At 46.5% G+C, this 567,888-nt stretch overlaps 1 protein-coding gene and 3 long non-coding RNA genes across 7 annotated transcripts; 2 read left to right on the top strand and 2 right to left on the bottom strand.

Annotated features, from left to right (window-relative positions):
* Positions 1-85,519: 85,519 nt before the first annotated feature.
* On the bottom strand, positions 85,520-516,339 carry LOC115092041 (coiled-coil domain-containing protein 17-like). Of its 4 annotated transcripts, none has more exons than XM_029602511.1 (13): positions 516,276-516,339; positions 513,667-513,825; positions 424,279-424,408; positions 390,730-390,883; positions 368,736-368,864; positions 356,062-356,195; positions 309,244-309,384; positions 281,153-281,340; positions 226,202-226,287; positions 196,313-196,525; positions 195,506-195,728; positions 164,949-165,059; positions 85,522-86,582 (listed from the first exon to the last, which is right to left on the bottom strand). In XM_029602511.1, exons 2-13 carry the CDS (start codon positions 513,724-513,726, stop codon positions 86,436-86,438), a joined length of 1,716 nt encoding a protein of 571 aa, XP_029458371.1. In that variant the 5' UTR covers positions 513,727-513,825; positions 516,276-516,339; the 3' UTR covers positions 85,522-86,435. The 4 variants fall into 4 exon arrangements, with proteins under 4 accessions (XP_029458393.1, XP_029458376.1, XP_029458371.1 ...); XM_029602526.1 differs by lacking the exon at positions 85,522-86,582 and adding an exon at positions 142,426-142,707 and having other exon boundaries at positions 516,276-516,332; XM_029602533.1 differs by lacking the exon at positions 368,736-368,864 and having other exon boundaries at positions 85,520-86,582; positions 516,276-516,334.
* On the bottom strand, positions 197,169-197,634 carry LOC115092061. Its single transcript, XR_003856895.1, has 3 exons — positions 197,553-197,634; positions 197,323-197,383; positions 197,169-197,228 (listed from the first exon to the last, which is right to left on the bottom strand). It is a non-coding gene; the product is annotated as an uncharacterized LOC115092061 (long non-coding RNA).
* LOC115092067 lies at positions 199,483-199,942 on the top strand. The gene is made up of 3 exons (XR_003856896.1): positions 199,483-199,559; positions 199,728-199,788; positions 199,883-199,942. It is a non-coding gene; the product is annotated as an uncharacterized LOC115092067 (long non-coding RNA).
* Positions 201,200-219,985, top strand: LOC115092070. Its single transcript, XR_003856898.1, has 3 exons — positions 201,200-203,422; positions 203,647-203,698; positions 218,792-219,985. It is a non-coding gene; the product is annotated as an uncharacterized LOC115092070 (long non-coding RNA).
* Positions 516,340-567,888: the final 51,549 nt, after the last annotated feature.

Below are 567,888 nucleotides of genomic sequence, written 5' to 3'. Positions count from 1 at the left end.
AGGCAGTGGGAGACAGGGATGTGAGTGAGTAAGTTGGAAGGGTAAGACATTGTAGAGAAGAGAAAAAGGGAGTGGAGGAGGGCTGAGGGAGAGTGAAGGGGTTGCGGATGAGCTGAGGGGGATTGGAGGGGATGGGATTGAGAGAGGGTGGGGAGTGACTGAGGGAGGGGGAGGTGAGAGTGAGTGGAGGGAGGCAATGGGAGACAGAGGGTGAGTAAGACTGAGGAGAGGGAAGGGGTGAGTGACCGAGGGGGAGGAGGATGAGTGACCGAGGTGAATGAGTGAGGGAGAAAAAGTGTAGAAAGGTGCTGTGTTCGAAAGTGGACTGAAAAAAAAATGTAATGTAGCCCGTTGTTACGGGCTTAACGGCTTGTGGTACATAATCGAGGGAAAGGTATGTACAGCTATACAAGGGGTGAAAAGAGAAGGGGAACAAAGTAAATAATAGGAATGGAAACTAAAGACAATGGAGAAAGCAGTGGGAGGTCAGAATTGGTATGAACAGGGAATAGGGTACAGGGCTATCAGTAAATAGTAACAAGGGGATCATTGAGAATGGTAAAGGGAGAAGGAGGAGGACTGTAATGAAATGACCAGGGAAAAGATACGGGGCTAACGGAGAATGATAACAATGGTAGATAAAGGCAGTAGTAACTAATAACATGGTAAGGGATAGAGAAAATAATGGCAGGGGAGATATGTGTTGGAGTATGAGGGGTGAAGGTACAGGGCTAATCAAGGTTTGTACGAACTAAGGGGGGTATACTCTATAAAGAAAGGAAAATGAAGGGGGAGACTGGGCAAGGAAAGGGAGGAGGAGGTGAGGGAAGGGCGGGGGGGAGGGGGAAGAGGGGGGAGCAAAGGAAGACGGACTCTATTCTGGGTATGCCTGTTTGAAAAGCCAAGTCTTAAGGGTTTTTTTTAAATTTTTGAGTACATGGCTCTAAGCGGAGTTCAAGGGGCATGGAGTTCCAAAGGGCGGTGCCTGCAATCGAGAGGGCTCGTTTCGTAGAAATGAGGTGTGTGGTCTTCGGTGAGGGTGTTTATTGGCAACCTTTGTAGGCGGATCTAGTAGGACGGTTGGAGGAGAGGAAGCAAAGGGAGTTTTCAAGCCAATGGATGTTATTTATTTATTTGGGATTTTTTTTATATACCGACAACCATTTGCACATCATATTGGTTTACACTTATACTTAAAACTAATAGGCAATGCCTTTACATGGAACGGTAACTATAGTTAGTTGTGAGTGTGTAGGGTTTTGTGGATAGTAGTGAGGGTTTTGAAAGTTATGCGGGAGGAGATGGGGAGCCAATAAAGTTCCTTGAGGACAGGGGTAATATGGTCGGATTTGTGGGTGTTGGTAAGGATTCTAGCTGCTGCATTTTGTAGCATCTGTAGGGGTTTGATGGTGGTGAAAGGGAGGCCAAGAAGAAGGGAGTTACAGTACTCCAGTTTGGTGAGAATAGTTGCTTGGAGGAAAGTGCAGAAATCGTGGAAATGAAGCAGGGGTTTAAGTTTTTTAAGAACCTGTAGTTTAAAGAAGCCATCTTTTATGGTGGCATTGATGTGTTTTTTTCAAATTGAGTTGTTGGTCGATGGTAGCGCTGAGATCCCGTACCCTGTGTGGGAAGGAGGTCGAGGGGGGGGAGGGGATTGCTGCATAGGGGTGGCATTATGTTACGTTGTGAGGATATGATTAGTAGTTCAGTTTTTGACGTGTTTAAGGCCAGGTGTAGATTGGTGAGGAGGGTATTTATGGATGAGAGGCAGTTTTCCCAGATCTTGAGAGATTTGGATAGGGATAAGGATCTGAACATCGTCTGCATAAATAAAATGTTTGAGGTCAAGGTCAGAGAGGAGTTGGCAAAGGAGCATAAGGTATATATTGAAAAGAGTGGAAGATAGGGAAGATCCTTGGGGGACACCTTGAGTTAATTGGACGGGAGTGGATTCCGCCTTACCAATTTTGACTACGTAGTCTCTCTTATTGAGATAGGATTTAAACCAGAGATGAACTGAGCCAGTAATGCCAATTTCTGATAGACGGTTCATGAGGATATTGTGTCTAAGGCAGACGAGATATCTTGTAGGGCAAGAATGTAGGATTGACCCTGGTCAAGACCTTTAAGGAGGGTGCCAGAAAGGGAGATTAAGAAGGTTTCAGTGTTGAAGAACTTGCGGAAGCCGAATTGGGATGGGTATAGTAAAGTATGGTTTTCTAAATAGATATTTGTGAGTTAACTACCTTTTCCATGACTTTGGATAGGAAGGGAAAGTTTGAGATGGGTTGATAGTTGGCAGGATCAGTAGGGTCAAGGGTGGGTTTTTTGAGGAGAGTTTGACAACTGCCTGTTTCAATGAGTCTGGGACTTTGCCAGTGGAAAGGGAACAATTGATTATTTCAGCTAGGTGTTTGGAAATAGTGTTAAGGATAGATAGGAGGGTACAAGGCTATCAGTAAATAGTACATAGCAATTGAAAAACAGAAACATCACCATTCTTCATAATGCAACAATAAAAGCAAGGGGGTAGATTTTAAAACCTACGCGCGCCGTTGGCTAAGGGCGCACGCAGCCGCGCGCATAGGAAGTGGCATGTATTTTGTATAGCGCCACGCAGACATGCGTGCACTATACAAAATACGGGAAAAGACCATCCGGATATTGTGCGCGCTAGTTGGCGCGCGCAAATGCAATCGTGCACGCAACTGCACTTACGCGCGCGGGTTTCCCATTCATGCGCGCAAGTACAGATGTGCGCGTGAATGCATTTTTGTGTGTGTGCGTGCATGCGCGCGCGCGGCTGCACGTGCAGACTGCTTTGCACAACATGGCGGCCAGGGGGCAGAGGCAGCCAAATTTTACCACCAGGGACGTGGAACTGTTGGCGTCCCTGGTGGTAGCCAGGGAACACTGCCTCTTCCCCATTAGAGGGAGGAGGACCAACTTCCCACGGCTCCGGAGGGCCTGGAGGCAATTACAGGGAAGGTTCAATGAGAGGGCCTCCCACCCACGTAGGGTAAGTGTACAGTGTGTACTACTGCACTGTGGGACTGTCAATATGAGGTTAGGGCTGGGAGGAGGGAAAAAAGTGAGAAACAGGGTTATAGGCCTTTGGAATGAGGCTGAAATGTGAAAAGATAACAGGTAATTAGCTACATGATTGTCATAGCTCTTCATGGTTGGCAAAATGTATGTTGAACAGTCTTTGCCACATTGCATAATCCAGCATCATCACAGTACACTCATGTTTGTCTCTCCATTTGCTGTTATAGATAGAGGATTTGAAGAAGAAGGCTCGTTGGCTGCGCCTGAAGAAGGGGAGGTGTCTAGAGCGGCTGCGGGGCGAGTGTGCTGGGGCTGGTGGCAAGTAATCTCTCCATGATAAGGGCTATATTTGTTATATATGGGACAGATCTTTTCATAACAAGCATGTGCATGTTATAAAATGGTGGGGTAGGGACAAGCAAGGAGGTAGGACATAGTGCACCTATTGTGTGCGCAGGCACACTGCCGTCCCTGTTTCCTCCCAGGCAGCTATGAATCTGAGCGGCCTGGAAGGGACCTTTACAACCCCCCCCCCCCCTCCCATTACTCCCTGGCCCCCTCCCTAGCCCTAAAGTAATGCCAGAAACAATTGTTAATACCTGTTGTGTCTGCAGGCTCCCAGTGACCATGCGATCCCTGCCACAGCAGCAAGTGGGTGCCCTGGAAGGACACTTTCAGCCTTATCTGGCCCCCAAACAACCCAGTCCCCACTCCTTTTTCATGGGGCAGGGAGATAGGTGCACCTCATCCCCCTTTCACAATCAGCCGGCCAATCAGAACCCATTGAAGATCCTGCCATAAAGAAATGTTTGCTCATGAGTTTGCATATTCATGTACAGGCTAGTCATATGTTTGTTTACTTTACAGGTCCTGAGGAAGAGAGGCCAGGACCAGCTCCAGCGCCGGGAGCAGCAGCAGCAGCCGCTCCGGCAGGGGAGGCGGATTCTCCCCCCCACGCCGTGAGGAGACGGAGGCAGAGGCCACTTCCCCGCCAAGAGGCGCAGCCTGGGCCACCCCCTAGCCCCCCCCCCTGTAGGGTCTCCTCCCCATTTTGCCCGGGGAGTTAGGAACGCAGGGGCACCCAGGGGCCAGCCTTTGCTGGCCCAGGTAGGCAGGGGGGCCCTCTTGTGCCTCGATGGCCCCCCTCAGGTAGGCAGGGAGGGCCCTCTTGTGCCTCGATGGCCCCCCTCGAGCATAGAGGCCATCGAGCATAGAGCATAGAGCATAGAGCATCGAGCATAGAGCATAGAGGCCATCGAGCATAGAGGCTCATCATCGGGAGGATGGTCTCCCGATGATGAGCCTCTGACCCGAGGTGAGTTCTGGGATTATGTGAGGGGGGTGCGTGGGGCACTGGGGGTCCTCACTGCCTATGCAGAGAGGATAAACAGGACCAATGGGCAGGTCCTCCGGGCTCTACTGCTGCTTGGCGCAGCTGTGAGAGCCCTGGGGGATCAGCTCCGGCGGTCCTGAGTATCCTCTCTGGTCCCTGCCTCCCCAACTTCCCGGGGGGGTTTGTTTTCTGTAAATAGTTTTTCTCCCTAGTTCTTCCCATCCCATCCCTTTTTATTTTGTATATTTGTATATATATTTTCAAGATGTTTTTGAATAAAAAATTATTTATTACAAAACTGTGTGGTCATTGGAAAAGAGGGCCTGGTGTAGGGAGGAAGGGGGCTGAGGGGGGTGAGGGAGGATGTTGGGAGGAAGGGGGCTGAGGGGGGATGTTGGGAGGAAGGGGGCTGAGGGGGTGAGGGGATATGTTGGGAGGAAGGGGGGGTGAGGGGGGATGTTTGGAGGAAGGGGGTGAGGGGGCTGAGGGGGGATGTTTGGAGGAAGGGGGCTGAGGGGTGAGGGTGGATGTTGGGAGGAAGGGGGTGAGGAGGCTGAGGGGGGATGTTGGGAGGAAGGGGGTGAGGGGGCTGAGGGGTCGAAGGGGGTGAGGCTTAAGGGGGTGAGGTGAACAATGCAAGATACTGTCCAACGGTGAAGAAGCAACAACACACGTGGAACGCAAGGTCTCCTGACACACTGACCATCCAGGAGGAAGGCAAACACCATCTTCAGCTACACATACACGCTACACATATAGGAATAGAGCTGATAGGCAAACACCACGCTGTTTACCTATTCTTTCACAGCAGTGGGCAGCATGAAGCCACCCATATCAGTTGTACAGCTGCACCTTCCATAGAGGTTAACTGTACCTTTCAATACCTTCCCACATACCATCCATGACCCCAGATATTCTGCAGAGAAGAAACCAGGAAAAAACAAGGAAGATCAAGGAAGAAACAAGGTTACCCCAACAAAACCTGGATGGTGAAAGTCTCATAGTCAGGTGAGAAGCAGAGACGACATGGTTGAAATACAGAGTTTTACAGGGATCCCCTTTGAGAGCAAACACATACACCTGCAACTCTGAGAAATCACCTCCAAACACAAGTTCAGCAGCCCATACATACATAATGCCAGTTTTGATTATGTAGGATTCTTACCTTTTGATTATGTAGGATTCTGACCTACACATTTCACTGTGATTCTTATATCACAGACGCAGCGAACACATCTCTCCCATCCTCAGGAACCTACACTGGTTACCAGTTAATTTCAGAATTCTATACAAATCTATCACTGTAATTCATAAAGCTATCCATCATCATCTTCAACTCGACCTGGAAATCCCATTCAAACTCTACTCCTCCAACAGACCTACCAGAGATACTCTCAAAGGCACTCTGAAATTCCCTCCTACTAAAGCCTCACGCCTCTCGATGACAAAGGACAGAGCTTTTTCAATAGCTGGCCCATCTATTTGGAATAGCATCCCATCAAGCCTCAGAGTAGAGCCTTGCCTGTTAACTTTCAGAAAACGACTTAAAACCTGGCTCTTTCACCAAGCCTTCGCCGACCCACCAGACAATCACTAGTTGTCCTTCACGCTTACCTGTCACAGTGTTTATTCTCACGAACGGACTCTGACTCCTCTAGATTAAAGCACCATTAAGCTTTAACCTGTACGCACTATGTTATCACTTTGTATGTATTTATTTCCTGCCTTCTCTTCCTTCCAGCTTCATGCAAGCTTCCAAGTTCTTTTACCCTGTTGATTGTAACTTTTTGACTCATTCCTACCTATTGTTTACCTTTCGTTTACTTGAATTGCTACCCCAGTTATTCTTGTTTATTGTAAACCGATCTGATATGGTTATTTACTATGAAGGTCGGTATATAAAACTGTTAAATAAATAAATAAATAAATAAATAAATAAATAAATAAATAAATAAATCAATCAATCAGCAGCAGTCAACACACCAGTATATATAGTTCTGAACACAGCTGGATCTTGATAGCAGGGTCACAGAGATGGTTAGCTCAATCAAGGACAACTGCTAATCAACATCCTTCCCACACCAAGCAGGGCAATCAATCCCTCACCAGAGTATTACAGTGGTAGCTGTTTAGTCTTAATTACCCATGGGGGAAGTTAAACAGCACATATATGTACCCTATAAGACATAATTGCAATAGAGAGGCACATCTGAATTTAAGTTAATAGGGGCTGCGCGCACATCTAGGGGCTACACGCAGATCTCCATTATAAAGCAATAGGAGTTGTGCGCACAGCACCTTTAAAATCATAGGCGGTGCACGCAAAGTAGGCAGCGCGCACAAGGTCCGCATCAATCTTAATTGGCGGCGCGCCTAAGTGTTATTCGCGCAGATTAGAGCCACCTGTGCGCCTAACTTACGCAGATGTAGTGGTGCAATGCGCAAATTAGCCTGCTTACAAAAATGATCCCTCCTCCACTCAATTGCCAGCTTCACCATGTCTCAGGCACGAGCAGTTCAGATTCGTAAGCCCAACTTCTTGCCAGAGGAAGTTGATATGCTTGTCCAGCATGTCATGAAGCACCAGGATCTGCTGTATGGTCCACAGTCTCGTATGGTGGGTGCATATAGGAAGGAGCAGATCTGGAAGCGGATCAGGCATGGTGTCAACTCTGTGTTCCACCACAATCGGAGCATTGGGGAACTGATGCACAAGTGGAGGGACCTGAGGAGACTTGTGAAGCGGAAGCAGGCCAGGAGGATTGCAGAGGGAGAAGGCAGCCACATCAGCTTCTCTCCCTCCGAGCAGCTGATACTCAGCACCATCTCTGAGGCAGCTGTGGGTGGAGCTGGCCAGCTTGACACCATGCCTCGTGTAGGGCAGGAAGGTGAGCATAGTTTTACAATTTCTGACCCCTGTACTGAAATGCATGAAGCTCTTCTACATACCCCTGCTGTTCTCCAGATGTTTAGCTAATACCTGTTTCATGACCTGTATGGCAGCTAGCATAGATGCCATCTCTATCTGTATGGAAAGTACAGTGGTGTGTGCAAGACACACAGGGGCCATTGTATAGTGAACTGTAATTATCCTAGGATTGCAGGAAGGGCAGATCTACACAAGCCAGCACACAGTTCCCATGTGCTACAGCTTTGGTCATATAAGCTCATTGAAAATGTGTAGTGCTCTTTAATGTGTGTATGCACCAATGCTCTGAATATGTGGGAATACAGCTCAGGTATTAGGTGTTCCTGCAAAGGCAGTAAATAACAATCAATGGGGGAGGGTATTTGGGACAATGTGGGTTGGCTGACTACCAGCTGGTGAATGTGCAATACCTGCAACACACTCCGGCCTTTCCACAATGTATGCAAGGACATACTGCACTGTTGATGTAATGGACATGAGTACAGGAATGACACCAGGTTGGCCATGAAAGCTGTTGGTACTGTAACCAGCACTGTATGTGGTTGTCCCCCTAATATATACCTGTCTGCTCACCCCCCATTCCCTTATTCTGTCCATTAACCCAGTAATCACCTTCCCCTCTTCTGGCCCATTCCCCCCCGCTTCCCCCACTATTGTTGCCCACTGCAAACCTCACAAGGTTTCTAGCAGGTAGCACAAGTCATGTGTCCATGCAGGCATATAACATTGATGGCCTCAGCAATTTCTTCTGGGGTATTCCAAGGACAGGGCCTCCTGTTAGTAGATGTGGTGGAATATGTCCCTATTCCATGCAGCACACTGAAAATGCCCAGTGTTCTCTGAAGGTCTTATTGGAATAGCACTCAGTGATATCCCATTAAGCCCCTCCTATGCCACATGGAATACCCCCAGGACTCTACAGCTGGGTTAGGGCCCACTTATAATGCATGGTCCATCTATCACTCAATACCACATGGGTATGGTGGAATGTACATAGGACACCTTTTGGCAGTGTGGTGATTTGTGGATTTCTTTTCAGGGGAGGCAGATGATGAGCAACCGGGACCTGCACCTAGACGACCCCAAAGGCTGTACCATCGTCTGCGGGTGATCCCTGACTCGTCTGAAGAGGAGGAAGGGGAAGGCCGTGAACAGCTGGAACAGCCTGCGGAGGAAGAGGAGCAGCAGCGGCAGGGAGAGGAGCCGGAGGACACACTGGCTGATCTGCTTCATGATCGCCCGCAGGACAGCAGTGAGTCGGACCAGCCCGAACCTGAACTGGTTGGCAGTCAGGCGGAGAGACTGCTATTACAGCAGAGCGCTGGGATCTTGGACGCTATCTCCAGCCTGCCTGATGTGGTGCGTCAGGAATCACAAGCCCTCCGTGATACCATCAGGGAGGAATCACAAGGCCTCCATGATACCATCAGGGAGGACGGACAGGGGCTTCAACAGGTGATGCGGGATCTTTGCCGGGCTACTCAGGAACAAACTGAGGTGTGGAGGGAGCTGCTGCAGCTTTCATGGGGCACCATGGGCTTTCATGGGGCCCTGGATGCATTACCCACCACCTTATGGGCCATCCTTCCCATGGATGGCACTAGCCCGTGCAGAAGAGCCTGCTGTGGGACAGCCACCTGCACCTCAGCCTGGTGTAGGCTATCCGTGGATGGCACCCCCACCCCTGCCACCTGTCATGCGTCCAGCCCCACCGCCAGAGCCGGGTTCTTACCTGATAATTTTCGTTCCTGTAGTACCAAGGATCAGTCCAGACGCCCGCCCAGTAATGGTGTTTCAGGAGAGTCCGCTCGTAACAGTATCTTTTCCACTCTTTTAGGTATCAATAACTTGATACGGTAAGTGATTATTCATTTCGTTGCCTTTTGGCTTTGTTTGCTTGGTTGGCTCAGTAGTGTTTGAGCGATGTTAATGCTTACTTTTGCAGAGTTTTACTACTTGATCTAGCCAGTGGCCATAGTTAATTTTTGGCTATTTTTGGCGGAAGGATGATCCATTTCTTCTGCTTTGATATCAATTATACTGAAGGATGGCAGGTGGCACACCAGTATATCTAGGGGGTGCTTTCAGTTTTCTCTCTGACTCCATCTGCTGGAGGGGAGGCATAACCCAGCAGTCTGGACTGATCCTTGGTACTACAGGAACGAAAATTATCAGGTAAGAACCTAATTTTCCTTTGTTCAACTAACTAGCAGACTGTATCACAGATTGCTATGATCTGGCTGGCCTCCAGATCCTGGGCTCTGTCCAGGCTTATCAAGAAAAGCCATGGCTACCTCAATGGCTCATCTAAGAGGCATGTCCATTGAAGACATCTTGAACAACTATGCACACCTGCACATTCCATTACTGTCTAGACCACAGCTTTCCAAACTTTTCATTTTGGTGACACACTTTTTAGACAAACATAATTCCATGACACAGTAATTCAGTCTACCAGAGGTTAAAAGTTAAACGAACGAAACAGAAACATACATAAACTGTCGAAATACATAAATATATACATAAAATGTTTCACGACACAACTTCTCTCATGAAAGCCTTTCATTTATATTAAAAATATATAATATTCAAAGATTAATGTTATTGTTATAATTTAAGTAACAATAATAAAACAAATTGAACAACACCAATAACTATTTACCTCTTTAATGAGATGTATGAGCTTGATGGGATGAACACAGCTTTTGAATATTTGGTGGAATATTAGATAAAGACATTAGCATTTCATCATCAAGTATTTTTAAGCTTCTACGTTTCAATGTCTTCAGATTTGTCATCGTTGAAAAGGATACTTCACAAGTGTATGTAGTGAAAAACTGCAGAAGAATTTTTAATGCTTTTTTCCTTATGTTTGGATTCATTTTTGAAACACAAATCCAAAAGTTGTCTAAGTCACCCTCTTCATACATCATTAATAGACTTCAATTATTTTTTATTTTAGCTAATTCTTCTTCTTCAATAAGTGAATAGTCAATCGTTGCAGTTGAAAGAAATGGATTTATGATCCAATCATAATCTTGGATTTCAACATTTGGGAAGTAGTGATGAACTTTCTCTCCCGAGCAATGCTTAATGGTCAACAGTTAGTGAACGGATCTCACATTTTAGCTCTCAGTCAGCAGTTTTGGAAAACATTTCAAAATTTCCTTCTGTCACTTTCCTTTTCCAAATTACTATCTTGTCTCTCATAGCACAAATTTTATCTACCACTGTTAAAATATTTTCTCCTTTTTCTTGCATACTGCTGTCTATTTTATTCAAGTGTTCCAATATGTCGGCAAGATATGCCAATTTTCTGCACCATAGTTTGCTTTGAATTAGATCGCAGAATTTATTTTGCTAATTTTCCTCAAAAAGTTTAAGCATCATTTCCTTCAATTAGTATACATGACAAAGCACTAGACCTCTTGAGAGCCAACGAACTTCTGTGTGTAGTATAAGGTTTTTAAATTTTGCTCTCATTTCTTCACAAATATGAGCAAATAATCTTGATTTAAGAAGTCTACTTTTAATGTTATTGACCATTTGAACCACTTGATCCATAACCTTTCTTAATTTGTTACCAATGGTTTGCACATGTATGTCCCGGGGATTGAAAAAGGGGGCGGGGCGCGGCCTCGGAGGGAACGGAGGACGGCTGCGCAGCTCGGCACCCCCTTGCACGTGCCAACCCCGGATTTTATAACATGCTCACTGCTGCGCGCATGTTATAAAATCCGGCGTAGATTTGTGCGTGCTGGGTTGCGCGCACAAATCTATGCCCTCGCGTATGTTTTAATATCTATGTTTGAACCAACCATTGAAGGAGCGCCATCTGTGCATAGTTCTATACATTTTAACCATTGCAAATTATTTTCCTTCAAGAAGCAATCTAATGTTTAAATATATCATCGCCTCTAGTTCTCATTGGAAGTTCTAGACAACACAAGAATTGCTCAATAATTCTGTCAGTATGAATGAAACGTATAAAAGCCAGTAATTGTGCTAACCCACGGACAACTGTTGATTCATCTAACTGCAATGTAAAAAGCATATTATCTTCTTAAAAAATATCCTTTATTTGAAGCTTAATGCCAGCAGACATGTCTTGAATACGTCTTCCAATCGTGTTATCTGCCAAAGGGATTTTATTAACTTCTATCTCAAATTCGGGCCCAAACATTGTTCGTACAATAGCACAACAAGATTAAGAACATAAGAACATAAGAAATTGCCATGCTGAGTCAGACCAAGGGTCCATCAAGCCCAGCATCCTGTTTCCAACAGAAGCCAAACCAGGACACAAGAACCTGGCAATTACCCAAACACTAAGAAGATCCCATGCTACTGATGCAATTAATAGCAGTGGCTATTCCCTAAGTAAACTTGATTCTTCTCCTCCAAGAACTTATTCAAACCTTTTTTGAACCCAGCTACACTAACTGCACTAACCACATCCTCTGCCAACAATTTCCAGAGCTTTATTGTGCGTTGAGTGAAAAAGAATTTTCTCCAATTAGTCTTAAATGTGCTACTTGCTAACTTCATGGAATGCCCCCTAGTCCTCCTATTATTCGAAAGTGTAAATAACTGATTCACAACTACTCGTTCAAGACCTCTCATGATCTTAAAGACCTCTATCATATACCCCCTCAGCAGTCTCTTCTCCAAGCTGAAGAGCCCTAACCTCTTCAGCCTTTCCTCATAAGGGAGCTGTTCCATCCCCTTTATCATTTTGGTTGCCCTTCTCTGTACCTTCTCCATCGCAACTATATATTTTTTGAGATGCGGTGACCAGAATTGTACACAGTATTCAAGATGCGGTCTCACCATGAAGTGATATAGACGCATTATTACATTTTCTGTTTTTATTATCCATTCCCTTCCTAATAATTCCTAACATTCTGTTTGCTTTTTTGACTGCTGTAGCACACTGAGCCGACGATTTTGAAGTATTATCCACTATGATGCCTAAATCTTTTTCCTGGGTGGTAGCTCCTAATGTGGAACCTAACATCGTGTAGCTACAGCAAGGGTTATATTTCCCTATATGCAACACCTTGCACTTGTCCACATTAAATTTCATCTGCCATTTGTATGCCCAATCTTCCAGTCTTGCAAGGTCCTCCTGTAATGTATCATCCACAAATTTGATAACCTCACTCGTCGTATTCCTTTCCAGATCATTTATATATATATATTGAAAAGCAGCGGTCCAAGTACATACCCCTGAGGCACTCCACGGTTTACCCTTTTCCACTGAGAAAATTGACTACTTAATCCTACTTTCTGTTTCCTGTCTTTTAACCAGTTTGTAATCCACGAAAGGACATCGCCTCCTATCCCATGACTTTTTAGTTTTCGTAGAAGCCTCTCATGAGGCTTCTCTATCCCCAGACTTAAGAAAAGAGGTGGAGGTCTGCTTCTTGCTGCAAATAAAAATCTAAGACTGTCCCTTCAGTGGGCAAACGCCTCCCCCCATTAGAACTTGCCATTTTCAAATCCAACTTCTTACAAATTGGCCTCACTTATGCCCCTCCCGGATACCTGGAATCAGACCCATCACCTTTAATATAACTCATAGCTAAACACATTAACTCCGAAAAACCAGCCATCCTCTTGGGAGATTTTAACCTCCATGTGTATGAATCCCCTCATTCACCTAGCTGCAACACATTTCTCAACTCATTGAACTTCATGGGCTTCAAACAAATTACCAATGAACCCACTCACAAAGCAGGACATACCTTGGATTTGATATTCTTAAATGAGAGCCTCTCCCCATCTTCGCTCACAGTCTGTTCTTCAATCCCATGGTCGGATCACAAATTGATCACCACTACTTTGAAAAACCGTCAGTCTATCCCTACGCATACACAAAAGACCACGATTCAATACAGGAAGCTATGTAACCCTGTCACCCTCAGTAATCACCTGTCTTCCGAGTTAGAACAGCTCGACCTCACAGACGCAGACTCAGCCACGGCTTCCTGGTCCACAATCACTAAAAAAGTGGCAGACGTCACCTGCCCACTATCTACAAAAATCTTACAATCAAATATAGACAACAGAAAACCTTGGTACACACCTGAACTAAAAACCATCAAAAGAGAACTCAGAAGTAGAGAACACCTTTGGCGCAAAAACCCTTCTTCAATCAACCTGACGGCTTACAAATCGATGATGCTCCAATACGGGATCGCCATCCTCCGTATGAAAAGAAATCTTCGACCCGAAAGCTTTATTCTCTCTGGTTTCTTCTCTCACCAAACCATCACTTACAGCTGTTCCTGATGAACAAGCTGCAAGCAAAGCAACCGAAATAGCAACTTATTTCAAAAAGAAAATCGCAAACCTCATTGCTCCGCTCACGAATAACAATTTAACTCTCCCTCCACCCCCCCATTATCTCACCTGCACTTCCGAATACAAAACTTGAAATCTTCGAACCTACCTCATCATTGGAGATAGAAATCATTCTCAAAAAGCTCAAACCTGCATCTCACCCTTTGGACACAATCCCATCCAATCTACTCATCGCCATACCTAGTACCATCTCCAAACATATTGCAGAGATCATAAATTGTTCCTTATCACAGGGCCATGTCCCTGACCCCCTTAAACTTGCTATCCTAAAACTGCTGAAAAAACCTAATCTATCACCGGACGACCCAGCCAATTTCCGCCCTATTGCAAACCTTCCATTCCTAGCCAAAATATTTGAAAGAATAGTAAATCAGCAACTCACAGAATTCTTGAACAACAACAAAATCCTCCACCCTAATCAGTACGGATTCAGGAAATCCCGCAACACTGAATCCCTCTTAATCACACTAACAGACACCATACTCATGAATCTAGACAAAAAACAACCTTGTCTTCTCATTCTCCTCGACCTTTCTGCGGCTTTTGACACGGTGAACCACTCCTTTCTCTTAGATCAGTTATCGGACATTGGCATCAAAGGCACCGCCCTTAGCTGGTTCAGGTCGTTCCTTCAAAACAGGACATACAAGGTCAAAATTAACAACAAAGAGTCCCACCCCGTCTGCTCTACTTTGGGTGTACCTCAAGGCTCCTCCTTATCCCCAACCCTCTTCAACATCTACCTGCTCCCTCTCTGCCAACTCCTCTCCAAACTAAATCTAATTTATTATTTGTACGCGGACGATGTTCAAATCCTTCTACCGATCACAGAATCATTAAACAAAACCCTTGTCTTCTGGGATACCTGCCATAAGTCTATTAACAGCCTTCTATCAAGCCTCAACTTGATCCTGAACACTAACAAAACAGAACTCCTATTCATCTCTCACGACGGAAATATCACACTGCCCAACCTGCATTCCACAACCCTTCCTAACTTCTCCCCCCAAGTCAGAAACTTAGGAGTCATCTTGGATAAACAACTGAGCCTCAAAAGTTTCATCAACAACACGACTAAGGACTGTTTTTTCAAACTTCAAGTATTAAAACGATTGAGACCTCTCCTCCACTTCCATGACTTCCGTACTGTGTTCCAGGCAATCATCTTCTCAAAAGCAGATTACTGTAACTCTCTTCTGATCGGCCTTCCTGCCATTACTATCAAACCATTACAGATGCTGCAAAATGCAGCAGCCAGAATTCTTACCAGGACTAAAAAAAGGGACCACATTACTCCCATCCTGATGAACCTCCACTGGCTCCCGATCAAATACAGAATCTTGTACAAAGCTCTCACCATTACTCACAAAGCTCTCTACAACATCACCCCACTAGAACTCGAGATCCCTCTCTGACCGCACTTAGGGGTAGATTTTCATACAGGGCGCCCTTGCGTACTTTTGTAGGCGCATCAGCCGCAAACAAAAGTATGCTGGATTTTAGTAGATACGCGCGGAGCCGCGCGTATCTGCTAAAATCCTGGATCGGCGCGTGCAAGGCTACTGATTTCGTGTAGCCGGCGCGCGCCGAGCCGCGCAGCCTACCTCCGTTCCCTCCTAGGCCGCTCCGAAATCGGAGCGGCCTCGGAGGGAATTCGCTAACGCCCTCCCCTCACCTTCCCCTCCCTTCCTCTACCTAACCCACCCCCCCTCGGCCCTGTCAAACCCCCCCCCTACCTTTGTTGGGGGATTTACGCCTCCCAGAGGGAGAAATAAATCCCCGTGCGCCAGCGGGCCGCTGGCGCGCCTAGACGCAACCCAGGGCCGGTTCTGGAGGGCGCGGCCACGCCCCGGACCGCCCCGGGCCAAAACCACGCCCCCGGGCCCGCCCCCAAAACGCCCCGAAAACGCCGCGCCGATCGGCCCCGCCCCCAACACGCCCCCGACACGCCCCCCTCGGAAAACCCCGGGACTTACACGAGTCCTGGGGCTCTGCGCGCGCCGGCAGGCCTATGTAAAATAGGCGCACCAGCGCGCAAGCCCTGCTCGCGTAAATCCGGGCGGATTTACGCGAGCAGGCCTCTTAAAATCCGCCCCTTACCATCCAGGCCGGTAAGAGCAGCATATAAAGACACACTCCAGGTCCCCCCTTTAAAAACCTCTTTAAGTAAGAGAGCCATCTCAGCCTCTGGACCAACACATTGGAATTCTCTTCCACCAGACCTCCGGCTGGAACACTGCCCGGTCACATTTAAGAAAAGACTCAAAACCTGGCTTTTCAAGCAGGCCTTTGCTTAAATCAGACGCCAGATGAATTAATTCATTTCTATCACTAATAATCCATTGACTCTTGCCTGCCTTTTTCTCGATATAGATAAATCTAGGATGCATACCATCTGGTCCAGGTGATTTGCTACTCTTTAGTTTATCAATCTGGCCTACTACATCTTCCAGGTACACAGTGATTTCATTCAGTTCGTCTGACTCATCACCCCTGAAATCCATCTCCGGAACTGGTATCTCCCCAACATCCTCATTAGTAAACACTGAAGCAAAGAATTCATTTAGTCTTTCTGCAATGGCCTTATCTTCCCTAAGAGCCCCTTTAACCCCTCGGTCATCTAATGGTCCAACTGACTCCCTCACAGGAGTGGCTCCTTATTTTTGGCAATTATTTGAGCAACCAAGTAACTTGCCTTTTGAGCTTTCTCTCATGTCTTCATTCTCTTGGTGAATGATGCAGACTGCTTCTTTATAGATTTTGAAAGTTCAATAAAGTATTCTACTGGCTTTTTTGACAAATGACTGTGTTTTGAAGTAAAATGGCGCTATAATTTGTTTGGTACCATACTTTCATTTGCAAGTATCACCCTACAAACTAAACACTGGGGACAAGGATTGTTTTCATTACCAGAAAATGTGAACCCCAGTATTATATAATCTGCATTGTTTAAACGAGGCTTGGAAATTTTTCCTTTACACATCTTTCTTATTAATGCAGACCGTTCAACAGTTGATTCTTGCATAGTTTTCTCTATAGTCGATACATTTTGTTCATCACAAATGTCTTCTTCAGATTTTCTTTTCTTAATTAGAAACTTATGCATTTTATGGGTAACTCAACACCAATTTAATAAATAAAACTACAAATTTACCAGCACCAGCTCTCCAGTGATAAAATGAGACCATTCTGCATTACACACATTTAGAAAACCCATATGAAACAGATGGTTGTATACAAGTCAGTATTGTTTATTTCATTTGGCCAATGTTAGCACTGCGTTGTGTGCAGTAAATATTATAGCCGTGTACGTCGGAGTTGACGGCGCGGCATCACGTACCATCACATGCATGTGTCGCTGGAGGGGAGTGGCTTTCGACGTGCCGACTGCTATGTGGAATGGGCTTTAATGTGTTACGTTCACGCGACACACCTTCACACTGCAGGTGACACACTTAACGTGTCGTGACACACAGTTTGGAAAGCTCTGGTCTAGACAGTCTCTTCAATAGATTTGGGCAAGCAGTTTTGAGCAGTCTGTTCACCCAGAAGTCCACTTTCCACAGAGGGAGGTCTGAGTTGCTTTTTCAATAAGTGTTCCACCTGCAACCCTCAGCTTGAGACTCCTCACATGTCATGGCCCTACTTGTCAGTGAAGAAAGTGAGTTTGTTTATCATAAATGGGGTTCTCCATAGACAGCAGGATGAATCATCCATGCTTAATATCCATCTACCTCTCTTGAGAATCAACTACCTTGTTAAAGCTAAACTGAGGAGCTAATGAGGCAGCACGCGCAAAGGAACTTCCACACATGCACAGAAGTAAAATTTTACTGAGCTAGAGAGATGGATCTGTTTGGCACTGTCAGATGACATCATCCACATGCATGGCTATTGCAATCTGCTGTCTATGGAGAATCCCTTTTATGGTAAGCAAACTTGCTTTTTTGTTTTTATTCGTGAATCTTTATTTCTGTGTATTTATTTATTTATTTATTTATCGACGCTTATATACCGTCATTTGGAACATTCCGTCACAACGGTTTACAATAAGAAAAATAAAAATAGAAGAGAGAATACTGTAAAATAATAATAAAACATAGAAACATAGAAATGACGGCAGAAGAAGACCAAACGGCCCATCCAGTCTGCCCAGCAAGCTATGCACTTTTTTTTTTCCTCTTACTTGTTACGCTTGGCTCTTAGTACCTTTTAGTTCTATTTCCCTTCCACCCCACCATTAATGTAGAGAGCAGTGTTGGAACTGCATCTAATTGAATATGTAGCTTAGTTAGGGGTAGTAACCGCCTCAATAAGCAAGCTACACCCATGCTTTTGTTTACTCGACTATGTAATTCAATCCTTGTTGGTTGTTGTCTATATATAGATCCTCTTTTCTACATTGCCCCTGCCATTGAAGCAGAGAGCTATGCTGGATATGCGTTGAAAGTGAAGTATCAGACTTTCTCCCCTGCCGTTGAAGCAGAAAGCTATGCTGGCTATGCTTTGAAAGTGAAGTAACAGACTTTCTCCCCTGCCATTGAAGCAGAGAGCTATGCTGGCTATGGTTGAAAGTGAAGTAACAGACTTTCTCCCCTGCCATTGAAGCAGAGAGCTAAGCTGGATATGCGTTGAAAGTGAAGTAACAGACTTACTCCCCTGCCGTTGAAGCAGAGAGCTATGCTGGCTATGCATTGAAAGTGAAGTATCAGACTTTCTCCCCTGCCATTGAAGCAGAGAGCTATGCTGGCTGTGCGTTGAAAATGAAGTAAAACAATTTGAAAACAATAACAAATTAACAAAGTAAAAATACAACCAGCTAACTATTTCATTAGATATCCCGAAGGATGTAAGGATAAAACTAATACTAATAAAACATTTTAAGAATAAATAGAAATAAAAAGCATTAAAAACTCAATCAAATTGTGGTCAAAAGCAGTTCAATTAAAAATCAGTATTAAAAAGTGCAATGCAAATGAATAATAAATAGTAAAAACCTTAGCCATTGTCCTCCTTGTACACCTACTCGAAGAGCCAAGTTTTAAGATGTTTTCGAAACAGTTTTAGATCACTTTGCAACCTTAAGTTCACTGGTAGAGTTTTCCACAGTCCTGGACCTGCGAGTGAGATTGCCCTTTCTCTAACCGTAGTGAGTTTTGCAGTAAATTATAGATGGTATTGATAAAAGCCCTTTGTTAGCCGATCTAAGGTTACATTACGGGGTGTGTATTCTTAACATAGCGTTCAGCCATTCCACCTGGTTGCCATGTATTATGTAAAATTCATAGTACCTTGTACTCAATGGGGCAGATTTTATAAATCTGCGCCCACACGTACTTTTGTTCGCGCACCAGGCGCGAACAAGAGTATGCGGGATTTTAATAGATACGCGCGTATCCATTAAAATCCGGGGTCGGCGCGCACAGGGGCTGCCCAAAATCGGCAGCCTGCGCACACCAAGCCGCACAGCCTGCCTCCGTTCCCTCCACCCCCCCCCCCCCCCGCACCTTTCCTTCCCTTCCCTACCTAACCCACTCCCCCGGCCCTATCTAAACCCCCCCTACCTTTGGCGGCAAAGTTACGCCTGCTGGAAGCAGGCGTAACTTTCCACGTGCCGGGCCGGTTGCCGTGCTCCATGTTCCGGTCCGGGGGCTGGTCCGGAGGCCGCGGCCACACCCCTGGAATGCCCCCAGGCCGAAACCACGCCCACGGCGCCGCCCCCGAAACGCTGCATCACTAGCGACACACCCCTGAAACGGCGCGTCACTCCCGGCACACCCCCGACACGCCCCCCGACACGCCCCTCCATGCAAGCCCCGGGACTTACGCCTGTCCCGGGGCTTGTGCGCACCGCCAAGCCTGGAGAAGGCTCAGACTCATCTTCCTCTTTCTCCTCCGATTTTGTTCTCCTCCTGCACAAGGCCTTTAAGGCCAGAAAATCGTCAAAATGACATGGAGAGAGAGGGGCTTCTCCCAGGTCACATAAGAGGCCTAGAGCTCCAGGGAAGAAGGGGGCCTCTGCTTCCAAATTGCCCAGGGTCTTGGAGCTCTGGGGAGCCATAAGAGCTAGGAGTCGTCTGCACCCCTCAGGATCACAGACCAAAGCAGATCCCTCCTTTGATGCTCCAGCTCTGGAGGACTCTCTTACTAAGGATCTTCAAGGAGAGGACCCAGATGAGGTGGTTCAGGACCTAGAGCAGGAGCTGGTGGAGTGTCTGATTGGTGAAGGAGATGACCCCAGGGTGGTCCATCTCTTCCGCAGGGAGGAGCTGGCCCGTCTTATTCCTGCAGTTCCGGAAGAATTGGGTATTGAGACTCCACAGAAGAGCTCTCAGTTGGGGGCTGTGGATCCTGTCATGCTGGGCCTCTGGGGTCCAACTAAGTCCTTCCCATTTCCTTTGTCTGTAAGCGCCCTATTGTTCAGGGAATGGGATACACCAGACACAGGGCTTAAGGTTAGCTGTACCCACTTCCAGAAAAGGCGCTTGACCTTCTCAAAGTCCCTAAGGTGGATGCCGTGGTGTTGGAGGTTGCTAAGAAGACTACTATTCTGGTGACTGGCGCAGCAGCACTGAAGGAACTCCAGGATAGGAAGCTTGAACTTCATCTCAAGAAGATATTTGAGGTTTCCGCCCTAGGAGCTAGAGCTGCTATCTATAGCAGTTTTATGTTAAGAGCAGGTCTCAGCTAGGTACAGCAATTACAATCGGACAAGTCCTTGTCGGATTTGGATGCTCTTAAGGCAAAACGTCTGGAAGCCGTAGTGGCCTACAGTGCTGACACTTTGTATGATCTGCTTCGGACCTCGGCTAGAACCATGATGTCGGCCATTTCTGCTCACAGGCTTCTCTGGTTAAGGAATTGGTCTGCTGATGTTTCCTCCAAGGTGCAGCTGGGGTCTTTACCCTTTAAGGGCAAGTTGCTGTTTGACAAGGATTTGGAGGATGTGATCAAATCCTTGGGGGAGAATAAGGTTCACAAATTGCCTGAAGACAAGCTGAGACCAAGGGGTGCTCCCCCTCCACGCTCCCATTTCTGGGGAAACTGGAGATTTCAAGCTTCCAGATCGATGGGTTTGTCTTCCAGGCAAACCTTGGGCAGGCAACAGTCATGGAGTCAGCCTTTTTGCGGCTGCCATCTTGACCGAAACTCTGCATCCCAAGGAGTGGGAACAGCAAAATATTCCCAATGAAGTGAGGCCAGTCCACTCCTCTGTGCCACTAATAGGGGGCCAGCTGGCTCTTTTTTACGAGTGGACCAAAATTACACCTGACCAGTGGGTCTTAGACATAATAAGTCACTGCTACGCTTTAGAATTTGCTCGGCCTCTCAGGGATCACTTTCTCATCTCCCCGTGCTCTTTCGAATGGAAGAAGCTGGCAGTGCAAGCCACCATACATCGCCTCTGCGATCTGGGGCCATTGTGTCAGTGCCTCCAGCGGAGCAAAAAATGGGTCGGTATTCAATCTAATTCATAATGCCAAAGAGGAGGGCACATTCCAGCCTATTCTCAAATTGAAGAAGGTGAACAAGGCACTTTGGGTCCCGCATTTCTGCATGGAGACCTTGCGGTCAGTAACTGCAGCGGTTCACAAGGGGGAGTACCTGGTAACAGCACCCAGGACTTTCACCAAGGTGATGATGGTGGTGGCAGTGGCTCTCCAGAGGGAAGGAGTGCTGGTGCACCCTTATCTGGATGACTGGCTAATTCGAGCAAAGTCTGAGGCTCTCTATAGGGAGGCGGTTGATTAGGTCCTACATCTCTTGCGATCTTTGGGGTGGATAGTCAGTTGGGCCAAAAGTCACCCTGGAATTCTTAGGAGCCCTTTTCGACACATGGTTAGGCAAGGTGTTCCCCACCGAGGAGCAGATTCAGAAGTTGAATACTCAAGTTTGCTCATTGCTAACAATGCACATGCCTAGGGTATGGGATTACCTGCAAGTCCTTGCATCAATGACTTCCACCCTGGAACTGGTTCCATGGGCCTTTGCGCACATGAGACCTCTTCAATCAGCTTTGCTATCCCGATGGTATCTGGTCTTTGAACAGTTTCAGCTAATGTTTCCTCTTACAGAGTCTGTGAGGTCCAAGCTCTCCCGGTGGCTCCTCCTGGACAAGTTTCGCCAAGGGATAGACCTGGAAGTCTCCTCTTGGATGGTGGTAATCACGGATGCGAGCCTTTCCGGTTGGGGTGCGGTCTGTCAGAACAGATTGGTACAGGGCCATTGGTCAGTGGCGGAATCCTCGTGGTCCATCAACTGGTTGGAGACCAGAGCCATGCGGCTTACTCTTAAGGCTCTTCTCCCCCTGGTGCAGAGAAGATCAATACGGATCCTGTCCAACAATGCGACAGCAGTGGCCTACCTAAATCGCCAGGGAGGTACCAAGAGCTGACTAGTCACCCTGGAAGCCCAGGAGCTGATCTACTGGGCAGAAATGCATTTAGAGAGGATTGCAGCTTCACACATTGCAAGCAAGGACAACATTCAGGTGGACTTCCTGAGCCTTATTTATTTATTTATTTATTTATTTAAACAAATTTCTATACCGTTTTCCAGTAAAAATTTTACCAATCAAAGCGGTTTACAATAATATATAAACCTTGAAAATAAAGGTTTAAAATAATATATTTATAATAAATAAAACTTAAAATAACTAGGTATGAATAAAAATACATCAAGGTTGCTTTATCAATAAAAATAAAAATGACTAAGACAAAGAGTGGCCCAATATCCATTAAAAATTAAAAGCAAGAAAAGAAGAGAACTATATGAACAGACATAATTTGTTTTATACATTCCATTAAGGTACTTCTAGATCATTAAATGCTTCCTGAAAAAGATAGGTTTTTAACGCCTTCTTAAAATCTTTCCGATTATTTATTAACCTAAGCGGGTCTGGCAGTGCGTTCCACATTATGGGGCCAGCAACCTTCACCAACTGGATCCCGAAAAGTGGGAACTGTTGGAGGTGGCTTTCCTGTTCATCTACCGCAGGTGGTCCACACCATGCATGGATCTAATGGCAATGTGCCACAATAGAAGGAACAGAAGGGGTGGATGCCCTAGTTCTCCCTTGGCTGTCAGACTTGCTCCTGTACATTTTTCCCTCTGTGGCCCTTAATCGGCAAGGTATCCTGGTGACTCCAGAGTGGCCGAGATGGCCGTGGTTAGCGGATCTTGTCAACCTGGTGGTGGATGGGGCAGATCGCTTTTGTCTGGCGGCCTAGCTTTTGAGAGGGAATGTTTAAAGAATAAGGGATATTCGGATGCAGTAGTTTCTACTCTCTTGCAGTCCAGGAAGACCTCCACTTCCTTGGCATATGTCAGGGTGTGGGGGATTTTTGAATCTTGGTGCATGGTGTGCAAGATTGTGCCTATCTGTGCCTCAGTGGTGGATGTTTTGGCCTTTTTGCAGTATGGTCTTGCGAAAGGTTTATCTTTTAATTCTCTGAGAGTTCAGGTGGTGACTCTCGGTTGTATGCATGGCAAGGTGCGGGGGATTGCACTGTCGGCACATCTAGAAGTGGTACAGTTTCTTTGGGGGATGAAGCATTTATGTCCCCCGGTCTGGAATCCATGTCCCTCTTGGAGCTTTAATGTAGTCCTGAAGGCAATGTGTATGCCCCCATTTGAGCCATTGAAACAGGCAACTTTAAAGGACCTTACTTTGAAGGTGATTTTCCTGGTGGCTATCTCTTCTGCTAGGCGGGTGTCGGAGCTTCAAGCCTTGTCATGTAGGGAACCCTTCTTGCGGATCACAGATTCAGGAGTGTCCTTGAGAACAGTTCCCTCCTTTCTTCTTAAGGTGGTTTCGTCTTTTCATCTGAATCAGTCTGTGGAGGTCCCTTCCTTCCCGGATCTGAATTCTTCCTCTCCTCAGTCTAAGGATTTTCGGAGATTGGACATAGATGGGCTATCTTACGTTACTTAGAGGTGACCAACAGTTTCTGTCTCTGGAATAATCTTTTTGTGTTGTGGAGAGGTCCCAGAAGGGGGCACAAGGCCTCTAGGGCCACCATTGCGCACTGGTTGAATGAGGCTATTGGTTCTGCTTACATTGCTCAAGTCATCTGGTTCTGGTCAGTCTTTGGGCGCATTTTACCCGGTCACAAGCAGCTTCTTGGGCCGAGTGTCAGCAGGTTTTGCCGCAGGAGATTTGTAGAGCGGCTATGTGGAAGTCTTTGCACACATTCACCAGACACTACCATTTGGATGTCCAGGCCCCAGAATCTGAGGGTTTTGGAGGAAGTGTGCTTCGAGCGGGCCTCTTGAGGTCCCACCCCATGTAAGAACATAAGAACATGCCATACTGGGTCAGACCAAGGGTCCAACAAGCCCAGCATCCTGTTTCCAACAGTGGACAATCCAGGTCATAAGAACCTGGCAAGTACCCAAAAACTAAGTCTATTCCATGTTACCGTTGCTAGTAATAGCAGTGGTTATTTAAGTCAACTTAATTAATAGCAGGTAATGGACTTCTTCTCCAAGAACTTATCCAATCCTTTTTTAAACACAGCTATACTAACTGCACTAACCACATCTTCTGGCAACAAATTCCAGAGGCTTGGGTACATCCCAGCAGTCTGGACCGAACTGGGTACGTGCAAGGAAAGGAAAATTGGTTCTTACCTTCTAATTTTCGTTCCTGTAGTACCACAGATCAATCCAGAAGCCCGCCCAATTCAGAATAGGGTACTTAGACAGTTTGCTCGATCAGTTCTTATTTACCAGGAAGATAGGCTCAGGTTCAAGTCCTGCGCAGGATGATTGTGTGGGCAGGATTGTTTTTTGATTTTTAGAAGGTTCCTTCTCCCTCTGCTCCTTTAGTGGGGAAATAGTTTTTAATAATTGTTATTACTGTTAATTGTGTTTTTACTGAGTTCCTTCTTATCTGGCTTGGGTATGTTCAGTTCGGAGTTAACAGTCTGCTTGGGAGTTAGCAATCTGTTCAGTTCGGAGTTAACAGTCTGCTTGGGATAGCAATCTGTTGTTATTCAGGAGAGTAGTGGGTGGATCCTTGGACCGGTGGCAGATGACCACGCCCCCGGGGAAGATCCCGAGAGGGACCACCGGTCAGGCTCAGAGTATGGAGACAGACACACACTAGTTATTTTATTAGACAATATACTGAACCACCAGAGGTGGCAGTGGTGAGCTGGAATGCCTGGCTGGGCTGTAGTCCCTCAGATACTGGAACAGCGATCCCTGGAGGCTGAGCTGTAGAGAAACTGAAATATAGTGAGTAGGCAGGGTATGCAAAGTTCATGTACTGAACCAGATGGTAACACTCACACAATGTCTCATAGAAGCCCAGGAGCTGGAATGTATAGGCCCTCAAGCAGCGAGTACCTGGTTCCAGGGAAAGCTCTGAGAGAGCGATGGTAACTCACTGATGTAATTGGCAGTGATGACTTCCAGGCAGAAGAGACTATCAAGAAAGTCTGGGAACGAGGGCCCTCGAGGAGCGAGTACCAGTTCCAGACCGCCACCCGAAAAACAAAGGAGGAGCGGGTACTCCTAGTAAGTCCGAGGAGGCAGAGTAGCTTAGGTAGAGTAACCCTTGCTAACTCGATGTGATAGCAAATTCTAAAACCTTATATATCCGTCGCGGGTGACGTCATCTTCGGGGGACGCCCCCTAGATTCGCGCCATCGCCGGTACTTCAGTCGGGGCCGCACTGTGCGTGTGCCCCTAGGCCTCCAGGAAACATGGTGGTTTGCAGCATCTAGCCGGTCCGGGGTCGCCGGAGGACTTCGGCAGAAGAACGCCGCGGCAGCCAATCTTCCCTTGGATGAAGAGGGAGGCACCAAAGAGGTAAGGAGGGCGGAGAGAGGGTGTCGGGAACCGACGGACACAACAGGGTACAGTTCAATAATGACGGACTGCAGGTGGTACCTCATGGTATAGGGCAATATCAGTCAAAAACCTCTCTGTCTCCATCTGCTGGATGGGAGGCAAACCCAGCAGTCTGGACTGATCCGTGGTACTACAGGAACAAAAATTAGCAGGTAAGAACCAATTTTCCTTTTGTTGGAAAAAAACCCGTAATAAATCAGGTCCTAAATACGGTAAGCAAGTTTATTATACTAAAGCTATTTCCCTGATGGATATCATTTGTATGAAATATTACTGGAGCCTTAATCCATATGATTCTTTGAGTTCTGGAGAGCATAGTATAAAAGTTCAACAAAGTTAAAGGGGGTTGATTTACCCTGAGAAGCTTGGACCTTAAACTGGCAAACAGTGGCCAAATATCATGTTTTCCTGAATATCTAGTGATCAGGAGACTCATTTTCAAAGCCATTTCCAGGGGTAAACTACTTCTTTATCCTTGGAAATGGGCTTTTAGAAAATTGTCCTGCCTTTGTGCGGGTAAACTTAGGAAAACTAAGAATCAGCATTCCCAGGGGTGCGGTTGGGAACGAGTTTACACTTACATGCCTAGTGTGCAGTTACATGCACACATTAGCAGATAGTTTTATGGGATAATTTTCAAAGGGAAAGTAAAAGTCCGTGGTCAAAAAGTAGCAGCAGACTTTGCATTAATGCTGGCAGTTATAGAATTAACCTTAAAAGCAATATTTGTCTGTTATTTGTAGTGTTTTGAAAGATGTTATTCAGCTGGGCCTAAAAAAAAAGATATTCAGAATGAACAGGAAGTGGAGCCACCCTATTCTTTCCAATTTTGGTCTCCTGCCCCACCCACCTAATTACACATATAAAGCTGTTTCGGGCTAACTATAAGTCAAGGTGCATGCTAGGGGTGTGCATTCGTATTGAACATAAATGTAAAACGCTACTTTTTTTTTTTTTAACTTAAAAAAGTGATAAGACATAAACGATCGGATTTCCAACTTATTCAACATAGCTATGTTGAATAAGTTGGAAATCGCGATTGTTGATCCAAAATAAAAATTTAAGCCCCTCACCTTCCTTAATCCCCCCCCAAAGACTTACCACAACTCCCTGGTGATCCAGCGAGGAGTGAGGACGCCATTTCTGAAAGCCTTTCCGAGGAGCACATGACGTCGGCGCCACATCGGAGTGACGCGGCGTCACGTGATTCCCCGCGGGTTCGTGCCGGAACGCTCGTTTGGCCCAAAAGGAACTTTTGGCCAGCTTGGGGGGGTCAGGAGGCCCCCCCAAGCTGGCCAAAAGTTCCTTTTGGGCCGAACGAGGGTGCCGGAGGGAACTCGCGGGGAATCACGTGACGCCGCGTCACGCCGACGTCACGTGATTCCCCGCGGGGTCGCTTCCGGGATCCTCGTTCGGCCCAAAAGGAACTTTTGGCCAGCTTGGGGGTGTCAGGAGGCCCCCCCAAGCTGGCCAAAAGTTCCTTTTGGGCCGAACGAGGATCCCGGAAGCGACCCCGCGGGGAATCACGTGACGTCGGTGCCACGTCGCAGTGACGCGGCGTCACGTGATTCCCCGCGAGTTCCATCCGGCACCCTCGTTCGGCCCAAAAGGAACTTTTGGCCAGCTTGGGGGTGTCAGGAGGCCCCCCCAAGCTGGCCAAAAGTTCCTTTTGGGCCGAACGAGTGTTCCGGCGCGAACCCGCGGGGAATCACGTGACGCCGCGTCACTGTGACGTGACGCCGACATCATGTGCTCCTTGCAAAGTTGGTCAGAAATGGCGTCCTGACCCCGCTGGACCACCAGGGAGTTGTGGTAAGTCTTGGGGGGGGGGGGGGATTAAGGAGGGTGAGGGGTTTAAATTTTTATTTGCACATATGGACATATACTCAACTCATTGAATTCTGTTTATGTCCATATTGACCGCAAATGGGACCCCCTTTGGACATATGGACATATGAACTTAAACTTTTGCTCTGTACATCCCTAGTGCATGCTATATTTAATATTGAGAATCTTCTAGCAATGGAAGGTTTGGGGGGGAATTGGTTTGGGATGTGAGTGAGAGGAGATATATAAAAGTGCTTTCTACGTGTTATGCTCAGGCTTGTGAACCCTTGGACCATAAGCGTTGAAGTACCTGGACGACATGCTGACGGTGAGTGGTCAGGGAATCCGAGAAAATCAAAATGTCGTCAAGGTACACGACCACACACCGATACAAGAGATCGCAGAGTATCTCATTCATGGTGTTCTGAAACACCGCTGGAGCATTACAGAGACCAAACGGCATCACTAGGTACTCATAGTGGCCGTCTCGGGTGTTGAAGGCTGTCTTCCATTTGTCACCCTCCTTGATGTGAATCAAATTGTAGGCCCCTCGGAGATCCAACTTGGTGAAAACCCTCGCACCTTGCAGACGATCAAAGAGCTCGGAGATGAGGGGCAAGGGGTACTGGTCCTTGACCATTATTGCATTCAGGCCCCAGTAGTCGATGCAAGGGCGAAGGGTTCCATCCTTCTTCCCAACGAAGAAAAACCCAGCCCCCGCTGGGGACGTTGACTTACGAATGAAGCCCCTTTCCAGATTCTCTTTGATATACTGAGTCATGGCTTGCATCTCCACAGACGAAAGGGCATAGGTGCACCCCCAAGGAGGCTCAGTGCCAGGGAGGAGGTTGATGGCACAGTCGAATGGCCGATGAGGTGGAAGTATCTCGGCCTTCTGTTTGGAGAAGACATCCGTTTACGAAGCATAGGAGGCCGGCAGGCCCTGAAGGCTGGTGAGGACGGTGGAGAATGAGACTGGAATCACTGATTGGAGGCAATTGCCGTGACAATTCGGCCCCAGAGGGATAGTTGCAAGGTTTTCCAGTCGAACTGGGGACCGTGTTCCTGGAGCCAGGGGAGGCCCAAGACGACAGGCTGTATGGAATGCTCCAAGACATGGAAGGGCATCCGCTCACGATGAAGGAGTCCAACCCTCAACTGGACGGGTTCCATGATGTGTGTCACACGTCCCTAGAGGGGTTTACCTTGGATCAAAGAGATGACCAATGGAGCTGGAACACGGACCTGTGGAATCTTCAAGTGCTCCACCAGGCTCTTCATAATGAAATTGCCGCCAGCGCCAGAGTCTACCAGAGCTAACGTGTGGAACTCACTGGCCGCAGACGTTAGCGCCACTGGTAGAGTTAGTGGAGGTGCAGGTGAGGTTAGGCCCAGGAAGAGACCTCCTTCAGGTCCTAGGCCTGGGAGTTTCCCGGTCGCGCCAGGCATATGGCTATTTGGTGGCCCGCAGCACCGCAGTAGAAACAAAGACCCTCCTTTATTCGCCGCCGGTGCTCTTGTGTGGAAAGTCTCCCACGGCCCAATTCCATGGGCTCTTCGACCGGGGTTCAGGAGGCTCCCGATTCCTTCTTGGGAGACGGTGAGGACCTCCTTCCTGCCTTCTCTTCGGGAAGACATAACCGCATGTGATGATCTACTCGATTGGCCAAGTCTATCAGGCCATCGAGATTGTCCGGAAGTTCTCTCGCTGCTAGTCCATCCTGAAGGCGCGGGGCTAGCTCTTCCAGGAAGATTCCATGGAGACAATCCTCCCTCCAGTTTAGCTCTGTGGCCAAGGTACAGAATTCTGTTGCATACTCGGCCACTGTCCGAGTACCCTGTCGCAACCGGAGTAGTTCCAAAACAGCATTGGGTTTACGGACAGGCTCATCAAAAATCTGTCGAAAGGCGGACAGAAACTGGTCCAGATTTCCAAACACCAGGTCTCTTCTCTCCCATAGGTGAGAAGCCCAGATCAAGGGCTTCCCATCAAGCAGGGACATAATATAACTAGTCTTGACCAGGTCGTTAGGGAATTGAGCGGGCAACAAGGAAAAACGGACCTGGCACTGGCTAAGGAATCCCCGACACAAATTCGCGTCTCCGGCATATCGAGAGGGCGCCGGGAGTTGCGTGGGGATTACCTGCCCGAGATCACCCATGGTGACCTGCACAGCGCCGTGACGAGTAGAGAGGCCCCTGGAGCCACAGGCGGGGACGGCAGAGTGGGGTTCATGGGCCCTAATGCTTCGAAGCGTTGGTTCAGGCCCTCCACTGCAGAGATAAGGGCATCCAGGGTCTTTTGCTGGTCCTTCAAACACTGGGCCATTCCAGGAATGGCCTGGAGGGCAGATGCCTCCGCTGGATACATGGACTTGGCAATCTGTTATGCTCAGGCTTGTGAACCCTTGGACCAACGAGAGGATGGTATACCTTAGGAGGTGGATCCTTAGGGTCTCCCGTCGGATGGCGAGGCGAGACAGAAGATGGGACTGGGTGACCCTTGGCACTGGAGACTGTGGTGAAGGCGAAGAGTCAAGACGTCGGAGAAGCCAACTGGGTCTTCGCCACTGGAAGCCTGCGGTCCCCCCGGGAGGAGCCTGTAGGGACCCGGGCCGCTGGGACTTAGGTGGACCTTTGAGAGGTCAAGGAGAAGTGAGGACGGTGGAAGGGCTAACTGGAGCTTCACTCCTGGAAGCCCGCGGTCCCCCCGGGAGGAGCCCGTAGGGACCCAGACCGCTGGGACTTAGGTGGGCCCTTGGAGACGATGGTCCAGAAGAAGTCCAAGGTCAAGTGCCAGAGGGTCGTCACTTACCAGTCCGAAGTCACACACCAAGGGTTCGCCGCTTTCCAGTCCGAAGTCACACACCAGGAGTCACTGCTTGCCAATCCAAAGTCAGGAACCAAGGAATCAATGAGATGAGACAGGAACCAGGAAGAAAGGATCCGAAGCACAAGAAGACTCACCGAAGCAGGCAGACTTGAACGACGAAGGACGTTGCCAAGTCAAAGAATGAGCAGAGGAAGTTTCCTTATATACTTCCTCTGCTCTGGCTCATAGGGATCAGCTGAGGTCAATTAAAGGGGCGAGGTCCCTTTAAATCTCAGAAGGAGACGTGGCCTTGCACCTAAGATGGTGGCGGCCATCTTGGATCTCGGGCCATGGAGGAGAGCTGCCTGATGCCGCGAGGGAGGAGCAGGGACGGCTCCCGACCCAGCGGCCAATCCGGAGGCCCGCGCCAGTGCGCGGGAACAACGGGCACCGGACTGCAGACGTCTCCCCTGATGCTGCAGCAGCGGGTTGCCATCGCGGTCAGGTAGGGGGGCGCGACCACGATCATCCGCAGCTGCGGAACACAACACTACGAGGCACTGGTAGGAGTCTGAAGAGTTGTTTTTTTTTAATGAATTTTGGTCAGAGGTCTCTGAGGTTGTGAAGAGGAGTGTATAACTGAGTACTGAGTAGATGTAGTGTATTTGGATTTTCAGAAGGCATTTGACAAAGTCCCTCATGAGAGGCTTCTAAGAAAACTAAAAAGTCATGGGATAGGAGGCGATGTGTTGCGCGCCCCGTCTGCGTCCGGCCATGCACGGTCCTGCTCACCTCTCTGGCACCTCTGCAGGTCCCGGGTCGGCCTCCCCAGCAGCAGCCGTGAGCACCTCCAGGCCTCGGCGTCCCACGGCGGCGGTCGCCGGGCCTTCCACTGCGCATCAGGCCTCACGTGGCGTCTCCCGTGGCATTGGCCACGCCCCTACGCGTGGACCGCCCAACCTCTTGTAGGGCCAGGGGCAGGTCCTAGCTCCGCGGCACACCTTGATTGAAGGAACTACTTAAGGAAGTCCCTGCCTGCTCTTCCTTGCCTTGACAATTGAGTCGGCATTGTATTGTGTGCTAGATTGTCATGCGTCCTAAGCCATGTTCCAGTCTCGTTCCTGTCTCGTTCCAGCCTTTTCCAGGATCCTACTGTTCCAGCCTTGTTTCAGTGCCCTTCTGTTCCTGCATCTGTCCGTTCGTCTCCCCAGGTAGTACCCTCGGACTGTCTCTTGGTACTGACCTCGACCTATTCCTCGAACTTCCTGTCTGCTGCCTGCATCCTGACCTCTGCTTGCCTTGTGACCTTGTCTGACCTCCGGAACCTGACCCCTGCCTTGCCTGACTACCCCTCGGACTGACCCTCGGATTCTGACCCCTGCCTGATTGACTATGTCTCCTGATTCTGGCTCTGTCCCTTGCCTTGTCATTGTCTACGCTGTTCTGGTCTTCCTTGTTCCATCTGAACCTCAGTCTTGAGTCCGACCGCACTCCCTTGCTGTCCGTGGGCACGCCTGTCTACCACCTCTCCAGGAGACCCTGTGTTGTGACCTTCGCTGCCTGACGTCTCCACTCCGCCCACTTTACCGCATTGGCGACTCCCTCCGGGGTTAATGGAAGGCTGGCTGCCGCGACATCTCTCTGTCGACCATGTCCGCGTCCCCGGATCGGCCTGACGCTTCAATCCGTCATGTTGACCTGATGCCTAGGGGTGCGCGCGCGGCACAGCCCCGCCTCAAGTACCAGAAGTGGTGCGAACCTCAGGAGCGTCCCCCTGAGATTATGTCATCCGCTTCAGATATTTAAAGGTCTCTGAATTGCTAACAACTCGAGTTAGCAAGGAATGGCAATGGACTCGCTATGACTTTCCAAGCTACTCTGCCTCCTCGGACTTACCGGGGGTACCCGCTCCTCGGGGGCCTCACTCTCTCTCTTACTTTGTAGGTTGCAGTCTGGAACTGGTACTCGCTCCTCGAGGGCCCTCGTTCCCGGACTTCTTCGGAATTCACTTCTGCCTGGAAGTCATCGCTGCCTACTACATATGTGAGTTACCATCACTCTCGCAGAGCTTTCCCTGGAACCAGGAACTCACTCCTCGAGGGCCTACTTCATTCCAGCTCCTGGGCTTCTATGAGACATTGTATGAGTGTCACCATCAGGTTCTGTCCATGAACTCTGCATACCCTGCCTACTCACTATATTTCAGTTTCTCTACAGCTCAGCCTCCAGGGATCGCTGTTCCAGTATTTGAGGGACTACAGCCCAGCTGGGCATTCCAGCTCACTACTGCCACCTCTGGTGGTTCAGTATACTGTCTGATAAAAGAACTAGTGTGTCTGTCTCCTAACTCTGAGCTTGACCAGTGGTCCCTCTCGGGATCTTCCCCCGGGGGCGTGGTCATCTGCCACGGTCCAAGGATCCACCCACAACTCTCCTAAATAATAACAGATTGCTAACTCCATGGATCCGGCACAACTCAATGCCTTGCAGGCCATACTGGGCCTGGCCCAGCGCATTGTGGAGCAGCAAGTCGCCTTGGAGGACCTTACTTCAGCGTTTCTTCGTCTACACATACAGAAGGTTCAAGGCACCGCTTCCAGCCATGAAGGTCAGTTACAGGAGGTAACTTTAAAGACTGTTGTACCACTGGTGGCTCCAATCCGCTTCTCCGGAGAAATCCAGAAGACCCGGGGCTTTTTGAACCAGTGCTGCAAGCACTTTGCCTTACAACCATCTCTATTTCCTACAGCTCTCTCCAAGACTACCTACATCCTTTCACACCTGGATGGTAGGGTATCTACCTTGTGGGAATGCAAGAACTCTATTTTGCAGGACATAGAAGGATTTATGGACTTGTTTAAATCCGTTTTTGATGACCCTGCTCGAACCTCTGTAGCCGGTTCTGCCTTAGTGGATTTGAAGCAAGGCAACAGACCATTGACTGAATTCACCATAGAGTTCAAAACTCTTGTGGCAGAACTTTGCTGGGACCCCAAATGTCTCAAGAATATCTTTTGCAGAGGCCTGGATAACCATTTAAAGGACGAGCTGGATGCTCGCCAAACACCTGACTCACTGGACGAATTAGTAGCCTTAGCCACTCGGATTGATCTACGACTCCGGGACAAGGTGAAGGAAAACCGGCCTAAGGTGTTACCCGGGTTGAAACAGGCCAGTGCTATCTGTGCACCTCGGATGCTTCCAGTAACCCCTGCTGCTGATACAGAAGAACCGATGCAACTTGGTCATGGACGCCTGACTTCCAAGGAGAGAAGATTTCGGAAGAAGCGCTGCCTTTGCATGTACTGTGGTCAGCCCGGCCACTATGTCTCTACCTGCTCCACTCGTCCGAAAGCACGGACGGGCCAAAGTCCTACAGAAGGACTACTCTTAGGCCTTACTGCACCCTCTCTTATGCTCCCTCTCCCAGTCTCCTTGACCTACGGACCAGTCATGGTTCAGACTCCTGCCCTGGTGGACTCAGGGGCAGGAGGCAACTTCATTCTCAGATGTCTAGTGGAATATTTGAGGATCCCCCTCATCAAGTTGAAAGACCCACTACGATTATCCTCCATTCATGGAGATCCCTTACCGGGAGAGGTGACTTGCCACACTGAATCAGTTACTCTCCGCACCGGAGCTCTTCATACGGAAACGCTCTCCTTCTTCGTACTGGAAAAGACTGTGCACCCTATCGTCCTGGGGTTATCCTGGTTGCAAGTACACCAACCTCAATTTGACTGGGCATCTCTGGATCTCTCCCACTGGGGCCCAGAATGTCATTGGGAAATGCCTTAAGGAGATATCGCCTATTATTGGCATGCCTGCAACTCCAACAGTATCGGGACTGCCGCTCCAATGCACCCCCTTCGGGGATATCTTCTCCAAAGAAGTAGTTGATATTCTTCCTCCACAGGAGCCCTATGACTGTGCCATACGACAGAAGTCTAAAGCTGAGCCTCCGAAAGGACAGGTGTACTTTCTCTCAGCTTTTGAGAATAAAGCAACGTCGAAAATATGGAAGAAAATCTCCAGAAGGGCTTTACTCAACCATCAGAGTCGCCAGCTGGTGCGGACATTTGCTTTGGGGGAAAGGTAGATGATATGATACCCAGTGAATGTTCTGCAATATCTCAAGACAAAGACAATACACTAACCAGTGAATGTTCTTCAGTATCTCAAGACGAAGATGATACAACTCCTAGTGAACTATCCTCTATATCTCAAGACTCACTTATCATCAATACAGAAGACGAATTAGAACTCAAAGTCACAGAGATTCTGGATGTTCATAAAAGAGGCAATACCTTTTTGAATACCTTCTAAAGTGGGAAGGTTTCAACCCCGAAGTGATCTCTTGGGAGCCTCAGACCAATATCCTGGACAAAGAGATGCTTCGTTAGGTCCATCTCGCGCATCCTTCAAAACCTAAACCTGGTACCCGAAGAGGAGATCGCCCTTTGAAGGGGGTATTGTTGTGACCGTCCCTGCCCGACGTCTCCACTCCGCCCACTTTACCGCATTGGCGACTCCCTCTGGGGTTAATGGAAGGCTGGCTGCCGCGGCGTCTCTCTGTCGACCTCGTCCGGCGTCCCCGGATCGGCCTGACGCTGCAAACCGCCATGTTGACCTGATGCCTAGGGGCGCGCGCGCGGCGCAGCCCCGCCTCAAGTATCAGAAGTGGCGCGAACCTCAGGGGCGTCGTCCTGAGATGATGTCATCCGCTTCAGATATTTAAAGGTCTCTGTATTGCTAACAACTCGAGTTAGCAAGGAATGGCAACGGACTCGCTATGACTTTCCAAGCTACTCTGCCTCCTCGGACTTACCAGGGGTACTAGCTCCTCGGGGACCTCGCTCTCTCTCTTACTTTGTAGGTTGCAGTCTGGAACCGGTACTCGCTCCTTGAGGGCCCTTGTTCCCGGACTTCTTCGCAATTCACTTCTGCCTGGAAGTCATCGCTGCCTACTACATCTGTGAGTTACCATCGCTCTCTCAGAGCTTTCCCTGGAACCAGGAACTCACTCCTCGAGGGCCTACTTCATTCCAGCTCCTGGGCTTCTATGAGACATTGTGTGAGTGTTCTGTCCATGAACTCTGCATACCCTGCCTACTCACTATATTTCAGTTTCTCTACAGCTCAGCCTCCAGGGATTGCTGTTCCAGTATTTGAGGGACTACAGCCCAGCCGGGCATTCCAGCTCACTACTGCCACCTCTGGTGGTTCAGTATACTGTCTAATAAAAGAACTAGTGTGTGTCTGTCTCCTAACTCTGAGCCTGACCGGTGGTCTCTCTCGGGATCTTCCCCCGGGGGCGTGGTCATCTGCCACCGGTCCAAGGATCCACCCAGGGGGGACCGCGGGCTTCCAGTGGTGAAGCTTATCTTAGCCTCTGTCTCCTCCAGTGCTCCACCCCCTGAGGGCATGTGCTTCCTGGTCCCTAACAGGGAGCTGTTCTCCACTGCTCCAGGACAAGGGTCCACCCCCGAGCGGAACACAATGTCCTTTCATGGATTACAAACTGGTTAAAAGACAGAAAACAGAGACTAGGATTAAATGGTTAATTTTCTCAGTGGAAAAGGGTAAACAGTGGAGTGCCTCAGGGATCTGTACTTGCACCGGTGCTTTTCAAAATGATCTGGAAAGGAATACGACAAGTGAGGTTATCAAATTTGCGAATGATACAAAATTATTCAGAGTAGTTAAATCACAAGCGGATTGTGATACATTACTGGAAGACCTTGCAAGACTGGAAGATTGGGCATCCAAATGACAGATGAAATTTAATGTGGACAAGTGCAAGGTGTTGCACTTAGGGAAAAATAACCATTGCTGTAGTTACATGATGTTAGGTTCCATATTAGGAACTACCACCCAAGAAAAAGATCTAGGCATCACAGTGGATAATACTTTAAAATTGTCAGCTCAGTGTGCTGCAGCAGTCAAAAAAGCAAACAGAATGTAAGGAATTATTAGGAAGGGAATGGTTAATAAAACGGAAAATGTCATAATGCCTCTATATCGCTCCATGGTGAGACCACACCTTGAATACTGTGTACAATTCTGGTCGCTGCATCTCAAAAAGATATAGTTGCGATGGAGAAGGTACAGAGAAGGGCAACCAAAATGATAAAGGGAATGGAACAGCTCTTCTATGAGGAAAGGCTGAAGAGGTTAGGGCTGTTCAGCTTGGAGAAGAGACGGCTGAGGGGGGATATGATAGAGGTCTTTAAGATCATGAGAGGTCTTGAACGAGTAGATGAGACTCGGTTATTTTCACTTTCGAATAATAGAAGGACTAGGGAGCATTCCATGAAGTTAGCAAGTAGCACATTTAAGACTAATCGGATAAAATTCTTTTTCACTAAACGCACAATTAAGCTCTGGTATTTGTTGTCAGAGGATGTGGTTAGTGCAGTTAGTATAGCTGGGTTCAAAAAAGGTTTGGATAAGTTCTTGGAGGAGAATTCCATTAACTGCTATTAATCAAGTTTACTTAGGGAATAGCCACTGCTATTAATTGCATCAGTAGCATGGGATCTTCTTGTTCTTGTGGCCTGGTTTGGCCTCTGTTGGAAACAGGATGCTGGGCTTGATGGATCCTTGGTCTGACCCAGCATGGCAATTTCTTATGTTCTTATGTACTGCTGGGAATTAAGAGGGACAGCAGGGAGCTGAGGCCTGTCCTATAGTTCCATTGTGGATCTGAGGAAGCAGAAGAACTGCAAAGAAAGCAGAGAGGATCTTGGAACTTCCAATTACTAGAAGCAAGTGGTAAAATTGGGTCATGGGGCCCACCTGTTGTTGTGAGTACTGTGAAGAATTTCAAGAAGGACTTGATATTTTCCCTCTGGGACTCAGAAGTAAAAAGCTCATTCTTTGGGGGAAGGGGGAAGGAGGAAGTGTGGAGGGCCCTGAAATGTTTGAGACTTAAGCAGTTTTTGTCTGCACAAGAGTGTTTGTGAAAGAACTGTAAGCTGTTTTCTAACTATTGTAGTCTGTGGATTTTGGATTTTTGTATCTCTTGAGACTTGATCAACATTTTCGAGTAAACTTTTCTTCCAATCGGAAGGTGCTTTCTGATGTGGATTGTTATTTTTGTGCACTGTGAACTCTCCTGGTGGACTTGCAGGAGGATTTCTGTCCAGTGCTTTGCAGGAGTGGGAAGTGTGGCCCCCTGCTCAAGATGGGTTACATACAAGCTTTATTTGCCTCCCCAATGCCTTTAACTTGAAAACATTTACTCCTGCTTAGAACAGCAGTAGGTCCAAGTAGCCTCCCTCTATGGTCCTGTAGCTCACAAAATTTCCTTTAGGAGGAAAAATGGTTTGGTGCTAGTTGTGGTCAGGTTTTCCTGGCTCTTGCCATTATACCCATATGTTAAGGCAGAGACCTCTCTATGAGTGCATGTGTACTCAGGAATCAAAGTTCTACTGGCTAAGTGCTAGAACTGTTGGTTTTATTCAACAGTGCTAATAATAAGTTCATAGCTTCTAGTTTCTTTGTTTAATGCTTACCCCCTGTTGACCTGACTGCTAACTTCCTTTCACCATCCCTCTTCCAATCATGTCCATTGCTAAACTAGGTCCTTAATTGAATGAACCTGGGATCTGAAAAGCTAGCTTAATTCAGTAGAATACACCAGAGGCTTTCTTACTCTTGTGACAGCTCAAGTCAGCAAGATGTTCATCGTGTTCTACATGTTGCACAACATTTGGGGTAGATTTTCAGAGCCCTGCTCGCCTAAATCCGCCCAAAACCGGGCGGATTTAGGCGAGCAGGGCCCTGCGCGCCGGGAAGCCTATTTTACATAGGCCTCCCGGCGCGCGCAGAGCCCCGGGACTCGCGTAAGTCCCGGGGTTCTCGGAGGGGGGCGTGTCGGGGGCGTGTCGGGGGGCGGGCCCGGTCGTCGCGGCGTTCCGGGGGCGTGTCGGCAGCGTTTTGGGGGCGGGTACGGGGCGTGGCTACGGCCCGGGGGCGTGGCCGCGCCCTCCGTACCCGCCCCCAGGTCGCGGCCCGGCGCGCAGCAGGCCCGCTGGCGCGCGGGGATTTACGTCTCCCTCCGGGAGGCGTAAATCCCCCGACAAAGGTAAGGGGGGGGGTGTAGACAGGGCCGGGCGGGTGGGTTAGGTAGGGGAAGGGAGGGGAAGGTGAGGGGAGGGCAAAGGAAAGTTCCCTCCAAGGCCGCTCCGATTTCGGAGCGGCCTTGGAGGGAACGGGGGGAGGCAGCGCGGCTCGGCGCGCGCAGGCTATACAAAATCGATAGCCTTGCGCGCGCCGATCCAGGATTTTAGTAGATACGCGCGACTACGCGCGTATCTACTAAAATCCAGCGTACTTTTGTTTGCGCCTGGAGCGCAAACAAAAGTAGGCTGTTCGCGCTCGTCTGAAAATCTACCCCAATATGTCCATCAGCACCTTCCCTGAGTGAAGAAGATATCTGTGGCGGCTAGGGAGGTGCAGAACAAATTTTTTTGTTTTGGTTTATTTTTTTCATTTAGGGAGGGTTAGAAGTGGGAGGAGATTGTTTGTTTGTTTTTTCCAGTTCATTTTAAATTTTATTTGAGTTCAGTTCATTTGCTGAACCAAAATAAACATTAAAAATAAAAAATAAAATGGGGGACCTTCCAGGGCCTCTCCAATCTCTCATGCCCCCGCCAAGATGCCAGGATCTAGGCCTACCCAACTGGGCTGAGCCAAGCCCAGCTTAGACCTCCCTCAGGCTCCTCTGACACCTCTCCTGCCCCCGGAAATCAGCTGGGGCCAGGGACCTCCCTGGTTCCCACTTAACCTTCCATGGAGGTCTTGCCAGCAGAAAATAACAGGAGTGATTCTCACTCGCTCCTGCTCTGCTGCATCTATTTAAGAATAACACCTGGAGGGGGAAGTGACGTCATCGTGTGAGATGGCCGCTTGAACACAGAGCTCCTGCCCGAATCCTAGCTATTCCTCCCTCATCAATACTCTCTGGAAATATTAGTTGATGCTAATGGATTGATCTTGCCCCGAACCTATCCGAGATGGCATCTGTGAGAAAAAAGCCCTATCTGAAGCAGTTTTCTTTCACCTCTGCTGCCTCAGCCGGTATTCTTGGGCCTGAGGAAGAAATAGCGCGCAGTCGGAAGCGGCGGAGCCATGCGGCGATCAGGGAGTAATCCCCTCTTCGGAAGCACCTTCTCGGTTAGAGTTCCAGAACTGGTTTCGTGAGCTACAAAACAATGTGGCTGAGTTCCGCAAAGAGATGGGTGATCTTATGACTGAAATGCGAAGCGATATCATGGATCTGGGATGCCGGGTGGAGGAGGCTGAGGCCCATTTGGATGACCAGGACTTGGACCTAAACAAATGGCTGGCAGAGCAGAAAAAACTTCATGAGATAAGTGAAGAAATGGCCACGTGCCTTGAAGATTTAGACAACAGAACCCGGCGGATGAATTTGTGGTTTCAGGGCATACCCGAAGAGGCAGAATTCAAGAACTGTTTTACAGTGGTGCAAAGCATTTGTGCAACTCTGTTGGAGGACAGTGAAGGCTCCATTAATAACCCTACCATCAAGCTGGATAGAGCACACAGAGTACTGGGCACCATGTGTACTAATCAAGCAAGAGATATAATAGCTTGCTTTCATGATTACCCACTAAAGGAGAAGATAGCACAGCTAGCACGGAAGTATGGGCCTTTCAATTGGCGGGGTCTGAAAATTGAGGTATTGCAAGATCTTGCTGCCACAACTAGATGGAAGAGGAGAGAATTTCGGGACATTGTGAGAACCTTGCGAAATAAGAACCTCAAATACCGATGGCTCTTTCCCTTCAAACTGAGTTTTTTGATAGGCGGGGTGATGTTCCGGGTCAAAACGGTATCGGAGGCTGAAGAAATCATATGAGTATCTGGTATGTTGGATGTTACCAGGGAGGCGCTAGGAGAGCGGTCCCCATTAGAGAGAGTGTGCCCTTGGGCCCCTGGCACGATCCCGCACCAAGGGTAGGTGTAGAGTGGGCCTGACCCCCAGCTGGACCTGCATGCCTCTGGAACCAACATATGGAGTGTTGGTGATGAACAGTCCTCCGACCGTTCCCGGCCCTTTCGGATCTGCCATTGAGATGCAAGAGGCAAGAGGTAGCAGGCCGGACTCAGGGCGTGGGCAGACGAAGGTGCTGAAACAGACGACGAAGACTCGGGAACCACAGACTGTAGATGTAGACTCGAAAGCAAGATACTGTAGACGTAGACTCTGAAGCAAGACACTGTAGACGTAGACTCTGAAACCAGACACTGTAGACGTAGACTCTGAAACAAGCAGGGAGGTTCAGATGTTGGCACTGTCCCTCAGGGCGCCCTACACAGCCAGTATGACTGGTCTGGTCATGGACCACCCTGTCCCATATCCACAGGAGTGGAACCAGCGCAGGAATGAATTATGCTGCACAAAGCAGTCCAGGGTAATGTACTGCACACCGGCAGTCTAAAGCAGGTTACTGCACACCGGCAGTCAGAAGCAAGTTAAAACATCAGGGTCAGGAACATCATGAAACATCAGGGCGTGCAAGACACGGACACCAAGCTGAAGCAAATACGGAGGCCTGATGGAGCGCAGGAAGAGGAGAAATCCAGAGAGGTGTAACTCCAATGCAAGGCAAGGCATGAGTGCTGGAGCAAGGCTTTTATAGCCCAGAAGCAGGCAACTCTCTGGGAGGAGTCCGGATGGTCCGCCCTTCGCTGGGTCCATAAGAGAGGAGAGGAGCCACGGGCCCGACCCCTAGGAGAAGGGTGTGGTCCACACCAAAGCATCCAGGCTGCAGTGGAGCAGGCCTCGAGTAGGCCCCGAACAACACTGAAGGCCTCCCAGGCCGTGGAGCAGGATCCGGACAATTGCTCAGGCGAGGCCCTGGCTTTGGAGCAGCCTCCAGAAAAAGGTGAGATGCCTCCTGTGGCACAGCTACAGGAGGAATCATAACAATGGATTCATGACTGAAAACGCCCGGAAAGGCGCCCGATGGTAAAGGTTATCCCGAAGACCCCTGAGATGGCAACAAGTGGAGAAAGGAGGTGGAAGGTTGAGGCGCCACTCTGATGGATCGTCGTTGTCTAAGGACTTGAGCTGAAACTGTGGAACCAGTGAAACCTCTGGGTTTAAGATTTCTTATCATGATCTCTTGAATCAGGTTTTCATGAACTGAGATTGATAAGGACACCGCCAGATACCTGATTTGTACCAACATAAGAGGGAAGATTTTCATTACCAGTGGAGCCATATTGGGAGTAGGGCGGGGGGACTTTCTCGCACGATGGCAACACCCCCCTCTTGGGAGGGATTCCACAAGAGTGGAAGGTTGATCGTTTATGGGGAGGGGAGGGTGGGAGGGGGTGGTTATTATGGTAAAGAAGGGGAGACGCTTTACTGTGCTCAGTCTATATTGTGGCATATTAGGTAGTGGGGGGTCCCAAGTAAGGAATCCTTGTCCTAGAATCTTCTGGGGAAGAAACTTTAATGGAATACCCTGTATACGATCTTTATGGCTGCCCCTTTGCAGGAAGGGAGAGACATAGCTTTATAATGCGGAGTATTAAAATTGTATATATAAATACTAATGGGCTAAGCTCCCCAAGGAAGCGAAAGGTGTTCCTTCAGGATATGATCTTGCTTAAAGCAGATATTATCTTCTGCTAAGAGACTCACCTTACTAAACGGCAGGAGAGACTGCTACAATCTGCAAAATATCCACAATACTTTCATGCAGCTGCCACTACAAAGAAAAAAATATGGTGGAGTGGGTACATTACTCTCAGCCTCAGTAGTGGTAGATGTTAAAGCATTTTTAAAGGATATAGAGGGTAGATATGTTTTAATTAAGATTCAGCTCCATGACCAGAAATACACTTTGCTTAACTTGTACGCCCCGAATGTGGATGAGGATCGCTTTATAGATAAAATTTCAATGATAGTGAGGGACTGGGCGGAAGGCCAACTAATTGTGGGAAGAGACTTCAATGGGACCAGATACCCTTTCTTAGATAATACAGGCGCCGGAACCGGAGGCAGGAGAAAAAGCAGACGGGCATTGAAGAATTTCATTGGGGATAAGAATTTGATAGATGTTTGGCGGTTACAGAACCCCACTACCCGTAATTGTACATACTTTTCCCACTCTCGCAGATCTTACTCACGGCTAGATTTTTTTCTAATTGATAAATCTTTAGTGAGCTCAATCAAAACAGCCGATGTTGGCAATATTACTTTGTCAGACCATGCTCCTGTCTCACTTTGTCAGACCATGCTCCTGTCTCACTGTCCCTCCACACTGCCAGTAGACAGGTGGGCACTCACTTTTGGAGATTAAATGACTCGTTCTTAGATGATAAATTATATGTGGACTCCTTAATAACAGACATTCAGGATTTCTTAGTTATTAATGATAACAGGGAAGTGACACTTAGTATTCTCTGGGAGAGTCTAAAGGCAGCAGTAAGGGGTAAATTAATATCTAGAGTGGTGTTCCTAAAATGAGAGGGGGAAAGATCACATGTAAACCTAATAGAGAAAATTGTGAAACTAGAGCTTAGCCATAAAAGAACCCCAAAACCAGATATCTTGCTCCAGTTGCAAGAAGCTAGGAGGGCCCTAAATGAATTGGGCATTGTTAAATAGCGTTTCAATTAGATCTTCTTAAGCAAAAATGCTTTGAATTTGGCAATAAGGCAGGCCACCACTTAGTGAGGAGACTGAAAGAAAGGCACTCACAAACCCTTGTGACTAAAATAAGAGATGCTAAGTGGAATTTAGTCTACACACAGGCCGAAATTAGTAATCGATTTATATAATACTACCGGGACTTATATGATGCCGACAATCTAGTTGCCCCCCCAGAGATAGCTCTATATTTAGACACCACACACTTCCCGGAAGTACCCATGGAGTGTTGGACACAGTTGAATGCCAAAATCACAGCCGGGGAAATCTTACAGGCCATTAAAGAGTTGAAGGTGGGCAAGTCTCCAGGCATTGATGGCTACACCATGAAATTCTACAAGATCTTCAGCAGAGTGTTGGAGTTCCCCTTACTTAATATGTTCAATGCATTGAGAGAGGGAGGCTCAATCGCTACAGCTGCTAACACAGCTGGGATAACAGTGTTAGCCTAAGAGGGCAGAGATTTGAAAATTTTAGCCAAGATATTGGCAGAATGTTTGGGGAAGGTGGCTCCGCTACTAGTGGTGTCGGATCAATAAAGGTTTATCCCAGGCAGACCTGCGTCCAATAATGTTAGTCGGGTTATTGAGTTGATTTGGGTATCACAACAACATCAAATACCAGCAGCCGTATTATCTGTGGATGAGGAAAAAGCCTTCAACTGGGTCCACTGGCCTTTCCTATTTCAGGTACTAGTGAAGATGGGCCTAGGGGAAGACTTTATATAGTGGATACGTAGGCTATATGAAACACCGAAGGCGCGTATTAAAATCAATGGCGCCTATTCCGACCCCTTTGAAGTCAAAAGAGGCACTAATCAGGGCTGCCCTCTTTCCCCATTGTTTTTCACCCTATACTTTGAACCATTAGCTGAAAAGATTTGATGCAACTCACAGATCCAGGGCATAGCAGTGGGGAAGGATGACTATAAAATTACCTTGTTTGCAGATGATCTCCTATTTACTATCATGACTCTGGAGAAATCATTATCAGCATTGCTTTTAGAGTTGCGGTGCTTTGGTAGGCTATCCGGGTTCAAGATAAATGAGGAGAAATCTGAACTGATGAATATCTCGATGGCAGATGAGGGGTTTGGTACAGTTGCCGCAAAATTGCCCTTTAATATCGCAGTGAAATCAATAAAGTAATTAGGAGTTAAGATCAGCCCAAACCTGGGAGAGCTATTTCATATTAACTATGACCCTCTGGTTAAGAATATACAGCAGGACCTGGATAGGTGGGACAGGTTAGAATTTTCTTGATTGGGGAGAGTGGCAGTAATAAAAATGAATATATTACCGCACTTCTGTTACCTCTTTCAGACTCTTCCAGTGGCAGTCCCTGCGGGGTTATTGAAATTATGGCAAAGAAAACTCTTTCAGTTCATATGGAAGTGTAAACCCCTAGGATTTCAAGCAGAGTATTATATCAAAATAAACTGAATGGGGGAGCTTAACATTCCAAACTGGATATGGTATTATGTAGCAGCCTTAATGGTGGTAATAATCAACTGGCACATAACTGGGGAGGTTAAACCATGGATTCTGACTGCACAGATGGTAGCTGGGAACTACCATTGGCAACAAAGGTGTGAAAGACTGATGATACAAGAGCATGACTTGGAGAAAGTGGAGAGGACAGCTGGTGGGGGATAGGCGGTTTTACTATCATACCTCCTTTTTATTTACTAATCATTTTCCGCTGGAAATGGACAGGGCGGAAATAAAGAGATGGAGGGAGAGAGGTATAACCCTGATTGGGCAATTGTGGGATGAGAAGACACACTCCCTTTTGCCAAAAGATATATTTGCCTATAAGCAATTGGCCCATTATTTTATTTCTGAGAATTACTCCCATGATCTATAAAAAGGGAAAACTATGTTTGTAAAATTCTGTGATCAAGCGAATACACTTAAAAGGCTCTTGTCTCGCATCTATGCTCTGCTAAATGATGATTCAGTAGTCAAGATGCCTTACTAACTAGCATGGAAAGGGGACTTTGGGGAAACATTAGCGGAAAGCACATGGGATGAGTGCTAAATGGCTATCAGCTGAAGTTCTGTGTCTTCCCTAATTAAAGAGAATGGATATAAATGTTTGTATATATGGTATCTGACACCTGTTAGGCTTTTCAAGATGTCTTTACTCCCTGCAGAGATTTGTTGGACAGGATGTGGCAACAAAGGCATGTTCTACCACATGTGGTGGACTTGCCTGAAATTGGGGAAACTCTGGGATGAAGTTCTGGTCTTAGCAGGGGAGTTGGTGGGTTTTATCATGCCCAAGGATCCCAAGATATGCCTGTTAAATATTGCTTACATAGAAAAATAGATATGACGGCAGAAAAAGACCAATCGGCCCATCTAGTCTGCCCAGCAAGCTCCCACACTTATTTTCCCATAGTTATCTATTTCAACGAACACCAAGTTCAGGGCCCTTGTTGGTAACTGTTTGATTCAAATTTCCTGACACCCCCTGCCATTGATGCAGAGAATAATGCTGGAGTTGCATCAAAGGTGAGCATAAGACTTAAAGGCCACGGGTAGTAACCACTGCATCAAGCAAGTTACCCCGATGCTTGTTTACCCAGACTGCACAGATCCATGCCTTGTTGGATGTTGTCTGAACGTAAATCCTCTTTTCCACATTTCTCCCTGCCGTTGAAGCAGAGAGCATTGCTGTATATGCATTCAAAGTGAAGTATCAGGCTTAATTGATTTAGGGTAGTAAGCGCCACAATAAGCAAGCTACCCCCACGCTTATTTGTCTACTGTGTAGTTCAGTCCTTGTTGGTTGTTGCCTGAATGCAAATCTTTTTTTCCACATTTCCCTCTGCCATTGAAGCAGAGAGCAATGCTGGAGTTGCATTAACTGTTGCGGTCCCGGGCTGGGCCCCGGTCCCTCCACCTACCTCGGGGGCGGCCCGGGCCGTTTCGGAGCTTCTTCAGGCCGGCAGGCCCTCCAGCATGTCTCTCCCTCCTCGGGAGAGACGCCGACGATCAGGCACGGCTGGCCCCACCCCCTGACACGCGCATGCGGGGAGGAGCTCCCCTTAAAGGGGCCAGCGCGGGAAAATCCTCCTTGCAGCTGTGGATGACATCAGACGCCTTCAGGGTATAAGTACCCTGCATCTAGTTTACCCCAGTGCCTTGCAACAAGGTTCCTGGTCTTTGGCCTGCTGCAGCTGTGTTCTTGGTTTGCTTCGTCCTGCTTCTGCCTTGCCCTTCTCTCTGATTGATTCTTCTGGACTCTGACCTCTGGATTGGCTTTGGACCGTGCTTTGTACTTCGACCCTGGATTGGCTTTGGACCGTGCTTTGGACATTGACCTCTGGATTGGCTTCGGATCTTGCTTGGACTTCGACCTCTGGATTGGCTTCGGACCCTGCTTGGACTTCGACCTCTGGATTGGATTTGGACCGTGCTTGGACTTCAACCTCTGGACTGGCCTTGGACTGCTCCTGGACTCAGACTCTTGGACTGACTTCTGGACTACCTACGACCTGCTGGAGGCGCCAGCCGTCCGGAACCCACGACCTGCAGGAGGCGCCTGCATCCGGACCATCTTCCACATCCAGGTAGTCACCTAAGTCCCAGCGGCCGTGTCCCTACGGGCTCCTCCTGGGGGGACTTCGGCTTCCAGGGTGAATCTCCAAAGGTCCCAGCGGCCGGACTCCTAAGGGCTTCCCCCGGGGGAGTGCCGGTCTCTAGGGTGAAGACTCCATTATTGCCAGGGTCCAACGTTGTCCGTCCTCCCAGTGAGTACCGAGTCCTTGGTCGCAAGGACTCCACCATAGTCCAGTATCCTCGCTTGCTCCGAGCCTCCGAACCGCCTCCTGGTTGGGATCCTTGCTGTGAACCCCTACAGCGCTCCATCTTCGGTCCCAACCGGCCCAAGGGTCCACGAACATAACATTAACCATGTGAAGGCTTTTTGAGTAATGGTAGTAATTACCAGATAGTAGCCTCCATTCCAGCAAGCCATCCCCATGGCTCTTCTCTTCATTCCCATCTTCTAGCCTTTATGGATCCACAGTGTTTATCCCATGCCCCTTTGAAATCCTTCACAGTTTTAATCTTCACCACTTCCTCCGGAAGGGCATTCCAGGCATCTATCACCCTCTCCGTGAAGAAATACTTCATGACATTGGTTCTGAGTCTTCCTCCCTGGAGTTTCAAATCGTGACACCTAGTTCTACTGATTTTTTTTCCAACGGAAAAGGTTTGTTGTTGAGCATGGATCATTAAAACCTTTCAAGTATCTGAAAGTCTGTATCATATCATCCCTGCTCCTCCTCTCCTCCAGGGTAAACATATTTAGGTTCTTCAATCTCTCCTCATAAGTCATTTTATGAAGACCATCCACTTTTTTGGTCGCCCTTCTCTGGACCGTCTCCATCCTGTCTCTGTCCCTTTGGAGATACAGTCTCCAGAACTGAACACAGTACTCCAGGTGAGGCCTCACCAAGGCCCTGTACAAGGGAATCATCACTTCCTTCTCTTACAAGATATTCCTCTCTCTATGCAGTCCAGTATTCTTCTGGCTTTAGCTATCGCCTTGTCACATTGTTTCGCCGACTTCAGATTGTTAGACACTATCAACCCAAGGTCTCTCTCCTGCTCCGTGCACATCAGCCCTTCACCCCTCATCAAATATAGTTCTTTCAGATTTCCACACCCCATATGCATGACTCTGCACTTCTTGGCATTGAATCTCAGCTGCCATATCTTCGACCACTCTTCCAGCTTCCTTAAATCCCGTCTCATTCTCTCAACTCCTTCCGGAGTGTCCACTCTGTTGCAGATCTTGGTATCATCTGCAAAAAGACAAACTTTACCTTCTATCCTGTCCGCAATGTCACTCACAAAGATATTGAACAGGACCGGTCTCAACACCAGTCCTTGCGGCACTCCGCTTAACACTGCTCTCTCTTCAGAGCAAGTTCCATTTACCATCACACATTGTCTTCTGTCTGTCAACCAGTTTGTAATCCAGGAAACTACCACGGCACTCACTCCTAAGCTTCTCAATTTACTCACAAGCCTCCTGTGCCGGACTGTATCAAAAGCTTTGCTGAAATCCAAGTAGATGACATCGAGCGCACTTCCTCAATCCAATTCTCTAGTCACCCAATCAAAAAAGTCAATCAGATTTGTCTGATAGGACCTTCCCCTGGTGAATCCATGCTGCCTCTGGTCCAGCAATTCTTCTGGTCCCACAATTACCATGTAGGCACTGCTTCCCAAGCCAGTCTGATTACTCAGATAATCAGTGCGGCGGGATGTGAAATTGCCTCATGGTGGAAGAGATGAGATTCCGGCTCTGCCTGATATTATGTTAAGGTTGGAGAGATTGTATTATATAGGGCATCTTATAGCCATATGTAATGATAGACTGACTTCCTTTCGAAAAATATGGTAGCCCTATTTATTTATTTATTTATTTATTAAAGGCTTTTCTATACCGAATTTCTTGATACAAATCAAATCAACTCGGTTTACATCAAACAATTAGGAACTATAACCAACCAAACAGTAAATACAATTTGAAGGAGAGTAAAGTTACATTATAACAAGGATGTATAACTTGGAGGAGGAAAAATAAGAGGGGGACGAGAGATTAAGATATACATTGGGGTATGCGAAGGTGCAGATAGAATACCTCATGATAAATTTGTAAACATTCTCTTAAAAATTTATATACACGGTTTAGAATTTGTAAAGTGTATAGTTGCTAGAAATGTTGTAAGTCAGGCTGTTGGGCTGGTGTCGGAGAAGGCTCGGCAGAACAGCCATGTCTTTAATTTCTTTTTAAAAGTTAGTAGACATGATTCCTGCCTGAGGTCCGGAGGCATGGTGTTCCAGATAGAGGGACCTGTGATGGAGAATGACCGGTCTCTGATATTTGAGTGTTGTATAGCTTTGATAGAAGGCACATGTAAGGATCCCTTGTAGGCGTCCCTTAAAGGTCTAGCTGTTGAGTGTAGTTTGAGGGGGTATCGTAGATCGAGGGGGGTCTGATGGTGAATGTATTTGTGGATTAATGTAAGAGATTTATGAAGAATCCTGAATTGTACAGGGAGCCAATGTAGATCCTTTAGAATGGGAGAGATATGCGCTCTTCGATTGGTGTTTGTCAAGATTCTCGCCGTTGCGTTTTGGAGTAGCTGAAGAGGTTTTACAGTGGAGGCCGGGAGTCCTTGCAAAATGGAATTACAGTAGTCGATTTTGGTGAAAAGAATGGCTTGGAGGACCGATCTAAAATCATAGTGGAATAGGAGCGGTTTGAGTTTTTTGAGTACTTGTAACTTGTAGAAGCACTCCTTTGTGGTGTGTTTTATGAATTGCTTTAGGTTCAGGTGACTGTCAATGATGACGCCTAGATCTCTAGCGTGTGAAGTATGTATGCTTGTATGCATCTGGTGTTGAAGGGGACTACTTTCTGGGGTGATTAATAATAGTTCGGTTTTGGTAGTGTTGAGCACCAGATTAAGGTTAGAGAGGTGATGATTGATCGTTTGCAGATGAGAGTCCCATAGCTTAATTGTAGATTCTAGAGAGTTGGATATTGGAATTAAAATTTGAACATCATCTGCGTAAATATAGAACTTGAGTTTCAGGTTAGAGAGTAAATGGCAGAGGGGCAACATGTAAATATTGAAAAGTGTGGGCGATAGAGAGGAGCCCTGGGGGACTCCGAATGGTGCATTAGTGTGAGAGGATTCCTTATTCTTGATTTTCACCTTATAGCCTCTATTGCTAAGGAAGGATTTGAACCAACTAAGGACTGATCCTGTAATACCTATGTCTGATAGACGGTTTAGAAGGGTGTCATGGTTTACCGTATCGAAAGCTGCAGAAATGTCAAGGAGAGCTAAGAGGAATGATTGTCCTTTATCAAAGCCACTGTAAACTTGATCGAGGAGTGAAATGAGGAGTGTTTCGGTATTGTGCTCTTTTCTAAAGCCATATTGCGATGGGTGAAGAAAGTTATGATCTTCTAAATAATTTGAGAGTTGTTTATTTACAATTTTCTCTATGATCTTGGCTACGAACGGGAGATTTGATATAGGGCGATAGTTGTTAAGGTCGTCCGGATCCAGGTTAGGTTTTTTGAGAATAGGTTTGAGTGTGGCCATTTTGAGAGCATCCGGGTATATACCTTGTGAGAGGGAGCAATTGATAATATCGGCTAGATGTTTGGAGATGTATTCTGGTATGAGAATCAGAGATTTGGAAGGTATTTGGTCTAGAGGGTGAGTCGAAGGCTTCAATCTTTTTATCAGGTTTTCCACTTCTAACGTGTGGGTAAGGTCAAAGGAATCCAAACTTATGTCTGTGTTCCGTGGGTGGAGAGTGTTCTGAGGCTGTGAGTTTAGGTTGGTTGGTAATCTAGCCATGGTGTTAGAAATCTTGTTCTGAAAGAACATAGCTAGGTCGTTGGCTTTTTCTTGGGCTGTGTCGTCTGGAATAGTAGATGGCGCAGTTTTTATAAGTTCCGATACATAGGAAAAAAGTACTTTCACGTCATACATCATATCGTGGATACGGTGGGCATAAAATTCTCTTTTTGTTCGAAGGGTTATTGTTCTGTAGTGATGAAGAGCCGTTTTGTATATTGATAGAGTATGTGTATTGGGATTCTTCCTCCATTCTTTTTCTTTTCTTCTTAGATTTTGTTTCAGGGTTCGGAGCTCATTAGAGAACCATGGTTGCTTGTTTTTTTGACACGGGTTTATGGTTTTCTTTGTCAGTGGGCATAGTTTATTGGCTATCGTTTCTGTGATGTTTTGCCAAGAGGTAATAGCAGAGTTGGGGTTGGATAAATCCAGGTTAGGGAGTTCTTTAATCAGCGATATGCCAAGGTCTTCTGAAGGGCAGGGTTTCCTATAGTATAAAGTGGTTGTCTGAGGGGGTGCCTGAGGTCTTGTCAGTGACCTGATGTTGGTTGTGATCATGAAATGGTCTGACCAAGGAACTGGGAGACAATGTGGGGGTGAAAGTGGAGTGAGGTTGGAGTTTGTAAAGATAAGGTCCAGAGTATGACCTGCTTTATGTGTGGGCTGGTTAATGTATTGCTTGAAGCCCATGTCCGATAGGGCTGCCAAGAAAGCTTCACAGTTAGAAGATCTGGGGTTTGCATCGATGTGGAGGTTAAAATCTCCCAGGATTATGGCAGGGGAGTCCGGAAAAGTACGGTATAATCAGAGAAATATGGGGGTAGAAGAGTTGGGGAGGTTCGGGGGTGGGGGGAGGGTTGTAGGATACTAGTGGAGGTTTATATTTAAAACATTGTTTATGACCTAGTATGGTAGTGGATCCTGGGTCGAGGTGAGAGGTGACTCCACCATCAGGGAGGAGCCCTGCGGGGTCTCATGCCGATAGGTGTGGTCTCAGCAATGTAGGACACAGCTGTAAAGTAGACTTTATTAGGCAGGAAGAAGTAGCAGAACCCACAGAGTGGGAATGTAAATACAGTTCTGAGTAGAGGGGGTAAACCCAGCAGTGAAGACCCGGTAGTACGCTGGTGAGTTCCTCTGGCAGAGTAGAATACCTTGAGTGTGCAAATCCGGTAGTGGCCCGCAGAGTGGGGTACGCCGAGGAGTCTGTACTGTAGATGGTAACGTAGGTGCAGGAGTCTGGAGGAACCGCTAGATGATGAATCTATAGAGAAGTCGCTGAAAGGAGAACGATAGTGGCCCGAGACATGGGGTACACCGTAGGGATTCTTCAGCAAGGTTGAAGTAGTAGCATCAAGTAGTGTACTCACAAGGAAGTTCTAGGCAGAGTCCCGAGGAGTGAGTAGTAGATTCTCCAAACAGGAAGTCCCTCCGAGGAGCGGATAGCCAGGACGCGGAAAGGCCCCCGAGAAGTGGGTACCTAGAACGTCCAAGTACAGGAACACAGGAACATGTCCCAATGAAGTATGGAATTGAGCAACGATGAAACTCCTTGCTAACTCGCAGAAGGAGAGGGCCGAATGGCTTAAGTACACCAGCGGGTTGACGTCATGTGGAGGGGACGCCCCGAGGTTCCCGCCATGACATATACAAAGGAGGCCCTGGCATGCATGCACCCCCTAAATAATTCCAGATCCAAGATGGGGGGACGCTGGGATAGTCTGCGTTCACTGGCGGAAGCCGCCACTCTTCCTAGGATAGCTGGTGCAGGGAAAAAAGAGGTGAGCATGAGAGGTTGCAGCCGTCTGCGACCGACAGGCACAACACATTGAAAACAAAATCAGGAGTATTTATCTATAGTTCAAGAGGCAGTGACACTTATGCACTAGTGGAGGATGGTTTTCTTCATTAATCTTATTGGGATTTCTGGTGTTTATGTATGATGTTTTGAGATATTGTATGATGATTGCTACTCTTTCAATAAAAATTGTATGATGATTGCTACTCTTTCAATAAAAATTCCAATTATAAAAATGGCAACTGGCCCTTAGACCAGCATCAAAGTGGCATCAAATTGGCATCAGTCTTGGGTCAGCCAGTGCCATTTTATTGCACAGTCATGCATATCTATGGGTGTACAAGAAAATGGTGCTGGCTGGCCCTCAGACTAGCACCATTTTGATGTTACTTTGGCAATGGTCTCAGGGCCAGGCACCATTTTTAAATAATCATGGCAGGGCAAAGTCCCCTGGATCCAGCTGATTTTTAGGATGTGAGAGTGTCGCCTCAGTGGGGCTCAGCCCAATTGGGTAGGCTTGTACCCCCAGCTTTTTGATGGGGGTTGAGAAGGTCAGAGGGGCTCCGAGAGGTCTCAAGAAGTGGCAGCAGGGGCCTAGGGGGAGGGCACAGGAGGCCACTTTTTTTTAAGCAATCCGAAAACACACAAACATTTTCAGGTTATTTTGGGCAAGGTCATTTAGGACATTGTTTTAAACGAATGTGCATCCCTGGTGGAAGAAGAGACCGGTTATCTTTAGACATATTTTCAGCCGAATTTAACCAGCTAGGTTTGTGGCTAATTTTTACCTAAAATTAATTTGCCTACTTTTAGGTAGGTAAGGTAAATCAGTGCTGACAATCCATGCTAAACTTTTTTCCCCCAACTTAACCATGCCCCATTTTTAACTGGATAAATTAATGAGGCTTGTGTGACCAGGAAGTTAAATTTATTTTTATTTATTTATTTAAAAAATGTATATCCCACATTAACAAAAAATAGCGAAGCAGGTTACCTAATAAAACATTCCAAATCAAATCATAATACAGACCAGTCACATGAATAAACATAAATTCACTAATTATAAAGTATCATAAAAGGATGCAAAATAAAGCAATCCTCTAACCTGCAAATATATGTGGGAGTTCCATCATCCACGCTCACAAACTCACCTCAAGCTAGCTTCTGAAATGCCTGTGCAGATAAATAACCCTTTACCGATTTTCAAAAAATAAAATCTCAGCTTTTAATTTGTCAGGCACTGAGTTCCATAATAGATGCCCAGCAATGCAGAATCACCACACCAGTGATTCATTTAGTCTAAAATGTTTAAAGGAAAGGGCATCTAACAAATACTGATGTGAAGATCTCAAGGACCATATCGGTTGATATACCTCTAGCAAGAGGTTTGAATTTTAAGGTTGTGTTGGATTCTGAACTGAACTTTCAAGCTCAAATTTCAAAGGTGGTGCAGAGATCTGTAATATTCAACCTTTATTTTGTTTTGGGACAATTTGGCTACTCTAATTCATGCTACAATCATCAGTCAATTAGATTTCTACAATACTGTATCCACTGGTGTGAATAAAGTCCAACTCCCTAGACTACAGTGCATTCAGAACACTGCTGATTGTATTCTCTTGAGTCTAAGGGTTAGGAATCATGTCACTCCAATACTGAGCTCTTTACACTGGTTATCTGTTTCTCAAGAGGATTGATTTTAAATGTTGTTAGTTTAGTTTTTAAGGTATTGCATTGATTGTACTCAAAGTACTTTAGATAGGCTTGAAGTATACAAACCACAAAGGTACTTAAAATCTTCACAAGAGAATAAACTGTATCTCTGCACTTAAAAGGGGTTAGGCTGGTTGAGATCTAGAAGGCAATCTCATTTAGGGGGCCAGACATATAGACTTCAGTTCCCAATGAGATTCGTGAGACAACAGATTCTATAAGTTTCCATAAACAGCAAAGTTTGTTTTTTTACTCTAGCTTTTAAATAGTAGGGTCAAAATATTTATGATATTAGAGGCTGCAGAATTGGGATTTGTTTTGGAGATAGTTTTTTGTTTTTAATGTATAATTTTATGTTTTGTTTTGCTATATTTTCTTTTCATATTTGTTTTTTGTTTATATTATTATTATAGATTATTTTATTATGTAATGTTAATGTGTTTAATAAATCTGCCTAGAGTCTTATGTGAAAGGGCAGTATATAAATGAAAGCAATAAATAAATAAATAATTAAAACATCTTGGGGCTAAAATATGTACAGCCTTGAAAATCAACATTAAAACCTTTAAATTAAGTCTCCAAATGACTGGAAACCAATGTACATTAAATAAGACACCAGCAGAGCACCAATTGAAATACTTGTCCTGTCTCCACAGGTGTTTTTCTGTTTATTCACTGTTGTCCTGCTTCCACAGCAGCTTTTCAGTTTGTGTTGCTAATGCTGTTGTTTATGCTTTATTCTACATAGTTTCTTGATTTCTGATACACTGATAACTAGTGGTTAGCCTGCATGTTCACTGCTTCTGCTAAATTCAGTGCAGCTGATGCTAAAGGGTTAACTTCTGATTTGGAAGCAAGGGTTCTGGGATGTTTTTCCTCCTGTTTTTTGTCAGCTCTGGCCAGCGCTGTCTGGCCTATGTGATTCAGAAGCTATTCTGGTCAGCCCTGCAGAATAATCCTCATTTTACCTGCCTTTATTTCTGTGGCCCAAAACTGCTCTGTCGCTCTTATCTCCAGTTTATGCACAGTAAGACTTGTTTTGCCTGTTAATAAAGTTTGGAGTTGAAGAAGTGGCCTCCTCTGTCTGATAGTAAAGACTAAGTTAAGCTATCTGTTTAAGCTGCACATAGGAAATGCATAGCAGAATCAGAATAGTACTCTCAACATTATTTGCGGCAATCCCAAATACAAAGAATTACAATAATCAAATATTGAAATCACTGACAATGCATGATGCTTTTTAATTCAACAATACATAAAAAGGGTTTCAAGTGCCACAATAAACAGAGTTTTAAAACCGCCTTTTTAATAATGGCTTTTACTTAAGGTCAAAAAGAAAGATTGGTGTCAATAAATACATCCAAATTCCTACCTTGTTCAAGAATTGGAATCTGGGCCCCATAAAATGATAAAGTAGATGGAAGATCTGTAGGAGGAAACTGAGCTAAAAAAGGTAATCTCTGGTTTTTTTTAATATTTAAAAGCACCCATTTACTGACATCCAGTCTCTGATTGCAGTTAAGACAAAACCTGAGATAAAGTATCAGCTATTATATTTACAATGGGCAGATAAACCTGTATATCATTGGCATAATCCATAGCCAACCTCCAAGTTTGCCAAAAGCTGACAAATGGGAAAAATGTACAGATTAAAAAATGTTTCTGAAAGCAAAGAGATCTGAGGGACTTCAGCCTATAATGGAAATACTGACAAAACTGCATTACCCATCACTACACTCTGAGACTGGTTAGTTAAATAGGATTAAATTAAGTGAAAACGGTAGAAACAAACCCAAACTGTTGCAAATAGAAAAGTAGGATATCGTGGTTTAACATATCAAACTCCATGACACCTGTAGTAATACAAAAAAACTTAACTTCATCAAACTCCCACCGAAATACAACAGTACTAGAAAAAAGCAAGGTCTCCTTTTTTGGGGCTTTATGAAAGTCAAACTGTAAATCATCCAGAAAATTGTGCTCCTCAATGCCAGCAAGCATTTGTTTTAACACTATCACTTCTATGAATTTTACTAAAAATGGCAGCAATAAAAAAGGATGATAATTATTGAAATCTGCAAGATCTAAGCTCTCTCTTTAAAAACAAAATAGGTTGTACCAAAGCCTCTTTAAGAGAGTCTGACAAGTGACCTTCAATTTAGCAGGTCAGAAAGGAAAATTTTCAGAAACAGTGGTTTACCAGTAAACTGCTGTTCCTTATCCCCCTGTTAGATCAGTCCTCACAATAGGGATTTCCTGCTCCACAGCTGGTGCAGACTGAGAACATGTCTCCAAGCTGTTTGCTGTGATGTCGCTTCCCCTATAAGGGAAGTATACTGGAGGCAATCCCCAGTAGTTCTCTGTCTCACAGCAGGTACAGATGAGTACTGTTCGACATGTCAGGTTTTCTTTTTTTCTCTTTGGTCCACTGGCAAGATCCCTCCCTGGCTCAGGGCAGTCCTTTGGTGTCTTCTCCTGTTAGCCACAGCTCCCGAGTCATTGGTCTGGCTCTCCCTGGTGATATCCCTTGAGCTGTTCCCTCCGCTCATGCGAGGGCAGGAGTTGCTGCCCTGACAGGGGACTTCCCTCTCCCTGAGAGGAGATGAAAAGCATAAGCGCCAAGTGATTTGCCCCGACTCTGCCTTCATCTCCTCTCTCTTCTTATGGCACCATAGTGAGTAGAAAAAAAAATAGAAAGAGGGGCTAGAGGGAGCAGGCATAAGCATGCTCCTATATGCTCAAGCATCGGAACCTTCCTTTGCAGCAAGTGTGAGTCAGGAGTGTTTTGTAGCTGGGTCACACAGACATCAGCCTTTGCCATTTCTCGTTATGCCGGCAAGCTTAGTCTGGCGGTATATTAAGGGGGAGGAGATACCCCACCTGCAGGCCTAAGAGACTCCCTACAATAGTGGGTTCCCTCTACTCCCTCTGTGAGTCTCACCCACCTGTAGAGGAACCCGCGCCCCCCCCCCCCCCCCCCCGACTAAAGCAGCCATGTGGTGAGCCCTTCTTCCTACATCCAGCCCTAAAGGATATGATTATGACGGAGTGGGAAACCCCTTAAGGCCCACTGAAAGGAACAAAGATCCTCAGCGAGGTCTATCCCCTGCCACAGGGTATGAGAGACTTTCTCCTTAGTTTCCCCAAGATCGATACTCTAGTATCAGCAGTTACTCATAGGACCACCATCCCCGTGGAAGAAGGGTTGACTTTCAAAGACCAACAGGATAGAAAGATTGAAAGCCTGTTAAGGCAATCCTTCACTACCAATGCATGGACCTTGCAAGCCTCCATGTACGGGGGCTATGTTGCTCGAGTGGTGTTGAGTTGGGTCCAACAATTGCCAGACTCGGAGGACTCAGGCAGAATTGAATCAGGGATAGCTTTCCTGGCAGATGCCCTCTATGATCTCCTCAGTATGGTTTTCTAGGCTTTGGACTCTGAAGTAGTCATAAGAAGGCTGCTCTGGCTCTGGAACTGGACTGCAGATGAAGCTTCGAAGACTCGCCTGATAACGGAATCTCAGCAGAAGCTCTTATGCTTCTGTGTACTGGGCAAGCACTTCCAGTTTCAAGCCCCTCCCTTTGGTATCATGACCACACCAAGAACCTTCACCATGGTGATGGTGGTTGTAGCAACCAAGTTGTGCAAGCAGGGAATTCAATTTCACCCCTACCTGGATGACTGGCTTATTTGGGCCAAGTCCGCCCAAGAAAACACTCGAGCAGTTACCACCATAGTATGCCTGATGGAGCACCTAGGTTGGGTGGTGAGCTAAGCAAAGAGCAGTCTCAAGCCCTGGAATTCCTGGAAACATTATTTGATACTGGATCCAAGCGGGTGTTTCTCACCCACAAAAGACAGGAAAAGCTGTTCTCCCACACAAAAAGCTTCAAGCCCAGCTTGCGCACACTGCCTGGGACTACCTGCATCTTTTAGGCTTCATGGCAGCAGCCATAGATTTGGTCCCATGGACCTGGGCACACATGAGCCCCCTACAAGATTCTTTACTGTCCAGGTGCTCACCCATCTCAATGAACTACAAGTAACAGTGGCACCTACAATGCTCAGTAATGGTCAGTCTGGACTAGTGGATGCATCTTCCCAAGCTCACTAAGGGGGTAAGTTTAGCCATGCCAGAATTTATCATTCTGACCACTGATAGTAACATAGTAATGACGGCAGAAAAAGACCAAAATGGTCCATCTAGTCTGCCCAGCAAGCTTCCCACAGTAGTAACTGTCACTCCGTGCAGGTTACCCCCATGTTTCTGTTAAGGGTAGTAACTGCCACTCCGTGCAGGTTACCGCCAAGCTTTTTTATTTATTCCCATCCTCTAGCCTTTAGGGATCCACAGTGTTTATCCCATGCCCCTTTGAAATCCTTCACAGTTTTAGTCTTCGCCACTTGAGGAGCCCACTGCCAAGGCCAGATGGCCCAAGGGCAATGGGGCCAGCAGGAGAAAACCTGGCACATAAACAGGCTGGAACTGTTTCTCCCACTATTAAAAGACAAAATTCTTTCAGATAATGCCACAGAGGTGGCCTATATAAACCTCCAGAGGGGCACACACATTCAGTCCCTAGCACACAAAACAAAAGCGATTTGCACCTGGGAAGAATGGAATCTGGAGAATCTGACAGCAGCTCACTTTGTGGTCACATGCAATACTGAGGTAGACTTCCTGAGCAGGAACAAGTTGGATCAGGGAGAATGGGAGCTGAGCCAAGAAGCCTTCCTTAGGATAGTAAGCAAATGGGGGCAGCCAACAATGGATCTGATGGTATCCCGACATAATGCGAAGACAAGGGACTTCTTCAGCCGAAGAAGAAAACCAGGCTCTAATGGAATAGCCACCTTGCTGGAGCCTTGACCAATCAGAGGTCCACTGCACGTGTTCCCACCATGGCCTTTTAATAATGAAAATGCTAGAGAAAATAGAGAATCAAGCAATCTTGACTATCCTGGTAGCATTGGATTGGCCAAGGAGAGCATGGTATGCGGACCTCCAAAGATTATTGGTAGGTCCTCCCTTGTGCTTCCGGAAAGGAAGGGCCTCCTTTGCCAAGACCCCATACGAATGGAAGACCCTGCTCCATTCTGTCTTTTAGCATGGCCTTTAAAAGGGCACACCTGAGCAAGAAAGGGTACTTGTTGTGAGGACTGGTCTAGCAGGGGGATAAGAACACAAAATTATTCTTACCTGATAATTTGTTTTCCTTGACACCTGCTTTTCCAGTCCGGTTCCCGCCCAGCATGAGCAAAAGAAGAAGGAAAATAAAGAAAAAAGGAATGCGGGGAGGTTAACTCCTACTGGCAGTTAGGGGCAGGTTTAACCTCTATTCTTTCTGTTTTCCTATCTCTTTGTTTTGTCTCTTTTTAAGCTCTCAGCCCCTACAGGACAAGGAGCAAAACATTTGGCTAAAAAAAAAAAAAGGAAAAATTTTCCCTCTACTTTCCTTAAATGTCTTAATTTCTGAGAGAAAGGACATGTTCACAATTATGTTGTGTTTACGTTTGTTGCCCTGTTATCTAGTGGGGCCTACTGGTTCTCGGTAAGGAGAAAGCTAGAACAGCCACCAGTTTAACCTAAATTTATGGATCAGGGTACCCCAGCCCAAGGAGTTAGATGGGTCCTCTGGGGGCAACTTTCAGTTTTTTGCTGAAAATCTCCAATTTTGTACTATTTAACCAAAGTAGGGCAGTGTGGCTAAAGATTAGCTTTGCGAGAAGTCTACTGGGGACTGCCTCCAGCACACCTCCCTTATAGGGGAACTGATATCATGATGAACAGCTTGGAGGCATGGTCTCTGTCTGCACCAACTACCATATGGAGGAGGAAATCCCTATGGTGAAGTTTGGTCTAGCAGGTGTCAAGGAAAGCAAATTATCCGTTAAGAATAATTTTGCTATTTTAGCCTATAAAATCTATTGAAAATTCCCCCATGTATAATGATATTCCCATGTATTTGAAATTCAAAATATTAGAATACTGTTTTAAGTAGAACAAGTTTAATGCAGCAGTGCCTCCTACACACTGAAGAATGCTAATTTGCAGTGTGTAGGAGGCTAACTGTGGAATATGAACAAATTACATTTTCTCTGGCAGTACTGAAAACTAACTCCATGATTACTTTTCTGTATAGCACAATTGTTTGTGATCTGTGCATTGAGAAGTGTATTCTTCTTAAGTGATATTTATTTAATTGACCTATCAGTTTCCTCAGTAAGAATTAGAGCGGGAATCTTGCACTATGAACTGTCATTGACAACTACTAAGGGATTCCCCCCCCCCCCCCCCCCCCCCCCCCCCCCTATTTTATATGTAGCCTAACCAGAGATGTGGTCTGTATAATGATGGATTCCTCCTCGGTGACCAGACTTCTGAGGGGAGCTGCTCCTAAATTGAGTAATCTAAGAGTGTAACCAACCACTGTCACCTGTTAATCAATGAACACACCAAGTAAAACAGTGCAGCATTTATTATCTCAATAAGCAGGGGTGCAGTTAAAGTCATACACATAAAGGTTTAACTATAAACATATATGAATATAGATATTGTACACAGTCAAACCAGTTTCCAATGATATATTGCTGTAGGGCAATAAACTATAAATCTACTAGTGCCAAGGCCTTGTAAGTATACCTTTATATTAACACATTCAGGATTACCCTTGAGGGGTATATATTTACACTAATAACTGGGCCAGGTAATGTACATGATCATATTCAATTTTGCCCAGGCCCTGAGAAGGCAATTACTGTGATTCATGTAAAATTGCCTAACTCTTGGGGATTAGCAGCAATATCATGTGCCTTCAATCACCCCAAGAGAAAAAGACAATAATGAAATATACATCCAGTTGGGATATTCAAAGGGATGGCCCCTTCTGCCTCTGGAGAACAGTGTCAGGGTTAAAATGAGAAACAATAAAGAACTTGGATTTAACTGTAATCCACAGGCTTACTTCTAGTGAAGATGAAAAACTATTCTTTTAATGTGGTGATAGATGTCACTAGAGTACAGACTGATTGCACACTGATTTATGAGAATGGTTATTCACACATCCCAAGCAATGACTCCAAGTAGTGATCTTCTTCTTGGACTGTGAGACCTTTATCCTCTGCCTATAGGCTGCAGCGAAAAGTGCTCCAGTCACAGATCACAGAGGCTGACAGCAGTTCTCATTCACAACAGCAAATACATGGGTTCAGCAGAGAAATGGCTCTTGTATAGTAGTTATAGCTAGTCTCTTCCCAAGCCATCCACTAATTTCCCGCTGCCCAGTCTAACTGGGATACTTGTGTAAATTCCTGCAGGTGGCAGCAGGCCTTTAGGGCAGAGTCAACAGCAGCACTTCTGCGGTCGTACTCTTATTTCTCTCCAAATGCATTCCAAAAACTTGGGCAGATTTGACATTTCTATCCTTTCAGCTTTCTCATTGGTCAAATCCTCCCCTGCTCTCCACTGGCTCCTAGAGTCATGTGATTAGAGGCCTAGTGCAGTCTCATGAGGAAATGACAGTTTGTGTTGAGAAGGGCGGCAAATGTCCTAAAAGCAGCAAGTCAACAATGTCCCAGCTATACTTTTGTGTCAGGCATGAAGGTATAGGGTGACTGGACAAACAGCAAAGTAAGAGGGCACTACATATATCCCTCCTAACTTATTTTAGTCCAGTTATTGAAAAGCAGTTTTCAGCCAAGGGCAATGCAATAGAGCTCTTTCTAGAACCTTAGAGTCAAAATCTGGCTACTAGGTGACACCATTGCACAATAACTATGACCTTAATGGCATCCCCCTCCATCAGCTGACCAGGGAAGCAGATGACTTGATCTGAGGATTGAACCTAGGTGTTTCTAAATAGACGTGCAGATCATTGCCACTGGGCTGGCCCATTAAGTGAGATTTTAATGATTTAAAGATTTCTTAAATCTAAAACAGTCTGTGAATGAATGTTGTTTATTTACAATATGCTCAGGATATTTTTTGTATTATCGTTTATGAATTTGTATCAAACATAAAGTCAAATGTGATGTGTCGCATTGTCTTGGGAGTCTATAAAGGTGTGATCCTCAACTTGTTGATCTTGATTTCTAGAGAGTCCAAAGGAACTGGAAAAGCAACTAACTCTTACTCTTTCCTTTTTAAATAATTAGTATCTATAACTATAATGGTTAGAATTTTCTGACTTCCGTTGATAAGTGTAATTAGTTACTTTTGAAAAGTAACTTTTACAGCATTGGTTTTTGGCCTGGCAGTTACTTCCTGTTCCTGCTCCTTTTGGGATTACAACAAAATCAGAACTAGCTCTTACTGGGGTACACTTGAATGAGCCTTCATTCACAACTATGTGGGAGGCTCCCCATCAAGTCTAGCCATTGTAGTCAGTCCTCAGCTAGGTGGTCAAAGTCAACAGAACCCAATACCCATGCACCATAAGTGTGGCCACTAGGTGTCACCATTATGCAGTGCTTGGGACCCTCTCCCTCAGGGTCTGCAAACACTGTTTCTATAGCATCCCCAGCTACCAATGGAAAATCCAGGTTTGGGCATCAAAGTCAGGTCTCCTGTACAGAAGTGTAGCGCAAGGCAGCTGAGCCAGTCCTGTACACTGGTTTATTTTTTAAGTAGAGCTGCACATAATGAATTATCTGGGGCTTGCATTTCCTTTCTCCTTGTATCCAGTGATGTGCTGGTGAGTGCTCCTGAGAATTCTCAGGAGCCTCTTATTAAACAATTTTATGGATGGTCAGCACAAAAAGGGAGGTGGCATTGCCCCTGTATAGGTCCCTGGTGAGACTTTCATTTGAAAGAGGATATAAACCGGTTTGAGTCAGTCCAGAAGGTGGTTACTAAAATGGTCAGTGGTCTTCATTCTAAAGTATATGGTGACAGGCTTAAAGATCTAAATATACCCTAGGGGAAAGATGAGATGGGGAGATATGTGCAGGAGGAGGGCTTCTTTCAATGGAAAGGAGGCTAAAACATGGAGTCATAGGATGAGGGTGAAAGAAGGTAGATTTAGGAGTAAGCTAAGGAAATATTTCTTTTCAGAGAAGGTAGTAGATGCATGGAACAGCCTCTCCATGGAAGTGGTGGAAACTAGAACAGTTTCTGAATTCAAGAAAGCATGGGGTAAACACAGGGGATTTCTGAGGGAGTGGTAAGAATGATAAAGTTGAGTTAGTTGGGTGACTGGGCAGACTAGATAGATCATTTGGTCTTTTCTCTTCTTTCACATTTCTATGAAAATAAAGAATTTTGCACTTAGTCGATCAAATAAATGGGAGCCCCTGGATAAGAAATTGGTAGCACTTTATTGCTTGTATGTAGGGCCATCCTTAGGAGGAGCCAAAGGGCCTAGTGCTTTAGGGGACCCTACATAGGCACCTTCCAGCAGTTGCAAAAAGGAAGATGCATCCTCATCAGTCCTGTCAGCAAGTGTGGTATCAGTCACTTGGCAAGCGCAGCATCATCAGCCATGTGGCACAGAGGAAAGGGTGGCATCGTCAGCCATGCATCTGCCCACATGGTGGTGCAGAGAAGGGAAAACATCATCTACTGTTCATTTACCCATGTGGTATGACGGAAGGGACAGCATCATTAGCCCACAGGGGAAGAGTTGTACTGTTATAGACAAACCTTGTGCTAGTTGTTCCTAGCCCTAGAAGCTTAGAGTCTAGGATGGAAGGATGGAGGAGAGTACTTACTAGGGCCTTGGAGTTGGGGTCCAGAGGAAGGTATGGGGCAAAGGTTTGATGAAATCTTTGGAAGAGATAAAGGAAGGGTGAGAGTTCTGGCTTGACTCTGGGGGGAAGGGGAGAATGCAATCTCAGTCTTAGGGGAACCTCCCCACCATTTCAATCTTGGTGGTGGTGGCAGGTGGGGGGTGCATTCCGGCTGATTTAGTCTGGACCCTGCATCCCTGTCAGGTCAGCCCTGTTGTATAATTCATTTTAGGGAAAAAAGCTACCACTTTAATGATTTCAAAACAGAATGCATTATTAACTTGGCCCATGATAATTCATGTGGGAACAGCTGTCAGTATGTGGGAGATGCCACAACCTGGTATATATTCTCTTAGTCCAGATGGCTCATCAATTGAAGCTCCTTTTTTAGCCTCCTATTTGCATATTTAATTTTAAAGTCTTATTGAAACTAAAGCCAAGTTAAGTGTTAACTCTTACTGCTATATGTAGTCATGCTTCCCTACTTCAGAATCATCTGATATATTCCTTTGTGACTTTCAGCTTGCTTTTCTGTAGGCCTTTCTGTTTTTAATCTTCTTGGTGAAATTTCCTGCCGCAGCTTCTTTTACTAGTCTAATGCAGCTTTTGCTCCTTCCCATGCTAAGCCTGGTTATGAAAACTCCTTTTGCTGGCAGGGGTTTATAGTCTTTCTTGGATTTTAACTCACAGTGGTATCTTGTGGTGCCAGTCCTTTCTGCCAGCAATGCTTTCTCTCTTTACATTTTCCAGTGCTATTCCTGAATGGTAGTTCTTCTCCCTCGACCCCATTCTTTGTTCTCTTTTATGCTGCACATACAGAATCCAGGTGGTATTTCCTCTTGCCGCCCTTTTGTTGCTATTGCATTGTATATTTGCAAACTATCCAGAAATATTTTCTACCAAGGACTGCTGAGCACTTAATCTCTGTTTCAGGCTCCTAGAACACTGGAACACAGGCTGCCTCTGAATACATTCTGTGATGCATGTGACCAGTGATGGATTTAGGGTTTTGGCACCACTAGGCACTGTTGATGCTATCGGCCATTTCTTCCCCACACCCCCCCTCCCCGGCAACCCTCTGTTGTTGGAGGAGTAATAGCAAAAGGTCATCCTCCAGACCAGACAGCAAGGGGTTGACATTCTTCAGGTGTATCACCTGACCCTGCATGGCAAAAGGTGAGACTGTAGGGGTTACGGAGCTAGGATATAACCTGTATTAGTTAACCTGCATTTCCATCTTTCTCCCTTTCTATTGTGTCTGGTCACACTAGCACAATCCCTATGTACAGAACCTTATAATGTATATAATTATAAACTGCCTCAGAATGGAATCCCTCCCACTTTGGTGTCCTGTGCTGATAGAATGAAGGTAAGTAGGGACCCACAATGGTTTCCTTGAGGGGGCACACCCGAAAGTCTTCTTTTCTTCAGGGTTTTATGTGATGGAGTATAGCCCACCCAGTCAGTGCAGAAAGGTGCAGATGGAGGTGTGGGAATAGTGTGTGGTGGTGTGAGTGATCTGAGGGGTTGAATAGTATGACGGGGTGAGTGAGTGAGCTGGGGTGCGGGGCGGTGTAAGTGACTATAATTGGGAGTGTGTGGATGGGGATGTGAGTGATGGTGTTTTTGTGGTGTGAGGGCGTGAGCTGCAGGAGTAAGAACATAAGAACATAAGAAAATGCCATACTGGGTCAGACCAAGGGTCCATCAAGCCCAGCATCCTGTTTCCAACAGTGGCCAATCCAGGCCATAAGAACCTGGCAAGTACCCAAAAACTAAGTCTATTCCATGTAACCATTGCTAATGGCAGTGGCTATTCTCTAAGTGAACTTAATAGCAGGTAATGGACTTCTCCTCCAAGAACTTATCCAATCCTTTTTTAAACACAGCTATACTAACTGCACGAACCACATTCTCTGGCAACAAATTCCAGAGTTTAATTGTGCGTTGAGTAAAAAAGAACTTTCTCCGATTAGTTTTAAATGTGCCCCATGCTAACTTCATGGAGTGTCCCCTAGTCCTTCTACTATCCGAAAGAGTAAATAACCGATTCACATCTACCCGTTCTAGACCTCTCATGATTTTAAACACCTCTATCATATCCCCCCTCAGTCGTCTCTTCTCCAAGCTGAAAAGTCCTAACCTCTTTAGTCTTTCCTCATAGGGGAGTTGTTCCATTCCCCTTATCATTTTGGTAGCCCTTCTCTGTACCTTCTCCATCGCAATTATATCTTTTTTGAGATGCGGCGACCAGAATTGTACACAGTATTCAAGGTGCGGTCTCACCATGGAGCGATACAGAGGCATTATGACATTTTCCGTTTTATTCATCATTCCTTTTCTAATAATTCCCAACATTCTGTTTGCTTTTTTGACTGCCGCAGCACACTGAACCGACGATTTCAATGTGTTATCCACTATGACACCTAGATCTCTTTCTTGGGTTGTAGCACCTAATATGGAACCCAACATCGTGTAATTATAGCATGGGTTATTTTTCCCTATATGCATCACCTTGCACTTATCCACATTAAATTTCATCTGCCATTTGGGGAAGTAGGTTTGCGAGGTGGGCATATTATTGCAACAGGGTTTGCGGTGGTGTGGGTGGTTGTGTGGGGCTGGAGGTACAGATTGCATTGTGGGTGGTGTGCAGTAGGTGAGTGTTGCGAGTGGCTTTCCAGTGATGTGAATGGCTGTGAGTAAGTTGCAAATGGGTGGGGATTTGGGGAAAGATGTCTCAGGATAGGTTTTTGTGGCAAGTGGATGGTGTCAATGGTGAGGGGGTGAGTGGGTGTTCAAAGGGATGAATGGTGCTGAGTAGGGACAAATGTGTGTTTGTGGGTTGCATGTATTGGGCTTGTGAGGAGGACTGTGGGGGGGGGGGGGGGCTTGGTAGGGTGTCAGGGGAAATGCCGAACACTTTCTAATCCAGCTTACTTTCTACTTCCTGACCTTTTCTTCTTCCCTCCAGCACAAATCCTCTGCACTTATCTGCCTGCCCTCCCTTTCTCTGCCTTCTAGTCTCTTGATTGACCATGTGAGCAGCTGCTCAGGGCTTAAGTTTCACAGGGTTCCTTTGTAGACTCCCCTGCCTGCTACTCACCCATTTCATATAATCATGCAATACTGATGCACGTAAAATGGGAGCTCATAACTGAGCGCCCACTTTCCTAACACACACCCATCCACCTCTCCCAGATGCATGATGCATAGACTAATGAGCTGTCACATTAAAAATGTGGGAAAATTTGTGTCCCTAGTGCTCATTGGCATCGGGTGCCCAGGAGACATGGCTGTCAGTGTGGGTTAGGAAAATGGAGGCTCAATACAAGTGTCCATTTTCTCCCGCTACCGGCACAATATAATGGCCTAGATCGTCGGGATCCCAGAATTGTTTTCCCATGACTTTTTATTATTTTGCAAGATGCTGCTTTCTTTGGTTCTTTCTACTTTGTAAATCAATGATACTAATATGAGGATCCACAGAAAGCAGGATTTTTGTTTTTTTGGTTGAACCCTTGAGTGCAGTATGCCTTAATGCCAGTTCCCGGGCTGTCGTTAAATTTGCCATGAAACAATGGGCGCATTGGCCAGGTGGGAATGTTTTGAATCATGGGGTAATAGCTAATAGCCTCATCTACATGGAATTTATATGTGATGAGTGCTATTATCTATGTGCTGGTTTGGATGCGCTAATCCTGGTATTGTATCGGGTATAAGTCTAGCATGTCCAACCACGCGATTAGCAGTGCACTGACTTGAGCGTCCAATATTGCATCGGCACGATTGACTGGGAGGATATTATAAAGCCTTGGTAGAACTTTGCATATTTTTTTTGCCTATTTCTCATCTGCCATTTTTATTAGTCCCTCGCTGACTCTTATGGGTATGTGTGAAACACAGCTGCAATCATTTACCTCCCATCCAGCAGTCCGTGTAGTCAATCCCACTCAGCATTTGTTTCTTCTGCTGGGGCCCACCTTCCCACACTATTTGCAGATCCCTGCATACTCACAGATGTGCTGAAATGATTACTTGGAGCCCCTAGTAATCTTATAATATACAGAGACTCATGTCACTGGGAAAAGATATGCATTTCCAGACTCATCAGCACGGTGGTGTTGAATTCTGATTGAAGCAATGATCCATGGACAAACTGACAACAGCCTGTCAAAAATGGCAGGTTTTAAACCCGCAACCTCTAGAGTTGAGGGCATATACTTGTGAGATTGGCCACACAGCTGCCTGACCTTGGAAACTTCAGTAGCACCTATCTAGTCTACTTGGCAGGGGCCACTGCAAGCTTCCGATTGGACCAGCCTTGGTCATTTCTCCAGACTGAAAGCTGGATATAAGAAGCCCTTGCTTGACATAAACTTTCTGGTCCAAACAATCATGAGGTCTTGCCTGTGGAAACACCGGATGCTTAGCCCTGATTCCTGATCCACATAAGAACATAAGATTTGCCATGCTAGGTCAGACCAAAGGTCCATCAAGCCCAGTATCCTGTTTGCAACAGTGGCGAACCCAGGTCACAAGTACCTGGCAGGATCCCAAGGAGTAGATAGATTCCATTCTACTTATCTACTTATCTTATAGCAACTATAGCATTGCCATGCCCACTATTGTATAATCATAGCTCTCTGCTCATCCAGTAATAATCAGCATGAAAAATGGCTTGATGAGGGTGAATTAGGAACAGATTGGCCCGAGAGAGAGAATCCTTCTCCTCTCTCAGCATCACGTGACCTCCCTATATTTCTCATTTTTAAATGCATTATTCAAAAATTACCTATAAAAATAAGAACATTGGACCAATGATTATACAATAGTGGGCATGGCAATGCTATAGTTGCTTCAAGAGCCAAAAGAGGTTTTAGACCCATAGATGATGGTCCTTCAGTGATTAACAATTACATTTTGAGTGTTTAAAAGATTGATTTATATACTTTTTTTGTCTCATAAGTGCACAGGTGGAATTTTGAGTAAGATTGTATTTATTATATTTTCCATATTTTGGACAGTGTAAAGTTTAAGCATTGGAAGAATAGCACCATCTGTTAGAGGAGGCTAGGCATCCAATTACCATTTATATGGACCATAAAAACCTAGAATATCTGCCGCAGGCCTAGCAGCTAAATTCCAAACAGGCTCAATGGTCACTGTTCTTCAACCGCTTTGTTTTCCATCTATGCTATCATCCTGTGGAGAAGAACCAATCATCTTTTGAGACTAAAGATGTCCTGGAACCCCCCCTCACCACGAAGATTGTGCCCACTGCTGCAATTCCAGACCACCTGGAAGATCGTAGTTCCTTAGTGATTTCGGGAAAAAGTACTCAAATGGGCCCTTGACTACTGTCCAGCAGGACATCCTGGGGACACCCAAACACTGGAACTAATCCTCCACCTCTATTGGTAGTCACTGATGAAGCAAGACATGAAACACTACGTAGAATTCTGTCCCACTTGTGCAAGACATAAGAGTTCTTATGCTCACCCATGGGGGCTGCTACAGCCATTTCTGGCTCCTGAAGAATCCTGGACTTGCCAAAAGTCCCTGGTAGTCCAGCGGGGGTCCAGGAGCGATCTCCTGCATTCGGGCCGTCGGCTGCCAGTAATCAAAATGGCGCCGATAGCCTTTGCCCTTATTATGTCACAGGGGCTACCGGTGCCATTGGTCAGCCCCTGTCACATGGTAGGAGCAATGGATGGCCGGCGCCATCTTGTGCTCCTACCAATGGCACCGGTAGCCCCTGTGATATAGTAGGTCAAAGGCTATTGGCGCCATTTTGAATACCAGCAGCCGAGGGTGTGAGTGCAGGAGATGGCTCCCGGACCCCCCGCTGGACCACCAGGGAGTTTTGGTAAGTCTTGGGGGGTCAGGAGGGTGGGGGATTTGTTTAAATTGGCTACTTTAGACGGATGAATAATTCGGCAAAGATTCGTTGTATTCGTGGGGAATTGCAATACGTTTTGCTTCCCCACGAATACAACGAATATGGCCCTATACGTTGCGGATTACAAATACGTAGGAAACAAATGCATACCCCTAACAGGAGTCACTTTGGCCAATTGTCCAGCATACTTAATGAAAGCTTATTAAGAGTGATACTGATTCGTTTGCCTGTACATTTGTTAATAAATATGTACTGGAACACAATATAAATAGGTTTAAGACAGCAACAGTTAGTGAATTTAATTTAGTAGATTATTTACGAAAAGCTTGTTTTCATGAACTTTCTCTTGATAGCGAGCATTTGAATTTGAGCAGAACCTAATAAGGTATGGCTTCTTTAAACGATGGGTAAATAAATACTTGTATGTGAGACAGATAAGGAAAGTGAATATCTCTTGTCGGAAAAAAAAAACAGAGAGAGAGAACAGCTGTCTTGTCCATTTTTCTCTGCATATAGGGGCAGATTTTAAATCCTGCGCGCGGGCACAGATTTGTTCGTGCAACCTGACGTGAACAAATCTTCACCCGATTTTATAACATGTGTGCGCTGTCGTGCGCATGTTATAAAATCCAGGGTTGGCGCGTGCAAGGGGGTGCACAATTGTGCAACTTGCGCGCATCAAGCCGCACAGGCTGCCTCCGTTCCCTCCGAAGCCGCTCCGAAATCGAAGCAGCCTCGGAGGGAACTTTTCAACCACTGCCCCCCATCTTCCCCCTCCCTTCCCCTATCTAACCCACCCCCAGCCCTAACTAAATCCCCCTGCCTACCTTTGTTTCAAAAGTTACGCCTGCCGGCGCAAGAGCCTCCGGCACGGCCGCAGTGCCAGAGGACTTGGGAATGCCCCTGGCCCTGCCCCCAGCTCACTGCCACACCCCCTGGCCCCACCCCCGGACCGCCCATTTCTGAAAGCCTCAGGACATACGCGCGTCCTGGGGCTTTCACACGCCACTGAGCCTACGCAAGATAGGCTCAGCGCGCGCAGGGGCAGCTTTTTGGGGGGTTATGCACGTAACCCTTTGAAAATCTACCCCATAATGAATGTTTTTGGTCCTAAATCAGACTGGACTGCCTGTTATATGACTGTGTTCATAAATTTTGATATTTTATCCCTATTATATGTAATAAGTGCAACTCTTTGTGCTTCATTTAATATTTTTTCTTTTATGTTTTCTGTTATGTAACCTTTTTTTCAAGTTCCTACCTTATGCCTTTGTTAACAATTTTATTATAAATGTTCTCTGTATTTGACTATGGAAATATTTTTTCCTGCTTTTTCTGTTTTATGTAAACCAGTATGATTTGCATTTTAATGTAAGAATGTCGGTATATAAAAATTATAAATAAATAAAATAAAAAAATAAATAATAAAATAATATACCTTCTGGTTAGAACAGAATAGGATTTCTTTCTTTAGTACAATTCTGGAGATTGCACCTTGAAAAGTATATAAACCAAACAGAGCTGGTCCACAGTGCAGTTACTAAAATGGTCAACAGTCGTCATCATACCCCATGTGGGGACAGACGAAGATCTAAACATGTATAGAATGGAGGAAAAGAGGGAAAGCGTAGATCTGATAGAGACATTTAAATACCTCCAAGAATGAAGGCATAGAAGGATGCCTCTGGAAACGAGGGGTCATGGAAATATGTCTTTATAATTATAGCAAAAATAGCACCTGCAATAAAAAGGGAGTGTGATTAGGCTAATTTAGCTGCCCCCTTATCTCACAGGTAATTTCTGCAATCTGTGATAAATTTATCACACCAGTGCTAATTGCTAATTTTTGTATCACATGCTCATTGTAAGAGTGAGAGAGAGAGAGAGAGAGAGCCTCTGTAGAGACCAATATGTAACTTTACTATTTATATCACTGTAAGAGGGGGCACGTTTAACTCGGTGTGGGGTAGGTTTGTGGGGGCAGTTGTACATACACAATCAGAGGTACGAATAGCAAAGTTGACATCACTGAAGTTTTTCTGTCATTTGGAGCGATGAAAGATAAAAGTGGGTTTGATTTAAGAACATAAGAACATGCCATACTGGGTCAGACCAAGGGTCCATCAAGCCCAGCATCCTGTTTCCAACAGTGACCAATCCAGGCCATAAGAACCTGGCAAGTACCCAAAAACTAAGTCTATTCCATGTTACCATTGCTAGTAATAGCAGTGGCTATTTTCTAAGTCAACTTAATTAATAGCAGGTAATGGACTTCTCCTCCAAGAACTTATCCAATCCTTTTTTAAACACAGCTATACTAACTGCACTAACCACATTCTCTGGCAACAAATTCCAGAGTTTAATTGTGCGTTGAGTAAAAAAGAACTTTCTCTGATTATTTTTAAATGTGCCACATGCTAACTTCATGGAGTGCCCCCTAGTCTTTCTATTATCCGAAAGAGTAAATAACCGATTCACATCTACCCGTTCTAGACCTCTCATGATTTTAAACACCTCTATCATATCCCCCCTCAGCCGTCTCTTCTCCAAGCTGAAAAGTCCTAACCTCTTTAGTCTTTCCTCATAGGGGAGTTGTTCCATGCCCCTTATCATTTTGGTAGCCCTTCTCTGTACCTTCTCCATCGCAATTATATCTATTTTGAGATGCGGCGACCAGAATTGTACACAGTATTCAAGGTGCAGTCTCACCATGGAGCGATACAGAGGCATTATGACATTTTCCATTTTATTCACCATTCCCTTTCTAATAATTCCCAACATTCTGTTTGCTTTTTTGACTGCTGCAGCATACTGAACCGACGATTTCAATGTGTTGTCCACTATGATGCCTAGATCTCTTTCTTGGGTTGTAGCACCTAATATGGAACCTAACATTGCAATGTACTCTCTACTTAGCTTGGTTGTACTCTCTACCTAGGTTCAATCAAGCTAGGTAGAGAGTATATTATATAAATCAACTCCTCTTTTACTTTTCATCGCTCTAAATGACAGAAAATCTTCAGTGCTGTCAACTTTGCTGTTCGTACCTCTGACTGTGTATGTGAAACTGCCACTCAAAACCTACCCCACTACCCAAACCCCACCCTGAGTTAAAAGTCCCCCTTCTTTTTTTTCTTTTTTTTTTTTTTAATTTTTTATTTATAACATTTTCACCATATACACAAATAAACCATTGTGATTGGAATTATAGGTTACACATTGATGTATATAAAGAAAAATGATACAAAAAGCAATTTTTAAGTATAACCACACCTTATGTTAAGAAATATTGAGGGGGTGAATAGGAAACTCTATGGAGCATAAAACTTCAAGGAAACATGGAAAAAGAAATTAACAGTGACCAATACCCAGCCTATTTCATTTCTATTACACCCTCAGCCCTTCCTATGTCGCAGCTAGTTGGTGGGAATCTATAAAGAAGCGAAGCTGAGAGGGTTCAAAGAATACATAAACAGCATCCAAGTACTTAATCACGCATTTGCAAGGGTAACAAAGAATAAACTGTGAGCAAATGACCATCGCTTCTTCTCTCAGTTGGATAAATTTTTTTTCTCCTTTCTTGTGTTGGCCTGGAAATATCAGGAAAAAGCCGCAGCTTTTGGCCATAGAATAACTCATTCCTATTACGAAAAAACATCCTAAGGACATTATTCTTTTCAGATAAGAAAGCGAAAGATACAAAAAGAGTTCCTCTTGTTGTTACTGAATCCTCCACTGAAAGTTCCAGTACTTCAGAAATATTTAACTGGGCCTGTATATCTTGACTCTGCTGTTCTTCCTTCTTATTCGTTGGTAGGTAATATACTTTAGTTATCAGGGGCATCGCCTCCTCTGGAATTTTCAGAACCACATTTAAATATTTTTTAAACAAGTCCATTGGTGTCATAAGAGTGATAACTGGAAAATTTAGGATTCTTATGTTTACACTTCTAATAGTATTCTCCAAGTTTTCTATCTTTTTGTCTGTCACAGTTTCTTTTTGTATAACATGATGTTGAAAAGTTTCCAAGGTTTTAACTTTTTGTTCAATCTCATGCACTTTTTGTTCCTGCTTTTCAGCCCTGCTTTCACTTTCAGCACAGCGTTTATGCGATTCCAAACACATCTTAGAAAGATTTATTACGGCTTTTTCAACTGCAGCTAGTGCATCCCAAATGTTATCCATAGTCACAATTTCAGGCCGTACAAGAAAGGAAGTCAATTGCCTGAACTCACCCTCGCTTGCGGCTCTAGGGGCTGTTTCCTCCCCTTCATCAGGCTTCATACTGGAAGCCGTACCCGGCAATGGTGTTCCTTCAGATGCTCTCTTTTCCTGGGTTAAAGCCCCCACGAGATGCCTCTGCAAATTTGCCTGCGTTGTTTCGCGGCCTTCCGACCACCGGGGTGGGGAGGGAGTCTCAGGTGCGCCGGGACTTAGCGAGATCTCGTTGGCCTGAGGCTGAGACGCATGCTCATCGTCTCTGCCTACCGCGGCCATCGCTCCCGGTATTGTTGGCGTGGGTGTTGAGGCGAAGAAGGCTGGAATCGTTGCCTGAGTCGAGTCCCCAGTTGCGGTAAGTGGCTGGCTCTCCCTGAGCCGAGCCTTGTGCTTAGTATGAGGCATTTCTAAGCAAAAAGATTTCTAGCTTGAGGAGGAAAAGAAGCGCACTGCCTTCAGCAACCTCTCACTTGGCCGCCATCTTGAAAAAGTCCCCCTTCTTACAGTGGTATACATAGTAAAGTTATATATTGGTCTGTACTCTCCCTCCTGCCCAAACGGCATTTGTGATAAAAACCTTTTCGGTCTGTAATGTACAACTAACCACATTTAATGTTGGAGCTGCTCATTAACATTAAGTCTGCCCAAACTCATGTTAGGGTCTTAACGCTAGTGATAAGGCCCTAACGCAAAATGATAAATGACTCTGTTAGGTGGATATTCAGTGGTGCGGCTGCACAGATGAATGTGCCCAGCCATCTTAAAGTTAGCCAGGTAAGTTTATGAAACTAACTTTAGGATTTCTCTATGGTGCAACCAAAGTTAGCCAGTCAAGTTATCTAAATGTAAATATCAGAGTTAGCAGGATAACTTATACAGCTATCGCTGATTCAGCCTATTATTGCAGTACTAACTCTCCATTTCTTGCCGGTTCATCTGTCCACATGTCATCTTGGGCCCTTACAGAAATACTGCTGAACGCTCACCCCTCCGCTGGCTCTGGTTTGGCTTCGCTCCTCCCACTGATGTCATCAACGCAGGGGGAGGAGTCAAGAGCTAGTAGTGAATACTCGTTCAGCCTCCTGTTGTTTATTTTATTTTCAATGTTTTATATACTGCTCTTCCAAACATAGAAGATTGGGGTGGTTTACAATTAAAATATGCATAATGCTTCATTACAAAACCTGCCTGACTTTCCCTCTCCACTGGATAAGTATTCCATTGGGAGCTCTGTCTCTGTCCCCCTGCTGATGTCATATACATTATAGGGGTGTCAAAAGCTGGTGGTGGACACCGGTTCAGCCTACTGTTCCAATACCAGTGCTCTGTTTCCTGCCAGACCATCTGGCCGCATGTGATCGTGGTCCCTGTCAACAGAATGTTCTCTCTTGAAACAAGCCATAGTTAGGGCAGTTTGCAGCATTGAAGATTATCTTCTCCCATCAAAGGAGATGCCAGAAAAATATCAGTCATATACTGTCTGGTAGAGTCCATAGAGGACAATACCACAGATCCATTGGCATATTGGGCACACAAAGCTATGATCTGACTAGATCTTGCCAAAGTGGCCCAGCATTTCCTGTTATGTCAACCAACCAGTGTCCTAGTGAATGGGTATTCTCAATCACAAGGGACATTGTGAGTCCACATCATTCATAGCTGGTGCCAGGAATGGTAGAAAAGTTGGTGTTTCTTAAAATAAACATCCCTTTATTGGGTTTTCCAGAATTTTCAAGAAAGTGGCAGGAGGACTGAATGTTCAAATAAGAGAACCAATGCTCATAGTACTATCTCTCAGCACCTTTTTCTATTGTTGCTAGGTGCCTTTTTTCTTGCTGCTGTTGTGCTGGCCTGGCTGCTGCTCATGGACTGCCTCTCTCCCAGTTCTGTGCCTTACTATTTTCTTGTACCATTCTTATAGTACCTATTTTATTTGATTTTATGTATATTTTCTGTTATTGTAGATTTTTAATCCACACTGGACAGAATTTGTCTTGGAAGATGTGGAATATAAGATTAAAAAAAATAAATTTGGTCCCCAAAAAGAAACAAAATGTAAAAAAAAAAACCCCCAAAATTCTAAGTTTTTCCTTCAACCCCACCTCTTTACTGGTTCTGCACCTTTCTCTTTTCTTATATCACTCTAGGATCTTGGCTTAGTTCTTCCACCCTGCTTCTGTCTTGGTTATACTGGGGTCTTTTATCCCCAGAAAAAAAGAATGCAAATAAAGAAAACAAATTACAAGTTTATAATCCTAGCTCACCTTTTTCCTGGTTCTGCACCTTGCTGTGTTAGTCTCCATGCCACTAGATCTAAGGCTTGAACCAAACACTCAGAACTTCAAAAAGAAACTAAAAACATGGCTGTTCAAACAAACCTTCACATGACCTCCCTACATCCCAGCCACACCCACAGTCCTCCGCATAAACACAAAAGCCACTACATAAGGGACTTTCTTTTTCCCCAACAAGATCTCACATTTATAACCATCCTGACTACTGTTACTTGTTCCTGTTATTGTTAAGTTAAACTATACATGTTAGAATTTTGTTTTTAAGCTTGGTATATTTCTCTAACTACTCTTCTTTTCATCCTCCTCCTTCATCTCCTGTCTACCCCCCTTCCCTGCATCATGTTTAATCTTCTAAAATTAAGTTCATATGTAACTTCCTTTCAGTCTATTCTTGTTGTACTGTAAACAGATTTGATGTGAAAATTAAATTCGGTACATAAAAGCCTTAAATAAAAAAATAAAATAAAAATTGTTACTGCTTGGCCTGCTCTTGGCCATCTCATGATGCCATTGAGAATTCCTGCAACTGCTGTTACCATTTTGCTCCTTTACAGTGCCTAGGGGTACTCATGCCATTGTTGTTGGTGCTCTTTATCTCTTTTATGACGTTATGGGATTTTGATACCACTGTCTTGTTTGTTATATCCCACATTCTATGCCTTTTTTGATGCCACTCTGCTGTTTCTCATACACTGCACGCTAAGCCTCGGGGTGTTCATGTCACTTTTGCTGTCGCTTTGTTGCTCTTTAGATGCCTTGTGGTGCTCATGTTACTGTTGGTGGTGCTCTTTGTCCCCTTTTGAATTCTTCGGGTATTCTTGCTACTCGTGATGCTGCTTTGCTCTTCTCACAGTGCCTTGGGGCATTGCTGCTTTTGTTTAGTTTACTTTGCCCTTTCATTATGCCTTGTGCTATTCATGCCTCTTGTGGTGCTACTTTGATATAGTCTTGGTTTCTTGGAGTGCTCTTCCTGTTTCTGATGATGTCTACCTGCAAGTTTCATTAAAACTGAATAGAAAACTCCAATTTTGGGACCTAAAATAGGTTATATGGCTTCCCTCTTTAATTTTAACGGAAACAAATTAATGAATAGTAAAATTAAAAAGAGAGGGCAATATATGCATATATCTGCGCAATCAAAAAAATATAAGCATATACCAAAATTTCTAATGATCTTAAAAACACCTTATACATGAGAGGAAAGCGGTATGAGAGAAACTAATATGGGTGTGAAAGATATAATCCACTCTCTCTCGTCCACAATGGGCCTCGGGCAGTATTAGAACCATACATCGTCAATTCATATCATCTACTGCAGACCTCATTGTTGCGCGCCCCGGCCACATTGGTGCCGTGGTCGGGCCTGCTCACCTCGCACGGCCCTCTACCAGTTCTGGCTTTGTTGCCGTCGCCAGCTCCCGACGTCCCCGACGCTCTCTCCAGGCATCTTCGGCTTCTTCCACGCCTCAGGCCTCGCAGCGGAACCCCGTAGGGGTTCTGCGTCCGCCTTCACCTCGGCCCCGCCATAGGCCCGCATGCACGTGGCTGACGTCTCCTCTTTTAAAGGGACAAACGTGGGAAACCTGAGTCAGTTGCATCCTGATGACATCACATAGCCCTAGTATATAAGGCGAGCCTCTTCCTCCAGATCCTCACCTTGGCAATTGGGTCGACACTGTGGTGTACTAGTTTGCCGAATCCTGCGTTCCAGCATTTCTCCTTGTTCCAGCATCTCCTTGTTCCAGCGTCTCCATGTGTTCCAGTGTTTTTGCGCCATGTGTCCTTCCTGTGTCCTTACTCAGGTAGTACCTTCTTGGACTGATCTTTGGAACTGACCTCGGCTTGACTACTCCCTTCGTCTGCTGCCTGCAACTGACCACTCTCTTCATCTGCTGCCTACAACTGACCACTGCCTGCCTGACCACTCTCTTCGTCTGCTGCCTGGAACTGACCACTGCCTGCCTGCCTACTCTCTTTGTCTGCTGCCTGGAACTTACCCTCGCTCGCCTTGACTAAGCTGGGACTGACCTTGGTATTGACCCCTGCTTTGGCTGACCACTCCTGGATGGATACTCTGGCTTTGACTCTTGCGCTTCACTCGGACACTCTCTTCTGGCCTTCCATGACTACCAGACCAACCTGCTCGGATTCTACCTGCGGCCTTCACCCGACTAGACCTGCAGGTGCTGCCTGTCTCACCCGGAGAGCTTTCCTGAACTGTTACCTCCCTGAGGTCTCCGGGGCATTTGGCTCAGGTCTGGTTCATTCTCTGTGCATCAGCCGCGCACCATTGCTCATGGTGGACACACCCCTCTGCTACCTCTCTGGGAGACCATCTGAGGCCCACCTAAGTCCAGACAGTCCGGGTACCCAAGGGTCCAACCTGCGGAAACCCTGGACTGTTATTGGCGAAGCTCCAGCTAGCCTCTGTCTCCTCGAGTGCTCCGCCTCCTGGTTGCAGGTGCTCTGGGTCCGACCAGAGGGCCATACCAATCCTGCAGCAGGCCAAGGGTCCACCTCTGGCACAACAGGTTGCCAAGGCCATGGACTCGGCGGAGTCTCCTGCCTTGTAGGCCATCCCTGGTCTGGTCACTCGTGTCCGAGAGCAAGAACGGATCACAGAAGTGTTGGCCTTCTCTGTGGAAAAGATGTGTTCTCAATTGGAGGAATCTGCCATGGCCAACCCAGGGGCTCTTGTCCATACCTTGTCCTCATGGGCACCACTGGCCCTCCCAGCTCCACCCCATTTCAGTGGGGATCATCGCCTCTGTCAAGGCTTCATAAACCAATGTTATATGCAGTTCTCGCTGCAACCCTCGCTTTTTCCTGATGAAGCAACAAAGATCACATTCATCCTCTCACGTCTTGAGGGGAAGGCCCTGGCATGGGCTTCCCCACTCTGGGAGCGTTCTATTGCCATTCTTCGCCAGCTCCCTCAGCTCATTTCTATCTTCCGATGCACCTTCGAGGACCCTGGTCGACAGGCATTCGCTGGCCACCACCTACTCCACCTCCATCAAGGTTCGCACTTGCTCGCTGAATATACTGTGGCGTTCAGAACTCTAGCAACTGAGTTGGGTTGGCAAGAGGACTGCCTGCAGGCGCTCTACCTCCAGGGACTGTCTCCTGCCCTTAAAGATGAGCTAGCCACCTGTGAGATCCCCATATCTCTGGAAGACCTGATCTCCCTGGTCGGTAGAATTGACTACCGTCTTCGGCAATGGCATCAGGAGGTAAGAGCTCTCTGGCCTCTTGCCTTACGGCCACCCCATTCGGGGAGTCCCTGGTTGAAGGCCTTACCAGTGGCCCCTCAATCTCCCGAGGAGCCAATACAAATCAACCGTGGACCCCTGACTCCAGAGGAACGTCTCCAATGTAGAAAATCTGGTCTCTGCTTGTATTGCCGTGGCTCCGACATCTTCTCCAGACTTGTCCTGTGTGTCCGGGAAACTACAAAGCCTGAGCCCAGCAGGGGTCCCTAGCTTGGGCGCTAAGGTTTCTGGCCCTGAACTTTTGTTGCCTATCGCCCACCTTAGGGAGTCACGTTCCTTCTCCACCACCATCCTCGTTGACACCGGGGCGAGTGGGAATTTCATTTTAGAAGATCTTGTCACACTCCTCCAGATACCTGTCCAAGCATTGGAGGTACCACTACGTATCGCCTCAATACAAGGAGAACCTCTCACTGATCATATCACTCACCGTACTGTGGCTATTCGCCTCACTGTTGGGACCCTCCATGATGAGGAGATTTCCCTCCTGATCTTATTTATATTTACTTATTTATTTAACATTTTTCTATACCGACCTTCATGGTTAAATACCATATCAGATCGGTTTACGTCGAACAGGGGTATATAACTGAGATAAAGGAAACAAAAGTTACATTTAACGAGGACCGTGAACTTGGAAGCTTAGGTAGCTGGAAGAAAAAGGCCCGAAGAGGGCATCAACTTAGATTAAGTTAAAGAGAGACATAACAAATTCCAGACTAGTGTTAGTCCACATATTATCTTGAAATGATCAACACATCCCGTAGTCCTTGGACTTCCTTGGCTCCAGTTACATGCACCCCACTTCGACTGGTCATCCCTGCAACTCACTCAGTGGGGTCTTCAATATCAAACCCCATGTTTACGGCAAGTGTCTCCATCCGTGGCAGTCCTAAACTCTCAACCCTTCCTGGGTTACCTGCTCCATACTTGGAATTTAAAGACATATTCTCCAAGCAAAATGCCGATATCCTGCCTCCACTCCAGAAGTTCAACTGTCCCATAGAACCCCTACCTGGAACCATGCCTCCCAAGGGCAGAACCTATCCTCTTTCTTTCCCAGAAACCCAAGCGATGTCAGCATACATCAAGGAAAATTTGGCCAAAGGGTTCATAAAACCCTCTAATTCCCCGGCAGGCGCCGGGTTCTTCTTTGTAAAGAAAAAGGATGGCAGTCTAAGACCATGCATAGACTACAGAGGTTTGAAAGCTGTAACCCGTAAGGTTCGGTACCCACTGCCACTTATCAGTGAACTGTTCAACCACCTGCAGGGTGCACAAATCTTTACTAAACTAGACCTACGAGGGGCATATAACCTAGTACGGATTCAACCGGAAGACATCTGGAAAACCGCCTTCAACACAAGAGACGGTCACTACGAATGCATAGTCATGCCCTTCGAGTTTTGCAATGCCCCTGCAGTCTTCCAGCGACTAATGAACACGAACTTCCGGGACCTTTTGTACTCATTCGTCGTAGTGTATCTGGACGATGTACTAATCTTCTCCAAAGACCTGAAGTCTTTAGTTCTCACGTTCAAACAGTCCTCCAACGTCTCAGAGACTACCATCTCTATGCTAAATTGCAAAAGTGCATTTTTGAGCAACCCAGTCTCCCATTCCTGGGCTATATCATCTCCAGTCGCGGGTTCACCATGGACCCCGACAAACTCCAAGGCTTCAACCAGTGGGTCTCCAAGCCCTACAAAGATTCCTTGGATTTACCAATTACTATTGAAACTTCATTGCCAATTACTCTACGCTGGCCACTCCACTTACCTCTATGAAGAGGAAGGGATGTGATACTCGAGTGTGGAGCCCCAAGGCCCAATCAGCGTTCCATGCCTTGAAAGAGGCCTTCTGTACTGGCCCATATTTACGTCACCTGTATCCTAACCGCCCCTTCATAGTCGAAGTCAATGCATCCGCCATTGGAGCAGGAGCGGTTCTAAGCCAATACTCCACCAAGGGAACCCTAGTTCCATGTTCCTTCTATTCACATAAATTCTCCTGCACAGAACAAAATTATACCATAGGGGACCACAAACTCCTAGCAGTGAAACTTGCCTTTCAGGAATGGCGCCCCTGGCTTGAAGGGGCACAACACAAGTTCACGATATTTACCGACCATAAAAACCTGGAACACCTAAAGGAGGCCCAGTTACTTAATCCGAGACAAGCCCACTGGGCCTTATTTTTTGCACACTTTAACTTCAAGCTCCGCTATCGCCCAGAAGCAAAAAATCTCCATGCAGATGTGCTCTCTCACTCCCTCGAGCCAGAAAACACACCCGAGGCTCCCAGGCACATTATTGATCAGCCTGCATATCTATTGCCGTCACCACTACAATACCAGCTGGAAAGATGGTGGTCCCCCACCGTCTTCATGAACGTGTACTTCGTTGGGCTCATGACTCCAAACTGGCTGGTCACCCTGGCCAAGCCCGAACTCTCGAGATGCTCCGAAGGCACTATTGGTGGCCTGCTATGACAAAGGACTCCCGAGAATATGTGGATTCCTGTCCGGTTTGCACACAGCAAAACCCCCCGACTGGCCGCCCATGGGGGCTTCTTCAACCACTTCCTGCGCCCACCGAGCACAGGTCTAGTCTATCCACAGACTTCATCTTGGATCTGCCTCCTTCAAAAGGAAATATTGTAATCTGGGTCATAATAGACCGTTTCTCAAAAATGGCCCAATTCATCCCCTTACCTGGACTCCCATCGGCTCCAGAGCTAGCTCGACTCTTCTTAACTCATGTGTTCTGTTTACATGGATTACCACAAGAAATCATTTCTGATCGTGGCCCTCAATTTGCCGCTAAATATTGGAGATCTCTCTGTAAAAAGTTCAGTATCATGTTAAACATAACGTAAGCTTACCATCCGCAAGCAAATGGCCAGGCCGAAAGGAAAACCTTCCTGCGATCATATGTCAACGACCGGCAAGATAACTGGGCTGACCTCCTGCCATGGGCAGAACTATCCCATAACACTCATATCGCCTCTGCCATGGAAGTTTCTCCCTTCACCGTAGTCTTTCGCCACCAACAGGGAGGAAGAATAGCCTAGTGGCCCTGCCCCTAGGCATGCGCATGGCCGACGTCTCCTCTTTTAAAGGGACAAGCGCAGGAAACCCGAGTTGGATGCATCCTGATGACATCACATAGCCCTATTATATAAGATGAGCCTCTTCCCCCAGATCCTCGCCTTGGCAATCGGGTCGACACCGTGGTGTACTAGTTTGCCTAATCCTGCATTCCAGCGTTTCTCCTTGTTCCAGAGTCTCTTTGTTCCAGTGTCTCCTTGTTCCTGCATCTCCGTGTGTTCAAGTGTTCCTGCGCCCTGTGTCCTTCCTGTGTCCTTACTCAGGTAGTACATTCTCGGACTGATCTTTGGTACTGACCTCAGCTTGCTTGACTACTCTCTTCGTCTGCTGCCTGGAACTGACCACTGCCTGCCTGACCACTCTCTTTGTCTGCTGCCTGGAACTGACCCTTGCTCGCCTTAACTAAGCTCGGACTGACCTTGGTATTGACCCCTGCTTTGGCTGACCACTTCTGGATGGATACTCTGGCTTTGACCCTTGCGCTTCACTCGGACACTCTCTTCTGGCCTTCTGTGACTACCAGACTAACCTGCTCGGATTCTACCTGCGGCCTTTACCCGACTAGATCCGCAAGCGCTGCCTGTCTCGCCTGGAGAGCCTTCCTGAACTGTTACCTCCCTGAGTTCTCTGGGGCTTCCAGCTCGGGTATGGTCCATCCTCTGTGCATCAGCCACGCATCCTTGCTCGTGGTGGGCACACCCCTCCGCTACCTCTCCGGGAGACCGTCTGAGGCCCACCTAAGTCCAGACGGTCCGGCTACCCAAGGGCCCAACCTGCAGAAACCCCAGACTGTGATTGGCGAAGCTCATGCTAGCCTCTGTCTCCTCGAGTGCTCTGTCTCCTGGTGGCAGGCGTTCCCTGGGTCCCACCAGAGGGATGTACCAATCCTGCACCAGTCCAAGGATGCACCTCCGGTGCCACATTAATTTTGTATACATTTAGAAAAATTTTTTTTACCACTTTATTGAAAGGAATTTTTTCACACTCTCACTAAACATTAAAACAGCCAACTAAGGCACCAGTAAGAATTTCTAAACGTAGCTAGGCACCGTATACTTAGCTTTGAAAAATCATTCTTCAAAACAAATATTAGAGAGACCAGACATGGCCCATGTTTCGGCACAGCCTTCTTCAAGGGTTCATCATTATCATCTTCATTACCTAATCCTTTAAAAAACAAAACAAAACTAAAACCATGGCTTTTTAAACAAGTCTTCACTTAGCCTCTTCCTAGTCACTTCCCTCTTGACGAAGCCTCTCCCCCCTTCTTTCATTATGATTTTCCTTCTTCTTTACCTTCCACCTCAGCCGCCGACCCTCCACAGCTTTCTCAAGTAATTCCTTCCTAAGTAAACCTTTTCCTGTTCTTCCCTATTCTCCCCTTCCCTTGACCTCTTAGTACTCCTCCCCTCTGAATTCCCCCTCAACCTGTTTATAACCCCCATCTCTCATTAAGATTTTCCTCCACCTTTACCATCCCCCCTAGCCACGCCTCCCTAGCTGCATCCTCCCTGAACCGCGCCCCCTTGCCTTCTTAAGTAACCTCCCTAAGTAAACCTTCCCTTTATTTTATCTATACTCCCCTTTCCTTTGACCTCTTAGAACTCCTTCCCTCCGAATTCGCAGATAAACTTGTTTATTACCCTATGTTATATAATCGACTGTATATAAACATTGTATATAATCCTCTGTTATACCGCCTACTTTACATTAACCTCCGTCTCCTCCCACTGCATATTTTCCTTTAATCTAACAGGGGAAAGGTGGATAAGCCGATTAGGTGAACAGTAGATCAGCATCCTTCCTCTGCATATCTCCTTTAGACCAGTAGTTGAACTGTATATAAACTATATATAAACCTTGTATATAACCCTTTGCTATATATCTAACAATATATCTCCTTTAGACCAATAGTTGAACTGTATATAAACCTTGTATATAACTCCTTTACTATATATCTAACTATATATAAACGACCATTTTATTTCACTTATTTTACCATTAGAACAACAGTTGATCAGTCTTCCTTTAGACCAACAGCCGGTCTGGCATCCTAGGCCCTCCTCCAATTGTATTATGCACCAGATAGGCACCCTTACTGCCATACTACCCTATCTTAATCTATCTTTGTTTCCTTCTATTTCCAAGTTTTTTTCCCCCTGTTTATTGTAACTTTGCCTCTTCGTTTGTGCTAAGTTACCCGAGTTTCATGTAAACCGATGTGATATTTTATATGAATGTCGGTATAGAAAAATTTAAATAAATAAAATAATTTTTCAAAGCTAAGTATATGGTGTCTAGCTACATTTAGAAATTCTTACTGGTGCTTTACTTGGCTGTTCTAATTTTTAGTGAAAGTGTGAAAAAAATTCCTTTGAATAAAGTGGTAAAAAAAATTTTTCTAAATGTATACAAAATGAGGTCTGCGGTAGATGATTTGAATTGACGGAGTATAGTTCTCATACTGCCTGAGGCCCATTGCGGGCGAAAGAGAGTGGATTATACTTTATACACGCATAGTAGTTTCTCTGATACCACTTTCCTCTTATATATACGGTGCTTTTAAGATTGTTAGAAATTTTTGTATATGCTTATATTTTTTCGATTGCACAGATATATACATATATTGCTCTCTCTTTTTGGTATTATTATAATTTTAGAGAAGTGTGGCTCTGTGGTTGATTATTTATTATTTAACATGTTAATGAATGACACAAATAAACTAAACTTTTTTTTTTCATTTAAAATTAACAAAACAAATTATTGACGCATAAGAAACAAAATAATCGACCAATAATATTTTTTTCATGTCCATCCCTATTTGATAGTTAAGATTCAATGCCAAAAAGTACAGAGTCATGCACTTGGATTGCAGAAATCAGTGGGAACAGTATGTGATAGGTGATGAAGAGCTGATGTGTGCTGATCAGTAGAGAGATCTTAGAATGATAGCTGGCAAATTTCAAAGAGTTTAAGTGCTAAATCTTTGGAATTAAATTCTTATATTGGCCCTTTTGAAAATGTTTAGGAGCCTAAAAATTGGATGGCTACAGGGGTGGAGTTTGGGCAGGGATACATAATTAGGTCATTAGCATTGATTTTAAGAATTAGGTATCCAGCTCAAGAACCTAAATCTAGGAAAATAAATAGCAGTCCTATATTTAGGCACCTAAGTTTTACTCCCTTAAATTTAGGTGAATTTCAGCCAAAACCTTACTGAAGGTGTCTAAATTTAGGAGCTCAGAAGCCGATATTCATAAAGAGCTGAACACTTTAACTTGGGAACCTGTAGAGCTCAGCTTTTTATTTTTTATAATATTGATCTCAATGCCTCTATGGTGCACCTGTGCTTTGCTGGTATTCATCAGACAGCAGACTCATACCAAAGTCTCCTGTGCCACAGAACCAGAATGGTCTATTTCTAGTCATCTCAATATATAATCTATATTTAGTCATCATTCCTAGCTTTCGCATGTTTTAGAAAAATTCTTTGGGGTGATAGTGTTTTTCCAGCAGTTCTTCTCACTCTATAACTTATTTTATTCACACACAAAAATTACAGACCACCAACAGAGCTCCCAAAGTTACATTGCATAGAGCTAGACATGATGTATGAACCAAAATTACATACAGATAGAAAATAAAATATTGGTCTCAAACATATTATGCCTGTTGCAAGCATTGTCATGTATGGGATGTGTATATGATTGTGAGCAAGTTTGGTGCCTTTACATTGTGTATAAAACTTTGATTTACTAAAAAATTTGGTCATCACCAAAAACAAATCACTTGTAAAACTCTAAAATTATTTAAAAATTTAAAAAGAATTTAATTAACTTGCTCTGGCCTAATGGTAACTATCATACTTGTGATTTCAACCTGCACCCTTGCTGAGGTTTCTACTCCTCAGGTGGTCAATGCTGCATACACTTCAAAGACAACTCTCACATAAGGGAGAACCAGACACAGCCCAACATCTAGACTTAATAGGGCCAACAACAATTAATCAACATTAAACAAATATTTGAAAACAGCATTGTACATGTACCATAGTATATTACAACCTGGACTGGATTCATTTTTTAATAAAAAGTATGGGACTCAGCATATTGTTGCTTGAAAAATTGTCCTTTTATCAGTGTGTCATCAATACTGCTGATGGTGGAGGAGGATCAACATTTTCTATAAGCAATGAGTGTGTAGGCTGCATCAGCTGGTAATACGGGAAGTAGTACAAGGATGGGTGTAGTACATCTGCTGGAAATATCGTGCATGCTGTAGCCTGTGGAACAATAGCAAGGAAAAACAAGTAATTCTGGTTCATCCTTCGTCATGTATTTTCAGACCTTGCATTCTTCACCGTATATATTTAGGGGACATTAGTCAATCTGCCTACATTGAAGCAAAGTCCAAGTGTACTTTTTAGTCATGGTCTTTGCACCTCTGAAAATTACTGCAGGTACAAAGTACATATGGTTACTTGCGCTTTTTGTGTAAGTAGAATTATGCTGAAAAAGTATGTGCATAGATTTGAAAATACACTATATATGCATGCTTTCCCTCCCCTGACCTAATTTCAGCTCTGAGACTGGCTATTCTCAGTGCCTCTAAAAGTATGTAGTTGGTCAACCATACATAGAATTTTAGTTACATTGAGGATGGGCAATTTTCAGACAGGTAATTGGAGTTAGTAGAACACATTTTACTGGTAGAAATCTACTGAGGCCACAAATAGAGCTATGAAAGAAATCTTGAGAAGATGAGACTGCATACGGTGCCTGGAGAAGCTGGAGTTGCTTATTGACACCTCAATGACATAATCTGCCTGGAATGGTTGCAAAGCACTCCACACAGCGGCCATGTCACAACACCAGCTACAAGAGGTACTAGGGATGTGAATCGTTTTTTGACGATTTAAAATATCGTCCGATATATTTTAAATCGTATTTTAAATCATATGACAGGGCAAAAGTAGCGCCGGCGCCATTTTCTATCAACGCGCCCGACGCCCGAGAGTGGAAGATCACAATGGGACCCCCCCCCCCCCCACTGGACCCCAGGTAATTTAAGACATTTTGGGGGGGTTCGGGAGGGTGGGGGATTTATTTTAAAGGGTCGGGGTGGGTTTTAGGGATGTTTTAGTGTGCCGGTTTTTCCGCCCTCCCCCGATTTACGATTTACACGATATTTAAAAACACAAAACCGCGACGATCCGATTCCCTCCCCCCTCAGCCGAAATCGATCGTTAAGACGATCGATCACACGATACACATCTCTAAGAGGTACTCCTGGAGGAATTCAGCGCTACTGTGGAATGCAGATTTTGCACAGAATTCCTCCTTCCCGCAGATTTCCTCCCTCACCTCGCCGATTTCCTCCCTCGCCGGAAGACTATTCAAAACCGGAAGGACAGCGGCCATCGCGGGACAGGCAGAAAATAGCAGAGGAGACCCTGGCATGCCGCGAACGGAGCATGTCCCGTGGCAAATGCTCCGTTCACGGCGAAGATGAAGGCCCGGTGTGCCATTCGCAGTGAAAAGGGAAGGCCCCTGTGTGCTGTGATCTGCGCGCCCAGGCCTTCATCTTTGCCGCGAATGGAGCATGTGCCGCGGGACGTGCTCCATTTGCGGCATGTGTCAGAAAGCTCTGTTGTTAAAGCTGGTATTTAGCAATCTGTAATTATTTAGAATAGTTGTGGGTGGATCCTTGGACCAGTGGCAGGTGCCCACACCCTCGGGGGAAATCCTGAGAGGGACCACTGGTCAGGCTTAGTGTAGGAGACAGACACTCACTAGTTCTTTTATTAGACAATATGGTAAACCACCAGAGGGGGCAGTAATGAGCTGGAAACGCCCGACTGGGCTGTAGTCCCTCAGATATTGGAACAGCGATCCCAGGGTGGCTGAGCTGTAGAGAAACTAAGACAGTGAGTAGGCAGTATATGCAGAGTTCTGAAACAAGTCACACAATAGTCTCTTATTGTTCAATATATTTTATTGAGGAAGTGGTCCTTCATAAAACAATACACTGTAATGCAGGAACAAGGTAGCAACCAAACTACCACAAGGCAAAAGACAAACAATACATCACTGGTGCACCTTCGTCTAGTCCGTAAAGGGAGCACTATCCAATTTTATCCTAATGAGAGAGGCATTACCCAACCCAACATCGTGGTATCCGGGAGCCCCTGTTCTTCCTCCTCCCCGTCAGCCCCACCACCGCCATATATCCAGAAACATACCTCCCATTCATTCCCCCCCTCCCCCAAACCCCCCCCCCCCGAGATCCCTAGCCACAAACCCCACTAGTCAGGGTCCGTTCAAACGGAACAAGTTAATTGTTGAGTACCAGACTCCTAGCCCGGTGAGGCAAACTTTGGATATAAGCGTCCCAAATCTGAAGAAATTTCCGGCAAGCCGCCACCGACGATCGAGACGCCAAGTTCTCAAACTGCATCAGACGATGAAAATGTATCCGCCATGTCCAAAAGGAGGGCCCCGTCCGCTCCTTCCAATGGAGAAGGATGATTTTCTTCCCGACAAGGCCAGCTTTTTGCAACAAAAGCCGAGATCCCAGGCTAGGAAGCAAATGTTGGGTTACACAATGAAATAACCACAAGTACGGAGAGAGGGGCAAGCGCACCCCCACCAGCCCTGTAAAATAGGTCCCCAATCGCTGCCAAAACATTTGAGCATTCGGGCAAGACCAGAAGACATGTGCTAGCGTGCCCCTCTCCTCCCCACAACGCGGGCAGTGAGCATTAACCGTTAAACCCGATTTAAAGGCAATATGGGGAGAAATATACGCTCTATGTAAAAATTTGAGATGCATCTCCCGAAAGTACATGTTACTAGTCACCGGGAAAACCCTCTTCACACTACCCACAAAAATGCGAGCTGTCAGTGTAAACCCTCCATCCCGGTTCCAACGAGCCACCGAGATGGTAGAGGACTCCACGAGAGTCTTCCGGGCCAACCCCTTATAGTACACGGATAGAGAGGGCTCCTTAGTAGCGTCGAAATGAAAGAACCCATCAAGCGCCTTGAAGGTCGCCAAACACTGGGCCGGCGGTCCCAAGGATTGGACATAATGGTGTAATTGTAAATAGCTAAACCAATGCTGAGTAGGGATTCCGTACAGCTCCCGTAGTTTCTCAAAAGACATAAAGCGCCCCTCCCCATCAAACACATGTCCCAAATACTCCACACCCCTGGGCTGCCAGTTAAGAAACGGGGCAGTAGTTAAGCCAGGGGAGAAATCAGGGTTACCCCGCAGTGCCGTTAGATATTCACATTGTCTAGGAATCCCTAGCATTTTAGTAAGAAGTGCCCAAGTCTTCCGTAGAGGAAGTATCAAGGGATGGAGAGCCAGCCGAGGCGGGAGTGTTTTCCCACAGCCCATCAACACATGACTTAAAGCCAGAGGTCTAACGAAAGTCCGCTCCGCCAGAATATTGACAAAGGGAGATTTCCCAACTATCCACCCACGGATTAAACGCAGATTCGCCGCCATGCCATAGTGTTGGAGGCGAGGCACCCCCATCCCCCCCCCGGCCCAAGGCTGCTTCAACCAACCCAAGGAGATTCGGGCCTTACCCCCTCTCCAAATAAAAGAACGGAGTAACTGGTCCACGCGGCGAAGGTCCTTGGATAACAATAACATAGGGTAGTTTTGTAGGACATACAGCCACTTAGGTAAGATTACCATTTTAAATAGGGCAATTCTCCCACTCAGGGAAAGCGGTAAATGACGCCATGCGGCCAACCGCTCCTGCGTAAGCTGTAGAAGGGGAAGAATATTAAGCGAATATATTTTATCTAAATTAGGGGTGATATAAACGCCCAAATATTTAATAGAGCCTTGGGCCCACTTCAAAGGAAAGGCACCCCGCCAACGATCCTTAAGGGACTCCGGGAAGGCCAATGCCTCCGATTTATTCCAATTAATACGCATACCGGACATCGCCGAGTATTGGCCATACACCTCTAGTGTAGTTTCCAAGGAACGAGCGGGGGAGGTAAGAAATAGCAGGATATCGTCCGCATAGGCCGCATATTTAAACAGCTCCCTTTGGTTTCCTTCCAAAAATTGCAGCCCGCGGATGCCGGGATGGGCTTGTATGGCCAGGAGAAAGGGCTCCAAGGTAAGTAGAAAAAGAAGAGGTGAAAGTGGGCACCCCTGTCTCGTTCCCCTCCCCACCTGAAAGGATTCCGTTAACCCCCCATTCACCTGGAGACAAGCCACCGGGTTGTTGTAAATAAGTTCCACCGCCTGGTAAAAGAACCCACCAAACCCCATTAATGTTAAAATATGATACATGAAACCCCATTCCACCCGGTCAAAGGCCTTCTCAGCATCGAGACTAATGACCAAGTAAGGCTCCTCCCCCCGGGTACAAAGCGCCATTGCCGTAACCACCTGCCGGATATTTCGCAAGGAGTACCTCTGTTTGACAAAACCCACCTGTCCCGGCTGTATAAGCGAAGGCAACACATTCGCCAGACGCTCCGCCAGCACTTTAGTCAATATTTTGTGATCTACATTCAGTAGAGAGATGGGCCGATAGGATTCCGGGAGCAAGGGGTCTTTACCCGGCTTAGGGATCAATGTGACATAAGCTTGATTACCTCCAAGGGGAAAGGTGCCCTGTGCGATGAGAGCATTATAAACCTTAGACAACAGGCCCGACAATGGGTCTCCCAAGCAATGATAAAACTCAGCACTGTAACCATCGGGACCAGGAGATTTCAATTTGTGCATTGATCTAATGACTTGGGAAACTTCTTCCCCGGAAATAGGGGCATTAAGATAGCGGCTAAACTCTAGAGTCAGCGCAGGAAGATGAATCGCATCCCCAAACTCCTCCCATTTAGAGCCGTCCCACCCCTCCGATTTATACAATGTGGAATAGTAGGTGTGAAACACCCGACGGATACTTTCAGTATCCGTCACCACCTGCCGTTTAGCATTTCGGAGGGCGGGGATATGCCGAGAGCCCCTAGCAGATTTTATTAAGTTTGCCAGCATTTTACCTGACTTTTGCCCGTATTGAAAAAGCTTATATTGGTAAAAGAGGAGGCCTTTCTTCGCCCGTGTATGTAACAAGGTATTAATAGCCGTTTGCAGCGCCAAGTATTGCTCTCTACGCCCCTTAGAGGGCCCCAAAATAAGCTCCCTCTTCGCTTTTTGCAGTTGGGCCGTCAGCGACAGGAGTTGTTTATCAAGAGCCTTTTTCCTGTGCGCAACATAAGATATAATTTCACCGCGTAACACTGCCTTAGCAGTGTTCCAGAAGAGTATGGGATTATCTTTATGTTGAGCATTAGACACCTCAAAAGCCGCCCAGCTGTCCCGCACCTGCGTCTGAAATGCTAGATCCTCCACCAAATAAAAGGGATACTTCCACAAAAAGGTACTGGAAGTCCGGAGGGAGTGGGAGAACTCCACCCACACCGGAGCGTGATCAGAAAGAATCACATCATCTATCCCCGCCTCAACCACCTTAGAGAGGCAGTGAGAACTTATCAGGAAATAATCTAGGCGCGCGTGCGAGCCGTGAGCCCTAGAAATGTGTGTGAATTCCTTTTCCATAGGGTGTAAGACTCTCCAAACATCCAAAAGGTGAAGAGAAGCCTCCAACAGCCGTATCCCCTTACTAGGCCCCCCCCGAATTCGTGCTTTCGAGTCCTTATCAAGTGTAGGGTCATGAACAGCATTGAAATCTCCGCCCAGCACTATCATCGCATCTATATAAGGTAACAAATGGCCCAGTACCTCCTGAAAAAAGGAGGCCCTGTAGACATTGGGAGCATAGATATTACATAATATAATCGGAGCATTATTATATATTCCCTCCAAAATCAAGTATCGCCCTCCTGGATCCTTAATGACACGTATGATCTGAATGGGTAAGGACCTGCGCACTAAGATGGCTACCCCTGCGGAGTGTGACGTCCCAGAGGCTGCATACACCTCCCCCACCCATCTCTGCCTCAATTTATCATGTTCTTGGGCCGTGAGGTGCGTCTCCTGCAAAAAGGCCAGAGCCGCCCGTTTCTTATTCAGGACTTGCAATATTTTAGTCCTTTTAATATGCGAATTTATGCCCCCCACATTCCAGGAAAACAGCGAAAGATTACTGGTACTCAAGGTGGTTTATAAGTCCAAATCAAATGAGCAATGACAATCAGCAGTCGAATAGGGAGGGGCCTCCCAGCTGGACCCCCCCCTACGCCCCCAAGGGCAGTGTTGAACTGAACCCCACCAATACTCCAACCAACAGAAGTCTGAAACCAGCTAAGGATCTCTCCCCCCCTTCCCCCCACCCCCCCTCCTCCCCCCTCCCTCCCTCCCCCCCTCTCCCCCTTCCCCGTATCCCTACCTCTACCCACAAAACTGTAACTAACCCCCCCCAATACCCCCACCATCTACGGTGGGTGGAGATCACTCAGACTGTGCCTAGCCCCCACCCCTCCCCCCCCATCCATCCACAGTAGTAAATACTTCAACATGAGCCATAAGAATGCAGAATAAAAGGCATTGAAGAACAAGTAAGAAGCCTGCACACACATTCAAAAGACAAAAAAGGAACAGCCATAAGTCCCATTCAACCCCCGCTGTCCCAGGCAGCACTGTCTCAGTCCCACGCACCAGACCAACTGCGGCCGGTATCATAAAAAATAAAATAGATAGGAACTGAGCCCACGACCTGTACGCTCAGCCATGTTCACGTTCCACCTGGGGACTAGTAGTCCGCCAATCAAGGGGACTTCCGCAGGGCCAGCACAAAAACAGCCATGTGCCAGCAACTAAAAGGATGCACAGCTGCATTTCAAACATAACCAGAGTGCAGGCCAAACCAAACAAGAAACAAGGAATCAAACACAGAAACAGTCACCATCTGAAAAACTGTAGGTGGCCCGTCCGGCCAGCAATGTAGTATCCACAACTCCACGTGGTCCGCTCCAACACATGCACTCAGTCACTTCCCGAGGCTAGCGCCGGTAAGGATTGCAGAAATTGCTTAATAGCCTCCTCCTCGGTGAACCACTTGACGCCGTGAGCTGTAGAGACCCGCAATCTGGCAGGGTAAATTAGGGCCGCCCGCAAGCCCCGCTTATACAGTTGAGAACAATAGGGGGCCATTGCCCGCCTCTGCAGGGACACAGCTTGCGAAAAATCCTGAAAAATCATTATTGGTAAGTTCTCATACACCGGCTTCATCCCCTGTTGGACCGCACGGATGACAGCAGCCTTATGAGAAAAATTTAACAGTTTCGCGATGACCACCCTGGGCCTGGTCTGGTCATCCCGCTTCTGGCCCAGTCTATGGGCTCTCTCCACGCGAAGAGGGCCAGACAGCCCCGCAAGCTTTAAAGCCGTCGGCAGCCAGCCCTCCAAGAATTGAGGAAGCTGGGCCTCCACGATCCCCTCCGGTAAGCCGACCAACCTGATATTTGCCCTCCGGGACCGGTTCTCCAGGTCATCCACCTTCTGAGCCTGTTTCTCCAAAGCTAATTTAAGCGCCCGAATATCCTGTTGTGCCGTGCGGAGGCCATCTTGATTCTCCGATACCCTCGCCTCCACGTCCAAAAAACGCCTATCGATGGCCGCCATCCCCGCCGCAAGCTCCTGCAGCTGCGTCGATATTTTCTTTAATTCGGGGTTGAGCGCTGCTAGGACGGCCGCTGTCAGCTCCGCTGCGGACCCAGAGAGCACCGAGCTCTGCTCATTCGGCCCCGCCGCCATTTCCAAAATCGGGTCCGGCGTTCGGGCCTTCTCGCGATCGCGGTCTTTTTCTTTGATTTTGGACCCCGCCCGAGTAGCCATCAAGAATCGCGAGGCAGCTAGGACGACCAAGAGTCCGTGGACCGCACACTGAGCTGCCGACTCAGCAAATCGCCGGTGGATGTGGATGGATGGCTTAGGCCTAGGCACCCAGACGAGAACTCACATCCGTCCTCGTCAAGGCGTCACGTGATCTCCATCCCACAATAGTCTCTTAAAGCAGCCCAGGAGATGGTATACATTAGGCCCTTGAGGAGCGAGTACCTGGACCAAGGGAAGGCTCTGAGAGATAGATGGAAACTCACAATGTTATAAGCAGCGATGACTTCTTAGCAGAAGTGGTATTCAGGAGCAAGTCCGGGACATGGGCCCTCGAGGAGCGAGTACTGGTTCCGGACTGCAAAAAAAAAAAGAAAGCGAGGCCCCCGAGGAGCGGGTACCTCTAGTGAAGTCCGAGGAGGCAGAGTAGCTAGGGTTGCGGAGAGCAAATCCCATCCGCAGCGACCAGGAGGAAGCTAGGTAACTCGTCTTGTTAGCGAAAACTGAGACCTTAAATATCTGGAGCTGGTGATGTCATCTCAAGGGGACGCCCCTGAGGTTCGCGCCAACGCTGGTACATCAGTCAGGCCGAGCGTGTGCGCCCTTAGGCATCTGGTCAACACGGCGGCTTGCAGTGAGAGAGAATGTGTGTCGGGGAGGGGAGGGTGAGAGAGAGCAGGAGGGTGTGAGAGAAAGCATGGGGGGGAGTGCCTGTGAGAGAGAATGTGTGTGAGGGAGACGGGGGGGGGGGGTGGGGTGGGGGAGTGTGTGACAGAGAGCATGGTTGGTAAGAGGGGGTGGGGAGGGTGTGAGAGCATGGGAGGTAAGAGACGGTGGGTGGGGGGATGCTTGAGTGTGGGTTTCAGAGAGAGGGAGCCTATATGAGGGAAGGGGGATGCCGGTGAGAGAGAATGTGTGTGTGAGAGAGGAGAGGGGGTGTGGGGGAGTACGAGAGACAGCTTGGTAAATAAACTTTGCCAGCCCATGCTTTAGCAAATGTGCCTCCACGTCCCTTGCCCTGGGTGAAAATAATTTAGTTTTTCCTTTTCAGCTAACACTTCCATACAAGAGCATATGTGCCAATAAAAAGGCTCGCTGCCCGGGCTTAGAACGGGTACAGTTGCTAGTTATGATATGTGTCTGGTATTCCCTCATCTGTTTAAATGTTGTTATAAGATGAGGTAAATTCTGTTTTCTGATGTTTTATTGCTTTTTTAGCATTTGTTGGCTGGTTATGCCCATTTTATGTTGTTCTTTTAATCATATTTTATGATTCTTTGTTTTATTTTGTATGTTTTGCTGTGAGCTGCCTTGGATAGGGGCGGCATACAAACAAACTTAAACATAACCATTTATCTCAAACCAGTGTATTGCCTAGTAATCTGTCTTCTTTCGCAATATGAGAGTGGCAGCTTTGCTGAGTTTTTCAGGGAAAATCAGGTATGTCTTTGCTGATTTATTCAATTTACCTGTATAGCTATATTTTTTTTTAAATGGAGGGGTTTACAGAGTCAGTAAATTTGGTTGGACGTTGTGAGAAAAGACTATAGGGATGGGTATGCCATGCCTTTATTATATTGCCTGTGTGTCTTTTCTCTTATCATGTTCAACGCAACCTAGTCCTCAACGCAACCAAAACAGAAATTCTTCTCATTTCCTCTGACCATTCTACCAGCCAGGATCTGACAACCTCTACTCCTCAGACCACTCAAGTTAGAGATCTAGGAGTCACCATTGATAACCATTTAAACCTAAAAAAATCAATCAACAATATTACGAAGGATTGCTTCTTTAAGCTACAAGTAATGAAAAGACTCAAACCCCTCCTCCATCTCCAGGACTTCAGAACGGTACTTCAGTCAACAATATTCTCCAAAACCGACTACTGTAACTCTCTCCTCTTAGAACTCCCAACCTCTGCCACTAGACCACTACAGATGCTCCAGAACTCAGCAGCCAGGATATTAACCAACACTAACCGGAGAACTCACATCACCCCTATACTTAGAAACCTACACTGGCTACCTATTAAATGGTGAGTGCACAAAGCACTCACCATTATCCACAAATCCATACACAACCAACCTCCGTTGGACCTTCAGTTCCCACTCAAACTATACACTTCTACAAGACCCATCAGAGCGGCACACAAAGGAACCCTTCAAGTTCCCCCAACCAAATCCGCTCGACTAACCTCTACGAAAGAACGGGCATTCTCCACAGCTGGCCCCATCATCTGGAACAACCTGCCGACTGATCTAAGAATAGAACCATGCCTGACTACCTTCCGAAAAAAACTCAAGACTTGGCTTTTCGCCCAAGCCTTCCCTTAAGCCTAACATAGCTACAATTCTTCCATTTAGCCCAATAGACTAAATGCCCGACCCAGCGATTGTATATCCATTCGTGTTCATTGTCCAGTTTTTTCTGTCCTTTACTTCCTGGCTACCCTAGCCCCCAAGTTCATTCTCCCTGTTTTTTGTAACTGCGCCTCGGCCTTCTTGTTATATGGTTTTGTTAAGTTAAGTTATCCCCTAAATTTGATGTAAACCGGCCTGATATGAAGCTTGTCATGAAGTTCGGTATAGAAAAATGTTAAATAAATAAATAAATAAATAAATAAATAAATAAATAAATGTTCAGCTTGCTTCTTATTTTGCCAGTGTCCATCAAGACGATAACCTAATCTCTGCTTCTACCTGCTGTTCATTATTGTGATTAACTGTGCAAGTTGTATTTTCTTTTTATTATTGTGGTCTCCTATGGCAGTGTCTTCCAATCCAATCCTAGACGCATACCTAACCGATCTGGTTTTCAGGATATCTGTAATGAATATGCATAAGAAAGATTTAAATACATTTATACATTAGAGCCATTGTATGCAAATCTCTCTACCGGTCATTCTCTACTGCAGGCCCCTCCATCTGGAATGCCATGCCTCCGGACCTCAGGCAGGAAACCTGTCTACTAACTTTTAAAAAGAAACTAAAGACATGGCTGTTCTGACGAGCCTTCCACACTACAAGCCCCACAGCCTGACTTAGAATTCCTCCCTCCCTTGTATATAGTACTTATCTTAGTTCTCCCTTTCTTTATTTCCTACTCCCAGTTAAGGCATCCTTGTTATAATGTAACTTTATGCTCCTTTAAATTGTCTCTTGTTGATTGGTTAGTTATAGTTACTGCTTAGTTCGATGTAAACCGAGTTGATTTGATTTGTATCAAGAAAGTCGGTATATAAAAGCCTTTAATAATAATAAATAAATAAATAAATCTATCTCATGCATATTCATTATGGATATCCAGAAAATCAGACTGATTAGGTGTGCCTCCAAGTCCAGATTGTTATGGAGATGGAGACCTTGAGCATGGGAAGGCTCAAAGGGCTTCGCATGTTAGGAAGCGCTAGGAGAGTGGTTCCGCTTTCCAGGGGATTGTGTGTCCTTGGACCACGGTTCAACCCCAGAGGAATTCCGAAGAGGTGCCATGGCAGGCGAGGCATACCCGAGCATGGGCTGGACAGGAGCGAGGCTGGACTGAAGACAGATGATTGAAGAAACTGACCCTCCTTCAGACCTGCACGCTTCGGAAGACCAGCAATGCAATGGTGGTCTTAATGAACAGTCCTCTGACCATTCCAAGCCCTTTCGGACCTGCCGCTGGGTAACGGCAAGAAGCGGCAGGCCAGATGGAGGCCAGGGCGACAAAAACCGGAACATGGAGATTCAGACGAAGACTCAGGAACAAGGTACTTGGATGCACAGATGAGACTCAGGAATGAGGTACTTGGATGCACAGATGAAGACTCAGGAACGAGGTACTTGGATGCACAGACGAGACTCAGGAACAAAGTACTTGGATGCACAGATGAGACTCAGGAATGAGGTACTTGGATGCACAGATGAAGACTCAGGAACGAGGTACTTGGATGCACAGACGAGACTCAGGAACAAGGTACTTGGATGCACAAAGTATTCAGAAGACTCAAGCAAAGTACTGGGTTGAGGCTGCGACGCAGCGTGCCCTACACAGTCCACCCGCGGGACTGGTCGCGGATCACGCTGGACTCGAAGAGCCTCCAGACGAGATGATGGACGCTGATACTGGATCATGACAAAGATACTGAAGAGGCCTGCACCAAAACGTGCCCTACACAGCCGCCAGTGGCTGGTTGTGGACCACGCTGCAACGGAACAGGTTCAAAGAGAGTCTTAGGCATGGACAGTGCAGGCACAAGGTATCTGAGGGTGAGCAAAGTTCAAGACACAGGACCAAGATACGACTTAGCTTTAAGCAAGGGACACAGGACCAAGACATGACTTGGCTTCAAGCAAGGGATACCCTCTGGAGGCTTGAGCTGTGGTAGTGAAGAAGGCATTGTACCATGAAGCGCCCTACTCAACCCACCCATGGGACTGGTCGCGGACCATGACATGGCACGCCAGGAAAGGTGGTGACGAGGAACCTGGGGTTCAGGACATCGGGACTGGATCACAGACATCAGGAACAGGAGATGGACATCAGGACTGGATCACGAACATCAGGAACAAGAGACAGACATCTGGACTGGAACACGGACATCAGGAATGGAATCACGGACTTCAAGACGAGACATGGAGCTCCAACAGGAAACAAAGAACACAGGACCTTGAAGAAGAGCTGGAACAGAGAAGACTCCTGGAGCGAATACAGGAACATCCAGGAGCAACTAACTCCTTGCAAAGGCAATGCTGGAATGAACGCTGGGCCCTTTTGTAGGGCTGAAGAGGACAACGACAGGGAGGAGCCAGCAAAGATGCACACCTGGCTGGCCCTTGAAGAGCAGGAAAGAGGCGCGCGCCCACGCCTTAGGAAGCTGGAGGACAAGAGCAAGAAGCTGGTGGCGTCCTCAGCCATGTGGAATGCCCGAGGAAGCAAGGCAGGCAGCGGGGCAGCCCTGCCATGAAGATGGAGAGATGGCAGGCTGCAGGAAGAGCAAGAAGCTGCAGGCACTGGCAGGGATGGCTTCCCACCGTCCTAAGAACCCGGGAGTGGCAGCGGTGATCCAGCCACGTTGGAGCGAGGCTCCCGGCACTGAGCCCTGCCGTGCAGAGCAGGAGATTCACGTGGCTTCTGTGCCGCAGAGGACGGCGCCGGGGAGGCTGCGACAGCGGCCCGACTGGCTGCGAGAGGTAGGGGACCTCCACGCGCACCTCGCGGGCAGGTTCACAACACAGATTGGGAAACACATTCCTATGGCACAGTTCTCTGGAGTTGTGGATTGGAATATTAGTGCCTAGTTGGAGAGAGCTGTAGGAGTAAATGTTCATGTATTATGTGGTCTCTCGTCACTGAGAATATATTAACATTAGATTTTTGTTTGCTTCTAGCTGGTTGTTAAGAGGGTAATGTTGCGACGAGGCTGGTGGACCCCTTGCCTGAGGTGGAGTTGGCACTACCTGTGAGGGCGAATCCCCACAGGTTCCCACCGTCAGAAGGCGAGGCCGGGCTGGTGCAGCGGGCCGACTGGAGTTTCACCAATACCAACCCCGTTCCCCGCAGGTTGAGCCCTTGGGTTTGGGAGCTGGCTGGTCTTAGGTGGGCCCCTGTGAAGAGAGAGGAAATGTCAGCGGAATCGTCCAGGATCAGTTCAAGATCAGAAGCCCAGGAATCGCCGATAGCCAGTCCAAAGTCAGAAGCCAAAGAATCGCCGATAACCAATCCAGGATTAGAGGCCAGAGAGTCGCCGATAGCCAGTCCAGAGTCATAAGGCAGAGAGTCGCCGATATCCAGTCCAGAGTCATAAGCCAGAGAGTCACCGATGTCCAGTCCAGAGTCAGAAGCCAGAAGGAATACAACTAGAAACTTCAGGAGAAGGAGTGATTCCTCCATAGAGGAACCAGAGCAGAAGCCAAGGCAAGGTCTGCGAGCCAGATCTTGCCTTAAGTAGGAAAAGACTGGGCAGGACCAGGAGGAGGAGCCACAGCAACATCCTGCTGTGGTCCCTTTAAATTTGCAGCAGGAACTCTTGCGCAGGCCTAGGAGGACCAGAGGAGGCGGGGCCCGCCCCGAGTTTGGCAGCTCATCGGAGGAGCCTGGGTGAACGGGCCCGATGGCGCACCTAAGAAGAAGAGCATGAGGAGGCACCCCGGGAGCAACTGGCCGCTGCTGCAGGCCGGCCAGAGCTGGAGGAAGTTGTGCCGCACCGGTAGGAGGGAGCAACCGGGCGCACTGGACCATGGCCGGTGGCCCTAACAGTGACCAGAGACCACATAATACATGAACATTTACTCCTACAGCTCTCTCCAACTATATTTCTCATTTTCCTATTTTAGGTATAAAGTCATCAAATTGCTATAAATTAAGCAGAAATATGGCATGTTAGCGTCCATGATAAAAAAAAAAATGGATGTGGTTAGGGAATTTTCTGATATACCGCATTGCAAGGTAAGTTTCACAATTCACATTAGCACGTCATGCTTCATTTTACGCGTTGCATGTCATTTTATGTCTGGCACATTATTTTCTTTGTTTATATATACTGGCTTCCTGCAGCTGCTTCTCTGAGGGTGTGTCAGGCATGGGAGAGAGAGGAGAGGAAGTGAGTTCTTGGTTGGAGTTTAGTGGAGTTGGAGTTTATTGATTTCTGAGTGAGTTGTCCTGTTTACTGTTATCTGTGTAGTGGTTGGTGGGTTTGTGGACCCTTGGCCCGAGGTGAGCATTGTTACCACCTGTGGGGAGGGGCCCCATAGGCCTACACCATCGGGAGGCAAGGTCAGGTACAGCGGAGAATTCTGGTAGGAGCTGTAGGGAGGTCCCGAGGAGCGGGGCAAGAGACACAGCAAGGAGAGGTCCCCACAGTTCTTAGGCAGCCTAGGAATCAGTACCTGGGCAGAGGCCTCCGGAGGAGATGGTGCTAGGCAGGCCCGCAGAGCGGGGAGTGCGTGTTATGGTTATTGATGTTTATGTGGATCCTTGGACACTGGGGCAGCTGACCACGCCCACGGGGGGCAGTCCCGTGAGGGACCACAGTGTCAGGCTAGACTCTGGACACACAAAAACAGATTTGAATCTTTTATTAAACAGTTTTGGAAACCACCAGAGGTGGCAGTAGTGAGTAGTAGATGTTGAGCCCGGCTGGGCAGGTCTCCCACAGAACGCTGGAACAGCGAATCCTCTGCTAGGCAGTGCTGTAGTGGAAAGAGACTGAGAGTTATGAGTACATGATAAGAAGCATTCATAGTCCCAGGTAGAATTAGGAGAAGCTCCGAGACAGGGAGAGCAGGCCCTTGAGGAGCGAGTACCTGATCCCTTAGAGCAGAGAGACTCAGTTGTATTGTATTCACGTAGCAGTATCAGAGATTCCACTAGACGAGAGGTCTGGCACCGGAAGAGAGGGCAGGCCTCGAGGAGCGAGTACCTGGTTCCAGTGAAGCAGTACTGTGGAATAGATGGTAGTTGTACTCACAGATGGAAACTGTTAGTGAAGTCTTCCAAGTAGAAGGGTTTGAAGATGCAGGCAGCGACTCAGGGAACATGGGCCCTCGAGGAGCGAGTACCGGTTTCCTGATAGCACCTGAAAGAAGCAGAAGAGGCCCCCGAGGAGCAGGTACCCCGTTAGCAACCCTGAAGGGTGTAAGAGTTCCAGAAAGCACTGGAGTGGCAGAGCAGCTTCGGTACAGAGAGCGAATCCCATCCGTAGAGTTACCGTTGCTAACTCGATGAGCTAGCAAATACTGTAGGCTTAAATATCCGGGCAGCGTGATGTCATATCAGGGGGATGCCCCTGATTTCGCGCCAACGTGGAAATAAAGATGAGGGCGGCGTGCAAGCGTGCGCGCCCTAAGGTACCTTGAAGGAGCATGGCGGGAGGCAGCACCAAAGCCGGTCCGGGGATGCCGGAGAGGACGGCAAACAGACACCGCGGCAGCCAGTAGTCCGAGGTGAGCAGGAGGAGCCGCAAGTAGAGGGAGGTAGGCGGGGTGAAGCCGTCGAAGACTGGTCGCAACAGCATGACACAGGACGTGCAGTAGGTATTCCGGGAAGGCAATCCCGAGGGGCGGAGCCGCACAGCAAAGGAGGTACTGATGTGATGACGTAGGCCAACCCATGGAGCGGGAAAGCGCGAGCCAGATCTCCAGATGATGATCTAGGACAGCCCGAGGACGGGGAGACACCGGCAGTGACCGGTGGTAGATTCAAGGGTGCTGCCCCGAGGAGCCGGGAAGCACAAGTAGTCCAAAGTGTAGAACGTAGGCATTACTCCGAGGAGCGGGGAAGCTCTGACAGTCACAATATAGAACATTGGCACTGCCCCGAGGAGCGGGGGAGCACAGAGGTAGAACTCCCAAGTGGTGAAGGTGTTCCCAGAGGCGGCACCGAGGAGTGGGAAGCCAGCAGGATAGGACTTACTGAAAGGCGCAGGGCCAACCCAAGGAATGGGGGGAAGCCAGGAGACCAGGTTCCCGTAGAGTGCGCATGCTGGCCCCCCGAGGAGCGGGTACCAGGTAGGGTCCAAAGTCCAAGAGGTCCGATAGCGTCACCACAAGAACGGCAGTCACAGAAGCTCATAGAGTAGGAATGGAACCCGTTGCCAAGTTGGCTATCTGAGGGCGAAGTTAGAGGTGAAGTACTATGATGCAATGACGACATCAAACCGGGATGCCACCGAGGTTCCCGCCGAAGAGGCTTTAAAAGAGGCTCTGGTGGCGCGCGCACATACCTAGGAGGGCCCGGAGTAGGTGTGGAGAGTGGCGGCATCTTGACTGCCACGAGAAGCCATGAGGAACGCAGCGGCAGAGACTAGCTCGTGCCGCGAGCAGGCCTGGAGAGGGGAGCAGGACGGTGCTGGATGTAAGTAGATGCGGTCGCAGCCGTCTGCTACCGACGGGCATAACAGTACCCCCCCGCTTAAGACCCCCCTCAGGGGTTTGGGTTTGCAAGGATGCTTGGTATGGAACTGCCAAATGAGATCCTTGTTCAGGATGTTGGCCAGAGGCTCCCAGCTGTTCTCCTCAGGCCCAAAGCCCTCCCATGAGAGGAGATATTCCCATGTTCGTCCACATTTTCTAATGTCCAGGACATCTCGGACTTGATAATTGACATCTGCTTCCAAGAACAGTGGTTGAGGGTCCGGTGGTTTTTTAGAAAATCCTGAGAGAACCAAAGGTTTTAATAGAGAAACGTGGAAGGAGTTGTGTATCGTGAGCGAAGAAAGTAGCTGGAGTCGGTAGGTAACAGGACCCAGTGGCAGAGCACAGGAAAGGGGCCAATATATCCGGGACGAAGCGAGCTGAAGGCAGTTTGAGTCGAATGAATTTGGTTCTGAGCCATACCTTATCCCCGGGTAGGAACTGGGGTGCTTCGCGGTGATGTGCGTCAAAGGCCTTCTTCGATCTCTGGGCAGCCTGCTGGAGCAGCTGTTGGATGTTACGCCACAATTGGTGCAATTCTTAAGCAATTGTTTGAGCAGTGGGTGATGCCAAGGACAGCGGGAGCGAAGGTGGTGGCAAAGGCTAGCGACCATAGACCACCTGGAACGGAGACGAACCAGTGGAGGCGGACTGACGGGAGTTTAAGGCGAACTCCGCCCGTGGAAGAAGGTCGGCCCAATCAACCTGACGGAGGCTCATATAGGCTCGCAAGAATTGTTTTATGGTTTATTAGTCCTCTTTGTTTGGCCATTGGCTTGAGGATGGTAAGCCGAGGTGAAATCTAAAGAAATATTGAATTTCTTGCAGAGGGATTTCCAGAAGCATGTGGTGAATTGAACTCTACGGTCTGAGAGTATGTGTTTGGGGAGGCTGTGGAGCCGGAACACATGTCGAAAGAACAGCTTGGCGAGCTGAGGTGCCGAAGGGAGACTGGGCAGAGCCACAAAGTGGGCCATTTTGGAGAAATGGTCAACAGTGACCCATATGGTATTTTTACCATTAGAGACGGGCAAATCCATTATAAAATCCATTGCGATATGGGTCCAAGGCTCGCTCGGAATGGGGAGTGGTTGCAAGAGTCCCCAGGGTTTTCCTTCTGGAGGTTTATGATAAGCGCACAAGGACAGGACTCAACATAAGCTTGTGTATCCTTTCGTATAGTAGGCCACCAGTAGTACCACTGCAGAGTGGAGAGAGTTCTGGATTGTCCTGGATGTCTTGCGGTCAAAGAATCGTGGGCCCATTGCAGCACCCTCTGTCATAGCTGGTGAGGAACCATCTTCCCCGGTGGCACAGGATAGGTGGCGGAGAGAATAACCTTGGCAGGGTCTATTATGGGCCGCAGGGTATCGGACACATCTTCTGTGACAAAAGACCTGGAGAGCGCATCGGCGTGACTATTTTTATTGCCTGGGCAGTAACGTAGTATGAAATTGAATCGGGTAAAGAAGAGGGACCAACAGCCTGGCGATGGTTTAAACGCTGAGCATGATGTAGATACTCAAGGTTTTTATGATCCGTATATACGGTGATCTGGTGTTGAGCTCCCTTGAGCCAAGATCGTCATTCTTCAAAGGCCAGTTTGATGGCCAGCAGTTCTTTTCCCCCACTGGCGTAATTACATTCCGCCGGCGAGAAGAGCTGGGAAAAAAAAGAACAAGGGTGTAGTGTATGGGTAGTTGAGTATTGACTCAGTACGGCTCCTACTCCATGTCGGAGACGTCGACCTCAACGTCAAATGGCCATGTAGGGTCCAGATGATGGAGAAAAGGTTTCTTGAGGAAGGCAGACTTGAGGTCCTGAAAAGCGGTCATGGCTTCAAGGGACCACCGAGAGGGGTTGGCTGTCTTGCGGGTCATGGCCGTGAGTGGTGCAGTCAGGTTAGAATAGTGGTGAATAAAGGAGTGATAGTAATTGGCAAAGCCAAGGAATCTCTGAAGTGCCTTGAGGCCCGAAGGTTGAGGACAATCACAGATGCTCTTTAATTTCTGCAGGCCATTGCTTCACAACTCAGCTTCATGGAGATCTACGGAGGTGTACCCTGCTCTGTGGGCCACTGCCTTCCTTTGTGACTGTCACGCTCCCCCGCTCCTCGGAGCAGCGTGTTGTGTACTGTGACTGTGATGTGCTTCCCCGCTCCTCAGGGCAGCACTCTCTCTCTCTCTCTCTCTCCCTCCATCACTGCCTGTTGCGCCCGTCAGTCGCAGACAGCTGCGACCTCTCATGCTCACCTCTTTCTTCCCGGCTCCAGCTGTCCTCGGAAGAATGGCAGTCTCTGACTGCAAATGCTGCCTTCCCTGGCGACCCCAGGACGGTGTGGGCGCTGACGACCACCATCTTGACCTGGCATCACTTAGGGCGCGCGCATACGCATCAGGGCCTCCTAAGTACACGTCATGGCGGGAACCTCGGGGGCGTCCCCTCTGCATGACGTCATCCCGCTGGTGTATTTAAGCCACTCAGCCCTCTCCTTCTACGAGTTAGCAAGGAGAGGGCTCAATTCAACTCTTCGTTGGGACTTGTTCCTGTGACCTGGATGCTTTAGGTACCTGCTTCTCGGGGGCCTTTCTACATCCTGGCTATCCACTCCTTGGAGGGCCTTCCTGCCTGCAGTATCTACTACTCACTTCTCGGACTACCTGGGACTTCCTTGTGAGTACATCTCTGCACATCTCTACCTCATTGTGCTGGGGATTCCCCATGGCGTACCCCGAGCCTCAGGCCACTACCATGCTTCCTTCAGCAACTCTCTTTGCCTCACTCTGCACTGCAGACTGCACCTTTACCATCTAGCAGTTCCTCTGAACTCCTGCACTGCTTAATCATCTACTGCACAGAATCCTCGGCGTACCTCACTCCGCTGGCCACTACCGGATCTGCACATACAAGGTACACAACTCTACAGGAGGAACTCCCCCAGCGTACCCCGCTGTGCGGGCCACTACTGGATCTTGACTGCTGAGATTATCATCTTCTCTCAGAACTGTATTACATCCCTGTTCTGCGGGTTCTGCTATTTCTTCCCTGCCTGAATAAAGTCTTCCTTACAGCTGTGTCTGATGCTGCTGAGGCCATGCCTATTGGTGTGAGTCCCCACAGGTCTCCTCCCTGTGGGTGGAACCATCACCCACCTCGACCCAGGGTTCACAAACCATACCAATTCATAACACTGCCAGAGACCCCCTGGGCTTCCCCGCTCCTCGGGTATGCCTACGTCCTTCCTTTGTGCGGATGCTCTCTGTGGCTTCGCTCCTGGGGACACTTCCTTGGCACTTCTCCTCACTCACAGCCTGCATCCTTGTGCCTCGGGGCCTGCCAAGCTCCTCACCACTAGGGGGATGTACTCTGGCCATTGTACCTACATTCCTTGCTCTACATTCTCTGGGCTCTGTCACCTGCAGCTGCTGACCTCGCCTCCTGACAGTGAGGCCCCGCGGGGCTCCTCCCCGTGGATGGTACCATCTCTCACTGCGGGTCAAGGGTCCACTAACCCACGATTTCTAACTCTGAGTTGATCATCTGTCATCCCCTTCCTCTCTCTTTTCTCATATCCCTCCCCAGTTGATATTCTCACCCCTAGCTCCTCTCTTGTAACCCCTTTTCTCACCTTCCACAGCCAATCACTCCCACTGAGCCAACCCTCAAACCCTTCCTGTATCTGATCCCTCCCTGCAAACAGCCCCCATCCAAATATCCCCTTGACTAGGATCAGCAGCAACATTTTCCATTGGACCTCAGGCGATAAGTGGATGACAGCTAGTGGGAAGAGAGGGCAGGCTGATGACAGGGGCAACATTTTTCTCTTAGGTAAGCTCAGTGATGATGAGAGAGGATTAGAGAACAAGTGACAACCTGCACAGACCTGTGCACACTCTGCCCACTCTTCTCCAATGGCTGTTCCAATGCCTGATGTTGATCTGCAACTGGCAGCAGCAGCATTAGTAATGAAAGTCAGTACAGGATCTTTGAGCCAGTAAAAGTTCACAGGCCCTGCAGTGGCCCCAGTGCCTCCTCATACATGGCTTCCTGTTAATGTAGAAACTCATGCTAGCTCAAAGATCCATTCAGATGCTGGTTTATGTCTGGAGAGGGCTGCCCTTTCAGGAATTTGTGACCCCAGCTGGAGGTCTGTGACCCCATTTGGGGTCCTGACCCACAGTTTGGGAAGCTCTGGATTAAAGGAATTACATTAAACCACAGAAACACTCAGCTGCAGAAATGTTATTTATTAACCATAAAGAAGTCAGAAAAGCAAGATAACATAATAAAATAATTGAAGATCCTTCAGAGCTTCTCAGACTCCAATTACAACCCCAATATAAAACAATTTGGGAAATATCTTAGGAGAGGGGTTATTTGTAAGACTTCATGCAAAATACTCCTCGATGACCCTTCAGCGAACCTCTGAGCCTCGCGCTGTGTTGTCCACTTCTGCAGCCGGTTGTTCAGATGGATCTGGGGGCAAGTTTTCTGGGACCTCCACTTCCAGGCCAAAGCACAATGCAAGGTTATGTAGCATGCAGCAGGCCATAATAATGCATGCAACCTTTTCAGCACTGTACTGGAGGGCATCACCAGACCGAACCAAGCAACCAAGATTTGGCTTTCAAGGAGAATTCTTGCAATATATATCCTTACTTTACACTGCGCCAATATCACGCATAATAGTCAACAGGTGTTTGTCAAGATATGTACCCATCCAACAAGGAGTACGACAGGGGTGCCCGCTATCACCATTGCTCTTTTAAGGAAGATAGGATTAAATCCTGACATACAAGGTTTTGGGGGCCCATCACACGACTTTACGGTGGCGGTGTTTGCCGACGACATGCTAGTTTTCCTCACGGATCTGCAATTCATCTTCCTGTAATATTACAAATTCAGGACAAATTTGGGCAATTTGCGGGCTTTAAAATAAATCAGAACAAATCTGAAGCAATTGATGTTACTGGAACTCTTAAACCTGATTGGCCCGGAACCTTTCCTTTAAGATGGGTAATGGGCGAAATGAAGTACCTAGGTATTAAGATCCCGATTAATGTGGATAATGTCTATAAAGCCAACATACAACCACTACTTATGCACACAAAGGAGACACGAAAACAATGGCAAACATTACCCCTATCCTTGATAGGAAGAATTCAACTTTTTAAAATGGTAATCCTTCCTAAATGGTTTTACATCTTATAAATGACACCCGTTTGGATTACCAAGCGAGATCATAAACTCTTCCTTAGAGCCCTTCACTCCTTCCTTTAGTGGGGGAAATGAGCAAGAATGCCCAACAGGGTACTCATGAGATCTGTAGTTGAGGGTGGACTAGGCTGCCCAAACTTACATCTTTACAACCTAGCATGTAGTCTGAGATATGTGGGAGACTGGCTCTCTACCTTGTCCAACTTTATCCCATATCCAAGCCTATTGGAATGGTACAGAGTCCCTTTGCCAAACCCGCTCCTTCATGTGGATCTCTACATGATCTCCCTCGGCATCAAACCACATGCACTGTTTCGCACATGTAGGAATGCGTGGATGTATCTTTGCAAACTCTATCACCACCCAAATAGACTGATCTCCTTATTAACGATCGCTAACCATTCACTATTCTCACCAGGCCTGAATGAAGTGGCTTATGGTAGATGGCACTGATAAGGTCTAACATACATCTACCAACTGTTTGACACCTCATCTGAACGGTTACTTGACTTTACTGAACTACAACAAAAATTTCCACTCCCACAAATGGATTTTTTTTGCCTTCCTACAAGTGAGACATTTCGTAAATGGCAAACTGATTTTAGTTCCAAGAATCTGCCACCAATAAAAAATTACGAGATGCCATATATTTAGGGAAATGACAAAGGCCCATAATCTCTTATTACTATAAAATCCTAGTAGCTACAAACCAACTACCAATTTTAGGAAGATTATATGCAAGATGGGTAGCTTGGCTACTATTCTCGGTGCCATTCGAACAGTTCAATAACATTTTTGCTACTTTGCATGTCATATCAGATAATGTGCTTTTATGAGAATCTTAACTATAAATTTCTTTGGCAAACCTATATCACTCCCTCTCGAGCCTTCCAAATTAGGGTTAGCACTTTGAAACTATGCCCGAAATGTCGAGGTGAGGAGGGTACTTTCCCTTATTTTTTCTAGGAATGTCCCACAGTATTAGCATTCTGGACAGAAATAAACACCATGGAGCAGATTTCCAAAAAATTCGCGAGCGCGTACTTTCGTTCACATACCAGGCACAAACAAGAGTACGCCGGATTTTAATAGATATGCGCGTAGCGGCGCGTATCTTTTAAAATCCGGGGTCGGTGCGCAGAAGGCTGCGCAAAATCGGCAGCCTGTGCGTGCCGAGCCGCGCAGCTTGCCTCCGTTCCCTCCGAGGCCACTCTGAAATCGGAGCGGCCTTGGAGGGAACTTTCCTTCCACCACCCCCCCCCCGCACCTTCCCCTCCCTTCCCCTACCTAAACCACCCCCCCCAGCCCTATCTAAACCCTCCTCCACCTTTGTTTGAAAAGTTACGCCTGCCCTAGGCAGGCATAACTCGCGCGCACCGGCCGTGCGATTCCCCGGCCCGGGAGCAGTTTCAGGAGCCTCGGCCATGCCCCCGAAACGCCCCCGGCCGGAAACACACCTGCGGCCCCGCCCCAGATGATGTGCCGCCGCGACATGCCCCCCAACATGCCCCCGACACGCCCCCCCAGGAAATCCCCAGGACTTATGCGCGTCCAGGGGCTTGCATGCACCACCAAGCCTATTCAACATAGGCTCGGCGCGCGCAGGGAGAACTTGGGGCAGGTTTTCGGGGGGTACGAACGTATCTTACGCGCGTACCCCTTTGAAAATCTGCCCCCATATGCGCATAGCTAATAAAAGTAAATTTACCCTTGGACCCCAATCTGTGGCTTTTTGCATCCAAATAATCATTGAAATTAAATCTGAGTCCTGGCCTTCTCTTATTCCTCAAAAGGGCTGGACTTATAGGTAGGAAAATAATCCTAGCATGCTGGATAGGTGACCAAAAGCCTAACTGTGAGCATTGGTTCCAGAAAATGATCCATCTATGCTCATGGAATATGTAATTGCCAGAAATTCCATGCCAACGAGTTTATCAATATCTCACAAATATGGTGTTACGTGACATGGGTATTTCGTCTGCCCTTGGGCCTCGGCCCGACCCCAGACGAATCCAGGACTGAACCGAGGGTTGACGACGTGTCCCGGCATGGCAAGACACAGTCTTACCCTCTGCCAGGCCTGCAAGCTCCCAAAGCCAACAAGGTGATGTTGGAAGTTGAACAGTCCTCCGACCGTTCCAAGCCCTTTCGGACCTGCCGCTTAGAATCGGCATGGAACAGCAGGCCGGCCTGAGGATGAGGGCAGACAGAGGCCTTGACACGAAAACATGAGACTATGACTAGGGCGAAGACATCGCAGACAAGGGTTGATGCGAAGACATGACACCAAGGCTGATGCAAAGACATGACACTAAGGCTGATGCGAAGACATTTATTTATTTATTTATTTAGAAGATTTTATATACCGATGAACGTTGGGAACATCTCATCGGTTTACATTAAACAAAATTATAACTAACCGAGCTTTACAGAGAAAAATTGGAACCAATATACAAAATGCAACAGAACAAATAATTACAAACAGGAGACAATCATCACTTAACTTACAAAGGGTATCAGCTGAAAAAAGTAAGGAGGTATTTACAGGAATAGTGCGTGGTTAAATAATGATATGAGGAATTGAATTACAAATGGCAAGGTGCAGAGGGAAAGCTGCTAAGCAAATGCTTGCATGACATGACACCAAGGCTGATGCGACGGCATCATAGACAGGACGAGGAACTTGACAAAGTCCAGATGAGACGAGAAGCTGGGAAGGTAGACAGTGACACTGTCTCTCAGGGCACCCTACTCAGCCCACCTTCACGGGTGGACCCAATGGGCTGGTCGCGGACCATCCTGTCCCACTGCGCGCCCTACACAGCCTGAGGAGGCTGGTCACAGACTATGCGGAGAGCGGGACAAGCGCAGGAAGGAATCCAGCCAAGGCAGGACTTCAACAACGGAGCCAGTGTCATCCGGAGCAGCACAAAGGCTGGCAGGACAGGATGGCTCAGGAGCACAGGACAAGATTCCACTGTCGGCATCTCCACAGACAGAGTCGTGTCACCCAGAGATCCACGGCTGGCAGAACGGAAGACTCAAGAGCACAAGAACAGACACCAAGAAGGGCTGGAACACCAGGAAGCAAGATATCAGGAGACCTGGACGGGGACCTCAGGTGACAAAGACATAGCAAGACGAGACGAGGAGCTCCATGAAGAACACCAAGGACCTGATGGAGTGCTGGCAGGCAGGAGCCTCCAGGGTTGAAGTAACTCTGATGCAAGACGAAGAGGAAGTGCAGGAACAGCCCTTTTATAGGGCTGGCACAGGAAACAGTCCAAAGGTGGGGCCCAGGGCATATCCGGCCGTGGGCCCTTTAAATCTTGACGAGAGGCGCGGCTGCGCACCTAGGAGCAGGGAGCAGGAACTGTGCAGGACCGTGGACAGCGGCCCTGCACCGACGTCGACGTAGAAGAAGCAGGGCTGGGCCTAGAGACAGGCCCCAATGACGGCAGCGGCTCCTGCTGCTGCAGGAGGCCCCGAGGGCGGCTCCAGCCACCAAGCCAGCTCAGGGATTGCGGCCTCCAACCGCGAAGATGAACGGGATGTCGGCGGTGGCCTCCTGCCGCGATGGTAAGTGTCAGCGGCTCCGTGCCGCGCTGAAGCAGGGCAAAATGGGCGGCCTCCGGACCGCAAGAGAACACAGAGTCTGCGGCAATGTAAATATTTATGCATATGTATGGAGGAAGGGTTGGGGTGGGACGAAGTTCAGGGAGAGTTTTGTTTAGATGTTTTTTCTTACATTGTTCATAATGAAAGCCTCAATAAAAGCATTAAAAAAACCCAACCAAGAATATCATTGAATATATCTTACAAAAATAATGTACCTCGCATATATGCATTTTCAGATTATACGTATTTGTAATCATGACGAAAGCATCTATCTAGCTTCAACATAAAATGGCCCATGGCTGTCAGTAGCTTTTATGTTTGTTCTTACAGATAGATCGCACAATGTCATATCAACACATGTTTATTAGTTGAAAAACTGGTTGGTTAAAAAACTGAATCATGTGATGATCCTTAACTTAGTCAAATAGTCCTGTTGGATTAAATTGTGTGCAACAAATAATATTACAGAAAATATTACAAAACGTACCCCATTCGATAATTGCATTCATACCAGCAAGTTCTAATGAACCTAATCATTAAATCCATCCCTGTTCTTTTTGCAATAAAATCTTATCTCGATCGTCATTTCTTGGATGGTTTTCTACCAGGTCTATTACGAAAAATCTCAATTGTTGAAACTGATGATTAAAGCCTGAATAGTGGTCTACAAGAGAAGCCTCTGCTCTGTGATGTTTCAGGCAACCATGGTATTCTGAGATTCTTGTTCTCCCAATGTAAATCTTATTGCATGGGTATAAGGCCACAAACACCACAAATGTTGAAGCAAAATCGGTATAATGACATAATGGGTGAACTCTGCCATTTGTTGGATGTACAAATTCTTGCAGGGATAAGCTGACTTCACATGCTTGATATTTGCTATATTTATAATGTCCCTTTTTCTTTATGGACTCGGCATGGTCTGCATTAAGAACTGTTGAGCTGATCTTTTCTTCAGGTTCATACCTCTGGTGAATGCAAACTGTAATCCTTTTTGTCTGAAAATCAGATTGATTCATTAAATATTCCAATTGTTTCTATTAAAATGACAAACCTGTGAGGATGAACTTGTGTAACAAAGTACAAAAGTAAAAACCTCTTCTTTTTTTATCTATCTACTGTCGGCTCCTAAGAAGTTCTTCCCATGAATAATATAACACTCTCTTAAAAGCAGTATAGTGATCAAGCAGGCTAATAAAGGGGGAGGGGTGGTCATGATGAACTCTGTGGATTATATTCAGGAGGCCATCAGATAGCTGGGTGATATGACTTTCTATAAAATAATTAAGCTTGATTCTACTAATGTTAGGATCCCCGACCGCTGCCGCCTGTGGCCAGGTTCCCTTACTTCTGCCAGGAGGCAAGCAGGCCCGGCTCTCCCCCACTGTTGCGGCCTGCCCTTGCGGCCCAGCACACCGCCATACCAACCTCTGCGCCCGCCTCCCTAGGTGTGTGTGCTCTCTGTTGCTCCCAATTTAAAGGGCCTGCGGTGGGAAAGTTCCCCACAGCCCATGAAGATGATGTCAAGCAGGGTGGGTATATATACCCTGCCCTGCCTCTAGCACTTTGCCTCAGCAATTGGCTCAACTCTGCTTCAGAGTGTGAGTTCTGCGTAGATTCCTGATCCTGTGTTCCCGCCTTGATTCCTGATCCTGCATTCCCGCCTTAATTCCTGATCCTGCATTCCAGCCTTGATTAAGAACATAAGAACATAACATAAGAAATTGCCATGCTGGGTCAGACCAAGGGTCCATCAAGCCCAGCATCCTGTTTCCAACAGAGGCCAAATCAGGCCACAAGAACCTGGCAATTACCCAAACACCAAGAAGATCCCATGCTACTGATGCAATTAATAGCAGTGGCTATTCCCTAAGTAAACTTGATTAATAGCCGTTAATGGACTTCTCCTCCAAGAACTTATCCAAACCTATTTTGAACTGCACTAACAACATCCTCTGGCAACAAATTCCAGAGCTTTATTGTGTGTTGAGTGAAAAAGAATTTTCTCCAATTAGTCTTAAATGTGCTACTTGCTAACTTCATGGAATTCCCCCTAGTCCTTCTATTATTCGAAAGTGTAAATAACCGAGTCACATCTACTCGTTCAAGACCTCTCATGATCTTAAAGACCTCTATCATATTCCCCCTCAGCCGTCTCTTCTCCAAGCTGAACAGCCCTAACCGCTTCAGCCTTTCCTCATAGGGGAGCTGTTCCATCCCCTTTATCATTTTGGTTGCCCTTCTCTGTACCTTTTCCATCGCAACTATATCTTTTTTTGAGATGCGGCAACCAGAATTGTACACAGTATTCAAGGTGCGATCTCACCATGGAGCGATTATAGAGGCATTATGACATTTTCCGTTTTATTAACCATTCCCTTCCTAATAATTCCTAAATTCTGTTTGATTTTTTGACTGCTGTAGCACACTGAGCCGACGGTTTTAAAGTATTATCCACTATGATGCCTAGATATTTATCCTGGGTGGTAGCTCCTAATATGGAACCTAACATCGTGTAACTACAGCAAGGATTATTTTTCCCTATATGCAACACCTTGCACTTGTCCACATTAAATTTCATCTGCCATTTAGATGCCCAATCTTCCAGTCTTGCAAGGTCCTCCTGTAATGTATCACAGTCTGCTTGACTCTGAATAATTTTGTATCATCTGCAAATTTGATAACCTCACTTGTCGTAATCCTTTCCAGATCATTTATATAGATATTGAAAAGCACCGGTCCAAGTACAGATCTCTGAGGCACCCCACTGTTTACCCTTTTCCATTGAAAAAATTGACCATTTAATCCTACTCTCTGTTTCCTGTCTTTTAACCAGCTTGTAATCCACGAAAGAACATCCAGCATTCCTGCCATGCTCCTTGTTTCCTGTGCCGTGCCTTCCTGCTCCTCGTCCCTCCAGATTGATCTCCTGGTTTTGACTCCACCTGGTAACCTGACTCTGCCTAACCTCCGCCTGCCTGAGCTATGCCTGGTAACCTGTCTCTGTTTGACCTCCGCCTGCCTTGACCGCCAGCTTGTTTCTCCGTTTTCGCCTGTTAGCTGCCTGTCCTGATCTCTGGCCTGTTCCTGGTTCCATCTATTTACCACCTGCCTTGACTTCTGCCTGCCCGACGCCGCTTTAGTCTCCTCCTCTTGTTCCACACCTTGAGAGACCCCTGCCTAAGTCCTGTTGGCCCCAGTACTCAAGGGCTCAACCTGCGGGGAATGAGGGCTTGTAAAGGTGAAGCTCCAGTTGGGCCTTCTCTGCCTCCACTGTCTCCCGATGATGACCAAAAGGGGCCCTGTCCTGTTGGTAGTGCCAACCGCGTCTCGGCTCAAGGGTCCACATCCTTAACAGGATGCTGAGGCCATGGTCCCGGCAGACCTGAGTGGACTTCAGGCAATCCCCGAATTGGCTCAGAGGCTCCAGCAGCAGCAACAGTGCCTAGATGTGCTAGCCGCTACAGTGGAATGCCTGGAGAATCACCTGGACGCTATTCCGATGCCCAGTGCTCCTCCACCCGCTCCAGCAACAGCACCTATTTCTGCAGTGGCCCTCCACCTTCCGGCACCTCCTCGCTATGCTGGAGACCTATGACAGTTCCATGGATTCCTAAACCACTGCTTCATGCATTTTTCTCTACAGCCAGTCCACTTTGCCAGTGATCAGATCAAGACCACCTTCATTTTGTCGCTCCTGGACGGCAAAGACCTGGCCTGGGCCTCTCCCTGTGGGGATGTGGAGATGCTCTGCTTCAGGATCTTCCCCGCTTCATGCAGACCTTCAAACAGGTATTCGATGAGCCAGGGCAATAGTCTACAGCTGCCTCTGACCTTCTCCATCTCCACCAAGGTTGACACCCTCTGGCGGAGTACGCTGTGGAGTTCCGTACTCTAGCCTCTGAACTGGGATGGCGTGAGGACAGCCTCAGGAGCAATTTTCTGGAAGGTCTGTTCCTGAGGATCAAAGATGAACTGGCCGCTAGGAAGTTACCAGAGGACTGGGAAGGACTCATTGACCCCTCTGGACGTATTGGGATATGATAGAGGTGTTTAAAATAATGAGAGGTCTAGAACAAGTAGATGTGAATCGGTTATTTACTCTTTCAGATACTAGAAAGACTAGGGAGCAATCCATGAAGTTAGCATGTGCACATTTAAAACTAATCAGTGAAAGTTCTTTTTCACTCAGTGCACAATTAAACTCTGGAATTTGTTCCCAGAGGATGTGGTTAGAGCAGTTAGTGTAGCTGTGTTTAAAAAAGGACTGGATAAGTTCTTGGAGAAGTCCATTACCTGTTATTAATTAAGTTGACTTAGAAAATAGCCACTGCTATTACTAGCAACAGTAACATGGAATAGACTTAGCTTTTGGGTACTTGCCAGGTTCTTAAGGCCTGGATTGACCACTGTTGGAAACAGGATGTTGGGCTTGATAGACCCTTGGTCTGACCCAGTATGGCATGTTCTTATGTTCTTATGTCTCCAATAGCACCTTCGGGAGCTGAAACCGGACCGTAAGCCAGTTCCCCTGGTGCCATCCTTCTCCCAGCCTTTAGCTCCTTCCATGCCGACCAAACCAGCCCAGACTTGAGGGGAGAAGCCTATGCAACTCGTCCGGAGCCATCTCACCCCAGAAGGGAAGCTATGGCAGCAGACCTTAGACTTGTGTCTGTACACTGCCAGCAAGGGGCACATGCTGGCCCAAAGTCTTGAAAGGCCGGGAAACTCTAGAGCCTAGGTGTCACTGGGAAGATGACCCTAGGCTACACTAATTCTGCTCCCCAAGGCACCTCTCCCGTGACTATTATCCATTCTGTGAGGGTACCTTCTCCATTCAGGCACTAATTGACTCCGGAGCTGGAGGGAACTTTATCCTATCAGATTTGATCAGGCAGCTGGGCCTCTCCGTATTGCCCAGGACACCACTCTGGTGATCTCCTCCATCCAAGGGGATCCCCTGCCAGGTCGGATTACCCAAGTGACCACCCCAGTGAAACTATGCACTGGGATTCTCCATGAGGAGGAGATCTCCTTTTTCATCCTAGAGAAGGCCGTACACCCAGTGGTCCTATGCCTTCCCAGGCTTCAGAAGCACTCCCCCCGTATCGACCTGGAGACCTTGCAGCTAGCCTCCTGGGGAACCTATTGTCGCACTTCCTGCCTCCATGAAGTGCCTCACTCCAGGCTTCTTCTAGCCACCACACCAGTCACCCTGCCTCCACAATACGCAGATTTTGTGGACGTGTTATCTAAGGAGAAGGCTGAGACACTCCCTGAGCATCATCCATTTGACTGCGCCATAGACTTCCTTCCGGACTCCACACCTCCTCAGGGACGAGTATACCCCCCTATCACTACCAGAAACCCAGGCCATGTCCCACTATATCCAGGAAAATCTTGATAGGGGGTTCATCCACCCTTCCACCTCGCCTGCTGGTGCCGGCTTCTTCTTCGGGGTGAAAAAGGATGGTACCCTGAAGCCCTGTATTGACTACCGTGGATTAAATGTCATCACCTGCAGGGACAGGTATCCGCTTCCACTTATTCCGGAATTGCTAGACCGTCTACAAGGGGCTAAATTGTTCACTGCATTGGACCTCTGAGGGGCCTACAACCTCATATGTATCAAGCCCAGCGACAAGTGGAAATCGCCATCAACAAGCGAGATGGTCACTATTGCCTATGCAATGCCCCAGCAGTTTTCCAAAACCTCATGAATGAGGTCTTTCAAGACATGCTCCACTCCAGCGTCATCATCTACTTGGATGACGTGCTGATATACTCCAAGGACCTACCGTCTCATCGCCTGGAGATCAGGCGCATCCTGCAACACCTGCGCGAGCACAAGCTGTTTGCTAAATTGGAGAAGTGCCTGTTTGAATGGGAGTCCCTTCTCTTTTTGAGATTTATTGTCTCAACCATGAGGGTCCACATGGACGCGGAGAAAGTTGCATATCTGGGATTGGCCCTGATCTTCTGGGGTCCGTGCATTACAACGCTTCCTGGGCCTCACCAATTTCTACAGGCACTTGATTCCCCAGTACTCCCATCTGGTGGCACCCCTCATCGCTCTTACCAGGAAAGGGCTGATTCCAAACAATGGCCATCTGAGGCAATTGCGGCCTTCAATAGATTGAAGAATGCCTTCCTACAAGGTGCTTGTCTCAGATAACCGGACCCCTCACGCCCATTCATGGTAGAAGTGGATGCCTCCGAAACAGCAGTAGGAGCTGTCCTAAGCCAGCACTCTGAAAAGGGCACCCTGTTGCCAAGCTCTTACTTTTCACGGAAATTTACTCCGGCCGAAAGGAATTACAGCATCGGGGACAAGAAAGCCTGTGAGGGAGTCAGTTGAACCGTTAGATGATCAAGGGGTTAAAGGGGCACTTAGAGAAGATAAGGCCATCGCGGAAAGATTAAATGATTTCTTTGCTTCAGTGTTTACTGAAGAGGATGTTGGGGACGTACCCGTAATGGAGAAGGTTTTCATGGGTAATGATTCAGATGGACTGAATCAAATCAGAAGATGTGGTAGGCCTGATTGACAAACTGAAGAGTAGTAAATCACCTGGACCGGATGGTATACACCCCAGAGTTCTGAAGGAACTAAAAAATGAAATTTCAGACCTATTAGTAAAAAATTGTAACTTATCATTAAAATCTTCCATTCTACCTGAAGACTGGAGGATAGCAAATGTAACCCCAATATTTAAAAAGGGCTCCAGGGGCGATCCGGGAAACTACAGACCGGTTAGTGTGACTTCAGTGCCAGGAAAAATAGTGGAAAGTGTTCTAAACATCAAAATCACAGAACATATAGAAAGACATGGTTTAATGGAACAAAGTCAGCATGGCTTTACCCAGGGCAAGTCTTGCCTCTCAAATCTGCTTCACTTTTTTGAAGGAGTTAATAAACATGTGGATAAAAGTAAACCGGTAGATATAGTATACTTGGATTTTCAGAAGGCGTTTGACAAAGTTCCTCATGAGAGGCTTCTAGGAAAAGTAAAAAGTCATGGGATAGGTGGCGATGTCCTTTCGTGGATTGCAAACTGGCTAAAAGACAGGAAACAGAGAGTAGGATTAAATGGACAATTTTCTCAGTGGAAGGGAGTGGACAGTGGAATGCCTCAGGGATCTGTATTGGGACCCTTACTTTTCAATATATTTATAAATGATCTGGAAAGAAATACGACGCGTGAGATAATCAAATTTGCAGATGACACAAAATTGTTCAGAGTAGTTAAATCACAAGCAGATTGTGATAAATTGCAGGAAGACCTTGTGAGACTGGAAAATTGGGCATCCAAATGGCAGATGAAATTTAATGTGGATAAGTGCAAGGTGATGCATATAGGGAAAAATAACTCATGCTATAATTACACAATGTTGGGTTCCATATTAGGTGCTACAACCCAAGAAAGAGATCTAGGTGTCATAGTGGATAACACATTGAAATCGTCGGTTCAGTGTGCTGCGGCAGTCAAAAAAGGAAACAGAATGTTGGGAATTATTAGAAAGGGAATGGTGAATAAAACTTGAATACTGTGTACAATTCTGGTCGCCGCATCTCAAAAAAGATATAATTGCGATGGAGAAGGTACAGAGAAGGGCTACTAAAATGATAAGGGGAATGGAACAACTCCCCTATGAGGAAAGACTAAAGAGGTTAGAACTTTTCAGCTTGGAGAAGAGACGACTGAGGGGGGATATGATAGAGATGTTTAAAATCATGAGAGGTCTAGAACAGGTAGATGTGAATCGGTTATTTACTCTTTTGGATAGTAGAAAGACTAGGGGGCACTCCATGAAGTTAGCATGGGGCACATTTAAAACTAATCGGAGAAAGTTCTTTTTTACTCAATACACAATTAAACTCTGGAATTTGTTGCCAGAGGATGTGGTTAGTGCAGTTAGTATAGCTGTGTTTAAAAAAGGATTGGCTAAGTTCTTGGAGGAGAAGTCTATTACCTGCTAGGGATGTGAATCATTTTTTGAAGATTTAAAACAATCGTCTGATATATTTTAAATCGTCAAAAATTATTAGAGCCGCGATACAATAGCAATTCCCCCGATTTATCGTCAAAAAATCGTAAATCGGGGGAGGTGGGAGGGTGGGAAAACCGGCAAACCAAAACAACCTTAAAACCCACCCTGACCCTTTAAAACAAATCCCCCACCCTCCCGAACCCCCCAAAATGTTTTAAATTACCTGGGGTCCAGTGGGGGGGGGGGGGGTTCCCGGCGCGATCTCCCGCTCTCGGGCCACGGCTGCGTTAATAGAAATGGCGCCGGTAGCCCTTTGCCCTTACCATGTGACAGGGCAAAGGTAGCGCCGGCGCCATTTTGGTTCCTGGCACCCGACGTCACGAGTGCAGGAGATCGCTCCCGGACCCCCGCTGGACCCCCAGGGACTTTTGGCCATCTTGGGGGGGGGGCCTCCTGACCCCCACAAGACTTGCCAAAAGTCCAGCGGGGGTCCGGAAGCAACCTCCTGCATGCGGGCCGTATTGCCAATATTCAAAATGGCGCCGGCGCTACCTTTGCCCTCACTATGTCATACGGGCCGACGTCACCCGTATGACATAGTGAGGGCAAAGGTAGCGCCGGCGCCATTTTGATTATTGGCAATACGGCCCACGTATGCCATACGGAATATTGTCAATACGGCCCGCGTAAGCCCCGGGACGCGCGTAAGTCCCTGGGCTTTCGAAAAGGGGTGGGAGGGGGCATGCCGCGGCGTTTTGGGGGCGGGCCTGGGGGCGTGGCGCCGGCCCGGGGGCGTGGTTGAGGCCTCCGGACCAGCCCCCGGCCCGGAACACGAGTGGGGCTGCCGGCCGGCGCCCACAAAGTTACGCCTGCTGAAAGCAGGCGTAACTTTGCCGACAAAGGTGGGGGTAAGATAAGGCTGGGAGGGGGTGGGTTAGGTAGGGGAAGGGAGGGAACAGGCAGCGCCGCTGGGCTCGGCGCTCACAGGTTGCACAAATGTGCACCCCTTGCGCACGCCGACCCCGGATTTTATAAGATACGTGCGGCTACGTGCGTATCTTATAAAATCCAGCGTACTTTTGTTCGCGCCTGGTGAGCGAACAAAAGTATGCGATCGCGTATTTTTTAAAGATCTACCCTTAGAGAATAGCCACTGCCATTAGCAATGGTAACATGGAATAGACTTAGCTTTTGGGTACTTGCCAGGTTCTTATGGCCTGGATTGACCACTGTTGGAAACAGATGCTGGGCTTGATGGACCCTTTGATCTGACCCAGTATAGCATTTTCTTATGTTCTTATGTTCTTATGAGCTACTTGCCATTAAGATGAGGTTTGAGGAATGACGACAATGGCTTGAGGGAGCACAGCACTCCATGAACCTCGAATATCTCAGCTGAGCCCAGTGGTTGAACCTCTGCCAAGCACGCTGGTCACTATTTTTCAGCCAGTTCAACTTTACCCTCTGCTATAGGCTAGCCTCCAAGAATGCCAGGGCCGATGCCTTATCTAGAGCCTTTGAGATGGACGACACCCCAGCGACTCCCGAGCACATCATCAACTCAGCCGCCACCCAGACCGTTCCATTGGGGAAGACGGTGATACCCCTCCGTCTTTAACAGAAAGTCCTGGCAGGGCCTCACGATTGCCTCACTGCTGGGCACCCCGGAAGAACATGTATGCTGAAGTTACTACGGAGGTACTACTGGTGGCCGCAGATGGAACAAGATGCTAGGCCTATGTCGACTCCTACCCGACTTGTGCCCAAAGAAACCGTTGCCCAGGCATCCCTGGGGTCTCCTGCAACCTTTGCCTGTGCCCAAGGAGCAGTGGACTCACCTCTCAATGGACTTCGTTGTGGAAATTACCCCCATCAAAGCGGCAACTACATCATCTGGGTGGTTGTTGATAGATTTTCTAAAATAGCTCACTTCACTGCTCTCCCCAAACTCCCTTCAGCCCCAGAACTGGCCAAGCTTTTAACACAGTACATCTTTTGCTTTCATGGACTGTCACAGCACATAGCCTCTGATCGGGGAGCTCAGTTCACAGCGAATTACTGGCGATTCCTATGTAAGAGATTCGGGGTGCAACTTCCACATACCATCCACAGGGGAAATGGACAAGCTGAGCGCACCAATCAAACCCTAAAGACTTTCCTCCGCTCCTTCGTTAACAGTAGGCAAGACCCAAGGGTCCACGAATCCAACACTTATGTATATTACCTTGTATCTTTATAAACCATTGTGATGGAACCTTCTAAATTATGGCATATAGAATTTTATAAATAAATAAATAAATCTTACTTCTTAGACTTCTAGCATTGGCATATAGGCATTTCACAGTGCATTTCTTGTTTGGTCAAATAACTCGGTTATAAGGGGAAGCAGATACCAGTCTTTCATGGTAATAGCAATTACCAAGCAATTTTCATTTAGTTACTCAAGCTTTGATTCTCACCACCCTAGATTACAACCACTACAACTTGTGCAAAACACGACAGCTTGAATGTTATGTAATGTATCACGCAGAGACCATATTACACCTACATTACAACAATTACACTGGCTTCCGATATCATATCGTATGGGCATATAAAGTTTTGTCCATTATTCACATATAACTCCAATTCCATCTGGCTATGTTCACTACTGAGAGTATACAGGCCCACCAGACAGCTCTGCTCCTTAGATAAATGTACCCTGGAAATTCCTTCAATAAAATCTGTCAGCTTAGCACTAACCCGAAAACGAGGTTTTTCAGTTGGAGGTCCAACGTTATGGAACTCACTCCCAGATTATATTCGACTAACAGCAAATCGTAGAGAATTTAAGAAAATGTTAAAAACTCACCTTTTCACACGTGCATACAATTTACAATAACGAACTAATTACTCTGAACTCTAAAACTGCTAGCACGACTCAGCATCTTAATGTAAATGTGATGTATTTCAATTATCCCAATATTGACTGGGTAAATGTAACATCAGGACTTGCTAGAGACATAAAGTTCATGGATGTAATAAATGATTGCTTCATGGAGCAATTGGTTCAGGAACCAACAAGAGAGGGAGCTATTTTAGATTTAATTCTTAGTGGAACGCAAGATTTGGTGAAAGAAGTAACAGTGGTGGGGCCACTTGCAACAGTGATCATAACATGATCAAATTTAAACTAATAACTGGAAGGGGGACAATAAGTAAATCTGCAGCTCTAACACTACATTTTAAAAAGGGAACCTTTGATAAAATGAGGAAAATAGTTAGAAAAAAACTGAAAGGTGCAGCTGCAAAGATTAAAAGTGTTCAACAGGCTTGGACATTGTTTAAAAATACAATCCTAGACGCGCAGGTGGAAGGAAGGCAAAACGATTACCGTCATGGTTAAAGGTGAGGTGAAAGAGGCTATTTTAGCCAAAAAAAATCCTTCAAAAATTGGAAGAAGGATCCATCTGAAGAAAATGGGATAAAACATAAGCATTGTCAAGGTAAGTGTAAAACATTGATAAAACAGGCGAAGAGAGAATTTGAAATGAAGTTGGCCATAGAGGCAAAAACTCATAATAAAAACTTTTTAAAATATATCCAAAGCAAGAAACCTGTGAGGGAGTCGGTTGGACCATTAGATGACAGAGGGGTTAAAGGGGCTCTTAGGGAAGATAAGGCCATTGCAGAAAGACTAAATGAATTCTTTGCCTCCGTGTTTACTAATGAGGATGTTGGGGAGATACCAGTTCCAGAGATGGTTTTCAGGGGTGATGACTCAGATGAACTGAATGAAATCACTGTGAACCTGGAAGATGTAGTAGGCCAGACTGACAAACTAAAGAGGAGCAAATCACCTGGAACAGATGGTATGCATCCTAGGGTTCTGAAGGAACTAAAAAATGAAATTTCTGATCTATTAGATCAATGGATGATTTTAATGATCTATTCTGATCATTAAAATCATCCATTGTACCTGAAGACTGGAGGGTGGCCAATGTAACCCCAATATTTAAAAAAGGCTCCAGGGGCGATCCGGGTAACTATAGACCAGTGAGCCTGACTTCAGTGCCGGGAAAAATAGTGGAAACTATTCTCAAGATCAAAATCGTAGAGCATATAGAAAGACATGATTTAATGGGACACAGTCAACATGGATTTACCCAAGGGAAGTCTTGCCTAACAAATCTGCTTCATTTTTTTGAAGGGGTTAATAAACATGTGGATAAAGGTGAACCCGTAGATGCAGTGTATTTGGATTTTCAGAAGGCGTTTGACAAAGTCCCTCATGAGAGGCTTCTACGAAAACTAAAAAGTCATGGGATAGGAGGCGATGTCCTTTCGTGGATTACAAACTGGTTAAAAGACAGAAAACAGAGAGTAGGATTAAATGGTCAATTTTCTCAGTGGAAAAGGGTAAACAGTGGAGTGCCTCAGGGATCTGTACTTGGATGGGTGCTTTTCAATATATATATAAATGATCTGGAAAGGAATACGACGAATGAGGTTATCAAATTTGTGGATGATACAAAATTATTCAGAGTAGTTAAATCACAATCGGATTGTGATACATTACAGGAGGACCTTGCAAGACTGGAAGATTGGGCATTCAAATGGCAGATGAAATTTAATGTGGACAAGTGCAAGGTGTTGCATATAGGGAAAAATAACCCATGCTGTAGTTACACGATGTTAGGTTCCATATTAGGAGCTACCACCCAGGAAAAAGATCTAGGCATCATAGTGGATAATACTTTAAAATTGTTGGCTCAGTGTGCTGCAGCAGTCAAAAAAACAAATAGAATGTTAGGAATTATTAGGAAGGGAATGGTTAATAGAACGGAAAATGTCATAATGCCTCTGTATCACTCCATGGTGAGATCGCACCTTGAATACTGTGTACAATTCTGGTCGCCGCATCTCAAAAAAGATATAGTTGTGATGGAGAAGGTACAGAGAAGGGCAACCAAAATGATAAAGGGGATGGAACAGCTCCCCTATGAGGAAAGGCTGAAGAGGTTAGGGCTGTTCAGCTTGGAGAAGAGACGGCTGAGGGGGGATATGATAGAGGTCTTTAAGATCATGAGAGGTCTTGAACGAGTAGATGTGACTCGGTTATTTACACTTTCGAATAATAGAAGGACTACGGGGCATTCCATGAAGTTAGCAAGTAATACATTTAAGACTAATCGGAGAATATTCTTTTTCACTCAACGCACAATAAAGCTCTGGAATTTGTTGCCAGAGGAGGTGGTTAGTGCAGTTAGTGTAGCTGGGTTCAAAAAAGGTTTGGATAAGTTCTTGGAGGAGAAGTCCATTAATGGCTATTAATCAATTATACTTAGGGAATAGCCACTGCTATTAATTGCATCAGTAGCATGGGTTCTTCTTAGTGTTTGGGTAAGTGCCCAAACACTTGTGGCCTGGTTTTGGCCTCTGTTGGAAACAGGATGCTGGGCTTGATGGAACCTTGGTCTGACCCAGCATGGCAATTTCTTATGTTCTTAAATGATGTAAGTTATAATATTGTATGTGTTTTTCTTGTAAACCGCCTAGATGGATAGACTCCTACCCCACAGTGCGGTATATAAAAACTTTTAAATAAATAAATAAATAAATAAATAAATAGTGTTTAGGCCATGTAATGAATACACGGGTGGAGGGACCCGTCCTTCTTGCCTACAAAAAAGAAGCCGGCCCTGGCCGGGGAGTTGGAACGGCAAATGAAGCCCTTCTGCAGGTCCTCCTGGATGTACTCAGACATGATTTGTGTTTTGTGCACGGATAACATTGGCGTATTGCGGGGGAAGTCCTTGGGGGGGGGGGGGTGCACAGGACAGGCACCACTGGCAGCAGGAGGGTCCCCAATGGTCAAGTTGTAGGGATGTCCAATTGAATTGCGGGTTGTATTGTTTCAGCCAGGGTATGCCCAGTACCACTGGGTGAATGGCTTTCTGGATGATGTAGAAGAAAATTTGCTCCCGATGGTTGGGTTCAATGCTGCATTCCAAGGGAACAGTCGTATGTGTAATACTCCTGGGTAGAGGATCCCCGTGGATTGAGGAAAATGTTAGTGGGACCGGGCAAGGATGTGTGGGGAGAAACAGTTGGTCCACGATCTCTTGCATCAGGAAATTTCAGCCGGCTCCCGAATCCACTAGAGAAAGTGTCAAGAAGTTACAGCCACTTATGACAAGGGTCTCGGGCAGGGTCAGTGGGGAACTACTGCAGTCAGGCCTAGGGTCATCTGCCCAGTGAACCCTGGGCCCTGGAGTTTGATGGCCGCACCGGGCATTGGGCTAGGAGGTGCCCGGAAGTCCCGCAATACAGGCAGAGACCAGCCCGCCAATGTCTTTCCATTCTTCTGGGGATAATGGCCCCCGGCCCAACTGTATGGATTCTTCAGTAGGGCCCTTCACGGGAGACTGTGGACAGGAGCCAGGCGAGGAAGGGCACGGCTGGCCTGGTGCAGTGGAGCGACATTGGCACCGGCCAGTTCGAGGGACCTCTCACGGAGACTACGGTCGATCCTGCCTACCAAGGACGTGGGAAGATCACGGGCCACCAATTCATCTTACGGGCCACCAATTCATTCACCAATTCATCTCCTCCCTCTATGCAAGCTTTTAACTAAGCTTGGTCTCCCGCACTTCATCTACGCTGATGATGTGCAACTTCTCATACCTGTTAAAGACTCTCTTCAAAAAGCCATTGAAACCCTGAACTCCACTTTATCAACTATCAATGCACTCCTGACAAACAACTTTTTGGCACTCAACATGGCCAAAACTGAGCTACTATACATTTCTCCGCAAAGTATTCACCCTCCTCTACTACCAGGATCAAACCCCAACTCCACCGTTGCTTTCAGCCAACAGGTTCGCAGTCTTGGCATCACTATTGACGGCCACCTCTCATTTAAAAAACACATCAACAACACTCTCAAATCCGGTTACTTCAAACTACACGCCCTCAAAAAAATCAAACCCCTTCTGCACCTCAATGATTTTCGCACCATACTACAAGCATTCATTCGTTCCAAAATAGATTATTGCAACGCTATACTACTAGGTTTACCCAAAAGTACGTTGCTGCCTCTCCAGCTCCTACAAAACGCTGCGGCACGTATCCTCACTAACACACATAAAAGTGATCACATCACCCCGTTCTTAAAAATTTACATTGGTTACCTGTTGCCGAAAGAATATCTTATAAAACCCTCACATTGATCCATAAGGCTCTACACAACAAAGACATGCACTGGTTCTCTGACCATCTCATCTTTCACAAATCAAACAGATCAATTAGGCAACACCACAGGGCTACTCTTGTTATTCCCTCACCTAAGCAATCCAAACTTGCTTCCACCAAAGCTCGGGCACTTTCTTTAGCTGGGCCCGTCCTTTGGAACAAATTCCCTTCCTTCCTGCGGCAGGAACCCTGCCCAAAAAAATTTAAACACAACCTAAAAACTTGCCTCTTCAAGCCAGCTTTTGATTAACATCCTACCCTGGCACTTTACTATTTGTAATTGAATTCCTTAATATTATATTATTATTATTTTATTATTATACCCCCTAGTTTTCCTGTAAATAGCTCCTCCCTTCCTTTCCTATAATATATTTTACTGCTCCCTTTTCAGTTAATGCCCTTCATAAGTTAAGTGCTGATGATATCTTGTTATTAATTATCTGTTCTGTTCCTTTTTACATTTGGTTCCAATTTCTATGTAAAGCTCTGTTAGCTATAATTTTGTTTTAATGTAAACCGATGAGATGTTCCCAACGTTCATCGGTATATAAATCTTGTAAATAAATAAATAAATTCTAAATAAATCTTTAATTTTGGGGGAGAGTCCGTCCAAGAAAATGGCTCAAAGGCAAGGCTCCTCCCAATGGAGCTTGGTGGCTAACGTCCAAAATTCAAGGGTATAGTCCATTAAAGACCATCCTACCTGACGGATATGTAGGAGCTCTATGCCAGCCTGTGTCTGCCGATCGGGGCTCTCGAAGACGGCCTAGAACTGATTCAGGAACCCCGAGAGGTCCAGTAAGAGTGGATCTGAGTGCTCCCATAGGGGTGATGCTTTCCAGAGCCTTACCCTCGAGTAAAAACAAGTTGTATGTAGCCTTGGTGAGGTCATCCGGGAAGAGCGTGGATTGCAGGCAAAAGTGCATATTGCACTGGTTAAGAAACCCATGGCACTGCTGAGGATTGCCCGCATAGTGGGGCAGAGCCGGTAGAGGGATCACTGGGTGAGGAAATGGAGCTGCTGCCACGGAGCCTGGAGCAGGAGGGATTGTAGCAGTGGTGGAAACTACCAAATCCAAGCAGACTTTGAGGCCCTCCATAGACGCTGCCAGTGATTCCAGGACCTTCTGCTGCTCGAGTATCTTCTGCGCCAGTCCTGGAATTGCCCGAAGCGTGGAAGCCGCCACCAGATCCATGACCTTGGCTAGCTGTTACGGACATGGATCCCTGGGCCGAGGGGGAGTTGTTACCACCAGTGGGGAGGAGCCCCATGGGTTCCTGCCATCAGCAGCCGAGGCTGGGGAAGGCCTGAGACCCCGCTGGGGCTTCACCAATACCACCTCTTGTTCCCCTCAGGTTGAGCCCTTGGGTACCAGGGCCAGCTGGACTTACGTGGGGTCTCAGGAGTTGAGCTGGAGGATACCATAGATGTATGTCTGGGGGCTGGCGCAGGATGAACAGTTGGTGGTTCTTGAGGTCAGGTACCGGCAAGGGTCTTGGCAGGTGGCGAATCTCATAGTGAGGCAGGCAAGGGTCTTGGCAGGCGGCGAATCTCGTAGTGAGGCAGGCAAGGGTCTTGGCAGGCGGCGAATCTCGTAGTGAGGCAGGCAAGGGTCTTGGCAGGTGGCGAATCTCAGAGTGAGGCAGGCAAGGGTCTTGGCAGGACGAAGTGCAGGAATGCAGGAACGGGCTTCCAAATCAGGATGCAGGAGCCAAGTAGCCAAGACGAGGCCTAAGGAGCAGGCCGTGCCTTAATAGTCTGAGGCCCGGAAGGAGGGGCCCTGGCTCCTCCTGCGGTGATCCCATTAAATAGGGTCACGTGGCGCGCATTTGTAGGAGGCCGGGGGTCAGCTGGCAGGCCCGAGCAGGGCCCGGCTGAATCCAGGCCGTGATACGACGTCGGCAAGGGAGGTCCAGTGGCAAGGCAGTGCAACGGGGTGTGCCGGCTGCAGTTTCCTGCTGCCACAAGGCTCCCGGGTCCGGCAAAGGAGGGACGGTGACGCAGGTAGCTGCAGGGGGCTGGTTGCGGATCTCCTTGGCCGGCTCCCATAACACTCGCATTGAATGATGCTATCAAAGTGCACATCTTATGCAAAAATGTATATGTGCATTTCTTAGCATTCATATTTATGTCCTCTTCTTTGTTTCCACAGCTCTCACCCAGGAAGTTCCGGGTCCCAACCATGAAGCCCCAGGTCCCATCTGTCCATGGGAGGAGCGTGCTGTTTCATTTCAGCTCAATGCACAGACACAGTAGACAGAGGAGGAAGAGGAATTACCACAGCAACAGCAGCAGTTTATCCAGCAGCAGGAGCAACTGGGGGACCCACTCCTTTTGGAGACAAACCTCAACCTCTCCACTTTCATGGATCAGGCAGACCTGCCGTAGGACATGGTATCAGCCCCAGACTCATTAGCTGCCTCCAGCAGCCCATGTGACCTAAGGCAGCACACACCAGAGGGAAACCTATTACAGCATGGGAGCCCAGCAATGCCTGCTATGCAGCCAGAGGTGCCACCTCAGCAACCAGAAGCACCACGCCCAAATACACAAGCAGTGCTGACCCAGATCTTAATGCCACCTTGGAATGCATAGAGAGGGAGCATGACCTACACCTCCACAACATATGGGCAGAGTTGGTCAGAATGAGGAGGGTTCAACTCAACCACACTTATGTCATGCAGCAGCGAACAGTAACCATCACGCAGAGCCACACCAGGGTGGCCACAGCCATCAACAATTTGACCACTGCTGTACTTCAGTTGATACATCTCCTGCCACAGTCTGCCCTAGTTCCATCACCATCTTCACAAGGGTCCACCACTCCTCAAAGCAGTGCCAAGTTATCAGGATGAGCCCGGGATAGGGGATGACAGGAAAATCTGGTCCTCACTCTCCAAGAAGCCTCATGGAAGGAAAGGTACCTGAAGCTTCATATCCCTCAGACAGGATGTCATTCCTTCACTGCCACTTCAGACAACACAGACCCATCCTGACTGAAAAGTCCCTGTTACAGTTCGATGGAGGAGTGGTGAGCCCATCTTGCCAGAAGATTCCCTGTGCTAGCTAGATGGAAGGCTGCTGGGCATGTCCTGCCTGAAAAGTTTCTGTGCCAGCTCAATGGAGGCGTGGTGGGCCCATCTTTCCATAAGATTCCCTGTGCTGGCTAGATGGAAGACTGCTGGGCCCATTCTTCCTGAAAGGTCCCTGTGCCAACTCGTTGATGTGGATGGTCTACTGTCTGCCAGTGTGTCTTGCTGCTTCCTTCTTATGCCCTCCTTTATGCTCTGCCCATAGACCTCCCTCCATGCTGCAGTCTCCATTTATGGTCCTGCTGGTGTCTCATCTCATCCTGCTGCTGGTGTCTCATCTCATCCTGCCTCCATGTTGTGTTCTCCAGTGATGATCCTCCTGCCTCCATGCTGTGTTCTCCAGTGATGCTCCTCCTGCCTCCATGCTGCCTTCCCCAGTTCAGGTCCTGCTGCCTGTTACATTTGCTGGATCATGGGCTGCTCCTGTGAGCTGGCACACTCACCCAGCACCGTTGATGACTGGACTTGCTTCTCAACGGGGATGACGCCGCCATCTTTCTTCAAAGGCTTTCCATAGGCATGCACCTACTCATGTAGACCCTGCAGTGGGAACTGCGAGAGCTAGTGCTGGCAGATCATGTCACACGTCTGGATATTTAAACCCCAGCCATGCTACTGATTGATGCCTCAGCAATGGGTCGCTGCATCCCTGCAGTGGTGATTTGCTGCTCCTGACTTATGATCCTGTGTTCTAGTCCTGCCTGTCTTCATCATCTCTTTGGTTCCTGCCTGCATCCCTCATCTCTCCAAGTTCTGCCTGACTCCCTCCTTCATCTCTCCAAGTCCTGCCTGCCTCGTCTTCCCAATCATGATGTCTTTGTCCTTTCAGTGTCTTCCATGCCTGCCCTCTGACTGACTACTGGACCTGACCATAATCTGTACCCAGAATTCTCTCACCTGCGACCTGCCTCTGACCTTATAAGAACATAAGAAGTTGCCATACTGGGGCAGACCAAGGGTCCATCAAACCCAGCATCCTATTTCCAACAGTGGCCAATCCAGGTTATGAGTACCTGGCAAGTATCCAAAACCCTAAGTAGATCTATTGCTACTAAAGTCAGTAATAGCAGTAGGTATTCCCTAAGTCAGTTTGATTAATAGCAGTTAATTGACTTCTCCAATAACTTATACAAACCTTTTTTAAACCCAGCTACACTAACTGCCCTAATCTCATCCTCTGGCAACAAATTCCAGAATTTAATTGTGCGTTGAGTGAAAAAGAATTTTCTCTGATTAGTTTTAAATATGCTACTTGCTAACTTCATGGAGTGCTCCCTAGTCCTTCTATTATCTGAAAGAGTAAATAACTGATTCACATTTTCTTGTTCTAGACCTCTCATGATTTTATAGACCTCTATCATATCCCCCCTCGGTCATCTCTTCTCCAAGCTGAACAGCCCTAAACTCTTTAGCCTTTCCTCAAAGGGGAGTCATTCCATTTCCTTTATCATTTTGGTCACCCTTCTCTGTACCTTCACCAGTGCAACTATATCTTTTTTTTGAGATGCGTCAACCAGAATTGTACACAGTACTCAAGGTGCGGTCTCACCATGGAGCGATATAGAGGCATTAAGACATTTCCCGTTTTATTCACCATTCCCTTCCTAATAATTCCTAACATTCTTTTTGCTTTTTTGACTGCCGCAGCACACTGAACCGATGATTTCAATATATTATCCACTATGACACCTAGATCTTTTTCCTAGGTGGTAGCTCCTAATATGGAACCTAACATCGTGTAAATACAGCCTGGGTTATTTTTCCCTATATTCATCACCTTGCACTTGTCCACATTAAATTTCATCTGCCATTTGGATGCCCAATCTTCCAGTCTCACAAGGTCCTCCTGCAATTTATCACAATCCGCTTGTGATTTAACTACATTGAATAATTTTGTATAATCTGCAAATGTTATCTCATTCATTGTTTTCTTTTCCAGATCATGTATATTGAAAAACACTGGTCCAAGTACAGATCCCTGAGGCACTCTATTGTTTACCTTTTTCCACTGAGAAAATTGACCATTTAATCCTATTCTCTGTTTCTTGCCTTTTAACCAGTTTGTAATCCACGAAAGGACATCGCCTCCTATCCTATTATTTTTTAGTTTATTTATTTATTTAGAAAACTTTTTTATACCGGTATTTGGCTATAACCATCATATCGATTTACAATACTTTAACACTTATCTAACTAATAAAAAACATCATATAATAAGTATAGTAGACAATAACTTCATTCTCACCTTATTAAAATTAATTACAATTTACAATTTAGTCTCAAACTAATTCATTCACATAGACATTCATACCATTGACAGTCACATGCTTTTTCAGTTGTTATATATCCAATTTCTCAAGCCTCTGCTGTTAGCTTCGTGGACCCTTGAGCCGGCTGGGGCGGATGTTGATGCTCTGTGGGAAGGCCCACAGTGGACGTCGAAGTTGGGAGGCGGCACAGGAGAGAGGACTCGAAGAATCTTCACCATTGGAAGCCCGAGGTCCCCCCGGGAGGAGCCCATGAGGACCCGGACCTCTTGGACTCAGGTGAGTTCCTGTTAAAGACCAGCTCCCCAGAGGGGAGGAGTCAGCAATCTGTTAAAGACCTGTTCCCTAAAGGGGAGGAGTTAGCAATCTGTTATAGATCTGCTCCCCCAGAGGGGAGGAGTTAGTAATCTATATAAATAAAAATGTTAAATAGTTTGTACGACATCGCTAATCTCGCCAACCGCTTAACCGAATGCGTTCAAATTTGCACACAACATTCACTTCCCATACGAGAAGATATAGGTCACACCTGTGACAGGTAATACAAGTTTAAAAATTGCTTACACAAAACAGTGACATCTGGTGGCTGTCAGCGCAAGCGCAACCTCTTACACCTTTCACACACACTTACACACCACACCCCCACACAGGCCTATTGTCTTTCATTCACACTCCCTCATTACACACAGAAATCCACACTCATCACACCACACCCCCCCACCCACACGCCTGCCAATGTCACTTACTTCACCCACCCTCCCAAAACACACCAAAATACGAATTCCTGGCTGCTACATTGGGAAGCCTCGCATTTCACACACCCTCCGAATTTAAATTAAAGTACCCTCTTCCACCCACCCACGCACTGCACTCCGATCACATACTACACCTGAAACAAGTCCGTGCTTCTCCGCCGGCACCACAGGAACGGTCCGGGACACATCGCATTCAGTAGGGCCGTCGGATGCCAGCAACAAAAATGGTGCCGGCGGACCTTGCCCTTACTATGCTATATGGAGACAACAATGACATCGGTACACCATGTGACATAGTAAGGGCAACAGCCCGTCGGCGCCATATCCTCAGCGGACATTTGCCCTTACTAGGTCAGGAATCATGATGCACCACTTTCACCGGTGAAGTTTTGCGACATGGCAGCCGACGGAACAAACCCTAGCACAACCCTCGCCACCGGCTGGCAGTTTACACAGGTAGCCGGGGAGGAGCACGGTGGGGGACCGTTCTTATTTTCCACTGCGCGTTTTTCACAGGGGGGGGGCCACTGATTCTCCACATCTCCCGAGAGGGGGGCTGTAGCGTGGGTTGCTCTATTTCACCGGGTTGGGGGGGGGGGGGGCAGGAAGGTGTGCTTGCATATTTAAACTACTCTTTGCTGGTGGTGTAAAAAAAAAACCAAAAAACACAAACTGTAACCTTTACTGCTCTGTTCTGTTTTTTCAACTTAACCAGGCTCAGCTACTGCACCAATTGCTTTCAAATTTGGACACAACCTTGCTTTCACTTTCGGCAAGGTTCTTCTCTATCTAGATTACATAGATGTCACACGGTTACAGAAAAAAACATGTTTTTACATGTGTGTGGGGAAAACAGCGACATCTGTTGGACAGACATGCAACACACGCTATCTACCTTGGGAATTGAAGCTGCTGCACTGCGCATGTGCGGGCGGGAGCGCACGTCGGGCACAGCGGGACCAACATGGTGCTGGGAGGGGCAGCAGCGGTGCACGTCGCGCACAGCGGGACCAACATGGCGCTGGGAGGAGCAGCAGTGGCGGACCGGCGGCAATATCGGGCGTGGTGGTGTCGGCCGGCCGAAATTCGACACCTGGGAGGAGCTGCGGCGGCGATCTGGTACGGCTCACGTGCATGACAGGGAGGGATCCTCGCTGACCTCGCGCCTTCGGGAGCGGGCCACGCAGAATCGCATAAGAGGGAGAGGGACGGGGGGGGGGGGGGGGGGGCAGCTGGGAGGGCATTGCGAGCCGGAGGGGATCAGAATCAGGGAAGGAGATTGAGAGAGGGTGCGGTGTCACTGACAAAAGGGTAGGGAGTAGGCGGGGAGAGGTGACAGTGAGGGGAGGGTGAATGAAGGGGGCAGTGAGTGTCAGTGGAGAGACACAGAGGGGAGAGGTGAGTGTGAGGGGAGAGAGCTGGAGTGGAGACAGGGGAAGAAAGGGGGGGTGAGTGATCAAGGGGGAGGACGATGTGTGACTGAGGTATATGAGCAAGGGAAAGAGGGAGAGGGGGAAAAGAACCTGACTCTGCCACTGCAACACGTGGCCGGGCACAGCTAGTCTGTTATGAATCTGGATGCTGGATACTCCCGTTGAAGGAAGAGTTAACAATCTATAAGCGATCACCCCGCCAGGGGGCGAAGTAGCACTCTGTTACAGATCTTGCTAAGGAGTAGCAATCTGTTAGTGCTTTGCTCTTCCAGAGGGAAGGAGTAGCAACTGTTATGCTTTGTTCCTGTAGAAAGATGAACCAGCAACCTGTATGATTCCCACGGGGAGATAGCTATCTGATATGGATCAGTTTCCGCAGAGAGGTCTGATGTGGGTTGGCCCCCACAGAGTGGTAGATGATAATACCATTCTTATTAGTGTAGGAATAACACTTAGTAGAAATAGTGAATCCCTGGGCCAATGGCAGATGACAGCGCCCTCAAGTGGAGATCTTGAGAGGGACCACCGGCTAGGTTGGAGTATGGAGACAAACACAGATAGTTCTTTATTAGACTGGAAGTAGAACCACAGGAGGTGGCAGTAGTGAGTTGATATGCCCGGCAGGGCTGAAGTCCCTCTGGTACTGGAACAACGATCTCTGAGTTGCTGAGCTGTAAGGAGAGACTATAGGTAGTGAGTAGACAGGGTATGCTGGGCATAACCAGTGGTAGATGATACACTCACAATTGTAGATCTCTGTAGTGTCTTCTATATGCAACAGAGAGTCTTCAGTATTCAGGAACAGGAGCCGCAGGTGAGTACTGGTTCCTGTAAGCAGTCTGAAATAGAACTCACAATAACTGTGTATGGGGTGGCTTCTGGAATAGAAGAGAGGCTAGGAGAGATTTAGGAATGAAGGCCCTCGTGGAGCGAGTACCGGTTCCTATCTGTTAATCTGTAAGAGTAATCCATAAGATATAGGTATGTGATATCTTCTGAGGAAGAAGAGAGTATGAGAAAGGAATTAGGAACATAGGCCCTCGTGGAGCAAGTACCGATTCCTATCTGCAATCTGCAATGATAACTCACAATCTCCGTACCTGTGAAAACGTCTTAGACTGAAGGGAGCCTTAGCGATGAGGAACAGTGGCTCTCGTGGAGCGAGTACCGGTTCCTGTCTGTAATAGGACTCACTGTGTTCACGTTTGCGATCACCTCCAGGCAATAGGAGTCTTCTGAGTCTTCGGGAACGTAGGCCCTCAAGGAACGAGTACCGGATCCCGTACTCTGAAATCAAGAATAGAGAAAGCGGAGCCCCCGAGGAGCGGGTACTCCTGGTAAGTTTGAAAAGGCCGAAAAGTGGAGAAGAATTCCCCTTGCTGACTCGGAACGTAGTTGCAAGTAGCGTGGACTGCTGAAGCAAGTCCCATTGGAGTTCCTTGCTAACTCGCTTGTAGTTAGCAAACAAAGACCTTTTAAATTGAAAACGGATGACATCATTACGGGGGGACGCCCCCGAGGTTCGCGCCCTTGCTGGTACAAAGTCTGGGGTGCGCGTGCGCCCTTACGTCATCAGGAACATGGAGGATCCGTAGCGTCAAGCCAGCCCGGGGATACCGGGACCAAGAGGCAGGGAGAAGCCGCGCTGCATCTGTCCATCTGAGCCGAAAGGAGTCGCCACAAATGTAGAGAGGGTGGAGCGAGGGCGAGAATAGGCATGAACACAACAGTTCCTCTGCGACTGAGGATCCGAAGGGGCGTCCCGGAAGAGAAGCTGAGGCCAGGAGGTCAACTGAACTTCACCCTAGAAGCCCGCGGTCCCCCCAGGAGGAGCCCATGAGGACCCGAGACGCTGGGACTTAGGCGAGGCCTCCTGGAGGAAGCGGCACGGGTACTGGTGGACGCTGAGAAATCGGAAACCAAAGACAGAAGCCAAGGGACGGAAGCTGGATCAGAAGTCAGTGGACGAGCCAAGATCAGAAGCCAAGAATCAGAAGTCAAGTCAAGGCTGAAGGACGGAAGCTGGATCAGAGTCGATGGACAAGCCAAGGTCAGAAGCCAGGAGTCAGATGCTGAAGACAGAGCCAAAGGACAAAAGCTGAAACAGAAGTTGGTGGACGAGCCAAGGTCAGAAGCCAGGATTCAGAAGTCAAGTCAGAAGCCGGGAAGAGGAATTAGGAACAGCAACTAGAACCTCCGTAGAGTGAACCTCGTTGCAAGGCGACGTCTGGGCCAAGCTGCAGGGTTTAAATAGCCCTGCAGCATCTGAAATCATCCAAGGGCTGTTCTCATTCTTCCCGCGCTGGCCCCTTTAAATCTGGAACCTCCATGCGTGCAGGGGGCGGAGCCAAGCATGTTGGATCGGTGGCGTCTCCCTCGCAGAGGGAGCACCTTGGCAGAGGTCATGATTGGCCTCGACGGGCAGGATGGCACTTCAGCGGCCTGGGCCGTCCCGAGGTAAGTGGAGGTACTGGGTCACAGCCGGGACCGTAACATCTGCTGCGTGCTAACAAACAGTTGTTATTCTTAGAGGCCTCTCATGAGGGACTTTGTCAAACGCCTTCAAAAAATTCAAATACACTACATCTACTGGCTCACCTTTATCCACATGTTTATTAAACCACTTAAAAAAAATGAACCAGATTTGAGAGACAAGACCTTCCTTGGGTAAATCCATGCTGTGTTCCATTAAACCGTATCTTTCTATATGCTCTCTGATTTTGATCTTTAGAATAGTTTCCACTATTTTTCCCAGCACTGAGGTCAGGCTCACCGGTCTATAGTTTCCTGGATTTCCCCGGACCCCTTTTTAACTTTATTTATTTATTTAGTTATTTGAGTGTTTTATATACCATCATTCCATGTGAGAATCGCCAGATCACAATGGTGTGTAGGTTTAACACACACAGACAAAGGGTGGGTTACAAAGGTAGGCATGCATACAGGTAAACATTCAAGGAAACATTCAAATCTAAGGGTGTACTTCAAAGACAGACATTTAGGATGCATTTGTAATCGTTATGGGGGGGGGGGGGGGGGGGGGGGGGAATGAGAGAATAAGGTAATGGGGTTACTTACTTTGGCCACCCTCCAGTCTTCAGGTACAATAGATGATTTTAAATATAGGTAACACATTTTAACTAATAGATTTGAAATTTCATTTTTTAGTTCCTTCAGAACCCTGGGGTGCATACCATCGGGTCCAGGTGATTTGCTACTCTTTAGTTTATCAATCTGGCCTACTACATCTTCCAGGTTCACTATGATTTGCTTCAGTTAATCTGCCTCATCACCCTTGAAAACCATCTCTGAAACCAGTATCTGCCCAGCATTCTCATTAGGAAACACAGAAGCAAAGAATTCAATTAGTCTTTCTTCAATGGCCTTAGTTTTCCTAAGAGCCACTTTAACCCCTCGGTCATCTAACGTCCAACTGATTCCCTCACAGGTTTCCTGCTTTGGATATATTTTAGAAAGGTTTTATTATGAGTTTTTGCCTCTATGGCAAAATTCATTTCAAATTCTCTTAGCCTGTCTTATCAATGTTTTACACTTAACTTGGACAATTCTTATGCTTTTTCCTATTTTCTTCACATGGATCCTACTTCCAATTTTTGAAGGATTTTTTTTTTGGCTAACATAGCCTCTTTCACCACACCTTTTAACCATGCCAGTAATTGTTTTGCCTTCTTTCCACCTTTCTCAATGTATGGAAAACCTCTGGGCTTCACTTCTAAGATGGTATTTTTAAATAATGTCCACACCTGTTGTACACTTTTAACCTTTGCAGCTGCACCTTTCAATTTTTTTCTAGTTTCCTCATTTTATCAAAGTTTCTCTTTTGAAAATTTTGTGTTAGAGTTGTAGAGTACACTGTGGTCCATATTCATTAGACTGGGTAGTGGCCAAATTATCTGGCTATAGATAGCAGCAGAATCTATCCCATATATTCAGAGGGATAATCACCATAAAGTTATGCAGCTACATATAGCTGGGTAACTGTTGGTTTAATTGGCCAGCATGTAAATATGGCTGAATATGTCTAAACTGATACAATCTTGTATGGCTGGCTCACTGTCTACTTAACAGGATATCTTCTAAAGATATATGGGTAAGTAGCACTCCTTACAGAAAAGCATTACAAAAAATTGTGGTCCTTGCAGGCCACCTGGCACCCCCCCCCCCCTGCCCAAGTATCCTTGACCCACTGCCCCAGATTCTACCCACAATGCTTTTATCATGTGAACATGAAAAGTTGATGGCATTGCGCCAGGACTGGCCCTCCCCCTTCCCTCCATCTCTGCTAAAGATTACAAGTAGAATTCATCTACTGCCCCTCCAAACCACCACCTCCTTCTTGGCACCTGACACTCTTCCACCCACCCTCCCAAACAAATAGGCCCACTTAAGTCCTGGGTGGGAGAGCGGCAGGTGGCAGGTGTGGGGGAAGGTATAAACTATAGCCGGATAACTACTTCTGTGGCTGTAATGTAGCTGAAATAAGTGACTGAATATGCCAGATAAGCCTTTTAGAGGGATTACTTTTGCGCTCTCCATCTAAATGGCTTTTGATAATGGTCCTCAGTATATATTATCTAGTAGTACAGAGAAAGTGATGTATAGTATATCCACTAGTAATGTACACAGCTGGCTATGATGCAGGCAAGACTCACATGCTTTCAATGTGTTCCCCAGCAGCAGGACACCACATACAAATAGAAGCTGTGATGGATGTACAGTTCTGCTACATTGGAACACACAGAAAGGTGTTGCTACAGGTGTGCTACTCCCACACTCTGTTTGCATTGCGCAAGTGAAGCTTTGGCTAATTGGCATAGCAGGTCAGAAAGTGGGAACTATCTGTGAGTCCCACCACCCATTTGCCAAGAAATGATGTTTTGTCATGGGCTGCCAAGTCATTTCCAAGAAGCAGCTTTCTGGCCTGCTCACCTACAGCCAGGGGCAGATTGCAGGAAAATATCAAACAGGGGAGTTTTTCAAAACTGGCCCACAGGGTATCTGAATCCCTCATATATGTTCCTTGCAGTTAGTGCTTCAATAGCTGGCTCTTTAGAGAAACACATCAAGCTGACCCTTTAGAAAGATATCATGTGACCTGGAGCCTGGCAGAACTAAGCCAAAAAATCTCCAAAATAACTTTTTACATTTTCCTAAATAAGAAGTAGAGGCAAACAGAGCTGTAGTCCCCTTCCATCCTTTCAGTTTTTTGGGTTCCACTACAAGTTTGATTACATCTGTTATAAAAGCTGTTGTAACCTGGCCCAGACAGCGGGGAAAAAGAGATATGTGACATTCCCCCAATGATTCCGACTGTTGTTTGGAAGGAGCCAGATGCCACAAAATGCAGTGAGCACAATAGTTTGGTATAGCGCGGGACCTTTTTGTGACCAGATCCAGATCCCCTCTGAGTTCTTGATATAATTCCATGATAGCCTGAGAGCTGAGGTGATACCTCTTAACCACATGTTCCTCCAGCATACCCAGCAGTGTGGTTTGTGGATGAAAGATGTGCTTTCCTGTACTGCCGACATGCCCTTCTGTGTGACAAGCCCTGCCATAGGCCAGGCACTCCACTGGCAGGGCTAGCAGCTCTGGCTCAAGGACAGGTACTTCCATAGGAGTCATTTAAACTTACCTTGATGGTTGTAATTCTTGTTGTTGTTCTTGTTGTTGAGCAGCCCGAAGAAGCTAGTATCCCACTACTAGTAGACTTCCCTCTAACATAGTAGATTTAAGAAGACGTAGCAGGTAACAAAAGTTGTTTTTATTGTCCTAGCAGGCCTGTGTAGATATGTTTGAGAGAAGGCCTTATTTTATCGCATGCGATAATAGCCACGATCCGTGATAATGGCTACTGTCACACGATAAAAATATTTCTTCCCTCTATCACCAAAAAAAGGTGGTGTTATTTCCCACATTAAATCACACGTTGTTGTGTGTTATTTTACCACTACAAGCGGTAGGAGTCTGTCATTTGCATAATTTTCTAGCTTTTGCATGCTTATTATTATATCTGCATACTAACACATGATTTGGTTTAATTTTGTGTTTATCGCACGTGTGATGGTAAATGGAACTTACTCTGAAGAGAGAGCGGTGTTAAGCGGAGTGCTGCAAGTATCGGTGTTAGGACCGGTCCTGTTCAATATCTATGTGAGCGAAATAGCGGACTAGATAGAAGGTAAGGTTTGTCGTTTTGCAGATGACACTAAGATCTGCAACAGAGTGGACACGCCGGAAAGAGTGGAGAGAATGAAACGGGATTTAAGGAAGCTGGAAGAGTGGTTGAAGATATAGCAGCTGAGTTTCAATGCCAAGAAGTGCAGAGTCATGCATATGGGGTGTGGAAATCCGAAAGAATTGTATTCAATGGGGGGTGAAGGGCTGATGTGCATGGAGCAGGAGAGAGATCTTGGGGTGATAGTGTCTAACGATCTGAAGTCAGGGAAACAATGTGACAAGGCGATAGCTAAAGCTAGAAGAATGCTGGGCTGCATAGAGAGAGGAATATTGAGTAAGAAAAGGGAAGGGATTATCCTCTTGTACAGGTCCTTGGTGAGGCCTCACCTGGAGTACTGTGCTCAGTTCTGGAGACTGTATCTCCGAAGTGACAGAGACAGAATGGAGACGGTCCAGAGAAGGGCGACCAAAAAGGTGGATGGTCTTCATCAAATGACTTATGAGGAGAGATTGAAGAATCTAAATATGTACACCCGGGAGGAAAGGAGGAGCAGAGGTGATATGATACGGACTTTCAGATACTTGAAAGGTTTTAATGATCCAAAGACAAAAACAAACCTTTTCCGTTGGAAAAAAATCAGCAGAACCAGGGGTCACGATTTGAAGCTCCAGGGAGGCTCAGAACCAATGTCAGGAGAGGGCGGTGGATGCCTGGAACGCCCTTCCGGAGGAAGTGGTAAAGACCAAAACTGTGAATGACTTCAAAGGGGCATGGGATAAACACTGTGGATCCATAAAGTCTAGAGGATGTGAATGAAGAGAGGGTGGCTTGCGGGAATGACGGCTACTACCTGGAGATAATACCCTTATTCAATAAACATACACACGGTTAATGTGACTCCAACCTTGCTCTATGCTTCAATGGCAAGAGGAAATGTGGAAAAAAGGATTTGCATTCACAAAAAAGCAGGGAGTAGCTTGCTTGTTACGGCAGTTACTACCCCAAATCGAATAAACCTGATACTTCACTTTCAATGCATATCCAGCGTAGCTCTCTGCTTCAACGGCAGGGGGGGAATGAAGAAAAGATTATTTATATTCAGACAACAACAAGGACTGAATTACATAGTCTGGGTAAACAAATAAGCATGGGTGTAGCTTGCTTGTTAAGGTGGTTACTACCCCGAATCAATTAAGTCTGATACTTCACTTTCAATGCATATCCAGCATAGCTCTCTGCTTCAACGGCAGGGGGGGGGGAATGAAGAAACGTGGATTTATATTCAGACAACAACCAACAAGGACTGAATTGCACAGGCTGGGTAAACAAATAAGCATGGGAGTAGCTTTCTTATTGCGGCGGTTACTACCCCTAACCAATTAAACTAGATACTTCACTTAGATGCAGTTCCAGCACTGCTCTCTACATTAATGGCGAGGGTAGAAGGGAAATAGAACCAAAAGATTACTAAGGGCCAAGAGTAACAGATAAGTATGAGGAAAAAAAAAGTGTGAAAGCTTGCTGGGCAGACTGGATGGGCCATTTGGTCTTCTTCTGCTGTCATTTCTATGTTTATATATGTTTCTATGTTTATCATGAGATAAGGCCCTAATGTGATTTGATGAAAGACCCTGAAAGATTCTTGTGAAAGATAATAGTCTGGACACTTTCCAGTTCAGTTTTGGGCTGGATATGGAACTGAGATTATTTTTGTGACTCTTTTAAATGACCTCAGATTGGAGTTGGATAAAGACAATGATGTCTTTCTTGTTTTACTCAACCTTAGCTCAGATTTTGACACCGTTGGTCATAATATACTGATCCATCACCTAGTAGGACTAGATATTCAGGGGACTGTTTTGGCCTGGTTCTTCTTCTTCCTGTAAAGTAGAAGCAGGGCTTAATTTGTAAAGGAACAGTCAGTTTCACCATTTCTTCTATCCAGTTAAAAACTTCAATCATTATACAGGGAGTCACATTTGATGTATCACTAGATTTTTTCACACAGATCTCTAAGGTAGTGCTTAGGCCTTATCTAGATGTCGGCTTAGGCTTTATCTAGAAGTCAGTTTTCTAAAACCTTTGACACATTTACTCATTTTGAGCCATCTTGAGTACTGTAATTCTTTGCTTTATAGTCTCCCATTTTATCAGACTAGAACCCTTCAATTTGTACAAAACACAGCTGCAAAACTAATTTTTGGAAAGCATAAACATGATAATGTCTCCCCACTCATGCAGGACCTTCACTGGCTTCAAATCTCACTGTTCATACTCTTCAAAATAGGTTGCCTAGTTTTTAAGGCCCTCCAATGAGGTATGCCCCTGTACCTTTCTTGTCTCATCACTCCTCATTGTCCTGCTTGTGCACTTTGGCAGTCCCAACAAGAATTGCTAGTTCTACCATCACCAAGAGAAATCCAACTTGAAAGCATAAAGAAACAGTTTTTCCTTTTTTGGGTCTGATCCTATGGAACACTTTTCTGCTGATTGTTCGGTTGGAAAAGGACTATCTTAACTTTCGAAAGGTCTTAAAAGCTTTCTCTTTTCAGTCTTGATAGTTCTTACTGTGGTTTTTATTTAATGGTAGTCTCCTTTTAAGAAAGAATTGTTGACTGTCTGGATATACATTATTGTGAAGGAGTGGCCCTGCTTCCCTTCCTTAACCTGTGCTGGACCATCTTAAATCCCTACAGAGAAAGAGAGCTCTGTGGGTGGGATTCTGCTGGGGCAGGATAAGATTGTGAGCCCAGTTGAGATCAGGAGGCCCTGCATCTCCAGGAGCATCTGACCGTCTCTGGAAGTTTTTGTTCTGAGTGCACTGCAAAAGTAGGCAGTTTACAGTTATATTGCTTTGCTGATTACACTAATAAAAATTGAAGTTGCATGAAGAAAAACTGGAGTCACTGTGATTCCTGCTCCAGCCTTTAAAGATTTCACTCTGCTATCCTATATATGGTGTCAGTTTGGGATTTTCTCTAAACAAGTCACAGAGAAAACCCAAATCTCCAAGGGAAGACAAGAAAGTGGAAAAGTTTATTGTGTGTGTGTGCCCTACCTAAGGAAATATATTTCAGACAGAAGAAAAGTGTTTCTATAGGTGCAGAGCACAGACGTTGTGAAGAACTCTGGCTCAGAGAGGGGCACATAAAATGTTTTCCTTTAAATAGAACCTGGTCTTTGGGGCCTATAGGGAAGAATAGGCTCAGGTTTATAGCAGGTAAGGGGAAAAGCTCTGCTTGCGTGAGTCAATTGAATTAAATAAGTAAATGGCTGGAAAAGCAGGACTTTTTTTTCCCTTTTTTTAACCTTTTCAAAGAAAAAAAAGAGAGCAGAGACAAACCGTGTAAAAATAGGGCATGGTCCCTACAGAGACTGAAGCTGCCAGAGTGTGTGTGTGTGTGTGTGTGTGCTCAGGGTGTGGCCTCCCGCAGCAAGCTTTAGCTCTGCACTAAGCACAAGAATTAAGCTGAGTGGAAGCATGACTGAAAGGAGTATGCATGAGTTATGTAGACTGCTGATCCTGAGGGTGGAAGACTCTGCTGTCATGGTTGAGGTTGATGGTGTAAAAGTGTAGTCGTGTATTTGACCAGGTCAGCAAGCTCTCAGATGCATCCTCAGGGGTGAAATACAGGTACAGTTCCCTCCTCCCAACCAGATCTCCCACAGGGGATAGGGGTCCACAACCCATAAAGAGGGGAGGCAAAGATAATAAAAACAAGAATATGCTTCACTTCCAATATATATTAACTTATCTACCATAATTGTCACTCCATAAGACGGAATTTTTTCCCCCCAAAATGGGGGGAAAATATCTGTGCGTCTTATGGAGCGAATATAAAAAATATTTAATTAACTATAACCCCCCACCCTCCTGACCCCCCCAAGACTTGCCAAAAGTCCCTGGTGGTCCAGCGGGGGTCCTAGGAGCAATCTTCCCCTCTCGGGCATTTGGCTGCCAGTAATCAAAATGATGCTGGTGGCCCTTTGCCCTTACCATGTGGGGCCAACCAATGGCACCGGTAGCCCCTGTCACATGGTAAGGACAAAGGGCCACCAGCACCATTTTAATTACTGGCAGTCGACGGCCCAAGAGCAGGAGATTGCTCCCGGGACCCCCGCTGGACCACCAGGGACTTTTGGCAAGTCTTGGGGGGGTCAGGAGGGTGGGGGGTTGTAGCTAATTAAATCTGAAGAGTTGGGGTGAGGTTTGTTTGTTTTTTTTCACAAAATATCATGATAAAAGTTTTCTGATTCGGGGAGTTGACCAAATTGGCCCTCCCCAGACCTGAAAACAAAATGGGGACGAAAAAAAATTGTATGCACACCCTAATGCCAGAAACAGACGCTCCATAAGACGCAGAGACGCGTGGGAACAGAGCAGGTTTAGCACACCATTTTTTAAAATTTCCCCCCTCTGAACCCTAGGTGCGTCTTATGGTCAGGTGCGTCTTATGGAATGAAAAATATGGTATTTTATTTTAAATACTTACAACAATACTATGGTTTTTCATCAATAAAAATGTGCACATACATAAGAGAATTTTAATTGTCTCTAATTTACATAAACATGCTCCAATATCATTAATAATATTTCTTTCTTTTTCATATATTTTCCCCAGAGAATTTACTACACTAATCAAGCAAGGAAATACAAAACAACTATCAATTCATTGGCACTTGTCAGATAAGTATTTTCTTATAAACTATTTTTGTTATTATGTTACTTTTAAGAAATGAATGTTCGATTTCTTATTCCTATAACTATTAAGAATTGATTTTTGTGTTCTTTATTTTTTTGTTTTCAGGTCCAGACCAATTCTCATTTTTGGATTCAGGTAAGTAATTTTTATGCTTTATATATAGTCTTTTCTTTTTGTCTTTCCTATTCTTATACTTTCTCTTTCTTTTATCTCTAATAACTCGATGCTAGTGAGTTTATAAGCTCAGGCCTGGCTATGGTTACTAAAGTTCTTTTCTTTATAATGAAAACTTCTGTCGGTGCTGGCCAGTTCTTCTTCCTTCGCCTTCTCGCTCCTCTTATTTATTTATTTATTTTTTATTTTTATATACCGATGTTCCTGTATAATATACATATCACACCGGTTTACAAGGAAGAAACTGTCGCCTCGTGGGCGGTTTACATTGAAACAATTAACAATTAACAAAAACATGAAGGCACATAGAGGAACTTAGTGGAGTTTACAGAGAACAATCATGATTAATTAATTAAATTTCAATAACAAACTCTTCAGGAACTTATGTACAGAAGGGGCTGGGGGTCAAAGACTATGCTGATATTGTAATTCTTCCTGCTCTTAGCTCTCCGGGAATGCTTGTGTGAAAAAGTCTTTAGTTTCTTTTTGAATGTACTATGGCAAAGTTCAAGGCGAAGGTCTGGAGGTAGCGAATTCCAGAGTGTAGGGCCCGCTGTGGATAGTGCGCGTTTCCTCAGGGAGGTTTTTGCCAGCTGGGTGATTAGCATATTCTTGTACGCACTTCTAGTCGGTTTCTTGGAGATGTGTAGCTGGAGTTGAAAAGTTAAGTTGAGAGGAGAGATGTTATGTAGGGCCTTGTGTATCATCATAATGGTTTTGAAGTGAATCCTGTATTTAATCAGTAGCCAATGGAGGTGCTGGAGGATAGGGGTGATATGATCCCTTTTTTTGGTGTTTGTGAGAATTCTGGCCGTGGTGTTCAGGACCATCTGAAGTGGTTTGGTGGTGCAAGCGGGAAGGCCCAGAAGGAGAGAATTGCAGTAGTCCAGTTTCGGGAGTATGATGGATTGTAGAACCAGGCGGAAGTCTCTGTAGAGTAGTGGTGGCTTTAGTTTCTTTAATACTTGTAATTTAAAGAAACATTCTTTTGTGGTGTTATTTACGAACTTGTTGAGGCTGAGTCTGTTGTCTAGAAGTACACCCAGGTCTCTTACTTGTGGTGAAGTGAGGTTCATGGAGATGTCAGGACATTGGCTAGCAGTAGGAGAGGTGGGTGGGACATAATTTTCAGGAGCTATAAGGAGGATTTCGGTTTTGTTTGTGTTTAAAACCAGGTTGATGCTGGCGAGTAGGTTGTTGATTGCTGAGAGGCAATTATTCCAATATGACATGGTTTTGTGTAGAGATTCCGCTATAGGGATTAGAATTTGTATGTCATCCGCGTATAGGAAGTGTATTAGCTTGAGGTTGGTAAGTAAATGACAGAGCGGGAGAATATAGATATTGAAAAGAGTGGGTGAAAGGGATGATCCTTGCGGTACCCCCATCTTGGATTCAATGGGGTGAGACTGCTGTTTATCTTGACCTTGTAAGATCTGTTCTCGAGAAACGATTTGAACCAGTTGAACGCTGATCCTGTGATGCCAATGTCGGTTAGACGCTGAAGGAGGCACGAGTGGTTCACGGTGTCAAACGCTGAGGAGAGATCCAGAAGTGCGAGGAGGCAAGGTTGGCCTTTTTCCAGATTAAAGATAATAGTGTCTAATAGTGAGGCTAATAGCGATTTGGTGTTCCGGGTCTTACGGAAACCGAATTGGTTTGTGGTGAGGATGTTGTTTTTGTCAAGGAATTCTGAAAGTTGTCTGTTTACAATTTTCTCCATAATTTTGGCAATCATTGGAAGGTTTGCTATGGGTCTGAAGTTAGCTGGGTCTGTGGTGGGAAGGTTGGGTTTTTTGAGGAGAGGCTTGAGCATTGCCAACTTGAGTTGGTTAGGGACTTGGCCTTGAGCGAGAGAGCAGTTAATGATGTCTGCAACGGGTTTAGCAATGATATTAGGGATCGAGCTCAGCAGATTGGAAGGAATGTGATCTAAAGGATGAGACGATGGTTTTATCTTCTTAAGGATGTTCTCTATTTCTAAGGTGGACGTGGGCTCAAAGGTGTCGAGCGCTGCTGGGGTTGTGTTAGGTTGTTGAGCGGTTGGGTGCAATGATTGAGAACTGTAGGTGATTAATTTGGGTGCGGAGATGGCCCCTTGAGGGGGGCGACGAGTGTGGTGATTTTTTTGTCAAAGAAGTCTGCCAGTTCGTTGGCTTTGTTGAGAGCTTGTTCATCTGGTATGATGGGCGTGGATGGTTTAGTGAGGGCTGATACATAAGAGAAAAGGGCTCTTGAGTCGAATATGAAGTGGTGTATCTTTTTGGAGAAGAATTCTTTCTTGGTTTTGTTGATGTTGTTTCTATATGAGTTAAGGCATGATTTGTAGGTAAGGAGGGTTGTTGAAGATGGGCTTTTCCGCCATTTGTGTTCCTTACCTCTGAGCTCCTGTTTGCATGACTTCAGCTCCGGGGTGAACCAAGGTTTCCTGTTGTCTTTGTCTGGAATAAGAGATTTTGTCGTCATGGGGCACGCTTGATCTACAACCTTGTTGGTGATGTTGATCCATGATGATGTGGCCGAGTTGGCGTCCGAAAGGTCCAGATGCACTAGTTCCTTGGCAAGATGTTTGCTGAGGCGATCTCCGGTGCACTGTTTCCTGACAGATATTGTAATTGATTGTGTTGTTTGTGGAGGGTGCTCCTTGATCTCTAGCACAGAGGAAATGATTCGGTGGTCTGTCCATGGTACCGGTAGGCAGGTTGGGATGGTGTGGGGCGATATTCCTTCATTTATGAAGATAAGGTCTAACGTATGACCTGCTTTGTGGGTGGGCTCTTTCACAATTAGTCTAAAGCCCATATGGCTGAGAGAGGAGAGTAGAGTTTTGCAGTTGGTAGAGCGAGGTTGGACATCCATGTGAAGGTTGAAGTCTCCCATCAGGATGGCTGGTTTTCCGGTGTTAAGGTGTTTTGCTGTTAATTCAATGATAGGGGATGGGTCTGCTTCCAGTAATCCAGGAGGAGCATAAATTAATCCGATTGCCAGATGTTTTGAGTTGAATAGAGCAAATTCGATATTTGCTAGGTTATTGGAAGCCTGCAAGGTCAGACCTAGCCCTTTTTTGGCTGCAAGGAGGAGCCCTCCTCCTCTTTTTTTGAGTCTGGGAATAGAGAGGAAGTCGTAGGCCTGAATGGGAAGCTGATTTATTAGGACTTATGGCTTCAGCTTCTTCTTCAACCTACTAACCTATGCTTTAAATAAATCAAGAAAGAAAAACTCTCTCCCTCAACCCGCTCCAGAATCTTCCGCAAACTATTCAGCATGTTCCATGGATGTAAGTGTCCTCATTGTCTTATTGAAACTGTATTATTTCTAGCTAAAGAAAATGAAAGAATAATTGAAATAGCCCTACATTTTATTTCCATGAAAGAACAGTTCTCTGGGTTATAACTCAGTATCTCACTCTTTCTCTCTTCCTTATTATAACTTGTGAGTTCCCTCAGTATGGCTTATTAATAAAGGTGTGGGTATAGGCATTATCCCAGGACAAGCAGGATGCTAGTCCTCACATATGGGTGACATCAGTAATGGAGCCCTATGTACGGAAAACTTCTGTAAAAGTTTCTATGAAACTTTTGACTGGCACCAGTGTGCCTACTGAGCATGCCCAGCATGCTATGATATTCCCTGCCACAGGGGTCTCCCTTTAGTCTTCTTTTTTCCGCGAAGCAGTTAGCCTCGCGGTTATTGGGAGTCCTGTGGGATTCTCCACAATTTTCCTCACGGAAAACTTTCAAAAAAACTTCAACCGCAAAGGGTCTCCCTTAGTTTAGTCATCGCGGTGAGTTTTTACCGTTCTCGCGGTTCCGTTCCGTTTTTTGGTTAAAAACATTTTTACCTGAGTCTTAGGCCGTCGACGGCTGTCCGGCCACAAAATGGCTACAGGTTTTAAAAAATGCCCAAAATGCGCGAGAAATATGTCTATCACAGACCCACACCAGGACTGTGTACTTTGCCTTGGTGAGGGTCATGAGGTGAAAAATTGTCCCTTATGCGCTACGATGACCTCGAAAGGTCGACGTCTACGGCTGGACAAAATGGAGCAGCTATTCAAGATTCAACTAGTTACTGCTCCATCTACTTCCAAACAATCGTCTCCGGCTGGATCGATTAGAAAAGTAGTATTGAAAAAACGTCACTCAGGTGAGTCGGGAGACGCTCCATTTTCCTCCCCCTCACCATCGTCCAAGGCCTCAACATCGGGCAGTGAGAAAGCCCGCGAAAAAGACAAACATCACCATCGGCATCGTAGGCCGCATACGGCATCACCTACCCCGATAGCCGGTGAGCCATCGACAGATGACGGGGCACCGTCCAAGAAACCCCGGCTCAAAGGTAAGGCTTCCGAGCCATCGACAAGGCGATCCTCGCCGATTCCGGCGGAAGGAACCGTACCTCCTCAGGGCTCTGAGGTTGTACTGATGTCGCCACCACCGCCTCCCCCCATGGGTGCTCTGTTCACACCATCCATGCGGGCGGAACTTGACGTTTATATACGCCAAGCGGTTCAGGATGCCTTTGTGGAAGCGATGCCACGACCGACTACTCCTCTCCTGCCATCGACACCGGCCTTCATACCATCGCCGATTCCATCGCCAGTACACGCGATGCCGATGCCGAGGAAATCACCATCAACGATGCCGTCGGTTCCAGGACTGGTACCATCCAGGGCGCAACCAGCGGTGCCTTTGATGTCGATGCCCCAGATTCCATCGATGCCAATGCGGCCATCGACCTCGATGGCACAGCCGGTACCATCTCATGATACGTCCATTTTTCAACCTCTGATGGAAAAATTGGACTCACTTATATACGCTCTTTCCTCTGCACCTCAACATCCAGGTTCTGATCTCCATCAGGAACCGTTACCAGGCCCCTCAGGTGTCATACCACCCATCAGGCCACAAACACCACTCTCTGACACTCCTTTTAAGCCTTCTAGGCCTATAGAACATCCTCTGGACTCTAGTGACTCAGAATATTCATCAGGGGAAGATATCCTCTCTGAGCCCTCACCACCAGAGGATAGAAGAAAATCACCACCGGAGGATCTTTCCTTCTCGAATTTTATAAAGGAAATGTCTGAAACAATTCCCTTCTCCCTCCTTTCAGAGATAGACAGCAGACAAAAAACTTTGGAAGTTCTCCAATTCGTAGATCCTCCTAAGGAAATTCTTGCCATTCCAGTCCATGAGGTCCTACAAGAATTGATGTACAGAATGTGGGAGCACCCTGGGTCTGTGGCAGCGGTCAATAAGCGTGCTGATGCCACTTATCTGGTACAGCCCATCCCAGGGTTTCAAAAAACACAATTACCGCATCAGTCAGTGGTGGTCGAGTCGGCCCAAAAGAAGGCCAAGAGGTTAAAACAGCATGCCTCTACACCTCCTGGTAAGGATAACCGGTTCCTGGACAATCTAGGAAGAAAAATATTCCAAGCTGCCATGCTGGTATCTAGAATAAATTCTTACCAGCTCTTTATGAATCAGTACCAGCGAGACCTGTGGAAACAGGTAGAAACACTGTCACACCAGTTACCTGACCAGTTTCAGGACGGATTACTAAAACTCGTGCACAAAGGCCTGGAGGCGGGTAAACACGAGGTTCGAGCAACATATGATTCCTTTGAAACAGCCTCCCGACTGTCAGCGTCAGGAATCACAGCCAGAAGATGGGCCTGGTTGAAATCATCGGAGCTGAGACCAGAGGTACAAGAGCGCTTGGCAGACTTGCCTTGCCTTGGAGAAAACCTCTTTGGGGATAAAGTTAAAGAGGCGGTGGCGACAATTAAGGATCACACTGAGACCCTTACACAACTATCTCAGCTGCCGCAAGAAGTACACCAACCTTCTAGGAGGCTTCCAAGAAGAGAACCAAGGAAACCATATTACCGCCCTCGGCGGTATTATCCCCCAGCAGCCAGACCCAGACAGCAAAGGCCTACTCAAAGGTCACAACCTCGCCAGAGACCTGCCAGACCTCAACAGCCTCCACCTGCAGCGTCCACGTCTGGATTTTGAAATCCAACCAGAGAGCATGAGTCATTCCAAAAATCCTTGCCCACAATTACCTGTCGGAGGCCGAATTTCTCATTTCCATCAAAATTGGAACTCCATCACGACAGATCAATGGGTACTCTCAATTGTATCTCAAGGGTACCACTTGGATTTCCTCACTGTACCAAACGACAATCCTCCTATCCCATCTTGGACAGTGTCTTATCATTACACAATTCTACAAGTAGAATTATCCACCCTACTGACTGCCAAGGCCATAGAAAAAGTTCCCAGGCCTCAGTGGGGCAGAGGATTCTACTCCCGATATTTCCTCATTCCAAAGAAAACCGGGGGCCTACGCCCAATCCTAGATCTCAGAAATCTCAACAAATTTCTAAAGAAAGAAAAATTCAGGATGGTGTCATTAGGCACCATGCTACCTCTTCTTCAAAAAGGAGATTGGCTCTGCTCTCTGGATCTTCAAGACGCTTATGCTCACATTCCCATTTTTCCTCCTCATCGACAGTACCTGCGATTTCTGGTGGAAGGTCAGCACTTCCAATATCGAGTACTGCCTTTCGGCCTAGCCTCAGCACCTCGAGTGTTCACAAAGTGTCTTGCAGTAGCGGTGGCACATCTTCACAAGCAAAGAGTACATGTGTTTCCCTACTTGGACGATTGGCTAATCAGAAGTCAAACACAAAACGGTGCTCTCACTTCTCTCCATCTCACAATGCAGTTACTTCACTCCTTGGGGTTTCTCATCAACTACGAGAAATCCCATCTCACACCATCTCACCAGTTACAGTTCATAGGTGCAGATCTCAATACTATCACAGCAAAAGCTTTTCTTCCAAGAGACCGTGCTCAGGCACTCGTCCTCTTAGCACAATCAGTTCGCAATCAATCTCGAGTTACAGCTCATCAGTGCCTCACCCTACTCGGACACATGGCCTCAACAGTTCATGTAACTCCCATGGCCAGACTGACCATGCGCCTACCGCAATGGACACTCAAATCTCAATGGATTCAAGCCATTCAACCATTGTCCACTCCCATTCGTATCACACCAGATCTAAGATCATCTCTTCTCTGGTGGACATCCGTAATCAACTTGCTCAAAGGCCTGCCTTTTCAGCAACCAGTTCCACAAGTGACTTTAACAACAGATGCATCCACCTTGGGGTGGGGTGCGCACATTGCTCACTTAAAGACGCAAGGCACGTGGACAAAACAAGAAGCCTCTTTTCAAATAAACTTCCTGGAGCTTCGAGCTATACGCTATGCTCTACATGCGTTCAAGGACTGCCTTTCACACAGGACTGTTCTGATCCAAACGGACAACACAGTAGCCATGTGGTACATCAACAAGCAGGGTGGTACGGGCTCGTACCTCCTTTGCCAGGAAGCAGCTCAAATATGGGACTGGGCCCTAGCACACTCAATTCTACTACGGGCCACCTACCTAGCAGGCATCCACAACACAGTAGCGGATCGCCTCAGCCGCCACTTTCAACCACACGAGTGGTCCCTCGACCCAGCGATAGCAACCAAGATATTTCAACGCTGGGGTCAACCAACAATAGATCTCTTTGCGTCACCTCTGAACTACAAAGTGAACAATTACTGCTCTTTCCTCTTCCGGCAGAACAACTTACCAAAGGACGCGTTTGCTCGCCATTGGAACTCAGGCCTGTTATACGCGTATCCACCAATACCGCTCATAACCAAAACATTAGTAAAGCTACAACAGGACAAGGGGTCCATGATACTCATAGCCCCATATTGGCCTCGACAAGTATGGTTCCCCACACTGCTAGATCTCTCAGTCAGGGATCCCATTCGCCTGGGAGTAGCTCCCAATCTCATAACTCAGGAACAGGGTCAGTTGCGCCATCCCAACCTTCAATCCCTGTCCCTTACAGCATGGATGTTGAAAGCTTGATCTTGCAACCATTCAACCTTTCAACTAATATATCTCAGGTACTAATAGCTGCACGTAAACCTTCCACTAGAAAGAATTATTCCTACAAATGGAAAAGGTTTACTTTATGGTGCACTCAGAAAGATTTAGATCCTTTCACTTGCCCCACTACCACGCTACTAGATTACCTTTACCATCTCTCAGACTCTGGTCTTAAGACGTCATCTGTAAGGGTACACTTAAGTGCAATCTCAGCTTATCATAACAAGCTAGGTGATGCGCCTCTCTCCACACAGCCTCTCGTCAGTAAATTCATGAGAGGCCTAACTCACATTAAACCTCCAATTCATTCCCCAAGCATTCAATGGGACCTAAACGTAGTATTAACTAGGCTCATGCGTTCCCCATTTGAACCCATAAATACCTGTGACCTTAAGTACCTAACTTGGAAAACGGTCTTTCTTATAGCCATTACATCAGCTAGAAGGGTCAGTGAATTACAAGCACTAGTCACATACGAACCTTTTACAAAGTTCCTACATGACAGGGTAGTCCTCCGGACACATCCAAAGTTCCTTCCTAAAGTTGTCACGGAATTTCATTTGAACCAATCCATAGTTTTACCAACATTCTTTCCTAGGCCTCATTCCCATCAAGGTGAACGAGCCTTACACACTTTGGACTGTAAGCGTGCGTTATCCTTCTATTTAAACCGCACTACAGCCCAAAGAAAATCCAGTCAGCTGTTTGTATCCTATGATCCAAACAAACCAGGTAAAGCAGTGGGTAAGCATACTCTGTCAAACTGGCTTGCAGATTGCATTCAATTTTGTTATGGAAAAGCAGGCCTTACTCTTCAAGGGCGAGTAAAAGCACATTCAGTCAGAGCAATGTCAACCTCAGTAGCACACCTTCGCTCTGTACCTATTCTGGACATTTGTAAAGCAGCAACCTGGAGTTCTCTTCACACTTTTGCAGCTCACTACTGTCTAGACAAAGAAGGAAGACAAGATTCAGCCTATGGACAATCTGTCTTAAAGAACTTGTTTCCAGTATAATCCCAACTCCTTCTACGTCCAACCTGCTGTGATCTTCGGCTGATTCATTCCATCAACAATACTTCACTGTTGCTACATGACAAATTGACTCAGCCTCTAGCTTGCTAATCACCCATATGTGAGGACTAGCATCCTGCTTGTCCTGGGATAAAGCACAATTGCTTACCTTGTAATAGGTGTTATCCCAGGACAGCAGGATGTAGTCCTCACGAAACCCACCCGCCACCCCGCGGAGTTGGGTCCGATACGTTTTATTATTTTATTTTTGGCTAACGCTATTGCTACAAACCAAGACTAAAGGGAGACCCCTGTGGCAGGGAATATCATAGCATGCTGGGCATGCTCAGTAGGCACACTGGTGCCAGTCAAAAGTTTCATAGAAACTTTTACAGAAGTTTTCCGTACATAGGGCTCCATTACTGATGTCACCCATATGTGAGGACTACATCCTGCTGTCCTGGGATAACACCTATTACAAGGTAAGCAATTGTGCTGAATCTTTCCTTGAGACCATGGGCTTTCAAACAGGTCTATCCACTTGTTTTTCAGCTCAGTTATGGGTTATTTTAAATAGTGTTTCTCAGTGTTCCTCAATAACCAAACATGGAATTGACTTGAACAGGTTGGTGTTCAACATTCAAGATCGATAAGATCAACTCACACTCTCTTACTAACCCTTACTAATGATGTGCTAATACGCGGTACAGCAATTGAATTACAGTTTAAATTTTTCTGCCTAACGCCTGTTTATAGTCCCTTATCAGGAACCCACACTCATGACCATTCATACATGCACACTTTGCTCTTATTGGGCCAGATTTTCAAATCTACGCCCGATTTTATAACATGCGTGAGCAGCCGCACACATGTTATAAAATCCGGGGTCGGCGCACGCAAGGAGGTGCACACTTGTACCCTTGCGCGCGCCGAGCCCTAGGAGAGCCCCGAAATCGTAGCGGCCTCAGAGGGAACTTTCCTTCCACCCCCCCACCTTTCCCTATCTAACCAGCCCCCCAGCCCTACCTAAATCCCCCTCCCACCTTTACTTCATAAGTTGCTCCAGCCACGCCCTGCCTGGACCGCCCCACCCACACCCTGCCCCTTTTTTCGAGGCCCTGGGACATACGCGTATCCCGGGGCTTTATGCGCACCACCAGGCCTTTTAAAATAGGCCCGGCATGCGTAACCCCCCTATGCGCATAAATTCACCTGTATTTACACACGTAGGCTTTGAAAATCTGCCCCATTGTGAATTTCTTTCAGGAATTTGTTGCGTCCGTCGGTCGCAGACGACTGCGACTGCTCTGCCTTACCTCTTTTCTTCCCTTTTCCTCCTCCTTGGACAAGATGACTGCCTCCAGTGCCGAGTGCCAAGGCGACTCCAACTCAGCATGGGCGTTCCAGTCTGTCATGCTCTTTCCCATGGCCTCTTATGGCGCGCGCGCGCACGTTGTCTACACTCAAATACACATCATGGCGGGAACTTCGGGGGCGTCCCCACCACATGATGTCAATACATCCGGGTATTTAAAGCCTCAGTTTCACTACCACCATTGAGTTAGCAAGGACTTCAGTTTAGCTACTCTGACCGCTCTAAGCTGCACGCTTAGACGCCTCTCTACTCACTGGGCCTCGTTCCTCATGAAACTCTAGGCACCCGCTCCTCAGTGGTCTCTTGTTTCCAACCACCCTTCGGGGCCTCTACTAACTAGACAATCACTCCTCGGGTGTCTCTCCTTTTATTTCCAGGATCTTCTGGACTATCAGGTACTCGCTCCTCGAGGGCCTATCAGTCTGTGTATCCTGCACCACGGACCTTTGGTCCTACCATCTCTATTGCCAGGAAGACGTCTGCACTACGCTCCTGTGAGTACCTCTACTATCCGGTGCTCCTACTCCACCCACCAGGCTCGGCTTTACCTGCACTGCGGGTTCCCGCCTATCGTGAACATCTGGGTGAGACTTCTACATCTGAGACTGTCAGATCGTATCGGCATCTCGTGGACTTCAGTGCCTTGACTTCCTGCTTCATACCATCTATCTTCAGCAGTACAATAAAGCCTTCCACCTACTACGTGTCTGCTATCTGTGTTTAGCCTATTACTGTGGTTCCCCACGGGGCCCCTCCCCATGGTAGGAGTCATCTCCACTGCAACCAAGGGTCCACACAATGCCACAAACACAACAGAATTATAGTGTTTCTTCACTTTTACTAGGCCCTGAGGTCAGAGGACTTCAACAGTACCTCTGCTCTCTTAGACTTCAGGCTTACTATTGCTGAATTCTATAACTGACTTTAGGTTTTCTAAGCTTAGAATATCTCTGCTCTTGCTGATGTCATCTTAGGAAGTAGGACTTGGGATAGTCTATTAGGTATCTTTAGCTTTTGCTTGTGAGGCAAATTCTATTTGGATTTATCATTTTTACTTTTAGAAAAATTTTGGTAACTTTCTTATTACTTATGATGATCTTTATTTTTCATTTAAATCCTGCGCTGCAGCTTAAAATTGTTACATCGAGTTGTTTTAGTGTGCCCATGGGCCTCAGCCTGACCCCAGATGGACCCAGGACCGAACCGAGGGTTGGCGACTTGTCCAAGGATGGCAGAGACACGGTCTTACCCTCTGTCGGGCCTGCAAGCTCCCAGTGCCAACAACAAGATGATATTGGTAGGTGAACGGTCTTCCGACCGTTCCGAGCCCTTTCGGACCTGCCGCTTGGATCAGCATAGAGCAGCAGGCCGGCCTGAGGATGAGGGCAGACGGAGGCCTTGACACGAAGACATGACACCAAGGTTGATGCGATGGCATCACAGACGAGGGTTGAAGCGAAGATATGACACCAGGGCTGTTGAAGACATGACACCAAGGCTGATGCAATGGAATCAGAGGCAAGACAAGGAACTTGACGAAGTCCAGACGAGACGAGAAGCTGGGCAGGTAGACAATGGCACTGTCTCTCAGGGCGCCCTACTCAGCACACCTTCACGGGCGGACCCAATGGGCTGGTCGCGGACCACCCTGTCCCACTATGCGCCCTACAGCCCAAGGAGGCTCGTCACGGACCACGAGGAGAGCGGGACAAGCGCAGGGCAGAATCCAGCCGAGGCAGAATTTCGACGACAGAGCCAGATGTCATCCGAAGCACCACAAAGGCTGGCAGGACAAGGCAGCTCAGGAGCACAGGACACCAGTCCACTGCCGGCATCTCCCATGATGAAGCTGCATCACCCGGAGATCCACGGCCGGCAGAACAGAAGGCTCCGGAGCAAGAACGAACACCAAGGAGGGCTAGAATACCAGGAAGCGAGACATTAGGAGATGAGACACCAGGACACCTGGATGGGGACCTCAGACAATAAAGACATGGCATAATGAGAAGACAAGACGAGACGAGGAGCTCCACGAAGAAGACAGAAGACCTGACGGAGCTCTGGCAGGCAGGAGCCTCCAGACTGAAGTCACTCAGATGCAAGGCAATGAGGAAATGCAGGAACAGCCCTTTTATAGGGCTGAAGCAGGAAACAGTCACTAGGTGGGGCCAGGACATATCCGGCCGTGGGCCCTTTAAATTCAGAAGAGAGGTGCGGCCGCGCGCCTAGGAGGAAGGAAGCAGGACTGTGCAGGACCGTGGACAGCAGTCCTGCACTGACGTTGAAGATGCTGACAGGGCTGGGCCTGGAGGCAAGCCCCGAAGACAGCAGCGGCTCCAGCCGCTGCAGGAGGCCCCGAGGGCGGCTCCAGCGGCCAATCGAGCTCGGGAATGCGGCCTCCTGCCACAAAAATGATAATGGCAGCGGCGGCGGCTTCCAGCCGCGAAGAAAGGCAGAAAAGTCTGTGGCTCCAGCCGCGGTGAGGAAGGCAAGGTGAACGGCCTCTGGGCCCTGTGATGAAGGCAAGTCCGCGGCTCCAGCCGCACGGGAAGGCCCGACTTTGGCGGCGTCCGGCCACGTCGGGAGCAGCATGGGGGGAAGGTGAGTGCCTGCTCGTGAGGATTAGCTCCTCGGGCAGTGTTCATAACAAAAATAGTACATCTGCGCCTGACCCATCACTGTTCCCTAAGGAAGCTGTTGTCAAGGCTCCATGATTATGGCTTCACTTTGTCATCTGGTTACTATGGGAATCCCTGTTTTTTTAAGATGTTATGGAGTGGACCATCCTAATTAGGGGTGTTCGGTTGGAACCAAGTTACTTTAAAATTAATTTCTCTGCTATTTTTATGCCCTTAAAATTCTTCTAGGTCTATTAAAAATATTCCTTATATTTATTCCTGACTTTTCCTATGTTTTTAATTCTTTAAATATCCATATGATTTGCGCGATTACCATTAATATTTTTGCCATAAAAACTATTAACTTTGAATTTCCACTAATGTAGGTGTCCCTGATATTTTGGCCAGTATTTATTTTTATTTTTAAAAGCTGTTCTTTATTTTTTAAAGATATTTTTGCCCCTGAATGAGCATGGATCCCATCGGTGTAATTTGCATATTTAAAACACCATCGAGGGTTGGGATGTTAGTGTCAGACAGGTGGCCAGAGTCCCCTTATCTGACCACCAACATTGTTTCCCTTCAATTTTATTTAATTTTCTTTATTTCTCCTGAAGTTGCTGGCCCCCCTAAAAAAACCCATGGGTACCAGTTGATGTCATCAGTGTCGTCAGTGGGTCCATAGCCTACTCAGCAGTTGCATTGGGATCATCCCTTAGGCCCTCCAACATTAATCGCAGCATTTTTTTATTTTAAAATTAAATTCATGGCAGCGGCAGCAGTGGCAGCACTCACCCAAGCAGCAGGGTCCAGCGGAGGCAGTGATCCCGGCCATCACAGAGGCACCAGTGACCAACAATCTGCAGCTCTCCCATGGCTCTATTTGCAGGAGGAGGAGACTGCTGGTAGCAGTAGCAATTTCAGTTATAGCTGACCGCTGCCGGTCAGCTGATTCCTCCCACTCCAGCTTCATGACCTCTCTCTTTTTCTTCCGATGCTCGGGGTCCACTGAGTCATGGCTCCTCTTCCTCCCCTCCGGCAATAGCCATGGCATAACGCATGGCCCGATGTCAGTGGCAATCTGACGCCTGGCTTCAGGCCCTTCCCTCTCTTCTCCTCAACATCATGGCTCGGCTCACACTGGGAGGGACTTCACCTCTTGTGCTGGCTCCTCCTCCCTCCTGAACACTCTGCCTCTCACTTCTGGCTTGCTCTTCGCCATCGCATATGGCTTCCCTGTCAGGCATGCTCTCTCTCTCCTCACTTTCCCACCATGGATTCCTTGCATCACCGGCCCCCCTTGAAGACCTCAGCTCTTGACACCAGTGCTGCCTGACACAGCCCAGCTTGTCTCTCAGCAGAGCCTAATTTGGGGTTTTTTTTTAAATATTGGTTGTTTCCCCTCTGCACTGTCTTCTAAAATTGAAAGGGGGAAATCACTGGTATTCATCACAGCTCCTGTCTCTCACATGGGCTCAGCCTCACCTTCCACTGCAGTTGCTGTGGATCACTAAATTTTCCAGCCCTGGGACCCTTCATTTATTTATTTATTATGCCCTATTTACAGTTAATTCAGAGTCTATTGGAAGGGAAGAGGCAGCTACAAAAAAGTGTTGTGACGGACCAGGCTTCTTCAGTGCATGCCTGGAAGGACTGGAAAGCAAAAACAGTTCTCCTAAATCCCTACCTGCAGAAAAAAACTAGGAATGGATCCAGTACAAGTGGAAGCAGGGAGAGCACAGCAGCAAACTTAGTCAAATGACTGCAGTGCTACTCTTCTGAGATATTCCAATCCAGAGACAGCTGAAAGCAGCAACTGGGCTGAAGTCAAAACAAACCATGAGTGGCAAGAGCCCACAGAGGAGAATACAATTGAGCAGCAGGAGTGCCAGAGGAATGATCCTGCAGTGACTGAGTCTGAGATACCAGAAAAATCATGGTGGAGCTGAATAGCCTTATTTGGTCATTTGGAAGAGGCAACAAAGAGTGCCCAGAAGGGGGCAGTACAGAATAGCCTCTGGGATGCAGCACTGATTTATCTATGGAAGGCAGAGTACAGGAGTCAGACAGGGGCACAGCAGAGAGCGCTGAGAGAGGAGCAGCAGAGAGCCCTGTGGAAGGCACTGTAGAGTAGAGATGTGAATCGGAACCGGAATCTGATCTGTTCTGGTTCCGATCCAAATCTTAAAATTTTTATCGCCCAGCCCGATTTGAGTTTTGATTATCGGCTGTGCCCGATCCGATAATCAAAAAACCCTCCCCCACCCTCCCGAACCCCCAAAAAAGGTTTTAAAATTACCTGGTGGTCCAGCGGGAGCGCGGGGAGCGATCTCCCGCTCTCAGGCCATCAGCTGCGTTAATAAAAATGGCGCCGATGGCCCTTTGCCCTTACCATGTGACAGAGCAAAGGTAGGGCCAGCGCCATTTTGAATACTGGCAATACGGCCTGAGTGCAGCAGATCGCTCCCGGACCCCCGCTGGACTCCCAGGGACTTTTGGCCAGCTTGGGGGGGCCTCCTGACCCCCCCCAAGCTGGCCAAAAGTCCCTGGGGGTCCAGCGGGGGTCCGGGAGCGACCTCCTGCACTCGGGCCGTATTGCCAGTATTCAAAATGGCGCCAACGCCATTTTCAGTACTGGCAGGCATAGCCTTTGCCTTCACTATGTCACAGGGGCCGGCCGTCGGCCCCTGTGACATAGTGAGGGCAAAGGTAGCGTGGGTGCCATTTTGAATACTGGCAATACGGTCCGAGTGCAGGAGGTCGCTCCCGGACCCCTGCTGGACTTTTGGCAAGTCTTGTGGGGGTCAGAAGATCCCCCCAAGCTGGCCAAAGGTCCCTGGGGGTGCAACGCTGGCCATCCAGTGCTCCTACCATGTGACAGGGGCCGGCCAATGGCACGGATACCCTATCCCATGGTAAGGGCAAAGGGCCATCGGCGCCATTATTATTAGTGGCAGCCGATGGCCCGAGAGCGGGAGATCACTCCCCGAGCCCCCCGCTGGACCACCAGGTAATTTTAAAAGGTTTTTGGGGGTCGGGAGGGTGGGGGAGGCTAAGGGGGTCATTTTAAAGGGTCTGGTGGGTTTTTTTTTTTATCGGGCCATCGGCGCCATTTATATTAGTGGCAGCCAAAATGGCGCCGATGGCCCGAGAGCGGGAGATCGCGCTGGGACCCCCCCCCCACTGGACCACCAGGTAATTTAAAACATTTTGGGGGGTTCGGGAGGGTGGGGGATTTGTTTTAAAGGGTCGGGGTGGGTTTAGGGGTTGTTTTGGTGTGCCGGTTTTCCCACCCTCCCCCGATTTACGATTTTTCACGATAAATCGGGGGAATTTCTATTGTATCGTGACTCTAACGATTTTTGACGATTTAAAAAATATCTGATGATTTTTTTAAATCGTCAAAAAACGAATCACATCCCTACTGTAGAGTGTCCAAACACAACCACTGCAGAGTGGCCAGAGGGAGGTGCTACAGGTGGAGATGACACAGAAGAGCCAGAAAATGTCATGGCAACAGTTGAAACAAAGTAGGAGCCTGAAGGAGAGACAAGGTTTGAAGCAGTGGAAAAGAAGCAACCACAGGAACTCCTAAGAAAAGTCCAGAGACTTCATCCTGGGAACCCAGAGCAAAAATGTAACTCAGTTAAAGGACTGGGGGTAGAGAATGAGCAAAGGGGACAGTGGGTGGTGGTGATACTGTTGTCTGGGGTAACCCTAAAGAGAGGGGCAGAGACTGACCCTAGAACCACAACCCTGAGCTTAGCTGCCGTGAGGCCAGATGAAGGGGAGTGGGGATTGGAGGTACTTCCCTGGATAGGATCCAGAGGGACTGAAAACACTCAGACCAATGGATCCAAGCTGAGGGGGAGGGTATGAGAAGGAGTGGACCTATTTAATCTGTGCTGGACCAGGCATCCAGCCTGGTCTACCTTAAATCCCTACAGAGGAAGAGAGCTCTGTGGGTGGGATCCTGCTGGAGAAGGATAAGAGTGTGAGCACAGTTGGGATCAGGGGGCCTTGTGTCTCCAGGAGCAGGAGCGCCTGACTCTCTTTGGAAGTTTGTGCTGTGAGTATACTGCAGAGGTAGGTAGTCTATAGTTATTTTATTTTGCTGATTATACTAATAAAAGTTGAAGTTGATGAAGAAAAGCTAGAGTCAGAATGAATCCTCCTCCAGCCTATAAAGATTTTACCTGGCTATCTTACAATTATATTTTGTTTTGTTTTGTTGTTTTTGTTAGTTTTATTTTCACTCATTTAATTTTGCTTTTATATTATTTACTAATTTTATTTGTTTTATTCTATGTTTGATTTAACTAGCAGATAAACTTGATTTTTATGCATTTTATGTATTTTAGTAAATAATCTCAATATGGTTATAAATGTACATTGCTTTGATTAATTTTTATGACATTACGATCAATAAAATAAACTAATAATAATTTTCAGATTCAACAGGCAGAGCAGCAGGAGTGTTCTGTTCGCTGCCTCTCCTCTCGGCAATCTGCAGGAAAGAGGGGGATAAGGAGACAGAGCAGAGAGCAATCACTCTGCTCCTATTGTTCTGTCCCTTCTCGAAGCAGACACTAGAGCACGTAGAACAGACACAAAAAGGGTTTGAATTAACACAAGTTTGAAACTTTTGAGAAGTACTGACAATTGTCAAGGCTTCGACCCTGGTTACTGTGCTACTATTCACAAGTTTCAAACTTGTGCTAATTTAACTCCTTTTTGTGACTGTTACCTAGAGCTTAATTTCTGGTGGAATGACCTAGAATAGAGTTCTGTCACCCTTTTTCTGGGACCTGAGAAGATGGAGTAGGGCCAGTGATGTAAATCAGCTCTGGTGAGCAAAGAGCAGTTGGAGGCTGAACACTGGAAGGGGCTGGGGATGGAGGATCAATAGAAGAGGGAGAGAGCTCCTGGCCCCAACCCGTTGCACAAGTCATACCTGGCCATGACCCCGCTCTTCACCTCCTCTCCTGTTCAATGGCTCTACTTCCTATTTGTCTACAAATTAAGCCTTGGGTAGTAGCCAATGGGTATCTCTCTGATTCATTCTCTGTTCCCTATGGAGGTCAATATTCAAAGTCATTAAGCTAAATGGAAAGATTTTTAATATTGGGCCACTTATCTGGCTAGAATTTAGCTGGATAAATCAATCCATCACATTGCACCATAAGACAGAAGCAATGGCAACACCAGGAGAAGGAAAATGTAAGAGGACAGAATTGCACCAAAGAGCAAGATGGAGAATGTTAACCATGTTTGAAGGAATGGATTTGGATTTTATTACTTGCCTTTCCAAATCCAAGTTCAAAGCAAGTTACATTTCAGATACAAAGTGGTGGGAAGGAAGCAAAGAGGAAAGCAATAACACTGGAATGAGATGAGATGGAGAAGGAGGGGAAGATGAGTACTGGGTTGAGAGGGCAAGGGAGGCAGGTTAAGAAGAAGATGGTGGCATCAGAGGAGAAAGACATAGAGGGGGAGGAAAACAACACAGGGAGAGAAAGTAGAGGCAATTAGTGGATGTTAGGGATGTTCAGGAGCATGGGAACACACTGAGTGCATGCACCTTGTCCTGTGATTCTTCCTTATTCTTGTAATCATTTTACTTGAAAGGAAATGCATGCTGAGGAGAGGATGAAAAGCATGCACATTTCAGATTGAGTATCATGGATCTAGCTCCACCCCTCATCTTACTTCCTGCCTCACATTTGAAGTTCAGTGCTCTAAAGTCTATGTTTATCTAGGTCCAGCAGGAGGTAACAGGATCTAACAGGAGAAGGAGGCCACTCAGATTTTAAGCTAAACAGTTCATGCAGCTCCAGTTGGGATGTCTTAAACATCACAGGAAGTGAGGATAGTGTGTAAAGCTGAGTGGGTTCATTGTGTCATACATAACAAGGAACACTGTATAGTAGTGAGTGGAGTTGGGAGGTCCAATTAATAGAGCATGGAGGTGGACTTTATTTGGGGCACACAACCAAGCCTTACATTACAGACTGTTGTCTTAGGGCCTGATTTTAAAAAGCATTTACTTGAGTAAAACTAGGTTTTACTCAAGTAAATGCACTTTACTTAAGTAAGTAAACTTTTGAAAATTGCTACAATATATGCCATTAAATTGTCCATATTATTTACTTGAGTAAGTTCACTTTACTTGAGTAAATGGCTTTTGAAAACTGCTATGCTAGTATGTTACATTTACACACATAATGTCTTTGAAAATTACCCCCTTAGTATAATACACTAGCCATAACCTACCAAAGGTGGGTATTTATAGAACACAGCATTGTTAGGTTCAATGGGTGAAGTGCTTTGAACATCTGCATCTCTTGCATTAACAAGGCGAATGTACAGCTCTGCACTTTCCACCTATGGAAAAAAAGTGAAAACAATTGATTTTATTTATGGTTTTTATATGATGCCTCACATTTAAAAAAATAGACATAAGTTGAGAGTAAACCAGTATATAAAAATGCAATTAACTATCAGGAAAACCAAGTTGGAATAGGCTTTTAATTTGGTTCTGAAGAGAGAAAGAGCAATTGCATCGCCATCCTGGACAGGGGAAGATAGTTTATTTCAGAGATCAAACATTGGTTAAATGAAGTTCAGGAAAGAGCAGTTGCTTATCTGTTGTGAGGGACAGAAACATACAATCTGACAGCATATATAGACTGAAAAGCCCTTCAAGTCTGCCACCTTTCTTTCTGATGCAATTCCACAGACCTGATGATCTCCATCTGCCCTTCAGAGAGAAGAGTATTTGACTGCAAATCAAGAGACCAAGATGGTTTAAAGGAGAATAGTGAGGTAGTTTGGAGCCAGGCCAGAAAAGCATTTATATGTTAGTCAGGAGGTCAATATTCAGAAAGGCAGCAAGTGGAAAAGTTATGTGGCCAAAGTTGGAGGGATAACTTGTGTTGGATATTCAGTGGAACATCTTTCCCTCTCTTGTTGAATATACTTAGCTAAAGTCATCCTAATCAGATATATTCTGAATAGAACCAGGTGGGTTTAAAGCAGGGCTTTTCAAACTGTGAGTCAGGATCCCAAATGGGGTCTCAAAATTTCCAACTGGGTTCACAAGAGCCTCAAATGGCAGCACTTATCAGGCACCAGAAGCAGCATAATAGTGGAAAGCAACATGAGACCTGTGAGCCAGCACATACTCACAGACCTTCAGTAGCCTGAGTTTCTGTAGTAACAGGAAGCTCTATGTGAGGAAGGGTTGGGACTTCTGCAGGAACTGTGAGCTTTTACTGGCTCACAGGCCCCATTATGATTTTCATTACTAATGCTGCTGCTGCTTGCAGATCATTGTCATGCTTGGGACCAGCCATGAAGAGGGATGGGGAAGGCTGAGTGTGCACAAGACAGTGAAGATTGCCACAACGTCTCTCTTCTCACCCACCATTGAACCTGCCCAAGAGAAAAATGTTGCTTCTGTCATCAGCCTGCCCTCTTTTCTCACCGATTTGGATCAAACTTTAGCCTGGGGCCCAAGAGATAATGTTGCCACTGACCCATGTCCAGGGGGTGTTTAGAAAAAGGGCTATTTGAAAAGAGAGAGGGATCAAATGCAGGAGGGGTTTGAGGATTGAATCAGTTGGAGAGGGATTGGCTATGGAGAGTGGCAATGAAAGAAAATTGATGGATGTAAGAGAGGAGCTGGGAGGTTAGGAAGATTAGCTGAGAGGATGTGAGAGAAGGATTGGAGAGGAGGAAGTAACAGAGGTGATGGGTGAGAGGGAGGAGGGAATGGGGAGAGGTGAGAGGGAGGATGATAGAAGATCACTTGGGGGTTATAAGAAGGGGTTGGGGATAAGAAAGGATCAGCTACGGGAATGCAAAAAGGGCTGAAGCACAGGGAGGAAGGAGAGACCTGCATGCAGGAAGAACCCCAGTGCCGAACGTCGTTTGGGCTGCGCCGACGCTAGGAGAGAGAGAGGGAGAGGCATATCCCTCGGATGCCTCGACGTCATTGGGAGGAGCCTGGAATAACTTTAAATAACAGGGCCCGATGGTGCACAGGTCAGGGAGGAAGGAGAGACCTGTGTACAGGGAGGACCCCAGGGCCGAACGTCGTTTGGGCTGCGCTGATGCCAGGAGAGAGAGAGGGAGAGGCAAACCCCTCGGAGGCCCTGACTTCATTGGGAGGAGCCCAAAATTACTTTAAATAACAGGGCCCGTCGACACACAGCCGCCAGCGCGCAGCCAAAACCGCGCGCCAAAGGGGCACACCCCTGGGTGAGAAATGGAGAAGAAAAGAAAATAAAAAACCTGGACTTCTTCTCCCATATCCTCCACATCAGTAAAATATGGGCCAATGGATGACCACGTTCTACATTTGGGTGAATCATGCATGAGGGACTGCACGGAGGCTAACTCACCCTCAGGGATATCTTTGAGTCCTGGGCCCTTGCAACCATCCCTTCAACCTGCAGTGTTACAAATGGATGGGACACTAGCTGGGGCAACTGTGGATACCCTTAGAGCAAATTTACATCCTCCTTCTGTGGAAGGGAGCTCTAAAGGGGAGAAGTATATGGGTTCAGCTTCTATTCTGTCAGTTGTTAGTGAAAATAATCTATCTATGGTATCTTTTCCCTCAATAATACCTGCTATGAGTGAATTAGCTGAGGGAGGTACAGAGCCAGAAAGTGGCTCAGTTTTAGATGTTTTGGTCGCTAAGGTGGACAAGAAGGTGTCCAGTTCCATATCCCAGATTTATATTTTCTCAACTCAACAAGAGCTAAATTTGAAGAACAATATGCCAGGTTAAATAATTTAGTGACTTCTATTTCTGTTATGGTTATTGATGTTTGGGTGGATCCTTGGATACTGTGGCAGCTGACTATGCCCACGGGGGGCAGTCCCGTGAGGGACCTCAGTGTCAGGCTAGACTCTGGACACACAAACACAGATTTGAATCTTTATTTAAACAGTTTTGGAAACCACCAGAGGTGGCAGTAGTGAGTAGTAGATGTTGAGCCCAGCTGGGCAAGAATCCCACAGGACGCTGGAACAGCGAATCCTCTGCTTGGCTGTGCTGTATTGGAAAGACACTGAGAGTTATGAGTACACAGTGAGAAACATACAGAGTCCCAGGTAGAATAGGAGAAGTTCCGAGACAGGGAGAGTAGGCCCTCGAGGAGCGAGTACCTGATCCCTTAGAGCAGAGAGACTCAGTGGTATTGTACTCACACAGCGACTCCACTAGACAAGAGGTCTGGCACTGGAACAGGGCAGGCCCTCGAGGAGCGAGTACCTGGTTCCAGGGAAGCAGTACTGTGGAATAGATGGTAGTTGTACTCACAGATGGAAACTGTTAGTGAAGTCTTCCAAGTAGAAAGGGTTGTAGATGCAGGCAGCGACTCAGGGAACATAGGCCCTCGAGGAGCAAGTACCGATTTCCTGATAGCACCTGAAAGAAGCAGAAGAGGCCCCCGAGGAGCGGGTACCCCGTTAGCAATAAGAGTTCCAGATAACACTGGAGTGGCAGAGTAGCTTCGGTATGGAGAGCGAATCCCAGCCATAGAGTTCCGGTTGCTAACTCGATTAGCTAGCAAAAGTTGTAGGCTTAAATATCCAGGCAGCGTGATGTCATCTCAGGGGGATCCCCTGAGGTTCGCGCCAATGAAGAAATATAGATGAGGGCAGCGAGCGCCCTTTGGTACCTTGGAGGAGCATGGTGGGAAGCAGCACCAAAGCCGGTCCGGGGACACCAGAAAGGACGGCACATCCCTAGTGCATACGCAAGACCAACCTGTCATGATAAAACTTAGTATAAGGTGGATAAGTCATTAAGGCCTGGAACTCGTTGACTCTGCATGTTGAAGTGACCACCACAAAAAATATGACCTTTCAGGTCTGGTACTTCAGGTCACAGGTGTGCAGCAGCTCAAAAGGAGCTTTCATCAGCTGAGCTAACACCAAATTGCGGTCCCAAGACAGAGCGGGAGGCCTTAGTGGAGGCTTTAATTGAAGCAGGCCCCGCAAGGAATGTACAACTATAAGCTGTACAGAGCTGGGCATACCATCTACACTTTGGTGATATGCACCAATTGAACTTAGATGAACTGTAATGGAGTTAGATTTATAAGCCAGCTTCCGATAGTTGTAGAAGGTAATCAAACAGTTTTTGTGTAGGGCAGGAGAACAGTTGTAGTGTTGGATTCGTGGACCCTTTGACCGATCGGAACCAGAGGGTGAGCCGCTGAGCAAGGTGACAGCGGATGTCCCGATCGGAAGGCGGCAAGGACAGAGTCGTGGGTGGCTGGAGGACGATCCTAGGAAGCTCTATGCGACCAAGGGCCGAGGCAAGGAAGGATGAAACGGTGGAGCTGGTACAATGGTGAGAAGATCTTCGCCCTGGAAGCCGACCCTCCCCCGAGAGGAGCTCGTAGGAGTTCGGCCGCTGGGACTTAGGAGATTCACCCTGGAAGCCGGCGTCCCCCCAGGAGGAGCCCGTAGGGACCCGGCCGCTGGGACTTAGGAGAGCCTGCGGGGGCTGAGTCAGACGGAGTCCAAGGTCGTTGCTCACCAGTCCAGAGACATGTACCAGAGAATCGTCGCTTGCCAGTCCGGGATCAGAGGCCAAAGGATCGCCGTAAGCCAAACCGGGGTCCAAAACCAGGGAGTCGTCGTAAGCCAGTCCGGGGTCAAGAGCCAGAGGAATCACCGTAGCTGCACCGGGGTCAGAAGCCAAGAATCGTCGAAAGCCAGTCCAGAGTCAGGAGCCGAGAATCACCGTAAGCCAGTCCAGGATCAGGAACCACAGGAAATCAGAAGGGTGCAGGAACACAGCAACTGGAGACAGGGTAAACCTGGGAACCTCGTTGCAAGGCGATATCTTGCTCAAGCTGCAGGGTTTAAATACCCTGCAGCGTCTGATGTCATCCGGAGGCGTCCCCTAGCTTTTCCCGCGCTGGCCCCTTTAAATCCTGGCCTAAGATGCGCACGCGCGTCTAGGGGGTGGGGCCAGCCGCTGAGGGACGCCGGCTGCTGCGTCGCAGCGAAGAGGACACGGCAGGAGGGACTGCAGGCCCGGGCGAGGTAGAGGGATGCCGAGCCCGCATCGGCCGAGGTCCCCGGAGGTCCGGGGAACGCGGGCCCAACGCGGAGCCCCGAAGGAGTGAGTAGCGATTCCGGGGCCGACCCGGAATCGCAACAGTACCCCCCCTCCTACGCCCTCCCGGGGGGCCGCGGCTTGTCCGGGTGTGCGGCATGAAACAGGCGAAGCAGGTCTTTATCCAAAATATGGGAAGAGGGCTCCCAGGAATTCTCCTCTGGGCCATACCCCTCCCAGGACAGAAGGTATTCCCACCGATGACGACGGAACCGAACATCTAAGACCTCCTTAACCGTGTACGTGGCCCCGGGGTCAGAAGACAGCAGCGGGTTCCGGAGGTAGAGGTCGAAAGCGGGAGAGGACCACAGGCTTGAGGAGGGAGACATGGAAGATGTCATGTATTCGAAGGGTCGAAGGAAGACGTAAGCGGTAGGAAACCGCGCCCACACGTTCGGCTACCTGGAAGGGTCCAATGTAGCGAGGCGCCAGCCTCATGGAAGGAATCCGGAGCTGGATGTTCTTAGTACTGAGCCATACCTTAGATCCGGGTAAGAACACTGGAGGGGGTCGCCGAGACTTGTCTGCGTAGGCCTTGAACCGGGCGGCGGTGCGGTGGAGCTTCTCTTGTGTGGAGTACCAAAGCCGATGAATCTGGTTGGCAGTCAGTTGCGCCGCTGGACACTGGTAAGGGTAGTGGAGGTTTGGGAACCTTTCCATAAACCAGCTGGAAGGGAGACTGTAGCGTGGCGGAGTGTCGATGGCGATTGTAAGAGAACTCAGCCCAGGGGAGAAGTGCAACCCAGTTGTCCTGTTGCTCTCCTACAAAGGCTCGGAGGAACGCTTTCAGAGTTCGATTCGTGTGTTCAACTTTGCCATTGCCTTGGGGATGAAACGCTGTGGTTAAGTCTAGCTGAACCCCAAATTTCCTGCAGAGTGCCCGCCCGTATTTTGCCGTGAATTGGGGCCCTCGGTCCGAGGCAATATGTAGGGGCAAACCATGCAGTCGGAAGATATGTTGGATGAATAGTTCAGCTAACTCAGGAGCCGTGGGTAACTTGGCAAGTGGCACAAAATGAGCCATCTTCGAGAAGCGGTCAATGGTGACCCACACTACCGTCTTGCCCTGGGACGGGGGCAGCTCTACCACGAAATCCGTGGAGATGTGCGTCCATGGTTCCGTGGGTACAGGAAGTGGCTGGAGGAGACCCCAGGGACGACCTGGTAGCGGCTTCTGCTGGGCGCATGTGGGGCAAGACTGGACATACAGGCGAACGTCCTCTTTTACCCGTGGCCACCAGTAGAACTCGGTTAGTAGCTCGAGAGTTTGGGCGATTCCGGGATGGCCAGCCGTCAGCGAGTCGTGCGCCCAGGCTAGGACCCTTTTTCTCGAGCGGAGAGGAACTACCGTCCTTCCCGTGGGTACCAGTTCGGTGGCAGACAATTGGACCTTGGCTGGGTCCAGAATGTACTGAGGGGTTTCTGAGGTGTCTTCAATTTCTGTAGTGCGTGAGAGGGCGTCAGCCCTAGTATTCTTGGCCGCCGGTCGGTACCGAAGGGAGAAGTTAAACTGACTGAAAAAGAGGGACCAGCGTGCCTGCCGGGGATTGAACCTTTCTGCTTGAGATAAGTACGCCAAATTCTTGTGGTCGGTATACACTACGATTGGATGTTGGGCCCCCTCCAACCACTGGTGCCATTCTTCGAAGGCCAGCTTGATGGCCAGTAGTTCCTTGTCCCCGATGCCGTAGTTCCTTTCGGCAGGCGAAAATTTGCGGGAGAAGTAGGAACATGGCCGCGCTTTCCCGTCTTTGGAGATCTGGGATAGAACGGCCCCCACTGCCACACTGGAGGCATCCACCTCTACTATGAACGGGCGTTCGGGATCCGGGTGTCGGAGACAGGTATCTTGAAGGAAGGCTTCCTTAAGAGCCTGGAAGGCCTGCACGGCGGTTGGGGTCCAGTTTCGGGCATCGGCGTCCTTGCGTGTGAGGGCTGTTAGAGGGGCCACCAAGGTGGAGTACTGTGGAATGAAGTGACGGTAAAAGTTGGCGAAGCCTAAGAAACGTTGGAGTGCTTTTATTCCCATCGGCTGTGGCCAATTCCGGATAGCAGCAACTTTATCGGGGTCCATGCGGAAGCCAGTCGAGGAGATGATGTACCCCAGGAAGGGCAAGGATTCCTCTTCGAACTGGCATTTCTCCAGCTTGGCATACAGTCGGTTCTCTCTCAACTTCTGCAGAACTTGGCGCACATGTTGGCGATGTTCCTCAAGGTCCCGGGAGAAAATTAACACGTCGTCCAGGTAGACAATGACTGAGGTGTAGAGGAGGTCGCGCAGCACCTTGTTCATTAAATTTTGGAATACGGCTGGGGCGTTGCAGAGACCGAATGGCATGACGAGGTACTCGTAATGACCGTTCCTGGTGTTAAAGGCGGTCTTCCACTCGTCTCCCGGCCGAATACGTACGAGGTTGTACGCCCCTCTAAGGTCCAGCTTGGTGAAGATGCGGGCCCCCTGCAGCCGATCTAGGAGTTCCGGAATCAAGGGCAATGGATAGTGATCTCGTCGGGTAATCTGGTTCAAGCCCCGGTAATCGATACAGGGCCGAAGAGATCCATCCTTTTTGGCCACAAAGAAGAAACCGGCTCCTGCGGGAGACTTGGATGGTCTTATAAACCCTCGGTCTAGGTTCTCCTTAATGTAGGCAGACATGGCCTTGGTCTCAGGCAGGGACAGAGGATAAACTCTACCGCGAGGAGGCGTGGTATCTGGCAGTAAGTCGATCGCACAATCGAAAGGGCGATGCTCAGGTAGTAACTCAGCCTTCTCTTTATTTATGTATTTTTTTATTTAAGGTTTTTTTATACCGGCATTCATGAACTCGTTCACATCATGTCGGTTTACAGAAAACAGGGGTGCGGATAATACAACCAAAAAACATAAATAACGTGATGAAGAGAAGCAGTTACAATTAACAAGGGCTAATGAACTGGGAATGTAAGAAATAGAAAGAGATAGAGGAGAATAATTATATACAAAAGTTCAATATAAATATGGTGTCTCATATGTACAGTCTCTGAGTAGAGAGTTTGTTTATGGTGCATCTTAGGTAGAATTCGAGAAGGCTTGCCTGAAAAGCCGTGGGGAAAGACCCTCCAGGAATATCCCATGCAGGCTGTCCTCTCCCCATGCCAATTTTGTCTTTAGAGAAGACGTCCCGGAAGGCCTGGTATGGTGGTGGCACTGTCAGCGGGGCTGCCAGAAGTGGAAACGTCTGAAGCGGACGAGCAGGGAGACAGCTGTGGGAGCAGGCTGGTCCCCAAGACGTGATCTGAAGCGAGTGCCAGTCTATCACTGGCGAGTGTTTCCTTAGCCAGGGCAGTCCGAGGATGAGCGGGTGAATGGACCTCTCGAGGATGAGGAAAGAGATCTCTTCCTTATGAAGAAGCCCGACCTGAAGCTGGAGAGGACTCGTCCGAGTAGTGATGGAACCTGGAAGAGGAACCCCTTGGATGGATGATACCCGCAGCGGTGGTTCCTGAGGTAGGACCTCAAGCTGCAGTTGTTGCACTAAATCACGGAGGATAAAATTTCCCCCGGACCCGGAGTCGAGCAGTGCCAGGGTGTCGAACCCTCCTCCTGAAAGACCGAGTTTCGCCGGAACGGTGCATGGGGAGTTCGGAGAGATACTGCCTAGAATCAACCCCCCACTAGATTCTAGGTTCTGGCATTTCCCGGGCGCTCCGTGCAGCGAGCCAGAAAGTGTCCTTTACCACCGCAATAGAGACATAACCCCTGCGAGCGTCGACGTCTTCGTTCTTTGGCCGAGAGAGGGCCTCGGCCCAATTGCATGGGTTCTTCAGGCGGAAGGGCAGCTGCCGTAGGAGGCGAAGCTTGGACCCGAGGTGGCGTGGTTCGACGAGCGGCCGGCCCTTGGGCGGGCCTTCGTTCCCGGAAGCGACGCTGGATGCGTCGGTCCACTCATCCAGCCAGTTCCACAAGCTCTTGGAGGTCATCCGGAAGTTCCCGAGCCGCAAGTTCGTCCTGGAGCCATGGGGAAAGACCCTCCAGGAATATCCCATGCAGGCTGTCCTCTCCCCATGCCAATTTTGTGGCAAGGGTCTGGAACTCCATCGCGTATTCCTCTAGGGGGCGATTACCTTGTCTCAGCTGGAGGAGTTCCGAGGCAGCTGTAGAGGTACGAGACGGTTCGTCGAAAATCCTCCGGAAGGCCTTGATGAACTGCACGAGGTTATTCAGTCGGGAGTCTTGGCGCTCCCAAAGGGAAGAAGTCCAAGCCAGAGGTCTCCCGTCCAGGAGAGAAATAATGTAGGTCGTCTTGACCCGGTCTGTAGAGAACTGTGCAGGCAGAAGGTCGAAACGGATGTAGCATTGGTTGAGGAATCCCCGACACGCCTTCGGATCACCAGAGTATCTTGGCGGGGGTGGCATCTGTACCGGGGCAGGGGAACCCACGTTGGCCTGAGACGAGGATGCGGAGGGCCGAGCAGCGGAGGCCCCTTCCACACGATCCGCCAGGCGTTGCACGGTCGACATCAAAGTATCGAGGCAGGACTGTTGTTGCTGCAGTTTCTGGGCTATGCCGGGAATAGCCTTGAGGCCGGCAAGGTCCGCCGGGTCCATGGCCTTGCAATCTGTTGGATTCGTGGACCCTTGGACCGATCGGAACCAGAGGGTGAGCCGCTGAGCGAGGTGACAGCGGATGTCCCGATCGGAAGGCGGCAAGGACAGAGTCGTGGGTGGCTGGAGGACGATCCTGGGAAGCCCTATGTGACCAAGGGCCGAGGCAAGGAAGGATGAAACGGTGGAGCTGGTACAATGGTGAGAAGATCTTCGCCCTGGAAGCCGACCCTCCCCCGAGAGGAGCTCGTAGGAGTTCGGCCGCTGGGACTTAGGAGATTCACCCTGGAAGCCGGCGTCCCCCCAGGAGGAGCCCGTAGGGACCCGGCCACTGGGACTTAGGAGAGCCCGCGGGGGCTGAGTCAGACGGAGTCCAAGGTCGTTGCTCACCAGTCCAGAGACGTGTACCAGAGAATCGTCGCTTGCCAGTCTGGGATCAGAGGCCAAAGGATCGCCGTAAGCCAAACCGGGGTCCGAAACCAGGGAGTCGTCGTAAGCCAGTCCGGGGTCAAGAGCCAGAGGAATCACCGTAGCCGCACCGGGGTCAGAAGCCAAGAATCGTCGAAAGCCAGTCCAGAGTCAGGAGCCGAGAATCACCGTAAGCCAGTCCAGGATCAGGAACCACAGGAAATCAGAAGGGTGCAGGAACGCAGCAACTGGAGACAGGGTAAACCTGGGAACCTCGTTGCAAGGCGATATCTTGGTCAAGCTGCAGGGTTTAAATACTCTGCAGAGTCTGATGTCATCCGGAGGCGTCCCCTAGCTTTTCCCGCGCTGGCCCCTTTAAATCCTGGCCTAAGACGCACGCGTGCGTCTAGGGGGCGGGGCCAGCCGCTGAGGGACGCCGGCTGCTGCGTCGCAGCGAAGAGGACACGACAGGAGGGACTGCAGGCCCGGGCGAGGTAGAGGGATGCCGAGCCCGCGGCGGCCGAGGTCCCCGGAGGTCCGGGGAACGCGGGCCCAACGCGGAGCCCCGAAGGAGTGAGTAGCGATTCTGGGGCCGACCCAGAATCGCAACATGTAGGGCCATCTGCTTACACCACACAGAAAACCTCCTCCAATCCATTGGACTTTCTAGTGGAAGGCTTTCTAGAAGCTATCAGGACTTGAGACACATCCTCTGAAAGATCAAGTGGCTGCAGAATTAACCTCTCAACATCCAGGCTGTGAGTGACAGAGCTTGGAGATTGGGATGCTACAGCCTGCCTTGGTCTTGCGTGATGAGATCTGGGGAAGTCCCAGACCGATAGGTCTCTGGATGGACAACTCCCATAGGAGTAGAAACAAGACTTCTCTCGGCCAGTGAGGGGCTATGAGAATCATAGTCTCTCTGTCTCGTGAGGCTTCAAGAGAGTCTTCACCACTAAGGGAATTGGAGGATATGCATACAGTACACCCTTGCCCCAATAACGGGGAAGGGCATCTAAGGCTGGTTTGCTGTCTGACCTGTAGAGGGAGCAGAACCGAGGCACTTTCCTGTTGCAGAGGGACGTAAACAGATCTAAGTCCGGGATCCCCTAGAGGTAGAATATCCAATTCACTACCCCCTCGTCCAGGAACCACTCATGGGGTCTGAAGGCTTGACTCAGCCTGTCCACTACCATGTTCTCCGTCCCAGCCAGGTATATTGCCCTGAGCACCATCCTGTGGGATATGGCCCACGACCATACCTGGACCGCTTCGTGACACAGAAAGTATGATCCCATGCCTCCCTGCTTGTTGACATACCACATGGCTACCTGGTTGTCTGTCTGGATCAGGACAACTATGTTGGACAGCTGATCCCTGAAAACTCATAGTGCATATCTGATCACCTAAAGCTCCAGGAAGATGATTTGACAAAAGCATTACTGAGCAGACCAGAGACCCTGTGTACCAAACCCATCTACATGAGCTCCCCACCCCAGGGTAGATGCATCCATGGTTAGTACAATTTGAGTAGTGAGACTCTGAAACAAGATCCCCTGTTCCAGATTGGAAAGTACCTGCCATCAGGACAATGAGTTTCAGCGAGACGGGGTGACTCAAACACAATCCTGGTGGTTCTGAGTGACCTGTATCCACTATGTCCTCAGGGTCTATTGGGCTCTGTGCATGTGTAAAAGGTGCCAAGGGAGTGACATGGACGGTTGCGGCCATATGGCCCAACAGCCTTAACATTTTTCAGGCTGGCACCTGCTGGCTCTGTTGATTCTCTGCTGCAATGGTTGCTAAGATGATGCCCCTCTGGTGAGGCAGAAAAGTCTTGGCCTGAGCCGTGTCTAGCAGGGCTCCTATGAAGTCCAATTGAGGTAATGGGGCTGAGATGGGATTTTGGGTAGTTGAGAATGAACTCTAGTGACTCCAGCACCTGAATGGTGAAGGGCATGGATCTGATGGCCCTGCCTGAGATGTGCTCTTGACCAGCCAATCTTCCAGATATGGGCACATATGCACTCCCAGTCTGCGGAGGTGCATCACCACCATAGCCAGGCATTTTATGAAGACCCATGGGGAAGACGCGAGTCCAAATGCCAATACCCGGTACTGGAAGTGCTGATTTCCCACCACAAACCAGAGATACTTCCTGTGACTGGGGAAGATATCGATATGAGTGTATGTATCCTTTAGGTCGAGGGAGCATAGCCAGTCTGCTTTTTGAAAAAGGGGATCAAGGTGCCCAGGGAAACCTTCTTGACCTTTCCTTTTCTTAGAAACTTGTTCAAGGCCTTTAGGTCTAGGATGGGACGGATTCCTCCTGTTCTCTTTGGAATCAGGAAGTACCTGGAGAAGAATCCCTGCTCTCTTTGCCCTGGTGGTATGGGCTCGACTGCTAAGGCCGTTAAGAGGGAGTACTTCGCTAGTAGTACCTCCTGACTCACTACCAGCCTCCAATATGCACACAGAGGGCAATTTGGTAGGACACTCAATAGATTCAATTGGTACCCTTGGAAGACAACAGAGAGAACCCGCTGGTCTGAGGTTACACTGGGCCACTGATTTGCAAAGAACTGCAGCCTGCCCTTGAGCGGAGGGTCCATTCCAGGTATGGGCAACTGGCTTATACTCCCTGTGGCCCACACAAAACCCCGTCCATGGAGTTGACTAAGAAGCGAGTTGGGGCTTGGGGGCTCTCTGATGCCTGGGACGGCCATGGGAGCCTTGACATGAGCGAGGAGACAGATGATAATACTTCCTTTGGCAAAGGAAAGACTTCCTTAGCCCTGGTCTCATCAGGCTCCTAAATGAGAAGGATGGATTCAGAGTACTGGTGGAGAGTTGTTGGAGGATTTCATGGTGGTCCCAAAGTTGGGCCACAGCATCCCTCACCCTATCTCCGAAGATATTCTCTCTAGTACACGGCATGTCAGCGAGTCATTACTGTACCTCGGGTCGGAGATCTGAGGCCCGCAGCCATGCCATTCTGTGGGTACTGATTCTCACTGCAGAGATTCTTGATGCTATCTCGAAAACATCGTAGGTCACACAGACCTTGTGTTTTCCACATTCCAGGCCCTTATGCACCAACGATTTGAGGGTGTCCTGCTGTTGTTGAGGCAGCTGTCAGACACCTCCTGCACCTGTCCCGCGAGTATGGCTCATGTAAAGCTGGTAGGAAACAATGCAAGCAATTAGCATGGTGCCATGAAATACCTTCCTCCCAAGAGGGTCCATTGCTCTATGGTCCTTCCCTGGGGCAGCCAAGGAATGAGTCCAAGAGCACTTGGCCCGCTTGAGGGTGGTTTTGACCACCACCAACTGGTGTGGCAGCTGAGGATTATCAAATCCAGCACTCTTCTGGATGAGGTAAACCCCGTCTGTCTTATTAATGGGAGGCACTGTGAGGGGTATTCCCATATCTTCAGCAGCAACTCCTTAAGGATCTCGTGTACTGGAACCAACACAATCTCCTTAGAAGGCTCCACAAACTGAAGGATCTCAAGCATTTTGTGCTTGGCATCTTTCTCTGTCAATAACAGAAAAGGGATGGCCTCCTCCATCATCCTCACAAAACTTGCGAAGGTCAAGTCCTCAGGCAGAAACTTCTTAGCTCTTCTGGAGGAGAAGGGTCTGAAGAAAAGCTCTTGGAGCCTTTGGAGGAGGACTCTGAAATGTATTCCTCCCAGGAGTCATAGGGTTCCTCATCCTCACTGTAGGTGACAGGGAATGAGTTCCTAGGTGATCGGTTTATGTCCAGAGGTGCAGGCACTGGTAGAACTGGATGGGGGCTGGTAGGCCTCAGTGTCTCCACTGGCCTCTGTGGAGCTTCCTCCTTGGAGGAACCAGTGACTACCACCATATCAGTAGGGGAAAGCCTTGGTTCTCTGCCAGGCACCGATGCTGTTCCAGGAACCGATGCAAGCTGGGTCGGTAATGCACCGATGAGCACATTCAGCTTCTTCATTCTTTGGTACAAAGTAGGGATGTGAATCGTTTTTTGACAATTTAAAGCAATCGTCAGATACATTTTAAATCGTCAAAAATCGTTAGAGCCACAATACAATAGCAATTCCCCCGATTTATCGTCAAAAAATCATAAATCGGGGGAGGGCGGGAAAACCGGCACACCAAAACAACCCTAAAACCCACCCCGACCCATTAAAACAAATCCCCCACCCTCCCGAACCCCCCCCAAAAATATTTTAAATTACCTGGGGTCCAGTGGGGGGGGGGGGGGGGGGTCCCGGCGCGATCTCCCGCTCTCGGGCCATGGCTGCGTTAATAGAAATGGCGCCGGTGGCCCTTTGCCCTTACCATATGACAGGGCAAAGGTAGCGCCGGCGCCATTTTGGTTCCTGTCACCTGACGTCACGAGTGCAGGAGATTGCTCCCGGACCCCCGCTGGACCCCCAGGGACTTTTGGCCAGCTTGGGGGGGGGCCTCCTGACCCCCACAAGACTTGCCAAAAGTCCAGCGGGGGTCCGGGAGCCACCTCCTGTCATATGGACATAGTGAGGGCAAAGGTAGCGCCGGCGCCATTTTGAATATTGGCAATACGGCCCGAGTGCAGGAGGTGGCTCCCGGACCCCCGCTGGACTTTTGGCAAGTCTTGTGGGGGTCAGGAGGCCCCCCAAGCTGGCCAAATGTCCCTGGGGGTCCAGCGGCTGTCCGGGAGCCATCTCCTGCACTTGTGACGTCGGGCGACAGGAACCAAAATGGCGCCAGCTCAACCTTTGCCCTGTCATATGGTAAGGGCAAAGGGCCACCGGCGCCATTTCTATTAACGCAGCCGTGGCCTGAGAGCGGGAGATCGCGCCGGGACCCCCCCCTCTGGACCCCAGGTAATTTAAAACATTTTGGGAGGGTTTGGGAGGGTGGGGGATTTGTTTTAAAGGGTAGGGGTGGGTTTTAGGGTTGTTTTGGTGTGCCGGTTTTCCCGCCCTCCCCCGATTTACGATTTTTTAACAAAAAAAACCGTGACGATCAGATTTCCCTCCCCCATCAGCCAAAATCGATCGTTAAGATGATCGATCACACGATTCACATCCCTAGTACAAAGATGGGCGATACTAGGTCTGGTGCCGTCAGTGTTACAGGACAAAATCCCTGCAGTGCCTGGTCCACCGCTTGCTGGACTTGGTGCTTCAGCTCCTCCTTGAACTTTGCCGATGCCAAGACAATCTGGGAGGAACAAGGGGTAGACAGATCTTCAGACCCTTGAGGTGGATCAGTGACTGGCATCAGGACTGGTGGAGATTGTCACGGACCCCCATCACCAATAAAGGATTGGCACTTCTCACTGCGGGGTCACTTCGGGGGCAATGGCAAAATCCATTGCATCCCCTGTCCAGCACCGTGCATCGACGAGGACTGGCACTGATGCTTCTTTGGCTTTCCCCAATGCTTGGCCCAGTTCTTTCCCAGTGCCAAGGCTGATGATGAGGAACCCAATGTCCTGGGCCTGGAGGAGATCGATGGTGGTTGGTCTCTGGCGCGGTCCCACCAATGTCGATGGCTCAGTGTCCATTGGTACAGCTCCTTGATCCTTCGATGTCAATGCCGATGGATCAACTTCTTTGACCCAAGGAGCTGCTCCATCTTGTTGAGTCAAAGCCAATGTCCCTTCGGGGTTATCTGGGCGCATAAGCAGCAACCCCGGATGTCATGCGATGCCCGTAGGCAGAGGACATATGTCTCATGTGGATCCATAATGGACATGTTCCTCAGGCACCAGGGGCATTGCCGAAAACCAGAAGTGGCCATGACAGATTTATTTATTTATTTATTTAACAGTTTTTTATACCGACCTTCATAGTAGATAACCATATCGGATCGATTTACATTTTAACAAGGGAAAAACTAAGGTAACAATTCTGGTTAATAATATATAACAAAGGAAAAGGAATAAGTCAAAGTTATAATCAACAAGGAATGGAAAAACTTGGAGGCTTAAAGACAAGCTGGAAGGAAGATAAAGGCAGGTAGAATAAATATAACGTGATACGAATAAATTAACGGGTTAGAGCATATGCTTTAACCTGGAGGTGCCAGTGTCCATTGTTCAGGTGTTCAGTGTCCATTGTTCAGTGTCCATTGTTCAAAAGACCTTGTAAGAAGTGTGGCTCAAACTAGTGATTATCCGATGGATCTGGGAAGGCTTGGTGAAAGAGCCACGTCTTTAGTCTTTTTCTGAAGGTTAAGAGGCAGGGTTCCAATCTGAGATTTGCTGGGATGTTATTCCAGATAGATGGGCCTGCTATTGAAAAAGCTCTGTCTTTGGTCGTAGTGAGGCATGTAGCTTTAGTCGGGGGAAATTTCAGAGTGCCTTTGTGGATATCTCTCGTTGGTCTGTTAGATGAAACAAAAGGGCACTAACAAAAAGATGATTGGCGGTGGGGTGGCATTAGCCAGTGGGCACAGATGCACTGCTGCCATGGGGGAATGGACTGTGAAAGGAAACTTACCTCAATCACCAAAAACTCTGACTAGGAGATACTATGGGAGGGTACGAAGAGAGACCCGGCGATGAACAATGAGGAAAACTCATGAAAATTGGGAGAAAAACAGTTTTCCACAAGGCCAGAAAACAGCTAAAATGAGCTCACTCACACCGCAAGGTGGACATGTGGTATAGGGCATGCTGGGCATGCTCAGTGTGCCTAGTCAAAGTTCTAAAAAATTTGACATACGTTTTCTGCATTGGTGCTCCATCTGATGATGTCACCCATGTGTGACGACTACCATCCTGCTTCTCCTAGGAGAAAACTACTTAGCCAGATAAGTAGAAGCTATGAAATCAGCAGGCTTTTCAAAATCCACTGTTTGGCTGGCTAACCTCCAAACTTAGCTGGACAAACCCTTTGAATATGGATCCCCAGAAGTTTCAAATTGGAATGATATTTAGCAGGTCATTAATGCAAACCTCTGAGCAAAGGAGTAACATGAACACAGGATGGAAGACAGGAAAACAGTGTTATAGCAGATTTTATAAAAAGTTGGAATCGGTGTATAGAATCAACTACTGTGACATAGCAAAATATTTGGTTGTCTATTTCTACATCCATATGTCAAGCTTTAATATCTATGGGAAAATGCTTAGTAAATCAAACCCTTAGATTGTAAACTCTCTGGGGATAGGGAAAATACCTACAATATCTGAATGTAATCTGCTTTGAAGTGCCAGAAAGTGGAATATAAATTAAATAAAGAAAATTATATGATTCCTATAGTAAATCTGATCAGCACTCACCAGCAAGGAAACATTGTACTAAGAAAAATCTTTTGTCCGTCCTCCAGCTGTGCCATATTGGGTGGTAGGGACATGGGATTAATGCACCTTTCCATCCCTACTAATTTCCATTTATCTCCCAGACACCCCCCCCCCCTTTTAATGATTTGACACACAGCTTCATTTGATTTCCAAACCATATTTAATCCCCCAGCCAATCATAATCGTGGTCTGATTAGCAGCTTGCTTTCAAATAAACAAAATTAATAAGATAACACCTACAACCAACTCAGGTGTCCCTTATCTAATGGAATGTGAGCGTCCTATTTTATTTTGTCCTCCCTTTTTGCCAATGAGCTGCTGCTTGAGCCCATTCCCCTCCTGTCTTCAAATGTTGTTTGTGGCACTAAGACCTAGATTCATCAAAAAGCTATAAATATAGCAAAAATAGTGCCCGCAATAAAAAACGGCGTGGTTAGGATAATTTGTAGGCTCCTGCATCACATAGGTAAATAAAGCATGGTGCATTGCGTCAGAGCACAGCAAGTTTCGTCAGTGCGTGCCATGTCATTTTATGTGGCTAGCATAAATTAGTGCGTGGTGAGTTATTTTTTTAGTTTATATAACTCGGCTTCCTGCAGCTGCCTCTTTTAGGGTGTGTCAGGCATGGGAGAGAGAGGAGAGGATAGTCGGTGAGTGATTTAGTGGGAGTAGGAGCTTTTTCTGATTCAGTTACCTGAGTGCATTGTCGCCTGTTACCTGTTGCCATCTGTTTCCCTTTACCTTGGTCTTTTGTCTTCTTTGTTGGAGTGAGTGTTTGTTAGTCCAGTTTGTCTGACTGTCTTTTAGTGTGGAAGAGTGGTGGTGACAGAGTGGAGGTATGAGGAGTGGAGGAATGGTGTTGGTGGAGGAGTACTGTTTGTGGTGAGGAGGAGTGAGGAGGATGGACCGTGAGAAGCGTGGGAAGAGAGGAGAGGAGGAAGGAGAGGAGCTGGGAGGACAAGGGCAGGAGTGCTAGGTGGAGGAGTATGGACAGGGACAGGAGTAGACATAGGCAGGAGGGAAGGGATAGGAGGAGGCTGGAGGGGGAAGGGGGTAGACAGGCGATGACAGAGGGAGGAGGATGGCAGGCTAGGCATAGAGAGAGAAGACAGAGAGGAAGGGAGTTGGCAGGGCAGGGGCAGGAGGGAGGGAGGAAGAGAGAGGAGAGGGGAGTAGAAGGGATAGTGAGGAAAGTGAGGACATTTCTCTGCAAGCGGAAGTGGCATCCCTTTCTTGCAGGTAGGCAGCAGGATACCCTTGTCTCAGGACTATCAAGTTCAGTGTGCAGGAAAATGAGATGGTCATTGCAGGGGATCTGGAGCATTGTATCATGCTGTTTGGCAACTTGAAGGTCAAGACCTCCAAGGCATTCAAGGGCCAGATCTGGTGCAACATAGTCCAAGCGCAGCGGAGTCCAATGAAGTGGGGAGCAGGTGGCTCACAGGTACTGGGACATCAAGGCGCAGTTCAAAGCTAAGGTGACAGCCAGAAATAAACAAATACAGCGGACTGGAGGCGGAGTCCCTTGTCCACTCATTCTCACCCCCATGGAGGAGCGCCTCATGCAAAGGCCAGGACTGGATGTCTTCGAGGGCATGGCTGAGAGGCTGGACACCATGCAAGCCTCATCTGTAAATGGTCAAGCTGCAATGGGTGTACACTAGAGATGTGAATCGGTACCGGACTCGTTTCTGGTATCAGGTTCGTAGTAAAACCGCGGGAAATCTTCGTTCACGGTTTCAAATGCTTTTTTTTTCGGCTGTCTGGAGCTGAAAAAAAAACCCCAACCCACCCCGACCCTTTAAATCTCATTATATAGAATCCCCCACCCTCCCGACTCTCCCAAAACTTTTCTAAAGTACCTGGTAGTCCAGCGGAGGTCCCGGGAGTGATCTCCCGCTCTCGGGCCATTAGCTGCCAATAAACAAAATGGCGCCGATGGCCCTTTGCCCTTACCATGTGACAGGGGCTATCGGTGCCATTGGCCGGCCCCTGTCACATGGTAGGAGCAATGGACGGCCTGCGCCATCTTTAAAAATGACACAGGGGCTGGCCAATGGCAGATAGCCCCATTTTGATTAGTGGCAGCTGACGGCCCGAGAGCAGGAGATCGCTCCCGGGACCCCTGCTGGACCACTAGTTACTTTAGAAAAGTTTTGGGGGGGGTCGGGAGGGTGGGGGATTCTATATAATGAGATTTAAAGGGTCGGGGTGGGTTTGGGGGTTGTTTTTGTGTGCCCTTTCTTCCCGCCCCCCCCAAAACAATAAGAGAACCCCACGAAAATTTTGTGGGGTTTTCCTATCGCTTTCAGGGACCCCTCGATTCCTGATGGATGAGAAAATATCGTACAATATTTTCATCCATCAGAAAAATGATTCACATCCCTAGTGTACACATCATTTGGCATAAGATGCTCACAATGCTTAAGAAGCAAAGTGCACCTCTGATGCCAAATGTACTTATGTCATGTTTTGTTTCCATTGCTCTCACCAACAAAGCTGCCAGTCCCAACCAGGAAGTTCCAGGGATCAGCCAGCAAGCTCCAGGGACCAGCAGCGCAGCAGCCCTTTTGCACAGGGCCTTTCTGATGGATGCCCAGACCCAGTGAGCAAGGAGGAAAAGGAGAAGCAGCAGCGACAGGCTCAGGAGGCATTGCAGATGCTGCAGCTCCTGGGTTCACACAGCTCTCTCAATGTGTCCCTTAACCTCCCTGACTTTATGAATGAATCTAGCCTTCAGTGGGAGCCAATAGATTCCTCACAACCTTGAGGCAGCACACCACAGCACCAGCCTGAAGCACCATGCCACAGCAGGAGCATCTCCGAAGCCCCGTCATGCCACATTTGGAGGCCCAAAGTCCTGCACTCCACATCACCATCACAGCACTGGCACCAGGCCTGGCACCAGCACCAACAACATCCCTACCACAAACAGAGGAGTCCATGCACAAGCAGCTGTAAAGGAGGCATGAGGTACACCTCTGACACATATGGGCAGAGCTAGTATGCTCAGGAGGGCTGTCAACAGGCAGAAACAGATCCTGTGAGATCAGACTGCTGCAAACACACAGAATGTTACGGCTGTCAATAACATGACAAATGTGTTGACGCAGATCCTGCAAAGGATGCCTGAGCAGCCATCCAAGTCTTCCCCAGCATCACCGGCGTCCACACTCTACAGCAGTTCCTGGGCTGACAGACGCCTGAGGGGTAGGCCCCCAAAAGACATGCCCTTTCAAAGTGGCAAGCCATGACATGGCAAAGGGCCATAAAAGACTAAAGATGGTGCCATTGAATGCCAAATAAGAGTTGAACCAACAATCCTGGGTGGGCCCCTCTATAGAGTACCTGTGCCGGCTAGATGGAAGAAGCTTGCTGCGCATGTCCTCACTACAGAGTACCTATGCAGGCTAGATAGAAGAAGCCTGCAGTGCCCGACCTCACTACAGATTACCTGTGCCAGCTAGTTAGAAGTCTGCTGTGCCCATCCTCACTACAGAGTATCTGTGCCGGTTAGATGGAAGAAGCTTGCTGGGCCCATCCTCACTACAGAGTTCCTGTGCTAGCATGCAAAAGAAATGGTCTAGTATCAGCCATTATAGTCCAGCAGCCTAAGTCTAAAGCCCTCCTTGATGCTTTGCCTGTATTCCATCCTCCTTGATGCGGCCTCTAGGCACGGTTCAGCTGCTGCCTCTTCTCATCATGTCTCATCTCCTGCTCTGGATGCTGGTGTCTCTTCTCATCTCAGCTCATCATGCTGCTGCTTCCTCCAAGCTGCTGTGTCTTCTCCTGGGCCTCCTGCCTCCATACTGAACTCTATTGCCTTGGCCCTTAGGCTGTCCTCTTGAGTACACTCTTTCAACATGGACTATCTGGAGCCTTCACTTGAACTCTGCTGTCTTGGCTCTTAGGCTGTCCCCTTGAGTGTACTCTTTCAACATGGACTGTCTGGGGCTTTCACTTGAACTCTGCAGCCTTTGTGCTTAGCCTGTCCCCTAAATGCACTCTTTCAACCTGGACTGTCAAGAGCCTTTTCCTAGCCATCACATAGCAGGGCTGCTATCATTTCCAACATTAGAGCTGTACTGTAGCTATTTGGAAGTGCCACTTCCATGTTTTATGTTTTTTGTTGTAATCATGATTATAACAAAAGGATAAGATGCTAAGCCTTTATATGTAATGATGCCATTTCAAACAATGTACAGGTCTATACAGAATGTGCAGTTTATGTAATGTACAATATTTTGTGCTATTTGCTATCTTGTCCTTGCAGAATGTGATTACCTAAGATTTTGACTTTATTTCAAACATTGGACTACATGTTTTCGCTAATAAAATGGTCACTGGTTTGAAAAATACACTTTCTGGTTGGCTCTTTTCATTGTGTGGTTTTTGTGTTAACGGTCCACTAGGTACCAGGTTGGCCCTCCTTATGACCTTGCATACTAGAATGCCCTTGCACATTCCAACTAGCCACTTATCTAGTAGGCAAGACCATATGGGCTAGGCCATACAACTGAACGCTCAGTGTATGCTCCTAAGGAAGACAGCATGAACTATAGAAGAAATTTATTACTGGGGACCTGCAGAATTGCAGCTAGTTGCCTTCTTCACACTGCCTACTCTTAGCTAACTCCTGCTTACATGGGCCTGTATGTGAGATGGACAGTAGCTAGCTGCCCAACACAGTATATTGTGTAGTTGTAGAGCTTGTGTGGTGTTAAATAGAAGTTAGTTACCATCACACATGACTTGATCTTCGGCCCCCTCACTAGTGCCATGACTCAAAGGCTATCTGTACCCAATTATTTGTACCTTTCACACTAAACCAAATATGTATAATACATGTAAGGTAAGGATGACCTTACAGATAGTATCCAGATCCTGAAGGCAGCCCACTACAGGGATAACAGTCAGTCTGTGGAAATTTGCCTGCTCCCATACAGCAGCAGCAGCCCTCTAGGCCATCAGCTCTTCGCCTGTGGATATTCTTGACAAGGCACTACTCCCTCATTCCTCTTCCCTAGTTGTCACACAGCAGCTGAAACTCTCTTCCAACAGTCACCAAGTACACAGTGGTGTCGAAATGAAAGGTTGTTTAGTGTACAAGTGAAGTGCTGAAAGTGCTAAGCAAAACCTGTCCCTAGATTCTACAGCAGATATGGGCATACCACCTCTATGTATGCACAGGAAAGTTTTTGACCTATTATATGGCAGAAAGAAGATAGCCCTACCCTGCCAGCGTATACAGAGTGACAAATGAAGCAGCCTGGGGGGGGGCAGCCTCTATGTCTACTGTGCATGATTTGAGCAACAGAGAGGAGGCTAAGAAGACCAGTGACTGGAAAAAGAGACTATCAAATAGGACAGCCACCAGGCCTCGGGCACCCGCCAAGGAAACCAACCCCACACATACACACAACCCCCTGCATCGGGTATCTCACTACATGCTGCCACTAAACTCTCATCCAAACCATTCATCTGAAGCAGCCCAACATCGAAGCCATTGTCACTGCACATTCCTGCCATCCCAGCATACCTACATTCAGCGGAAAGCTTCTTAACGCCCACTTCCTCCCTCCCAAAAGTGGTAAGTCTCAGTGACAGCTTAAGCCCTGGGTAGACTGCATACCCCCAAATAACTGGACTTTTAGGCCCATTCCAAGTACTAGGTGGAAAAGCCTCTGTGGTGGGGGGTGGAGGGTATGCATTACAGGCAAATGTCAACTAATATGCACACTTATAAGACTGCATATTTGATGTGTCCCTCTTTCCGGTTTTACACCTCCACCCCCTCTCACAACACTAGGTATAAACAGTGAGCAGACTAGGAGAAAGTTTAGAGTACAAGGCCTGAAGCCATGCATACTGCAGCCCATATGGTCAACTCTCAAAGGTGCTCCTTCTCAAGAATGGAAGCACTCGATCAGTGCTGTTCATAAGCATTGTGAGCAAAATGAATGCACATAGGCTGCCCGCTCTGGGATATGGATTGCTATGGTAAGGGAGGGACCTCCAAGTGCAACAGCACCCTCAGACACAGAGATTGACAAAAGGGTAACACAGCACTTCATTCACCGAGTTGCACACTGATACACTTATCTTTTGAGTACGGACTACCTGCAGCACTTCGTGTACCTACACAATGGCAATGTGTATGTTCCTGGAATGTTTGTGATCAAACTACATTGATGTCTGTGGCTGCTTTTCCATAACTGTTAATGAGGTATTCTGAGTCCTTTGTCAGTACGGATTATTTATATCTGGCCACATAAAACACATCTTTCAGAGGCATACATAACACTTATTTTGTCTGAGATACTAACATGGGCCCCTCAAGGCTTTAGGTGGTACTAAATGCGTGTCTGGAAAGAGACCAACACAGAAAGGTCAGCAGCCATCATGCCAACCGCATGAGACCTCTGGGAGCAGTAGGCCTATACATTCAGCACTTTGTCCTATGTACTATGGAGGCAGTTTGTAGGCTCATGAAGTTATCAGTTGACAACAGTTTCTCTAGCGTTAATGCTATACACAGAGCAAATCATTGAGAGTGTAGGAGCAGACCTGCCCTGCTCACCACTAACTGTAAAAGGACTTACACCACATGAGGCACAGTGTAGAGGACAGCAGCTCTTCCTGACTCCTCACAAGTCATGACAGGCATGTGGATCAGCAAGGGCCTGCAACCATTAACCCACAGAAATGTATGGAGTGACGTTGGAAACGGAATTATCTGCAAGCTGTTTGGCATTGGAGTGCTCTGCCTATGTGCTTTAAGGGTGGTCACAGATCGCACCAAGACTGTAAGAGATACTAGCTATTGCTCAAAGCAAAATATTCTGCATATTTTCTGGGTACATACATATGTACATACAGCTGTACCAGATGACTGTCAGCTATAATTGTTGCAGTTTGATGCTGCTGGAGAAGATAGTGGACCCTTGGGCCGGCCTACCTAGGGAGACAGGGTAGGCCGGAGGGCGGAGCCACAAGCTGGAAGGGTTCACCCAGGAACCAGGGACCCCCCGGGAGGAGCCCATAGGGTCCCGGGTCCTCGGGACTGGGAGCTGATTACAGAATGTCCAGAGGCTGAGGTGGGCGTAGGCTGGGACCAGAGTAAGCAGAGTGAATAGGAAGTCCAAGGTACCCGGAAGGCAGGGGACCGGCTGCACAGGACCGAGGGCAGGCTGAAAGCAGGGGAGCGGGCAGCTGCAGAGTCTGTAGCAACCGGAGACAAAGGCAGGCAGTGGGTGAAGCGGAGTCAGAAGCAAACCGGAGTCTGAAGCAGGCTGTAGGCTGAAGCGGAGTCAGAAGCAAACCGGAGTCTGAAGCAGGCTGTAGGCTGAAGCGGAGTCAGAAGCAAACCGGAGTCAGAGGCAGGCAGCAAGCTGAAGCGGAGTCAGAAGCAAACCGGAGTCAGAGGCAGGCAGCGAGCTGAAGCGGAGTCAGAAGCAAACCGGAGTCAGAGGCAGGCAGCGAGCTGAAGCGGAGTCAGAAGCAAACCGGAGTCTGAAGCAGGCAACGTGGAGATCAACAGGAATGCAACTGGCAGCAACTAAGAAGTTGTGAACCTCGTTGCAAGGCGTTGAGAGAGAGTCTGAACGCTGGTTATATCGGGAATTGGGCGTGACGTCAGCAGCGTGGGCGGGGCCGGGCTTCCGGGAGCTGGACGCTCAAGAGGAACGTCCTCGCATGCGCGCGAGGCCGAAGGTGTTGTGTTTCGCGGCCGTGGCGCCCCACGACCGCGTCCCCCTACCTGATTCACAGCACCATGGGAGCCCCGGGGGAGGGCTCCGACCCAGGGCCCCGCTGCCCGTTGCAGGGGAAGCCGTCCTGCTTCCTCTCAGCGGCATCTCTCCTCCACGGAGGAAATCCAAGATGGCCGCCACCATGCTTCAGCACTAGGCCATGCCCCCTCCACAGAATTAAAGGGACCCATCCCTTTAATGACCTCACCTGTTCTCTATCAGCCAGGGCAGAGGAAGTATAAAAGGCAGCTTCCTCTGCTCATCCAGTGACTTGGCAATGTCTCCTGTGAGCTTTGTCCAGTCTGCTTGCTTCAGTGAGTTCCTCGAGCTTGGCTTCTGCTCTGTCTTCCTGGTTCCTGACTTCGGATTGGCTTACGGTGATTCTCTGGTTCCTGACTTCGGATTGGCAAGCGGCGACTCTCTGGTGCACGACTTCGGACTGGTGAGCGACGACCCTCTGGCACTCGACCTAGGACTCCTCCAAGACTCCGTCACCAAAGGCCCACCTAAGTCCCAGCGGCCCGGGTCCCTACGGGCTCCTCCTGGGGGGACCGCGGGCTTCCAGGGCGAAGCTCCAGTTGGCCTTTGCACCGATGCTCTGACCTCCCTAGGTCCACCTAAGTCCCAGCGGTCGGGTCCCTATGGGCTCCTTCCGGGGGGACCGCAGACCACCAGTGGTGAAGACACAGCGCCTCTTCTCGTCCCTTCATCGCCTCCATATTCGCCGCAGCCTCCAGTGCCAAGGGTCAGCTGGTCCCGCCTCTTGTTCTGCCTCGCCACCTGGCGTGAGAGCCTACGGGACTTCCGCAAGGTATTCCATCCTCACGTCGGCCCAAGGGTCCACAAGCCTGAGCATAACAGAAGGGAAGCAGGCCCGTAATGGCGGCTGCCATGTGGAGTGAGAGAAGCCCCCGGGGTCCGGAGCGGGCGGAATGCGGTGATCACTGAAGCGGAGGTAGGCGGACCTGAGCCCTAACAGAAGGGAAGCGGTCGGGACTGCAACAGTACCCCCCCCCTTTACGGCCCCTCTTGAGAGGACCGGGTTTTTCCGGGTGGTCACGGTGGAACTGTTGCAATAGGGATTTGTCCAGGATGTTACGGCTGGGCTCCCAGGTGTTGTCCTCGTCGCCGCAACCCTCCCATGCGAGAAGATATTCCCACTTTCGGTTGTAGAATCGAACATCCAGGACCTCGCGTACCTGGGAAGTAGGATCATCATCGATGGTGGTAGGTGATGGATCCGGAGGTCTTCGATGGTAGTGAGAGAACTACGGGCTTTAGCAGGGATACTTGGAAAACATTGTGGACTCGAAGAGAAGACGGCAACCTCAGCCGATATGAGACCGAGCCCACTCTCTCGGCGATCCGGAATGGCCCACAGAACTTGGGTGCAAATCTTCGTGAGGGGAGGCGGAGACGAATGTTTTTGGTGCCGAGCCAAACCTGGTCTCCTGGCTGATAGGTGGGAGCCGTTCGTCGGTGGCGATCGGCCGTCTGCTTGGCGGAAGAGGCTGAGCGGATCAGTTTGTTCTGGGTCTTCTGCCACAAGGTCTGTAGCTGTCGAGCCGTTAACTGGGCGGCTGGAGAGGCACTGGGAGTAGCGATGGGAAGCGGAGGTCTCAGCTGTTTCCCGTATACTAGCTGGAAAGGTGAGAGCCCGGTGGCAGCATGAGCTTGATTGTTATATGCAAACTCGGCCCAGGGTAGCAGTTCTGACCAGTTGTCTTGCTTCTCATTGGCGAAGGCTCGAAGGCAGGTTTTCAGAGACTGATTCATCCTTTCGGACTGCCCATTACTCTGCGGGTGGAAAGCTGTAGAAAAGCTGAGCTTCACTTTGAAGCATTTACAGAGAGCCCTCCAGTAACGTGCGACAAACTGTGGCCCACGGTCGGAAACTATGTCTTGCGGGAGACCGAGTAGCCGGAATATATGCTGGGCGAAGAGGAGAGCTAGTTCGGATGCAGAGGGTAACTTAGTCAATGGAACAAGGTGCACCATCTTGGAGAAACGGTCTTTTCTGCCATCATTTCTATGTTTCTATGACAGTGACCCAGATAACCGTCTGACAGCAAGATGGAGGCAAGTCCACCATAAAGTCTGTAGCGAGATGGGTCCAGGGCTCTGTGGGAACTGGCAGAGGCTGTAGAAGACCGCACGGAGGTCCGGGACTGGGCTTTTGACGAGCACAGGTGGGGTAAGAACTTACATAGACGCGAACATCCTGTTGCATGTTGGGCCACCAGTAAAAATGATTAAGGAGTTCCAATGTTCTCTCTCGTCCTGCGTGCCCTCCAGTGAGGGAGTCATGAGCCCAGCGTAATGTCTTTAGGCGATCTCGTCGGGGAACCACGGTCCTATCTTGGGAGAGGACCGTCAGGGCGGACAGGCGAATCTTACTGGGGTCTAGGATGTACTGTGGAGGTTCTTGGTCTTCCTCGGATAGGGAGGTCCGTGAGAGAGCATCAGCTTGGAGATTCTTGGCCGCCGGCCGGTACTGGATCCAGACTCTGTCTGCTGAGAAAATCGGCTATCACATTGTCTTTTCCCTCAATGTGTGAGGCAAAGATCTCCTGGAGATGTACTTCCACCCATACCATGAGCTGGTCTGTTTCCTGTGACATTTCTTGACTCTTGGTGCCTCCCTGGTGATTGATGAAAGTCACTGTCATCCATTGCCTGACATCACTTGGAACACTTGACCCTGCAAGCAGTTGATGAATCACAAGCAAGCCAACTGACAGGAAACCGAAAGTAGCGTTAAATGGTCCGTTTTCACAGTGGAAAAAGGTAAACAGTGGAATGTCCTAGGGATCTATATTTGGATTGGTGCTTTTTAATATATATTAATGATCTGGAAAGGGGTACGATGAGTGAATTGATCAAATTTTCAGATGACATAAAATTGTTCAGAGTAGTTAAATCACAAGCAAATTGTGGTAAAATGCAGGAGGACCTTGCAGGACTGGAAGATTGGGCATCCATATGGCAGATGAAATATAATGTGGACAAGTGTAAAGTGATGCATATGGGGAAAAATAACCCATGCTGTAGTTACACAATGTTAGGTTCCATATTAGGAGTTACCTCCCAGGAAAAAGATCTGGGCATCATAGTAGTTAATACATTGAATTCATCAGCTCAGTGTGCTGTGGTGGTCAAAAAACCAAACAGAATATTAGGAATTATTAGGAAGGGAATGGTGAGTAAAAAGGATGGATGTTGTAATGCCTCTGTATAGCTCCATAGTGAGACGGCACCTTGGATTCTGTGTGCAATTCTGGTCACTGCATCTCAAAAAAGATATAGTTGCACAGGAGAAAGTACAGCAAAAGGCAACCTAAATGATGAAAGGCTAAAGCGGCTAAGGCTGTTCAGCTTGGAGAAGAGAAGACTGAGGGAAGATATAATAGAGGTCTACAAAATGGGTAAATGTGAATCGGTTGTTTACTCTTTCAGAGTAATACAAGGACTAGGGGGCATTCCATAATGTTAGCAAGTAGTACATTTAAACCAAATCAGAGTCAATTCTTTTTCACTCAACGCACAATTAAGGTCTGGAATTTATTGCCAGAGGATGTGGTTAAGGCAGTTAGTGTAGCTGGATTTAAAAAAGGTTTGGATAAATTCCTGATGAAGAAGTCCATAAATTGCTATTTATTAATAGGCAATAGCCACTGCTGCTTGTTGCTGGCATTAGTAGTATGGGATCTATTTAACATTTGAATACTTGTCAGGTACTTGGATTGGCCACTATTGGAAACAGGATATTGGGCTTGATGGATCCTTGGTCTGACCCAGTATGGCATATCTTATATTCTTCTGATACAGAATCCTTCTATTTAGGACAGATTAGGTGACAGTAACTAGGAGTGTGCACTTTGTCGAGGTACCCCCGCCAAACTAGACAACTACAATGAGCCCTAACAGATATTTCCATAAGCATCACCACCAACATAGGTCAAGGTGAAGCCACGAAACAAATGGGTATCGCCATCAGTGCAAATATAGGCAAAGCTGCAGAATAAGTGGATGTTGCTGCAGACGGGAACCCAGATAAGACTGTTGAACAACCAGATGAAATGAAGGAGACAAATCCAAACAGTCCAAATGACACTGAAGGGGCAAGATCTAAAGTAGAACCTATGCATTGAAGGTCTATCTGGAAAACTAAGGGTATACCAGCTCTCAGAATCTCGAACAGAATGCAAGTCCAAGAAATATTAGAGTCCTTCCAACTTCAAAAGACTACCCAGATGTGACACTAGGGAATGGAAGAAAGTGGCATAAGAAATAAAAGATTCTCCCCATGCGGACACAGCATGGACAGTAGGGATGTGAATCGTTTTTTGACAATTTAAAATATCGTCTGATATATTTTAAATCGTCAAAAATCGTTAGAGGCGATATTTAATAGGAATTCCCCCGATTTATCATCAAAAATCGTAAATCGGGGGAAGGGGGAGGGGAAGGGGAAGGGGGAGGGCGGGAAAACCGGCACACTAAATCAACCCTAAAACCCACCCCGACCCTTTAAAATAAATCCTCCACCCTCCCGAACCCCCCCCAAAATGCCTTAAATTACCTGGGGTCCAGTGGGGGGGTCCCGGTGTGATCTTTTACTCTCGGGCCTCCGGTGCATTGTAGAAATGGCGCCGGCGCTACCTTTGCCCTGTCATATGACAGGGCAAAGGTAGCGCCGGCGCCATTTCGGTTTTTGTCCCCCGACATCAGGAGCGTAGGAGATCGCTCCTGGACCCCCGCTGGACCCCCAGGGACTTTTGGCCAGCTTGGGGGGGCCTCCTGACCCCCACAAGTCTTGCCAAAAGTCCAGCGGGGGTCCGGGAACGACCTCCTAAACTCGAATCGTTTTGCCGTATGGCCGGCGCCATTTCTACAACGCACTGGAGGCCCAAGAGTAAAAGATCACACCGGGACCCTCCCTCTGGACCCCAGGTAATTTAAGGCATTTTGGGGGGGTTCGGGAGGGTGGGGATTTATTTTAAAGGGTCGGGGTAGGTTTTAGGGATGTTTTAGTGTGCCGATTTTCCCGCCCTCCCCCGATTTACGATTTACACAATATTTTAAAAAACAAAACCGCGACGATAAGATTCCCTCCCCCCCCAGCCGAAATCGATCGTTAAGACGATCGATCACACGAGTCACATCTCTAATGGACAGCTGTGGGGTTTCCACCAGAGACTGCTGTAGGGATATCCTAGAGAGAGCATATCTTGAAAGTTAACCGTTCAGCCATTGAGAAGGGGTGTTGGAGGGCCAATAGCAAAATGTTATCTTCCAGTCAGACAGCTAGGGATTAACATTCTCCAGTTGTCACCTGAAAGGGTAGCATTGTAAGGGATTGTAACCTGTACTAATGAGTTGTGACTTCATCTTTCTCTCTGCCTACTGTACTGGTCACAATAGTACAATCCCTACAGAGCCATGAAAGTGTGTACATAATGTTTATTGTTTTTCTATCACAGTTTCTCGAATAAATAATCTTTGCATGCTACCACTGAAGAGTTCTGAATCATTTTTTCTCATAATAAGTGACTCTCCTAAATGCGTAAGTGTTCCTACTGCACACATTCAGTTCTGACCCTGACAATCAGATCGGGCCAAACTAGTATCAGTAAAGAAGAAAAACCTATAACTTTGTACCTGAGGCACACCATTCAATTCCACAGTAGTCAATGATGGTTTCATAGGAAGAATTCGAACTGGAATTTTCCAGTGTCCACTAATGACACGATTCTGGTAGTCAAAAATATCTATTTTCATCCAGCCTCGTGACACTAACTGATTCACTTCTTGCCCGTAAGGATTATATCCTCCAGAAGCTTGCAACTCTATAACGAGAGCTATGCCTGAAGAAGGTTTAACTCTAAAAGAAAAGAGATATTAAATAAGTTGAGAAAGTTTCACAGAGAAAAAGAAACCCCTTTATGTAGTACATTGTTTAGCAATATTCTAAAATATGTAAAACATCACATCCTAAATAAACAGTGACCTCCACGCCCTTTTCATAAGATGCTCTACCCTTTTAAGCAAACCAGGAACCTGGCAATCCAAGATATATGTTAAAAATGATTTCATGTGCAACCAAACTGATCCAATATTTCATCTCCGCAAATAATGCTTTCCTTGGGAATAAACTATTGATCATATTTAGCCTGGAGTGCCAACATGATTTCTTCTTCTTTCTTTGGGCTTTTACAGCTTCAGGATTGTGGAAATTCAGCATCCCTAGGGCAAGGCTGAATTACATCACAAATGGGTGAGGTGGGGTTGGGCAGGGCAGATCTTTATTCTTCAGTATTATCAATCCTGCATGAATTCCAATGAATCTCAATAACAATTTTCAGTTTAAAATATTTTCATTTTAATGTTCCTCCTCACAAGTGCCTGAATCATAGTGCATTAGTTCATGTGAATCATCTTGATGGTTTTGTAATTTAAAATACATACCGGGTAACAGCCTGCTTGGCAGCAAGAATGACCATGTTCTGTCTCTTGTTCTCAGGGAATGTAGAGCTGCTACTTCTCTCATAGTAAGCAAGTGGGAGGGAAAAAGGACTTCCCATCTGCTGCCCATTGTTATAGAGACCCACTACTAAGCAGCATACACGGTAGGAAGGGTCCAGGCCCAATAGGAAATCAAAGAACACTACAAAACCTGAACTGTGAAGACAAAAGAAAAATGTTTCAGTAACACCCTTACACGTACAATGTGATTCTTAATGATATATTACACAATCTTTTGAGACAGTACAGAAGACATCTGTAGAACTGAAATGAGATGGTAATGCGAGGGTTTTTTTCCTTCTGTATTCTACGAACAATAATGACTGGCAGCAGGCAATATCAGATGATTGCAATTATCTTAACCTTCAAGAAGCTTCACCTTTGACTCAGGACATCTATCAATGTGGGTGATTTTCTCATGCTAATTAGCAGTTATTATACAATACTTATGGTGGGTTCCATTTAACTGCTAAATTTATAAACCCAAACAATATAACATGAAAAAATTATGAATTCAAAAAGAGACCTGTTATATGGATGTCAATAATCTGAGTGTACCTTCATACGATGCTGTAAAAAAATACGGCTATCGTGACTGTGAAGCCTATGTGTAGGCTTTAAAAATCATTAGGTACCCCAGTGTTGGAATGCAAACTTTTGTAGTGCTCACTGTCCACTGTGCAATTGTTGCTAAATGATCACGTGGATACTGTTGCAATATTCACTTATCTCAAAATTGTAGTCGGTCTTGCCTCAGCCGACATCCTGATGTTTCGGAGGCTGGCTCCTTCTTCAAGGGCTGGATATGCGCAAGAGAGACCGGTATTCCAGTGAAACATTAGATGTTGTGACAGTGAATCTGGTGGAACACAGGTAAAGTGTGCAAAAAAAGAGACATCTTTTAGTTATTGAAAAAACAATTAACTTAGGCTGAAATGTAGAGAGATACATACTGGATTACTGTGCCAGCAATGTTCAACTTGTTAGGTTTGTTTAGTGGTCTGTGAAGCTCCGCTGTGGAGGAAATGAAATGACCAGAGAACTGTTTACTCTGTCTTAACTGCTGTAATTGTTAGCCTGCTTGTTAAAACCTGCAAACGGGCAGAAAAGGCTGCTGTTTTTTTAAAACTTGAAGTGGTAAAAGTTGTGCTCAAATCTCGGAGAAAAATTTTAAAGTACTTACTGAAAAACAAGCGGCTGCTCCCACGACTCTGTGCTGGCACAAAGACTCCATATTTAAAGGGAGAACCCTCTGTAGGAAAGAGGGCGGAGCTGTGGGGCGTCACTGGCTGCTGTGCTGAAAAAAACTTGCCGGACTGAAAATGAATGACGTTTGCCATGTTAAACAAAGCAACCTCAGCTGTGAGAAGTGGGAGGGGCAAGACTGATAAACAAAGACGGCTATCACACTGACACTTGCCTGCAGAGCTTAAAAAAGACAGGATTTTAAATGAGCGATTGCCACTCTATTTTGTCATTCAAGCCAAACGGCTCCAGGGTGTTCAAACGGAAAATCCAAGCATTTTCTTGTTTGTTTAGTATACCAGCACGATCTCCTCCCCTCCAGGATTGTTGAATGTGCTGAATAATAACCCATGTAAGGTCATTAAAAGAATGGCCAGAATCAATACAGTGTTGTACTATTGGTGCCTTCTGATCACAATGATTAATTCTGCTTTTGTGTTCTGTCAAGCGGGTTCTTATTTTTCTTTTAGTCCTGCCAATATAAACTTTGGGGCATGGGCACTGTAGTGCATAAACGACAAACTCTGTGTTGCAGTCCACATCTCCATTAATGTTGACTGTATATCCAGTTGTGGGGTGGCACCAAGTGGTGCCAGAATGTGCTTGGGAGCAAAACATGCATTTCCCGCACGGTGATTGCCCCCTGGATACAATAACTGTTGGTTCTGGTGTGGAAGCCCTAATAACATGTTGTCTGATGTTCTGACCTCTGGAATACACAAACATTGGAGTCTGCTTAAAGACTTGTTTGTGGAATTCTTCATTCTCTGAGCACAATCGTTTGATGCGAAAAAACTGCCCCACTGGCAGACCCTCCTTGAATTTTCTGGGATGATGGCTGTCGAATCGAAGAAAATTATTTCTGTCTGTCGATTTCCTAAATAGGGTAGTATGCAGAGTGGAACCTGCAAACAGTCTATCCACACGTTTTGCCGCTAGAGGTTACCCCAAACATGTTATCAACCGAGCATACAAAAGAGCCATTTTCTCGGACAGAGACGCTCTTCTACAATACAAACACAAATCAGATGATGTGGATTTTGTTTGTGTATTACAGCACACGTCACTCACGCCACAGATTAAAAACATCCTGTTAAAATATTGGCATGTTCTTAGCCCTCATCCAGTCTTTAAGCAGACTCCAATGTTTGTGTATTCCAGAGGTCAGAACATCAGACAACATGTTATTAGGGCTTCCACACCAGAACCAACAGTTATTGTATCCAGGGGGCAATCACCGTGCGGGAAATGCATGTTTTGCTCCCAAGCACATTCTGGCACCACTTGGTGCCACCCCACAACTGGATATACAGTCAACATTAATGGAGATGTGGACTGCAACACAGAGTTTGTCGTTTATGCACTACAGTGCCCATGCCCCAAAGTTTATATTGGCAGGACTAAAAGAAAAATAAGAACCCGCTTGACAGAACACAAAAGCAGAATTAATCATTGTGATCAGAAGGCACCAATAGTACAACACTGTATTGATTCTGGCCATTCTTTTAATGACCTTACATGGGTTATTATTCAGCACATTCAACAATCCTGGAGGGGAGGAGATCGTGCTGGTATACTAAACAAACAAGAAAATGCTTGGATTTTCCGTTTGAACACCCTGGAGCCGTTTGGCTTGAATGACAAAATAGAGTGGCAATCGCTCATTTAAAATCCTGTCTTTTTTAAGCTCTGCAGGCAAGTGTCAGTGTGATAGCCGTCTTTGTTTATCAGTCTTGCCCCTCCCACTTCTCACAGCTGAGGTTGCTTTGTTTAACATGGCAAACGTCATTCATTTTCAGTCCGGCAAGTTTTTTTCAGCACAGCAGCCAATGACGCCCCACAGCTCCGCCCTCTTTCCTACAGAGGGTTCTCCCTTTAAATATGGAGTCTTCTGCCGGCGTTTTTGCGCCAACACAGAGTTGTGGGAGCAGCTGCTTGTTTTTCAGTAAGTACGTTAAAATTTTTCTCTGAGATTTGAGCACAACTTTTACCACTTCAAGTTTTAAAAAAACAGCAGCCTTTTCTGCCGTTTGCAGGTTTTAACAAGCAGGCTAACAATTACAGCAGTTAAGACAGAGTAAACAGTTCTCTGGTCATTTCATTTCCTCCACAGCGGAGCTTCACAGACCGCTAAACAAACCTAACAAGTTGAACATTGCTGGCACAGTAATCAAGTATGTATCTCTCTACATTTCAGCCTAAGTTAATTGTTTTTTCAATAACTAAAAGATGTCTCTTTTTTTGCACACTTTACCTGTGTTCCACCAGATTCACTATCACAACATCTAATGTTTCACTGGAATACCGGTCTCTCTTGCGCATATCCAGCCCTTGAAGAAGGAGCCAGCCTCCGAAACATCAGGATGTCGGCTGAGGCAAGACCGACTACAATTTTGAGATAAGTGAATATTGCAACAGTATCCATGTGATCATTTCAGCAACAATTGCACAGTGGACAGTGAGCACTACAAAAGTTTGCATTCCAACACTGGGGTACCTAATGATTTTTAAAGCCTACACATAGGCTTCACAGTCACGATAGCCGTATTTTTTTACAGCATCGTATGAAGGTACACTCAGATTATTGACATCCATATAACAGGTCTCTTTTTGGGTTCCATTTAACAGCATTTTTACAGCACTTTTCTACATGGGCACTTCATTTATAGAAAATGGCTTGTTATGAGGCATCTCTAGATTTTAGAATTTTGATGTTAACTGGCTATAATATTGATTTAAGCATGTATTATTTATTATATGTACTGTTTAATATGATCTGATTCTGTTTCTAAGATAGAGTTTTATGATTATTTATTATGTGGTGATTTTCAAAACTATGCAGATTGTTGAAAAGTCTGTGGATACTTTTCTCCTTGGACTTTGCACCCATTTTTAAGGGGAACTATGTGTGTACTTTCCCTTTGAAAAATTGCATTAAGAAAAAATAATCAGACTTGAACCTGTTTCTTCTGTGGATACTTTTATTTTTCCTGAAAAACAACATGCATAGGTCCCAGTGTAAAACTGTGTGTTGAAATTCATGTGGTATAAAACATTTTAATCCAGATGTAGTAAGCAAATGATATGTTAATGCATCGGGAGTTAAAAAGCACGCAAACCCAAGTTAAAATGGGTGCTGTGAGGTTGCTATTAGCTGGATAAGTAGAAATTATCCTTCTAAGTAGCAGCTGCTGAATATCCAGCTATGTTCATTGGCTGCTGTTTAGACAGATAAGTCACTTAGGCCTGGATTTATCAAAATGTGGTAAGTACCGCATGTGATAGCAAAAGGGGCGTGGTTTATGCAAAAATTCAGTTTATTGCAATTTGCGCTAATTAGCGATGCGAAGAGCTAAGTTACTGCACATTGTGATAACATTATCTGAATTTGCAATAGGTTTCAGACCTGATGTATTTCCTGCATATGACCACTTTGAGAGAGAGAGAGTGAGCACCTAGCCATAATGCCCTCATACTAAGTAGGTATTTATACCTCTATATGAGGCCCACTTAGTTACTCGAGGTGAAGTATAGGTATTAGTTTAGGGGTTAGGTGCCACTTTGACATTTAGAGTGCGATGCATGAACAGAACAGTGCACGCTTGTGAAGATTTGATGACCTTCAGAGTGAGGAAACTCACCCAAAGTTGAGATTTGTGCAATGGTCTCTCAACCTAACTTGATGAACTCTCTACCTGTTCCTCCAGGACATGCACAAATAAACGTTCAAGACTAGGTCATGGTTGTATGCACTTTAGTACCTATGCAAATATGCACTCAAGGTTAGGTTGCAGTCTTATGCCCACAAGTACCCGCGCAAATACGTGCTCCAGTCTAGGTCATGGCCTTATGCACAAAAGTACCTACGCTAATATGTACTCAAGTACCTGTGCAAATACGCACTCAGGTTTAGGTTGCAGATGTATGTGCTAAAATCTAGGCCACGACCTTATGCACACAGTTCCCTGCTCATGCAACCACCACATGGTGAGAATGCACGCACACACCTATGCATGTGGGAAAAGAACCACTGCTGTGGCCTACCACATGGGTAAACAAAGCCTGCCTGCACCTTCAATGTGTTTAGGTCTGGATGCATTCAACATCTGGCACTGAAAAATCATCAAAGACATGAAGAGCTTCTCACCAACTCAGGAATTTTGATTGACCGAGAATCCATGGAGTCTGGGGCCAAGAGCCAGCATCCCTCGCTGTTTGTTCTGCTAAATTACCTTTGTGTATAAGCAAATTAAAACTGGCAGAAGACCTGTACCAGAACCAGAGATTCCTCCTCAGTGCAAGTGCTTCTCTGCACCTCCGTGGGACAGGAAACCACCAGTGATAGTTGAAGAGGGTATTCCCCTGCCCCTCCCACTGACACTGCTAGGGAATCTAAAATGGCCACCGTTTCTGCTTTGACGGGAAAAGTCTCAACGCTAGAGCTCCATCACCTGCAAAGCTTGTTCTACCAGTGCAGCTATACTCAACACAGAGCCCTGAATGCCATGCCGCTTTTGCTGCATACACATGCTATTCCTCCCCACACCTGCGGCACCACCAACACCTTAACAGCAAGCAGGGGAACAGTCCTCAGCGCCACGGAGCCAAAATCTGGTCTCCTTCACAGGCAGAGAAGCTGTTAAAAAACCTCATCGCTGAGCTCCCCGAGCTAAATTAGCTCATTCCCAGGAACCTCACTGCTGCACAGATTCCTCTATCTAGTTCCTTATTCTTTTTTCTTTTTATTCTCTGAGAACAAATAAAGATACATATAAACCAATAATTTTGTTTGGTGCAGAGGTTCCGGTTCCAGAAGCGCAGGTAACATGGCAGATCAGAAAAGAGCCAGACCACTGCCTATATTCATCTACTTTCACCAAATTTTAGTGACCTGGCCCAGGACAAACTGTATAAAAGGGATACTTCCCTACTTCACTGGGCTTGCAGTGCAGAACAGCCAGCAGGTTCCACTGTTGTCTTGTGGGGGATGAGAGATCTGGACCACCAGATGTCCACCCCACGGACCTCCTGACCAAGCTATCAGAAGGGTCACCAACCCCCTTCTTGTCCGCCTCAAATCAGGGGGAATGGCCCTACCAGGACCTTACAATCTCCTGGGAGGATTCAGACATTTTCTTGTCTTGTAATCTTTTTTTTTCTTCTTTCTCTCCAGACTGCAGGTTTTTCAGCATCTACCATCTGCTGGAGACAGAGAAATACTGGACTGGGGGACTGCAGGTGGCACACTGGGTTATATACAATGTCAGTGAAACTTTCTCTGTCTCCATCTGCTGGCAGGGAGGCAAAACCCAGGAGTCTGGACATATCTGGGTACATACAGGGAATTGCTTTATTGTCATACAGTTTTATTAGACTTTTAATGTAAAGAGTAATGTTTTATTGTATTTTATTATATGTTACATGTATATATATATTTTAAGAGTGTGGTTTTGTATACCACACTGATTTTAATTTTTCAAGAAGATATGTTAAATAAGAATTTTAAATAAATAGTTTAGATTAAACATGATTTATGCACACAAAAATGCTTTCAGCGCAGAAAACATTTCTTGTGCACATAGAGCATGCTTTCTGCACATGAAATATGATTTATGTGCACAAATCACATTTTCTATGCATAAATTCCAACTACAGGTCCTGCTTCTACCCATGGACTCTAGCGTGGAAACTTTCTGCTACCTTGGACCAGAAGTACAATTTCCAGTACTAAGAAGACCTGAGTTAAGCCAGCTCACCTCTCTGCTTTAGGAGGAATAGTTAATGCCTTCATTTGCACTGGATTTCCATGTGAGGACACTAAGCAATGCACACAATTTTACCACGCACATTTTATGTGCATAAAACTCCTTGCTGTGGTGGGAATTATGATGTGTGCACAACTGCAGAGAAAGCTATGTGCTCCTCTGAGCGTGTCTTATTAAATGAGGCCGATAGTATTGAAAATGCAAAACTGTTTGTTATTGCCTTCCCCGATCTAACCTCACCTCTTATCCTACCTACTTTTCTTATAGGTAAAAGGAGGCCTATTGTTGATCCCTGTGGATACATTTACTCTAGTAAAGGGTGAGCAATTTTCAGACTGCTTCTTTTCCATTATGTTTTTCTATTTGTAATTTATGAGGTTCATATTCTGCAGTGCGGCTCAGCTAGTTAGCCAGATATTCTTATCTTGCTAACTTAGCATGTATATTCAGTGGTGCAACCACACGGCTGAATATACCCAGCTATCCTAAAGTTAGCCAGATATGTTTGTCCAGCTAACTGTAGGACAGCCATATGGCCTGACCAGACTTAGCTGTATACATTATCCGGCTAACTCTGAATATCCAAGTTAGCCGGATTATTTATCCAGCTAAGTTAGCTCCTCCCTGCAATGTCTCACGCTGCCTATTACTTAGCCAACTAACTATGTATCCAGATAACTAGATATCTGGCTAAGTGGCAGCCATTCAATGGGGCCAGATATTCAGCCACTGCCACTTAGCCGGATAAGTCCTAATTTATCTGGCTAAGTGGCACTGAGTATCTCTCACTATATATTTCACTTTATATATGCTCAGTTATGCTTTATGAGGGTGATATTCAAAAGCCATTTATTAATAAGTATGTTTATCTAATTTAATTTACAATTTATTACTCACGCTATCATAACTTCTAGGCAAATTCCAAGCATTGTACATAAAAAGATACATTCCACCACCTCAATTACCTATATATTTTTTTATATATATATATAATATATATATATATATATATATATATATATATATATATATATATATATATATATATATATATATATAAAAACAACCAATAAAAAAATAAATATATTAAATGTCCCAGTGGACCTGCAACATGGCAAATGCCTTGGTAAATAAGATTGCCTTGAGATTCTTACAAACACTTATAGACAGTTTGGCCCTTAGTGTGTCAGGTAGCTGACACACTAAGGGCCAAACTTGTGCATTCCATATTTTGAGTAACTCTCAAGGAAGGTAACTCCATAAAATTGTTGCCTTGTGAGCGTAGAGATCTGCATCGAATATAGGTTTTCAACAATGCACTGATACTAAAAGGTGCTTGTGAATGGGAGACTTTATAATTTAGGTTAAGGATTCTAAACTTTATCCTTCATGCCACCGGCAACCACTGCAGTCTAAACAGAATTGGGTAAATATGCCCATTCCTATTCATATCCAGATCAGTTCAGACTTCTGGGTTTTGCATCCCTGCCAGCAGATGGAGACAGAGAAAGTTTTACTGACACTGTACATAACCTAGTGTACACCTGCAGTACCTCAGTATTTCTCTGTCTCCAGCAGGTGTAAAACCTGCAGTCTGGAGAGAAGAAAAAAAAAAAAAGTCAGGAAAATTTTCTGGATCCTACCAGTGGGTTGTGAGGTTCTGGAGGGACCATCCCCTTGGTGCAAAGTGAATGAGCAAGGGGTTGATGACCCTTTCTGGTAGCTCATTCCTAAGTCTGTGGGGCATCATCTGGTGGTCCAGATCCCTCACGAGGAAGCCTTGGAACCTGCTGGCAGCAGTGCACTACAGCCCAGAGGAGCAGGGAAGTATTTATTTTTATTTATTTTATTTTATATACCGGCAACCGTTTGCACATCGTGCCGGTTTACAGATAACTTACAACCAAGGATATATAGGCAAAGCCTTTACAAGGAACAGTTTGTAACATAAACTCAGTAAACATAGCAATAAATAAGATAAATAGATGGGGAAGCGAGGTATATAGGTAGACGAGACAAAGGGAGGGGGAGGGGGAGGGAGAAAAGGATACATAAGGAAAAGATATGTACAGGGGTTTGAGGAAAATGCAATAAACACATAGATTATTTACAGGCTAGAATAAGCGCAGAGGAACAATGATTGAGGGGGAAAGGCGGGTACTAACTAAAATTTTAGGTTTGAAGTTCATTGGGGGGGTGGGTGCGGGGGGTAGGTCCTGAAGAAGGGGTGTTGGTGGGGGTAGGCGGTTGGTTGAGGATGTTTGTATGGGATGATGAAGATTGTGATTGGGGGTATGCTTGGAGGAAGAGCCAGGTTTTGAGTTTCTTTTTGAAGGTGGGTGTGGAGGTTTCGGTACGAAGGTCAAGGGGCATGGAGTTCCAGAGGGAAGGGCCTGCTAGGGAGAGGGCCCGTTTAGTGGTGGACATGAGTCTTGTAGATTTTATGGAGGGGTGAATAAGGGTTCCACGGAGCGAAGATCGGGTGGGTCTGGTAGAGGTACGTGGGAGGAAGGGGGGGTTTAGCCAGTTGTAATGTTCATTAGTAATACTTTTGTGGATGAGGGTGAGGGTCTTGTAGATAATGCGTGAATGAATGGGTAGCCAGTGGAGATTAATGAGGGTGGGAGTAATGTGATCTTTCTTTTTGGCATTAGTGAGGATGCGTGCAGTGGCATTTTGAAGGAGTTGGAGAGGTTTGATGTGGGAAGCAGGGAGACCAAGTAGGAGTCCGTTACAGTAATCAATCTTTGAGAAAATTATAGATTGAAGTACTGTGCGGAAATCAGAGAAGTAGAGGAGGGGTTTAAGCTTTTTAAGGGTTTGAAGTTTGAAGTAGCAGCTGCTAAGAATAGATTTAATGTAAGGTTTGAAGGTAAGTTGGTTATCAATTATAACCCCCAGGTTTCTTGTGTCAGAGAAAGTTAGGGGGGTGGAAGGTGGAGGGGAAGGGTATGGGTATGGATGCATGTTTGGGGGAGATGAGGAGGAGTTCAGTTTTTTGCGGATTAAGGGCTAGGTGCATGTCAGATAGGAGTTGGTTTATAGAAGCGAGGATGGTGTTCCATTTTTGGATAGCAGCGAGTGCAGAATTTGTGAAAGGTATAAGGATTTGCACATCATTGGCGTAGATGAAGTGTGTGATACCAAGGTTGGAGAGGAAGTTTGTGAGGGGGATCATATAGATGTTAAATAGGGTGGAGGAGAGGGAGGAACCTTGGGGGACGCCACAATCAAGATTAACAGGAGGGGATGTAAAATTGTCAGTGAGGACTGTGTAGGTTCGGTTGTGGAGGAAGGATTTAATCCAAGACAGAGCAGTACCTGTGATTCCTATATTGACGAGGGTGTTGATAAGGATGTTATGATTTACAGTATCAAAGGCGGCAGAGATGTCGAGCATGGCGATGAGATAGGAGTTACCCGCATCCATACCTTTGATGGTGTCAGTGAGTGAGAGGAGAAGGGATTCAGTACTGAGGTGTTTTCGGAAGCCATGTTGTGTTGGTGGGAGTAAGTTGGATTGTTCTAGGTGGTCAGAGAGACGGGAGTTAACTAGTTTCTCTAATTTTGGAGAGGAAGGGGAGATTGGAAATGGGACGGAGGTTGGATAGGTTGGAGGGATCAAGGGAAGGTTTTTTTAGGATGGGTTTGACCACAGCTTGTTTCAGGGATATAGGGACCAGGCCGTGTTCTAGGGAACAGTTCACGATTTTGGAGAGTGAGGAGGCTATTGTTTTAGGAATAGCGAGAAGTAATTTGGTAGGGATTGTTTCTAAGGGGTGGGAAGAGGGTCTCATCTTTTTTAAAATGTTTTCTATTTCTAGAGTGGAGGATGGTTCGAAGGATGAAAGGGGGGTGGGAGAATGTGGGGTGGGAGGGTTTATGATGTTAGTAGTGGGGGAGTTCTTGGTGTTAGGGTTAAACTTGGCGGTGATATTGGAAATTTTGTTCTTAAAGAAGAGGGCAATTTCATTACATCGTGTTTGAGAGGAGGGGACTTGGGGGGTAGACACATTGGGTTTGGTGAGATTTGAAACTAGTGTAAATAGTGCCTTTGGGTTGAATTGGAGGGGGTGAATTTTTTTTGCATAGTATTCTTTTTTGGTTGTTTGAATGGCGTTTCTGTATGCATGCATTAGTTGGTAATATTTGGTTTTTGAGGCAGGAGTGGGATGTTTGCGCCAATGTCTTTCTGCTGCTCTGAGCTGTGTTTTTTGGGTTTTGAGTGTCTGGGTATACCAGGGTTTTTTGGATGACTTGGTTTGTGTGATAGTTTTTTGAATGACTGGGCATAATTTGTTAGTGATTTTTTGGGTGGTTTCTGTCCAGGAGGAGATAGCACTATCTGCTGTCTCAAGGTCAATGTGGTTAGGGATGGCGGCGCAAGCCGTAGCAAGGGTTTTACGAAATTGGAAGGATTTTGACTGAGGGAGGGGAGGGAGATGGGGTTTGTAGAGAGAGGGTTGTGTTGATGATGGAGTGGTCGGACCAAGGGACAGGGAGGCATGTGGGGGTGTGTATGACTTTGATGAGAGTGTTAGTGAAGATAAGGTCAAGTGTGTGACCGGCTTTGTGGGTTGGGGAATGGATAAGTTGGGTAAGGCCCATTGCTTCTAAAGAAGAGATGACTGCTTCGCATGGTGGGGATTGTGGGATGGAGTCGACGTGGAGGTTAAAGTCGCCTAGGAGTATCGTGGGTATTTCGGGAGAGAGGGAGATGGTGAGGAATTCGATAAGGGGGGAGGGGTCTTTTTCTAGTAGACCAGGGGGGGTATAGATAAGGCAGATTTGAAGAGATTGTGATTTGAAAAGGCCTACTTCGTATTGCTTGGGAATATTACAGGTTTGTGAGGTCAGCTTGAGTTCTTTTTTAGCTATGAGGAGAAGGCCCCCTCCTCTTTTCTTTTTACGGGGGATAGAGAAAAAGTCATAAGTTTCAGAGGGGAGTTGATTAATGAGGGGGGTGTCGCAGGGTTTGAACCAGGTTTCGGTTATTGCGAAAATTTCTGGTTTAGAGTCTGTTAGGATATCATGGAGGAGGTGTGTTTTTTGTTTTAGGGATTGGGCGTTAATGAGCAGAAGAGAGATGAGGGAGATGGTGAGGGCTTGCGAGGTGGGGGATATGGGGATGGGGGTCAGACGCCTTTTTTGAGTGTTGTGGTGAGAGAAAGGGGGAGGGGATAGTTTTGAAGTGTGTCCGAGTAGATAGTTGGAGGGAGAGAGGTAGGCGTGAGGGGGCATTCTTGGGTAGAGGGCTAGGAGGGGAGTATTGTGAGGAGGGGGGGATTGTGGGATAAAAGCACATTAAAGCAATTGCACAGAACAAAACAGTTGTAGCAGATTAATGCAGATGCAGACACTGTAATGGGAATGGATAGATTAATGTAATTTAGCAGAATAATTAATTAGAGTAATGCGAAATTAAGAGGAAGACAAGTCATTTAACCATACACAGCAAATACAGCATATAAAGCAAAGTTTTCCAGAGTAGGGCAGTTAAATAACTTAGATAAATTACTTAATGCAGATTGACAAAACTTAATGCAATTGTACAGGCGTGGGTATGCATTTAGGGTGGGTGTTTTGAGGTAATCAGATGCTGTTAAGTAAGTTTAATAAGAATAGTCCAGTTGAGGTTGCACTTACGTATGATACGCTTGATGTGCGGTCCAGTGTGTTGTTTGTTTATCTGGTGGAGGGCTGAGCTTTTGCGAACAGTCTATGGCTTGTCTTCAGTAGGGGTGGTTCTCTTGGCGAGGATATTTGTTTCCATGTGATAGGCGTCGGCTTCTGGCGGTGTGTTCTTGGTTTTAGTGATATTGCTGGAAACAATCAAGGAAAGACCAGTGGTGCTGTTCGGGGTGAGCGAGGGGCGAACCGAAGGGGCTAAACAAAGGGGCAGGCCCCTTTGTCGCGCTCCTTCGTGCGCGCGACGCCTGGGAGAGGGGCGATTTAAATAGCCCCCGGTCGCGCCTCTGACGTCACCGCAGCGCCGATTTCCTTTAGCCTGGGCTGGGTGTTTAAAGTTGTCTAAAGTTTTGTTTAAAAAAAAAATGCAGAGAGTGTTAGCAGTGGCAGTGCTCTTAGCAGCGGTATTGCTTGACTCTGTAAGGGAGGATAGGAGCTGCAGGACAGTGTAGGACTTTCCAACTTTGAGCACAGCAGTGTGGTGGTGAGAGGCATATAGCTCCAGACCACGTGGTGATGGTGCGTGGCAAGTCTTGCTGCGATAGTGAGGATCATGTTCACAGCATAATAAGTCAGGCCTGTGTTCCAGTAGTCTATCGGGTGAAGTAGACACTTCAGGAGTGCCTGATACTGCTGCTATGGCTTTCAAATTGGCACGAAGGTCCAGGCCTGCCACATGGCTTTCGGCATCAGCAGGGGAGACAGATATATCTACCACCTTTTGGTGCCAACTATTGATAATATCAACTTGGACCAGAAGACAGCAGGAGAAGGGTCTGTTTCCTTGGTATTCGGCTGTCCCACTCACGTCCCTGTGGAGTTCTGTGAGGTGAGAAGAGTGCAGGCATGGCAGGCTTCTCGTATTTTGGCATGCGGTAGGCCTCGGGGTACTTTTGTATGCTTTTTGCTGCAAACCATCGGCGAACGCTTGCGCATCCGTGTGTGCCCATTCTTGCCTGTATGTACAATTTAGGCATTCTTCCTTCTGGATGCCCATCTTGTGCACCCAGTTTAGGCGTCAGTTCTAGGCATCCAGTTTGGGCATCCAGTAGGATGAGCAGCCTAGGCACGTGTACTTGGACGCATATTTTTTTGTGCATCCATATTAGGCGCTCTTGAATGAATGGGAAAGCCTTCATTGGGCTGTGGCTTACAGAATGACACCCGCAATGAAGAAACCTAAGCACCTATCTGTGTTGCCTGCCTCAGAGCTATTCAGCTGGAGCTTTTCTTAAGCTTGTCAGTCCTGCCTAGATGCTTGGGGAGATTTGCCTCATTCTGATTTTGCAAACGATGTTCCATCTTCTCAATCTGAGGGGAGTGGGACCAAGGGAGGCACTACAGGGGGGTCTCCTTCCCTGATTGGTCCATGGATCAAATCTTCAGGGCACACTGGCTCGCAAGACATCGGGTTCAGGCTTATGGGATCTGGAATGGACCCAGCCTCTTTTTCCTGGGTGCAGAGAGTGTCAGACATTTCTACAGGGCTGGTCTGCTGAAGTACAGTTCCTACTAAGGTAGGTCCAGGTGTTCCAAAAGCTGCTCCAACTGTTTCCATGGTCAAGCGCTGTAGCGCAGTGTGGTCTGACAGAGCTCAAATGCTAGTGGATAAGGATGATACCGATGATGATGGTAGAGGCTCTCCTGGTGAGGAAGGGATATTCCCCCAGATTTGGAGCCATATAGATCTCTTCTACATTTCTTTCAGAGAGATGAGTTGCTGGGTCGATATCTCAGATCCTGAAGACCCTGGGAGTGGCTGGGCCTGACTCCTTGGAGACGCAGAAGAAGGATCCTATTTTGGTCACTCTGTGCAAGACTTCTTGTTTATTTCCTCTCTTGGATGCAATCCAGGAGTTGATTGATCTGGAATGGAATGCACCAAAAGCATCGTTTAAAGGAAGAAGCATCTTAGCTGGTTTATATCCCTTGGATATAAACCAGCTAAGATCAAAGAGCAGTTGTATTTCCTTAAGATAGATGCCTTGGTGTGCTCTGAATGATGCTCAGGATAGGAGGATTGAGGCTATCCTGAAGCAAGCCTTTGAGCAGTGACAATGAACTTGCAAATTGCTTCTTGTTGCACCTTGGTAGCTTGGGCTACTTTGCAGCTTTGTCGAGTCTGGTGGCATTGGGTCTGATTTAGGACCTATGGTAGAATTGGAGGCTGCCTTCTTGGCTGATGCGGTCTATGACTTGGTACGCACAGCCACCACAGGATCTGTTTCAGTTATTGCAGCCAGGTGACAGCTGTGGCTGAACAACGAGTCTGCAGATACTATTTCAAAGTCCAATCTAAGCTGCCTTTCAAAGGCTCGCTTTTGTTTGGCAAGTAAATGGGGAGAGACCCAGGTCTTGCATTTGCCAGAGGATAAGAAGCCAGTTTCCTGGACTTCTTGGGCAAATGGCCATTCTTGAGACTACCAGCATTTTCAGCCTTATAGGGGAGGTTCTTCCCAGAGATCCAGTCCCTTCCTCAGATCTCAGTCCTTTTGCCCCCAAGGTCCACGAAAGGATATGGGCTCCAGAAGTGCTCACTGCTGGCAGGTCTTCCCAATAAAGGTTTGTGGGCTCACTTGGTGATGTGGGAGATAGGTGGTTGTCTATCCCGGTTTTATCACAGGCAGGCTCAGATTACTTCAGATCAATGGGTTCTCGAAGTAGTTTGGAACAGTTATACTCTAGAATTTCTTCACTTTCCTTTGGATGCCTTCATGCATCTCCCCTCAGAAAAGGGTGGAAGTGGAAGCGACATTACAATGGTTGTTGATTCTGAAAGCAGTGATCCCCATTTCTGAATCGCAGCAAAATACCATTTATTTTGTCCCATGCTGGATCTCAAGAGTGTCAATCGATATCTACAAGTCACGCATTTCAGGATGGAAATGGTGTACTCTGTCATAATAGTGGTTTAAATAGGGAAGTACCTCACGTCTCTGGATCTGATGGAGGCATATCTGCATATTCCCATTTGTCAGGAACATCAGCAGTTCATTACCAGTTTCAGGCCTTGCTTTTTTTATTAGCCACAGTACTCAGAACCTTTTCCAAGATCATTGAAGTGGTAGTGGCGGCCCTTCGCAAGGAGGGCATTCTAGTTCACTCTTATCTTGACGACTGATTTGAGTCAAGACACTGGAAGAGAATTTTCAAGTTTGCAGCCATCTCAGACCCTGGAGTATCTCAGGGTTCGATTCAATACAAGGCACGGCAGAGAGTTTCTGCCGGAGTCTCTGATCCATTCATTGATGCTGTGAGTCCGATTCCTGCGGAATTCTGTTTGTCCGACCATGTGGTTTTGTCTACAGGTCCTGGGATTCATGGCTGTCACATTAGAAGTGGTTCCCTGGGCGAGGACACATATACACCCTCTTCAGAACACCTTGCTCTCCCGATGGGATCCATAGTCGCAGGCTGCCCTTCCGTTAGAGGTAAAATCCCAGTTGAACTGGTGGTTACACGCAGACCATCCCAGGAAGGGAATATCCCTGATGACACCAGATTGGTTGGTATTCACGACAGATGTGAACCTCTGGGACTGGGGGGCTCACTCTCAGGAGTTGGTGGTGCAAGGGTGCTGGAATGCAGTGGAGTGGAAGTGGAATGTCAAGACTGGAGGCATGAGCGGTTCAGTTGGCATGCCTGTGGTTCATCAAGTGGCTAGAGGCTCGGGCAGTCTGGATAATGTTCGACAATGAGACAACAGTGACTTACATCAATCATTAGGGTAGAACCAGGAGTCGACAGGTGTCAGAGGAGATAAATGCACTCATGGGATGGGCGGAGCAACATCTCCTAAGCATCTCCACCTTCACGTTGCTGGAAAGGACAATATCAGAGCCGATTTCCTCAGCTTAGACCCAGGAGAATAGGAGCTGGCAGATGAGGCCATTCAGCTTCTAGTGGATCACTGGGGCATGCTGGATCTAGACCTGTTGGTAAACTTCAACAACACAAAGGTTCCAAGCTTCTTCGGTCGCAGGCAGGACCCAAAAGCAATGGGCATAGATGCTCTCATTCAGGAGTGGCCACATGGCACCCTGCTGTATGCTTTCCTGCCTTGACCTTTGATAGGCAGGCTGGTCCAGAAGATTGCAAATCGAGCCAACACCATCCTATTAGTGGCTCTTAATTGGGCTTGAAGGCCATGGTGTGCTGATCTCTAGAGACTTCTGGTGGGTAGTCCCCTCCGGCTACCGACTTAGATGGATCTGTTATGTCAGCGGCCCATTCTGCATGAAGATCCAGGTCAGTCTGTCTTATGGTTTGGCCATTAAAAGCGCTTGGCTGTTGAAGCGGTTATTCACTTTCTGTAATTTTCACTCTTCTTTGGGCCTAGAAATTTTCTACTTCTCTAGTCAGAGTTTGGAGGGTCTTTGAGATCTGGTATTCTGAGCGAAGTACTCAACCACTCAAGATGGATATTCCTTTGATTTTGGAGTTTTTACAGGATGGCTTGCTTAAGGGTTTGGCCCTTAATGCCTTAAAGGTTCAAGTTGCGGTACTGGCTTGTTATAGAGGAAGAGTCAATGGAGGACCTTTGTTTTCCCACATGGACATGCCCCGTTTCTTGCAGGGAGTTAAACATCTTTGCTTCCCCTGTTGTGGCTTCCAGTACCTTTGTGGGACTTAACTTGGTCCTTGAGTTCTTGGCAGGTCCGACTTTTTGACTGTTGCATACTCTTTCCATGTGGCTGCTTACTTTGAAGACAGTTTTTCTGGTAACAATCTGTTTGGCACATCAGGTCTCTGAGCTGTAGGCTCTTTCATGCCGTGGACCTTTACTCCATATGATTCTGGGTCCGGTTCATCTTCAGACTGTGCCTTCTTTTTTTTGCCCAAAGTGTTTTCAGACTTTCATTTGAATCAGTCCATTTCTCTGCCTGCCTTGTACAGGGACAGAGATGAAGCTGAATACCACCTTTTTTGTTCCATGGACATCAAGTGTCATTTACTGCAGTACTTGATCACTAAGGCTGTTCTTAAGTCTGATTGCCTGTTTGAGCTCCATGGTGGAGGTACGCAGGGAGCACCAGGAATGTGGTCAATGATTGCTCACTCACTTAAGGTCATTGTGGCAGCCTGTGTGGCTGCTGAGATTGCTTTACCGAAGCAGATTAGATGGCATTCCATGAGGGCTCAGGTGGTATCATGGGCAGAGCTTCGTTTGTTGTCGCTTGCTGAAATTTGCTGAGCAGAGATAAGGTCATCTTTGCATACCTTCACCAAGCATTACTCCTTGGATGTTAGGGTTAGGGAGGATGCCACTTTTGAGCGGGTGGTTTTGACTGGGCCAATTTCAGCCTCCTGCCTTTTTCAGGATTAGCTTTTGTACATCCTACTCATTGGGATTCACACTGACCAAAATATAGTCAAGCCATGATTGAATCACATGCACCCTGGATAGATGGATAAAGTCTTTTTCAAAGGGATGAAGCGTCCTCCAGGAATCAACCAAATGCAAAGTATTTTCCAAAAGGCGGATCCCCTTACTGGGCTGACCTGTGGTGGCGGCTACTGAGAACCGATCCCACTCAAGGTCTTGCAGGGTGTTAAAGTACCCTCCAACTACTAATACCCTGTCTATATATAGGAGAAGTAAGCGCTTGAAAAAAAGGAGCTTGATGCACATTGGGTGCATAGACGCAGCATAACACCATAGGAACTTGATTGAGTTCCGCTTCTAAGATCAAATAGTGACCATTGGGATCTTTAATTTCATTCAGGACTTTGAATGCAAAATTCTTCCAAATTAAGATGGCCACCCCTGCGGACTTGGAACTGGCAGACGCAAAATGAACTGCCCCCACCCAGCCCTGGTATAATTTGACATGCTCCGCATCTGTCAAATGAGTTTCCTGAAGGAAAGCCAGGTCAACCGATTTCAGGTTCAGGGCCTGTAGGATCTTTGATCTTTTAATGGGGGAATTAATATCACAGATATTCCATGATACCAAAACAGGTCCCCAACTAACCATTATCATAGACAAACAGGAATAACAGATGAAGACATTTCCACTTTAGAAGGAGAGATGGCAATCCCAGCAAGGACCACCTCCCCAGCATTTGATCGCCAGCTGCTCGTGGACAAAGAACAGAGGAGTTAGAGATACATAGCCCACTCCAGATTTCCCAAGTAACCCGAGCCCCTCCCTGATAGTCTTCATCCCCCCACCACCCCTCCCGTCCTCTCACTCCACTCCCCTCTCTCCCCCGATCCATGATCCCCCCCTCCACTTCCCCGACCCCTTCCTCACTCAGTAGAGCACAATAAAACCCTCCAACCAGGATCACTAAAAACACTAGAGGCTCCCACTCCCTCCACCCAGCCCCAACTCCCCTTTCCCACATGTAAAGACAACCAAGACCAAAGCCCTAAGAGAAAAAAAAGAACAGGGCTCAAATGGAACAGTAGTTCAGAATGAGAGCATAAGGACGCAGAAGAATTATATCCAGTGCTAAGAGCTTGAAGCGAATGCTAGCTCACATGTCCACTCTCATCTTGATGTCTGAAACCTGAAAAATTCTTTGGCGTCCCAGTAAGAAACGAAAAGAACAAATCTGCCAGGCAGCATCCAAATCCTAGCTGTAGAAACTCAAGATATGCCAGAAGAGAACATTAAAGCAACGAGAAGAGACGTCCTACTGGCAGTAAATCCAAGTTCACGTGATAGGCAAATCAACGAGGAGAAAAGCGTTAGCTGATTCAGGGAAGATCTCATGGCCGCGCTCCGTCCAGAGCCGGTCCAGGGTCGCGATGTAATCCCGGAGTTCTCCCACCTCGGAAAACCAACGAGGGCCGCCTGGTGTGGATACCCACACCTTAGCCGGGTAAATTAGAACCGCCCGCTGTCCCAAGTTATGTAGCTGGGCACAGTAGGGAGATAGGGCCCGACGCTGAGCAGATAATGATGCTGAAAAATCCTGGAAAACCAGGATTTTCCTACCTTCATAGAAGAGAGCCTTCCCACCGCGCACCGCCTGCAGTATTGCCTCCTTGTGAACAAAATTTAAAATGTTGGCGATGATTCTGGGCCGCTCTTGCTGTGCACGACGCTGGCCTAACCGATGCGTGCGTTCCACTCACAAAGGGCTGCGCGCCGCAGAAAATTTAACTCTCGGGTCAGCCAGGTCTCCAGTAGTGTCGAGAGGTTGCGCTCCTCCGATAGCCCAACGAATCGAAGATTCGACTGGCGGGACCGGTTTTCCAGGTCCTCTAACCGGTTAGTGTGCTGTGTGATCGCTGACTGGAGTTGAGTGATGTCAGAGCGCATGGTCTGGAGGCCATCTTCTGCCTCAGAGACCCGCTGTTCCACTTCTTGAAAGCATGTTTCATAGCCGGCAAGAGAAGTGGTGAGGTCTGAAATCTGATGCAAAAGTTTTTTAAATTCGGGTTCCAGAGCCGCTACGATTGCGGCTCTAATGTCAGCCCAATTCGCCGGCACTGGGGAGTCAGGGAGTCTGGTCTCATCTTCAGAAAGCGCATTGGTAGGCCACGGTTTTTCCCTGTCTTTGTCTTTATCTTTCTTAGATGTCCTCAGACATTGTGGAGGAAAAACACTTTTCTGACGTTGCAGATAATGGATACCGCGATCCAGGCCTGAATAGAGAGCTTTGGTTGCTAGAGATGGGACTGGATGGTTAAGCAGGGAGCCAGGAAGGGCAAGCTACATCCGCTCCCCTGCACAGCGTCACGTGATCTCCCCAACTTGAAATCTTAATCTGGTGTGGCTCTGTTTGAACCACTAAGGAGGGCAACTTTGAAGGGCTTGGCTCTCAAGGCGATTTTTCTGGTGGCTGTTTATTTAGCCAGGAGAATTTTGGAGCTCAAGGCTTTATTGTGTTGAGATCCCTTTTTGAAAATTTGGGTTTTAGGGGTATTGTTATGCATGGTGCCTTCCTTTCTGCCAAAGTTGGTTTTGGCGTTCCATCTTAGTCAGACTGTAGAACTTCCAGCCTTTCAGGATTCCTCCATGCCTCAAGTGAGCTCTTAGATGTGAGGCTTGCTTTATCTGAGAATCACTACTGATTTTCATAGATCAGATCACCTTTTTGTTCAGTGGAGAGGTCCAAGAAGGAGGTGTAAGACTCCTAAGGCTGCTATTATGTGGTGACTTAATGAAGCAATTGGGTCGACTTCTATAAGGAGGCGATTGGGTCGACTTATATATCTAAGGGTCGTCCTGTTCCTGAGAGCTTAAGGGCTCTCTTGATATGTTCTCAATTGACCTCTTAGGCCAAATCAGATCAGGTGTCTCCACAGGAGATGTTCAGGGCAGCTACTTGGAAGTCGCTCTTCAATTTCACCAAACATTATCGTTTGGAGGTTGGGAGACCAGTTTCCATGAGCTTTGGTGAGAGTGTTCTGTTAGTGTGACTCTCCAGGTCCCACCCATTTTAGGATAGCTTAGGTACATCCCAGAAGTCTGGACTGATCTGGGTATGAACAAAGAAAAATTGGTTCAACCACTACACCACGACCACTTCAGACACAAACTCTGTTCCCCCCTCAACTTCCATCTTGCAACATGTACGAGACCTAGGCGTCACCATTGACAACCACCTAAACCTAAAAAAATTAATCAGTGCTACTATGAGGGAATGCTACTACAAGCTAAACACCCTAAAGAAATAAGACCACTTCTACACACCAATGATTTCTGCACAGTCCTTCAAGCCACTATATTTTCCAAACTTGATTACTGCAATGCCCTACTCTTAGGCCTCCCCAAATCCACTATTAAACCCCTCCAAATGCTTCAAAATTCTGCAGCCAGAATCCTTACCAACACCCGCAAAAAAGACCATATCACTCCTTTTCTCAGAGATCTACACTGGCTCCCAATCTCCTTACGAATTCTCTGCAAGATGCTCACAATCATTCATAAAACCCTACATAAACAAACCCTACACAAACAATTCCACACCTCCAATAGACCCACCAGATCCTCCTACAAAGGAATCCTACACACACCCTCTCCTAATCTCACTCATCTCAGCTCCATGAAAAAATGTGCATTATCCATTGCAGTACCCTCAATTTGGAACTCCAAGCCCCCTGACCTGCACCAAGAACACTGCACCCAGAAATTAAAAAAAAAAAACAAAACTCAAAACCTGGCTCTTCAAATAGGCCTTTGCATAACCCTTCCCACAAAGAGATGCTACCCCTACTGTATTCCAAAAATCACTAATCCTTCAACTCCCCACGCAACTGATCATATAGCCTTCTATGTGTTTTATACCCTAAACATATGTCCTTCCACCCATCATCGCTTGCTTAAAACATTGCAACTTGACTTATGGAATTTGTAAATTATCTCTCCATTTTGAATTAATTCTAATTTGGTTCTTGCTTTCATTCTACCAGTTCTTGTTATTGTTCTACCAGTTCCATGTATATTCTTCTTTTACATTGTCATACCTGTTCAGTGTAAATCGATATGATGTGCAAACGAATATCGGTATATAAAAACTTTTAAATAAATGTAATGTATAATGCAGAAATGTTGGAGGTTTTCAGAGCTGCTTGCTTACATTGTTTTCCTAGTTTTTCATTTTGTTGCAATTTTTCCTCCTCCCTGCTCGTTGGGAGAGTTGCATCTAGAGTGACTACTGTTAAAGTTATCTTAGCTTGGGTACAGATCAATACTGAGGGACTGCAAGTGGCACACTAGGTTATGTACAGTGTCAGTAATCTTTCTCTGTCTCCATCTGCTGGCAGGGATTCAAAACCCAGGAGTCTGGACTGATCTGTGGTATTACAGGAATGAAAATTAGCAGGTAAGAACCAATTTTCCTTTCCTGCCCACCCCTGCCATTCTGCACCATCTGAAGTGATGACAATCTGATATATTCTGCATTACAGTAATCAAACCTAGAGATGACCAAAGTCTGCAAAATCTTCTGAAACTTGTTAATGAACAAATAAGACGAGTCTCTGAAACATCTGAAGCTTAAAGAATGCTCCATATACTACAGCATTTATCCGAGGTTTGAATGACAGAGTGGTATCAAATAGTACACCAAAGTTGCTGATTTGGTTAAAAATAGATATCTTATGATCTCTAAGTCAAAGAACTAAGAGAACATTGGATTTCATGAATCTGGACAAGCATAGGATTTTGGTTTTCCCCAGGTTTAATTTCAGTTTATTTGCATACAACCATAGCTGTAAAGTGAAGATGCATTTAACTGCCTTTGCCTTTGTCTCCTCTAGTGTTGTTACAGGAATAGCAAACTGGATATCAACTGCAAAAATATGATAGATCAGAGCATATTCTACAAATAGGCCTCAAATAGATGTTGAATAACATTGCAGAGAACATTGCAGTATCCTTGGGGAACACCATTCACCACAACGAGGAAGCATTCTTTACTACCTTCTGGGCTTGGAATGTCAAATAAGATGCAAACCAAGCCAAAACATTGCATGGTACAACATAGCATGCAATCAATAAAAACAATTAGCCATTTACCTGGGTAAATTGTCTGAAAATTGCCTACCATGTATGGGAATAAAAATAGGCATGAGGATTAACTACATGCCTACTTATACTCATGGGAAAAGTGGTTGAGATCAGAGGTGGGTTTAGGTCAGGGGAGGCATTTCAGAACTATGAACATTGACCTTCAGGAAAGAGTATTCACAATAAAAGCAGGTGCAAACTTCTCTGGATTCTTTTCCACAGGGAAAGTATACGTGTACTAACTTCTCAGGGCACAGTACCCATGAACTTTGCAATAATGTAGGCACTTTTAAAAACTGGGCCCAAATTTGGTATTTTTGTTGGTAGTATTTTAGTTTGCTCTATTGTCACTTAATATACATTTAATTTTTGTGTTTTGTCTTTTTTTCTATTTAAATTGTAATTGGTGTTGCTTGCTTCTGTGTAATTGGGAAATAAACTGCAAGTAAATAAACTATAAAATCAATATCATACTGTTGAGTAATTAGATTTCTTGACATGCAGACATTACAATAGGCCACATGGATGCTCACTGTCATCCCATTATCAAGACTGTCTTCTATATCTTTTTGTTGTGGTTTTGAGGTGTTGGAGTGGATTCTTGGGTACTGCGGAGATGGCCACGCCCACGGGGAGGAGCTCCATGAGGAACCACAGTACTAGGCTAGACTCAAGACACGCAAACACAGAAGTTATGTCTTTTATTATACAGCTGGATGGTACCACCAGAGGTGGCAGTAGTGAGGTGATCCAGTAAGAGCAGTCCAGGGATCCCCGGCTGAGGAGACCCATCTCAAAAAGGCAGATGTTAACAGCACTCAATAGTATAGGAAGTTCTGGATGCAGGTTCCCAGTGTAGAGCTGTAGATGAGACAGACTGACAAAGTTAGATTACTCACTAAGATGGTAGCAGTATAGTTGGAAATCCCAGCAGGCAGAAGTACTTGGATACAGGCACCAAGGCAAGGAGAGCAGGCCCTCGAGGAGCAAGTACCTGATCCCAGAGAGATACCTAAAATAAAGCAAAGGGCCCCCGAGGAGCGGGTTATATGAAATACCCCGAAGGACAGAGAGAGCTTCCAGCGGCAGCACAGAAGCGGCAGAGTAGCTCAGACCGGAGGCAATCCAATCCTTGCTAACTTGATTTGTTAGCAAACGAAGGGCAGGCTAAATACCCGGATGGCGAGATGTCACTTGAGGAGAACGCCCCCGAGGTTTCCGCCATGACGTGGATAAAGACGTGGGTGGCTTGCGCGCACGCACTCTAGGAGGCCCTCAGGAGAAACATGGTGGATAGCCTTGCCATAGCTGTTCCGGGGATGCCGGAGAGAGCGGCATGCAGACGTGGCAGAAGCCATTCTCCCAAGTCTAGCGGGGAGAGCAGAGAGAGAGGTGAGGCACAGAGGTCGAAGTCGTCTGAGACCAATGGACGCAACAGTACCCCCCTTCAAAGGACCCCCTCCAGACCCCCTACCTGGTCTTGGTTTTTGAGGATGCGATTGGTGGTATTGACGAACCATGATATTAGCCAAAGGTTTCCAAGAGTTTTCTTCAGGTCCGTAACCTTCCCATGACAGGAGGTATTCCCAAACTTTGCCTCTCTTTCTTACATCAAGGATGACATCAACCTTGTACTTGATGTCGTCTTCTGCATCAATAGGAGTAGGTTCAGGTGTCTTGGTGGAAAACTCGCTAAGGACAAGTGGTTTCAGTAGCGAGACATGGAACACATTATGAATTTTCATCGCTAGAGGAAGTTTCAGACTAAATGTGAATGTCCCCAATCGTCGGAGGATGGGAAAGAGTCCGACAAAGTGCGGAGCAAAACGAGCTGATGGTAGCTCGAGTCTCAGATATTTGGTAGACTGGAATTCAGGAGCTTTACTATGGTGAGCGTCATAGCCTTTCTTTGCTCTTTGTCCTACTTTTTGGAGCATCTCTTTAGTCTTTCTCCAGAGTTGTTGGATATCTTTGGCAGTAGATTGAGCTGCAGGGGATGACACTGAATGTGGAAATGGTAAAGGTGGTAAGGGTAGTCATCCGTAGACCACTTCAAAAGATGTAGATCCAGTTGATGTTGCTGGATGAGAGTTGATAGCGAATTCAGCCCAGGGCAACAGTTCGGCCCAGTCATTCTGACGTGAACCAACATAGGCACGTAAGAACTGCTTGAGTGTTCTATTCATTCTCTCAGTTTGGCCATTCGACTGAGGATGGTATGCAGGGGTGAAATCAAGTGTGATATCAAACTTCTTACACAAAGCCTTCCAGAACTTGGCTGTAAATTGAGCTCCTCTGTCAGAGACAATGTGTTTTGGCATGCCTTGCAGACAAAAGATGTGGGTGATGAATAGTTTAGCAAGCTCCATTGCTGTGGGCAAGCCAGGGACAGCCATGAAGTGAGCCATCTTCGAGAAACGATCCACTGTAACGCAGATGGTATTGTTACCCCCAGAAAGTAGTAAGTCCACTACAAAGTCTGTAACAGTGTGAGTCCAGGGCTCATCTGGTACTGGCAAAGATTGAAGCAGGCCCCAAGGACATCCGGGCAGAGGTTTCTGTCTGGCACAATTGGAACAGGAAGCTACGTATGCAAAAGTATCTTCCTTCATGGTGGGCCACCAGTAATACTTCTGCAGCTTAGCCAGAGTTCTTTGTTGACCAGGATGTCCAGCCAGTCTCGAATTGTGAGCCAATGCTAACAACTTCTTTCTGAGGTTCCAGGGTACAATGGTCTTGCCTGGAGGTTCCGGGTGAGTAGCTGTTAGGATAACTCTCTTCGGATCAATGATATGCTGGGGTTCATCAGGTACATCTTCAGAGAGAAAAGAGTGAGAAAGGGCATCTGCTCTGACGTTCTTATCTCCAGGGCGGTATTTCAGCACAAAGTCAAATCTGTTGAAAAACAGGGACCATTTCGCCTGCCTGTGGTTAAGGCGCTGGGCATGATGGAGATACTCCAGATTTTTGTGATCAGTGTAAACAGTGATCTGATGTTGTGCACCTTCAAGCCAGGGGTGCCACTCTTTGAATGCCATCTTTATTGTCAGTAGTTCTTTATCCCCAATGCCGTAGTTCTTCTCTGTTGGTGAGAAACGTCGGGAGAAGAAAGAACATAGATGCAAGATTTTAGAGTCACTGGTCTGGCTTAGCATGGCTCCTACGCCTACATCCGAGGCATCGACTTCCACAATGAAAGGCCTTGGAGGGTCCGGATGGCAGAGGCATTGCTTACTTGATAAGGTGTCTTTTAGTTTCTGAAATGCTGTCACAGATTCCATAGACCAGTTGGCGATGTTGGCACCTTTCTTAGTCATCGCTGTTAAGGGAACAGTCAGTGAAGAGTAATTCTTGATGAAAGTTCTATAGTAGTTGCTAAAACCCAGAAATTGTCTAAGAGCTTTTAGACCAGTGGGTTGTGTCCATTTTTTAATACTCTCAAGCTTTTGAGGGTCCATTTGGAAACCTTTGTTCGAAACAATTTACCCTAAGAAGGACACAAATTCCTTGTGGAATTCGCATTTAGACAACTTGGCGTATAAGCGGTTCTCGCGAAGCCTCCGCAGTACTCTTTTGACATCTTCCATATGGGTGTTCATGTCCTGGGAAAATATCAAGATGTCGTCTAAGTACACAACGACACTTTGGTAGAGTAGATCATGCAGAATGTCATTCATCATGTTTTGGAAGACAGCCGGGGTGTTGCACAGGCCGACGGGCATCACTAGATATTAAAGTGTCCATCCCTGGTATTAAAAGCCGTCTTCCATTCATCGCCAGAGCGGATGTGAACCAGATTATAGGCTCCTTTAAGATCGAGCTTGGAGAATATCTTGGCTCCCTGTGGTCTATCGAATAGCTCCGAGATGAGTGGTAAGAGATAGCGATCCTTCACAGTGATCTCGTTTAGACCTCTGTAGTCAATGCATGGACGTAACGTTCTGTCCTTCTTCCCCACGAAGAAGAAGCCTGCCCCAGCAGGAGACTTGGAGGGTCTTATGAAGCCTTTCTGAAGATTCACCTGGATGTACTCTGACATCGCTTTATTTTCTACTACGGAGAGAGGATAAACCCTTCATTTGGGTGGTTCCGTGTTAGGCTTCAAGTTGATGGCGCAATCGTATGATCTGTGTGGAGGTAATATATCAGCAGCTTCTTTGGAAAATACATCTTGAAAAGATGCATATTGAGGCAGTAACCCAGGCAACAACGAGGTAGTTGGCATACAGGGTATAGGAGAGACCTCCATCAGGCATTTACCATGACAATCTGGACCCCAACGTGGCCCAGTTGAATTGTGGCATATGTTTCTGCAGCCACAGTATCCCAAGTACCAAGGGGTGCATGGCCTTCTCTAGCACAAAGAAGGAAATAGTCTCTGTATGAAGAGCACTGATACGTAAGCTCACTGGTTTAGTGAGTAGGGTAACTTCACCCGGTAAGGGCTCCCTATGAATAGAAGACAGGAGTAGTGGAGACGTCATGGTAGTGGTGGGGATTCACAAATGTTCCACTAGATGTTTCAAAATGAAATTTCCCCTGCCCCAGAGTCCACTAAGGCAAGGGTCTGGTATTCTAGAGGTCCACAGATTAAGGATACAGGAAGAGAGAGTGGAGGAGAGGGTGCAGTTAGACCTAAGAAGAGTCCTCCCACAGGACTTAGGTCTACCAGTTTCCTGAAAATATAGGGCATGTTTATACAGCATGTCCAGTTTGACCACAATACATGCATAGTCACAACCTCTTTCGTGTTCTTCTCTCTTTAGAAGTCAAATGACTGCGGCCTAATTGCATTGGTTCTTCTTCGTAAGCAACAGGACCAGAGGGTATAGGCCTGGGTACAGGCTTGGCTTGAGTCTCTCCCTGAAGTGATCTTCTGGGACTCTTGATCTCTTGAACCTTGTCACGAAGTCGGTGATCAATCCTTGTTGCCAACTTCATTAGTTCAGCTAAAGTCTCAGGCATCTCTTGAGCCACCAGCTTATCTTTTAGCCGGGAGTTCAGGCCTTCAAAGAAGAGGGTCTTCAGGCATCTAGGGTCCCAATGTAATTCTGACGCCAATGTCTTGAATTCTATGGCGAAGTCTAGTAAAGCTTTATTACCTTGTTTGAGATGAACCAACGTAGATCCTGCTGTCGTGTACCGGGCAGGGTCATCGAACATTGATCTGCACAGTTCAAGGAACCCGGCAAGATCATTCAGGATAGGGTCACTGCACTCCCACAGCGGAGAGGCCCCAGCCAACGCTCTTCCATCCAGATAAGACAGGATATAAGTGGTCTTGGCATAAGCTGTAGGAAAATGATTAGGTTGCAGAGAAAAGTGCATGCAACATTGATTGATGAATCTTCTACATTTCCAAACTTCACCTGAGAAGCGTGTTGGAGCAGATAGAGGTACAGTAGTCTTGACCGTCACTTCTGGCGGTGTAACTTCTTTACCTGCGGTGGTCGGTGTATTCACCTGTGCGTGCAACAGGTTAAAGGCAGTAGTCAAGTTATCCAGCGAGTTCTGTTATTCGGAGATTCACTGGGCCAGACCTGGAATGGCCTGCAATGTGATGAGCTGAGCTGAGTCCATGGAGTTAGCAATCTGTTGTGGTTTTGAGGTGTTGGAGTGGATTCTTGGGTACTGCAGAGATGGCCATGCCCACGGGGAGGAGCCCCATGAGGAATCGCAGTACTAGGCAAGACTCAAGACATGCAAACACAGAAGTTATGACAGCTGGATGGTACCACCAGAGATGGCAGTAGTGAGGTGATCCAGTAAGAGCAGTCCAGGGATCCTTGGCTGAGGAGACCTGTCTCAAAAAGGCAGATGTTAACAGCACTCAATAGTATAGGGAGTTTCGGTTGCAGGTTCCCAGTGTAGAGCTGAGATGAGACAGACTGACAAAATTAGATTACTCACTAAGATGGTAGCTGTATAGTTGGAAATCCCAGCAGGCAGAAGTAGTTGGATACATGCACCAAGGCAGGGAGAGCAGGCCCTTGAGGAGCAAGTACCTGATCCCAGAGAACTACCTGAAATAAAGCAAAGGGCCACTGAGGAGCAGGTACCCAGGTTAGATGAAATATCCCGAAGGGCAGAGAGAGCTTCCAGCGGCAGCGCAGAAGCGGCAGAGTAGCTCAGACCGGAAGCAATCCAATCCTTGCTAACTCGATTTGTTAGCAAACGAAGGGCAGGCTAAATAACCGGATGGCGTGACGATACTCGAGGGGAACGCCCCTGAGGTTCCCGCCATGACGTGGATAAAGACGTGGGTGACGTGCGCGCGTGCACCCTAGGAGTCCCTGAGGAGAAACATGGCGGATAGCCTTGACATAGCCGTTCTGGGGACGCTGGAGAGAGCGGCATGCAGACGCGGCGGAAGCCATCCTCCCAAGGTTAGCGGGCAGAGCAGAGAGAGAGGTGAGGCACAGAGGTTGAAGCAGTCTGAGACCGATGGACGCAACCCTTTTGTTGTGCCCAATTAAGCACTTTATTTGGCTCATAGCTGCATAAATCATATTTATTGCATGATAATATATAAATTATTTTGTTTAAGAGTACTTTTACTTTTAATACAGTATGCTATATGAAATTCTAAAAATCAGCTTGGCTATTTTAAGCTATATAGCATTAGTATTTCATTCTATATTTTAAAAAGATTTTATTATACTCACATTGGATCATATGGTGCTGGTTCCAGATTATCATTAGAGTCAACACAATACTTGGTAAGAGTTGGAGTCAGAGGCCTAGCTTCTTCCTATATAAAACAAGCTTAATATAGTTACTGCTCTTTTAAGGGTGAATTTTCAAAGACTGGCATGAGCAAAAAGGAGTAGATACTCACACGTGTGCTGGGTGCATGGGAATGCTATTTTATAAAGCTGGCATTTGTGTGCATATATAGGCATGTGTACATATATGGGTGCATGGAAAAAGGGACGTGTTGTAGGTGTGTCTGGGAGGGCCTTCACACATATGTGCTTATGAAGAATTTTATAAGGGACACGTGCTTGTGATGCGGTGCATTTAGGCATATATATACATGCACATTTGCTACTGTCCATTTATGCAAGACAGTACAAACTTTATTTTTCAATCGTGAGTTTTTCTTTGCTGGGGTCTCTCTGGGTGAGTGACACAGAAGCAGGTCAGGGATGGGAGGGAGTGTGTCAGGGACAGACTGGAACCTACTGGGGAGCTCTGGGAGAGTTATAGGGACATACCACATGGCCTGCAGTGAGTGAATCAGGAACAAAGAGGGTTACACCAGTTTAATGAGATATTCAGGTGTAGATTGGGACTTAGAAGAATAGATAGGGATGAGACAGGAACAGAAGGGATCTACAAAAGGAGGCTAGGAGAGTGCGTACTACCTACATATTGAGAAGTTTAGTCATTCTTGGAGACTCCCTTTTCAATAATATGATTATATTAGCCACATGGGCACTCAGATTCATATGGCTCAGGAGAGAAAGAGAGCACAGGAGGAGGTACTCCTTATACAGAGTTTACAGGACTAGGATGCAGTTTCTGGATCTGTCAGAGGAGCAAGTCATGTGCAGGTTCACGTTCAACAAGGAAACTATACTGTACCAATGCCAGCTGTTAGAGCGGGACCTGCAACCTACCATCCAAAGGGGCCATGTCTTGCTAGTACATGTCAAGGTCACTACTGCCCTGGCCTTTGTTGCTACTGTCACCTTGAGACACCTCTAGGGGTCACATCTAGAATATGTCAGGCTGCCACCTCTATGTGTATAGAGCAGGTCCTGGCTGTCTTGCTCAGGAAGTTGCAACACTTTATATCCTTCCTTAGCAGAAGACAGCAACAACACTAAATAATGACTGATTTCTATCAAATTGCACATTTCCTCTCTGTCTTGGGGGCTATCAATTGCACCCCCATCCCCATAAGTGCACCAGGGGAGATGAGCTCCTACTGCAACCGCAAGGGCTTCCACTCCCTCAATATGCAAGTGATCTGTGATGCCAAGGGCATCATCATGAACGTCATGCCCAGGTTTCCAAGATCCACTCATGATGCCTACATTCTCACACAATCAAGAATTCATGCCCGCTTCCAGGAAAGACTCATCACTGGGGGATGGCTTCTTGGTAGAAAAGCATCTATCACTTCCACCAGGGCTAGCGGAAGCACTAGGCAATTAATAACTAGTTTTGGGCCCATCAACTACCCCTAGTTCCTATCCACCCCAGGCTCTTTTTCTGTTAAATATTCCCTTCTCTCCCAGTTAAAAGGAAAACAATCTTTTAAATAGGAGTCAGTTAGTGAGTTTGAATATCATACAATTAAACTTGATTTTAGTGATTGACCTATTTTAGTCTTGTTGCTGGTCATTCACAAACTAATATGTCACCTAGTTATCAAGCTAAAAATCTTAGACTTTAAAAGACACCAAATTTAAAATCCATTAAATTGAGAGATATACGGTACCTACTCCTAAATAAGCTTTTAACAACTTTAGCTACTTAATAAATCTATGATGCAGACAGAAGTCCAGCAGTGAGTTGAGGGCTATTTTGCACAGAGTTCTACATGCATGACTATCTACCTGTTGTTGAGATTGTGCTCAGTGCAAATTGCTCCTGGTTCTCAGAGAACAAGTCCTATCTCTGGAGGCCAGAGTGGTAGACCTGGAGGAACTGAGGCAGACAGAGTGGAATATAGAGGAGACCTTCAGGGACATGGTAGAGCAGTCCCAACCTGTCAAGCAGCACTTGTGCTGCTTTGGAGAAGCAAGTTCAACTGTCAGGAGACCATCACCTTGATGTGGCAAGAAGTAATCCTGTAGCTAGGACCTGCCCTTCAGGTAATGCATTACATTCTTGGTGTGAGAGTATATTTCCAGGTCCATGTTCCCAGGACGAAAGGGTTAGGACAGCCATTATAGTGGGTAATTCGATCATTAGAAATGTAGCTGGGTGGCTGGTGGACTTGCGGATCAATGGTAACTTGTCTGTAGTGGATCCCCTGCAACACCTAGATAAGATTATAGAAGGTGCTCGAGAGGAGTAAACTGTCATTGTACATGTGGGTACCAGTGACATAGGAAGGAAAAGGTGGGAAGTCTGGAGGCTAAATTTAGGCTCTTAGGTAGGAAACTGAATTCTAGAACATCCAGGGTTGCATTATGAGTAAAATGTTCCCTGTTCCATACACAGGACCCCAGAGGAAGACTGAGCTCCAGAGTCTCAATGTGTGGATGAGACAATGGGAACTGGGGAACATTCTAGGGAAGAGGGAACCAGGCTGCTAGCACTAACCTTTAAAAAGAACATAGAGCAGCTTTTAAATTAGATGGGGGAAAGCCAACAGTTGCTCAAAAGTGCATGGTTTGGAAAGATGTATGTTTAAAAGAAACTAACAAAACAGGGATATTAGGGCATCCTGATAAAGAGGTTGCATTAAATACTATTGTAACCCAGTGGCCTATAAGTAAAGAGCTGACAGAGCAAACTGATCCTAAATTACCCTGTCAACTGATAAGCAGATTGTTAATGTAAACAAAACACATACTTTGAAATGTCTGTATGCAATACTAGAAGTCTGAAAAATAGGATGGGAAAATTAGAATATATAGCGCTAAATGAAGAAGTAGATATAATTAGCATCTCAGAGACTTGTGGAAGGAAGATAACCAGTGGGATACTGTGATACCAGGATACAAATTATATCACAATGATAGGTTAAAATTGGGGGAGGTGTGGTGCGATATGTTAAGGAGGGCATAATGTGAAATAGAATACAAATTCTGCAGGAACCAAAATGTAGTGTGAAATGCTTATGGATTGAAATTCTATGAGAGAAGAGAAATAAAATAGCAATGGGGGTATACTACCTGCATTTACCTGAGCAGAATAAACAAACAAGATGATGAAATGCTAACAGAAATTAGAAAAGCTAACAAAGTTAGCAACACAGGTAATAATGAATGATTTCAATTACTTCGGCATTGACTGGGTAAATGTCATATCAGGGCATGCCAAGGAAGTCAAATTTTCAGATGAAATAAATGACTTTTATGGAGCAGCTGGTACAAAAAATGACAAGAGGGGGAGCTATTTTAGATCTAATCCTTAGTGCAACATATGATTTGCTGCGAGATGTAATACTGTTGGGGCCACTTGAAAATAGTGATCAAATTTTATTTGCTAATTGGAGGGAGGATATTAATGAAATCTACTGTAATAGCATTTAATTTTCAAAAGGGAAATTATGAGAAAATAAGAAAAATGGTTAGGAAAAAACTGATAGGAACAACTGCAAAGGTTAAGACTTTACATCAGATATGGATGCTGTTCAAGAATTCCATCTTGAAATCCCAGACCAAATGTATTCCATGCATTAAAAAAGGTAGAAAGAAGGCCAAATGACTGCCAGCATGATGTGAGAGAGGCTATTATAGCAAAAAGAACATCTTTCAAAAAATAGAAAAGGAATCCAAATGAAGGAAACAGGAAACTGCATAAGCATTGGCAAGTTAGATGGAAATCATTGATTAGGAAGACAGAATTAAAAAAAAAAAAACAAAAAAAAACAAAAAACTGTTAAATAAATAAAATAAAAATTTGAAAAGAAGCTTGCTGATGAAGCAAAAATTCATAATAAAAACATTTGAAGCAAAAAGCCTGCAAAAGAGTCAGTTGGACCATTAGATGATTGAGGGGTAAAAAGTGCACTAACAGAGGACAAGGTTATAGCAGAAAGATTAAATAATTTCATTGCTTCGGTTTTACTGAAGAGAATGTAAGGCAGATACACATGCCAGAAGTGATATTTAAAAATGATGATTCCAAGGAAATTAAACAAATTTCAGTAAATCTGGAAGATGTAATAGGGCAAATTGACAAACCAGAGAATAGCAAATCACCTGGACTGGATGGTACACATCTCAGAGTACTAAAAGAAATGAAAAATGAAATTTCAGACCTATTATTATTAATTTGTGATAATCTATTATTAAAATCAGCTATGGTATTTGAACATTGGAGGGTGGCCAGCATAACACCAGTTTTTAAAAAGGGTTCTAAAGGTAATCCAGGAAACTGCAGACCGGTAAGCCTGATGTCAATGCTGGGAAAATTGATTGAAACTATTGTAAAGAACAAAATTGATGAACATATCGATAGTCATAGTTTAATGGGATAAGCCTAACATGGATTTAGCCAAGGGAAGCCATGCCTCACTATTCTGCTACATTTTTTTGAAGGTGTGAATAAATCTGTGGATAAAGGTGAGCCAGTTGATATAGTGCATCTGGACTTTCAGAAAGCATTTGACAAAGTACCTCATGAAAGACTGTTGAGGAAATGAAAAAGTCATGGGATAGGAGACAATGTTCTATTGTGGATTGAAAACTGGTTAAAAAATAGAAAGAGAATAATGTGCTGGAGCCATTGCTGTTTAACATATTTGTAAATGACCTAGAGATGGGAATAATGAGTGAGATGGTCAAATTTGCTGGTGATATAAAATTAGTCAAAGTTGTTAAATCACAAGAAGACTGTGAGAAATTGTAAGAGGACCTTGCAAGACTGGGCATCCAAATGGCAGATTGTATTTTATGTGGATAATATTTTTTTTGTCAACACCTAACTAAATTCTGGAATTCATTGCTGGAGGATGTGCTAAAGCTGTTAGTATATCTGTGTTTAAAAATGTCCAAGACAAGGCCTACAATTTGGAGACTCTACATGCACAAGAAACACTGTTTTCAAGATAAGTAACCTCAAGGAAGGCTATGCAGCAGTTGAAAGGAGGGACCTGCCAGAAAATCCAATCTAAAATGATTAAGACTCCACAAGGGCACTGGCAACCGCAGGGGAGGATGAAGATGCTTCACCCCTTTTTAGAAACGAGCCACATCTGGATGAGCTGACAAGGGTTCACTATCCACTTGACCTCAAACAGGCAAGAGCTGCCATCTGTGCCACCAATGAATTAAGGGCCAACCTCTTACTCAATCCATCCTGCAAAAAAATCCAAAATGAACTCTTCGATCCTCACACCAAGCCTCAAATACTCGCCAAGCAGAACATAGGCTAAGGAAGTAGAGAACTTGCTTTTAGCAATGTGGCAATCACTGCAGTGGAATATCCATGCTTCATCAACCTAGCCCTCTCAGGGGCCACACTGAAAGACAAAATCAAGTTGTATATTCATGAAGAAGAGGTTCCTGTCATAGCAGATCCCTGTGAACCGGTAATCGGATAGGAGAGTCCACCAGGAGCCTTCTCAAATCTGCATACCACGGCTTCCTGGGCCAATCTTGTGCCAACAAAAGTGCCATCCCCATGTATCGCTTGATCCTTCGAATGCTTCTGCCCAACCTGGGCCACAGGGAAAGCATATAGGAGCTTGCCCTCTGGCCACTCTTGCATGAGGGCATCGATGCCCAAGTGTCTTTGATCTCTCCTACGACTGAAAAAGTGAGGGAACTTGCATTGTGAAATGTCACCAGCAGGTCTAGAAATGGGAGGCCCCAGCAGTCTGTAGGGAGATATCCTATGTTTAACTACTGACAGCAACAAATATGAATCATAATAACCAAAGAAGGTTGCAGACAAATATGCTGACAGGCCCAAAAATACTGTCACAGCTAAAGAAAAGAAACTTTGCCAGATGAGAACTTTAAACCAGAACTGAAGGATACTTATCAAGATATGCCTGTTTGTAAGCTACTGTGTAAATAAAACCAAGACAGAGGGACAATGCAGCAACTTAAACACATAAGCAGAAGTCACGGACTGGCCATGGGAAGTCCAGAGGTAAGGAGGACCCCACCCTTAGATGAAGGGGGAACATTCTACAACAGAGAAAATGCTAATGCTGGCATTAAACCTCAGTCCAGATGTTGCAGGGGAGAAAAGGGGATAGAGTAAAAGACCTGCAATGCGGCAAAGACCCTCCACTCACATGATTATGCATGAGCTTATGCATATTTATCAGCTGAAAAGTATAAGATGGGGCAAATAAAGAGAAAGGGAGCAGAAACAGAGCAGACCCTAAGCAGACCCAGCACCCCCTGCTATTGAGGGGGAAGAAGACTAGGTGTGGCCAGGAGACTGGAGAGAGGAAACACCCTGCCTAGGGTCAGATGGTGACACAGAGTCTGAGGCAACGAGGATCTGAGAACAGCCTGGCAGCTCTGCCAGTACCAGACCCAGAAGCAAGCCTCCTTCCCAGATGGTTCTTCAGACCTCCAGCCAGAACCTGTTTCAGAGGTAAACAAAGGGAAATCGCCTGAAGTTGGGACCAGGTGTAAGTAAATTAGCCATAAGTATTAATATATTAGGCAAGTTAAGGTTTATGACATGTTTGAAACCAACCATCCTAGCCACTAAGCTGCAGTTTGAAACTGCAGCTTAGTGGCTAGGATGTTAGAGACAGGAATTGTTATCTTCTAAATGCTAAATCCTGAGGAGAACACATTGTCTTTTCCTGAACTTAGGATTGTGAAGTGAAGTGGGAGGGGAACTGGAAGTGTCCAGTAGCAGACAGGTCCCTGCACCCCTAAACTTACTTACAGGTTCACTATGAGCTGGAATGCCTCATTTGACAATTGCCATTCTCCTGGGTCCAGACTCTGTCTGCTGAGAAAGTCTGCTCTTTCATTGTCTTTTCTTACAATGTGTGAGGCTGAGACCTCCTGAAAATGCACTTCCACCCATTTCATGAGTTGGGCTATTTACTGTGACACATGCTGGCTCTTGGTTCCTTTCTGGCGATTAATGTAAGCATTGTTGTTGCACTGTCTGACATTATTCAGACCGTTAGACCCTGCAATCAGTTGACAAATCGTAAGCATGTCAACTGAATGACCTAGGCTTTCAGATGATTGATGCTCCAGAGCGAGACTTCTGTATTCCAGTGCCCTTGTGCTATCAACTCCTGGCAGTGAGCCCTCCAACCCTGGAGGCTTGCACCCATTGAGAGTACTAGCCAGTTCAGTGATCGCAGGGAAACCCCCTTTCTTAAATGGTCTGATTGCAACCACCACAGCAAATGTATGCTGATCTCCACCAATAGACGAAGCCATATCAAATAGACCTAATACTGTGGACTCCAACGAGCCAGCAGAGAGCGCTGAGGAAGGCGTATATGCGTCCTTGCCTATGGAACCGACTCTAGAGTGGCCGCCATCAATAAGACCACACTGTCGGGCGTATTGTTTCTGTCAATAGTCACACATGTGCCATCAGCTTCTGAATGCAGTCCTCCAGCAGGAACACCCTGTCTTGCTTCATGTCAAACCAAACCCCGAGATACTCCAGTGTCTGGGATGACTGTAGATTGCTCTTGGCCAAATTTACCACCCAACCTAGTTCCTATAGTAAAGAGGCACTTTGTGTGAGATCCAAAGGTTGTCCTCCAGACTCTTGGCCCAAATCAGCCAATCATCTAAATACGGGTAAACCAGAATGCCATCCTCTCTCTACACAGCTGCAACCATTATCATAACCTTGGAAAGGTTCTAGGCACAGAAGCCAACACAAAGGCAGCACTTGAAACTGACAATGTTGCCACAAAACAGCAAAATGCATAAACCGTTGATGCTCCAGATGGATGGGAATATGAAAGTACACCTCTGACAAATTTAGAGATGTCAGAAACTCCCCCGACTCCATTGACATTATCACTGAGCTTCCATGCGAAAATGAGTCACTCGCAAATGATGGTTGACTCCCTTGAGATCTAGAATGGAGAGAAAGGAGTCCTCATTCTTGGGCACAATGAAATAAATGGAATACCAGCTCATATTTTTTTATGACATAGGCACTGGAACTATAGCCCACAGGCTGGGGATTCTTGTTAGCGTACACTCCACTGCTTGTCTCTTCTGCGAAAAGTTACAGGGAGACACTATGAAAATGTCCGAAGGACACTGAGAAACTCCAGAGTATAAACAATTAAACATCTCTTATCACCTGCAGAACTCACTGGTCTGACATGATCTCAACCCACCTCCAATAAAGAGACAGGCAACCCCCTATCTTCTGTTCCTGGGGGTAGGTCAGCATACCTGCCTTGAGAAGCTCTGGAGGCAATACTATCCAAGCTTGTGCTCCTTCCTGGCTGCCTGGGTCAAAAGGACTGAGACCTGCCCAAAGGCTAAGTCCTCTGAAGAGATGCTCCTCTGTAGGGTCAAAAGTGTTTGAAACCCCAAGCACGATTTCTTGTGCCTAAGGAGTGCAGTGTCTGCTTCTTATCCTTTGGAAACCAAGGAACTTGGGACTCACTCCACTCCATTTTTTTTTCAGCTCAGTTGAAACAAGAGTGATCCTTTAAAGGGCAATTTCATAAGATTAGACTTCGAGATTGTATCGGCCAACCAAATCCTGAGCCATAGGTGCCAAAGTGTGGACCAGATCACAGCCCGTATCTGCCACTGCTGTGGAATTCACAACAAATTCATCGACTTTCTGAAACAAGAGCAAGCCACAAGGGAGCAAAAGAAGCTAGCTGCAAATTCATTGCCACTGCCTCAAGGCCTGCTTAACAATGGCCTGTGGGGATAGTCAACTGCTTGGTAACGGCACACACAAGCACATCCACTTTCCCAAGTGCATTTGTTCTCTCACCACTGGATTCAGGGGCTACAGCCCTTCCAAGTCTCGTTCTCCTTTAAAATTAATTTCCGGGATGCCCCATTTCAGATCACTTCAATTCTTGAATAGCCTCCATAATAGGGAAGAAACATGAGGCTTCTTTACACCAAGAAATCAAAATGGGATCTTTCTCCCTGAGCCTCCAAAGAGTGCAGACACAAGTTAGAGGGCTTGCCAGCTGAGATGCCCGAATATGGCAAGCAGCCCAAAGATTAAGTGCTTAAGCTTCTTTGCCATCAGCGCCATAGAGTTTTCAGTATGCTTCTACAGGCATCTGAGAACTGTGCACCCAGCTGTGATTGCAATAGGTGCTTGAAAAAAAATAGGCACTTAAAAATTAGCTCCTTACAAATTAGGCTCTTAATACATCATTCAGGTAGACGCTCAACTGAGCGCTTACTCCGTATACAACTTGAGCAATTGTCTAGGCATCCTTAAGTGCACCACTGTGTATCCACACTGTGTATCCCTATGTGCACAACTGAGCACCCAGGTAGGCGTCCCTATGTGCCCAACTGAGCACCCAGCTAGGTGTACAACTAGATGCACAGCCAGGTGTGTAAGCACAAATTGACGTACCTGAAAAGGGCAGCCTTATGCATAGAGAAAAAGCGTGTGTCTCCCAAACACCATTAATAATATTTAACAAGAGTAAATTTTAAAAAATGTATGAGTTTTCAATTATTTGATAATCTATTCATCAGTTATTTTGAAATATTTGTTCTTTTTCAGTATGGTTTTACTTTTAGGTTTTATATTGGTTTTATGGTTTGATGTTTTATGAGGAATGGTAATAGTTCTGTTTTTTATAAACACTGTCTGGCTTGTTGCAGTTTCCAGTTCAGATTCTGTCTGAACTTTTTTTTTTTATATTCTTTATGGTCTCTTTATTCTGTTTCTATTGAGGATCTGTCTGTATTCTGCTTGTTCCAGACCAAAATGAGGTTTATGGTTAAGGTATTGTTTCTGTGTAGGGATCTATAGCTGCTTGGCTTGTTCTGTTTTTGTAGTAGGAGGCATATTCAAGTTTCAGGGCTTGATGTAATATTTTAAGTGTTGTGTTTTCATTGATAGGGCTGTTACTGTTCGAGTGCTGGCAGTTAGTGCTGTTTTGATTTGTGGATTTACTTTATTGTAATTGCAATTTAGTTTACTCATGGTTTTCTTAAGGCCAAGGCCACACCCAACACATGTTACAATAGGCTAATATGATATGATTGCCAAGTGTCTTACTCTTTGCAGGGTTTTATGACTGGCACCACAGCAGTGCACATACCATAAATATAGTCTGCATGTTATATTTTTATTTCAGAAGACTGTACTTTGAATGTCCTTTTTCATTTAAAATCTTATTACAAATGCATAATTTTTAATTGCGTGTGTGGTCAATAGGACTGGGGATGCAAGATCGTATGGTTTGCCTAGGATGCCTAATACTTTTACATCAGCCTTGACTGAACTGGCTCCACGTGGGAAGGCAGAATTCTATCTGGAGCCGAGCTGTGCTGTTGTGGAACAGTCTCTGCTGTAGCACTGATGCATATAGACTTAGCCAGGGCTTAATTTCCTTTTCCTTAAGCCTTGGAAGAAGCAGGCAGTGTGGATCAAATCCCCCGCCCCCCAGGCAGAGCAGAGCTTAAAGAATCATAAAAGCAGCAGACTATGTGTCATACAGTCTGAGAATGTGCTGGAGTGGGGAAGGCCCTAAGAAGTGGAGGCAAGCCACTGTCATAGAAAGGGAGGGGGTGAACCAGAAGGGGATGTCTGTGTAGTGTTAGTGAGACTTCTGTTTGAGGTGTCTAGGTTGAGCTCTTAGAGGGGTAGCAGGCTGTGGCAGTGCTAGGGAAGGGAGGCACTCACTGAATGAGCACAAGAGAACTAGCACAATAGCAAATGTCTTTGTGTGTGTGTGTCTGAGCCACTGGCTGTGTGGTTTTCTCATTACTTGGCAACTGGTTCAAAAGCTGTTTGAATGGAAAAAGACTTTAACACCAGACCAGGAATCCAGGATAAGGAGAAGCAGTGTGGACTTGTCCCGCGCTGCTGAAGATAACAAGGAGCAAGCGCAGGGAGCTGCAAGGTGAGGGGGTGGAGGAGGGGTGAGGTAATCCATGGCAACGGAAACAAGCTTGATTTGCTGCCTCGCCATTGGTTACCTAGTGTTAGCAGTTTTTAGGCGCCTTTTTCTCTGCCTCAGTTAGCAACAGGCAGCGAGGCAAAGGGCAGAGCTTGCTTTTGCTCCATTGCGATTGCTGACTGGGGCCCAAAAAATGTTTTTTGCGGCGTTTTTTTTGTTCCCTGGTTAGCATGGTCGCGGGATAAGATGAAGCGTAATAGGGAACGAGTGGCTCCCTCCATAGCTGTGGCGGCAGTAGTAAGATTACAAGCGGCTGGCAACGCGGTCAGTCGAGGGCGGACTCCAGCTTTGCCGGGTAGGTCAGCTACAGCGAGTGTCGTGAGTGCACCGGGACCCATCGACCAGGCCTGCCCCGCCTCCCGGCCTCGTCCCTTCCCACCCGCGGGACGACTCCTTATTGGCTCCCGGCCCCGATGGAGTGTCTGACTTGGGCGTGAGCAGCCCGGAGTCCACTGACATGCTCGTGGGTACGCCACCCCCCTTATCCAGCACTTCCCCGTGCAGCCCGTCGACTCCTGTGCTCACAGCGGAACTATCTTTAAACGCCTCAGCAGGCAATTTATAGTTTCAGGGCTCCCCTGGGGTGTTAAAGGTGCAACCCGCAGGCGGATTTCCCGCAGTTTTTGCCCCCACGGTTTTTCCTCCGGATAGGGAAGACAGGGGTATGGCTGGCTGTGGCCTACCCAGCACAAGAAAAAGAGGCGATGCTGTGGGGGTGGGTAAAGTTAGGCAGCGGAGAAACAAGGGGAGGGGGAAGGCGGGTTTAATTAAAGGGAAAGCGAGGTCGCAGCTGGGGGCAGGCATAAAAGGGGGAAGGGGTCGGGTTGGCTCTCCACCCCCCCCCCCCCCCCCCACTGTTCCCTCCTGCTTTTCCCAAAGCAATAGGAATGGGGGAGTGGGATGGAGGAATAAGCACCCAGTGAGGAGGCAAGCAAAGGGGACTAGCAGGGGCCAGGATGGTAGAGAGAGGGGGATCGGTGGGAGTTATGTGGAGGGCAGAAGGCCAATAATACCAGGGGGTCTGGGGGGGATGGGTGGTTTCTCCCAGGCGGAACTCATAACAGAGATTTTAGGGAATTATGTCAGTACCAGATTTGGTACTGGAGGCCCAGTGGCAGAAGGGGAATTTTCGGGGGGGTAGGGGTGGAGTGGGGGGTTGGCTGTCGGATGCAGGAGCAGATATGGGTGGCAGAGTTTTTCCGATACGTTTGGTGCAGTCAAGCGAAAGGGGGAAAGCAGGAGAGGACAGATGGAATGGAGATGTATTTCAGCGCCCAGGGGGTTGGGGAAAAGCGCATGGGGTACGAGGTCAGGGGTTCGGGGGGGGGGGGGGGGGGAGTGGATAGGGAGGTTTTCTCTTTTCCAGGAGGTGTGGAGGGCCGCAGCTTTTCTGCAGGGTCCAGAGGTGCGAGTCGCTGGCAGAAGGGAGAACATGGTGCAGCCCATGGACGTTTCGGAAGGCAGCACATCGGGTTTGGGGCCAGGTAAGCAAGGCAGTGAAGGGGCGCAGGGGTGCAGGCCCAGAAGTGGAGGAAATGGAGAGCTAGTTCCAGTTCGCCTTCCAGTTCTTCCTCTTCATCCAGTTCAAGGGAGTCAGGCCCTGTCCAATGAGCAGTATTAGAAGAGGGGCCTAGACAAGATATGGGGCATCCGGAGTTGGCATCTTTAACTGAGTTGTGGGAGGAGGTTCTAAAGCGACTAGTGAGGAGGATACGTAAAAGGAGGTATGTGGATTTGTTTAAATTATTAGAAGGGAGACGAGGGGGGAGGAAGGATAGGAAGAAGGCAAAGAAAAAGGACAAAAGAAGGAGGACGGGTCATAAAATATCCAAAAATGTGGTTAATTGGATGCGAGGATTTTTGAGATTGGCCAGTGTAGTTGGGCATTTTGATTCGAATCAGTATGGCCCGCTGCTGTCCTACGCGAATAGCATCCTAGGGGCATTCAAGGATTATGAAGGTTGGGCTTGGCTCAACTATGATGAAAAATTTTGGGACAAGATGGCAGGGGCACACAGGACATACATCTGTGATTAACCCAGATGACTTATAAAGGAGTTAACTCGGGGAGAAGTTTAGGAGCAGGGGGCGTTAGTAGTGGGGCACACAGGACATACATCTGTGGTTAACCCAGATGACTTATAAAGGAGTTAACTCGGGGAGAAGTTTAGGAACAGTAGTTAGTAGTGGTAATGCTATGGGGTCCAGCTTGAGTAGCGGCAAAGGGAGTTCCTTTCATGGGCAAGGGGGAGTTAGGAAGTCAGATGGAGGAGGCAAGGTTTCTCCCGGGGGATCAGATGTCTGCTGGTGCTACAATAAACTTTCTTGTATTTTTCCTGAGTGTAAATTCAGGCATGCATGCTTGACCTGTGGAGGTGCTCACCCCACCACAAAGTGCACCCAGGGGCAGGGTATTGTCACAGCAAAAGGAGGAAAGCCTTGAGGTGCTGAGAACCAAGGCGGATTAGCCAGTGGTACTGTCAGTGTTACAAAATTGGTTGCGGTGTTATCCCGAAGTTGAAGGGGCTAAGTTTTTGAGTGTTGGTTTTAGTTTAGGCTTTCGTATACCATACGAGGGTCCTGGTAGAGGTGATAGAGCGTGAAATGCTAGGTTGGTGTTGAGGATGACGGAGGTGGCCCAGGATAACCTGAGATCTGAGATCCGGCTTGCTCGTGTGTCAGGGCCATTTGCGAGGCAGCCATTCAAATGCATGCATTTGTCTCCGCTGGCGGTCATACCAAAGAAAGCCCCGGGAAAGTTTAGGTTAATTTTGAATTTATCTTATCCGCCGGGGGGGGGGGTCGGTCAATGATTTCATTCCGAGAGGTGCATGTACGGTTTGGTATGCTTCGTTTGAGGCAGTGGCGTTAGTAAGGGATGCTGGAAAGGGGGCATTGTTGGCCAAGGCGGACATTGAGTCTGCATTTAGATTGTTGCTGATACATCCAGAGAACCTTCTATTGTTGGGTTTCATTTTTGAAGGTGGTTACTATGTGGATCGTTGCCTGCCCATGGGTTGCGTGATTTCCTGCGTTTTCTTTGAAGCGTTCAGCACTTGCTTACAGTGGGATACGATGCGGTTCACCGGGCACAAGGATCTGTTGCATTATTTAGATGATTTCTTGTTTGTGGGACCTAAGCAATTGAGTGTTTGTCAGGAGCAGTTGGCTGGTATTTTGGAAATAAACTGTAATTTAGGAGTACCTATAGCGTAGGACAAAACAGAAGGGCCCACTACAAAGCTTACATTCTTAGGTATTGAATTAGATTCTGTCAAAATGGTGTCGCGTCTTCCTTTGGACAAAATAGTTAAGCTGAGAGAGCTGGTGAGGTTGGTACGCAGTTCCAAGAAGGTGACTTTAAAGCAGATGCAGTCATTGATCGGTTCGCTCAATTTTGCCTGCCGTGTGATCCCGATGGGCAGAGCGTTTATTCGTAGGCTGTCGGCGTCGACAATAGGAGTGAGGGCAGGACATGATTTTATCAGAGTGAAGCGTAGCGTGAAGGAAGAATTGGGGGTTTGGGAGGGTTTCTTGGAATCTTTTAACGGAGTGTGCATCATGCAAGAAGGGGAGGCGTCGAACTTGGAGTTGGAATTGAACTCAGATGCTGTGGGAGCGTTCAGTTTCGGTGTATATTTTCAAGGAAATTGGTGCGCAGAACAGGTGGCCAGCCGAATGGGAGAGGGATGGGCTTACAAAGAACATCACATTCTTGGAGTTGCTTCCCATAGTAGTAGTGGTGGTGATTTGGGGACATAGACTCCAGAATAAAAGCATTTCTTTTGGTGTGATAACTTAGGGGTCATACGGATTATTAATAGGCAGTCGGCCAGATGTTTGCAAGTCTCGAGGTTGATGCGTGAATTGGTATTGTTATGTTTGCAATGGAATGTGACACGTGCCAGGCTAGACTCGTGCAATGGCTAGACACGTGCCAGGTACCCAGAATGTGATTGCCGATGCTCTTTCTCGTTTCAAGAGGGATGTCTTTCGGGAGCTGGTACCTCACGCGAGTTTGACGGGAGAGGCATTCCCAGAGCATCTATGGCGACTGGGATGGCTGAGATGTGGCGATTAATCCAGAAAACCATGGCACCGGCCACTTAGAAGGCATATGCAGTGGGCAGGGGAGTAGTGTCGTGTTTTTTGCTGACATTAGGATGGCGAGGAGGGTCTGTTAGCGAATACGATATTGTTCAGTTCATACTGTGGGCAAGGTGGAATGGTTATTCACTGGCATTGGTGTGCACGCAGTTAGCGGGATTCTCCTTCTTTCAGAAATTGGGAGGGTGGGCTAATCCTATTACGGGTTTCCTAGTGAAACGAGTGCTCAGTGGGTGGGGAAGGGACGGGGGTAGAGTGTGTGATAAAAGGCGACCAATTCGGTACATGGAGTTATTGATGATAGCAGGGCAATTGGAGAAGGTTTGCTGGTCCCCTTACAAAGTACTGCTTTTTCGGGCGGCATTCACTCTTGCCCTTTTTGGAGCCATGAGGGTGAGCGAGCTTGTAGCATGCTCTAAAGTGAATTTGGGTGCCGGGCTGTTGGCAAAACACGTATGGGTGTACGAGAAGGTGGTCACCTTGTGTATCCACAAATCAAAAACGGATGAAAGAGGTAGAGGTCAGTGGATGTCGTTAGTCCCAGCAAGGGACGAGTTGGTATGCCCAGTACGAACCACTCGTGAGTTGTACGGGTTAGGCTGAACGCGCAGGGCTTGTTTCTGGTCCACACGAATCGATCGCCATTGACCATATTTCAGTTTTCTAAGGTCCTGAAAGGGGTGGTTAGGAGTCTGGGGAGGGATTGCGAATACTTTACATTGCATTCCTTCCGTATTGGTGTGGCAAGTACAGCTGCAGAGTTAGGGCTGCCAATCAGGCAAATTCAATCAATTGGGCGTTGGAGATTGAACGCATACTGGTATTATGTCAGGAGTTGAAGGGAGGGGAGTGCGGGGGTTGGAGGAACAGGGAAGCTAATGTCATATTTTATTTTGCAGAATCAGAAGGGGTGTCAGGCATTCGGGAATGTGCTTGGGTTGTGGGCCATTCCTTTGTACATTGGGCGCATCGTAGGGCGGAGAAGCGCTCTTATGGAAAGAATTTGGACTTGGACGACATGAAGTGGACAGTTCGATGGTTTTTCAAAGGGGGAATGAAATGGGGGGAGGCTGATAACTTTCCTGCAAAGGCTTGTTAGGAGCTGGGGGTGTCCACGGTTGCTGATCATACATTTAGGGGGTAACGATATCGGGGACTGTTCCTGTCGGGGGTTAGTGGCAATAAAGAGAAAAGACTGGGCATGGATTATGAATGCACTGCCGAGTACTAAGGTGGGTTGGTCCGACATCATTGTTCGGATCCGCAATCATAATACACCTTTCTGGAAAAATGGGGTGAAGAAATTAAATAGGCAGATTGGCAAATGGATCCTGAGGCAGGTGGGCTTTTGGGTGCGCCATAATTAGTCCTGGGAGATTCTAGCAGGTTTATTCCATGAGGATGGAGTTAATTTATCTGATGTGGGTATCGATTTATTCAACAATGCTTTGCAGGAGGGTTTGGAGCAGCAAATTAAAAGGGTTTAAGAGGCCGCAGTGGAGGAACAAAGACAACAACATTGGCTTTGTTTGTGGCAGAAACCCGAGCCCTAAATTATAAGTTTTGTATTGGATTATAAAGGATATTGGTGGTGGGGGGGGGGGGGAGAATCTCGTGTAGTTTGGGGCTGCTACACGGGATGCCCGATGAGCAAGGGGGGGGGCTGATGCTCAGGCCGTGAGCTTATCTTCGCTGGGGGGGGGGGGGGGGGCTGGGTTTTTTTTTACATTATTGTATTAACAAGTTATGGGCTTGGGTTAAGTTATTGTAATAAACTCCAGCCTTGTGTTTTTAAGCCATACCTGTGTTTCGTGTTTTTTGTGCAAGGGGTGGGGGAGATGCCAGCGAGCTATAAGTCTTGCTTACCTATGTTAATGAGGCATGTAACCAAATTTGTGGGGGCCCAACTGATTGCATGGATAGAAGAGGGATTGCAGCTCAGTTTGCTCACCCCTGGTCTAGGATGTGCTCTACTTAATTTTCACCTTTTTCATAAAAACTTATGTTGGATATTTTTTGTCTCAATTTTGTCAGGCCCTAAGTTACATGATGTACCTCTCAGTGATTAGCTTGGTATGCTTTTGGGAGGTATTGAAGCAACTACTGCACAGAAAGCACAGGAGTGAATCACAAATACCCTGTGGGCTGGTTTTGAAAAAAATCCGCTCTGGGCTGGCATCTGCCTGCAGTCCGCCCCTGGTCTCTAGCTATCTGTGCTAAACTGAGGGCCTAACTTGGAAAGCATACTGAAAAAACACTCCTTCTCCTATGAAATCAAATCTACATTGCCACAATCTCAAAAGGGCTCCCCTTTGAGGCCTGGGTGATCATCATTCTTAGGCAGCCTCTGGAGGAGGGCCTATGCAGGAATGCTATTTCCATTTAAGATGATATAAATCCTAAGGGCTAGGAGCTATGGCCAATTAGTGGCTGACCAAAGCTCCAGCCACAAATGGAAACAGTGAGTTGTATCTTGTACTTCTGGGCCTCTAGAACATTTTAATTATAAATTGTAACCTATACGTACTGTATTTTGTAAATCAATGTATGCTATACTCAGTGTAATTGCCAACTTTGTTCACTTTATTTAGTTTATATTCCACCTTTCAGGTACTTCAAAGTAGATTAAATTCAAGTAGATATTGTCCTGTCCCCAGAGGGTTTACAATCTAAGGGGCTCATTCACTAAGCCATGGTATTTTCCCCTGAGGAGCAGCAGTGGGAGATAAACCCTTTGTGCTCAATGTAAGAGGTCCAGAAGAAGGAATGTACATTCCAGTTAATAGTTAGTTCCAAAAAGAAATGTTCAGTATTTATTTGAGAAACAAAAAACATCAATGCAAAACAATAAAGACTAGTCTCTAGTAGGTGCAGCATAGTTGCAAGGTACAGCAGACGGTGAAACCTAAAGCAGCAAAGAGGGAGAGAGAGAGAGAAACAAGGTGTGCTCTGACATCAGCTCAATCACCTTGTCCAATCCCAAGCAGTAAGTTTGAAACAGGAAGGAAACATTTTAACATTATCTTATTTTATATAACTGTGCATGAGTTCAATAAAAACAAACATAGATTAAGAAACTTCCCTCCCTTTTATACATTTAGGAGTTGATGTTCCTCAACATTCTCCTTCTCAGCAACTCCCCACATTCACTGTCCATTATTAGTCTAGTCCCAATTTATCATGCAGGTGTTGTGGTCCCGGCCGCTTCCCTTCTGTTAGGGCCCAAGCCCGCCTACCTCCGCTTCAGGGATCACCGCATTCCGCCCGCTCCGGACCCCGGGGGCTTCTCTCACTCCACGTGGCGGCCACCATTACGTGCCTGCTTCCCTTCAGTCTCGCGCGCGAGGACGTCCGTCTTGAGCGCCCAGCTCCCGGAAGTCTGGCCCCGCCCGCGCTGCTGACGTCACGCCCAAGTCCCGATATAACCGGCGCTCAAACTCTCTCTCATCGCCTTGCAACGAGGTTCACAACTCCGTAGTTGTTCTTAGTTGCGTTCCTGGTGATCTCCACGTTGCCTGCTCCTGACTCCGGTTTGCTTCTGACCCCGCTTCAGCCTGCTGCCTGCCTCTGACTCCGGTTTGCTTCTGACTTCCGCTTCAGCCTGCTGCCTGCCCTGACTCCGGTTTGCCTCTGACTCTGCTTCAGCCTGCTGCCTGCCTCCAACTCCGGTTTGCCTCTGACTCCGCTTCAGCCTGCTGCCTGCCTCTGACTCCGGCCTGCTTCCGACTCCGCTTCAGCCTGCAGCCAGCCTCTGACTCCGGCCTGCTTCCGACTCCGCTTCAGCCTACAGCCAGCCTCCGACTCCGGCCTGCTTCCGACTCCGCTTCAGCCTACAGCCAGCCTCCGACTCCGGTTTGCTTCTGACTCCGCTTCAGCCTGCAGCCAGCCTCTGACTCCGGCCTGCTTCCGACTCCGCTTCAGCCTACAGCCTGCTTCAGACTCCGGTTTGCTACAGACTCCTCAGCCGCCCGCTGCCCTGCCTTCAGCCGGCCCTCGGCCCTGTGCAGCCGGTTCCCTGCCTTCCGGGTACCTTGGACTTCCTATCCTTTCTGCTTGCTCTGGTCCCAGTCTACGCCTATCTCAGCCTCTGGACTTTCTGTCTCAGTTCCAAGTCCCGAGGACCCGGGACCCTACGGGCTCCTCCCGGGGGGTCCCTGGTTCCTGGGTGAACTCCTCCAGCTTGTGGCTCCGCCTCCCGGCCTACCCTGCCTCCCTAGGTAGGCTGGCCCAAGGGTCCACTATCTCTCCAGCAGTGTCCAACTGCAACAGCAGGGCTAAGAAACGATCCCTGGACAAAGGCCTAGTTAATATACCTGTAACCATGTTCTCTGTGGGGCAGTATTTCAGCTTAACCATTCCCTTTCACACATGTCCCTCATGTAGTGTACTTTTATGTCCATATGTTTCATGTTTGATCTAATTTGTTTTGTTTGCTGTTCTGATATACTTTATTTATTTTATTTATTTATCAGGTTTTATATACCGTCATTCGGTTTCATTATAAAGCCATAATAACGGTTTACAAACATAGGAAAGGTTACAAACATATTAATATGAATGTTAACAACAAGAGACATCCGTTCACGAAGTTTTTACATAGAACTAGCACTACGGATTGCACTAAGGGGTGCACAAAGAAGAGTACCCCTTTGTCGCACCCCTTTGGCACGCAACGCCCAGTGGCATGACGCCGTTTAACGGTCCGGCGTTGTCTTCAATGACATCGGGGGGGGGGGGGTGTCTCCCAATCAAGGATCTCTCTTTGCTGTTCCCTTCCCCGTTCCAAATGAAATCTTTTCTTTTTCCTTTTTTTCATGGCTGCGAGGTGTTTCAGGGTGCCTGTTAGGTGGCAGGTGGCTTCCCTGTACGCGGGTGCCCAGTGGCATGGCGCCGTTTAACAGTCCGGCGCTGTCTTCAATGATGTCGGGGGGGGGGGGGGAGTCCTCCCGATCTAGGATCTCTCTTCGCTGTTCCCTTCCCGTTCCAAATGAAATCTTTTCTTTTTCCTTTTTTCCATGGCTGTGAGGTGTTTCAGGGTGCCTGTTAGGTGGCGGGTGGCTTCCCTGTAGTAGTCTTCAAAAAGTTGTATTTGGTTCCAAAGATTGGATTGATCCTAAAGTCTGAGAATAATTTGTACAGCAATGCAAGTTCTCTAATAGCTTGCTTTGTGTAGCACAGTACTCTGCCTCTATAGAAGACAATGCAACAATTATCTGCTTCTTATAGAAACATAGAAATGACGGCAGAAGAAGACCAAATGGCCCATCCAGTCTGCCCAGCAAGCTTCCCTCATTTCTTCTCCCATACTTATCTGTTTCTCTTAGCTCTTGGTTCTAATTCCCTTCCACCCCCGCCATTAATGTAGAGAGCGGTGGAGGAGCTGCATCCAAGTGAAATATCTAGCTTGATTAGTTAGAGGTAGTAGGAGTAGTAACCGCCGCAATAAGCAAGCTACACCCATGCTTATTTGTTTTTACCCAGATTATGTTATACAGCCCTTATTGGTTGTTTATCTTCTCCCCTGCTGTTGAAGCAGAGAGCCATGCTGGATATGCATGGAAAGTGAAGTATCAGGCACATTTGGTTTGGGGTAGTAACCGCCGTGACAAGCCAGCTACTCCCCGCTTTGTGAGTGTGAATCCTTTTTTCTTCTCCCCTGCCGTTGAAGTTATGCTGGATATGCGTGAAGTATCAGTTTTTCTTTTCCCCTGCCGTTGAAGCAGAGAGCTATGCTGGAAATTCGTGATGTATCAGTCTTTCTCCGATGCCGTTGAAGTAGAGAGCCATGCTGGATATGCGTCGAGAGTGAAGTATCAGGTACATTTGGTTTGGGGTAGTAACCGCCGTAACAAGCCAGCTACTCCCCGCTTTGTGAGTGCGAACCCTTTTTTCTTCTCCCCTGCCGTTTAAGCAGAGAGCTCTGCTGGATGTGTGAAGTAACAGTTTTTCTTTTCCCCTGCTGTTGAAGCAGAGAACTATGCTGGATATGCATTGAAAGTGAAGTATAAGAATGGAGTGATCAAGCTAGTTGAAAGGCATCAGGAATAGAGGAAGGTGGAGGTAGTAATCTGGATATTTGGTTTGGGGTAGTAACCGCCGTAACAAGCCAGCTACTCCCGTCATTGTGAGTGCAAATTCTTTTTTCCACATTTCCTCATGCTGTTGAATCTTAGAGTGATGTTGGAGTCACAGTAACCATGTGTATGTTTATTGACTAAGGGTATTGTCTCCAGGCAGTAGCCATCATTCTGGCGAGTCACCCACTCTTCATTGGCGGCCTCTTGACTTTATGGATCCACAGTGTTTATCCCACGCCCCTTTGAAGTCCTTCACAGTTCTGGTCTTCACCACTTCCTCCGGAAGGGCATTCCAGGCATCCACCACCCTCTCCGTGAAGAAATACTTCCTGACATTGGTTCTGAATCTTCCTCCCTGGAGCTTCAAATCGTGACCCCTGGTTCTGCTGATTTTTTTCTTATGGTAAAGGTTTGTCGTTGCCTTTGGATCATTAAAACCTTTCAAGTATCTGAAAGTCTGTATCATATCACCTCTGCTCCTCCTTTCCTCCAGGGTGTACATATTTAGATTCTTCAATCTCTCCTCGTACGTCATGCGATGAAGATCCTCCACCTTCCTGGTCGCCCTTCTCTGTACCGCTTCCATCTTGTCTTTGTCTTTTTGTAGATACGGTCTCCAGAACTGAACACAGTACTCCAGGTGAGGCCTCACCAAGGACCTGTACAAGGGAATAATCACTTCCCTTTTCTTACTCGATATTCCTCTCTCTATGCAGCCCAGCATTCTTCTGGCTTTTGCTATCGCCTTGTCGCATTGTTTCGCAGACTTCATATCATTAGACACTATCACCCCAAGGTCCCTCTCCTGCTCCGTGCACGTCAGCCTTTCCCCCCCCATCGAATACAGTTCATTCGGATTTCCGCTCCCCATATGCATGACTTTGCACTTCTTGGCATTGAATCTCAGCTGCCATATCTTCGACCACTCTTCCAGTTTCCTTAGATCCCGTCTCATTCTCTCCACTCCTTCCGGCGTGTCCACTCTGTTGCAGATCTTAGTGTCATCCGCAAAAAGACAAACCTTACCTTCTATCCCGTCCGCAATGTCGCTCACAAAGATATTGAACAGGACCGGTCCCAACACCGATCCTTGCGGTACACCGCTTAAAACCGCTCTCTCTTCAGAGAAGGTTCCGTTTACCATCACACATTGTCTTCTGTCAGTCAACCAATTTGCAATCCAGGTCACCACCTTGTCACTCACTCCCAAGCTTCTCGTTTTATTCACCAGTCTCCTGTGCGGAACCGTATCAAAAGCTTTGCTGAAATCCAAGTATATGACATCGAGCGCTCTTCCTTGGTCCAATTCCTTGGTTACCCAGTCAAAAAAGTCAATCAGATTTGTCTGACAGGATCTTCCCCTGGTGAATCCATGTTGCCTCTGGTCCATCAATTCTCCGGACTGTAGATAGTTCACTATTCTCTCTTTCAGCAGAGACTCCATTACTTTTCCCACCACCGAAGTGAGGCTAACCGGCCTGTAGTTGCCAGCCTCCTCCCTGTTCCCACTCTTGTGAAGCGGGACCACCACCGCTCTTCTCCAGTCTCTCGGCACCACTCCCGTTTCTAGGGATCTATTGAACAGGTCACACAGCGGACCCGCCAGAACATCTCTGAGCTCCCTCAATATCCTTGGATGAATCCCATCAGGCCCCATGGCTTTGTCCACTTTCAGGTTCTTTAGCTCTTCCCACACATTTTCTACTGTAAAAGGATTTTCATCTATTCCACTTCCCTCCAGTTTCTTGTTGTGTAGAGATGGTCCTTCTCCAGGGTCTTCTTTAGTGAACACAGAGCTGAAGTATTCGTTTAATATTTCTGCCATTTCTTCGTCTGTCTCCACACATTGATCATTACCACCTTTCAATTTCACTATACCACTTTGGACCTTTCTCTTTTCGCTGATGTATCTGAAAAATGTTTTGTCACCATTTTTTATCTCCTTGGCAATCCTCTCTTCTGCTTGATTTTTTGCCAACTTGATTGTTTTCTTCGTCTCCCTCAGTTGATACAAATATTCTTCTTTGTGCTCCTCCCTTTGGGATCCTTTATATTTCTTGAATGCTGTTCTTTTAGCTTTAATTTTGTCAGCCACCTCCTTTGAGAACCAGATAGGTTTCAATTTTCTTTTGCTTTTCTTTATGTTTCTAACATATAGAGCAGTTGCCTTGGTGATTGCTCCTTTTAGATTGGTCCACTGCTGATCCACATCTCTCTCGTTCTCCCATCCTTTAAGTTCTTCCTCCAGGTACTTTCCCATTTCCTCAAAGTCTGTGTTTTTGAACTGTAAAACTCGGGTCTTTGTGGTTCTTTTCCCTATTCTATTAGTGATATTAAACCATACCGTTCGATGATCACTGCTGCTGAGGTGGGCGCCCACCTGGACATCTGAGACATTATCTGCATTATTGAGCAATAAGTCGAGTATAGCACCTTCTCTCGTGGGTTCCAACACCATTTGTTTGAACAAAGATACTTGCATGGCATCCATTATTGCTCTACTATTTTTAGTTTCTGCAGAGGGGATTTTCCAGTCTACATCTGGCATATTAAAGTCACCCACGATCACCACTTCTCCCTTCTTACCTATCTTATGGATGTCTTCAATCAGATCTCTGTCCAGCTCTTCCTTTTGGTTTGGAAGCCTGTAAACCACTCCAATATAAATGGACACTCCGTCATCTTTTTTTAGGTCGACCCATAGAGCTTCTTCTTTACCCCAACTTCCTTGTAGCTCAGATGCTTGGATGTTGTTTCTGACATAAAGAGCCACACCTCCCCCTTTTCTATCCTCTCTGTCCTTCCTTAACAAGTTATAGCCTGGTATTGTTGTATCCCATTCATGAGATTCTGTGAACCATGTTTCTGTGATAGCAACAATGTCCAATTCTGCCTCAGCCATTAGGGCCTGCAGATCTGGGATTTTATTTCCCAAACTATGAGCATTTGTGGTCATAGCCTTCCAGGTACTCTCTTTAAGGTTATTGCTTTTCCTGGACTCCTTATGAGATATTAGTTGAGATTTGTTATTCACTTTACTCTTTCTGTTTGTAGTTGTGCCACTGTTGACAGAGTTATCCATCTCAATTAGATTTTTCTTTTGGTTATGGATCTTGAAATACTGCATGCATTGTGTTTTTTCTCTCTTTTCTGGTAATACTGCAATGTTTTTTTCAAGAACTTCCTCAGTTTTTAATATAGAGAGGGCTTGTTCTTTTTGCATTTGGTACATTGTGTGTCTCCTTATCACAGGTCTAATTCTACCAGAGCCCACTGTAATCCTGGATTGTAAAGAATTTCTTAATGACCTGTTTGAGTGGGAGGGTGTACCTGTTGGCTGCTCATCTGTCAAGAATGGATGACTTTGGGTCCTACCTGAGCGTAATGGATCTCCTTTTCTTGACTCCTGGTTTTTCCGTGATATTGGGGAATTATTATCTGTGTAATGCAATGTGGGTGTAATACTTTTAATTGAAGCTAATTGAGCTTTTATCTCAGTCAGCTTGCTTGACCATATGTTAGTTGTTGATTTTCTATCCGTCCTGTCTCCTCCCCAATCTACATCCAGATAGCCAGTCATGTCTGAATTCTCAGTTACTGGTAACTTTGATATTCATATTCAGACATAGTCCAGATAACAAAGTTAGTGGATAAACTTATCCGGCTAACTTTTGAAATATATTCAATAGTGCGGCTGCACTATTTAATATAGTTGACTATCTTAAATTTAGCTGGTTAACTATAGCCAGTTAATTTTAGGACAGCTCTTTTGCTCGACCAGACTTAGCTGGCTATTTCATCTGGCTAACTCTGAAGACTGAAGTTAGTCAGTTAACTTAGCCGGCTAGCTGATCTCTTCCTAGTTTTGCCCCCTGAATGCGCCTAACTTATCCTGCTAAATTCTAGCCCCTTAACTTATTAGCTGGTTAGAATTTAGCCAGACATGTGCCCAAATATTCATTTAGCTGGCTAACTTCCGAGTTAGCCAGCTAAATGCTTTTCGGGTGGATTTTAAATGCCCTGCTTGCGTAAATCCGGCCGGATTTACATGAGCAGGGCCCTCGTGCGCTGGCACGCCTATTTTGCATAGGCCGCCGGCGCACGCAGAGCCCCGGGATGCGCGTAAGTCCCGGGGCTTTTTTAAGGGGGCGTGTCGGGGGCGTGTCGCCAAATGACGCGGCGTTTCGGGGGCGTGACGTGGCGTTTGGGGGGCGGGCCCGGGGGCATTCTGGGGGCGTGGCCGCGCCCTCTGGAACAGCCCCCAGGTCAAGTCTTGGCGCGCCAGCAGCCCGCTGGCGCGCGCGGATTTACATCTGCCTCCGGCAGGCGTAAATCCATGGATAAAGGTAGGGGGGTTTTTAGATAGGGCCGGGGGGGTGGGTTAGGTAGGGGAAGGGAGGAGAAGGTGAGGGGAGGGCGAAAGAAAGTTCCCTCCGAGGCCGCTCCGATTTCAGAGCGGCCTCGGAGGGAACGGAGGCAGGCTGCGCGGCTCGGCGCACGCAGGCTGCCCAAAATCGGCAGCCTTGCGCGCGCCGATCCCGGATTTTATAAGATACGCGCGGCTACGCGCGTATCTTATAAAATCCAGCTTACTTTTGTTGGCGCCTGGTGCGCCAACAAAAGTACGCGATCACGCTATTTTTTTAAATCTACCCCTTTGAGTATAGACCTCTGCAGTTTTAAGTTCATTGCCTCTTTTAGGTATCTTCCCAGACTTTTTATTGCTGCCCAGTCCTGTGTTGGATTAGTCACTCTTCTGCTAAGTAAACTCACAGCATTGGCTACATGAGTTATGGATACTGTTGCAATATAGAGATGTTCCCAATTGCTGCATGGCATTAGCTTACTGGTTTTCAGTGCACAGTTTTAATGCTCAGATTCAAATGTTTTAAAACTCCTGATGCAGTAAGCTAATGCTTTGCAACTGTATCAGGATTTAAAACAGCATGTTAACTGTAAAATGTGGGTTCGCCTCAGGCCAAATGCACATTTTAACTCAGGAAGGAGCGGGGCTCTTTTTGACAGGCCAATGAAGATCACGGTGGCTAACCATGGCCGTGGTTATCCGCCGCCACCACCTAGCTGGATAAGTCCATACTTTTATGGCTAAGTGGCATTTAGAAGTCTTACTAATTATAAACATTTTAGAAAATGGTTGAAAGTGTATTTCTTCCAGTTGGTTTTTTCGTGATGTTTTTAGTTTTAAATATTTTATTGATTGTAATTTGTTTGCAAAAGTTTAATATGTGATATTTTTTACACCACTTAGCATAGTTTTTCTTTTATAAGCGGTATAGAAAAAGCTATAAATAAAAACAAACAAATAAATAAATAAATATGGACTTATTTGGCAAATATTCCTGATGTCTTTTTCCCCCCATTTTCCCCCTTGTTTTCTGGTTTTAATTTCTAGCGCTAAGAAAATCTGGGCTGGGCCAATGAACCTCTCTGCATCAGACAGTACTACTTAATGTCCTTATTTGCATAGGATTACCTTTGTGAGGGTGCTAAATAGTACTCCCATTTTGGAACACACATTTTCTGCACGCAAAACTGCTTGCTGCATTGGCAGTAAGTCTTGCATGCAGGACATGTGCAGATAGTTGTGTTCGGCTGACCATGCCTTTCTGCATTGGCTTGTGAGTTGTCTGATATTTGGAAGTTGGGGGAAAAAAGGTTTCACTAACTATTTAGCAATTCTAGCAAAGGCAGATGAGTTGTGAGAACACTACAATCACCATTCTCCTGTATAAGTGCAGACACTTTTTGTGACTGCCACGGAAAATGCCCATTAGTACACTTTATTCCTCAGCGCTCATGCTCTTCTTCTATCACCTGCAAGGAAAACTTCTGGTTAACATGGAAGGCTATTTTTGTGTGAAAGAGAATCCCAAGATATTATGTACATAAATAAATATGTAATGTAGATAATACTATGTAAGCTGCTGTGAAATGCTGCATGGAACAAGTGGGCCAAAATTTTTTAAAGGAAATACATAAATAATCTAGCCACCTGTAACACAGTGCCCCTATTTTTCTCCTTAAACCTGTGCAGGACCAGACTAAATGCCTGGTCCATCTTAATTCCCCTTGAGAGAGAGAGAGAGCTCTATGGGTGGGATCCAGCAGAGGAAGAATAAGAACTGGGACCCAGGTGGGGATAGTCAGACCAGACCCAGGTCTGCAGGAGGAAGGCAGCTCCTGTAGAATAATGATGTTCATCACTGAGCTGTAACAAAGCTGTGAGTATTGAGGGAAGCAGTACTAAACTGTGAGTTAGGGATGTGCATTCGTTTGCAACACATTGGCAATCCGCAATATATATGTCCCTATTCGTTGTATTCGTGGGTTCGCAAAACACATTGCGATCCCCCACGAATACAACACATCATATTAGTTTCATTCTTTTGGCTCGCTGTGATTTCTTAGCGGCCGTTTGAAATAGGAGATAGCAAAAACCAGCCCTTTCATGTGAGACATAAGTGACCTCACATCCCTGTCACAGAGTGGGTCAGTGTGACAGGGTCTACATCCCAAACCCGAGAGGTCAGTTAAAAACCCTGGAACCAAAAATCCGAGAGGGGGGGGAAGGAAAACACAGCAACACCGAACCAAGGAAGTACCCTGGTTCCTTCCCCCAGTTGCTATTGAGACAGAGGAACCACAGGTGTGGGAGGTTAAGGGTGGAGCTCTAGAAGCCAATCCTTGGTTTCAAGGGGAGGGCCAAAGTGAGGGTGGGAGGAATTTACTTTGAGATGTGTGATAGTATCAGCCATTACCCAGCTGATGGACTCCAGACAGGCTTTTCAGGGTCCAGTATTTGGTAGGGACACTCCCATGCACTGAAAGACTCCGAAGTGAGGGTGGGACCTCCTGAACCAATCGCCTAGCAGAGGAGGAGGAGTTTGCTGAGTATAAGAGAGTCTCCCTAGCCCAGCAGTTTCAGTCGCCTGCCAGGGACTGAGGAAGAAGGACCTTGCTACCGGCTGCTCTAAAAGACTGGAACTTTGGTGCTCCTACTATCATGGAAGATGGAGCCAGTGAGCCGGTGGATAAAGACTTTGTTAACTATTTGGATTTACCTACCTAAAAGGACATTGATTCAAGAAAGACTGCCGGTGGGTGGTTGTATCAACTGCGACAAGTGGAATATCCCGGAGATACAGTGGGAGGTGGCAGTTAGGCCCATGGGGCCAGACTTTTGAACTTTGGGAAAACATATGGAACTTTAATTGAATGTTTTCTCTGACTGAAAAGACAAAGTTAAAGATTTAAAAGTGAACTTATTGAGACCAGCCATTGGTAGCTAACTTGCTGGTTCAGTGGGGAAGGCACCTGCCTTCTAAGAAGGCGGAAGCTGGTTCATTACCTGCTATTAATTAAGTTGACTTAGAAAATAGTCACTGCTATTACTAGCAACGGTAACATGGAATAGACTTAGTTTTTGGGTACTTGCCAGGTTCTTATGGCCTGGTTTGGCCACTGTTGGAAACAGGATGCTCGGCTTGTTGGACCCTTGGTCTGACCCAGTATGGCATGTTCTTATGTTCTTATGTTCATAATCCCGCCTGGGACTTGTAAGAAGAAATTATATATGAACTTTTCCCTTGAGATTTCAAGTGCTTAGGAAACCGTTGTCTTTAAGATGGGACCTTACAACGAACCTGGGTGCATACTCCCGAGAGGAAGCATGACAGTCAGACAGGTTGGAAAGGAGACCAGAATGCAACCTATCAGAGCTAAGCATTTTTTGTAATGCAGCCAATCACCGCTCTCACTCAGTGCTCTGTGACGCTATTCCTGATGATGCAGCACTATTTATACCTTAAGCACGTGGCGTACCATGCACTTTCTTGGCGGGGATGGTCTGGGGAGGTGGTCCAGGGAGGTAGCTGCACTCAGAGCTAGTTTGAGTGTCTCAAATCTGTATTCAATTGCTAGCTACTTTGATAGAATTTTCCATTGAAAAAGATATTTGTTCAATTTGGCTGCAGTGCTGCCGCTAGCTAGCCATGCTTTTTTTGACCACACTTTTTTTTATTGATCTGTCTGTGCCACTGAGAGAAGCTGCTAGCAGTGGCATTTTTCACCTTATTTTACCCCTTGGGGTAGGTTGTAAGCAGGATTTGGGTGTTGTGGATGGGAGATACATTAATTAAATTGCTAGCTACTTTGATAGAATTTTCCATTGAAAAATATATTTCTTCATTTTTGCTGCTATGCCAAGCAAGCCATCCTTTTTATTTAACTGCAGTTTTTTTTTTTAATGAGCTCAGGCTGTCTCTTTGAGCTCTTTTAAGCCAAGAAGACATGCAGTGCACTCACCGGGCATCAGTGGGCACTGGGCAGTTTTGCAGACTCACATATATATTATTGGGACAGCAGTGCTCTCTGAAGCCAAATCCCCAGTGGGCCTCTTTTGTAGTTACAAGCTTGGTGCGTGCACATACAGTGGTCCCACGTTTAGTGTACATCCAGGCACAGCCTTGTGAGCCTGGGGGCAGTTTTGCAGACTCACATATATTGGGACAGTGGTGCTCTCTGAAGCCAAATCCCTAGTGGGCTTCTTTTGTAGTTACAAGCTTGGTGCGTGCACATACAATGGTCCCACTTTTAGTGTACATCCAGGCACAGCCTCATGGGCCTGGGGGCAGTTTTGCAGACTCACGTATATTGGGGCAGCGGTGCTCTCTGAAGCCAAATCCCTAGTGGGCTTCTTTTGTAGTTACAAGCTTGGTGTGTGCACATACAGTGGAGAAGTACACTTCAGTCCGTGAGCATAGGCTGGGGGGCTCATAGATCATTCATAGCTGATGTCATACTAGGTAGTACTGTTACGGTCGTGGACACTTGGGCCGGCTGAGACGGTAGATATTATACTGTGGAGACCCACAGGAAGTGTCACAGCCAGGAGGCAGTGCTGAAGAGACTCTGGAGGAGACTTCGCCACTGAAAGCCCGAGGTCCCCCCAGGAGGAGCCCATAGGGTCCCAGGCCTCTTGGACTTAGGCAGGACCCTATGCGACAAAGGATCCAGACAGTGGCTGAAGAGGTGGATGGTGAGGACGGCTGGACCCAGGAGGCTGGAAGAGTCTTCACCTTCGGAAGCCCGTGGCTCCCCCAGGAGGAGCCCGTGAGAGCCTGAGCCACTGGGACTTAGGAGAATCCTCTGGGCCAGCGAGTACTGGATACCTGAGGTGGTGGAAGGATCCGAAGTCGGAGTCCAGGAACGAAGCCGGGTCAGAAGCCAGAAGTCAGAAATCCAAACCAAAGCCAGGGACGGAAGCTGAAGACAGAGTCAGGGGACGGAGCCGGGTCGGAAGCCAGAAGTCAGACGTCAAATACCAAGACCAGGAGCAGAAGCTGAAGACAAGTCAGGAGACGAAGCCAGGTCAAAGCCAGAAGACGGAAGAGACAATCCAAGATCCCACGCAGCAACTAGACACTCCGAAAACAGAAGGAACCTTGTTGCAAGGCAGGGACTTGTCCAAGCTGCAGGGTTTAAATACCCTGCAGCGTCTGACATCATCCGGAGGCTGAGCCCCCCGCGCGCGCGCCTAGGGGGCAGGGCCCAGCGCATTGGGTCGGCGGTGTCTCCCTCGCGAAGGTAGAGCTGCGATGGCAGCCATGTCGGTCCTGGACGGCCAAAGATGAGTCCGCGCGGGCCGGGACAGCCCTGTGGTAGGGGGAGGGACCGGGGCATGGCCTGGTCCAGTAACAAGTACAATTGCTTGTATAACTAGCTAAGCTACTATGAGATTAGCAAGTTTAAATGTTAATGGGCTTGGAACTCCTATTAAGCGAGCAAATATTTTGCAGGCCCTTAGGAGAGCTAAAGTAGACATAGTACAGAGAGTAAAAAGCTGCTACGCAAATGGGTGAGGCAAGTACTTCTCCCTGGCAAACGGGGGAAAAAAGCTGGGGTTGCAATCTTATTTCACAAGAATACAAATTTTCAACTTCTCACTGAGCTCATGGACACAGAGGGCAGATACACTATACTTATAGGGAAATTAGAGGGGAAAGAAATTACAATATGTAATCTCTATGGACCTAATGTCCCATCTCCCAGTTTCTTTCACAATATAATGAATTTGTTGATGACACACAGGCAGGGCTATCTTCTTATAGCAGGGGACTTTAATACAATAGTTGACCCCACTCTAGATAGAACAAATGTGCCATGAAAGGGATCATCTAGCCTCTCAAATACATGTTTGGCTCAATTCTGTAAAGACCTACAGCTATTAGATTTATGGCGGTTATTACATCCTGAGGAAAGAGATTACACTCATCTTTCTAGGGAACGTAACACTCTATCCCATATTGATTATATTTTAGGAGCACAGGATATATTCCCATTCATTACAGATGCCAGTAAAGGCCATGCAAGTGCCTCTGACCACGCACTTGTATGGGCAGATCTAAACCTAGGGGGAAAGGAGCAACAAATGCACTGGTGGCGTTTCCCATCGTATATGAAACACGACCCCGAATTCTACCAGTTTCTCCACTCTAAATTGTTGGTTAGATTGTAAGCCCTCTGGGGATAGGGAAGTACCTACAGTACCTGAATGTAATCCACTTTGAAGCACTGAAAAAGTGCGAAAAGCGGAATCTAAATCTAAATAAATAAATAAATAGATAGATGGCTTCTTTTCAGAGACAATAATGCACAACACACAGAGAATCCTAGACTGTTTTGGGAAACAAGCAAAGCTGTCCTACGAGGGGAAATAATTTCATATTTGCGACAAAGAAATAAGAAACTGAATGCAAAAATCTTAGTTAGAGGGAGAGTTAGCACATGCCAAGCGGCTGATGATTCAAAACCCCTCCGCAGACCATGTGACTCAATATCATGCAATCCTTAGCTCCCTACAAGCTTACCTACATCAAAGAGCAGTAAAGAAATTCCAATTTGCAGAACACAGATTTTTCCAGTATGGCAACAAAACAGGTAAGTTACCAGCCACTCTAGTCAGATCCCATCGCAGTAAGACCTTTATCAATAAACCGCATACCCACCGGTTCCTGGGCAATTCAGGGGGCAGAAATAGGGGAGACTCTCCGTGTCTTTTATGCCCAATTATACACAGATGATAGAGAAGGGGGAAACCTTCTCTATCATCTGTGTATAATTGGGCATAAAAGATGAGTTTTTTAAAAATCTTCAGCTCCCACGTCTAACACCTCAACAACTGACAATCCTGAATCAGCCTATAAGACCAGCAGAAGTCACACATGTCATTAAAACTAGCAAAGTGGGCAAATCTCCAGGCCCTGACAGCTTCTCATATGACTACTACAAAATTTTAGGTGACCAAGACTTAGAACCCTTATGCAATTTTTTTCAAAATGGTTTGGTTCAAGGACACTTTCCCCAGGACTTCAATAAGGCCTATATATTGGTACTTCCTAAACTGGGGAAAGATCTAACCCAACCGGCTTCTTACCGCCCTATATCCTTACTAAATTGCAACTTGAAACTTTTAGCAAATGTTTTGGCAACCCGTCTAAGTGATATCTAACAACCAAATGGGATTCGTAAAAGGTAGATCAGCGAGTTTACATATTGCTAAAGTAACTATAGCCATGGCTTATTGCAAAACGTATACGTTACCATCACTGGTGAAAAGCTTTGATTCAGAAAAAGCCTTTGATCGTGTATCTTGGCCCTACCTATTTTCAGTTCTAGAATGCTATGGCTTTACAGGAGAAATTATTAAGTACATATCTCTCCTTTATGCGAATCCCATGTCACACTTGCTGGTCAATGGTACGACCACAGATGCCTTTCTCCCTAGAAGAGGTGTAAGACAGGGATGCCCTCTTTCCCCACTCCTTTATATCCTATCCATAGGCCCTTTATTACGGATCATAGCTGAAGACAGAGAAATCAGTGGCTTAGAAGTGGGTACCACGTCTTTCCGAGTAGCAGCATTTGCTGATGACGTATTGATTTTCTCACTAACCCCCAATATTCTTTGCCAAAAATGTTGGAGCATCAGGCTGGATTTGGAATTTTTTCAGGGCTTAAGATAAACAGAGAAAAATCAGAGGCCATGGCGGTGCACGGTAACTTACAGCAGACATGGGGCCCAAATTTCCTGCTTAGATGGGCAACCACACACCTTAAATATTTAGGGGTGCTTATTCCCCCAGATGTCGATAAAATATATTGAAAAATTGGTTCTTATCTGCTAATTTTCGTTCCTGTAGTACCACGGATCAGTCCAGACAGTGGGTTGAGCATCCTGTCCAGCAGATGGAGACAGAGAAAAAACTAAAAGGGTATCCTATATCAAGACAGTGCTCACCCTGCATTCCTTCAGTATAAACGTTATCAAAGCAAGAAAAGGTAAAGTTAACCAGTAGACGATCAAGCAAGTAAGACCCAACATGTAATTGGAACTATCAACACATGAAAGAACCGCTCTTACATAGATATCCAGTTGGAAAAGACTTCCGGTGCCTTGAAGTTCTGATAGGAAGGAACTGGATCCAAAATGCTGTTAAGAACCAAACAAAAAAAGGAAGAAACCTTCGCGCGGATGAATCAAAAAGAAACCAGAGCCCAGGCAGGAGTCTGGACTGATCCGTGGTACTACAGGAATGAAAATTAGCAGGCAAGAATCAATTTTTCTTTCCCTATATGTACCCGGATCAGTCCAGACAGTGGGATGTACCAAAGCTTCCCTAAACAGGGTGGGACCGAGAAGGTCCCGCTCAAAGCACCTGCCATCCAAAGGAGCCAAAAACTGGCACTTGTACATCAAGGCGATAATGACGAGCAAAAGTATGCAGAGACTTCCAAGTCGCTGCCCTGCAGATTTCCTGTGGAGAGACCAACTGACTCTCCACCCAAGAAGTAGATTGTGCACGCAAAGAATGGGCCTTCAAGCCCTCTGGTACCAACCGGCCATGACAGATATAAGCCGAAGCAATGGCCTCCTTCAGCCAGCGAGCAATGGTAGCCTTAGAGGCCTTGTTACCTCTATTTGGGCCACTCCATAGGACAAAGAGATGATCAGAGATGCGAAATTTGTTAGTAACCTGTAAGCATTGGAGTAGGACTCTCTTTACATCAAGACGCCGGAGGTCACCGCCAGGCGTGCGTGCAATGTCTTCAGGAGAAAAAGCAGGAAGCTCCACTGACTGATGGGAAAGGAAGACACGACCTTTGGAAAAAAGGAGGGCACTGTCTTGAGGGAAACACTTGAGTCTGAAAAGCAGAGAAAGGGCTCCCGACAAGACAAGGCTTGGAGCTCGGACACCCTCCTGGTCGAGCAAATAGAGACCAAAAATACGGGTCTAAAGAGTGAGGTCTTTAAGCGTGGCCTACCGGAGGGGTTTGAAAGGCCCCTCGCAAAGGGCTTGAAGCATCAAATGGAGACTCCAGGACGGACAGGTGGGTTTAAATGTTTGGCCCCTTTAAGGAAGCAAATAACATCCGGATGGGTCGCCACTGCGTAACCATTGATAAGCCCAAAGAGGGAACTGAGGGCCGAAACCTGCACCCATAGAGAATTGAAAGACAAACCTTTGGAGAGACCAGACTGCAGGAAGGAAAGAATCTGAAACACCGGAGCATTGCACGCCTGGACTCCGGACTCAGTACATGCATTCTCAAACACTCTCCATACCCGGACGTAAGCAAGAGAGGTAGAGGTCTTCCGTGCCTGCAAGAGAGTGGAGATAACCCTTTCTTTCTCAGGTGCCGCCGCTCAAAAGCCAGGCCACTAGACAAAAGCGATCCGCCTGATTGAAAAATACTGGTCCTTGGTGTAGCAGGTTTGGGAGGTGACCACGGTGAAGAGGATTATCTGTTGCGAGGTTCACCAGGTCTGCGAACCACGGTCTCCGAGGCCATTCCGGTGCTATGAGAATGACCGGCCCCTTGTGGAGTTATATTCTTCTGAGTACCTTTCCCACCAGAGGCCAAGGTGGGAACACATAGAGAAGAACATTGTGAGGCCAGGGAAGAACCAGGGCATCCACCCCTTCCGAGCAGTGCTCCCGTCTGCAGCTGAAGAATCTGGGTGCCTTTGTGTTGTTCAGGGTAGCCATCAGGTCAACGTGAGGAACTCCCCACTTGCGCACCAGAAGAGTCATCGGCTCGTCGGACAAATCCCACTCTCCGGGGGCTAGGTGTTGCCGGCTGAGGAAGTCCGCTTGCACATTCTCTTTGCCCACAATGTGGGAAGCTGCCAGATGACTCAGGTATCTCTCCACCCAGGAAAGCAGCTTGCTGGCCTCCAGATCCACCAGGCGGCGCCTGGTGCCACCCTGGCGATTGATGTAAGCTACTATGGTGGCATTGTCAGAGAGGACCCGCACGGCCTTGTGATGGAGCAAGGGCAGGAACGTCTTGAGTGCCAGACGGACAGCTCGGTCTTCCATTGGGACTGCACAGGAGACCACCGTCCTTGTGTACACTGGTGCTGACACACCGCAACCCAGCCAGAGAGGCTGGCATCCGTCATCACAACGATCCATTGGGGTGTCTCCAAAGACACTCAAGAAGTGGGCGAGTGAAAGAGTCTGAGAGTGGTAGGGGTGTTTGGAACTCCTCCGAGACCAGCTTCCAGCGGGACAGCAACACTTTCTGTAGAGGACGCATATGCGCAAAGGCCCAAGGAACCAAATCTATGGTAGAAGCCATGGAGCCCAGGACTTGGAGATAATCCCAGGCCATGGGTACCGAAAGAGATAAGAGATGTTGTACCTGGTCCATGAGCTTGAGTGCTCGGTGCTCGGGCAATAGGACTTTGCCCACGTGGGTGTTGAAATGGGCTCCTAGAAATTCCAGGACCTGGGAGGGCTTGAGGTGACTCTTGGAGAAGTTGACAATCCACCCGAGGGAGGAGAGAAAAGTCATGACCCTGTCTACCGCTGCAGTGCACAGGTTCTCTGACTTGGCCCAGATGAGCCAATCGTCCAGGTAAGGGTGGACCAGGACTTCCTCCCGATGAAGGGAGGCCGCCACCACTATCATGATCTTGGTGAACGTATGCGGCGTGGTGGCCAGGCCAAACGGAAGCGCCCGGAACTGGAAGTGGTGTCCCAGAATGGCGAAGCGGAGATACTTCTGATGGTCATGGCAGATTGGGATATGCAGGTAAGCCTCTGTCAAATCGAGAGAGGCCAGAAATTCGCTTGAGCGAACCGCCGCTATGACCGCTTGCAGGGTCTCCATCCAAAAATGGGGCACCTGGAGAGCTCAGTTGACCCTCTTGAGGTCCAGGATCAGTCAGAAGGTGCCGTCCTCTTTGGGCACGACGAAGTAGATGGAATACTGGCCGGATCCCTGTTCCTCCAGGGGTACAGGGACTAGGCACCAAGCTCCTGTAGCCTGTCCAGAGAGCCCCAGGGAGAGATTAGAAAGTGGTTGGGGAGTTCCCGAGCAAAGTCTAATGCGTAGCTGTTGGCGATCACATCGAGGTGGGAGCGGAGGAATGGGCCGGCTGCATTTCATTGGGAGGACTTTGAAGTGGAACCTGAAGGGTTCGTATCCCAGAACGGCTGTCAGCAACGAAAGGAATGAGATCAAGACTGGGATCTAGTGGAGGTGGGTCTTTGGGCAGCTCCTCTCGGCCTGTTGTACCTGCGCTGACCCCTGAACCGAGAGCTCGAAGGAAAAAAGGATTTGGATTGCCGAGGGCGGTCCTCTGGCAGCTTATGCACCTTATTGTCCCCAAGAGATTTAATAAGCTGCTCCAGGTCCTCTCCGAAGAGTAACACCCTTGAATGGGAGAGTGCCCAACTGTGATTTAGAAGAGGAGTCTACTGCCCAATTACGAAGCCAGAGGAGATGTATATTGGACACTGCCAAAACCATAGTTCCGGCCTGCACCCTAAGAAGATCGTAGAGGGCATCCACCCCATATGCAATGGCACCTTCCAGCCGCTTCCAGCCGCTCTGCCTGTTCCGCCTCTGCAGATGGGAGGTCCTGAGTGCTGAGTAGTTGTTGAATCCAGCTAAAGCTTGCCCACTGCATGAGACTGCTACAGACTGTTGCCCGGACCTCGAGTGCTAAGACCTCAAAAATCCTTTTGAGGTAGACCTCCAATTTGCGATCCTGAAGATATTTCAATGCAGTCTCCCTCACGACTGGGATAGTAGTGCGCTTCGTGACAGCGGAGACCAAGGTGTCTACTTTGGGGACCCGGAGCATATTCAGACATGGGTCTGGAAGCGGGTACAGCTTGTCCATGGCTCTGCCCACGCGCAAACCAACTTCCGGCGTCTCCCATTCTCAGAGCAGTAACTGCATTAGCATCGGATGGAAAGGGAAGGTGCGCGGGGGTGCCCTCAGGCTGGCAAGGACTGGGTCAACATTGCTAGAAGCTGCAGCAGATGCGTTGTCCTCCGGAGGGGTATCTAAGCCCAACTTGGCCAGAACATGGGGTATAAGTGGATCCAGCTCTTCACATTGGAAGAGATGCAACACCCTGGGGTCATCCCCCTCTATCGGTGGATTCAGAGCAAGGACATCGGCATCCGGGTCGGGATCCGGTATTGGAGCGGGCGGATCAGTGGGGGCCAGAGGGACCGGATCCCCTGGGACCACCAGCACCCGGTTCACCCCTTGAGAGTCTGGGGTCCTGGGCCCCTGCGCTGCAGCCGAATTAGGAACCTTGGCAGAAGGAGGGCAGGCAGGCAGCTGAGGATCTGTTGGGTCATCCTGTTGAAGAAGGCTGGTAACATAAGCCTTATGCATGAGGAGAACAAAATCAGCTGAAAAAAAAATCCTGGAGATTTGCCTGGGAGAGGAGGAGGGGGGTCAGCAGGCAGGGTGTCAGAACTGGCATCTGGGGGGTCCATGGGGCTTAAATTGTGGGGGGGGGGGGAGTGAGGAAAAATCGGGCCCCTTCCCCCATCAGACTCAGAATCTTCAGCGAGGTTTAAAGCCAAAATGGCCACCGTTCCCGCAGTTTGAAGGAACAGGGACGTCCTTGCAGCACGTCTGCCGGGCCGGGAATGAGCAGCTGATCTCTCCGGCGCAGAGGAGCCTTCCCCTCCATTCAACCATCGAAAACACACTCCCTCGTGGGAGAGCCGCTAAGGCATAGAGGGAGAGAGGGGGAGGGCAGATCTGCCACGTGTGAGACGGCAAGAATCGCCGGTGCCTGACTGAAAGCAGGGAAGAGAAAGTTCAGCTACTCACTCTTTCCTCCGATCGAAGATTTATTATTATTATTATTATTTTTTAAACTTGTTGGTAAGGTTGAAGAAGCAGAGGAATGAACTTCTCTGCAGCAGACCAGAGGAATGCTTCGTCTCTGGGTCTGCGCGGAGGAGGGACTGGACCACCAATTTCACCCCTAGCCAGGCAGGTCACTGGGTAGGGTGCTAGGCTGAGGATCTCAAGGGGCAAAGCCCCCCTAGGTACCCAGTAAGAGCAAGGGGCAAACACTGTTGCTCCCTACCAGAAATGAAAACTTGAAGATTTTTTTTTTTGAAAACTGAAACTAGAAATTAAGTACTTCTTGATCCAAATAAGACAGAAAGAGGGGGAAAGTAGACTTTCCAAAACAATCTAGCTGGCTAGAGGGGAGCCACAGGGTCTGCCATCTGCATCTGCTGGAGATAGAGAAATACAGAAGGGATGAAGGGTGAGCCCTGTCCTGATATATGATACCCTTTTAGTTTTTTCTCTATCTCCATCTGCTGGATAGGAGGCTCAACCTACTGTCTGGACTGATCCGGGTATGTACAGGGAACAAAGTAATATACCCCCAATGTTAAAGAAGCTTACATCCTGATTAAAAAAGTGGTCATTCCTCCCCCTATCCCTAACGGGTAGAATCTATCTCTTCAAAATGTGTGAACTTCCTAGATGGCTCTATGTCTTACAAATGCTCCCAATTTGGTTACACAAAACTGACCTTCAGGACGTAAATAAAATCTTTTGCCAATTTATATGGAACGGGAGGAGATCTAGACTGGCGCTACATTGGTTATGCGCACCCTCTCTTGAGCGAGGCTTGGCATGTCCTGATTTTCGGAAATACAATGTTATATGTATGATGAGACATTTGAAAGACTAGTTCGCAGGCACAAATTTTTGGTCACTGTATACCTACTTCCAGACATGGTTTCAGGGATATAAGCTAGCGGCTTTAGTACAAATTCCACTCTCATCTATACCGAATAAATATAGGAGCTATTTAATGCTGGAGTCGGGAAGGAAAGCTTGGGCATTCCTATGTAAATCATTTGGGTTAAGGTCAACAATAACACCATTACTGACTATTCAGGGGAATCCTCAATTTGCTCCTGGAATAGAATCAGCAGTTTTCCGTCAATGGGAACAAAAAGGGCTGGTTACCATAAATCAGGTCCTCACTAGCATGGCAGTGGATCTGCATACTTTCCAGGAGTTACAGTGTTGCGCCCGTCAGTCACTGATGGCTGCAACCTCTCTTGCTCACCTCTCTTCTGCCTGCTCCAGTGTTACTCAAGAGTCTCTCGGCCTTAGCCTGAACACGCCGCTCTCCCCAGCGTCCCCGGGATGGCATGGGCGATCCTGGATGCCATCTTGAAACCGGAGTCACCTAGCGCGTGCACGTCCATCAGCCCTTTTTATTCCCATCTGTTCCCAGCATAATTATTATTATGCACTACTGAGACTGTGAGTAAATACCCAGAGCCAAGGAAGTTAAGTTACCTCTTCCCCCACAGAAGAATGCTGTTGTTACCCTCCATAGACCTCTCTCGACTGCAGCCCGACCTTAGGACCGCCTCGAAGAGTATTCCATCTTGCCATGGCCTAAGGGTCCATGTAAGTAACAACTGTAAGCCAGGTCCTAGGGCTGCACATGCATAAAAACATAGAAACATGGACCATACATTCTATTTAGTCTGCCCGTCTTTACAACTGTTCAGTTTACAATCCTTACCACTCCCTCAGAGATCCCCTATGCTTGTCCAATGTTTTCTTGAATTCAGCTACTATCCTGGTCTCCACCACCTCCTCTGAAAGGCTGTTCCATGCATCCACACTTTTCTGTAAAACAATACTTTCTTAGATTACTCTTACCCCCATTCTTCTCATCCCATGATGCCTCATTCCAGAGTCTCCATTTCATTGAAAAAGACCCACCTCCTGTTCACTGGTACCTTTGAAGTATTTAAATGTATGTATCTTGCCTTTCCTCTAGGGTATGCTTATATATATCTGTACATTGTCCTCATATACTTACAGTGAAGATCACTGACCATTTTAGTAGCCAACATCTGGACCAACTTCATTCTGTTTATATCCTTTTGAAAGTGTCATCTCCAGAATTGTACACAGTATTCCAAATGTGTTCTCATCAGGGACTTATTCAAGGACAATATCACCTCCCTTTTTCTGCTGACCATTCCTCTCCCTATATATCCAAGCATCTTTTACCTGTTTGGCCATCTTGAGATCATCAGATATGATCACTCCTAGATCCTGCTTTTGTTTCATGCATAGAAGAATTCAACCCCCTAGACTGTACCGAACTCTTGAGGTTTTGCATCCTAAATGTATGACTCCAAAAATTTCTGGCATTAAATCTTAGCTGCCAGACTCTAGATCATTCCTCAACTTCTCTAGATCCCACCTCATGTTTTCCATACTTTTCTGTCTATTCTATTGTAGATATTGGTATCATCCATAAAAGTCAAAATTTTCATAATAGTCATTCCACAATAGCAGTTACAGAACCGGTACAAGGACCAATCCATGAGGCACACCACTTTCCTTGGAGTGAGCTCCATTTACCCCTACCCTTTGTCACCTCCCTCTCAATCGGTTTCTAACCCAGTCAGTTACCCTTTGGGTACTTGCGAGTTTCTTGGCTCGGATGGTAGCTTCTACAAGCAGCAAATTGGTTTTTTTTCCCCTAGTTCATGCAATTCCAGGGACAGAAGCAGAGCCTCAAGCTGAGGGCTGATCTATTCTGGACTGTTTTGGCGGAGGATAGTCCCCAACACGAGGGTGGAGACATCTACCTTCTCTTCAAAATTTTGAATGATAGATCTAGACAGCAGTATTGGTTTCTTCTTCCCTTCTTGCTGAAGTTGGTTTTGCAGGGTTCGTATCTTCTCATTTTTCTTAACAATAAGGGACTTGAGACTTTTCTTGGCACGATTATGTTCTTTTTCCAAACTTTCACGCTCAGACTTCCCTTGTCCTAAATGTTCCTGTATTTGAACATAAGAAATTAAAAACATTAAAAAATTGTCATACTGGGTCAGACCAAGGGCCCATCAAGCCCAGCATTGTGTTTCCAACAGTGGCCAATCCAGGTTACAAGTACCTGGCAAGTATCCGAACACTAAGTAGATCCTTGTAGAGTTCTTTAAAGGTATTTTCCTGAAGGGGCTATGGAGCAGTTTGAGTCTGGATTTCTTATATGGGGTCAGAAGTCTCAGAAGGAGCTCATGATCATTAGACAAGCTGACCCTTCAGAGTCCATATAGGATTCGGTATACCCAGGACCCCACTAGATAGGTTCTGGCGTGGAATAATCAAATTAGGGCTGATGTTCCTGGAGCCATGGTAGGCCTAATACAACTGAGCTTATGCTCTGGTCAGTATGTGGAAGCTAATGGGCTCTTTGTGTTGGGGGCCAATACATAATGTGAATGACATGATGAACTGGGTTTCCCATCCCGGAAGGGTGTCGCCATAGATGGACAAGAGCACCAGAGAAGGAGACCATAGGAATTTGGAACCAATCTACAAGCTCCTCCTTTATGAAATTCCCTCTGGAGCTGGAGTCCACCAAGGCCTGAGTGTAGAAAAAGATCAAAGACTGTTGCAACATGATGGCATGAGCAATTGGGGAGTCGAGGTAGTCAAGCCTAGTGTCATTTGCCCAGGTGGCTCTGGACATGGCAAGGGTTTCCTTCTCTCTGGGCATTGAGCTAAGAGGTGGCCTTGAGCCACACAATATAAGCAGAAGCTTAGTTATCTACATCGGATTCTCTCCTCAGGTACCAAACAAGAGTGGCACAATTGCATGGGCTCTTTTGGTGGCAAAGTCACTGGCATGGAAGAATCAGGCAGAAGCAAGGGTTGAAATGATGGTATCTAGGCTATGTTCCTCTGTGCTGAGCGACCTTCTTGGGCTCACTCCTGGAAGCATCAATCTATCTTCCCCATAAAGTCAATGAGCGCTTCCAATGAGATGGGCAATTCTTGGGTGGCAAGTTCATCCTTAATTCGGGGTGAGACACTTTCAAGGAAAATAGTAAGAATACAATCTTTCTCCCAGTTGAGCTCCATTGCCAGGGTTCTAAATTCAATGGCATATTCTGCCATTGTTCTGGTGCCTTGTTGAAGGTGGTGTAAATAAGTACTCATGATAGTCATGCAACCAGGCTCCTCAAAGACTGTTTTAAACAGTTCAGTAAACTGTTGCGGGTTCTGCAGCAATGGATCTACCCACTCCTGAAAGGGAGAGGCCCATACTAAGGCTTTCCCATCCAATAACAAGAGGATGTAAGCAGGGCCGGTGCTAGGGGATTTGGCACCCTAGGCGAGCCTTCTTCCTTGCGCCCCCCCCCCCCCCTCCGGTCTCGGCCCAGACTCCTACCTCATTCTCAATCACGCCCGCTGACTGGGGTTTTCTGGGTCGTGAGCAGATTGGGCACTGCTTGCGGCCCGCCAAATCTCCACTCCTCTTTGCCACCACTTGCGGCCCCATATGGCTCGCACCCAGTGGCGCACCAAGGGTCTCCAGCGCCCAGGGGCCAATGCATTTGTGTGCCACAGAAAATCAGTGGCATCTCTAGACAGAAGAATTTGTTTTGGGTGGGGGGGAGCCAAAATGACATTTCTTCATCACACCCTGCTTTAAAATTGGTTATAAAAAAAAGTGTTGTTAAAAAAAGTCCAAAGGGTCCTCTGCATTATTTTAAAAAGCTGGCCAGTTTCACACTTCTAGTAAAACTACTATAAAATTATTTGATAGCCTCATTCAACTAATTCTATATGGATTATGAGAGTGAAGTCTGGAATATATAGGAAGGGACAGAATGTCAATACAAATCCTGCACCTCCAGTTCTGTATCTCTGTGCATCCACTGAAATTCCCCCAAACAATGGAGCTTGGATGTTTCCCTTACAGCTCATCATACTAAAAGATATTTTCAAATTCTGGTGTCACCTCACAGCAACAGCAGCACAAACACCTTCCACTGCCAGACACATTGTGAACTAACACAAAGCACTGCAAAAAAGACACCCAAAATCTATACTGCAATCCCATCATAACATAACAGTAATAACACCAAGGACTCAAACAACAATAACCCTACCTGTGAATAAGCAAGGGTAAATATTACACTGGGTCCTAGAATACCAATACACCACCTACTGAGGAAACAAAACAAACCCAATTGCTATAGATCTCTATACAGACACTATATGATAGCAGAATCTCTCATCATGGTCACACACACAGAGCAGAGACAGACCCTCACCAAATACAGAATACAAAATAAAGGAGCACAAATTAGAAAAACTGAAATGGAAACCCCAAGAAGCCAGAATCTGTGTATTAGCAATGGAAAAAACAGAACAACCATTCCTCATAAAAACAAATAAAATCAAGAAACAAAGCATCAGTTATAATAGTAAAACCATACTAATAAAATATTTTAAAACTACTGATAAATAGAATTTCTATTAATTAAAATCATATACATTTTTTACAATTTCCCAAACACCAATAAAATATTTCAAAACAGTACATATATCAAATAACACACAATAATTAAAACTAATAAGGATTTTAAAAAGCCCCTGCTGTCCATACATGGGAGCTCTTGATTTCCAGTCACCCTGATATTGCTGAGGATTAGGAGGTTATCCTCTCTCTCTCACACATACTCACATGTCCATTCTCTCTCACACATACACTGTCACATACATACACAGTCATGCTCTTATACCCAACCATAACCTCTCGTTCTCACAGACACTGACACACTCAGGCTCTAAGGCACTCTCTCCCCCTCCACACACACCCCCACACAAACTCTTACTCCCCTGGATTTTCTCATACACACTCATGCTCTCACTCTCACTGGCTCCCTCACAAACACACAAACACACACTGCCAGGCAAGCTCCCACTCATTCTCACACAGACACACACACACACACACACACACACAGGCAAGCTCCTAGTCATTCTCACACTGAACCCCAGGCAGGCTCCCATTCATTTTCACACCACTCCCTCCCCATCCCCCAGGCATGCACACATTCATTCTCACACACACAGACCCCCAGGCAGGCACCAATTTATTCTCACACACACCACAAACAGGCAGGCACCTATTCTCACACATACAAACCCCAGGAAGACACCCATACATTCTCATTCACAGACACACCCTCAGGCAAGCACCCATGCATTCACACACATACACCGCCAGGCAGACTCCCATTCATACACATGCACACACTAAAGGCAGCGACCCCCTCTCTTTCTTTTGCCAGCAACCTCAGAGCCTCTCTCATTCTTCTGCTGCCACTGTCACTGCTGCTGTATGGCTATTGCGGAGGTGCTGATTGCTGCTATTGGCACTGAAGCACATTCTGCTGCCTCCTCTGTGCAGGCCCCATGGGCTTCCAGTTCCTCTATGCTGATCTCGTACATTGTGAGATCCGCAAGGAGAAAGTGCTACTCTTGCACATTTCCAAAGATTACATGTGCCAATCAGTAAAAAGTAATTTATTTCTTTTTACATTTGCTGTCTGATCTTAGTTTTCTAATCGGTTGGTCACAGGCTTTTTTTTTTTTCCACCTTCCCTTTCTTATTTTTTTGCCAATTCCTTTTATAACATTTCTTTTCTCTCCATCTGTCTGATTCCCTCAAACACACAGTCAGTTCTCATTCTCACACGCTTTCTCTCTCACACATACACAGGCACTCATTCTCACATGCTGTCCCTCATACAATCATTTATACACAGTCTCTCTCTTGCACATGCTGTCTAACTCTCACTCCCACATGCTGTCTTGCTCAAGCACAGGTTCTCACTGTCACATGCTCTCTCTCATACAATCATTCCTACACACAGGCTCTCACTGTCACATGCTCTCTCTCATACAATCATTCCTACACACAGGCTCTCACTGTCACATGCTGACTCACACACACACACACACACACACACACACACACAGGCTCTCTCTCACTCCTACATGCTGTCTTGCTCAAGCACAGGCTCTCACTATCACATGCTGTCTCTCACACACACAGAGGCTCTCCCATGCTGTCTCTGCAAACATTCAGGTCTTCACTCCCACACACACACACAGTCTCTCAACTCATTTCATACACGCACACATGCACACTGTACAAACCCTCAGTCTCTCTCTCACCTCTGGGCCTCCTCTTCACGGGCCACTGCAGGATGGGCTCTGCAGCGGCCCCGGTCTTCTCGAGCCGCGCTGATCCTCTTCTGCACGTGGCTGATGCTCCTCCTCTTTCCTGCCCGCGCGGCTCCGGCAACATTTTTCTTCCGGGGCCGCGCGGGCAGGAAGGAGGAGAAGTTCCTGCATTGGCTGATGCTCCTCCTCCTTCCTGCCCGCGCGGCCCCGGAAGAAAAATGTTGCCGGAGCCGCGCGGGCAGGAAGGAGGAGAAGTTCCTGCATTGGCTGATGCTCCTCCTCCTTCCTGCCCGCGCGGCCCCGGAAGAAAAATGTTGCCGGGGCCGCGCGGGCAGGAAGGAGGAGGAGCACCAGCATGTTTAGCCGCGACTGTACCACGGTCCTGCCGATCTTCTTGCTGCGTGTATCCGGCACACAGCATAGCAGTAGTTCACCGCTCAGCCGCTATTGGGATGACGTCCACCGGCGGCCATTGGCCATCAGCGGCTCGGCGCCCCCTAATGCTCAGCACCCTAGGCGATCGCCTAGTTCGCCTAGTGCTTCCGCAGGCCCTGGATGTAAGTGGACTTTGTCAAATCATCTGGGAAAAATGGAGCTTGTAGGGAGAAGTGCATGCTGCAATGATTCAAAAATCTCAGACATTTATGGGGGTCCTAGGCATATAGGAGTGGGGCCAGTAACTGACATATAGGCCATTTACTTATTAGAGACGGTTCTGGTGCTGCTATTGGAGGAGGCAGAACTACAGGCATGGTCAGGGTGTCTATCTGTGCAGTAAAATGATTCATGTCTGTGGCTAAAAATGCTAGGGCCATCTGTAGTTCCAGGATGTTATGGGCTAGGCCAGGGATAGCCTTTAACGTGGACAAGTCCACCAGGTCCATGGCCTTATCAACCTGTTGAAAGCATGGACCCTTGGGCTGAGGCGGAGTTGACGCTACCTACAGGATGGAGCCCTGCAGGTCCCCACCATCAGCAGGTGGATCTGAACGAGGTGGTGGCCCAACCGGAGCTTCAACTTTAGCAGCCCATGTTCCCCTTGGGTTGAGTCTTTGAGTACAGGGGCTGGCAGGTTTTAGGTGGGGACCTCTGCTTATGGTGTGATCTGTGGACATAGCAGGGTTGGAACAGGAGAAGGCAAGGCATATCCAGTGTCAGGCTATGGTCGAGGCTAGCAGCAGTTAGGCTGGTCCAAAAAATTATTTATTTATTTATTTATTTATTTAACACTTTTCTATACCGACCTTCATGGTAGGGACCATATCAGATCGGTTTACATCGAAAGGGGGAACTGTAACAAAAACCGTAGGTAACAGGAAGAACAAAGTTACATTCAACAAGAGAGGTAAACTTGGAAGCAAAGACTGCTAGAAAGAAAAGTCTAAGGAACGTAGTGCTTAGGATAATAACAACCGTTAGAGAGTCAGGTAGGCTCTTATTCCGAACTTAGAGATAGTGAGGGGATCCATTGTTCATGATGGATTTTCGGTCGTCTAATGAGTGTCTGGAGGATCTGAGAAGGCCTGGCGGAAAAGCCAGGTCTTGAGTTTTTTTCTAAATGTTAAGAGGCAGGGTTCCAGTCTGAGGTCGGATGGGATGTTGTTCCAGATAGCTGGGCCTGCTGTAGAAAAGGATCGGTCTTTGGTCGAGGTGAGGCGTGTAGCTTTTGTAGGTGGGGCCTGTAGGGTTCCTTTATATACTTCTCTGGTCGGTCTGTTGGTGATATGGAGATTGAGAGGGAATTTGAGTTCCAGATGCAGATGATTGTAGATGGATTTGTGAATTAGAGTGAGTGATTTGTGAAGGATTCTGTATTTCACGGGGAGCCAGTGTAAATTATGGAGGATAGGTGATATGTGTTCTCCACGGTTGGTGTTAGTCAGAATTCTTGCCGCGGCGTTCTGTATCAATTGTAGGGGTTTAGTGGATGAGCTGGGGAGACCCAGGAGGAGAGCGTTGCAATAGTCTATTTTAGCGAGTAGTAAGGCTTGCAGGACTGTCCTGAAGTCGTGGAAGAATAGTAAAGGTTTGAGTCTTTTTAGAACCTGGAGTCTATAGAAACAATCTTTGGTTGTGGTGTTGATCATTTTCTTTAGGTTTAGGCGGTTGTCGAGTAGAACCCCAAGATCTCTTACATGGGTGTGCGTGAGCTGGGTATTGAGGATGGTCTGAGGAGGAGGGTTGTCTTGATTGGAGGAGATGAGGAGAAGTTCGGTCTTAGATGCGTTCAGAACCAGATTAAGACTGTTGAGAAGGATGGTGATCAATTTTAGGCAGTTGTTCCAGTGCGTGAGTGATTTTGTGATGGATTCTGTTATCGGAATCAGAATCTGCACGTCATCAGCATATAGGTAATATGTTAGGTTAAGGTCCGTTAGAAGCTGGCAGAGAGGGAGGAGGTAGACGTTGAAGAGAGTAGGTGATAAAGAGGATCCTTGCGGAACACCTAGTGAGGAACTAGTCGATGGAGACTCTTTATTGTTAATTTTGACTTTGAAGCTTCTATTACTAAGGAATGACGTGAACCAACTGAGGGCTGATCCAGCTATACCTATGTCTGCTAGGCGAGTCAGGAGGATGGAGTGGTTGACGGTATCGAATGCCGCCGAGATGTCTAGGAGTACTAGAAGAAAGGAGTAGCCTTTGTCTATATGAGAAGCATTTCTGTACTGCGAGATTTGCGAAATCCGTATTGGGATGGGTATAGGATATTGTGTTCTTCTAGATATTCTGAAAGCTGAGTATTAACCAATTTCTCTGTTAGTTTGGCTAAGAAAGGGAGATTTGAGATGGGGCGGAAGTTGGCAAGTTCTTTGGGGTCTAAGTTGTGTTTCTTGAGGAGGGGTTTAAGAGAAGCGGTTTTTAAGCTGTCTGGGTACCTCCCTTGGGTTAACGAGCAGTTTATGATATTCGCTAAAGGTCTAGAGATCTTGTTAGGAATCAGTAGCAGAAGTTTGGAAGGGATGTTGTCAGCTGGATGGCTAGATGGTTTCTGTCTCTTGAGGAGGGATTCGATCTCACCAGAGGACGTTAGTTCGAAATTGTTGAGCTTGATTCCAGAGTGGGTGAGAGTGTTGGTGAATGTAGAGCTGGAGTTAGTCTTGGTTGGTAAGAGTGCCAGGGTATTTGCAATCTTCTGTTGGAAGAAAGAAGCAAGCTCATTGGCCTTCGATTGTGCCTGATCATAGGGTATCGTTGATGGGGAAGGCTTTGTGATTTGAGACATATGAGAAGAGCGCCTTGGCATCATATTGGAGATCGTGGATTTTGTTTGCATAGTATTCTTTTTTTGACTAGAATTGCGGTCCTGTAGTGATGTAGGGTTCCTTTGTATGTCGATAGTGTAGAGGAGTTTGGTGCTTTGCGCCATTTATTTTCTTTGTGACGTAAGACTAATTTCAACCGTTTGAGTTCAGTGGAGAACCAAGGTTGATTTCCTTTTTTTCCTGGGTTTATTGTTTTGGAGACTGCGGGGCATAAGTTGTTTGCAACTGCTTCTGTAATGTTGTGCCATGAGAGAACGGCTGAATCGGGGTTGGATAGGTCCAGGTTTGAGAGTTCTTTCGCAAGATGGTTGCTGAGGATCTCAGATGCACATGTTTTCCTGAAATGAACGGTAGATGGGTGCTGTGTGCTGTGAGTCTGTTGTATTGTGGAGACCTTGGTGGTTATCAGAAAGTGATCTGACCATGGAACTGGAGTACAAGAGGGTGCCATAGAGCAGGTGAACTTTGAGTTGATAAAGATCAGGTCCAGCGTGTGTCCTGCTTTGTGTGTCGGGTTGTTGATGATCTGCGAGAATCACATGGCATTGAGGGAGTTGAGGAGAGTTTCGCAATTGGAGGAGCGGGGAGAGGCATCTGTGTGTGTAAGTTGAAGTCTCCCATGATCATGGTAGGGATGTCTGAATCGATGTGCTTCACTATGGATTCAATGAGGGGAGAGGAGTCAGCTTCAAGTAATCCCGGAGGGCCATAGACTAGTAGTAATTGGAGTTGTTGTGATTTGACTAAGCTCAGTTCCAGATTGGACTCGGACCTTATTGTATGTGGTGTAAGTCTAAGTTCTTTTTTGGTAGCTAGAAGTAAACCGCCCCCTCGCTTTTTGTGTCTGTGGGTAGTTAAAATGTCATATTTGTGTATGGGTAATTGGTTAATTAACGCAATATCTGAGTTTTTTAACCAGGTTTCAGTGATGGCACAGATGTCTGGTTCGGAGTCAAGTAGATAGTCGTTGAGAATGTGCGTCTTTTTAGTTAGGGATTGTGCATTGAATAGGGTTACTGAGAGTAGGGTGAGCCCTAAGAACTGGGTAAGTGGTGTGATCATAACTGGTATGAGAGATCTGTGCCTTCTTGGTGGTAATTCTAGCGCCGGATAAATGTTTTTGTGGAGATGGTGATGTCTGACCGGTCTCCTCCTCTGACCGGCATTTCTTCCTCCAGCTCAGCACTGGACATTTGCTGGAAGTGGAAGGATGAACGCTGGGTGCTTGCTGGAACGTGGATGAACGCTGGGTGCTTGCTGGAAAGTGGATGAACGCTGGGTGCTTGCTGGAACGTGGATGAACGCTGGGTGCTTGCTGGAACGTGGATGAACGCTGGATGCTTGCTGGAACGTGGATGAACGCTGGAAGCTTGCTGGAACGTGGATGAACGCTGGATGCTTGCTGGAGCGTGGATGAACGCTGGATGCTTGCTGGAACGTGGCTGCACGCTGGAAGCTTGCTGGAACGTGGATGAACGCTGGATGCTTGCTGGAGCGTGGATGAACGCTGGATGCTTGCTGGAACGTGGCTGCACGCTGGAAGCTTGCTGGAATGTGGATGAACGCTGGATGCTTGCTGGAACGTGGATGAACGCTGGGTGCTTGCTGGAGGCGGAAGGAAGAACGCTGGATGAATGCGTGGGCTTAGAAGGATGAACGTTGGCCGGAACTAGGTATAGGCGGGAGGACTGCAGGTATGTTGGAATTGGGAAGTGTGAGCCTCTATGTTAGCCTGAATAGCGAAGGACGGAATTACTTAGGGGTCCTCACAAATAGGCTCACAAAGGGGCGCATTAAGGGGCAAGCCCCTTAGGTCGCGCTCCTTCGGGCGCACAACGCCGTTGGGAGCCTTATTGAATTTAAAGGGCCTCCAGCCGGCTTCTGATTGGCCTAGTGCCTATCGGGGGCGTGGCTTGTAATCACGGCATGCCGCGTCGAGGTTGTACTCACGGCGTTTTTAAATTTCTAAATTTCTTTCTTTCTCAGTCGCCCGGTGGTGAAAGAATCTCCTTTTCCTCTATTTTAAAGATTTCTTCCTGCCGCTGCTCGCGTCTGCACGGCTCTCTTGGAGGAGAGCGGGCTCTTGTCCCTAAGGACCGCGTGAGCCCCGGCAGAGAGGCGAGGTAGGCGCTGGGACGGTGGAGGAAGTGAAAAGGGCCGCTGTCGGGAGCCTTATTGAATTTAAAGGGCCTCCAGCCGGCTTCCGATTGGCCTAGTGCCTATCGGGGGCGTGGCTTGTAATCACGGCGTGCCGCGTCGAGGTTGTACTCACGGCGTTTTTAAATTTCTAAATTTCTTTCTTTCTCAGTCGCCCGGTGGTGAAAGAATCTCCTTTTCCTCTATTTTAAAGATTTCTTCCTGCCGCTGCTCGCGTCTGCACAGCTCTCTTGAAGGAGAGCGGGCTCTTGTCCCTAAGGACCGCGTGAGCCTCGGCAGAGAGGCGAGGCAGGCGCTGGGACGGTGGAGGAAGTGAAAATCAGGAAGTGAAAAATCAGGCCAAGGTCACTATTGAGTATCTGTCTGAAGGGAAAAGGAGAGACGGATAGACAGAGCAGGCAGGCAAGGAGTGGAACAAGCAGGAGAAGCACACTGAAGAACTGAAGAAGCAATTACAAAGACTGATGAATAAAGACAAGGGCCACAGATTCTGGAGCTGAAGACCAAAGACTGGAACTGGAACTGGAAACACAGGAACCAAAGACAAAGTTGCTGGCAACTCACACCACTTGGAAGCAGGATGACCTGTTACTAAGGCAAGGACTAAAGGCAGGCAAGGGCCTTATATAGGCCAAGACTCATGATGTCTTGGCCTATATAAGCTGTGGGGCTTTTCTCGCTGCAGTCCCTTTAAATCATTGTATGTCGCATGCACACCTAGGAAATAGGACAAGAAGCAGGAGCGGCAGTGTCTGCCATGTGCCAGTGGCTTCCCATTGTGAAGAAGCAGCTGGCCTAGAAGCAGAGGAGGAACAAGAGTGGTGGCGGCATCTGCCATGTGTTGGTGGCGTCCCGGGCATCTAGCCACATGTGCCAGATAGCTGTGTTGGGCCAGGGCAGAGGTGAGACTGGCAGACCATGGGAGAAGCTTGCAGACTACCGATGCAACAGACTGGTTGAACAGTTTTCCTTTTTCTTTTTTCCTTTGTGCCAATCCCTCATTGATAATGTTTGAATTCCAAATCCAACCATACTTACCTTATGGGCTATCAGAGATGATTGGGAAACTATATATTAATTTTGTATTTATCTGTTTATACTTTGAGATTTTCTTTTTCTTGACATCTTGCATTATTTAATTCAAGTTAAAATGATTAAATACACAAATTAAAAAAAAAACATATCCAGCTAACTTAGCTAGAATATTCAGCATCACAGCCACATTGCTGAATATACCCAGCTATCAAAAAGATAGCCAGATAAGTTTAACCAGCTAGATCTAACTTATCTAGCTAACTTAGCCGGATAAGGCTGAATATTGGCATTTATCCAGCTAAATTAGTTGAATAAGTAGCCCCACCCTGGAACATCCCCCTCCCACCTCCACTTAGCTGGATAACTAGCCAGATAAACAGTTACTTACTGGAGACGGTTCTGGTGCTGCTACTGGAGGAGGCAGAACTACAGGCGTGGTCAGGGTGTCTATCTGTGCAGTAAGATGATTCATGTCTGTGGCTACAAATGCTAGGGCCGCCTGTAGTTCCAGCCAAAGTTCCAGCCTGTAGTTCCAGCCGAATATTCAAATAGCACTACTTAGCTGGATAAATCCAAACTTATCTGGGGAAATGGCGCTGAATATCAACCTAGTGTCATAAAGCCATTATGGCCTCAGCGCTTAAGCAGTACCTCATGATCATCTTCTCCTCTGGAAGACCCAATAATGCGATGTAGGGATAAAAGATTTTCTCCTTGCAGGTCCTGTGTGGCCTTCTGCATGGTAATTCTAGATGTGGGCCCTCTGTCCTACCTGTACCTATTGCAGGTCTGCCTCCAATGATGGGTCTTCCCTAGATGGCATCTCTACCTCCCTTCCCTCTTGGTGCTGCTGATTAGCAGCTTGAAGTATCCAGTATGCCATAACCACCGTATACTGGCTTAACATTCTGGCTCGAAGATGCATGTCCTGGTAGAAAAAAGCTAGATAGGCACACACAGAATTAGGCATTTTCAAGCAATGTTTTGGCTCAAATTCCAAATAACTACAAATCCACATCTGTAGCTATTTTTTTTCCAAATCTGTGCATTATTTAAGGGAAAAACACATTATTTTACTGCATGAGAATTGCTGATTTGCATATACATTGGCAAAAAAAAATATATATTTATGCACAATACTTAAAATATTGTGTGGAACAGCAACCAACGCATGATAATGCCCTACAGCAGCATAGTAAATAACCCTCTTAGATGGGGGTAGAGAAATACTCACAGTACCTGAATATAATCCACTTTGAAGTGTCATGAAAGGAGGAATATAAATTTAAAAAAGTATTTTTTTTTGTTTGTTATGATGACCCCTTTGATTATTTAGCCAGTTTGTTATACTGAGTTTCTGATGTATGATTTTAAACTGGCATGTCATTATTGAGTTTTCTTAAATTCCATTGTTCAAGGCCATGAGCACCTCCAGCAATATGACATGACATAAATATATACATTTTGCTTGGTATTTTGCTCAATATCAAAGGAAATACATTTCTGTTTGTCCAGCACTGCACTGCATTCATAGTCTGGCTTCTCTGAATTTCCATTTATTCTTTCTGTTTCATATTTGTAGCCTTATATTGAATCTCCCTACATGTCTCTCTCTCTCTCTCTCCCTCTCCAGCCCTTACCCACCAGTCTCTCCTCCCCTTTCTTTAACTCATCCCCCTCCATCCCTTTCTGACCAGTCTCTCACGCCCCTCTCAGGTCCCTCCCATTCAGTATCTCTTTCCTCCCACCAATCTTTAATCCTCCAGCCCTTCTCCTCCCCCCCTGCACCCTGCATTTAGCCCTATCAGTCTCTTTCTCTCTTCTTCAGCCCTTTCCTCTAATCCTCTAGTTTATTTCCAATTATTTTCACTGTCCTTACCTACTTCCCCCACCTTACTGCTCCACCTATCACTGATCTTCCAGCTTGTGCAGGCTGCTGCTGCCCTGCTGATCTCCAGGACCCAGGTTGCTCTTTTCCCACTAATATCCAGTTCCCAAGTTGTCATTACCCTGTTGCTCTTCAGGCCAACATTGCACCACTGAACTTCCGGGTGCTGAGCCACTACTGCCTCACTGATATGTTGGCCTCCAAGCACCTGTTGCTGTCCCACTATTCTCTGGGCCCCAAGCTGCTGCTACTCTGCTGATCGCCCGGCTGCATGGCTCGCCACTGTAGCACTGATTATTAGATCCTACAAGCCCTTTGCTTTCCTGTAGATCTCCTGGTCTGTGAAGGTCCTGGTTTGTTGCTACTCACTGACCTCCTTGTCTATTCGGCTGCAGCCACTTCAAAAGGCTTCTTTCCCATGGACCCTCTATGATGGTCTTGTAGACCACTAGGAATCTGAGGACTACAGGATGTAAACTATTGGTATAGGAATTTCTGTTTTTGCACACTGTTCCAATTCCTCAACTGAATGAGAAAAAATTGTTAACCTTCGAAATTGGATTCCAACCTATATGGATAACATTACATTTTCTAAATGATTCAATTATTTTTGGATCATCATGTATTGTGGATCTTTCTATTGGGACCTAACATTAACTGTTCTCAGTAAGTCTAGCACATCTCAGCAGGGGTAGCTTCAATAACAGACCAAAGCAGAAGTAAAGAAAAACACTTGCTTTCCATAACTGTTATTTCTTTATCACTGATTTAATGCTGTCTGCTTTATTCAAACACACATTTGTAATAAAGTCATTCAAGATTTGTAAGTTAAAATTTGCTTAATAAATTATAAATTTGAAAACTATGGTACTTCTCCGTGAGAGAAAAGCTGACTTTGCAGAAATATAGCTAGGAGAAAACAAAACTAAATGGTTACCACTGGAGGGAGCATAGAATATGTTGGCTTTGCTTGGGTATCTTGCACGCCTGTTGCTTTCATATGGCATCTCAGCCGCTGAGTCTCTAGCTCTTTGTTCAAAAGATCTATTTCATTATTCACAGTCTTTATCTTATATTTTGGAATGTTTTTCACAAACATTGGCAAGTCACTAGACCACATTATATCTGTGAGAAAAAAAATAAATAAACTGATCAGATCAATATTCTAAGCCATGCCCTCAGCATAAAGTAGAAATATGTTTTTACTATTGGGTATAGTAACGTTTTTGTCTGTTACTGTAAACCATAAAAAGCTAAAAATAATCCCTATTTGACATATTGTATTGATACTTAGCATAATCATATGTAACATCCCCTTGGGACTGGGAGCCACCTTCCCAGCCCTAGAGAGCACTGAGCCACTCACCAGGGTAGGGAATACACAGGTTTTGTGGGAGGAGGGCAGGAATATTCCAGAACAGCCTCCATGAGGGTTTCACAGTTCAACAAAATGCACAAAGTCTACCAAAAATAAAGAAGCCACTCTTGTAATGTGTTCCAAATAGAAAAATGTTTACTTAATAAAATAAAAAAAAATGTCAGTCAGATGCAAAAAAATAGAAAAACCACAAGTACTAGTTCTCTTCAACAGTACATGGCTTAAACCTCCTGGATCAGCTCCAAACAATCCAAAAGCCAGGAGATACATTCTCCCAAGGAAAAGGAACAATTGCTGCCCTTTCCTTCACTGGAGTTTGAGCAGCACATAGCCCCTATGCCTCCTCTTTTGATCTCCTTAAGTCACCTTTATAACCTCCAACTACTAACCCACCCTTTAGGGAATGGATCATCCTAACTCTCCTTGAACCTCTCATTGCTAGAAGATTATTTTTATTACCAGAATATAAGGCAAGGCATTTACTTTGCTGAAAAAGGTATAGGTACCCTTTCAGATACAAGTCAAATTCTTTTGTAGCCCAATCCCACTCTAGGGATTTCTTCTCCTAATTATCCCCCATTGTTGCATGCTTCCCTAGGCTTTTGTGATGTGACTGCTAGTGATTAGCAGTACCTGTTTGCAGGGACATATTTAGGTTTTTGTTAACTCTAGGCTATCCCTCATTGGATAACATGGTGCAAAAGGTCTAAGGCACTGCCCTAGTTTCCTGAAGCAGCTCGGGGTAGATTATGTGGCAAAAATGTAAAAATCCTGATGATATTAGCAAACATTTCTATCTTTTATATTGTATTATAAAAAGAAAGTAGTTTGTGTTTGTATAATTTATTTTGTTTTTATTGGGCAAGGGAAAGACATCTCAAGTATCAGTACAAGAAGGAGTTCCTAGGTATGGGGAGAGGAGGAGAGGGCGAAAGGACCAGAGATGGTCAGAGGAGAGAAAAGAGGACCAGGACAGGGGTGAAGAGAAGGTAAGAGGACTGGGGCTCGGGGGAGGATAGTGAGGAGAAAGGAATGGGATGGAGAGAGGAGAGGAAGAAAGGATTGGGGATAAGAAGGATGGAAGATACCAAAGATTGATTAAGAGAGGGAAGATGATAGGAGAGAATCAGGAATCTGAAATGGGAAGAGGAGGATTGAGCAAGGGGAGAAGAGAGTAGGAGGATCAGAGGAGGGAGGATCTGGGATCAAAGGATGGGGAGCGAGACTGTTCCAGAATTTGAGGACAAAGTAGAGGAAGGAAGGAAAGAAGGTTCCAGTATCTGAGAAATAGAATGCAAGTTCAAGGAAGGGAGAAACCAAATTGCAGTAGGGACAAGCAGAGGAGGAGGGAGGTGGGAATCCTGCTCACCCTTGCATTCCCTCCCTTCTCTAACCTCCCACCCAATCTGGCAATAAGCTACACCCACAAAACACCAATCTTTTCTGTCTCACACATACAAAAACTACCACCTAATTCCCCTCACACACACACACACACACACACATTCCTCCTAACCTTCCTAAATAGTTGTTTTTTGTTCTGTCTGCTCCAGGCTTAGCCCCCCTCCCCTCCTATTCTTGAATGACAAGAGAGTATAGTTTGGATTAGGGAGCAGATTGGCTTAAAATGTTCAGTGGCCTAAAATATATATGGACACACTTAAAGATTTATATATGCATATCCTAGAGAAAAGGTATGATAGGGGAGATATGATAGAGATATTTAAATTTCTCCAAGGTATCAATGCACAGGACGCGATCCTCTTTCAAAAGAAAGGAGGCTATGAAATGAGGAAAGTGAAGGAGGGTGAAGGTGTACTTATTTCGATGTTAAATCCCGTGTTACTGTGCTTTAATCTACCACATTCTGACCCCAATTTGCATGAACCCCTCCCACTTGCATAACAAATTTGCATGCTAACTTGTGTTGTGATATTTATCTTATGTGTTAAAAACATTTAACGCGTGTTCAGGCCCTAACGCACTTTGATGAATGATCCAGATAGTTTGAAGAAGGGTGAATTGCCATCAGTAGCTAATCATTTTCTCATTACACTATTTCTCAAACTAGGGAAAGATTCTATGGACCCGGGTTCATATAGGCCCATATCGTTAATTATTGTTAATGCCAAGATATTACCCTCTATTTTGGCAAAGAAAATGGATGTAATTTTACCTAATCTAATTTTGGAAGACCAAATGGGTTTTGTAAGAGGGAGATAAGGTGTTAAAAATATCAGAAAATTAATTGATGCTTTATATACCCCATATGTTGAAATGCTTCTGGTATAGTAGTGAGCCTTGATGCAGAGAAGGCCTTTGATAAAGTTCATCTCTGGTTCTTTTGTATCATGGTTTCAGTTATTATATAATGTCATGCAGAGTCAGTTTCTTTATTCTTCCCACTATATATTGTGGCACATGCCAGGGATGCCCATTGTCCCCACTTTTGTATCTACTATCTATAGAACCAGTAGCTCTTAAGAGCAAAACATCACTAGGCATTAGTAAATTTAAATTGGGTTTTCAGGAACTTCTTATTTGTCTATTTGCTGATGAAATGTTCTAATTTCTTTGTAATCCTATACAAGCAAGCTTATAGTCTTAGATATATTTGATAAATTTGGGCAGTTTGCAAGATTAATATTAAATGTTCACAAATCAGAAGCATGGGCATCGTTTAATGGAACAAAGTCAGCATGCCTTTATCCAGGGCAAGTCTTGCCTCACAAATCTGCTTCACTTTTTTGAAGGAGTTAATAAACATGTGGATAAAGGTGAACCGGTAGATGTAGTATACTTGGATTTTCAGAAGGCGTTTGACAAAGTTCCTCATGAAAGGCTTCTAGGAAAAGTAAAAGGTCATAGGATAGGTGGCGATGTCCTTTCGTGGATTGCAAACTGGCTAAAAGACAGGAAACAGAGAGTAGGATTAAATGGACAATTTTCTCAGTGGAAGGGAGTGGACAGTGGAGTGCCTCAGGTATCTGTATTGGGACCCTTACTTTTCAATATATTTATAAATGAGCTGGGAAAAAATACGACGAGTGAGATAATCAAATTTGCAGATGATACAAAATTGTTCAGAGTAGTTAAATCACAAGCAGATTGTGATAAATTGCAGGAAGGCCTTGTGAGACTGGAAAATTGGGCATCCAAATGGCAGATGAAATTTAATGTGGATAAGTGCAAGGTGATGCATATAGGGAAAAATAATCCATGCTATAATTACACAATGTTGGGTTCCATATTAGGTGCTACAATCCAAGAAAGAGATCTAGGCGTCATAGTGGATGATACATTGAAATCGTCTGTTCAGTGTGCTGCGGCAGTCAAAAAAGCAAACAGAATGTTGGGAATTATTAGAAAGGGAATGGTGAATAAAACGGAAAATGTCATAATGCCTCTGTACGGCTCCATGGTGAGACTGCACCTTGAATACTGTGTACAATTCTGGTCGCCGCATCTCAAAAAAGATATAATTGCGATGGGGAAGGTACAGAGAAGGGCTACCAAAATGATAAGGGGAATGGAACAGCTCCCCTATGAGGAAAGACTAAAGAGGTTAGGACTTTTCAGCTTGGAGAAGAGACGGCTGAGGGAGGATATGATAGAGATGTTTAAAATTATGAGAGGTCTAGAATGGGTAGATGTGAATCGGTTATTTACTCTTTCGGATAATAGAAAGACTAGAGGGCACTCCATGAAGTTAGCAAGTAGCACATTTAAAACTAATCGGAGAAAGTTCTTTTTTACTCAACGCACAATTAAACTCTGGAATTTGCTGCCAGAGGATGTGGTTAGTGCAGTTAGTATAGCTGTGTTTAAAAAAGGATTGGATAGGTTCTTGGAGGAGAAGCCCATTACCTGCTATTAAGTTCACATAGGGGTAGATTTTCAAACTATGCGAATAGGCCTACTTTTGCTGGCGCATCAGGCGCAAGCAAAAGTACGCTGGATTTTAGTAGATACGCGCGGAGCTGCGCGTATCCACTAAAATCCTGGATCGGCGCGCGCAAGGCTATCAATTCTGTATAGCCGGCGCGCGCCGAGCCGCGCAGCCTACCCCCATTCCCTCCAAGGCCGCTCCAAAATCGGAGCGGCCTCGGAGGGAACTTCCTTTTGCCCTCCCCTCACCTTCCCCTCCCTTCCCCTACCTAACCCACCCACCCGGCCCTGTCTAAGCCCCCCCCTTACCTTTGTCGGGGGATTTACGCCTCCCAGAGGGAGGCGTAAATCCCCACACGTCAGCGGGCCTCCTGCGCGCCGGGACGCGACCTGGGGGCGGGTACGGAGGGCGCGGCCACGCCCCCGGACCACCCCGGGCCGTAGCCATGCCCCTGTACCCGCCCCCAAAACGCTGCCGACACGCCCCCGAAACGCCGCGACGACCGGGCCCGCCCCCGACACGCCCCCCTCGGAGAACCCCGGGACTTACGTGAGTCCCGGGGCTCTGCGCGCGCCGGTAGGCCTATGTAAAATAGGCGCACCGGCGCGCAGGGCCCTGCTCGCGTAAATCCAGGCGGATTTACACGAGCAGGGCTCTTAAAATCCGCCCCTTAGAGAACAGCCACTGCCATTAGCAATGGTAACATGGAATAAACTTAGTTTTTGGGTACTTGCCAGGTTCTTATGGCCTGGATTGGCCACTGTTGGAAACAGAATGCTGGGCTTGATGGACCCTTGGTCTGACCCAGTATGGCATTTTCTTATGTTCTTATGTTCTTAAATTGATTTGTTGACTGTGCCCTCCAAGGTTTGGGGCGGTTTACAATAAAACAAGCATAATAAAATAGATTATAGTACAGCATTTACATATAAAATTAAATTAAAATAAATAAGATCAATAAATGAATAAACATAAACAGGGTAATAGAGAACTATAGACAAATTTAAGGTAGAGGTCTTGTCAGTAGATATAATCAGACAGGATAAAATCATAAAAAGCCTTTGAAAGCCTGTTTAAATAGGTGATACTTTAGGGCTTTCTTAAAATATTGCTTATCATTTAAAATTTTGATGGAATTGGGTATGGAATTCCATAAGATGGGGCCAGCAATGGAAAAGGCCCGCTCTCTCGTTATGTTGAGTCTAGTAGATTTGAGGGAAGGGATTTGAAGAAGAAGCTGGTTTTGAGATCTGAGAGTTTGTGAGGGGGTGTAAAGGTGAAGAATTGCAGAAAACCATGGGCTATTATGGTTGAGAATCAGGTTGTGTAAAATGGTTAGGATTTTGTATTTAATTCTCCAGAAAATTGGTAACCAATGTAATTTTAGACGGACAGGGGAAATGTGATCATGTAATTTGGTGTTGGTGAAAAGACGTGTCACTGCATTTTGTGACAGTTGAAGGGGTTTAGTAGAAGTTAGTGGGAGGCCAAGATATAAGGAGTTACAGTCTGATTATATCTACTGACAAGACCTCTACCTTAAATTTGTCTATAGTTCTCTATTACCCTGTTTATGTTTATTCATTTATTGATCTTATTTATTTTAATTTAATTTTATATGTAAATGCTGTACTATAATCTATTTTATTATGCTTGTTTTATTGTAAACCGCCCCAAACCTTGGAGGGCACAGTCAACAAATCAATTTAAGAACATAAGAACATAAGAAAATGCCATACTGGGTCAGACCAAGGGTCCATCAAGCCCAGCATTCTGTTTCCAACAGTGTTGGATCAAAGAGAGGTTTAACATGTCTGAGAAGACGAAGTTTATAGAAGGTTGATTTAATTACTGATTTAATGTGAGCTTTCATGTCAAGCCTGGAATCAAGAAAAATGCCAAGGAAATCTTGATGGGTGTATCATTAATGGTTATGAAGCTAGGATATCAAATGAGGTATTACTGAATATCATGATTTCTGTCTTTGAGAGATTTAAGGAAAATTTGTTATGGAGTTACCATGACTTCATCGAAGATAAGCATAAAGTGATAAACTGGGATGTGGAATGCCAGGACTGCTAAGTTGGAAAACAGAATTGGATACCGTTGGCGTATATATGATATGGGACTCCTAAGGTGGAGAGCATCTGGCAAATAGGGGTAATGTAGATACTAAATAGAGTTGCGGAGAGTGCTGAACCTTGAGGTATGCCAGTTTTGAGAGGAAACGAGGGGAAGGTAGAAGAGTTTAAATGTTCTTGCTGGAATTGATTATATAGGTAGGAAGAAAACCATGACATGACGGTACCAGAGACTCCAATATTCTTAAGGCGAGAAAGTAAAATTTTGTGATTGATAGTATCGAAAGCAGTGGATAAGTCAAGGAAAATTGATATATAAGATGTCCCAGAGTCAAATCCTCAATGAATTGTGTCTGTACTTGATAAGAAAAGATTTTCAATGCTATAGTGGGGATGGAATCCAAATTGGTATTGATCAAGAAGAGAAAGTTCATCAAGGTAGTTTGTAAGCTGCTTTAAAACAGCTGATTCAATGATTTTGGAGAGGCAAGAAAGTGAGGAGATGGGCCAATAGTTGACAATTTGGGTGAAGGGTAATACGATGTCATCTTTGACCAGCTTAAATAGGACAGTTGACCGGGGGGGGGGGGGGGGGGGGTAAAAATGTAAGATGTGGGTTTCATTTGAGATATGATATTGGAGATTTCAGTACCGGAGACAAATTCAAAGGAGTCCCAGGAAAAGCCGGGGTCGGCATGTAGAACGGGGGTGGTAGTTGCAGGAAATGAGTCAATCAGGTTCTGAATCTTATGTTGAAAAGAATTTCCAAAGGATTCACATAGAGCTTAAGATGAAATAGCTTTGGGGTATTTGCCCTTGGTTGGAGAGGTGGAGGGGGGGGGGGGGGGGCAGGTAATGGATTTAATGGTTTTAAATAGGATTTTAGGGTTGTTGTTGGCAGCCTCAATACATTTTGAATAAAATTTCTTTTCTTCTGAGTTAACAGTGGCTTTGTTAACATTCAGCATTAAACTGAGCAAGAGCATGTGAGCTTCTGTGTTTTTTCCATTTTGACTCTAATTGGCATAGTTTTCATTTATGTATGGTGAGTAAACCAAGGAGCGAATGAGAGACATTTCTGAGTCGAGAGTTTCAAAGGTGCAAGCTTATCTATCATTTTGGTGAGGGCAGAGTTCCAGAAATGTACTGCTTCATAAATATTGGTAACAGGAAGGGCTGATAGTAAGGGAAGGAATTATTCTTTAAATGTCTCAGGATCTATGTGTTTCCTTTTCTGGATCTTGATGGAAGAAGATTCAGGAGGGGAAGTCTGGAAATTTGTTGTGATTGTGGCATTGTTGAGACAGTGATCTGACCAGAGGATAGGAAAAATAACTAGTTTGGAAGTGTCAAAACTGAAGTAATGGAGGTTAAAGAAGAGAAGATCTAAGGTGTGCCCAGCTTTATGAGTGGGAGAGTGTAAAAACTGATGTCAGTGACAAGCAGTCCTGATGCTGAGAAAGTGATCAGCAGAGTGAGACAAGGGAACTTGGTCGATGTGCAAGTTGAAGTCCTCTAAAATGATTTTACGCTCGAGATGAGGAAGGGAAGTTGAGAGAAATTCAATCAAGGTGGAAGAATGCTGGGCTAAGCAATGGTCAAAGTTGCAACTCTTGCGTAACATAAGTCTGAGCAGAGGGGGCATGGTGGTAGGAGATAAGGATGGGTCACATTCCATTTAGTTGGGCTTATGGTAAGCTGAAATATTTGAGAATCTGGATTCCCTTATAAATCATTATTGTACCAGCTAAATATACAAGCTGTATTTCTAGAATTTCAAACTCAGTTTCAGGCTTGGATGGATTTACCCTTGACATTATTTGGGAGATGTGCATTACACAAAATTATTCTTTTCCCTAAGTTATTATACTGTCTGCAAATGGTGCCATGCTGGATTCCAAGAAAAGATTTGGTTTCTTTGAAATCACTATTGATCAGCTTTTTTTTTATAGTAAAAGAGCTAAAGTGGGCTACTTTGTTTTTAAGAGAGAAACAGTATGGGGGCTTAAACTTGTCAGATATTAGATTCTATAATATTGCTTGTCAATAAAGGTTTATGTGGGAGTGGATCACTTCTAAGTATGCATTTTGTACAAAAGATTTAGTGGATGATAAAGCAGTACCAATTTCTCCTTTGAGCATGCTCCGTGTGTTATACTTTGGCTTGGTAATGGGCCCTCAGGTCGTGGTGAGAGCTGACTCCACCCACAGGGAGGAGCCCTGTGGGGACTCACCACGACAGGCGGAGTCTCAGCGGTGATGGACCAAGAGACAGAGTTTTATTATACAGCAAAGTTAACCTGAGGAATAGGTATGTAGACACAGACCAGAGTGGAATGGCTATGAGCTGGATTCTCCGGTAGTGGTCCGCAGCACAGGGTAGGCCGGAGGCTGGTGTTGGTAGCAGGCACAGGATAGTGTGGATCCAGTAGTGGTCCGCAGAGCGGGATAACCCGAGGATCCACACTGCTTGACGAGAGGTGAAGCGTAGCGTAGAGATACTCACACAGGCGTGTAGCAAGGAGACTACTGTAGTGGTCACAGTAATGACCTGAGGCACGGGAAGCACTGGAGGTTCCGTCAGTAGTAGCAGTGAGAGGTACTCACTAGGTAGAAGAAGGTGAGATTCACAAAGAAGGCCCTCTGAGGAGCGGATAGCCCTGAGTGCAGCAAGGCCTCCGAGGAGCGGGTACCTGAGGCATTCAGCTAGAACGTAGGAACAGCGAGGCGAAGCGTCTCGGAGTAGCGGAATTGAGCAAGAAGGAAATCCCTTGCTAACTCATTGGTAGGAAGGTCTGGTAGGGTTATATATATGTAGGCAGGTGACGTCATGCGGAGGGGACGCCCCCGAGGTTCCCGCCATGACATGAATAAGAAGGAGGCAGGCGCGCGCATGCCTAGGTCACACCAGGTTCAAGATGGCAACCGGGATCACCCACGCCTTCCCAGGAACGCCAGGGAGATCAGCGTGTAGAGGTAGAGGTGGCCATCTTCGAGAGAATCGGGGCTGCAGGGCAAAATGAGGTGAGCAGCAAAGGTCGCAGCTGTCTGCGACCGACGGGCACAACACCATGTGTCCAAAGGAGCCCTACCTATTAACTTAAAATTCTGCCTTTATTTACACCAGTTTATACAACTTGGTATGCGTTATGTAAATGGTAGGGTCTCCTTTTGAAATTTCAGGATTGATTCCCTTGGTAGATAATCCTGGGTTTTCTCCTGGATTATAGAATAAAGTGTATAAAGAATGGAGAACTACAGGTATTCTGGATATTTCCTTTCTATATTGTTTTGGAAGGGATCATATTTATTCCTTTGATCAGCTGTGTGAACAATATAACTTACCACATTCTCAATATGCACACTTGCAGATAAGAAATTATATGCAATCATTACAAAGAAATTGTAAAGCTTTAATTCATGTTGAGTCTTAGATGGAATTCCTTCGATATATAGGAAAGAAGCATTTAGGTTGGCCTGCTGGTATAAATTGTGAATGATTAAGGTTAATTATACAGTACTCCAGGATGTAGCACATTATTGGTCTGTTAATATTTTGAAAGAAATTTCGCCAAAAGATATGGGTTTTTTTTACACATTGCACCAAGATATCATTGGATTCTAAATACCAAGAATTATTTTTTAGGCTTCTTCACCACAGTTATGTTGACAATGTTAAAGCTCATAGATAAAGTATAACATCTTCTGATGTGCGTGAGATTTCCCCTGTGCTCAGCCCTCTGATCGGACCCTCTCCTCCCCTCCATCTCGTGATTGCTTGCCCCTCCCCCAGCTGGAAACACGTCACAGAAGCTAAAAGATTCTGCTTTTACTTCTCTCCACTCACACAGGTACCTCCATTTTCTGCTTGTTTCTGCTTTCGATTTGAGATTTCCCCTGTGCTCAGCCCTCCAATCGGACCCTCTTCTCCCCTCCACCTCGTGGTTGCTTGCCCCTCCCCCAGCTGGAACACGTCACAGAAGCTAAAAGATTCTGCTTTTACTTCTCTACACTCACACAGGCGTCGCGCGCCTAAGGAGCACGACCAAGGAGCTTGCCCCTTTGCGCAACCCTCACAACAGAAGCCTCCAGACTTTCTTGCACCACCGACTATTGACCCCAGGACTTTGACTTTTCGCTGTGCACCTCCTGCAACAACGACTCATTGTAATCCTCTATCTGCCTCTGCCCACTACAGGAACTGTTTCTCTCTTCCAACAAGTAACATACAATTATCACCACTTTCTGAACGAACTCTCCACTGCACCCATTGCTGCATTAATCTCTGGTATTTATTACTTCGCTGACATCTAGTCTGGTTATCCTTGTTATCTGAGTATTTTGTTGCAGTCCTTTCATTTATACTTAGCCTAATAATTAGCTCTGCCTTATGTATTTCAATAAGTTCTGTAATATGCTCATTTAGCCTCAGCCTCAATTAGTTGTAATCTCCTGCATTGCCTTTCCTGTAGTATTGCCAATTTCTGTTTCTCTCTCATTTAATTTGCCTCTCCGCATTCCCTGCAGATATCTCGCACCCCACCCACCCTGTTAACCGAACTATACCTATCTGGCACCAGCATTGTAGTAACAATTGCTGTTAACCTCTATCTCTTCTCATCCCTCGCCAATTCCACTACACTACAATGTACCCTCTCTCTATCCCAAGTAGAGATGTGAATCGTGTCCTCGATCGTCTTAACGATCGATTTCGGCTGGGAGGGGGAGGGAATCGTATTGTTGCCGTTTGGGGGGGTAAAATATCGTGAAAAATCGTAAAATCGTGAGCCGGCACATTAAAACCCCCTAAAACCCACCCCCGACCCTTTAAATTAAATCCCCCACCCTCCCGAACCCCCCCCCCCAAATGACTTAAATAACCTGGGTGTCCAGCGGCGGTCCGGAACGGCAGCGGTCCGGAACGGGCTCCTGCTATTGAATCTTGTTGTCTTCAGCCGGCGCCATTTTCCAAAATGGCGCCGAAAAATGGCGGCGGCCATAGACCAACACGATTCCACGGCAGGAGGTCCTTCCGGACCCCCGCTGGACTTTTGGCAAGTCTTGTGGGGGTCAGGAGGCCCCCCCCCAAGCTGGCCAAAAGTTCCTGGAGGTCCAGCGGGGGTCAGGGAGCGATTTCCCGCCGCGAATCGTTTTCCGTACGGAAAATGGCGCCGGCAGGAGATCGACTGCAGGAGGTCGTTCAGCGAGGCGCCGGAACCCTCGCTGAACGACCTCCTGCAGTCGATCTCCTGCCGGCGCCATTTTCCGTACGGAAAACGATTCGCGGCGGGAAATCGCTCCCTGACCCCCGCTGGACCTCCAGGAACTTTTGGCCAGCTTGGGGGGGGGCCTCCTGACCCCCACAAGACTTGCCAAAAGTCCAGCGGGGGTCCGGAAGGACCTCCTGCCGTGGAATCGTGTTGGTCTATGGCCGCCGCCATTTTTCGGCGCCATTTTGGAAAATGGCGCCGGCTGAAGACAACAAGATTCAATAGCAGGAGCCCGTTCCGGACCGCTGCCGTTCCGGACCGCCGCTGGACACCCAGGTTATTTAAGTCATTTGGGGGGGGGTTCGGGAGGGTGGGGGATTTAATTTAAAGGGTCGGGGGTGGGTTTTAGGGGGTTTTAGTGTGCCAGCTCACGATTCTAACGATTTATAACGATAAATCGTTAGAATCTCTATTGTATTGTGTTCCATAACGGTTTAAGACGATATTAAAATTATCGGACGATAATTTTAATCGTCGAAAAACGATTCACATCCCTAATCCCAAGTATACATCACTCCCCTCACAAACCCTTACCTCCCCCATATCCCTGCTCCTCAATTTTATTTATTTATTTATTTGTTGATTTTTATATACCGACATTCGTCGGAACATCATGCTGGTTTACATTGTAACAAAATAACAAGAGAGAGAAATAAACAGGGAGGGGAAGGGGGGAGCAGTAATGAAAGAGGAGAGAAGACAGCAGTAGGAAGGATAGTGAAAGAGAGAAATTTGAAAGGAACTTTTGAAGAATATAAATTAACAATAGACATATGTACAGGTGGGCTGGTAGGTACCAGACCAGTGATGGCAGTGACAGGGAGAGGTGTGTGTGTGTGTGTGTTGGGGGGGGGGGGGTGGTAGGGTGGGCTTAAAGGAGGGTGAGGGGAAACTAATAAAAGAATTTAGGCGTCATTGCTTAGGGGGGAGAAACACTATATTTTGGAGTCTTTGCTTGGGGTGAAGAAAGGGGAAGAAAAGGAGAAGCAGAGAGGAAGAGAGGGGAAAGGGTGGGCTGCGGGGTTAGAGTGCAAGCTAAGTTTGGTCAACGTCTGGGTATGCTAATGTAAAGAGCCAGGTTTGAGCCCTTTTTTAAATTTAGACAGATTAGGTTCTAGACGGAGGGCTGTGGGCAGGGTGTTCCATAGGGAAGGACCGGCACTAGAGAAAGCCCTTTCTCTGGTTGAGGTGTGGTGAGCAGTTTTTAGGGAGGGGGTGTATAGGGTACCAGCAAGGTTGGATCTGGAGGGGCGGGAAGATGATCGGAAAAGAGGTGCATTCTCGAGCCAAGTGTGATTTTGATTGTACAATAAATTGTGGAGGATGGTGAGTGTTTTGTATTTTATGCGTGAGGTTATGGGTAACCAGTGGAGGTCTTTTAGGATAGGGGTAATGTGATCTGATTTACGTGCGTTTGTTAGGATTCTGGCCATGGCATCCTGTAAAAGTTGGAGGAGTTTGATAATGGAGAGCGGGAGGCCCAGCAATAAAGAATTGCAATAGTCCAGTTTAGTTAAAATAGTTGCTTGTAGGACTGTGCGGAGGTCTTGGGTATATAGCAGGGGTTTAAGTTTCTTTAAGATGTGCATTTTGAAGAAGCTCGTTTTTATGGTATTGTGGATGTGAGATTTGAGATTTAAATGTTGGTCAAGATAGACGCTGAGATCTCTCACATTGCAGGTGAATGAATCAGGTGGAGGGTTGGTGTTGCTTAAGGCGGGGAGCGAGCGAGCTGGGGGATTGGTGATTGTGAGGAGCTCCGTTTTTGTTACATTTAAAGCGAGATGTAGGTTTGAGAGGAGGGTGTTAATTGAAGTAAGGCAGGAATCCCAAAACTGTAATGTTTTGAGGAGGGATTCTTGAAGCGGGATGAGGATTTGAACGTCGTCAGCATACATGAAGAACTTTAGGCCAAGATCAGAGAGGAGACAGCAGAGGGGGAGGAGATAGATATTGAAGAGTGTGGAAGAGAGGGAGGAGCCCTGCGGGATGCCCTGAGAGAGGGGAATGTGGGATGATTCAAAATTGGCTATTTTTACGGTGTAATTTCTGTTGTCGAGATAAGAAGAGAACCATTGCAGCACAGAACCTGTGACACCGATTTCTGCTAGGCGGGTGAGGAGAATGGTATGATTGATGGTGTCAAAGGCAGCAGATATATCAAGTAGGGCCAGTATGTATGATTGACCATGGTCCAATCCCTTGAGTATAGCGTCAGAAAGGGTAAGAAGGAGGCTTTTAGTGTTACGGGCTTTACGAAAGCCAAATTGAGCCGGGTGAAGAGTGTTGTGCTCTTCAAGGAATTCGGTAAGCTGGGTATTGACTATTTTCTCCATTATTTTTGCTATGAAAGGCAAGTTAGAAATAGGGCGATAGTTAGCTGGGATACTGGGGTCGAGGTTAGGTTTTTTTAGGAGGGGTTTGACAGCCTCCCTCACCCCCCCCCCCCCCCCCGAGCCTGCATCATACTGAAACAGACTTGTCAGGAGACATCGTGAACTGCGATATACTGGCAATGTAGCCCAAATTGGGCTAATAGTGCAACTTGCGATAACAGCCTTTCGCATAGCTGATAGTGCAATTTGCGATACACATGCTTATTAGCATAAGGTACACCCCTTTTTGGTATCCAATGCGATACTGGAAAATGAGGCCCTAAGTTGCATATATCTCTATATATATTTTTTTCTCCTTGTTTTGCTAGCTCGTTAAGGATCCTATTAATGTCTGTGGGTCAAGGGGCTTTTGGGCAGGGCTCGCGGGGGAGGGGGGAGGCTGTGTCTGTTGGATGAGGTGGTTGTATGGGTGGGATGTGTGAGAGGTGATTGGTAGGTGTAGCTTGATTGTGAGCGGAGATTGATTTGGGGGTTTCGTTTGATAACAGGGGTGGATGTTGTTACATAAAAGAAGACTTGCATGACCATTGTACCGATTGTTCTATTGTTGGTATCGTTTTTCTTGTATACTTCCTCGTGCTTGTGGCAATGCATGTCTTTGCAATAAAAATGATTTTGCAAAAAAAAGGAATGGAGAATAAAACAGAGAATATCATAATGCCTGTTTTGCTCCATGGTGCGATCTCATCTTGAGTACTGTGTTTAGTTCTGGTCACCATATTTCAAGAAAGATAGAGCAGAATTAGAAAAGGTACAGAGAAGAATGATCAAAATGACAAAGGGGATGGAACAATTCTATGAAGAAAGGCTAAAGAGATTAGGATTCTTCACCTTGGAGAAGAGTTGGCTGAGGGGAGATATGATAGGGGTCTATAAAATAATGAGTGGAATACAATGAGTAAATGTTAATCAGTTGTTTACTCTTTCGAAAAGTAGAAAGCCCAGGGTACACATAATGAAGTTATTAGGTAATACATTTAAAATAAAAATAGAAAATATTTTTTTACTCACCACATAATTAAGCTCTGGAATTTGTTGCCAGAGGATGTGGTGAAAGCTATTAGTGTAGCTGCATTTCCTGGAGAAAAAGTGTATTAACCATTATTAAGGCAGATTTGCAGAACTCCACTTCTCATCACTGGGATATGCAGCATGGAATCGAACTAATCCTTGGGATCCTGACAGATACATGTAATCTGACTTGGCCACTGTTGGAAACAGGATACTGGGCTTGATGGACCAGTATGGCAAGTATTATGTTCTTATGTTCTCTTCCCCCTGTGATTCTAAGCTGACTCTCTCCCTCCCCTCCCCTAGCCCCAGTTCACTCCAATTCCTCCTTCCCTTTCGGTATCCCCAGTTCACTCAATGCCTTCCTTCCTTCTCTTCATCCCCAGTTCACTCTAATCTTCCCTCTAGGGGTGTGCATTCGTTCCCTACGAATTGGGAATCCACAACATATAGGGCCTTATCCGTTGTATTCGTGGGGAAGCGAAACGTATCGCGATTCTCCACGAATACAACGAATCTTCGCCGAATTATTCGGCCGCCTAGGAGCCAATTTAAACAAACCCCCCACCCTCCTGACTCCCCCCCCCAAGACTTACCAAAACTCCCTGGTAGTCCAGCGGGGGGTCCGGGAGCCATCCCCTGCACTCACACCCTCGGCTGCCGGTTTCAAAATGGCATCGATAGCCTTTGACCTACTATGTCACAGGGGCTACCGGTGCCATTGGTCAGCCCCTGTCACATGGCCATCAGCGCCATCTTGTGCTCCTAACATGTGACAGGGGCTGACCAATGGCACCGGTAGCCCCTGTGACATAGTAAGGGCAAAGGCTATCGGCGCCATTTTGATTACTGGCAGCCGAGGGTGTGAGTGCAGGGGATGGCTCCCGGACCCCCCGCTGGACCACTAGGGAGTTTTGGTAAGTTTTGGGGGGTCAAGAGGGTGGGGGGTTGTAGTTAATTTAATTTTAGCAGGGAAACGAAAAGGAATTCACGTATAGAACGTATCGGGGGGCCCCCTTGCCATATCTGCCCCCCGACGAATACGAATCCCGAATGCAACATATGGCGTCCCTCTGCACATCCCTACTTCCCTCCCTCCCACTCCATGAATGTGACAAGCACCTGTGACAGCAGAACACCAATCTAGGAAGATTTTCATTAAGAAAGTATTTTCCCTTTTTTTTTTTTAAGAGGTTTTTAAGCCACTCCTCCTCGCTGGGAGCCAGGCTGGTATTGCTGGTTCCTGAGACCACAGACTTTTCAACCCGAGGAATCACCTTTACAGGACAACTAAAAGGAATCAAGTAAGATCATGGAGACCCCATCCAGATCTCCACCTACAAGGGACCAGAATACAAGGCTGGATGTTCAGGAAAACTCTGGAGCCTCAGATAGGACCCTTGACCTAGGAATTCCGGTTAATAGAGATGTGAATTGTGTGCCAGATCGTCTTAACGATCAGGTTCGGCTGGGGGGGGGGGGGGGGGAATCTGATCGTTAAGATATGTGAATTGGAATCGTTTCCGATTCCAATTCACATCGCTAATTTTTTTTTTTAGGGAGGCCCGCGCCGCTAAAAAAAAAAAACCCACACGACCCTTTAAATCGACCCCCCCTTAGCCTCCCCCACCCTCCCAACCCCCCCCAAACCTTTTAACATTACCCCTATTATATAGGGGCTGATGAGTAAAGATGGCCGGCACCATCTTTAAAGATGGCGCCGGCCATCCAGTGCTCCTGCCATGTGATAGGGGCCGGCCAATGGCACGGATACCCTGTCACATGGTAAGGGCAAAGGGGCATCGGCGCCAATTTTTTTTAGCGCAGCTGATGCCTGGGAACGGTAAATCGTCCCCCGAGGCCCCCCTGGACCACCAGGTAATGTTAAAAAGTTTTGGGGGGGTCGGGAGGGTGGGGGAGGCTAAGGGGGGTCGATTTAAAGGGTCGGGTGGGTTTTTTTTTATTGGGTCATCGGTGCCATTTTAATTAGTGGCAGCCAAAATGGCACCGATGGCCCGAGAGTGGGAGATCGCACCGGGAGCCCCCTCCCCCCCCGCCCCATTGGACCACCAGGTAATTTAACATTTTCGGGGGGTTCGGGAGGGTGGGGAGGGTAAGGAATTGGTTTTAAAGGGTCGGGGTGGGTTTAGGGGTTGTTTTGGTGTGCCGGTTTTCCCGCCCTCCCCCAAATAATTCCCGTGCCCTATTTAACGATTTAGGATGATTTATGACAATAAATCGGGGGCATTTGTATTGTATCGTGCACTCTGACGATTTAGGACGATTTTAAAATTATCTGATGATAATTTTAATCGTTCAAAAACGATTCACATCCCTACCGGTTAAGCTGCTGGAAGAGTGTTTAGTGCACATTTTCCATCACCATGGGAAGCTCAATCATTTTGCTGAAGAAAAGAACACCTACCCATCTGTGATACAATCTATTGTAACTGAACACTTATTTAAAGATGGATTTTAATTTGACTTTAACCAATGAGTAAATTATTATCACCCAATGCCTGGTCCTGTTTGTTTTGTTACAACAGCTCTCTCCAGGGGTTGCCACAGCTACCAAAACACACAAGGGATAAATCACACCACTGTCTGGGCATAGACAAAAGTCTCCCCCCATAAAAGGAATCCACATCTGAGAGACAGAATGCAAGCCAAGGGAGAAACACTAGCTGGAGCAGCTCCGAAGACATAAATTTGTGTGCCCCTGGGACTTAAAACACCCTATTAAAGGTTACATAAATCGGTGCCCAAAGAACATGGGGCTTGAAGATGGTGGAAAAATGAGATTCTGTGTTCCGGATGAGAAATGTGGATTTCAACTTATGTACAATGTACTTAGAAGAGAAGGAGAAAGTAGCTGTAATGATTACAAAAAATGGTGGTCGTTCCTGCGCTTGGGCATCAGTGGGATAAAAAGCACGCCAAGAGAAGAAGCCCATGTGACGTATGTGTCTGACATCATTACTGTTTAACCGTTGTACGGAAAATAGATTAATATAAAAGTGGCAGCACACTCGTGATGTCATCCTCAGCACGAGGGACCATGTGCGTCATGTGATTGGAAGTGTAGGCTGTGATTTCTCTGATAAATTGAGACTGCAACTGAAGCTAGTTATCCAGGGCTACATCAAAAGCTTTACTATTTATTAAAAATACATGTGGATGTTCCAATATCAATCGCCTTGAGCAAGGCAGTGAAAAGAAGAAATGACATTTTTGTTTGGCACCATGGCCAAAAAATCTATCCTTAAATTGTCCAGCTCTAGTGAGAGTAGCATGATGAATCTTATGCCATAGAAACCCTCCATGGACAGTGGGTAAGAAAATTGGTGGTATCGTTTTTGGTCTGAGACATGTTTTTGGCCTTATGGAGATGGCACAGCCAGTATAGTACAAGGCAGGCTTGCAGATGTTCGCTGGAAAGATGCCATCCTCACCACTGAATGTGCCGACTGTTGGGCGTGTCAGAGACCTGAACAAGTATTCATGGACTGTTATTATTGTAAGGGCCCCCTATTCCAAGACATTGACGTGGGACCTGACATCACTGTTGGTTGGCAGGGAGGCCCTTCAGCTACTAGTGCTTTCTGAAGAATGGCTATTCACCATAGCGATGGACACATCTCTCCAGTGGAATCCAACAAGAGTAGCTGTAGTGCTGGTAAAGGAAAAACAGCTACAGCTGAGAAGCTATCATCACCTACTGTGCCTGTCCCACAGCAGTGGGTGCTTCTAAAATGAATGCTGGGCTTGATCAGGCCTTCTCATTTGGAGACAGCCCCAATGTGGTAGTAGAGGCTCTCTTCAAACATTCCCCCAAGGGTGGGGCTAGTGCACTTTCCTGGGCCAACTAAGTGGAGGCTCTGAAAAAGAAAGAGCTGGAGAATGCCATGATCAGCTCAGTTGTTGGGTTAGGTTGGGGGTTAGCCAAACTGACACTTCTGGAAAACTCGCGGCCATCGACTCCAATGAGAATACCTCCAGGATTGCTTGCTGTAGCACCTGTCCCTCAGCTGGGTCAGTGAAGGATGCCATCATTGATACCTAATTGTTTAGGTGCTACAAGGGACCAGGATACAGGGCCGGGTGACTGGGAAGATGCTGAAACCTCAGGTAGGACTGTTTTGGTAATGCTACAATGGGACCCCTGATATAGGAATCCCAATTAAGTCACTGAGAGAGCTTTTAGAGCACATTTTCCATAACCATGAGAAGCTCAAGTAGTTTGCTGAAGAAAAGGACACTAACCCAAGCAGAGACACCCTATCTATATAAAAATCACTTGTATCTGCACACTTACTAAAAAATAGACTTTAATTTGACTTTAACCAATCAGTAAATTATTATTTAACACCCAGTGCCTGGTTCTGCCTGTTTTGTTACAACAGCTCTCTCCAGGTGTTGTCACAGCTACCAACACACACATGGGACAAATCATGCCATTGTCTGGGCAATCGATGAGAGTCTCCCCCATAAAATGAATCCACTTCTGGGAGATAGTGTGCAAGACAAGGGAGAAAAGCTAGCCGGAGAAGCCCTAAAGTAATACATTTGTTTGTGTGCCCCTGGACATAAAACACCCCGTTAAGTTTTACATATGCATTAATAATAACATCAGTGAAAAAAGTTGAACCTAAGATAAAGTCCCTTTTCTCAACTTTAGATCCATGTCCCTTTCATATTGTAAACATTTGCATGAATTAACATATGGTGTTTTGAGACATATGATTAACAAATCATTAAAGGAGGGTATACTTCCGAAGGTTTGGAAACACGCTATTGTCAGAACTCTTAAAAAAAGATGATAAGCAGTCATCTGCAGACCTGGCAAATTACCAACCGATTTCCGATTTACCAACAGTTTCGAAAATCCTTGAAAGGTAGTTTTAGGACAATTGGACAAATTTATAAATGATCATAAGTTGTTGGATAGATATCAGTTTGGATTTCATAAAAACTATTTGATGGAGTTGTTACTTTCAGTCACTGACACCCTTTTGGGTTGTCTTGACCATGGTGGGTCTGGCATTTTGGTCCAATTGGACTTGTCAGTGGTGTTTGACACTGTTCAACATGTCACTCTTATGAAGATGCTGCGGTCAGTAGGTATAGGAAGCACTGTCTTAAGTTGATTCCGATCCTATTTGATTGGAAGAGAGCAAATGATACAAATAGTAGGGGTGTGCATTCGTTTTGAACTTAAATGTAAAACGCTACTTTTTTTTTTTTTTAACTTAAAAAAGTGATGAGGCGAAAACGATCGGATTTCCAACTTATTCAACATAGCTATGTTGAATACGTTGGAAATCGCGATTGTTGATCCAAAATAAAAATTTAAACCCCTCACCTTCCTTAATCCCCCCCCAAAGACTTACCACAACTCCCTGGTGATCCAGCGAGGAGTCAGGACGCCATTTCTGAACTCCTTTGCGAGGAGCACGTGACGGCGCCACGTCGGAGTGACACGGCGTCACGTGATTCCCCGCGGGTTCGCTCCGGGATCCTCGTTCGGCCCAAAAGGAACTTTTGGCCAGCTTGGGGGGGCCTCCTGACACCCCCAAGCTGGCCAAAAGTTCCTTTTGGGCCGAACAAGGGTCCCGGAGCGAACCCGCGGGGAATCACGTGACGCCGCGTCACTCCAACGTGGCGCCGACGTCACGTGCTCCTTGCAAAGGGGGTCAGGAGGCCCCCCAAGCTGGCCAAAAGTTCCTTTTGGGCCCAACGAGGGTCCCGGAGCGAACCCGCGGGGAATCACATGACGCCGCGTCACTCAACGTGACGCCGACGTCACGTGCTCCTTGCAAAGGAGTTCAGAAATGGCGTCCTGACCCCACTGGACCACCAGGGAGTTTTGGTAAGTCTGGGGGGGGGGGATTAAGGAGGGTGAGGGGTTTAAATTTTTATTTGCACATATGGACATAGACTCAACTTATGGAATTCTCCATATGTCCATATTGACCGCAAATGACCCCCTCTTTCGACTTATGGACTTATGAACATAAACTTTTGCTCTGCACATCCCTAACAAATAGGAACAAAACATTCAGACTGGTTTAAGAATAAGTGTGGTGTGCCACAAGGTTCAGCCTTATTTTCAACACTTTTAATCTTTATTTGGCCCATCAATGTTAAGTATTTCATCTATGCACATGATATACAATTTTTTCTGCCTAGAAATGCTGAGAGCGAAGTTACAGAAGAAAAACTTCAAAAATCATTAAAAAGTTGAACGATTATAAAAAAAAACCCCAACATATTATGGGTGGGAAGGGATGCAGAACTAAAGATTGGGAAGAATCTGTTATCCACAGATTTTGCGGTGCCTGTGCAATCAGAGATCAGGAGTTTGGGGGTTCTCTTGGATTCTCAATTGTCAATGAAGGGTCAAATTAGCCATGTCATAAAGTTAGCTTTTTACAAACTTAAGATGTTGTGTCCATTAAGAGTGTTTTCACCTCCCACATTTTTTCGATCAGTGTTGCAGGCTCTGGTTCCTACCCATCTAGATTACTGTAGTACATTGTATATTGGATTGTCAGTCATGATTTTGCATTCAATGCAGATACAAAACTCAGCTACACGAGTTTTGATGGGAATCTGTAGAATGCAGCACATAACTTCGATATTAAGGGAGTTACATTGGCTCCCAATTAAATGGAGAAGTAAATTCAGACTCATGACTATAGTTTTTAAATTTGTCCATAATCATTCTTAATGTACTTTGAGTAATCTGATAAGACCTTATGTCCCTTCCCGCTCTTTGCGTTCCACGCAATCATATTTGTTAGAAATTCCATCAGTAAGGAAATTTAAGTTAGGCCCCTCGTGAATGTAACAAGATCCCACAAGATGTGAGGCAGCTGCAGGATCTAAAAGACTTTAGAAAGGCTTTGAAGGCAGTGTTCTTTGAGGCAGCATTTGGATGAGGCTCATTCTTTTTAATTTGCAGGTTTTTTTTTAATTACATGGTGATTTACTAGTCTCTGTATGTTGTTTTATACATGTTTTATTTGTATATGTTCTTTTTATAATTTTTATGATTGTTATTTTGTAATCCATGCCAAACTATTGTATGGAGGCAGCGGAATAGAAGAATTTTTAAATAAATAAGTAAATAGATTTTACAAGCAAAAGGACATTCAAAGAACAGCCTTCTAATATAAAATATCTCTTACAACATAGATATTTTATTTACATGCATTGCAATAAGAATCTACCCATGAAAATGTAAGCATTACCCCCGGCCCTAAAACAGCAATACATCTCCTATGAAGAAAATAGAACAAGACAGACTGCTATCGATCCGTACACCGAAGCTACACAGTTGGAGAATACTTCACCTCTGTTATATACCAGAACACAGACAGACCTTCATTAAATACAAAATAAAATGACCATAAAGTACAAATAGAAACATGCAGACAAAAACTGAACTGGAAATCATAAAACGCCAGACTGTATGCAATGAAATAATAGAAAAATAGAAACCACCATTCCTCATAAAACAATAAAATCAGGAAATATAAAATATCTATCAGAATAGTAAAAGCACGCTTCTGAAAAAATAAATAAATATTTCAAAATAGTCAATGAATAGAATAACATTCTTTAATTAAATTCATATAAAACATTTTTTAACATTCCCAAAACCAATAAAATATTTAAAAAAACATTAGACACATCAAATGACATCCAATAATTAAAACTAGTAAGGGAAAAAAATCCCTGCTTTCCATACTTGGGAACTTTTAATTTCTAGTCACCCTAACATTGTCCTGGATTAGTAGAGGAAAGGGGCTACACACAAACTTTCTCCATTCTGTCTCATATATGCACAGTTTCTAACACAGATACACACACTAGAGATGTGAATTGTGTCATCGATCGTCTTAACGATCGATTTTGGCTGGGGGGGGGAGGGAATCGGATCGTCGCGGTTTTAGGTTTGTAAATATCGTTTAAATCGTGTTTTAGTGTGCCGGGAAAACCGGCACACTAAAACAACCCTAAAACCCACCCCGACCCTTTAAAATAAATCCCCCACCCTCCCGAACCCCCCCAAAATGCCTTAAATTACCTGGGGTCCAGGGGGGGGGGTCCCGGTGTGATCTTTTACTCTCGGGCCTCCGGTGCTTTGTAGAAATGGCGCCGGCGCTACCTTTGCCCTGTCATAGGACAGGGCAAAGGTAGCGCCGGCGCCATTTTGTTTTTTGTCCCCCGACGTCAAGAGCGCAGAAGATCGCTCCCGGACCCCCGCTGGACCCCCAGGGACTTTTGGTCAGCTTGGGGGGGCCTCCTGACCCCCACAAGACTTGCCAAAAGTCCAGCGGGGGTCTGGAACGACCTCCTGCAGTCGAATCGTGTTGCCGTACGGCCGGCGCCATTTTGCACAAATGCTGTCTTCTTCCTGCCTGTGGAATGTCACAATTTGTACTGCCGCTGCTGCTGTTGTCCACTTGCTGCCCGCAGGGCTTGGGATCCAAAAGGGGAAGTCACAATTTCAAGCCACCGCCATTGCAGTCTTCTTCCTGCTCTCTGGACCTGTGATCCACATGGGCAGGTCAAAGTTTCAGACCGCCACTGCTGCTGTTTTCTTCCTGTCTGTGGGGCTTGGGATATCCACAGACATGTCACAATTTCAAGCTACCACCATTGCTGACTTCTTCCTGCTTGGGATTCTCATGGGCAATTCACAATTTTAGGCTGCCACTACTGCAGATTTCTTCATACCTGAGGGGCCTGGGATCCCCACAGACAGGTCACAGTTTCACACTATTGCCATCACCTTCTTTCTGCCCCCGGGCATTGCTATCTGCATTAAGGGTGAGGCGGCTGCCACAGAGGTGTTTTGGAGTGGGGGTGGGGTCATTTTTTTCCACCTCAGACGTTTGCCACCTGAAGCAGCTGCCTCACCCTGCCTAATGATAGAACCACCCCTGTAAATGTAGTCCTGGATGGCACTTTGCAATTGGGGCTTAAGGCCCAAGTTCTACACTTTCTACAGGGACTTATCATCCAGGGCAATAATTTCCTAGACACACCTCATTACTACTCTTGATGTTGCCTACTTCTTGCCCCAGAACAGTGATACAGAACTCCATCCTATTTCCTCTATGGTGGTTTGCCACTGCAAATGCATTGTAGGGGAATGCTGGCCTGCCACCTAAATGGTGGAAGTTGCCATGGGATCAGCTTAGAGTAAAGTCTTCCCCCTTTCCTATGGCTTTTGCTTTGAGTGGCAGAGGGAGTTCCCAGCCTAGTTCTGCTACCATCCTTTGATGCCAATGCTAGCAATGCTGCTTCTGCAGGTGATGCTGCAAATCAACATTTTTCAAAACATGGATCCTCCCTTACTTTAATTGGATTCCAGATAAAGGATGTCCTGTGTGATCTCTTCTTTACATCCATCCTTGGGGGCTGATGCTAGTACTAAAGTTCTGATTGCCTGTGGGTTTCCGTCATAATTCTGCACCATCCTGAGAATTTTCTTTCTGCTTGCAGGACCATGAAGAAAAAGGCCAGGGGCTCATTCACACTCTTTATCTGCACTTCCTGCTCTTCCTGGGGTTTGCTTTCAACACTGTCAGTATCATCTATCACCTCACTACAGGCTAAGATGCTACTGACTAGAGCTCTCAAATTTTCTTCAGCTCTTCAATATCTGCTAAGCTCTATTGACTACTGTAATTCCCTCTATGCTGGCCTTCCTCAGAACTCACTTAGATCATTGCAATTAGTTTAAAATTCTTCTGCCAGATTCCTTACTTATGAACCCACAAACATATTACACCTATCTTAAGAGTCCCTACATTGGCTACCAGTCAAATCACAAATAATATACAAAATCCTGACTTCTGAACATAACCTCCTTCATAATGTCACTAATCCCTGGATCAACTCAATTCAACACTTTCATACACTTATCTCAGCTAATACATTTTTATTTGATTCTCCCGCTGCTAAACACACCAGTCTAGCAATGAGTCAGGAAAAAGCTTTCTCCATTGCACGACCAACAACTTGAAGTTCAAAGCCACTAGAAATATGTGCTATGCCATGTCACAAGCAATTTAAAAAAGTAATAAAAATGTACCTATTTATTCAGGCTTTCCAAGCTGAAAATGAATTTACCCTTAGCAGACAGTGTTGTTGGCTTTAATTATTAAACATTGTTTTATTGTAAAATGTTGTCTTTTGTTTCTGTTTTAAATTATGCATGCTTTCTCATGTAACCCACCCCAAACCTTGGAGGGTGTAAGATAGAAATAATTTTAAATAAATACATCTTCTGATTTAGGGAATCCCAGATATGATTCTTCCTCAGAATCAGTTCTTGAAAATACTACCTCTATTACCTCAAATGCAGTAAGGGGTGGATTTTAAAAAGGTTACACACACATATATTACGAACATAACCACAAAAACCTGCTCCTGCATGTGCCGAGCCTATTTTGCATAGGCCAGCGATGCGCACAAGCCCCAGGACGTGCGTATGTCCCGGGGCTTGAAAAAGGGGTGGGGCCTGGGTGGTCCAGGGCGGTCAGGGGCTGGGGCAGGGGCATGACCAGAGCCTCCAGGCACAGCGGCCATTTGCCGCTGTGCCTGGGATCGTGGGCCAGCCATTAGCCAGCGCGTGCAACCTACGCCTGCTCGGAGGCAGGCACAACTTATAAAATAAAGGTGGGAGGTGGGTTAGATAGGGAAAGGGAGGGGAAGGTTGGGGGGGCGAAGGAAAGTTCCCTCCGAGGCTGCTCCAATTTCAGAACAGCCTCGGAGGGAACAGGGAAAGCCATCGGGGTTCCCCTAGGGCTTGGCGCATGCAAGGTGCACAAGTGTGCACCCCCTTGCGCGTGCTGACCCCGGATTTTATAACATGCGCATGGCTGCGCACGCATGTTATAAAATCGGGCGTAGATTTGTGCGCGCCGAGTTGCACGCATGAATCTACGCCCGTGCGTACATCTTAAAATCTGGCCCTAATCATGGAGGAGTGTGCTGCTGGCTTTGTATATTACACTTCTGCTGCCACAATCTTGATAAGATCATCCTTGGATGCTGTCCTGCCTTTTTTCCCTGCTCTAAAACAAAAGGGAGTGGAACAGGGGGCAGTAGCACATACTCTCCCAATATCATTTTCTAATGGCTTGAGCTGGCTTACACTCCTGGCTTTCTGTGGCTAAAAAGTCTTTTTTAAATTTAGGGGTAGGACTCCTTTTGTCTTTATACTACTAGTACTGCTTGTACTTCTCACATATTGGACAGGATCTGCAGCTAATCCTCTGCCCTGCCATTCTCTTCTTTCCCCTTTCTTCGCAGTGGCATGATAGAATTTGAAGTACCTACTAAGGGTTTTCATATCACAGTAGAATTTAATGATACTGTACCAGTACTCACAGTAGCATTCTAGTCCTGAATGAATGTGTCGGCCTGAATGAATGTGTCTGTAACACACAATCTAGTTAACAGACTGAATTCAAGTCGGTGCTTAGCAAACACAGAACCAACTTGCTAAGAGAGTTAGCAGCAGCCTGCTAGTGGTGGCACAAACTCAGTCTCTATCATTCTAAGGCTACCCCTCACAGTAAGTAAGATTTTTAAAAAGTACACTCGCACATACTTGTGTTTGCGCGACCGGCGCAAACAAGAGTACGCCGGATTTTAATAGATACATGTGTAGCCGCGCGTATCTTTTAAAATCCAGGGTCGGCGCGCGCAAGGCTGTGCAAAATCGGCAGCCTGTGCGCGCCAAGCCGCGCAGCCTTCCTCCACCACCCCGCACCTTCCTTCCACCCCCCCAGCCCTATCTAAACCCCCCTACCTTTGTTTGAAAAGTTACGCCTGTACGAGGCAGGCATAACTCATGCGCCCCAGCCGCGCGATTCCCCAGCCCGGGAGCAGTTTCAGAGGCCTCGGCCACTCCCCCGAAATACCCTGGGCCGGAACCATGCCCACAGCCCCACCCCCGGATAACGCGCCGCCACGACATGCCCCTGGCACCCCCCCCTCAGGAAAGTCCCGGCACTTACGCGCGTCCCGGGGCTTGCGTGCACCGCTGAGCCTATTCAACATAGGCTCGGCGCGTGCAGGGGGAACTTGGGGCAGGTTTTCAGGGGGTACGCGCTTATCTTATGTGCATACCCTTTGAAAATCTGCCCCAGTGTGTGCAAAAAAGGTTTCTGTCATATACATACACAGACACATATACAGTTTATGAATGTGTACTGCTGACTGACTCCTTTTGCACACACAAAATACCTGATGGAAACAGAACCAAGAATGCTGGTAAAGCTATGGTTCATTTCAGTCTGTCTTCAGATAACCTTACTACATAGCACTGTGTGGCATCAGACAGAGACAAAAAAAAATCACTGGCTCTGCTTCAAACTCCATTCCACTTCTACCCCATCCCCAGTGAATACAGAAACAGACTGCAGCAAAGAAGATCAGAAAAAAAAAACCTTTGACAATGCCAATTCCAATGCCTACTTTTTTAAAGCTTTTCTTTAATGCTCAGAGAGCTTCTGAAAAGAGATCCTTCTCTGCAAAATCTAACAGAGCAAATTCAGTCTCTTTGCACATGCTCAGATTTTTCAGTAGGAAGATGTCAGTATCACCTGATCCATGTGGCAACTATAGGCTAATTAAAAAGATGCTTCACCATGATTTGTCTTCTATCCAGTGTCCTTGCCAATCTCTCCCACCTCAGCTCTAGCAAGGCTGCTATGTCCAACAGGCAAAGGTTGGTTGCTATATTTCCCAGTTATCCCCTGCCTGCATCTCCTGTTTGATCAGTATATCCATAGACAACATGAATGTGTCATAGACTTGAATGAGAAACACAAATGAAATGAAAATTGATGTTTACATTTTTGGACACTCTCCATTTGTTTTAGGAGTCCACAAATGGAAAAACAATGGTCCAATTTGTTGCATTTTACCTATTTGTTTCAAAAGAATGCACATCCTTAAGAACTGAATAATGACTTACTTTTTGATGATGTCCTAGAAACCTGGACATTTTCTTGCCTTTTAAGCTGCAGTTTAAGGATTTCTTCTTCTAAGTGATGATTTTCTATTTGTATTGCAATGAGCTCCATGTTTAGATCACGTTTCACTGTTTCATGTCCTCCTAAAAATTGAGTTTTAATCAAAACAAAATTTCAGATAAAAGCATGAAAGTGAAAGACATATTTAGCTTTCTGCTATCTCCTGTTATCCCCTCCTCCTTTTATCTTTTCTTCTTTCTGTGAAGCATTGCTTACCTATATCAAGTCTGCTTGTGCTCCTCTTTTACCCTCCTTCATATAAGCCCCTGATATTTTCTCACAGCACTAACACAAGACAAAAGCTGCTTCTCCCCACAATAACATTGTCTGCTGTGCCTTCCTTCTTGCAAGATTGGCATAAGGCATGGGTGGCCAGCTCTGGTCCTCAAGAACCGAAATCAGTTCTAGTTTTCAGGATATCAACAATAATATACATGAAATATATTTGTATACATTGGAGGTAGTACATGCAAATCTATCTCGTACATATACATTGTTGATTTACTGAAAACCAGAGCTGTTTTTGGCTTTTGAGGACCAGAGTTAACCACCCCTGACATAGGACTTCTCCTTCCTAGTCCCATTTTTAATATTACAACAATAATCTTCAAGTGCTAGTATTTGCATATTATTAGGAGTCAATTTTCACAGAGATACACAGAGAATATGTGTGTAAAATGGCATGTATATCAGAGGCATAGCCAAAACTGAATTTTTTGAGGCACCGAAGGATATCAAGGGTGGGCACTGTGGACAGACATCTGCCCCACTGCATCCCTTACCCCAACCTATGTGGATCTTCATGGCAGTGACTTCAAAACCCATTTAATTTCTAGCAACACTATATCTCCTTTTTCTTCACTGACTCCTTGACCTGTCTCTGCTGTTTCTCACTCTCCCTCTGTAGTTAAGGCAACTAATTTATGCAAGTGTTACTCTCTCAGGCTGCTGAAGAGCAAATATGTAAATAGGCTTCAACCCAGTCCAAGCATTTCTGAACTGGCTGATGGGGGAGGAGGATAAATAATTACCTGCCAAAAGTAAAAAAGAAAGACTGATGACATCAAACTTTTAAATGTCTAGAATAAGGGCAGATGTGGGGTTTTTTTTTCAAATTAGCTTCCTTAATGTTACGCTCCTACCCGAGGACCCCATCCCGCGGACAGGACCTCACTTACCACAGGCCGCCCCTGGGCCGTGCTGCCTCCATCTTCCGTGGCATGGAGCCGCCAGGGTCCTTCCATGCGGCATGGGTTCGCCGCCGCCGCTGCTTCCTTTTCGGTGGCTTGAGCGCCACCACTGGGACTTCCCAAGCAGCAGGAAGCCGCCTCCGCCGATGCCTTCTGCCTCTGTGGTTCTAGCACCACTTCTGGGACTCTGCTGCTTCCTTCCTATGGCCTGTTGCTGCCGCCGTTGACTCCATCCACGCGACAGGGACGCCACTGATATCACCAATCTTCGCAGCATAGTGCCGCTGCTGGGTTGTCCTCTTCTGCGGCCTGGAGGCCACTGCCGCCACTGCCTACTTCCTTTCCCATGTCGCGGGGATGTCGCTGTTGCAGCCTGCTCTCCCTGGACTCTCTAGGCATGGGTGCATGCCTCCTCTACAGTTTTAAAGGGCCAGCGTCAGGAAAAGCCCGCGGCCCTCAGCTATGATGTAATCATCATGTTCCTGGATCAGCCCTATAAAAGGGCTCTGCTTTTTTCCTTCAGGGCCTTTGGATCTGGTCAGCACAGTGGTCTGTGGTCTTCGTTCCGATCCAAGTCCTCCATGGTCTTCCTGTGCCTTGATGGATCTTCGTTCCATGTTTTTCATGTTCCTGGTTTTCTTCTTCTTGATGTTCCTGGTCTTGTCCCTCATCGGAGCTCCTTCATCGCTTGTTCCATGTTCCTGTTGTTCCAGATGTCCCGATGTCCTGATGTTCCTGATGTCCAATGTTCTTGTCCAATGTTCTAGCCCTGAATCCATCTTCCTCATCTCCAGCTCTTCATCCAGTTCCCAGGTCCTCATCTGTTCACGTTTCCTGGCGTGCCACTGTTGTGGTCCGTGACCAGCCCATGGGGGGCTGTGTAGGGCGCCTCGTGGTACAAATCCTATCTTCTCGTCTGTAGCGCAAGCCTCCAGAAGACTCCTGTTTTTAATGCCAGCTTCTGAATCCTGAGTCTTGAATCCTGAATCCTGAGTCTTGAATCCTGTCCCAGTCTTCTGAGTCCCTTGTGCCTGCTTCTGTCCATGCCTAAGACTCTGCCAGAATCTGCTCCACTTCAGCGTTGTCCGCAACCATCCATAAGCAGCTGTGTAGGGTGTGCCCCAGTGCAGGCCTCTCCTGAATCTTCATCATGTCCTGGCTTGAAAGTTCCACTGCTTTGTCTGGAGTCTGCTTCGCCTTTGGCGTGGTCCGCAACCAGCCATGGGCGGCTGTGTAGGGCACACTGCGATGCAGCACTCACCCAGTACTTTCTCCTGAATCCTTGCCTGAGACCTCCTAGTAACCTGAATCCTTGTCTGAGTCTTCTGAGCAACCTGAATCCTTGTCTGAGCCCTCCGAGTATCCAAGTCTACGTCTGAGTCCTCTGAGTATCCTAGTCTATGTCTGAATCCTACAAGTAACCTGAGTCTACGTCTGAGTCTTCTGAATATCCTGTCTTCGACTGAGTCTTCTTGTTCCTGCCCTTAGCCTCCATCTGGCCTCACGCACTCATCATTCCCAAGCGACTGGTCCAGAAGGGCTATCGAGTGGCCAGAGGGCTACTCTCGAGACCAGCATTGCATTGCTGGGTCTCATTGGTGCGTGTAGGTCCAGTGGAGGGCTGAGCCTCCCTCGCCTCGTTCCAGTCCAGATGATCCTTGCCTTGTCTTCAGTTCAGCCTCGTTCCTGCTTCACCCATGCTTGTACTCACTCACCTCTCACGGTGTGTCTTGGGGCTCCTCTCTGAGCTTCACTGTGACCCAAGGGCTCACAATCTCCCTCAAGAAAGTGACTGTGCCTCCCTCGAGAAAGTGACAGGATCCAAAGGCCGTGCTCGCAACACTTAAAGAAGCAGGGAATCACTGACTGGAAAACCCAATGCCTCCAGACCCAACTCTTACACCTTTAAAGGGCTGACTTAGAGGTGAGATGACCTTGCTTCTAGGGGCAGGACCCTGAGCCAAAAGTGAGGGGGCATAGGCCAGGCTACACCTCTGGTGGACACATGTAAGTAATAGTTATCTGTGTACAGTTTTTCAAAGGCTGGGAGTATGTGTGTACTTCTGCTGTCTTGTGGAAAGGTACACACAGACAAAATGAGTGTGTTGAGAGTATTCCAGGGTGTAGTTTGCAAGTATATGCACAGTATGGGATTTTATAAATGACGTATGCATATATGTCATCAAATATGTGCAGACGCTTTTATATCTTTATCTTTAATAAAATTCATGAGTCGCTTATGATCGAATCCCTAGGCAATTTACAAGGAAAACATACATAATATTTGAAAACATCACATCAATAAACATCACAAACATAAAAAAAATACAAAACAATACAAAACAGTTCTATGGTGTCTCTTGGAAAAAACGTCTGCATTAATGTAATCTACTTTGAATGTTTTAGAGCAAGTCATAAGCCAAAACTCATAGGGCAAATGGTTCCAGAGTTCTGAAACTGCTATGGAGAACGTCCTCTCCCTCATCCTAACTAGTCATGCCATTTTTTGAGATGGGACATAAGGTAATAATCCCCTCTTTGCTAATTGATGTGTATGACATGGATAATAGATTTTCAGACGTGCGTTAGCTCACGTACTATTTAAGGAGGTGAATTCAAGCTTCATTTGTTTTCAGGAGATGATGCATGCATAGTGCTCAGTGCTGTACCTTGGAGATTAGCTGTGTTGTTTCTGTGAAGTACCTGCCATTTGTACTCTCTTTTATGTTTGTCACTCAGTGTCTCAAGCTGTTCTTTATCTATATTTATGTACCTTTCAGTGGTTGAGAGTGTTACTGGTGTAAACTCGGGTTGTTATTGATATTGAGTTTCAATGTTAATGGTGATGGGTCATGGTTGAATGGTATTGGGTATGAATATACAAAGCTGGGTCAGAGTGTTACTGGTATAGGTGCTGGGAATTACTGGTGGTAGGTTGGGTAATAGTGGAGAGGATATTACTGATTTAGGGGCTGGGTGCTACTGGGGTAGGATGGTGGGAAATGCAGCAAAGTGCAGTAGCTGGACACATCGGATAATAGTCTTTATGGATTTGTCTAGGCCAGAAGTAGAGCTAGACTGACTTCTATGTGTTTTATCTCTTTTATGTTGTTGATTATTTTATAATGGCGATGACTTTATTATGGGGTAGATTTTAAAACATGCGCATGCTTCCCGGCGCACGTACATGGACGTCCGATTTTATAACATGCGCACGCCAGTGTGTGCATGTTATAAAATTGGGGATCGATGTGCACAAGGGGGTGCACAATTGTGCAACTTGTGCGTGCCGACACCCGTGGCCTTCCACTGTTCCCTCCCAGGCCGCTCCAATTTAGGATCGGTCTGGGAGGGAACTTCCTTACCACCTAATCTAAGCTTCCTACCCCTTCCCCTAACTTATCCCCCTCTACCTCTAATATAAACTCCCCCCCCCCCCCCCAAATTTTTACCTTGCTGCTAGCGCCTGCCTTGGGGCAGGCACAGTTTGCATATGCCAGTAGCCTGCCAGCATGCGATCCTCTGACACAGCAGCAAATGGCCGCTGTGCCAGGGGCCTCTTGCCCCGCTCCCGGAAATCCCCGCCCCTTTTCTTCGGCCCTGGGACTTATGCACGTCCCAGGGCTTTAACTGCATGGCCGGGCCTTTTTAAAATAGGCCCGGCGCACGTAAGGCTACCTACCGCGTAAATCCACTGGATTTACACTTGTAGGGCTTTTAAAATCCGGGCCTATATGTTTTGGTTATTACAAAATTTTACCTAATTTATTAATTTTTTTTTTGGTGAAAGTAATTTTATATGCTTATGCTACTGTATAATTTAACTTTATATAATGCCTTTGTTTTTTTCTTGAGAATGTTTTGTTAATTAGAATTTAAACCACTAAGATATATTCTGAATGGTGGTATACAAAATATTATTAAACTGACACTGATTCCACAACATCCACAATATGTGTAGTATGTGTATTGTGTTGTGGGTCCGGAAGTGGATCCTTGGTCCGACCGACGGAGAAGCTGTTTCCCGCAGCTGAGGTAGGTCGGAAGGCAGGCCGCTGCAGAAGGTCGACGGTCTTCACCCTGGAAGTCCGTGACCCCTCCAGGCGAATCCTGTGGAGGCCCGGACCGCTGGGACTTAGGTGGCTTCGCCCTGGAAGCCCACGATCCCCCCGGGAGGAGCCCATAGGGGCCCGGGCCGCTGGGACTTAGGAGCGCGGCTATGGACGTGGACGAGGAGACGGACCAGGATCAAGGCAAGCAGCAGAAGTCATGAACAATGATACGGACCGGGATCAGGGCAGGCAGCAGAAGTCGTGAACGAGGATACGGACCGGGATCAAGGCAGGCAGGATCAGGCAGGCAGGCAGGGTCAGGCAGGCAGGGTCAGGCAGGCTGGATCAGGCAGGCAGGATCAGATTCGGCAGGCAGATAGCAACTCTTCACTCCTCGGAGCTGACCGCGTTGCAAGGCCCCGAACAGGGATCAGACGCCGAGTTAAATCTCCCTTGGCATCTGACGTCACTCGGAGGGCTAACCCTGTTCTTCGTGCCAGAGGCCCTTTAAAAGGGTTCCCTCTGCGCGCGGGCCTTAAGGGCGGGGCTGCTACGGCGTGCGTCGGCATCTCCCTCGTGGAGACACCGCGAAGCAGGCCCAGGCAGGGCCGGAGGACTCGGGGCCCGACCGGCGTGTTCGTCGCCGGAACCAGGTGAGGGACCGACCGGCACCGCAACAGTACCCCCCCTCTTACGCCCCCTCCGTAGGGGCCCTGGTTTCCCAGGGTTATCTTGGTGAAACTGGAGCAGCAAGGACTTATCTAGAATATTCCGAGCGGGCTCCCAAGTGTTATCCTCGGGTCCACACCCCTCCCAGGCCAGGAGGTACTCCCAACGGCGGTTGAGGAAGCGAACGTCGAGCACTTCTCGGACCTGATAGGTGGTGTCATTTGGCGTCGAAGTTGAGACAGGGTACGGGGTTGGATGATGGAATCGAGAGATCACCACCGGATGGGAGACGGAGCCTGTAGGATACCAGCCCCACCCTCTCCGCCACTTGAAATGGGCCACAATACCTGGGCGCCAGTTTCCGGGAGGATGCAGGCAGATGAAGATTCTTGGTGCTCAACCAGACCTTGGCACCGGGCACAAAGACTGGTGCTGGATGCCGATGTTGATCGGCCACCCTTCGCGCTTTACAGGCTGCCCTCAAGAGTTTGCGTTGAATGGTTCTCCAGAAGCAATGTAATTGAAGGGCTGACGCCTGAGCCACTGGTGACGGGACGGGCATTGGCACTGGTACTGGCGGCCTGAGTTGACGGCCGAACACAATCTGGAAGGGGGATTGCCCGGTAACCGAGTGGGTGTGATTGTTATATGAAAACTCGGCCCATGGAAGTAGCGACGCCCAGTTGTCACGTCTCTCCGTTACGAAGCTGCGGAGGAAGGTTTTCAATGAGCGATTCATTCCTTCGGTTTGTCCATTACTCTGTGGTTAAAGCTGTTGACAGGTTTAACTGAACTCCGAACTTTTTGCAGAGTGCTTGCCAATACCGGGTCGTGAACTGAGGCCCTCGGTCGGATACTATACTCTGCGGAAGGCCGTGAGCCCGGAAGATGTGTCGTGTGAACAGAAGGGCCAGTTCGGGTGCCGATGGGAGCTTGGGCAGGGGTACTAGGTGAACCATTTTAGAAAAGCGGTCCACTGTGACCCAAATCACTGTGTTTCTCTTGGAGAGTGGCAGGTCCACCACGAAATCGGTGGCAATATGAGTCCAAGGTTCTGCGGGTACTAGTAGCGGTTGCAAAAGACCCCATGGGCGGCTGTTTAATGGGACACGACTCCACGTAAAGTCGCACATCTTGACGCACCTTTGACCACCAATAGTAGCGATTAAGAAGGTTCGAGGGTCCTCTCTGCCAGCATGATCGCCCGTGAGGGAGTCATGAGCCCAATTTAAGACCCTCCTGCAGTCTCTGTGAGGAACAACCACTCTTCCAAGGGCGGTTACCGTGATACTGGACAAGTTGATCTTGGCAGGATCGATAATGTACTGAGGCAGATCCTCTCTCTCTCTTCCAGAATGGAGTTACGGGATAGCGCATCTGCTCGGACGTTTTTGGACGCTGGACGGTACTTGATTGTAAAATCAAATTGATTGAAGAACAGAGACCAGCGAACCTGCCTGGGGTTGAGCCGTAGGGCTTGGCACAGAAACTCCAAATTTTTGTGATCAGTATATACCATGATGGGATGACTGGCCCCCTCTAACCACTGTCTCCATTCCTCGAATGCCAACTGGATTGCCAGCAATTCCTTATCTCCAATACCGTAATTGCATTCTACTGGGGTAAATTTCTTGGAAAAATTGAGCAAGGCATGAGACGTCCGGTGCTAGAGCTTTGGGACAGCACTGCCCCGACTGCTATGTTAGATGCGTCCTCCTCCACAAAGAAGGGTCGCTGCGGATCTGGGTGGCGTAAACACGTCTCCAGCAAAAAGGCTTCTTTGAGCTTCTCAAAGGCCAGGCAGGCCTTGCGGGACCAGGCTCGAGCGTCCACCCCTTTCTTGGTCAGAGCAGTCAATGGTGCCACTAGCCGGGAGTATTGAGGTATGAAGTGCCTATAAAAGCATTGTAGGGCCTTTAAGCCCGTGGGGTGAGGCCAATTCTTGATGGTGGATACTTTCTCCGGGTCCATGTGGAACCCCGTCGCTGAGATGATATATCCCAGGAACGGCATTGAGTCCTGTTCGAATATGCACTTCTCCAGCTTCGCGTACAGGTGGTTGTCCCTGAGGATCTGTAGCACTTGCTTGACATGCCGACGGTGGGAAATCAAGTCCCGAGAGTAGATAAGGACATCATCTAGGTACACGATCACTGAGGAATATAATAGTTCGCGAAGTATTTCGTTCATAAGATGCTGGAATACAGCTGGTGCGTTACATAACCCGAAGGGCATGACCAGGTACTCATAGTGCCCATCCCGGGTGTTAAATGCCGTCTTCCATTCGTCGCCGGGACAGATTCTGACCAGGTTGTATGCCCCTCTTAAATCCAGTTTAGTGAAAATTCTGGCCCCCTGGAGCTTATCCAAAAGTTCGGGAATCAGTGGAAGGGGTAGGGTTCTTCTTGGTGATGGCATTTAACCCACAGTAATCAATACAGGGTCTCAAGGACCCGTCCTTCTTTCCCACAAAAAAGAATCCTGCCCCTGCGGGAGACTTGGAGGGTCGGATGAACCCCTTGGCAAGGTTCTCGGTGATGTATTCAGACATCATCTGGGTCTCTGGTTGAGACAAGGGATACACCCTTCCTCGGGGTGGGGTTGTCCCAGGTAGGAGCTCTATTGCACAGTCCAATGGGGGATGCTGTGGCAGAATCTCGGCTTTCTCCTTTGAAAACACATCAGAGAATTCATCGTAGGGAGCCGGTGGTAATGTTCCGGTGCGTGCCAGTGTTACTTGTTGGGTCAAAGGCGTGCTGATGCATTTTTGGAAGCAGTGGGGGCTCCACCGGGCGATCTGCAACGAGTCCCAATGGATTACCGGGGAATGTTGTTGCAGCCAGGGTAGCCCGAGGACCATCGGGTATACTGCCTTCTCGAGAATTAGGCAGGAAATCTCCTCTGAATGTAAAACTCCGGTCTGAAGGGTAAGTGGTGCTGTAGCAGTCGAAATAGTTTATAGTTTATTAGATTTTTTATACTGCCGTACTGGCAATACCGTGCCATGGATGGAGGTGATCCGCAATGGTGGCCTGCGGGGCTGCGTGGGGATCTGGAACTGATGCACCAAGTCATGAAGGATAAAATTCCCTCTTGCGCCTGACTCGATGAGAGCTAGAGTCTCAAAAGAACCTCCAGGATATCTCAAGGTTATAGGAACTGTACATTGAGGAGCTGTATTGAGGTAGCCTAGGAGTAGCTCCTCGGTTGCTCCTAGGCTCGGGAGTTTTCTGCCCGTTCCTTACACTGAGACAGGAAGTGGCCTTTCCGCCACAGTAGAGACACAATCCCAGGTTGCGGCGGCGATGCTTCTCCTCTGGGGTCAGGGAGGCCTGTCCCAATTGCATAGGTTCTTCTGTAGAATGCTCCGGGGGTGCGGCGGTACCCTTGGTCACCGGTGTCAGAGGTCTGGAGAAGGCTGGGGCCAAAGGAGCCATCCGCCGTGGGGGCCGCTCTTCCTTAGCCCTCTGCTGGAGGGGTCGATCTATGCGCCCCGCTACCTCGATTAGTGCGTTGAGGTCTTCGGGGAGGTCACGGGCGGTCAATTCATCTTTGATCCTCGCCGCAAGGCCCTCTAAAAATATTCCCCGTAGGGCGTCGTCTCGCCACCCAACCTCCAGAGCCAGGGTGCAGAACTCGAGAGCATACTCTGCCAGGGTGCGAGCTCCCGGACCGGTTCTGGAGGTGTGGCGTCGAGTAGCCAAGCGTTCCACGGTGGCTGTCAAGGCATCCAGACAGTGCTGTTACTGCTGTAGGCGTTGCGTCATTCTGGGTATGGCCTGGAGGCCCACAAGGTCCGCCGGATCCATGGCCTTGCAAACTGTTGTGGGTCAGGAAGTGGATCCTTGGTCCGACCGACGGAGAAGCTGTTTCCCGCAGCTGAGGTAGGTCCGAAGGCAGGCCGCTGCAGAAGGTCGACGGTCTTCACCCTGGAAGTCCGTGACTCCTCCAGGCGAATCCTGTGGAGGCCCGGACCGCTGGGACTTAGGTGGCTTCGCCCTGGAAGCCCACGATCCCCCCGGGAGGAGCCCGTAGGAACCCGGGCTGCTGGGACTTAGGAGAGCGGCTATGGACGTGGACGAGGAGACGGACCAGGATCAAGGCAGGCAGCAGAAGTTGTGAACGATGATACGGACTGGGATTAGGGCAGGCAGCAGAAGTCGTGAACGAGGATACGGACCGGGATCAAGGCAGGCAGGATCAGGCAAACTGGATCAGGCAGGCTGGATCAGGCAGGCTGGGTCAGGCAGGCTGGATCAGGCAGGCAGGATCAGGTTCGGCAGGCAGATAGGAACTCTTCACTCCTCGTTGCTGACCGCGTTGCAAGGCCCCGAAAAGGGATCAAACGCCGAGTTAAATTTCCGTCGGCGTCTGATGTCACTCGGAGGGCTGACCCTGTTCTTTGTGCCAGAGGCCCTTTAAAAGGGTTCCCTCTGCGCGCGCGGGGGCCTTAGGGGCGGGGCTGCTACGGCGTTCGGCGGCGTCTTCCTTGTGGAGACGCCGCGAGGCAGGCCCAGGCAGGGCCGGAGGACTCGGAGCCCAACCGGCGCGTTCGTCACCGGAACCAGGTGAGGGACCGGTCACGAGGGTCGCAACCGGCACCGCAACAATTTGTAGTTTTTTACTAAATACGTCGGTTTGCCTGGCTCACATTACAAATAGTAATCAGAGAACAATATTTTTGCTTCTCTATATAAACCTATGATTTCTGCAAGCTCTTGATGCAACCTTTTATAAGGGCGAAACTCGGCCTGAGTTGGGTGTATTTTATTACCCTGTTTTCAATTTTGTAATTTCAATAAAGGATTCCCTTCATTTTAGCGACTGGTCTCATCTTGCCACTCTTGCCAGCTTCCACTTAGTTCTCTCAGGTTTAAAAGGGAAATCACTTTATACCTCTATCAGCAGCTGGAGGACAATCTGCACTGTTCCACACAGAGAGGTCATAACTTGCCAATCCACCTCAAAGTCACCAAGGCCTTGGCCTTTCGGGCCACTGGCAGCTTTTGGGCTTAATAAGCTGCGCAAAAGTTGCTGCGGGTTTTTGTGTGTGTTTTTCCCATGCTAGCCTTACACATTTATTTATTTTATTTATTTATTTAAGGGTTTTTTATATACCACGGCACGTTAGAAAATATCACCTCGGTTTACAATGAACATTAAATTAGCAACAGGCTTTACAATCCAAACAATTATAGAATGGTACATAGCTGATAAAAATTAAAACTATAAAATAATTAATATCAAACAATCCATAGAAGGCGCATTTGGCCGGAAGATGAAAATAACAATACAAATATTTACAATTTGGGAATATAAAACAGGAAATGTAGGTTACTTGTGAGTCAGGAATTAATTGACAAATTAGGGGATCAGAATAGTCTTTACAATATAATGAGTATTGCAAGTATATCGGTCAAAGGATGTGCTTAGCGTTATTGAATGTATGTAATAACATGTATGTAATAACATGGTCATCATAGGAAAAACATGCACATAAACCCACTTAAAAAACCGTGGCTGGTTTTGCACAAGTGCATGCCAATGGCATGCAAAAGAGGCAATTAACTATTCACGAGCTATGAAGGGAGCTGCACATTGGTTAGTGCGAGTTTTTGAAGGCAAGTATTTTAGCGCCTGGACAGGGCAAGGGTTAAGTTAAAGCACTTGTCTGGAGGCTGGTTTACTCCATTAGTGACATTAGTGTGGTTGTGTGTCCGTGTAGCTCTGGGGTAATCATAAATTACCTTCACTTTTTCTGAATGCTATATTACATTTTGCGGGTCGGCTTAAGAAATCTCTGTTGCATTCCCCACGCTTATCAGCATCCGCCAGTACACCTGCCATATGATCAGAGACTGGTTAGACATTACCCTACCCGCCTTCAGTCCCACTCCTGGACCACTAACTTTTTCACAGTTTTATGAAAGGAAAAGACTTTTGCCCGGTGAATCACTCATGGTTTACCACATTAATGCGGTTTCAGCGTGGGTTCCTGCTCTGTATATTACATAAGGTCTTGATTGGGCATATTTGTGCAATTTTACAAGTGTTTATTTTTGTGTGGATTTTCTGTGTACGTCTCAATTGCATAACCATCCTTTATTACATCCTGTGGAGGCACCTGCTTTTGCAATGAATACTATAAAAAATATGTGCAGACAACTAGCACTGATTTCACAGCTGGTCTTATTACATCAGCCCCTCTGTCTGGTACAGTTTTTAAGTGCTTTTCTCAGGAGAACAAATCAACATATTTCTTTTCCTGATACAAGACAGCACCAACATTAAATCATGAAAGAGTTTTACAATATTGCTCATTTCCTGTTGTTTTGGGGGGCAAATGATTGCACACACATAGCAATCAGGTCACCTGCTAGGAGGGAGGCCTGCAATGCCACAACTTTTTGCTAGGTCACCTGCTAGGAGGGTGGCCTGCAATGCCACAAATTTTTGTGGCATTGCAGGCCACAAAAAGTGGCCTGCAATGCCAAATGTCATAAAGATGTCATAAAGAAGTCATATAGAAGTTTCCTAATGCTGTATTGAAGTTTATAACTCCTGCCATGATGCCTTCATTTGGTCACAGTGAAACATTCATGACCGCTTCCAGCTTGGCCACATCAATCAAAATGGCTTCAACTTATGAATGCAGCTCATACAACCACTACTCTTCAACTAACTATTGTTCTATTTTCTCATTCTTTTTCTAGCAGGTCTTGCATCTCTTCATAAGAAGGCCCAGTCCAATTTCATCAAGACCAAGCTACAGTGCACTCCACCTTTGCTTTGATAACATTCATTCCTCTGTCTTCTTCCCCAGAGGTAGGGGCTATCCCTTCAAAATCTGGCTTGTAATACCTGTTAGACGCCGCAGGTGGCCAAGGTCGGCGCTTCCTACCTCCTCCCCGGGTGTCGGCAGTCACGCGGCAGCAGGGAGTCACTCCCACTGCAAGCCTTGGGCCTCCTCCATGCCCACGGGTCCTGCCGCAGATTGGTACCGCACTCCGTGGCAGCCGGGACGATTCCCGATCCTCCTCTTCGCGGCACCAGGCCGCAAGCATCCGTTCCTGCAGTCCACGTCGGGCAGGGTCCTCCCTAAATGCGCGGCCATGCCTCCAGAGCTGTCCTTAAAGGGCCAGCTCACCTTGATGCAGCCCAGCCTCTTGGCTGACGTCAGGAGCCAGGTACTACTTATGGGAGACTCCTCTTCCTGTTCCTCGACTTGACAATGAGTCTGCTTCGCTTCGGTGAGGTCTTCTGTGCTCCGTTGGTCCCGTGGTTCCTATTCCTGCCTTCCAAGTCCTGTTCTTGCCCTCTGAGTCCTTTCCTGCCTCCGAGTCCTGTTCCTGCTCCTGTTCTCATCCTCTGATTCCTTCGGATGGATCTTCTGGCTTCTGACCTCGGACTGGCTTCGGTGGCTCTTCTGGCTTCTGACATCGGACTGGCTATTGGTGACTCTCTGGCTTCGGACCCTGGACTCGCTATCGGTGACTCTCTGGCTTCTGATCCCGGGCTGGTTATCCGCGACCCTCTGGCTTCCGAATTTGGGCTGATTATCATCATTTCTTCCTGCTGCGGTTCCACCATCTTCACAGGGGTCCACCTAAGACCAGCTGGCCCCAAGCACCCAAGGGCTCAACCTTGGGATTGGAATTGGGATTAGGATTGGAATTGGTGAAGCTCCAGCTGGCCCCTGCACCAGTTCAGACTCGCCTCCCGATGGGGGTTTACCCTCACAGGTAGCGCCAATTCCTCCTCGGGCAAGGGGTCCACATCTTCCTTTTTTTCTCCCCTTTCTCTCTCTTTGGGCAAGATGGCTATCTCCGGTGCCAAGTGTCGAGAGCCTCGGCATTTCAAGACCAGCATGGGCGTCCCCATCCACCATGGTCACTCCCGTGGCCTCCTAGGGCGTGAGCGCGCACATCTCCGATGCTCAAATACACGTCATGGCGGGAACCTCGGGGGCGGCCCCACCGCATGATGTCATACCCTCCGGGTATATCTAGCTTCCGCTTCCGCTACCAATTTGAGTTAGCAAAGACTTTGCTTCGCTACTCTGCCTGCTCTAAGCTGTATGCTTAGACACCTCTTTTCACGCTATGGGCCTCGCTCCAGCAGAAGCTCTAGACACCTGCTCCTTGGGGGTCTCTCGCTTCCAACTTCCCTTCGGGGTCCTCACTAACCAAGATAACTGCTCCTCAGGGGTCTTTTCTCTTTATTCATTTCCAGGATATTGGACGATTGGGTACTCGCTCCTAGAGGGCCTATCTACTTCATATCCTGCACCACGGCCCTTCGGTCCCACCATTCTACCATCAGGAAAAAGCCTTCACTCTGTGAGTACCTCTATGATCCGGTGCTCCAACTCCACCCACCAGCCATGGCTTTACCCGCAATGTGGGCTCCTGCCTATTGTGAACATCTGGGGAGACTATACGTCTGTGCCTGTTGAGCGTATTGGCACCTCGTGGATCAGTGACTTACCTTCCTGCTTTACCATCTATTTACAGAAGTACAATAAAGACACGGCCGCAAGAATTCTGACTGGTAAAAGTAAAAGAGACCATATCACTGAAACCCTAGTTGAACTACACTATTTACCCATCGAGCAAAGAATACAATACAAAACCCTATGTACCATACATAAATTAATACATAATGAAAAAGCTGAATGGCTGAACACAGCCCTTCACGTACACGTCCCTCACAGAAACCTGAGATCAGCAAATAAAGCTTTACTAACCATTCCCTCAATTAAAACAGCAAGACTAACCCAAGTAAGGGAAAAAGCGCTTTCCTTAGCAGGAACTATACTATGGAACACCATGCCTGTTGAGATCCGCTTACAAAGAGACATCAAAACCTTCAGAAAAAATTTAAAAACATGGTTATTTAAACAAGCGTACAACAAATAGAAAGGAGAGTAGAACACAAGGAAAATGGGAGGCGATCTGCAGAACACCCATGCACACTACCCTAATCTATGCGGGTATGTATTTTATTTTTATATATTTTCGCTCACCACCAAAGAATAAGATACTATAAGTTATCTATTTTAAATCTGTCACTGATAAGAATGGACATGATGTATCACACCCACCAATGAGTAATTATAACAAACTATGTTACCGTATATTGTTGGCACCTGTTTAGTGGATAGAAATCAAGATATTTTTCCAACATTAATATTGGTGCCTTATTGTAAACTGTCGTGATGGTACCTAACTTAATGACAGTATAGAAAAGTTTTTAAATAAATAAATAAATAAATATTCTGTGTCTGCTAACTATGTCAGCCTATCGCAGTAGTTCCTCACGGGGATCCTCCCCGTGTGCGGAGTCATCTCCATTGCAACCAAGGGTCCACAATGCCTCAAACACAACACCATTCCGGGCCTAGCTCAAAGGATCCTGGAGCAGCAGAAGGCCCTAGAGACACTCGCCTCCGCCCTAGAGAACCTAAATCGGCTATTGGACTCTACTGCTTCTACGGTCGCCGCCACCCCATCAATGTCTATCTCCTCTCCTTTGGTCCCAGGAGCTCTTTCGGTGATTCCTCTACCTGCTCTGCCTCACTTCTCGGGGAATCCACAGTCTTGCAGGGGTTTCATTAATCAGTGCAGTATGCGCTTCAGCCTACAACCGGCTCTCTTCCCCGAGGACGTCACTAAGACAACTTATATTTTGTCTCTTCTCGACGGGAAAGCCCTGGCCTGGGTGTCTCCTCTATGGGAACGTGTGGATCCTGTTCTGCGGGATTTGAATAGTTTTATGACACTCTTCCGCACCGTGTTTGAAGACCCTACTCGGCAGGCGGCATCTGGGGCAACCCTTCTCCACTTACGCCAGGGTTCTCGGACACTGCCTGAGTATGTCATCGAGTTTCGAACTCTATCCACCGAGCTCCACTGGGACACTGGTTGTCTGAGGGCCATTTTTCTGGAGGGCTTAAATCCCAGAATCAAAAACGAGCTCACAGCCCATGAGCTGCCAGGATCACTAGACGCTTTGATCAACCTTACAGGGCGTATCGACGGGCGTCTCCAAGAATGCTCCCATGAGGTCCAATTTTCAAGAAAGCCCTCCACTGGCTCCCAATGACCTCAGCGTTCACCTTCCCCAAAGGCCCAGTTGGGCACCCCAGGGATTGCAGCAGAGGAGCCCATGCAATTGGGTTGGGGTAAATTAACCCCTCAGGAGCACCTCGGGTGACGGCAACGTGGCCTCCGTCTCTACTGCGGCGGAGCAGGACATGCACTAGCGTCGTGCCTAGTGTGTCCTGGAAACTCCTGGGCATAGGACCTGAAGGAGGACTTTTCCTAGGCCTTGCCTCACCCATGCCTCCATTGACCTTACCAGTCACCCTGGTGGTGGGAACCCACGACTTCCATACTCTGGCACTGGTGGACTCGGGAGCTGGGGGTAACTTTATCATGAAGAATATGGTGGAACATCTCCGTTTTCACCGTTCCCCAGTCCCGTTGGTTCTCTCCTCTATTCAGGGCAAACCCCTTCCAGGTCGAGTCACCCACGTTACCACTCCCATCCAGATCTGCACTGGAGTGCTGCATGTGGAACACGTTCTGAGTCGGGCCATACATCCCATTGTGTTGGGACTCCCCTGGTTACAATCACACTCACCCCAATTCGACTGGAGGACTCTGCAATTGGTCCGCTGGGGGCAGGCCTGTCAAAGCACTTGCCTCGAATCCGTTTCTCCTTTATGATGCTTGACCGCTACAGCCCCTCCACTTGGTCTGCCACCACAGTATGCCACCTATGCTGATGTCTTTTCCAAGAAGGAGGCAGAGGTCCTACCACCTCATCGCTCCTTTGAATGTGCGATAAATCTGCTACCCGGTACCGAGGCACCCCGGGGGTGCACTTATCCTCTCTCACCAACTGAGACCTAGGCCATGTTCCACTACATCCAAGAAAATCTGGACCGATGATTCATCCACAGGTCTATCTCCCCAGCCAGCGCCGGGTTCTTTTTCATGGCAAGAAGGATGGAATGCTCCTGCCCCGTATAGACTACCAAGGATTGAACGCTATAACACTCAAGGATCGCTACCCACTCCCTCTAATTTCAGAGCTCTTTGATCATCATCAGTCATCAGTCTTCACCAAACTGGACCTTAAGGGAGCTTACAATTTAATCCATATCAAGGAAGGCAATGAGTGGAAGACCGCCTTTAACACCCGGGATGGGCACTATGAGTACCTAGTCATGCCCTTCGGTATTTGTAACGCCCCGGCCATCTTCCAAAACCATATGAATGAAATATTTTGGGACCTACTGTATCAAACTGTTGTCATCTACCTGGATGACATCTTAATCTTCTCCAAGTCTCTGACTACCCACCACCGGGACGCATCCCACGTCCTCCAATGGCTGTGGGAGAACTGGTTCTTCGCCAAGCTTGAAAAATGCATCTTCGAGCAAGAAGCTCTTCCGTTCTTGAACATAAGAAATTGCCTTGCTGGGTCAGACCAAGGGTCCATCAAGCCCAGCATCCTGTTTCCAACAGAGGCAAAACCAGGCCACAAGAACCTGGCAATTACCCAAACACTAAGAAGATCCCATGCTACTGATTCAGTCAATAACAGTGGCTATTCCCAAAGTAAACTTAATTAATAGTAGTTAATGGACTTCTCCTCCAAGAACTTATCCAAACATTTTTTGAACCCAGCTACACTAACTGCACTAACCACATCCCCTGGCAACAAATTCCAGAGCTTAATTGTGCATTGAGTGAAAAAGAATTTTCTCCGATTAGTCTTAAATGTACTACTTGCTATCTTCATGGAATGCCCCCTAGTCCTTCTATTATTCAAAAGTGTAAATAACCGATTCACATCTACTCATTCAAGACCTCTCATGATCTTAAAGACCTCTATCATATCCCCCCCTCAGTTGTCTCTTCTCCAAGCTGAACAGCTCTAACCTCTTCAGCATTTCCTCATAGGGGAGCTGTTCCATTCCCTTTATCATTTTGGTTGCCCTTCTCTGTACCTTCTCCATCGCAACTATATCTTTTTTGAGATGCGGCGACCAGAATTGTACACAGAATTCAAGGTGCGGTCATACCATGGAGCGAGATAGAGGCATTATGACATTTTCCGTTTTATTAACCATTCCCTTCCTAATAATTCCTAACATTCTGTTTGCTTTTTTGACTGCTGCAGCACACTGAGCTGACAATTTTAAAGTATTATCCACTATGATGCCTAGATCTTTTTCCTGGGTGGTAGCTCCTAAAATGGAACCTAACATCGTGTAATTACAACAAGGGTTATTTTTTCCTATATGCAACACCTTGCACTTGCCCACGTTAAATTTCATCTGCTATTTGGATGCCCAATCTTCCAGTCTTGCAAGGTCCTCCTGTAATGTATCTCAACCTGCTTGTGATTTAACTACTCTGAATAATGTTGTATCTTCCGCAAATTAGATAACCTCATTTTTCATATTCCTTTCCAGATCATTTAGATATATATATTGAAAAGCACCGGCTCAAGTACAGATCCCTGAAGCACTCTACTGTTTACCCTTTTCCACTGAGAAAATTGACCATTTAATCCTACACTCTGTTTCCTGTCTTTTAACCAGTTTGTAATCCACGAAAGGACATTGCCTCCTATCCCATGACTTTTTAGTTTTCGTAGAAGCCTGTCATGAGGGACTTTGTCAAACGCCTTCTGAAAATCCAAATACACTACATCTACCGGTTCACCTTTATCCACAAGTTTATTAACCCCTTCAAAAAAATGAAGCAGATTTGTTAGGCAAGACTTCCCTTGGGTAAATCCATGTTGACTGTGTTCCATTAAATCATGTCTTTCTATATGCTCTACGATTTTGATCTTGAGAATAGTTTCCACTATTTTTCCCGGCACTAAAGTCAAGCTCACTGGTCTATAGTTACCTGGATCGCTCCTGGAGCCTTTTTTAAATATTGGGGTTATACTGGCCACCCTCCAGTCTTCAGGTACAATGGATGATTTTAATGATAGGTTACAAATTTTAACTAATAGATCAGAAATTTCATTTTTGAATTCCTTCAGTACCCTAGGATGCATATCATCTGGTCCAGGTGATTTGCTACTCTTTAGTTTGTCAATCTGGCCTACTACATCTTCCAAGTTCACAGTGATTTCGTTCAGTTCATCTGACTCATCACCCCTGAAAACCATCTCTGGAACTGGTATGTCCCCAACATCTTCATTAATAAACACAGAAGCAAGGAATTCATTTAGTCTTCCCTAAGAGCCCCTTTAACCCCTCGGTCACACACATAGCAATCAGGTCACCTGCTAGGAGGGAGGCCAACTTTCACAACTGTAATGGCTTCTACTTCTTGTACAAAAAGTGGCCTGCAATGCCAGATGTCATAAAGAAGTCATATAGAAGTTTCCTAATGCTGTATTGAAGTTTATAACTCCTGCCATGATGCCTTCATTTGGTCACAGTGAAGCATTCATGACCACTTCCAGCTTGGCCACATCAATCAAAATGGCTTCAACTTATGAATGCAGCTCATACAACCACTACTCTTCAACTAACTATTGTTCTATTTTCTCATTCTTTTTCTAGCAGGTCTTGCATCTCTTCATAAGAAGGCCCAGTCCAACTTCATCAAGACCAAGCTACAGTGCACTCCACCTTTGCTTTCATAACATTCATTTCCTCTGTCTTCTTCCCCAGAGGTAGGGGCTATCCCTTCAAAATCTGGCTTGTAATACCTGTTAGATGCCGCAGGTGGCCAAGGTCGGCGCTTCCTACCTCCTCCCCGGGTGTCGGCAGTCGCGCGGCAGCAGGGAGTCACTCCCACTGCAAGCCTTGGGCCTCCTCCTTGCCCACGGGTCCTGCCGCAGATTGGTGCCGCACTCCGTGGCAGCCGGGACGATTCCCGACCCTCCTCTTCGCGGCACCAGGCCGCAAGCATCCGTTCCTGCAGTCCACATCGGGCAGGGTCCTCCCTAAATGCGCGGCCATGCCTCCAGAGCTGTCCTTAAAGGGCCAGCTCACCTTGATGCAGCCCAGCCTCTTGGCTGACGTCAGGAGCCAGGTACTACTTATGGGAGACTCCTCTTCCTGTTCCTCGACTTGACAATGAGTCTGCTTCGCTTCGGTGAGGTCTGACCACAGAAAGGCTGGATTTTGCCATCAGCTTACGCACAGCACTCGAATTAAGGAGCACGATTTGCCCAAGTGTATTGAGTTTATTTGTACAGCCGAGATACACAAGTACATTCATGCTTAAGAGTGACACCCTGAGGAAGAAAGTCAATTCGAAACATTGCAGTGTCGGGATCATCACACTTATCGCATGAAGTTTTATATACAAGTACCTTGGCGTCATAACCGTGAGTGGTGATTGGTATAACATTGAGTTTGCACTGTATACCATCATACACTTCCGTAATAAACGGACTCACACTGGATCGTCAAGATAGTTGAACAAAGTAACTGTTTTCTCATCTTGTCTCTCCGGGGTTTCCAATGATTATACGAGCTATCTAACAACCACATTGTTGGAGTTAGAGTTTCTAACTGTGTAGCCATATAGGCATTCTCAATTAGCCTATTTTTGGCACTATATGAGGTTTCCCCGGCCCAACCATATAAATTCTCTTTAAATTTGAGCTAATCCCATTTGTTATTGTCTATATCTTAAGTGTTTAGCATTCACTGGACCACTTTTTTTGAGTATTTATCCTATTTTTGTTCAGATGGATCCTTCCAATTTTTGAAGGATTTTTTTTGGCTAAAATAGCCTCTTTCACCTCACCTTTTAACCATGATGGTAATCGTTTTGCCTTCCTTCCACCTTTGTTAATGTGTGGAATACATATGGACTGTGCCTCTAGGATTGTATTTTTACAGAATGTCCATGCCTGTTGAACACAGTTAACCTTTGCAGATGCACCTTTCATTTTTTTCTATTTTCCTCATTTTATCAAAGTTTCCCTTTTGAAAGTTTAGTGTTAGAGCTGCAGATTTACTTATTGTCCCCCATCCAGTTATTAGTTTAAATTTGATCATGTTATGATCACTGTTGCCAAGTAGCCCCACCACCATTACCTCTCTCACCAAATTCTGTGTTCCACTAAGAATTAAATCTAAAATAGCTCCCTCTCTTGTTGGTTCCTGAACCAATTGCTTCATGAAGCAGTCATTTATTATATCCAGGAACTTTATGTCTCTAGCAAGTCCTGATGTTACATTTACCCAGTCAATATTGGGGTAATTGAAATCTGGTGCAGGATAGATTGTATCACCACCAGGGATTCCAAACAAACTTTTTATTCCAATTCAAAGCAAAACCAGGTGAATAGACGTTGAAATGGCAACTCCATAAATCAAATAGCACACAATTTACAGCGATCCCCCGACACGGACCGTGTTTCGCTAGGCTGCCAACTCTCACAGAAGATTCATAAATCCAGGAATAAATGGTTTATAGTGGGCTTCGGTAGAACAAGATCTGTGACTGAGACACCCAGTTTCCCCAAATTTGAAGCATCCTGAGTATCTGCCCCTACAGAGGTTTCACATCCAGGATTCAGAATCCCAGGAATAATTGGATTACAGTGGGCTCTGTTAGAATAAGGTCTGTCATTAAGAGACCCCAACTCTCTCTGCTGTTACCCTTACATAATATATTTTCTGCATTGGAAAATGAAGAATTCCAAGTATCAGAATACAAAATGATGTCTGAAAGGGAAGAAATCACCCAATGCACCCAGAAACCCTTCAACATGATCAAATGTCATAAAAGAAAGCTGCTTCTGCTGGGAGATTCAGTCTTCAGTGGAAGCAATTTGGGGACTCATTTTGATGAGAACATAACAGTTAAATGCCTTCCAGGATCCTCAGCTAACAGAAATGCAAACCAGGTGGTGAACAAAATTATAGAAGGAAGTAAAAACTCTGAGATCAATATTATCATCCTTCTGGGAACCAATCACCTTGCTAGAAATGGTATTCATTAAGGGGTAGATTTTCAAAGGGATACGCGCGTAACCCCCGAAAACCTACCCCTGCGCACGCAAGCCCTGGGACGCGCGTAGGTCCCGGGGTTTCAAAAAAAGGGCGTTCTGGATGTGGCGGCGGTTCGGGGGCAGTCTGGTGGCGGGGCCAGGGGTGTGGCGAAGGTTCAGGGGCGGGCCAGAATCCTCCTGCACAGCAGCCTGTGTCGGGGGATGGCGAGCCGGCGCACACAAGTTACACCTGCCTCAACAAAATAAGGTAGGGGGTGGATTTAGGTAGGGCTGGGGGGTGGGTTAGATATGGGAAGGGTGGGAAAGGTGGGGGGACCAAAACAAAAGTTCCCTCCAAGGCCGCTCCAATTTCGGAGCGGCATTTGAGGGAACGGGGAAAGCCATCGGGCCTCCCCTAGAGCTTGGTGCGCATGAGGTGCTCAAGGGTATACCCCATTGCATGCACCGACCCCAGATTTTATAACATGTGCGCGGTAGCGTGCACATGTTATAAAATCCGGTGTATATTTGTGCATGCCAGGTAGCATGTACAAATGTACCCCACGCGCGTAATATTAAAAATCTGCCCCTAAGTATTTATTTAGCCATTTTATATACTGCCATTCCAAGTGAAGATCACAATGGTTTACATCAGGACATAAATATTATAAATAGCCAATTAAAGTAATTCAAAGTGATCCTATAAGGAGAGGTATACAGGGATGAGGTAACAGGGAAAAGGAAACATTTTTATCACAAGAGTAGCTAAGAGGTGCTAATGGGATATAGGGAAGAGGGATGAGAGAAGGTGTTAGCTGGTTGGATATAGGGTTGAGAGCAGGTGTATCAGAAATCTGTAATTCAGTTACCGGTAATACTAATAATGTCTGTGTAGAGGCAGGTGAAGATTTCAGGAAGGTTAAATTAGATTATAGAAATTTTGAAATAACCATGTTTTGAGGCCACATTTGAATTTCTTAGTTTCAGTGGTCAGATGTAGAGATTCAGGTAGAGCGTTCCAAAGTGAAGGCCTGCAATGGAGGATATACGATCTCTTATTTTTGTCAGATGTGTGTTCTGTAATGATGGCACAACTAGTAATCCTTTATTATGAGATCTCAGTAATCTCTTTTGCGTGTATGCTTGTAATGCCACCCCTACCAGGCCTGCATTGTCAGAATGGAGGGAGGAATGTATTAATTTTCAGACTTTGTAATGGATTTGGGATTGTATCGGTAGCCAGTGCAGGGCCATTAGTGATTGAGAGTTGTGATTGAATTTCCAGGATCCTGTTAGAAGTCTTGCTGCAGCATTCTGTAGTAGTTGTAGTTTTGTAATAAGACCTTTAGGTGCTCCGAGTAGGAGAGAATTGCAGTAGTCTATATTTGAAAAAATGAGGTTTTGTAGAGCTGTACGGAAGTCTTCATGGGTCAGCAAAGGTTTCAGTCTACATAGTGTTGTGTCCGTCGCTGTCCGATGTCTCTGCTCCGCCCACCTTACCTCGTTGGCGACTCCCTTCGGGGTTGATGGAAGGCTAGCTGCTGCGGCGTCTCCATGCCGTCCTCCTCCAGTGTCCCCAGACCGGCTCGACGCTGCAAGCTGCCATGTTGACCAGATGCCTAAGGGCATGCGCGCGCAGCCCGACTGATGTACCAGCATTGGCACGAACTTCAGGGGCGTCCCCCTGAGATGACATCACCAGCTCCAGATATTTAAGGTCTCAGTTTTCACTAACAAGATGAGTTAGCAAGGGATTGGTTTACCTAGCTTCCTCCTGGTCGCTGCGGATGGGATTCACTCTCTGCAACTCTAGCTACTCTGCCTCCTCAGACTTCACTAGAGATACCCGCTCCTCGGGGGCCTCGCTCTCTCTTTTTCTTTGCAGGTCGCAGTCCGGAACCGGTACTCGCTCCTCAAGGGCCCACGTCCCGGACTTGCTGCTGAATACCACTTCTGCTAAGAAGTCATCGCTGCTTACAACATTGTGAGTTTCCATCTATCTCTCAGAGCTTTCCCTGGGTTCAGGTACTCGTTCCTCTAGGACCTAATGTATACCATCTCCTGGGCTGTCTTAAGAGACTGTTGTGTGAGTGTTACCATCAAGGATTTGTACCAGAACTCTGCATATACTGCCTACTCACGTTCTTAGTTTCTCTACAGCTCATCTACCCTGGGATCGCTGTTCCCATACCTGAGGGACTACAGCCCAGCCGGGCGCTTCCAGCTCACTACTGCCACTTTTGGTGTTTTAATATATTGCTTCTAAGAAGTCTTTGTTGCTTAACATCAGTGAGTCTGTATCTATCTCTCAGAGTGTTCCCTGGAACCAGGTACTCGCTCCTCGAGGCCTAATGCATACCAACTCCTGGGCTGCCTTAAGAGACTATTGTGTGAGTGTTATCATCAAGGACTTGTTCCTGAATGCCGCATGCTTTGCCTACTCACTTTCTTAGTTTCTCTACAGCTCAGCCACCCTGGGATCGCTGTTCCAATACCTGAGGGACTACAGCCCAGCCGGGCGCTTCCAGCTCACTACTGCCACTTTTGGTGTTTTAATATATTGCTTCTAAGAAGTCTTTGTTGCTTAACATCAGTGAGTCTGTATCTATCTCTCAGAGTGTTCCCTGGAACCAGGTACTCGCTCCTCGAGGCCTAATGCATACCAACTCCTGGGCTGCCTTAAGAGACTATTGTGTGAGTGTTATCATCAAGGACTTGTTCCTGAATGCCGCATGCTTTGCCTACTCACTTTCTTAGTTTCTCTACAGCTCAGCCACCTGGGGATCGCTGTTCCAGAACCTGAGGGATTACAGCCCAGCCGGGCGCTTCCAGCTCACTACTGCCACCTCTGGTGGTTTACTATATTGTCTAATAAAAGAACTAGTGTGTGTGTTTCTCCTACATAAGCCTGACCAGTGGTCCCTCTCGGGATTTCCCCCGAGGGCGTGGTCACCTGCCACTATTCCAAGGATCCACCTGCAACTATTCTAAATAACTACAGATTGCTAAATACCAGCATTAACAACAGAGCTTTCTGACAGATTGCTAACTCCCAGCTTTCTCTACAGAGCTTTGTTAACAGATTCAGATCAGATTGCTAACTCCTCACGGAGAACACATCAGATTGACAACACATAGTAGTCACAGTTTAGCATAGCCTGATTTGATTAATTTGTTAACATGTTTACCCATGGTTAGATTCTCATCAATTTGTACTCCTAAGTCCCGCACTTGGTCTGAGGGTGTAATGCTGAAGTTACCCAGGTCAAGAGATGTCTGCAGAAATGTCTGCAGAGATGTTATTGGAGGATTTCTTCTTAACAGAATGATTTCAGTTTTTTTCATGTTTAGAGATAGTTTGAGATTGGATAGTTCATGTTGAATAGCTTTCATGATGAACGCTAGCTTCTGTATGGTATTTTCAATGGAAATGGTGCATGGTATGTAGAACTGAATGTCATTGGCATGTATGAAGAATGTGATTCCTAGAGTGGATAGTAATTTGTATAGTGGAAGCAAGTAGATGTTGGATAGAGTTGCGGACAATGCTGAACCCTGGGGGACACCAGCATCAGTAGGGAAGGTGTCTGAAATATGGTTGCCCATTTTGATTTGGAATGTCCTTTTTGATAAGAAGGAGATGAACCACTTCATTACAACGCCATCAATTCTGATTTTTCTCAGCTGATTGCGTAGAAGGGAATGGTCAATCATGTCAAAGGCAGAGGAGAGGTCAACTAGCATCAGGATATAAAATTCATCATTGTTAAATTCCTGTAAAATGTGGTCTATTAAGGAGATGAGTGAAGTCTCAGTGAAGCCAAATTGGTTTTGATGTAAAATGTGGTGGTCATCTAGATAGTCTTCTAGTTGTGATAATACAGCTTTTTCAAGGATTTTGGGTAGAAAGGGCAGGAGGGATATAGGTCTACAGCTATCCCAGATGTCAGTACAGCTGGATTTATTTTTTAGAATAGGTTTTATCACTGCTTGTTTTACCCTATCTGGGACTAGACCATCAGTGAGAAATTGATTGATTATGGATGTTATTGTCAGAGTGATCGTGTTATGTATTAGTTTTAAGGAGCTTGCTGGGATGGGGTCAAGAGAGTGATTTGCGGGTTTTAACTTAGAAATTATTTGTGTGATTTGTAATTTAGATATATTGTTGAAGGCGGACCATTTAGCACAGGGGTCCCCAACCACCGGTCCGTGGACCAGGACTGGGCCATTGGGGGTTTTTTGCCAGTCCGTGGCGCCGCCAAGCACCGGCTGGTGTGTTGCGTGCTCCTGGTCTCTCCCACTGCTCTTCCTTCCCTGCTGCTGTTGCCGCCAGGCTATCAGCACGTTCCAGCCCAGTGGGAACGGCAGCGGTGCTAGAAGAAGCTGTAGCACCTGCAGCTGGCCTTTTCTCCTTCCCACGCCTGCCCCCCCCCCCCCCCCGTGACCCGGAACAGGAAGTGATACACAGAGCAGTGCGCGGGAAGGAGAAAGGCCGTGCCGCATGGAAAAGTGGCAGCGGTGGCAGCAGCATTGGCCTCCGGGTGAAGTAACCCTGCTTACAGAACCAGTGAGCTTACGTACCAGTGCTCTTCATACAGAGACTATTTCCTTCTTTGTGCTAGAGAAGGCCATGCACCCTTTGGTACTTGGGCTACTGTGGCTGCAGAAACTTATGCCAAAATTCAACTGGGCCACTTTGGAGCTTTCACATTGGGGTCCAGAGTGTCATGGCAAATGCTTGATGGAAGTTTCTCCAATACCATGCATGCCAACTACCCTGTCGTTGCCTGGGTTGCCGCCTCAATATGCATCTTACCAAGACGTATTCTCAAAAGAAGCTGCTGATGTGTTGCCTCCACACAGATCATACGACTGCACAATTAATTTGAAGCCAAATACGGAACCACCCAAAGGAAGGGTCTACTCCCTCTCCATAGTGGAGAATAAAGTGATGTCAGAGTAAATCCAGGAGAATCTCCAGAAAGGCTTCATAAGACCTTCCAAAATCTCCTGCCGGTGCAGGATGTTTCTTCATGGGGAAGAAGGTCAGAACATTATGTCCATGCATTGACTACAGAGGTCTGAATGAGATCACCATAAAGGACCACTACCCTTTACCACTCATCTCGGAGCTATTCGACAGGTTACAGGGAGCCAAGATATTCTCCAAGCTTGACCTCAAAGGAGCATATAATTTAGTTCGCATCCACTATGGCGATGAATGGAAGACGGCTTTTAATACCTGGGATGGACACTTTGAATACCTGGTGATGCCCTTCGGCTTGTGCAATGCCCCGGATGTCTTCCAAAACATGATGAAAGATATTCTGCATGATTTACTCTACCAATGTGTCATTGTCTACTTAGACGACATCTTGATATTGTCTCAGGACCTGCAATCCCATCAGGAAGCTGTCAAAAGAATTCTGCAGAGGCTTCGCGAGAACCGCTTGTATGCCAAGTTGAGTAAATGCGAATTTCACAAGGAACCTGTGCCCTTCTTAGGGTACATTGTCTCAAACAAAGGTTTCCAAATGGACCCTCAGAAGCTTGAGAGTATTCAAAAATGGACACAACCCACTGGCCTAAAAGCTCTAAGATGATTTTGAGGGTTTACCAACTACTACCGGAACTTTATAAAAAATTACTCTTCATTGACTGTTCCATTAACAGCGATGACTAAGAAGGGATCCAACATTGCCACTTGGTCTACGGAAGCTGTGACAGCATTTCAGAAGTTAAAAGATGCCTTTTCAAGCAAACCATGTCTCCGCCATCTGGATCCTATGCGACCCTTCATTGTGGAAGTCGATGCTTCTGATGTAGGTGTAGGGACTGTGCTAAGCCAGACCAGTGATTCTAAGATCTTGCATCCCTGTTCATTCTTTTCCCGATGCTTCTTGCCAGTGGAGAAGAACTATGGCATTGGGGATAAAGAACTGTTGGCAATAAAAATGGCATTTGAAGAATGGCGTCCCTGGCTTGAAGGTGCACAATATCAGATCACTGTTTACACTGATCACAAAAATCTGGAGTACCTCCGTCACGCTCATCGCCTCAACCATAGACAGGCGAGGTGGTCCCTGTTCTTCAACAGATTTGACTTTTTGCTGAAATATCGCCCTGGTGACAAGAATGTCAGAGCAGACGCATTATCTCGCTCTTTTCTCTCAGATGATGTACCTGATGAACCCCAGCATATCATTGACTGAAGAGAGTTATTCTCACAGATACATATCTGGTACCCCCGGGCAAGTCCTTTGTACCCTGCAATCTAAGAAAGAAATTGCTAACAAGGGCTCACAATTCAAAACTTGCCGGACACCCTGGTCAACGGCGAACACTGGCTAAGCTACAAAAGTACTATTGGTGGCCCACCATGAAAGATAAGAGGTAGGCGATCTATAATAGCAGTCAGGATAACAAAGAAAAATAGATGCCTTGATCTTTTTCAAATATTTATTAAAGTAGAGACGTTTTCTTTTAAGAATGCTTGACTCGGGCCGAGTTTCGCAGCTCAAAAGCCACTGCCTCAGGGGCTTAGATAATCATGATTCTTGAATGTGTTTTAGTATTGTAGAATAATCAAGGAACAAATTACTGTAAATCAGCAGTGCAATGCAACTTACAGTGCACAATCCGGCGTTCAGTCTCTACTTGTTGTCTGTGGATTCTACAATACTAAAACACATTCAAGAATCATGATTATCTAAGCCCCTGAGGCAGCGGCTTTTGAGCTGCGAAACACGGCCTGAGTCAGGCATTCTTAAAAGAAAACATCTCTACTTTAATAAATATTTGAAAAAGATCAAGGCATCTATTCTTCTTTGTTATCCCACCATGAAAGAAGACACTCTTGCGTATGTAGCCTCCTGTTCCAATTGTGCCAGACAGAAACCTCCGCCTGGACGTCCTTGGGGCCTGCTTCAACCCTTGCCAGCACCGGATGAGCCCTGGACCCACATTGCAACAGATTTTGTAGTGGATCTGCCACTTTCTGGAGGTAACAATACCATATGGGTTACAGTGGATCGATTTTCGAAGATGGCTTACTTCGTGGCTCTCCCTGGCTTGCCTTCAGCCATGGAACTTGCTAAATTATTCATCAGTCACATCTTTCACCTACACGGCATGCCTAAACATATTGTTTCTGACAGAGGAGCTCAATTTACAGCAAAGTTCTGGAAAGCCTTGTGTAAGAAATTAGACATCACACTTGACTTCACCTCTGCGTAACATCCTCAGCCGAATGGCCAAATTGAGAGAATGAATAGAACTCTCAAACAGTTCACGACAGAATGACTGGGCTGAACTGTTGCCCTGGGCTGAATTCACCATCAATTCGCATCCAGTATCATCTACTGGATCTACACCTTTTGAAGTGGTCTACGGATGACAACCCTTACCATCTTTACCACTTCCAATTTCTGTGTTATCCCCGGCAGCTCAATCTACTGCCAAAGGTATTCAGCAGCTCTGGAGAAAGACTAAAGAGATGCTCCAAAACGCAGGACAAAGAGCAAAGAAAGGCTATGACGCTCACCGATGCCAGGCTCCTGAATTCCAGCCTGATGATAAAGTCTGGCATCTACCAAACATCTGAGATGTTAAGCTTCCATCTGCTCGATTTTCTCCTCGCTTTGTCGAACCCTTTCCTATTCTCCGATGATTGGGCTCACTCACCTATAGTCTGAGACTCCCTCCAGCTATGAAGATTCATAATGCATTCCATGTTTCGCTGCTGAAACCACTTGTTCTTAGTGAGTTTTCCACCAAGACACCTGAACCTACTCCTGTTGATGCAGAAGAAGACATTGAGTACAAGGTTGTTGCCATCCTTGATGTAAAAAAGAGAGGCAGAGTTTGGGAATACCTCCTGTCATGGGAGGGATACGGACCAGAAGAAAACTCTTGGGAACCATTGGCTAATATCATGGACAAAGAGATGCTTCGTCAATTTCATTGATCGCATCCTCAAAAACCAAGACCAGGTAGGGGATCTGGAGGGGGCCCTTTGAAGGGGAGTACTGTTACGTCCGTCGGTCTCAGACGGCTTCGATCTCTGTGCCTCACCTTCCTTCCTTCTCTCTCCTCAAGCCTTGGGAAGATGGCTGCTGCCGTGTCTTCATGCCGTTCTCTCCAGCGTCCCCGGAATGGCAATGGCGACGGTGTTCACCATGATTTTCCTGAGGGCCTCCTAGGGTGAGCGCGAGCATGCACGCCACCCATGACATTATCCACGTCATGGCAGGAACCGCGGGGGCATCCACTCTGAGTGATGTCATCACATCCTGGTATTTAGCCTGCCCTTCATTTGCTAACAAACTGAGTTAGCAAGGTTTGGACTGCCTCCAGTCTAAGCTGCTCTGTCACTTCCTAGCTGCTGCAGGAAGCTCTCTCTCTGCACTTCGGGGTATTTCATTGTTAACCTGGGGGGCCTTTATGCTCTCTTTCAGGTACCTATCTGAGATATCAGGTACTCGCTCCTCGAGGGCCTGCTCTCCCTACTCTGGTGCCTACTAAGCAACTACTTCTGCCTGCCAGGATCTTCACCATTACAGCTATCTACTTCAGTGAGTCTGTCTCACCTTCAGCTTCAGTGCTCGGAGTCTTCTAGGGATGTGAATCGTTTTTTGACGATTTAAAATATCGTCCGATATATTTTAAATCGTCAAAAATTGTTAGAGCCGCGATACAATAACAATTCCCCCGATTTATCGTCAAAAACTCGTAAATTGGGGGAAGGGGGAGGGGAAGGGGGAGGGCGGGAAAACCGGCACACTAAAACAACCCTAAAACCCACCCCGACCCTTTAAAATAAATCCCCCACCCTCCCGAACCCCCCCAAAATGCCTTAAATTACCTGGGGTCCAGAGGAAGGGTCCCGGTGTGATCTTTTACTCTCGGACCTCGGACCTCCGTGCGTTGTAGAAACAAAATGGCGCCGGCGCTACCTTTGACCTGTCATATGACAGGCCGGCGCCATTTTGTTTTTTTGTCCCCCGACGTCAGGAGCGTAGGAGATCGCTCCCGGACCTCCACTGGACCCCCAGGGACTTTTGGCCAGCTTGGGGGGGGCCTCCTGACCCCCACAAGACTTGCCAAAAGTCCAGCAGGGGTCCGGAACGACCTCCTGCAGTCGAATCGTGTTGCCGAATGGCTGGCGCCATTTTCCGTACGGAAAAACGATTCGACTGCAGGAGGTCGTTCCGGACCCCCGCTGGACTTTTGGCAAGTCCTGTGGGGGTCAGGAGGCCCCCCCCCCAAGCTGGCCAAAAGTCCCTGGGGGTCCAGCGGGGGTCCGGGAGCAATCTCCTACGCTCCTGACGTCGGGGGACAAAAAAACAAAATGGCGCCGGCGCTAGGTCAAAGGTAGCGCCGGCGCCATTTTGTTTCTACAATGCACGGAGGTCCGAGGTCCGAGAGTAAAAGATCACACCGGGACCCTTCCTCTGGACCCCAGGTAATTTAAGGCATTTTGGGGGGGTTCGGGAGGGTGGGGGATTTATTTTAAAGGGTCGGGGTGGGTTTTAGGGTTGTTTTAGTGTGCCGGTTTTCCCGCCCTCCCCCCCCACTGGACCCCAGGTAATTTAAGGCATTTTGGGAGGGTTCGGGAGGGTGGGGGATTTATTTTAAAGGGTCGGGGTGGGTTTTAGGGTTGTTTTAGTGTGCCGGTTTTCCCGCCCTCCCCCCCCCCCCCACTGGACCCCAGGTAATTTAAGGCATTTTGGGGGGGTTCGGGAGGGTGGGGGATTTATTTTAAAGGGTCGGGGTGGGTTTTAGGGTTGTTTTAGTGTGCCGGTTTTCCCGCCCTCCCCCCCCACTGGACCCCAGGTAATTTAAGGCATTTTGGGGGGGTTCGGGAGGGTGGGGGATTTATTTTAAAGGGTCGGGGTGGGTTTTAGGGATGTTTTAGTGTGCCGGTTTTCGATTTACACGATTTACACGATATTTAAAAAACCCAAACTGCGACGATCCGATTCCCTCCCCCTCCCAGCCGAAATCGATCGTTAAGACGATCGATCACACGATTCACATCTCTAGAGTCTTCATCCAGGACCTTCTTCGGCTATCCTGCGCTGCCTATCATCTACTCAAGTGTGGGACTGGTCTCCTCTGCTGAGGACCCCTGGACTACTTCTACTGGATTAACTCTCTGCTGTCCGCTCCCCGGGCAGTACCACCAAGCTGTATAATAAATACAAATTCTCTGTGTCTGCGTGTATAGAGTCTAGCCTAGTATTGCGGTTCCTCACGGGGCTCCTCCCCGTGGGAGTGGCCATCACCGCAGTACCCAAGAATCCACTCCAACACCTCAAAACCATAACATAGCAAAAGGTCAAGGGCTGGAGAGAAGCAAGCAAGTGGTCAGGCGTAGCAGAGGTCCGGGGCTGGAGAGAAGATGAAGAGTAGTCAGGCGTAGCAATGGTCAAATCCAAGAGTCAGTCCAACACATAGACGAACAGGAACAAGGAGAACAGGAACCGGAAGCCACAGGGAACAGGAACACCATGAAGACACAATTCTGGAATCAGCAACAAGTACTTGGAATATGAGGAGACCTGTTGCAAAGGCAACGCTATGGAGCGAGGCCTGAGCTTTTATACACTGAAGAGTCTGATGTCAACATCCGGGTCTGCTGTCAGGATCCCGCCGCAGGCCCTTTAAAAGAACTAGTGATGCACGCTGATGGCGGCATCTCTCCGCGGACCATGCAGAGAGGCCCGACGAGCAGAGACATCTTGGATGGCAACACTGGGTAGTCTGGCAGGACCGGAGGCACTGGAAGGAACCCGAGGTCGGAGCTGGCAGCCCACCACCGCCAGAGAAGAGGAACCTGGCCCTGGAATCCATCTGAGAAGATGAGAGGGCCGCGCCGCGGGGCTGCCACAGGCGGCACATGTAACAATCCCCCTAGAAGACTTTATAACAGTTCTCTCCTGAGAGTCTGGAGGCAGTTGTGTATAATTTTTGGAGAGTTAGGAGATGTAGGCGCTTACATTTTTTTGTAATTTCAGGCGCAGTCAGCAGGAACAGGCTAAACCCAGCCTGGGAATCTTGACCAGGGTTGGGGGGGGGGGGGGGGGGGGGGGAGGTGGTGATCTTGCCAGTCTACTCCCTAGCTGGTTCGGTTACTCCTCCAGGTTGTTCTCGGGATTTAGAGCTTTTCATTGTAGGAGTCTCACTGAGCACCTGGGCCTTTCTTGGATTCAGGGCATGGGGAACCCTGTGTTCAGGATGCTGAGAGATAGGGAAGACCTGCCCTCAAAGGTAATGATTCAATGCGGGGAGTATCGCCAGTGTTATATTCGGTTAAGGAAAAGGACATTAAGTTGAGACATACAGGAGACATATGGGAGGAAGATTTTTGGCTGCCCCTTCCTACCTGAAGTGGAACAGGGTAAGAGAACCTGTTTCCAGGGACCCCTCCCTTAAGGGATCCAGAGGATACTCATAGAATGAGATAAATCCAAAGAGTAGAAAAAGCTGCTAACTGTGAGTAGAAGAACTGTAAAGAGATTGGAGGACACCAATCCAGAATATTCAGCTTCTGAAGAGAGACAAGAGATTACTCTCTGTGCAAGGACAGGATTTTTGGCCACTGTTTCCTGCCAAGCTTAAAGATTGCCCTGCCCATTGGGACCTCCATCTCACCTAATCCAGGAGGCTGGTAGGATCCCTTGTCCTGTGAAAAATTCCTGCATAGACAGAGGCAAAAGTTGTAACTGAGAAAAGACTGTGGTGCTGGAACCATATTAATTGTGTCAGCTGCTACTATTTTATACAGTAAATTTGATTGGACACTTAACCCAGTGCAAACAGCATCTTTATTTGGGCACGCAGCACACAGGAAGAGATGTGACCCCTCTCCCAGAGGTAGCCAAGAAGAAGTCAGCCATTGATGCACTGAGACCTGAACGGAACCCTTTCCCCTCAAACCAAAGGTTCCACACCCTGGGGAAGGGGCAACAGAAAAGAGCTAGTCAGGGATCCTTTCCCAAAGAAGTTACAAATACTATTATGGCCCCCACCTGTGCAGGACATGCACACCAGGGTGGGGTTAGATTTGTTTTAATTTTTTTTCCCTTTACTAATAATACATAACATTGTATTTGCTTTTTTTGACCACTGCCATGCACTGGGCTGAGGATTCCACAATAATTCCAAGATCCCTTTCCTGAATGGTGACACGTAATATGAAAACTAGCATTGTGTACCTATAATTTGGTATATTCTTCCCTATATGCATCACTTTGTCTAACCCTTACTTTGAATTTTATACTCATACAAAAGCAGGGTCCCACAAATCTTGCAAATCATCACTGTGGGTCTCTTGTCTGCCTGTAAGTTAATAACATTATGTATGGGAAGAGCTGGTGAAACTGAAAGTGGACAAAGCCATGGGGCCTGATGAAGTTCATCCCAGAATACTGAGGGAGCTCAGAGATGTGCTTGCAGGTCCGCTGTGTGACCTATTCAATAGATCCCTAGAAACGGGAGTGGTGCCGAATGATTGGAGGAGAGCGGTGGTGGTCCCGCTTCACAAGAGTGGGAACAGAGAAGAGGCTGGTAACTACAGACCGGTTAGCCTCACTTCGGTGGTGGGAAAAGTAATGGAGTCACTGTTGAAAGAGAGAATAGTGAACTATCTACAGTCGGGAGAATTGCTGGACCAGAGGCAGCATGGATTCACCATTGGAAGATCCTGTCAGACAAATCTGATTGACTTTTTTGACTGGGTAACCAAGGAATTGGATCGAGGAAGAGCACTCGATGTCATCTACTTAGATTTCAGCAAAGCTTTTGACACTGTCCCGCACAGGAGACTGGTGAATAAAATGAGAAGCTTAGGAGTGAGTGCCGAGGTGGTGGCCTGGATTGCAAACTGGTTGACGGACAGAAGACAATGTGTGATGATAAATGGAACTCTCTCTGAAGAGAGAGCGGTTTTAAGCGGTGTACCGCAGGGATCGGTGTTGGGACCGGTCCTTTTCAATATCTTTGTGAGCGACATTGCGAAAGGGATAGAAGGTAAGGTATGTCTTTTTGCGGATGACACTAAGATCTGCAACAGAGTGGATACGCCGGAAGGAGTGGAGAGAATGAGACGGGATTTAAGGAAGATGGAAGAGTGGTCGAAGACATGGCAGCTGACATTCAATGCCAAGAAGTGCAAAGTCATGCATATGGGGAGTGGAAATCCGAATGAACTGTATTCGATGGGGGGAGAAAGGCTGATGTGCACGGAGCAGGAGAGAGACCTTGGGGTGATGGTGTCTAATGATCTGAAGTCGGCGAAACAATGTGACAAGGCGATAGCTAAAGCCAGAAGAATGCTGGGCTGCATAGAGAGAGGAATATCGAGTAAGAAAAGGGAAGTGATTATCCCCTTGTACAGGTCCTTGGTGAGACCTCACCTGGAGTATTGTGTTCAGTTCTGGAGACCGTATCTCCGAAGAGACAGAGACAAGATGGAGGCGGTCCAGAGAAGGGTGACCAAAAAGGTGGAAGGTCTTCATCAAATGACTTATGAGGAGAGATTGAAGAATCTAAATATGTACACCCTGGAGGAAAGGAGAAGCAGAAGTGATATGATACAGACTTTCAGATACTTGAAAGGTTTTAATGATCCAATGACAACGACAAACCTTTTCCATAGGAAAAAAATCAGCAGAACCAGGGGTCACGATTTGAAGCTCCAGGGAGGAAGATTCAGAACCAATGTCAGGAAGTATTTCTTCACGGAGAGGGTGGTGGATGCCTGGAATGCCCTTCCGAAGGAAGTGGTGAAGACCAGAACTGTGAAGGACTTCAAAGGGGCGTGGGATAAACACTGTGGATCCATAAAATCAAGAGGCCGTCAATAAAGAGTGGGTGGCTCGCCAGAATGACGGCTACTGCCTGGAGATAATACCCTTATTCAATAAACATACACATGGTTACTGTGACTCCAACATCACTCTAAGCTACAACAGCAAGAGGAAATGTGGAAAAAAGGATTCGCACTCACAAAGTGGGGAGTAGCTGGCTTGTTACGGCGGTTACTACCCCAAACCAAATAAGCCTGATACTTCACTTTCAATACATATCCAGCATAGCTCTCTGCTTCAACGGCAGGGGAGAAGAAAAACTGATACTTCACGCATATCCAGCATAGCTCTCTGCTTCAATGACAGGGGAGAAGAAAAACTGATACTTCACGCATATCCAGCATAGCTCTCTGCTTCAACGGCAGGGGAGAAGAAAAACTGATACTTCACGCATATCCAGCATAGCTCCCTGCTTCAACAGCAGGGGAGAAGAAAAACTGATACTTCACGCATAGCTCTCTGCTTCAACGGCAGGGGAGAAGAAAAACTGATACTTCACGCATATCCAGCATAGCTCTCTGCTTCAACAGCAGGGGAGAAGAAAAAAGGATTCGCACTCACAAAGCGGGGAGTAGCTGGCTTGTTACGGCGGTTACTACCCCAAACCAAATAAGCCTGATACTTCACTTTCAATGCATATCCTGCTTCAACTGCAGGGGAGAAGAAAAACTGATACTTCACGCATATCCAGCATAGCTCTCTGCTTCAACGGCAGGGGAGAAGAAAAACTGATACTACACGCATATCCAGCATAGCTCCCTGCTTTAACGGCAGGGGAGAAGAAAAACAACCAATAAGGGCTGAATAACACAGTCTGGGTAAAACAAATAAGCATGGGTGTAGCTTGCTTATTGCGGCGGTTACTTCCCCTACTTCCCCTACTACCCATAACTAATCAAGCTTGATATTTCACTTGGTTGCAGCTCCATCACTGCTCTCTACATTAATGGTGGGGGTGGAAGGGAAATAGAACCAAAGAGCTAAGAGAAACAGATAAGTATGAGAAAAAAATGTGAAGCTTGCTGGGCAGACTGGATGGGCCGTTTGGTCTTCTTCTGCCGTCATTTCTATGTTTCTATATGTAACATAGCAGACAAGCAAAAGGACTGCGGTAGAAGTCCTTTCCAGAGCTAACCAAGCCCTGAATAAATGGCTGTGGAAGGACCCTAATATTATTTGCTTGAAAAAAGGTTACTACTTTAGATTAAGATTTGAAGTTACTTTTCAACTAGTGATATGTGCATTTATTATGATAAGATTTCAGTGGTAGAGTTTCTTTCCATTGCTATGTTTTCATTAAAGTAACTTGAATCTATTGTTAAACTTTAGATTGAAACTTTAAGTCAGTTCTTTATTGATATTGCCTTGCATTGCTCTGTGTAAGAAAAATATGGGTTGAAATGCATAATGTTACATTGTAATGTAAAACAGTTGAACGTGCATGTAAGGACTTCAGTGGAAGACATTTCCAGACCTAACCAAGTTCTGAATAAATGACTGTAAAAGAACTCTAATTGTAGTATTTACTTGGAAAAAGGAGTATCTCATTGAGGAACAAGCAAGGTGCAAGAGAAGCAACTTCCCATTACCCAGCTATTTTGAAGTTTCAGCTCAGCAGGGACTCCTGGAGACAATAGGACTGCATTTGCAAAACTTGTGCATATACACAAACCAATTTGAACTGGTATTCACCTACAGAGCCAAGGAAATGAGCTCTTCAGGTCCCTACTGCCTTCCCTGGAAACAGTGGCCAGGACAGAGGATCTGCCTGGCCCGCACTTACTCCTTTCCATGGGTCTGGAACATGAAAACGGCAGCAATCTGTTTTCTGCTATTGTTGGGCGGGAGGTCTAGATGAACTGGGGGGAGGTCTCAATGTACTGAAGATGAACTGGTGGAGGTATCAGCAAACTGGTGATTTCATTTCATGCACATTTTTTAAAATATACCTACACCTGCATGTAAGTCAGGATTTTACACAGGTCAGAGTTGTTTGTGCTTAAAATATACGTCTATGTTTATAAAATAGGTAGAAAAAGCATGCAATTTCAATGCATTGCTGATATTTATGCATAATGAAACATATGCGCAGGTTATAAAATACTATAGTAGATCTTTGCATGCATATACAGGGTCACGTGGAGTTGTGTGAAAGTTATCATCTTAAATCTAGATTTTAAAAGATATGCCAATTTTATAACATGCGTGCATTGCCGTGTACGTTATAAAATCTGAAGCCCATACACACATGCACGCCTGATTTTATATCGGCATTCTCCTCCTCATGCAAGCAGGAGGAGGAGAATTTTGTAAAGCATACATGGCGACATGATTGGGCCTTTGCCCAGTTCCCTACACTCTACCTAACCTTCCTCCTTTTTCCCTCTCCATCCCGAACCCTAAATCTACCCTACTCATTCTTTTGTTTGTTTTTGAACCTACTTCTTTGGAGGTGAGGTAAGTTTCAAGTGCTGGCCAGCTGCAAGCTTCCTTAGGATAGGGCCTAATGGCCACTGTCCCAGCCGGCCCCGCCCCACCTAGACCCCATCCCTTTTGAACAACTGGTACTTCTGTGTGTAACTTCTGTGTGTGGCCGGGTCATTTTTAAAATGCGCTCGACCCAGCCTCACGCTTATTTCCCAGTTTTTGTGCACTCTGGGCCGGATTTTAAAACTTACGTGCGCAGCATACATTTGTGCATGCTACCTGGCGCGAACAAATGTACACCCAATTTTAGAACATGCGCGCGCAGCCACGCTCATGTTATAAAATCAGGGGTCGGCATGCGCAAGGGGGTGCACACTAGTGCACCTTGCACACGCCAAGCCCTCGGGAGACCAGCTGGCTTTCCCTGTTCCCTCCGAGGCCACTCTGAAATCGGAGCAGCCTTGGAGGGAACTTTCCTTCCCCCCCCCCACCTTCCCCTCCCTTCCCTACCTGTCCCGCCCCCCAGCCCGAAACACCCCCCCCCCCCCCCCGCACCTTTGTATCAGAAGTTACGCCTGCCAGAGGCAGGCATAACTTGCACGTGCCGGCCAACTGCCGGTGCGTGATCCCCCGGAGCAGCCTTGGAGAGGCCTCTGGCCCCGCCCTGCCCATTTTTTCAAGTCCCGGGACTTACACGCGTCCCGGGGCTTTATGCACACTGCTGGGCCTTTTGAAAATAGGCCCAGCGCGTGTAACCCTTTGAAAATCTGCCCCTCTGGTGTTTAAAAATTTAGCTGTTACTGCATACTCATAGTATCCAATTTTTTTTTTTTTGTAAATATCTGTTTATTATGCCAATAATTAAGTATACATCCATTAAACAGTAATAAGTACAAAACCAGAACATACACAACCTCAGAAACAGTCATCTGATGTCACATATTCATGACCGAATACTGATACTTTAGGTACCTTACCCCCCACCCCTCCCCTCCCCCCCGTACGTTTACCATCAGCAACCGCCGTATCCCAAAGAGGTATCAGTTTTGTCAATCCAAGTTTGAAAATTCCGCCAAATGGCAGTAAAACATGTAAGGGTGTCCCTTCGTAGAGCTGTTAAACGTTCCATATAATGTATCCATTTTAATCGAAGAAGGACGGACGTTAAAGAGGGCGTTTTCTCCTTCTTCCAATGTTTCGCGATCTCCCCTCTCACCGCCATCGCGACTGCTCTGATGAAAGGCCTGTGGATCGCAGATATTCCATCCATGGTATCATGTAGTAACGCACCCCGTGCAGTCCAGTTAATGTCCGTACTCAACACATCACATAGCCATTTACCCACTGCCTCCCACAGTTGCTGGATCTATGGACAAGTCCACCACATATGATAGAAGTCACCTACCATCCCACATTTTCTCCAACATAGGTTATCAGGTTTAAGACCCATCTTTTGCAATTTAGATGGAGTTAAGTACCAACGGTACAACATCTTATAGCTCTGCTCCACTAACTGTGCAGAGAGAGAGCTCCGGCGCACCTCTTGATAACATGTGTCCCATTCACCCTCCTCTAGTGAGCCCCCCCAATCAGCTTCCCATGCTCGCAAATGGCTCACTTTATGAGTGAGTGGCCCATTTAGTAGGGTATAAAGTTTAGATATAGTCCCCCTCACTAAGTGTGTCTTGTCACAGTAACTTTCCAGTAAGGTTTTCCCTTTATTGAGATCCACACATACTTCCTTAGATACTAAAAAGTGATGGAGCTGCAGATAAGCATAATAATCTTTTACAGAGAGTTTAAAAGTTGCTTCCAAATCCTCAAAAGGAAGCACCCTCTGATCCAACCATACCTGTTCCAGAGTCTGTAGGCCCTTCTCCTCCCACTGCTTAAACCAATTGCCCGTCATCCTGCAGGGAACCTTACACATCCTCTAATCGGAGTAGAATACCAGTATTTTCGAACCCCAGTCAATTGCGTTCTCCATTTGTGCCAAAGGTGTAAAGTAACCGCAGTGCATGGAGACGCTGGAACATCTTTAAGTTGTCCCCTCCCTGCAGTCCAAAAAAGCTGCCTAACCGAGACTCCCCAATTCATGTCTTTTTCAATCCAGACCCACTGTTTAGGATGCACTTGGTCATGATAATCTATCAAAGCCTTGAGTTGAGACGCTATATAGTATTTAAGTAGATTTGGAACCCCCAGGCCCCCATCCACTTTCCCTTGATACAATACCGATCTCGACTCCCTGGGAGGTCGTCTCTTCCAGATAAAGGAGAAAACCTTGGCTTGAAGCCTTTGAATATGTTGTCTCGATACCAGACAGGGAAGAGTCTGAAAGAAATATGCCAACCGTGGCAGGTATGTCATTTTTATAGCCGCAATCCTCCCCAGCCATGATAATTCTAATCTATCCCATTTCTGGAGTTCCTTCTCCAATTGTGTAAATAGGGGCAAGTAATTCCGACTAAACAACTCCCCATACACTGATCCAATGTGAACCCCCAAATATTTTACCGACTGCTTAGCCCATTGAAAAGGAAATGACTGTTTAAGTACAGCCACCTTAGAGGGGGACAGAAATATAGGCAGTAATTCAGATTTTTCCTTGTTGACCTTGAAACCAGATACCCGACCAAAGGCCTCCAGTTCCTCCAGTAAGGCGGGTAACGACTCTTCTGGTCGTGACAGGGTGAAAAGTAGGGATGTGAATCGTTTTAGGACGATTAAAATTATCGTCCGATAATTTTAATATCGTCTTAAACCGTTATGGAACACAATACAATACAGATTCTAACGATTTATCGTTATAAATCGTTAGAATCGTGAGCCGGCACATTAAAACCCCCTAAAACCCACCCCCGACCCTTTAAATTAAATCCCCCACCCTCCCGAACCCCCCCCCAAATAACTTAAATAACCTGCGGGTCCAGCGGCGGTCCGGAACGGCAGCGGTCCGGAACGGGCTCCTGCTCCTGCATCTTGTCGTCTTCAGCCGGCGCCATTTTCCAAAATGGCGCCGAAAATGGCGGCGGCCATAGACGAAAAAGATTGGACGGCAGGAGGTCCTTCCGGACCCCCGCTGGACTTTTGGCAAGTCTCGTGGGGGTCAGGAGGCCCCCCACAAGCTGGCCAAAAGTTCCTGGAGGTCCAGCGGGGGTCACATCGTCAGCATATAACGAGATCTTATAATCCCTGTCCCTTAGCCGGATACCTCGCACTTCATCTTTTAATCTTATTTTTATTGCTAGGGGCTCCAGATATAAGGCAAACAACAGGGGCGATAATGGACAGCCTTGTCTCGTTCCCCTCTGTACCCGAAAATTAGCTGAGTACCCGCCGTTTACTTTTATGCATGCAGCTGGATCATTATATAACTCCCGCACCCACTGGAGAAAACCACCCCCCAGTCCAACCTCTTCCATAACCCGAAATAGAAAGGGCCAATGCACTCTATTGAACGCTTTTTCAGCATCCACTCCAAAAAGCAAAGAGTCCTCAGCGTGTGTCTTTGCATGGTGGATGAGATTAATCACCTTCCGAATGTTGTCCCCAGCCATTCTACCAGGCATGAAACCAGATTGATCCTCATGCACCAAGGTGGTGATAACCACATTCAATCTGGTGGCCAAAAGTTTTGCTAAGATTTTCAAGTCAAGGTTTATTAGCGAGATCGGGCGATACGCACTACATTGGGATGGATCTTTACCAGGTTTCGGCAAGATTGTAATGCCCGCTACATTAGCACCTGTTGTAAGGCGTCCACCAGTCCCCAATAGATTAAACATGTTAGCCAACGGTACTACCAGTAGATCCTTAAACTTTTAATAAAAAAGTGGTGTATATCCATCGATTCCTGGAGCCTTCCCTGGTTTTAGCTCGGTGATTGCCGCAAGCACCTCCGCAGAGGTAACAGGTTGGCTCATTCCCTCTGTCAAGGAGGGGTCCAGACAAGGCAAAGGAACATCCCTCAGATACTTAGTAATATCCTCATCCAAAATCCCTTCATCCCGGGCGTATAGTTCAGCAAAAAATTGATTAAACTGAGACCGAATTCCCTCGCCATCGACAATTAATGCCCCATCGTTCGCCCTAATTTTAGTAATCTGCGCTTGAGCTACCCTGGCTTTCAACTTATGTGCCAAGAGTCGCCCAGCCTTGTTCCCATGTTCATAATAAGTTTGTTTGGCCAGATCTAATTTATAGGCCAAAGCCCCAGATTCCAACATACGTAATTGATAGCGAATATCACCCAATTCTTTCAAGAGCGCCCTTGTAGGATTCCGTTTATGAGCCACCTCCACCTGCGCCAAACGGTCCATCAAGAGCTGTTGTCGTTTACCCTGTTCTTTCTTTCTATAAGCCGCCAATGCAATTACCTTTCCCCGTATAACTGCTTTTAAACAGTCCCATAAAATGATTGGTGTTGTATCCCCCGTATCATTGACCGCTAAATACTCTTCAATAGCCGCTCTAATCTGTAATTCACCCTCTTTATCTTTAAGGAGGGTATCGTTAAGTTTCCAGAACCGCTGACCACAATCTAGTCGCATACTATGAAATTCCCACCACACCGGTGCATGATCGGACCACACTATATTGCCTATACCGGCATCTAGAGTACTATGCGCCAAGCTTTTGTCAATAAAAAGGAAGTCAATGCAGGTGTATGTATCATGCGCTGAGGAATAAAAGGAGTAGTCCCTTCCCACTGGGTGACGGTCCCGCCATATATCCACCACCTGCCATTTATCTAGAAAACTCTGCAAGGCTCTCCGGTCTACCTTGGAGTGGTGCCCACCCCCTTTGGAGCAGTCTAAATTTGGATCGCGAACCAGATTAAAATCGCCCCCGATTATCAGGTTCCCACTCTTACATGTTAATAAAATCTCATCCACTCTTCGAAATACCTCTCTCTGACATGCACTAGGATTATATATATTAACCAGAGTGTATAGAACCTTATTAATGGAAACAGTAGCAATCAGGAACCTCCCCCCTTCATCCCTGTGAACCGTGTCAATACTGGCCATTAAGTCCCTAGACAACAAAATCCCTACCCCCACATATTTATGTTGTGGCGTGCTGGCAGCAAACAAAGCATGTGGAAAGGAAGCTGAGGTCATCAGCTTTTCATATTTTTTCCTAAGATGGGTTTCCTGTATAAAAATTATGGAAGTCTTCAAGGACGATGCTTTCTTAAACAGGAGCCTCCTTTTAAGCGGTGTATTCAGTCCCTTAACATTAAGGGACACTACCTTAATGGACATCATCCGGGATAAACCGCGCCCACTCTATTAGGCCAAGAACTTGCAAGCACGCCAGCTGCGCCCAAACCCCACACGCACATACCTGCCAAACCTCTTTCTCCCGCTGTAGATCAAATAAACGTACCCCCCTATTTTCCCCTTCCCTTACCTCTCCCCCCACCCGCGCCCCCCCTCCTCCCTTGAACTCTCACCACTGAATCGTCAGCAGTGTTGTGTGAAGAAGTGATCATCCCTCCTCAGCCTCCCACCCCCCTCCCCCATCTCAGCACAGCTCAAGAGTAATAAAGAACATCTCAACGTTAAAAAACTCTGAACAACAATATTCAATACTAAACCTGCAATGTAAGCAAAGCACCAAATAGCGATTATAACATATAATTCGGTGTTTATGCCGACAGTCTTAGAGGATACTCTCCTCATGGTAAAGTAAGCAAGGCCATCATTACTAGTCCACAAGTGTCACTCCACTCCTTCTCTCAGCAAGCTGGGGTCTATCGGGCTTCGGCGGAGCCTTGCACCCGATTTCCCAATTCTCTGCCACCGCGGTTTTTCCAGCCCCCTCTCAGGCTGAGCAGCGGTTAGGTCTTCTGGCAAAATTAGTCCCGCTTCCACCATGATGGTCTTAGCTTCCTCTCGATGTATAATCCGTCGTGTTACCCCATCTTTCGTGAATACCAAACCACTGGGATAAAGCCATCTATACTTAATATTCTCCTTGCGGAGGAGAGAGGTAATTGCATTCATGTCTCGCCGTTTCTGAAGTGTAGCAGCCGCTAAATCATTAAAGATGGCCACCTTGTGCCCTTCCCAAGTGACAGTGCCCATTTGGCGAGCTTTCTGCATAATCCTGTCCTTTTGATTATAGTGGTGAATACAAGCAATAATATCCCTCGGGGTATTATTTCGCGCAGCACCTAGGGCTCTATGCGCCCGATCTATCTCGATAGCATTGTCCCGGTCATCAGAATCAGCAGCCCCTCCATACAGGATCTCTCGGCAGATTTTTTGAACTACCTGAGCGGCATCTGAATAGGCCTCAGATTCCGGCACACCCCTTATACGAATATTCGAACGCCGTGCTCTGTTTTCAATATCTTCTAGTTTGAGCATTATGGCTTCGTTTTTGCCGTGCAGCGTTGAAATTTCCGCTCCGAGTCGCGAGGTTTCTAGGGCCTGGCCTTCCACCACATGTTCCACATCTTCCACGCGGCGTCCAAGCTCACCCATCTCCGTCCGAAATTCTGCCAACGCGTCGTGCATATCCTTCTTAATCGATTTTATATCCCGCTGTATCTCCGCAAACCAGCCCCTGAAGTCCTCCTTCGTAGGGTCCACCGATTGCCGGGTCATACTCTGGGCGGGCTGATCGTCGGTCACTGCTATATGGGTTGCGCCATCAGTCGCCATACTGCTTTCCTCCACCTCCGTGCCTTCTCGCAACGCAGCAAAACGAGAGCCGCTGGCCTCATATGAAAATGATTTTAAATCGATGGCTTTTTTTCTCGATGTCATATCCCACCTTGTATAAGCAGTTTGGTGAGGCAAAAGCGCTGAGATTTTAAAAGTTAGGAGGAGTGGGTGAGGAGCTAACGCTTCAAGCGTCCATGTAGGAAGGCTGACGTCACTTCCTCCTCATAGTATCCAATTTTTAAAGAAATTTGAAAGCATATGATAATTATCAAACTGGAAAAAACTCATGTGTGTCTCTAGAAATGTCTTGCCTCACAAATCTCCTACATTTTTTTGAAGGAGCGAATAATAATGTGAACAAAGATGAACCAGTGGTGTATTTGGATTTTCAGAAGGCGTTTGACAAAGTCCCTCATGAGAGGCTTCTAAGAAAACTAAAATGTTATGGGATAGAAGGAAATTTGCTTTTCTGGATTACAAACTGGTTAAAAGACAGGAAACAGAGAGTAGGATTAAATGGTCAGTTTTCACAGTGGAAAAAGGTAAACAGTGGAGTGCCTCAGGGATCTGTATTTGGACCAGTGCTTTTTAATATATTTATAAATGATCTGGAAAGGGGTATGATGAATGAGGTGATCAAATTTGTGGATGACACAAAATTATGCAGAGTAGTTAAATCTCAAACAGATTGTGATAACTTGCAGGAGGACCTTGTGAGATTGGAAGATTGGGCTTCTAAATGGCAGATTTAATTTAACGTGGACAAGAGCAAAGTGATGCATATAAGGAAAAATAACCCTTGCTGTAGTTACACAATCTTAGGTTCTATCTTAGGAGATACCACCCAGGAAAGAGATCTAGATCTCATAGCGGATAATACATTAAAATTGTCGGCTCAGTGTGCTGTGGCAATCAAAAAAGCAAACAGAATGTTAGGAATTATTAGGAAGGGAATGGCAAATAAAACGGAGGATGTCATAATGCCTCTGTATCTCTCCATGGTGAGACCACACCTTGAATACTGGGTGTAGTTCTTGTTACCGCATCTGAAAAAGGATATAGCAGCACTGGAGAAAGTGCAGAGAAGGGCGACCAAAATGATAAAGGGCATGGAACGGATGCCCTATGAGGAAATTCTAAAGAAGTTAGGGCTGTTCGGTTTGGAGAAGAGACGACTGAGGGGGGATATGTTAGAAGTCTACAAAATCATGAAAAGACTTGAACAAGTTAATGTAAATCATTTATTTACTCTCTCAGATAATCGAAGGACCAGGGGGCACTCCATGAAGTTAGCAAGTAGCTCATTTAAAAAACAAAGAAAATTCTTTTTCACTCAGTGCACAGTTAAGCTCTGGAATTCATTGCCAGAAGCTGTGGTTACAGCAGTTAGTGTAACTGGGTTTAAAAAAGGTTTGGTTAAGTTCCTAGAGGAAAAATCCATATACTTCTGTTACGGAAATTAATAAGCACTAATAGCCTGGGATTTATCTAACATTTGGGTACTTGCCAGGTACTTGTGATTTGGGTTGGCCACTGTTGGAAACAGAATGCTGGGCTTGATGGACCCTTGGTCTGACCCAGTATAGCATTTCTTATGTTCTTATGTTCTAATGTTATTCTTTATCTCCTAGACTATTTCTCACTTCCTTTACATAGCAATTGTCAGCAGATTTGACCAGAGCTCCATTACGACTGAATGCAAATACTGATACAACTGACTGGAACAATGTATCTCAAAAGAATACAGTGAAGTCTGGTGCTAGGAGCATGCAGACAGAAAGGCTTGAAGTTAATTATGGGCCAGCCATTATTTATAAGATGTTGTCATTTCTAAGGCTATGTGAAAGGAGATGGCATGAAATCTTTATTCAACCATACTTCTCTTTTTCTGTGGTGCTCTTGTGCATCTTTCTTGCTGTTCAAACTGTTGAGCTTCTGTGAGAAGGTCCTGAAGGTGTGCCAAGATCATCTGATCATTTCCTCCATTCTGGAGGTAGGACAGGCGCAAAGCACTGTGAAGAAAACATTTTGCGGACAGTGATGTCAAACATTTTACAACTGACATAGAGCATATACAAATACGCATGATTTGATTTTCAAATTATCACACACTACCAAAAGTAATAGTCTAATTAGAAATCCTATTAAACAAAGCTTATTAAACAGTTTGTGAAATAACTTATAAAAATTCTGATTATTGAATGGGATGTCATCTATTAGTAATTTTTATTTGCTGATAAGAGTGATTCCTCCTTATACTACAATCTTAGATTCATAGAGTTCCTTATAATATTCTAGACTCCCTGGTATTTTTGCCTGACTCACAGGAAGAAATAGAAAACAGTTTCCAGACAAGATGACCTTTAGCAGCCCTGGGACCTCAATTTGCTTTCACTCTCTGGCAGGAGAAGCTAAACAAACTGAAGAATATATGCAGGTCCATGTGATTTCTTCCCAGTACTACCTATGAGATGAATTTTAAAAGCCCAATGCGCACATTAATTAGGGGATGTGTGAAGAAGTTGGGCTCACTCTTTCCAAGCAGATTTTAAAAGCTGCCGAGATATATGCATATCTGTCGGAATGCACACTTTTCAAAAGTTTTCAAAAAGGAGCAAGGCATGGACTGAACAGGGCATGAGTGTTTCAGAGCATGAACCAAAGATGTGTGCATAAATACTGACATGACTCGGTGTGTGCTGAGGCCCCCTGCCACGCAATTTTACTTCTGCTATGGATGCCGTGTAAGTGGGAACACTGAGAGGAGAGGATCACCTTGCTGGTGGCTGAAAGGAATCAGTAAGTTTTTGCTTGGGACATTGTCTTTTTTAAAAGTATTGGGGCAAAGTTAACTATTTGGGAATATTATTTAGTGTGTTTGTGCCTTTAATAGAAAGGCAGTGAATAAACAAGTTAGACTGTTTGTATTTTTAAATAGTCAGTCAATAAGGTAGCTAGTAAGCAGTAGGTAGTGTGTTTATTTTTTAAAAGTCTGCAGAACTGAGAGGTCTAGAACGGGTAGATGTGAATCTGTTATTTACTCTTTCGGATAGTAGAAAGACTAGGGGGCACTTCATGAAGTTAGCATGGGGCACATTTAAAACTAATCGGAGAAAGTTCTTTTTTACTCAACGCACAATTAAACTCTGGAATCTGTTGCCAGAGGATGTGGTTAGTGCAGTATAGCTGTGTTTAAAAAAGGATTGGATAAGTTCTTGGAGGAGAAGTCCATTACCTGCTATTAAGTTCACTTAGAGAATAGCCACTGACATTAGCAATGGTAACATGGAATACACTTAGTGTTTGGGTACTTGCCAGGTTCTTATGGCCTGGATTGGCCACTATTGGAAACAGAATGCTGGGCTTGATGGACCCTTGGTCTGACCCAGTATGGCATTTTCTTATGTTCTTATGTAAAACTAGGTAGATCTGTGGGGTTTTAAGGGTTGGGACTAACTGGGGAGCGTGAAGGCTATCAAACCATGGGAAGGGGGTTAGAGGATCTATGTTTTAACTAGGCAAACTGGGGATGAACTGGGAATGGTGTTGGCGTGTGCCCCTTTTAAAATCCCCCAATTTACACAGTAGAAGCAGGATTTGTGCACACGTGTGCCCCCACCTAAAATTAGGTGCACATGTGTGCATGGCCAGGCTATTTTATAACGTGCACACATATGTGCATGTATATTATAAAATGGTTGCATACCTGGGCGCGGGCCAACTTATGTGTGTAAATGTGCTCACACGCACCAGCTAGAAAGTTATCGTCCCTGTGTTCCCTGTCCTCTGAGGGCAGTGATGTTTCCCTGTTTGTGAACTAAGCACCAGGTTCTCTGTGGGTTCAAAACCAAAAACTGTGCTTAAGCAGATGGTGTGGTAGATCAGCACAGAGGCAAGGACTATATTTCTCAAGCTGGATAGGGAACTAAAACCCCAAATACTTCTTTCATCCCTGTGACCCCTCTGACTGCAACCCATTACATCCAAAATCTTCAACATCACTCTTGTCACTGAAAAATGCTTCTTATGAACCCACACCTTTGGATACTCAAAAGGTATCTTCCAACATGAAAACATTTATTTTGTAATCTGGGGTTTACAACAATCAGATATAAATACAACTCTTAAAAATACACTGATTTCTCAGGGTTCACAGGTTGACAGCAATGATCTAGCAGAAAAATCAACAGTAATAATAACTATAGAACACTCTTCCTCCAAGTCGTTGGTGAAATCAGATAGTATCACAAATGCTTCCTATTCCTCCTGCAGACAATGCTCATTACTTACATCCCCACCCAAAATTCCTCTCAGTGATAGCCCAATCAGTTCACCCACTTTGCAAAGGATTTCCACAAGGCTGTTGTAGTCTATAAACCTCCTAGGCTACTACTGGGCACATTCCTAGGGTCCAGTAATGGTTCACTGGCCTCTCATGGTTTGGCCCTTTGGCTTCAAGGAAAGAGAGAGAGAGTGTTTGCCTCAATCTGACTTCATTCAGGTTTCTACAACTGCTTAAAGGAAAAAGAGAAAAGCACATTTCCACTTTAAGCACTCCCTTAAAGAAGCATAGCTTAAGTACCTAAAAGTTCTGGGGCATGGGCCCTTAAGCTCTCCTTTTCCCTCCTCCTGAGATTTTGATAATTAATTCAATCATGATCAGAAGCTTTATTTATTTATTTGTTTTATTTACAATTACTTATATGCTGCACCCTCCAAAGTTCGGGGCAGGTTACAAAAATAGCAAGTATAATATTAAAATATAAAACAACATAAAAACAAGTTACAAACAGGCATATGGCATACTTGGCGAGAATCATCTGGAATAAACTCTGCAGCAAATAAGCTAAGTTTCATTTGGGAAGGCCTGAATAACAGGTCTTTATGGCTTTCTTGAATTCCTTATGGCAGAATATTAATCAAATTTCGAGGGAGATTGAGTTCCAGGTTATTGGTTCTGCAGTTGAAAATACTCTTTCATGGGTCATTGCTAGGCAGATATATATTTTGCTGCAGAGATATCAAGGATATATTTATTGACAGATCTCAAGTTCTATCAAAAATTGTAAAAATGCAGGTTTGAACTTAGAGACATTGGGGCAGATTTTCAAAGGGTACGCACGTAAGATACACACGTACCCCCCGAAAACCTGCCCCAAGTTCCCCCTGCGCATGCTGAGCCTATGTTGAATAGGCTTGGCGGCGTGCGCAAGCCCCGGGATGCACGTAAGTCCCGGGGCTTTCCTGGTGGGGCGTGTCGGGGGATTATGTCGCGGTGGCGTGACATCTGGGGGCGGTGCCGCAGGCGTGGTTCCAGCCCGGGGGCGCGCAGGTCCCGGGGCTTTCCTGGGGGGGGGTGTCGGGGGATTGTGTTGCGGCGGTGTGACATCTGGGGGCGGGGCCGCAGGCGTGGTTCCAGCCCGGGGGCGCGCTGGTCCCGGGGCTTTCCTGGGGGGGGGGGCGTGTCGGGGGATTGTGTCGCGGCGGCGCATCATCCGGGGACGGGGCCATGGGCGTGGTTCTGGCCCGGGGGCATTTCTGGGGCGTGGCCGAGGCCTCCAAAACTGCTCCTGGGCCGGGGAATCGCGCAGCCGGCGTGTACGAGTTACGCCTGCCTCGGGCAGGTGTAACTTTTCAAACAAAGATAGGGGGGTTTAGTTAGGGCTGGGAGGGGTGGGTTAGGTAGGGGAAGGGAGGGGAAGGTGCGGGGGGGGGGGGGGTGGAAGGAAAGTTCCCTCCAAGGCCGCTCCGATTTTCCACAGCCTTGCGTGCGCCAACCCCGGATTTTAAAGGATACGTGCGTACCTATTAAAATCCGGCATACTCTTGTTTGCGCCTGGTGCACGAACAAAAGTACGTGCGGGCGTACTTTTTTAAAATCTGCCCCATTGTGTAACAGGTTATGAACTAGAATTTAAATTTTATGTTATACACCATTTGATAGGTAACCAGTGTAGACACTGAAGAATGGGTGTGATATGTTCATGGATTCTAATATTTGTGAGCAATCTGCAGCAGAGTTCTGAGCTAGCTGTAATGATCTAATTGTGTTCTGAGGCAGACCAAAATACAGGGAATTATGGTAATCAATTGAGGTAAGGATGAAGGCTGTAGTACAGTGCGAAAATCGTTGTATTCAAGGAGGACAATCCTATAAAATCACATAATTGGACATCACACAAATGCTCTCTGTTCTATGTTCCCATACAGCTGTCTCTAGACAGAAGAACCTTCTAAGTAACAAAGAAATCCCTGTACAATTTCAACCATCTAGTAAAATTACCATTATAATTATTCAATCAATAAAAATTCTTCTATATGGGAGTAAAGTCTGGGATCTATATAGGATAGGACAGAATCCCAATATAAAACCTGTACCTCAAGTTCTACAATACCCAGCATTTACAGAAACTCCCCCAACAAAATGACATTTTCCCTTTCCACTCACTACAGAAAAATAATATTCAAATTCTGCTGTCACCTCAGTAATAGAAATACAAACTCCATCCACTACCAGGAACATTGTATAATAGGGATGTGAATCGTTTTTGAACGAATAAAATTATCGTCAGATAATTTTAAAATCGTTCTAAATTGTTAGAGTGCACGATACAATACAAATGCCCCCGATTTATCATCAGGGGCATTTGTATTGTATTGTTAAATAGGGCACTGGAATTATTTGGGGGAGGGCAGGAAAACCGGCACACCAAAACAACCCCTAAACCCACCCCGACCCTTTAAAACCAATTCCTTACCCTCCCCCACCCTCCCGAACCCCCCCAAAATGTTAAGTTACCTGGTGGTCCAGTGGGGGGGGGGGGGGGGTCCCAGCTCGATCTCCGGCTCTCGGGCCATCGGCGCCATTTTGGCTACCACTGATAAAAATGGCGCCGATGGCCCGATAAAAAAAAACCCACCCCGACCCTTTACAAATTACCCCTTTGCTTCTCCCACCCTCCCGACCCCCCCAAAAACCTTTTACATGTACCTGGTGGTCTAGCGGGGGGTCCGGGAGCCATCACTTCAATCATACCCTCGGTGCCGGTGCTGGAGGTTTCAAAATGGTGCCGATCGCCTTTGCCCTCACTATGTCACAGGGAGCGACCGTCGCTCCCCACTGGACCACCAGGTAATTTAACATTTTGGGGGGGGGGTTCGGGAGGGTGGGAGAGCAAAGGGGTCATTTGTAAAAGGTCGGGGTGGGGTTTTTTTTATCTGCTCAGGCCTCACTAAAAAATTAACATCTCTAACGATCCGATTTTTTTCTCCCACCATCCGAACCTGATCGTTAAAACGATCAGGCACACGATTCACATCTCTATCGTATAATAATATAAAATCTTACATAAAGGGGTAGATTTTAAGAAAGTGCGCCTTCGCGTACTTTTGTTGGCGCACCAGGCGCAAACAAAAGTACGCTTGATTTTAGTAGATACGCGCGTAGCCGCGCGTATCAGCTAAAATCCAGGATCGGCGCGCACAAGGCTGCCGATGTCGTGTAGCCGGCGCGCGCCGAGCCGCGCAGCCTGCCGCCGTTCCCTTCAAGGCCGCTCCGAAATCAGAGCGGCCTCGGAGGGAACTCGCTTTCGCCCTCCCCTCACCTTCCCCTCCCTTCCTCTATCTAACCCACCCCCCCGGCCCTATCTAGACCCCCCTACCTTTGTCGGGGGATTTACGCCTCCCGGAGGGAGAAGTAAATCCCCGCGCGCCAGCGGGCTGCTAGCGCGCCGAGACGCGACCTGGGGGCGGTTCCGGAGGGCGCGGCCATGCCCCCGGACCTCCCCGGGCCGAAACCACGCCCCCAGGCCCGCCCCCGAAACGCCGCGTCCCGCCCCCAAAACACCGCACCGATCCAACACGCCCCCGACATGCCCCCGACATGCCCCCCTCGAAAAACCCCAGGACTTACGTGAGTCCCGGGGCTCTGCGCGCGCCGGTAGGCCTATGGAACATAGGCGCACCGGCACGCAAGGCCCTGCTCGCGTAAATCCGGGCGGATTTACACGAGCAGGGCTTTTAAAATCCGCCCCAAAATGTACTCAGAACCTAGAGGAAACCTGCCATACATTAACACATTAATTGCCAGACTCCAACAGTAACAACCCTACCTATGAAAATGCAAATATTGCACTAGGCCCTAAACACCAATGTGCCTGCTATTAGGAAAACAGAACAAACCAATCTCCTACAGACCCCATACAGAAACTACATGCTAACAGAATATGTCACCTTAGTCACACATGGAAAACAGACTCTCACTAAATACAGAATAAAGAAACCATAAAGAAGAAATACAAACATTTAGACAGAAACTGAACTGGAAACTAAGAAGCAGTGCAACAATGGAAAAACAGAAAGATCACCATTTCTCATAAAACATCAAACAATAAAATCAAGAAATATAAAACATCAATCATTATAGTAAAACCATGCAAATAAAAAGAATTAATATTTCAAAACAGATGACAAATAGAATAATATCCAATAACTGAAAACTCAATTTTTTTTAAAAGTTTACCATGCGACAAGAAAATATTTCAAAACAACCAACATATTAAATAATACCCAATAATTAAAATTATTAACAATAAAAATTTCCAGCAGTCCATACCTGGGAACTTTTGATTTCCATTCACTTTGATTAGTGGGATGGGGATGTGGAGCACTCAGACTTTATCCTTTCTCTGTCAAATACATGTTTTGTAACATTCTACTTTTCATTTTCTCATACACACATTCTCACATATGCTCCCTGTCTCTCTCACACAAACATGCTTTCATACACACTTCCTCTCTCTCTCTCTCTCACATACACACACCCACACACATGTACTCCCACAAGCTCTATCTCACACACACATGCTCTTATGCTTACAGGCTCCTTTCTCCTCAGGGCTCCTTAGTATCCATTACTCTTCAGAAATGCTTTGTATTCCACTCTTTGGAATTCCAGGAATTCCCCTTTGTTGTAATCCTTCCTCTCAGATAAGGCCTGGGCAACCTTTCCTGGGGTCCCATCCAACTCCTTTGAGCTGGACCTCTGCTCCTTTCCTAAACCTTCCCTGTAGATGGAGAGGCCTTTGAGTACCACTTTGTTAAGAGATAACCTCAAACACAGGACTCCAGATCTTGGAATACTCTAACACTTCTTTCTTACCCCCAGCACTTTTTTTGCAGGGGTTTTTATATCCTCTTTGAACTCTTCCCAATGGGGAATGGTATTCCTCTTTATCACACTAACACTACACTGAAATAACATGGAGGAAAAGTCTAGTTAGACTTCTGTCATTCTGAACACTCAAACCAGCTGAAGCCTCTGTTGACATTTTTGTAAAGGGCAGGACAAAAACTGGGCACCACCCTTCAACTATAATTTAAAAAAATAGTGAGAATAAATGTTAATAGAGGACAAAAGAAACCAGACTGGAATGCTACATGGAGCTTACTAATACAAATATTCATGGGTGTGGGAGGCAAAAGGTAAATTAGCCTTCATTCAGGGGTCCATATTCATTTGCTATCCCACTAAACAATTTAGCCACATAAACTTATCTGGCTAAAGTGGCCAAAATATTCAGCGGCACACCTGTATCACTGAATATACTCAGCTAATAGTTAGGTGGATAGATTTATCCAGCTAACTTTAGACCTCTGAACTGCAGATCTAATTTATCCAGCTAATTTAGGACTAGATTTACTACATCATGATAAGGCAATGTTGCGAGTTAAACAGCATGTAACATGCTGTTTAACTCGCAACATGCTGTTTATCACGCAATATCACATAGTAAAACAAATGAGTTCATCCTCCTATGGAAATAAGCTGCTTTGCATGCATCTGTATGCAAAGATTTTCTTAATACATGCAAAGCAGCTTATGCATAGGCAAACCTATGTAAATAAAGTAACGCAGAAAAATATCTGTCCTGTTATTTTATTGCGTTTGAGGGAGCTGTAGGTATTTTCCAAGAGTGGATTGGACACTATCATGCTCTAGAACAGTGGTTCTCAACCTTTTTTCTGTCGGGACACACCTGACAGATGGTTCTCACATGCGTGACACACTGACCCATAATCGTCACAGGGCTAGATGTAAAAGTACAGTTTGCATCCACGGGAACCCCCCTGACCCACAATAATGGATGTAAAGCAGAATTATGACATTCCCCATAAAACTCACCCTACAAAAAAGATGTTCTGGTGTCATCTCAATAACAGCAACTCAAACTCCTTCTACTTCCAGGCTCATTAGCCCTACTTATGAAAAGACAGCAGTTTACCACCAATGCATGTCCTCTTGAGAAAACACAACAAATAAGACTGATAAAACGCTTACATGCTAGTAAAATATCTCGGTAACAGACACAGAACCGACCTAACATACTCCCAGGATTTTTAGTAATGCACATAAACTAATCCGTACACAGTTACACCTGTATTATGGAATACACTCAAACAGGAGCAACCCTATCTATGAAAAGGCAACACTACAAATATTAAATCAGGCCCTAAAAACCAATACACCTCTTATTAAGAAAACAGAACTAGCAAGCAGCTATAGATCCCCACACAGAAATAATTGTAAAACTATACTAATAAGCAGAATAAATGTTTTACAACAACTATGAACAGAATAACATCCAACAATTAAAAACTCATAAAAATTATTTAAAATTCTCCAAACACCAATAAAATATTTCAAAAAAAGCAGACACATCAGATAATATTAAATAAAATGGCAGTCAATCAAGAAAAATAAACTTAAAAAGCCACCTTTACTTACCCCCTCCAGCAGCTCTCCTACACCTCTTCCATGCAGGCTGTAGCACACACCAGAAGCAGCAGTAGTGGCTAAGCTCTATACTCATGGTCCTCTTCCTTAGGGCCCATGTCTCTCACACACACCATACCAGTCATGCCCCCATGACCAGTTTCTGTCTCTCACACACCAATCATCTCCCAAAGTCTTTGACAAATACACCAGTCACCTTCCTGAACAGTTTCTCTCATGCCATACACACACACACAGGCTTCCCACTCCCGTGTTCCACTTACATATATGGGCTTCTTACTCTCATAATCACTTTCTCACACACACTCACCAGTCTCTCACTCCCATGCTTGTTCTCTCCACATGCACAGGCTTCTCATTCCCATAATCACTTTCTTTCTCTCACACCCATACACAAACACACACACCAGTCACCTGACCTCTCTCATGCATACACACACATAGGCTTCCCACTTCCATGTTCTCTTTCAGATATACAGCCTTCTCACTCCCATGCTGTGTCTCACACACACCCAGGATTCTCACTCCCATGCTCACTCTTCATATGCACAGGCTTCTCATTCCCATAATACTTTCTTTCTCTTTCTCTCACACACATACAAACACACACACCAGTCACCTGATCTCTCTCATGCATACACACACACAGGCTTCCCACTCCCATGTTCTCTTTCAGATATACAGGCTTCTCACTCCCATGCTGTGTCTCACACACACCCAGGATTCTCACTCCCATGCTCACTCTCCACATGCACAGGCGTCTCATTCCCATAATCACTTTCTTTCTCTCTGTCACATACACACAAACACACACCAGTCACCTGATCTCTCTCATGCATATACACACACACAGGCTTCCCACTCTCATGTTCTCTTTCAGATATACAGGCTTCTCACTCCCATGCTGTGTCTCACATACACACATGTTTCTCACTCCCATGCTCACTCTTCACATGCACAGGCTTCTCATTCCCATAATCACTTTCTCTCTCTCTCTCTCACACACACACACACCAGTCACCTGATCTCTCTCATGCATACACACACACACACAGGCTTCCCACTTCCATGTTCTGTCTTACATATACAGGCTTCTCCCTCCCATGCTGTGTCTCACACACACCCAGGTTCTCACTACCATGCTCACTCTCTTCACATGCACAGGCTTCTCATTCCCATAATCACTTTCTCTCTGTTACACACACTCACAAACACACACACACACACACCCCCACACCAGTCTCTCTCTCATTTCCATGCTCGCTCTCCACATGCACAGGCTTCTCATTCCCTGAATCACATTCTTTCTCTCTCTCACATTCACATACACACCAGTCACACCGTCACATTACCAACCAGTCTCTCTCTCATACATGCACACACACACACACAGGCTTCCCACTCCCATGCTCTCTCTCACATATTCAGGCTTCTCACTCCCATACTTTCTTTCACATACACCCCCACAACACCAGGCTTCTTACTCCCATGCTTTCTCACATACCCAGATTTCTCACTTCCATGCTTTTTCTCTCTTTCTCACACACACACACACACACACACATACATCAGTCACATCCCTGACTGTCTCACACTCTCACATACACATCAGTCATCTCCTTGAGCAGTCACTTTCATTGTCTCTCACATATACACATACATCAGCTCTCTGACCAGTTTCTCTCAATTACACACATGCTCTCGATCAAATACATTCTCTCACTTACACACAGGCTGGCTGGCTGGCTGGCTGCTTCTCTCTCTTTCTCTCACTCACTTCCTCTCTCTCTCTGTCTCCCCCCCCCCCCAGCACAAATGGTAGCTGCAGTAGCCTCCTCCTCCAGCCCCCGCAGGCCAAGAAGGAAGAATTCCATCGACCGTGGGAGGCTCATGCTGCTGTCTCCTTTCTTGATCCCCGGCTGCTTCAATTGCTCGGGGGCCGATGCTGCAGCCGCCGCTGCTAATTTATCACACGGCACGGCTCTTTCTTCTTCCCGCGCACCGCGTATCACTTCCTGTTCCAGCTGCGGGGGGGGGGGGGGAGATGTAGGCGCAGGAAGAAGAAAAGGCCAGCCACGAGTGCCACAGCTTCTTTTAGCACTGCTGCCGTTCCCACTGGGCTTGAACGTGCTGATAGCCCGGCGGCAACGGTAGCAGGGAAAAAAGAGCAGCGGGAGAGACCGGGAGCATGCGACACACCAGCCGGTGCTGTCGCGACACACTGGTTGAAAACCGCTGCTCTAGAAAATACCAGGAAGTAGGGAGGTGGCCAGCCTCAGGGCACTAGCACCTGTTGATTTTTTTTAATTTGGTGGGTTGGGAAGGTGAGGAGTATCAGGCATTATGCCTGCATTTTTTTAATGTGTTTTCTGAAGTGGAGGCTGGGGGATCAGCCTGAAGGCTCCAAAGATTTTTTTAGTTGTATTTTGCAGCCATTTAACCAGCTATGGGGGTCATTTTTCAAAATGCGATAAGGTGTTTTCGCATGCGTTAAGGGCTTATCGCATGCGAAAAGCCCCGTTAACGCATGCGATAGGCCCTTACCGCATGCGAAAATGTGTTTACCGCATGTGATCACACCATATCATATGGTGCGATGCAAATTCCAAAAATAGGAGGAGTTAGGGCTGGGTTAGCCTGTCTGCAAAGAGCTATTGCACCGCCATAATGCTGATTTTAACAACACCTCTTTGGATTGCATTAGGCTGTGTGATAGCTGCCATGACTGTGTGGTAAGGTTTCATTGCCATTTGTGATGTCTCCTGTAAGTCTGATTTCAGCTGAATTGACAGGTTCAGAGGAGTGAGAGAGAGAGAGCCTGGCCATAATATCATGGCCCATAGGTAGGTATTTGTATCCCTATGGTAGGCCCACCTAGTAACTCGAGGTGGGGTTTAGGTAACAGTGTAGGGGGTTATTGACCACTTTGACATTCTACGTGACACCTACGAACAGAACAGTGGTCTCTTGTGAAGATTTGATGGCCTTCGGAGTGGATCAAGCTAGCTTGAGAGAACATTGCCCAAATTTCATCTTGGAGTGAGTTTCCTCACTCCGAAGGCCATCAAATCTTCACAAGAGACCACTGTTCTGTTCGTAGGTGTCACGTAGAATGTCAAAGTGGTCCCTAACCCCCTACACTCTTACCTAAACCCCACCTCGAGTTACTAGGTGGGCCTACCATAGGGATACAAATACCTACCTATGGGCCATGACATTATGGCCTCTCTCTCTCTCTCTCTCTCTCTCTCTCTCTCTCTCTCTCTCTCTCTCTCTCTCTCTCTCTCTCTCAACCATTAAAAATGGTCCCCCAGTGGTTGAATGCAGGAAATACAACAGGTCTGGCACTTATTGCAGATTCTGAAAATGGTATTGCAATTTGTGCTAACTTAGCTCTTCACACAGATAAATGCTATATTAGCATAAAACACACCCCTTTTGCTATCGCATGCGGTACTTATATCTGGCTGCATACAGATGGATAACTTTAAGACTGCTCTGAGGCAATTCTAGAGTTGTTTGGCTGTCTTAGCCAGATATCACTGAATATGTGCTATGGGAGCTGGATAACTGTTCTACTCTGGAATGCCCCAGGCCCACTTATTTTTATCCAACCAAGTTTTAGCCAGGTGATGACTTATCCTGCTAAAGCTTGGCTAGTTAGTGAAGGAAAGAATGATCCAGCTAAGGCTGGGACAACTGCACAAATCCTTTTGAATATTGACCTCCTAATTATTAAGACCTAACTTTTTTGTACCTGATTTCAGAGGACAGGCTACCTCCTCCATAAAAGTGAAAATAACCTTGCGGTAGAGGTGGCTGAATCTTCTCTTTCCATTTAACATATAAGTGTGAGTCACTGTGCCTGCTCTGATTCCTGTTTCTCCTACAATAACAGAAAAAAATGAGAATTAGATTTTGTGTGATATGTTTATGGGTCTATTTCAGATTTCAGGATACTAATCTATTTATGGTTAACTAATCCTTTAAGAGGTTTATATTTAAAGAACAAGTGAGTAAATTATCAGGGTGACGTTAGATGTATAACTCCCCTATTCAGCAGAATGCAGCTAGTTCTGCATTCTGTTGAATATAGCTGGATAAAGCCCACGTTATCCAGATAAAGTTATCTAGATAACTTTAGGACTGCTCTCTGGATGATCAGACTTACCTGGAATACTTACCTAGATAACATTGAAGCTGAATAACTGCATTATCTAAGTTACCCAGATAAGTTATCTCCAACCTAAAACACCCCTGGAGCACCTCAGATTTATCCAGGTAACTTTTATCCAACTAAAATCTTTTCTAGAAAAGTTTGAGACAGGTAGGGAGGCAGAATTTCTGAATCCCACGGTTTGTCCAGCAAGTTCTGAACAAACCGTTTCTCTATGGACCTATTAATTTTTCATGCAGGATCAAATAAAAACAAAACAAATATGGTTGTACATTGCATAGAGAACTTGGAAATATAAAATCTATACTTCAACATTCATGTCAGACCTAAATCATTTTTTGTATTATTTTGGGGGCAAAAATCTGAAGTGTTGTGTGCATAAAAAGAATGTTTGAGTGCATACTTGCCTGATTTGTAGGGAAAGCACATAATCAACCAATAAGAAATAGTCAGGCTGATGCAATATTGGTGCATGTTAAATGGCTCCCTTAACATGCACCTTTCCATCTTTCTGGTGCACCCACTGCAAAATGCAAATGGACTGCTGTGGTAAAAAGTAGGCACTAGTAGAAATTGTGTGCCCCTAACACCTCCTCAGCAGCGGGCACCCAGGAAAGGTGACTGTCAGCCGGTTAGGAAAACAGACTCTCAATTTTAGTGCATCCATTTTCCTAACCTGAATGCTGGCACCCTTTTTTTTTTCAATTTATTCTTCATTTAATAGAATTTATTAATAGCTTCACACAAAAAGACTGAAGTGATGTACAATAAAACACACATAAAAATAAGAATATTACATTTAATAAAAATAAAACAACATACATATGTATACTAAGCCATCTAAGCAATAGGTATATTACAACTTCATATATCAGCATCTTGCCAACACTTTTTAGAGCTGGGATCCTCATGAGCCGGAGCCTTGCTGAAACTAAGTGCATTTTTATTTTATTTACCTGTGCTTAATGTAATAGGACTTATATTTGCAAAAGATTGTGCCTTGTCTGTTAGAAAGGGGCAGATTTGAAATTGAAACCTGAAAGAGAACTATTTTGTCTGCTCTCTAGGGCTAAGAATTAAAAAAGGATATCCAGTCCTCCTAGCTAGGATTCAATTAACATTCATCTGTCACCCATCTCCCACAGTGGTTACGGAATCACAGAAAAAAATGTTTTACAGTAGGCTCAGGTAGAACTAGGCATGTGAAAATCAGGCACCCACCTTCCCCAAGTTTACAGCAACCTGTACCTCAACCCTCACTCCCACAGAGTTATCAGACATCCAGGATTCAAAAACCCAGAATCAATAGGATAAAAGTAGATTCTGGCACAATAAGACCTGTGACAGACATACAAAGTGAAATTAACATAATCAATCAGCTCAAAAAACCAGAAAGGTTTCCTAGGAAGTGCAACATAGCAAGGGAGAAAAATTGGAAAGCTATGACTACAAATACTTGCAGTTTGGGCAATAAAATCCCAGACCTGCAGGTCTTAATGGTGGAGGCAGACTTGGAGGTGGTTGCTGTCACCGAGATATGGTTCACAGATTCTCATGACTGGGATATGGCCATACCGGGCTATAACTTGTTAAGGAATGACAGAAAGGCCTCTGACTCAAATGGAAGAACTACACAGAGATCTGATCAAAGACATTATAAAGATGGGAAAGAAGGGGGAAGTGTTGATTGTTGGTGACTTTAATCTGATGGATGGGGACTGGAGAATCGATTCTGCAGAATCTAACAGAAGTAGAGAGATAATGGATGCCCTGCAAGGGGCTTTGTTCAAACAAATGGTAATGGAACCCATGAGGGAGGGAGTTATACTTGACCTAGTGCTCACTAACAGGGATAATGTCTCTAATGTCCGGGTGGGTGCCCACCTCAGCACCACTGATCATCAAACAGTATGGTTTGATATTGCAAATAGGATCCGGAGAAGTGTCACAAAAACCCAAGTTTTGAACTTCAAAAAAACAGACTTTGTCGAAATGGGGAAATATCTGGAGGCAGAACTTGAAGACTGGAAGAAAATGGGAGAGGTCAAACAACAGTGGGCCAAACTAAAAGGAGCAATTACAAAAGCAACAAATCTATATGTTAGAAAAGTAAACAAAAGTAAGAGAAATAAGAATCCAATCTGGTTCACAAAAGAGGTGGCTGATGTAATAAAAGCAAAAAAAGCAGCTTTTAAGAAATATAAAGAATCCCAAAAAGTGGAACACAGGGAGGATTATCTGGCGAAACTGAGGGAGATGAAAAAAGTAATCAAGAAAGCAAAAAGTCAGGCAAAGAAAAGGATTGCCAAGGAGATAAAGCGAGGTGACAAAACATTTTTCAGATATATCAGAGAAAGGAGAAAGGTACATAGTGGTATAGTGAAATTGAAAGGGGATAAAGATCAATGGGTGGAGAGAGATGATGAATTAGCAGAAATATTAAACAAATACTTCAGTTCAGTGTTCACTAAAGAAGACCCTGAAGAAGGACGTCACTTGTTATCAAGACTCCATTTACGGAAGATAATGTATGGGAAGAGCTAAGAAAACTGAAAGTGGACAAAGCCATGGGGCCTGATGAGGTTCACCCCAGAATACTGAGGGAACTCAGACTTGTGCTGGCGGGTCCACTGTGTGATCTTTTCAATAGATCTTTGGAAAAGGGTGTAGTGCCTAGTGACTGGAGAAGAGTGGTGGTGGTCCCGCTTCACAAGAGTGGGAGCAGAGAAGAGGCTGGAAACTACAGGCCAGTTAGCATCACCTCGGTGGTGGGAAAATTAATGGAGACTCTGCTGAAGGATAGGATAGTGAAATATCTGCAATCCGGTGGGTTGGTTGATCAGAAGCAGCATGGATTCACCAGGGGAAGGTTCTGTCAGATGAATCTAATTGATTTCTTTGATTGGATGACTAGAGAACTGGATCAGGGAAGAGCGCTCGATGTAATTTACTTGGATTTTAGTAAAGCTTTTGATACAGTCCCACACAGGAGACTCATCAACAAAACGAGAAGCTTGGGAGTCAGCTCCAAGGTGTTGGTGTGGATTACATACTGGTTGACGGATAGAAGACAATGGGTGATGGTAAATGGAACCTACTCTGAAGAGAGAAGGGTGTTAAGTGGAGTGCACAGGGATCAGTGTTGGGATTGGTTCCGTTCAACATCTTTGTGAGCGACATTGCGGAAGGGATAGAAGGTAAAGTTTGTCTATTTGTGGATGATACTAAGATCTGCAACAGAGTGGACACGCCGGAAGGAGTATAGAGAATGAGACGGGATTTAAGGAAGCTGGAAGAGTGGTTGAAGATATGGCAGCTGGGATTCAATGCCAAGAAATGCAGAGTCATAATCTGAAAGAACTATATGCGTTGGGTAGTGAAGGGCTGATGTGCACAGAGCAGGAGAGAGACCTTGGGGTTATAGTGTCTAATGACCTGAAGTCGACGAAGCAGTATGACATGGCGATAGCAAAGCCAGAAGAATGCTGGGCTGCATAGAGAGAGGAATATCTAGTAAGAAAAGTGAAGTGATAATCCCCTTGTACAGGTCCTTGGTGAGGCCTCACCTGGAGTACTGTGTTCAGTTCTGGAGACCATATCTCAAAGGAGACAGAGACAGGATGGAGGTGGTCCAGAGAAGGGCAACCAAAATGGTGGGTGGTCTCCATCGAATGACTTATGAGGTGAAGTTGAAGAACCTGAATATGTATACCCTGGAGGAAAGGAGGAGCAGGGGTGATATGAAACAGACCTTCAGATACTTGAAAGGTTTTAATGATCCATGGCCATCAATAAACCTTTTCTATTGGAAACAATTTAGTAGAACTAGGGGTCACAATTTGAAATTTCAGGGAGGAAGACTTAGAACCAATGTCAGGAAATATTTCTTCACTGAGAGGGTGGTGGATGCCTGGAATACCCCTCCGGAGGAAGTGGTGAAAATTAAAACTGTGAAGGATTTCAAAGGGGCATGGGATAAATACTATGGATCCCTAAAAGGCTAGAGGTTGGGAATAAATAAACAAGTGGAAACACTGAGAGGAGAGGATCACCTTGCTGGTAGCTGAAAGGAATCCGTAAGTTTTTGCTATTAACTATTTGGGAATATTATTTAGTGTGTTTGTGTGTTTGTGCCTTTAATAGTCAGGCAGTGAATAAACAAGTTAGACTGTTTGCATTTTTAAATAGTCAGTCAATAAGGTAGCAGTAGGTAGGCAGTGAATACACAAGTTAGACTGTTTGTATTTTTAGTCAGTCAATAAGGTAGCAGTAGGTTAGCAGTGAATAAACAAGTTAGACTGTTTGTATTTAGTCAGTCAATAAGGTAGCAGTAGGTAGTGTGTTTATTTTTTAAAAGTCTGCCTGACTATTAAAGTGTCCTCCAGACTTTTAAAGAGCTAAGTGTTTTATTTAATAATAACTGAGTGCATTGTATTGAAAAACCAAAAAAAAAAACCACAACCCCCCCCCCCCCCCAAAAAAGAGTAGCCAGAAGCTAGAAATAAGCTAGGAGCAGTATATACCAAAGTAAAAAAGTTGAATAGTTCAGCTCAGTTACTCACCTTGGAAAGGTGTTGAGGTAGTGTGATTAGGTTTGAATAGGGAACAACATTTGTTAATCAAGGGAGCTGTGAGTCACTCAGGCTGACTAACTAAGTGTGAAGATTGTGTGTTTTGTGAATAGGTACTATTGTGTGTTTGTGAATAGGTGCTATTCTTTGTTAATCAGCACAGCAGTGAGTCACTCAGGAAATCTAACTGAAAGGTCACGCAGGAAATCTAACTGAAAGGTCACTCAGGAAATCTAACTGAAGTGTACATCTCCTAAGGGATTGTTTTGCACTAATTTACTTTAGAAGCACATTATAAATTAGAAGGAAAGAGCTCAGTAACCCACATTCCAGTGGAAACACTGAGAGGAGAGGATCACCTTGCTGGTGGCTGAAAGGAATCAGTAAGTTTTTGCTTGGGACATTGACATTGACTTTTTTAAAAGTATTGGGGCAAAGTTAACTATTTGGGAATATTATTTAGTGTGTTTGTGTGTTTGTGCCTTTACTAGTCAGGCAGTGAATAAACAAGTTAGACTATTTGCATTTTTAAATAGTCAGGTGTTGAGGTAGTGTGATTAGGTTTGAATAGGGAACAACATTTGTTAATCAAGGGAGCTGTGAGTCACTCAGGCTGACTAACTAAAGTTAGACTGAAATGTTTGTATGCTAATGCCAGAAGTCTAAGAAGTAAGATGGGAGAATTAGAATGTATAGCAGTAAATGATGACATAGACTTAATTGGCATCTCAGAGACATGGTGGAAAGAGGATAACCAATGGGACAGTGCTATACCGGGGTACAAATTATATCGCAATGACAGAGAGGAGCAGTCGGGAGGAGGTGTGGCGCTTTATGTCCGGGATGGCATAGAGTCCAACAGGATAATCATCCTGCATGAGACTAAATACAAAATTGAATCTTTATGGGTAGAAATCCCTTGTGTATCAGGGAAGACTACAGTGATAGGGGTATACTACCGTCCACCTGGTCAAGATGGTGAGATGGACAGTGAAATGCTAAGAGAAATTAGGGAAGCTAACCAAATTGGTAGTGCAGTAATAATGGGAGACTTCAATTACCGCAGGATACATAGGTGCAGGCAGAAATTTAAGTCCTGATACAGTACTCACAAACAAGTGTATAAGTACAACTTTTTATTCTTCAATGTGGCAACTCCTCTGATTCATACAGGCAGTAGGTTAATGGCGTCCCCCGACACGGTTCCCGTGTTTCGCCGCGGGCTGCATCGGGAGGGCGCGCCAACAGGGGTTCTAACAATAACTGTAAAACAGAAGTATACATCAGGACAACAGCGTGGGACTTATAGCCGAATAATGAGTATAAAACTTAGGGTATAAAGCATTCCAACATACCTGACAGCAAAATGCCTTAAAAGTGACAGGGAGCGCACTGCCCTTAAACGCTGACAGGTATTTAAAGCTGATTAAGCGCGCCAAATCAGGAGGACAAACCACGTGGGAGCTCACGGCCCCGTTCATTGGTTGCCATTCCTGTATTACAGCGCTGCAGGACTAATCCGATCAAAATAAAGAACTCTGCACAACAGGCCACTTTAAGTAAACAAAAACCACTCAATATCGCGATTCAGACCCTTGGGGAATACTGAGTCTAAAGTGAAGATCCAGCGTTGTTCAACCCGACCCAGCTGTTCTGCATAGTTACCTCCTCGGGGGGGCCGTGGAAAAACCTCAAGAACACTGTAAGATAGATCTGAAAGCGTGTGTGATTTTTTTACCCAGTGATCCACGAGGGGTTCCTTTTCTCGCGAATGGCGGATATTTGAGCAGTGCTCTATAATTCGAGTTTTTACCATGCGAGAGGTTTTCCCAACGTAAATCAGCGGGCAGGGACAGGTGATAACATAAATGACTCCTGATGTGGTACAGTCAGAGTACGACAATAACTTAAAAATTTTTTTAGAAACAGGGTGACTAAAGCTCGTGGATGGAGAAGTGTGAGAACATGCAATGCATCGGCCACACGGATAATGGCCAATTGCATTGTCCATATTTCTGGAGATGGGGATATCAGTATGAATCAATTTGTCACGTAAGTTTTTACCTCTACGAAAGGTAAATCTCAAGGGACCTGGGAACAAATTGATTCATACTGATATCTCCAGAAATATGGACAATGCAATTGGCCATTATCCGTGTGGCCGATGCATTGCATGTTCTCACACTTCTCCATCCACGAGCTTTAGTCACCCTGTTTCTAAAAAAATTTTTAAGTTATTGTCGTACTCTGACTGTACCACATCAGGAGTCATTTATGTTATCACCTGTCCCTGCCCGCTGATTTACGTTGGGAAAACCTCTCGCATGGTAAAAACTCGAATTATAGAGCACTGCTCAAATATCCGCCATTCGCGAGAAAAGGAACCCCTCGTGGATCACTGGGTAAAAAAATCACACACGCTTTCAGATCTATCTTACAGTGTTCTTGAGGTTTTTCCACGGCCCCCCCGAGGAGGTAACTATGCAGAACAGCTGGGTCGGGTTGAACAACGCTGGATCTTCACTTTAGACTCAGTATTCCCCAAGGGTCTGAATCGCGATATTGAGTGGTTTTGTTTACTTAAAGTGGCCTGTTGTGCAGAGTTCTTTATTTTGATCGGATTAGTCCTGCAGCGCTGTAATACAGGAATGGCAACCAATGAACGGGGCCGTGAGCTCCCACGTGGTTTGTCCTCCTGATTTGGCGCGCTTAATCAGCTTTAAATACCTGTCAGCGTTTAAGGGCAGTGCGCTCCCTGTCACTTTTAAGGCATTTTGCTGTCAGGTATGTTGGAATGCTTTATACCCTAAGTTTTATACTCATTATTCGGCTATAAGTCCCACGCTGTTGTCCTGATGTATACTTCTGTTTTACAGTTATTGTTAGAACCCCTGTTGGCGCGCCCTCCCGATGCAGCCCGCGGCGAAACACGGGAACCGTGTCGGGGGACGCCATTAACCTACTGCCTGTATGAATCAGAGGAGTTGCCACATTGAAGAATAAAAAGTTGTACTTATACACTTGTTTGTGAGTACTGTATCAGGACTTAAATTTCTGCCTGCACCTATGTATCCTGCGATTTTGCTATAGTGCAGAGTTTGCTCACCATGTACTTTTAGACTTCAATTACCCCAATATAGACTGGGTAAATGTATCATCGGGTCACGCTAGAGAGATAACGTTCCTGGATGGAATAAATGATAGCTTTATGGAGCAAATGGTTCAGGAACCGACGAGAGAGGGAGCAATTTTAGATCTAATTCTCAGTGGAGCACAGGACTTGGTGAGAGAGGTAACGGTGGTGGGGGCCGCTTGGCAATAGTGATCATAATATGATCAAATTTGATTTAATGACTGGAAAAGGAACAGTGTGTAAATCCAAGGCTCTCGTGCTAAACTTTCAAAAGGGAAACTTTGATAAAATGAGAAAAATTGTTAGAAAAAAACTGAAAGGAGCAGCTACAAAAGTAAAAAATGTCCAAGAGGCGTGGTCATTGTTAAAAAATACCATTCTAGAAGCACAGTCCAGATGTATTCCACACATTAAGAAAGGTGGAAAGAAGGCAAAACGATTACCGGCATGGTTAAAAGGGGAGGTGAAAGAAGCTATTTTAGCCAAAAGATCTTCATTCAAAAATTGGAAGAAGGATCCATCAGAAGAAAATAGGATAAAGCATAAACATTGGCAAGTTAAATGTAAGACATTGATAAGACAGGCTAAGAGAGAATTTGAAAAGAAGTTGGCTGTAGAAGCAAAAACTCACAGTAAAAACTTTTTTAAATATATCCGAAGCAGAAAGCCTGTGAGGGAGTCAGTTGGACCGTTAGATGATCGAGGGGTTAAAGGGGCACTTAGAGAAGATAAGGCCATCGCGGAAAGATTAAATGATTTCTTTGCTTTGGTGTTTACTGAAGAGGATGTTGGGGAGGTACCCGTAATGGAGAAGGTTTTCATGGGTAATGATTCAGATGGACTGAATCAAATCATGGTGAACCTAGAAGATGTGGTAGGCCTGATTGACAAACTGAAGAGTAGTAAATCACCTGGACCGGATAGTATACACCCCAGAGTTCTGAAGGAACTAAAAAATGAAATTTCAGACCTATTAGTAAAAATTTGTAACTTATCATTAAAATCATCCATTGTACCTGAAGACTGGAGGATAGCAAATGTAACCCCAATATTTAAAAAGGGCTCTGGGGGCGATCCGGGAAACTACAGACCGGTTAGCCTGACTTCAGTGCCAGGAAAAATAGTGGAAAGTGTTCTAAACATCAAAATCACAGAACATATAGAAAGACATGGTTTAATGGAACAAAGTCAGCATGGCTTTACCCAGGGCAAGTCTTGCCTCACAAATCTGCTTCACTTTTTTGAAGGAGTTAATAAACATGTGGATAAAGGTGAACCGGTAGATATAGTATACTTGGATTTTCAGAAGGCGTTTGACAAAGTTCCTCATGAGAGGCTTCTAGGAAAAGTAAAAAGTCATGGGATAGGTGGCGATGTCCTTTCATGGATTGCAAACTGGCTAAAAGACAGGAAACAGAGAGTAGGACTAAATGGGCAATTTTCTCAGTGGAAGGGAGTGGACAGTGGAGTGCCTCAGGGATCTGTATTGGGACCCTTACTGTTCAATATATTTATAAATGATCTGGAAAGAAATACGACGAGTGAGATAATCAAATTTGCAGATGACACAAAATTGTTCAGAGTAGTTAAATCACAAGCAGATTGTGATAAATTGCAGGAACACCTTGTGAGACTGGAAAATTGGGCATCCAAATGGCAGATGAAATTTAATGTGGATAAGTGCAAGGTGATGCATATAGGGAAAAATAATCCATGCTATAATTACACGATGTTGGGTTCCATATTAGGTGCTACAACCCAAGAAAGAGATCTAGGTGTCATAGTGGATAACACATTGAAATCGTCGGTTCAGTGTGCTGCGGCAGTCAAAAAAGCAAACAGAATGTTGGGAATTATTAGAAAAGGAATGATGAATAAAACGGAAAATGTCATAATGCCTCTGTATCGCTCCATGGTGAGACCGCACCTTGAATACTGTGTACAATTCTGGTCGCCACATCTCAAAAAAGATATAATTGCGATGGAGAAGGTACAGAGAAGGGCTACCAAAATGATAAGGGGAATGACACAACTCCCCTATGAGGAAAGACTAAAGAGGTTAGTACTTTTCAGCTTGGAGAAGAGACGACTGAGAGGGGATATGATAGAGGTGTTTAAAATCATGAGAGGTCTAGAACGGGTAGATGTGAATTGGTTATTTACTCTTTCGGAAAGTAGAAAGACTAGGGGACACTCCATGAAGTTAGCATGGGGCACATTTAAAACTAATCGGAGAAAGTTCTTTTTTACTCAACGCTCAATTAAACTCTGGAATTTGTTGCCAGAGAATGTGGTTCGTGCAGTTAGTATAGCTGTGTTTAAAAAAGGATTGGATAAGTTCTTGGAGGAGAAGTCCATTACCTGCTATTAAGTTCACTTAGAGAATAGCCACTGCCTTTAGCAATGGTTACATGGAATAGACTTAGTTTTTGGGTACTTGCCAGGTTCTTATGGCCTGGATTGGCCACTGTTGGAAACAGGATGCTGGGCTTGATGGACCCTTGGTCTGACCCAGTATGGCATTTTCTTATGTTCTTATGTTCTTAAGCTTAACCGGCACGGAGCAGCAGTTACTACCCTTAAGAGAAACATGGGGGTAACCTGCAGGGAGTGGCAGTTACTACCTTGGGAAGCTTGCTGGGCAGACTAGATGAACCATTCTGGTCTATTTCTGTCATCATTCCTTCAGTAAAGACAGCGAGACTAACACAAGTCAGAGAAAGGGCCTTAACTTTAGCAGGCCCCGCTTTATGGAACACTATGCCTCTAGAGATCAGACTACAAGGAGATCTCAAAACCTTTAAGAAAAGTTTAAAAACATGGCTTTTCAAACAAGCATTTTCTAAAGAGAACGGAGAATAGAAAATATACAGAAAAGGCAGAAGAGCACCAACACACACAACCTACGTAATTATATAACTCAGAGAATATGATTTTTTACCTGTAAATAGTACCTGACAGGTACACTTGGTCATGAACTACATTACTAATAAAGCGATTGTTTTTGTATTATGATATATTGTAACCGAACCTTTTGGCACCTGTTAGAATGTATGATAGTACCATTCACCAACCTTAATTTATGTGCCTACATGTAAACCGTTGCGATGGTATTTAACTTAGTGACGGTATAGAAAAGTTTTAAAATAAATAAATAAAATAAATGTTACTATGTTACTATGTTACATAATTAGCTGATTAATAAATTCAAGAGGCCTGCTGCAGGAGAAAAGACTTAAGACTACTTATAAGTGGGACATTTTAATTGTTTAGTTCCTCTGATTTAATATTGCGGGTTGAGCCGTGTGCTGCAGCCAGCACACGGTATTGCATCGGCCTGAATGAGCAGACTTTTCCTCTGTGGACAAGTTAGTATATGCTGTAAATGGGTGTTTTGGCAGAGTTCCAAGGATAGGGATATTGTACACACATATATCATACAATCAGCCCACCTGTCATGCTTATTTATTTATTTTTTTAAATATTTGCAATTATTTCTCTTCTGTCTAATTTCCAGGCTCCGTTCTAGGGAGATTACAAAATATAAAACATATAATATCAAACAAAATCAAAACAAATCTCCTCGCAATGTGCGTACCTTTGTACCATATAATTAGGCAAGCAAAACAAGCATTGTTTTTTTGCTGACTTGGGTATTGCTTTTGGCTGTATTGATGCCGTGATAATATGCCGTGATAATATGTGCTCTTGTGTGAGTATTGCACTATGCTATGAGGAGACAGAGGCAGCTGAGGAGATAGGTGCAAGCACATGTGAGGAATAAATGTAAAAGGGATGGGGCATGGATGTTGCAGGGTGGAACCAAGATTTACATGTGTAACTCTGAATTTTAAAAACGAAACCCGCAGCGTGTGTATGTTAGATATCTGTGTAACTTTACTGCTGCTCCTGCTGAAGAACAAGTCTGCAGATCTCAAGTTTTAGGGCTTATAGGACAGGGTGATGCGTGCAGGTGAACTGGGCAGCATACAGGATGAAGAACCAGAGGGACTGAAGGGCTTTGCTTTTAACTGGACAAACTGGTGGACTAATTGGAAAACTGGGAATGTGACTTGCGTGGGCATGTTTTAAAATTTGCTGACATACATATGTAAAAGCCTACATGGTCCTATTGAAGACACATGCACAATAGCTGCGCTTGAGTAACCTTTTAAAATTAGAAGCATATTTACACGTGGTTGGTGCATTTTAAAACATATGCGTATAAGTGCGTGCACGATTCAAAATTCTAGCGCATCCTTGTTCATGCGCCATATACACATGTATGGGCACTTGAACATTTATTTTAAAATCAACCTTTTTTCTTGTTAGATAAACTTTATTTTATTTATTTTTCACAGTCATAGAATAGCTGCTTATACACTATTGGGTGAATTTTCAAAGAGGTACGTGAGAAAAAAGTGCATATACATGTGTATAGGAAGCATACACACAGAATCAGTATTTTATACATGGGTCACATACATGTGTATATGCACCTTCACAAGTAAAATAATGTGTGAAATAAATGTGCATATTAGGTATGTATTGGGGCCTGACATACACGCATAATGAGCTATTTTAAATATAACTTACACGCAAACATCACCAAAAGTACATGAGTACATTTACTACTGCCCTAAGAGAAACCTGAGGGCAGGGCCGGTGGAAGCACTAGGCCTGACCTGGGGCGCCGCGAGCAGTGGTATCCCGAGGGGAGCCAATGCCCCCGGGCACAGAGAGGCTCATGCGGTGCAGCGACAGGCAGATGGGCAGGGCCGTGGTGAGGCTCACGTCACCACGGCCCGAAGAAAAAGATTGCGTTTAAACGCGCTGATGCTCCTCCTCCTTCCTGCCTGCGTGGCCCCGGAAGTAAATGTTGCACGGAGCCGCGTGGGCAGGAAGGAAGAGGAGCATCAGCGTGTGCAGAAGAGGAGCAGTGCGGCCCGAGAAGAGGAAGAGGCCCGTAGCAGGGCTGCTGCGGCCCGAGAAGAGAAGGCCCAGAGGTGAGAGAGAGGCTTAGGGTCTGTAGAGTGTGTGTGTCTGTGCGTGTATGAGATGAGATGAGTTGAGAGATTGTGTGTGAGAGTGAGGACCTGAATGTTTGCAGAGACAGCATGAGAGAGCCTGTGTGTGTGTGAGAGAGACAGCATGTGACAGTGAGAGCCTGTGCTTGAGCAAGACAGCATGTGGGAGTGAGAGAGAGCTTGGGTGTGTGAGAGTCAGACAGCATGTGCCAGTGAGAGACTGTGTGTATGAATAATTGTGTGAGAGCCTCTGTGTTTGTGTGTGTGTGTGTGTGTGTGAGAGAGAGAGAGAGAGAAAGCATGTGAGAATGAGAACCTGACTGTGTGTTTGAGGGAAGAAGATGGAGAGAAAAGAAATAGAAAAAAAGACAATATAAAAGGAATTGGCAAAAAAAAAAATAAAAAAGGGAAGGTGAAAAAAAAAAGCCTGTGACCAACCAATTAGAAAACTAAGATCAAACAGCAAAGGTAAAAAAACAAATAAATTACTTTTTAGTGATTGGCACATGTAATCTTTGGGAATATGCAAGAATAGCACTTTCTCTATGCGGATCTCACAATGTAAGAGATCAGCATGGAGAAAGTGGAAGCCCACGGGCCTGCACAGAGGAGGCAGCAGAATGGGCTTCAGTGCCAGTAGCAGCAATCAGCACCTTCCCAATAGCCATGTGGCAGCAGTGACAGTGGCAGCAGAGGAATGAGAGAGATTCCGAGGTTGCTGGCAAAAGAAAGAGAGGGGGGTCTGCCTTTAGTGTGTGCATGTGTATGAATGGGAGTCTGCCTGGGGGTGTATGTGTGTGAATGCATGGGTGCCTGCCTGGGGGTCTGTGTGTGTGAGAATGAATGTGTGCATGCCTGGGGGATGAGGAGGGAGTGGTGTGAAAATGAATGGGAGCCTGCCTGGGGGTCAGTGTGGGTGTGTGAGAAAAACTGGGAGCTTGCCTGGGTGTGTGTGTATGTGAGGAAGCCAGTGAGTCTGAGAGCATGAGTGTGTAAGAGAAAATCCAAGGGAGTAAGAGTTTGTGTGTGGAGGGGGAGAGAGTGTCTTAGAGCCTGAGAGTGTGTCAGTGAGAGCGAGAGGTTATGGTGGATATAAGAGCATGAATGTGTATGTATGTGACAGTGATGTGTGAGAGAGAATGAACATGTGAGTATGTGTGAGAGAGAGAGAATAACCTCCTAATCCTCAACAATATCAGGGTGCCTGGAAATCAGGAGCTCCCACGGAAGGGGACAGCAGGGGCTTTTTAAAATTCTTATTAGTTTTAATTATTGAATATTATTTGATGTCTGTTCTTTTTGAAATATTTTATTGATGTTATATACAAATTTTTGAAAATTTCCCTGAGTTAAATTCCTGGAGGTTCTATTCATCAGCAGTTTTGAAATATATATTTTTAGTATGATTTTCCTATTGTGATGTTTTATAGTTCTTGATTTTATTGTTTGATGTTTTATGAGGCATGAGGAGAAAACATCTTTTTTCCTGAGCTTATGATCATGAAGTAAAGTGGGAGAGTAACTGGAAGTGTCCTGTAGCAGAGAGGTACCTGCACCCCTAAACTTGCTTATAGGTCCATGCCAACAGAGTGATTAAAGAGGCAGCAAGGGCCTCCTTCTGAGATGCTACAAGTACTGAGAGTATATGAAGAGAGTCTGGGGTGATTCCATAAACCCTATGGAGAGAATCTGGAGGCTGAGAACTTGAATGACTAGGAGAAAGAGACTGGAAGAGACCAAGATTTAAGAAACTGAAGTGGAGTAGAAGGGTATGTTGGAGCATGCAGAACCCAAGGGGAAGTGATGCCTAATGCTGCACAAAGCTGGGAAGGTGACCCCCAAGGAAGGTAGAGTTACAAAGGTAAAAAGTATCATTCAACTTGGAAATAGTTTGAAAGATCTCAGAGGGTGTAACCTCACTGAAATGCTCCCACTTTTGCAAGTCATCTAACAGATCATTAAAAATTACAGGGGGATTGAGGGGATTATTATAAAGAAAATAGAAATCAGTGCTTCTTTTTTAGAAAAAAGTGTACACATTTCAAAGATTCTGCACACCCTATACTGAAATCTGGGCTGAAGAAACAGACAGCTAAAGTTATCAGAAGGATGGGAGGTATAGGGTTTGTGCTGGGAGAAAGATGGGGAGAGGGAGGGAGCTACAGGAGGGCTGAATCTTTGAAATTTAGGTTAAACCAGACAGGGAGTGATGGCAGGGAGGAGGTTGGCAGGCCCCATACCCCTTTCACTTTGACGTTAAATGCAATCAGAGGATTTGATGTGAGATTGGGGGAAGATCAGCTTGGATTAGGGGGCATTGATTTGGGCTGCTAGGCCTGCAAGGAATTAATTTTTTTAAATCAACCACATCCTTTAACTGGCTATAGTCTTTGAAAAACTGCAGGTTAAGACTAAAGTTATTCAACCAGATGAGGCCAACTTTCACCATTTTACCTGGCACTAATGTCAGGCTCACCAATATGCAGTTACTTGCTTTATACCTACAGCATTTTTTGAAAAATGGCATCACAATAGGAATGTACATTAACACAAAACTTTCTTCGTGTTTTCAATTCAGCAAAAGATTCTTGCTACTGTAGTTGCAAAAAGCAGACACTATTTGCTGAGAAATTTTTAAAAAATGTGGTCCCACTACCAAGCCAAGGTCAGGTCCTCCCCAGGCCACTCTAACCCCCATCTCTGCCAAAATGCTGGGACCAGGGTCTACCTGGCTGGCCAGATCCAAGCCCAGCCAGGGACTCCCCAAGTTACTCTGAGCCTCTTCCCCCAGAGAGAAATCATCCAGATCCAAGGACCTTCCCAGGTCCCACTTACTACTTCATGGGGGTTTGAACTGTTGATTTACTACTATTATTATTATTATTATTATTATTTATTTGATATACTGTATATCAGACTCTAGCTGACTTTAATGGTTCCTTACACTCTTGGTTATTTTCAACTGGTTGATTTATTGTTGGAATTGTAAATTATTTATGTTTTAGTTTGTCATTGTTTACAATGAGATTATGTATGCTATTTAGTATGTAAACCACTTGATTTGTTTATACATGTGATATATTAAATACAATAAAACCTAAACCTACACCCTAAATGGGAAAGAGATCCATACTCACTCCTGATCTGCCATGGCTCTTTAAAAATGGCAAACATATGGCCATACAAGAAAATGGTGCCAGCAGCCCTGAGACCTGTGCCTTTTTGGCACTAGTCTCAGGGCCAAGTGCCATTTCTGAAGAATCACAGTGGGGCAAATATGAGTAGGGATTGCTTATGTCCCTTTCTCCTGCCAAAGCCCTAGTGGTAGGGGTACCAGGGAGGTCTCTGGTGTTAGAGGGATGTTAGAGGAGCCCAGGGAGATCCCAGCTGGGCTTAGGTCTGGGCCCTAGGGTCTTGGTAGGGATGGGGTCAGAAAGGATCTAGAAATGCCCCAGGAAACCACAGGAAGTGGTAGTGGGGGTCTGGGAGGTCCCATTTTATTTAATTTTTTGTTTTGGTGTTTTTAATGTTTATTTCAGTTTGGCAAATGACCAAACTGAAATAATAATTAAAACAAAATAAAAAAATTGAACCCCCTCCCTAAATAAAAAGTGAACTGAAAAAAATATTTGGTCTGCACACAACTATTTGCTCAGTGACTAACCTGATAGATTACAGAGATAGATTACAATGATAGATTGCAATGATAAATTACAGATTACCAGTAGCAGGTCTGTGATTTTTTATTCCAGGTTCTTTAAAACCCTGAGGTAAATTTCATCAGGTCCCAATGATGTGTTACTATTTCGTTTGTCAATTTGCTCTGTACCTCTTGAAGATTCACATTGGTTTGTTTCAGTTCTACCAAATGATAATCTATAAAGAATGGTTTTGGGTAGGAATGTGTTGCATTCGTGGACCCTTAGACAGAGGAGGAGCTGACGCAGTTGAGATTGGGGTATATGTAGGTGAGACGAAATTCGGAATCAGAAGGGCGTCACTGGCAGGCAGCGTTCAAGAATGTCCAGAAGGCACGCAGTTGTCAGAGGCAGGCAGCATCCAGGAATGTCCCAGAGTCAGGCAGGGGAGAATACAAGGTATCTATCTTATGAGAAAGGTGGGATGGATAAGCAGTACAGGAAGGCAAGGAGCAGAATAGGTGAACAGGCGAGGAGATTTGGATGAACTGAAGAATTGAGAAATTGAAGACATGACCACAGTAACAGACAAACAAAGACAATGACCACTGGAACTGAACAACAGAAGACAAGGATGCTGGAACTGAAGAACTGACGACAAGGATCACAGGAACTGAAGACAAAGAATGCTGAACCAACTCACACTACTAAACAATAGGGAGACAGAGGACCTTACCTACTCCAGAGACAGAGCTCAGAGGTTTCCGTCTTCCAGCATGGGCATTGATTGAGAAACCCTGCTCGCTTAGGACCCCGAGGACCATGAGTGTGAGGCGCGCTGTGGCAAGAGAGGGGGACTTTACCTACTCCAGAGCCAGGACTCGGAGCTTTCTGTCTTCCAGCGCGGGCACTGGTTGAGAAACCCTGCCCACTTAGGACCCTGAGGACCATAAGAGCAAGGTGCGCTGTGGTGAGAGAGGGAGAACTTACCTACTCCAGAGCCGGGACTCGGAGGTTTCTGTCTTCCAGCGTGGGCATGGGTTGAGACACCCTGCCTGTTTAGGACCCCGAGGACGATAAGAGTGAGGCGTGCTGCCGCCAACATGCCAAAGCTGTGCTCCAAAGAGGCGCGCCCCTTCTGCTGGATTTTTTTTCCTTTTTTTAGATTAATATGGGAAGAAAAAGGAAGGGAAAAATTTCAACAACAGCTTCTACACCTATTTCAGCCTATGGCCCAATGGATTCACATGTAATCAGAGCTAATTCACCAGTGTGAATCGAGTATGGAATTAGCTGGGATATCATTAGCCCCAGAAACGCATTCTCCACCTCCCAAACCACAATCTTCTACAGGTAAGCCTTTGATTGACTTAAATATTTTTATGAATGGCTCTCATAATCTTGGGAATGTGAATACCCTGGAGATTCAACAGTAGTGGGCCTCTACATTTATTAACTGCAATTTAATGTTTGGGGAACATGAGAATCTGGGCAATTTATTGCCTCCATCAATTACTATCCTCCCTGTTCCTGAGCCTGTTATATTTAATCCTGTAAAGGAGGAGTCTTCATTGAAAACACAAGAGGAACTGGTAGAAGTATCACTCAAAGATATTTGGAGAGTGATCTCTAGGATAGACAGTGCTTTAACAAATTCTGTAAAACAGTTATCCCAGTATACAGAAAAGGCATTTCTTAAGCTCTTAGAGTTGGAAAATAGATCCTCTAAACTAAAATCTGAAGTTAAATTGCAGTCTGGAGTTATATCCAGCCTTCAGTTAACTTCAGTTTCAGCTATTAAGGATAAATTAATTATCCATCAGAAATATGAAGCTTTAGAGAGTCATATGTGTTCAAAGAATTTACATATACTGAATTTTCCCATAACTTGCTTCCTTTCAGGAATCGAGTTATTTTAAAAATATGCACTTGAGACTCTTCAATTTACAAATAAGATGTTTCTAATATCTAATTCCTACTATTTGCCTGGTAAAAAGAAAAAAGGGTGGAAAATAGAGAGGAGAGGTCTTTTGATGCTTTAACACCAATTGTTAGTCCAAATATTTCTTCATTTCTGGAATTTGATGAAATAAGAACTAGAGCCACTTTTGTGGTTACTTTTGTATTAGAATCAGATAAAGATTTGTTTTTCCGCCAATATTTTAAGTTTAAGGAATTAAACTTTTGGGGCCAGAAGATCCAGATATTTATAGATATCTCGAGGGAAACTCAATTGAGAAGAAAACAGTTTCTTTTGTTGAAATTATTTTAAATTTCCTTGTAAATGTGTTATATAGTTCCAGGGTAACAAGTTTATCTTTTTGATTCTTTAGATCTTGAGAGGTTTCTTATTGACAAGAGCAGTCCTGGTTGAAGAGTTGTGGAGTGGGAATGCCCGGCACAGTAATTTTCTAAATTTGTTTTTTCTTTTTTTTCTTATTTCCTTCTATTCCTCCAATTATGTGGGCTTTGGCATGAGTATTGTCTCTGGCTTATTTCCTGTTTATTTTACTATTAATGAAGATGCTTTTCCTGTCTTATCATTGTAAATTGTGATGATTTGAAATATAATAAAGTGTAAATTAAAAAAAAAATAAACAATAGGGAGACCTGTTGCTGAAGCATCTTGCTATTGGGAGTCTGTCTTTCTATAGGGCAGCATTGATGACATCATCTCTAAGGGCCGGGGGGACCTTTCCTGCCATGGTCCCATTAAATGGGGAGAAGTGACGCGTTCATATGCCTAGGGAGGACGCACTGCACAGGAATCATTGGCGGTGTCTCACTGTGTCACAGAATGGCAGTCGGCTTGGTTGAAGTCATTGGTGTCTTGCTGCATGCGATGGCAGCGTCTTGCTACATGCACTGGCAACATCCTACCACAAATTGGGCCGGCCTGGAGGTGAAAGTGTCGGTCTGTGGGGCTCCCTGCAGACTGCTGATCACAACAGAATGTCCCCAGCATCCTTCACAGTAAAGACCAAAGCAAATAATTAATTTAGTTTTTCTGCTATGACCATCCCTCAATGCCCCTTTCACTCCCTAGTGATCTAATGCCAATTGATTCTCTTGATTTTGATTTTAATCCTGTGGCAAGTATCTCCTCAAATTGTCTCTTAGCCTGTTGTGTTAGTGTCCGACATCTAAATTGGCAGGGTTTATGCACCTTTCAATTTTATTTGTTACATTCTGCTTTTTTATTTTTTAAAGGATTACTTTTAGGTTTCAGTAACCTCTTTCATACTACATTGTTGGAGCTTCTTGTTTTTCTTTCAACCTTTTCTAATTTAGAAGAAGCCATTTGGCTGTAGTGGCCTGATGCCCTCACTCCCCCATCCCATCAAGTTAAAAAAAGAGCTGCAGGACTGTAGCAGCTCAATCCCCTCACCCCACCAGATTTAAAAATACAAAAAGCTGTGAGGCTGTAGCGGCCCAATCCCCCTCTCCCAAGCCCCCAAGTTAAAAAAAAATGTTAGGGCTGTAGTGACTTGATTCCCCCTTCACTATGCTTTGAAACATAGGGGTACCCCCTCCCCAAAGCCTTCCAGGAAGAAGAAGAGAAGCTCTTACCTCCTCCCATAGGGTAAATAAATGTCAATATAGCAAAAACAGGTATCAGCACTTAGATGTTAATGTCACATTGTTACTGTCAGCTTTACTGACAGTTGACTAATCCTCATGGAGAACTTGGTTAATTTGGGGGGGGGGGGGGTGGAAGATATCAGTCTACTACAATCCCATGGCTTATTTTTAAACTTCAGGAGCTAGGGGGAGGATCAGATCGCTACAGCTTGCCAGTTTTTAAATATCCACTGCCAATAAGTGGCAAAGTGACCCAGATAACTTTATCCAAGTTACTCTAGCCCAGTATATTCAATGGGAGACTTGTCCCACTGAATAGTCAGATAGTTATTTGGGTAACTTTATCCAGATAACTTTGCTTATTGTTGGCTTAAGGAATATGATTCTCCAAACTGCCCTCAAGAACACCTCTGCTCAGTTCAGGTAACCTTGTGTGTGAATGTGATACATGCACAGGGAGCCTAACTTTCAAAGCTATTTACAGTACTGGATTTGTGCACGTAAGTGGACATATGGAGCTTTATCCTAGTATTTTATAAACTGTGCATTCAGTTCTGTTCTGAAAGTGTGCTCGCATATTTCAGTATGTACGAATATTTCCAATGCAATACAAACACATACTTTCGCTACCTATTTTATAAACATGTGTGTGTATATTTTAGGTACAAAAAATACATAACATATACATGTAATAACTCCTATTTTGTGGAGGCTGGTATTTTATAAAGTATGCAAATATACTTTTTGACAATACTTACCTGTGTGTATACTTGAAATCACCTGGACCCTCTAACACTTCATCTAGATCCCCCACCAGTTCACCAAAAATTTGCAGACAATAGACAAAATCTGATTTCATTTACACTAGTCAGTTAGCAGGTATAAAATTGTACAAATAAGTTCAATAATTTATATGCATACTGTGTATCTCTTATAAAATAACAACTTCCGTGATTACTTCTTGACCCAACCCTGGAATGTCCCTAGATGGCCTCCTTTTCACACTGGTAAAATGCACACATGAAACTGAAAATAAGCATGTAGTTTCAGTGCTTATAAAATACTACATATGTGTATACAGGCTACTTACTGTGGGTAACCCTTTGAAAATTTACTGAATAAGTTTACCCACATATCAGGCAGGTAATTTTACAAAAGATCATTTCTGCATGTAAAATAGTTTTACCTGTGAAAGCTTTTGAAAATTATTCTCCTAGAGGCAATTTTCAAACTGTCAACATTAGGACAAAGTCTGCAGATACTGTTTAGTTAGAGACTTTGCACCAAGTTTCAGATGTGCATGCTTTCACTTTAAAAATTGCTGTGGCTGTGGAGTTTTGTGCAGATACTTTTTCCATGGAAAATAGTGTTTGTAGATTTGAAAATGCAATCTATGGATGTTACTGTATTTTCCTTCTACATCCTAAACATGGCTGCAGAACTGCCTTCTCTAAATTGGACTAAAAGTGTGCACATACTTTCAGCCATATTTAGGGAGGGCAATTTTCAGACAGCTGATATAGAGCTATATACCCACATCAAATTATCCTTCCCATAATAATGACAAAGAAAAATGATTAATAGAAGGCAAAATCTCAAAACAAACGAGCACAATTTCCTTACATTGATTCCATCTGCATCAACTCTATCTGGTGTTTCATAGACTCCAGAAGTTGATGATTTCTCCTCTCTTGTGCATTCAGTTTCTTTAACATTATCTCCAACTGGGCAGAATGCTTACTCTGAAAAGTCAGTTCATTCAGCTTTTGTACAATGTCTGAAAGGGAAACAAAAATGTGTTTCATCAAATCTTATAACTTGGACGTCCCTGGTTAAAATGTGTAGCGTAAACTTCACGAACCAGATATGACTTTTACCCTGAAAAATTCCACCTGTTTATTTCTTCTGAGGTGATACTCCCTTCTGAGGAATTTAGACTACCAGGTGCCAAGGGAGGGGTGCATCAGCATAGAAAAAATAAACATTCTGACCCAAATGACTGAAAGAGTATAAGAGTGTGGGTTCACAAACCTGGCGGGAACTAAGACAGAAGTTCCAAGCAGCCCAGGGACACTCCTCATGGAATTCCTGGCCAGCAATGTAACACCAGACCACACAGTTAATCAAACCACATGGATCACAAAGTATAAAAGTTTCTTGAACAATTCTACTTATGCAGCATAAGCAAAAATAATCTTGCAGAAAACATATAAACACTATGGGGCGGATTTTAAAAGGCCTGCACGCGTAAATCCTTCCGGATTTACACGCGCAGGGCCCTCGCGCGCCGGCGTGCCTATTTTGCATAGGCCACCGGTGCGCGTAAAGCCCCGGGACGCGCGTAAGTCCCGGGGCTTTCGAAAAGGGGCGGGAGGGGCGTGTCCAGGGGCAGGCCCAGGGGCGTGGTGCCGGCCCAGGGGCGTGGTGCCGGCCCAGGGGCGTGGTCTAGGCCTCTGGACCAGCCCCCGGGACCGGAGGACGGAGCGGCGCTGCCGGCCGGCGCGCGCAAAGGTAGGGGGGGTTTAGATAGGGCCGGGGGGGTGGGTTAGGTAGGGGAAGGGAGGGGAAGGTGGGGGGAGTGCGAAGGAAAGTTCCCTCCGAGGCCGCTCCGAAATTGGAGCGGCCTCGGAGGGAACAGGCAGCACGCGCTGGGCTCAGCGCGCGCAGGTTGCACAAATGTGCACCCCGTTGCGCATGCCGACCCCTGATTTTATAAGATACGCGCAGCTACGCGCGCATCTTATAAAATCCAGCGTACTTTTGTTAGCGCCTCTTGCACAAACAAAAGTACACGATCGCATATTTTTTAAAGATGTACCCCTATAAATGCAATGACTGTAAATGTAAAAAATTTAGAAACTCTCAAATATCACTAAACCATATACTTTACTAAATAGAAAAGTAATTAGGTGCAAAAGGATAACATTTATTCCCTGATCAAATAACCATTTCTTATAGGGGCGGATTTTAAAAGCCCTGCTCGCGTAAATCCGCCCAGATTTATGCGAGCAGGGCCTTGCGCGCCGGCGCACCTATTTTCCATAGGCCTGCCGGCGCGCGCAGAGCCCCGGGACTCGCATAAGTCCCGGGGTTTTTCGAGGGGGGCGTGTCGGGGGCGGGGCCGATCGGCGCGGCGTTTTGGGGGCGGGACGCGGCGTTTCGGGGGCGGGCCCGGGGGCGTGGTTTCGGCCCGGGGCGGTCCGGAGGCATGGCCGCGCCCTCCGGAACCGCCCCCGGGTCGCGTCTCGGCGCGCTAACGGCCCGCTGGAAAAACAGTTGGCGATCTCAGTGGGTTGGTTTTTTTTTGGGTTTTTTTGTGGTGGTGATTTACCCCTAAATTAACAGTTACAAATGTAATATTTCTTTTCTCAGAGATCCAAAGTTTTCTGCAAAGTACTCACTGTCCCCTGCCTGTAAAGTGTCTTGCTTCTCTACTCAGTTTGCAATACTTGACTGTCCAGTAGAAAGTATCAGAACTCACAGCTATTGTTGGTAGTCAAAGATCCCTCCAGACTTTTGTAATGTAGAAACCTACAGCTACTTTTCTCACAGCTTCATTGAAAATACAGCCTGGCTCTTGGAACAGCTCTAGCATGGAATGTTTCAGCACTCAGCCTCCTTTATCACACTGACCTGCTCGCTGGGAAATAGTGAAATTCACCTCTGGAATCCCTTGACCACCCAAACTCCTGCCATTGATATCAGCAAGGGTGTAGCGTCCCCAGTGCACAATAGTGTACCATGCACCACCAACTGTGTGCACATCCAGGAAAGCAGCGACACAGAGAAGGAAGAGGCTCATGAGGCCGCTGGTGACTCCATTGTGCCAGCGGCTGAGAAAAGCAGCACTGTGAGACCGCCATCATCTATGGTACCTAAAGACTGGAGGGTTGCCAATGTAATGCCAATTTTTGAAAAGGGATCAAGCGGTGATCCAGGAAATACAGACCAGTGAGTCTGACGTCTGTGACAGACAAAATGTTAGAAGCTATTACAAAGAACAAAATTGCTGAACATATACATAAGCGTAATTTAATGGCCCAAAGCCAACATGGATTTAGCAAAGGGAAGTTTTGCCTCACAAATTTACTACTTTTTTTGAGGGCGTAAATTAATATGTGGATAAAGGTGAGCCAGTTGATATAATGTATCAGGATTTCCAGAAAGCATTTGACAAAGTCCCTCATGAGAGACTTCTTAGGAAATTATAAAATCATGGGAGTGTCCTATTGTGGATTGCCAACTGGTTAAAAGATGGAAAACAGAGAGTAGGGCTAAATAGTAAATTTTCCTAATGGAAAAAGGGGAATAGTGGAGTGCCCCAGAGATATGTTCTGGGACCGATTATTTTTTAATATATTTACAAATGTCCTAGAAATGGGAACAGCAAGTGAGGTGATCAGAATTGCCAATGACACAAAATTCTTCAAAGTTGTCAAATCACAAGAGGATTGTGAGAAATTGCAAGGGGATATTGCAAAACTGGGAGACTGGGCTTACAAATGCAAATGAAATTTAATGTAGACAAGTGCAAAGTGATGAACTTAGGGAAGAGTAACCCAAATTATAGCTACAAAATGCCAGTTTCCACATTAGGAGTCATCACTCAGGAAAAAGAGCTAGGTGTCATCATTGAAAATACATTGAAATCTGCCCAGTTGTTCAGCAGCAGCCAAGAAAGCAAATAGAATTCTAGGGATTATTAGCAAAGGAATGGAGAATAAAACAGAGAATATCATAATGCCTCTGTATTGCTTCATGGTGCGATCTCATCTTGAATATTGTGTTCAGTTGTGGTCACTACATCTCAAGAAAGATATAGCGAATTAGAAAAGATACAGCAAAGGGTGACCAAAATGATAAAGGGGATTGAACAATTCCCCTATGAAGAAAGGCTAAAGAGGTTAGGATGCTTTAGTTTGGAGAAGATATGGCTGAGGGGAGATATGATAAAAGTCTATAAAATAATGAGTAGAATGGAATGAGTAAACGTTAATCAGTGACTTCATCATCCGGGCCGCGGGTTGGATTCTCACCACGGCCCCTTTAAAAGGGAAGAAGATGCACGCGCACATGCCTAGGGATGAGCACGGCGCAGAATGGCGGCATCTCTCCGCAGACCACACGGGAAGCCCTGCCATGGAGCACAGGCATCCGCTGTGGAGACAGGAGCACCGAGGGTGGCCCGGGGTCGAAGGTGGCAGCCCATAGCCGCGAGAGAAGTGGAGCCAGACATTGGATCAGGCAGAAGATGGCAAGAGGGCCTGGCCGCGGGCCTGCTGTGGCCAGCACACGCAATAATATCCCCCCCCCCTTGGAGGTCTGGGTTTGCCCGGATGGGCATGATGAAACTGCAGAAGGAGGTTTTTATCCAGGATGTTATGAGCTGGCTCCCAAGAATTTTCTTCTGGGCCGTAGCCCTCCCATGAAAGGAGGTATTCCCACCGACGACCCCTACGGCGGACATCAAGGACTTTGTGGACCTTGTAAGTGGTATCAGACTCAGCAACCAGATGAGGTGGTTCAGGAACCTTACGAGAAGGCCAAGAAAGAATCACTGGCTTCAAAAGTGACTCGTGGGAATATGTTGTGAATTCCCAGAGTCAGTGCAACCGGACTTGGTAGGTAACAGGTCCGATACAATGGGTGCCTGGAAAAGGTCCAATGTATCTAGGTGCAAATCTTTGAGATGGTATCTTGAGACGAATGTATCGCGTACTTAACCAGACTTTTTGACCAGGAAGAAACTCAGGAGCAGAGCGTCGATGGGTGTCCGTGGATTTCTTAGCTAGGATTGCTGCTTAGCGCAGACAAAGGTTCGTCTGATTCCACAGAGACTTGAGGGCATTAGCAGTGGCTTGTGCGGCTGGAGAAGGTACACACAACGGAATAGGTAGTGGAGGCCGTGGCTGCCTGCCATAAACAATAGAAAATGGTAACACTCCTGTGGCAGCGGCGATGTGGGAGTTCTGGGAAAACTCCGCCCAAGGAAGAAGTTCTGCCCGGTTGTCCTGCTGATCATTTATGTAGGTGCGGAGAAAGGCCTTTAGAGAACTGTTCATATGTTCAGCATGACCGTTGGCCTGTGGATGGTAGGCTGTGATGAGACTGATGTTAATGCTGAACTTGCAGCACAGAGCGCGCCAGTAGCGGGCGACAAACTGGGGACCTCTGTCCAAGACTATGTTCTTGGGTAAGCCGTGCAAACAAAATTTATAGAGGAAAAACAAGCATGCCAATTCTGGGGCAGAAGGTAGGCCAGGCAGTGGAACAAAATGGGCCATTTTTGAAAACCTGTTGATGATGACCCATATAACAGTATGTCCTTTAGACGATGGCAAATCCACAATGAAATCCGTGGAAAGATGTGTCCACAGCTCCTCTGGAGCAGGAAGTGGCTGGAGCAGGCCCCAGAGTCAACCAACCGGGGTTTTCTGTTGGGCACAGGTATTGCAGGAATCGACGTACGCTCTGGCATCAGAGGCCATAGTGGGCCACCAGAAAAATCGCTGGAGTAAAGCAAGAGTTCGCGCCCGTCCTGGGTGACCGGCGAACTTAGAATCATATGCCCATTGGAGAGGGCATATGATTCTAAGCAGGGACTGGAAGAGTCGCAGACAAGCAGGGACTGGAAGAGTCGCAGACAAGCAGATACATGCGGGATCGTTCATGTGACTTGGTTCTTCAGGAATATCTTCAGGTTCAAAGGAGCGAGATAAGGCATCCACCTAGATATTTTTCTCTGCTGGGCAATACCAGAGTTCAAAATTAAACCTGGAAAAGAACAGGGCCCATTGGGCCTGACGAGCATTAAGATGCTGGGCATGACTCAGGTGTTCGAGGTTTTTGTGATCAGTGAAAATTGTATATTTGTGCTGGGTGCCCTCTAACCAGGGGTGCCATTCATCTAAGGCCAGCTTAATTGCAAGTAATTCTCAATCACCAATACTGTAATTCTATTCTGTGGGAGAGAACTTGTGAGAGAAAAAGGAACACGGGATCAAGGACCCGGATGTCGAGTGCTAGCTCAAAACTGCCCCAGCGCTGATAGCAGAGGCATCCACTTCAACCAGGAAGGGGCAGTTTGGGTCTGGGTGATGGAGGCATGGTCCAGCGAGGAAGGCCTCTTTAAGGTGCTAAAAGGATGTAAGGGCTTCCGGAGTCCAGTTCCAAGTGTCACGGCCCTTACGGGTCATAGCTGTGAGAGGAGCCACCAGAGTAGAATAGTTGGCAATGAAATGGCGGTAACAATTTGTGAACCCGAGAAACCGTTGTAAAGCTTGAAGGCCCACAGGCTGGGGCCAGTCTTGGATTCCCTTGAGTTTCTCTGGGTCCATGGGTCCCTTGTTGCGAGGTAATATATATCCTAGAAAAGGCAGACTGGATTGTTCAAAGAGACACTTGTCCAACTTGGCAAAAGGATGGTTCTCACGGGGACGTTGGAGGACTGTGCAAACATCTGCATGGTATGTAGCAAGGTCCTTAGAAAAGACAAGAATATCATCAAGGTATGCAACTACCTTGACATACAGAAGGTCTTGGAAGATCTCATTGATCATTCGCTGAAATACAGCTGGGGCATTACAAAGGCCGAAGGGCATTATCAGGTATTCGTAATGCCCCTCCCTGGTATTAAAGGCCGTTTTCCAGATGTCTTCAGGGCGTATATGTACTAGGTTGTAGGCTCTGCGTAAGTCTAATTTAGTAAAGGTGGAGGCTCCTTGGAGGCGATCAGTTTGGAGATCAGATACTTGTCCTTACGAGTTATGGCGTTTAAGCCGCAATAATCGATACACAGGCTTAAGGATCCATCTTTCTTTGTGACGAAGAAAAATCCCGCTCCGGCAAGAGAAATTGATGGTCGAATGAACCCTTTAGCCAGGTTCTCTCGGATATACTCCATCATGGCTTGGGTCTCCAGTTGTGACAGAGGACAGGTCCGGCCTCAAGGGGGTGTGGTACCAGGCAAAAGCTCGATTGGACAATCGAATCCCCGAAGAGGCGGGAGGATATCAGCCTTTTATTTTGAGAAGACATCTTCAAAGTCTGCATATGGGGCTGGAATGCCGGAGGAAGTGGTCGCTAGAGCAACTGTAGGAGGTAGTACCACCTTTTTCAAACAAGTCTGATGGCAATCTGGGCTCCATTCAATAAGCTGGAGGGATCCCCAGTCAAACTGAGGAGAATGACACTGGAGCCAGGGTAGTCCCAGGACCACCGGGTGAATCGATTTTTCTAGGAAAAGAAATTCAACTTCTTCAACGTGAAGTGCGCCAGTAAGGAGATGAACTGGCTCAGTTATGAAGGAGATCCGGCTGGGTAATGGCTCACCATAAATGGATGCAATACACAAGGAAGTTTCCAAAGGATGGGTAGCAATACCCAAAAGCTGAACTAGGTCCTTGAGAATAACATTTCCCCCTGCTCCAGAATCTATCAGAGCAAGGACAGGGAAGGACCGGGAGTCCCAGGTTATCGTAACTGGTAAGGAAAGCTGAGAGGCCGGAGAAGTAGTGCCCAAGTTCAGGACCCCTACTGAACTTAGGCCTGAAAGTTTCCCAGATGGACTGCACAGGTCTGAAGATGATGGCCTGATGCTCTACAATATAGACATAGGCCCAATTGCCTCAGCTGGAGGCGCTCTTCCAGGGACAGCCACCCACGGCCCAACTGCATAAGCTCTTCCGCTTTAGCAAGAGAGGGATTCCTGACAGAGGTGTGACTCGTGGTAGGTGGTGAGCGGGAGTGCTCCAAGGTGGACCTCCTGGGCATCCGATTCTCTCGATGGCGCTCTTGGAGGCGATGGTCGATTCGGCCGAACAGGTCAATAAGATCCTTGAGAGAGGATGGGAGCTCATGGGCCGCCAGTTCATCTTTAAGCTGAAGAGATAGTTCGTCCAGGTAGATGGCTCAGAGGCAATCTTCTTGTCAGGAAAGCTCTGTAGCCAGAGTCTGAAATTCTATAGTATAATCAAACAGTCTTTGTTGACCTTGCCGCAAATGAAGAAGATTAGCACTTGCCACAGCATGCCACCCTGGGTTGTCAAAAGTCCGGAAGACGGTCACAAAGCGAGATAATTTTGGCTGAAGCTGGTATTGGAACCGAGTGACCGGATTGGGCATCAAGCCAGGTGTGTAGACGCTTGATGGAGGAGGCCAATGCCTCAAGGAACCATTGCTGTTGTTGTACTTTAGAGGCCAGGCCAGGGATGGCCTGGAGGGCACACGGCTCCGCCGAGTCCATGGCCTTTGCAACCTGTTGCGCAGGAGGTGGACCCTTGAGCCGAGGTGGGGTTGACGCTACTCATAGGGCAGGCACTATGGGTCCCCACCATCAGTAGGCGGAGGCTGGCTGGAGCTTCACCAATACCAGCCCTTGTTCCCCGCAGGTTGAGCCCTTGGGTGCCAGGGCCAGCTGCAGTTAGGTGGGCTTCCATCTGAGGTCTTCTAGTAGACAAGGAGAAGGTCGGCCAGGGGCCAGCAACGGAAGTAATGGAGAGTCTGAACTAGACGAGGCTGAGTCCCGGAGACCCGGGCATCAAGAGGAACGAGAGTCAGACAGGGGGCACCCGGGTAAGAAAAGGCCAAAGCCTGAAAGGCCAAGTCCAGAGTAGAAACTGTAGAGGCGTCGATGAACTGGCTGAAGTCAGGGCAGGCAGTAGGCAAGGAGGTATGGCAAGGCAAGGAAATGGTCAGGTCTAGGAGATAATCAGTAGTGTGGTCAGACAAAGCAGAGGTCGGGTCCAGGAGATGGTCAGTAGTGTGGTCAGACAAAGCAGAGGTCGGGTCCAGGAGATGGTCAGTAGTGTGGTCAGACAAAGCAGAGGTCGGGTCCAGGAGATGGTCAGTAGCATGGTCAGGCAAAGCAGAGGTCAGGTCCAGGAGATGGTCAGTAGCGTAGTCAGGCAAAGCAGAGGTCGAGTCCAGGAGTCAGTCCGTAGAACAGGTAGAGTAAATGCAAGACACAGGAACATGGAGAAGTAACAGGACCAGGATCAGGAACACGGATGAAACAGGAACCAGAAACACGAAGGAATCATCAGAGGAGGCAATGAAGTACATGAACAGCATGGAGACCTGTTGCAAAGCCAACTGAGGCTGGGCCTGGCCTTATATACCAGAGCCTAATGACGTCATCATCCGGGGCTGCGGGTTGGATTCCCACTGTGGCCTCTTTAAAAGGAAAGAAGATGCATGCACGCATGCCTAGGGAGGAGCGCGGCACGGAACGGCGGCTTCTCTCTGCGGACCATGCGGGGAGGCCTGCCGTGGAGACTGGAGCACCGAGAGTGGCCCGAGGTCAAAGACGGCGGCCCATAGCCGCAAGGGAAGTAGAGCCAGATGCTGGAACAGGCAGAAGAGGGTAAGAGGGCCTGGCCGCAAGCCTGCCGCAGCCGGCACACACAACAAAGGATACATTTCTCTGAACCATGCACTGCTGAGTGACTGTCGGCTTTCCACCTTGTTCTAGTTTAAAAACTGCTCTATCTCCTTTTTGAAAGTTAGTGCCAGTAGCTTGGATCCACTCTGGTTAAGGTGGAGCCCATCCTTTTGGAAAAGTCTCCCTCTTCCCCAAACGTTTCCCCAGTTCCTAAGAAAACTGAATCCCTATTCCCTGCACCATCGTCTCATCCACACATTGGAGCTCTGTCTGCCTCTGGGGACCTGCACTTGGAACAGGAAGCATTTCAGAGAATGCCACCCTGGAGGTTCTGGATTTTAGCTTTCTACCTAAAAGCCTAAATTTGGCTTCCAGAACCCCTCTCCCCCATTTTCCTATGTCATTGGTGCCCACATGTACCATGACAGCCGGCTCCTCCCCAGCACTATCTATAATCTTATCTAGGTGACACATGAGGTTTGCCACCTTCGCACCAGGCAGGCAATTTACAAGGTGGTCCTCACATCCACTAGCCACCCTGCTAGCTACATTTCTAATAATTGAATCACCAGCTATGATGGCCGGCCTAACCCTTCCCTCCTGGGAAGTAGCCCTGGGAGACTTGCCCTCAGTGCAAGAGGACAATACATCACCTGGAGAGCAGGATCACTTCCTGTTACACCATGGTGATATTCTCCTACTGTGAGATCTTTCTGATCCAAGGCATCAATGTAACTCTCTATCTGCCTCAGCTCCTCCAAGTCTGCTACTCTAGCCTCCAGAGATTGGACTCGTTCCCTGAGAGCCAGGAGCTCTTTGCGCCGAGTCCACACATACAATCTCTCACCGGCGGGTAAAAAATCATACATGTGACACTCAGTGCAAAAGACTGGAAAGTCCCCCTCTTGCTGCTGGACTGCTGCCTTCATCTTAGTTTTATTGAGTTCCTAGTTAAGTTTAGGATACTAAGGTAGTTGGAATTGGAGTACTTTAAATTTACAGATGTATTTACTAATTAATCTGCTAGTTAGGTTTAGGATACTAAGGGAGTTGGAATTAGATTACTTTAAATTAACAGGTGAATTTACTAATTAATCAGCTAGTGTCCTACAAGGGGATGATTAAACTTTCAATAAAGGCTGGTACAATAGTATGATTTAAATAAGACCCTGATTGATTTTTAATGAGAAAGTGTCCCATGCCTAAAAATCAAGGGTTGAGTGGGTGGGAAAGACAGACACTAGAATTAACTATTTCTGGCTTGCTTATTACTGTTACATGTGTTACGAGCGCGAGGAGCGTGGTCGCCTCTAGCACAGGGAGTGAGCCCTTGGGCCACGGCAAGACTTAGGGAGGAGCCCCAAGCCACACCGTGGGAGGTGAGTTGATGCAGGCATGGAGAGCCGGGCAGGTACTGAAGCAGGGATAAGGAACGGAGTCTGACCCTCAGCCGGACCTGCACGCCCATGGCAACCAACAACGCAATGTTGATTGATGAACGGTCCTCCGACTGTTCCAAGCCCTATCGGACCTGCTGCTGGGTAACGGCATAGGGCGGCAGGCCGGACAGAGGATGAGGGCAGACAGAGTCCTTAGTACACAGAAGACATCAAAGACGAGGGCTGAAGCAAGACATCATAGACAAGGGCTGAAGCAAGACATCATAAACGAGGGCTGAAGCAAGACATCATAGACGAGGGCTGAAGCAAGACATCATAGACGAGACAGGAACTTGGGCAAAAGGACACTGGCACTGTCTCAGGGCACCCTACACAGCCAGCACGGCTGGACTGGTCACGGACCACCCTGTCCTACAGTCGCAGGAGCGGGACGAGTACAGGGAAGAGGAAGCGGTGGGTTACTGCACTCCTGGCAGCCTAGGGCAGGTTGCTGCACTCCTGGCAGCCTAAAGCAGGTAGGAACATCAGGAACTGGATCAGAAACAAACATCAGGAACATCCGGAACAAACATCAAGGCAACAGGCAGAGACAGGACAGGGAGCCGTCAAGACAAGCGAGACCACGGAGGACCTGGACTGGTTTGAAGACACAGATAACTGTGAACCCCAATCCGAAGGCCAACAGGAACCGAAGTGAAAGTCCTTTTATACTGCTGCATGCAGGCGACTCCCTGGGAGGAATTTACCTGGACCGCCCCTCGCTGGCCCTATAACTGAGGTGGAGAGCTGCGGGCCGGCCCCTAGGGAGAAGGGCGTGGCCGAACCAGGAAGTCCAAGCAGAGCCAAGCAAGCCACAGGCAGGCCTCAGGAACAGCTAGGCCTCCCAGGCCCTGGAGCAAATCCTGGATAGTTCACAGGCGAGGCCTTGGCTTCGGAGTAGCCTCCGGGGGAAAAGGTGAGATACCTCCTGTAGTGCAGCAACAGGGGGGATCGTAATAACATGTTCCACCCGCAGCAGCCCTGCGGCGCAGCCCTCTCACCTTTTCACACGGGCTCCTGGCTCCTCATCGCTGGCGGTGGTGAGCCACTAGCTCCAACCTTGGGTTCCATCCGGTGCCTCCGGCCCTGCCATGCTACCCAGTATTACCAGCCAAGATGTTCCTGTTCGTTGGGTCTCTCCGCATGGCCCGCGGAGAGATGCCGCCATCAGCTCCTCTCCCCCTAATAGGTGCGCGCGCATCAGTAGTTCCTTTAAAGGGCCTGTGGCAGGAACCTGCCCGCGGACCCGGATGCTGACGTCAGACTCTTCAGCGTATAAGAGCTCAGGCCTCGCTCCATAGCATTGCCTTTGGAACAGGTCTCCTTGTACTCCTCTTACTCGTTGCTGATCCTAGAATCATCTCATCGTTGTGTTCCTGTTTCCTGTGGTTCCCAGTTCCTGTTCTCCTTGTTCCTGTTTCATCTATGTGTTGGACTGACTCTTTGGATTTGACCACCGCTATGCCTGACTACTCTTCAGCTTCTCTCCAGTCCCGGACCTCCGCTATGCCTTACCACGCCTGCCTTCTCCATGCCCTGACCATTGTTTTGATTGACTACACCTGCCTTCTGCGTGCGCTGACCTTTACCTTGATTGACTATGCCTTCCTTCTCCGTGCACTGACCATTGCCTTCATTGACCACGTCTGCCTTCTCCATGCCTTGAACCTTGCTTTGAATGAATACGCTACAGACTCTTCTGTGTCCACAGTCCTACGTTGCTTGCCACAACTTCCACTTGTCACCGGCTCTGATCCCAGCCTGTCAGTGATGCATCCTCTCGCCTATCCTCTGGACATGGACTTACAAGGCTTAGGCTTTCCTTTGCTTGAATGTCTCCAGCTATTCATTGTTCCATTGTGCCTGAGTTCCAGTACCACATCCAGTCCAGGGTAGGACTACGCCATCTACCGGCTGCTGTCTCTGGGCTGAATCACTTCTCATCTCTAATTACCCTCGAGGCCCACCTAAGTCCTGCCGGCCCCGGCACCCAAAGGCTCAACCCGAGGGGAACGAGGGCTGGTATAGGTGAAGCTCAAGTGGCCTCTAGCTTCAGCCCACTCCACCTGCTGATGGTGGGGACCCGTAAGTCCTTGCCTACAGGTTGCGTCAACCCCATCTTAGCCCAAGGTTGCAAAGGCCATGGACTCGGTGGAGCCATTAGATGACCGAGGGGTTAAAGGGGCTCTTAGGGAAGATAAGGCCATTGCAGAAAGACTAAATGAATTCTTTGCTTCCGTGTTTACTAATGAGGATGTTGGGGAGATACCAGTTCCGGAGATGGTTTTCAGAGGTGATGAGTCAGATGAACTGAATGAAATCACCACTGTGAACCTGGAAGATGTAGTAGACCAGATTGACAAACTAAAGAGTAGCAAATCACCTGGACTGGATGGTATGCATCTTAGAGTACTGAAGAAACTGAAAAATGAAATTTCTGATCTATTAGTTAAAATTTGTAACCTATCATTACAATCATCCATTGTACCTGAAGACTGGAGGGTGGCCAATGTAGCACCAATATTTAAAAAAGGCTCCAGGGTCATCCGGGTAACTATAGACCAGTGAGCCTGACTTCAGTGCCGGGAAAAATAGTGGAAACTATTCTCAAGATGAAAATCGTAGAGCATACAGATAGACATGATTTAATGGAACAAAGTCAACATGGATTTACCCAAAGGAAGTCTTGCTTAACAAATCTGCTTCATTTTTTTTGAAGTGGTTAATAAACATGTGGATAAAGGTGAACCGGTAGATGTAATGTATTTGGATTTTCAGAAGGCATTTGACAAAGTCCCTCATGAGAGGCTTCTACGAAAACTAAATAGTCATGGGATAGGAGGCGATATCCTTTCGTGGATTACAAACAGGTTAAAAGATAGGAAACAGAGAGTAGGATTAAATGGTCAATTTTCTCAGTGGAAAAGGGTAAACAGTTGAGTGCCTCAGGGATCTGTACTTGGACCAGTGATTTTCAATATATATATATATATATATAAATGATCTGGAAAGGAATACGACGAGTGAGGTTATCTAATTTGCGGATGATTCAAAATTATTCAGAGTAGTTAAATCACAAGCAGACTGTGATACATTACAGGAGGATCTTGCAAGACTAGAAAATTGGGCATCAAAATGGCAGATGAAATTTAATGTGGATAAGTGAAGGTGATGCATATAGGGAAAAATAACCCATGCTAAAGTTACACAATGTTAGGTTCCATATTAGGTGCTACAACCCAAGAAAGAGATCTAGGTGTCATAGTGGATAACACATTGAAATCGTCGGTTCAGTGTGCTGCGGCAGTCAAAAAAGCAAACAGAATGTTGGGAATTATTAGAAAGGGAATGGTGAATAAAACGGAAAATGTCATAATGGCTCTGTATTGCTCCACGGTGAGACCACACCTTGAATACTGTATACAATTCTGGTCGCCGCATCTCAAAAAAGATATAATTGCAATGGAGAAGATACAGAGAAGGGCTACCAAAATGATAAGGGGAATGGAACAGCTCCCCTATGAGGAAAGACTAAAGAAGTTAGGACTTTTCAGCTTGGAGAAGAGATGGCTGAGGGGGGATATGATAGAGGTGTTTAAAATCATGAGAGGTCTAGAACGGGTAGATGTGAATCGGTTATTTACTCTTTCGGATAATAGAAAGACTAGGGTGCACTCCATGAAGTTAGCATGTGGCACATTTAAAATTAATCGAAGAACGTTCTTTTTTTACTCAATGCACAATTAAACTCTGGAATTTGTTGCCAGAGGATATGGTTAGTGCAGTTGGTATAGCTGTGTTTAAAAAAGGAATGGATAATTTCTTGGAGGAGAAGTCCATTACCTGCTATTAATTAAGTTGACTTAGAAAATAGCCACTGCTAGTCCTAGCAACGGTAACATGGAATAGACTTAGTTTTTGGGTACTTGCCAGGTTCTTATGGCCTGGAATGGCCACTGTTGGAAACAGGATGCTGGGCTTGATGGGCCTTTGGTCTGACCCAGTATGGCATGTTCTTATGTTGAACACTTTTAACCTTTGCGGCTGCACGTTTCAGTTTTTTTCTAACAATTTTCCTCATTTTATCAAAGTTTCCCTTTTGAAAGTTTAGTGTTAGAGCTGCAGATTTACTTATTGTCCCTCTTCCAGTTATTAGTTTAAATTTGATCATGTTATGATCACTGTTGCCAAGTGGCCTCTCTCACCAAATCCTGCGTTCCACTAAGAATTAAATCTAAAATAGTTCCCTCTCATGTTGGTTCCTGAACCAATTGCTCCATGAAGCAATCATTTATTACATCCAGGAACTTTATGTCTCTAGCAAGTCCTGATGTTACATTTACCCAGTCAATATTGGGGTAATTGAAATCTCCCATTATTATTGCACTGCCAAATTGGTTTGCTTCCCTGATTTCTCTTAGCATTTCATCATCTGTCTGACCATTTTGTCCAGGTGGACGGTAGTATACTCCTATCACTATACTCTTACCCAACACACATGGGATTTCTACCCATATAGATTCTACTGAGCATTTAGTCTCTTGTATGATCTTTATCCTGTTGGACTCTATACCCTCCCGGACATAAAGTGCCACACCCCCACCAAGTTGATCCTCCTTATCATTGTGATATAATTTGTACCCTGATATAGAACTGTCCTATTGGTTAATTTCCTTCCACCAAGTCTCTGTGATGCCAATTATGTCAATCTCATCATTTGCTGATATACACTCTAACTCTCCCATCTTACTTCTTAGACTTCTGGCATTGGCATACAGACATTTCAAAGTGTGTTTTTGATTGTTTTATCAACCTGCTTTTCAGTTGTTTGGGATAATTCAGAAATCATTAGCTTTGGTGATTTTTTACATATAGGCATATGGACTATGTTTGCTTTTAATGGATCCTCTCTAGGGATGTGAATCGTGTCCCCTATCGTCTTAACGATTGAAATCGTCTGGCAGGAGAAGAAAATCGTGTTTGGCACGATTTTTTAGTTAAAAAATTGTTTTTTCCGATTAGTGCGCACTAACCGGGAGTTAGTGCGCACTAACAGAAAATGATACAATTTGACACTTTTCAGGTCAGTTAAGGTCAGTTTAGGAATGAATATGTATTCCTATTGGCCGCCCTCTTATTTATTCATGTTAACAAGGTTCCCACTGACAATATATGGGGGATGGGAAATGGAAACAGTTGGTAGCTTGACAAAAAAAGTAATGTGATCAGTCAAGGAGACTAGAACTTGTGCCCTAACCCTGATACCAGGGGTGTTGTGATCTTCCTGTACACTGTGCCCTATCCCTATTAATACCAGGAGTGTTGTGATCTTCCTGCACACAGTGCCCTAACCCTGATACCAGGGGTGTTGTGATCTTCCTGCACACAGTGCCCTATCCCTATTAATACCAGGAGTGTTGTGATCTTCCTGCACACAGTGCCCTATCCCTATTAATACCAGGAGTGTTGTGATCTTCCTGCACACAGTGCCCTAACCCTGACACCAGGGGTGTTGTGATCTTCCTGCACACAGTGCCCTATCCCTATTAATACCAGGAGTGTTGTGATCTTCCTGCACACAGTGCCCTAACCCTGACACCAGGGGTGTTGTGATCTTCCTGCACACAGTGCCCTATCCCTATTAATACCAGGAGTGTTGTGATCTTCCTGCACACGTGCCCTAACCCTGATACTAGGGGTGTTGTGATCTTCCTGCACACAGTGCCCTATCCCTATTAATACCAGGAGTGTTGTGATCTTCCTGCACATAGTGCCCTATCCCTATTAATACCAGGAGTGTTGTGATCTTCCTGCACACAGTGCCCTAACCCTGATACCAGGGGTGTTGTGATCTTCCTGCACATAGTGCCCTATCCCTATTAATACCAGGAGTGTTGTGATCTTCCTGCACACAGTGCCCTATCCCTATTAATACCAGGAGTGTTGTGATCTTCCTGCACACAGTGCCCTATCCCTATTAATACCAGGAGTGTTGTGAACTTCCTGCATACAGTGCCCTAACCCTGACACCAGCGGTGTTGTGATCTTCCTGCATGCAGTGCCTTCTCCCGCCTGCATTACTAGTGAGAGGCTGGCTTCACAGACAGGGGGGAGCTTCCTGACTCTCACTCCTCCCCTCCCCCATGTCCCAGCCAGTGAATGGTGGATGGGTGAGGGGGGGGGGAGGATGGTGAGGCTGAAACAGCTCCTTCCCTGCATTACTAGTGAGAGGCTGGCTTCACAGACAGGGGGGAGCTGCCTGACCCTCACTCCTTCCCTCCCCCATGTCCCAGCCAGTGAATGGTGTGTGGGTGAGTAGGGGGTGGGAGGATGGTGAAGGCGGAGACAGCTCCCTCCCTGCATTATTAGTGAGAAGCTGGCTTCACAGACAGGGGGGAGCTGCCTGTCCCTCACTCCTCCCTTCCCCCAAGTCCCAGCAAGTGAATGGTGTGTGGGTGAGTGGGGGGTGGGAGGATGGTGAAGGTGGAGACAGCTCCCTCCCTGCATTATTAGTGAGAGGCTGGCTTCACAGACAGGGGGGAGCTGCCTGTCCCTCACTCCTCCCTTCCCCCAAGTCCCAGCAAGTGAATGGTGTGTGGGTGAGGGGGGGGGGAGGAGGATGGTGAAGGGTGAGACAGCTCCCTCCCTGCATTACTAGTGAGAGGCTGGCTTCACAGACAGGGGGGAGTTTCCTGACCCTCACTCCTTCCCTCCCCCATGTCCCAGCCAGTGAATGGTGTGTGGGTGAGGGGGGGGGAGGATGGTGAGGCTGAGACAGCTCCCTCCCTGCATTACTAGTGAGAGGCTGGCTTCACAGACAGGGGGGAGCTGCCTGACCCTCACTCCTCCGGGGTGTTGTGATCTTCCTGCACACAGTGCCTATCCCTGATACCAGGGGTGTTGTGATCTTCCTGCACACAGTGCCCTATCCCTAATACCAGGGGTGTTGTGATCTTCCTGCACACAGTGCCCTATCCTTGATACCAGGAGTGTTGTGATCTTCCTGCACACAGTGCCCTATTCCTGATACCGGGGGTGTTGTGATCTTCCTGCATACAGTGCCCTATCCCAGTTACCGGGGGTGTTGTGATCTTCTTGCACACATCCCGGTATCAGGGATAGGGCACTGCGTGCAGGAAGATCACAACACTCCTGGTATCAGGAATAGGGCACTGTGTGCAGGAAGATCATAACACCCCTGGTATTAGGGATAGGGCACTGTGTGCAGGAAGATCACAACACTCCTGGTATTAATAGAGATAGGGCAGTGCATGCAGGATGATCACAACACCCCGGAGGAGTGAGGGTCAGGCAGCTCCCCCCTGTCTGTGAAGCCAGCCTCTCACTAGTAATGCAGGGAGGGAGCTGTCTCACCCTTCACCATCCTCCCCCCCCCCCTCACCCACACACCATTCACTGGCTGGGACATGGGGGAGGGGAGGAGTGAGGGTCAGACAGCTCCCCCCTGTCTGTGAAGCCAGCCTCTCACTAGTAATGCAGGGAAGGAGCTGTTTCAGCCTCACCATCCTCCCCCCCCCCCCCCCTCACCCACACACCATTCACTGGCTGGGACATGGGGGAGGGGAGGAGTGAGGGTCAGGAAGCTCCCCCCCCCCCTGTCTGTGAAGCCAGCCTCTCACTAGTAATGCAGGGAGGGAGCTGTCTCAGACTTCACCATCCCCCCCCCCCCCCCCCCTCACCCACACACCATTCACTGGCTGGGACATGGGGGAAGTCAGGAATGAGGGTCAGGCAGCTCCCCCCTGTCTGTGAAGCCAGCCTCTCACTAGTAATGCAGGCGGGATAGGGCACTGCATGCAGGAAGAATACAACACCCCTGGTATCAGGGTTGGGGCACTGTGTGCAGGAAGATCACAACACCCCTGGTGTCAGGGTTAGGGCACTGTGTGCAGGAAGATCACAACACCCCTGGTATCAGGGTTAGGGCACGGTGTGCAGGAAGATCACAATACTCCTGGTATTAATAGGGATAGGGCACTGTGTGCAGAAAGATCACAACACCCCTGGTGTCAGGGTTAGGGCACTGTGTGCAGGAAGATCACAACACCCCTGGTATCAGGGTTAGGGCACTGTGTGCAGGAAGATCACAACACCCCTGGTATTAGGGTTAGGGCACTGTGTGCAGGAAGATCACAACATCCCTGGTATCAGGGTAGGGCACTGTGTGCAGGAAGATCACAACACCCCTGGTATCAGGGTTAGGGCACTGTGTGCAGGAAGATCACAACACTCCTGGTATTAATAGGGATAGGGCACTGTGTGCAGGAAGATCACAACACCCCTGGTGTCAGGGTTAGGGCACTGTGTGCAGGAAGATCACAACACCCCTGGTATCAGGGATAGGGCACTGAGTGCAGGAAGATCACAACACCCCTGGTATCAGGAAGAGGGCACAAGTTCTAGTCATATTGACTTATCACATTACTTTTTTTGACAACTACCAACAGTTTCCATTTCCCATCCCCCCAACCATCACCTCAGTTGGAACCTTGGTAACATCAATAGATAAGAGGGCAGCCAGCCAATAGGAATACATATTTATTCCTAACTGACCTTTACTGACCTGGAAAGTGTCAATAATTTGTATCATGTTCTGTTAGTGTTCCTGAGTTTCCATTTCCATTTCCCATCCCCCCAACCATCACCTCAGTGGGAACCTTGGTAACATCAATAGATAAGAGGGCAGCCAGCCAATAGGAATACATATTCATTCCTAACTGACCTTTACTGACCTGGAAAGTGTCAATTTGTATCATTTTCTGTTAGTGCACACTAACGGGAGTTAGTGCGCACTAACTCCCGTTAGTGCGCACTAACACGATTTAACGATTTTTAACGATAAATCGTTAGAATTTCTATTGTATTGTGTTCTATAACGATTTAAGACGATATTAAAATTATCGGACGATAATTTTAATCGTTGAAAAACGATTCACATCCCTCTGTGGGATGCCCTAACTCTCCTGTTTCATTAGTATCCTTCAAGGATACATTTCTCCGAACCATGCACTGCTCAGTGACTGTCGGCTTTCCCCCTTGTTCCAGTTTAAAAGCTGCTCTATCTCCTTTTTGAAAGTTAGTGCCAGCAGCTTGGTTCCACTCTGGTTAAGGTGGAACCCATCCTTTTGGAAAAGTCTTCCCTTTCCCCAAAAGTTTCCCCAGTTCCTTACAAAACTGAATCCCTCTTCCCTGCACCATCGTCTCATCCACGCATTGAAACTCTGGAGCTCTGCCTGCCTCTGGGGACCTGCACGTGGAACAGGAAGCATTTCAGAGAATGCCACCCTGGAGGTTCTGGATTTCAGCTTCCTACCTAAAATCCTAAATTTGGCTTCCAGAACCTCTCTCCCACATTTTCCTATGTCGTTGGTGCCCACATGTGCCATGACAGCCGGCTCCTCCCCAGCCCTGTCTATAATCCTATCTAGGTGATGGATGAGGTCTGCCACCTTCGCACCAGGCAGACAAGTTACCAGGCGGTCCTCACGTCCACCAGCCACCCTGCTATCTACATTTCTAATAATCGAATCACCAACTATGATGGCCGGCCTAACCCTTCCCTCCTGGGCAGTAGCCCTGGGAGACTTGTCCTCAGTGCGAGAGGACAATACATCACCTGGAGAGCAGGTCCTTGCTACAGGATCACTTCCTGCTATACCAGGGTGATGTTCTCCTACTGGGAGACCTTTCTGATCCAAGGTAGCACTGGGGCTGCCAGACTGGATTTGGGACTTGGCTACTATGTCCCTGAAGATCTCATCAATGTACCTCTCTGTCTCCCTCAGCTCCTCCAAGTCTGCTACTCTAGCCTCCAGAGATCAGACTTGTTCCCTGAGAGCCAGGAGCTCTTTGCACCAAGTGCACACATATAATCTCTCACCGGCGGGTAAAAAATCATACATGTGACACTCAGTGCAAAAGACTGGAAAGCCCCCCTCTTGCTGCTGGACTGCTGACTTCATCTTAGTTTTATTGAGTTCCTAGTTAAGTTTAGGATACTAAGGGAGTTGGAATGAGAGTACTTTAAATTTACAGGTGAATTTAGTTATTAATCAGCTAGTGTCCTACAAGGGGATGATTAAACTTTCAATAAGGGCTGGTACAATAGTATGATTTAGATAAGACCCTGACTGATTTTTAATGAGAAAGTGTCTCATGCCTAAAAATGAAGGGTTGAGTGGGTGGGAAAGACAGACACTAGAATTAACTATCTCTGGCTTGCTTATTACCTCAGACACACACAAACTCTAATGAATATATCCCTTAATTTCACCTTTCACCAAACTTTTATAAGCCCAAAAATTTCTGAAAGCTATACTTACCAATCATCTTTAACCACCGTTAAATAAATCTTCACTCACTTAATGGAAGGGTTTGAGATTCGTGCGCCGTTAGGTGCACACTTCCAGTCCTCCTCTACTGTAAAGGGTGCAGGGCCTCTGGAAGCTGGGGCTTTGGAAGTCAATCCCTTGATCGCTTGCGGTGACCTCTGGACTCCTCTCCCATGGGATTCTGTGAGCAGTATGCAGATGAGCCTTCTGGTCCTCCTCTACTGCAAAGGGTGCGGGGCCTCTGGAAGCTGGGGTTGTGGAAGTCAATCCCTGGATCGCTTGCAGTGACCTCTGGACTCCTCTCCCAGGGATGCTGGGAGTGGTATGCAGATGAGCCTGGTGAGAATCTGCCCCGATGATATTTGGAAAACTGCCTTTAATACCAGGGATGTCACTATGAATACTTGGTGATGCCCTTTGGCCTCTGTAACGCACCCGCAGTATTCCAACGAATGATGAATGAAATTTTTAGAGATCTATTGTATACCAAAGTCGTGGCTTATCTGGACAATATCCTCATCTCTTCCAGAGACCTCGACACTCATTGCGCCGACATACACTCATTGCTCCATCGTCTTTGTGAAAACCATCTGTTTGCTAAGTTGGACAAATGCCTATTCAAAAAGTCCAGTTTGCCTTTCCTTGGCTATATAATCTCTCAGCAAGGCTTCTCCTAGCTAAATTAAAGGGAATCCAGGATTGGCCAGTCAGTGGGACTCAAAGCACACCAGCGCTTTTTAGGATTTCTCAACTACTATCGTCACTTCATCCCACATTACTCGACACTGGCTGCTCCTCTGGCAGCCTTGTCTCGTAAAGACAAAAACACATGAAACTGGCCACTGAGGCCATTGCCGCCTTCCATCGTTTGAAGGAAGCCTTTCAGAAGGGGTCCTGTCTGCACCACCCAGATCCGACTCGTCCGTTTCTAGTCGAAGTTGACACCTCCGCCATTGGGGCTGGGGCCGTCCTAAGTCAACACACTGCCTCTGGTACTGTAGTTCCTTGTTCTTTTTATTCCCATAATTTCTCTTCGGCAGAGCAAAATTATGGCATCGGGGACGGTGAATTGCTCACCATAAAATTGGCTCTCGAAGAGTGGCGCCCATGGCTAGAGGGCACACAACATAAATTTATGGTGTTCACTGATCACAAAATTCTAGAACAGTTGAGTCAAGCACAATGTCTCAATGCCCGCCAAGCTGAATGGGCCTTGTTTTTCTCTAGATTTGATTTTGAACTCCGCTATCGCCCAGCCAACAAGAATCTCCGGGCAGACGCCCTATCACGGTCCTTTGAGCCCGAAGACATTCTGGAAGAGCCAACCCATATCATTAATCCGGCTTGCATCTCTTTGTCTGCCACTCATCCAGTTCCTGCTGGAAAAATGGTAGTGCCCCGATGACTCCGAGAAAGAGTTTTCCGCTGGGCACACGATTCCAAATTTGCCGGTCACCCAGGATGAGCGCGAACCATGGCACTACTCCAGCGTTTCTTCTGGTAGCCTACTCTGGTCTGCGACGCGAAAGTGTAAGTCGAATCCTATAATGTTTGTGCACAGCAAAAACCCCTGGTCAGGCAACCTTGGGGTCTTCTACAACCACTTCCAGCACCCAAAGAACCGTGGATTCACTTGTCTATGGATTTCATCGTGGATCTGCCACCTTCTAATGGTCACACCATAATATGGATCACCATAGACCACTTTTCTAAACTGGCCCATTTCATACCTCTACCAGGCCTACCATCCACTCCAGAGCTAGCACAATTATTCTTCCACCATATTTTCAGATTGCATGGTTTACCCACGAATATCGTTTCAGATCGAGGTCCTCAATTCGTCGCCAGGTATTGGCCTTCTCTCTGCCAAAAATTCGGCATTAACATCAGCCTTACGACCGTCTATCATCCCCAGGCCAACGGGCAAGCCGAACCGATAAACCACTCTTTGAAGGCTTTCCTGCGCGCTTACATCAATGACCGACAAGATAACTGGTCAGACCTCTTATCCTGAGCAGAGGTTTTTCACAACTCTCACATTGCCACGGCTACTTGAACATCCCCATTTTCATTCGTCTATGGGAAACAACCACGACCACCGTTACCCATACCTCTATCCATGCTGTCTCCTGCGGCACAGGCTACAGCGGATGCTCATCCAGGCAAACCTCGACCTCCAGGAGGGGGGCGTAAAGGGGGGGGTACTGTTACGCGTGCCACCCGCAGCAGCCCCACGGGGCGGCCCTCTCACATTTTCACACAGACTACAGCTCCTGGTTCCACATTGCTGGCGGCAGTGGTGGGCCACCAGCTCCAACCTCGGGTACCCTCCTGTGTCTCCGGCTCTGCCATGCTACCCAGTGTTGCCAGCCAAGATGTTCCTGTTTGTCGGGCCTCGCTGCATGGCCCGCAGAGAGACACCGCCATCAGCATCACGCCCCCTTCTAGGCGCACATACATCAGTAGTTCCTTTAAAGGGAGCATGGCGGGAACCTGGCCATGGACCAGGATGCTGATGTCACACTCTTCAGCGTATAAAAGCTCAGGCCTCGCTCCATAGCATTGCCTTTGCAACAGGTCTTCTCGTACTCTGAGTACTTGTTGCTGATCCTAGAATCATCTCATCGTTGTGTTCCTGTTTCCTTTGGTTCTCAGTTCCTGTTCTCCTTGTTTCTGTTTCGTCTATGTGTTGGACTGACTCTTTGGATTTGACCACCGCTATGCCTGACTACTCTTCAGCTTCTCTCCAGCCCCGGACCTCTGCTATGCCTAACTACCCTTCAGCTTCTCTCCAGCCCCAGACCTCCGCTATACCTGACCACTCTTCAGCTTCTCTCCAGTCCCGGACCTCCACCAAGCCTTACCATGCCTGCCTTCTCCGTGCACTGACCATTGCCTTGATTGACCATACCTGCCTTCTCCGTGCCTTGACCCTTGCTTTGAACGACTACACTACAGACTCTTCTGTGTCCAGAGTCCTACATTGCTTGCCACAACTTCCACTTGCCACCGGCTCTGATCCTAGACTGTCAGTGATACCTCCTCTCGCCTATCCTCTGGACATGGACTTACAAGGCTTAGGCCTTCCTTTGCTTGAGTGCCACCAGCTATTCATTGTTTTTTTGGCGCCTGAGTTCCAGTACCGAATCCAGTCCAGGGTAGGACTATGCCATCTACCAGCTGCTGTCTCTGGGCTGAATCACTCCTCATCTCTAATTACTCTCGAGGCCCACCTAAGTCCTGCCCTGGCCCCCCTAACCAATAAGCCTTGATACTGTTGATGCAACTCAATCATTGCTTTCTGCTTCAATGGCAAGGTATAATGGGGAATTGTATTCAAACAGCAACCAACAAGGGCCCTGGCATTTATGTTATGGGAAACTGATAAGCATGGGGTAACCTACAAGGTGCAGCAGATATTACCATATGCTTACTGGGCAGACTGGATGGACCCTTTTCTGCCATCATTTCTATGTTTACTCTTTCGAAAAGTACAAAGACCAGAGGACACACAATTATGTTACTGGGTAGTACATTTAAAAATAATAAGGGAAAATAGTTTTTTACTCAATGCATAATTAAGGTCTGGAATTCATTGCCAGACAATGTGGTGAAAGCTATTAGTATAGCTGCATTTAAAAAAGGTTTGGACAAATTCCTGGAAGAAAAGTCCATTAATCATTATTAAGGTAGAGTTGCAGAAATCCACTGATTATTCTTGGGATAAGCAGCTTGGAATCTATCTACCCTTTGGGATCCTGCCAGGTACTTGTGATCTGGCTTGGCCACTGTTGGAAGCAGAACACTGGGCTTGATGGACCCTTGGTCTGACACAGTATGGCAAGTCTTATATTCTTGTGTGAGAGTGAGCAATTAGAGTGGGAATCTGTGCGTGGGAGTGGGAACCTGTGTGTATGTGAGAGAGAGCATGCAAGAGTGGGATCCTATGTGAGAGAATGTTTGTGTGTGAGACCCCGCATGTGAGAGATACCGTGTGTGTGTGTGTGTGTGTGTGTGTGTAGGAAGGAGGAGAGAGAAGAAACAAAAAGAATAAAAGACCCTGAAAAAGGAATGAGGAAAAGACAGACAAGGAGAAAAAAGAGGTTGGGACCAACTGATTAGAAAAATAAGATCAGACAACAAAGGTAAAAAAGAATATATATTTTGCCTTTCAGCAACTGGATTATGCCATTTTTGGGAATGTGCATGTATTAAATATTTGTATTTTGCTTTTTCTTCAGTATTCCAGGTTTCACAGAGTATGGTTTCTCCAGCTTTCCATTTCAGTTTTGCCTGCATGTTTCTGTTTCTAATTTGTGGTCCCTTATTCTTTATTATGTAAGGGTCTGACTGTGATGCGCATGTGTGACAGAGATGCAGTATTTTGACTAGTGTGTAGTTTCTCTGCAGGGATATGTAGCAGTCTGGCTTGTTCTGTTTGCAGAGTATGTGGTGTTTTAGTGCCTGATGTGTCACGCACAGGCTCTCACAGGCATATGCTCGGGATAGAGAGCCTGTGTGTGAGAGAGAGAAGGAGTGTGTATAAGAGCATTAACAAACATGTAAACGAAAGAGGGAGTGTGTGAAAGAATGAATGTGTTAGTATGTGTGTGAATGAGAGAGAGAGGAGATAGTTTGTGTGGTTTTACCTCCCCCAATCTATGATAAACTCAGGGTGAGTGGAAATCGAAAAGTCCCTGGTATGGATAGTAGGTGATTTTTTAATGATTATTTGTTTTAATTATTGGGTGTAATTTGATGTTTCTATTGTTTTGAAATATTTTATTGTTTTTTTGGGGGGAATATTAGATCATTTTTTAATTATTGGATGTTTTATTCATCAGATGTTTTGAAATATTTTATTGATTTTTGGGAAATAGAACAAATGTATGCGTTTTTTTAAATTATTGGATGTTCATCAGCAGTATTGATATTTATTCTTTTTATTAGCATGGGTTTAATATTATGAATGTTGTTTGTATATCTCTTGATTTTATTGCATGATGTTTTGCAAGAAATGATGATGTTTCTGTTTTTCCATTGTTGCACTGCATGCATAATACAGTTGATTTCTGGTTTCCAGTACAGTTTTTGTTGGCATGTTTCTATTTTGCATTTAGTGAACATTTGTATTTTAAAGATCAGTTTTTGTGTAACTTGAATTCTTGCTGTGAAAATGTTGGTACTTATCATTACTGGCAATTAGGACATTATGTTCCTCTCTTCCTCATTTCTATTTTAAACAGAAGTTTGCTCTTTATTAATTTTATTTACAAGCAGAAAATGGTTTTGAATGTTCTTGCAGAAAATATTTTTTCATTCGCATATTTTATTGTAACTGTTGTTAGTAGATTAGGCGATTATTTGAAAGGATGGATTTAACTAATTTTCTTTCTAAGGATTGGGTTACTGTGAGCATAAAACTGATTCTTTGCATCAAAGAAAGTAGTGTTCACATGGTAATGTAGGAGGATGTACTGTGTTTTAGGGCACCTGGCAACAGCAAACTTCAGGTGCACCATCAACGTCTGCAGTTACCTACCTCCCTGGATATCGGGTGATGATCCTCTCCCTCTCTGCACCTGATCCCTCAAGGCCCTTCCCAACAGTCTGCTTAGCTCTGTTATGTATTTGGAAAACCGCAACTGCTTTGTAAAGATCCACAGGAAGACAATCAAAAAATACAAATCCCATTGGTCCTAGAACATCAGACAAGCTCCCATTGTTCCATCAGTCAGCAGTGATTTGGGAGCCTGCTTGTATTCTTTACAGCTCTCTAGAAATTAACCCTATGTATGCTTTCATATTTTGTCCCCTGGCAGACACACAATACAGAAGTTTGCATGATTCACATTCTTGCACTTGGTAGCATACGTTGCAAAGGAAGCAGTTAAATACTAGGCTGCTCTGTCCCTATAGGCACTTATCCATTTCTTCTCAATCCAAAAGGGTGACACTATAGAGGATTCTTGTAAGCATAAATAGAGGAATAAAGGTTAGAGTCCTTTGTAGCGTATCTCCTATTTTACATCTCCCTATATCCATTATGGATGTGCATTCATTTAAAATGAATAATCTATCCAATATGAATATATTATATTCATTTGATTTGTTTGTCCCCGAAAATGTATGAGCAAGTCCCATGAATAAAACATGTCATTTGTTTCATTTGTTTATGTTTCCCCATTGAAAAGCATTGACTGCATTAAAAAGATAGAGTCTGAGGCTGGGCAGATCATGTGAGATTTTCCATAGCAACCAGCCCTGATGCTTATGACTCATGTGTAAGGTCAGAGAAGAAACAGGATCTGTTGTCAAGGAAGCCAGATTGACAAAGCAAGGGAACATATCAGAGGGAAGCATTTTTCTAACTTAGTGAATCACTGAACTTTCCATCCTTCTTATTGTATTCCCTGTTTCAGCTTGCAATTGTATTCTCTCACTTGTGGAAGATACATCATATTTTGCTGTTGTGTTTGAATTCTGTATTACTAGAGTCTTCTGTATCAACAGTGCTTTGGTTCAAGATTGGAAACATTCCATGTGTTCTGATCCTGTTAGCTGGTAGCTGCTGTCACACTGTGTTAATTTGCACAGGTTTTTAAATTTTTTTTTAACATCTCACTTCTGTCACTGCCACCGACATAGAGGAAGGTTAGTGTTTTCCATCATGTCCTTCCCCCCTCCAGGGTGAATGCACTGCAGGCTGCCTGCTTGGCAGTGGATTTTTTTGCAGTGATTTCTTAAATTTTAAACCTGTTGCTAACCAGTGTAGTACCAGTGCTGTAGCTGAACTCTGCTACAGTATCCCACATAGAGAGGCTGTTTTAACTCTCTTTGTCTGGGTTTGTGTCTGTTAGATAGATATGTCAGTGCATCCACAAAGACTGCAGTAGGTCTATGCCAGTTACCACCACAGGTACAGCCAGCTACTTTGTGAATTAATGTATTTTGTTACTGCATTTAAATTACTAGTGCACCCATTGCACTTCTGTTTTACCAGTAGTGCTCACACATATAGTACAGCACTATATCATTCTTTGTTTTTTCTATGTGTGTTGTGTGCATCAGCATGCACTGTAGTCTCTAGCAGAGCAAAATACTAAAATTGTTGTTCTACCATAGTGTAATCTCTCTGTATTTTGTTCAACCTTACACACAGAAGGATCACCGTAGTAGTTAGTCACACTAGTGTCATCAGTATGTCCCAAATCAATCTACCAAATTTTCAGAAATAAAGATTAATTGACCTCATCTATTGTCCAGCACTGCAGCAGATAAAAAAAAAATCCATCATGTCAGGCAAAGGACTTGGGAAGCCTGTTGTGGGTGATGTCATCACTAGGGGCCGCGGGAGCTTTTCCCGCCATGACCCCTTTAAATTCCAGCTGGTGACGCACACGAGCGCGCGCCTAGAGGCTGAGGGCCAAAGAAGATGGCGGTGGCGTATCCCGCTCAGCAGCACTTGCAGGAGAGGGAGAGGCAGCATGGGCCGATGGAGGGAAGTTCCCAACCGTGCGGGAGACCCAGAAAGAGTGGCACAGCCCCGATGGTGTCTGCCAGCTGCCACCAAGGAGAGTGGGGCTGAGGTCGGGACCCAGTGTCAGTAGTGGTCTCAACCTATGGCCTCTGTGGCCGGGAATTGTAACAAATCTTGCAGTTGTTGGCAAGGGATTTGCTAGACAGAAAACAGTGAGTCCCCTAACTAAGATAAAGAGGGATTTTTTCAAATCCCAAACATCAGCAGGAGAGACAAACATGTCAAGCAGCAGCTTCTTCCTGTCCGGGCCTGAGATGCAAGATCAAGGGCAGGAAGAGATGCAATGCTGAGTCCTACTTTGTCCCCAACACTGCCAGCTGGGTCACACTACAACAACCACACTGCTGCTCCTGTTCAGGCTTGAGATTAAAGATCGAGGGCACGAGTTTATGCATATTTATCAGCTGGAAAGTATAAGACAGGAGGGCAAAGAAGAAGAAATGAGCAAGACCCGGAAGCAAGACCCATGGCACTTACCCCCTCCTCCACCCATCTGTAATTGCCACACTATTATTGTCCTCCCCATATTCAACCCTCTCACTCCCCTTCCTCCCCTTAGCCCCCCTCCTGCCCTATTTTCTCCTAACCTCCTATCTTATTTATTCCTTAAGTTTAAACTGTTAATTGTAAACACGTTGGTTCTGTCTCTAGTCTTTGCTTTTCTGTTTCTTATACAACCAAGTTCCAGTACTCCCTGTTCCATGTAATTTCTCTTTCCTTTTCCAAAGTAAATTTCATACCCGTTCTTTGTAAACCGATGTGATATGCAAATGAATGTCAGTATATAAAAGTCTTAAATAAAATAAATACATTAATTAAATAAGATCCGGAAACAACAGCAAAAACCCTAAGAGCGACCCTGCAAGCGAAAGGGGGAGCAGAAGCAGACCAGCACTCCCTGCTATTAAGGAGGGAGAAGACCAGGTGTGGCCAGGATACCGGAGAGAGGCAATGCCCTGCTCAAGTGTGGAAAGTGACATGAAGTCTGAGACAGTGAGGGGCAAGAGGAAGCCCAGAAAGCCTGGCAAATACCAGAGCTAGAAGCAAGTCTTCTTCCAGGACTGCCTGCCTGCTCTGCCGGTACCAAGCCCAGAAAGCATGCTTATCTCCTGCTCACATTCTCCAGACCTCCAGCCAGCATCCGCTTCAGAGGTGAATAGAGGGATATCGCCTGAAGCTGGGACCAGTGGTAAGTAAGTTAGCCATAAGTATTAATATATTAAGCAGGCTAAGGTTTATGGAATGTGTGAAACCACCCATGATACAGAGGTTTCTTTAGGAAAAACTGATCCTTAGTGGCCAGGATGTTAGAGACAGGAATTGTTGTTTTCTATATGCTTAAACCCTGCCACATCTAATAAATAAAAGTCTGTTTCTGTTGCGACCATCGCTGCCCTACGTCTTCACTCCACCCTCTTTACCTCTGTGGCAACTCCCTCCGGGGTTTAGGGCCGGCTGGCTGCCACGGCGACTCCCTGCTGACTCCCTCTGGCGTCCCCGGACTGGCTCGACGCTGCAAATTCACCATGTTGCCTGAAGCCTAGGGTGTGCGCTCCGATTGAAGTACCAGCAAGGGTGCGAACCTCAGGGGCGTCCCCCTGAGATGACGTCATCCGCTTCCGATATTTAAAGGTCTCTGTTATCACTAACAAACTGAGTTAGCAAGGAATGGAATAGGATTCGTTCTAGCTACTCTGCCTCCTTGGACTTACCAGAGGTACCCGCTCCTCGGGGGCCTTGCTCTCTCTTTGCCTTTCAGGTTTACAGACAGGAACCGGTACTCGCTCCTCGAGGGCCCTAGTTCCTGACTCTCTGCTGATTCTCTTCTGCCTGGAAGCTATCACTGCCTACATCATTGTGAGTTACTATTGCTCTCTCAGAGCTTTCTCTGGAACCAGGTACTCGCTCCTCGAGGGCCTACCCTTTCCAGCTGCTGAGCCTCTTCGAGACCATTATTGTGAGTGTTGTCATCTAAGTTCTGTTCATGAACTCTGCATACCCTGCCTACTCACTGTCTACAGTTTCTCAACAGCTCAGCCATCCTAGGATCGCTGTTCCAGTATTTGAGGGACTTCAGCCCTGCCGGGCACTTCAGCTCACTACTGCCACCTCTGGTGGTTTCAAAAACCTGTTTAATAAAAGAACTAGTATGTGTCTGTCTCCATACTCTAAGCCTAGTCGGTGGTCCCTCTCGGGATCTTCCCCCAGGGACGTGGTCATCTGCCACCGGCCCAAGGATCCACCCACAACTAACACCAGTATTATTACAGATTGATAACTCCCCTATCTGATTGCTCCTCCCATCAGCATAGCGGATTATTACAGTTTCTGAGGAGAATATACGTTGTCTTTTCCTGACTTAGGATTGTGAAGAAAGGTGGGAGGGCAATTAGAATTGTGTCTTGTAGCAAATAGGTCCCTGCATCCCTAAACTTGCTTTCATAACAAAAGTAAAATTCATGGTAAATGAAGAACAATAACAGAAACCTAACAATAAACAACAGATAAAATAAATATGTAAGACTAAAACAAATAGAAAGTGAAAACAAAAAGCCGCAGCCAATAATTCTTCCAGCCAGATGTAGAAATAATTAATGGAGTAAGGCTGGTTTTAGCATAAAGTAAATTAGTTTGCGAGAATATCCTAAGTGAAGAAGAAAAAAAAGGAAAACGTGCCATGCTGAGAAGAGGAAAAACTTCAACTATTTAGTGAGAAGACAATGGAAAAGAGGTGTCTTCAACACTCGGATCCGGATAGGCCCTTTATCATGGATGTAGATGCCTCTGCCACTGGGATAGGTCCTGTACTCACACAGCACAATGATATAGGAACTCTCATGCTTTGCTTCTTCTTTTCTAAACAATTCATGCCCATGGAAAGAAATTATACCATCAGAGACAGCTAGTAGTGAAACTGGCCCTGGAGGAGTGGTGTCATCTGCTGGAGGGAGCTAGACATTCAGTTATGATCTTCACTAAACAGAAAACTTATAATACCTCCAACAAGCCCAGCAATTAAATCCATGCCAGCCCTAATGGTCCCTATTCTTTAACCAATTCGAGTTTGAGCTCTGGTAGCGACAGGCAGAAAAGAACCAGCGGGCTGACGCTCTTTTGCATTCCTTTGAGACAGAGCACTTGACAGAACTGCCTCAGTAAATCAATGATCCTGCAAGGATCATTTTAGCCACAGCAGTTCCCATACCACCAGGGAAGTCGGTAGTTCCCAAAAGCCTCCGGGAGAAGGTACTCAAGTAAACTCACGATTCCCACCTGGCAGGCCACCCTGGAGTAGCCAAACCATGGAACTGCTCCTCTGCCACTATTGGTGGCCTCAGATGAAATGGAATGTATGATGCTTTGTGGCATTCTGTCCCAATTGTGCGATTAACAAGAGCTCTCACACTTACCCATGGGGGCTATTACAGCTGTTGCCAGCCCCTGAGAAACCATGGACACATGTGGCCAAGGACTTCGACACTGACCTACCTCTCTCTGATGGCTGTACTTCCATTTGGGTTGTGGTGGACTGATTCTCTAAAATGTCTCATTTTATAGCACTCCCTGCACTAGAACTGGCTTGTCTCTTTTTTCTGCATATCTTCCAACTCCACGGCTTACCTGAACAGATTCTCTCAGATCGAGGAGTGCAATTCACAGTTAAGTTCTGGAAAAGCCATGCAAAAAATTTGGAATTTCTTTAGACCTCTGCATACCCCCCACAAAGTAAAGGACAGATGGAGAGAACCAATCAAATCCTTAAGGGATTACTGAGGACTTATGTAAATGAGCAGAAGGATGAATGGGCAACTCTCTTCCCCTGGGCAGAATTCAGCAATATCCACCATGTTGGAGACTCCATGGGGTCATCTCCATTCCATATTTTATATGGCAGGTATCCACAGGTACCACTGGCTATACTGGTAAAGTTCCATGCCCCACAGCCAACATCATGAACCAAGATCTTAAGGAGCTTTGACAAAAGACCTGTCAACTGCTTACTGCAACCTCTGAGCAATACAAGAAACAAGCTGGCATCTCATCTCAAACCTGGAGAATTGGTATGGATGAGTACCCACAACCTACAGCTCAAGAATCCTTCTATGTTTCATGCATTTCATGGAGCCATTCCCAGTTATTTGTTAGATTGAATCAGTGGCTTATCAGTTAAAACTGCCACCTATTCTTAAGGTCCTCAATGTTTTCCGTGTCTCAATCCTCAAACCTCTACTCTTGTCGTTGCCCTTATGACCTCCTCCCAACCAATGGAGGTAACTTCGAAGATGGACACCGAGTATGAAGTCCAGGAGAACCTTGTCTCCAAGCGATTCTGGAACAGACTCCACTACCTCACCTTATTGACGGGGTTCAGCCCTGAAGAAAACACTTGTGAACCTGCTTCCAATGTTCAAGCCCCCTACCCACCCCCCCCCCCCCCCACCGACTCACTAAAGAATTCCATCAATGCTTTCCTCAGATGCCTAAGCCAAGAGGCCTGAGGAGGGGGCTTAAAATGGGGGCTACTGTAAAGTTTGGTCGGTCACGGGGCTGCCTGCAACTGGCTGCACTCACCCTGGTATGCCACAAGCTGCTACTGTGGCAAAGATGCCACCGCTGCCTTCCTTCCCTGCTCCCATGCATTATTGAACTGATATGGGCCCCATGGTGGGAACAGAAGTTCAGCACAGGGAGATAATGTCAGCATTGGCTGGTGATTTAAAACTCAGATGCACTTCAGCCAAAGCCTCAGCAACAGGTCCTCCTGCATTGCAGTGCAGGTTTCTACTTGCCTCTTACCTTTTGCTTTGTCTTGCCACCTTGTTGTCCTGCCTTGCCTTGTTGTTACCTTCCTGCCTTGCCTCGCCTCTCTGTTGCCTTGCCTGACTGCCCTGTTTGTGTCTTGGTTCCCTATGCCTTGTCTTGTCCATCCGTCTCTGCCTGATTCCTGGTTCTGACCTCTGCTAAAAATACTGACTACTTTTCTGGACTTCTGCCTACTCTTACCCCAGCTTGGACCTCACCCTGACCTTGGTCTGGACTCTTGATACTGATTGCTTGCTGCTTGCCCTGACCTCTACCCGTCAGACCACTTTATGGGACTTTTGCCTAAGCCCTGCCGGCCCTGTGGGCAATGGGGCTGGCAAAGGTGAAATTCCAGCTCCAGTCCTACTAAAAGCGAATCCATCTGCGTTAACCACATCACAGCTCAAGAGCTCACATCCCTGACACCATGCATGTTAACTTATTGATTAGGCTCCCTAGTGTGTCGCCTTTATTTTTTCTGCACTTTGCTGCATTTTCCTATAACCTGAGAGCTTGATGTCAGCTAAAAATGTATTCATTTCTTTATCTGGAAAGAAATTAAATATGTGAACACTTTATTCTTTTGGAAAAATGTATACAATACTCAATATCCAAACATATAACAAAATAATCTTTAGTGGATACAATTTTCTGTACCATCTCTTTGTTTTTCCAGATGCTTATTCTGATTCAGAATATCATTCAGTTGTTTACAGTGAGCCTCTGCCAGAAAGCGAAAATGGAGCTCTTGTTCTCTTTCCCATTTTGTTTTGGGAATCCTTCTCACCTGAAAAAGAACACATTAATAACAAATCATGAAATAATTTCTTTGTGCTGTAAACATATAACTTCATCTGTTTGTTTATTTGTGTTTGAGATTGTATTTTTCTGTGTTTTTTATATGTTTATTAGCCACTTTGGGTATTTCCATTGGGTTCGATAAGGCAGGATATAAATAGAAATAATGTCTATCATTCAATGTATGAACTATGGTCTTAAGAAAGACCATCTGGAGGCTTAGAACTTGCCCCATATGTGTCCATTGTTTGGTACTAAAAAGGAGTTATCTAAACTTAAAGATAAAACCTCTAAAAAATAATCTACCTTCAGTTACTCATAGAATTAAAAATCCCAGGAACAGATGGATTACAGTGGGCTCAGGTCGAGTAAGACTTGTGACACAGAGACACCCCATCCTCAAAATAATATGCACACAAAAATGCTTTTACTACACTGGAAAGTTTTAATGCTCTGGAAATGGAATCTGACGTTTTATAGATGGAAGGAGACACCCATTGCATCCAAAATTCTCAATGTGTTGTTAAAAGATTTAAAAAAAATATTGCTCCTGCTCAGGGGCGGCTCAAGACAATCTGATGCCTGAAGCAAGTAATTTGATCTATGCTTACTCCTTCAACCCCAAGGTGCTGCATAGATCAAGATACTGAGTGGGCCCCGTTGGATTTTGCCCTTTTAGTGATTTGGAATGGTATGGAATGGGGGGAAGCAGGAGTTGGGGTTGCCAGCAAACTAGCAGATAAAATGTCAGTGATAATATTTCTAGGAAACTGGTAAATCTACTACACTCTTAGAAACCCTACCACCTGCTACTCTCCTTTACCACAGGCACTCTCTCATGCTCATTGGCTCCATCTCCCTCACACTCAGTGGCTCTCTATCCGACACACTCACAAATACATAGGCACTCTCTCATGCTTGTTGGGTCTCTCTCACACACTCACACGTATATACACAGGTAATCTCTCATGCTGAGTACCTCATTCTCCCACATACACACAGGAACTCTCTAATACTCAGTGGCTCTCTTTTCCACATATATATAGGCACTCTTTCACACTCAGTGGCTCTTGTGAGCATGGTGGAAAACTCTAGAAGGCCATACTCTTGTCCATGTGTCAGGTGACATGCAAAAACCCAGCACTGGGGCAGGCATGCGCTCAAGACTCTATAATGTCACCACGTACAGAGAGCTACAATTACCATAAAAAAAGCATTCAGGATGTAATGGGTAGATAGCAAAGAAAGATATAAAATAGTAATAAAAGAGAAAATAAATGATCATTTTACTTTGTTATGACAGGCAGAGTTTCAGAGCAGAATCCCAAGTCCCTCAGAAACTTAGTATTGCTTATAACTACTTTTTGAGCTGCAAAAACATTTATTTTTGCTTCCTTACTCCTCCAGCAACTTTTCTTTTAATAAATACAATTGATTTTTTTAATTTATGCTGTCTGCCCATTTGTAATTAACACTCTCTTTCCTGCATACACACTGGCACTCTCTCAAACTCAGTGTTTATCTTGTACACACACACACACACACACACACACACACACACATACACTCAGGCACTCTTTTACACTCAGTGACTTTCTCTCCCACATACACACAAAAACTATCTCAAACTCAGTGGTTCTCTCTCTCATACACAGAAGCACTCTCACATTCAATGACTCTCTATTTCTCACATTCACACAGGCTGTCTCTCTCTCACACAAACACAGGAACTTTCTCTCTCTCTTTGACACACATGGGCATTCTCTTTCTCTCTCTTACACACACACTCAAAGTGTCCCCTTCTCTTATGGTCCTTTTCAGGAGGCTCCACCAGACCTTTTCTGCAGAGCAGGCCCAGCACGACCGGGTATGCACTCCATACATTTGCATGGGGTGGCACACCTGGGGGGTGGCAGCAGCAGGCGAGAACACAGGACCGCTGATGGAGCTCAACCCACCTGCGGCTGAAAATAAGAAAAGACCGGGAAGAAGAGAGGCCGGCTGCTGGCAGAGCTCAATCCACTGGCAGCCAAAAATGAGGAAAACCTGCTGCAATTTTCCCTGTTAGATGAGTGCATGCACTCACAGCTTTCTGGCCCCCGGCACCCCCATCGCAAGAAGGCTAGCCCATGGGTCTTCAGTGGAGCTCATCCCACCGTGGCCTGGAGAAAGGAGGCCATGTATGAATATGTGTGAGTGTGTATGTGTGTGTGTGTGTGTGTGTGTGTGTGTGTGTGTGTGTGTTTGAGAGAGAACCTATGTGCATATGTCTGTGTCAGAGCTTGTGTGTGTCTATGTCAGAGCTTGTATGTATGTGTGCCTGGTAAGAAATTGAATGTGTTGTCTATGTGAGAGCATGTGTATGCGTGTGTGTCTGTGTGCCTAGTTCAGTTCCTCTCTGATTATTTCTATTTATACTTTCTGGTCTCTTTATTCTATATTTGGTCAGGGTCTGTCTGTGTTCTCCATGTGTAACCGAGGTGAGGTATTCTATTACCATATAATTTATCTATAGGCATCTATAGAAGTCTGATTTGTTCTGCTTTCCTAATAGAAGGTGTATTGGTGATCTGGGTCCTGGTGTAATATGTGCAGTGTGGCCTTTTCATAGATAAGGTTGTTACTGTTTGAGTGCAGGCAGTTAGGGTTGTTTTGGTATAGGAGGTTTACTATTGTGTAATGGTAATTCCATTTGTTTATGACTTTATGAGGGTCAAGCCTACATGCAGTACGCATTACAAAAAGTCTTATTCCATAGGAGTTCCAAGTGTCTTTTTTGCAGTGTTTTCTGGTTGGCACCACAGCAGTGCATGTAAATATAAAATCCATGTTGTAAGTGATTTGTTTTGCCTCAGAAGACTGTTCGGGTGGTGAAGAGGACGGATGTGCGGCCTGCGGTGGGCTTTAAAGCCTGTCGGAGGTCACCTCCCCCCGATGACGTCGGGGGCCGGGAATTGGCCGCTTGGGGAGCGTCGAGAAAGCCGAAGGGTTGGGCCTAGCAAGGCTGGGGCTCTTACCCCGGTGGCTGTGCACCAATCGCGCGAGCCGCTGGGTCCGGGGTTGCCGCCTCGTGGTGCCGGGTCGGGCCATCTAGTCGCGGGTCGCCAGACAGGTCGGGTCGCCGTTCGGGTGGTGAAGAGGATGGATGTGCGGCCTCTTCACCACCCGAATATAGTTTTTTATTGTTTAATATATAGCCCCAGTCTCATATATGCCTAATACTTTTTTCATGGTTTTGTGCATGTATTGAAGTTAGCTATATAACAGCCTAACCTCTCCCTTACCGTGAACAAATAATACCTCCATAAATGCTATGGTCTTTGCCATGTGCCTAAGTGCCTCCCTTAAATTCTATAATACCTCCCTATTCTACATTGACTCCATTTCTAGCCATGTCATTGGCTTCCAAGTGAATTCTAACATCAAAATCAGAATCCATTCTTTCTTCACCAATGGTACGAAGAATCTGGTTTGTTGTTAGGAACTGGGATAGTTGTAAACCCTTTGGCCGAGGTGAGGGTTGACTCCGCCCACAGGGAGGAGCCCCATGGGCCTTACCATAGGCAGGCTCAGTCTGAATACACAGCACACCCTGGTGGAGACATTTTATTATGGAGAGAAGTCAAGCCCACAGAGCGGGAGTTAAGAGAGAGAGACACAGTTCTGTGCAGGCAAGAGAACACCCCAATGATGCTATAGCGGATGGTATCTGGTTATTGCTGCAGAGTGGGTATGCCAGGAATCCCGACAGGTGATGGAAGGTCCTCAGGGTGCAGCTCTGGTAGTGGCCCGCAGGGCGGGGTCCGCCGAGGTGACTGCATTGGTAAGAGATGAGGAATTAGCCTGAGGAAGCTGTAGCGAGATGAGGCAGGAACAGCCGCGCAGAGTGAAGAGAGGCTTGGCTGTAGAGGTGCGGTTATGGCCCGACAAGCGGGGTACACCCCAGTAGAATCCATCAAGCATTGTAGTTGAAAGTGGAGAAGTTCTCACAGAGAGATCCAGCAGGTCCAAAATGGTGGATAGGCAGGAGACGCAGGCAGAGAGGACCTCCGAGGAACGGATAGCCAGAAGGGCCGGTGAGCCCCCGAGAAGCAGGTACTCAGCGTCTGGATCCACGGATACAGGAAGTCCGAGTAGAGTGTAATTAGGTAGGTAGGTAGACCTTGCTAACTCGTCTTAGCCAAGGGCCGAGCGGATTAAGTACTGCAGGCATCTGACGTCATCGGGAGGGGACACCCCCGAGGTACCCGCCATTACGTGTACTTAGGAGGCCCTTGTGCGCGCACCTTAGGTGATCCCTGATGGAATATGGCGGACAGCTGCACCCATGCTGCTCGGAAGACGCCGCGGAAGTCGGTGGTCAATAGCGGTGGTTGCTACGTGTCCCAGCGAGGCAGATACAGGAAAAAGAGAGGTAAGCAACAAGGGTTGCAGCCTTCTGCGACCGAGGGGTGCAACAGTAGCCCCCTTCTTAGGGCCCCTCCCCGTGGGTTTTGGCTTTCTAGGATGAGCCAAGTGGAACTCCTTGCTGAGGTTTTTATCTAAGATGTTACTAGAAGGTTCCCAGCTGTTTTCCTCCAGACCGAATCCTTCCCAGTAGATAAGATATTCCCAGTGTTTATCACATTTTCTTACATCGAGGATGTCCTCCACCTAGTATGTGATATCTTCCACAGCAGAGATAACTGCGGGTCAGATGTCTTCTTCAAAAACTCTAATAGAACAAGCAGCTTCAGTAGGGATATATGGAATCCGGAGTGAAGGTGGTAATTTCAGGCTGTAGATCATTGTTCCAAGGTGATGATGAACAGCAAAAGGACCAATGAAACGTGGTGCAAATTGTGCGTAAGGCAATTTAAGGCGTATGAAGTGGGTGCTGAGCCATACTTTATCTCCAAGTTGGAGCTGAAGAGCGTCATAGCATGTGTGTCATAGAATTTCTTAGCTTGCTGTCCCGCTTTCACTATCAAATCTTTAGTTTGCTCCCACAGATGATGTAATTCTTGTGCCAAAGCCTGAGCTGCTGGTGAGGAGACTGATAGAGGAATCGGTAGTGGAGGTAATGGCTGGCATCTGTAGACTAACTGAAATGGAGATGACCCAGTTGAGGCCAAAGGATGAGAACTGAATGCAAATTCAGCCCACGGTAATAGTTTGGCCCAATCATTCTGCCTGGAATTCACATATGAGCGTAGGAATTGCTTGAGGGTACGGTTCATCCTTTTCGTTTGTCCGTTCGCTTGTGGGTGATAAGCGGATGTTAAGTCTAACGCAATACCAAATTTTTTGCAGAGTGATCACCAAAATTTAGCAGTGAACTGAACTCCCCTGTCGGAGACTATGTGCTTCGAATTGCCATGCAGACGGAATATGTGATGAATAAATAATTTCGCGAGTTCAGGGGCTGTGGGCAGCCCCGGTAGTGCCATAAAGTATGCCATCTTGCTAAACCAATCGATGGTGACCCATATGGTGTTGTTGCCATTGGATATGGTAAGGTCAACCACAAAGTCTGTGGCTATGTGTGTCCATGGTTCACTGGGCGGAGGTAACAGTTGAAGAAGTCCCCAAGGACGACCAGTTGGAGGTTTTTGTCGGGCGCAGGTTTCAAATGACGCCTCATAGGCCTTTACGACTTTTTTCATTGACGGCCACCAATAGTATCTTTCAATGGTGGCTAAAGTTCGAGATTGCCAGGGTGGCCTGCAAGCAAGGAATCGTAAGCCCATTTGAGAATTTTTCTCCCGAGGTTACGGGGAACCACCGTCTTCCCGGTAGGAACCAAGTGAGTGGTGGACAACAACACTTTGGCAGGGATAATTATATGGCGAGGTTCGTTGGGTGTGTCTTTGGTGGCAAAAGACCATGAAAGTGCGTCTGCTCGTATATTCTTGTCTCCCGGTCTGTATTTCAGCAAAAAATCAAAGCGATTAAAAAATATGGACCATCGGGCCTGCTCATGGTTTAGGCGTTGTGCATGGCGCAAGTATTCCAAATTTTTATGGTCCGTGAAGATGGTTATTTGGTGTGGTGCACCCTCGAGCCAGGGTCGCTACTCTTCGAAAGCTAACAATGGCAAGTAACTCAATTTCATAATTCTTCTTGGCCGGGGAAAAAAAGAGCATGGACACAAGGTATGACCGTCATTATGTTGGCTTAGAACGGCTCCAACTCCAACATCAGAGGCGTCCACCTCTACTATGAATGGTCATCAGGGATTCGGGTGGCAGAGACACGGCTCTTGAAGAAAAGCCTTTTTTAGCTTTTCGAAGGCGTCAAGTGCTTTGGGGACCATTGAGCTGGATTGGCTCCTTTTCGCATCATGGCAGTCAATGGCGCGGTCAAGGTAGAGTAATCCTTGATGAATGAACGATAGTAATTTGTGAAGCCTATGAAGCGACGTAAGGCTTTGAGACCGGTAGGGTGGGGCCAGTCTTGGACACTCCGGGTCTTTTGTGGGTCCATTTCAAAACCCCAGCTGGAAACCACATATCCTAGAAAGAGTACCGACTACTGATGAAAAGAGCACTTTTCTAATTTGGTCTACAGCCAGTTTTCCCGTAGTCTCTGTACTACCTCGATGACATCTCGCTGGTGGTTCTGGAGGACTTGGGAAAAGACCAGAATATCATCAAGATATACTACTACACTTCGATATCGCAGGTCTCGAAGGATGTCATTCATCATATTTTGGAAGGCGGCAGGGGCATTGCAAAGGCCGAAGGGCATGACTAGATATTCAAAATGGCCATCGCGGGTTTTAAATGCCATCTTCCACTGGTCCCCTTGCCGGATACTCACCAAATTATAAGCGCCCCTGAGGTCCAATTTCATGGAGCCGATCAAAAAGCTCAGAAATCAAAGGTAGTGGGTAATGGTCCTTCACTGTTATTTCATTTAGACCTCGGTAGTCTATACATGGGTGAAGGGATCCATCTTTTTTTCCCCACAAAAAAGGACCCGGCTCCTGCCGGCTATTTGGAAGGACAAATAAACCCTTTCTCCAGATTCTCCTGGATATAAGTTGACATGGCCATGGTCTCTGTTAAGGATAGTGGGTACACCCTACCCTTGGGTGGTTCAATATCAGGCTTTAAACTGATAGCACAGTCAAAAGACCGGTGCGGCGGAAGTACATCAGCAGCCTTCTTAGAAAAAACGTCCTGGTATGCTGCATAACAAGGCGGTAAACCTGGAAGGGTAGTGGTGATCGTCATACACAGTAGTGGTTTCACCTTCTTCAAGAACTTCCCGTGACAAGTGGGTCCCCATTGTGAGGTACTCCAGTCAAATTGAGGCTGATGAGTCTGGAGCCATGGCAGCCCGAGTACCAGCCGATATATGGCCTTGTCCAACACAAAGAACGAGAGGGTCTCAGAAGGAAGAGAGCCTATACGTAGATGGATGGGTTGTGTGGAGAGGGAAACCTCACCCAGCAATGGCTCCCCATGTATGGAGGACAACAGCAACAGAATGGGTGTTCCACTAATTGCTTGAGGATGAAATAGGTGTTCCACTAATTGCTTGAGGATGAAATTTCCACCAGAACCCGAATCCACTAAAGCCAATGTGTGAAATTCCAGGGTGTCCGAGATTATTGAGACGGAAAATGTGAGTGGAGGAGAAGGATAGGTCAGACCTAGGAAGAGTCCTCCAGCGGATCCTAGGCTTGTGAGTTTCCTGGACAGATAGGACAAGAGTGTACAGCATGGCCTGTTTGCCACAGTACATACAGATGCCCCGGCTTTTGCAGTAACATCTCTTTTTGGGCGATAGGCGGCTGCGGCCTAATTGCACAGGCTCTTCCTCCACATTGCTGGGCGCTGACGTGGTCTGAGGAACAATCACTGGACGAGGACAAGGAACTCCAGCAGGAGGCCTCTTATTCCCTTTTAGCTCTTGTGTTCGCTCCCGTAGGCGGCGATCAATCCGTCCTGCTAGGTCCGTGAGAGCATGTAGGGTCTCTGGCAATTCCTGCACTGCCAGTTCATCCTTAATCTGACTGTTGAGACCTTCAAGAAAAATAGTTCTTAGACAACCCAGGTCCCAGTGCAATTCCAAAGATAGAGTCTTAAACTCAATGACATAGTCTGATAGGGATTTGGTGTCTTGCTGTGGGTGAAGCAAAGCAGATCCGGCGATAGTCTGCGAGTAGGGTCCTCGAACACTGATCGAAAAAGTGCAAGAAATCCCGTCAAATCCTTGAGGATGGGGTCGTTGCGCTCCCAAATAGGTGAAGCACATGCCAAGGTTTTCCCGTCTAGAAGGGACAGGATGTACGTGGTCTTAGCTTCCACTGTTGGAAAATAGGTGGGCTGTAGTGAAAAGTGAAAGAGACACAGATTAAAAAAACCCTACATAACAGGGGAGCTCCTGTAAAACGGGTAGGAGCAGGCAAGGGCACAGACTCATATGGGTAATCCCAGAGGTGAGATAGTGTCCTTGTTTGATGAGACAGAGGCTTCCAGCCGAGAATTTAGCTGGTTGAAGGTGGTTTCCAAGTTCTCCAAAGTCCGTTGTTGTGCTGTGATGCATTGGGCCAGGCCTGGGATGGCCTGGAGGGCTGAGACCTAAGCCGGGTCCATGAGTTAGCAATCTGTTAGGAACTGGGGTAGTTGTGAACCCTTTGGCCAAGGTGAAGGTTGATTCCGCCCACAGGGAGGAGCCCCGTGGGCCTCACCATAGGCAGGCTCAGTCTGAATACACAGCACACCCTGGTGGACAGATTTTATTATGGAGAGAAGGCAAGCCCACAGAGCGGGAGTTAAGAGAGAGAGACAGTTCTGTGCAGGCAAGGGAATACCCCAATGATGCTGTAGCGGGTATGCCTGGAATCCCCACAGGTGATGGAAGGTCCTCAGGGTTCAGCTCCGGTAGTGGCCCGCAGAGTGGGGTATGCCGAGGAGACTGCAGTGTAAGAGATAAGGAATTAGCCTGAGGAAGCTGTAGTGAGATGAGGCAGGAACAGCTTCGCAGAGCGAAGAGAGGCTTGGCTGTAGAGGTGCGGTAATGGCCCGACAAGCGGGGTACACCGCAGTAGAATCCAGCAAGTGTTGTAGTTGAAAGTGGAGAAGTACTCACAGAGAGATCCAGCAGCTCCGAGATGGTGGATAGGCAGGAGACGCCGGCAGAGAGGATCTCCGAGGAACAGATAGCCAGAAGTGTTGGTGAGCCCCCGAGAAGCGGGTACTCAGCGTCTGGATCCACGGATACAGGAAGTCCGAGTAGAGCGCAATTAGGTAGGTAGGTAGACAGACCGTGCTAACTCGTCTTAGCCAAGGGCCGAGCGGATTAAGTACTGCAAGCATCTGACGTCATCGGGAGGGGATGCCCCCCGAGGTTCCCGCTATGACGTGTACTTAGGAGGCCCTTGTGTGCGCGTGCCTTAGGTGATCCCTGATGGAAAATGGCAGACAGCCACACCCATGCTGCTCAGAAGGCGCTGTGGAGGTTCACTAGCGGAGGTTGCTACTTGTCCCAGCAAGGCAGATACAGAAAAAAGAGAGGTAAGCAACAAGGTTCGCAGCCTTCTGCGACCGAGGGGGCGCAACATTTGTATTCCTGATAGCTGAGAATCCTGTTATGCATTTTGTGTCATTTGAAATATGTCTCCCAAGTTAATGCCTCTGATAACATAGTCCTCTAGCAGAAGGAATATTCTGGTTTGTGATATTCTGACTGTGCCTTTGGGATTTTGTATACAGTGGTTATCTTCATTAAATTCTGATACCACTTCAGATGTCATTTCTGGAATATCATCTGTTTCCAATGCTGTGAAGACATTTCAAATGGATATTGTTTTAGAAAGGTATCACTGTGTCGCAGGCCTTATCCTATCAGTAACCTATTCCTGTCAGTAATCTATTCCTGTCTTTTAACTATAGTGGGAGTGGGCAGAATTTCTGGATGCTGTATAGTGGAAGAAGCTTCTCTAAGTTTAACGAATTTGATACCAATATTTGGCACCACTTAGCTGGATAAGTAAGGTCGTATCCGGCTAAGTGGCAGCTGATGAATATCCAGCTACATTCGGTATTCACTGCTTAACCAGATAAGTCACTTATCCAGCTAAGCAGAAAGCCAGATAAGTCAGGGGTAGGCAATGGGTATAACAGTAGATAAAATTAAAAAAGAAGAAACACTCCAACATACACTTAGCAAAAGCTGACTGGATATCTGCATAAAAAATGATGAAAAGATAGTGGCACTAACAAACATTATTGTAACAAAAATTATTAAAATTATGCAAGGAGACACCGGCTAGCAGTATGGCAGCATGAATGGCAGTCCTCTAAAAAATCAGCCAGTAACAAATGAAAATTTTGAACAAGTATAAGTGAACATACAAGAATTTTAAACATTTGGCTGAGGACATCACGCTTTTGCTGAGTCAAGATGGCATTTTTAAGATTTTGTTTGTAATCCCCACTGTGCCTGGTAGGATTCTAAATGTTACTGTGAAGATGCTTGACTAGGTTTCTGTTGAAAGGTTTAACAACCTTTGGAGACAAGCTGAGGACAACATTCACCACATTTACATTTGAACAAAGGAATGATTAAAGAAGGCTTTCATTACAATTTATGGTGGTGAGCCCTTTGTTTGCAACATCCTCAAATCCTATGTGTTAAAAATGTCCTTTGTCAAAAAAGCACAATTATATCCCATTCAGGAATTAAAGTGTGTAATGAGAAAGCTTTAGTAAAGGATTACAGAGTTTTGTAAAAGCATTTATGGAAAAATTAATCCACACTATTTTGAAGTTTATTTAGAGATCACTTTAATGAGTATCTGTGAATTATCCTGAAGTAGCTTTGCCAAACATGTTGACCTATTTCCCTAATCCCCTCCCTAACTCCTCCCCTTCACCTAATTTGAATGCTACCACCACGATAAGGCCCTAACGCATGCAATATGGCCTTTTGCGGGTTGGAAAATAACCCCCTTAGCCAGATATAACTTGTCCATCTAAATGGTGATTTATATACATGGATATTCAGGGATATAGCAGTACTATTGATTATCCTATGTAAGTTAGCCAGATATTCTTATCTGGCTAACTCACATAAACTTTACATTTGAATATTGGACACCTTGGGGCGGATTTTCAGAGCCCTGCTCGCGTAAATCCGCCCGGTTTTGGGCGGATTTACGCGAGCAGGGCCCTGCGCGCCGGGAAGCCTATTTTACATAGGCCTCCCGGCGCGCGCAGAGCCCCGGGACTCGCGTAAGTACCGGGGTTCTCCGAGGGGGGCGTGTCGGGGGCGTGTCGGGGGGCGGGCCCGGTCGTCGCAACGTTTCGGGGGCGTGTCGGCAGCGTTTTGGGGGCGGGTACGGGGGCGTGGCTACGGCCCGGGGCGGTCCGGGGCGTGGCCGCGCCCTCCGTACCCGCCCCCAGGTCGCGGCCCGGCGCGCAGGAGGCCCGCTGGCGCGCGGGGATTTACGCCTCCCTCTGGGAGGCGTAAATCCCCCGACAAAGGTAAGGGGGGGTTTAGACAGGGCGGGGCGGGTGGGTTAGGTAGGGGAAGGGAGGGGAAGGTGAGGGGAGGGCAAAGGAAAGTTCCCTCCGAGGCCGCTCCGATTTCGGAGCGGCCTCGGAGGGAACGGGGGTAGGCTGCGCGGCTCGGCGCGCGCCGGCTATACAAAATCCATAGCCTTGCGCGCGCCGATCCAGGTTTTTAGCAGATACGCGCGGCTCCGCGCATATCTACTAAAATCCAGCGTACTTTTGTTTGCGCCTGGAGCGCAAACAAAAGTAGGCTATTCGCGCGCCTTTTAAAATCCGCCCCCTTGTCTTTAAACTTTTCAAATCATAAAGCTGCAAATAGCACAAGCTTTAAGCCTTCCAGATGGTCTACCATAGGAGTAAAGCAGTGGCACCACAATTATTACACTGAATAACAGTCATTTTGTTAATACTTCTCTGTGAGAAACCGAACTGTGAAAAACCTGTATTATTGAAAAGTATTTCAAGATCCCTTAGATTATTATTGTAATTGAAAATCTGGCCTATGCCCTTTGAAAACTATTTAGGAAAAACAGGAACTAGAGCGGGTAAGTGAGAAGGAGGGATTTTCATTAGTAAAGCCTCTTTGACCCTAAGTGTGTATTTAAAGAAAGAAAAAATGATCAGCCAGCAATATTCAATGCAAAGAACTGGCCTGCACCATGTAAAGAAGCAGACATCCTTTCAGTGAATGAAATGTATTCCCTATTCTGTTTATCAAAATATACAATTATACTACAAAAACCAGAAATGACTGATTTTGAAGATGCAATTTACCTTTCCCCAAATAATTTACTTAAAACCAAATTGAAACTATAGGATAGTTTAACAAAAGAAAATTTAAAAGCAAGCAAAACTTAAAAGAAGCCAAAAAATAGTAGCAAGCACTATTCAAAGTTAATAAAAAAAAACCAGCAGCAATATTCAAGACACAAAAAGCAAAATAAACAAAGCAGTTTAAAAGCAGAAAATGTAGTAGAAGGAATATTTAAAGAAACTAAAAAGGTAGTAAGCGTTATTCAATATTCTTGCCTCCAACCTTTTATCAGGTTTCTCTGTCTTCCCCTTCTAAAAGTATTCACTCTTGATCTTGGCAGGGTGGGATGAGAGTGTACTTAGGTGGATACCACTACTGCTGCCACTGAATTACTTTCAGTGGTTTTTTCTCCTTTTCCACATTTACTGTCTCTTAATGGCATGATGGATTTTCTTAAGAAATATATCACTGGGTGAAACATTTTCAAATGGTAGTGAACTCTGCTCTGTTAGGGTTGCTACATACTAGAGTCAGTACAATACACGGGGGTAATTTTTAAAAAGATTTACGCACATAAAAGTAGCATATATTGAGCAGTTTTTGAAAGTTTATTTACGTGTTGAAAGGTAGATTTTCAAAAGTTTACATCTGGAATAAAAGCCATATACACACATATGTGGCCTGATCGCATGCAATGCATATTTTAAAAAGAGGCCGCAAATATGTGTATATGCACCTTCTCGCATGTATGTGCACCTTCACCTTTACATGTGTAAAAAAGCAGCATGTAAGGGGTGTGCTGGGGCAAGGTTTGCACATAAATATGTAATGAAATATTTTTAAAGCAACATACTGTATATGCGAACGTCATCCAACTTACAAGTTTTCGTTTGCTACTGCTTACTTATACACCCAATTGCAAAGTTTCATTTTCATTTTGAACTTGATGTTTAGTGGGTTGGCTTCTCCAGGTGAGTGGACAGAGGAGAAGGCCAGGAGGTTGGAAGGAGTATACTATATATAGATTGGGACCTATTGGGACCAAACTGGGCTATACCTGGGTCATAAAAGGAGGTCACCAGGACAAATAGGATCATACAGGGGAAGGGGTGTGTGTGTGAGAGTGATATAGGGTCAAAAAGGGGGATGGGAGTGAGTGTACCTGGGATAGACTGGTCCACAGTGGGTGGTACTTGGAACATACTGTTTTATATTGGGGGTAACTGGAACAGACTAGGAGTAACTGGAATTTACAAGGCTATACTGGGGGGAATGCATATTGCTGGGACATACTGGAACCTACTTGGGGGGAAGTGGTATAGTATGGTATAGTGCAAGTGAACTGTGGCTGGCTTGAGGACAGATTTCAGTCTGGTCTCTAGCTGTCTCTTGTACAAAACTTATTATTTACAATCAAATAAATAACAGAAGATGCTTACCTCAGCACTACTTCTTAAGAGAACAGAGGAGGAGGCGGTATCCCTTACAGAGAGGATACCAGACTAGGGCACAGTTTTTGGATCTCTCGGAACAGCAAGTCATGTGCAAGTTCAAATTCAGCAAGGAAACCATACCATACCTATGCCTGCAATAAAAGCAAGACCTGCAACCTACCATATGCAGCGGCTACCCGTTGCCAGTGTACATCAAGGTCACTACCACTCTGACATTTTTGGCCAATGGCATCTACTAGACATCTTTAAGGATCACAGCTGGAATAAGCCAGTCTGCCACTTCTGTGTGTATAGAGCAGTTCCTGGCTGTGTTGCTCAGGAAAACACGCTAATATGTTAAATCTATTAAATGTCCCATAAGAAATTTTAGCTCCTACTTGCACCTTTACTATACTTGTGACAATTTGTTCAAGTCATCCCTTGTTATCCTTACCTACGATTTTACTCTTGCATTATATTACATTGGCACACCTGCGCACCATAATCAGCCTCCACCCCATCCCCACACCGCTATAGACTCCCTAGTGACTGCACACACACACCCTAACCAGCCCCCACCCCCATCCCCATAACTTCCCCCAGTGACCCCATCAACACACCCTAACTAGTCCCCATCCCCATCCCTACCCCTTTATAGTGCCCCCTAATTACTCTATATGCATATTCTAACCAGCACCCACCCCTATTAACCACAATTTACTTACCCTACATGGGTATGACACAATGGTTAAACTGTCACTGCAGGCCTTTCCAGGCCTGTGTGTTCTACCTCAAGTTCCTCCTCTCCCCCTAGATGGGGAACAGCACCCTCTCATGCTCCACCACCAGGGACACCAGTTGGACAATGTCCCTGGCGGTGAAGTTCAGCTGGCGCATTGCTGGTGGCATTGCGGAATGAATCTGCCACTGAAGAAACAGAAGTTGCATGTCGCAGAAGCATACATATATATGATTACATGCACAAATTTGCACATGAACAAAAGCCACATGCAAATGTATGTACAACATCCACACACAAAGCAGAGTTGCTTACCTGTAACAGGTTCTCACAGATGAGTATGCCCAGCATGCCACTATCCGCACGGTCATGCAGGGTCCCTCTTCAGTTTCGTATCTTAGCGAAAAAAGACAAGCGAAAAAAATAAAATAACAAACCGATGGAGAACCCAACTCCGCGGGGTGGCAGACAGGTTTCCTGAGGACTAACATTCTGCTGCCCTAGGAGAACACCTGTTACAGGTAAGCAATTCTGCTTTCTCCTAGGACAAGCAGGATGGTAATCCTCACAGATGGATGAATACCAAGCTATCGGCTGCCCCATCAGTAAAGGAACCACAGCACTTAACCACTTGCCAACGAGCACAACAACAGAAGGGCTGAGGGTGAGAACGGGAGGCAGCATGAACCAGACACTGGGACCTAGGTAGGGAGAGTTGGGTTCTTATGCTTGGAACAGAATACGAAGGACAGACTGGCCAAAGGTACTGTCATGTTGACCATCCTTGTCCAAAGAGTAATGCGCGGTGAATGTGTGCAGGGTGCTCCATGTTGCAACCTTGCAGATCTCAGCAATGGGAACCGCATGAAAGTGCACCACCGATGCTGCCATGGCCCTAACTGAGTGCGCTTTGATGCGGCCTCCAAGAGGAAGGCCTGCCTGCTCATAGCAGAAGGATATAAAATCCGCCAGCCAGTTGGACACAGTCTGCTTGCCCACCGCAACGCCAAGTCTGTTCTTATCAAAGGAGACAAAGAGTTGCATTGACTACCTATGGGCTGCTGTGCATTCAAGATAAAAAGCAAGAGCATGCTTGCAGTCCAGGCTGTGCAGAGCCCATTCACCCTGGTGGGATTAGGGCCTCGGAAAGAAGGTGGGCAAAACTATGTACTGACTGAGATGGAAATCATTCACCACCTTAGGCAGGAACTTAGGGTGAGTGCGTAGAACCACCCTGTCATGAAAGAACTTCATATAGATTTAGATTTATTAGGTTTTATATACTGTCACTAAGGACCCATCATAACAGTTCACAACAGAAATAAAATAAAACATACAGCTAAAATACACCATACAACATTAATAAACCTAAAATACAATTAAAATACATTATTATACCTAAAATACAGTTCAAATATATTATTAAATCTAAAACAGATCATAATTAACCTAAAATACATCTTAAATAATCCTAAAAGTATTTCATAATATAATAACTAAAATCCAAAATAATTATCCTAAAAGCAATTAGTTAAGATCAAATCTAAAACCTAAAAGATCTTAAAACTATTGACAACTATTCAGTAAAAGAAAAGGTTAATACTAGCTAAAACAGTTAACAGATTCATCACTTTTCTCTCCTAACAGGGGCACTGTTGTCAGCTGCTAGGGGCTGCAGGTAAAACACTGATCACTTTAAGATTGGCTTGAATAAGCCTCACTAAACAGCCAAGTTTTAAAGTCTCTCTTAAACTGCTTATAGTTAGACTCTAGCCTAATTGCTGTCAGTAACAGATTCCAAATTTTGGGCCCAGCCAGAGACAGAGCTCTATCTCTAACCTGATTCAAGTGGGCTGATTGCACTGATGGTAGGGTCAGTAAGCCTTTATTAGCGGAGCGCAGATTTCTTTGGGGCACATGTAATTTAATAGCAGCATTCAACCAATTAACCTGTTCACTATAGATCAACTTGTGCAAAATACAGAATGGATATGTCACTAATGTCTGAAGCTCACTGACCCTGCAAGCGGAGATTGTCACATCCAGGAAAATGACTTTCCAGGTGAGATGTTTAAGCTCAGAGGAGCTCATAGGCTCAAAAGGAGGCTGCATGAGCCTCCCTAGTACCACGTTAATGTCTCAGGACACAACAGGAGGACGCAGAGGGGGCTTTAGTTACAACAGGCCTCTCATGAAGCAGCCCACCAAGGGCTGCACAGAAATGGGTGTACCATTTATCCCCTGGTAGTAAGCACTGTTAGCACTCAGGTGGACTCTGATCAAGGTGGTCTGTAGCCCAGACTTTGAGAGGGACTACAAAATGTCCAATAGTCGCGGAGTGGAGCACGAAAAAGGGTCTAAGCCCTTCACCACACACCAGATAGAGAACCTTTTCCATTTCAACTGGTAAGACTTCCTGGTGGAAGGCTTTCGGGAAGGCACCAGTACCTGCGACACATGATCAGAGAGGTCAACGGACTGTAAAACTATCCTTTCAATATCCAGGCAGTGAGGACCAGCTAGCGGAGGTTCAGATGGTGCAATCTGCCCTGGTCCTACGTGATCGGGTCGGGGGAGGTACCCAGGCGAATGGGCTCCTAGATTGACAGGTCGCGCAGGATCAGGAACCAGACTTGTCGCGGCCAGTATGGGGCAACCAGAATCATGGTGCCCCTATCAAGCCAGAGTTTCACGAGAGTCTTCCCCACCAGTGGGAGAGGAGGATGCGCATACAGCAGGCCCTTTCCCCAAAACCGGGCAAAGGCATCTGAGGCTGGTTTCCCATCTTCCCTGTACAGGGAGTAGAAGTGGATCACCTTGAAATTCTGAAGGGAGGCAAAGAGGTCACATCTGGAATGCCCCGCAGGCGGAAGATTTTCTCCGCAATTGTCAGGTTGCGTGACCAATCGTGCAGGTGGAATGCGCGACTCAGGCGGTCTGCCAGCATGTTCTCTGTCCCTGCAAGGTAAACTGCTCGCAAAAGCATGTCCTTGGACAGGGCCCAAGCCCAAATCTGCACCACCTGCTGGCAAAGCAGGAAGGAGCTCCCTGCTTGGTTTTGTACCACATCGCGACTTGGTTGTCGGTCTGGATGAAAACCACTTTGTGGGTCAGGTGATCCTGGAATGCCGAGAGGGTGTACCGAATCGCTCATGGCTCCAGGAAGTTTATTTGGAAACTCACTTCCTGTTATGACCACATGCTTGTGTCCAGAGGCTCCCCACATGTGCCCCCCAGCCCAAAGTGGAGGAATCAGTGGTCAGTATCACCTGGGGGGATGGTGCTTGGAAGGGGAGACCCCTCTCAAAGTTGACAAGTCTTTCCCACAAGGAGAGGGAGTGCAGGAGGGGTGAGATAACTTGTACTGGAGCTGAGAGGTCCTGGGTGTCTTGGAATCACTGAGTGGAATGTCCACTGTGCTACCCACATGGCTAGCCAGGCAAGCAGAGTGACATGAACTGATGCTGCCATGTAGCCCAGCAAGCAGAGCAGGACCCGGGCAGAGACCATATGATGTTGCTGGATAGAGTATGCCAGAGACGCCAGGGTCTGAGAACGGTCCTTGGGGAGGAATGCTCTCGCCAGAGTTGTGTCCAAGAGAGCCCCAATAAAGGCTAGATGCCTGGACAGACACAGATGAGATTTGGGGAAATTGATCACGAACCCCAATGTCTGAAGCACCTTGGCCATCAAGAGGAGGGAGTGTAGAGTGCCTTCCTGCATGGGGCTCTTGATGAGCCAATCATCCAGATAGGGGAATATGTGCACCCCACTGTGGTGCAGGTGTGACCCTACCACTACCAGACATTTCGTAAAGACTCACAGTGCTAAGGCAAGGTCGAATGGCAGCACCCAGTACTGGAAATGTCTGCAGCCTACTATGAAGTGGAGATATTTGTTGTGAGGTTGGAATATCGCTATGTCGAGAGAGCAGAGCCAATCTCCTTTTTGAAGGAAAGGAATCAGGGTGCCCAAGGAGACCATTGCTGCAAGAACCTGTTTAAGACTCTGAAGTCAAGAATTGGCCGGAGGTCGCCTGTTTTCTTTGGTATCAGAAAATATCTTGAGTAGAACCCCTGGCCCTGTTGAGAGTGGGGCACGGGTTCTACAGCTCCGGCCTCCAACAAGGCCGATAGCTCCAACTCGAGAGTTTTCTAATGCCCCGACAGGTCCCACACTGGGGGTGGTGGAGAATTCGCCAGGACTGTCCTGAAATTAGATGGTAACTGTGTTGTATTATGGACAGAACCGAGATGCTGGTGGTAATAGGAGGCCAGCGGACTGTGAGCAGACATAGCCGGCCCCTGACCGATGGGCAGGGGTCCTTGGGCACCGCAAGCTGGCACCCACTCTCTCTCTGCCAGTCAAAATCCCACAGCTGAGCTGGGTTGTGGCGCAGGTTGGGGCTTGGTGGCACACTGTTGGCAAGGCCGGCCCCTGGTCATGGCACATGGTGCCCTGGCACGAGAAGCCGGAGGATAGTACCTCCTCTGGCGGTAGAAGGACTTGTGAGGTCCGTGACACAGAGACTTGTGCATGGAGGATGGCGGGTCTGAAGTGCTGGCTGAAAGCTGCTGTAAGGTCTCATGATGGTCCTTCAGTTGAGCCACCGGATCTCTGACCTTGTCCCTGAAGAGATTTTTTCTGGTGCAGGGTAGGTCTGCCAGCCTCTCCTGGACCTCTGGCAGAAAGTCAGAGGCCTGAAGCCAAGCCATGGATCGGGCGCTAATGCCCGCAGACAATACCCTGGCCGCCATCTCGAGGACATCATAAGTTGACCGTACTTCATGCTTCCTGGCCTCCAGGCCCTTTTGTATGGAACTGGAGAGAGACCTTGGGGTGATAGTGTCTAGTGATCTAAAGATGGCAAAGCAATGTGACAAGGTGATAGCTAATGCTAGAAGTTTGCTGGGCTGCATAGAGAGAGGAATATCTAGTAAAAAAAAAAAAAAGGAAGTGATAATCCCCTTATACAGGTCCTTGGTGAGGCCTCACTTGGAGTACTGTGTTCAGTTCTGGAGACCATATCTCAAAAGAGATAGTAACAGGTTGGAGGCGATCCAGAGAAGGGTGACCAAAATGGAAGGAGGTCTTCATCAAATGACTTATGAGGAGAGGTTGAAAGACGTAAATATGTAGACCTTGGAGGAGAGGAGGAACAGAGGAGATATGTTACAGACCTTCAGATACCTGAAAGGTTTTAATGATGCATGATCAACAAACTTTTTCCGCTGGAATGAATCCAAAAGAACCAGAGGTCACAAAATGAAACTCTGGGGAGGACGATTCAGAAGCAATGTCAAGAAATATTTCTTCACAGAGAGGGTGGTGGATGCTTGGAATGCCCTGCCGGAGCAGGTGATGAAGACAAAAATGGTGCAAGATTTTAAAAGGGCATGGGATAAACACTGTTGATCCCTAAAGGCAAGGGGGAGGGGAATGACATAAGGCATAGGGGTATCTTGCTGGTGTAGCAGATAATACCCTTGGCAAATAGACTGCAAAATGTAAGGCAATTCCATCATTGCTCGCTGCTTCAATGGTAGGGAGAAAAGAGGAAATGAGGAATTGGATTCAGACAGCAACCAACAAAGACTTGAACTGTAGGGTCTGGGAAAATACATGTGTTGCGGTCTCTACCGCTTCCCTCCGGTTAGGGTCCAAACCCGCCTACCTCCGTTTCAGGGATCACCGCATTTCGCCTGCTCCGGACCCCGGGGGCTTCTCTCACTCCACGTGGCGGCCGCCATTACGTGCCTGCTTCTCTTCAGTCTCGCGCGCGCGCGCGCCAGGACGTCCATCTTGAACGCTCAGCTCCCGGAAGCCTGGCCCCGCCCGTGCTGCTGACCTCACGCCCGTCCCGATATAACCGGCGCTCAAACTCTCTCTCATCGCCTTGCAACGAGGTTCACAACTCCATAGTTGTTCTTAGTTGCGTTCCTGGTGATCTCCACGTTGCCTGCTTCTGACTCCGGTTTGCTTCTGACTCCGCTTCAGCCTGCTGCCTGCCTCTGACTCCGGTTTGCCTCTGACTCCGCTTCTGCCTGCCTCCGACTCCGGTTTGCCCCTGACTCCGCTTTTGCCTGCTGCCTGCCTCCGACTCCAGTTTGCCTCTGACTCCACTTCAGCCTGCTGCCTGCCCCGACTCTGGTTTGCTTCCGACCCCGCTTCAGCCTGCAGCCAGCCTCTGACTCCGGTCTGCTTCCGACCCCGCTTCAGCCTGCAGCCAGCCTCTGACTCCGGTTTGCTTCCGACTCCGCTTCAGTCTACAGCCTGCTTCAGCCTCCGGTTTGCTACAGACTCCGCAGCCGCCCGCTGCCTTGCCTTCTGCCGGCCCTCGGCCCTCTACAGCCGGTCCCCTGCTTCCCGGGTACCTTGGACTTCCTTTCCTTTGCTTGCTCTGGTCCCGGTCTAAGCCTATCTCAGCCCCTGGACTTTCTGTCTCTATTCCAAGTCCCGAGGACCCGGGGCCCTACGGGCTCCTCCCGGGGGGGTCCCTGGTTCCTGGGTGAACACCTCCTGCTTGTGGCTCCGCCCCCCGGCCTACCCTGTCTCCCTAGGTAGGCCGGCCCAAGGGTCCACTATCTCTCCAGCAGTGTCCAACTGCAACAACATGAGCATGGGGGTAACTTGCTTGGTGAGGGTAACTTGCTTGATGCAGCGGTTAGTACCCTTAACCAAAAGCCTGATATTATACTTCTGATGCAACTCCAACATTCAACGGCGGGGGAGAGGGGGGGAATTGGTCTCAAACAATAACCAACAAGAGCTCTGACCTTGGTGATCTGAGAAACTGATAGGAATGGGAAACTGATAACTTTGGGAGCTTGCTGGGCAGACTGGATAGGCTGTAGGGTCCTTTTCTGCCATCACTTTCTATGTTTCTATGTTTTGTACCACTGCTTCCAACGCATCTTGCTGCTGTTGATGCAGGTGCTCGGCCCACTCTTGAACTTGTTTCCACAAGCTCCTGTTGTATTGAGCCATGAACAACTGGTAGGAGGCAATATGGGCAATAAGCCTTGCCCCTTGATAGACCCTTCTTCCAAGGGCGTCCAGGGCCTTATGCTCTCAGTCTGGAGGGGTGGAGGAATGGATATGAGATCTTTTGGCTTTTTTTAAGGCAGACTCCACAACCACAGTGTTATTAACTTGTAGGAATGTGAAACCTGGGCCGAGGTGAGAGGTGTCTCCGCCCAGAGGGAGGAGCCCTGTGGGCCTCACCATGGGTAGGCGTGGACTCAGTGCGCGGCAGACACAGCTGTGGAATAGAGTCTTTATTAGGAGAGAAGAAGGACACAGCCCCTGAAGCGGGAAGTGCAGCAAAGTACAGTTCTGAGCAGAGAGGTTTACCCAAGGTGATACCTCTCGATGTGAAGATACGGTAGTGGCCCACAGTGCGGGGTACGCCAGAGTCTCTAGTAGTAGGATATACCTCAGATGTATAGATCCGGTAGTGGCCTGCGGAGCGGGGTATGCCGAATCCTCCAATATTGATATGAAGTCCGAGGTACAGGAACCCCAATGATGTCACTGAAGCGGTGGAACGGAGCTGCCCTGTGGAGCAGGGTATCCAGAGTGGTTCCTGTAGGGGATGACACAGTTGTGGCCCGACAACGGGGTACGCCAGAGAAGATCCCACAGAGAGGCTGGTAATGAAGAGTAGGTAGAAGTGAGGTACTCACAAGATGAGGTTCCAGGAGAAGTCCTAGGGAATGGGACCGGTAGCAGTTCAAGGCAAGAAGGCCCTCCGAGGAGCGGATAGTCAGAGATGAGGGAGAGCCCCCAAGGAGCTGGTACTCAAAGCGTCTCACGCCAAGTGTAAGTCAGGAACCGGAAGTCCAAGAATGAAGCGGATTCAGCAACGAGGAACTCCTTGCTAACTCATCAAAGCATTGGGCCAGTCAGCTTAAATACAGCAGGGTGATGATGTCATCTGGAGGGGACGCCTCCGAGGTTCCCGCCATGATATGTACAAGAGAGGCTCGTGCACATGCACGACTAGGTAATCCCTGGAGCAAGATGGCGGTCGGCAGCGCCCACGCCGTCCCGAGAACGTCAGGCAGTTCGGCAGTTGTTGGCAGAGGCTGCCATTCTCCTGAGAGATGATAAGGTAGCACAAAAAGAGGTGAGCATTAGTGGTCGCAGTCATCTGCGACCGATGGGCGTAACACACAGACTGTTGGGGAGCTGAAGCTTCTGAAAGCCAAGGACCTGTTGGACCAGATAAAGAGCATCTGCCTTCCTGTTGACCGGGGCGACAGAGCCAGGGTGCTCCCACATCCTATATAGAAGTTCTAAGAGAATTTTATGGATTGGGTTGGCTACCACCTCCTTCAGGACATCCACAAACGGAGCACCTCCAGCATTTTGTGGCAGGCGTCCTCCTCTGTGAGGAGCTGGAAGGGAATGGTTTCCACCATAGCCCGAACAAAGCCTACAAAGAAGAGGTCTTCTGGGGAGAGCGGTGCCGCTCATCCAGTGGAGAAGGCTCAGAAGGCAAGTCGCCAGAGTCATCAGAAGAGGACTCAATGAATCATCGCCCCAGGCATCATAAGGCACATCTTCCTTACTAATGTCCACCAGGAGACGTCGAAGGAAGCCGGTTCCCATGCCCTTTGGCAACGGCATCAAGGGATGCCTCAGCAGTCTCCATGCCGGGGATCTCAAGGGCACGACAGAATTGGGGGATCGATGGTGGTGAGAGCACCGGGGGCCTCAAGGGAACTGATGGTCTTGAAACACCCAATGGCCTGGAAACGGGTTCGGGGAGTAGAGGTGCCCTCGAGGGTTTTGGGCACAGTTGCGCATCTTCCTCTTTGGAAGATCCTGGAATCGGTATCGCTCCAGAGGGGGACCTCGGTGGCCTTCAGGGAAATGAAGGAGCCCTGGGCACCAGCTGTGTCAGTAGGACTCCCAAGAGGATGTCAAGACGCTCTAGCAGGGGTGCTAACAGTGCAGGTGCTGGTTCCGGCACCAGTATGGGAGCCAGAGCTGGGGAAGTTTCAAAGCTCCGGAGGGCTTGGAGCACCACCTGCTGCACCCTGCGTTCCAACTTCTCCTGAAAGTCTGGTGAAGAGAACATGCACGATGGAGGAGGAGAATGAGCCACCACTGGAGCCTCCACAGGGGGCCGTGGAGGCTCAGTGCCCAGCACCACAATCGATGGGGAAAGCCTGGGAGGTCTGGAAGAGGATGGGGCCTCTTCACCACGAGGTCGCTTTGGAGGAGGCTCAGCATAGACCGATGCTCCTCTGGAATTGGCACTGGTGCCGTGCGAGGACGACTGCTAGTGCTGGTGTCGGTGTTTCCCTTGGTGCTCGGCCCAGGACTTCTCTAGTGCTGAGAATGACAATGATCAGGATACCCTGGATTGATCAGATGATGGAGAGGCCTGGTCCCCTGAACCCATCTTTTCACGAGGTGGAACTGGACGGGACATGGAAGGCAATGACACATTGGAGGAGTCTCCGCAGCCCTTCGGTGTCAAGGATCCCAATGCTGGAGTCGATGGAGCCGACTTTTTGGCACCTAAATGCTGCTCTTTTTTAACCAGCTGGGACTGATGGCCCTTAGGGGTCATCTGAGCACAATCGAGGCAACCATGGATGTCGCGGGAAGCCCCCAGGCAGAGGATACAGACCTCGTGCAGATTCGTGAGAGACATGGTCCGCGGGCAAAGGGGACAAATACGAAAACCAGACAACACCATGAAAAGCAATCTAGTGAGCTGTCGATGGCCGGCGGCCACTGCAAAGATTGAGAGAAACACCTACCAAAATGCTAGGGGAACCAAACGCGAAGAGAGACCCCGCATGGAGGAAAAACAGAGGAAAACCTTAGATGAAAAAGAAGGGGGTTTTTTTGTTTTTTTTTTTAATTGTGGTGAGAGCTCCAAGAATCATGAGGCAAAAACGAGACTGAACAGGGACCCCGCGTGGCCGCGCAGATAGTGGCATGCTGGGCATGCTCAGTATGCCAGTCAAAATTTCTAGAAACTTTGACAAAGGTTTTCTGTGCCAGGCTACATCTAATGATGTCACCCATCTGTGAGGACCTCCATCCTGCTTGACCTAGGAGAATGTGTATGCAAACATTACGTGTAATTTATATTGGTGTGCAAATGTACGCACACAATATAGAATTCATGCACATATTCGTGCAAGAACTTATACCAATTTTTAAAAGCCCATTTAGTCATATAAAATCCAGTTTAAAGTGCATAAATTCTATTGAAAATTATCCTCACACTGTTTTTCTTAAGAAACATTGCTGTGCTGACTGCTCTGCTGGGCATTGAAACACACAGCAAATATGCAACATAGAACCAGTAAAACAAGAGCTTACTTACTCACTGTTTTGCTTCCTAACCTTTCTTTTGTCTGAATCTGAAATTCTCTTTTTAGAAAGCGTGGTAATTCAAGATGTGTTTACTCTCAGCTGCTCCCCTAATACAAACAGAGAGACTGAAAAAGCTTTCAGTTTCCTCCATACATACCACATGGGTCTCAGGTTACCAAAAAATTCAGGCAAGCTAAAATAAGTCTGTTGAAGAAACCTGTGTATAATAGGCTCCTTCACTCTTCCCAAGCTAGCTTGGTTAGCAAAAACAAAAGAAAACATGCATTGCTTTACCCACAAGTTGTAATGAGGAGCAAAACAAATTTCATTTGTGGGGTTTTTTCTCATTTGGAATGCACACACTGTTTTTTGGACAGAGGGTTTCCTAGATCAGTGATTATAAAGCATATAAGATTTGCTATTATTTAAGAACAGGCCGGGCACCACTGGGAGTGCAAACCATACAATTGTACAGGGCAGCACACCCGGTGAGGCGGCGTCAGGTGCAGGGAGAAGCCCGTGTTGCCGCCGGTGGACCCGATTCCACTGGCAGCGGAAGATTTTCGCTTTTTCTGCCACCAGTGGATCGGGTCCACTGGCGGCAGAAAAAGCAGGAAGTAATTTTGTACTGGGGTGGGGAGGGCAGGGGGCATGCCACTTTGATCAGCAGGGCTGTGGTGCAGCTCATCCCATGGGCTGAAGAAAAATTCATGTCCATGTGCCCCTTCTTCTTCCTGCCTGCGCAGCCCTGGAAGAAAAATGGTGCCGGAGCTGCACAGGCAGGAAGAAGGAGGAGCATTAGCCACATGCAGAGGAGCAGTAGAGATTGTAGCAGGGCCACCGCATTACAGCGGCCCGAGAAGAAGAAATCCGGTGCAGATCCCACCTCACAGTGGCCCGAGAAGATCAGGGCGCCACGGAGCCCATCCCACGGCGACCTGCAAAGTGGAGGCCAAGAGGTGAGTGAGAGAAAGTGAGTTGAGAGACTCTGTATTGGAGTGAGAGCCTGTATGATCAGAGAGACAGTATGTGAGAACCTGTGTGTATGAGACAGCATGTAAGAATGAGAGAGTGTAAGCGTGTGTTTGTGTGAGACAGCATGTGAGAATGAGAGAGCCTATGTGTGTATGAGAGAGACAGCATGTGAAAGACAGTGTGTATTTATGTATAAGGGAGAGCATTTGAGAGTGAGAGCCATGTGTGTGAGACAGTATGTGAGTGTGAGAGCCTGTGCCTGTGTGTATAGGTGTGAGAGAGGGACTGTGAGAATGAGAACATGAGTGTGTGTGTGAGGGAAGAAAACAAGAAGACAGGTGGATAGAGAAGAAACAGAAAAAAAAAGAGACCCTGTGAAAGGAATTGGCAAAAGACCAAGAAAGGGAAAGTGGAAAAAAAAAGCCTGTGACCAACCAATTAGAAAACTAAGATCAGACAGCAAAGGTAAAAAAAAAATCATTTTTTAATTTTTAGTGATTGGCATATGTTATCTTTGGGAATGTGTAAGAGTAGCACTTTCTCTATGCCGATCTCTTGATGTACCAGATCAGCATGGAGGAACTGGAAGCCCTACAAATTTTTAATACTGTGGGGCCTGCACAGAGGAGGCAGCAGAATGGGCTTCAGTGCCAGTGGCAGCAATTGGCACCTCCCCAATAGCCACACGGCAGCAGTGACAGCGGCTGCAGAGGAATGAGAGAGGTTCTGAAGTTGCTGGCAAAAGAAAGAGAAGGGGGTCTGCCTTCAGTGTGTGCATGTGTATGAATGGGAGCTGTGTGTATGTGTGTGTGAGAATGGGTGCTGCAGGTGGATTCCAACCTGCCAGCAGTTAAAATGAAGATGAACGCCTGACGCTGCTGGTAGATCCCAACCAAAGAAAAGCTGGAGACACCTGCGGGTTTGTGTGTATGAGCTTGTGTGTGTGTGTGTGTGTGTGTGTGTGTGTGTGTGTGTGTGTGTGTGTGTATATATATATATAAGAAAGAGAGGAGAAAGTTTGTGCATCTCTCTTCCACTAATCCATGACAATCTCAGGATGACTGGAAATCAAAGTTCCCAGTTATGGAGAGCATGAATTTTTAAAATCCTTTTTAGTTTTATTTTTCAGGTGTTATTTGTTGTATCTGCTATTTTGAAATATTTTATTGGTGTTTGGGACATTTAAAAAACTCATATATGAGTTTTTAATTATTTGATCTTTTATTTATCAGATTTTTTTGAAATATTATTAGTATGTTTTTAGAATTATGATTATGTATTTATTTTATTTCTTGATTTTATTGTTTGATATTTGAGGAATGGTAATGGTTCTGTTTTTTCATTGTTGCTTTGCCTTGAGTGTCTGTCTTCTTGCGGTTTCCAGTTCAGTTTTTGTCTGTATGACTGTATTTCTACTTTGGGGTTGCTTTATTCTGTATTTGGTGAGGGTCTGTTTATGTTCTGCATCTGTGACTGGGGTGAGGCATTCTCCTAATAGAAAGTGTATTAGTGTTTTAAGGATTTCGGAGGGTCAAGTACACACCCAACATACATCACAATAGGCCTAATAGCATATGGTTCCAAGTGTCTTTTTTGCAGGGATTTCTGGTTGGCTTCACAGCAGTGTAAATAAATATAATGTAAGTGATATTTTTACTGCAGAATACTGTACTTTGATATTTTTCATGTAAAATATAAATGTATAACTCTTAATTGTGTGAGTACAATGGGGCGGGGGTGTTGTGCAAGGCTATAAGGTTCGCCTAGGGCACCTAATAACTTGTATCAGCCATGCATTTGGGAGAGGGGGGGGATGGTGTTAGTTTTTAAAGTTTGTAACACAGAAGGGGGATGGGCATTTTTTGGGTGGTCCTGGGACAGAGAATGAATGAATGAACACCATGGGGGGGGGGTGTCAGCACAGTAATTCTTCTCACAGGGCAGCAAAAAAGCTAGCACAGGCCCTGTTAAGATGCCTCCTGTATCTTCAGATGAATAGTATGCAATTTACCATACAATATTTATACTTCTAAGATGTAGATACCATTAGATCATGTTGGTCAATTTTGCAATGTCATTCAATTTTTCAAAAACTACCTTTATTTGCATTTGAATAGGCTCCAGACTTACATGATCTATTGGTATCCTCATGTTGCCTCCTTTGCATTCTTTGTCTACTCCTTCAAGGTCCTTCTAGAGCTTGATCCATGTGTGAACTTTCTTCTTCATTGTGTGTGTTCATTCATCCTCAGACTGGAAAGTGGTAAGTTTTGAAATCAAGTACTGATTGTACATATCATTATAGTACATATATTATTTAGTATCTTTGTTCTTATATATACATTGGAAAAATTATTTGTATGTTGAAGGTTTGCACTAGTGAACATAAATGTAGTATCAACCAGTATGAAACAAGTAGAAATTTATGGTCAGTCAATAAACATTTTTTGCAAATAACAAGTTAACACCTTTTGTCAGGTATGTTTAACGGTAGATCTTTCTCTTTGACCATTCCAAAGTTGTGGAATTATCTTCCATTAGCCTTAATGGAAGAGAAAGATCTTTTCAGATTTCAGAAACTGTTAAAAACCTGCTTTATGAGTAATGGTTCTGAAGGGTGAGTTATTTATCTTGAATTGCTGTCTTTTGTGTAATATTCCTGAGGAGGGATCCTTTTGTTGGGAGAATAGCTATGCAATTAAATCTGATCTGGCTGATTTTGTTTTGCTACATTTTGTACATCACTTACAAAGAATGTTCTCAGTTAAGCGATTAACAAATGATTTAAAAAAAAAAACAAAAAAAACAAAACACCACCACTTTATGGGCAGAAGCACCTTTAACACAACACTGAACCACTATGGGACATTCAAATGATCAACTGCGTTTTTTTGATTTGCAGTTTGAAGTTGATCCATGCATGGTGAAATCAATGCCCATTTGTTGCAGGCTGAACAGAGATGGATTTATTGGTTGAATATGACTGCCTCTGCTAGTCTCATTTCTAAGATCAATTTATTTTTTTTTTAAATAACATTCTTAAAAACATTTCTTGATGATGTGCCTTTAAGATTTTAAATGTCTATGATGTGTTTTGCCTATTCTCTCTCTTTGTTATGATTCCCCCCGCGGGAGGAACCGTGGGAGTCCTCTCAACTCCTGATCCCGGTGCCTTCGGTGATCCGGAGGCCCTCAGCATTTCTTCACGCAGCCAGAGCCGCGGCCTGCCCTTACAGCCAGGGGACCGCTGGTGATCCAGATCCTCCCCGCTTCATGGCTGGGAGCCGTCGTGGGCTGCGGCAGGTACATAGCCACCGCTATTGTCCACCCATGCAGCCAGGGCCGCCCTGGAGCTCCTTCCTGCGGCGGTAGTCCGCCACCTTCTTCCTCTCTTCGCGGCAGGAGCCGCCGCCATCGTCGCTGGGCCAGGGTTTGTGGCCTAGTTTTCTTTCTGCCTCTCCCGACAGCAGAATCGCTCTCCTGGGTCTGCCGCTCACCTCCTTAGGCGCGGGGCCGTGCCCCCTCTTCAAATTTAAAGGGCACAGGGCGGGAACCCTTGGCCAGCATCTCCAATGACATCACAATTAGAGGCCTATTTAGCCCTTCCCTGCTTGCTACCCCCTGAGTTAGCAAGCACATTTCTCATTGCTGAATTCCACTCTTCATTGGATTCTCTTCGCTTGCTGCAGTCCAGTCTACACTTGGATTCCCATCACTTCGATTTCCACTTCACCTCGGATTCCAGTTCCGGCTCCTGTCCAGGCTTGGGAACGCTTTGGGTACCCGCTCCTCGGGGGCCCCTCCACGTTCTAGACTATCCGTTCCTCAGAGGGTCTCTCTACCCCGGCCTTCCTCTGGGACTTCCACAGTGAGCATCTACTCCAGATGTCTTCCTGCTGAATTCCATTACCTCGGAGACGCTTCGCTTTTCTCTATTGTTCCTGAGTTCCTGTACGAACGCCTTGGGTACCCAGTCCTCGGGGGCCTTGCCGTGTTCCAGTTATTCACCCCTCGGAGGGCCTTCTGTTGCGAAGTCTCTCTTCTTCAACCTGCCTGAGTGGGGAACCACCAGCGTGGTCCGTGACCAGCCATGACTGGCTGTGTAGGGCGCGCCTACCAGCGTGGTCCGTGACCAGCTCGCATTGGATGTGTAGGGCGCGTGATGTGGCAATACCGACTCAGTTCTCTTCAACCAACCTGAGGCCTCATCTTATTGTTCCAACCCGTCACCGAAGCAAGATCATCATCTACGCTAGAGAGTGAGTACCAAGATCTGGCCAGCTCTGCTTGCCTCCTATATCTCTCATCTTCCACGGGGTGGATTCTCGGCGTATCCCGCGCTGCAGGCCATTACCGAATCTACACCACAAGGAGTATCATCAAGAGGAGGCATTCCCCGGCGGACTCCGCTCTGCGGTCCACTACCGGATACCATCTCTGGGTACAGCTCTACTCTGAACTGTGTCTTACTGCCCGTTCTACGGGCATACCGTCTCATTGCTGTATAATAAAACCTCACTTCTCTCTGTGTCCTTCCCTGTGGAGGTTGCACCTGTCGTGGTGAGTCCCCACAGGGCTCCTCCCTGTGGGTGAAGTCAACTCTCGTCATGACCTAGGGGTCCACAGTAACCAAGTTATAATAGATTGCTAACTCCATGAACCCGGTGGGCCTGTCTGCTCTCCAGGCCATTCCAGGCCTGGCCCAGAGAATTCAAGAACAGCAACGATTTTTACAGGCATTATCAACTTCCACTGATCGCCTGGACGCTCAATCGGAGGATTTGGCAACACTGAAGTCCGTTCCTGGCCTCCTCCAGAAAGTCCAGGAGCTCCAATCAACCCTGGAACTGGTAGTGACGGATGTCAACCGCCTTGCCGTACGTCAAAATCTTCTGACTCCATTCTATGCACCTATGCCTCCGGTGGCTCCCCCACCGGCTTTGGATTCCAGCCGGTCCATGATTCCTCTCCCAGCTCCTCTTCATTACTCGGGAGACCCCAAGCTATGTCAGGGATTTTTAAACCAGTGCTATATGCATTTTTCCTTTCAACCAACTTTGTTCCCAAACTATTCGGTCAAAATGACCTTTATCCTTTCCCTTTTGGATGGCAAGGCCTTGGCCTGGGCTTCTCCCTTGTGGGAGTATTCTGATCCCTTACTCGCAAACCTGCCTCACTTCATTTCTGACTTCAAACAAGTCTTTGATGAACTGGGCCGAATGTCCGCCATGGGGTTGGATCTTCTTTGCCTGCACCTAGGGTCCCGTCCCCTGTACGACTATGCCATTGAGTTCTGAACCTTGGCTATGGAGTTGAATTGGCAGGGGAATAGCATGCATGCTATGTTCCTCGAGGGTTTAGCTCCCCAAATCAAGGATGAACTCGCAGCCCGAGAACTTCCTGCGTCCCTCGATGGGCTTATCAATCTCATGGGGAGGATTGATCAGAGGCTTCGAGAGAGTGCACGAGAAAACGTCGCTACTCGACAAGGAAGCACCAAGGATCCTCTCCTTCCCACGGACGATTACTTTCAGATCCCTGAGGAACCGATACAACCGGGCCGTCCTCATCTCTCTGTGGCCGAGAGCTCCTGTCACTGTGAGCTGGGGCTTTGTGCTTATTGCAGTGATTCTGCACATTTGCTGTCCTAATGCCCTGAGAGGAAAAAGGTTCGCACTCATCTGGAAACTACAGAACCCATTACTCTTGGTCTTACTACCGTCTTGCCCCTATTTCTGCTGCCCGCCTCCCTGGAAGCACCTTCCATGAGTGTTCCCACTCAAGCCCTGGTGGACTTGGGCACGGGGGGGGGGGACTTTATTCTGCAAGACCTAGTGGAGCAATATCAACTCCCCACATGTCCGGTGACCTCCCCTGTGACTCTCGCATCGGTACACAGGAACCTCCTTCCCAGGAAAGTTACGCGAGCCACACAACCTCTATCTCTACGATTTGGATCGGATCACACCGAATCCATCTCATTTTATATCCTTCCCTCGGCCGTGAGCCCAGTAATTCTGGGTCTGCCATGGCTACAGAAACATCAACCACATCTCAACTGGACTTCGCCTGACCTGATTCAGTGGGGGCCACGATGTTCGGAGACCTGTATTGAACCTTCAAGGCCTTTGGAGCCCCTGATCGTTGCTACTGCCCTGATGAAATCTCCTCTTCCCTGCAAGAGATCCTAGGAGACTCAGACCAGGTCTGGTTCACTCCAGGAGAACATTTTGAAGGCTGTATTCACCCAGGTGAAGGAACACTTGGCCCATAAGACATCTGAAAATGAAGCCCTCATGAAGACACATAAGCGGGCCACGGAAGGCTTTATATCTGTGCTGGCCTACAAAGAGATGGAGATTCAAGACTTATATGCTCTCTTGCAGCAGAAGAATACAAGGGGGGATCCCTCTATGTCTCATACTACCTCGTTGGAACCCTCAGCTTTCCCTCAGGGAATGTCAGAGATAGTTTCATCTCTGTGCTCCACGAAGCTCCCTGTTCGAATTCACACAATTGGTAGGATGACTGGCACCTAGACCATTGTACCCAGCCTGGGGAGTGCCTTGAGGAGGGGGTACTGTTACGATTCCACCTGCAGGAGCAACCGCGAGAGGCCTCTCACCACCTGATCCCGATGACTTTGGCGGTCTAGAGGCCCTCAGCATTTCTTCACACAGACGGAGCTGCAGCCTGACCTTTCATCTGGGGGACCGCCAGTGATCCTCCCCGCTTCTCGGCTGGGAGCCATTATGGGCTGTGGCAGGTCCGTAGCTGCCGCTGTTGTACGCTCACGTGGTCTGCGGTGGGAGGCTGCCACCTTCTTCCTCTCTTCGCGGAAGGAGCCGCCACCATCATCGCTGGGCCAGGATTTGTGGCCTAGCTCTCTTTCTTTCTCTCCCGACAGCAGGGTCACTCTCCTGGGTCCTGCCGCTCACCTCCTTAGGCGCGGGGCCGCGCTTCCTCTTCAGATTTAAAGGGCCAAGGGTGGGAACCCTGGGCCAGCCTCTCCGATGACATCACAATTAGAAGCCTATTTAGCCCTTCCCTGCTTGCTACTCCCTGAGTCAGCAAGACTTTTCTCATTGCTGAATTCCACTCTTTATTGGATTCTCTTCGCTTTATTTATTTATTTATTTATTTATTTATTTATTTATTTAGAATCTTTTCTATACCGTCGTTAAGCGGGTGCCATCACAACGGTTCATAATAGGGCACAAAAACTATATGTTGTATAAAGTGTCTAGAATTCTAACTCTTAAACAGGTGCCATCAAAATACTGTAACATAATTTCATAATAAATATTATTTGGTGGGTGTTATAAGTCATGTCCAGTTTTTCTTACTTTGCTATAAGATTAGTATTACTTAACTCTAGTTCTTTGTTGTTTAAAATAAAAAGAATTTAGAATATAAAAAAAAGACACACTTTAAGAAGAAAGGTGTGTGTGGGGGAGTTTGCCTGACCGCAACTAACATTTCCCTGGGTTCTACTCTCAGTTCTCTTTGTGGTATGCTTGCTTAAATAGCCATGTTTTTAAATTTTTTCTGAAGGTTTTGATGTCTCTTTGCAATCTGATTTCCACCGGCATTGTGTTCTATATTATAGGTCCTGCTAGGGATAGGGCCCTATCCCTTACTTCTGTTAATCTGACCGTCTTGACTGATGGAATAGTTAGCAGTGCTTTGTTTACTGATCTTAGATTTCTGTGGGGGGTATGTTCGTGGAGGGCTGTGTTCAGCCACTCTGCTTTTTCGTCGTGTATTAATTTATGAATGGTGCATAAAGTTTTGTATTGTATTCTTTGTTCAATGGGTAACCAGTGTAATTCTATTAAGGTTTCAGTAATATGGTCTCTTTTACTTTTCCCAGTTAAAATTCTTGCCACTGTGTTTTGTAGTATCTGTAATGGTCTTATTGTGGTGTATGGCAGGCCCAGTAGGAGGGCATTACAATAGTCGGTACTGGAAAAAATTAAGGCTTGTAAGACTGAGCGGAAGTTGGTGGGTGTTAGTAATGGTTTTAGTTTTCTAAGAGTCATAAGTTTGGCGTATCCTTCTCTTACTTTTTGAGATATATGTTGTTTCATACTTAGTTCTGGGTCAATTATCACTCCCAGGTTTCTTACTTTCTCAGCAAGATATATTTTTTGGTTGTTGTTGAGTGTAATTGGGTTCTGAATGATCGTTATGTTTTTTTGTTCTAGGTGTAAGAATTCAGTTTTCTCTATATTGATCACTAGTTCCATTTGGCTTAGAAGTTGTTTTATTATATCTAGGTACATGTTGGCTAAGTTTAATGTTTTCTCAATTGTGTCGTCAATTGGGAGAATTAACTGAATATCATGGGCGTAGATATAGTGCGAAATTCCTAAACCTGCTAGCAGGTGACATAAAGACAGCATGTATATGTTGAACAGTGTGGTGGATAGGGCAGATCCCTGTGGAACTCCTATTTGAAGGTTTATTTTCTCTGACATTACTTCTTTGATTTGCACTTGGAAGTGTCTGTTATTTAGGTATGATTTAAACCACTTGATTGTCATGTTGCTTAATCCTATTTCTTCTAATCTATTTATCAATATGTCATGGTTAACTGTGTCGAATGCCGCTTATAGGTCAAGCATTACTAAAGTGTACTGTTTACCACTGTCAAATCCCCTCATGATGTTGTCTGTTAGTACAAGTAGTAGTGTTTCAGTGCTGAAGTTTTTGCGGAAGCCATGTTGTGATGGGTACAGTATATTGTTGCTCTCTAAGGGGCGGATTTTAAGAGCCCTGCTCGCCTAAATCCGCCCAAATCCGGGCGGATTTAGGCGAGCAGGGCCCTGCGCGCCGGTGAGCCTATTTTACATAGGCCTACCGGCGCGCGCAGAGCCCCGGGACTCGCGTAAGTCCCGGGGTTTTCTGAGGGGGGCGTGTCAGGGGTGGGCCCGAACCGCGCGGCGTTTTCGGGGCGTGTCGGGAGCGGTCCGGGGGCGGGCCCGGGGGCGTGGCTACGGCCCGGGGCGGTCCGGGGGCGTGGCCGCGCCCTCCGGACCCACCCCCAGGTCACGTCCCGGCGCGCTAGTGGCCCGCTGGCGCGCGGGGATTTACGTCTCCCTCCGGGAGGCGTAAATCCCCCGACAAAGGTAAGGGGGGGTTTAGACAGGGCCGGGCGGGTGGGTTAGGGGAAGGGAGGGGAAGGTGAGGTGGGTTAGGGGAAGGGAGGGGAAGGGAGGGGAAGGTGAGGGGAGGGGAAGGGGAAGGGGAAGGGAGGGGAGGGGAGGGGAAGGTGAGGGGAGGGCAAAAGAAAGTTCCTTCCGAGGCCACTCCGATTTTGGAGCGGCCTCGGAGGGAACGGGGGTAGGCTGCGCGGCTCGGCGCGCACCGGCTATACGGAATTGATAGCCTTGCGCGCGCCGATCCAGGATTTTAGCGGCTACGCGTGTATCTACTAAAATCCCGCGTACTTTTGCTTGCGCCTGATGCGCCAGCAAAAGTACACCAAATCGCGCGGTTTGAAAATCTACCCCTAAGTGTTCTGTTAATTGTTTTTGTATGGCTTTTTCTATTAACTTTGCAATTAAGGGCAGGTTTGATACTGGTCTATAATTGCTCAGGATTAGATGGTCACTGTTTTTTTTCTTTGGAATTGGTTTTACTATTGCTCCTTTTAGTGAGTCTGGCATGTTTCCTTCTTTTAGTGATAGGTTAATGATTTTTGTTAGAGTGACTAAGGGCCTCATTTTCCAATATCGCATTAAGGGGCGTTTCCCATGCAAAATGCAGCCTCTAGCCCAGGTAGAGTGTCCATCAAGCTAGTTTGAGAGAACATTGCCCAAATCTCATCTTGGAGTGAGTTTCCTTACTCCGAAGGCCATCAAATCTTCACAAGAGACCACTGTTCTGTTCGTACGTCTCATGTTGAATGTGAAAGTGGCCCCAACCCCCTACACTCATACCTAATCCCCACCTCAAGTTACTAGGTGGGCCTCCCATAGGGATACAAATACCTGTCTAGGGAGTAGACATTATAGCAAGTCTCTCTCTCCCTCTCCCTCTCCCTCCCCCCCCCAGCAGGCTGTCTGGAAATGTAAACCACAATAAACCTTTACCGGCCTCTAGCACACAACTTATCGTGAATGAAAGGGTTGTAGCTATTGGCTACACTGCAGCTGTTTCACCACACAAAATAACTCTTTCCTACTTTACATATACTCCGCCCCCTGAATACAAAATTAACATTTTGCATTCGCAAATCGCGTTAACGGCTGTTAGCACGATTTGCGGAATTATCTCCTGCGGTAACTCCTTGGAAAATGACCCCCTAAGTTGGCTACTTTTTTTAAGTCTACGGTTGGAATTGTGTCTTGTGCATGTGGGGTTGGGTTTAGTTTTTTTAGCAATGATTCAACTTCAATTTCAGATATTTCGTCGAATGCTTCCCATTGTTTAACATCTCTTTTTTGCATGTTGATTTTTTGTTTATTTATTTTAGGAATTTTTGTCATTAAAGAAGGTAGCTATTTCATTACATTTGGTTATTGGTAGGCTCTGTGAATTGTCAGTTTTGTCAGTTGTGAGATTTTTTACTATGGTGAACAGGGCTCTTGGATTATTTGAGAATTTCTCTATCTTAGTGATGTAATATTGTTTCTTAGCATTGAGAATTACTTGTTTATAGTAGGCTAGCTGTTTTCTGTATTTCGTCAGGTTGTCCGTTGTTTTATTATTTTTCCATGCCTTCTCTTTTTTCCTTAGGTTTCTTTTGACTACGTTTATCTTTTTGTTATGCCAGGGGTTTGTTTCTTTGGGTTCTCTTATGTCGCTTTTTTATTGGGTTGATCTCATTGGCTAAGTTTTTGGTTGTTTGTGTCCACGCTGTCGTGGCGGAGTCACAATCGGTGCAGTCTATTTCGGTTAGTTTTTCTTCTAGTTTGTCTTTCAGGGAGTCTATGTTGTATGGAGGGCTGTATTCAAATTTGATGGGGTCTCTGTTTTGTATCGTTTGTTTTTCCGTAAATTTGATCGAGGATTTTATTAGGAAGTGGTCTGACCAGGGTACTGGAGTGTATTCCGATTTGCTATTTTCTAAGTGGCCGTGATTGATAAATGTTAAATCAAGGGAGTGTCCTGCTTTGTGAGTGGGTTTATCAGTCATTAGGATGAAGCCTAGTGCTGTCATGACATCTAATAGTGTTTGACATGTGTTAGATAAGGGGTGTGTGTCCATGTGTAGGTTGAAATCACCTAGTACAATTGCTGCAGTCCAGTCTTCACTTGGATTCCTGTCACTTCGATTTCCACTTCACCTCTGATTCCAGTTCCGGCTCCTGTCCAGGCTTGGGAACGCTTCGGGTACCCGCTCCTTGGGGGCCCCTCCGCGTTCTAGACTAGCCACTCCTCGGAGGGTCTCTCTATCCCGGCCTCCCTCTGGGACTTCCACAGAGCATCTACTCCGGATGTCTTCTTGCTGAATTCCATTATCTTGGAGATGCTTCACTTTTCTCTATTGTTCCTGAGTTCCTGTATGAATGCCTTGGGTACCCGCTCCTCAGGGGCCTTGCCGTGTTCCAGTTATTCACCCCTCGGAGGGCCTTCTGTTGCGAAGTCTCTCTTCTTCAACCTGCTTGAGTGGGGAACCACCATGTGGTACGTGACCAGCCCGGATTGGCTATGTAGGGCGCGTGATGTGGCAGTACCAACTCAGTTGTCTTCAACCAACCTGAGCCCTCATCTTCTTGTTCCAATCCGTCACCGAAGCAAGACCATCATCTACGCTAGAGAGTGAGTACCAAGATCTGGCCAGCTCTGCTTGCCTCCTATATCTCTCATCTTCCACGGGGTGGATTCTCGGCGTATCCCGCGCTGCAGGCCATTACCGAATCTACACCACAAGGAGTATCATCAAGAGGAGGCATTCCCCGGCAGACCCTGCTCTGCGGTCCACTAATGGATACCATCTCTGGGTACAGATCTACTCTGGACTGTGTCTTACTGCCCATTCTATGGGCATACCTTCTCATTGCTGTATAATAAAACCTCACTTCTCTCTGTGTCCTTCCCTGCGGAAGGCTGCGCCTGTCGTGGTGAGTCCCCACAGGGCTACTCCCTGTGAGTGAAGTCAACTCTCGTCACGACCCAGGGGTCCACTCTAACCAAGTTATAACACTCTTTCTCTCGCTCTCTCTATATATACGTCATTGGTAGTTTGGAATCATGAGATTTGTATATGAAACTGTGGCAGCCTATATGTTTGATGCTGTTGCTGTGCTTTTGTGAGTTTTCTTATTTTTTTTACTATTCCTACTTTGTTTTCTTTGTTTTTTTAACAGTGTTTTTATTTTATTTATATCTAGCATTTGTGATTCCCCTGGTGAAGCAGCTTATTGAGCAAAATATCGTCTATGTTGGGATTGTTCTCTAATTTGGACTGCCTTTCAAAATGCAGGGAAGATTACTGATATTTGTGAACTGCTTGAGTTACATGGAACCAACTTCAGACTTCTATATATTGGCTTCTGCTAGTGAAGCAGTTTAATGATTTTATCAGCATTTGTTAGTCGCATCTAAATCAGCTATCTACAGATTTCTGCTGTCATCATGCACATAAAAAGATTGTTACATTGGATATCCATATGCTGTAAACAATGAACTTAATACAGCAAATCTGTTCTGTCTTCTCTTTGTCAATTACATTGTGAGTCCTTTTTGGAGGGTGCTGTTTTTGTGCACTTTGTTCAACGGAATAGTTCTATAAATTGTTTATCGATTACTTGTGAATTTACTGATCTTATTGTTTGAAGATTTTCTAAAAGTCTTTCTCATGTTTTTGAATTTGCTATATACTGACTTATTTTTGTAATTAAATATAAATTTTTGAAATTTGTAGATTTATTTACTTATCACTATTCAATGTGGGGCGGATTTTCAGAGCCCTGCTCGCCTAAATCCGGGCGGATTTAGGCGAGCAGGGCCCTGCGCGCCGGTGCGCCTATGTTCAATAGGCCTACCGGCGCGCGCAGACCCCGGGACTCGCGTAAGTCCCGGGGTTTGGCGAGGGGGGCGTGTCGGGGGCGGGCCCGGTCGGCGCGGCGTTTTGGGGGCGTGTCGGCAGCGTTTTGGGGGTGGGTCCGGGGGCGTGGTTACGGCCCGGGGCGGTCCGTGGGCGTGGCCGCGCCCTCTGAACCCGCCCCCAGGTTGCGTCCCGGCGCGCTAGCGGCCCGCTGGCGCGCGGGGATTTACGTCTCCCTCCGGGAGGCGTCAATCCCCCGACAAAGGTAAGGGGGGGGTTTAGACAGGGCCGGGCGGGTGGATTAGGTAGGGGAAGGGAGGGGAAGGTGAGGGGAGGGCAAAAGAAAGTTCCCTCCGAGGCCGCTCCAATTTCGGAGCGGCCTCGGAGGGAACGGGGGTAGGCTGCGCGGCTCGGCGCACCCTGGCTATACAGAATCGATAGCCTTGCGCGCGCCGATCCAGGATTTTAGCGGATACGCACGGCTACGCGCGTATCTACTAAAATCCCGTGTACTTTTGCTTGCGCCTGATGCGCCAGCAAAAGTACGCCAATTCGCGCGGTTTGAAAATCTACCCCTGTGTATGCAACATTCTGTGATACAACAAATTGACACTGGTCAACCAGCAGCCAATTTTAAAACAAGTAGCAGTGGGACAGGAGCAACTAGGAATCGCTTCTGCCTATCGAATATCCTTGAGTGGGGGAAAAAATGGCCTGGGGATGCCAAAAGATTCAGGGGGTATTTTTAAACTGTGGAAAATGTAGACAGAGCTTGACTCACAGTTTTTCTTGACTTTTTGTTTTTCAAGTTTTAAATAAGCAAAATGAAACAATAAATAAATAAATAAAATGCAAAAAAAAAGAAAAAGAAACAAACAAAAGAAAAAAGAAACATTTTTCAGTGTACAATATTCCTACTCTGAATCCGGCACTGTGCAATAATTACAGGCCAGGGTCTAACATTCGTTTTTTGAAAAAATTAGCAAAGACGTTTCTAACATTGCAGCTTTCACTCTTTATTGAAGTGACGGATAGGTTGTATGCTATCCAGTCTGGATTCCATACTGGGTTCAGCCCGGAGTCCAAATGAGTTTCAGTGCCAGATGATGTTCTGAATATTTTGAAAAAAAGGGATATCTGCATTATTGATCTTGTTGGATTTCTCATGTGCCTTTAACCTGGTGGGCCACCTGCTGTTATTAGAATGTTGCAGATTACTGGGTCTTGACGACAAAGTGGTGAAGTGGCTGGCTTTATTTCTGTAGGGATGAACATAGTCAAGAAATCTCTGTTGTGAGGATCTCCAAGGGTCCTCTCCCCACTCTTCATGTGTCCTTTGGGAAGGAAATATTGTCTGTAACTTTTGCCTTACTGGATGTACATACTCAAATAACATTCAGTTTCTTTTACCTCTGGGCAATAGTCAAAATATTGTAATACATTTCTTGAACAAAAGTATGAAGGATAACACAGATTGGCTTCTGGATAGTGGGTGATTTTGCATATAGGCTGTAACAATTGTCTAGTGCTTTCTGTATCCCCAGTGGTGGGGTGAGAAATGTTGGGGGTGCACCTTGATTCATTGTTTAATATTGACTCTCATGCAGTTTTGGTGGCTTAATGAGCTTTTTTTTTAATTGCAAGAGGTCAGAAAACTTTGGCCATTTTTGGAGCCTAATGTGTTTTTCAGTCATATATCTTCTACTCCTTGCTGGCTGTTTGAGGCTCATGCACAAATTTAAATATTCCAGACTGTGGCAGCTAAGGTGATTTTGTATAAAACAAAAAGGAATCATGCCACCCTTCTATTACACATTTTACATTGGTCTATGTAGCAGCAAAAAACATAATTAAAATGGGCCAGGGTATTGGTTTAAAAAGATTAAATGGTATAACCCAGGCCAGGAGTAACAATCAAGACAACAAGCTCAACTATGTCAGGTGCGTACTCGCCTCTTCCCTTCAAATTCTAATTGCTATCTCCAGCTCCACCCTCCCCATCTCCCCCCACAAATTCCAGTTAACTTTACCATGAATGAAGCTCTCTGTTACAAAAGAAGATTGTGATAAATTGCAGGAGGACCTTGTGAGACTGGAAAATTGGGCATCCAAATGGTAGATGAAATTTTGTGTGGATAAGTGCAAGGTGATGCATATAGGGAAAAATAACCCATGCTATAGTTACACGATGTTAGGTTCAATATTAGGAGCTACCTTGTTGAACACTTGAAGAACTGTTCTGCTTTAATATTAACCACCATTAGTTAAGATAATGGCTGATGGAAGAGCAAGTGGGGCCCATCTCAGAACATGCCTACAGAGATATATTATATGTATGGTCTTGAACAGTTAGGATGCTATTGGCAGAGACACAGGACAGGCTAGCACTTCACTTTCCCCATCCATAGGAGTAACTGTACAACACTGAGGCTCAGGGGGATGGGGCAAACATCTTGGAAGATGTGATAAATAATGTAGCTGATCAGCTCTATGGCATTATGGGCCCTGAAAAACAATTCCCCAGATGCAATAAATAACTTACAGATCAAAGCTGACAGTAATTTCAGAACATTGTTGGTGCATTGGGACCTGACATGTGCATGCTGTCTGAGGCCGAAAGTAATGAGGGCCTGGATACCATAATTGACTCGCTAAAGGAAGAGCAAACAATGACACTCAGGATAGGCTGACATGCAAGTACTGGGGGTGATACAGCTGACTGCTGCCTTCGAGGATTGCCTCAGGACCTTCAGATTATGAGACTGATGCACTACCTGCTGTGCTAAGAATGCTCTGGGCCTCCATTACTGAAGTGGAATGGGACAGTAAATATTTTTAAAAGTCTTACCACTGTTGGCTGCCAAATGAGAGTAAGAAAATTGGGTTCTTTGTCCTTAGCTGCCTGGATACATGTCCAGTTGGGCATGCCTGAGCAGCCTTTATGCAGGTGAATGAGAATTATTCAAGTACAGCCTGCAGGTAAAATTGACTGCTATAGTCTAAGTACCAGGCATGAAGATAGAATGACTTAAAAACTGCCTGTAATATCTGATAATAAGTAGGGAGAAGATGCATATATAATAGAAATACAGCTAATACATGTACTTAATATGTCTGCATGCCAATGCCAGAAATATGCAAATAAGGCTATATATGAAAAAAGATAACCTACAAATGCAGGAGAAGGTGGGAGCCATAATAGTGCAGGCGTCTGTTTCTGTTATTACCTTGGCTGTGATATATGTCAGCATCACATAAGACTTTGCTCAGGCCTTTGGTTCACTCAGCTTGTCCCAGAGTCCTTAGCTGTCTGCTCTAAACTGAACCTGCTGGGATACAGTGAACCTTTCACTGACCTCAGACTCAAGAATTTGGAAGATATCTGGAAGACCTGTAGGCTCTGCAAAGCCTATAATTAAAGGCCATGAGGTTATCGATGGCAGATAGCTGAGCTATATTACAAGCTTGGTTCTCACAGATTCCTATCTCGACTGAAAGAAGCCAGGTGAACTGAAGATTCCCGGAGGTCAAAGCTTTAATTAAAGGCCTGGAACCAGCAACAGAACACAGACCTACTATAATGATTGATCTATTGACAAAACACAGAAGAACCAGAATACATCAAAGCAAGGCTAATACAAAGGAATTTTTAAGGTGGGAGGAGATTTCTCAGGCTAGAGAAGGTTAGCTTATTACACTGTCATATTGCCTAAGTAATCCTCTCACAAGCATTTTCTATGTATGGTTTGAAACTATATAATGCAGCTTTCACAAGAGACTGTAAGACACAGTAATGCCCTGCCTATATTGAAGGTCTGGCATCTGTGCTTCCAAGGATATGAAATATTAAATTTATATTTGTTCTAACAAAATTCTGTGTCATATCCTTGTGTGAAATACGTGCAGACAAGCGTCTTATTGAAGTCTAATATTTAGACAGCTGCTGCATATGGCTGCCACAGGGACGGTGGAAGCACTAGGCAGACTAGGCGACTGCCTAGTGTGCCACTAGTTGGGGGTGGCATCAGCATGATTTCTTCCTCTTCCCACGCATGCAGCTGAAAGAGAACATGCCATGGTGCGGTCCCGAGTGGGAAGGAAAAGGGAGAGACCATACCGATGCCAATGTAGGCAGGAAGAAGAACAGCGCATCCTCGCCGCAAGAACATGCAGTACTGTAGAAAGCAGCTCAGGAGGGAAAGAAGCATCAGCCCCCACAGGCCTAGAGAAAGAAGAAGAGCAACGTGGACAGCAGGGGCTGAAGGATGAGGCCGGTATTGTTGGCCTTGTGCTGCTGGGGGAGGGGAAGTGAGTGAGAGAGCATGTTCGTGTGTATGAGAGAGAGATCATGTTGGTGTGGGTATGTGCATGTATGAGAGATAAAACATGTCTATGTGTGTGTGAGCAAGTATGAGAGGGCATGTCTATGTGTTTGCGTATGTGACAGACAGGGCATGTCTGTGTGTGTGCATGTATGAGAGAGAAAGAATGTCTGTGTGTGTGCGCATGTATGAGAGGGCATGGGTGTATGTATGAGAGAACAAGCATGTGTATACATATGAGAGAGAGGATAAACTTTATGAGCAACAACCCCTCTCCTCTCCCCCTGATAATGCACAACAATCTCAGGGTATCTGGAATTCAAAAGATCCCAGGAATGGACAGCAGGGGATTTTTTAAAATCTTTATTAATTTTAATTATTGGGTGCTCGCTGTTGTGTCTGTTGTTCTTAGTTTATTGGTATTTGGAAAATTTGTATAACTTTTAGATTACTGGATATTGTTCTATTTGTCAGTTGTTATGAAATATTTATTCTTTTTATTAGTATGGTTTTACTCTATTGATAATATATATTTTTTGATTTTAATGTTTATGTTAAAAAATTATAAATGCATAATTTTATTTGTGTGTAGGGAAGATGTGATTGGGAGGGGGGCAGCCGGCAGTAAGTTCCGCCTAGGGCGCCTAATAACCTTGCACCAGCTCTGGGCTACCAAAGTTCAAAAACTCAGTGTGAGTCACATCTCAGGCTCCCTGCTCACGTTCCTTGACTCTCTCAGCCTGCATACAAGACAGAGGCTGAAAGGACTTGATGAAGTTGCCATAAATGACCTGCTAAAAAAAGAAAAGATTACATGTAGAAATGCTGAAGTACGTGAGGTGACATACGAAGGGTGAGCACTTGCAGACCTGATACCTGACTGCAATAAATAACTTTAACATCACCATGCATAGGGACACTGACCTGTGGGTGTTGTCAGTAAGCCACATGATGCCCAACCTACTGCTAAAGTCAAGACCCAGCAAGCAACTGCTGCCAGGATAGCCTAAATGACGTGCTGAGAGAAAAAGGAACAATACCAGAAATCTGCTGGCATACACATGGTGGAAGTAGAGCACCTAATGCACCCTGATAGTGGTCAGTTATTAGCTGAGAGACTCTGCCAGAGATTTGCTTTAGAAATTGCAGAATCCACTCAGGAAAATAACCTATTTTATCCCTTTTGACTGGAGAATGAAAATAGGAAGAAATGGTGTCTGTGCTTGCAAGTACACAAGTAGGATCAGGAAAAGAACATGCATAGAGGCCCAAGGGGTAACAGAATGACATGTGTGCCTAAGTCTTAGACCAACATGGAAACTGTGATTGACCCAGATTCCTCTGCTGCCTTGGCCTGCATGCAGTTCTGGCCATGTGAACCCTAAATGCCCTATTGAGCCTGACCTGGAGAAATTCCAGGAGACATCTGGACAGCAGCCGGAGCTGTCTAAAACTTGTGATGTAGGGTCATAAGGTCACAAAAGCAGAAGGAAAAGATCAGAATTTCAGGCTAGAATTTCAACTACTGTTGCACCTGTAAAAACAGCCTTAGCCATGAAGATCTCCCTGAGCAGGAACAAATGTGAACAGGACAGAGGACTAACAGAAGATTAATGCGAACACCAGGCAAGTAGGTCCCAATTGGGAAAGGGATCAGGGTAACATAGGTCTAATTTATCTTCTTTTTGACATGAGAAACTGTATACGTGATACTCCCATAGGTTCATGCAATTTAGGGACTTACTTGAGATTGCCTGTTTCACCTATAAAAGAAGAATTAGCTGATGTACAAAGGGGAGACAGAGGGTAGTGCTTCTCATGAGCATCTTGCCAGAGGTGCTAAACTTGAGGAAAACTAACTTTCTTAAAATGGCTGATTAGGAAAATGTTAGGAAAATGTAGGGGAAGTAGAAGGGCAGTGGGCAAAACTACAAGGAGATATTGTAAGGGTGACTAATCTTTTTGTTAGGAAAGTAAATAAAGGGAAGAGGAAAAAGAGGCTGCTATGATTTTCTAAAGAAGTAGTTGAAAAGGTAAGGGATATAAGGTTAGCATTCATAAACTACAAGAGATTGCAGAAAGAGGAAGCCAGATGACAAAATCTGGAAAAAAGAGAAGCTGGGAAAGTAGTCAGGAATGCAAAAAAATCAAATAGAAGAAAAAATAACAAATACGGTAAAACATGGGAGACAAGACTTTTTAGATATGCCAGTGATAGAAGGAAGTGCAAAAGTGACATTGTGGGACTCGGTGTTGAAGGGGAGAAATATGTAGAGGCAGATGAGGAAAAAGCAAAATTGTTTAACAAATACTTCTATATACATCCGAGGATAGTAAGGGAACTTAGAGATGTCCTGGTAGCAATGTTGGCTGACCTTTTGAATGCTTCTTTAGAGTCTGCAGTAGTCCCAGAGAACTAGAGAGGGGCGGATGTGTTCCTAGACACAAAAATGAAAGTAAGGAGGAGACTGGGAACTACAGATCAGTTAGTCTGACCTCTGTAGTGAGCAATCTAATGAAATCACTGCTAAAACAGAGGATAGTACAATTCTTTGAATCCAATAGATTGCAAGATCCAAGGCAGCATGGTTTCACCATAGTTAAATCTTGTCAAGACGAATCTTATTTATTTTCATTTATTTATTTATTTATTTAGATTTTTATATTCTGCTTTTCGGCACTTCACAGTGTACATCAAAGCAGATTACATTCAGGTATTATAGGTATTTCCCTATCCCTACAGGCCTTACAATCTGATTTTGTACCCGAGGCAGTGGAGGGTAAAGTGACTTGCCCAAGGTCACAAGGAGTAACAGCAGGATTTGAACCCTGGTTTCCTGGTTCATTCTGATCAATTTCTTTGATTGGGTGACTAGAGAGTTGGATCAGAGGAGAGTGCTAGGCACAGCTACCTACCCAGGCTTATGACCTACTCTCTATTCCCAGGATCAAAAAAAGAGGAGGAGGGCTGCTCCTAGCCGCCAAGCCTACAAGCCACAATTACAACAGCTAACCTCGAATTTGCCCTCTTCAAATCAAATACCTTCTAATCGGATTGATTTACGCTCCCCCAGGAATTCTCGAGGCAGACCCATCCCCCATCATTGAACTAGCCGCCTAACATCTTAATGCAGGAAAACCAGCGATCCTCATGGGAGACTTCAACCTGCACGTAGACGTCCTACCTCGCTCCACCAACTGCGAAACCCTACTCTCCTCCCTCGGCCACATGGGGTTCAGGCAAATTGTCAACGAACCCACCCACAAGGCAGGTCACACATTAGACCTCATTTTCGTAAATAAAGGAATATCGTCCGTTAACAATCCATCATGCCTACAGGTCCCTTGGACGGACCACCGAATCATCTCCATGGCTCTAGAGATCATGGAACACCCTCCCCAAACTACACATGCAACCTCAGTCGCCATCAGAAAACCTTGTACTGGAGAAATCCTCAGCTCTCATTTATCCAAAGAACTAGCTCAACTAAACCTCTCAGACGTCAACACTGCCACTACCTCATGGATCAACATCACCAATAGGGTGGCTGATCAAGTATGCCCCATGACCATGAAATTGCTCCATCCTGAAAAGGACAACAGGAAACCCTGGTTCACGCCGGAGTTGAAATCGCTCAAACAAGAGCTCAGATGTAAGGAACACAGGTGGCGAAAAAACCCATCCACTATTACCCTCTTGGCTTATAAATCTTGCCTAAACTCTTACAGAAACATCATCAATATAACCAAGAGAGAATTCTTCTCAAAAAAGATCCACCACTTTATCTTCGACTCTAGAGCTCTGTTTTCCTATGTGTCAGCCCTCACTAAACCAACTACCCCTCTTATACCAGACGCACAAGCATCCAACAAAGCCAACGAACTGGCGGTCTACTTTGAGAAAAAAATAGACACCCTCCTCGCTCCTCTCAAGGGGCCCTCTCCTCAACTGAACTACCCTCCCACCACCAGCACACAACACTCTCACCCAACCCACATGCAATACAAAGCAACTACAGCTTCGATGGCTTCCCTTGAGCAGACGTCCACCTTAGAAATTGAAAACATCCTTAGGAAGATGAAGCCCTCGTCCCACCCACTTGACCACATCCCATCCAATCTACTGTTCTCCATTCCTAACATCATCGCTAAACCGATAGCAGACATCATAAACTGCTCGCTCTCCCAAGGTCAAGTCCCTGACCAACTCAAGCTTGCTATTCTCAAGCCTCTCCTTAAAAAACCTAACCTTCCACCCACTGACCCAGCTAACTTCAGACCAATTGCCAACCTCCCAATGATTGCAAAAATCATGGAGAAGGTAGTAAACAGACAACTATCCGAATTCCTAGAAGAGAATGAAATTCTAACCTCCAATCAATTCGGATTTCGAAAGTCACTGAACACTGAATCTCTACTAGCCTCGCTTTCTGATAACATCCTCATCAACCTGGAAAATGGTCAACCTTTCCTTCTCGTCTTTCTGGGCCTCTCCTCAGCGTTCGACACTGTGAACCATTTCTGCCTCATTCAGCATCTAGCAGATATTGGTATAACAGGTTCAGCGCTCAACTGGTTCAAATCTTTTCCTTGAAAACAGGCAATACAAGGTTAGGATTAACAACAAAGAATCACTCCCTATCAGATCAAAGCTGGGGGTACCTCAAGGATCATCCCTTTCACCTACACTATTCAATATGTATCTCCTTCCACTCTGCCATCTACTATCTAACCTCAAGCTAACACACTTCCTATTCGCGGATGACATTCAGATCCTCATCCCGATAATGGAATCCCTCCACAAAACGTGGTCTTACTGGATCAGCTGCCTTTCGGCAATCAAAAACATGCTAACAAGCCTCAACCTCATGCTAAATACTAGCAAAACTGAAATCCTCATAATAGCTCCAGACAAGTGCTCTCTATTCAACCCAAATAGTTCCACCCAACTCTCCTTCACATCAATCGACCACACGCCACAAGTAAGAGATCTTGGTGTACTTCTGGACAACCAACTCAACTTCACCAAGTTCATAAACAATACTACCAAAGACTGCTTCTTCAAATTGCAAGTCTTAAAAAAATTAAAACCTCTTCTACACTTCCGAGACTTCCGCTTGGTACTACAATCTATCATCCTCCCTAAACTGGACTATTGCAACTCACTCCTCCTGGGCCTGCCAGCCAACACCATCAAACCACTTCAGATGGTCCAGAACGCGACGGCCAGAATTCTCACTAACACCAAAAAATGGGATCACATCACCCCTATCCTCCAAAATCTTCACTGGCTGCCTATAAAATTTAGGATACAATTTAAATCCCTCATGATGATTCACAAGGCTCTTCACAACATCTCCCCCCTCAACCTATCCTTCCAACTACAGCAACACATCTCCAATAGACCAATCAGAAGTGCATACCAGAACATACTTCACACCCAGCCAACAAAAACCTCATTGAGGAAACGAGCTCTGTCCACTGCAGGTCCCCATCTGTGGAACCTGCTCCCACCGGACCTCCGCCAAGAACCATGCCTTCCAACATTCAAAAAGAAGCTAAAGACTTGGCTATTCACTCAAGCTTTCCCTGAGAGCTAAAATCTGGTGAAGCGACAGATGATATACCTACCTCTGTACATATGTTCCTGATTTATGGTTCCCAGTTACATTTAATTGAGTTTATGAAAGTTCTCTCTAATAGTTTTCCTGTATACTTGTGTTAATGTATTCTGCCTTGAGGCGACTGTTTTAATGTATTTCCGCCCTGGAGGCGACTGTTCAGTTCCTTGTAAACCGGTGCGATATGTATTCTTTACAGGAACATCGGTATATAAAAATTAAAAATAAATAAATAAATATAGAGTGTATTTGGATTTCAGAAAGGCCTTTGACACAGTTCCGCACAGAAGTCTTATAAATACATTTTGCACCCTTGGTATAGATCCTAGAGTGACTGACATACCTGGGAACTTTAGAGTTGTGGTTGATTAGCAAAGGGTGGGAGGGAGGGGGGAAGAATGGAATAATATGCATCAACTTTCTCTCTTCCACTGCTCCCCCACCCAACTAATCCCACTTTCTTTTTCTCCCACCCATCACCATCACCTGCCCCCCTCCTGAGATGACCTAGCATATTTCCCCTTCATCTCTCCCTGACCCCGGCACTCTCTTTGCTCCCTCCCTCTATAAGTCTCAGCTCCATTACTTATGCATCCTCACTCTACCCTTAGCTGAATGATTCTCAAACACTGGAATCACAGCTGCAGACTCAGTTTTGTGTGTGTTGCAGCCCCTCTCCAGTTTTCCCCACATGCTGCATGCAATGTCTACTCAAGACTCACCCCACTTCTCCTGTTCTCTGCAAGTTTACTGAGGAAGAGAGGTAGCTGAGCTGTATATAGAGAGGCCCTGAGATTTCTAGTGTTTCTCCTGAGATTGATGCAATTGCTGCAAATTCTCTGAGTCTTAGGCTGAAATCCTGAGATTTCCCTGGTATGATGACTGTCTGGGTTAGAAACTGGCTGAATGGGAGGCAATAATGATAAGTGGTAAAAGAGTTTTCTCTAAGGAGGGGGGTGTTACTAGCAGTCATACCTGGAAACTCTCTGGATTTGCCTGGAGACTCTGGAATTCTGCAGGAAGGCAAGTAAGGCATGTTGATCCTGTGCAACAGAAAGTAAAAGGCATGTTGGCCCGTACTTAGAAGGAGGGTCAGCATTTCTGCAGCCATGGAGTGAACCATGGTCCAACCAATTAGCTCTATACAGTGACCAAAGAAATGGCCCTGTAGTAGGGCTGCCACGGATCGCATTCCATGGCAGCCCAGAAGAGGCAGTCCAGCAGTAGTGCCACCATGGACCTCATCCCGTGGCAGCCTGACAAGGAGACCTAGAGGCAAGGGGAAGGCTGAGACCCAACTGGTGTGTGTGCGCAAAAGAGAATACTTTTGTGTGAGAGCCAGCAAGCAAATAAGGGTGATAGCCTGTGTGTGCATGAGAAGGGACATCATGTGGAATGAGAGCCAGTGTGTGTGTGAGATGGAAACAGCATATGAGAGTGAGAGCCTGTGTGTGTGTGAGAGAGAGAAAGGCAACATGTGAAAGTGAAAGCCTGTGTATGTGTGTGTGAGATGGAGACAGTGAGTGAGAGTGAAAGCCTGTGTGTATGTTTGAGAGAGGAAAAGAAGAAGAAACAGAAAAAAAAAGAGACCCATAAAAAGGATTTGGGAAAAAAACAAAAAGAGGAACATGGAAAAAAAGCCAGGCCCAACTGGTGAGAAAAATAAGCTCAGACCACAAGGTAAAAAAAAAACTAACCCATTTTATTTTGATTTTTTAGCATATGCTATCTTTGGAAATGTGCATTATATATTTGTATTTTGCTCTTTCTTCAGAATTCCACTGTTTACGGGCATTCCATTTCAGTTTTGTTTGCATGTTTCTATTTTCTAATTTGTAGTCCCTTATTCTGTATTAGAAAAGGGTCAATCTGTATTCTACGTATGTGACAGAGGTGCAGTATTTCTGTTAGCATATTGTTTCTCTGTAGGGATTTGTAGTAGTATGGCTTGGTATGTTTCCCCATAGGTGGTGTATTAGTGTTCTAAAACCTGTTATAATATTTGCATTGCTGCCTTTTCATAGATAAGATTGCTGCTGTTTTGAATCCTGAGATTTAGTGCTGGCATAGTATGGCAAGATTCTAGGTTCTTTTTTTTGGTTTGTTGATTCACAAAGTATTTGTCAGTGGAGGGTGTTTAGTTTGCTGTTACTGAGGGGAGTATGTGTGTGTGGAAGATGGGAAGAATTGAGTGAGTGTGCATGTGTGTGAGAGTCTGGGGGTGAATGAGAGTGTTATGCCTGTCAGTTGCACCACTCACTGCTTGCACCATGCTCCTGCCTTCCCCGGGTCTACTCGCCTACACCACCATGTTCCTCCAGTCTCCTCAAAGCGACATGGACGCCGCTACTTCCTTCTTCGAACTCAGGCCTTCCTAGGCGTGCGCGTCACAGGCCCTGCCTTTGAAGCTGCTTCGGCGGGAAACTCGGGGGCATCCCTGATTGATGATGTCATTGGACTCCTGTATTTAAGCTCCATCTTCGCCCCAGCAAGCCAACTTGGCAACAAGTTCCGTACGAGTCCTCATCTTCTGCCTCGTGTTCCTGAGATGCCGATATCTGCCTAGCTCTTGGACCCTGTCTGGCACCCGCTCCTCAGGGGTCAGTGTGCACTCCTATGGGGACCTGTTCCTCTGGCCTACCCTGCTCCTCGGGCTGGCTCCACAAGAGAGATGTGGAGTAACAGTGGACCAAACTAAAAGGAACAATTACCATGGCAACTAATCTATATGTTAGAAAAGTAAAGAAAAGCAAAAGAAGAATGAAACCTATCTGGTTCTCAAAGGAGGTGGCTGACAAAATAAAGGCTAAAAGAACAGCGTTCAAGAAATATAAAGGATCCCAAAGGGAGGAACACAAAGAAGAATATCTGGTAGAACTGAGGGAGACAAAGAAAGTAATCAAGACGGAAAAAATGTCAAGCGGAAGAAAGGATTGCCAAAGAGGTAAAGAGAAGTGACAAAACATTTTTCAGATACATCAGTGAAAGGAGAAAAGTTCAAAGTGGTATAGTGAAACTGAAAGGTGAAAAGGATCAATGTGTGGAGAAAGACGAAGAAATGGCAGAAATATTAAGCAAATACTTCAGTTCTGTGTTCACTAAAGAGGACCCTGGAGAAGGACCATCGCAAGTTAACAAGAAATTGGAGGGGGAGTAGATGAAACTCCATTTACAATAGAGAATGTATGGGAAGAGCTGGGAAAACTGAAAGTGGACAAAGCCATGGGGTCTGATGAGGTTCATCCCAGGATACTGAGGGAGCTCAGAGATGTGCTGGCGGGTCCGCTGTGTGACCTGTTCAATAGATCCCTAGAAACGGGAGTGATGCCGAGTGATTGGAGAAGAGCGGTGGTGGTCCCGTTTCACAAGAGTGGGTTAGCCTCACCTCGGTGGTGGGAAAAGTAATGGAGTCACTGTTGAAAGAAAGAATAGTGAACTATCTACATTTGGGAGAATTGCTGGACCATAGGCAGCATGGATTCACCAGGGGAAGATCCTGTCAGACAAATCTGATTGACTTTTTTGACTGGGTAACCAAGGAATTGGATCGAGGAAGAGCGCTCAATGTCATCTACTTGGACTTCAGCAAAGCTTTTGATATGGTCCCGCACAGGAGACTGGTGAATAAAATGAGAAGCTTAGGAGTGAGTGCCAAGGTGGTGGCCTGGATTACAAACTGGTTGATGGACAGAAGACAATGTGTGATGGTGAATGGAACTTACTCTGAAGCGAGAGCGGTGTTGAGTGGAGTGCCGCAAGGATTGGTGTTGGGACTGGTCCTGTTCAATATCTTTGTGAGCGACATTGCGGATGGGATAGAAGGTAAGGTTTGTCTTTTTGCGGATGACACTAAGGTCTGCAAAAGAGTGGACACGCCGGAAGAAGTGGAGAGAATGAGACAGGATTTAAGGAAACTGGAAGAGTAGTCAAAGATATGGCAGCTGAGATTCAACGCCAAGAAGTGCAGAGTCATGCGTATGGGGTGTGGCAATCCGAAAGAACTGTATTCGATGGGGGGAGAAGGGCTGATATGCACGGAGCAGGAGAGAGATCTGGGGTGATAGTGTCTAATGATCTGAAGTCAGCGAAACAATGTGACAAGGCGATAGCTAAAGCCAGAAAAATGCTGGGCTGCATAGAGAGAGGAATATAGAGTAAGAAAAGGCATGTGATTATCCCCTTGTACAGATCCTTGGTGAGGCCTCACCTGGAGTACTGTGTTCAGTTCTGGAGACCATATCTCTGAAGGGACAGAGACAGGATGGAGGCGGTCCAGAGAAGGGCGACCAAAAAGGTGGAGGGTCTTCATCAAATGACTTATGAGGGGAGATTGAAGAATCTAAATATGTACACCCTGGAGGAAAGGAGGAGCAGAGGTGATATGATACAGACTTTCAGATACTTGAAAGGTTTTAATGATCCAAAGACAACGACAAACCTTTTCCGCTGCAAAAAAATCAGCAGAACCAGGGGTCACGAATTAAAACTCACAGAGAGGGTGGTGGATGCCTGGAACGCCCTTCCGGAGGAAGTGGTGAAGACCAAAACTGTGAAGGATTTCCAAGAGACGTGGGATAAGCACTGTGGATCCATAAAGTCTAGAGAATATGAATTAAGTGAAAAGGCATGGGGGCTGCTTGCGGGAATGACGGCTACTACCTGGAGATTAATATCTTTATTCAATAAACATACACATGGTTAATGCGACTCCAACATTGCTCTATGCTTCAACGGCAAGAGGAAATGTGAAAAAAAGGATTTGCATCCACAAAAAAGCAGGGGAATAGCTTGCTTGATACAGCGGTTACTACCCCAAACCAAATAAGCCTGATACTTCACTTTCAATGATATCCAGCATAGTTCTCTGATTCAACCGCAGGGGGAATGATGAAAAGATGATTTATATTCAGACAACAACCAACAAGGACTGAATTGCACAGGCTGGATAAACATGCGTGGGAGTAGCTTGCTATGACGGCGTTTACTACCCCTAACCAATTAGCTAGATTCTTCACTTAGATGCAGCTCCAGCACTGCTAACTACATCGATGGCGGGGGTGGAAGGGAAATAGATTGATGGCGGGGGTGGAAGAGAAATAGAACCAAAAAGCTACTTACAAGGGACAAGAGTAACAGATAAGTATGAAAAAAAAAATAAGTGTGAAAGCTTGCTGGGCAGACTGGATGGACCATTTGGTCTTCTTCTGCCGTCATTTCTATGTTTCTATATGTTTCTTGGGTCCTATCCAGCTACCAGCTCCTATCACTCAGGTCTCCCTTGGAACTATTGCGGCAACTACTGAATCTCTCAGCTGGCCTTCCCCGCTCCTCGGAGTTGCACCTGTGTTCATCAGGACTCTTCATGCTCATTACTCTAGAGACTGCCTTGAGCCCCCCGTTCCACGGTACCTGCCTCAGGGTGTACAACTACTGCCAGCTGTCCTGCTCATCGGGCCTACTTCTCTACTGCTCAGCCGGCTCTCCTCTGACCTTCGGGTACCTGTCTCTGAAAGCTGCCGAGACTGGGCTCAGGCTGCCCTGCTATCGTGGGTTTCCTGCACTCTCCTGTCTATGCCCACTACGCTGCAGCTCTGCCCCCCTGGGGCTGTCTTCATGGAGAACCTTCTGCATGGCTATTCCTGCGCCCACTGCTCCACGGCCTGCCTGGCGCCTTTCTCTCCCAGGCCCTTACTCCAAGTACTGGTTACAGCTTATCACCCTACGGGGGTCACCTCCTGGCCTCTGGGGATCTCCCCACTATTGTGCCCAGAGCTTCACGCCATTCCTATATCTCGCCTCCTGACGGTGTGGACCTGTGGGGCTCCTCCCCACGGGCTGTATCAACTCGCACCTCAGGCCAAGGGTCCACTTACACACAAATCATAACAGAGAGGTTTGAGAGTGAGTATGGGTGTATGAGAATGAGCATGTATTTGTGTGAAAGTATGAGAGTGAACATATGAGTGTGTTAATGTGTTTGTGCATATGAACACCCCCCCCCCCCCCAGCTAATCTGCCACATTCTCAGGGTGACAGGAAATCAAAAGTTCCTAGATATGCTAGTAGTGTGCCGCCAGGGATTGGTTCTTGGATTGGTTATTTTCAACATTTTTGTGAGCAACATAACAGAAGGATTGTAGAGAAGGGTTTGTCTTTTTGCCAGTGATACCAAAATCTGTAATAGGGTTGCCAGCCAAGAAGGTGTGGAAAACATGAGGAGAGATCTAGCGATTCTCGAGGAATGGTCTAAGGACTGGCAGCTACAATTTAATGCTAAAAAATGCAAAGTAATGCATTTAGGATGCAAAATTCAAAGGGAAAGGTACAGTATTGGGGGTGAAATTCTTCTAAGTACAAAGGAAGAATGGGATGTGGAGGTAATTGTATCTGATGATCTTAAGGTGGCCAAATCGGTGGCTAAAGTAATGATAAAAGCCAAAAAGATGCTTGGCTGCATAGGGAGAGGAATGGTCAGCAGAAAAAGTGCGGTGAAATTCTAAGTGAGATCCCACTTAGAATATTGTGTACAATTCTGGAGACCACAACTTCAAAAGGATATAAAAAAGATGGATTCAGTCCAGAGGGTGGCTGGCTACTAAAATAGTCAGTGGTCTTCATTCTAAAGCATATGGGGATAGACTTAAAGATCTAAACATGTACACTAGAGGAAAGGTGAGATAGGGCAGATATGATAGGGACATTTAAATATCTCAAAGGTTTACATGCACAGGAGGTGAACCTCTTTCAACGGAAAGGGCACTCTAGAATGAGGGGTCGTGCAATGAGGTTGAAAGGGGATAGATTTAGGAGTAATCTTAGGAAATATTTCTTTACAGAGAGGGTGGTGGATGTGTGAAACAGCCTCCCAGTGGAGGTGGTAGAGACAAAAACAGTATCTGAATTCAGGAAAGCATGGGATACATACAGGGGATCTCTAAGGAAGTGAGGTAAATTATAATGCTAAATTAATTGAACAGATGGCCAGACTGGAAGGGCCATATGGTCTTTTTCTGCCATCATGTTTCTATATTTCTATGTTTCTATGAATCTGAGGAAAATGAAAAACATGACCTTCAGAAGATTTAGAGGGTGAATCCATCATTTTTAAAAATTCAGTACCCTTCAGGTTAGAGGAATCCTGTAAAACAGAAGTTGTGAATGTTGATTCCAGCGATGTTTTAGATGCCCCGGAGCTACTCTCACATGCAATCTTGCATATGGAGTCACATGGACTGTCACTATCATGTGTTCCTTGCTGAAACAGTTGTCTGTTTGAACAATGGAGGTATTATCTGCAATATTTTTCCATTCTTTGACACAAGAAATGTTTTTCTTTTTTTGTACCTATCTGTGCACCTATGAACTCTAGAAAGTGTTAGATGTGATTTTTCATAATTCAGCACAAAAACAAGGGAGAGCAAGGTTGAATGGTAAACTCTGTGGATGTTTTGGCTTCTGTAAGGATCTGCTTGATATGGAAAGACTAATATCTCATTCTTTCTTATATGTGCTATTACTACTGTTAGATCCTTTGCAAAAACCCCTCAGGGCTACTGAAATACCAAATGTAAGAACCTTGTAATGATAGTGGTTTTCCTGTATTACAAATCTGAGATATTTTCTGTGATTCAAATGAATGAGAATATGAGTATATGCATTCTTGAGACCTAGGGATGTCAACCAATAGTTGATGTCTAGAAGAGGTAGGATAGTTGCTAGGGAATTCATTTTGAACTTCTCATGCTTGAGATATTTGTTCAGTTTTTGTAGACCTAAAATAGGACAAAGGCTTCCCAACTTCTTTGGAATTAGAAAATATTTTGAGCAAAATCCCTTGTTTCTCTCCAAGAACAGTACTGGCTCTGTTGCTTGGAGCAAGAGCAGAGCGGTTATTTCTTGTTGTAAAACTATGGAAATTTGATATGGAGTATGAGGAAACATTGGCTGAAGTTTAAAAAGAATGAATTGGTAGCCTTTTTGAACAATATTCAAAATCCATCTATCCAATATAATTAAGGACTATTAGTGTTGGAGAAACTGAATTTTTTCCCCCCCTAGAAGTTCTTGGTAGTCAAAAGTATGATATTGCTTTTGAGATAGTTGCTGTGCAGATTTGGCTTGTATTCTTTCCTTCAACTGTTTTTGCTGTTGAGAAGCACTCTGATAACACTATTTCTGATATGGATATGGTGTGAATAAGACAGTGTAGCATATTCGGGCCTGCTGCAGCCTTGGGAATAGCTCAGGAACACATCAAGACTTGACTAGCCCACTTCTGATGCAAGTATTTATTTATAGTGCTTTATACTTACAGAAACAAAATAGTGGCTCACCTTGCGTCAGGCACAAGTATCAGCTATACATACTCTATACAGATATACCAGGAAGTCCTCCCGCTCCATATGCACCGCCAAACTTTCTAGGCATTCTAGAGGACTATGTTAGAAACCTGAACCAGGCTCCTTAAAGTAGAATGAGGAAGTTGTCGGTACCCTCCGTCACATTCCCTCCTGCTCAGCTTGGCCTTGTCAGGTTGAGTGTCCAGACGTGCCTGGGGCACACTCCAGCTCTGTCTCAAGTGTCTCTCCTTTCCATTTGAATTGTCCCCAAAACTCATGAGTTGTCTCCATAAGATTGCAAAATGGGGATAATCTCGACCCAGGATTACTGAGTACTTTAGCTAGGGAAGGATAGCCACTTCTAACACCACTTGTCCTTTAGCAGTCATCAAGAGGACATGGGAAGTTGAACACTTCTATTTGTCTACATGTATACTAGGGATGTGAATCGTTTTTTGACGATTTAAAATATCGTCCGATATATTTTAAATCGTCAAAAATCGTTAGGGCCACGATACAATACCAATTCCCCCGATTTATTGTCAAAAAATCGTAAATCAGGGGAAGGGGGAGGGCAGGAAAACCGGCACACTAAAACCCCCTAAAACCCACCCCCGACCCTTTAAATTAAATCCCCCACCCTCCCGAACCCCCCCCCCCCAAATGCCTTAAATTACCTGGGGGTCCAGCGGCACACTAAAACCCCCTAAAACCCACCCCGACCCTTTAAATTAAATCCCCCACCCCAAATGCCTTAAATTACCTGGGGGTCCGTAGCGGCGGTCCGTAGCTTAAATTACCCCCGGGTCCGTAGCTAAATCGGGGGAAGGGGGAGAGCAGGAAATCTGGTACACTAAATCGTGGTGTCTTCAGCCGGCGCCATTTTGCAAAATGGCCGCCGCAAAATGGCGGCGGCCATAGACCAATACGATTCGATGCAGGAGGTCGTTCCGGACCCCCGCTGGACTTTTGGCAAGTCTTGTGGGGGTCAGGAGGCCCCCACAAGCTGGCCACAAGTTCCTGGGGGTCCAGCGGGGGCCCTGGAGCGATCTCCTGCCGCGAATCGTTTCCGTACGGAAAATGGCGCTGGCAGGAGATCGACTGCAGGAGGTCGTTCAGCGAGGGTTCCAGACCCCCGCTGAACGACCTCCTGCAGTCGATCTCCGGAAAATGGCGCCGGCAGGAGATCGACTGCAGGAGGTCGTTCAGTGAGGGTTCCAGACCCCCGCTGAACGACCTCCTGCAGTCGATCTCCTGCCGGCGCCATTTTCCGTACGGAAACGATTCGCGGCAGGAGATCGCTCCAGGGCCCCCGCTGGACCCCCAGGAACTTTTGGCCAGCTTGGGGGGGCCTCCTGACCCCCACAAGACTTGCCAAAAGTCCAGCGGGGGTCCGGAACGACCTCCTGCATCGAATCGTATTGGTCTATGGCCGCCGCCATTTTGCGGCGGCCATTTTGCAAAATGTCGCCGGCTGAAGACACCACGATTTAGTGTGCCGGATTTCCTGCTCTCCCCCTTCCCCCGATTTAGCTACGGACCCGGGGGTAATTTAAGCTACGGACCGCCGCTACGGACCCCCAGGTAATTTAAGGCATTTGGGGTGGGGGATTTAATTTAAAGGGTCGGGGTGGGTTTTAGGGGGTTTTAGTGTGCCGGGGGTGGGTTTTAGGGGGTTTTAGTGTGCCGCTGGACCCCCAGGTAATTTAAGGCATTTGGGGGGGGGGGGGTTCGGGAGGGTGGGGGATTTAATTTAAAGGGTCGGGGTGGGTTTTAGGGGGTTTTAGTGTGCCGGTTCACGATTTTAACGATACTCTAAACACCCAAACTGCGACGATACGATTCCCTCCCCCTCCCGGCCGAAATCGATCGTTAAGACGATCGAGGACATGATTCACATCTCTAATGTATACAGGTCAATGTCTCCATTTTCTTATAGTTAATGTGTCCTTGACATAGTGAGCCCTGGTGAATGAGCGTTTTGCTATAGCCAGAATCTATGAAGGCCTGGGTAGAAACTCCTTCCAGTTCCACTTGGATTATAAAGTCCTTAAGTCATGCATGCGGAACACTAACAAAATTGCAACTTTGGACTTTTGACAACTTATGAACATTTACATTCTGGGGCTCTGTCCCCGTTGTTTGCTCCTTCTCCCGTTGTTCTGCTAATTTGCACTCGCACTCCAGGTCATCAAGTCAAAGATATTCTTCCTATGCATGACCTTCTGTTTTACAGAAAGAACATTCTTGTGGGGTGCTCAGGTTTCTGCCTTACCAGGTTCACTTAAATACTCTTTGGTTACCGGCTGCCTATATGATCAGCGTTCTTTTTCATGGCTATTTGGCACACAAAGGGCACAAAAAGAGAAGATATGCAAGGCCCTGTTTCTGAGTTGTTCCTATCTCTCTGGATTCCACTTTGTTTTCTGGGATTGCTTCAGAGCATTGTTTTTTTAGTATGTGTACTTCTTCCTTGGGCTGTGTTCCACAGTTAAAACATGTGGACAAGATTGACATCTGAAAAGTGGGTACGGAGGCCATTCCCCCTTCCTCGGATGCTCATTGCTGATGTCCTCTATCTTTTGTCCCACCCCAGGAAATGATTACGGGTTGTCTCTCTGTCCCTTATACCTGCAGGCATTGACTATGCCTGGTGGATGGCTTCTGACACTTCTAGGGCTATCTCCAGGGTGAGACCCATTGTCAGCAAACCCAATCCCACATGGGCTAGTTGAAGCATCTAGGAACTGCTCAAGATGGGCTACTTTCAGTCCCATCCTTGCCTCCAGATGGAGCCACTTCCAACCGGCAACTTTCAATCAGTGAAAGAGGTTTCTGTGGCTCTCCCTGGGCTATAGAGCTACTCACTGAAACTGCTACTGGTAATGTTCTGGGGAGTACCCAGCTCTCTGTAGTATAGTGGCACTGATGTCCTCATAAGAAGCCTTCCCATCTGGATTGGTGGTCTGGAAAGCTGCTTGACTCCTGCTGGTGAGAACATTTGCCAAATAAGTTGTCCATCTGGTCTCCAGCCAGGCTGACAGGCAGGCAGTCCATTCAAAGTTTTTAGAAAGACCTCTTGATCCTCTCCTGCCTTAATTTTAAACAGGATATTTGAAGGTGAAGGTACCTGAAGTATTCTGGACGGAGCTAGCTGAGTTAAGACTACTCTTTGTTGCGCTAATTGTTCTTGCAGCCACTGCTGTTTATCTATTTATGTTTGCAGAGCATTTTGCAGCTGACCTGTGGCCAGGACCTGGATTACTTGCTCCATATTTTCTCACTTTGGGGCTAGCTCTCAAATGGATAACATACATGAGGCAGAGAAAAAAAAAACACCTGCTGGCCTATCCAGCCCTAACTTACTATTTGACCCTGACTGTCCAGATGGTGATAGCCCCCTTAGCATGCTGTAATAGAATTTGAAGTTCTAAGGCCCCAGGAAAGAAAAACTCTGCAACAAGGTTTTTTTTGTTTTTTTTTCTTGGGAGGCTGTGGGTTTTTCTTGTGCTTACCATTTAAGCAAAAGAAATCCCCATACTAACACCATGTGTAGCATATTCGGGCCTGCTGCTACATTGGGAATAACCCAGGAACACAACAAGACTTGACTAGCCCTGTTCTGATCCAAGTATTTATTTACAGTGCTTTACACTTACAGAAACAAAATAGTGGCTCTCCTTGCTTCAGGTACAATTGTCAGGTAAAGATACACTGTACAGATATACCAACAGGTACTATCAGCTCCCTGGGGCCTCTCCAAGCTTTCTAGGCCAGGGTTCTTATTGTAGGGTGCAGGGAACCTTCTTTTACCTAGAATCCTTGCGGTGTTACTGTTCTGCCTTAAGGAGGACTGTGTTAGAAACCTGAACCAGGCTCCTTAAGGCAGAATGAGGGAGTTGTCCGTACACTCTGTCACAGACAGATACTGAAATCTTCTCTGTGAAGAAATTAACTCTATTGTAGATGAAGCCAAGGTTTGTAACATTGTACAATGTTCTTTAATAATGTTGACTGTCTCTTTACTTTTTTTGCCTGATAAGTTGTCTTCTGTGCTTGTAGCATCAGCTAATGTTTTGTGGACATCTTCTCCGATGTCTGATGCTTTAAACCAAGCTAATCTTTTTGTTGCAATGGCAAGGGCTGAAGTTCTGTATGATATGTCAAAATTATCCCATTATTAGATGTTTGGAGTACTCATTAACCTCTGAGAGGATAACGAATGCATATCATCTCTTATTTTTTGAAAGATATTATAAAAGGATTGAGTCATCTGAAATTAATGAGCTAATATTTTACACTGCAACATTGGGGACTGGTAAATCCTTTTACCCATATTGTCCATTATATTCTACATTCTTTTCCCAGTTGATTATGTGCATACATTTTTTATTTTTATAGCTGTTCTCAACACTGATTCTACTACTATTGAGTTGTGTGGCAACTGTGTCTTGTTATGGACTGGACAATCTTTAACTTAAAATAAAGTCTATCCTCCTGGCTAAGGACTGTGTAGAAAGTGAAGATGTCAATATTTTAACCTGTAGGTCCTTTAGTGCCTTTTCACTGGAACAGTACTCAGTGCTTTTAGTGCATTTATATATTTTAGATTCCCTGGAAAATTCTGATTGGGTTCAGATAGCTATTGTAGCGTGAATGATATAGATTAAGCCATTTTTTGCAGGAAAGCGGGATATGATGAGGGACATTTCTTGGTAAGAATCTGAAAGCAACCCTGGGGAATCTGGAAGACCCAAAAATGAAATGAATGACAAATTATCTTGTAGGTCAAGCTCTGATATCTAAACTGGGAGATCTCATCTTGGAAGATTGAGATGCAACCTCTACCATCTGTGGTTTTTGAACTGGCAAGATTGGAGATGATGATTGCAACCTCTGAATAAACATCTCAAGAATAGGAGTTGTTTCCTCAGGGTGATTGTTATAAAATGGTATGGTAGTGAACCCTGGGTCGAGGTGAGAGATGACTCCACCCACAGGGAGGAGCCCTGTGGGGACTCACGCCGATAGGATTGGTCTCAGCAGCATAGGATACAGCTGTAAAGTAGACTTTATTAGACTGGAAAGAATAGCAGAACCCGCAGAGCAGAGATGTAGATACAGTTCTGCGTAGTGGGGTAAACCCAATAGTGAAGATCCGGTAGTGGCCTGCAAAGCGGGGTACGCTGGGGAGTTCCTCAGTGGAGTAGAATATCTTGAGTGTGCAGATCTGGTAGTGGCCTGCGGAGTGGGGTACGCCGAGGAGTCTGCACTTGTTGCGTCCGTCGGTCTTCAATGGCTTCGCCCCGCCTACCTCTCTCTACTCTCGGCTCCTCCTGCTCACCTTGGACTGATGGCTACCGAGGCATCTGCTTGCCGTTCTCTCTGGCGTCCCCGGACCAGCTTTGGTGCTGCCTCCCACCATGCTCCTTCAAGGTACCTCTAGGGCGCGCACGCCACCCTCATCTTTAACTCTACATTGGCGCGAACCTCAGGGGCGTCCCCCTGTTCTGACGTCAAGTCTTCCGGGTATATCTGCCTACAGTATTTGCTAGCTCGTTGAGTTAGCAACAGGATTCGTACGGATGGGATTCGCTCTCCATTCCTAAGCTACTCTGCCACTCCAGCGTTATCTGGAACTCTTACTACGCTTCGGGGTCTCTAACGGGTACCCGCTCCTCGGGGGCCTCTTTGCTTCTTTCAGATGTTATCAGGAAACCGGTATTCACTCCTCGAGGGCCCATGTTCCCTGAGTCGCTGCTGCAACCTCTACCCTTCTACTTGGAAGATCTAACTTACAGTTACCATCAGTGAGTACAGAAACCATCTCTCTCCACCTGCTGGAATCAAGTACTCGCTCCTCGAGGGCCTGCTCTCCGCTCCGGTGCCAAACCTCTCGTCTAGTGGAATCTCTGTTACTGCTAAGTGAGTACAATGCTACTGAGTCTCTCTGCTCTAAGGGATCAGGTACTCGCTCCTCGAGGGCCTGCTATCCCTGTCTCGGAGCTTCTCCTATTTCTACTTTGGGACGCTGAATGTTATTCTTATTGTGTGCTCATAACTCTCAGTCTCTTTCCACTACAGCACTGCCTTGCAGAGGATCCGCTGTTCCAGCGTTCTGTGTGAGACACGCCCAGCCGGGCTCTATAACCACTACTCACTACTGCCACCTCTGGTGGCCATTCACACTGGGCCGGATTTTAAATGCCCTGTGCACGTAAATCCAGCCGGATTTACGCGCGCAGGGCGCCGGCGCGCCTATTTTGCATAGGCCGCCGGCGCGCACACAGCCCCGGGACGCGCGTAAGTCCCGGGGCTTCGTAAAAGGGGTGGGGAGGGGTGTGTCCGGGGGCGGGACCGGGGTCAGGGGGCGGTTCGGGGTGGGGCCGGGGGTGTGGCGCCGGCCCAGGGGTGTGGTCGAGGGCTCCGGACCAGCCCCCGGGTCGGGTGATGGCGCGCCAGCAGCCCGCTGGCAACAAAGATAGGGGGGGGTTTAGATAGGGCCGGGGGGCTGGGTTAGGTAGGGGAAGGGAGGGGAAAGGTGGGGGGAGGGCGAAGGAAAGTTCCCTCCGAGGCCGCTCCAATTTCGGAGTGGCCTTGGAGGGAACAGGCAACGCGTGCCGAGCTCGGCACGTGCAGGTTGCACAAATGTGCACCCCCTTGCACACGCCGACCACGGATTTTATAAGATACGCGCAGCTAGGCATGTATCTTATAAAATCCAGCGTACTTTTGTTTGCGCCTGGTGCGCGAACCAAAGTACGCCCTCGCGCAAATTTATAAAATCTACCCCTCTGTTTAAAAAAAGATTCAAATCTGTGTTTGTCTGACCGGAGTCTAGCCTGACACCGTGGTCCCTCATGGGACTGCCCCCCCCCATGGGCGTGGTCAGCTGCCACAGTGTCCAATGATCCACCCAAACACCATTAACCATAACAGATTGCTAACTCCATGGATCTGGCTCAGCCTGGCTTGCGCACTGCTGAACAACAAGACGCATTGGAGAAATTGACTACTGCGTTTTATCAGCTGCACGCACAGAGGAATCAAGGTTCTTCATCTAGTAATTAAGGTCAGTTACCTGAAGTAACTATAAAGATTATTGTGCCTCTTGCTGCCCCAGTACGTTTTTCTGGGGAGATTCAGAGAACTAGAGGCTTCCTAACCCAGTGTTGTATGCATTTTGCATTACAACCCACTCACTTCCCCACAGTCTATGCCAAGACTACTTATATTCTACCTACCTGGTTGGAAGGGCTTTGACTTGGGCTTCCGCGTTGTGGGAATGCAAAGACCCCATACTTCAGGATATTGACTGCCTGGTATACTGTCGCTGGTTCTACATTGGTGGACCTGAAGCAAGGCAACCGACCACTGGCTGATTTCACTATAGAGTTCAAGACTCTTGTGACTGAATTACATTGGGACTCTAGATGCCTGAAAACTCTCTTCTTCAAAGGTTTGGATTCCCGCTTGAAGGACGAGCTGGCTGCTCGCGAAACACCTGACTCGCTGGATGAGCTAGTGGCCTTAGCTACTAGAATTGATCACCGGCTTCGTGATAAGGTGTATGAACTCAAGCCTTGTAAAGGACCTGTTCAGAAGGAAGTTCGTGCTAAACCTGCACTCAGGATGGTTCCTTTGACTCCTGTTGCCAGTGGGGAAGAACCGATGCAACTTGGTCGCAGTCACTTGACATCCAAAGAGAGAAGACTTCGGAAGAGGAATGGATTGTGCATGTACTGTGGACAAGCTGGTCATGTAGTCCAAACATGCCCGATATGTCTGGGAAACGGACGGGCCTAAGTCCTGCGGGAGGACTCTTCTTAGGCCTCACTACTCCCTCTCCTCCGCGCTCTCTCCCGGTCTCTGTGATCTGCAGACCTCTGGAATTTCAGACCCTTGCCCTGGTGGACTCAGGGGCAGGAGGTAATTTTATTTTTCAATGTCTAGTGGAACATTTGAGGATTCCCCTCATCACTCTGAAGACTCCACTACTCTTATCATCCATACATGGGGAGCCTTTACAGGGTAATGTTACTTGTTGTACTGAACAGGTATCCCTCTGCACCGGAGCTCTTCATACTGAATTAATTTCCTTCTTTGTTTTAGAGAAGGCCATGCACCCTATCATTCTGGGGTTACCCTGGTTGCAGCTGCATATGCCGCAATTTAATTGAGCCACGTTGGAACTCTCTCGTTAGGGCCCAGAATGCCATGGAAAATACCTAAAGGAGGGCACTCCTATTCTCTGTATGCCTACAACTCCAGTGATACCAGGACTGCCACCTCAGAATGCATCATTTCATGATGTTTTCTCCAAAGAAGCTGTTGACATCCTTCCACCACATAGAACTTATGACTGCACCATAAGACTGAAACCTAATGTTGAACCTCCTAAAGGACGTGTCTACCCACTGTCGGTGGTGGAGAACAAAGCCATGTCTGAGTACATTGAGGAAAATGTGCAAAAGGGTTTCATTAGACCATCTAAGTCTCCTGCGGGCCCAGGCTTCTTCTTCGTGGGGAAGAAGGATGGCACACTGCAACCTTGTATTGACTATCGAGGTCTGAACGAGATCACGATTAAAGACCGATACCCCTTACCTCTGATCTCAGAGCTTTTTGATCGACTTCAAGGAGCCAAGATATTCTCAAAACTTGACCTGAAGGGAGCCTATAACTTGGTTCGCATTCATGAAGGCGACGAGTGGAAAACAGCTTTCAACACTCTAGATGGCCATTTCGAATATTTGGTGATGCCCTTCGGCCTGTGCAACACCCCCGCCGTGTTTCAAAACATGATGAATGACATTCTGCAGGACCTTCTGTACAAATGTGTCATTGTCTACCTAGATGACATCTTGATCTTTTCACAAGATATGTCTACTCATCTATCTGATGTCAAACAAGTATTACTGAGACTTCAAGAACACTGTCTCTATGCCAAATTGTCGAAATGCGAGTTTCACAAAGAAGATGTGCCTTTTCTTGGCTATATCGTATTGAAACAAGGCTTCCAGATGGATCCCCAAAAATTAGAGAGTATCAAGAATTGGTCTAAACTTACCAGTCTGAAGGCCCTGAGGCAATTTTGGGGGTTTAAGAACTACTATAGAAGCTTCATAAAGAACTATTCTTCTTTGACAGTGCCCTTAACTGCTATGACACGGAAAGGAGCTAATGCTTCAAAGTGGACTGCGAAGGCCATTTCCGCGTTTGAGAAATTAAAGACTGCCTTTTCCACTGAGCCATGTCTGTGTCACCTGGACCCCAATAGACCCTTCATCGTGGAGGTTGACACTTCAGATATTGGAGTAGGGGCCGTATTAAGCCAAACTGGAGATTCTAAAGCCTTATATCCCCGCTCCTATTTCTTCTGGTGCTTTTCTCCTGCAGAGAAGAACTATGGGATCGGAGATAAAGAGCTCCTGGCTATTAAGATGGCATTCGAGGAGTGGCGGCCTTGGCTCGAAGGTGCCCAACATCAAATTACCGTATTCTCGGACCACAAGAATCTAGAGTATCTCTGTCATGTGCAACGTCTTAACCACAGACAAGCCAGATGGTCCTTGTTTTTTAATTGCTTTGACTTTGTGCTCAAATACTGTCCCAGAGACAAGAATACCAGAGCTGATGCTCTGTCTCACTCTTTCCTCTCTGAGGATGTTCCTGAAGAACCTCAGCATATCATCGAACCGAAGAAAGTCATCTTGGCGGCTACCCATTCTGTGCCTGCCGGTAAAATGATTGTACCGAAGAACCTCAGAAAGAAACTACTACACTGGCCTTATGATTCCAAGCTGGCTGGCCATCCTGGTCAATGCCATACCCTGCTGAAATTACAGAAGTACAATTGGAGGCCTACAATCAAGGAAGACATGTACTCCTATGTAGCATCATGTTCCAACTGTGCTAAACATAAGCCTACTTCTGGTCAGCCTTGGGGATTGCTGCAACCACTGCCAGTTCCAGAAGAGCCATGGACTCACATCGCTACAAAAACTAGACCGATGCCTTGGAAAGGATTAATTCATTTATTGTTGAACAATAAATGAATTAATCCTCTCCAAGTTTTTGTTCTTCCATTTCCATGGCTTTTCTGGACCGTCTACTGTCTTGTTTTGTTGGTCCCTCACATCGCTACAGACTTTGTAGTTGATCACTACAGACTTTGTAGTTGATTTGCCTCTTTCTGGAGGAATGAATACTATCTGGGTGACAGTTGACTGTTTCAGTAAGACGGCCCAATTCGTGGCGCTGCCTGGCTTACCTTCAGCCTTGGAGCTTGCTAAGCTCTTCATCTTACACATCTTTCGCCTACATGGCTGATAGAGGATCTCAATTCACGGCAAAACTCTGGAAGGCTTTGTGCAAGCTATTTGACATCTCTCTGGATTATACATCTGCCTATCATCCTCAATCAAATGGCCAAACTGAGAGGATGAATATGACCCTAAAACAGTTCATTCGTGCCTATGTGAGTTGCCATCAGAATAACTGGGCCGAACTGTTGCCATGGGCAGAATTCGCCATTAACTCACATCAAGCATCATCCACTGGATCAACACCATTTGAAGTGGTTTTTGGACGACTACCTTCACCACCACTTCCACTGACTCTCTCAGTGTCATCCCCAGCAGCTCAATCCACTGCTGATGCTATCCATCAGTTATGGACTCAGACTAAAGACATGATAATTGAAGCGGGTGAATGAGCAAAGAAATCATATGACGCTCATAATTCTAAAGCGCCTGTATTTCAACCTGGTGACAAAGTCTGGCTGTCAACTAAGCACTTGAGACTAAAGTTATCTTCTACTCGATTTGCTCCATGCTATGTTGTACCGTTTCCAATTCTCGGACGTCTGGCAACAGTATGTAATGGCAACATTACATACAGTCTGAAGCAGTAGAGGAGGACCGGAAGGCTCATCTGCATACTGCTCCCAGCATCACCCGGGAGAGGAGTCCAGAGGTCACCGCAGGCGATCCAGGGATTGACTTCCACAGCCCCAGCTTCCAGAGGCCCCGCACCCTTTGCAGTAGAGGAGGACCGGAATCTCAAACCCTTCCATTAACTAAGTGAAGATTAATTTAACGGTGGTTAATGAGGATTGGTAAGTATAGCTTTCAGACATTTTTGGGCTTATAAAAGTTTGGTGAAAGGTGAAATTAAGGGATATATTCTTTAGAGTTTGTGTGTGTCTGAGGTAATAAGCAAGCCAGAGATAGTTAATTCTAGAGTCTGTCTTTCTCACGCACTCAACCCTTGATTTTTAGGCACGAGACACTTTCTGATTAAAAATCAATCAGGGTCTTATCTAAATCATATTATTGTACCAGCCCTTATTGAACATTTAATCATCTCCTTGAAGGACACTAGCTGATTAATTAGTAAATTCACCTGTAAATTTAAAGTACTCTCATTCCAACTCCCTTAGTATCCTAAACTTAACTAGGAACTCAATAAAACTAAGATAAAGACAGCAGTCCAGCAGCAAGAGGGGGGCTTTCCAGTCTTTTGCATTGAGTGTCACATGTATGATTTTTTTACCCGCTGGTGAGAGATTGTATGTGTGCACTCGGTGCAAAGAACTCCTGATAGGGAGGATCAACTTGGTGGGGTTGTGGCACTTTATGTCCGGGAGGGTATAGAGTCCAACAGGATAAAGATCATACAAGACACTAAATGCTCAGTAGAATATCTATATGGGTAGAAATCTCATGTATGTTGAGTAAGAGTATAGTGATAGGAGTATACTACCGTCCACCTGGACAAAATAGTCAGACAGATAATGAAATGCTAAGAGAAATCAGGGAAGCTAACCAATCTGGCAGTGCAATCATAATGGAAGATTTCAATTATCCCAATATTGACTGGGTAAATGTAACATCAGGACTTGCTAGAGACATAAAGTTCCTGGATGTAATAAATGATTGCTTCATGGAGCAATTTGTTCAGGAACCAACAAGAGAGGGAGCTATTTTACATTTAATTCTTAGTGGAACGCAGGATTTGGTGAGAGAGATAATGGTGGTGGGGCCACTTGGCATCAGTGATCATAACATGATCAAATTTAAACTAATAACTGGAAGGGAGACAATAAGTAAATCTGAAGCTCTAACACTAAACTTTCAAAAGGGAAACTTTGATAAAATGAGGAACATAGTTAGAAAAAAACTGAAAGGTGCAGCTGCAAAGGTTAAAAGTGTTCAACAGGCTTGGACATTGTTTAAAAATACAATCCTAGAGGCGCAGTCCATATGTATTCCACACATTAAGTAAGGTGGAAAGAAGGCAAAACGATTACCGTCATGGTTAAAAGGTGAGGTGAGGCTATTTTAGCCAAAAAATCATCCTTCAAAAATTGGAAGAAGGATCCATCTGAAGAAAATAGGATAAAACATAAGCATTGTCAAGTTAAGTGTAAAACATTGATAAGACAGGAGAAGAGAGAATTTGAAATGAAGTTGGCCATAGAGGCAAAAACTCATAATAAAAACTTTTAAAAATATATCCAAAGCAAGAAACCTGTGAGGGAGTCTGTTTGTTACGAGCGCGCGCGGGCGCGGTCGTCGTAAGCGGGTGGTGAGCCCTTGGGCCACAGCAGGACTCAAGGAGGAGCCCCAAGCCACACCGTGGGAGGTGAGCTGAGCAGGCATGGTGAGCCAGGCAGGCAGGAACAGAAGCAGGGAGTCCGACCCTCAGCCGGACCTGCATGCCCATGGTAGCCAACACGGGGAAGTTGACTAATGAACGGTCCTCCGACTGTTCCCGGCCCTTTCGGACCTGCCGCTGGGAACGGCAATGGGCAGCAGGCCGGACAGAGGCGAGGGCAGACAGAGTCCTTACACTGAGGACGTGAGACGGGGCTGAAGCAGACATCCCAGACAGGCTGAAGCAAGACGTTGGAGACATCAGGGCAAGGGCTGAAGCGAGACATAGGAAAGATCCAGGCGAGCAGGAACTCCGATGCTGGGATACTGACATCCGAAGCCCCTCGGCTGGCAGGAACAGAAGCTCAAGAGCCCGTGGGACGAATCCCTCCTGTTGGCCACTCCAGGGCCCAACAGGACAGAAGGCTCAGGAACCAGACGAGGACGTAGGTCAAGGCAGAGACACGAAGACATCAGGGCAAGGGCTGAAGCAAGACATTGTAGACAAGGCAGGACGGAAACATGGCACTGTCCAACAGGCGCCCTACTCAGCCAGCACAGCTAGACTGGTCATGGACCATCCCGTCCCAGACGCGCCCTACACAGCCCAGGAAGGCTGGTCGCGGACCACGCTGAGGAAAGGAGGGTGCAGGGAAACTCCAGGCGAACAGGAACTCCGATGCTGGGATACTGACATCCGAAGCCCTTACGGCTGGCAGGAACAGGAACAGACATCTAGGCACGGTCAGAAACCGACATCGAGACAAGGTACCATCTAGACACGGCAGACCACGGAGAACCTGGATCGGGAGAGGCCACAGACAACTGTGTAACCCAATCCGAAGGCAAACAGGAACTAACAAGCAAGTCCTTATATACTGGAGGTTGTAGGCAACTCCCTGGGAGGAGTTAGACAGGACCGCCCCTTGCTGGCCCTATAACTGGGGAAGAGAGCTGCGGGCCAGCCCCTAGAGAACGGGCGTGGCTGGAAACAGGAAGTCCAAACACAGGCACGAAGCCACAGGAACAGCTAGGCCTCTCAGGCCCTGGAGCAAGTCCCGGACGGTGCGTAGGCGAGGCCCTGGCTTCAGAGCGGCCTCTGGAGGAAGGTAAGATGCCTCCTGTAGCGCAGCAACAGGAGGGATCGCAACACTGTTGGACCATTAGATGACCGAGGGGTTAAAGAGGCTCTTAGGGAAGATAAGGCCATTGCAGGAAGACTAAATTAATTCTTTGCTTCCGTGTTTACTAATGAGGATGTTGGGGAGATGATTTTCAGGGGTGATGAGTCAGATGAACTGAACGAAATCACTGTGAAACTGGAAGATGTAGTAGGCCAGATTGACAAACTAAAGAATAGCAAATCACCTGGACCAGATGTTATGCATCCTAGGGTATTGAAGGAACTCAAAAATGAAATTTCTGATCTATTAGTTAAAATTTGTAACCTATCATTAAAATCATCCATTGTACCTGAAGACTGGAGGGTGGCCACTGTACCCTCAATATTTAAAAAAGGCTCCAGGGACGATCCGGGTAACTATAGACCAGTGAGCCTGACTTCAGTGCTGGGAAAAATAGTGGAAACTATTCTCAAGATCAAAATCGTAGAGCATATAGTAAGACATGGTTTAATGGAACACAGTCAACATGGATTTACCCAAGGGAAGTCTTACCTAACAAATCTGCTTCATTTTTTTGAAGGGGTTAATAAACATGTGGATAAAGGTGAACCAGTAGATGTAGTGTATTTAGATTTTCAGAAGGCATTTGACAAAGTCCCTCATGAGAGGCTTCTAAGAAAACTAAAAAGTCATGGGATAGGAGGCGAAGGCCTTTCGTGGATTACAAACTGGTTAAAAGACAGGAAACAGAGAGTAGGATTAAATGGTAAATTTTCTCAGTGGAAAAGGATAAACAGTGGAGTGCCTCAGGGATCTGTACTTGGACCGGTGCTTTTCAATATATATATAAATGATCTGGAAAGGAATATGACTAGTGACGTTATCAAATTTGTGGATGATACAAAATTATTCAGAGTAGTTAAATCACAAGCGGACTGTGATACATTACAGGAGGACCTTGCAAGACTGGAAGATTGGGCATCCAAATGGCAGATGAAATTTAATGTGGACAAGTGAAAGGATTTGCATATAGGGAAAAATAACTCTTGCTGTAGTTACACGATGTTAGGTTCCATATTAGGAGCTACCACCCAGGAAAAAGATCTAGGTGTCATAGTGGATAATACTTTAAAATCGACGGCTCAGTGTGCTGCAGCAGTCAAAAAAATCAAACAGACTGTTAGGAATTATTAGGAAGGGAATGGTTAATAAAACAGAAAAGGTCATAATGCCTCTATATCGCTCCATGGTGAGACCGCACCTTGAATATTGTGTACAATTCTGGTCGCCGCATCTCAAAAAAATATAGTTGCGATGGAGAAGGTACAGAGAGGGGCAACCAAAATGATAAAGGGGATGGAACAGCTCCCTTATGAGGAAAGGCTGAAGAGGTTAGGGCTGTTCAGCTTGGAGAAGAGACGGCTGAAGGGGGATATCATAGAGGTCTTTGAGATCATGAGAGGTCTTGAATGAGTAGATCTGACTCGGTTATTTACACTTTCGAATAATAGAAGGACTAGGGGGCATTCCATGAAGTTAGCAAGTAGCACATTTAAGACTAATCGGAGAAAATTCTTTTTCACTCAATGCACAATAAAGCTCTGGAATTTGTTGCCAGAGGATGTGGCTAGTGCAGTTACTGTAGCTGGGCTCAAAAAAGGTTTGGATAAGTTCTTGGAGGAGAAGTCCATTAACGGCTGTTAATCAAGTTTACGTAGGAATAGCCACTGCTATTAATTGCATCAGTAGCATGGGATCTTCTTAGTGTTTGGGTAATTGCCAGGTTCTTGTGGTCTGGTTTGGCCTCTGTTGGAAACAGGATGCTGGGCTTGATGGACCCTTTGTCTGACCCAGCATGGCAATTTCTTATGTTCTTATGTTCTTAAGCTACCACCTGGATTGAAAATCCACAACGCATTCCACATTTCACTTTTGAAACCACTCATTCTCAGTGAGTTCTCATCCAAGTCTCCAGAACCAACTTCTATTACCATAGAAGAAGACCTTGAATATAAGGTTGAAGCTATTCTGGATGTAAGAAGATGTGGCAAAACTTGGGAATACCTTCTGTCTTGGGAAGGTTACGGTCCCATGGAAAATTCTTGGGAGCCGATGGCAAATATCCTGGATAAGGAGATGCTTCTTCAGTTTCATCAGATGTATCCACACAAACCAAAACCTGATAAAAGGGCCGGAGGCCGCCCTTTGAAGGGGGGTACTGTTGCATCTGTCGGTCTTTGACAGCTTCGCCCCTGCCTACCTCTCTCTACTCTCGGCTCCTCCCGCTCACCTTAGACTAATGTCCACCGCGGCATCTGCTTGCCCTTCTCTTCGTCGTCCCCAGACCGGCTTTGGTGCTGCCTCCCATCATGCTCCTTCAAGTTACCTCTAGGGCATGCGTGCACATGCCGCCCTCATCTTTAACTCTACGTTGGTGCGAACCTAAGGAGCATCCCACTGTTCTGACGTCACGTCTTCCGGGTATATCTGCCTACAGTATATGCTAGCTCGTTGAGTTAGCAACAGGATTCGTATGGATGGGATTCGCTCTCTGTACCTAAGCTACTCTGCCACTCCAGCGTTATCTGGAACTCTTACTACCCTTCGGGGTCTCTAATGGGGTACCTGCTCCTCGGGGGCCTCTTTGCTTCTTTCAGGTGATATCAGGAAACCGGTACTCGCTCCTCAAGGGCCCATGTTCCCTGTGTCGCTGCCTGCAACCTCTACTCTTCTACTTGGAAGAACTAACTTACAGTTACCATCAGTGAGTACAGAAACCATCTCTCTCCACAGTACTGCTTCACTGGAATCAGGTACTTGCTCCTCAAGGGCCTGCTCTCCGCTCCGGTGCCAGGCCTCTCATCTTGTGTAATCTCTTTTACTGCTAAGTGAGTACAATGCTACCGAGTCTCTCTGCTCTAAGGGATCAGGTACTCTCTAAGAACATAAGAACATAAGAAAATGCCATACTGGGTCAGACCAAGGGTCCATCAAGCCCAGCATCCTTTTTCCAACAGTGGCCAATTCAGGCCATAAGAACCTGGCAAGTACCCAAAAACTAAGTCTATTCCATGTTACCATTGCTAATGGCAGTGGCTATTCTCTAAGTGAACTTAATAGCAGGTAATGGACTTCTCCTCCAAGAACTTATCCAATCCTTTTTTAAACACAGCTATACTAACTGCACTAACCACATCCTCTGGCAACAAATTCCAGAGTTTAATTGTGCGTTGAGTAAAAAAGAACTTTCTCCGATTAGTTTTAAATGTGCCTCATGCTAACTTCATGGAGTGCCCCCTAGTCTTTCTATTATCCAAAAGAGTAAATAACCGATTCACATCTACCCGTTCTAGACCTCTCATAATTTTAAACATCTCTATCATATCCCCCCTCAGCCATCTCTTCTCCAAGCTGAAAAGTCCTAACCTCTTTAGTCTTTCCTCATAGGGGAGTTGTTCCATTCCCCTTATCATTTTGGTAGCCCTTCTCTGTACCTTCTCCATCGCAATTATATCTTTTTTGAGATGTGGCGACCAGAATTGTACACAGTATTCAAGGTGCGGTCTCACCATGGAGCGATACAGAGGCATTATGACATTTTCCGTTTTATTCACCATTCCCTTTCTAATAATTCCCAACATTCTGTTTGCTTTTTTGACTGCCGCAGCACACTGAACCGATGATTTCAATGTGTTATCCACTATGACGCCTAGATCTCTTTCTTGGGTTGTAGCACCTAATATGGAACCTAACATTGTATAATTATAGCATGGGTTATTTTTCCCTATATCACCTTGCACTTATCCACATTAAATTTCATCTGCCATTTGGATGCCCAATTTTCCAGTCTCACAAGGTCTTCCTGCAATTTATCACAATCTGCTTGTGATTTAACTACTCTGAACAATTTTGTGTCATCTGCAAATTTGATTATCTCACTCGTCGTATTTCTTTCCAGATCATTTATAAATATATTGAAAAGTAAGGGTCCCAATACAGATCCCTGAGGCACTCCACTGTCCCCTCCCTTCCACTGAAAAAATTGTCCATTTATTCCTACTCTCTGTTTCCTGTCTTTTAGCCAGTTTGCAATCCACGAAAGGACATCGCCACCTATCCCATAACTTTTTACTTTTCCTAGAAGCCTCTCATTAGGAACTTTGTCAAACGCCTTCTGAAAATCCAAGTATACTACATCTACCGGTTCACCTTTATCCACATGTTTATTAACTCCTTCAAAAAAGTGAAGCAAATTTGTGAGGGCCTGCTCTCCCTGTCTCGGAGTTTCTGCTATTTCTACTTTGGGACTCTGAATGTTAATCTTATTGTGTGCTCATAACTCTTAGTCTCTTTCAACTACAGCACTGCCTTGCAGAGGGTCCGCTGTTCCAGCATTCTGTGTGACGCGCCCAGCCGGGTTCTACAACCACTACTCACTACTGCCACCTCTGGTGGCCATTCACACTGTTTAAGAAAAGATTCAAATCTGTATTTGTCTGTCCGGAGTCTAGCCTGACACCGTGGTCCCTCATGGGATTGCCCCCTGTGGGCGTGGTCAGCTACCACAGTGTCCAAGGATCCACCCAAACACTGTTTACTATAACAGCACTGTAGATGGTAATGAAGGTGCAGGAGTCCGGAGGAACTGCTGGATGGTGCAGCTGTATTCTGTAACTCAGAATGACTGAAGAGAAGTCGCTGAAAGGAGAATGGTAGTGGCCCGAGGATCGGGGTACGCTGTAGATTCTCCAGCAATGTAGAAGTAGTAGCTTCAAGTAGTGTACTCACAGATAAGTTCTAGACAGAGTCCTGATGAGAGAGTAGTAGATTCTCCAAGCTGAAGGGCTTTCCGAGGAGCGGCTAGCCAGGACGCGAAAAGGCCCTCGAGAAGCGGGTACCTAGAGCATCCATGTTCAGGAGACCAGGAGCGAGTCCCAGTGAGGTGTGGAATTGAGCAATGAAGAAACTCCTTGCTAGCTCGTAGAAGGAGAGGGCCGGATGGCTGAAGTACATGATCGGTATGACGTCATGCGGAGGGGACGCTCCCGAGGTTCCCGCCATGACTTGTACAAAGGAGGCCCTGATGCGAGCGTGCACGCCTTAGGTAATTCCAGATCCAAGATGGTGGTCAGCCCCGTCCATGCTGTCCCAGGGACGCCAGGGGAGTCCGCGTTTGCAGGCGGAGGCGGCCATTCTTCCTAGGATAGCCGGTGCAGAGAAAAAAAAGAGGTGAGACCTTGTTGCAAGGCAGGGTTCAGCAGTCAGACACCGGCTTAAATACTTTGCCGGCGTCTGACGTCATCCAGGGGGCTGTCCAGCACCAGGGGCGGATTGGCCTATCGGGGGATCGAGCTTCCCCCGGTGGGCCGGTCTAGCTAGTCACGTGGTCTCGACCTCGTGGCTCTTCCTCAGCCCAGCCTCAGCGCCTCCCAGCCAGCCCCTGCCTGAGACCAAGCCAGCAGGGGCCGAAGAAATACAAATCGAGGCCGGCGGAGGCCGAAGAAATTAAAATCGAGGCCGGCGGCCGAAGAAAAGAAGATCAGCCAGCCTCCGCTAGCCGGCGGGGGCCGAAGAAATTAAAATTGAGGCCGGCGGCCGAAGAAAAGAAGATAAGTCAGCCCCCTCAAGCCGGCGGGGGCCGAAGAAATTAAAATCGAGGCCGGCAGCTGAAGAAAAGAAGATGGGCGTCTCCCAGCCAGCCTCAAGCGGGGGCTGGCTGGGCGGCGCCCATCTTCTTTTCTTCGGCCTCCGCCGGCCTCGATTTTAATTTCTTCAGCCTCCGCCGGCCTCGATTTTAATTTCTTCGGCCCTCCGACTTGATCTTCGGCGGGAGCCGAAGAAATTAAAATCGAGGCTGGCGGGGGCCGAAGAAATTAAAATCGAGGCCGGCGGGGGCCAAAGATGTGAACACCGGTGCTGCTAACCTCCGCCGGAGACCAGCTGTTCAGCTGCGGGCCTTAGATCGGAAGAGTGCGTGTGTGTGTGTATGTGTGTGTGTGTGAAAGGAATGGTGCTTCTGTGTGTGTGTGTTTGTGTTATGTGTATGAGAAAGGAATCTGCCAGTTTAAAAACAAAAAAGAAATGTGATAGTACATATACCTCAACTTATGTGCTGGTAGTGCAACTTTTGAAAAGATGGATGAAAGATGAAATTACTGAATTTTAAGCATCCCTCTTCTGGAAAATAAAATTTAGCAAAGTGGGTAGAGACAAATACTAAAGCAGAAAAAAATTAAAATATTTAAAATGCTCATCTCCACAAAATCACAAATTTAAGATACTGATGCCAGGTGGGGTTTGGTTTTTTGTTTGTTTTTTTTTTAAGCATAATTTAAGCATGAAGACTAGAATAGTTCCAATCTGAAATGGTTTTGCTATTTTTTTTTAAGCCTTTAGAAAATGTATATTTTTAAATGACTAAGACTGGAATCTTCCCATTTAAAAGGGAAGTTGACTAAGGATGTCTTTCGGTTCCATATCTCCCACATGAATAATCATATGACTGATAGTTTGAAGAAAGACACTTGCTTTATTGCCTGAAAGTGTAAAACAAGAGAAGCTGTACGGTGTGGGTGGCTGTCCCTTGGGAGGACAGAACCTGAAGGAAGGGTGTCTTTCGCCTTCTGATAGGAATGTGGTTTTCTTATTTAATGGTTGGGATCATCACTTTCACTTTTAGTAAAAGTGAAAAATGCTGCAAGTCTGAAAGCAAGGTGCTTCTGTGAGAGTGTAATGTGTATGTGAGACAGGGAGGTTGCTTCTGTATGTGTGTGGTGTATATATGAGTCAGGGAGGGTGCTTGTGTGTGTCAATGTATGTGTGCAAGAGAGATGGAGCATCTTTTTGGCTGACTTGTGCTGTGAGAGACTGGTTGGGGAGATGATTGGTGTGTGAGAGACAGAAACTGGTCTTAGGGTATGACTGGTGTATGTGTGTGTGAGAGAGAGAGAGAGAAAGAGAGAGAAGAGACTGGTTGTGGTCCCTAAGGAAGAGGACCGTGAGGACAGCTTCAGCAGCTACTGCTGCTTCTGGTGTGGCCTGCAAGGGAAAGGAGAAGGAGAACTGCTGGAGAGTGTAAGTAAAGGTGGCTTTTTAAGTTCATTTTTCTTGATTGACTACCATTTTAATTATTGGGTAGAATGTGATGTGTCTGCTGTTTGCAATATTTTATTGGTGTTTGGTAAAGGTTTCAAAATTTGCTTGAGTCTTTAATTATTGGATATTCTATTCATCAGCTGTTTTGAAATTATTTTATTAGTATGACTTTATAATTATGTTTTATGATTTATATATCTTGATTTTATTGATTGTTTCATGAGGAATGGTGACATTTTTGTTTTTCCATTGTTGCACTGTATAGAGTCTGGCATGATACGTTTTACAGTTTAGTTTTTGTCTGCACATTTCTATTTATACTTTATGTGGCTTTATTCTGTATTTGGTGAGAGTTTGTGTTCTGCATGCAAAGACTGAGATGAAGCATTCTTTTAGCATGTGGTTTCTCTGTAGGGATGTGTAGTAGCTTGGCCTGTTCTGTTTTCCTGATAGGAGGTGAATTGATATTTTAGATTCTGGTGTAATATTTGTGGTATTCTTTTTCATAGGTGGGGTTGTTATTCTTTGAGTTTTGGCAAATAGTACTGTGTTGATACGGGAGTACCATGCTGAAATATAGGGGTCTGTACATATATATGTAAATTATATTGTATATATAATTGGGTACCCATGGGCCAGTATGGAGAAAAATCCCCCAGGCCACTATTTTCCCTCAATCCGCCCCTGTCCAGCACTTCCGGGTGCTGGACCTTTAAAGGCTCTTCCTTCGCGCATGCACGTGCGCGTAGCAGTGTGGAGGCAGAGCCAACATCGGGCCTCGTGGAGACGCCGCAGCCATGCGACCTAGAAGGCCTGGAACCCAGCGGTTTTTGGCGTGGCCCGGAGTGAAAGTAAGCGGCCACGGACCCGGTCGCGAAGGATGAGGAACCGGTACAGACAAAGGCAGAGGTGGCTTAAGTTGTTTTCCATATACCTAGAAGAGCATAAAATACTCACAACAGCCCAATTCGGATTCCGCAAATCCCTTAGTACGGAATCCCTCCTAACCTCTCTAACTGACAGAGTCCTCGTAGGTCTGGAGAAAAAGACCCCATACCTCCTGATTCTCCTCGACCTATCAGCTGCGTTTGATACCGTAAAACACTCTATCCTGATCGACCGGCTCTCAGACATAGGCATCTCAGGATCAGCCCTGGAATGGTTCAGATCCTTCCTACACAATAGGACTTTCAAGGTCAGAATCAGCAACAAGGATTCCCTCCCGGTCAAATCCTCTTTCGGAGTTCCCCAAGGATCCTCTCTCTCCCCCACCCTCTTTAACATCTATCTTCTCCCCCTATGTCATCTACTCTCAAGTCTTAAGGTCACACACTTCATATACGCAGACGATGTTCAGATTCTGCTGCCAATCACTGACTCCATCTCCAGCACCATCAACTTCTGGAACAATTGTCTACAGTCCATAAACTCACTCCTATCTAGCCTTAACCTAGTACTTAATACGTCAAAAACAGAACTTTTGCTTATCACTCCAGATGAGAACCTTCAGCCTACCAACAACCTAACCTCACCACCAATGATCAATTCCACTCAAGTAAGAGACCTTGGGGTCACCTTAGACAAAAGGCTGAACCTCAAAGAATTTGTCAAGAACACAACGAAAGAATGCTATTATAAACTACATATTCTGAAAAAGCTGAAACCTCTCCTGCATTTTCAGGACTTCAGAACAGTCCTCCAAACAATACTATTTTCCAAAATCGATTACTGCAACTCTCTGCTTATAGACCTTCCAACCATAACCACAAAACCTCTACAAATGTTGCAGAACTCCGCCGCAAGGATTCTTACTAACACCAGCAGAAGTGAACACATAACACCCATACTAAAACACTTACACTGGCTCCCCATCAGATCCAGAATCATTTTCAAAGTGCTAACTATAACACACAAGAACATCCATTCACAAACGTCGCTAGATCTAAGCCTTCCACTTCGCCTACACGAGTCTTCACGACCAATCAGAAACAGATACTTAGGCACCTTACACGTACCTTCAGCCAAGTCCTCACTCAAGAAACGTGCATTCTCGACTGCCAGCCCCCTTCATTGGAATGCCCTCCCCACGGACATTCGCCTCGAAACGTGTACTCGAACATTCAAAAAGAAACTCAAGACCTGGCTCTTTACAAAAGCCTACACTTAAAGGTCTAGCTCAGAACCACATCCCAGAACTTGAATCATTCTCGCTTTTATAATCATATCAAACAACTCCTAATTTTATCCTTGGTCTCACAATTCCAAATCATTAAATATTTGAACATGCTACACCAATACCTCTTAATCCAGATGTAACCTTAGTTTTTGAAGTCTTCACTCCTATAGAAATAACCGCCAGTTCTTATTTACTTAACCCTATTCTGTAGACGTAAACTTTTCATGAAGACTGTAATCTGTAAACACCTGTATTTATTATAAGAACTTGTATTTACTATTTATATTTATTATTTAGCTATTAACATTGTTCTATTACCACTTGGTACTATTTCTCTCCTTCACCTCTAACTCTAAGTTCCTACTAAGTTAGCCATGTTATTTATACCCAATTGTTGGATGTAATTGTATATTTGTTTAATTGTTCAATCTGTTTGATGTAATTTTCTGTTCCTTGTTCCGTGTAAACCGAAGTGGTATGCACTAGTGCATGAACTCCGGTATATAAAAGCCTTTAAATAAATAAATAAAAATATACCGTTTGGAAAGGAGATTTCCCAGTAGCAGAATGAATCTGGTTATTATAGGAAAACTCAGCCCAGGGAAGCAGTTCCACCCAATTGTCTTGCTTATCATTCACAAATGCCCGAAGAAATGTCATTAGAGAGCAATTCATACGCTCCGTTTGGCCGTTGCTTTGAGGATGAAATGCAGTGGAAAAGCTGAGCTGCACCTCAAACTTCCTACATAAAGACTTCCAGTACCGAGCCGTAAACTGTGGTCCCCGATCTGACACTATGTCTTGTGGAAGTCCATGGATACGGAAGATGTGTTGTGCAAACAGCAGCGCTAGTTTTGGGGCAGATGGCAGTTTGGTTAATGGCACGAAATGGGCCATTTTAGAAAAGCGGTCTACGGTGACCCAAATCACGGTCTTCCCTTGAGATAACGGTAAATCAACCACAAAGTCCGTGGCTATATGGGTCCAGGGCTCCGTGGGGACTGGTAGTGGCTGCAATAGGCCCCAGGGAGACCCAATTTTTGGTTTCTGTCTGGCGCATGTGGGACAGGAACTCACATAGGTTCGAACATCCCGTCTTAAGTTGGGCCACCAGTAGTAACAATTCAGTAATTCTAATGTCCTGTCTTGTCCGGCGTGACCGCCGGTCAGGGAATCATGGGCCCAGCTTAGAACTTTCTTTCGTAGACATTTAGGAACTACAGTCCTTTCTTGAGAATCAACAGTTACAGCTGCCAAAGGACCTTGGCGGTATCCAGAATGTATTGGGGGTTCTCTTCCTCCTCCTCTATGTCAGAGGTCCGAGATAAGGCATCAGCCCCTATATTCTTTGAGGCTGGACGATAGTGAAGAGTGAAGTCAAAACGGTTAAAAAAGAGAGACCATCTGGCTTGTCTGGGATTCAATTGCTGAGCTTGAGACAGGAATTCTAGATTCTTGTGGTCTGTGTAAACCGTGACTGGATGGATTGCCCCTTCAAGCCACTGCCTCCACTCCTCGAATGTCAGCTTGATTGCCAGGAGTTCCTTATCCCCTATGCTGTAATTGCATTCGGCGGGCAAGAACTTCTTAGAGTAGTAGGAACATGGGAGTAGTTGACCTGATTCCGAGTGCTGGCTGAGTATGGCTCCCACTGCGATACTAGAGGCATCGACCTCTACAACAAAGGGACGTTGGGGATCAGGGTAGTACAGGCAGGTGTCCATCAGAAAGGCTTGCTTTAAGTCTTCGAAGGCCCGACAGGCTGCCTCCGGCCATACTTTAGCATCTGCTCCTTTCCGAGTTAACGCGGTAAGGGGTGCCACCCTACGTGAATAGTGAGGAATGAAATGTCTATAAAAATTGGCAAATCCCAGGAACCGCTGTAACGCCTTTATTCCCGTGGGACGGGGCCAGTTGGTAATTGCAGATACTTTTTCTGGGTCCATCTGAAATCCGGTAGACGACACTACATATCCCAGGAACGGAAGTGATTCACACTCGAACATACACTTCTCGAGCTTAGTGTATAAGTGATTATCCTTCAAGACTTGCAACACTTGTTTGACATGCTGTTGGTGGGATTCCAGGTCTTTAGAGTAGATTAGGAAATCATCCAGATATACTATGACGTATGAGTTCAGCATCTCCCTTAATACTTCGTTCATGAGATTTTGGAAGACTGCCGGGGCATTACACAACCCGAAGGGCATTACCAGGTATTCATAATGCCCATCTCTAGTGTTGAAGGCAGTCTTCCATTCGTCTCCAGGATGGATGTGAACCAAATTATAAGCCCCCTGTAAGTCGAGCTTAGTAAAGAGTTTGGCTCCCTGTAGTCTGTCTAGGAGCTCGGGGATTAACGGAAGCGGGTAGCGATCCCGTTTGGTAATGGCATTCAAGCCTCGGTAGTCGATACATGGTCTAAGCGTCCCATCTTTTTCCCCACGAAGAAAAAACCTGCTCCAGCAGGCGACCGAGAGGGACGGATGAATCCTTTAGCGAGATTCTCCGAGATATACTCTGACATGGATACATGGATACACCCTGCCACGAGGGGGTGTGGTTCCAGGTAGCAGGTCTATAGCACAGCCAAAGGGTCGGTGCCGTGGAAGAATCTCTGCTTTTTTCTTTGAGAATACCTCCGCGAAATCTCTGTAAGGTGTGGGAGGTAGTATGGAAGTGCTTAACAGGGATACCTTGGGCGGTCCTGGTATCTTGAGGCAGTGAGAGGGACAGAAGGTGCTCCACTGTGTAAGTTATAGAGTGTCCCAATGAATTATGGGAGAATGTTGCTGTAACCATGGCAGGCCCAGCACTACTGGGTGCACTGCTTTCTCCAACACCAAAAAGGATATTTCTTCGGAATGCAGTACTCCTGTCTGGAGTGTCAGTGGCTTCGTGGCCTCAGAGATACTCCCAGGAAGGATGGTGCCTCGAATAGATGTGACACATAGTGGAGGGCACTGTGGTACAGTAGGCAGATGTAGTTGTTGTACCAAGTCCGCCACGATGAAGTTCCCCTCCGCTCCTCAGTCTATGAAGGCCAAGGTATGAAAATACCCTCCAGGGTATTCTAATGTCACAGGAACCGTACACTGAGGAGCAGAACCAGCGCAGCCTAGGAGTAGCTTCCCCGTACCACCTAGGCTCTGGCGTTTTCCGGCCGCTCCTTGCATTGCGCAAGGAAATGGCCCTTACTGCCACAGTAAAGACATAACCCCAGCATGCGGCGTCTTCTCCTTTCTTCAGCAGTCAGCGGAGTACGACCTATCTGCATAGGCTATTCAGAAGGAGAGACTGCGTGGGACGCTCTTGGAACGGAGGATGGTGCCATGGGTCTAGAGAACGCTGGGGCTAGAGATATGGGACGGCGTGGTGGACGCCCCTCCTTTGCCCATTGCTGAAGCCGTCGGTCAATCCGACTGGCCATATAAATTAGGTCATTAAGGTCATCAGGAATGTCTCTGGCGGCTAATTCATCCTTGATACGCCCTGCCAGACCCTCCAGAAAAACTCCCCGCAAACAATCATCGCGCCAACCCACCTCCATGGCGAGTGTGCGAAATTCGATGGCATAGTCTGCCAGGGACCGGGATCCTTGTCTCAGCTGAAACAGCTCTGACATTGCCGTGGACAGACGTGCGGGTTCGTCGAAGACTCGTTGGAAGTTAAGAACAAACTTCTGGAGGTTGTGCAACAAGGGATCCTGCCATTCCCACATTGGCGAGGCCCAATCTAATGCCTTCCTATCAAGTAGTGATAAGATGTAGGCTACCTTCACCGAGTCAGATGAGAATTGGGCTGGAAGCAAAGAGAACCGGATGTAGCATTGGTTCAAAAACCTTCGGCAAGCCTTGGCCTCGCCTGCGTAATGTGTTGGGAGCTGGAAGCTGAGTAGGTGCTACTACATTCATGGTAGGAGCTGGAGGTAGCATTGGGGATGGCTCCGGTGGAGTCGCATCCAGCCGATTCGCTAGGCGCTCGACGGTGGCTGCCAGGACATCGAGGCAGTGTTGCTGCTGCTGCAGTCGTTGGGCCATTCCGGGAATGGCCTGCAGGGTCCATGGCCTTGTAAACTGTTGTGGACTGAGAGGTGGACCCTTAGGCCGGCCTGGCGGAACCAGGAGCTCCGCTGAAGATAGGCCGGGAGGCAGAACCAAGACTGAAGCACAGGAGAAGCTTTCACCCTGGAAGTCCTAGATCCCCCCAGGAGGAGCTCGTAGGGATCTGTACTGCTGGAACTTAGGAGAAAACAGCAAGACGAGAAGAGATGAGGATCCAGGGGTCGAGGCAGGCGGCAGGCATGTCACGTCAGAAGCAAACCAGGGTCAGGAGCCAGAAATCCACCGAGGGAGAAGATCAGCCGGAGCTGGAGCTGGAACAGGAACAATGGAAGCGGAAGGCAGGAACAGCAGGAACGGATGGCAGGATCAGCAGAAACGGAAAGCAGACACCAACGCAGGAAAAAGGAAGGCAACTAGACACTCCAAGGAGAGACCTCGTTGCAAGGCAGTGTTCAGCAGTCAGACACCGGCTTAAATACTTTGCCGCATCTGATGTCATCCAGGGGGCTGTCCAGCACTTCCAGGTGCTGGACAATTAAAGGCTCTTCCTTCACGCACACGCGTAGCAGTGTGGGGACGGAGCCAACATCGGGCCTCGGCGGCGTCTCCCTTGTGGAGACGCCGCAGCCATGCGGCCTAGAAGGCCTGGAACCTGGCAGTTTTTGGCACGGTCCAGAGCGAAGATAAGCGGCCATGGACCCGGTCATGAGGGTGGCGACCGGGACCGCAACAGTTTTCCTGACATCATAAAAGAAAGACAAAATTAAACAGATTCTTTTTTAGGAGAACCTGAAAAAATAAGGAAAGGATAAAAAGATACTAAAAAAAATGAAAAAACCTGAGTAAAGCACCAAAATCATTTGCATGCAGATGATATAGACCAGTCTTGTCCTTTCATGTCAGTGGAAGGAAAATGACTGAGGAGACTTGTGTGGGAACTCCTGCACATGCTCAGAGGGATGTTAACTTTAAAATAGGTGTGCAGGCACACATATGCACAAGTTTGCCAGTTCGTGTCCAGAGACGCATCCATTTTATAACATACGCGTGTATATGCATACATGTTATAAAATAGGCTGAGCACGCACATATGTGCATGCAATTTAAAGTGGGTGCGCACATGTGCATACAAATCATGCTTCCACTACATAAGTGGGGGAATTTTAAAAGGGGCGCACATCTACACCATTGCCAGTTTCATCAGTTCATTCCCAGTTTGCCCAGCAAGGGATAGGCAGGGCTGGCATTACCATTAGGCAGGACTAGACCGCCGCCTAGGGCAGCATCAATGGGCAGGGTGCCATTTTCTTAAATCTGAAAGAAGGGGGAGGATGACACAGTTGCTAGGGAGGAAAGAGAAAGAAAGAGAAAGAGAGAGAGAGAGAGAGAGAACTGTAAGATGGTAACCATAACTCTATATATCTACTACTATCAGAAGGCACATTCACCTCAGGGTGGGTTGGGGGGTAGGGGGGGGGGTGTTTCATTGGGCTGCCTGGGATAGGACTTCCAAGCATCTCTTTTCCCCTATTATTCCCAACCCTTAAAACCCTGTTGACATGCCTAGTTTTTTGTTTTATGACTTGCATTCCATCCATAGCAGAAGTAAAGTTATTTATTTTATTTATTTATTTAAGGCTTTTATATACTGACTTTCTTGATACAAATCAAATCAACTCGGTTTACATCGAACAAGCAGTTAACCATAACCAATTAACAAAAGACAAAATTTGATGAAGCATAAAGTTACATTATAACAAGGGAGCAAAAACAGGTGAGGGTGTGGGAGGGAGGCAAAGGAGCCAATGTCGTTATGACGTATTAGTGTGTCTTTGTGCTTGTTTAATTACAGTGGAGATGGGAACAGTTCTGAGTCAAGCTATTGGACTAAGAACAGGGAAAGGCTCGGCCGAAAAGCCATGTCTTGAGTTTCTTTTTAAAAGTTAGGAGAGAGGTTTCCTGCCTGAGGTCCGGGGGCATGGCGTTCCAGATGGAGGGACCTATTGTTGAGAATGCCCTGTCTCTGATATTTGAGTGGTGCACCGCTTTGATTGGAGGAACGTGTAAAGATCCTTTGTAGGCTTCCCTTAAGGGTCTGGCTGTAGAGTGAAGTTTGAGAGGGTGTAGCAGGTCAAGAGGTGTCTGATGGTGAATGTTTTTGTGAATGATTGTAAGTGATTTATGTAGAATCCTAAAGTTTACTGGGAGCCAATGAAGATCTTTTAATATGGGAGAGATGTGCTCTCTCCGATTAGTATTCGTCAGGATTCTCGCCGCCGCGTTTTGAAGCAGCTGGAGGGGTTTTATTGTAGTAGCAGGAAGACCTTGCAAGATGGAGTTGCAGTAATCGACCTTAGAGAACAGGATGGCTTGGAGGACCGATCTGAAATCATGATAGAAGAGAAGCGGCTTGAGTTTTTTGAGTACCTGTAGCTTGTAGAAGCACTCCTTTGTAGTGTGGTTTATAAATTTCTTTAGGCTCAGGTGACTATCTATTATGACTCCAAGGTTTCTTGCGTGGGAAATTTGTGTGTTGGTGTGTAGCTTTTGATGGAAGGGACTACCTTCTGGGATGATGAGCAGGAGTTCTGTCTTGTCAGTGTTAAGCACCAGGTTGAGGCTTGAAAGGTAGAGGTTGATCGTTTGCAAGTGAGAATCCCATGTTTTGAGAGCTGAATCCAGTGAATTAGATATGGGGATTAAAATTTGAACGTCGTCTGCATATATGTAGAACTTCAGATTTAATTTTGAGAATAAATGGCAGAGAGGGAGTAGGTAGATACTGAACAGAGTGGGCGATAATGAGGGGCCTTGGGGGACTCCGAATGGGGAGTTAGTGCGAGTGGATTCTTTGTTATTGATTTTAACCTTGTAGCCTCTGTTGCTAAGGAAAGAGTCAAACCATCTGAGGGTGGGTCCTGCGACTCCTATGTCCGATAACCGGTTTATAAGGGTAGTATGATTTACGGTATCGAAAGCCACTGAGATGTCAAGAAGAGCTAAGAGGAAGGACTGTCCTTTGTCAATGCCAGTGTATAGCTGATCTAGGAGCGAGATGAGGAGAGTTTCAGTTTTGTGTTCTTTTCGGAATCCATATTGTGAAGGGTGTAGAATATTATGTTCCTCCAGGTTATTTACTATTTTCTCCATGATCTTGGCTACAAACAGCAGATTTGATATGGGGCGGTAGTTGTTGGGATCATCCGGGTCCAGGTTCGGTTTTTTGAGAATGGGTTTAAGGGTGGCCAATTTGAGAGCGTCCGGGAAGATTCCTTGTGAGAGGGAGCAGTTGATAATATCTGCTAGATGTTTAGAGAAGGATTCTGGTATGAGAATCAGGAGTTTGGATGGGATTTGGTCTAGAGGGTGAGAGGAGGGTTTCATTCTTTTTATCAGGGTTTCCACCTCTATAGCGTAGGTGGGATCAAAGGATTCCAAACCAACATCTAGGTTCGGGCGAAGGGGCGGATCCGGAGATATCACGTTAGGGTTAGTAGGTAATCTAGCCAGGGTATTGGAGATTTTGTTCTGGAAGAATAAGGCCAGATCATTGGCTTTCGATTGGGCTAGGTCATCGGGGATTGTAGGGGGGGCAGTCTTGGCCAAAAGTTCCGTTTGTGTCCAACGAGGGGTCCGGGAGTGGAACCGCGGTGAACCACGTGACGGCCGCGTCACTCCGACGTGACGCGGACGTCACGTGCTCCTCGCAAAGGAATAGAGGAATGGCTTCCTGACTCCCCGCTGGACCACCAGGGAATTTTGGTAAGTCTTGGGGGGGGATTAAGGAGGGTGAGGGATTTACATTTTTATTTAGGGAACCGGTGCACGTATGGACATAGACTCAACTTATGGAATTCTCCATATGTCCATATTGACCGAAATTGACCCCCCTTTTCGACTTATGGACTTATGAACATAAACTTTTTGTCTGCACATCCCTAGTCGAGAATGTGACCTGCTTTATGTGTGGGTTGGTTGACGAGTTGTTTGAAGCCCATGTCCGAAAGGGAGGATAAAAAGGCTTCGCAGTTGGAAGATTGAGGCTTGGCGTCTATGTGTAGATTAAAGTCCCCAAGGATAATGGCTGGTGAATCCAGGTTTAAGTATTTTGCAATGATTTCCACTATAGGGGAGGCATCTAGGTCTAATAATCCAGGGGGGGGGGGGGGCGTATGTGAGGAGGATTTGGAGAGATTTGGATTTGAATAGGCCAACCTCTAGTTTTGGTATTGTATTGATAGGTTGTGGGGTGAGATTAAGCGCTTTTTTGGCAGCCAGAAGGAGACCGCCCCCTTTTTTCTTTTGTCTAGGGATGGAGAAGACATCATACATCTGAGTAGGAAGTTGATTTGTCAGGACTGTGTCTGTAGGCTTCAGCCAAGTCTCTGTGATGGCACAGATGTCTGGTTTGGTGTCAAGTAGGTGGTCATGTAGAATGTGGGTTTTTTTGGTGATTGATTGGGCATTGCATAGTGTTAGAGTGAATAGAGCAAGTCCAAGGAGTTGAGTAAGAGGGGAGATCATGACCGGGGTGAGATTTCTGCGGGATATAAGATGGTATCGCAGCGGAGGCTTCATCTTGAGGGAAGTACTGTGATATAATATGGGTATTGAGTATCCTAGCATCCTAATGCTACTGATTTTGGGTATCAAGCTTGCTGTCGGGGACCCTAGCATGTGCTTGTATGGAAAAGTGTTAACATGCTGGTTTCATTGAGAAATCCAGAAAGGCCTATGCCCCATCTAGACCATGCCCACATCCCGCCCCTTCTTTAGAAAAAAAATATGTACATGCAGCAGGAGATACGTGTGTATCCTGGCAGCTTTTAAAATCTGCTTGGTGTATGCCAGCCCATGCTGGGCTGGCATACACCAAGCAGATAACTGGGAGATATGTGAGTATGCTACTCACATATCTCCCAGTTTTGGCATGCACCGGACTTTTAAAATTCACCTTAAAAATTTAGCATTCTGAGCTGAGAGAGAGCAGAAGACGAGTGACTGATTTCATCCTGCTTATTCACGGAGAAAAAGGTGGAATTGAAATTAATCTACATATTGATTTTGTCTATGAGAATGACAATGAAATTATTTGACTCACTTTTTTGAAAGGGATATTTCCATAATTGTTGAAATCAGAAGCATTCCCCATTAATTGCATTTCCCTCTCTTCTGTGTCTGCCAACAATTTACGTTCTTCTAGTTCATGCTGCTTTTTCTCTTCATTTTTCTTTTTCTTATAACCCTTTAGTCTATCAACCTGAAATAAGAAATAAAAAATAAGTATGTAAGCAAGCTTGATACCCAAAACTGATGTCCTTTCTTAACTTAACTGTAGAGAAACATGGAAAGAAGGGAGAAGCAGTAGATGCTTAAACTGATACCAGGATAGAGAGGAGTCCACAGATCATGAAGGACTAGAACTAAACTGACTGGTGGCAGCCCCATGCAGTTGTATGCTTCCTGAATGGTGGTCCGTACTATTGAGATAGGGGAAAAAATTCCTCCTCTCTTCTGCACTCCATAGCCTCTCCTGCTGAAGCATCTGAGGGATCCCATTCTTCCCTCCCAGACTGTGGTCTCCTTCCAGCTCTACCACTGTGATCTCAGATGCTTCTAATGAGGGTTCCCATTCCTGCCCTCCCATTAACAATTGCAACTTTTCTTCTATGCTACCTGCCTAGGGTGATGGATAAGGGGAGAAGATATAGAAAAATAGGATGAGAACAAGAAAGTGAACAGGATTAATGGGGGGAGGTGTCGGAATACCAACAATGTGGGAAAAGACAAAATGTATAGAAGGAAGGGGGAGACAAAACAGCATAGGAGATGAGAGCTCCATAACAAGATAGAAGAGGAATAGGGGAGATGGAACATTGTTTGAGAGGTGAGGGAGAAACTGGATGCTGGACTGGGGAGAGTCACATGGAGAGATCAGAGAGTAGCAAGGAAGAGATGACAGATTTCAAAGGGAGGATAAATGGGTAAGATGGAGGTATAAAAGAGTGGGGAAGGAGGAAAAAGATATGAAAAGTGTGAGAAGATTTAGATATAAGTGGTGGTGATTAAAGGGAGAGATAGGTAAATGAGAGAGAAGACCAGTGAATTAAAGAACGACAGATGCTGGAAAGGGGGATGGATAAGGGAGTGAAGAGTGAGGTGATTAAATATGCAGATGATGCAAAATTATTCAAAGAGGACTTTGAGAGACTTGGAGACTAGGTGTCTAAATGGCAGATGAAGCTTAATGTGGACAAGGGCAAAGTGATGCATATAAGGAAGAATAATCCAGACTATCAGTACTTGATTTTGGATTCCATATTAGGTGTCACCACCCAGGAGAAGGATTTTGGAGTCACTGTGGACAATACTCTGGCTCTGGAGATCCTGTGTCTGGAGTTCTCTGACCCCTGGAATCCTACATCTGGGTACTCTGATCCAGAGTAGCCTGTCATGGCATTCCTGATCTAAAGGCTCCCTGTCCTGGGAGTCTCAGGTCAGAGGCCCCTGGGCCTAGGGTCCCAGGTCAAAAGTTTCTTGTCCTGGGGATCTCAGGTCAGGGATGTCTGATCCTAATCCTATTTTTCACATGCTGTGGCATCTTAGATTGTGCTTAAATATCTATAATCTCCCCACTCTGGTATCTATAACCCTCTGCTTCCCTATATGTTATTCCCAATTGTTTATTGCACCTCAGTGCTTACCTGTGTATTGCAGTACAGTCTGTTACCCCATTTATCATGTATATCACCCCATATATATCCTTCATCTCTTTATCTAATCTGTAGCATTCATAATATTGTAAACCATTGTAACCCATGATTGAGCAATAGCTGAAAAAAGCAGGTAATTAGTGCAATAAATAAACATAGATTTTTAAAACTTTATTTACATTTTTAGCACATTTTTGAGAGACATGTTTTAACTACCATGCAATATGTATATCTTTATCTTATTATATCAGAAGTAAATTAATTTTTAGCACTGATTTTATTTACTACTACTTTTAATATATAAGCTCCATAGGGCTGAGCTGTAGTTTGTTAAAAGAACATCTCAGGGACTACTCTATTCAGTACTATTTGTAAAGAGAGCTCCAAAAAGGAGTCCATCTTACTGTAGGCTAACTGGTGACTGCAGACATCTGCCATATTCTATTCCTGTACAAACACTGAATCATGCAGTTGGAGCTCAGAAGCAACCTCTGTAAGCATCCAGAATAGGGAATAAAGTTGATAAGGGTGTCCACTGTAGTAAAAACATTAAAGGAGGTGTCAGAGGCACTCCAAGGAGAAAAAGACAAATATTTATGGAGATAACATGGTGAGTGGTATGAAGCTGAGAAACAACCATGATGAGAGGGAAATTATTTGCCTTCCAGGTATCTCAGTTTGCAAGAATGGGCAAAAAGAAATACAAAAGGAAGTGTTCCTCCTAGCCATAGTCTGTAAAATAGTAATTATTTAGCAGTGCAGAGAAAGCAGTGATTTTTTATTTTTTTAGTGAGGGAAAAGAATGTGAGTTCCAAGAATTTTCTGACATTTTGTTTCACTTATAGCTAGAAGAACAGTATTTAGAATAGGATCTGCATACATTCAGTATCAAGCTGACTTAGTTGCAGGGAAATTCAGAAAATTTGTCAGGATTTTATATAGAACAGAGAGAGATTTTTTTTTTTTATTTTTTTTTTTTGTGAGACCAGGGACTTACAATCTCCTGAAGCAGGTGGACACTGCAACTGATCTGAGCTCAGGATTTCAAGAATCTGCATCAGCTTCATCAAGCACAAAGTGGAGCAGCATGGCTAATGAAATGGAAAGCAGAACTAATGTGAGACTTAACTGAGAACTTATTATTCTGGCCAGAAGTTTGGTGGGAGTTTGAAGTATTTTACAAGTTAACTGAACTGAGATACAGAGAAGGGCTAGCGAATTTTCTTTTATATCTTGCAACCTGATTTTCCCTAATTTTCCATGTTAATAACATCTTTCTTTTTTATGATAATGCCATTTGTCTGTGTTTTCTATAGAGTATGGAAGCTTGAGCGGACCCTGTGTCCGCTCGGTCAGGATAATGTGGGCCCAGGCCCACTCGTGGGATCCGGCGGCCCGGGGTGGAAGGGGGGAGAGAGGAGAGAAGGGGCAGGGGGCGAAGCGGGTGCGAGGGTAGGTCGCCGGAGGTCAGGGAGAAGGGGGGGGGAGAACAGGAGGGGTAGGCGGTGGAAGGGCAGGGATGGGGATCAGGTCACGCTGCAACGGCAGCGTCGGCACTGATTGGACGGCTGCCAGCGAGGAGGAGCGAGGGGGGGGGGGTTGCACGAGGAGCGCGCGTGCAGGCAGAACAGAGCTCGGGGCGACAGCGCGGCGGCACCAGCGAGTGCGGATCTGCGGAGGAGGAGCCGGGAGCGGATTCGGGTGGCGACGTGAGGCAGGTGGTCTTTCGCCGGGGGATGGCTGGGCTGTCGCTGGGGAGCTGGTGCGAAGAGAAGGGGGGTGGGGAGCCGTGGGCGGCCGGCGAAGTGATGCGGTAGGGCGGGATGGAGGCAGGGGGTGGGCCATTCCGTCCGGAGCCTGTTGTGGTGCGGCGTGGGGGGGACCGGAGGCAGGGGTGCGCGGGGTGCTCAGTCCCGTTCCCGGGGGCGGGGAAAAGGGGGTGGCACATGCGGGGGGGGGGGGGGGGGGGGGCGGGGGGGCGGGGCCCGCGGGGAGTGGAGACCGGGCCAGCGGGCCTGGCGGAGGGAAGGGGAGTGTCGGGGGGGGGCCGGTGGGAGCCTCCCGGGGTAGTTGGGGGCGGCGGGGGGATAGAAGTGGAGCTGGCGGTCTTGGGGGGGAGGAGCGCGCCTGCGCAGCCGGAGGCTGCGGGGGTGGGGGTGGGGCTGGATGGGTTCGGGGGGTGTGGAGGGGGGGGAGAAGTTTCTTGCTCGGCCTGCCGGCCCGAGGCGTTCGGGAAAAGGGGGGGCTGGGGCGGGGCAGGGGTCCGGCTCGCAGTGCTGGCAGGGCAGGGAGGTGCTGGGGCCGGGGGGGGGGGGGTACAGTTTGGGGGGTGGGGCGTCGAGGGGGCATGGTAGGGGATGGGGGAGGCAGAGGCGGACGGCTCGCCCGGCAGCACGGGAGGAGGTTTTGTGTTGGCCGGGGTGGCCCGGCTCGGGGGGCGAGCCGGCGCGGGTGAGACTGAGGGGACGGGGGCTGGGGGGGGGGGCGGGAGTGGTCGGCTGGGCGGGGACTCACAGGAGGGGGTGCAGAGGGTCCTGGAGTGGGGGCTGCACTGGGTTGCGGGTGCAGGGGGAGCTCTGGTGCACTCTCCGTCGGTGGCTGTTGTGTCTTTGCAGGCGGCCGGTGCAACGGTAGCCCTGGAGGGGCCGGGTTCGTCTCGGGTCGAGGAGTGGCCGGGAGTGGTGACCGGGGCTCCCCAGAGGGGCCGAGTTGAGGTGGGGCTGGAGCCTGGAGCGCCGGCGGGGGCGACAGTGGCAGCAGGTGAGTTGTTTCTTTTCCTCGGGGAGTAAGGCGGGATGGGGGGCGCGGGGGGTCTAGGGGCGGAAGGGGGGCGGGGGGGTTGTGAGGGGGGGAGGCCGGGGTTGGGTGAGCGAGGGAGTAAGTCCCCGGAGGGGGGGGGGGGGGCGGGGACACGGGGGGTAAGCCGGAAGGGCCGGCAAGCGAGCGAGGAACTCCTCGTCTGATCTTCTCTCGACGACGTCGTCCTTCACATCCGCGGGGGGTTCGGTTTTCAGCGACGGGGGGGGTAAGGGGGGGGGGCCGAGGTGGGGGGCCCCGCGCGGGTGGGCTTGACGGAGCTATGGGAGGAGTGCGGTTCTTGAGGAAGCGGATTCGGCGCCGGTTTTTTCCTCGATATTTTTCAGCTGCAGGAGGGGCGTTGGGGGCAGGAGGAAGGGGAAGAGAAGCGGAGCGAGAGCGAGCGGGTCGCGGGCGGGCCACAGACGGTGGTAAGACCTTCCATAAGTGGATGCGCTCGTTCTTACGGCTGGTGAGTGTGGTCGGGTGCCGGGATCCGGCGTGGGATGGGCTGTTGGTGGCGTCCGCAAACGCAATACGGGCGGCGGGCCAGACGTAGGGGCTTCGGGGTTGGGTCCGTCTGCGAGTGGTGGGGCGGCGTGGTCCTTTCGGAAGGTGGCCCCGTCGGGGGGGGCCCGGCTACGGCGGGGGTGGGCCGTAGCGAGGTGTGTTGGCAGTCTCACCGTGCCACATGTTTCTTCTTGGGTTGTAAGTTTGGGCACGCCTGTTCCTCCTGCGGAGCTGGACACCCAGCGGGGCGGTGCCACAGGCAGCAGGGTGAGGGGCCCGCGGGCATCTCTGCCTTTAGGGGACTCAGCCAGTGTCGGCTTGCATATGGCGGCGACGCCGCTGGGCCTTGCTGTCGTGCTTCCCCGGCCGGGAGTTTGTCCGGTGGAGGAGGCGGCTGGGTTGCTACGGGGGGGTTCTTCAGCTGGGTTTCGGATTCAGTGCGCGGTGCGGGGCGTGGGGGGGGGGGGGGGGGGAGGGGTTAATTGTCCTTAGGTTTGCCGCTTGGTCACCGTGGTCCGGATGAGCGGTAGGCGGACTTGGCTGGGGTGGCTAGCGGGCCTGTTCGAGGTTCCTTCAATTCCGGAGCTTGTCATTTCACCTTCGGCGGTATTTCCCAAGCGGGGGGGGGGGTGAAGTTGTTGACCCACAACTTCTCGTTTCCGGAGGGGTGGTCAGTGAATGACGGTTTGCCGAGGGAGTGGTGTGCGGTCCGGTACGCGTCCTGTGATTCGGCGGTGCGCGTGGTGCGGCGATGTGGCCCGGGGGGCTTTGCCGGCTATGGCGGATGTCGAGTCGGCGTTCCGGCTGCTGACGGTCCATCCTGACTGTTTCCGTTTATGGGGTTCCGCGGTCCGCAGGTGTATTAGTTCGGGAAATGCATGCCTATGGGGTGTTCGATCGCGTGTGCTAATTGTGCGGCGTTCCGTTCCTTTCCACAATGGGTGGTGAGGTGGCGAGCTGGCTCCCGGGAGCTCGTACAATGTCTTGGCAATTTCAGTCGTGGGCCCGGCGGCTTCAGGGGAGTGTCAGCGGGTATGGGGCCGTTTCCACTGCGTGGCGGCTGTGTTCGGGTTCCCGCTCGCTGTGGAGGTGACAGAGGGTCCCTGCTTTAATTTGGTCTGAGGGATCGAGCGGGCCTCGGTGGCCGTGGTCTCGCAGTTGCCGTCGGACAAGGTCGGGCGGTTTGCGGGGCCTAGTGCGGGAGGCACTGCTTCAAAACAAGCTGTCGCTGGGGGGAGCGGAACGGGATGGCGTTTGGGAGGTCCAGTCCCATGTCTACTCACGATTGGGGCGCTTCGCGGAAGCGTCGGCGGTGAGTTTCAGGGCATTTTCCGGGGTTCGTGGGGGCGGTCGCTTGGCCTGCGGGCTGAGTGGCGGCCAGGATGACAAAAAAAAACAAAAAACAACAAAAACCACGTTCCTGGAACTGTTTCCGATGGTGGTGGCGTGGCGTGGCGTGTTGGGGGGCTCGGCTGCGGGATATGCAGTTCGTTTTCTGGTGCGGCAGTTGTGGGGGGGGGGGGGGTGGAGGTCTTTACCTAACGGGCGGCGTGTTGCTTATTGGTCTTGGGGTTAACGTGGGAGCTGATTACGCATGGTATGTTGTTGAATAAGTCTGTTCGGGCACGGCACGTCCCTGGAGGGGCTGACGACGTGGCTGACTATCTTTCTCTGGAGATTCGGTGCGTCGAAGCAGGGAGCTTGCTGCGGGCTTCACTAGCCCCCTCCACCGGGTTAGGTTACGTGGGGGGAGCACGGAATTGGGCCTGGTTTAGGTCTTCCTTGGGTTGGCCAGGAGGCCCGGTGCCGAAGGTCGCCCTCGTGCGCGTCCTGGAATGGGTGAGGGGAGAGGGTTTTTTGCAGGCGGCGGTGGGGAGACAGTTGGGGGATTTTTTCCGGTTTCATGCGGCCCACGGGTGTGGTTTTTCCTTCGGGGCGGTTCATGGTGTGGCGGGTGTTAGCCGGTGGGTCGTGGATGGTGGGGCAGCGGCCGAGCAGGCGTCGGCCGCTTATGCATGAGGTCCGGCTGCATTGAGGGAGGCAGTGCCGAGGATTTGCTTGTCCCCTTACGATACGGCGCGGTCCCAGGTGGCGTTGGCCTTTGCCTTCTTTGGAGCGTTCCGGGTGCGCGCATTGGTTGCCAGGTCGGTGACCAGTTCAGATTGCACGGGGACACTGGTGTGTCATGGGGTGGCGACGAGCGGCTCGGCGGCGCTCTGTGTCCCGCGCTCGAACGGGCTGGTAAGGGGGAGTCCTCCAGGGGATCGGGCGTTGGAGGTCACACGCGTTCCGGGGTTTTGTCCGCCCGGGGCCTGTGCTCTGGGGGAGTGGTTCTAACGCTTGTCTCCTTGCAGGTGCGGACCGCAGGAAAGTCCGTGGATTATGGGACATTCTGGCATGTCTGGGCTCACCGGCACGCCTGCGGACGACCCGACGGGCTTCACCTGGCTCCTTCCTGCAGGGGGGTTGGGGTACATTGGTGGGGGCACAGGGGAATGCGTGGGATGAGTTGCTTTCAGGTGGTAGTTCTTTGGGGGGGACTGACTGGGGAAGAGGCCAGGCAAGCACGTCATCAGCATCGTCTGGAAGGACGAGCTGCCGGTCGCGTTGTGGCCGACCACCGTCTGGTGTTGGTCGGTCATTGCCGGGCGGTCAGTTGCACCGGAGGGGGTCTTTGGCGGAGGAGCCGAGCTGAGGCCACTCAGCGGATTGGTTCATGGTTGGCCTGGATTGGGGGGGGCGGCTTAAGCACCACGACTAGGTTTGGGGGACCAGTTGCGGGGCAGTTGGGCAGGGTCGAGGTCCACCAGTCCTTTCGGGGGATGGATCTTCCTGATCTCCATTCCGGAGGTCCTGGAGGACAGATTCCCGCTTTTGTGAGGCCGCATCTTTGGGGGGTCACGGGCAGTATCTGCCCGTGTCTTTGGCGGATGGCCCGAGCCATAATAGGTAGGTGTTTGGTTGATTGTTAAATGGGGTTTCAGCGAAACGATGGTGTGACAACTGAGGGGGCTGTTGTCGAGGCGGAGCTCCTTGCCGGAAAGCGGCAGGAGACGGCCGGCCGGACTCCTTGCGGGTCGGCGGCAGGAGTCCACCCGGGTTGGCTCCTTGCAGGCAGGTGGCGGGAGTCGGAACCCGGTGGGGAGTGCCGGATTATTGAGCCGGAGGCTGGTAGTGACTATTCCTGCCAGGGGGAGCGGCGGATGGTCACGGGGGGTGAAAGCTGAAACCGCATTTGTTAATATGTTATGTCTGGCTCGGGCCCTTATGTCAATAAAGCTGCGGCCTTTATTTACCCAAACTATGAGTCATGTGATTCTTGGAATATGAAAGGGTAGGAGAGAACGAGTGAGGTCCTGGATGCCCATATTATAAGAATCCTAATGCTCTGTGTAACTGTGCATACACTGATGTTATATGCAATACTTGCAGTAGCTACAGAAGGTGGATTTTATGTTATCACTAATTGCTCTATTCTCTGCTCCAGCCGCTCCTCCTCACCACTAGGAGATCCTTTAGCTGTGTGGGTGCATTACATGTGTCTGTCCCTAAACACACAGCTGAGAGGTGGAGTTATTTTTGTGCCCCTCCAGCATAGGGGGGAGGTTTACAATTGGCGTCACAAGAATAGGATTGATTCTTATCCAACCAGATCCATTCATGTACTAGAAACCTGTCACAGATTAGTCAGTGACAATTTCTTTACCTGTTGCAAAATATTTCTTTTTTAGTGTGCATCTTCACTTCGGGGGTGTATCAAGTACTGTAAGGCAGAGATAAGCCACAAGGCAGTCATTAATCCTGTATCACCCTTTGCATCTCCTCTTGCCACATGCTTTGTTTACAGTTTTAAACAATGCAAGGACCCAGGTAATTACTTTGGAATGCATGACAAAGTATGAACTTCTTTTACAGTCAGGGAATATTATCTTTCACCACTGTTCTGCTCTCACCCCTGCTACTTTGCTGCCAGAAATAATTGACTTAGAAACCCCTGACAATGACTGTGCAATGGTAATGGAATATGAACTGCAGCCCAGGGAAGGCTTAAAGTATGTCCCTCTTTCTAATACTAACACAGTTTATTTTGTAGATGCCTCCATCTCCATGATGATACAGGTTCACTGAAGGTTGGATACGCTGTGTGTACCCAGTGTGAAGTGGTAGAAGCTGGATCTCTCACCCATGCTCGATCAGCACAAACGGCAGAATTGGTAGTGCTTACAAGGGCTTGTTCTAGGGGAAAAGGATTACAACTCACTGTTTACACAGATTCTCATTATGCCTTTGGGGTGGACCATGAATATGGGGCACTATGGAGAATGAGGGGATTTTTAACTGCTAATGGGGAGATGATTAAAAATGGATCCTTTGTTATACTGTAAACCGAAGTGATATGTAATTGTCTACATGAATGTCGGTATGTAAAAATGTTAAATAAAACAAATAAATAAATAAATATTTACTGGAAGCAATTTGTTGCGATCCCCCCTGCTGCTGCGCTACAGGAGGTCTCTTACCTTCCTCCAGAGGCCGCTCTGAAGCCAGGGCCTCGCCTACGTTCCATCCGGGACTTGCTCCAGGGCCTGAGAGGCCTAGCGGTGCCTGTGGCTTGCATGCCTCTGCTCTATTGTGGGAGGGAGGGAGGCGGAGGCAGCCGAAGGCCGCTCCGCCCCCTAAAAGGAAAAAGGAGAAAAGGACAACAAAAGAAGGGAAGGACAAAAACACAGAACTCCAGCGCCCCCTTGCGAGGGTGCTGGAGAGTACAAGAATGGGACAAAGGGAGTGCATGCCTCTGCCCTATTGTGGGAGGGAGGGAGGCGGGGGCGGCCAAAGGCCGCTCCGCCCCCTGAAAGGAAAAAGGAGAAAAGGACAACAAAAGAAGGGAAGGACAAAAACACAGAACTCCAGCGCCCCCTTGCGAGGGTGCTGGAGAGTACAAGAATGGGACAAAGGGAGTGCATGCCTCTGCCCTATTGTGGGAGGGAGGGAGGCGGGGGCGGCCAAAGGCCGCTCCGCCCCCTGAAAGGAAAAGGAGAAAAGGACAACAAAAGAAGGGAAGGACAAAAACACAGAACTCCAGCGCCCCCTTGCGAGGGTGCTGGAGAGTACAAGAATGGGACAAAGGGAGTGCATGCCTCTGCCCTATTGTGGGAGGGAGGGAGGCGGGGGCGGCCAAAGGCCGCTCCGCCCCCTGAAAGGAAAAAGGAGAAAAGGACAACAAAAGAAGGGAAGGACAAAAACACAGAACTCCAGCGCCCCCTTGCGAGGGTGCTGGAGAGTACAAGAATGGGACAAAGGGAGTGCATGCCTCTGCTCTATTGTGGGAGGGAGGGAGGCAGGGGTGGCCGAAGGCCGCCCCGTCCCCTGAAAGAAAAAGGAGAAAGGGACAACAAAAGAAGGGAAGGACAAAAACACAGAACTCCAGCGCCCCCTTGCGAGGGTGCTGGAGAGTACAAGCATGGGACAAAGGGAGGGAAGGAGGGGCGACAAAAACTAGAGGCCACTAGGACACACGTGGCCGAAAAAGCAAGCAGGAGGCCGGAAGCAGGAAGCAGCAGCAGCTGCAACCAGCAGGCAGCAGCAAGCAGCAGGGCACAGGAGTAGCAGCAGGGATGGAGGCCCAGGAGACTCAAAGCCACAGGGCTGGAGGCCCAAGAGAGACAGCACCACAGGGCTGGAGGTCCTAGAGAGACAGCACCACAGGGCTGGGGGCCCAAGAGGGATAGCACTACAGGACTGGAGGCTCAGTAGACACAGCTCCAGGGCCTGAGAGGCCTAGCTGTGCCTGTGGCTTGCATGCCTCTGCTCTATTGTGGGAGGGAGGGAGGCGGAGACGGCCGAAGGCCGTCCCGCCCCCTGAAAGGAAAAGGAGAAAAGGACAACAAAAGAAGGGAAGGACAAAAAACACAGAACTCCAGCGCCCCCTTGCGAGGGTGCTGGAGAGTACAAGAATGGGACAAAGGGAGTGCATGCCTCTGCCCTATTGTGGGAGGGAGGGAGGCGGGGGCGGCCGAAGGCCGCTCCGCCCCCTGAAAGGAAAAAAGAGAAAAGGACAACAAAAGAAGGGAAGGACAAAAACACAGAACTCCAGCGCCCCCTTGCGAGGGTGCTGGAGAGTACAAGAATGGGACAAAGGGAGTGCATGCCTCTGCGTTTGGACTTCCTGGTTTCCAGCCACGCCCGTTTCCCTAGGGGCTGGCCCGCAGCTCTCTACCCCAGTTATAGGACCACGGTGGGCGGTCCTGGCAAGCTCCTCCCAGGGAGTTGCCTTCTACCTCCAGTATTTAAGGACTTTCTGTTCACTTGCAACTCGCCTGTGGATCAAGCTCTACAGTTGTCTGTAACCTTGCCTGATCCAGGTCTACCGTGGTCTGTCTTGCTTAGATGGTACCTTGTCTCGATGTCTGTTTCTGACCTTGCCTAGATGTCTGTTCCTGTTCCTGCCAGCCGTAAGGGCTTCGGATGTCAGTATCCCAGCATCGGAGTTCCTGTTCGCCTGGGTCTTCCCCGCACCCTCCTTTCCTCAGCGTGGTCCGCGACCAGCCTTCCTGGGCTGTGTAGGGCGCGTCTGGGACGGGGTGGTCCGTGACCAGTCTAGCTGTGCTGGCTGAGTAGGGCGCCCTGATGGACAGTGCCATGTTTCCATCCAGCCTTGTCTACAGTGTCTTGCTTCAGCCCTTGCCCGGATGTCTTCGTGTCTCTGCCTTGACCTACGTCCTCGTCTGGTTCCTGAGCCTTCTGTCCTGTTGGGCCCTGGAGTGGCCAACAGGAGGGATTCGTCCCACGGGCTCTTGAGCTTCTGCCAGCCGAAGGGGCTTCGGATGTCAGTATCCCAGCATCGGAGTTCCCGCTCGCCTGGATCTTTTCTATGTCTCGCTTCAGCCCTTGCCCTGATGTCTCCAACGTCTTGCTTCAGCCTCTCTTGGATGTCTGCTTCAGCCCTCGTCTCACGTCCTCAGTGTAAGGACTCTGTCTGCCCTCGCCTCTGTCCGGCCTGCTGCCCATTGCCGTACCCAGCGGCAGGTCCGAAAGGGCCGGGAACAGTCGGAGGACCGTTCATTAGTCATCTTCCCCGTGTTGGCTACCATGGGCATGCAGGTCCGGCTGAGGGTCGGACTCCCTGCTTCTGTTCCTGCCTGCCTGGCTCACCATGCCTGCTCAGCTCACCTCCCACGGTGTGGCTGGGGCTCCTCCCTAGCTTTCGCCGTGGCCCAAGGGCTCACCACTCGCTTACGACGACCGTGCCCGCAACAGAATTCAGCTGCCTTCTTAACTGGTGGTAGTTAAATGTGCTTGGCACAACAAGGAAGATTCAAATGTGGCCAGGAGAAACAACCAGGAAGATCAGGCAGCTAAGCCAGCAGCTCTGACCAGCTATACTGTGGGGTTTGCGGGATGCCACCTGATGATGCAAATACCACTCAGTAAAAATGAAGGCTTTAATTTTGGTTCAGTGGAAAGCGCAGGATAAGGATTATTGGAAGCAGTGGGCTTAAAGGAGGGGACACTGTAAGAATTCAGGGACAGGATAAATTGTGGTTTGGCCCAAATGGTGAGGTAGTGCACCCCTCAACATATACTGTCCCACATGTTACTCTCAATTCATTTGGCATCTCATGCAGCTCCTGCAGCATTCATTGTCAAGTTTTTTCAACACTGGTCATTACCATGTTCTCAGTGTATGCAGAGCAATTTGTACAAGGCATCCAAAGGGTTGGTTATCACACCTGCACACATGAAGCGTCCTCTAGGCCCCTTTTTGAAAATCCAAATGGATTTTTATGTCAAAAAATATAAGTATGCATTAATGATGGTTTGCTGTTTCTCAGGATGGGGGGAGGCTTTCCCAGTGGTAAAGGAAGATGCAATCTCCATAGCTAAGATTCTACTGAGAGAATTTATCCCAAGATATGGAATTCCAGAATCAATTGATAGTGATCAAAGGACACATTTTGTAAATGATAGTAGTGTGATTAAATAAGGCGCTAGGTATCTCTCTCAGGTTCCATACCCCCTACAGGCCACAAGCCTCTGTTCTTATAGAGAATTTCAATGGTAGATTAAAAACTAAGCTGGGTATTATAATGCCTACATCAAAATTAAATGGGATCTGGGCTCTTCCTTTAGCACTAATGGCCTTGTGGGCATCACCTCATTCCAAGTGTTGCAGTTGGACACTGCTGGAGAGATAGTGGACCCTTGGGCCGGCCTACCTAGGGAGGCAGGGTAGGCCGGGAGGCGGAGCCACAAGCTGGAGGAGTTCACCCAGGAACCAGGGACCCCCCCCCCCCCCCCGGAGGAGCCCGTAGGGCCCCGGGTCCTCGGGACTTGGAACTGAGACAGAAAGTCCAGAGGCTGAGATAGGCGTAGACTGGGACCAGAGCAAGCAGAAAGGATAGGAAGTCCAGGTACCCGGAAGGCAGGGGACCGGCTGCACAGGGCCGAGGGCCGCTGAAGGCAGGGCAGCGGGCAGCTGCGGAGTCTGTAGCAAACCGGAAGTCAGAGGCTGGCTGGCAGGCTGAAGCGGAGTCGGAGGCTGGCTGTAGGCTGAAGCGGAGTCGGAAGCGGCCGGGGTCGGAGGCTGGCTGTAGGCTGAAGCGGAGTCAGGAGCAAACCGGAGTCGGAGGCAGGCTGCAGGCTGAGGCGGAAGTCAGAAGCAAACCGGAGTCGGAGGCAGGCAGCAGGCTGAAGCGGAGTCAGAGGCAAACCGGAGTCGGGGCAGGCAGCAGGCTGAAGCGGAAGTCAGAAGCAAACCGGAGTCGGAGGCAGGCAGCAGGCTGAAGCGGAGTCAGAGGCAAACCGGAGTCGGGGCAGGCAGCAGGCTGAAGCGGAAGTCAGAAGCAAACCGGAGGCGGAGGCAGGCAGCAGGCTGAAGCAGGGTCAGAAGCAAACCGGAGTCAGAAGCAGGCACGTGGAGATCACCAGGAACGCAACTAAGAACAACTACGGAGTTGTGAACCTCGTTGCAAGGCGATGAGAGAGTTTGAGCGCCGGTTATATCGGGACTTGGACGTGACGTCAGCAGCGCGGGCGGGGCCAGGCTTCCGGGAGCTGGGCGCTCAAGACGGATGTCCTCGCGCGCGCGAGACTGAAGGGAAGCAGGCACGTAATGGCGGCCACCACGTGGAGTGAGAGAAGCCCCCGGGGTCCGGAGCGGGCGGAATGCGGTGACCCCTGAAGCGGAGGTAGGCGGGCTTGGGCCCTAACAGAAGGGAAGCGGTAGGGACCGCAACACCAAGACAGGACTTACTCTGTTTTAGATAGTCACTGGTCGGCCGATGGCTATTGACCCAATACCAAAACCCTCCACTGCTCTCATATTTTCTCAGGAGGAGTTTTTAAATCATTATCTATTTACCTTGCAGAAAGTCTTGGCTTCACACTGGCAAAAAGTACAAGCATCTTTTTCTCCAGTGGACCCTGCACCTACTGAGAGTGTGCAACTAGGTGATTTTGTTTTTCTGAAGATTTTTCGATGGAAGAATTCCCTGGCCCCTGGTGAAGGGGGGCCCTATCAGGTACTGTTAACCTCACATTCTGCTGTAAAATTAGGATACCCTACCTGGGTGCATTTTTCCCACCATAAGAGCCTACAATGCTGAAACAGCAGGAAGCACCTGAATATTGAAATGTCTCTCTGAGGCTTCCTGACCCAGTGCTACAGCAACATGATCCTGCTTTCTCTTCTGATTTGTCTACATTCCACAACAGCATCGCCATTTTTGGGACCACATGTGCAGACATATTTGGCTTATACCAAAATGTTGCAGAAATTGTTGAATCTTTCTGACTGTTGGCTATGTTACCATATAAGGCTAGATGGGTCTGGATTTGCTCCTGTACCTTTCAATGAATCCTCCAACCTTAATTGGGATACTTATCTTGCACCCACTGCTGTTTCTCTTACCCATGCTAATCCTTATGCCCTACCCCTGGGCACCAAACAGGCATGGTAATATTTCCCAGCCTGAGAATGCCATGCCTTGGGTAAACTGTACTGATATTATGACCGTAACCTACAAGAGAGGGTCCTACTGTGTGGTCAAATACCATTTGTCCGCACGATGGAAGTTTCAGCATGAATGTTTTGACCATGAACTAAACTAAGAGAAATTAGGGAAGCTAACTAAATTGGCAGTGCGGTAATAATGGAGACTTCAATTACCCCAATATTGATTGGGTAAATGTATCATCAGGACACACTAGAGAGATAACGTTCCTGGATGGAATAAATGATAGCTTTATGGAGCAATTGGTTCAGGAACAGATGAGAGAGGGAGCAATTTTAGATCTTAATTCTCAGTGGAGCACAGAATTTGGTGAGAGAGGTAATAGAGGTGGGGTCGATTGGCAATAGTGATCATATATGATCACATTTGAATTAATGACTGGAAGAGGAACAGTATGCAAATCCATGGCTCTCGTGCTAAACTTTCAAAAGAGAAACTTTGATAAATGAGAAATTGTTAGAAAAAGCTGGAAGGAGCAGCTACAAAAGTAAAAAGTGTGCAAGAGGCGTGGTCATTGTTAAAAAAATACCATTCTAAAAGCACAGTCCAGATGTATTCCACATTAAGAAGGTGGAAGAAGGCAAAAATGATTACCGGCATGGTAAAAGTGAGAGGAGAAAGAAGGTATTTTAGCCAAAAGATCTTCATTCAAAAATTGGAAGAAGGATCCAACAAAAGAAAATAGGATAATGCATAAACATTGGCAAGTTAAATGTAAGACATTGATAAGACAGGCTAAGAGAGAATTTGAAAAGAAGTTGGCTGTAGAAGCAAAAACTCACAGTAAAAACTTTTAAAATATATCCGAAGCAAGAAAGCCTGTGAGGGAGTCAGTTGGACCGTTAGATGATCGAGGGGTTAAAGGGGCACTTAGAGAAGATAAGGCCATCATGGAAAGATTAAATGATTTCTTTGTTTCGGTGTTTACTGAAGAGGATGTTGGGGAGGTACCCATACTGGAGAAGGTTTTCATGGGTAATGATTCAGAGGGACTGAATCAAATCACGGTGAACCTAGAAGATGTGGTAGACCTGACTGACAAAACTGAAGAGTAGTAAATCACCTGGAACAGATGGTATACACCCCAGCAGTTCTGAAGGAACTAAAAAATGAAATTTCAGACCCTATTAGTAAAAATTTGTAACCTATCATTAAAATCATCCATTGTACCTGAAGACTGGAGGATAGCAAATGTAACCCCAAATATTTAAAAAGGGCTCCGGGGGCGATCCGGGAAACTACAGACCAGTTAGCCTGACTTCAGTGCCAGGAAAGATAGTAGAAAGTGTTCTAAACATCAAAATCACAGAACATATAGAAAGACATGGTTTAATGGAACAAAGTCAGCATGGCTTTACCCAAGGCAAGCCTTGCCTCACAAATCTGCTTCACTTTTTTGAAGGAGTTAATAAACATGTGGATAAAGGTGAACCAATAGATGTAGAAAACTTGGATTTTCAGAAGGCGTTTGACAAAGTTCCTCATGAGAGGCTTCTAGGAAAAGTAAAAAGTCATGGGATAGGTAGCGATGTCCTTTCGTGGATTGCAAACTGGTTAAAAGACAGAAAACAGAGTAAGATTAAATGGACAATTTTCTCAGTGGAAGGGTGTGAGAGCAGTGGAGTGCCTCAGGGATCTGTATTGGGACCCTTACTTTTCAATATATTTATAAATGATCTGGAAAGAAATACGACAAGTGAGATAATCAAATTTGCAGATGATACAAAATTGTTCAGAGTAGTTAAATCACAAGCAGATTGTGATAAATTGCAGGAAGACCTTGTGAGACTGGAAAATTGGGCATCCAAATGGCAGATGAAATTTAATGTGGATAAGTGCAAGGTGATGCATATAGGGAAAAATAACCCCATGCTATAGTTACACAATGTTAGGTTGCATATTCGGTGCTACAACCCAAGAAAGAGATCTAGGCGTTATAGTGGATAACACATTGAAATCATCGGTTCAGTGTGCTGCAGCAGTCAAAAAAGCAAACAGAATGTTGGGAATTATTAGAAAGGGAATGGTGAATAAAACGGAAAATGTCATAATGCCTCTGTATCACTCCGTGGTGAGACCACACCATGAATACTGTGTACAATTCTGGTCACCGCATCTCAAAAAGATATAATTGTGATGGAGAAGGTACAGAGAAGGGCTACCAAAATGATAAGGGGAATGGAACAGCTCCTCTATGAGGAAAGACTAAAGAGGTTAGGACTTTTCAGCTTGGAGAAGAGACGGCTGAGGGGGGATATGATAGAGGTGTTTAAAATCATGAGAGGTCTAGAACGGGTAGATGTGAATTGGTTATTTACTCTTTCGGATAATAGAAAGACTAGGGGGCACTCCATGATGTTAGCATGTGGCACATTTAAAACTAATCGGAGAAAGTTCTTTTTTACTCAATGCACAATTAAACTCTGGAATTTGTGCCAGAGGATGTGGTTAGTGCAGTTAGTATATCTGTGTTTAAAAAAGGATTGGAAAAGTTCTTGGAGGAGAAGTCCATTACCTGCTATTAATTAAGTTGACTTAGAAAATAGCCACTGCTATTACTAGCAACGGTAACACGGAATAGACTTAGTTTTTGGGTACTTGCCAGGTTCTTATGGCCTGGATTGACCACTGTTGGAAACAGGATGCTGGGCTTGATGGATCCTTGGTCTGACCCAGTATAGCATGTTCTTATGTTATGTTCTTAAACATGGTCAAACAACAAAGTGGTGGCCCTCCCTGGAGCACATCCTTTATATTGTGGGGACTATAAACATAAGTGCCCCATCTATCCCCCATGCTTTAACAGCACTCTGCCTCGTTGTGACTATAGCAGAAGCAGTAGGACAGTTCATGCCATATCATCCGAGGGACCTGTTCTACAGGTTATGGGTGCAACCTCAGGTTTACTGGAAATTAAACTCATCCCTTCCCCCATGTTCCTGCTTGCCAAGGCTTATATCGAGGCACAAGGCCATCCTGTTGTCACTAGAGCAAACATTTCAAAGGTCCATTTGCCACCTCTGAAGTAAGAGTAAATGACAGCAGACTATCTGTTTATAATTTACGAGAAGTTAATTGATACGATATGATATGTTCTGCCTACTATATATTAAGTTTATACTATATATCATGTTTATATTAAGATGTTCCTCTTTATATATTAAGTTTAAAATTCTTTCATATTTGGATGCCTCCTTAGTTATGTTGCTCTCTGTTATATGTTATATGTTATTTGTTATATGTAACGCTCCTAAGCGAATTTTGTTGTTATCATGTAAACTAGGGATGTGAATCGTTTTTTGACGATTTAAAATATCGTCCAATATATTTTAAATCGTCAAAAATCGTTAGAAGCGCGATACAATAGGCATTCCCCCGATTTATCGTCAAAAATCGTAAATCGGGGGAAGGGGGAGGGTGGAAAAACCGGCACACTAAAACAACTCTAAAACCCACCCGACCCTTTAAAATAAATCCCCCACCCTCCCGAACCCCCCCAAAATGCCTTAAATTACCTGGGGTCCAGAGCGGGGGTCCCGGTGGATCTTTTACTCTCGGGCCTGCGGTGCATTGTAGAAATGGCGCCAGCGCTACCTTTGCCCTGTCATATGACAGGTCAAAGGTAGCGCCGGCGCCATTTTGTTTTTTGTCCCCCGACATCAGGAGCGTAGGAGATCGCTCCCGGACCCCCGCTGGACCCCAGGGACTTTTGGCCAGCTTGGGGGGGCCTCCTGACCCCCACAAGACTTGCCAAAAGTCCAGCGGGGGTCCGGGAGCGACCTCCTGCACTCGAATCATTTTTCCGTACAAATGGCGCCGGCCATACGGCGTCTGGCCGGCGCCATTTTGTACGGCAAAACGACGTCAGGAGCGTAGGAGATCGCTCCCGGACCCCCGCTGGACCCCCCCAGGGACATTTGACCAGCTTGGGGGGGCCTCCTGACCCCCACAAGACTTGCCAAAAGTCCAGCGGGGGTCCGGGAGCGACCTGCACTCGAATCGTTTTGCCGTACAAAATGACGTCAGGAGCGTAGGAGATCGCTCCCGGACCCCTGCTGGACCCCCAGAGACTTTTGGCCAGCTTGGGGGGCCTCCTGACCCCCACAAGACTTGCCAAAAGTCCAACGGGGGTCCGGGAACGAACTCCTGCACTCGAATAGTTTTGCCGTACGGCCGGCGCCATTTTGTGCAAAATGGCGCCGGCCGTACGGCCAAACGATTCGAGTGCAGGAGGTCGTTCCCCGGACATTTTCCGTTCTATTAACCATTCCCTTCCTAATAATTCCTAACATTCTATTTGCTTTTTTGACTGCTGCAGCACATTGAGCTGACGATTTTAAAGTATTATCCACTATGATGCCTAGATCTTTTTCCTGGGTGGTAGCTCCTAATATGGAACCTAACATCGTGTAACTACAGCAACGGTTATTTTTCCCTATATGCAACACCTTACACTTGTCCACATTAAATTTCATCTGCCATTTGGATGCCCAATCTTCAAGTCTTGCAAGGTCCTCCTGCAATGTATCACAGTCTGCTTGTGATTTAACTACTCTGAATAATTTTGTATCATCTGCAAATTTGATAACCTCACTCGTCGTATTCCTTTCCAGATCATTTATATATATATTGAAAAGCACCGGTCCAAGTACAGATCCCTGAGGCACTCCACTGTTTACCCTTTTCCACTGAGAAAATTGACCATTTAATCCTACTCTCTGTTTCCTGTCTTTTAACCAGCTTGTAATCCATGAAAGGACATCGCCTCCTATCCCATGACTTTTTAGTGTTCGTTGAAGCCTCTCATGAGGGACTTTGTCAAACGCCTTCTGAAAATCCAAATACACTACATCTACCGGTTCACCTTTATCCACATGTTTATTAACCCCTTCAAAAAAATGAAGCAGATTTGTTAGGCAAGACTTCCCTTGGGTAAATCCATGTTGACTATGTTCCATTAAATCATGTCTTTCTATATGCTTTACAATTTAGTTCTTGAGAATAGTTTCCACTATTTTTCCCGGCACTGAAGTCAGGCTCACTGGTCTATAGTTACCCAGATCACCCCTAGAGCCTTTTTTAAATATTGGGGTTACATTGGCCACCCTCCAGTCTTCAGGTACAATGGATGATTTTAATGATAGGTTACAAATTTTAACTAATAGATCAGAAATTTCATTTTTTAGTTCCTTCAGGACCCTAGGATGCATACCATCCGGTCCAGGTGATTTGCTACTCTTTAGTTTGTCAATCTGGCCTACTACATTTTCCAGGTTCACAGTGATTTCGTTCAGTTCGTCTGACTCATCACCCCTGAAAACCATCTCCGGAACTGTTATCTCACCAACATCCTCATTTGTAAACACGGAGACAAAGAATTCATTTAGTCTTTCTGCAATGGCCTTATCTTCCCTAAGAGCCCCTTTAACCCCTCTGTCATCTAATGGTCCAACCGACTCCCTCACAGGTTTCTTGCTTTGGATATATTTAAAAAAGTTTTTATTATGAGTTTTTGCCTCTATGGCCAATTTCATTTCAAATTCTCTCTTCGCCTGTCTTATCAATGTTTTACACTTAGCTTGACAATGCTTATGTTTTATCCTATTTTCTTCAGATGGATCCTTCTTCCAGTTTTTGAAGGATTTTTTTTGGCTAAAATAGCCTCTTTCACCTCACCTTTTAACCATGACGGTAATCGTTTTTCCTTCCTTCCACCTTTCTTAATGCGCGGAATACATATGGACTGCTCCTCTAGGATTGTATTTTTTAAACAATGTCCATGCCTCTTGAACACTTTTAACCTTTGCAGCTGCACCTTTCAGTTTTTTTCTAACTATTTTTCTCATTTTATCAAAGTTTCCCTTTTTAAAATTTAGTGTTAGAGCTACAGATTTACTTATTGTCCCCCTTCCAGTTATTAGTTTAAATTTGATCATGTTATGATCACTGTTGCCAAGTGGCCCCACCACCATTAATTCTCTCACCAAATCTTGCATTACACTAAGAATTAAATCTAAAATAGCTCCCTCTCTTGTTGGTTCCTGAACCAATTGCTCCATGAAGCAATCATTTATTACATCCAGGAACTTTATGTCTCTAGCAAGTCCTGATGTTACATTTACCCAGTCAATATTGGGGTAATTGAAATCTCCCATTATTATTGCACTGCCAAATTGGTTTGCTTCCCTGATTTCTCTTAGCATTTCATCGTCTGTCTGACCATTTTGTCCAGGTGGACGGTAGTATACTCCTATCACTATACTCTTACCCAACACACATGGGATTTCTACCCATATTGATTCTACTGAGCATTTAGTCTCTTGTATGATCTTTATCCTGTTGGACTCTATACCCTCCCGGACATAAAGTGCCACACCCCCACCAAGTTGATTCTCCCTATCATTGCGATATAATTTTTACCCTGATATAGCACTGTCCCATTGGTTATCCTCCTTCCACCAAGACCGTTAGATGATCGAGGGGTTAAAGGGGCACTTAGAGAAGATAAGGCCATCGCAGAAAGATTAAATGATTTCTTTGCTTCGGTGTTTACTGAAGAGGATGTTGGGGAGGTACCCGTAATGGAGAAGGTTTTCATGGGTAATGATTCAGATGGACTGAATCAAATCGCGGTGAACCTAGAAGATGTGGTAGGCCTGATTGACAAACTGAAGAGTAGTAAATCACCTGGACCGGATGGTATAACACCCCAGAGTTCTGAAGGAACTAAAAAATGAAATTTCAGACCTATTAGTAAAAATTTGTAACTTATCATTAAAATCATCCATTGTACCTGAAGACTGGAGGATAGCAAATGTAACCCCAATATTTAAAAAGGGCTCCAGGGGCGATCCGGGAAACTATAGACCGGTTAGCCTGACTTCAGTGCCATGAAAAATAGTGGAAAGTGTTCTAAACATCAAAATCACAGAACATATAGAAAGACATGGTTTAATGAAACAAAGTCAGCATGGCTTTACCCAGGGCAAGTCTTGCCTCACAAATCTGCTTCACTTTTTTGAAGGAGTTAATAAACATGTGGATAAAGGTGAACCGGTAGATATAGTATACTTGGATTTTCAGAAGGCGTTTGACAAAGTTCCTCATGAGAGGCTTCTAGGAAAAGTAAAAAGTCATGGGATAGGTGGCGATGTCCTTTCGTGGATTGCAAACTGACTAAAAGACAGGAAACAGAGAGTAGGATTAAATGGGCAATTTTCTCAGTGGAAGGGAGTGGACAGTGGAGTGCCTCAGGGATCTGTATTGGGACCCTTACTGTTCAATATATTTATAAATGATCTGGAAAGAAATACGGACGAGTGAGATAATCAAATTTTGCAGATGACACAAAATTGTTCAGAGTAGTTAAATCACAAGCAGATTGTGATAAATTGCAGGAAGACCTTGTGAGACTGGAAAAATTGGGCATCCAAATGGCAGATGAAATTTAATGTGGATAAGTGCAAGGTGATGCATATAGGGAAAAATAACCCATGCTATAATTACACAATGTTGGGTTCCATATTAGGTGCTACAACCCAAGAAAGAGATCTAGGTGTCATAGTGGATAACACACTGAAATCGTCGGTGCAGTGTGCTGCGGCAGTCCAAAAAGCAAACAGAATGTTGGGAATTATTAGAAAAGGAATGGTGAATAAAACGGAAAATATCATAATGCCTCTGTATCACTCCATGGTGAGACCGCACCTTGAGTACTGTGTACAGTTTCTGGTCGCCGCATCTCAAAAAAGATATAATTGCGATGGAGAAGGTACAGAGAAGGGCTACCAAATGATAAGGGGAATGGAACAACTCCCCCTATGAGTAAAGACTAAAGAGGTAGGACTTTTCAGCTTGGAGAAGAGAACGACTGAGGGGGGATATGATAGAGGTGTCGTTTCCCATCATCCGGCAGGTGGGTGCTGTCTCTTATCAACTTCGCCTCCCTCCATCTCTCCGGATACACACCCGTTCCACGTCTCCCCTCTTAAAGCCTCTGGTATTGTCATGGCCCTCCAGCACGCCTCCTACTCCACAACCTGTTGCCTCTGAAGATGACCTCACCTACCAGGTCCGGGAGGTGTTAGATGTGACAAAACATCACAAGAAATGGGAGTATCTGTTGGCGTGTGAGGCCTTCGGTCCCGAAGAGAACTCCTGGGAGCCCATGGCTAACATCCTGGATCGGAGTCTATTGGACCAGTTTCACAAAGACCATCCGTCTAAACCCAGGCCTCTGGGAAGGCGCCCTAAAGAGGGGGGTACTGTTGTGTTCCGCGCCCGTGGCCAACCGCGGGCACGGCTCCCTACCTCCTCCCATGACCGGGCCGCCGGCGGCAGTGTTGGGGCAGACAGCCCTGCGTCCAGGTCTGATGCCCCTGCGCGTCGGCGCGGGCTGCCAGGCTAGCCACTGGGTCTGGAGCCATCCCTGCTCCTCCCTCACGGCAGCTACTGCTTTCCTCCGCGGCCTGGGATCCAAGATGGCCACCACCATCTTAGTCGTGAGGCAGCGCCTCCTCTCCAGATTTTAAAGGGACCTCGTCCCTTTAATTACTCTCAGCTGATCCTATCCACAGGGTCAGAGGAAGTATAAAAGGAGACTTCCTCTGACTGTTCCTTGACTTGGCAACGTCTCCTGCGAGTGTTGTTTGAGTCTGCTTGCTTCGGTGAGTTCCAGTGTCTTGACTTCTTTTTCCAGTTTCGTCTTGGTGTTCCTGGTTCCTGACTTCGGATTGGCTGACTGTGATTCCCGGTTCCTGACTTCAGATTGGCTGATGGTGATTCCTGGTATCGACTTCGGATTGGCAAGCGGTGATTCCCTGGTGTGCGACTTCGGGACTGGCAAGCGACTACCCTCTGGCACTCGACTTCGGACTTCTTCTAGTCCACCGTCTCCAAGGGCCCACCTAAGTCCCAGCGGCCAGGGTCCCTACGGGCTCCTCCTGGGGGGACCGCAGACCACCAGTGGTGAAGGCCGCTCGTCTGCTCATCTCTTCTTCCGTCTCCACAGTAGCTTCTGTCTTCACTGCCAAGGGTCAGCTGCTCTTCTCCTCTGTCCTGCCTCACCACCCGATGAGAGAAACCTATGGATCCTCCGCAAGGTGTACATCCCCTCGTCGGCCCAAGGGTCCACAAGCCTGAGCATAACATTAATAGATAATGCCTTAGAGTATACCCTGACAATGGATTTCTAAGTAGTCTGCAGTAGTCATGCATCATGAGTGATGCTCTAAAATATTTTATTTGATTATTTCAAAACACTTACCAACATTAATTTGTAAATTGTAACATTGATCTGTATTAATTTTTTACATTTATTGCAGTTTATAAATATACAATATCATGAAAAAAGTAAACAAAGAACACGTAACAGAAACATCAGATTCAATCACCTAATAAGACAAATAATGTATTCTTTTACGAATCCTCTTTCCAAAACACAGAGTATATCATAACTACAATAAAAGAGCAATAATCATAACAACGTGCAAAGAGCCGAAACAAATGGATCAACGAATGCACTTCCCTACTACTCAGTCGCATAAGTCCCACTTATCTGGCTAAATAGCGCTGAATGTGCTTTGAATATTAACATCAAGGTTTGCAACTGGTGGCGCCATCTTGCATGCATCAGACTATGGCACCATCTTCCCCCCCTTCAGCCGCTGGCATAGCCACATTCACAGGTACATTACCTGTGCGCGCCGGGTACAAAACACAGAGGCGATGGCCTCGACAACAAAGAAACTCAGACGACACTCCCTTTGCGTAACCTGCCACATCATAAGAACATAACAACATAAGAACATTACTGGGTCAGACCAAGGATCCATCAAGCCCAGCATTCTGTTTCCAACAGTGGCCAATCCAGGCCATAAGAACCTAGCAAGTACCCAAAAACTAAGTCTATTTCATGTTACCTGCCTTGTCCACAAGCTGGAGTCAATGTGTGCAGTAAAGGAGACCTGCCTTATCCCCAAGCTGGAATCAATGTGTGCAGTAAAGGAGACCTGCCTTTTCCCCAAGCTGGAGGTCAATGTGTGCAGGAAAGGAGACCTGCCTTTTCCCAGCTGGAGTCAGTGTGTGCAGGAAAGGAGATCTGCCTTGTCCACAAGCTGGAGTCAATGTGTGCAGGAAAGGAGACCTGCCTTTTCCCCAAGCTGGAGTCAATGTGCTGTAAAGGAGACCTGTCTTAACCCCAGGCTGGAGTCAGTTTCATGTTATATAGAGTACTAGCAGTACCCCGCCATGCGTTGCAGTGGCAGAGTCAGGTTCGTTTCCCTCCCTCCCCCTTGCTCATTTACCTCAGTCACTCATCCTCCTCCCCCTTGGTCACTCACCCCCCCCTTCCCTCCCCTCTCCCCACTCCAACTCTCTCCCCTCACCCTCACCTCTCCCCTCATTCTCCCTTCCCTGACACTCACCTCCCCTCTCATTCTCCCTCCCCTCACTGTCACCTCCCCCCCGCCTACTGCCTACCCTTCAGATCAGAAAACCTTTGTCTTTCTATTTTTGTGGGAACCCCCCCACCCCAAAAAAAAAACCCCCAATCCCAACCCTTTAAATCAAATAATAACCCCCCACCCTCCTGCCCCCTCCCAAGACCTGGGAAATTAAAATTGTTGGTGCTACATGTGGTCCGTCCCTGGGCGTCTGTGCGCGTTATGTAGCCACATAGGGGAGTGCCTAACCAAATTTGCACTTCCAAATTTGTTTTGTGGTCTGGGGAGGGCTATTTTGGTGCGTTCCCCGAGATCGTGCAAGTTTAGTGTATGTATTTGTGTGTGTGAACCTCCCCCTTCCCCCAAAAAACAACCGTATGAGAAAAGTTCTCTTAAACTAACCTCCCCACACTCTCCTGCCCCCCCCCCCCAGCCCTGCGAAAAACAGTAACCCACCCCCCTGCCCCCCCCCCCCGAGTTGCCGCATGAAACCTGCCCCTCCTTGTGTCCCCTCCCCAAGATGTTTGCAATAAATTCATTACCACCCCCCACTCTCCAGACCCCCCGAGATCTGATAAAAATGTCAGTCGGTGGAGAGGGTGTTCAGGAGCGGTCCGGGAGCAATGTATTGGCGTTGGTCCGTCGGCTGCGAGCACTGAAACGGGTTCAGACGGCCCTTTGCCCTTACTTTGTCAGTGGGGTGGAGCAATGGCAGCGGTAGGTCCTCTGACATAGTAAGGGCAAAGGGCCACCGGCTGGCCAGTCCTGAAAATGGCAACCGAGGGGCCCTCACCCTTACTATGTCCACATGGGCTACTGCCGCCATTGGTGTCCCCGAGTGGCATAGTAAGGGAAAGGGCTGTCGGCGCCATGTGATTGCTGGCAGCCGACGGCCGTAGTGCAGGAGATGTGTCCCGGACTGGTCCTTGCCCCCCCGCTGGAGCCTCCCGGACTTCTGTCAGGTTTTGTGTGTGTTGTGAGGGCCTGGGAAGTAAATAAATTTGGCATGTGTGAGGAGGGTGGTTTTGTGTGTGTTGGGAGGCTGTGGGAAGTAAATCAATTTGGCATGTGTGTGGGGGGTTGTGAGGAGGGTGGTGGGTGTATTTTATCTGTAAAGGAAATAGTTATCTTCTGGCGAAAAAGAGCACGAATGTGTTAAAATGTAAGTGAAACGTGGACCTGGACTGGCGAAATGATTAGTGTAGTGTGTGTTAGTATAAGTGTAACAGATGTCGCTTACGTCCAGCAGATGTCGCTGTTTTCTGGAAAAAATCTTTAAACCTATTTACCTGTCACAGGTGTGACATATCTGTAATGTAAGTACAGAAGAACCTTCCTCTATGCGAAATGAAGGCTGTGTCCAAATTTGAAAGCAATTGGTTCAGTGGTTTCTGAGATTAGCGATTTTGTCCAAACTAACATTTTTATTTATATAGAAGATAAAAGAAGATTGTTGATGCTAAAGAGTGCAAAATATAATTGTAAAATAATCTAAATGTATTCTCCCCAAAACATTTAAATCTTGAATTGAACTTCATTGTGACCAACCAGTGGCATACCGAGGGGGGGCGGGGGAGGCCAATGCCCCCGGGTGCAGGGCCATAGGGGGGGGCACTGTTGGGCAACATAGGGAGGCCCATGCAGCCACCAGAAGAACCCATCTCACCGGCGGCTGAGCAGGGAAACGTTCTGTTCCTTTCCTGTGTTCTGGCCACTAGTCCCAATAAGCTGCGCGCGTATGTGGCCGTGCATAATTTGTTTAGCAGCTGCCCACAGCAGGAAGATCGGTGGATTGGGGTGGAGCTCATCCCACCACAGCCCGAAAAAATAAGTCACTTCCAAACCTTCAGGTATTCCTTCTCCTTCCTGCCTGTGCAGCCACGAAAGAAAAAACATCATTGGAACAGCGTAGGCAGGAAGGAGGAAGAGTATCGGCTCATGTGCAGAAGAGGAGTAGCATCATGGCAAGGCCGCTGTTGATCCTACCTCACGATGGCCCAAGAAAAGGAGGCCCTGGTAGCAGGGCCACTGTGGATCCCATTTTGTGGGGGCCCAAGAAAATCAGAGCCGCTGTGGAGCCCATCAAACTGCAACCCACGAAGCGGATGCGCAGACGTGAGAGTGAGGCTGAGGCCCTGTAGAGTATGTATGCATGGGAGTGAAGTTAAGAAATTGTGTGTGTGTGTGAGTTAAGAAATTGTGTGTGTGTGAGAAAGTGAGTTGAGAGACTGTGTATGGGAGTGAGAGCCTGTATGTTCAGAGAGAAAGCATGTGAGAGACTCTAGGTGTTAGGAGTAGAACGGGATGCCGCTTACCTGCAGCGATCCCGCACCGCGGCAATGACGGTCGGTGGCGGCTGCCTCCCAGAGGAGGGTGTTGTGAGACGCGCTCTAACGTGGCTCTGCCCCCCCAATCATGCTGGACGTCTCGGCCGGAAGTTCCCGCAGTAAGAGTGGGAACATTAGGATTTTAAACGCCATTCCTGCCTCAGCAGGGGATTAATAACTTGTGTGGGAGTGGGGGGAGAGAGAGGGTCTTAGAGCCTGTGTATGACAGTGTGTCTGTTTCTATGAGAGAAAGGTTGTGGATGTATATAAGAGCATGTATCTGTATATATGTGACAGTGTGAGAGAATGGACATGGGAGTATGTGTGTGAAAGGAGAGGATAAAGTTTGTGTGTGCAATCTCTGGGTGACTGGAAATCAAGAGTTCCCAGGTATGGAGAGCATAGGCTTTTTAAAATCCTTATTAATTTTAATTATTGGGTGTTATTTGATGTGTCTGCTATTTTGAAATATTTTATTGGTTTATGGGAAAATTTTAAAAAAATGTATATGACTAATTAATAGATGTTATTCTATTCAGTAGTTTTGAAATATTTATTCTTTTATTAATATGGTTTTACTATTATAATTGATGTTTTATGTTTCTTGATTTTATTGTTTGTTTTATGAGGAATGGTGGTTCTCTTTTTCCGTTGTTAACAAGCAGTCTAGTTTCTTGGTGTGTTTCCATTTCAGTTTTTGTCTACCATATTGCTGGTTGTAATTTGTGATCTTTTATTCTGTATTTGGTTGAGGATCTGTTCTCCTGCTCTGCACGTGTGACCAAGGAGAGAGATTCTACTAGCGCAGTGATGGCAAACCTTTTAGGCTTGGCATATCAAAAATTCAGAAAATGCCTAACTTGACTCTGCTGGTGTTGTGTCACTCCCACCCCCAAACAAAACAGACTCAATTCTTTACACATTCATCTAAAAACTGTTTCATATAGCACATTAATCAAACAGGATGAAAACAGCAATTATCCTGAAGTATAAAATCTGAAAAATCAGTGACTCACAATAGAAAGGTCCTATAGTTTTGTTGGGTGTTGGTGGACACTGGCGTGTCATAGGCTCACCATCACTGTGCTAGCGTGTAGTGTGTGTGTGTAGGGATCCATAGCAATTGAGTTTGTTTCATTTCCCCAGTATGTGGTGTATGGGTATTCTGGAACCCAGTGGAATAATTTATCTGTGCTTTTGCACAGTTTTAAATGTTCTTGTTGTTTGAGTCCTTGGTGTACTACTGTTAATTATCATAGGTTTTCTGTATAGATTTAGAGTGCCTTTTTTGTGGGATTTTGTGTTAGTTCACAAAGGGGTCGATTTTTATTTATTTTATTGATTTTATTTAAATTCTTTGAATATACCGATGCTCAAGACCAGGTCTTATCGTACCGGTATACAGTGTAACTGGGGGAAATCAATTAACAACTATACAGAAGGTACAAGTTTACATTAAACAGAGAGCAAGAACAAGGGAGTTGGAAGCCAGGAAAGATATATAAACGAATACACTGTGCGTTAAAGCAGTGTGTTAAAGCAGTGCGTGCCTGTCCACGTGTGCGCGTTCCCGGCGTGCATTTATAGACGTACCAGTTTTATAACATGCACGCGATGGTGCGTGCATGTTATAAAATCCGATAGCTGCAAGCACATGCGTGCGCGGGGGTCGAATTTTCGCTAAATACGCATGGCATTGCAATCAGGCCTCCCCCAGTTCCCTCCCAATCCTCTCCAATTAAGGAGCGGACTGGGAGGGAACTTCCCTACCCCCCCCTACCTAACCTTCCTTCTCCCCTCTCCTCCCCATCCTTCTAAACCTAACCTAAGTTTCCCAAAATTTTTATTTTATTATTTACTGCTCCTCTTGGTGCAACAGTAATCTCCAAGCACCGGCCACCTGCCGGCCACACTTCCCCAGAACAGCAGCTGTCCTGGCCGGCCTCCATCCTGTCCCCGCCCTGCCCCTCCATGCCCAGACCCCCGCTCCCTGACCAGCCCCTTTGGAGAGGCCCAGCAATTTACGCGCATGGTTGGGCCTGTAAAATGTGTGCTGTGGGGCAGATTTGTAAAAGTACGCCCGCGTGACCGGCGCAAACAAGAGTACGCCGGATTTTAATAGATACGCGCGTAGCCGCGCGTATCTTTTAAAATCCGGGGTCGGCGCGCGCAAGGCTGTGCAAAATCGGCAGCCTGCGCGCGCTGAGCCGCACAGCCTGCCTCCGTTCCCTCCCAAGGCAAGCGTAACTCACGCGCACTGGCTGCGTGTTTCCCCGGCCCAGGAGCAGAGTTTCGGAGGCCTCGGCCATGCCCCCGAAACGCCCACGGGCTGGAACCACACCTGCAGCCCTGCCCCCAGATGACACACCACACCGACATGCCCACCGACACACACGCCCAGGAAAGCCCCGGGACTTACGCTCGTCCCGGGGCTGGCACGCGCCATCGAGCCTATTCAACATAGGCTCGGCGCGCGCAGGGGGAACTTGGGGCAGGTTTTCGGGGGGTACGCGCGTATCCCTTTGAAAATCTGCCCCTGTGTGCACAAGACCCTGTGTGCATATTGAAAATCTGCCCCTGTGTGCATATTGACAACCAGCTCTCTCTCAAAACCTTCATTAAATCTATTCTAAGTGACTGCTACTTCAAACTCCAAACAATCAAGAACTCAGACCTCTCCTATACTTCTCTGATTTCCGCACAGTACTTCAGTCTATTATATTTTCCAAAATAGACTACTGTAACTCACTCCTCCTTGGCCTCCCTGCCACACACACCAGACCACTACAACTCTTGCAGAATGCCGCAGCACGCATCCTTACTAATACCAGAAAACATGACCACATTACCCCGACACTCATCGAACTCCACTGGCTGCCATACAATCCCGCATCCTTTTCAAAGCCCTTTCCCTTATACATAAAGCATCAACAATGAGAACACTGACTGGATAAACCCCCCTCTACTTCCTCGTAACTCCACCAGACCAACTCGTCTTGCTCTCCAAGGAACTCTCCGCACCCCCTCTATCAAATCCACCAAACTTATTACCACAATGAATAGAGCGTTCTCACTGGCCGGCCCCACCCTATGGAACTCCATGCCCCCAGATCTACGCACAGAGTCTTCCACTCCCAAATTTTAAAAAAAGCTAAAATCCTGGCTGTTCCTACAGGCCTACCCTTCATGCGACCTCCACCAGTCTGACAACCCACAGAGCTGCAGTTAGTACCACTGCTCTGAACCATTGCAGCTAATACCACCGCTCTGAACTTCCTTTTACAACTCCCTACCCTCCTCACCTTGTGTCAACAATTATTTAGACTTCTTATGCTGTCCCCCCTCTCCCCCTGCTATAACTCTCCCTGGAAACCCTACCCATTAAGAGTTTGCTCGACCCCCTAACTACCCCAATCACGCTATGGTCTGCTTTCCCTGTAACACCATTACGCCTGTAATACGCTCTTGCCTTCCCTGCTACTCAATCACACTATGAACTATGGACTGTTTCTCTAACCAAATTATGGTCTATAACCATCGAATTCTGTAAATAGTTTTCTCAGTACACAGTTTATCTGTTATTGTAAGTTACTGTACATTTTGTTCCTGTTCTATATAAGGGCATTCCCAACTAGTTATAAGTTATATGTAAACCAATACGATGTGCAAACGGTTGTCGCTATATAAAATTCTCTAAATAAATAAATAAATAAAGACCCGGCCACACACGTAAACCCCAATTTTTACGTGCTCTAGGCCTTAAAATTTGCCTGAAAGTATCTGGCATTACTGCTATTACTGTGCTGCTATATCTGTAAGGTGACACCAGAATTTGAAAACATTTTTTTATATGATGAGATGTAAGGGAAACATCCAAGCTCCATTGTTTGGGGAAATTTTTTTCCTGTGGATGCCATAGAGTGTTACAGAACTGGAGGTGTGGGATTTATATTGACATTCTGTACCTTTGTGTATATATTTCAAGACTTCACTCCCTCATAGTCATATAGAATTAGTTGAATTGAGGCTAATAATTTAATGGTAGTTTTACTAGAAGTGTGAAACTAGCCAGTGTTTTAAAATTATGCAAAAGACCCTTGGACTTTCTTACGGAGACTTTTTTTAAAGTCAATTTTAAAGCAAGATGGCCATGCTATTGAGGTGAGTGTGATATGAGGAAATGTCATTTTGTGTGTCCCCCCCCCCCCCCCCCAATTCTTCTGTCTAGAGATGACACTGACCTTCTGGGACCTTAAACATTAGTACAAGAAGGATGGGGGGGGGGGGGGGGCGTTGGAGACCCCCGGTACGCCACTGCTAGCAACTGTAGCAAAGTTTGGAAAATTAAAAAAAAATATTTAAACATAACTTGTAGATAATCTATAAAGTATAACATTTTGATAAATAACGTGTATTTATGAATACATTTTTATGAAAAATTTACAGTCAAGATTAAATGCTTACTAGAGCTCTACAGAAATCTACCAATATGTATACAAAGTTACATTATATATCAAGAAGATAATGCTAAATTAAATATTGTATAACATTAATCTATAGATAGGTATAATTAAACATAAAAGATTCCTAAAGAGAAAAATTTACCATATCCTCTGGGGTTTGTGTTTTTCTCTCACTTTTCCGATGTCTCCTCCGATACAAAACCTCTCCCTGTGTTTCTCTAGCACAAGGAAGACTTAAAAGTCATGTTGCAGCTTGGACAGTGCAGAAAATCCATCATCTGCTCTGAAATTTCTCCAGATCACTCTTTAAAGCTGTCTTCTTTGCTGTGCTTTCTGAGAACACTGGACATTTCATCTAAAACAATTTCAGTTTAGCTCTGAAATTTTCTGTAATGACTTATGGACATTCTACTTTCTTCATTTCTCAGGACATAATTTTAAACGAAAATCTAAAGTAAATGCAAAGAATTCAATAAAAATGTTTGATTCTGGCCTTATTATTATTATTATGTTCTTGTGATAGCCAGCTAATATGAAGCAGTCCCTTCTCCTATTGCTGCTGCAATTTGTCATGGTTGCGTTAGCTGGCACCGTGTTTGTGTGGACATGTCATAACAGTCATAAGCAGGCCAGTCACTTCTTTTAAAAAAAAACTTTATTGCAACCTGGTATATGCAAAACAATAATAACAAACTGCTTAATGGTGGAGCATGCTTGGAATTTATTATCTGTAAACTTCCACATGCTGGGTGATTCTATTAAAATGCATTTGTTTTCTTACCCTGCTGCACGTGCAGAATAGTTTGAAAAATATGTGTTATTAAATGTAATTATGCAGACAAATGAGAGGCACACCACTATAAAAAATAAAAACATTTAAAGTGGTACAATTCAGGATGGCATAAAATGAGAGAATAGAAAACTTGGTGACGCATGCCACAAAATAAATAATCAATTCACATTAATGATAAATATAGTAAATTAATCCAAAGGCACAAAACACAATAATAGTCATAAAAATTACCACAATAAAAGAACCAGTTCAAAGGTAAAACTAAATTCCCAAATGAGAAGATAGATTACAAGATATATCTCTGAAGTAATGCCAGTTTTTTTGCTAATGCATGGCATTCAGTTTCATGTTTCAAAACATGTTATAACTATGTGGCTCACAATCCAAGTGTATTAAAAATATATTGAATTATGTTAAAAAAAACATATAACTTTGGACTACCTGTCCAAAATAAATTTAGCAGGATTTGAACCCACAGACAGATACATTTAAGGGTTTGCAACTAGCCATCAGGTTATCCAAGTTATGTATGCAAAGACAATCTAGGAAGTGACAAATACATTAGACAAATTGCCTTTACTTTATTTTAAACCAATTTTTAAAAAACCCAAAATATGTGAAACAAGCAGGGATATAGAAGACAGAATAGATGTAGTAGAAAAAATGTAGTGTACATTATGTGGCTTGAGTTGCAATGTCTAAGTTGGGAGTTAAATGTTCCTGTTGAGGGTCAAAGGCTGCTACTATTAGTTAAGTTTTCAGTTTCTTCCTGAAGGTGAGGAGTCCGGGGTTCACCTCATGTCAAGAGGTAGGGAGTTCCAGAGGGTGGGATTAATCTTAGAAGGTTTTCTTCCCATTAAGTCATATTTCCTTCAGGACTGTTAACACTAGGAGGACTTGAGGTAGAGAGCATAGTGAGCAGGTGCTTTGAACGCCAGGACTAGGATTTTGAATATAGCATGGTAGGGTGTTGGGAGCCATTATAGGGTTTATAGGAGTGGAGTGATTCATTCAAACTTACAGGCAATTAACATACTTTGTGCTGCTGACTATTGTATAAACTGCAGGATGCTTTAGCTTTTTTGATAGCCTAATGTAGATGGGAGAATACAACAAGCTTGGATAACTGTTATAAAGGCCAGGCCATCGAAAAGGATTGAAGATAGCATAGTTGGTACAGTTTGAAGAAGACTGATTTTGTTATGGATAAAGGGTTGGAAGTCTAGTATAAAACTTCCAAGGTCACTCTTGATTGGATGTGGCTGTGGTCCTTTTTTCCAATTCACAGTACCTCAGATTGTGTTTTGGGTGGGGGGGATAGTTTTAATTTATTGAAGTGTAGGTAGTGTGAAATCTTTTAGAGGCAATTGTTTTGGTTTGTGAATGCTTGGTCAAGATCTGCTCTAAGACTTTGATACCAGTGCTTGGGTGCACATGAATGCATGTATGCTGGCTCGCGCCTAAGGACATGGTGATTAAATAGGCAGAATATATATACAAATGCAGCGCACAATTTTATATGGATGCATGCATATGCATGCAAATGCTGCCTTTACTATGTAAGTGAGAGAATTTTATAAGGGATGCACGCCATTACTAGTTTTCCTTGTTACCAGTTTGCCCAGTTAAGGTATAGGACTGCCAACCTCCCTTTCCCCTTGTTAGCCCCAACCCTTAAAACCCTGCTGACTAGCCTAGTTTTTTTTGTTTTATTATTTATATGCCATCCATAGCAGTAATAAAGTTATACGACAAGGAACTCTGGCGCGCACTTGTTTGCATAAATTCTTACGCACACATTTCATGTTAAAGTTCCAGAATGTCCATGTCCCGCCTTTGCCCTACCCAGACCATGCCCATGTCTCGTCTCCTTTTTAGGTTTTCTCACTTGTGCACATAATGGGAGATACATGCATACACGGGCGGTTTTTAAAATCCACTCAGCGCTCGCCGGCCAGACATACTCCACGGATCTCCCGATTTTGGCAAGGACTGAGCTTTTAAAATTCACCTATAAGAGGGCACATCATCTGAATAAGAATGATAGTGAGTCTGTAAGCTTCTGATTATTTTGCCAAGTGGGGTCATGTAGATTTTTGAATAGCGTAGGGAGATAGGATGGATCCTAATAAAATAGAAAGAAATTAAAATAAAATAAAATAGAAACAAGTTTACAAATAAAAATTTAAAGGTGAATTTTAGAAGTCAGATGCGTGCCAAAACCAGGAGATGGGTGTGCAACTAGCACATGTGCATTTCCTCCCGATTTTATAAGCCGCCCATATCTGCACACAAGCTCCGATGCATGAATATCTCATATCAGGAAAAAAGGGTGGAATGTGGGTGGGACATAGGCATTCCCGGCTGGGGACAAGAGATCTGCCTGGGCGTGAATCCAGGTCCATTTCAGTGAACTTTACTTCTGTTATAGATGAGGTGTAAGTCAGAATAAAACAATTTCTAGCTACATATGAATTGATTGAGGGGTCTGGGCTAACTGGGGGAAGTGCAGGCTAAAGAACCAGAGTTGGGGGTCTTAAGACCTAGTTATAGCCTGGACAAACTGGTGAAACTGGTCGTGGCGTGCATGCGTGCGTGTTATAAAATTCCCTCATTTGCATGTGTTAATGTCAACATTTCCCTGCTGTGTGCGTACACTCTTAAAATTAGTAGCACATATACAAACGCCTAGCCTATTTTATAACATGTGAGTACTCAAACGCACAATATAAAATTTCAGTGTGTCTGGGCTCTGACCAACGGCCAGCAAATGCGCAGTAGAGAGCAGCTCTACCGCGCATGCGCGGGCGAGCACGTCGGTCAGAGCGGAGCGTGCCCGAAAAAAAAAATGGTGCTGGGAGGAGCAGGAGCGGTGGCGAGAAGCAGGAGCGCGCCGGGCGCGAGGGAGGGAGGGACTCCCCCCCACCCGGAGATCTTCCGTCTGCCAGTTGTGGATGAGCTGAGAGGGGGAGTGACTGAGGGGAGGGGGGAGGGGAGGAGAGAGTGGGGGAAGGAGGAGAGAGTGAGGGGAGGGGGAGAGAGTGAGGGGAGGGGGAGGGAGGAGAGAGTGGGGGAAGGAGGAGAGAGTGAGGGGAGGGGAGTGGGGGGAGGGATGAGAGAGTGTGGGGGGGGGGGGGTGAGAGGGAGGGAGAATAGAGGGAGAGGGAGTGGGAAGGAGAATGAGTGGGAAGGAAATGGACCGAAAAATTTTTTTTTTAATGTAGCCCGTTGTTACGGGCTTAACGGCTAGTTATATATAATTCACTTGATGAGTTAAATACTACCTCAGAAGAAACATCTTTTTAGTGCTGAAAGAAAATGTTCTCAAAGTGCAGTATTTATTAAAAAAATACAGAAATGTATGAAAATGATTATCCAAGAGTAATATCTATAAGCCAATCTATAAGTCAATTAAATAAAGATTATGAAATGGATGTTAAAAGAAGGGAAGATAAAGAACAGAAATTAAAGTGCCAGACCTCAAAGATATCTTTATGGCACCGTAAAGTAAAAAACAAAAAAAAAGTACCATGTTGGCCTGTGGCTCAATTCCCACCCATTTCCTTGATGCAGTGCTGCTTGGCTCTTGCCTTGGGACAGTGATGTGGAACACTACCTCGTCTGATTTATGGTGGTTTGTTGCTGATATGGGGGTGGGGGTTGCTGGCCTGCAACTTTACTTTCTCCTCTAAATCTAAATGTTTTTCATAAGCTTTTCTTTAACTCTGAAGTTAAAGCAAGCACTTCAGGACCTCTACCTTTTATCTCTAAGATCTAACGGAGAAATTATTTGAAAAATAGTGACTGCTCATATTCAAAAAATGCTGTCATTTCATAAAGCTGGGATAGGTTGGTTGAAAATGTGATTCATCATGATTAATCCTACTCCTTACTTGACCTATCACCAACCAGCTCCACTCTTTTTTGGCTTGAAGTAAAAAAAAAAATGCATTGCTTTGCTACTCCCATAGGTTTTAATGGTACTGATCCAAATAAACAGAAAAAGATTCAGGTTTTTTTTTTTAGATACCTTGTTATTTTGGTTTGGTAGCAACAAACTGAACCAAAAATCAACTCTTTAATCATAATTTCTAGGGATGTGCAATCGTTTTTCCCAAATTAGGCAATGTCAATGAAATTTCCTAATTCAGAATGGTTCAGGAGAATCAAAAAACGATTGAAATTTTTCAGAAATTTCAGAAAAAATTCATTTTTAAGTTAGCGCGTGTTAACTCCCAATAGTGCGCACTAAGGGGCAGATTTAAAAGCCCTACGTGCATCAATCCAGGTGTAAGTCCCGGGGCTATTTCTGAATGGGCGAGCAGGGGGGCAGGGCAGGGGCGGGGTGGGCAGTCCGGGGGCATGGCATGGCAGGGCGGTCTGGGGGGGGGGCGGGAGGTGTGGTCGAGGACTCTGGCACTGGCCACTGTGCCAGGGGATCGCACGCCGGCACTCGGCAGGCATACCTTGTGAGATAAAGGTACAGGGGTTTTTTTGGGGGGGGGGGGATGGGACAGGTAGGGGAAGGGAGGGGAAGGTGGGGGGGGGGGGAAGGGGGAGGGAACAGGGAAAGCCAGCTGGTCTCCCCGAGGGCTCGGCGTGCGCCAACTCCTGATTTTATAACATGCGCACGCATGTTATAAAATCGGGCATACATTTGTGTGCGCCAGGTTGTGCGCACAAATGTACGCCGCGCGCGTGACTTTTAAATCTGCCCCTAACTGTGCCAGGTTAGTGCGCACTAACCTGAAAATTGAGGCCCCGAAAAAAAAAACCCCGAACCGCGGGAAAAATGAAATTCCTGGGGGGGGGGAGGGACCCTGAAATGAAGCCAGACATGAAATTTTTACCTGAAGCACATCTCTAATAATTTCCCATTCCTACATACATCTATAGAGAACAAAATTGATGAAACCTCCTTTTGTGACTTATGCTAAAGTACTTTACCTGGAAGGTCACTTTTTTGGTGGCAGTCACCTCAACCCAGAGTCAGAGAGTTTCAGACCCTCTTGACTTATTCACCTTATGCTAAGTTTTAGCATAACATGGGCAATGCTGTGCACACTTCTAAGTTTCTTCCTAAGGTGGTGTCAGACTTTCACCTCAAACTTCAGTCATCCTTCCAACCTTTTTATCCAAGGCCACACGCACAAGTGGGGGGGGGGGGGGGTTTTCAAGTCTTAACTAGAAAACTATGGAAAACGTGTCCCATGTCAGCGTTATCTGAAGATGTCACCCATCTGTACGACTGGTTAACTACAGTCTTCACAGAATATCCATTACAGGTAAGCATCTGTGTTTTATTTTATACCAAAACGATTAAATTTATTTATTTTATACCAAAACGATTAAAATATAGCAACATGAATCAACAATGTGATTTGTAACATTAAATTTGTAAAATTGTAAAAAAAAAACCCAACCAAAAACAACCATTAAACCAGTTCATTTCAGGATTGTATAAGGCCTTGTGAATGAGAAAGAGAGCCTTATATTGGATGCGGGATGCAATTGGGAGCCAGTGTAATTCTTTTAATACGGGTCTGATATGTTCATTTCTGAGTGAGTTGGTCAAGATCCGGGCTGTTGTGTTTTGCAAGATTTGTATAGGATGGATGGAGTTGTTCGGTAAGCCGAGAAGGAGAGAATTACAGTAGTCAGTTTTGGCGAAAATGGTGGTTTGTAATACTGTACGGAAGTCAGGAGGATGTAGTAAGGGTTTCAGTTTTTTTTAGGGTGTGCAGTTTAAAGAAGCCCGTCTTTTAGTATATTACTGATGAATTTCTTCAGAGTGAAATGACCATCAAGGATGACTCCCAGATCTTGGTCTTGTTGGGAAAATGGGGTATGAGTATGAGAAAGGGGGGGGGGGGGGTGTTAGGATGATTTTGGGGTGAGATGAACATGATTTCAGTTTTAGTGGTGTTTAGTGCTAAATGGATGGAAGATAGGAGAGTGTTTATAGATAGGAGAGTGTCATTCCAGATGTCCATGGCTTTCGGTAGTGAATCAGTGATTGGTATGAGCAACTGAACATCGTCAGCATAAACATAATGAGGGAGATTTAGACTAGATAGGAGGTGACAGAGGGGTAGGATGTAAATATTGAAAAGGGTTGAGGAAAGAGAAGAACCTTGTGGGACACCCTGATTGAGGGGGATGACCTTGGATTATAGCATGGGATGAAGAGGTAGATATAATTATTATATATTTATAATGAAGAGGTAGATATAATTGTAAATATTGAATATTTATAATGAAGAGGTAGATATATATAAATAATTATATATTTATAATGAAGAGGTAGATATACTTATGTAAATATTGAAAGGGTTGAGGAAAGAGAAGAACCTTGTGGGACACCCTGATTGAGGGGGATGACCTTGGATTATAGCATGGGATGAAGAGGTAGATATACAAGACGTGGCTATTCCACCAAGCCTTTGATGATCCTCCAGACAACCCTTAGTCTTCTTTTCCTCACTTGGATTTAGAAGATTAAAGTCCTACAACCTTCAAACGAAGAACTCTGGCACTTACTGAGGAAAGCATCTTTTTGCTCTAATCCAAATTCCTTTGGATTATGCTTCTTCTATTATTTTTGACCTTTATCTTCCTTCCAGCTCTTAAGCTTCCCAAGTTTTTACTCCTTGTTAAATGTAACTTTATCTCATTCTCTTCTCTTGTTAATTACTTGTATATATATATATACAGTATATATATCTTGTATATATACTGTACTATTGTATATAATTAACCTCCTCTTTCTCTCTCTATTTTTCCTCCTCCCAGTTTACAGCCCCTGTTAATTGTAACTGCATCTCTTCATCACGTTTAGTTATGTTCTTGGTTTGTTCTTCACACCCCTGTTTCATGTAAACCGGCATGATGTGAACGCTTTCATGAATGCCGGTATAGAAAAAACCTTAATAAATAAATAAAATACTTTTATTTATTGCTTCTGTTATACCCTTGTTTTATGTAAACCGATCCGATATGGTTAATTTACTATGAAGGTCGGTATAAAAAAACTGTTAAATAAATAATAAAATAAATAAATAAAATTGTAAATATGTGCTCTGAGGTATAGAAATTGGGGGAGTGTTTATAAGGACTATATAATGATATTTCAAAGTTTGGCAGGAGAAGACTCCAAGATGAATTAGGAGACTGGAGGGAGCTGCCATGAGCCTGGGACCCTGCAGGAGCTTTTCCCCTGAAAGGAAAAGGCCCAAGGCTGAAGAGGTGCTTCCTGTCATAAGAAGACAATTAGGGGACCAGGCCTGGGTCAAAAAGAGAGAATTTGGATGAGAATTTGACACCCAGTCGGTGGAGGACTATGGGAAGGGGAAGTACTGGAAAAAGGAGTATATCAAGGATGCCGGGGAAGTTCTTGAACACTACAGTGGATACAGGAACTTTCCCCTCAAGGGGCAAGGCCCGAGGCTGAAGATGAAGAAGTGCTTCCTCTTATGAGGAAACAACAAAAGGAACCAGCCTGGGTATAAAGGGGAGTATCTGGAGAAGAATTTGGCCCCATAGTCAGTGGAGACTAGGAAACTAGAGTAATGAAAAAAGGAGTGCACCAATAATACCAGGGAAGTCCTTGAACATTACTGGGGATACAAAATTATTGGACCTAAAGAGAGGTGGTACATTTTTGCCCATGAATGTGTACCTGATGTAGTTGAAACTAATGGTTGAGATCATGAGAATGTAGAGCTACCCTAACTTAATGGGGTGTGGATTGGTGAAGTAGTAAAGAAATAAGAGCAACATATTTCCACTGTAATAGAAATGGAATTTTGAAGTATTTTTTGAGAGATTGGAGTAATTCTTTTGGAATTTTGAGCACCTGATTAAGTTTTATTTTCTCTAAAGTTGTATTTTGGCTGTGAAAATCTGTGAATAAGTATCTCAGCACTATCTTGTAAATATCTTTTTATACTGGTTACCACAGAAATGAAAGGTTAGTTGCTTTGGACCTTATCTTGGCGTGGACCTTATTTGGGGTGTATATTGGTTACTAGCTCACACCATAGGGATAAGAAACATAATGCTATGCCATACTGGGTCAAACTAAGGGTTCATCAAGTCCAGCATCCTGTTTCCAACAGTGGCCAATCCAAGTCACAAGTACCTGGCAAGTACCCAAATGTTAAATAGATCTCATGCTACTATGCCGGTAATGAGCAGTGGCTATTCCCTATTGATTAATAGCAGTTAATGGACTTCTCCTCCAGGGAACTTATGTAAACCTTTTTTAAATCCAAGTACACTAACTGTCTTAACCATATCTTCTGCAAGGAATTCCAGAGCTTAATTGTGTGTTGAGTGAAGAAGAATTTTCTCCGATTTGTTTTAAATATGCTATTTGCTAACTTCATGGAGTGCCTTCCATCCATAAGAATAAATAACCAATTCACATTTACCCATTCAAGTCCTTTAATGATTTTATAGACATCTATCATATCCCCCCTCAGCTGTCTCTTCTCTAAGTTGAACAGCTCTAATCTCTTCAGCCTTTCCTCATAGGGGAGCACATTCTATCCTCTTTATCATTTTGGTCACCCTCTACTATATTCTCTCCATTACAACTATATATTTTTTGAGATGCGGTGGACTATAATTACACACAGTATTCAAGGTGCAGTCTCACCATGAAGCAATAAAGAGGCATTATGACATCCTATGTTTATTCGTCATGCCTTCCTAATAATTCCTAATATTCTGTTTGCTTTTTTTGACCCCCACAGCACACTGAGCCTACAATTTCAATGTAATATCAACTATGATGTCCAGATCTTTGTCCTGGATATTAACTCCTAATGAGTAACCTAACATCGTGTAACTACAGCATGGATTATTTTTCCCTATATGCATCACCTTGCACTTGTCCACATTAAATTTCATCTGCTATATGGATGCCCAATCTTCCAGTCTTGCAAGGTCCTCTTGCAATTTATCACAATTTATTTGTAATTTAACTACTGTTAATAATTGTGTGTCATCCATAAATTTGATCACTTCCCTCATCATACCCATTTGCAGATCATTTATAAATAGATTAAAAAGCCCTGGTCCAAGTAGAGATCCCTGAAGCACTCCATTGTTTACCTTTTTTTTTTTTTAATCCTACTCTCTGTTTCCTGTCTTTTATCCAGTTTGCAATCCACAAAAGGACATCTCCTCCTATCTCATGACTTTTTAGTTTGCTTAGAAGCCTTTCATGAGGGACTTTGCCAAACACCTTCTGAAAATCCAAATACACCACATTTACTGGTTCACCTTTATCCACTTTTATTCACCCCTTCAAAAAAATGTAGATTTTGTGAGGCAAGATTTCCCTTGGGTAAATCCATGCTGACTGTATCACATTAAACCATGTCTATCTATATGTTCTTTAATTTTATTTTTTATAATAGTTTCCATGATTTTTCCCAGCATTGAAGACATGCTCACTGTCTATAGTTTCCTGGATCACCTCTGGAGCCCTTTTTAAATATTGGGGTTACATTGGCCTTCCAGTCTTCAGGTATAATAGATGATTTTAATGATAGGTTACAAATTACTTGTAATAGATCTGAAATTCTTTTTTTAGTTCTTTCAGAACTCTGGAGTGAATACCATCTGATCCAAGTGATTTGCTACTCTTCAGTTTTTCAATCTGGCCTACTACATCTTCCAGGCTCACTGTGATTTGGTTCAGTTCCTCTGTATTATCAACCTTGAAAACTGTCTCCATAATGGGTATCTCCTCAACATTCTCATCAGTAAGCACTAAAGCAAAGAATTAATTTAATCTTTCTGCAATGGCATTATCTTCCCTAAGTATTCCTTTAACTCTTCAATCATCTTTCCTGCTTCATATATATATATTTTAAAAAGTTTTCATTATGAGTTTTTTGCCTCTGTGGCCAACTTTTCAAAATTTTTCTTATCCTTATCAGTGTTTTATATTTAACTTGCCAATGCTTGTGCTTTTTCCTATTTTCTTCAGATGGATAATTTTCCAATTTTTGAAGGAAGATCCTTTAGCAAAAAAATAGCCTCTTTCACCTTACCTTTTAACATGCTGGCAATTGTGAGGGCAGGATTCACAGAGGGGGACCCCAAGTGCCTGGTTTTCCTGTTCTATCCAAAGGAAGACAAACTCTCCCTCTCCTGCCTTTGGACTGGGGTCCACTACAACATCTGCTTGAACCAAATTCCATTTGAACTCTAACCCCAGGAGACCTGCACTGGCCTACATAGGTTCCAGGCCCTCTCCGCATTTTATTTGACCGCCCGGTTACATAAAATTGACTGAGACCCAGTCAAGTTGGAGGGTTGTAGTGTGCAATTGCATATTCTTGTGAAGTTTGGTGTGTGTGTGTATTTTTTTTGCACCCTGGAAGATTCATCTTCCATAGAATCAATGTAAGCCAAGATGGCCGCCTGGTAGTGGAACGCATCATGGAATGCAGGGACTTTCATGCCAGATAAAGAATAAAAAAAGACTTTCTGAATCTATAATAATCAGAAGACTGCCAAAAGAAAGTAGAGGAAGAGCTTCTTTGCTGCCATGACAGAAGATATCTGTAGGGTATGGCTCCATGTGGATACTGGTAACCAATCCCACCAATGAACCCAGCCAATACATGGCATGAATTGCCATAAGTTAAAAATCTCTACTCACTCCTGTAACAATAATGTTGAGGTCAAGTGGACTTTTTAAAGGCACAACAAAAATAGTCCTCTTTCTTTAGTTCCTTAAATATTATTAATGAATATAGTATACTTCATTTAGAAGCTAAATAGAATGACCTTCATCACGGGTGCTCAAGGCAATCTGCCTGAGGTGAAAGATGAAAGGGTGCTTCCCCCCCTCCCCCCTTGGCCTGGTGCAGATGAAATCGCCGAAGGGCCAGGTCAAGGGGAAGGAATGGAGTGTGAAGTGATTTGCCCAAGGTCACAAGGAATGGCAATGGGATTTGAACCCTGTCTTCCCTTGTTTGCAGCCCACTGCTCTAACCACTTAGTCTTTTGGGCCTGTTATTTTTTTGTTTTCAGTCTTCGGCGTCCGCACTAGGGGGTGCCGGAGACATGTTTATGGGCGGGGTGGCCTTTGGCTGCCCCACCTCCTGGGTCTAGAAAAAGAATTCCTCCCTGCCTGCTCCCACCATTCTCCAGGATTTGGGGATTGTGAGAGGTTGGTGAATGGTAGGAGTCTGTGTGTGTGACACACTCTCGCTTGGTGCTGATACAATATATTGGAATTTGAGATTTTCTTTGTTATCTTAGTTAGATGCTCTCTCTTTAAAAAGATTGCATCCTGAAGAAGAACATTTTCCAGTTTGAAACATGGTCCCGAGTTGGGCCTTTGAATTTATAGTGGGCTATTGAACCTTTGGCATTTTTCAAGTTGCATAAAGATAAGTTCATCATGATTGATACTTTTAATTGCATCAAAAAATATAAAAAGTGATCAGTTTAATAGACAATGAATAATGACCTATGATTATTTATAAGGCTGAGTAATAAATGTACAAACATACACCAATGATGTCTAGTATGAAGGTCATTCTATTTAGCATTTAAATGAAGTTATAATATATTCATTATTATATAATAATGAATGAAGTATAATATATTCATATTCATGAATATATATAATATATTCACGAGCCTCAGCTCGTGACCAGAGGTCACGAGCTGAGGCTCCGGGGAGGAAGACTAAGAAACCAATGTCAGGAAGTATTTCTTCACGGAAAGGGTGGTGGATGCCTGGAATGCCCTTCCGGAGGAAGTGGTGAGTCTTAAAACTGTGAACGACTTCAAAGGGGCAATGGATTAAACACTGTGGATCCATCAAGGCTAGAGGGCCGTGAATAAAGTGGAGGCATTCAAACACTGCACGAGCGGGCAGTAGCCACAGCGGCATTCAAACACTGCACGGAGCGGCAGTAGCCACAGAGGCATTCAACACACTGCACGGAGCTGCAGTAGCCACAGAGGCATTCACGGAGCGGGATGCCAGTGGCCAGTAGTTGGTGTTCCACCTTCACGGAGCGGAAGGATGGAGGGCTGCTATTTCCAAAAAAAATAAACAAAAAAATAAAACCAGGGGTGGGTATGAGTATGGGGCAAGGGGGTGGCCTGCTTGTTGCAGCGGTTGCTACCCCTAATTGAGCTGGATGTCACTTGGATGCAGATTCAAAGCTGCTCTCTAATTGGGTGGAGGGGAAATTAGGGCTGGAGGGTACGGAAGCCAATAGTAACAGGTGGGAGAGAGAAAAAGGGAAAAAAAATGGATAAAGTGCATGGCTTGCTGGGCAGACTTGATGGGCCGTTTGTGTCTTCTTCTGCTGTCATTTCTATGTTTCTATGTTTCTATTTTTGTTATGATTTTCCATAAGCCATTGCTATCTTATTCTCGTGAAGTTTGTAATTGGAGCATGTGTAGCAAGTGACTTTGGTGACTGGAACAGAATGATGCCAACTATGAGCCAGAGAAGATCAAGCAGGGGTTTCTGGAGAGAATCATTCAATGGAGAATTGCCTTAGCTGAGAAAGAAGTGAAAGAAACTGTGGGTTTTCCAGAACAGAAGAGTAATCCGCAAAGGAATCAAATTGCTCAAAGCTCAATGTGTCCAGCAATGTCCCGTGTCTGACCACAGATTGAAGGAGTATTCACTGAAGATTGAGTAGGCAATCAAAAGAATAATGAAGCCATCCGTGCCATGCATGTGCAGTCCCTCCTGGTTTGGAGTTTATCTAGGGGGAGTGCACAGAAACCACATATCAAGGAGCAGGAGCATAGGAGGCCAGATAAAGTAGCCAAGCTCTCTCTGCTAGTTGTGGCAGATAGGCTAGCTATCGAGGCTGTGGAAAGTTCCAAACCTTACAAAATAGAATGCAAGGCCTGCATGGAGCAGAAAGAAGTGAGGCCTACACTAGGAGTGGTAAGTACCCAAAAGAACTTTGGAGTGGCTGTTGGGAAACAAGAGAGGCCAGAATGGGGGCCCAGTGTAATCAAAGTCATTTATCCAGATGGGCTGAGCGTAAGGACCTGCCATACCACCCCACTGAAAAGGCATTCATGCAACTGAAGTTCAGTGTCATAGCAACTTAGTAATGAAGGCAAAATAGGCCCAGTTGGCCCATCCAGGCTGCCCCAGCAAGCTGGATACTCTCTTGTTTCTCTCGTGGGTAGTAATTGCCACTCTGTGTAGTTCCCTCAAAGCCTTAGGATAAGGCTAGAATATTTGCAATCAATCAAAACCAAGCAACTGACAAACTCATAAATTACTGCTAACAAACATTTTTACTGGATGAGGAGCCTTCTTGATAATTCAGACAATTCTGCTTGATGTACTTTGCTTTGGGACTTGGTTTGTAGAAGCCATCCTGTGCTTTTTCCCTTATATCTGCATGTCAGCACCCCAGACTTAAAGTCAAGGCCCATATTGGTTGTTGTCTGTATCCAATTCCCCTTTCCCACCCACCTCTCCACCCCCATTGTCAAAGCAAGGAGTGATGTTGCAGTTGCGTCAAAAGTATCAAGACTATTGATTGAGGGTACTAATCCCCATGCCTTCTGTTAAGGGCAGTAACTGCCTCTCCATGCAGGTTACCCCCATCCACCCCTCTTCTTTATTTCCAGTCTCTAGCCTTTAGATATCCACAGTGTTTTATCCCATGCCCCTTTGAATTCATTTACTGTTTTCTTCTTCATCACCTTCCCTGCAAGGTCATTCTAAGTATCCACCCCCCTCTCTGTGAAGAAAATATTTCCTGACATTAGTTCTGAATCGTTCCCCCTGGCGTTTCATTTTGTGACCCCCTAGTTCTACTCTTTCCTTTCTGACAGAAAAGGTTCAAAGTTTGTACATCATTAAACCTTTCAGGTATGTGAAGATCTGTATCATATCTCCCCTTCCCTCCTGTCTTTCAAGTATACAGTTTTAGATCCTTCAGCCTCTCCTCATATGTCTTCCGAAACAGATCCCCCACCATTCTCTGGCCGCATCCATCTTGTCTCTATCCTTTTAGAGATACAGTGTTCCAGAACTGAACACAATATTCCAAGTGAGTCCTCACCAAGGAACTGTAGAAGAGCATTATCACCTCCTTCCAGGGTTGCCAACTGCCTGCTTTTATTGTGGACAGCCAGGTTTTCAGGCATTGTATTCAGTGTCTGCTCAGAAGTACCGACAAGACGCTAAAAGTCTGGTTTTTCAGGTGGCTCCTCCTCTCTCCCACAGCCTCTTAGAGGGTAAAAAAGGCAGGTTTGGAGCTTATCAGAGGAGAGCTGCTCTGGTCAGAAAAGAGAAAACCTAGAAACGTGTGTTCCACATCCTGTGGACTTCACACAAGGAATCATGTACGGTTTACCAATAAAACAAAATGTCCAGAATATTCAAGACAAGCTACCTTTCAAGGAATATAGAAAAGTAAGGGAGAGGAGAGAGAGAGAATCTGCTCATCAAACATACTCTGCAAAGCAGAAATTAGTCAGTGTCGTTTAAATACTGGAAAAAAAGAAAAGATCCTAAAACGTGTTACCACACAAAAAAACATATACAATCTATCAACAAAAAAAAATACTAATATCAAAGATAATCTACCTTTCAAAGAAGCTAAGAAAGGTAAAAGAGAAAACAAAAACCAGGGAATTCAGTAGAGTCAGTCTACTCATCAACATACACTGCCCGGAGGCAGAAAGGAATCACTGATGCTCAGTCAGTGTCCTGTAGCTCATCATATAGACCTGTTTCACCGTAGAAGGGGGGGGTAGGGGGTAGGGGTGGCATTACAGGACAGAAAAAAAGAGCCCAACCAAAACCAGAACCCTAATAACCTACCTAGTTTGGGTCCTGCGCTTTCCTGACTCAAACTTTTCCAGGAAACCAGAATCTGAGTTCTGTTAGAAAAACAATATTCTAAGGGTCTTAAAAGCCCTACAATAGCCTATTTTGTTTTTTGCTGTTGCTTATACCAGACAAAAAGACCATTAGATTAATTGTACATTTCATATTATTTAGGCCGAGATGTCAGACAGCCTATGTTTTTTACTTTTTTATACAAAAGAGAGGGATAGAAAGCCTCTACCTCTGAAGGAGTTAATACCAGCAATTCCCACTGGCACTGCCCTCCTGTTCCTGGGGAGTTTCTGTATCTAATGTTGCTTTCTCACTAGGGGGCCAATGCAATAATCTCACGGAAAGCGGAGCGCTGTTTCTTAACGCATGCATGGCACCCGCAAGGGGGGGGCGCCTTGCAATATTTAAATTAGGGGGGGCGTGCTAGGAAGGAGGTGCTAGGGTCGCTTGCGCAACCTTAGCGCCTCCCAGGGGCGGATTGTGGGAAAATAGTGGCCCGGGGGATTTTTCTCCATACTGGCCCATGGGTATCCAATTACACATACAATTTGGTGAGTCACCAAATACAGAATAAAGGGACCATATAAAATATACACAGAAATGCACAAACTAAACTGGAAATCACAACAAGTTAGACATTATGTAATGCAGCAATGGAAAAACAGAAAATACCATCATTCCTCATAAAACATCAAAACAATAAAATCAAGAACTTTAACACATCAATCACAATAGGAAAATCATACTAAAAATATATATTTCAAAACTGCTGATGAATAGAACCTCCAGTAATTTAACTCATATACAAATTTTTGAAAATTTCCGTACCGCCAATAAAATATTTCAAAACAGCATATATATCAAATAACATTCAATAATTAAAACTCTGAACCTCTCTCATTCCTCTGCTGCCACTGTCACTGATGCCGCATGGCTATTGGGGAGGCGCCGATTGCTGCTACTGACACTGAAGCCCATTCTGCTGCCTCCTCTTGTGCAGGCCCCATGGGCTTCCACTTTCTCCATGCTGATCTTGTAATTGTGAGATCCGCATAGAGAAAGGCTACTCTTGCATATTCCCAACAGATTACATGTGCCAATCACTAAAAGTAAATTTTTTTTTTTTTTACCTTTGCTGTCTGACCGTAGTTTTCTAATCGGTTGGTCACAAGTCTTTTTTTCTATTTCTTTTCTCTCCATCTTCTTCCCTCAAACACACAGTCAGTTTCTTCATTCTCACATGCATTTCTCTCTCTCATACACACACAGGCTCTCACTGTCACATGCTGTTGATTCTCACACACCCAGGCTCTCTCTCCTCACTCCCACATGCTATCTTGCTCAGCACAGGTTCTCACTGTCACATGCTGTCTCTCATACAATCATTCACACACACAGGCTCTCACTGGCACATGCTGTTTGATTCTCACACACCCAGGCTCTCTCTCACTCCCACATGCTATCTTGCTCAATCACAGGCTCTCACTGTCACATGCTGTCTCTCTCACACCACACACAGGCTCTCACTGTCACATGCTCTCTCTCTCACCCACACACAGGCTCTCACTGTCACATGCTGTCTCTCATACAATCATTCACACACACAGGCTCTCACTGGCACATGCTGTTTGATTCTCACACACCCAGGCTCTCTCTCACTCCCACATGCTATCTTGCCTCAATCACAGGCTCTCACTGTCACATGCTGTCTCTCTCACACACACACAGGCTCTCACTGTCACATGCTCTCTCTCTCTCACACACACACAGGCTCTCACTGTCACATGCTGTCTCTCATACAATCATTCACACACACAGGCTCTCACTGGCACATGCTGTCTGAGTCTCACACACACAGGCTCTCTCTCATTCCCACATGCTATCTTGCTCAAGCACAGGTTCTCACTGTCACATGCTGTCTCTCATACAATCATTCACACACACAGGCTCTCACTGGCACATGCTGTCTGAGTCTCACACACACAAGCTCTCTTTCATTCCCACATGCTATCTTGCTCAATCACAGGCTCTCACTGTCTCATGCTGTCTCTCTCACCACACATAGGCTCTCACTGTCACATGCTCTCTCTCATCTCACACACACACACACAGGCTCTCACTGTCACATGCTCTCTCTCTCACACACACAGGCTCTCACTGTCACATGCTGACTCTCACACACACAAGCTCTCTCTCTCTCCCACATGCTGTCTTGCTCAAGCACAGGCTCCTCACTGTCAAATGCTGTCTCTCTCACACACACAGAGGCTCTCACATGCTGTCTCTGCAAACATTCAGGTCCTCACTCTCACACACAATCTCTCAACTCATCTCATACACGCACAGATACACACTCTACAGCCTCTCTCTCATCTCTGGGCCTCCTCTTCGCGGGTCGCCGCAGGATGGGCTCTGCAGCGGCCCTGATCTTCTCGGGCCCTCTTCCTCTTCTTGGGCTGCTGCGAGTTGGGATTCGCAGCGGCTGCTCCTCTTCTGCACGCACTGATGCTCCTCCTCCTTCCTGCCCACATTGGCTCCGGCAACGTTTACTTCCGGGGCCGCGCAAGCAGGAAGGAGGAGGAGCATCATTGCGTTTAAACGCAATCTTTTTCTGTCGGGCCGTGGTGACGTGGAGCTCCACCACGGCCCTGCCGATCTGCCTGCTATGTGTGTGCGAGCAATGGTATCCCAAGGGGGCCTTCCTGCGCCCGGGGGCATTGGCTCCCCTTGGGATACCACTGCTTGCGGCGCCCTAGGCCCAGGCTTAATGCTTCAACCGGCCCTGGCTTCCACTCTTGGAGAAATGTCACGTGATTGGGGTAACCGGCCCACCGGGGCATGCCCGAAGCCCCGATAGGCCAATCCGCCCCTGGCGCCTCCTTTGTAATGCGACCCGCCCCGGCTGCCGCTTATGAAGTCCGACGCACTGTATTGCATCGGCCCCTAGGTTCTCCCTCTTGCAATGAGGGAATGAGGGCCTCTAGCTCCTGTACCACCTTATCATTCCCCACCTCCCACTTTCTATACTTTACAGGGGAAGGAAGAGGTTTCTGGTACTCGGACAAAGACTTCAAAGTTTGCATTTACTACAGCCCGGCTCATAATTTCCTGCACTTTATCCCCCTTTTTCTTTATCCTAGGCCTAAAGTTGCCAGGGGAGGTGCGAGGACAAATCTGGGAAAGGAGGATGGGCTCATCTGCCACTTCCTTCAAAGGTGGCGACTGCACCTTTAACTCTAAATCTCCTGGGGAGATGATGGTCCTTCTCCTAGGCACTGAAGGAACTTTATATGGATTAAGTAAACACAAAATGGGGGTTTAAAAGAATGAGGAAGGAATCAAAAACCAAAACCAGGTCAAGGCTTACTGCTCCTAAACAAAACCCTTGGCTTTTGCTGCTACTCTCCCCAGGTTTGAGCCCCATCCACAGCCTGCACTGTTCTAGAAGATAAAGGAAAAAAGTACATCCAAACCCTACCCTTCAGTTGTTTGAGAACAGGAACCTTGAAGGTGAGGAAAGGCTTCCTGAGGAGTAGCAGCAGAAGCAGGGAGGAGAGGAAAGGGAAAGAAGGGAGGTTTGGTGGAGGGAAAGGCTATCTGCTCTGCCTGGCAAGGAAGTCCAGCAAACTCTCTCTTGCCAAATCCTGGAGAACAGCACAGCCCTCAGCTCCCTGTGGCTCTACAGAGCTCCACAGCAATGATTCTCTGGGTCCCACCTCCTCTCTCTCATTGTGTTCTATGATTGGATGGCATGGGGTGAGGAAGCAGGGCACAGCACAACCCTCAGTTCCCAGTGGCTCCATAGATGTATGAACAATGGCCCTCTTAGTCCCAGTCTGTCCCTCTCAGCAGGCTGGACCAGGGCCTGGGAAGGGGCTGCAGAGAGCCCTATCAAGACAGATATAAGCACAGGGGAGAAGGTGGAGAGACAGACAAACCCAGACAGACAGACAAGCGGGAAGAGAAGAGAGAGACAGAGAGGGGGCAGAGATCAAAGGGGAGATAGACATGTAGTGGGGAGCATGGGATGGTTGAGACATGGGGGGTATGGAGGGAGGGAATGGGTCCCAGGATCTCACACTAAGTCCAGCCAACAGCTATCTAGGAAGTTGCTCTTTAGGCTGTATTTTCCTCCCTCACAAGTAAATTTTAAAAAGGTATGCGCCTGCTCCATAAATGCATGTATTGGGCACATGAGCAAAATATGCTCATTTTATATTATGTGTACACCATTTAAAATACCCCTAATGCATATATATGTTGGAGCCTTACATGTGTACTTGCAAGTGACTGGGGGGTGGGGGGGGGGGGGGGGAGAGAGAGAGAGAGATTCTTTTAATGGGCCAATCTGACACTCTCTATATATATTCCACTGTAAGGGGGGCACTTTAAACTCAGGGAGAGTTTTTGGGGGTTGGTATTATAAAAGCCTACAGACCCTTGTGCCCTAGGTAGACCAATGTAACATTGCCCCCCCCCCCAAAAAAAAACCCCACCCTGAATTGAAAATGCCCCCTTACAGTGGGATATTTATAGAGTCTGTCAGATTGGCCCTTTATAAGAGTCTCTCTCTCTCTCCTCTTCCTGTCCTGAGTCAATGTTGTACAGAATCCTGTGTGCCCTGTGAAATCAGAGACTTTTGTAAGCTATGAACAATCAATGAACTTAAAAATATTTTCTGTGTTCTAGTCTACTTTACAACATGGCATGTGCCACTACTTATGTAGAAGCAGCTTTCAGTGCAGTTTTCAGTGACTGAGTTTAGCAAAATTAAATTTTCTGTGATCTTATATTTGGTGAAATTCTTTTCTAAATATAATGCATTCAGCTGTGTTTAAACCTCCCAAAAACACTTTTTATTTGTTTTCTTTATTTGCTTCAAAATGGCTGAAGTATTGTTGGTCTGCAGAAAATCACTGTAAAGTAGGGATGTGAATCGTGTCCTCGATCGTCTTAACGATCGATTTCGGCTGGGAGGGGGAGGGAATCGTATTGTTGCCGTTTGGGGGGGTAAAATATTGTGAAAAATCGTGAAAAATCAAAAAAAACGTAAAATCGCCAAAACCGGCACATTAAAAAACCCCCTAAAACCCACCCCCGACCCTTTAAATTAAATCCCCCACCCAAATGACTTAAATAACCTGCGGGTCCAGCGGCGGTCCGGAACGGGCTCCTGCTACTGAATCTTGTTGTCTTCAGCCGGCGCCATTTTCCAAAATGGCGCCGAAAAATGGCGGCGGCCATAGACGAACACGATTGGACGGCAGGAGGTCCTTCCGGACCCCGCTGGACTTTTGGCAAGTCTTGTGGGGGTCAGGAGGCCCCCCCCCAAGCTGGCCAAAAGTTCCTGGAGGTCCAGCGGGGGTCAGGGAGCGATTTCCCGCCGCGAATCGTTTTCGTACGGAAAAATGGCGCCGGCAGGAGATCGACTGCAGGAGGTCGTTCAGCGAGGCGCCGGAACCCTCGCTGAACGACCTCCTGCAGTCGATCTCCTGCCGGCGCCATTTTCCGTACGAAACGATTCGCGGCGGGAAAATCGCTCCCTGACCCCCGCTGGACCTCCAGGAACTTTTGGCCAGCTTGGGGGGGGCCTCCTGACCCCCACAAGACTTGCCAAAAGTCCAGCGGGGGTCCGGAAGGACCTCCTGCCGTCCAATCGTGTTCGTCTATGGCCGCCGCCATTTTTCAGCGCCATTTTGGGAAAATGGCGCCGGCTGAAGACAACAAGATTCAGTAGCAGGAGCCCGTTCCAGACCGCTGCCGTTCCGGACCGCCGCTGGACCCGCAGGTTATTTAAGTCATTGGGGTGGGGGATTTAATTTAAAGGGGTGGGGGTGGGTTTTTAGGGGGTTTTAGTGTGCCGGCTCACGATTCTAATGATTTATAACGATAATCGTTAGAATCTCTATTGTATTGTGTTCCATAACGGTTTAAGACGATATTAAAATTATCGGACGATAATTTTAATCGTCCTAAAACGATTCACATCCCTACTGTAAAGGTTGTTTTAATTTTTGGAACAATAGAGCTGCTGCTGGGAGGCCTAAAGCTTTGCATCTGCATGTATTGCAAACATTTGTCAATGGCAGGCATGGGGAGTTTTCCAATCTATTAAGAAAATAGAAAAATTAAAATTAGATGATAAAATCAGTGTTGTTCTAGACCTAGCCATGAACAAATTTGCTTTTAAAGCATGTGGTTTTCTGCCTTAAAAAAAGTACCTGCACGGATAGATATATGATTTTGAAATTATTTCTGCGAAACAGGGAAAAGTTGTTCTACGGGCAAAAGATCTGGATGTTCCCAGACATTATTAAGGCAACACAGATCCGGAGAAAAAAGATGCTCGAGATGTGCCAGGATGCGAGGATGATGGGTGCCAGGATAACTATAAGATACCCC

This window comes from Rhinatrema bivittatum, chromosome 1 (genome assembly GCF_901001135.1).
Source record: "Rhinatrema bivittatum chromosome 1, aRhiBiv1.1, whole genome shotgun sequence".
NCBI lineage: Eukaryota > Metazoa > Chordata > Amphibia > Gymnophiona > Rhinatrematidae > Rhinatrema > Rhinatrema bivittatum.
This window is presented reverse-complemented; position numbering and strand designations above follow the sequence as displayed.

Excerpts from the sequence above, each read along its gene's own strand:
- LOC115092041 (XM_029602511.1), bottom strand. The coding sequence starts at position 513,726 with ATGCAATTAATGGGGAATGCTTCTGATTTCAACAATTATGGAAATATC. Across the intron at positions 424,409-513,666 it reads GAAATATCCCTTTCAAAAAA|GTGAGAAGGATTCCCAAAAC; the intron begins GTGAGTCAAATA and ends GTTCTTTTTCAG. Across the intron at positions 196,526-226,201 it reads CCAGCACCATATGATCCAAT|TTCAGGTTTTGTAGTGTTCT; the intron begins GTGAGTATAATA and ends TTGTCTTCACAG.